The sequence below is a fragment of the Ptychodera flava genome, chromosome 3, assembly GCF_041260155.1.
Source record: "Ptychodera flava strain L36383 chromosome 3, AS_Pfla_20210202, whole genome shotgun sequence".
NCBI classification, from domain to species: domain Eukaryota; kingdom Metazoa; phylum Hemichordata; class Enteropneusta; family Ptychoderidae; genus Ptychodera; species Ptychodera flava.
The window spans coordinates 21,995,696-22,572,411 of NC_091930.1; the positions used below are offsets into that span (position 1 = coordinate 21,995,696).

The following is a 576,716-nucleotide window of genomic DNA, read 5'->3' on the forward strand; positions in this document are numbered from 1 at the left end:
ATGGCCCGCCGGTAAAGATGGTCGATCATGGCCATTGCATAAAATAAACTTTACTGGACAGGGCCGCTGAAGGCGGCCCGTCGCTTAAGAATGTCACGGGCCATTACATAAAGTTAATTTTATTTTACTGGGCCACCGAAGGTGGCCCGCTTGTAAAGAGTGTCATGGGGAACTACGTAAAGTAAACTTTATTGGAGTGGGCCACCAAAGGCGTCCGCCCGTTTAGAGGGTCATGGGCTATTACATAAAGTCAATTTATTGTAGTGGGCCACCCATGGCGGCCCGCCAGTAAAGAGGGTCGACGGTATTACGTTTTTGAAAATGTTGTGACCCCCCTTTCCTACCAGTGAAAAAGCGATGATTCCCCCTTCGCGGATTCAAAAATTACGATGACCCCCCTGGATTTTGCCGCCCCCGCCCGGCGGTAAAAACTGAACGGTCCCTTATATGAGTGACGAAGTGACCGTATCAACATGAGTCCAAGAGGGATGTTTTGAGACGAGTGGTGTCACGAGTATTTTCCTTGATGAACGAAGAAAGATATTTGGGTATAATACTTATTACTTGCACGAGCCAAGAATTCGTTGTTTTGTTTGCAAAATACATTCTATGTTTAATCTTTTGAACTACTTTAGGAATAATGTTTACACGCCGTGGTATTTTTGTTAAGTGATTACAAACTTTGTCCATGTGATAACGTAAATTATTCAAACAATCCTAACTTTAAGATGTAAAAATACCGGGTAATCACGGCGGAAGAATACGTTCAGCTGCCTTTGAAAAGAGAGTGAGACATCGTGTTAGACTTTGTAGCTCTCGCATTCACACACGCGGGCTAATGTCACAGCGATGGCTCTCTGTCTCTCTGTCAGTCAGTGTGTCTGTCTTTCCGTCTATTATATCTGTCAATCGCTCGTTATCGTAACAACGGCTTATCTGATCAGAATCAAATCTGGTTCATAGAATAATTTGGCAAATGGCAAGACCTGATAATTTTTTGGGGGTATAACTTAAAATCATTATGCTTATTGTTATTTATGATTGTAACTCAAAAGGAAATACATTGGAAACAGCTGCACAGAACTTGATGAAAATTATTACAAATGTAGATCACACTAGGGTACATCAGCAGTGAAAGTTATGAGGCCAAGACGTTGACTTTAATTGATTATTTGCATATTTAGTGAAATTTCCAAATGGCGGATATATTTTATTCATTTATCTACCGATTTGGCGAAGCTAACTTTTGAAAATTGTCTATTATATTACATCAACAAAAATCATTAAACAACTATTTGTAGATAATTAAAAAATAAGCAAGCGGATAACTGACCAGCATGCAAATATGCTAGAAGTGTAACAGGAAGTGTACGCGGCCAAATTCCTGGGTGCCACCATTTTATTTGAGTGCTTAAAAGGAAACAAATGCCAATCGCGCAAAGTACGCTTTTCAGTGACTATCAATGAAACGTATCAAAAAGAGATAAATCTGTCAAGCATACAAACGAGGACTCACGCTAATAATACTTGAATTGAATTCACATTAAGAAAAGCGCCCTTCTATGTCAATAGCTAGATGCAAATTGCCAGTTTACCGACAGAAATGTTTTCAGCTTGCAATACATGACGTTTGGCTATACAGCTGCTAAGGCAAAGATAATGACGGCATAATACGTCCCTTATTGGGATGTTATCATGATGAATGCAAAATGCTATCAACAAAATATATCATTTATGTCGAAGATTTTGTCAAATTAAACAGAAAATCTACACCTGCCCTGATCTGACAAAGCGAACTAAGCACATCAGTGAGTGACCTAGCCCTGCAAACAATGCTGTGTGTTCACAGCATCGTACGCAGGGCTAACAGTAATTATGTGGATTTGGTGGTGAAATTTATTCGCAATGCAAGGTAGTCTTACTAACGTTTTGAGCAAGTAACAATAATTTTTTTCTAAAACAATCATACAGAAACACGGCAGCATTAACAGTTAATAACTGATTACATTATTTTACGAAACATCAGCCAGGAGAATTTTTCATCTGTCTGTCTCGAGAAACCAAATTTCTTGAGGACCGGCTCTACTTCAGGCAGCAAAATAAAACATGGCTTATGTAATTCACCGCATGCCCTTAATTCGCTAGTGAGCTGTATATACGATAACAACAATAGCGCCTTATGTCTGAATTCAGGGGCAGTATAACCATAACCCATATCCCCTAATTCCTTGTAAATTATCCAGGATATAGGTTTTTCGTTGTAAATGGCTACATGAGGGCAGTGTTCTAAAGTCTTTGTGAATATTGGCGACGGCGTCGAGGAAGTACTACCCCAGATCTCTCTTAGCTTGGGGGTGAATTCGGGAGTAAGTTTTGGTCCAAATTTCAGCCCGTTTGGCAAGGCGAGATTCATCTTATAAGCGGAGCGGTTCGGATCATGATAAAAGTAGCAAAAATCTTTAAAATGCAAGAGATACCCTTTACGAAAACAGATATCCTCGATGGTCGAAACTACGTTTTCTGGGATGGCTTCAAACATTAAGGCTTTTCTTGTCCAGTCTATGGCCCTGCTAGAAGGCAAGATTGATTTCAAGTAAACAGTATCTTCCGAATAGACGAAATACGTTCTGTCAAAGGGAGGCTCATAGTATTGTTTGTTTACACATACTACCGTATTAAGATTTTCATAATCATCGGTGTTTGTGTACAGCTCAATGCATGGCTAGACATTTCGTGTCTTGAAACTGTTCTTCATCAAATGGTACGCTGGATTACATCTTGGCAGCCAGGTCTTAAGAAATGTCAGCAATGCCGGTAGTCTGTCAGTTCTTGCAAGTTTCAATTCGAATGCTACAAATTTTGACATCGACATCTTACACTTCTTTACTTTTTACACTACGATTCCTTGAGAATTTGGAAAGAAATGTTAAGCAGTTACATTCGGCTAAATACTTTATTATAAAAGTCAAGTCCTGTCTACAATATTTTCGAGTGAAATACAGAAATGCGGATCACTCATTCAGTGCACTGTACGAGTACAAAGTATTGTATTCACAGTATTCAGTATACAGTACTGGTTATGGTGTAGTCTAAGATCTATCTATCTATCTATCTATCTATCTATCTATCTATCTATCTATCTATCTATCTATCTATTTATCGATCTATCTATCTATCTATCTATCTATCTATCTATCTATCTATCTATCTATCTATCTATCTATCTATTATTTATCTATCTTTTGTTACGATAGAGAAAGGAGGTGAAGTCAGAAATATTCGTTATAAAAAATCATTGAAACTGACAAGTAAGTCCAAAGGAAAATTTAAAAAGTACACAAATTACACTGTACTATATCTCAAAAACTGGTACATTATAGTCTCCGGGGAGGTGAGTTTTTCTATGGTTACACGCGCGATGCAGTGTGACCCGTAAAAGTCTAGAAGTCAAAACTGCCGTTACATTCTTGGAAATGTCCGTTTGCTATAGGAAAGCAAATGGGAACAGGAAACATCCATTAAATAAACCCTTAATTAACTTCACACAAGTAAATGCTCTACATTACAATTAGATATCTGTTGGATCACTATCTGCAGCAGATGTCATCACATTTGGTGCAGTTATTTTGGAGTTATATCACTAATTACAAAACTTAATAAATATGCAATGACCTATTTGTTAACTTGACACTGCCAAATGCTTCTCAGTACAATTAGATATTTATCAAACAATATCTGTACCCAATTTCAAAGACTTGGGTGCCGTAATATCAAAGTTATATACCTAATTACAATGTTCATTAAATATGCAAATGAACCCTTAATTAATTTCACACTACTGAATGCTTTACACTACAGTTAGATATCAGTCAGATCAGTATCTGCAGCTGATTTCATCACATTTGGTGAAGTTATATCGAAGTTATATGACTAATTACAAAACTTCATAAAATATGCAAATGACCTATTTATTAACTTGACACTGTCCAATGCTTCTAAGTATAATTAGATATATATCAGATCAATATTTGTTGCAAGTATCATCAAGTTTGGTGCAGGAATTTCAGAGTTATCTCACTAATAACAAAAGTTCATTAAATATGCAAATGAGAAGGCAATTGACATGACACTCACAGTATCATCATAATGTTCTAAGATTGTCATCTGTGAAAAGTTTCATGAAATTTTGTGCAGTATTTCTTGATATATGTCTACACTGTCATTACCGTCTCCATAGGGAAACCATTGTACGGAAAAAAACGATATTGCATAACTTCATTAATATGCAAGCCACACTAACCAAAATCTAATCAATTCTTGCAAGTAGCATATGTTACCTGTGTACCAAATCTGATTTGAATCCTCTCAGGTGTTTTTGAGTTATCGTGTACACAGCCAGACAGACAGACAGACAGACACACACACACACACACACTAACACACACACACACACACACGGACAGACAGACAGACATCGCTATGACAATAGCCCACGTGTTTACACACGTGAGCTAATATTATTTACTGAATAACAATTTTTTAAGTTTGAACGCTGAAAGCAATAACATTTTTAGGGAAAATATTTTATATGTCGCCATAATTGTCCATGTTAGAGATTTCTCATGTATACAATTATTGGCGCCATTTAGAATTTGACCACGTGGAAAACACGATCATATTTTATATTATTTTCATATATATATATATGATATATATATATATATATATATATATATATATATATATATATATATATTACGTTTTATACATAGCTTTTCATAATTAATTAACATACTGATCTTGTGTAATTTGATATAAATTTCATGATTTACAAATTAGTTTTAAGAGTTATTTCAACGTCACGCCAATGGTCTATTCCACAAATATAGACTGATGCCCATCATGACAGCGGTGTGCCCACACAGAATTTGACGGGGTGGAAACCGTCGATCTGGCCTGATCACCCGACTAGAATGCACCAACAGCGCCACTGTAGTATGTGAAAAAATGAGAAAGAGGCTCCCCACCTTACTTTCCAAAATGTGTAATTTGTGTAGAGTTTGTCCTTGATTCGTTTCGGACATGTTTTCTTACATTCTTATCCGATTTTTTTGTGTTAATAAAATGTTTGTTTCGCTTCGGATATATGTAGGGAAGTTTGGATTAGTGTGTACGGTAATAATTTGTTTGTGTGCAGAAAGATTATGGCGAGCCGCAGCTGGTCCTACGGTGTTTCAAAGTTGGTTGAGTGGTCCTTGGATGCTTGCGTTTCGAAACCCGTGTGGTTTTTCATCAGTCGCACTGTAGATACTGTTCTTAGTTTGCTATTCTTTTGTGTCGTCGCTGTCTACATAGTTGTGTATAAAACTGAGTGTTGCGTAATTGCCTTTCGCATTCGCGTACGTAATCTTTTGTGTTGACAATGACGATGCCCCGACCCTTGTCTGGGTTTTATGGTAATGTGTCTATTGTTTGCAAGCTTGTTTATCGCGATTCTTTGGGTACGCGCCATCTTTTGTTTCCTTGTTTCAAAGGATATCTCTAGAAGTGTAAGTTAAGTCAAAGTAGCTTCCAGATAACCTTCAAGTTTTGTGTTCTTTGTTGTTCGGGGAGTCTAGTTTGATTTGTCTTTGAATAGTGTTGTTGCGATTGTTTGTGTCTCATGATGTAGCGTAGTCTCATTTTACGGCTATATTTGCTGAAATCCTGAAGTTGTTTTATTATGTTTGGTTTTGTTGGTGTCGGAATGAATTTTAGGCCTTTGCCTACTGCTATTATTTCGATGTTTGTTAGTTTTAGCGTTGATAGGTTCTTGATGAATTTCATGTTGTTTGTAGCTCAGACTTTGTTACTGGCAAAAGGAAGTTTAACACTTCACAAGTACTAGGGCCATACAAAATTATTGGAAGAGCCCTGTCGACCAACCAGGTACAAGTTTCCCGAAAAGTGCCAAGTACATCGGACTAACCCAATATTTGAGGAAAAACATTGAGAACAATAAAACTAGTCCATGGGCCATAATCCCAAACAGGTCAATTTTTGTGTGGGCGAGGGGGCTGGAATGATCATTAAATTGTATTACTCAATTTTTTTTTCGTTTTAACAAACATGAAAGATAGGGAAAGCAAATCTCAAAAACAATCCTGCACTTTTTTCAGTGATGTCCCTACTTGGCACTCCCCGGACCTGTGCTTGCTTTTGCATAGCTTGTCAACCGGCGAACATTTTATTCCTTTCCATGGTGTTTACATAGGCCGAGACAACAAGTTTAAACGACAATCCTAGACAATTGCCAATCATATTTTGGTTATCCACTTGACACGTACACCCAAGATCTAAGAAAAGTAGTGTTTGGTGGCCAATTATCTGATCAAATGTGATGTATTCCTTCTTATGCAAATAGTGACACTCCAGTCACGATTGAAACATAAACCTAAGAGATTTGGCTCAGCATATGACTTAAACGAGGACTGGTTTGACAAGAGTCTCAAAATCATGATTTTACAATACCCTTCAAAACATGACTGTAACAGCTATTGCATTCCAATATGTTTCCTGTTAAAAGTCTATTTCATATTTATGACGCGTCGCGGTAGTAAATAAAAGAGATCTCATACAAGGTAGTGGCTATATCATTTGTCTAGGTAAAAGGGTTATAAAATTTGATATAAGCAGTAACATTAATTTTCAATAAAGTTTGGAGTATGGGGTAAGGTTCGGTCATATTTTATGAAAACAGTGGAAGATATTGCATATTGCAATTTGTCATCTGAAAGAAGAATAAAATTACTTTCTAATGTTACCCCATAAACTATGTTATGTTAAAATATAAGCTAAGCAGATGACTTGCAAGGAGACACGCTTAACAAAAATAGATGCGAGTCGCAATATTTGACTTTAAGGTACCCTTTAAACATGACCGTAACAGCCAATGCATCCGAATAGTTTTATTGTTAAAAGTCTATTTCATATTTGGACATATTACTGTAGGAAATAAAACATATTTCATGCAAAGTATTGCCCTTTGTAATATGTCTAGGTACAAATTGGTAGAATTTGAGATAAGCTGTGACAGTAATTTGCAATGTAAAGATTGGGGTATGGGGTAAGTTTTGGACATATTTCATAAAACTGTTGGAGACATTGCATATTACAATATGTCATCTGAAAGAAGAATACAATTACTTTTCAATGTTATCCTATAAGCCATGTTATGTTAAAATATGAGCTCAGCAGATGACCTACAAGAAGACAGTAAAAGGAAACGCATTAGAGTTGGCAACACTATGACTTTGCGGTACTCTTCAAAATATGACCGGTAGAGCTATAACATCCTAATCTTTTTTTTCTGGTAAAAGTCTATTTCACATGATAAACATGTCCCTGTAGCAAATAAAACAGATATCATACAAAGCATTGCCTTTTGTATGATGCCAAGGTAAAACATTGGTATAATTTGTTATTAGCTACGATTTGCACGGCAAACTTTGGGGTATCGGATAAGGTTTGGTCCTATTTCGTGACAAATCTATGGAACATATGGCATATTACATATGTCATTTTAAAGACGAATAAATTTCCATTCTAATGATACCGAACAAGTCAGGTTATGTTAAAAAGCTTAGCAGATGACTTACAAGTACTAGTACTACAAGACAAATGCATGTTGCTATGCGCAAAATAGTGATTTTGCGGTACTTTTCAAAACAAACCATAACGGTTATTGCATCCCTTTTTCTGTTAAAAGTTTATTTTGTATTCTAGGGATCCCAAGGCTTCTATACATACATCTTTGTTATCCTAGAGGTGCATGTAGACCCCTCTAGCCTACGGAATAATATTTCTTGACTGCTGACATAGTGTCGTCCTTTGATAGGATCTAATACCGTGCATTTCATGCATAAGAATTGTGTTTTAGTCCGTATTTACCCGTTTAACAAGTCAGACGATTAAGAAAAGTTGAAAAAAAATTGTAAATTACTCTTCCCATATTTTCCATATTGTCTAATTAAAAATATTCAACCCAAAAATACTCAACGAGATGTGCAGTTGATATTTACTAGGTGAGAAATACCTTGTCTGGCGGCCATTTTGAAAAATGGCTGCCATGGCAACGCTTCAACAGATTTTCAGTAGCTCGGTATCTGAATTTTTTCGACACATAGTAAGACACATCTGAGCCAAATTTGGTGCTTTTATCAAAAATGCACAATGGATTTGGAAGGTGTTATAGTTCTGTCAAACTCAACGGCCTCAAGTCCTTCAATTTGGATCTTGAGTATAGTGATGGTGTTAAACGAATTTACGGTGTAATTTTTCTATGTCCTATAGAAAGGTAATTTAAAGGCACATACTACGCCTTGGCTAAAAAAGAAAACAGTTGCAAGATGAACTGTTGTTCGGAGATACTTGATGTCATACAAAGGTTAATGCGCTTAGCGATCATCGATACCAGTGAAATGATGAATTAAAATCAAGATCTCAATTATATTAAGTCGATATGAATGCAAGCCATACAAGCGACAAATGCACAAAGACGCTGTTTGTATTTTACTAGGATATTTTAAATCAACACTTGATGAAGGAATACGAAATTTCACGTATTTGGTTGGCATGTGTCAGAGTGGCCTTCGAATGTTAATTTTGGCATGTACATCAAGACCTATTTTGATTATTGTGATGTATTAATTGTTATATATTTTATTGCTACTTACGATCAAAGCAACGCCTTAAAGATATGGTTCAAAAAACAATGTTTTAAATAATACGAGAGATACACGACAAAACAAATCAATGAACGAATAACTAAATACATTTAGACCACGGGAGAAGCGTATCTTGGGCTGTGGTAGCTTTCGAGCTTGTTAACCGAGAAACAAAGACAATATGGTATCAAGAAATTCTGAACGTCTCGTCTAGTTAATGATTTGAATATCCAAGGCGAAGACGAACCCATGAGATAAATTAACGTGGAAACGTAAAATAATTCCGTTCCTAGGATTGTAACGCACAAAACAACAATAAAAGTTCACAATATTAACAGTTTACAATTCACCGCAAACTCTTTCATAAATAGTTAAATATTCGTCTGCATTGTTGCGGGGCATTTTTGACATACAGTTTTGTTTCAATTAATATTATTTGTATGAAAGATTCAAGTCTCATTTTGCCGCGTAAAAATAAACAACTTCATTTGAGGTTGGAATTTAGTAATTTAAAGTGCAACTTTATATTAAAATATTTATACAGAGAATGTAGGGGTAAGCAAGTATCACAATATCGTATGGTATACATTATTATAGTGATATGTGTTTGCAATATGCTGAAATGGCTTCAAGGTAAAAATCCTAAAAAAAGTGATTTTAAACTTAAATCGAAATTCCCTCACCTGCAATATTGGTTTGTAACGCTGACAAGATCTTCACACTAGCAGCACGTGATGTTTGTGGCATACAATGTCCTTATTGCAGATCTTGAATCAATGTAAATTAATCACCGACTTTAGTAATATGAAAATGGTGTGGGAAAAATATGTAAACTTTGCTTCGAAATAGCGTCCAACGCACGAGTGTTTCGTTACCCTGAAGCAGCGAATTTTAGCGTTGAGGAAATAAATGAACAAACGATCCCGCGAGACTGTCTCAGTTCTGCGAGATTTGGCGCTATTTCTAGCGAGAGTTGAATGTTGAGTTCGCTTTCCCGCCTTTCGGGAACGTCGCTTCCCTTATACGGTACGTCGACTCACATTTGGAGAGCCGAATAATATCCGAAGATATCCGATCTTTAGTTGGGCAAGACAACATGGCGGCTGCCGTAGCTGATTTTAGGATACGAACGTTCGACCTGCACATCAGTAACCGACGTAACCCACGCCCTGTTGTTTACGTCAAGGTAATGTTTTGATCGTTGGCATGTAATTTATTCCATTTTTGGAAAATATAATCATTTTTTATAACTTCCAACCGGTTTTGCTTGTGTTCTTCGGGTTTTGATTTTCGTCCCGAAGGTGTGGGCGATTGTGATGTAGTTTCCATGGTCACGGCGTCTGTCAGTTGACCTGCACGGCGCGAAGTATGAATTGTGTTTTTAAAATGACTTCGTCTTACAATTATGAGTTCCACCAAAATTTGATTTCTCAATGGTGCTGAATTTGTGCATCAAAATTTCGCGGCACAACTATTTATGTAAAAGATTACACAGTTGATTTAAATTTGTGTTTTTCGGTGGAAGCAATTCACCCGAAAAAGTTTTGCAAAGACTGTAAACGTTGTGTGGACACTGCTAAACAAAGCCGGAAAGCTGGGAAATGCTATAGACCAGGGACTCAGGTATTTGAATGGGAGAAGCACCCGAGAATAGGAAGTTGCCTCGTATGTAATTCGCTGTGTACTCCTGGCAGAAAAAGGAAAACATCAAAAAACAGAGGGAGTAAATTGGGCGATTCAGCCAAGGTACAGAAGACCACTGGTACAACTTCTAGTGATGCATGTAGTACTGCTCTGGACAGTGAACGCCAACAAATGGTCATACAAAAAGCAAGCAACAAATTAGCATGTCACATTAATTTAAGCAAAGACAGGTTTATTGATATGGATTTGGATATTGATTGTCCTATTTGTAGATATGTTGTGGATTAGTGTGTTCAACTTCAGTATGATGGACCGCACATATTTTGTGCTGAATGTTTATGTCAGTGGTTGTCTGTATCAGGTACTTGTCCTGTCTGTCGCGTTTCTGTCGATGTCACCAGTGTTGCGTCAATCCCTCTTGCATTTAAGAAATTGTCGGGTGATCAGCTTATTGTCTGTAACAACAACATCACTGGCTGTGAGGTCACTGTTCAGTTGAAAGAACTACAGAATCACGTAAAGTCATGCAGGTTCACAACAATCAGCAATGATCACTACTACTGTTCATTGTCATACAACGGAAAGCCAGTGGTATATGTACCGGTAGAGAGGCTGAGCAAGTTCAGCAACAGCCATGTACATGTACAACTACAACACAGCAGTCACCACTGGACAGCCTTAAGGTTGTCACCGACAACATTGACGAGCTTGCTGGTCTTAGGCCATTTGAGGAGCTGTCAACAGCAATTGTTAAACACAAGCTACAGGGAACACAGTTAAATTTAAAACAAAAGGCCAGGTAAGCATTTTATTATCTTTCATCATAATTGTGAAACTTTGTCCCAGTGCTGTTACTGGTACCTTTCTTCACATGATCAATATTTGAGAATTGGTTTTTAATGATAATCATGGCTGATTATTGAACATATTGTGAGATTATTTCCGTTTTATAACATCATTGTAAATAAGTATTTTTTGTAGTGTATGACTGCACACTTTGTTTCTTATTATCATAATAAGAGTGTATGTACATACTTTTATTAGATACTTTGTACTTTTACACACAGCCAATTGTGATGAACACAACAGTCAAAGCAAGGAAATCTAGCACTGAGTGTTCTAAGAGAACGTTAAGTGACCGGTCCAACTTGATAGCAGATGTTCGTCAGGGTTTAAGTGGTGGCGGTGATGCAGCAACTTGCCAGACTGTAGCAGAGATGCATAAGATGAGCACAAAGAACAGACGTTCTTTACTGAAGTCATCTGGTCTGTTGTCTAATGTTCAACTGGGGCAGGTCTGCTTTTAAAGGTAGATATTGGTGCAACATGGTCAAGCTTGCTCAAAGTCAGGAGGTATGTAGTAATTGAAGGTATTAACATGTTTTATATCTCAAATAGTGTGGTATATTTTCAGATAAATTTGTAATATTATTAATTGGTTAATTCCCAAGTTTATTTTGTGAGATTTGTATGTTTACAGTTCAAAGGCGCTCAGTGGTTAATTGATAGAAATGAATGAGGAAAAATGACTTGTTTGGTATCATTAGAATGAAAATGTATTCGTCTTTAAAATGACATATGTAATATGCAATATGTTCTATAGATTTGTCACGAAATAGGACCAAAACTTACCCGATACCCCAAAGTGTGCCATGCAAATTTTAGCTAATATCAAATTATACCAATGTTTTACCTTGGCATCATACAAAAGACAATGCTTTGATTGATATCTGTTTTATTTGCTACAGGGAAATGTTTATCATGAGAAATAGACTTTTACCAGAAAAAAAAAGATTAGGATGTTATAGCTCTACTGGTCATATCTTGAAGAGTACCGCAAAATCATAGTATTGCCAACTCTAATGCATTTTCGTTAAACCTGTCTTCTTGTAGGTAATCTGCTGAGCTCAATTTTTAACATAACATGCCTTATAGGATAACATTGGAAACTAATTGTATTCTTCTTTCAGATGACATATTGTAATATGCAATATCTCTCACAGTTTTTATAAAATATGTCCAAAACTTACCCCATACCTAGTCTTTACATTGCAAATTACTGTCACTGCTTATCTCAAATTCTACCAATTTATACCTAGACATTTTACAAATGGCAATACTTTGCGTGAAATATGTTTTATTTGCTACAGGAATATGTCCAAATATGAAATAGACTTTTAACAATAAAACTAATGGGACGCAATGGCTGTTACGGTCATGCTTAAAGGGCACCTTAAAATCAAAGTATTGCGAATCGCATCTTTTTTTGTTAAGCGTGTCTCCTTGCAAGTCATGCTTAGCTTATATTTTAACATAACATGATTTGTGGGGTAACATTGGAAAGTAATGTTACTCTTCTTTCAGATGACAAATTGTAATATAAATATCTTCCACTGTTTTCATAAATATGATCGAAACTTACCCCATACTCCAAACTTTATTGAAAATTAATGTCACTGCTTATCTCAAGTTCTACAGCCCTTATACCTAGACATATAATAATAGTCACTGCCTTGTATGAAATCTCTTTTATTTACTACCGGGATGCGTCATAAATACGAAATAGACTTTTAACAGGAAACATATTGGAATGCAATAGCTGTTACAGTCATGTTTTAAAGGGTATTGTAAAATCATGATTTTGAGACTCTTGTTAAACCAGTCTTCGTTTAAATCATCTGCTGAGCCAAATCTCTGAGGTTTATGTTTCAATCTTGACTGGAGTGTCACTATTTGCATAAGAAGGAATACATCACATTTGATCAGATAATTGGCCGCCCAACACTATCTTCCTTAGGTCTTGGGTGTACGTGTCAAGTGGATAACCAAAATATGATTGGCAATTGTCTAGGATTATTTTCGTTTAAACTTGTTGTCTCAGCCTATGGTATCACCATGAATCGCCGGTTGACTAGCCGTGCAAAAGCAAGCACAGGTCCGGGGAGTGCCAAGTAGGGACATCACTGAAAAAAGTGCAGGATTGTGTTTGAGATTTGCTTTCCCTATCTTTCATGTTTGTTAAAACGAAAGAAAATTGAGTAATACAATTTAATGACTATGGTACCATGTTTTTTTCAATTGAATAAAAAAATGCGTACTATCAAGATTAGGACAAGAATACACGATGTTCAAAATATGATCATTCCAGCCCCGCGGCCACACAAAAATTGACCAGTTTGGGATTATGGCCTATGGACTAGTTTTATTGTTCCCAATGTTTTTCCTCAAATATTGGGTTAGTCCGATGTACTTGGCACTTTTCGGGAAACTTGTACCTGGTTGGTCTAAAGGGCTCTTCCAATAATTTTGTATGGCCCTTGTACTTGTGAAGTGTTCAACTTCATTTTGCCAGTAACAAAGTCTCAGCTACAAACAACATGAAATTCATCAAGAACCTATCATTGCTCAAACTAACAAACACCGAAATAATAGCAGTAGGCAAAGGCCTAAAATTCATTCCGACACCAACAAAACCAAACATGAGACACAAACAATCGCAACAACACCATTCAACGACAAATCAAACTAGACTCCCCGAACAACAAAGAACACAAAACTTGAAGGTTATCTTGAAGCTACTTCGACTTAACTTGCACTTCTAGAGATATCCTTTTAAACAAGGAAACAAAACATGTCGCGTACCCAAAGAATCTCGATAAGCAAGCTTGCAAACAATAGATACATTACCATAAACCCAGACAAGGGTCGGGGCATCGTCATTGTCAACACAAAAGATTACATACGCGATTGCGGAAGAGAATTACGCAACACTCAGTTTTATACATAACTATGTAGACAGTGACGACACAAAACAAATAGCAAACTAAGAAAATAATCAACACTGCGACTGATGAGAAACCACACGGTTTCGATAAGCAAGCATCAAAGGGCCACTCAACCAACTTTGAAACACCATAGGTCCAGCTGCGGCTCGCCATAATCTTTCTGCACACAACCAAAACATTACCGTACACACTAAACCAAATTTCCCTACATGTATCCGTAGCGAAACAAACATTTTATTAACACAAACAATCGGATAAGAATGTAAGAACACATATCCGAAACGAATCAAGGACAAACTCTACACAAATTACACATTTTGGAAAGTAAGGTGGGGAGCCTCTTTCACATTTTTTACATAATACACTGGCGCTGTTGGTAAATTGTAGTCGGGTGAAAACCATATAATTGGAACAGCCGTTCGTTTGCGAAGACGACCAAAAGGTGCCAAGCGTATCTTTCATTAAAGTAGAAAGGTAAACTATGCATATAACTAATAGACGGGGTACAGAACGTCGTTTCAGGCCAGATCGACGGTTTTCACCCCGTCCAGTTCTGTGTGGGCGCAGGGCTGTCATGATTGGCATGAGTCTATATTTGTGCAATAGACCATTGGCGTGACGTTGAAATAACTCTTAAAACTAATTCGTAAATCATGAAATTTATATCAAAGTACACAAGATCAGTATTTTAAATGAATTATGAAAAGCAATGTATAAAACATAATATATATATAGCCAAAAATAATAAAAAATATGATCGTGTTCTCCACGTGGTCAAATTCTAAATGGCGCCACTAATTGTTTACATGATAAATCTCTAACATGGGCAATTATGGGGACATATACGAGATTTTCCCCAAAAATGTTATTGTTTTCAGCGTTCAAAGTTAAAAAATTGTTATTCAGTAAATATTATTTTTTTGTATGTAGACCTACGTCAGAATGTAGATGAACAAGAGTGAAAGATAGGGTTAAATTCCGCGCACAATTTTCCATGTTAGGCCTTATGAGCAAGAACGCCATGTAAAACTCGTCAATGGCTAATATAAAGTTAAGAAACGATAATTAGAATGTCAAAATATTGCTCATATATAACGTTTCTACTCAAGAACCCCCTTCCATTGGCAGAACATGGGACACGCTGTTCTTGCAGTCAAACTCTTCATACACTCCCCACCACCGCCGTGGGCCGATCTAGGCCAATAGTTTGCAAAATCTGGTGAGTATGCCGTACGTGTGATGCACACATACCAGCTACAACCCTAAGAAATGGTTGAAACATGTGCATCAACGATTACAAATAAAAATAAAATAATAATTTCCAAACGGTACCTTCTGATAGTCTACTTACACAGGAGAGCCAACAGCTGCTCATCGTAAAAAAACATTAAATTTGGCATATTTGAATCTTCCACTTTGGCCTTGTGGTAGCCATATTGTCTATAATTTTATTAAGAGAACTTGTTTTTCTTAGAAAGTGAAATAATCAAACAATAAACAATGCAAATAGTAATCTTAATATGAATTTATTACGACAATACGTCCACTATTCACCACAGAATCATCCGTAGAACAGCACCTATGGGATTTTACAGTAATTGAAGATTGTTATGTTTCAAAATGGCCGTCACACCAGAACGAGGCTCTTTGCTTATAAAAATATGCAAATAGTAATCTTAGTGGGCATTTATGATGGAAATACATCCACTATTCCAACAGAATCATCCGTAGAGCAGCAAGTAGGGGATTTTATAGTGACTTATGGTCGCCATATTAAAAATGGCCGCCACACCCAAACGAGGCTTAACCTGTGGTGGCTCGGTATCCAAATTGATTAGTATTATTTTAAATCTACATTCATACCAAATGTCATGCTTTTATCACAAATGCACAATTGTTATGAAAATTTGGTATGTATAATGATTTTTCACTTTTATCTTCAGTCGTTGCAGGATCAAGGAGTAGATGTTTTGGATACACTTTTTTAAGCGAGTGATAATGACAGAAAGCTTTTTTCTTGCAGATAGAAGAATTGCCATTACAAATGTATGTACTGTCAGTAAAGTACTAGTATACATACCAACACTTACCACTCAGACTGTAGACTATCAGTACAGTACACTGTACATATACAATCAACACATACCACTCTCAGACTGTAGACTATCAGTACAGTACTGTGTACATATACAACCAACACATACCACTCTCAGACTGTAGACTATCAGTACAGTACAGTGTACATACACAACCAACACATACCATTCTCAGACTGTAGACTATCAGTATTGTACAGTGTACATATACAACCAACACATACCACTCTCAGACTGTAGACTATCAGTATAGTACAGTACGGTGTACATATTCAACCAACACATACCACTCTCAGACTGTAAACTATCTGTACAGTACAGTGTACATACACAACCAACACATACCACTCTCAGACTGTAGACTATCAGTACAGTACTGTGTACATATACAACCAACACATACCACTCTCAGACTGTAGACTATCAGTACAGTACAGTGTACATACACAACCAACACATACCATTCTCAGACTGTAGACTATCGGTACAGTACAGTGTACATACACAACCAACACATACCACTCTCAGACTGTAGACTATCAGTGCAGTACAGTGTACATATACAACCAACGCATACCACTCTCAGACTGTAGACTATCAGTACAGTACAGTGTACATACACAACCAACACATGCCACTCTCAGACTGTAGACTATCCGTACAGTACACTGTACATACACAATCAACACATACCACTCTCAGACTATAGACTATCAGTACAGTACAGTGTACATATACAACCAACACATACCACTCTCAGACTGTAGACTATCAGTACAGTACAGTGTACATACACAACCAACACATACCACTCTCAGACTGTAGACTATCAGTACAGTACATATAACCAAGTGCCATTACACATAATTCTCAATACAGTTTGAATACAACTACCAGTAAACTTACCAGTATCACACTGTAGACTGTCATATGTACTGTACATGTACATTCTTAGCCAGCTAATTACCACATAGTTGTTATTCTTTTATTGCTGTCACACATACGAAATATGTAGATCTAGGTAAAATAAATTGTTGTGCTTTTTCCTCACAGAACAAGTAAGCTTGTAACCCTCAGGATCATCCCAGCAACAGAAGTGTGGTTGAAAATAGGTGGCGACCATGGTGGATGCACAATGAAAACTGTATTCCAGATTATGAATGTCTCTGAGCCAAACAGCTGTGACAACACAGTTGTCTGGAATTTAGTTCAGGCAAAAGACAGTGACAATAACCCTAGAACAGCATTGAAACTGAACCACAACCAAGTGAATTTACTTGATGGTTATGAATAGAAGTAGGTTTTATTTATTTTACTTTGTTTTAATTATTTTCGTCTTTGTTTCAGATTTGTTGTTTGCTCTCTTTGTCTTTCAATTTTAAATGTTCTAACTGGACAATGTTTAATTCACCCAGGGGATAGATCAATTGTGGTCTGGATTGTTGGAGACTACGAGTATCTTTTGAAGATATATGGTGTATCTGGACCAAGTGGTATGTGCTCACATATGTCAATTTGTTTTGAACAACCATGATTTGGTTCAAGTGACACCCATACAAAAAGTATCTCAAATCAGATTGAGTATTGTGGTGACATATTTGATCATAATAACAAAAGTACATGAGAAAATAATCATAAGTCTGAAATCAGAAATTCTTTATCCTAAAATATTTGTCATATTTATAGATAGTATATCAATATATTTATTTTCTTTTGCATGATGGTGAATATTTATCCACTGTTTTTGTTTATGTGGATTTATCTTTAGTGAGCCACTGTCAACATTCAACTTATGTTTGTTTTATTAATAGGCAGGCACTTTTGTCTTTGGTGCCTTGTCACCAGAGAAACGGCAAACATGGCTTCAGATAAAAGGCCAATGATTCAAAACAGGACGTTGGCTCAAATCATGGCAGACTACACCAGTTTCCAGATGAATGGAAGTGTAATGAAAGATGCCAAACTGTACAACAACTGTGTTAAACAGCCATACTTTGAAATCCCACTGTGCAGGGTCTGTATTCTTTTTGACATACACATTGTATATTCATTGTATCTTTTCAATTTCATGCAAAATGCACAATATCCATTGACCAAATCAATTATTTCATATCTACACAGGTTGCTGTTCCAGTTTTGCACATCTCTCTTGGGATTTTTCACCGTTTTTTAAACTCCTCCAGGCTGCATGTCGACTACTTGACATCAAAATTTTTACCTATTTGGTAAAAACAGATGGTGTCGATGAGCCGGTCCTGTAATCTGAGCAGTTCGATGAATATGCTAACATCATACAAGAGCTCGTTAAACTTGAGTCTGAGGCTGACTCCTCAAAGAGACAGTTGATAATCTTGGCTGTCAAATTGAGAATGTCATGCTTGAAGATGACAGTGATGATGATGGTGGTAGTGGTGTCACTCTTAATGAATTTCGACATATGGCATCTATGAAAACTGCATCATACAAACAAGCAGATGACAAGGTTAATACTATTTTATGATGAACTTAGCATTTACAGTACCATGCAGTAACAATATTGCATTCGATACTTCCACATTTATATTCTTTCAGTGCACAGGTGAAGATAAATAACCTAGTTCATGTGTTTGTCTTTATTTATAGAGAAGGGAAGCAGAAGAACTGAAAGCAAAATTACCCCAACATGCAGGCTACACAGTGAGAGGTTTGGAGTCTGCTCTAGCCTCTATGCATGTGTATACCCTCAAAGCTATCACAGTCAGGCCTTTGTAGGGAATTATGTAGACAAATGTTGTAAGGTTTGTAAGGAAATCAAATTAAAAATGAGAGTTTATTGTTGGAACCTTTAGGGTGAATCTTTTTTTTTGATTAACCCATTTTTTCTGTCAGATTATCAATATATCAGATTGTTTATGTTTCGTGTTAGTTGTTGACGTGTTTGCATGTCTAACTTCCAATTTATTTAGAGTACAACCTGTCTAAATTGAACACTATCCAAGCCGGAATGCTATCCATACTAAACAGTTATCTTGGTCCTTGCCCATAGTCACAATTTAAAATAAACCTCTATAAACTGAACAGCATTTTCAGTCTCATGTTCACTTTAGACACGGTTAGTATTTCTATTTGAATTGAAAATATTTTATTGTTACAGGTTTATTTTCAGTACTAACTGTTCATAGTTTTTTGTTTCAATTTGCTATAATATTTTACCAGCATGCTTTGTTTCAGTGCCATGTTCAGAGTGCACTTGTTTCGTTGGAGTTCAAAGAGTAAGTACTTTTCAATTCTCAGTCTATTGATTTTGACTCATTTACAGCCTGAAAATGTCAGTCTTCTGTGTGAAAGTGTTGTTAAAACCACAGAGAGGGTTTGTCCTGAGTTGGTGCATGAGGCTTTTGCTATCGTTGCTAAATACCAACCACTATTTACCTACACTAGTCAGTGCCACAACATATATACAGTCAGTCGTGACTTGACTGATGAGGAAATTACTTTGTTAGGTGTGTATGAGGGCTACGAGACTCACACCTACACACACGCACACACATACACACACATACATACATACGTACATACATACATGCATACATACATACATACATACATCCACACATACAGACAGACATACAGACATACATCCATACATCCATACATCCATCCATCCATCCATACATCCATACATACATACATACATACATACATACATACATACATACATACATACATACATACATACATACATACATACATACATACATACATACATACATACATACATACATACATACATACATACATACATACATACATACATACATACATACATACATACATCCACCCACCCATACATACATGCATACATACATATACAATGCAATAATTTGATAATGTATCATACTTTGTAGTATAATGGTGTCAGAAATGAAGAAACAAATTTTCAGTATTTTTCTGTATATGGGATGACTAAAATGCATTGCATATAATTATGGTAATTATGGGAAAACATGTTTTGTGTGTTTCAGTTTGTGTAAATAGCTGCTGCTTTTCTTTACAGGTAACTTATTGACCCAAAATACATATACGTACCTGAATAAAATATTGTTGAAAATATTTCAACACTCCCACAGAGATTTAGATGATTATGATAATAATTGGTTTGTATGTGTTCAGTAAAAAAGTAGGATTTCATTAGTGTAAATTTACAAAGACTACAGATTTTACATATAATTTAATTTGTCCAATCTTTTCTTCTTTACTTTTTTTCACAGAATCAAGTATTAAAAACCTAATGGAGCATTTCAGGGCTTTATTCCCTGAAATAAATGTGTTTCCTAAGCTACACCTTTTAGAGTGCCACGTGGATCAGAGGGTTAGGGAATACAGTCGTGGTTTGGGTTTATTTTCTGAACAGGGGATTGAGGCCATTCACCAGAAATTCAACAAACATCTACTAAATTTTCAAACTATGGCTGGCGATGATTTAAAAAAAATCACATGTCTAATGAAGGACCACCATGTGTTAGTCCATCCAGATCATACAAAACCAAGGATTGCACGGAGAGGTGTGTACAAAAAGAATGACTGAGAAAATGATCAACTGTAAATTTGTTATTTGCTATAAGTATTGTATATATGTGATATTAAATATGAGATGTTGAAATAAAAGATCACAACTTTGATGAAATAATTATTTTATCGCACTGAGCATTTTATTGTAAGGTGTGTCATGATGTGTGTTCGTGTTAAGGTTGATGTCTGTGTATTGTTCAATTGTGAGGAATGTCATCATTTGGCTATATTTATAAAACAAGCTTTATATTCTCTATTTATCACATAATTACATAAAGAAAAACAGTTTTAATGAATAGTGATTAAAAAAACTGACCTGGTACAACACATTACTACCACCTATATGTTTACTCAATCAATCGCCCCTGCCCTTGAAAAAGAAAGAAAATAGAGGACTGCCACTGAGGGCGCACTTTCGACGGCCATTTTGTTCAGTCACTAAGTTTCCATTACGAAACACATGTGAACGTGTTCTGACGCCAGTCGCATCACTATTTAACTAGGTCGAAGTATTCATTTGACGTCACTAAACAAACAATATTTTGTGTATGCTAAAATAGTTATTGACAGAAATACGAGGGTAGTTGATTTCAATATTAAGTTCAATGCACGATATCAAGGTCATGTGGTCCGACGTGCCTATTATCGAATGGTGTTTTACAGTGCTTACACCATAAAAAGTACTTTACGTTTCCTACGCTAAAAGTGTATTTTAGTCTGGGCAAGGTCTTAAACCATTGAAAGGGACGATTATTTTCGCTGATTTTCCTAATAAGCCAATTTTAGCCTGTACAATTGGTTTTTAGAGGTCTAGTTTGATGATTATTCATGGATGGTTTATCAGTGAAGAGGCCCACATATACGTACTAAGAGATTCCATCTGGATAAAGGGATCATTAACTCATATATTAAGAAGGACATCGAAAAATTTGTCATTAAATAGCCACGTGATACATAAGAAATAGCTACACAGTGATGTCAAAATTGCTGGCCTTATCAATTTGGTCGCTAATTTTTTTAAAGTTAGCCTCTCATTCCGATGTGCAGGCACGCCAACATAGAAACGTTAAGTATCACCGTTCCTAAGATTGTAATGCACAAAACAACATATCATTAATAGTTTACGATTCACCACAAATTCTATCATAAGCAGTGTCGTTTGTCTTACTTCCGTCTGTATTGTGAGGTGGCATTTTCGATGCACTGTTTTTTTTAATTAATATTTTCTTGTATCAAAGATTGAAGTCTCAGTTTGCCACTTAAAAATAAACAACTTAGCTTGAGGCCTTGAGTATAGTCATTTTAAACTGCAATTAATCTTGACCTAAATATTTATACATAGGGATTACCAAGTATCCAAATATCGTATATGAAACGTAATTATAGCAAACATGTTTTAATTCCTTAAAAAAGGCTTGAAATTAAATGACAATTTTGGAGAGTGATTTTAAGAAATCTGGTCAAACCTAAATCAAAGTCCCCTCACCTGCAATGTTGGTTTGTAACGCTGGCAAACTTACAGTTTCCTTGTTGTAGATTTTGAATCAATGTAAATCAAATAACGACTTCAGTAATACAAAAATGGTGAGGAAAAACGATGCAAACGTTGTTTCGAAATAGCGTACAAAATATTCTGACGCCATTGGCATCAATATTTAAGTAGGTCAAACTATACCGTGTAAGATCACTGAACAAACAATATTTTGTATGTGCTAAAATAGTTATAGAGAGAATTAAGAGGGCAGTCGATTCAATACTATGTTCATGCACGATGTCGAGGTCATGTGTTTCGACGTGCCTATGATCCAATGGCTTTTTATAGTGATTACACCGTACATAAGGTAGTTACGTTTCCTACGTTTACATTGTATTCTAGTTTGGGCAAGATTTTCATTTAATGAAACGGAGGAATTTTGTTCGCTAATCTTCCTACTACGCCAATCTGAGACAGTCAGTCTGTAGAAGATGCCCTAAAAGGACTGATTATTCAATTGGATAAGGGTTTACAAGTAAAAAGGCCCACATCTACGTGCTAAGACACCTTTTTCTGGATAGAGGAATCATTAAATCATATGTTAAGAGCGACGTCGAAATCTATCTCATTAAATATTCACTTGATACCATAAGAAAAAGCTACTTTGATGTCAAAATAATTGGCTGAATTTGTTCGGTCATTGCCCTCTTTTTAAGTCACCGTCTCATCCCGAGGTGCAGGCACACAAATACTTTAGTTTTTTATGGTTATTATATTCAACATTAAGAGTTAACATATACTGTTGAAATCTGACTGCAAAGAAAGTGTTTTTTTAGTGTTTTAGTGATTATTCGTGCAGGTTAGCAACTGTTAAAACATGTACCTTTCTTTAAGATACTAGCCATCATACGAAATTTGCTGATTTTCATCAGCAAAATTAATCCAGTCGCTTGTTTGTCAACCAAATATTAGTTTCTGGAATAAACTTTCCTGCTTTCCCATATTAAATTATTTTTGTGTCCAAACCGTTTCAACCCATGGTAAAAGTTCAATTATATGAAAATTGAAAAACAGCAGCGCAGGCAATAGTCTAGGAAATGGCAATATGGGCACGTCTTCACTGAGCCAGACAACTAACAACGTCAAGAAACATAAAGAAAGCAAAATGTAGGATGATTTTTGTTGTTAATACAACTTTGACTTGTCATACTATACCGTGTGTGTGAAAATGGTGAAAAATAACTCGCCCTCACTTTGAACTTGAATACGCTTTTGATGTATCTCTACTATGGCTTGAGCTTCATCAGGTAAATGTAAGACTTTCAAAGTAAATAAATCTCAGAATGCTCAAATTACAAGTTAGACGAAAATCAAGTTTGTTTAAGTTAGCATTCACAGGAGGTAGATAATATTACATATTTTCGCAATTTTTCAAATATACATCGCACTTGTAGAAAACTTTGAAACTTGGATGGAAAAAAAGCATTACACGATCATCAAAACTTCCGTATAATTCTCAAGTCCCAAGAATGTACAAAAACCATCCCCAATCATCCCATATCTCCCATCGTATCACATCGCCTTTATACGAACTTGCAGAATGCGTTTATTAATAGCACCGTAAAACGTTCAACAAAGAGCAGTCTTTCACGAGATTTTTGTACTCTGGACCACTTTGGGATTTTCATGTCTGGAAACATAATGAAAATACACTCTACTTTCACCCTTTACAACAGAATGTGCCGTTTATTCTATCAGAACAATATCACATGTGAAAGCAATAATATTTACCTTATAACTTTCTGAATCGTAACAAAGGTTCATTGGGAAACCAAACTACGCTAAGTGTAAGTTTCAATAAACATATTTCTAAAATACGACATGGGAAAATACACCTTGATACCAAGTTCATTTTTATCTAAAATGAACACTTTATCCATGATGTTTCAATTATACGCATCACACAAGTAAAGAAGCAGAATAATAAATTACGCAAACATCTTGAAACATGTACACTTATTATGTTATGTAAACTTAAGACTGTCACCTGTTCTAATTTTGCCACAGTTACCATGGAAAGAGAAAATCTAACCAATCAAAAATCTTAAGCGAGTGGCCGCTTTTTAAAAACAGCAACCTCACGTGGACATTTTGAATACCAAGGAACGCCCCTTTGACCATATGTGGGCATATTTAGATTACAGGTGAACAGGTGACTGTATACCTTTAAACATAAGATAATAAGCGTTTACTCACAGGCGAATGCTTTAAAAGCTCTTTCTGAGTAATCCTTGAAAATGTGTTAATCCAGATATTCCTTGACCCCTTAATATCTTATTCGATGACACCGTAACAGTCAGGGGCCATGGATAATTAAAACATGCGCACGGTAAACGAAACTAAGTGCGTTTGTCCTCCACCTCCCCTAAACGAAAGTTTGGAAGTGCGAAAATCAAACCAAGCCTCATTCTGTATCTGCATCCAATAATCGGTAATTACGTCGCTATGTAATCACGCATACGCTACCGACCGCCCCCCTCCCCGCATACCCCCTCTAAAATCAATCTCTGTTCAGCGCCAACTCAACAATGACGCAACCAATAGAATGAAATGAAACAGTGTATCCAAACTGATTGTTACGTTATTTTACTCGTGCACTGATTCACATGTATGTCAATGCTGGTGTAGCGCCGGTGCCGTACTGGCCTGGTACACGCCAAACAAGCGCGATGTATTGCGTTACAGAAAACCGCGTAGCGAGATGTTGCGACAGGAAAATTTGTAGTGCGATTTTTGCGCACGCTAATCGAAATACAGCCGCCACCCCACCCCACCCCAACATGAAAATTGCATTTACCATGCGTGTGCTTTAATTATCTACGGCCCCATAACAGTTAGACAAGTTCTATAGCTTTAGCTTACCAGTTATGTTATTTTCTGTAGACAAGGAATTTCTTATAAATCAAAGTCATGATGTAATTTGGATCACAATATCTTTTCTTTTAATTTACAAAGAGGAAAAAGTTTTCAAACATTTCTGCACATGAAATATATTTAGAGGTTTTATACTCATTAATCTAATTTTTGTGTACACGACATCAAAACACTTATTTTGTTCTTGTATTCTTGTAATTTTTAGCATTTAAGCATACTGAGATCTTTCCATTTTATCACTCTCTTTAGACAAACTTGAAGAAGACGTAACTAGAAATCGAAACGTCGTATGCAGGAAATACATCAAATTTCAGACCAAATACCGGTAAGTTCGATTTTGTACTCAAATATTAATACACAAATCATTCAGTCGCATTGCTCCTACCATTCACTAAACTGTGAAACTTGTCTGTATCAGAAACAGTCAGTTGTCTGTTCAACAATGTCAACGTCTCGTAAGTGCTACAGAAATGTTGTTTAAATTTGTTTAATTTATTTAAGTTTTATTACTTATCCAAGAGGCGAACCTAATTGCAGGATGGATCTCGTAAATAAGGCAATTTTGACTGAGGATAAGACGTGTAAAGTGATAAAAAATAATAAGTTTCTTTCTGGTCATTAACGTGTGGGGAAAAATAATGCGGTCACGCGGTTTTTAAAATTTATTTTGGTGGAATTTGATACACTTTTCCCTTTTTTTCAATATTAGCAAATGCAAAAACCGGGAAAAAGAGTTGACGCCCAGACTTTGAAATGATGCGCGCGATGGCCGGACACAAATCAATTTTTTGGCGTAAAGTGATATTTCAAAATACCAAAACATGGCGTAAAATAACAAAACAGTATAAACGTATCATATTACAACATTCATTAGCATAACGCAATACAAAGTAGCATGACGTAACATTACGTAAACAATGGGCCTTATGTACATCAGTCCAAACTGACGATGTCTAAAATGTTATTTTTCTGTCAAGTTTATTATTCTTACTTTCAGTAATGTCAGTCTCACATGAGAAACTGTAACGTTCAGCGAAAGCCTTCAAAAAGAGAAGTATATTGTCGTTTTCATCATAAAATGATCAATCAATTCCTCTGATATTTGATGCCTATTTGGAGATGGGTCAATTGTGTACTGCTACTTTACGTAAGAAATGACGTAGCCACAAATCTTGTTCTCATAGAATAAGCTCATTTTAACGACTTAGGTTTCTGACGTTCAACGTTCATAAGGCATTGCGTTTTATTGAGCACCTAGACGTGCAGAACACGCTACTTTTCGTGAACTCAGAAAAGTATGTCATCAGTCAATTATTATCGAGCACTGACAGCGACCCGGCCGCACGCCAAACCAAAATGCTATCCGCTAGAATTGCCATCAACTTAGCATTTATCGTATGTGTCGTCACTCATGACCCGATTGTTGAGATCTCGTCCGGAAAACTGGTCGGTAGTTCGGTAGAATTCTCACACAAGGACGTCGATGACACGAGTACGCTCCACGTATTCAAGGGCATACCGTATGCTGAACCCCCGGTCGGTGACCTGCGGTTCCGACCACCTCGGCCAAAGTCTCGATGGGACGGAGTGTACAACGCCACGTATTACAGGTCGATTTGTGTCCAGCCACTGCATCCATTTATCCCCAGTGAAGGAACTCAAAATGAGGACTGTTTGTTTTTGAATGTGTACGCCCCTAAAACGACCGTAAGTGTACCGATATATATATGCCTGTGTATTGATAGATTTTAGTTGAGTATTTAAAAAACAAACAAACCAACGTTGACACGAGATGTGGAGCAAAGTTCATGTATACAAGTTGTTTTGATGTGATTGAAAGCAATTATACTGACAGAGTGTAAATGGACGGTTCATCAGCATCAAAGCTCTTTCTACCATCTCGTAAATTTAAAGGTGGTTATGAGGGAGTACACTCGCTGTGCGCAACAACAGCAAGCTATAGCGCTTCGTTATAACCTTCGAGCAATTATTATCAATGGCTGATGTTTGATAAGAAATATAAACAGTTAAAAGCACGATGTTAATCATTAAAACGTAAAGGTGCATTCTAGCAACATGCAGTGAGCAAGCACCTAGAGGGAATAGCCACCTATTTGAGTGGTCTCGTCAGCTAGAGCTGTATCGATAAAAGGAAGTTAAGAATGAAAGGTGATGTATGTATGTATGTATGTATGTATGTATATATGTGTATGTGTGTATGTATGTATGTATGTATGTATGTATGTATGTATGTATGTATGTATGTATGTATGTATGTATGTATGTATGTATGTATGTATGTATGTATGTATGTATGTATGTATGTATTTATTTATGTATGTATGTATGTATGTATGTATGTATGTACGTATGGATGGATGGATGGATGGATGGATGGATGGATGGATGGATGGATGGATGGATGGATGTATGTATGCATGCATGCATATATGTATGTATTTAATATATATATATATATATATATATATATATATATATATATATATATATATATATATATATATATATATATATATATATATTAGAGAGATACAGCTTCAAAGGTCTACGAGTAATTTTAAACATGATATGTCCTATATCTTATATTCCTTTACTCACAGCAGAAATATTTAAACTAATTGAATTACCGTTCAACTACTTTGTCACTTCTACTACATTCTTGACGGGTGCAGCATGCTGCCAGGATATACTTACCCATTCCGTACACCTATTACCACCACTAAGCTGGTGTTTCGAGATTGCACTATTGATTTTGTCAGTGTTTTGTTGTTGTCGTTATTTTGTTTGTTTGTTCTTGGACATAGTGATTTACACACCTTGAATGATAACGATTGTTTGAATTGATTTGATGTCATATTACCACAGTCCAAAAGGTTACCAGTAATGGTATGGATTCATGGAGGAGGTCTCTACATAGGTTCAGGATCAGATTACTATTACGACGGCACAGCATTGGCTGCCATTGGTGACGTCATTGTGGTGTCTTTTAACTACAGACTGGGTGCCCTGGGATTCCTTGTCACTGGTAAGTGAGAGAGAGATACGGATGAGACGTCAATCATCCAAGGAAGAATACCTTGTTGCACAGTAAAGCAGTATTAATATTTTCATGTGAAAGTTTATCCGAATGCGTGCTACATAAAAAGAACATCTGTTAACATTAAAAGAGCCGGCAGATACATTGCATTGGAGAATGTTCAAGCATATCATTTAAACAAACCATAGTTGGTAATCTTCCAAACACAGGTTAAAACTATTGCCTTCTATCATAAATGGTATATGAAGTGATGCAGCGACTTGGTACGGTTCTTACATCACTTAGGTGACGATCATGCTACGGGTAATTATGGATTGTATGACCAAATAGCAGCATTACAGTGGGTACAAGAAAATATCGAAGGTAGGGGAGACCCTTACATTCTTAAGTTCATTAATAAAATAAATAAAGGCAACAGTATTAGAAGAAAGTGACTGTGTGGACTGCATCGGTATAATAATCACGTAATATGAGATTCGCGCTTGGGATTCTTTTGTGAAAACCAACTTACTTCTATTGCAATTGTTATGAATATCCTACGACCAGTATCAATGCGCTTTGTGATTAATTACAAGGCCCCACCAGATGAAAGTATAATACTTCTTTGTAGCAAGACTTCGCATAGAATTTGGTCACGTGATTCACAGGGCTGTGTGATATCCCTACGTTCGAACTATAAAAACATGAAACAATATATTTAGGTACTCTATAGAGATTCTGGTGCTTATAACCCTGCAATACGCAATAATCATGTCATGCTCCCTCCGATTTGAATGTTTATGTCTTTTTCAAAGCTTTTGGAGGAGATCGCGACAAGGTGACAATATTTGGTGAAAGTGCTGGCTCCGTCAGTGTCGAGTATTTGATATTATCTCCATTAATCAACGGTCTCTTTCAAAGGGCAATTATGCAGGTGAGGTTTGTTTTGCAATACAAAAAGATAAATCAGTCTATGCAATACACTACTTCCATGAAAGTGAGAGTTCAAAGGAACAAAACCTTATTTATTTCCATTTCATTGCGGAAAAACGACGAAATACAAAAAAATTGCATCGGAATGCGGGAAGTCTCGCTTCAAGGAAATAAAGGACGGGGAAAGTAGAGAAGTAGAAGAGTGAAACTTGAAATTAAACAATTTTAAGAAGGATGATGTAACATACCAAAAAGCCCTCACACAAATAAGCACTCATATATACGTATACATACATACATACATACATACATACATACATACATACATACATACATACATACATACATACATACATACATACATACATACATACATACATACATACATACATACATACATACATACATACATACATACATACATACATACATACATACATACATACATACACATAGTATGAGAGAGAGAGAGAGAGAGAGAGAGAGAGAGAGAGAGAGAGAGAGAGAGAGAGAGAGAGAGAGAGAGAGAGAGAGAGAGTATGAGAGAGAGAGAGAGAGAGAGAGAGAGAGAGAGAGAGAGAGATGCACAGAGCCTGAAGTAGTCAGTAAGACTGTCTATTTGCCAACAAACGTTTGAGATGCATTTCCAAACACTGTTTATGTACCTTAATATTTTACGTTGATGTTTCCATTAAACAGAGTGGCACTGCCTCAATGGATGGATTCCGGGGAAAGGATTCGTCTTTTCATGGTGTGATTGCAAAGGGCCTTGGTAAACTCGTCGGGTGTGAAGGAGATAACTCTGATGAACTTTTTAGGTGTTTGCGTGCAGTGCCAGCTCAAGACTTCAGAAATTCAGGTGACCCGGCGTTGGTAAGGAAAAGTCAAAGCTACATTTTAATCGTTTGTTTATTTTAACACGAGCCATTTTATTACACGTTCACACAAAGTGTACAGGTATGCAAACAGCAAAGTTTTACAGTATAGAAGCAACGGATGACATGCGGTGTGGCACCTAAAAATGTTAACTTTTTCAAACAATCGTGACAGGATGCTACACGTTTTCTGTTACCGGAAAACAAAATGCATGTTAAATGTTTAATGGAAAACCTCGCGTTGCTATTGCTTGCCCTCAATGTATGGCATTTTACGCTGAAAATGGCGCCATTTGGAACTGTTACCATCAAAATTTAAATGAATTAGGTTGCATGCATATTCACAGGGTCTAATAGCTAACATAACTGGACTTGGTACCAAGCTGCGTTCAATTCCATTTCCGCCGGTCATGGATGCTAACTTGATTGTGGATAATCCCGTTGACGTGATTCGCAAGAGGGAGTTTACCAAAGAAAATATTGATATAATGATAGGCACCATGGCCGATGAGGCATCTATGTTCCTACTGGAGATCATGGCTGATATGGCGAACGAGTCTGAAATCTTTATGAATAGAACTGTCTTCGAGGACACCCACCCTTTGTTCGTAGCCGGTCCTGGTGGGAACAACCCAGCTGCTCTTGATGCCATCAAACTCATGTACGTCGAATGGGAGAACGCAGATTCTGACGGAGCAGACTACATCGACGCTTTCATTCAGATGGGCACCGACCAATATTTCACCTGTCCCGCCGATCTATCGGCGCGTGCGCACTCGCAAGCGGGCAGCAAAGTGTACCGCTATCAGATGACCCACACACCCTCCAAGTCGATGTGGCGGATTAAGTGGATGAGGGCGGCCCACGTCGATGAAATACCATTCGTCTTCGGATGGCATTTCCTTCTAGGTGAAGAATGGACAATGCCAATGGAGGAGGTGGACATGTCTCTTAAAATGATACAATATTGGACAAATTTTGCAAAGACCGGGTACGTACCAAATTGACGTCATCTCGTTCTTAAATCAAAATATATACAAGAACGCTGACAACGTCACTTATTGCAGTGAAGTGCCAAAACTTTTAGATGGATGCATCGTGTCTCAATGTAAATAATATTCTACATTAGTTATTTTGACGCTTTCGTTTTCATCGCTCTTTTCGCAGGCATTATTAAATAGGTATAGTCAAGCAAATATCGAACATTTACCCATTTAAATGCATGGACAAAGCATATCATATGGTATTAAATTCAATTTTTCATCACTATAAGTCGGCGGTCTGGAGATATTGTAATTTTTTAGAGTTTGTATACAATATAAAATAGCTTTATTATAGGATTAATGTAATTGATTATCAACATTAGCATCTTGCCTCTGTTTACATTCAGAAATCCAAACATGGATTGTGATGGCGACACCATATCCGAGGAAGATAAGCAAGAAGTGTGGCCTGTGTTCACAGTACCCGGTTTGGCCTACAAGGAACTGTCGCTGAAGATGGAAAACAAGCGTGCCCTGAAAGCCAGAGAATGTGCTATGTGGAATGACTTCATTCCGAAACTGCTGAAACATACAGGTATGCGGATGTTGACCTTAGGGATTGCAAATTCGAAATTAGATATGTTTAGATACTCGTGTTAAGTGTAATCTCTGAACACGTGTACGGGCACTCATGGATGAATTAGAATTCTGACGTATGTAGTATGTAAATATTCATATAATGTTTCATCGTTAAATACAATGTAGGTATACGTATGGCAGAATTGTGTCACCCAATACTTGGCATATATCAAGAATTATTTACATTCTGGCAAAATTTGATTCTACAAGTTACAGGATGAATTAGTTCGTCGATCACAGATCATAATTTTTAGTTTAATAATTTTTTTTCACTGCGATTATCTGGTAAAGAGCAAACGTAATAATCCATTTTTTTTTAAATTAAAAATAATATTTTGAGTCGAGTTACGTACAGAGTTGGCATGGACACATATCATCAATAGGTGCTTATCTTCAGACAAATCATAGAAATTTCGTAAACGCTTAGCCTATATCTATAAATGAAAAGAACTACGTGGTTCGTTCTGTGTCACAAAAGTTCTAATTTTACAAGCGATATCAAACACTGGTAAGCTCGGGTCACTATTCAGAGAGACTGTACGGACATAACGTGTTGACCAACTGTACAAAACGCGGTCACTGTAATATGGACTGTCTGAGAAACCCCCTCTCGATGCTAACAGACAGGTTACTCGCACAGCAAGTACTAGTAGTCTAACGGACAAAATGTTCATGCCCATACCTTCGGTCGTAAGAAGTGCAAACGTTGATTTTTGTAGCGATAGCATAAGTTAATGTATTTGATTAGAATATGCTCAGATTCGCAATACTCGTAATTAACGATGCTTAACGATGCAGTTTACCTCATGTTCCATAATCATTGACGCCGAAAACGCCTTAAAAGCGAAGATAAGCACTTATTTTGCCGTCAAAGTTGACGGTACAGGCAAAAAAATTCTTTGACACACAGATACCCTCCTTTTGCGATTTTATCTGTCGATTGATAAAATATGTTTTGGTATTTAAATTTCTTTTCTCCTTGCAGAGACTGGCATAGTCTGTACAACCAGCGGTGATGAAACTAGCAAGTATACAGAGAGAGGAAATTTCTGACTGAGAAAACAAAACCAAAGTGAACGCCAATAATTAGAAGTTACCACGAATACCACGTTTACACGCTCTTTTGTCATACAGGTATCAGCATGAGTGTCACGATGTAAGTCGAGCTCGAGATTTTATGACTCAGCATCAATGACATAAAGTTATTTGATCATAACTAAATTATAATGTATGAATGCCAAATATTGAAAAAAAAAACACCAAATGAAGGAAAATACTGTCATCTGCTATTTAAATCAACAACTAAGACAAACATTTGAATGTCGATCGAAGCAAGCGGCACTAAGTTGATAAAACCGTATGGGGTAAACACTACCCCTCTGATGTTTAACAGCAAACGTAACAAATTCTGTGCTAGCTTCAACGTTCTTGTGTAGATTATCTATCTCCATGTGTACGATAGGAGCGACCAGTGCGTTGTTTGACGTGAAGTTTCTGGTCGTCTTACACCGAGTAAATCAGAATCTAATGTTTAACTCTATATGTTGTTGCTGTGTTTATATTATTGGCTTACAAAATGAAGACGACAAAACATAATTTTTTATTCATTTCTTCTCAAAATCAATAACTTTAGAAGAATGTAACAATTATAGTTGCCAAGGCTTTCAGGTGCCAAGAAGACAGACTACAGCACGGTTGGGATCGACTCTTTCGGATATACACATAGCGACGGTGTCAATTTCTTCCATACACAAGGCATGAAAGCTTCCATTTGATTGTGCCCGAATATCAAAGTTTCAAGGCATTAAAAAACATACCGTTCACAAACGAGTGATTTTAAATAGTATAACAAGACCTGACATGAACTGGTCTAATTCGCGTTTAAGTTAGCAACCCTCCAGCAAATGAGCGGCAAACGGCGATTTCCTCGAGGTACTACGATAATACAATCCAATGTGAGTCTCCCAATTACGACTGTGGGCTCTTCGTCACTCTACGATTTAAATAGACCAATCACACGCGGCAATCTTGCCGTCAAGGCAGTCTCGGGACTGGTATGGCTCTATTGAAAACTTATTCCCGCAATCTATTAGACCTGTATTCTTGCCTGTGTGTTTGTGTCACATCGAATTTGGATGCTTGTTTATTTACTATGACTAAAATAAGGATTTTAAATTTTCAGCTCCTTTTCTAATGATCCGTTCGGTTATTCGGTTATAATCATTCATTATGGTCTCTCAGACTGAATAGAGCTACGATGTTGCTGTTGGGAACTCTCAAAGGTGTACATGACTGCAACCAAAGTGATGAAAACGAAAGAAGCTTTAAATCTGGCGACTGCCACCAACGTCGGATGGTATCGTCCATTTAGATTGAAAACTAATTGAATTTCTAAGTGTGTCTGTGCCTGAATCCAGCCCTCATAGCACGATCAAAGAAAACCTTACCTCAAATAAAAGATTTATTTTATTTTATTTGACTTCTAATAGAGAGATTTGGTTAAGTTAATGGTATTAATGTATCACTTCCCCGAGTTCACAGGTGCGGATAGTTTTCGGGAAAGTACTGTCACACATAAATAGTCAGTATTATGATTGCTCTGTGTCCGTTTCTTTAAAGTTCGAAAGTTTTTCCCCTAGAGACCGCTAAACACAGTCCACGCAAATTACTTGATATTCGGTGGCTTTAATATCTTTTCGGTCTTGTTTTAATCTTTCTTTCAATTATTGAATACCTTGAAATGTACTGAGGACAACTTGTATGACCTTTTCGTCACTGGGAATGTAGAAATTGAAGTTAAAAGTTGGGAAAGTTCCATATTGTGTGGGGGGTTTTCTTTAAAAATAACTCTTTCAACCGAATTATATCGACCTGAATGACGATCCTAATGATTACGCTATCATTAAGAAAATGGAGAGATACCAAGACAGACACAGAACTTATCCGCACTAAATCTTCCACGAGAGAGAGAGAGAGAGAGAGAGAGAGAGAGAGAGAGAGAGAGAGAGAGAGAGAGAGAGAGAGAGAGAGAGAGAGAGAGAGAGAGAGCAAAATGGCAGTGAAAGTCATGTTTGATAAGGACACAAACAGCGACAACATAATTCTTTAGGAATTATCTTTATTGATGGAGGATTATGAGCACACAACTGGTCATCAGACCCACAGAAAGAAATGTCATAATAGATAGCCACACAGTGTCGTAATCAATAAGAGATAGGTCTGCTTTATAGGCAATATTCAGACAATGTCTCCAGAACAAGGGTGCAGAAACAGAATTCTTTAGTCGCACTTAAGTCCAAATCCAAACTCATTCACCCAACGATTGCCACAAATTTTCAAGAAACCGACTTTCCAACACGTTCTTTTAAACACTAGTCTCCAATGCCATGTCCATCTACATCCCTTTATACCAACTGCAATGCAATACAAAAACAAAGATGAGTCTTACATAAGATATCAGTTGATGGCATTACAATAGTTTGTATTTCAAGCAAGTACTCAAGGCGCAATCTTCTGATACAGTCTTTGTTCGCGAATAAGGTGACACAGTTTGTAATTGATTAGAGACTTTGAATGTGCTGGCAAACTATTACCACGTGAACTGAACAGAAACGCGCGGGCTGGAAAAATTTCCTCGTTAAGTCTTTAACTCAGCGGACAACATAACTTCAGCTATTTTTGGAAACGTTTAGCTTGGGGAGTATATTGCCTTTACCGTAGCAAATAGATTACGGTGGTAGCTGTTGTTGTGAGATTTCGGTTGGGAGGTTTTTTTTCTGGGGGACATCGTTGGAGAAAGAAAGATGAGCGGGTGGGAAAATTTTTCAAATCGTAAGGGTAGATGCAAAAAGCTAATATTTTCCGCCCGTGTTTTTTTTTTCAAAAGAAAACGTTTTTCGTTTTCTCAAAATTATTCCGGTCTTCTGACAATCAATATATGGCTTATCTATGGTCTGCACAACCTCTTTTCATTCATTTAATTCAGTTCACATCTTTGAGCGTCTGTAGCCATTACATTTAATTTCTTAATGCTTGTGTTATTCTTTGTACCTAAATTTCCCCTTCTAGTCGCTGACAGCGTACTTAAGCTACTGAACGCATCTGTTATCAAGCTTTGCTATAAAGTGAGGACGCTTAGTTAATTGGACGCATATTGGACTGATGAAAAGTGTAATAGAATTCGCTTTCATGACAGTTATCAATTTAACAGCTAGTTTTTCACATTCCAGGATTTACGTAGCGTCGTGAATACACTAATTGTTATTTTCTAGTTCGTACATAAGCTTACATACCGTCACGAGCCTCAGCAACCACGTCGCTGTCTTCATCGCATGGAGCGCCGTCACAAGTTGTTTCTTCATTTTTGGTTACTGTCCAATAAGACGTCTTATCGGCACAATGAGAGCCAATAATGGACGAGACGGAGGCAACATCGCTTATGGGCTGTTCTATAACGTCCATTTCCTTGGTAGTGACGATTTTGGTATCACTGACTTTTTCCTCTCCCTGTTAGCGAGAGGTACAGCCCGTTAATCGATCGTAAATGTAACTTGCATATTGTACATATTGTGTCTGTTTTCGACAAACCTCTCAATGGGAAAGCGGAATTACCATTTTTCCAGAGGCAATACTCCTGCTATGATTGATAAGCCCTTGTTACAAAAGGGGTTATTAATATGTCAACGCCTTTGACATTTGGTAGAATTGATATATAACATACCGAAGCGATTCTCTCCATTGCCTTTTTCAGCTCCACCGGACTGACTTCAGTGTTGGCATCGTACACAGTGAGGTAACACACGTCATTTTCCTCGTCAACTAACGCGTCCAGTTTCTGTGAAAGGGGAAAATCATCATAAATTAACAACGATACAATCTGTGTCATTTATTCCAATAGTTTCATTGAATGTCCCGCAAACAGGGGTTTCGAGTACTCACGTTCTCTTTGTAAGACAGCGTTTTCGTTGTCAACCAAAACATTTTAAAGCAAAATTCCTGCTGCTTGGACGTACAACTCGTGTGTGTGAAATGTCCTATGAAGTTTAGCCCTGACAAGAATTCACGTGGAAACAATAAGGGACGGACCATTAGATCTTGGGAGGGGGGGTGGTCAAAAACAGAAAAAAAAATTTTCAGAGCCGAAAGTTAGGAAAAAAAAATCTTCAAATAGTTTGCAAAATAAAAAAAAAAAAAATAAGAAGACAAAGGTGTAAAAAAAAATCTGCAAAAGTCTTTAAAAATTTTGAATTTTTTTTAGATTTACCGACAGTAAGCAACTTTCTGTATTTTAGTACATCCTCCCGGCACATTTTTAATTTAATTTATACATTTAGAGTGACTGTATCCCTTATACTTGAAGTTGTGATTATCTTATCTTTTCAGGACTTTTGTATTCTGATCACTTGAAAATTATGAAATTATAGAGCCTGTTTTCTACTTGTTTCCTGCGTACAAACCAAGCAGGTACACTAGGTAAAACATTGAAACTATGGTATGGTTGTCAAGACAGAAAGTTATATTTGCCTCTATGATCAAGGTAAACAGATGCAGGCCACATCAGTTTCATTTTTTCACAGCATTTTATTACAACGATGAATGCAAGAATGGGTGAACAAGTAGAAACACGTCAATAATGATAACACAACATATCAAGTCATTATGTATTATTTTGCTTTTAAAAAGGCATTTTCAATTCTTTTTTCTCAAAAAACAGCCTCAAATAACAACAGCAACACATGTTTTAACATTCAATAATACACTACGTAGAATGCCATCTATCCAACAAATCCAAACACAAAAAACGCATAAAAGGGTTGAACTTTGAAAGTTTCTCGATAGCAAATACTGAATAAATCTGCATGGTTAATCGTTTTGTGTAGCAAATTTCAAAGAAATTGGACAAGCCCTTTCAGAGAATACAGATTTTTTGACCATGAATGGCATAAATTGCCCAAAAAGACAAATATTGAAATTTCAACACATCTATACACATCCAATCAATGTGGACATGCTGCTACAGAGAAATAGATGTTTTGATCAAAAAAGGGCAACAATTGCTCTAAAAACAAAAATATGCAAATTTCACTATATTATTTAGCTTATTTTACCTTCTCAGCTTGTCAAAATCAATTGTAAATCATGAGATATGCATGATGTTTAGTGGGGTGAATGTAGGCATTTCACCACGCAGTAGAAAGGGAAGCCAGGAAACCAAAATAGTCAATTTTCAAAACTATACGAAGCTACTGAGGAGCAAGAAGACCATGTTTCAGAGGAAGATGTGTAATCCGAAAAAAATGCTCCCAAAGTGCCACCAAATAACACCATTTTTATCTCTATTTTTCAAAAGCTCCAACAGCAGGAGGGGGACACCCCCCTCCTGACCTCCCCTCGCAAAAATACTCCCCAAGTGCCACCAAATAACATCATTTTAATCTCTATTTTTCAAAAGCTCCAACGGCAGGAGGGGGACACCCCCTCCTGACCTCCCCCGGCAAAAATACTCCCCAAGTGCCACCAAATAACACCATTTTAATCTCTATTTTTTAAAAGCTCCAACGGCAGGAGGGGACACCCCCTCCTGACCTCCCCCGCAAAAATACTCCCCAAGTGCCACCAAATAACACCATTTTAATCTCTATTTTTCAAAAGCTCCAACGGCAGGAGGGGGACACCCCTCTCCTGACCACCTCCTGCAAAAATACTCCCCAAGTGCCACCAAATAACACCATTTTAATCTCTATTTTCAAAAGCTCCAACGGCAGGAGGGGGACACCCCCTCCTGACCTCCCCCCGCAACCCCCAAAAATACCCCAAGTGCCACCAAATAACACCATTTTAATCTCTATTTTTCAAAAGCTCCAACGGCAGGAGGGGGACACCCCTCTCCTGACCACCCCCCGCAAAAATACTCCCCAAGTGCAACCAAATAACACCATTTTAATCTCTATTTTTCAAAAGCTCTAACGGCAGCAGGGGGACACCCCTCTCTTGACCTCTTCCCAGTGACCACTTGCGTGGCCGCTTGTGGTGCTTGGCACCACATGTTTGCCCTCTTTATCTTCAGACAGCGGTGAACGAAGAAAAAATTATAAATCTGAAAATTTACTCTGAAAAAAAAAATTGCACAGCTAATCTCAATTGGAAAAAAAAAATTTCAGAAATTTACAATAGTAAAAAAAAATTTTTCACAATTTCATGTGACCACCCCCCCCTCCCAAGGTCTAATGGTCCATCCCTAACGTTACATATCAAAAAAATGCATCTCGTCACGGTTCGTCATCGTCATATGGTTGGCGAGGCTATACACTTAATCAGAAGCATATTTAGAAGTGGTAATGCATGGATGCGATGGTCTTGTCTGCAAACAATTTTAAAAAGTAAATGTAATGTAGAATGTTTAATCTATTTTAAACTTAAGTAATGAAAAGAACAATATTCGTTTCAAGAAGATTCGTATAACCTTTGTTCATAACCAAAAGACCAAGACAAAATGAGTCCTAGAGTTTAACAGTGTGTTTTGACTGCAATATATGTTTCTTTTCGATGAGAGAGAGAGAGAGAGAGAGAGAGAGAGAGAGAGAGAGAGAGAGAGAGAGGGGGGGGGGGAAGAGAGAGAGACTAGGACTAACCTTATTGACATCCCGCACAGTGAAAGGAGCATCTATTCCAGTCTTCTCCTCTGACCCATCTTCTTGGACAGTGTACGCTGTGCGAAAGATCTCCTCGCCGGTCTGAACATTAACTTCTACCAGACCTTCAAACGAATCGGGACCACGTTGAATCTCAACAGGGTATTTCTGTTGAAGAAAAAACATGAGCGTGTAAATTCTTTATCGATTCAGGTGGCAGCTGGTTTTTAATTAACTTTAAAACTGCGATTTCCTGTCAAAGCACGTCTTAAAAGTTAAGAATGTGTTAACCGTCAAGAGGATTTTACATGTAATTTACTCGTTTCCGCTAAACGTTCACCAAATCAAAGAAAAGTCAAATTGGACTCCACGAACAGCAAAAAATACAAAAACCTGAAAGCTATCTGAAGCTGCTAAACTCGCACTTCCAGAGATACCCTTTCAAACAAGGAAACAAAACATGTCGCGTGCCCAAAGAATCGCGATAAACCAGCTTGCAAACAGTAGACAAATTACCATAAAAACCCTTCGACAAGGGTCGGGTATTCGTCTTTTATGCCGTTCATACACAGGCCATTGAAACGCTTCTGTCAACACAAAAGATTACGTACACGAATGCGAAAGGCAATTACGCAACACTAAGTATTATACACAACTAGCCAGTGACGACACAGAACAAACAGTAAACAAAGTACACGAACTATTAAACAAAATGCACGAGAACAAACACATCGATCATGATACTTGTATCTTGATCCAGAAAACATAAAATCCGTACCCCGCAGTGGTACTTATTGCCTAAAAATTCACAAACCTCGGCAAAAATCTAAAAGACACACTAATCAAAACAAAATTTACTGAAGTAAAGAAACATAGAACAAACAAACTGAACCACCAAACGGACTCACAACGAGACCCAAACATTAATATACTTGCCTCGCTACTCGAAGAGCAAGACCACTAAAATGCATTAAAATAATTTTTCACAAACACAAACTAAGGAAAGAATCTACACTGCGACTGATGAGAAACCACACTCGGGTTTCGAAACACAAGCGTCAAAGGGCCACTCTATCAACTTTGTAACACAATAGGTCCGGCTGCGTCTCGCCATAAGCTTTCCCCACACAAACAATACATTACCGTACACACTAATCCAAACTTCCCTACAAATATCCGAGGCGAAACAAACATTTTTATTAACACAAACAATCGGATAAGAATGTAGGAACACATTTTGAAACGAATCAAACACAAACTCGACACAAAAACATTTTGGATAGTTAGGTGGGGAGCCTCTTTCACACTTTTTACATTCTAATGCAAATGAGCAAAACAGTAGTAGTCAATTATTCAAAAAGCATCCAGGAAAGGTGTATCGTACCTGTGCAACGCATTGTGTTACAACTAGAAACAGCAACAATATAACGAGTCTAACGTCCTTGTCGGGTGCCATGACGATCGCTCTTCTAGTGCTGCACGGTTAACTTGTATGAGAAAAAAAATCAACAAATAAAGCGACGGTTAAGATGCAGCTAGTTTTTTGTCTACATCTAATTTTGATTACTAAAATTCAACCATTTGAATGTGCTTTCTCTAGGTAAATTATTTTGCCGGAGCGTGTTGAAAACATCTCCCTCAAGGTAAAAAAAATTGTGAGGGGCAGATGAGGTAATAATCAGATCTGGCGAAGTGATGACACATTCCTTGAAATTAAATACATGTGTATTTTACAATACCAGTACATGGCCCGTCCGGGATTTGTAATATCGCCAATCATATTTGTGAAATGTCATGGTTATCTGGAACGCGAGACAGAAAGGTACTTTTTGGTAACTACAACGTGTATCGAAAGGCTTAAAAAAACATACACGTTCAGAAAGATAACAGTAAAGTTTTCTGATTGGCAATACATTCAATCAGCAATGCAACGAATGACTTATATTGACGCGAAACAAACGGGATCGTTTTAGGGTAAAACAAAACCTTTTACCTACCTTCGACCAGAGTACGATTTCAGAGTAAGATAAACTGCTCCGACAGGATGTGTGAAGTTCGACGTTCGAACCGAATATATAGCATTTCACCCAACCGCATTAGCCTAAAATGCTGACGGTTAAAACTTAGTATAATTTATAGCAAGCTATAAATCTGAACGCACACGCTTTGATCATTTGATAAGCTGCCTGTAATAACAGTCTTAAAGTAAACATTGTCTGCTTTCCACTCTGTGGGTGTCGTATTTACAACAAAAAATTTAAAGTTCAGTCATATTTCTATATTATGATGGCATGTCATTAATTGCTGTTCAGCATTTGGTCAATAGGTTCTAAGGGTAAATATACACGGTACGTGTTTCTCGTAGAACTAGTTCCAGCACTACGTGTTTTCATGTTTTATATCACCTGTAACTGCCAAGACTGGGGAACACTGGGCTCAAGCTCAGACTAGCACAAAATACGATTTGAACTAATTTGGGAGCATTGGATCTCCATATTTTTCAAATTTCTAAAAGCGTTAGGTGTCCTACTATAGCTGAACGTTGCAATATTAGAAATTACTCATAAAACAAGTGTATAACTTAAAGAGAAAAGCAGATGAGCTTTCATTTTCAGATTAAATTGGCATTCCTTCAGCATCCAATAGTATTACATTATCCTTGGGGTTTTGCAAACATTTTATTCATCATTAAATGCACTCCTTGCGGAGCGCTGATTTTTACCCGACGGGTATGTAGCCCTTTGTTCTCTTGATGTGCTCTTCAACCTCAGCATTGTGTTGATACTAAACGTCTTGTAAAGATAATCCACATTTGCATGAACTGCTATTCATAGAGAATAGCAAACTTGCTTTATTGGCCGCAGGACTTTAAGAAGCCAACAAACGGAGTACATAAAGAGCCAAAAAAGTCAATAAACAGACTACTGATAGTAGCGACACAATAACTTTGAGTACAGCTTGGTGATCGTTACTAGACTGCGCAACAATTATACGCATTAATTATTCGCTTGTAATCATGCTCATCTTCCCGACTTTCTATGGAACTACCTGTTAACTGCCTGCCTTCATGGTCAACAAAATAGTGCTGATTCACAAGAGGCGCCAAAAAGCTCTGAAGCTGACTTTTGCTGACAGTGTCACCATAGAAGACCGGCCAGCTTGGTATTCTGTCTGACTTTTCTGTCCGCTTTTCACAATGCAAAAACAAATGTGACTGGGATTGAGACATTGCCACATTCTCAGCAATGGCTGTCATTCTCACCGCTACAAATCTTGAAATTCACACTGGTCCATGAACCGAATCTCACAAACGACCAGTTAGAATTCCAATTGTCACCGATGAGCAGAGAGAATTTTCCTCACCACCGTCGAAAACCAGAATGCCGAAGAGATCTTACCATATGTTGAAACAAACCAGAAGTTCACAGTATTGAGAATAATAGCAGAGTCTCACCACTGGTATGAAAGTGACAATTTCTCATCCCAGTCCCTCATTTCTTTTCCATTCTGAAATTTGCGTACTGCCTTTTTGTTTATCTATCCTTTTGATAGATTGTTAAACCTTTCATGAATGATGTGTTACTTTCAAACAGATGTATGGGGTATGCAAATTGAGAAAGGCAAACCAAAGCGATAGCGGTTAAACACGCTGAACAGCACACGTTGGTCATTGATTGACTTTATCGTTTGATGAATCGATTGATCGTTGATTTATATGAGCATGTCAGTTTGACTTCGTTTCGATTAAGCAGTCGTGCGGAAAATATCATTGCATTTACTGATACGCGAAATGTTAGAGTTTGTTTAAGCCAATTGAAGTATAAATGTATCAGTATGGGTCCTTTCAACGACGCCTGAAAGTCTGTGGCATTTTCCAGGGCTTGTGTGGAACGGTTTTGTACAGTTTTGTGTCTGGCTCCCCATGTTTGCAGCTGTGTTGAGTGCCTGTGTCTCTCTATACATTTATCCGTATGCAGTTGCGCGTTAGTTCTCATCAATATTGAGGAAGGCCTACATGGTTTGTCTTGCACGACACAGGGAATAATTTATGTTTACTGCTAATTCCCGAATGAGGGATATCATGTAACTTTCGTTTACCTATGTTTACATTTACGTAGTGAGGGGGTATCAATTAATTCTTATAAGAACTATAACAAACACTTAAGTCACCGCTTACTCGTCCCTGTGTACTGTGTTTCTAGTATTGTCATCTAGAAAACGTTCGTGGTTTGGTGGAACATTTTACATACTATGATGTTCACAAAATATGTTGCAAATAAAGTTATCGATATTTTGTTATAAGCAAAACATGTTTAAAATTACTTTTCATGTGTTTGTTTTTAAAAATGCGTGGCTGGAGTTTTACGACACAACCTATTGGCATGCGTATTCCTACCGACGCACATGTATGCACACACTGTACATTTCAAAACGTTACGCTTGATCAATGTATACTTAGAGGTTATTACCCAATATCGCCTGTTCCTGTGTCGTATCAGCATTCGTATCATTTGTGCTGCGCTGTGCTGGTAATAACCGATTTATCATATACCCATGTCCATACTTTCACTAATAGTACGAAAAACCTGAAATTTTGAGGCTTTACTTTATTACGCCTTGCGCATAAATATCGGAATGTTTATGTGAACATGCTTCATTCATAAAGTAGACGACGAAGTCAACATCATGCGCGACATCGCTGCAAGTCCTCCGTATCTCAATGAACCCCAAGAAGAAAGACACAGGGATAAAAGAAATCGTCATAGAGGAGGAATCTTTTAAGGTGCAATATGCTGTACAATTGTAACCGATCAAAAACTGTGCCTATCCTGATTTCGATCGTCGTACGGCACGGAGCTCGCGCAGAGAGGGGACGCCATGTTGTTTGTTTACCCTTAGAGTTGCCATGTCAACAGTCGTCGCGCGCGCGACATTGCTGTCATGCCACGCGCTCACTACCTGTTCGGGGTAGACCGTGCACAGTGGCAGCGCCGTGCGAACGGCAGAATGTTCGCCAGAGTGTGACCAAAAGTACGAGAACTTTAACAGGAACACCATGGGAAAACATTACAATACACAACATGTTATGTCCATATTTTCCACCAGAAATTCCCGTGTTCCTCGAAGCCCTTGAAGTATTTACGTCGGCAACATCGCTTCGCAGGATGAGAGCTGCAAATCTAGTTCGGGAAAACTCCAGAACAGATGGCGTTTATCGTGCATATCTCCACGTTTACCGTGAAATATCACGGCTGATATTTTACGGTGAACGTCACTAGGATGAAGCAATATGGGCATGGGTATACAATAAGTAACGACAGCAGGTTCTGTTAATCGAATCATTGGCCTCTAAGTACGCACGGGCGCGATCGTGTATTTTTAATGAAATATAATTTCCTTCTCCCTGTCATCAGTCGGGAGTATTTATCGCTGAATGTCCCTGAGAAAACTCGATTCCTTTTTAACCAGTTCTAACCACTAACATCATTTATATTCAACATCTTAAACCTGTTGATTTTTTATGTCGTTGTTAATAAAGTTATGTCAATTTAAGCTTGAAGGAATGGCCTGCTCGAATTAAATTCGAAAAAGCAACCAAGCTCCGCGACGCACCACGAATAGTACTCAGGACTTTCACTTGATCTTGGCACTTAATGCAAGGCGCGAAAAATTAACTTTTAAAAAACATTGTACTGGATGACAATGTGAAGCGATATGCACTTTATATTATTTTAAACGTCTTACTGGCTGCAGCTCGAGATTGAATTTCCATGAAGCATTTACGGAAATTTTGAATGTCGAATACCGTTGCATTTACGGCAATTGAGTTTCCGTTCTTCAACCTTTGCACAGAAAGTCATGGTGATTATTTTAGAGCATTTGATGTTCTTGTTTAAAAGTATGATCAACATATACAATTATTGTACGTATACCAATTACGTGGCAGACCGAATTTGACACACACGTATATACTTTCATATGTAAAAATAGTTTCTAACAAGTAATTTTATGTACATGATGAATTCTCTATCATAAGAACTCGAGCAGCGAGCCCCTGGAGGCGGCTGCAAGTGACTCACTGATATCCATGCGTGACTGCAGTACTACTACACGCTTTCGTCAGTAACAACTTTCACATGGCTATTTTTATCCACTTAATAATATCATGGGATCATATGTCACCTGCACACTCTTGATTTCAGTTAGGGTTATAATTAAGGGGCCTAGGGCAAGGGGTAGCGGTTATATATAGTTACCGTTGAGGTAAAAGTTCCAGGATCGTGTATCACGACCATTAATCCTAGCCCCTAACATTAACACTGACTTTAACCGAGGTCACTTGGTCATTGTCTCCCGCGCTGTTTTTTTTGTTTGTTTTTTTTTTGTTTTGTTTTGTTTTGTTTTTTTTGGGGGGGTAAAAAACTTATACAGACCGTTATAAAATGTTTCTTACCTGAATTAATTAAAAAAAAACAACTAAAACTACTATACTTAGCAATATGGGATAACTCTGAGCTACTAAACTTGAAAACCCTCAGATAGGGGAAGTCAATGACCATTATGGTCATAGTTAGGGTTAGGGTTTCTCCCTTTAAATGCGATTTTCTTCTTTGGAGCCCCCAAAACGTTAGTGTTGGCCTAATTAGCCCCTAGGCTGACCCTTTGCTGATCCCTAAATAAAAATGTTTTTTTTTTGGTCAAAAATGGGTGGAAAGTGTAATTTATTTACATATTTCTCAGAATTAGGGTCAGCGCCAAGATTTTCACGATTTTTGTTTTTTCGATTTTGGATGACAATAAATTTTGTATTTGTGTGATTGTTTTTCCAAACTTATATACCGTTGGAAAGCTTGGAATTTATTCTATAACATACTGAAAAATCAAAAAGATCTGGCCATCAAAAAAAAAATATGGAACAGTTGTGGAGGACATATGACACCGACGTATAGGGTTAAATTTTTCAAAATTTGTCAAAGTTTTTACATCTAAAATAACACAATAGGTATAGTAGACACATATCTTTCCATTTCTGGAATTTTTTTGACAAAAAATGCATTTTTGTGACTTTTTTAGTCTAAATCCTTAAATGTGACATTTGGTCTTGTGACCTTAACCTTTGACCTTTTGTGACCAAATTTGTAACATCATTACGAAATGTACCAATACATGATTTTTGAAAGCTACAATGTTTAACTAACACAGAAACAATATTTTTTATGGTTTGAAAAATCGAAAAAGTAAAATTAGGGTTGCATTTTAAAAATATTTCAATTCTTTCCATATAAATAACATAATTGGGTAAGTGGAATACATATCTTTCATATTAAGGGAACGATTTTTGAAAAAATTGCTTGTTTTAATTTTTACCCAATACCCCTAAAAATTTACTTTTGACCTTGCGACCTTCACCTTTGACCTTTTTGGTCCAAATTTGTACAAATATTAAAAAAATGTGCTAACACCTGAATTCTGAAAGTTAGTCTTCAGCTAGCACAGACAATATATCTTTTTGGTTTGAAAAGAAGGTAATTTTTGGGAAGGGAAATTTGCAATATACGGGAATTAGGGTTAGCTGCAGAGCCTAAAACATATGGACCGCGGAAATTAAGACTAAGTCCCGTACATTTTTCCCTTCTTATATGCCTTCAGTTGGGAACCTCCCATTCTTTATTTCTTGATTTTCGACCAAGTGCGTCTAGATGTGTGCCTATTCTCGATATATTGCATTCTTAAGATTTACCTATAAGAACAATATTTGTCATGTAACCAAAATATTACCAACTGTGCTCTCCCTGGCCTTTCGAAATTGTTAGTAAATTTACGAATTGGGTTCAAAAAATATTAGTAAGCACAAATTATGTTATTCTGAACCCACCAACTTTCAACAAGCACTTCTGGTACTCAATAGATGATTTTAAGGGGATAGAAATGATGAATGATTTCATTATAGACAAAAGAAAATGAAAAATCCCTTTTTAGTTTTTTGACAATGAACACTCATATTTTGATACGCATTTTCAAAGATTTGTTGAATAACACAGTGCATCATGGGTCATGAATGCTTGTAACATTGAAATTTCTTCCTTGTCTCAATAAAGTGTGTAATTTTGGTCAACGGCAATGAATGTTATTCAATTACTCTATCTTTATTACACAACATAACATGTTCAAGTATATTGTGACACAAATCATAACTCCCTTTGTGTGTGTAGTCAGTGGTTGATGATTATATATATTAATTTATGAAGCGGTCATTAATATTATCAAATATTATCAGTGTTTGCACAAGTTTTAGATGCTAGAAAATCTGTCCCCTGTTTTTCATATTTGGAAAGCTCTGTTACTTTGAAAGTATGAACGTCATCCATAGGTACTAGGTGGTGCCTCTATAGCTGCAGTCATTATGCCATGTTCATCTCTAAAATTCTTTTTAAACAACCACTTATCAGAACATTTGGCAGTCTGTGGTTTCGCACAAATTTTGTCTCATCTCAATCAAATTTAAGTACGCAAACTGAGACTGGTGATCCTGCTAATGTTTTCTTAGAGACAGTTACACTTTTAAAACGCTGCAGATGATCGTCATTTATTTTTTTGTCTGGATAAACTTTTGGTCATGGGACTGTGTACAGCATTTTCTCTGGATCATAGAAAACTATCAGTATTCATAACATTTGCAGAGACAGTTTCTTGTAAAATATTTTGAAGAAAACCTATTAAAATTGGCAAGCTGACTGAAAAATTCAATTGCAGATCGTCAAATGACAAATCTATGACATCTAAGATTTCCGGCTCGCTTCCACCTCCATGCACAGAAAAACACTTGCAGTACATGTTCAACCATGCGCGGTCCGGACTGCAGTTCTGCTGTAGTTCGACTGTCTTTCAGGCTGACTGTTCTTGGTCTCCTCTAGCTCGGCGGTTTCATTGTTTCGTATTTTTTTCACATCAGTTGCCGTTTTTATGCCCAAATTTCTTTCCCAACTGGATACTATCAATCCAAAGTATTTGTAACTGCCCGCTTCCCTCGATCCGCTTCAACAGTCCATTCGGAAAGTTGACAGCATGTGAGTGTTTGGGTGTCTCGAAACTACCGTAATGGAGTGGGGTGACACACCACTATGAGATTACAAGACCCGGGGATCTTGAAACCTTTTCGCGCATGCTCATGTTATCACAGGTCAAAGTCCAAAGCCAGCTATCACCATGTGTCGATGCGCCGATGATAGGGGCAGCGTAAGTTTTGAAAGACGAGATATGACAGTATTTCCCCGGAATTCACAATCTTGACCGAAAATCAGGCTTCAAAAATAACAAAATTGTTCGTAAATGGCCGATCGAGCATTCATTTTTTTTCGTAAATTTTCATTTTTGTTCGTAATTTACGAAAGTTACGAGCGACAGCGAGAGCACAAAATATTACCAACTTTGTAGGAGTCAATGACCACTACAAAAATTACATTACAACTTACGCATTTTTGCCAATTTTTTTATTAATATTTTTTATCCGCAATTTGTTCAATCTGCAACTTATCATGGGTATACAGTAACATGCCTTAAATCTGAAATGAGTGTCATTTTGAAAAAAAAAGCTGTATAAGTTTTTAATAACAAGGTGCCAGGTAACAAGCATTTTCACTGATACTGATTTTCAGAAAATTCTATAAGCTGCTACTATGCTTTGGTTGGGACACTCCCATTTCCTTATTTACTGACTTACAACCAAATGCGTTCCAATGGTAATTATAGATGTACTGTTCTGTCTTCAACAGGTTGCACATGATAAGCATGTTTGTCATGTGACCAAATGTGACCAACATTACGGGTATCAATGACCACTATGAAAATAACAGTATATCACACCTAAACTTTCTTGGATTGCATCAAATACTACAAAATTTGAAATAACATGGTGTCAAGCAATGTATATATTCACTACAATTAAATTCAATAAAATTATGCAAGGTTGTACAATGCTTTGGTTGGGACACGCCAATGTCCTTATTTATTGACTAACGACCAAATGCAGTCACATGGTAATAATACACGTATTGCACTTTTAAGGTCGACCTATGATGGACATTATTTTCGAATGACCAAAATTCAGCAGCTACCTAGGGAGTCAATGACCAACATCACGTAGAGCGACCAACTGAGCCATAATCCCTAACAATAATTTTTTACTCTAGTATTACACTAAAATAAGTAAATCTCTGCATTTATGAGTGTTGAATTACTCATATAGATATAAGTGACCGGTTTAAAGGAGATTGGAACAAGAGGAAATATAATTTTGAGAATTATGTTTTTAATTTTTTTTGGTCAATAGACAACAATTTGAAAAGTGTTTTTTAATTATAAACTCAAAACTATAAATCATTGTACTTTTCTTTGTAAAATTACATGTATGGACTTATATGATTCACTGCTATATTATTGAAGATGAACAGGCTAGTAATACGAATTTTTATGTGCAAAAAGAGTGTTAGGGATTAGGGTTGTTAATAGTAACTCAACCTGATGTTGCCTGGTCGTTGAATCCCGTGATATTTTCGCTTATTTTGACCACATTACAAATATAACTATTATGGATGAGTCTTGTATGTACAAAAAATATTCTGAAAAGCAGGATATCTTTTATTTCATTTGGAATGGCTTTAGATAGAAGTGATATATTTAGGAAATGGGGGTTTCCAAACTGAAACATTGACACGTATGTTCATTGAGTAACATGGCAAATCGCGGTATTGGAAAAGCCTGATTTTATATTAAATTCAATCTTAACTAGCTGAATAAAAGCGATACCCATTCTTGATAAAACATTCTCTAAGTTATATATTTTCTTGAATGTTCAAGCACATCAGGCTGCGTACACGAATTTGGGGGCCTAACTAACATGCAATCTCCATCAATACATGAAAAAGAGTTGTCATAAAACCACGATTCTTATTTCACTACAAAATTTTAATTTATATTAATTGTCTGTTATACCTATAACTTTTCATTAGTGATAAGTTATGAACGTAGTATCAAAATTCAGTATCATTTTGAATCAGATTCACCAACTTGTGTAATGACATCCATTCGTTTTCCTTCCTATGTATTTCCAATTTGGCCTCTGAGGGCGCCTTGCATGTCTTATTACTTCATTTTTCATTGTTATATTTTGCAGATTTTTTCTACAAATGAAATAGTGATGGTATAGTCTACATTAACTGAAAATTTGAAGTTTAAAACTCAACAAATAAAAGAGATATGGACACAGATACAATAAAGACGTTATTGAAAAATGAATGTGCTAACAGTGGGGCGCAATTAATTTTGCAAATTTCAGTTGTTTCTGCATTTTCTATTCTTTTGTTTTTCATCAACATTAGAATGTTTACGTTATTTTTGACATATTCGAAAAAATTTGTGGTGGAAATCCTGAGAAATAAAGAAAAAGTAGCGATATGTTACGATAATACATGTAAAAAAACTAATTACAGTCCTCAGCAACTAAAGGAGTTTTCCATCTGTTTCTATAGGTATAGCACAGTGACAATTATTATCGCATATTACAAAAAAAATTAAATCAAACACCTTTACATATATGCTAAATATTTCATGTGCAAATTCCTAAGACAATAGAGTTATAGTACATGTGATTTTTTTGCAGATATGTACAAAATTATGCGGAATGTTTAGATTTGAAATGAATGTAGAAACCGGTGTCATATTATTTGACCCAGTGACATGGTATGTATGGTATCTGTTAAAGCAAAGTACCGGTACGATGTGCCTTCCTGATTTGTAATGCGGGTTTTTGACAGAAAAATTGTCTGTTTCACTTTTTTCATGAGTACAAGTGACTCCAATACTTTTAGACATGTTTTCAGATAATTCTCTGCTCCTGCGATTATTAAAATGCGCTCATTTTTGGAGGGTAATAAAATGTCAGATCAGCAAAAGATAAAAAAGGGACACTGAGGCAAATGTACATATAATTTTTTTCTCTATCCCATTTTCATTCATTACATAATTACGTATATACTACAGATTAATCAATGTGTGGCAACAAAATAAAGATGGTATTTTCAACGAAGGTCTCCCAACAGAAAAAAATAATCCCTCTCTATATGCATATTTAAAAACCTTGGGTACATTTCAGTTTTCACTGCATGTTTCAGTTTCTCTTGATGATTATGATCGATAATGATAAAAACCATGATAAAAAATTGTTTTTATACCCGTTTTCTTTAAAGCATTTTGACAGAACTTGGCAAACTGGTCACGTGCTATTAAATAATTTTTAGGGAAGGTGGTACTCTCACGCTATTTTATTCAAATGAGTAAACAAGAGGAACTACTTTCTGTTTATAAATATTGTCGTCTGCTCCTGTTTTGAAATTTGCCAATGGAAGAACGTTATCATTACGACTGGCAGAATTGTATGTACTTTGGACATTTGGCCTCAGAATTTTACTACCCTGAAGATATTTCCATATCTTCATCAGTTGATGAGAAAAAGACAGCGGCTGCAACAAACACAAAAGCCATGGAGCCAGAACCACTCGGGACACCTGCACCGGCAAACCTTTCTACGACTACGTGGAATACCACCACGGGATCGTCTGCGTCTGCAAGATTTGCCAACGTTTCGACAGACGATGTCAGTGTCCTTGTTAGTACACAGAAGAATAAAAACACCAAAATGAAAACGATGCGGGAAGTCGCAGTATTCGAAGAGTGGCGACAATCAATGACAACCGAAATCCGCCATATTGAAGATATACCACCACGCAAACTCGATCCGTTGCTCGGAAGATTTTACCTCAGTGTACGGAAGAAGAACGGTGAGGAGTACGTGTCGGGCTCAATCTCCAGTTATCAAAAATCAATTGATCGCCATTTACGGAATGCCAACTACGGATATAGCATAATCCAAGTTGAGTTGTTTCAGAAAAGCCGTGATTCCCTGGCAGCTAAACGGAAACATCTGAAGGCAACAGGAAAAGGTAATTTGCCAAAGAAATCTCAGGCAATTACCGAAGACCATGAAAAAGCCTTAGTGGAAGCCGGTCAACTCGGTATGCACAGTCCGAACGCTGTCCTAAATACAATCTGGCTGAACAACGCAAGCTCTTTGGCCTGCGGGGAAGTGACGAGCACAGACAAATGAAGTGGGGAGATGTATCGGTAGCAAGAGATGGAAACGGTGAATACCTCGTCTATAACGAGCGGCTGACAAAGATGAGACGCGGCGAGCCCGGCAACACACGTAAGTTTGCCCCGAGAGCCTACACAAGCCCATCAAAACCGCAGACTTGCCCCGTCACCGTCTATAAAGCATACGCGAAACGAAGACCCGAGGCCATGAATTTCGATGACGCACCATTCTATCTTGGAATAGAATATGTTACGTCTACTCTTCAAAGGGCAATATGGAATTGGAAGCAACCAATTGGTGTTAATAAATTTAACACCATTATGAAATCCATGGCAAAAATACCGCGGGTGTCTGACAAACTCAGCAATCACAGTACACAAAAAGCATGGATACAACAATTGCTTGGCACCGGTGTTCCTCCAATCACATCAAATCAGCTAAGCAAACACAAAAATCCAACTAGCGTGAATACATATTCAACAGCAATGAAGACCAGCAATGACAAATGAGCAATATCTTGAGCGTAGTATGTAGCATGTTTGATCCGAGACCCAGCACTTCTTCGGTAAGGCATGTTCTCCAATACCACAATTACCGGTGGAGTTTTTCATTTCACGTTCAACCTCGCAGCAGCAGTTCTTCGAGCAATCGCACTCCTGTACCAGCTGTTAAACGCCGTAAGAGTGCTGTAATTTACTCAGACTCTCTAACTCCGATTAACTCGATTTTCGAGTTGAGTTTTAAAGTTTTGATCGTTTATCTTGAAAGTTAGTGTTCTTGTTAATGAAAATGTCAAGGGTGTTGATGTTTAATAAAGATATTTCAGATTTCAGTCCTGATATCCGTTTGTTTGAGTTCCTTTTTTATTATTGTGAGCTCATAGTCGATGAAAAGGTCGTTCACAATATATCAATGCGCTCTGAACACAGTCTTGATCTGTGATCCTGTCAGGTCGCTGCCAGCTTTCTATTTCTGTTGCGATCGCCATAATTTGGAACATATGTAATAATAACAGAACCCCATGACCTTGGAGGGCGCTCTGTGGCATACCAAAGGTATTTTCCCTCGTGATACGGCGTATCCTGCTGTACTTTTCGTCGCTTCGCTCGGAAAAGTACTGCCGCAGTATACCCGGATCACTTGGGAAAATACCTTTACTCGAGTACGTTAAGGCGAGGCTCGAGAAATTTCTTATGAATATGCAAATTTGCACTAATAAATATTCATGTTTCCACGAGCGCGCGCGCTCAGCATGATTCAACTGGATCGCGGACATGTATGGTGTGCGAGTACTCGCGAGTGTAGCCTTCGAGGCTTCAGCTCACGTGGGCAAAAGACCCAAACGGCTATTTATGTCAGCCAACTTCACCGTTTCGGTCTTTAGCATATCAAGAGCCAACGAAGACTTATACATATCGAAATGAACGCAGTTTGACGAAGGATATTGTGGCTACGCCATCATGGTTGCCGCCCGGGGTTGCCGCCATGCACATGTTGATCCCTGATGTGGCCCGCCACTTGTTTTTGCCATCATTCATCAAGGACAGACAGGGGTATTTCGCAACTACTGGTTGTCACTACTCACGACATGTAAAAAAAACCGTCAGAAACAAAAGCGAGGTTAGGTATTTTATTGATCTCCAGAACTGCTCTCGCACGACTGCGTGCTGAAATGGACTCGACCGCCTCGTTACTAGGATACAGTCAGCTGTCTCTACCCATAAAGCATTGTTATGTGGTCCCTGGATGGGCTTCCCCAGGGGCCTGCATAGGGATTCCCCGGGCCGGCTAGAGTCCCAAATTACGACAAGAAAAATGCCAAAATCCAGCCGCTAAACTTGTTATTTTTTTCAAATCGCTGATTTGAATATTATATTGACATGTTTGTCAATATCATGCCGACAATTCTTTATCCCAGAAAGCAAGTGCAGGCACAGTTTGACCCCAATTACGCTCGTACTGGAGGTCGTCCGTCAAGGGTCAGCTGATATTTTGTGGCGAGTCATTAATACGGGGGCGAAATTTCTTACAGTGTAGGTCGCGCAAGTGATGGTAAGTGGGATAAACGCGGACAATGTGGTTATTTACAGGATATGGGGGAGTCTAGTGGCTGGATTCTGTGCTCGAACAGACAATACCATTTTCGAACCAAAAATACCGTTATTTAGTGAAATTAATAATTATTTCGGGGATTTTATCAACATTATACTATTTTGCGGAGTCGTTTTTTATAAAATACATATATAAAGTTTGACTAATATGGAAGGATGTGCCGATTTAGCCAGTAAAACCGAAACGCACTCGTCGATAGAGGGCGCCCTTGCGGGAGCCGTGCCTTAACATACTCGAGTAGTATGCCACAGAGCGCCCTACAAGGTCGTGGGGTTCTGTCATATTACAGAATTACATGGTTTTCACAACAGTAAAGAAATATAATTATTCTTTCTAAAAAAAAATGTGATTTTTGGAAGGCTTATATTAAGCCCCCTATGTCAGTATTACAAATGAAATACGAGAATGCATTGCACACACACACACACACACACACACACACACATATATATATATATATATATATATATATATATATATATATATATATATATATATATATATATATATATATATATACAAAATGTATACAATGTGCCCTCCCGGTTATCACCATAATGGCTTTATGGCAACCCCTGAACTTGGGCAAAGAGAGTACGGTATATATATATATATTCAAGCATAACCCCCGCCGCAGGAGGGTATACACGAGATTTTGGTACAATGCGCGACATATAGCACAAGCCGATATAGGCGAGTGCTATATAGAGCGAATTGCACCAAAATCGAGTGTATACCCGACTTCGAAGGGGGTTATTGCTATTATATTATATCAACTTGCGTGTATTTGTTGTCTTACTTGGGTATTTTCATCACTCTAAGCGCCAAATGCAGAAAACGGACGTCTGAGAGATCGAACGTCGGAAATTCTGCGCCCGAGACCGAGCATTTTTATAAGTTGGGATTCCGTACAGGCACACAGTATCCTACGATAAATACGCATTACGTTCATATCGACATTGCATTTTATTCGCATGCAACACGAACGATACTTGTCAAAAATACCTGCTGCACTCACACAGAAAATGGGTCAAGAGTTCAAATCAAAAGAAAAAAGTAACAATTTTTTCGTAAATTTACATAAGAACAATAGTCCTGGCTTTTTTGGCATACTAAAAATAGATTTGTCTCATTCTGTACCGCATACAGTCGCGACATTTATAATTGGTGGCACAGTGAAGTTACAGGATCTATTTTTGATGGATAATTTGGACGTTAATTGTACCAGAAAACAAGCAGTTTTAAAATAATCCAGACTTGCGATGACTGCAACTGTGATGAACAGTTGTGCAGATTCTGAGTGTGTTGCCCGATGCAGGGAGGTGGAGAGCGGGACGCTGACCCTGCTCGTTGCATTTGACGTCAAATATCGTCGCTGTCGCCAGGAGTCATCCCATTGTTATTTTGAACTTCTTGGTCTACATCGTTAGGACATCCCGATCTGTTATAGCCCAAACTTTGGTAAATAATATCTGACATACCGTTACTGTGAGGAAGTGTCAATTTATTTGTGTATGAACGAATACTATGTTCATTTTAAAGAGCGGTAGGATTTATCGCGCCTCGACTGCCGAAATACCAAGCAAAGTTCACGGTGGGCTATGTCACTATAATATTTGTGTGCATCATAACCCCAAACATGCTGCTTTAGAGATGTCTTTCATCATCGATCCCAACTTATTTACACCAAGAGGTGAGTTACAGACCTACACTTTATCTGTGTATCAAAATCAGTCTTCGGTCTTTGAAACAAAGTGGACTGTTTCGGTCTTTCTCGAGGGTCTATGGTTTAGATAGGTACGTTCAAATGCACCGACCGGGCAATTTTCGAAAATGCTGGTTTAGGGGCCCGTTTTACCACCGCTATCAGTGCTAAAACAGTATTTTAGCATCGATGGAATGAACTCTCGTCCAATCAGAATGGCGCATGGTAGCATGATATATATATATATATATATATATATATATATATATATATATCTAAGACGGCTAAAATTAGGCCCCTCTAGGTGGGTGGAAAATGTCAGTGTGTGAATGCATTACCAAGATCACTATTTTTCAGTATTTTATGTAATCTTCTATGTATATTATTAAAGTATATCAAAACCCTGTCCCAATATAAATATACTACTTTGGGAAAGCTTAAATTAGACCCCCTGGGTAAGTGTTAAAATGAAATATGCGAATCCATCGCTAGGGGAGAAATATTGTTCGTAATTTTACGATTTTTCCCATGTATATTAAAGAATATATGATACTGAATCTAAATATGCATATACAATTTTAAAAGAACTTAAATTAGTTCTCCTAGGTGCATGAAAACTGTCAATATGTTGATGCAGGTTTGATATCATTATTTTTTTCAGTATTTTCTGTAATGTTTACATGAATCTGATTAAAGAAGTATGTAATTTATTCGTGTCCTTTTGTGTCCTTTTACAGTACTTAGCTTCTCTATTGTTTTGAACGCCCTATGCAACGTATCTCATCAGAAATAAGCAAAGGTCAGTAGCTCTACTTTTTGCTTATAATACAATTCTACATGCATCTTAAATCATTTATTACACTCATCCCAATATGAATATATGATTCATTCTATGTCCTCTATTTTAGATTACAGTAGTAAGAGCCAAAGACTACACAGTTCAGGAGAAGCTATAGGCCGTCGGAAGGCTTACATTATCGGTGAGTGAATCAGAGTTAGATGGTAAAATCACTGGAAAAGGTCATATGATCAGGAGAAAGAAGTTGAAAATAAAGATCAAGATCACAACCACCAACTCAACAGTAACCTTCACCATCCGACTCTTTAAAGTCGGAGGTGATGAAAACAATGAAGAGTTTCAAAAAATTCCTAACAGGGGTGGATGGTGGGGAGAAAGGACAATGATGAGACCCAGAGCACAATGATTCAAGTGCTTAAGTTAATTGCCATAACCAACAGCAAAGCAAGTGATCTTGTGGAAAGAGAGTTATTAAAGGCAAGAATAGAGGCAATGTCAAGCGAGTACGAAGCCAGCACGGTACGGAATTATATTGATCTCTAGTAGCTTTTTATGATTGTGCTCTCATGTTTGAGCCTCCCCTCGCACAGAATGCTGGCCTGTTAAAGGACAAATTGGGAAATGGGCAGGTTAATTTAAGAAATATGACATAAAACTGGTCAAATAATCGTTTCCATTCAAGGTAATATATTACCAGGTCCATGGGACAATTGTGACCACAAATTTAAATAGAACCATCCTGAACCACTGATAGTACCGTAACGAAAGACGTGCATAAAAGAAAAACTAAAATACAATCGCAGGGGTGAAGAAATTAATAATTCCTGAGGATGTTGTTGAAAAGTTGAAAATAAAGATAAAGATCAAGAAAGGTAGGAAAGAAAAACTTTTAAAAAAGTTCAAGAAGGAGGGTTTGCGGGATTGTTATATCCCGTTATGTAAATTATCCCCTGCATCTTTAACAGGTCCACGATTTCTAGCAGGTCCAGATTTAAATAAAAAGAAAACAACGGCAAGGACGGCCACTTGCAAGCCAGCCCACTCAAATGTTAATAAAAGCATTTTATTCAAAAACAAAAGCCAAAGGGCCTCCGTACCGAGAATGGAGGAAGACAAAAACAGGAGGCACAAGCTTGTTAGACAATGTTAATTCCTAGTGCAACGCTAGGATTACTGACGTAAAAAAACACATCCAGGTCGTTCAAGGACTGGAGCAAATGGACGCTCTTATAAGTGCAACAAGGTGTCAAATCAAAATAGACCTAAAAACATCAAGGGAGTGATCGTCCTTACAAAAAATGCTCCTTTGGTTGTGCTGCCAAAATAAAGAGGGTCGATCGCCATTTGATTAATGTACATAAATATGATAAAAATAACCCAAGATTTTTAGAAATTCTTAAAATGTCATCTTCAGATTCTTACCACCTAGCAAATATTAAGCGTGCAAAGAAGCAAAATACCAGGCTTTTTGCACCAAAAGCGCAATCTGGTGATACAAATGTCACACAACATCAACACCAACAATCGTCAACATCCAGTGCATCTCAGCCACTACAAACTCAACAATCACGTTCAGCATTCGACTACGTGGAGAAAGGACAATGATGTGACCCAGAGCACAATGATTCAAGTGCTTAAGTTGATTGCCACAACGGCAAATTAGATGCCCTGGGAGAAAGAGAGTTATTAGAGGCAAGAATAGAGACAATGTCAAGCGAGTACGAAGCCAGCACGGTAGGGAATTAAATTGGGTCTCTCTAAAAGCTTTTCTGGTTTTGCTGTCATGTGCAAGCCTCCCCTCGTACACAATGCTGGCCTGCTAAAGGTACAAGTTGGGAAATTGGCAGGTTCATTTAAGAAAGACGTTCATAAAAAAACAAAACTCAATTACAATCTCAGGAGGTGAAGAGATTAATACCGCCTGAGGATGCTGTTGCTTTTCCAAAACATGAAAATTGACCAGACAAGCACTTAAAACAGTAGCAGTATACCGAGAAGGCAAATCACAAGCCAAGGCACAACGTCGAATGAACTAGTTTGAGCTAGTCAGGGGTTACATAATGGTGCAGCTCACATTAGACAGCGCCGATAGATCGAGCGCCCTCCGCAATATGGATGTGAAGGATTTTAGGGAGGCCATGAAAACTGACTACGGTTTTGCGGTCACCGTTGCAGAACACAAAACTGCAGGGTCAAGGGGGCAGGTCATCTTGTCTTTCCCGCCAACTTCATGCGGTTGGGAAGGTGTTTGTCAATAAGATCCTCCCAAGAACTCTAGGGGGAGGTCACAGAGGAGGAATCATTTTCCTAACGTATGATGGGGGGAAGTTGAATAGCTTTTAGTGTATGTCAGAAGTGTCTGACGAAGATTATTCGTATGCCGTATGTTGTGGGTTCGAATCCGATTGAAAACTATCCGTATTTTCTATCCTGGGTTGGTAACACTGCTGGTGGACAGAATTGTCCCCGAGGTTATCGTTCGCCCAGTTAAAGCGATGAAATTCGTTTCTTCGCTTCGATGTAGTGTGTATGTGCGATGTATGATAGTGAGCATGCGTGCGTTGAGTGCTTCACGAACTCTACAACGTGTTGAGCGGTCTCAGTCAGAAAAATGTAACAACTTAGCCGGCTATTGAACCACTCTTTTTTGGGAGTGGAGATTTAGCCGACTGGTTCTGTCTCTGGCCTCTCAGCTAGGCGACTGATGCCGTATGTTGTGGGTTCGAATCCGATTGAAAACTATCCGTATTTTCTATCCTGGGTTGGTAACACTGCTGGTGGACAGAATTGTCCCCGAGGTTATCGTTCGCCCAGTTAAAGCGATGAAATTCGTTTCTTCGCTTCGATGTAGTGTGTATGTGCGATGTATGATAGTGAGCATGCGTGCGTGAGTGCTTCACGAACTCTACAACGTGTTGAGCGGTCTCAGTCAGAAAAATGTAACAACTTAGCCGGCTATTGAACCACTCTTTTTTGGGAGTGGAGATTTAGCCGACTGGTTCTGTCTCTGGCCTCTCAGCTAGGCGACTGATGCCGTATGTTGTGGGTTCGAATCCGATTGAAAACTATCCGTATTTTCTATCCTGGGTTGGTAACACTGCTGGTGGACAGAATTGTCCCGAGGTTATCGTTCGCCCAGTTAAAGCGATGAAATTCGTTTCTTCGCTTCGATGTAGTGTGTATGTGCGATGTATGATAGTGAGCATGCGTGCGTGAGTGCTTCACGAACTCTACAACGTGTTGAGCGGTCTCAGTCAGAAAAATGTAACAACTTAGCCGGCTATTGAACCACTCTTTTTGGGAGTGGAGATTTAGCCGACTGGTTCTGTCTCTGGCCTCTCAGCTAGGCGACTGATGCCGTATGTTGTGGGTTCGAATCCGATTGAAGACTATCCGTATTGAAGACTGTTATCGCCGATTTTTTTAAATTTTCAATCAAATACCTTTGCATATATAATATTATTATACATCTGCCATCGAGAACAATAGAATTTTGCGTGCGCTAAAAAAGAAGTACGGAACGCCCTTTCCGTAACACGAACGGTTTCAAGGCGCCCCATCACCTGCAGCTGTATCAGCGCGTTCACTGATGAACGGTTGCAAGGGACCTGTACCCGAATCACTACTTTCAAAGGGAGGCCATGTTTACAATTTTAATTATGGGAAATAAAAGCTTAGGTCACGGGGTCATTCGTGCCAAAGTGCAGGCGGCGTCCCTAGTTACCCCATAGGGCGCCATTGTTTTGCGGCAAAGTCCAAGTTTCAGTAAATCACGGTAAGCGATTTCTCGTTATTTAAATACATGACACAAAAATTTACCAACATTGTCGAAACATCAACAACGTACAAACCTCTCTGTATCAGTATATGTTTTGTTTAACCCTAGCGAAAAAAAAAATTCTCACTGACTGCGCTGCGCTGTGTGCGTAAAGTCAGTTTGCACTGTCGTCTGCTTCAAGTTCAACCGCCATCTTATACATGTATAAGACTGCGGTTCTGACAGTTCAGAGGACCCTAGATTTCATATCAGAAAGAAAGAAACCACATGGAACTTTATATAATATATTTACATAATCCTAGATTTACAATAAGTCGATTGACTGTTTCTTCGTTTAGTCATGGTTCGGGTCCGAGTCCTGTTTACGTATGGTTACCCTCGAACGGCGCTACAGCAGTCGCGAGCCCTCAGCAATTTGATAAGGTAGACATATTTACAGATCGAATAAATCTCTCAATGTTAGAGGGTTGTGGACCCAACTCTTTCTACCAAGGGTATTTTGTCCTGTATCGGTGCATGTCTATCTTTTATTTCTAGATATGATTACAAACATGGAGGATAGATTGCCACAGTGTCAAACAACCATGACATCAGAAGATTTTGAAACATGGACTGTAAGCGCACTTCAGCAGTACATTGGCAAGAGAGGACTGAAAAAAGATGGAACTAAGGCAATGCTCGTTGCAAGGGCGTTTGCGGCCTGGGAGATGGAATTACAAATCCTGAAGAGCCAGCTAGATCTTCTCAATGAAAAGCAGAAAGAGCACTTCACTCTGCTTTCTACACCGACAGGTCAACTAGCCGATCCTCTCTCCATAGAAGGTGGCTGGCTTATGAGGGTGGCATGGAAAAGTGGCCCCTGTCTATTTCAATGACATATGTCAATTCGTCATGATCGATCACCCTGGCAGAAACATTGATCTAACAAAACGAATGTTAAATGAATATAAAGAGGGTAAAGCTTTTCGGTACTTTCACGCGGACTGGATGAACGAAATTTTTATCCTTGACACTTCTGCTGATAAGGAGTATGTGTTTTTGCGTGGAAAGTGCACACCATCTCAACGAATTGGCTCTCCTCCACATGACTGTTGGATTTGTGTAAAGAGGGACGGGTTAATCTATTCTGCATATTGCACCTGTACCGCTGGGTAAGTTTACAAACCACTGAAATCATACTGATTACTGCTTATGGGAATACGAACTGTTTTTCCTAATCGAAATGATTAAAAGGATAAATAAGAAATATATAATATAATATATAAATATATAAATAAATGGATAGAATATTTATAAACTAAAAAACTGTCCTCAAGTAAGCATCAGTTTTAACACAGACAAAGAGAAGAACCTTTTCTCCTTGTCTGTGGTTTGAATACATTGGCATTCTTCAGAGTGTATCTTTAGCAGCTATGTGGGCTCATGCAACGCAATATCAAATAATAAAAGTAAAATAGATAACTATTAAATGTAATTTTTTTTATTTTTTTTCTCTCTAAATTTTAACTTTTAGTGAGACTTGTGGCCACGTGACCGTTTTGCTCTTCAGAGTAGAAGCTGCCAATAGGACTGGTAATACAAACCTGACCTGCACCTAGGTAAACTGCAGATGGAATGTACCAAAAAAGAAAACAGACATAAATCCTATGAGAGTACAGGAAATGAACTTCAAACAAGCCAAATATAATGCTAAAGGTTAATAAAAATAATCACGTGATCGTTGCTGCTTCAGTTGTCATTTTAATTATTACATAGTGCTGGTGGTCTCTCTCTCTCTCTCTCTCTCTCTCTCTCTCTCTCTCTCTCTCTCTCTCTCTCTCTCTCTCTCTCTCTCTCTCTCTCTCTGAACTTGCTTTCACTTAATGTATTTTGTCATTTATCACTCGACCAGACAGTTTTATAAATTGACATTTTTCATATTTTGGTTAGCTTATATGTCTATCATATACGATTTATTTTGAAATATCTCGTCTACATTTTTGTTCTGTTTCAGGAACTGTAAAGAGAACCCTCGTCGACACAAGAAAGTGCTTATTTTTTCCACTTCCTGAGAGGTACCAACCTGCAAATGATGAAAAACGATCTCCACAATCGACTTCGTCAGACTGTTTCCAATGCATGTTTATTGAATATGTTTCAAAAAGTATCTGTGAACGATGTTCAAAGCACTTATAATGCCGAGAGTGACTTGTTTGGTGTCGTGACCAAATTGATGCACTCGATGCAGAGTATGATTGTACAGAGACTATCAACTTGACAGATCTCGCTAAAGTTACTGTCAACAAAGAACACAGTGTAGAAACTAATTTACGTGCCTTTCTTTATTCATTTCCAAAGTATTCTGATTAAGATCTTAATTTTATTGAAAAAAAAAACCCACATGTTTACAAAATGGAAGTGTTATGTGGCATGAAGTAATAGTTTGTAGGATTACAGCCTCTAATTTCTATTCCGTTTTCACAAAAGTTAATACTTTAGGAAATGGGAAATCAATCCGGTCGAAAGAAACACAACATTTGGTAGTTAAGCTAATGGGATATAAACCTATTAATCCAGACTTACCTGCACTGAAACATGGTCGCAACATGGAACCAATTGCAAAACAAAAGTACATCGAAATCATGAGAAGGAGCATAATGAGGTTACAGCCAGAGAATGTTGGATATTTATCGATAAGAATCGACCATACTTAGGGGGCACCCCAAATTTGATGGTTTCTTGTAAATGCTGTGGCCAGGGACATGTGGAAATAAAGTGTCCTCGAAGTATTGCCCATACAACTCCCAAGGTTCGCAAACCAGTCTATCTTGTAATGGTCGATGGCAAAACTACGCTGAAGCACAATCATGCCTATTATGCTCAGGTCCAAGGACAAATGGGGGTCACTGGTCTCAAATTGTGTGATATTCTCGTGTTCACGTCACATGGTTATCATCTTGAGAGGATATGTTTTGATCGAAGCTGCTGGTTTAATATGGTCGAAAGACTTGATTACTTTTTCTTTAAATATCTAGCTGTAAAAGTTATCACATGTCGAATTAATTGCGCTCTTCAATCATGTGCAAATGACATTGAGCTGCAGAGTTAAGTTCGACCGGGCCTTTCTAGTGTACGCGCCACCATCGTTTCAACTTCATGGCGGCCAAACAAGAGATCTGCCCTTGAAGACCAAATGATTGTATGTCCAATGTGTTCGGAAGTTTGCTTTGAAGAAGAAGATATTGATATGTTTACTCAACGTAGTATTCAATGTCATAGTTGTAATATGTGGGTGCATTTAAAGTGTGCCTCAATCTCTTCCAGAAACATCTTCGCAAAATTAGTAAAACATGGCTATGCCAGTCGTGTAATTTATAATTTACATTGGCTGTTGCTTAGTTTATTCAGAAATCACCATATATTTTGGCTCTTAAGTCCGTAAAAAATGACGGTGGGAAGTTAGATTGTTTAAATTGAATGTGTTTAGACCAATTGACTAACTTATTTGCGTGCGTTATATATATATATATATATATATATATATATATATTATATATATATATATATATATATATATATATAATATTTTTCTATATGGAATGATCCGCAAGTACAATTTTAAATATTATGTCAAAACTGGTTTAATTGCAATATTTACAAAAAGATTATTTACACAAAGGGGGTAAAGATTACACAGGGCGGCGCAGCATGTTATAGTATCATCTAAATGATGGACCAATGTAACAGGTAATTCATGTTTTAAGATGCGAAACTTTTTCAATCTCCCAATGGCCATTTCAATATATATTCTCCGATTTGCGATTTTCTTTGTTTTTTGAACATCGGCCTCGGACATTTGCTCCGTTCCTCTACGGCCTGGTGATATGTACAGATGAGCATGGCGGATGACAAGTTCGTCGGCTATTTGAAATCCCCTATCTGTCATTACCATGTCTTGTGCTTCGATGATGTCGCGGAAGCCGGAGTGTTTAACGACATGGCAGTCTGACGTAAGGCCACACAAACCAGAGGATACAAAATTGAAAGCCTCTGTTCATAAGGTAAGCTTGCATTTAGCTTTTGGCACTGTCATTTTCGTCCTGACGGTCTCCATTGACGTTGTTAGCTTCAATGACGTTGGTTACTTCTTCTGCATGAATCGAATTCATTTTCCGCTTTTTCTCTGGCACATATGGCGTTCTGTTCGGCGGGGCCCGTCGGCAAATCATAGCCTAAAGCCAGCTAAGGGTCAGGATGAAGAGTGGTCGGTTCTCCGCCAACAAAGTGTTTGGAACACACCCTTGAATTATAGATTGGTTGCCAAACACTTCCACGAGAGCCCTGCCTGTTAATCATTCTAACCCAACGTGCTCTAGCATCTGGGTCCCGATATACAGTAGGGAAAGGAAAGAGGGTGAATGGTGGTGTACACGAGCAGGAGCGAGTGCCACGGTTACAGCCGTGTATTTCACAAACGCCATCCTTCCATTTATTGAGCCGTGAGACAATGTTGGCACACCCATAAACGGCACAGTTTCTGTGTGACATCTGTTAATTAAAATATATTAAATGATGCGTTCAGAGATTTATTCCATCTTTCAGCATGTCTACTTTATCAAATTGCTGACGGATCGCAACCGCAAGTACGTATACAGTGTAAGCTTATTATAGGTAAACAGTACAGGACTCGGACTGAACGTTCATGACTAAACTAAAAAACAGTCAATCGACTCATTGTAAATCTAGGATTATGTAAATATATTATATAAAGTTCCATATGGTTCCTTTCTTTCTGATATGAGATCTAGGGTCCTCCGAACTGTCAGAACCGCAGTCTTATACGTGTATATGATGGCGGTTGAACTTGAAGCAGACGACAGTGCAAACTGACTTTACGCACACAGCGCAGCGCAGTCAGTGAGAATTTTTTTTTTCGCTAGGGTTAAACAAAAAGTATACTGATACAGAGAGGTTTGTACATTGATGTTTCGACAATGTTGGTATATTTTCGTGTTTTGTTTTTAAAATAACAAAAAATCACTTACCATGATTTACTGAAACTTTGAATTTGCCGCAAAACAATGGCGCCACTATATGGGGTAACTAGGGACGCCGCCTGCACTTTGGCACGAATGACCCCTTGACCCAAGCTTTATTTCCCACAATTCATTGCAAACACGGCCTTCATTTGGAATTAGTGATTTTAGTCTGGTATTGGCCACAAATTGTCACGCGCGTGCTCTATGGTACGTGTGCAGTGCACACACTTTAAAACTTGAAGAAGAGCGTCCAAGATAGCTTTCCGCAGTGGCGCGAAAAAATCGGAAGAAAAATTGGTGACATTGCACGAAAACGGTCACTACTCCGACAATTTTATGCCTCAGTCAGGAATGTAAGATGTATAATAATAAGGTTATCACGAAAATACCGCAAAGGATGCACTGGGACATTGGCGCCGCGCATCGCCCTCCGCTTAGCGTCGGGCGATACGTTGCACCATTGTCCTCGTGCATCCTTTGCAGTATTTTGGTAATAACCTCATAATATTTTATGTGAAAGTTCCTAAGAGTTACTGTACATGTGAAATTTATTTGCAAATACGTAAGAAAAATATGACTTTAGATTTGAAATGCATGTTGAAATGGTGTCATATCATATGACCAAGTGCATGCGTGTGTATGTTATCTGTTAAAGCAAAGTACGATGTGCCTTCCTGATTTTTAATGCGTTTTTTTGACAGAAAAGTTGTCTGTTACATTTTTCTTTCATAAGTTCCAGTGACTCCAATACGTTAAGACATGTTTTGAGATAAATATAGATTTTCAACTAGTGCGATTATTAAAATGCACTAATATTTGGACGGGGTTATTTAAGATCAGATCGGCAAAAGATAAACAAGGCAACTAGGCAAATGCTCATCTTATTTTTGCTATTTTCCATATTTATTCATTATAGAAACACATGATTTTCACAAATAATTAAGAAACATAAATATTCTTTTCAAATCTGAAAGACTTAGTATATTTTTGGAAGGGCCTAAATTAAGCCCCCTACCTAGGTAAGTGTTAAAAATGATCATTGTGAATGCATTGCTTGGCAGAAATATATTTTGGTATTTTGACGATTTTTTACATGTCAACAAAGTATTTATGATACTCAATGACAATATGAATATATAGACAGCTCCCAAACATAAATCGCGCTCCGCAATATGGATGTCAAAGATTTTATTGGAGCCATTGAAACTGACGATCTAGGGATCTAGGGGGACAGCTCATCTTGTTTTCACCAACCAATTGTATGCAGTAGTGAAAGTGTTTTTGAATAAGATCCTCCGGGGGGGGGGGTCAAAGAGGAGGTGCCATTCTTCCCAACATACGATAGCCAAAAGATGAGTTCCTTATACTTCGCAAGAAAGTTAAATAACTTATGGTGTATGTCAGAAGTTTCTGACAAAGATCTGGCCACCACCAGAAACAGAAAAAGTGTCGTTACAAAAATGCTACAAAACAGACCAGCAATGGCAAAACCCCTTGCTTCACATATGTCTCATAGGGAGAGTACCCAACAAGCGTATTATAGTTTAATACAGGGTATCCATGAAGGTGCAAAAATCCTTAAGGCAACAAGGAGATTAAAAGCCCAGTTCGCTCACAAAAAGAAATTCCTGGAAATGAAAAAAAAAGAGACTACAAGGGAGCAGTTAACAGCAGAGCTCGACAAGGGCAGTGACCACCAGTGAAGAGGACAAGATGCTCGTTCAGAAGGTACAGTCCTGCATTTTTCCGATATAGCGTCCTCATCCTCGGCGTTACATGGCAGAATAGCATTCTAAAGAGAGCAAGTGGTAATATTACAAACTGCATTTGCTCCATTTCTAGTAAAAAGCAAAATCAACTTCCGGAAAATACGTGAAATAATAGAGGCAGATGAAGAGCTCAAAGCCTTAATGAAAGTTTTGTCTATCAAACAGATTTTTGATAGATTGAGAGTGACAATGAAAACAAATGCAAAAAAGAAGTTTAAGGCAATGTACAGCTGAGGACACGAGGGTGTGCGTACAGCAGGAAATCTCCTGCTGTTGTGACATCGCATCCTTGTCCCCTTTGTTTCATGGTCAAAGAGCTTTCCATAGGAAAAAATATGCTTATGCATATTACAGCCAAGAAAGGTTTGGTTACTTTTGGTGATTTAGTAATGTATTTTGTATATGTATGTATGCTTGTTGTTTTGTTGTGTTTTTCATAATATAATAGAAGATGTAATACATTTTGTAAAGTGATTAATTTATTCTCAATTACATCTGATTTGAAAATGTGAGATTTTGAAGGGTTTTTCAGGTGACTGTTCGGTAAAACTTTATTGTAAGGTTTCTCTATCAAACAGGTTTTTGATAGATTGAGGTTTAATAAAAAATTAAAAAAGAAGCTTAAGGCAACTGAGAACGAGGGTGTCCGTACAGCAGGAAGTCTCCTGCTGTTGTGTGATACTGCATCCTCGTCCTCTTTGTTTCGTGGCACTAAGCCATAACCCTCATCCTAAATCACAACCTTAACATTAACCCTCACACTAAATCCTTCCCCTAACCCGAACCTGACCCAAATCAAGAATGTACTGTTCCTGGTGCATTCTTCACTGGATAAAGTATTCAGCAGCATAAAAGCATAGTTGCCACGATTACAAACCGCCAGAGCTTCTGGGCTTGTCATCATACGTGACGGCCTAAACTTCGATCATACTTTTTGATTGATAAAGGCTTGTTATTTATAAATTTATAAATTTTCTAAAATTACTTCAAAATTTGAAAAGCAAAGGCGTCAATATATGTTCCTTTTAGGATGAAAAATATAACATCTATTGATAGCATCCAACCAAATATTTTACCAAAAAACTCTACATACTGAACTCTCTCTTTCAATCAATATTAAGAATTCCGATCTTATTTTGCGTGAGCTTATTGACTCGATCCAACTGTTTAATTGACAAATATTAGTTGTTCAGCGATAACTGACGTTGTTCCTAGCAATTCATATCGACTTTTAGGAATTTGTAGTGTCAGCAATGGACCCTGAGGCGAATTATTACCTTATGTTGGAACAGTGATTTAAGGCCAAACCATTCTCCCAATATGTTACAGTTAAAAAAGATAATGATCTCCCCTATTGGCATCGAGCTGTCTACGACCATGGAACTTTCAAATAGATTGTACTCTCTGCGTATCTACCTTGCTGTTTTCAGTCACATAATACTGATCTGCGATGGGTCCCAATACCTTGTTTTTGGCCGATCCTGATAAGAGCAATGGAGAGAGATGACCGTAATGCCATCAAACTCCTGTACGTCAACTGGGAGAACGAAGATTTTGATGACGCGGACTACGTTGACGTTTTCATCTGGAAGGCGCCGACCAATATATAAATTGTCCGGCTGATCTATCAGCGCATGCGCAATTGCAAGCGGCCGCCATCGTGTACCGCATCAGATGACCAACACAGCCGGCCTCCAAGTCGATGAGGTGGAATAAGTGGACGAGGCCGGCCCAAGTCGATGAAACACGCCATTTGTCATCAATTTGCATTTACTTCTTGGTGAAGACTGGACATCTCTGTACTTCTTTCATTTATCCAACAGACTGACGACAGCCTTTGATGTCGTACTTTTCAAACGTATTGCACTTTGTGTAACTAATAACCTGAATAGACATACACGTGACAAATAAAAATATTTGAGTGCACGCGTGGTATTTTTTGCTGATGTAGCTCTTTTACCAAAAATAGACATTGTAAACAGTTTGTAAATTTTGAATTTCACCGACGTTATGTTGGTTACGAATAAAAGAAAAAATGGCATTACTGGTCAATGTTTAAAGTAAGTAAAGGTAGAGATACAGTCCATAATATTAGTGCGGTCAGTAATTGTAATTCCGAGATAAGTGACCAGTGAGTGGCAATTGATCAAACAACCCACTATGTAGATATTGATTCTCAATAGACGTAAATTAGCAAATAGAAATTGACCGCAGAGGGCGTGGTATCACTGCCCTAAAAGATAAATCAGGGCACTGACGTCGATTTCGCCAATTACATACTAAGATACTTATATTTAGATTATATCATACGATAATAATTCCTCACCCAATTTAGCGCCAAGGTGTCCGTCTATCACACCAACCATACATCATTCACCATTCAAATACATCGCATTGATGTGCTTAAGGGCTTCTAATATTTACCTAGGAATTCTACTCATATTGTGAATACTCCTATATAGTAAAACCTTGTGATTTGGTGGAAGGTATATACTGCTAGCTGCTTGCATGGTTGTGCGTTGATCTGTGTTGCCTAGTATTCAAAGGAAATTCCAGGTATACGCAGTTGTAAAAATGGCTTCTGAACCTTATACTAACGTCCGCATCCTTCGATACGTCAAGGCGATCAATAAAAAGCTTTAAGTTCAAATAATTGAAAAAAAAAACCGCGTTGACATCGAAAACAAACTTGAGACGACAACAGTGCAGTTGGGTGCTGCCTTATCTCTATTACGGAAGGACAAGCTGGATCATTTCAGAGTGGTTTAAGGCTCGGTGCTAGAGGTGAGATTTATTTTAAGACTTGTGTTTAAAATAAGATTTCTTGACCGAAATGAAAAATGTCACCAGAATAAAGGGAATGCCTCTAAGGTTAATAAAACATATTTGGACCTAATATTTTATGCGGACAGTGGAAATAACAGTACACTGAATAACAATTTTGTCAGCTTTGGAGGAAAATCTATACTTAAGACTATAAAGTTACCTCTCTGGTCGAATTAGAAATGTGGATATCAATGGATCAAACTCACTATTCCAATGGACCATGGTAGAATCAAACCCACGTGCATAAACGCGCATAGAAGAACGTGTTGCCGAACGCATTTGTACACACATTCGTCTGTACCGTGATCACACGATCTCTTGGTGTAGTCTATGAATAAAGTGCGTCTTTTTTATTCCGGAGCATGCAGTCTGTACAACAACTGAACTTCTCGGGTAGCATTGCATAAAGGGTCATATTAACAACAATGGCGTGTTTGATTGACGTCATTAACAATAAATAAAAGCCAGAAATATTGCCAGAATGCGGTTTTCTCATAAACTAAGGACTGGTATATCTTTACCTGTTTTATGGGTAATAAGTGTCGACTGTAGGTCTGAAGAATATTATCCAATAGTTTGTAGGCAATATAAATATTTAAAATATCATTTTATCACTTGTCTATGAGGTAGCTAAAATCACTTGATTTGGAACAAACTCAAACTTCTACTTTGTGGTCTACTAAAGATAGGGTCGCAAACTATGCAGATTAAAAGCGCCTCATTTTCTAGATAACGTAAAATAAAGTTAACTGGGTCACTAGGCACGTGATCGTCGGTCGACAGAAATGGAGCGCCTTCACGTGTATGTGGTGCAAACTTTTGTCAATTTTGTTGCATGATCATGGTCTTGAGATCGACACTGATTGAAAAAGGATGCAAGTGTCACGTTTGGCAAGGCTTTGACCTGTGGGTAAAGGGCTGCTACAGTCCCGCTCGCTCGGCCGGTGACCTCACTGCAATAAGAATTGGGGTACATTCTCCATGGGGCTAGGCTGAGAGGCCCTCTCTCTGACACTTTGTACTTTTTGGTCTAAAAATCATTTAGAAAAGTAAGGCCTAGTATTCTTAATAATTTAAGAATGATTGATTGATTGACTGCTACGTTTTTTCTTTAAATGTGTTTTCAGAATCCCATACATATGAGAGAATAAATGGAAAATGCTGTAATTTTCAAGAAAATTTTCTTCCAACGTTACCTCTGCAATCTGCGCGATCGTCAGCTGTAATATCGCAGCGGTACTTGTGGCGTGTGTCGAACGCGCTCGGTTTGGGGTCATCGCCACAGTCCCCATGGCGATGACCCCAGAGCGCGTTCGATACACGCCACAAGTACCGCTGAGATATCACATCTGCGCGATCGTCAGCCACAAACATAAACAATGGCTTCCTTGAATAATGTGGAGGTCGTTCAAGTTCCCGGCGAATTCGGTAGTATCCAAAAACTATCAGGAATTCTTACCAACAAAACAGGTATGGTTCGCGATCAGCAGTGAGAGAGAGAAATCGACGACATCGGGAATTTAAAAGACGAAAAAGAAGCGGCATTTGTTTGGGGAGTCAAGATTTTGAAAGGTGGTTTACTTTCAGCTGTGATATCGCAGCGGCACTTGTGGCGCGAACGCGCTCGGGTCATTGGGGGTGGCGATGACCCCCATGACCCGAGCGCGTTCGATACACGCAACAAGTGCCGCGATATAACAGCTAAGTTACTTTATACCGTACATCATTGCTTGCAGAGAATGCACCGCGTACACGTCGTACTCTCAGTGATCCGATAAAACCGGGCGATCAAACAAAAACAAAAAACCAAAAAACACTGACTCACTGACTTAAAGAAAATAACGTGCTTTCTTTCACTTTTTTCTAGAATGGCTAGCAAGTATTTGGAAAAATCAAGTTTGAAAATCATCCAGTGCAAGACCTGAACGACTTGTTACGCCATTTCTACGCTGAAATGAGGAGCCAAGATGGAAAACTGTAAGACGGTCAAGCCTAAGGGGAATTTGAGCAGCCGTAAATCGAAATCTGAACTCACCACAGTTCCATAGAAATGCAACATATAATGCAGGATAGAGAATTTAACTCATCAAATAAATTGAAGGAACTTTTGAAACAGTTGAAATCCACAGGATTGGATCGCATTGAACATAAAGTGCCGATATGCAAGGCGGAGTAAACTTGCAGCGGTAAGCTCAGTATTATAGCAGTACCCCTACTTGTCTTTGAAGGAAAGTGTGGTTCGATCTTACATTTCACTTTGGGCGACGTGGTCGCGACGGGTTACGGTATCTAACGAAGGAATCATTTCGAGTTAAAGCTGATGATTATACATCCCAAGCTACAATGTACGCCACCGACAATGAGCGATACCCGGTGACATCCTTTGAATTTTATTTAAATAAGTCACATCCTGGTAATAATTGTCTGTTTCAGCGACCGAAAATTAATTGCCTCGTGGATGACCCAGTATGGTTTTCCAATGTCCCCGTTGGGGTCAATAAATTGGGCGTTATGATGAAAGACCCCGTATGGTTTCCAATGTGCCCGTTGGGGGTCAATAAATTGGTCGATATGATGAAAGAAATCTCAAAGGAGGCAGCGCGGCGTGCGCGTTGTCCCGTGCCTATGCAAATTGTTGTCTCAGAGCGACGGCGTGCACGGTTTTAGACGGCGGGAATAGAGATGCGGCACATATCATGAATGTATCCTGTCATAAAAACGAGACACGTGTAAGGTCATACACAAATAAACTTACCACTGAACAAAGTCAAAACTTGTTTGGGATTCTTTCCGAAAGCTTTGGGTATTCCGAACATACAGCCCTTGCCGATGATGTCCATGATCGCCAACAGCCAACAGCGTGTTCTACTGCTGTGGGGTCATAATCTGATGGGTGTCGTACTCCGACCATTGTAACGTTATTATGAATCAAACTTCAGGTTTGTTTCAAAAATGCACATTCAGTGGTCCTGTAAACATTCAAATCGTCAACAAAAATGAATGAACTCCGTTTTGAACGGAGCGAAATATCCATCTGCTCTCGGCGGCGTGCATTGTAAAGTGTGTGCAGTGTATGTCAGGTCGAGGTACTAGGTTTGTTGAAAGTTCAAAAGTTGACACTGGTATTGTTATGTAAATACTTTTATTATTAGCTTTCATGACCTACGTTCAAGTCAGGTACTGTTGATACTTCTGTGTTGAAATAAAACGTTTATCCTCTTTTAAGGATCCATTTCACTGTGTTGCGTGACGTTTTTAATTCGCGGGTACCAGAGAATGATAGATATAAAGATATTCCTGTCATGGGGCCTTCTGTAAATACGCAAAATTTAAGTGAGCTTATGGTCGAAAAAAATGTCATTTTTAAAAATTTTTTAAAAATTTCAATATACTTGTATAATATAGTAGCAATAAGGTACCCCTGGGGTGGTATAACACGTGATTTTGACCAGCTCGCAACATATACGCAGTGTGCTCCGGTCACCATACCTAAGATCACACGGAAGCCGTGCATTACTGCCACCCGAGCACAGTGCACAGTGAGCGCACAGTGCACACGACTGTAGTACTCTCAGAACTGATGATATTACTAGTCTGCGATCTCAGGCAGTGATTGCAACACTTTTAATACCTTTCAATCTAGGCTTGTCTCTGCATGCAAAGCTATTTTGTATCTGCCTTTATTGCTACAATGGAAAGATCAGTTAATTTGATAGTTCTCTATACAATAACTGATATTTTAATAAGTGTAGCCAAAAATTTACGCATATGGTAGTACTTAAGGGATGGACCATTAGACCTTGGGAGGGGGTGGTCACAATGAAATTGTGTATTTTTTACGATTGTAAACTTCTGAAATTTTTTTTTCCAATTGAGATTAGCTATGCAAATTTTTTTTTCAGAGTAAATTTTCAGATTTATAATTTTTTTTTTAGTTCGTCGCTGTCTAAAGATAAAGAGGGCAAAGATGTGATGCCAAGCACAACAAGCGGCCACGCAAGCGGTCAAAGGGGAGGTCAGGAGAGGGGTTTCCCCCCTGCTGCTGTTGGAGCTTTTGAAAAATAGAGATTAAAATGGTGTTATTTGGTGGCACTTGGGGAGTATTTTTGCGGGGGAGGTCAGGAGGGGGTGTCCCCCTCCTGCTGTTGGAGCTTTGGTGGCACTTAGGGATTATTTTTGCGGGGGGTGGTCAGGAGGGGGTGTCCCCCTCCTGCCGTTGGAGCTTTTGAAAAATAGAGATTAAAATGGTGTTATTTGGTGGCACTTGGGGAGTATTTTTGAGGGGGGAGGTCAGGAGGGGGGCTGTTGGAGCTTTTGAAAAATAGAGATAAAAATGGTGTTATTTGGTGGCACTTTGGGAGCATTTTTTTCGGATTACACATCTTCCTCTGAAACATGGTCTTCTTGCTCCTCAGTAGCTTCCTATAGTTTTGAAAATTGACTATTTTGGTTTCCTGGCTTCCCTTTCTACTGCGTGGTGAAATGCCTACATTCACCCCACCAAACATCATGCATATCTCATGATTTACAATCGATTTTGACAAGCTGAGAAGCTAAAATAAGCTAAATAATATAGTTAAATTTGCATATTTGTGTTTTTAGAGCAATTGTTGCCCTTTTTTGATCAAAACATCCATTTCTCTGTAGCAGCATGTCAAAATAGATTGGATGTGTATAGATGTGTTGAAATTTCAATATTTGGCTTTTTAGGGCAATTTTATGCCATTCATTGTCAAAAAATCTTTATTCTCTGAAAGGGCTTGTCCAATTTCTTGAAATTTGCTACACAAAAACGATTATTCATGCAGATTTATTCAGTATTTGCTATCGAGAAACTTCAAAGTTCAACCCTTTTGTGTGTTTTTGTGTTGGGATTTGTTGGATAGATGGCATTCTACGTAGTGTATTGTTGAATGTTAAAAAATGTGTTGCTGTTGTTTTTTGAGGCTGTTTTAAGAGAAAGAAGAATTGAAAATGCCTTTTTAAAAGCAAAATAATACATAATGACTTGATATGTTGTTTTATCATTATTGACGTGTTTCTACTTGTTCACCCATTCTTGCATTCATCATTGCAATAAAATGTTGTGAAAAAAATGAAACTGATGTGGCCTGCATCTGTTTACCTTGATCTTAAAAGGCAAATACAACTTTCTGTCTGATAACCATACCATGGTTTCAATGTTTTACCTAGTGTACCTGCTTGGTTTGTACGCAGGAAACAAGTAGAAAACAGGCTCTATAATTTCATAATTTTCAAGTGATCAGAATACAAAAGTCCTGAAAAGATAAGATAATCACAACTTCCAGTATAAGGATACAGTCACTCTAAATGTGTAAATTAAAATTAAAATGTGCCTAGAGCATGTACTAAAAAATACAGAAAGTTGCTTTCTGTCGGTAAAATCTAAAAAAAATCAAAATTTTAAAGACTTTTGCAGATTTTATTACGCCTTTGTCTTCTTATTTATTTTTTTTATTTTGCAAACTAGTTTGAAGATTTTTTTTCCTAACTTTCTGCTCTGAATTTTTTTTTCTGTTTTTGACCACCCCCTCCCAAGATCTAATGGTCCGTCCCTATTTTGAGGAATCATACGCCCATATTATATTTTGTATATAATTTTCCTGTGGGCAATGACAATGGAGTATGACCTTTAAACCGTGTTTTGAATGCACTGTACAAATCGATTGTTGGAATTTTACAGGTAACACTCTGATAAATGAAATGTGTAAGTGTGATTTGCTGACGTCAGGTTTGAAAAACCCAGAGCGACGGCGGAAGGTAGCTGGACCGAGTGCTTAAGGTGTGCCCCTTGATCTCCAAAGAGACTATTATTGTGAATTTGGTCGTTCAGACTGTTTGTAAGTTGTGGTGCCGCCGCGTTTCCATATTTGTATTGTGCTACGTGACGGAAAGGAAGGGTGAGAGTGTGAAAAATGACTGATTATTGATAACTTTTTTGTCCAATTGGTGCACAGCGACAAAAATAATTTAAAAAAAACAGAGCTCGAGCTAAAACTTGATTATGCTAGGTGAAATTCACAGATGTAGAAATATTCAATGATAGCCGCCCTATCAATGACCCTGGTACAAACTTCTTAAAATTCATAATAAATGTATCAGGAAGTGTAGAAAGATTTCTTAAAATTCATGATAATTCAAGGGTCATGAAAAGACATTGTTTATAAGTAAAAATTAGACAAATTTCGGAATCCGAGAAAATACAAAGTCACACGTTGGCACGGATACGTCAAAAGTGCGCGTAATTACGTGGTCGAACTGAACATCTCTGTTACGTAATTTGGCGGCCCAAGGGCCTGCATAAGTTGTTATCACGGGTCATATTTTAACTCAGTGGCCATTGTAATGTGACGTTAGTGAGGCAGTTCTGAGCTACACTCAACTTGCTGAGCGCTGCATATGTGATGCTGAAACAACTTCAAGTTGAAAAGGCATTTACACGCGATCACCAATACAGCCAAACTGCCAACTACTGTCGTGCCCGGTAGCGCGCCTGCGTCGTGAAAGCCAGGCGATGTTGAATTGAAGTCTTAAAGTTCTTTGGGAGAGTATGTGTGTCTGTTTGTTAATATATGTGTGAGTGTGTAAATTTCTGGTTGTTTTTGCCCTCTGAAGAGCCATTTCTTTTTGGGTACGACACAATCAATAATTATACACAATTATAATTATAATAATGCATATTATGTCACAGCATAAGTATGAAACAAGTCGTTTTGCTCCCGCATTCATTTGAGGCTTGGGTTTGACGCTACTATAAGACAAGTTTGCACCGCCTCACTGTCGCTAGAATTGACTTTTTTCAAATGTACAATAATGCATATTATATCAGAGGAAAAACACTTTAAAATCACTTGCCCTCTTTTGCGAGACAGAGGAATGGTTAAAACAACAGAAACTTTTGAATACGAACTCTGAATGTGTTTTCCTAGGGAGCCGCTAGCTATATTTTCAATCTCTCCACAAATTCTCCCTATTCGTAATTCACGCGCAACGCTGTGAGTGACCGCAGCAGCCTGCACTCCAGTCAACATATACAAGATACCATACAGTAAAAATTGTCGCTTAATATCGTGAATGAATTACGTGTCACCGATATCTAGCTCTGTATACGAAACAAAACATCCTTTTGAAACAGAAAATGCATTGTCTGTGGAACGAATGATGTGATGTGATGTGATGTGAATGTGATGTGATGTGATGTGATGTGATGTGGTGTGATGTGATGTGATGTGACGTGATGTGATGTGATGTGGTGTGGTGTGATGTGATGTGATGTGGTTTGGTGTGGTGTGGTGTGGTGTGACGAGGCGTGGCGTGATGTGATGTGATGTGATGTGATGTGATGTGATGTGATGTGATGTGATGTGTTGTGTTGAAATCTAACTCAAAGTCAGAGAAACTCGTTCCTTCATTTTTCTTTATTTCAACTTTCAAAAAACTTGATTGAGATTACTATAAGGAGGTTCCTCATTCCATGTAAACAAACTGTAGGTGCACTTTAAAAAATACTCTTTAAGCTAAACGTGTCAAACTTGAGTTTAAAACTTTCACATTTCTTTTTCCCCAAGAGGAGCTTAAGAGTTTGTCTGTTTGACAACGTATAAAAGTTCCGGGGTAATAGCACGATGGTTTATATCAGAAAAAATGATCTCGAAAGTTCTCCGATATTTGAACCCAAAACAACCGCTCTACACTGAGTTAACTTCATACATATTTTTCATGTATTTTCGCAGAAACATGATGATAACTAATCTCTTCCTAGCCCTTAGACTTTAAGAATGACGTCACACAAATAGTAAATTTACAAAATATCGTAAAAACGTTCTACAACGCACATTACAAACGGTTGTTGACATATTATAAATTGAAAACCGCCATATTTATTTCCGGTAAGCTACAAAACTGGAATGTCACCACTGACGTCAACTGGCAAAATGACAACAATTAATCGACTGACATGAAATAAAAACGATTGATAACAATGCCCTGAATTGCAACTTAATAATGTCTATAATCATGATCATCTTCGGCCTAAACGTATGAATTTGGCTAGCTCTTTCCAAACAGTTTGAAGTATCTATTTACTATATTCACACAAAATAAGCGACAGAAAGCAATGTTTTACGGCTCTTAACGAGACAATTGTTGTGGCCGGGAATTCAAGAATAGGCCAACATCAGGGTAATACTCACTTTGAAGTAAAATACTTACACTTTTACACAGAATTTCCTCAATGTAACTGTCAAGTTGTCGCTTACCTAATCAAGAATAAAAATCAGGGGTCACCTTACAAAATTTCGTACTAGAGAAACACATTACTTTATATTTAACTCTATGTGAAGGAATGCAATTTTCAAAGTTTAAAGTAAAAGACGGTGGGGTTTATTCACTCAAAGTACAAATCGGTGGTAGACCAGAACAAAGCGTGAGAGCCTAAACGTTTGTCCACGAGACGCATTTTACCTTCATTTTTACATAGTTGCGAACAATTAAGCGCTGTTACAGTTATGCTCTATTCGAGTTTATCATCTTTAGGATTTGAACCAAGTTCAATTGATTTACTGTCTGTACACGGCATACATGTAGAAGCCACACAAGGAAATACACGTTCCCCCCTATGCTTTGTTGACCTCATGGGGTGATATCGCTGATATCGATAGCCTGCCCTCTATGGGTCGCTTGCTACACCGCAAGGACGTATATGTAATGAACACGCGGTTATCTTGTTCTGAATGCTCTGTGATTTTCCGATGGCTTGTTCAAACGAACCCGTACATGGTTGAATGCGCCTCCGGGACAGATATTTAGACTCTTAATTGTTTTCAATTCTTTTCTGATCTACAACTGGTCGGGGCTCGTTATTACGCTCTTTGGAGTAAGACTGAAAATGTCTCCCCGTCTTAATTAGCATCACCGTGACAGCGCTTATTTGCTTGCATCGTTTTAAAGATTAGAGTATAATGTGTCTCGGGAGTAATTGTTCGTATTCTGTGTTTCAACACTTCTTTGGTCTACTCTGTGTTTCGGCTTTGAGTCAGAGAAATCACTGTCTTACTACTTTAAAAATCAAAAAACTTATTTCTTCCATGGATTTAAGACAGAGGTAGTGCCTATATTGAATTTCAAATGTCAGAAAACATTTTTTGGTTGTGTTCGAAGTGTGACTGACCGTCTCGTCAGACGAGCTAGAAATTCACACCGAGGTAGATCTATCAACTGTAGTACAATGCTCATTTCGGACGAGGCCGTTCAACTAAAGTTTCCCTGACCGAAATCACCCGATGGTGTTCTCGGAAAATATCGGGCATAGAGGAAATCGCATGGTGATACGTCCGTTGAAAGATATGAGAGTGATAGACTGTCGACTCGAGTCACAGTAACTGGAACACTGCACTGTTCATTACGGACAATGAGATAACAGGAAACAGTTCATTGATGTTGTTGCTGCTGAGGTCATTTAGATTACGTAAAATCTGGCGACAAATTATTGTAGTGATCGCCAAACATGATTTGGCTCATCGACATGCGTACACGGAAAAGTACACGACCTCAACATCGCCCTTGCAGTGAACCAGTTTATTCTATATCTCGAAAATGTTGTTCGGTTGTGGTCGACGTGTGACTAACTGCCTCGCCTGACTAGCTAGAAGTTCATACTGAGGTAAATTTTTGACACGAGCTGCCAACTGTAGCGTAAAGATCATTTCGGTGGAGACCATTCAACTAAGGTTTCACTGACCGATATCACCAGTTGTGCCCGGTACGAGCGGTACGCCAAAACATGTCAGTAGAGAGGTTTAGTTACGCGTTATAGCGCGTACGTCTGATGGCACGCATTGGCGTATCCGTGCCAACGTTTTTGGTTCACTTGTGCGTTCGCGATGATTTTGCTGCATTTTGTTCTCAGAAAGATGTAAAATTAGTCCAATCTTACGAGAAAATAACTTCTGTACTTTATGACCACACTTATACCTCATTGTACCCTCGCATTATATCGGCCGATTTTCTTTGATTCATGGTTATTGATGGGGTTTTAAATCAATTTTGTCAAGGCGTAAGATAAAACGTTGCGTGAGACTTTACTGATGCCAACTCTGGGAAATATCTCATATCAAGATGTTTGAGAATTTACAATGATATTCTAAATTCACGAAAACACCTACACTTGGTTCCAAGTCGGTGAATTTCAAAAAAAAAATAAAATCATTTATAATAGTTTACCTTGTGTCTCTCCTATTTCGTACAAACCTATTCGGAATTTGGTAGCCCAGGCCAGGTTTTCCTAGCGATTGAATGCGTTACCTTTATGTCTGCGCAGTAGTGAGTTAGTTTCTGCCGGATTCCGCGCGAAACTCCCCTGTATAGCGTTCACTCCACTTATCGCACACTCCACTCAACTCGTCCACTCCACTCACGCGTTACATGAAAACAGAACACAAAGCATCACTCCATGACAACTTAAACATTCACAAATCATAGACTAGAACCAAGTCTAGGAAACACCGAGAAAATCTGAAAAAAAAAATTACATTTAATTATGACTACGTGTAGAAGTGTCGTTTGACGTTCCGAACGTCTTTGCTACACGCACGCGACGTCTGGTTATCACGTGACAAAGACACTACGCGTACTGATCGAGGTAATTACGTGAAACTAAATCTCTCTATAAATTCCGAAAAACAGCACTTGTGACCATAAAACAAAAATAAGGGGTCGCTGACCGGAAATTAACCAAGGTTTGAGAAGATATAAAAGCGGACGAATTTATTTAACACCAAACAAGATAAGGCATCGTTGATGACTCAGTCCCCACTTGTTAATGGGTGCTTTGATTACAGGTCCTCAGAGAGGATAGAGTCCTCTTCATTAGGTCTGTGATAAAAATACTGTTGAATAAATTCGTTTGATACATGTCTGAGTTGTAGTTCAGGAGATGAAAAATCGTAATAAAATGGCCACATGGTGGCCATATTGGATCGAATCACAAAACAAATCAATGTGCATATGTATGACATAGGTCAATGTCCTTGTACCAAGTTTGAATAAAATTGGTTGAGATATGCCTGAGTTATGGCTCTGTACATGAAAAAATCGTAATAAAATGGCCGCATGGCGGCCATATTGGATCGTATCACAAAACAAATTGATGTGTATAGCTATGACATTGGTCAATGTCCTTGTACCAACTTTGAATACAATCTGTAGAAACATGCCTGAGTTATGACTCTGTACATGAAAAAATAGAAATAAAATGGCCGCCTGCTGGCGGCCATATTGGATCGTATCACAAAACAAATCAATGTGTATATGTATGACATAGGTCAATGTCCTTGTACCAATTTTGAATGAAATTGGTTGAGATATGCCTGAGTTATGGCTCTGTAAATGAAACAATCGTAACAAAATGGCCGCCTGGCGGCCATATTCAATTGTATCACAAAACAAATTGATGTGCATAGCTATGACATTGGTCAATCAACTTTGAATAAAATCTGTAGAAACATGCCTGAGTTATGGCTCTGTACATGAAAAAATCGTAATAAAATGGCCGCCTGGCGGCCATATTGGATCGTATCACAAAACAAATCAATGTGCATATGTACGACATAGGTCAATGTCCTTGAACCAATTTTGAATGAAATTGGTTGAGATATGCCTGAGTTATGGCTCTGTACATGAAACAATCGTAACAAAATGGCCGCCTGGCTGCCATATTGGATTGTATCACAAAACAAATTGATGTGCATAGCTATGACATTGGTCAATGTCCTTGTACCAACTTTGAATAAAATCTGTAGAAACATGCCTGAGTTATGGCTCTGTACATGAAAAAATCGTAGTAAAATGGCCGCCTGGCGGCCATATTGGATCGTATCACAAAACAAATTGACGTGCATATGTATGACATAGGTCAATGTCCTTGTACCAATTTTGAATGAAATTGGTTGAGATATGCCTGAGTTATGGCTCTGTACATGAAACAATCGTAACAAAATGGCCGCCTGGCGGCCATATTGGATCGTATCACAAAAAGAATCGACGTGCATATCTATGACACTGGTCAATGTCCTTGTACCAACTTTGAATAAAATCAGTTGAAACATGCCTGAATTATGGCTCTGTACATGAAAAAATCGTAATAAAATGGCCGCCTGGCAGCCATATTGGATCGTATCACAAAACAAATCGACGTGCATCTGTATGACATATGAAGTAATCCTTGTACCAAGTTTGAATGAAATCGCTTCAGGCATCTCTGAGATATCTGCGTGAACGGACGGACGGACGGACGCACGCACGGACGCACGGACGCACGCACACACGCACGGACATGACCAAACCTATAAGTCCCCCCGGACGGTGTCCGTGGGGACTAATAAGGCCACGGAACTGTATTGTTCGCGATACGATTGGAGGCAGCGGTCAGTTACCTCCTAAACTATCGGTGAACTATAATTTCTGCTAAGGTAATGAAAACTTTTGAAATAACATCTCAATGTTAGGCAAACATGTACGTTTGTTTTCGCAGAAGTTGTTTTTTCTTACGATAGGAAGAAATAACACATTCCCTACATACGTGATATGCAAATTATATCCTTCTATTGCTTGACCTTATGCATTTCTCGAAACACTATAAAAGTTTCGACTATTTGTTACTTGGCACAGTATCTATGCTGTATTTGAGCTGTGAAGTGCTCTACTAACCTCGTTACTGTGCAGTTGAGAAGTCGGGAATAAGGTATGGCACTTGATGCTATTACTTATATTGACAAAAGCTCTAACCTTTGAAGATTCTGATTCTGTCCATATGTTGAACACTAGGCGTCTCAATATGATTTTGTGTGTATAACGAGCAGGTGTGTCTTACAAACATAATAACAAGAATGAGGAATACGACGAAATGAATATTTATATTAAAGTTGGCAAGTTTCAAACTTAACAATGATACGAGATGATTGTGTTGTCAACTGCAGCGATTTCTGGGAAAGGGATGCCTACCATTGTGTGTTAACATTATCATTAGCGTCGTTTGCAGTTACAGGTCTGTTACTAAATATAGGTGTTCTCATCTGACACTTCTGCTTGAAATATCGAAACTTTTTGTTACTGTTGCATGCGCAACCGTCGTTACAGCCTTAGCGGTAAATATGTGTTTTAGGGAACGAGTACATTGTCAATTAACGCTGTGATAGGAGAAAATGTTTTGGGGCAAGAAAACCCTGGGTGTTCAAGGGGACCTTGAAAATTTCAGAGTACAATTTCACTAAATGCAAACCATGCCGATAAGATCATTCTGGACGGGGCAGAAAACATTTCTTTCATAAATCACCTTTCACAGGCTATCCAATGAAGCAGTCGTGTTTCAATAACTGACGATTAGTAAAGTACGCTTGTACCAGTTTTCAAAGATATATTACTGCGTATCTATACCTAGTTTCACATTGGAAAACTGTTCATGGTCTGCACCAGGAGTAAACATGTTAAGCTGAATTACACTTTTGTGTGAAATTCTAAAATAATGTTTCTTGAACACATTTGCATTTTTATTCACAATACTCTAATTAAATACATTCACATTAGTTGTCAAACAAGCATAATTTCACTCTTACAGACACCTCTAGTATTTGTATGAAGAGAAGAAAACTTGTGCCATAGATAATCTTGTACGGTGGAAAGAACCCTAAGGTTAAATTCAAATATCAAATTTCTTGTACGCAAATGCGGTTTTAATCACAGTAATCTGACAGATTTAGCGTTTTCGTAATATTCGCAATAGCAACAAGGTTGAGTCAACAATTAGTTGAGTAACAGACGATACATGTATACTGGCTCTTGAATCTACATATAATTCGAATTCCCTGCAAATAACTAATTGCAATCTTGCAATGATGCTTAAATACACTAAACATGCAAGTTTTTCTTATTTAGCAATTTGCATATAGACGATGAAGTCCACATTGGTCAAGCTGTTACTTATTGCGTTCCTGTTCAATACTGCCACGGCCGACAAGGTAGGATTTAGTTGTCAATAAATATTAAATATTTAATAAATAAAGATATATATATATATATATATATATATATATATATATATATATATATATATATATATTATATATATATATTAAATATATAATAATAAACACACATACACACACACACATATTTATATATACACACACATATATATATATATATATATATATATATATATTTATTACACGCCTCGTATATCGAACGTCGCGCGCTCCATAGGATTCAATGGTAACTCGCCGATGATGTCGCGGGCCGCGTAGTCATCACTGGACTGAAAGTGAACCGTCCGGAACTATTTTCAACTTGAAATCTTTTGGATGCAAAAGTCTTGAAATTTTATTTTTTGCACGGAAAATCCGGTTTTAGGAAAATTTCGCATAAAAATATTGATATATTGATAAAAGTAGTTTAAATATATCAATGCGCCATTCGATGATGAAAATCGTTCTATTTTTAACCGTTTTTCGTCTAAAATGAAAATAAAGCATTTGACTATATTTTGCCAATAAACGTAAATAAGCTTAATTTTGGAGCAAACTGAGTAAGATACATACATACATACATACATGCATGCATGCATGCATGCATGCATGCATACATACATACATACATACATACATACATACATACATACATACATACATACATACATACATACATACATACATACATACATACATACATACATACATACATACATACATACATACATACATACATACATACATACATACATACATACATACATGCATGCATACATACATACATACATACATACATACATACATACATACATACATACATACATACATACATACATACATACATACATACATACATACATACATACATACATACATACATACATACATACATACATACATACATACACACATATGTAGGTGTGTACCGAGAGTTTGAACTTTGTACTCGTGTCATAACATTGAAATAATATTATTTTCTTCAGGCGAGTGATATAGTTAGTGCTGCAAGGGGCCATGTTGGATCATCACGGTATTCATTTTATTCCTTTCGGTGGCCTGGTTACCGCGAGAACAAGTGCAATTATTTCGTACATGACGTTCTTAAGGAGGCAGGTGTATCGCCCCCTGAACGGCAGGGCAGGTAAGACGTTTCTGCACCCATTGCTTCAGCTTCACATACGTAAGACGATGTTGCACACATGTCGCAACTGTAGGTATTTGAATTTGGCTAGGCTTGTCGGTGGCACATCTCAAGAATGGATAATCAGATCAGATTTCAATTCAGAACATACGTTCTCTTTTGAAATGACAAGAACTAATAAATAAGGTTTCTATGGCATGGCTAACAATGGATCATTAAATCTAGAAGTATGGTCAGGATGCTGATATACCATTTATATTTTCACAAAATTGGCGATTACCCAAGACACGCAATAAATGTTCTTCCAAATTTACATATATTTGTGTCAGCTGAATGTGTGACCACTGAAAAATTAGCAGGCATTTTTTTGACCGTGATTTCGGTATAGAATCTCTCCACAACTTTTGACCGTCCTGTCCCAAGATCCAGTGACTCATCACTTCATTATTGTGGAGGCACCGTGGGCAGTGGTTAGGGTACCGGACTCACTGTCGGAGGATGGCGAGTTAGAGACTCCAGCACGATGCTGTGCCCCTGAGCAAGGCATTTACTCCTCAGTGCTTCATTAGGTAGTGGGTACCTCATCCTGTAATTGGGCTCGCCTGTTCAATGATTAAAAAAAGCTAAATAAAACCTATTGTGATGTAAATTTTATCACTTTATTCTCTGTTTCTTTTCTGTCAGGTTTTTCACAGGCCCAATCAGCGCTGCATCTTGGTATAGCATGTCATCCAAACCAGGTTGCAATTACGTCGGCACAGCCTCCAGTGCCCAGCCGGGTGATGTAATGGCGGACGGAAGTCATGTTGGTATTGCCGTCGGTGACAGTAAGACTGTCAGTGCAGCTCGTGACAGTGTTGTTGAGAATGACTGGGGATTCCGACGGGGTCAGAGTATCAGGGCTTGGCGATGCAGATAAACAGAAGACGCAGATGAAATAAAAAGTGATTTGTGGTATTTCTGACAAAATATCACGACCGAGAACATATGATATGATTTGGTTGCTTTAATAACGGGCAAACAATGACAAGAGATTTTACAATTATGTTAAGCTTTACGTTATTTGTTTGATGAAAAAAAATTTGCATTTTTGCTTTCTTTACCCTGAAGTCATACAAAATATAAAAACTTACCATTTCGGGCACTTTTCGTTGCGTACAATAAGCAAAACCATAATTCTGGTTAGCACAAAACTTAATTTTTCAACGGTCATACATAACATCGTATGCTGCCTGACGGTACTGATATTTTATTTTAGGTCTGCTATGTTTGTCAGTTGCCCCAAAGGGTGGGTTGGCAAATTTTTATTGCCTAAAAATAAAGAGAAATTCGTATGATCGCATCATTTTTTAATCCAACCTAGGACAAGAAACATTTTTGGCCTAATTCTTCGATTTTCACCTTAGTTTTCAAGATCTACATGTTTGGTTGCTTTTTATTTCTCCCATGTGATTAATTTCCTGAATACGCAGAATGTTGGCATTTATACTGCTGATTTATCATAGAGTTTCTGCTTGCAGACGAGTTTTTCCTTACATCTACCATATAATGGTCCCGACATGCATATTATGCAAATATTTCACTGACGAGGGCTGATGTCTTAACAAGACATACATTTCTGAAGAGGAAAACGCTATGTTTTACTTATGTAACAGACTGGCGACTTTGTTGTGTGATTTTAATTTTCCCAATGTAGACTTTACTTTGTATGCAACTAATAACCTAAGTAGACATAACTCAAAATCACATGCTGACATGGTTTAACATTATGCAATGAATTAAAATGTGTGTTTATTACCGTGCTACAATAAAACAAGTTCGCGTAGCCTAACTGTTGTTAGAACGGGTTTCTTTCAATAACGTAGCACATATCTCTAGTAAGAAAAAAAAACAACAGAAGAATTTTGTAGAGAATGTACATAAGAACTCAAGACCTGGCACGCCACGTTTGCCATCTCGTAGTAAATAAAGATCTAAAGTGGAGCTGCAATCAACATCTTGGTGAGTTAGCTTCAGTTACTGAAATAATTGCGATCAAGACTAGTACCCCAACTCCTAATTTCCCTATCTACGAGCGCACGAAACACTGGCCCATTTCGATAAACGAAATGACGCAAGGGAGAATTTGCGATAAAAAACATACATTTTGGATACGAATTTTTAACTATTAATTTTTCATAGGGCGCTCTATGCTCTCCATCTTTCGACAAAATCGACGTATCCATAGAATACTCGTGGTTATTGCGAAGCGCTGTGAATTTCCGCCACTCAGCACTCTAGCCAAACTATGATACCATAAAGTGAAACGTCTGGCTTGTGGCAATAGTTATTTAATGACAGGGAATGAGTGATTTTGGTGTTTAATATTGTTTTTGTTGTTCATATCGTTATTGGAAACACAATTGAAGAGAACAAACTTTTTTCGATTTTGGTCATTTTGTTTTCTTAAAGTTCTCAACAACTTTAAACGAATGTCATAATTAAAAAGCTTCCAAGGCTCTGAGGTGCCAAGAAGAAAGAGTACGGGGCCGATGTCAACTCTTTCCGATATACACATAGCGCATGTGTCAATAATTTCCCATATGCACAAGACATGAAAGCTTCCATTGGATTATGTCCAAATATAAAAGATTAAAGGCAGTAAAAAACCACACCATTCACAAAGAATTGATTTAGAAATAGTATGATGAGACTTGACATAATCTTGACTGGTCTAATTCTGGCTTCATTTACCTACCCTCCAGCAAATGAGAGCGGGAAACGTCGATTTCAACGACGTACTAAGATAAATTCAATCCAATTTGAATCTCAAAGTAACGAATGTTGGCTCTTTGTCACTCTGCACTTTCAGTGGACCAATCGTATGGAGCGATATCATGACGTAAAGGCAGTCTAGGGACTGGCATTATTTTATTGAAAACTTATTCCCACAATCTGTTAGCCCTGTACTCTTGCCTGTGGGTTTGTATCAGCGCGGATTTGGATGCCTGTTTTGTTAAAACAGCTAAAATAAGGATTTTTAAATTTTCAGACCCTTTTAATAATCCATTTGATTGTTTGTTCAGCACCCGTCATCGTGGTCTACCAGACTGAGTAGAGCTACGATGTATGCATTGCCTGTGGGAACTCGCAAAAGTATACATGACCGTGACCAAAGTGATGAAAACGAACGAAGCTTTACAATCTGGCGACTGCCGCCAACGTCAGATTGCATTGTCCATTCAGATTGAAAATTCATTGAAATTCTGAGTGTGTTCGATCCTGAATACAGAGCCCTCATAGCACGATCAAAGAAGACCTTTACTCAGGTAAAAGGTCTATTTTATTTTATTTGACTTCTAATAGATAGATTTGGTTAAGTTGATGTCATTTTTGTATCACCCCCCTGAGTGTACATGTGCAGAAAGTTTTCGGAAAAGTAGATTCACACATAGTATAAGTCATGTATGTTGACTGTTCTGTCCTCATTTCTTTAAAGTTCGAAAGTTGTTCCCCAGAGACTGTAAAGACTGCCCACCCAAACAACTGGACATTCGGTGACTTTAATCACTCTTCACCCTTTTTCTATTTTTTTCCTTTCCGTTATTCAATTTTGATAACTTGGAATGTATTTAGAACAACTTGCGTGACATATTTATCACTTTGAACGTATGATTTGAAGTCGGGGAGGTTCTGTATTGGTTGGCAGTTTCTTCTTGATAAAAAAATCGCTTTAAACCGAATCACATCGTTCTCAATAATGATTTTAATGTCTAGGCTATCCTAGAGACTGTGAGGAGATACAGCGACATACACATAGGTCATGTGCGCAAAATATTCCACGGGGGAGGGAGAGAGAGAGAGAGAGAGAGAGAGAGAGAGAGAGAGAGAGAGAGAGAGAGAGAGAGAGAGAGAGAGAGAGAGAGAGAGAGAGAGAGAGAGAGAGAGAGAGAGTACATAAAATGCAATGGTAGAGACAAAATAACTCTCTATGTATTATTGATACGCGTTAAAGAAATTATTTAGAGAGATCAATTGAGAGTTTATATTACACTCTAACGACAAATATTTTCGAAACATTTGCCGTGCCGTATATATTCACCTCTGTATACATGACACCTCAAAGCGTAAAGTCAGGTAACCCTTCTCCACTTCCTTTTGCTACTGCTGCGCCTTGTTAAAAGAGCCTAAGAGGCTTCACTAATGTACACAAAACATTGAAATCAAAAGGTAGTATGACCTATTAGTTGCTTTGGAAGGTAATGGAATGAGCTCGATTTGAAATGCAAGTCCATTATAACGCATGATTTTTACACGTACATTCAACTTAAGCGACGCTTTGTTTGTGCGGTTTTGTAGTGCAATGCATAGACTTACGATTGAGAACAACCAATATTGAGACAGGGATGGCGCGATACTCGGTGGCAGGGACTCCTGGGAACCTAAGAGATTGCTCATTGGCGTATCATATTTGAGTCTCCATTAATTCCATCTCTCATGTCAAATTATCAATTACCTATCCCGGTAAACATGCCACAGGAAGCCATCTAATACTCAGGAACTGGTGTTTACAGTGTTTACGTTCAACACAATGCTTATATTAGAATGGAGAATAAGGACCTTTTTCATGTCGTGTACAATATTGTCACAACTACCATTCAAAATCATAATTTGTAATGAGACTGGTGTAAACAAGTGTACTCAAACTTTGTGAAGGGAAAGTTGAAATCACAACTTTGAATTAATGCACTCGAATGTACATTTTATTTTAAAACATTGGCTCCCATCTTAGTTCACGTTCATCAAGAGACTTGCAGAAGATGCATACCATCCGAATGGAATGTAACAATGATTAAGCGCTTACACGTGCATATTTCGGACACAATTTGAAATAGAAAAAAATGACGTTGCGTCTTGGAAATAAGAGACGGAGACCCAGACAGACAGAAGTCAGACAGCAGATAGGCAGACAGAGCGAAAGAGAGATAAACAGAGAGACAGACACAGACGTAGAGAGAAGAGCCGGGTGGCAGATAGACATAAGCATATGTTAACAGAGATGAACGACAGCCGTAAAAAGGTATGGGCAAAAGGATATCCGTCGACTTTATCTATGTACGAGACTATTAACTTGAAATATTAAGTTGGAAAGCGCAGAAAGAAAATCAGTCATATACCTTTATGATCTTAGCTGTCTTTTATTAGCTTAAGTCTTCGACGACAAAATTTCACTCTTTGATAAATGTAACCATCACACATCCTGCTGTACCATGGGACTGGTGATTATAGCAGTTTTCCAAGGTTGCCGAAGCAACAAGGATTTCAGTCACATACCAACACAAATTCGTTCTCCCAGCTAGGGCCACAGAGTTTGATAAAACCGACTTTCCAACACTTCGTTTTTAACACCAGTTTCCATTGAAATCCACATCCTCTGATTCCAACTGAAAGATAAAATCATCACCATCGCCATCATCATCATCTTCATCATTATCATCGCAAAGAAAATGCGTTTTGACTACGGTTTTTCTTATTTTCTTAACTAAAAGTCATCCATAAAACCTGCACTATAAAGTTTGTAACATCAGTGATCCTGTTAATTACCGAGGAATTCCTGAACACAGATAAACAAATTAAAATTACATTTCATGTCTGGTTTCTAGTGCTATTGCGATCAGAACCAGTCATTTATAATGCAGATATGTATGACAAATGAAGAGTATATTAACTATTTCTTAATCAATAAACTTTCAGTCGAAAATTAAGTTTCACAAAGCATTGTCATCATTTTACACCAAATGCTTCAAGAATCCCTGGATATTGACCCGAACCAAAAGTGGATCTTCGCAGTACAAGGACGACTCTAATAGCTCGTACTTGGTAATACATACCTTCGTGAGCATTGCGTTTGGTTTCCTTCTCACACGGAGCGCCGTCACAGGTAGTCTCTTCACTCGTTGTCACGGCCCAGTAAGAAGTCTTATCAGCGCAGTAGGGACCAATCACAGACGAAACAGAGGCAACATCTCTGATAGGCTCATCGATAACCTTTTTTGTCTGTGTACTGACGATTCTTGGATCACTTGGTTTATATCCTCCCTGTCGATTGATACAGATGAACAAACATAATTCAGTTGCTTACTCTCCTTTTCGTCTTTGTAACTTAACATTTTGTTCAAAAAGACAATAAAAATAACCCATAATCATTCCATCGGACCATACACCAGATTTCGCAGTATTTAGCAAGGCCGTAGTCTAGGGTGGAGCGCGCCAGTTCCCCGTGAAGTTCCCCACGCTGTAAATATGAACATTTATGCAAATATCAAAATCTTACCTAAGCTAGTTTCCGTTCCCCCCGACCCCCGCAATTTGGCCAGATTATGGCCATAGTCTAGTCAAAGTAATATTTCGTTCCAGCTTGCGTTTGGTCAAAAGACAGCCAAAGTATGCACAGAATTTCCATAAATATAATAATGACGGTTAAGTTTACATAATTCAATGTTTGCTCCCTCTCCAAGAACTTAGCATCCGTTGTATCGGTGCCTTCCTGCAACTTCTAACTTTTGACTTGATTGTCATGCTTTTATATTTAGATTAAAATTAGTTTATAGAATTGTTCATACACAGAGATGTTTACTGAAGTAAAATTATCCGCTGAGGACTGCATGGGGAGGTTTCAGTAAGACAAATATTAAATGGGTGCCGAACCCGAATATGGCCGCCTCCATACAACTACATGATAAACAGCATAAAGAGATGCATGTACACATTTGAATCTTTACAAATACAACATGGTGCAAAGTACTGAAAGGGTGGAAAGGGGATTCACTCCACTTATACAAAATATTCGCCGTTTTCTACTTAATAGGCCAAGATTTTGAAAATGGCGGGAAAATTAAAATGAACAAAAATGTGTTCAATTTCTTGCCTATTCAGCCACAAGCAAATGTTATTTGACGCCTAATTAATGACTATATCGTTCAATTTGTAGATTGCAATGAAATCTGAGGAAATTGGAGGTACCTTAAGGTTGGACATATTTCGCAGAGTTGGAGCTCATGAGCCTTTAAAATAGTAGAATTGTACAATGGCATCTGTTTGCAACTATATCAATCCAATGCCTTCATTTTCATATCAGTGCAGGAGACAACGATGATAGAATAAGCTTCAATTAGTTTGCAAAGAAAATATTTCGTTAAAGTCCAGTAGAATTATTTTTACCTATGGACTTATCAAGGATTTCTTTGAGTTCCACCGGGCTGACCTCGGAGTGCGCATCATATGTCGAAAGAAAGCATACTTCACTATCTTCATCGACTAAGGCGTCAATTTTCTGCAGCAAAAAAAAATAACATACGCAGATTAGTTTGAAAGGCATTTTTGGGAACAAAATAATTTGCCAGTAACTACACATTACTTTTGTACCAATATATATTGAGAAAACATTCTTCTTTCCAACCAAATTGGCTGATTGACTAGAACATCAAATAGAGGCAGAGCGTTGTTAAAAATTATTCCTTCGAATGGATCGGAATAATATCTGTAATATATTCCTCAATTTTCATTTATTATATATATATATATATATATATATATATATATATATATATATATATATATATATATATATATATATATATATATATATATATATATAATGTAAAACAAAGCAGGTCAAGACGCACCAACTCAGGACACCAAGCTCTTCATTTATAAAATTTATGACACCGACGTTTCGTGGGAGTAATCCCACTTTATCAAGGTTAAAACAATAAAAAAGGCGAGCAGAAAACTGCCCCGCTTTCCTTCGAACCCAGAAGTCGAATATATATATATATATATATATATATATATATATATATATATATATATATATATATATATATATATATATATATATATATATATATAAAGATCGATAGAGAGATATATGATAGGTGGATATGTACAGTATTCTCAGCAAAGTCGGCCTTTTGCGTCGGCATTGTAGTTTCAAACATTATCGAAGAGCAAGCACGTCATTTCATTTTGCAGGAATTGCTTGAAAGTTTGACAAGACAAAAATGCGATGCTTGCCGGAAGTCTCACGTACGAATGTCTAAAGTTGTCCTCCTAGCAATAGACATTTTCGAAAATAGACACATACCTTGTTGACATCCCGTACAGTATACGGAGCATAATATCCAATCTTGTTTGACACAGAACCATCCTCTGCAATAGTGTAGGCTGTCCTATATACTTCCTTGCCTTTATCGACGTTAATTTCAACGAGACCCTCGAAAGATTCGTCGCCATGTTTCACGGTCACAGGGTATTTCTACAAAGATATAAAATTATTTGAAAATGCCGATGAGTGTTTCGAAATATCACATTTCTATATATTGTGACTTAAGGCTTTGGACTTTATGATCTATCACTTGAGGGGAGCAATTTTTAAGCTCTCGAACAAAGACAAAACTTCACCGCCTTAGTTTTTCGAAAACATTTTCTTATATAGATAACGGAGAGATGGCTGCCATTGTGAATTTGAAATATCAGTAAATGTCAGGTAATTTTACTTCTCTTGTAACAACATTTGCATTTCCCTTTCGAGAATTCATCGTGAAAAGCGCGCGCCTCTTTACCCTTCTTTAAAAACAAAAGGCAACTTTTAGTCTGATCTTGCCGAATGATAGACGTAAAGCTAAATTACGAGGTAAGAAATATTCTTCTAGTTTACTCCATTAGCGTTTACAATACACTTTACCGGCAACGCTTATGGAATGGACTCTTTCGTTGTACACCTTTCTGTTTGTACTGAGAATGCTGTCTAGGCGAACATCAATGGGTTAATTTCCCAAGCAGCATATAGGATAATCGTTTTGCGGTTCCTACCTGTGCGGTACAGGACGCAGCAATGAGGACTAACAATGCAACCCCTCGCTGAATGTACATTCTTGGTCCCGTTATGACGTACAGCTTCTTCGAAACCGTTTGTGAAAAACTTAAGTCAATTTGCTGAATGTGAGGACACCTGAAAATGGTAAATTGTGAGAAAAATATTTCAAACTTGATCCAACTCGATCCACAATCGTTCCGGTTTAACATAATTTTCATTATATTGATGTCTTTTTCGAGTCTGACTGAAAATGTTCCAACATGATGTTGCATGACAGCATGCTACAAGGTTACAACGTAAATAACTTGCATCAGTCCGAAAGTAATTTGAAGGTATTGTTAATGTAAAGCTGTTATCTGGTTAGGCTTGAGCAAGGGCTAGATGGTATACTAAAGACCCAAAAGTTGTATGTTTATCTAATGTGACTGTCATGTTGCGCAATCATTGACTATCATGATATCACAGGCAAACGGCCGTGCAACTATGATACATATCATACATGATACATAATTCGAAAACGCAAAAACATATGCAGTGTGGTAAAGACCTCAGGCTAGGTTCAATTTCAGTGTCCATTACGAGTATTGCATTTGTTAGACCATAGAGACACCCTAAAGTTTCGTCACTTCGACAGCCCAAGGTCTGATGAAAGAAAACGTTCGAATTTAACACTTAACAACTTACCTCTTAAACACTTCGATACGGGCTTGGGTCTGCTAAACAGTGCGCTATTTCTGAACTAGTAGGCCTCATATATATGCAGTTTCTTAAGGTCTCCAACAGAGAAAGAAAATGCTGTTGTTTCAGTTTTAACTAAGATTTATTGCATCAGGCTTATCTACACTGGCAAACGCGGACCAGGCGAGATTTATGAGACAGAAAGTAGCCGTGCATATATTACTTTATGAATACGGTCCTGTCCCGTTGAAATATTTCTATCGCCAAAAGAAGAGATCTTGGACATTCGGCCTTTTGTTTTGAATTTTAAGATAAGAGGTATGAATAGCCGCTGAATAAGTTTTGTATGAGTTCTGCCATATGGGTACACATTGGAACAGTGCATCGTATATAGACAAAATACACGGCACACACAGATGACTATCTAATCCGATATGATATCAGATGGCTATTTTATCATCATGAATTTTTACATGTGCAACGCTTTTATTGAAAATTAAAAGAATCCTCCGCAAAATTAGTTTATTAGCTGTTTGAGTTCGGAGTTGACTGTGTTAGGATGATTATAGGTAAAGTAAAACATTTTGGCTTTTTCCATATTTTTATTTGAAATGGCATCTCAGGTAAAAATAAAAAAAACATCTGATAATTGATACTGAATCACACAGTATGCATGCTCAGCTCGGTTCACAAACAAACACGATTTATAGTAAAATGGATGAAATATAGATTCTTGTCCAACCACTGAGGAAAAAATAAAGCTTTGTTGACCCACGAAACGCGGCATGTGATTACTCTTCCGCGCATGCGCTACCATATCTATGCATGACTCGCCATGGCTCGCGGCGTCCCTGGAACTCTTGCGTTTTGAAACGGTTTGGTTACCCAAAATAGCGGTTTGGCGAAATAACGCGCAAAGATTCGGAAAAATGCTTCAAAGAAATATATAATATATATATACGGATGCACTTATCATCGGTAGTGTTTATCACATATTTATTGTTCCTACTCTAATCAACTGTACAATAGCACGTTTGTATATCCACACTAACAAAGCATATGCAATATCACAGGGCACAGAAATCAGTCCCCTGGGGTGGGAGAGGGGTGGGGAGGGATGTTTTTTTGTGCAACGGTTTACTTTATTTGATTTTATTAATTTTGACTGTGGTATTTCAAATAAAGATTTCGACTCAACACCGTCTGACTGCTTTATATATTACCGACAAGTCCTTATCTCCTCTCCAACTTGTGTATACAACACTGTAATTGCTCCGAAAACATTGCCAACTTGCTAATCCGCTGTCCGTATCAGCGGATTAATTGATTGAGTCAACACCACAGCCGTCATACACGTAGTAATCCTCATTTTACTGCTAGTGTGGGACAAATGTGATGTTGACATTATGGAAGGCTCTATTAACTTAGGAATACCCTACTTCCCTAGAGGATCAATTTCACAGACCTGCCTTTCCTACAAGGGCACTACAATAGCACCAGCTGGATTAGATAAACATAACAATGGAACATTCACACCTTGGGGATTAAAAGTCTACTGTTTGTCACCCGAGTTGCTCGGGCAAGGACTCGGGTTTCAGGTACCATGTAAGTTAATGCAGTCGTCCCCTAATGACTCAATGAATTAATCCGCTGATACGGACAGCGGATTAGCAAGTCGGCAATATTTTCGGAGCAATTACAGTGATTTATACACAGAATTGAGAAGAGATATGGACTTGTTGTAATAAAGAAAGCAGTCAGACGGTTTGGAGTCGAAATCTTTATTTGAAATACCACAGTCAAAATTAATAAAATTACTTGTAGTAATAAAGAAAGCAGTCAGACGGTTTGGAGTTGAACTCTTTATTTGAAATATCACAGTCAAAATTAATAAAATCAAATAAAGTAAACCGTTGCACAAAAACCTCCCTCCCCACCCCAGGGGACTGATTTCTTTCCTCTTTGGTTATAGGATGAAAAATACTTAGGCATTAGGATTACTTAAGGGACGGACCATTAGATCTTGGGAGGGATGGTCAAGAACAGAAAAAAAGTCAGACAGAAAGTTAGGAAAAAAATCTTCAAACTAGTTTGCAAAATAAAAAAATAAATAAATAAGAATACAAATGCGTAAAAAAAATCTGCAAAAGTCTTTAAAATCTTGAATTTTTTTTAGATTTTACCGACAGGAAGCAGCTTTCTGTATTTTTAGTACATCCTCCAGGCACATTTTTAATTTTATTGTATACATTTAGAGTGACTGTATCCCTTATACTGGAAGTTGTGATAATCTTATCTTTTCAGGACTTTTGTATTCTGATCACTTGAAAATTATAAAATTATAGAGCCTGTTTTCAACTTACAAACCAAGCAGGTACACTAGGTAAAACATTGAAACTATGGTATGGTTGTCAAGACAGAAAGTTATATTTGCCTTTTAAGATCAAGGTGAACAGATGCAGGCCACATCAGGTTCATTTTTTTCACAGCATTTTATTGCAATGATGAATGCAAGAATGGGTGAACAAGATAAATATATGTTTGTCGCTATGTTTTCGTTTTCAAAAAATGTAATCTTCATTGAAATCAGTGAACTGGAATAAAAGTTATGGAACACTGTCTCAGATTTCTTTTCCTTTGAGTTTTTTATACGAAAAAAAATCTGAAAAAAATACTCCCCAAGTGCCATCAAATAACACAATTTTAATCTCTTTTTTTCAAAAGCTCCAACGCAGGAGGGGGGACACCTCCCTCCTGACCCCCCCCCCCTCCAGCGAACGCTAACGCGGTCGCTTGTGGTGCTTGGCACCACGTCTTTGCCCTCTTGTAAAAATACTGGGAGAACGCTGTTTCTTTATAGCAAATACTGAATAAATCTGCATGACTAATCATTTGTGTGTAGGAAATGCTGAATGACAATTATCTGAAGATTTTCCCCCCACAAAAAAGAGTATGATTTAAACAAATCTTAAGGGACCTATGTAGCAAATAAATGGCATAAATTGCCCTAAAAAGACAAATATTGAAATTTCACCACATCTATACACATCCAATCAATTTGGACATTTGGACATGCTGCTACAGAGAAATAGATGTCTTGATAAAAACGGCAAAAATTGTTCTAAAAACACAAATATGCAAATTTCACTCTTTTTTGCAAACAGCTTCTCAGCTTGTCAAAAGATGATCTGCAACATTTCGCAATCTATCAGCAATATAAATCACTAGGCCATATATATGTTGGGGTTACAGCACACAATCTTATTTGCGCTAGTGATATGGAATTAAATTGTATCCTCAGACAGCGTCGAACTAAAAAATATTATAAATCTGAAAATTTACTAAGAAAAAAAATAGTACAGCTTTTCTTATTTGGAATTTTTTTTTTTAGAAATTTACAATTGTAAAAAAAAAATTCACAATTTCATTGTTACCCCCTCCAAAGATCTAATGGTCCATCCCTACGTCAACAACTAACAAAAAACCGTCAAAGTGTACTATTGATTACCAAGTAATGCCTATTATAATGATGTGTTCGTCATTCGTGTGAACTTAAGATGGCGTAAAATGAACGATATGTAACATAATACGATACCTTTTGTAAGCACTGTTAATTTCCATGTAGACTTAAAGAAGGTTTACTCTAGAATGTATCCCTCTCTTGCAAGAATGACAACAAATACTTTTGAATCATTACAAAAACATTTATAATAGATTACTCATAATCTACTGCGATAATTTTGGGACAATTCTTCATCATTAAATATTTACCAGAGGAAAAATCTATAAATATGGCCCCTAAGAGATATTGCAATGTTCAGCAACGCATAAGTAATTATTGCCAGTCAGTAAATATGCTCTTTTCTAGGCTAATGTTTTTTTTTAATTTGGTAAAACTAACAATTAACTTAACACACACTGGTATCGAAGCATTTCCATGGTGTATTTTACAAACAGCTTACGAGGCATGGTTTTTCACCGGCAGATAAATATCTCGCATGCTAAATGTCGCCTAAATCATCGTAATCATAAGTCTATGTCTGTCATCATTCGTACCACTCTGTTGCGTATGTTTGTAGAGCATTCTTCCTGTGAGAAATAATTCGGACATCGGCAAAATTTGGTCATTTATTTTAAGGAGGTATATATTATGCACACTTAGTTTGTGCAGACACACTTGATATATCGCTACACAACATTTCCATGCTTGTTAACAATTAATCTTGTAACAGTTGTCGAGTTTTTCAAAATATGAAAACTAAAATATTGCTTTATTTAGACAAAGTTTCAAACAGGTGATTTCAGCGACAATGTATGCTACCAGGCGTTTAGAAAGTCGGAGTCAGTGGTCGTGAAAGTGCTTACGTGATTATGTTTTGTTTCGGCGCCCTGTAATATCACAATATATCCGCTCTTCAAAGATAGGTAGCCAGCGACATGAATGACAAAGAATGTGTCGGAAGTGAAAACCTAACGAAGAAGTATATGAGGGATTCTTGTCGTCCTTGAAACGTCATACATATCAATTTCACAAATGTGGTCACTACAGTATTTTGCAGTGTCCAGTGGTGCATAAGTAATTATTGCCAGTCAGTAAATATGTTCTTATCCAGTCTGAAATGTTATCATTAAGTAAAACTAACAATGAAATATATATCAAATCAATATATGTAGTAGTATACTCAACACACGCTGGCAGATAAATCATCCAAGTGACAGCTTCTTAATGTTGTTTAAATTACTGTAATCATAATTCTCTCTTTGCTAGCCCTGTCACAATCATACCACTCCCTTCCTGATGTTTGTGGAGCCATCCGGTGAGTAAGAACTCGGGCCAGGTTTCAATTTCATTTCAGAAAGTAGAGTGTGAATTTGTTTTGGCAGACACACTTGGTAAGCACGAAAAAAAAACATTTTCCCGGTTATTCCATGATGCCTAGCTACCGACCCCACAGGTCCTGTACATTTCTGATTGTCAAAATAGCAGACGACATTTTAATTTCAAGTCCGTCTACTCATCATGTCGTGATTTATAGGTATTTAAAGAGTTTAACATTTAAAAAACTTCTAAGTTTATGTCAAGTTGAAAACATCAGCTCTGTAAGAAAAAGTCGGATCTAATTTTTCGTCATGCGGGGAAACTGCTCTTGCCGATATTTCAAATGTGAAAACTGGACAGCCTCAGAGCTATATCACTAATAACAAAATGTATTTAATATGCAAATGAACCCGTAATTAATTTTTACACTACTTAATGCTTCACAACACACAGTCAGATATCTGTCGGATCAGTATCTGCAGCAGATTTCATCAAATTTGGTGTAGTTATATCTGAGTTATATGACTAATTACAAAACTCCATAAATATGCAAATGAGCTATTCATTAACTTGATACTGGCAAACGCTTTTCAGTACAATTAGATATCAGATCAATATATGTAGCAGGTTTCATCAAATTCGGTGCCGTTAGCGAAACACAGGAAAGCATGACACAAAGGGAGCGTGGCTGCACACATCGGCTATTGAATTACGTTGGGAGTCGTATGGTGTAATGTTTTGTGGTATGGTTTGATTGGGTCATTGTTTGGTGGGGTGTAGTATATTCATGCTGTATACTGTGTTATGTGTTGGTTATTTGGTGTGAGAAATTAGCCATGGTGAAACGAAGCCGGGTCGGTTATGTTTTGGAACCCTTTAGTTTCTTTATTAGTCGCTTCAATTTATGAATTTTGTTTGTTCTTGCTTGATTGCTTTGCTCCACTAACAGTGTTGTTAGAATATATATATATGTCTTGATTTGTTAAAGCTTTGTTGAAGACGCTATTAGCACGTCGTTGGTGATTGTTTGTCTTTTTAGTCTTGCTTCACTAATGTGTCTTTCATGTTTTTGTTTCGTTTGTATGCGATTATTATATAAGTTGCTTCTGAAAGATTAGTTTTAGTATTTCATGGGATATATTATGGGCCTGATATCTTGATATGAGCTCTTCATCCTCGTAGTTTTATTGAGTGAGCGAGAATATAATCTTCTAAAGGAGAGATTCTTGCTCCAGGGTCTTCGCTGTGGTATACTTCAGAAAAAGAAAAACGTTTACGTAAGAAAGTTCAGGTTGGGCTACTCTTGGTCTTTTCCAGTAACCATGAGCTACTGTCAACGTAGCTGATGCACCATAGGTACGATGCTGTGTGGACCTCTGTGTACATGTTCCGTTTATTACGTTAACCTTCACCATATTGGAGGGAAGCCCAGATCAATAAAAAGGCTTCGTTGGCTATTCTGGCGTCTGCACTCACGTTATTCCGTTCTGTGCAGTACTAGTAGGCCTATGGCTACAGCGTAGTCATTGCGAGCACTCTTGACTCATACTGGCCGTAGGGCCAATAGCATACCATCGTGCATCGGTTGATACCGTGACAGAAAATTGCTTTCGGTAAATACAATACCTCCATAGTTTTATTTTACGACCACAACGTACGTTAGTCCATGGAGTTCTCTTCTACCTCCATGGTTAGTCGCTCGCTATGAGCATGGAGCATCCAACATGGCAAGCATTGTGGAATACTTTGGTCATTGCATGCTCATTGTACTGTGTTTCGAATGTCTTACAAAAGTGCTATGCTAGGTCTGCATAGTTTTTTTTTCTTTGGTGAATATTAGTGTTGTACTTGATGGGAAATTTGTGAAAGCAACACATTCGTCTTGCTTTATTCCGACGCGCGCTCTACCGTAAACGTAACATCGTAAGTGCAACCAAACCAAGTAGCATAATAGAGATGGCGCAATTAGCGCCCAACCATTCTGGTCCCCTCCCCCATATCTACCATTGGCTGCATAGTCAGTCTCGGTGACCAGCCTCTGGGCGCTACACTTCCGCCGCGCCCGAAGAAGAAAGTTTCGGGAAAAAATTCGATCTGCCTTAATTTTCGATGGTAGATAACACCGTCAATAGCTTTGGGAAATTGAGAGTTGTCAGGTCATGGCCGAGTTCAGGTTCGCCTTCAGATAGTCTTACATCAGTTTTTTCACAACCTAATCGTGTAGCCAATACAAAGGTGAATTCAAACGTACGAGGATTTTTGTCCAATGCGTCGGTCTTCGAACCCCCACTTTTCGGTACTGCGTATTGCTTAGCATGGGGGAGGGTTAGCTTGTACAGCCTGTAGTGACAGATTTGCCATATCTCATTGGTTAATTCCTCCAAAACTGAGTCACTAGGCCTAATGGCCCAAATGTTTTCTTTACAGAAATACATCGTATCTTTTCCTCGGGGTTGTACAGTTTGTATTGGCAATGTGTGGCGCCCACACTCGATGAGACGTAACGAGAATACCCTTACTTCTACCATTGAGTACACGATCACAACTGGCTTTTAGGAGAGAGATCAATTGGCCAGCAATATCCCTTGTCCATTAATTGTGCTTGTTCAGGTGAAATTGTAGCTTGACCATGTTCCATAACATGAAAATGGAAGGTCTGTTTTCTTTCATTTGTTTTTGACAAGAAGCGGAAAAAGGCCATTAAGAACTGACAGAAAGAAACTTTAATGAGTAGTACAATTTCTTCATTGCCATTGAAGGCAGTTCGGTTGTAGTGCGCCATCAGTGGTTGATCTTATCAATGCGAGTGCTACGTTTGAGATTATGGCTGCAAGTGGGAAGCACGGTTAAGGTATTGCTGCTGGAAACGGTTGTGACAAGACAATTCAATTTCACCACACAGATACCATACCAGAAAAAAAGTAAGGTCTGAAAAATTTAATAGGCAAAACAAGATATAAAATAGTATTTGAACAAAGGTTAGCCAAATTAGTTCAAACATTTTCTCTTACTAACGCGCGCGTCCGTACGTATGTTTGATTATAATCGTCACATCTGCACCTTTTCTTCCTTTTTAAAAGCCTGTGTTTAAAGTTTCCCGATTAATGCCATTCCGGTCTTCGCAGTAACCTTGGAAATTATAGTTGAACTCAAATTTGACCACGACCCGAATGACACATTTAGCTAGAGTTTTGTTTGCAGAAGTAAAAATGTCATATGTATCAGTGCGATGGCGGTTAAAAATTTACAATGTGCACGTTATTGAGGTTTCCCGGCTTAAACTATGTGACGCCGATGTGCAAAACGTTTATTATAATATAGTAAGTGTACCTCAATATAACGATTTTCAAGAGCTTCAAATATACCAAGTGTTTAGTTCTGAGTTATAAATTTAGGTATACCGAATGTTTAGTCTTCTTTAGGATTTATGCCGATGTCATGTCATAGAACTTCCCAATGGAGAAAAGTACATGCAATACTGTCAGCTGTGCAATGATGTCAAGAACGCAATGTACAACTGTTAAAGAAATATACATTATCCATGATAAGTATTTTTAATGAATTGTTTAATTGTATTTCTCATTGCCTGCTATTTGAAATAAAACAAGCTTACAAACACAACATTTTTCAGTTATAACGCCGACTTTGCGATTACGTAATGTTAGGTCGACTGCCAGTAAAAGGTAAAAAACATATCAACATTTGGTTTAGATTTTCGTTTTATCCATCAATATTAACGACATCTCCAAATCGTGACACGTGTACCACGGAATCCCCAGTCGTTCTCCACAACACGATCACGTGCTGCACTGATGGTCTTTCTTCCACCTACTGCAATACCAACATGTCTCCCGTCAGCGACCACGTCTCCCGGTTGAGCGCTGAAGGCACCGCCCACATAACTGCAACCCCTCTTGGTTTCTGACGTTCTGTACCAGGATGATGCACTGATCGGTCCTTTCAGGAACCTTAAAAAGGGACATAACGGAAAAAAGTGAAAAATTGTAGGGTTTTGTAACATGAAGATACTACATATATGTAGCTGTAATGAAAATTTTGCGAATATTTCCAAAATTGTGCTTCTTCGTCTCGATCTATTAGATTATGCTGACTTGATTTTTGCATTTGTTATAATTGACATTGTGAAATGTTTCAAATCGTATCTTCTTTGTTTTAAGGCTTATCAATTAATACCAAATATCATAAATTACCTGCCATGTCGTTCAGGTGCCGATACTCCGGTCCTCTTAAGTACGTCGTGAACGAAGTAGTTGCATTTGTTTCTAAAGGGGCCGGGCAGCCTGGGTGAAGTAAACGAATACCTGGTCGATCCAACGTAGCTCCTGGCAACACTCACTATGCGACTGGCCTGACAAAATAATGACATTGCAGACAAGGGTTATTGGCATTATGTTTCATCTGCCGTACCCCTTTGTAAGATTAGTTATTTGAACTTACACTTAAATGTATTTGATCATTAAGGAATATTGTTGAAATAACTACCGTAAAATCAGTTATATATAAGACGCCTGAGTGACGTTCGGATGTGTTTCAAGTACCGAAGTATACGCACATTAGATGCTCTTAGTATGTCTTCATATCTCTAGCAATAAACCATGTATATGAGAGACTTACTTACATTAATGAAATGTTAAATACTCCAATTTATTATCTCTGTATGTATTTGTAGTTTACCCTTATGTTTCTCATTCACTTCAGTATTTACTCATTTACATACATTCTCAAATAAAACCTTACAATCTAACAATCTAACAAGCTTCTTACATGCTAAGATTCTTACCTGCCTGTTTGCTCTGTCAAGTTCATCATCACTTTTCGAGGACGCGATTGCTTGTAAGGTGAACACAATCAGCAAAAGCATCAAACACTTTGAGAACAGCATCATTCTTAAATCCGTGAGTTACTTGCGACTCCAGATGCTGTAATGAGAAGAGTTGATGTTGTTACATAATTATAATTTCATTGTCTAGGAGACAGAGACAGAGAAAGACTGGGAGGATGAGAAACAAATAGTTAGATAGATGGGGATACTGAGAAGGGAGTTTGAATCAGTGAGAAATACAAACATACTGACAGGGAGATATAGACGGTTGAAGAGACATAGGTAAGAATGAACAGTAAACAAATTTACAAAACCAAAACTAATACTACAATTTTAAAATTGAAAATCAGATAAAGGCATCATCGAGTTTAGAGAGAGAGAGAGAGAGAGAGAGAGAGAGAGAGAGAGAGAGAGAGAGAGAGAGAGAGAGAGAGAGAGAGATGAGAGAGAGAGAGAAATACCAACGGAGTTAGCCAACATATGGTAGAAGCTACATTTGTACATGTTCGCCTGATGCACGTCAAGATGTGCATGAACGCTCGATACGAGTACCCGTTACGATACAAAAGAGAATACACCCGATTGAATGTTTTGTGAAAATCGAAGGCGAGGTAAATGTGATACTCACCTCAGCGGCTTGAAAGTGGCGGTATCGAAACACGGCGTCCTGTGATCTGCAACTCGATCGGCGATTTTAACTGCCTATATATTGTCTTTCGGATGAAATCGTAATAGTTCCCATGATTCGCTAGCTCCACCAATGAATGCATGGATGTACACGGCCAAACAAACACAACTGAGACCCCCACGCAAATAAAATGTACATTTTGTTGTCACAGTAGGAGATATTGTAAAACTAAACCAAATTAACAGTTTTAGTAGAACGATATCGGGACATGATGTTTGCCCACTCGTCCGCGCCAAGTTTGTTGGTCTCGAGTTGGACTAGCCCAAAACATGTACATTTCGTCTGCTTTCGCGCCATTCACTCTTCGGGCACGCGCTAACGCCGTCACGACGGTTTTTATATTTGATAGTTTTTATTGTTGTTGCATTTTGTATTGTTTTAAAAAGGGGTCGTGGATCAGATTTGACATCGGTTGATACCCGTAAACTTAGTCAAACCACCTGTGGCTATAAAATAATTTGTATGACCTGTCACTGACATTTCGGGACTATTTGATTAGACCAGCTGTTGATTTTTCACTTCATCCACAGACTGTCGTCATCACACTCGATGGCGCCACTGATAATCACAGGTGGGCCACAGCATGTTTGGTCAGCAGTTTGATGTGCGTTGAAGGTAGTCGCGCCTCGAAAGTGAAAGACTCAATCCTTTGCTCAAACTTTCCTATATGAAACTTCCTACTATTACCTGGGGATATAGGAAATAAAAATCAGAGGTCATCTGGCAAAGTTTTAAAATGAGCCCGCACAAGTGGTTGACCTTAAAAAACTTAATAATCATGACAGCCCGAGTATCTATACCCGCCGAGGGATTTTCTCCCTTACAACAACATATCCTTTTTCCAACCCGAAATCACGCCAAGATACACGGCGATCGGCAAGTCATCCTGTACAATTAAGACTGATTTGTTGAAAAGAGAAGCAAGTCGGAATGTTGACCGGGTGTTATAACGAGACATTCTCTGAAATCATGGCTGTCCTGTGGGGCTAAATAAGTCTCGAATACCTGACCTCAAACGAGCTTCGGGCGACTGCAGGTGCTGGCGGCTTTACCGCTGGTGGCGCAAATCAGGGGCAGACGAGGATTCGAAGCCTGACATACGAGACAATAGGGCTCTGTCAATGTCCAACTTATTTTAAAACGTCGTTGATATCCAATATTGGCCTTTGAGAAGAATTACTTTGGAGAACAATCGTTCTTTTTTTAAGTGCGATTATATATAAAAGGATTTAATCTTAACAAGAGTTAAAACTTGAACTTTTTGAGCTTTCAAACAAAACATTAACATTGTCTAAAGCAATATTCGCAAAAAATTATGAACAAACATTGAGTCCGGCATTCCATTTGAGACTGGTGTGCCAGTAATTTTATCGGCTGTAACTGTTTTGATCACTGCGGGATAAACTAATTTCCGTATTTGCACTTTAAAATCGTTGTTTTTTTTTGTTATAAAGTCAGATATTTTGTGTAAGTTTGCCATGACTACATACGTACAGTACTTGCATGTGGTTATTCATGCAAACACTGTGTCTGCTTAAAGTATAAATTTATGCATCACAAGATTCCAACCGTTGACTAATTAATAGTAACTGCAATGAAAAAAGCTGAGAGGTTATAAAAACTGCTATCGGCAAATATCAGGGATAATAAAACGTCGACAAGTCAAACTGTGGTCCTCTTTCCCAGTCGACCAACGTTTAATAGATTCTGTAAAACGCCCGATGACTCATGCGAATACTTGGTTTGTTTACAATGCATAGAATCGTATTCAAGTCGCAGAATGATTGGATCAAATTTAAGTAGAAAGGTAGGTGGTCCGGCATATTGTAACAGTATTCACGTTCTTGATGTGCACTGGAGACGGCGCTGTTTTTCACGGCGTTGTCGTCGCCCGCCTCCAAAACGATGCTCGGCGAAAGTGAAGGTGTGTTAACGTCTTTGACAGCTGTCAGAAATAGATAAGTATGCACCTCGAAAGTGAAAGATTTAACCTTGAGCTCAAATTTTCCTCAATGCAGCTTTAGACCATTCTCTTAGCAAATCAAAAACAAGCATGAAGGGCAACCGTACAAAATTTGGCACCAGAGAGACAAATTACCTGATATTTCACGATATGTGAAATTCAAAATGGCCACCCTCCTTGTGTTACCTCTATAGGGGGAAATACATTTTCTATTTTTGAAATGCTAAAACGGTGAAAAGTTGTCTTACACTAAGAGCTTTAAAATTAACCCACACAAGTGCTAGATCAGAAAATGAATAGGAAAAGTTTGAGAGTCCGAATATCTCTCCCCGAGGCGCATGCTACCCTCAGGTTATGACTAAGATTATGCACAAGCCTTCCTTTTTTTATTTCTACATACTATTGGTAATTTTAAATCCTGGAGGACGCAACCTTCTTAGTACTCTCAGAAACTTATCCTCTCGAAAGCAAAACCAACCACTGCAAAGCTCGTGTGAGGCTCAAGTTGTTTCTCGACCGGGAGCCAAGCGACGTATATGATAGGTATTTCAATATTGTTTTTAAATTCTTCTGTACTCTTTGTATTTTACATCTAAAAGTAGTAAAGCAGGTACACTAAGGAGAGTATGTCAATTATTGGAAATCGGAATCTATTCTCCAATGAAAAAGTTCCTTGTGCATTTTAGATGTATTATAGAATATATACTTTAGTCACATTAAATGCGTTGAGCCTGGTTTTGTTATTCCCTATGCAGTCCATCGCTTAACAAACAGTCGCCGTCCATACTGCGCTTGGACTCTCAGTGATGTTTCATGGCGTTTGAGTAAACAGAGTCGCCATAAAATTTTAAAGTTAAATGCTTATTAGCCATAAGCGCATTTTGAATTTGATAACGTATCTTGCTCTGATTAATCACAGTTCTCAATGCATTTGTGTCCATTATTTGGATATCTGGTCACTAATTGACATCCTCTGGCAGTGACCGAATATGTGAACCTCCAGTCAATGGTTGAAAATACGAAAAGTAAAAACAGGGCAACTCGCATGTATTGCGTCTACTCGACTGTATGATAATATCCTGATATTTGTTTTCGTTTTCTCCTACGCTTTGAAATGAGACTGCCTATTGAGCTTTGATATTCCTGTGGGTACCAGCTTGACAGAGCGCCCCCTGCGTTAGTTTCAGGTTTGCTATTAAGCGGTTGATTTAAATGAGTGACCACACATCGCTGTGATATGCTGGCAGTATTGTTGACAAAACGAAATTCGCCAAACTGATTTTTTTCAAATGTGACAAAAATAATCCAATCAGAAAAGGTATTTATCTGATGATGTGTTTAATTACCATTTAATTTCTACGATTACTTTCTAAAATAAGCTCAGCTGAAAAGCACAAAATGTTTCACATACGTTGCCGTCTATGTCTGCTTACAATGACGTAGAATGGTCTCAATTAATTCCATAGATTTTATGTTTTACTGAATGTATCAATACTAACGGCATCTCCAAACCGTGACATATTCACCACGGAATCCCCAGTCGTTCTCCACAACTTTATCACTCCTTGCGCTGACGGTCTTTCCACCACCAACGGCAATACCCACGTGACTTCCGTCAGCGACCACGTCTCCCGGTTGTGCGCTGGAGGCACCGCCCACATAACTACAACCCTCTTTGACTTCTGCTGTGTCGAACCAAGAGGATGCACTGATCGGACCTGTGAAGATCCTATGAGAAAATAAGGGAGAGACCGTTTGCAAGAACAAAACAATGTGTAATTTGAAATCTGTAGGAAAAAACTCTTGGTTTTGTAGAAATTCTTTGAAAATATCCTTTCCAGCGGTATGGGTCTTGGAAAAAATATGCATATGACGTGTTTTGCACATATGGCGTTATTTCCGCAAAAAGTGTCAAATGTGTAAATTTGCCGAACATAATAGGTTTTCAGTGTTGTTTAAATACATAGGTATATGAACAAATATGCTGACTGAAATTTCGTGAAAATTGAAGGGTAGACAGCTAACATGGTCTTGTGGCTTTTAAGTTGTTACATTTGTTGCAAAAAAGTACGAATAACGAATCAAACATAGGAGTGTTACTTCCTGTTGCTCTTTTTTATGATTTTTCCCAAGTGACGTATAACCCATATAGATGCAATCAAATAATATTATAATGTTAAACAAATGCTTTGAAAGACAGGTGATGAAAAGTCAGTTTCACCCGGGATATTTCGTTTCAGACTACGATATGAGACCATGTTTGAATCTAGTGTATCTCCAAGAAACCACATGTGTTTACTCAGGAAGTGCACACATAGATCTCGTTGACCCATCATCCTTGTGTAAAATATATTTTACGACGCCCGTTGACTACTGCTTCACCAGCTTATCAGCATAAGTGTAGACAAATCTGAAAGACAGACATTGCTCTCGAGACGTCTTTACCTTTATCTATCGTATGTCTCCCGGGCTGATAAATGATAAAAATATTCTTAACGAACATCGATGCAAAAATGCTAAAGAATTACCAGCCCTCCCGTTCAGGTGCTGATACACCGGCTTCCTCAAGTACGTCGTGTACGAAATAGTTGCACTTGTATTTGGACGGACCGGGCCACCAGAAAGAGTCGTAGGAATACCTGGTCGACCCAACGTAGTCTTTTGCAATTCTTACTATGTCAGTGGCCTGCCAAAGAAATAATGACATTGAAGAACTTCCTTATTGACACTAGTTTTCAATTAGTGTACATTTACTGTAATTACATGATTTATCCAACAACTGTAGATATAAACGTGACGGTTCACCGTCATACATTATCAAAGTGATCTGCGTAAATTTAGCTATATAAGACACCTGCTCTTCATGCAAATTTGCACGAAACGTACATTAAGCCTCTATTACATAGCTATGGTTTAGTGTACTTGGCAAGCTTATTAAGGCGATTTAATATACAATTAGTAGCTAACCACTATACATTTTTATTTATCCGTTTACAATCATTGATAAATTCATTCATTAACAATCCCATACATTTATTCATTTGCAATAATTAAGTCACTCACATCCATTTATTTATTTATTTGTACTTTATTTTTACAATCTTACCTGTCTTCTTTCTCTTCCAAATTCCTCATCAGTTTCGGAGGCATCGGTAAATCGTAAGATGAACACGACAAACAAGATCATCAGCACTTTATAGAACAAACATAATGACTTCTTTGCAATTGCTGGCGTCTCCAGGTACTGAGTGAGAATTAAAAAGGATTTTTTTTTGAATTTGATCGATATAGTATATCGTACCGAATCAATTAAGAACGGTGTTTTCTTTGAACAGGTATGTGAACGCCATAATTTAATCGAACAGTCCGACGATTGGGAAATGGAGAGAGAGAGAGAGAGAGAGAGAGAGAGAGAGAGAGAGAGAGAGAGAGAGAGAGAGAGAGAGAGAGAGAGAGAGAGAGAGAGAGAGAGAGAGAGAGAGAGAGAGAGAAATCGAAAAGTGGACCTGCTATTATTAATAGGTGATACGGGAGGAATTTACTAACGTGAAGCTGTCGAAGTTTGTAACATCTGTATCCGCCATTCCCCCTTTTGTCAAAGTTTTCATTATGTCATTCCCGTATGCGTATTATGGGACAGTGTAAACCTGTAATTGAATGCCAAAATACGAGCGTCGTCCCAAAGTACAAAGAATGCTATTCTTGATCTATTAGCAACTCTTGTGTGACAAACTGAATACCGACAGGGTATGACACTCACCTCGAAAGGTTATCAGTGTTGTTGTCGTAGCCAGCCGACGTAGATCTGGAACTTGACGATTTACATTGCCTATATATTGTATTTCACTGACGTCAACGTGTAAATAAAATTATACAATTTGTACTTTGCTAACTCAATATACATACAATATGTTAGATAACGAAATGAATTTTCACACAACAGAGCAAACAATGAACACCCGGGCAAATACTACATAGATATGTTTTCCCGGTAACGTGGCATGCACAACTTGTTTGTCAGGGAGGATGTTCACGTGACAGAATGGTTACTATTGTGATAATGTTGCTGATATCATTTGCAATTCGTGAAGACAAACACATCAAATGACAGTGTTCTGTAAATGTTAAAGTGTCCGTTTATATAGAAGTAATCCTCTTTGTAGCAAAATAGGAAAACCTCCCTACATTACAGAATAGATACGGAAATCGTTGGCTTCGAAGAAAAAAATTACTTTATTAAGGTTACTATCAACATGAATCGTAGACTACATTACGTCCCAATTATAATGTTTGGTGTAAATATAGTGTTGAACGATTTAAATTTAAATGTTTGGTGTAAATATAGTGTTAAACAAATGTCAAAACTGAAGGTGGCCTATAATAATACGATGCGATTAGTTTTTGATCTAAAACGTGATGGTAATATGAGTCATAGTTTTGCTATAAGAAATATTTTGAATTTTACATCATTGCATCGTAGGATGTTATTTGCATTTTGTCAACGTCTGTTGGCCAGCAGAAATACTGTTATTTACAGCTGTGTACACTCCGACTCTTATTTTCATTCCACCTTTTGGAAACACAGTCGGAGTATTCTCTATTAGGGATTTTTATCCACCATTTTGAGATCTCTTTAAATATTTTAATGTAGTTTTCTGAGTATATATTTTTATTGTATGGGTCATCGACCTGAAATAGATAATCATCATCATCATCATCATAATAATAATCCTTGCCCTTATCATTTTTTAAAGGAAGCTCTCACTTGCTTGCCATGGATGGAGACAAGTGAAAAATTTTGAAATGAATGGAAACATATTCACCGCGATTTATTTTCGGCAAAAACAATGAATTGTTAAATAGAGAAAACACAGTCAGTGACACTTTCGTTCTTCTTCTGTGAGGAGCACGCCCGATCTCATCTTTTTTCCTGACTTTGAAAGTGAGTTCAGAGCATACGAACACTTTTGAGGGTCACTATTTTCCATGTAGTGTCGTTTTTCTGTGGAGTTCTGGCACGAGTGAACACCATGCCCATGGTACGCACAAGGTAAGTACACTGCTTAACAGCAACGTAACGCGTACATCAAGGGGTGCTTTTCATCAAGAATACTTTCCTCGAAGTCATGAAACGTAAAAGGCCATCATGATGAGCTTAGTTTAGTTAATTCAAATCAGCTAACGGTATGGACAAGTAATTACACACGAAAACATTTTTCGGGGGGGGGGGATATTAAACAAATAGTATATCACTGTTGCCACAGGAAGACTTACTCATAATTTAGTGTTTTGTTGCATGAAGTCAACCAACATCGATTAAATGCATGAACGGCTATGAAGTCAAGACTCCGAACGTTTTGCCAAGTATGGTACCAAGTTACTACCAACCATGATCACGGAGATCGCTGAGTGGAAGTTATTCGCTATCCGTAACGCCCAGTTCTAAACTCCACAGCCTGCAGGTAGATTTGAACGGCGTCGAAACAGTCAGGTGATCGATGTTGCTTCAGATTCAGCAAACTTTACTGACTTCATAGATGTGTTGACACCGTTTCTAAAGGTGATAACCTTGCTTTCCGAGTTGGCGATTACCCAGTAATTAACAATACCCCGGTTCATCATAGTGATATGGCGATGGCACTTGTTTGATTGAAATTAAAAGGAATACAATCTATTTTACTACAAAATACTCACTTGTTATAACCCGGCTGAATTTGGCGGTCTTAAGGAAAAACGGAGATAGATGTTCGGGCTTTTAAAGTTTAATAATTCTCGTCTAATCTTCCACTTGTTCGGGCTCATTTTAAAGCTCTTGGTATAAGAAAAGTTTTCACCGTCTTAGGTCTTCTGAAATTTCAAGTATCGGCAATCATGGAAAACTTGCCTCTCTTTCACCAAATTTTGCACCGTGACTGGGGCACCGTGACCCTTGATCTGATTGTTATTCTTGCTTTGATAAGAAAGTGGTCAAAAGTTTCATTCACAAAAGTTTGAGCAAATTTTTTTAAGTCTTTCACTTTCGAGGCGCCCTTCAAATAAAGCATTTTCTGTTTGCCCTTTACCGTACAGCAGTTGTCTATGAAAATATGACATTCGCCATACAACACTTGATCCACAATGTACGCCGGCAAATATACCAAAAGTTCTGAAAACATTGCCTATATAAGCTTTCTATGCGACCACGACGCCCAGCGTTCAGTGCGTATTGGCTCCACAAACCTGCTTGGTGATACTAATACAATGATAATAGAGGTCGCGCTAGTCAATAGAGTTCAAAATCCTTGCCCTAACATGCAGAATTCAAATTCCCAAAGATTATTCTTCTTGCCCGAATGCAGTCATCAGATTCAATCTGCGTTATTGGTGTGACATATAATTTCGAAAAGCAAAATTGCAATCTGTTATTTTTAAGTTGTAAAATTAAATTAAGAAGAATAAAATGAAGAATAATGTTTCACGGTGAAATATAACATTGAATTGTGAAACTAAAATGATGAAGTAGCAGGTCGAGTAGTAGAATATTAAATAGAATGTAGAAAGCTATATAGTAAGCAGAGTTGTAAAATTGAATTCATAATGGAATGTTGAGTAACTGTTATACATCAGAGTAAAATGTTGAATTGTACATTTGTACTTTAGAATAAAATGTAACATTGTAAAATTGAATAATTATTCATAATTGTAAAAGAGAAAGTAGTAATGTCGGCATTAATTTGACACAATAGTCCACCAGAAGCCACAAAATTTACAACATGTTAATTCCTTTCTTTATTATTTCTCACAGTATCACATGAATTTTCTCAGCAGCTCCTAATATTCAAGCATGAATGTGGCTGAAGTGAAAGAAACGACTGAAACTGAGGCAAAGAATAAGTAAACATTCAGTGTATCGTATTCCCAGTCTTAACTTGCCAACGTCTTACCACCTTTGCTTCAAATTAAATAAAAATAGATAGTCACAGTTAAACGTTGAATTAATATGGGCGAATGAATTACCGCCGATATGTGTTTCAGTTCAGATTATAATAAACAGATTTCGGCAATTTTGTGTCAATCCTGCTATAGGCCCAGTACCTTAGTGAGATCGACCAAAATACAATTGCGTCGTTTTTGTAAAACGTTAAACAATATTAATATCAATATCACTGTCCTTGACTGCCTTGTTCCGTGTCCACAGACCATATCTCTCAACAATTTCACAATCGCTCAGTTTCCTACGAAACCGTTTTAATGTACACCGTCTTGGCTTTCCAACGCAAAGAGCTGAACACTCGTTGTTGTTTTTGTAGCTGTTGTTGATATTCAAAATTATTATGGTGACGATATCCGATGGTGCTAACATTGAGACACATGTGGTAGGAGTGGGAAGTAGTACTGGTTTTACATTATCACTGTCGTCGTCATAGCAAATTATAAGAAAACAAACATGCTGATACTGTTTGGCTCGAAGGTGCACGAGTTTTTTCTCTCAGTATAGCGTTTAGCTCCATAAGTTTACTCTGTACTTGCTTTTTAAACTGATGCATAAACTGGCATTCTATTTCTTCAAATCAATAAAATGTAATGTCAGATCATATATTGAACAAATGGCGCTCAAAATAATAGAGAGAGAGAGAGAGAGAGAGAGAGAGAGAGAGAGAGAGAGAGAGAGAGAGAGAGAGAGAGAGAGAGGGGGGGGGGGCAAGCGAGGCCAAAAGCTCATGTGTAGCAAGATTAAAGCATAGTAAACGGGAACTTCCGTAGCATGAGCCGTCAGGCGAGTGTTTTACGGAGCGAATTGTACCAAAGTCGAGTGTATACCCGACTGCGGCGGGGTTATTGCTATTATCAACTTGTGTGTCTTTGTTGTCTTGCTTGGGTATTTTCGTCATTTTAAGCCCCAAATGCAGAAAACGGACGTATGAGAGATCGAATGTCAGAAAGTCAGCAACCGAGACCGAGCACCTTTATAAGTTTGGATTACGATGACACAGTGACAACAGAGGCGCACAGTATCCTTCGATAACATATGTATGACGTTCGTTACAACTGCAGTTTATTCACATGACATGTAACGCGAGCACTAATTTGCGACCTGCTGCAGACACAGAAAATGGGTCAAGAGTTCAAATCACAAGAAAAAGTAACATTTTTTTCCGTAAATTTACATAAGAACAATAGTCCTGGCCGTTTTGGGATACTACAAATAGATTTGTCTCATTTTGTACCGATGCGTCGTCGACCATCGCAACATCCAGGCTTGGTACAGTGAGGTTTGAATGATGGATAATTTGGACGTTATTGTACCAGCAAACAAGCAGTTTTCAAATAATGCAGACTTGGGATGACAGCAACTGTGATCAACAGTTTTGCAGAGTGTGCTGCCCGATTCAGCGAGAGCTGGACGCTGACACTGCTTGTTGCATTTGATGTCAACTTTCGTCGCAGTCACCAGGAGTAATCCCATTGTTATTTTGAACTTCTTGGTCTACATCGTTAAAACATCCTCGTCTGTTACAGCCCAAACTTTGGCAAAGAATGTCTGACATACCGTTACTGTGAGGAAGTGTCAATTTATTTGTGTATGAACGAATACTAGCTTCATTATTTTCACCAAGAAGCTGTAGTAAGTTACTCTCCGATAATTTTTATCTGTGTCTCGAAATTCGGAATTCGGGCGGTCTTTTAAGCGGACTGTTTGGGATTAAGTTTAAATCGGTACGTTCAAATGCACCGACTGGGCAATTTTCGAAAATGCTGGTTCATGGGCCCGTTTTAGCACTGCTAAAACCGTATTTTAGCATCCGTGGAATGAGCTCTCGTCCAATCAGAATGGCGCATATGGTAGCATGATATAATATGATATTTACTAATGACTAATATTTGCTCCTCTGGTGTCATTTGAGAGCCTAATCGAGATGCCATCATAACAGGAACAGTTTTACAATCATGATTTACAGATATTCATGATGGTAATAAAAAAAAATGGATTATCAACTAAGATCTTCGACCACGGGGTGATCAGGTTCAAGATTGGCAAGCAGTTTAAAGTACGTGTGAACGGCGTTTGAACCTGACGCAAACACTCTTGGTGACCGGAACTTTAATATTGATGCAGCGGCCAAAGAAGCATCTCCGTTGCCATCTAAATGACGCCTTGGTATTCCACTGCAGACAGCCCGCCCTGGCTGTAAAGTAAACCAAAAACTTAAAAATAATGGTTGACCTAAACATGTAAACCGAAATTTGACATCTATGAATGTTATTCTTTGGATGCCTTTGAGACATTAGCAGTAAATACCTCAGTTCCCAAAGTTGTATTGTAGTTCGTTGGTGCTAAATATCCGGGGAACCATTCTAAAGGTAGGGGAGTGACTAAAGTAGTGTCTGAACACTCGTCTGAATGGACGCTTGTTACCATGCATTGCCTAGTGCACGTGCCATGTGTTGTAATAAAGGTTACATTATTTTTATTCTATCGGTAACGAAATTAAAACAGTGTATCACGTACCAGCTAGTTCTTCCTTTTCTTCACATGGGGCGCCATCACAAAAAGTTTCCTCATCGGTGATCTCTGTCCAATACGACGTTTTGTCAGCGCAATGCGAACCAATCACAGGCGACACTGAGACAACGTCATCGATTGGCTCATCAACAATCTTCGCCTCCTGCTTCTTAACCATCGCAACATCATCGGACTGCTTTGCCTGTGTCATGATGGAGAACATGAAAAGTAACATATAAACAATAGTTAAAGGTCAAACCACGGTGAAATTTTCAGCACCGAAGAATGTGAGGCTTCGGAATCCGAGGTACAGGGAAGGGCTTCCACTGACGAGTTTATAACACAAAGCATAAACAACGTTTGTAAATCTCATCTTACCTGTGACTTTTCCATCTCCACTTTCAGATCCTCAGGACTGACTTCTTCATTGGCATCGTACGTTGACAAGTAGCAAACGCCATTTTCTTCATCGACTAGGGCATCGACGTGCTTTTTGAAACAGAATATTAATACGCCAAAGCGATAAGTGGCAGCGCTAGCCGGCGCAGTAAGAATATTCCAGGGTTTTTAAATTTTGAGGATATCTGCTGGGAGCTGTTCATGAGTTAAGATGTGAACCGCTTGTAATCTTTTGAATACTGCGATTCACTGCGATATTTATTCTCTCTCAGAGGTTGATATTAAATAAAATATGACTGTTTTTGTATAAAATCGCGATGCAAATGACCTATATCACGGTTTCCTGGCGAGGGAGCAAGAATAACTTCATGTTTAGTGAAAACATTTGACTTATTCTTGACGGAAGAAAACACGCTACAATAGATTTGAATTGTGTCCCTGATGAATTCATACACAATCTCTACGATCTGAAGAACTTTATTGTCCAATGTTTTCATCAACATTGATCAGACTAGATTAGCTTCCATTCTGCTAGTCAAAATTCAAAATTAACGGTGCGTGTATAATTAATTTTCGTAAACGATCATTTAGTACGCAGCTAAATAAACTAATCCTTCATTTATGATAGCATGATGAAGTCTAACCCAGTCATATCTCATTTCAAAATCATCGCTTCACTCTGCGGATCAGTGTTCAAATCAGACATGTTGTCATACCTTGATAAGTTCCGAACATATTAAAAATTTATGTATCAAACATTTATATTTGCTGGAAATGCAAATGGCGTGGATTCCTAATGTTTTCAAACACAAATTAGTGTTCGTTGAAGTGTTGTTAGCACAGACCACATATCGGTTATGGCAGTCTAGAAGTTGCAAAAATATTGAAACACCTTGATTGGCGACCTTGAATATGGCGGTAATTTTCAAATTGTCGTTTTGACAACTCAATAGTCGAAAAAAAAATAAAATGAGCGGTAAAATGGTTGAGACCTGACAAAAAGAACGGCGGTTTAATTGTTATACAGCAACGAAACAAACGTACCTCCCTGACGTCCCGTACAGTGTAGGGGGCATCAAGACCTGTCTTCGGCTCCGAACCGTCTTGAGGGAGAGTGTAGCCTGTCTTGTAGATCTCCTCGCCCTTGTCAACGTTGACTTCAACCAAACCTTCATAGGTCGTGTCATCTACTTTCATGGTTACATGGCACTTCTGTTCGCCAGAAATAGATATTCAAAATACCAAGAAATGAATGGAGAAATACCTTTAAGAAGGTACAACATAACAAAAACTTTTTTAAAGTGACATTACCTAGGTACCTTATAAGTCTCTCTCTCTCCCTCCTCTCTCTCTCTCCCTCTCTCTCTCTCTCTCTCTCTCTCTCTCTCTCTCTCTCTCTCTCTCTCTCTCTCTCTCTCTCTGAATTATTAATTATTAATAGAGCATTCGTTTTGCGTCATTGCTGTCATATTCATTGGAATACCGGCGATTCTTATTAACCGAACACGCGCGAAATGAATACGCATTTGCATGTACATGTCAGGGTGTATTTTGGTTCTCCAGTTGAGACACTTTCCATGGTATGTTTATCTCGTAGACTGCTTTTCAACGTGTAATATACGTGTTTTTAGTTTAAATTTACATTTTCATTAAAAGACGTTATTTTCTAATGAGCTAACATGCCATGCTAATATATTGAAAGTAGTTAGCTAGACAGTCGTTACCTGGGCAACACACGCTGTCACGGCCAGAATGAACGCTACGAACTTCAACCCGAGCATGATGTCTTCGTAGAGAATTGCTCTAATTCAGACAAAAAATATAGACATTAGGGCTGCACGAAAAGATTTTATAGGCTCTTTCCCCGAGGCGCGTTCTACCTTGAAGTCAAACTATAGCTAACGTCGCGGAAGATTTCTTGCAGTTAGCATTGGTCATCGATACAACTACAGCGCAAGCCTCGCTTTCCATTAATTTGATGTCACTTATACTCGCGCCATTTCACGAAATACAGTATTCGCCCCCAACCGGGGATTTTCGCAACCAACCGTGTGTTTGCTGGAAAATTGATATCGCCGAGGTTGTAAATTGTTCCAGGCTAGAGTGCATGGATATTATTAATAGTGCTAATGAACTGATTGAGAATAAGTATCGGCATTGCGGTGCGCCGCCACTCGAAAGACATTTCATTGGGATTCCCGTACACTAGTCTGGGCGTCCGAACCAGTATAGTGGTGCCTTCAGACAATCTATTTTTTCAATTAATTCCAAATCGCCTCTCCATTTCTAATTTATTTTTTATAAAACACTATAATGACAATGAGTTAAAGCTGTTTATTCATATTTCATTTGATGTAGCGTGCATTCTAGCAACGGTGAAAACGCAGCCTTATTGTCTGAAAACCATTTACAACGTATTATATTCATTAATTTAAGAATAAATATTTCAACCAAGAAAATTATCACCAATGTGCAAAGAGAGCAAGGCACTAAGTTTTCATAATAGTCAAAGACACAGACCAATCTACTATAAGGATTGAATACTGGTAGCGCACACTTTAGCCCGGCAGCCAGTGGGGTAAACCTTGCTTTGTGGTCTTAAGTTTTTTTCTTGGTGGATTTCGTTTGTCAAGACCACCACAAAAAGAAATATAATTACTGGCCCTCTGTCAGCATTGAGCAATTTGAGAAAATTAGCATAATCAAATGGCCGCCAGCTTATTGATTTTTGTATGAGAAAGAAGACTCAAATGGCTTTATACATTACTGTAACTTTGTTTTTCTCGTTTAATCACCAAGCAGTTGCTAACGGCTAACTGGAACATAAATATTGGCATATATTATTTGAATGACATGCTAATTTGCATAATTTCAAGATGGCGGCTAGCGGTAAACATGTCCGGCAGCCAGCTGCCGATGGGGTAAACTTTGCTTTGTTGTCTTAAGTTTTTTTCTTGGTGGATTTCGTTTGCCAAGACCACCACAAAAAGAAGTATAACTACTGGCCCTCTGTTAGCATTGAGCAATTTGAGAAAATTAGCATAATCAAAATTGCTGCAGCTTATTGCACTTTTTATGAGAAAGAAGAATCAATGGCTTTATACATACTGTAACTTTGTTTTTCTCGTTTAATCACCAAGCAGTTGCTAACGGCAAAGTGGAACATAAATGGTGGCATATATTATTTGAATGACATGCTAATTTGCATGATTTCAAGATGGCAGCTAGCTGTAAACAATTCTTTGTTAAGCGCAACTCTACATTATTAACATTTACTGTACTTTGTGCAGTTATTTTAACACAGTAGCTTTTACATCACTGTTTTAATAGTTGCACGTACATAAACTTCTTTTTCTGTTGCAAATTTAATGTTGATAATCAGACATGTAAGCAGCCGACTAGTTTAGCCTTCGTCCATTGTCGAGCTGCACTTGTCTGTTTACTTGTAAAAGATATAAACTGATGCCGACAGTGTTCTCGTAATTGTGTTTCACTCTGCCAAGAGCCTCTGTTATGTTTCTAAGTAAGTTAGTGATCTTTATGCCTTGGCTAAAACCAACCTGAGTTGTGATTTTCTAACCGAAACAATGATTAAGTAAGGTGGAAACTTTTTCCTAGCTCGACTATCAATGAGTTTTATGTACATTTAATAAAAAAACGTTGTGATTTACACTACTTTCGAGGTTGATATGGATTTTGCTGACGTCACATTGAATCCATGATTAGTCACACTTTGTGTATCAGAAAAAGACTATGGGTTTGGAGTACAATGACTTATAGAAGATATTTCCAAAGTTACTTGGGTTCTCTAAAGGTAAAAAGGGGAAGGCGGCTCAACACACCATACTATTTTTGAGGATGTTCAGATTTTTCGAATGTTACTCTTAATATGTGTATTTTTGGGGGGTTTAATTTATTTTTGGATGTACTATGACGATTCGTCGTTCGGTCTGTAGTGTCAAAATCATTTGTGATCCATTGTAACGTGCATTTCGAAACTCTTAAATGTGAGTTCTTCTTCAGTCTTTTAATATTGTTATCCTTATTTTGTTCGTGTATGACCTCTAGAATTACATTTGTTCATTTAGTAACGAAACTATTATTGATATATTTGGATCTGAATCCAACCCATTGTGAGATTGTATATTTGTATTGTCTGTGTATGGCCTGTTTTCCTTTGGACGTTATTGATCTCTCTCGTTCTTTACTTATGTGTTTATTTGTTTGTTTTTTCTCTTTTTCGTTGATCCTTTGCGTTGATTTTGGATCTTACTACAAGTAATTCATCTTTTAACTTTTGTTTCTCTTGTATGCTGTTATTGGTTTTTCAGGGAACAGAAACTGAAGACGTTCATCGCTTTCAATTATATGTTGTTACACGGGCATATCTCAGCAATTTACCTTAATTAAACCAGTAAAAATACTTTTGTGGGTCGCACAAGTTTCTGGCTAGATATTGAAATGGTCCGTTATTTTGGTGTGAGTTTATGTGTCGAGAATTCTCCCTTTATTGTATCATTGACTTTGTAAATCATTAATGACACTTTGAGGAGAATACTCTATTGTAAATTTGAAAGTTCAGTGTAACTTATTGATGTTAGCCATAAATTCACATTCAGCTCAGTTTCTGTTCCCGTATAGATCATGAAAACATCATCTCTGAATCGTTTCCAAAAGGAAAGTCTGCTTCTGTGTAGTTTAATGACCTCAGTTTCAAGGTTGTAGAATGTTGTATCAGCGATTTCCGGCGAAACTGGTGAACCCAGGCTACAGCCACAAATCTGTTGGTAGACGTTCTGTTAAATTCAACCGTGTTATGTTGCAGAATTATTATTGGTAATTCTTTAGTGGAACGCTTCGATCTTTTCTTTATATTTTACAGCTGTAATTGATAGTTGATACTGAATCAAGTGCGTTTGTGACAGCTTGCTTCAGTTTGTGGAGTATTTGTGTATATTACACACTTGTTTTTATGAGTAATTTGCGATACTACAATATTCATCTATATGGCACCGAACACTTTTCAGAAATTCGCAAAAGACGAAAATCAATTATCCCAAATTAGTTCCAATCTTACTTTTCATATTCCGAGAGATATTTTAATACATTTAAAGTTCTTAGGGATTTGTATTTGGTACGCCTGTTTGCGTCTTATTTTTTGTTTGTTTCTTTAATTAATTCTTTTCTTTTGCTTCCATTATCAGAGAAGATTTCCTCAATCTGTTAAATTTTCTCTGTGTGTATTTTGAATATGATGGCCTGGCCATCGTATTTCAATGGTAGTTCTTTGGCTGAAAAATTTGGTGACCCTGAAAAAGAGCCCTTTGGTTTGGTTTGGGGAAGTAGTTTTTTGTACGTAACAACTTATATTTTGAGTTTATATGTAAGTTGTTATTTGACTTCTTCTTCGAAACGTCCGAGAAGGTTCTTTGCTTGTTGTATTTGGTCTATTTCTGTTAGAGATTGCATTCCTTGTAAGACTGTTGTGGTATTTTCGTTTGCCAGTTATTGGACCGGTTATATTTGTGTTCGGGCACGTGTATAATGTTGAGAGAGCTGTATGAAACACGGAGCCTAATTTTACCTCGTTGTAGACTTTTTGTTTCGCCATAGTATCCCAACACTGTGTCCAAAATTATAGAAGACGAAAATATTAAACATATTACGAGTTACATAGGAAAACAAAGAATATCCGCAAAAATAGTATGGTGTGTGGAGCTGCCTTCCCCTTTGCCGCCGCAATTAATTTAGCATTCATTGTAGCATTGTTTATAATCTACTTTGGCACAGTTCAAGCTTTCCTATAAAATATGGTTTATGTGTTAATTTATGCAAATTAGTATTTAAATTTATTCATCTATGATTACTAAGCTTTTTTTAGTTGACGCACGAATAGAAATGTGCTTTTACTAGCAGACTTTAACAATATAAAGCCTACTTCTACTGCTTCCAATGGTAATTTGTGATAATTTTATGTTAATTTATGCAAATTAGTATTTAAATGTATTCATCTATGATCACTAACCTTTTTTTAATTGAAGCACTAATAGAATAATCGCAATCATACCAATCCATAATCCAATGACAGGGTCAAAATTCGAAAAACAATAGTTGTAAATATAGACACAAAACAGCACAATGTGCTTTTACTAGCAGACTTTAACAATATAAAGCCTACATCTACTGCTTCCAATGGTAATTTGTGATAATTTTGTGTTAATTTATGCAAATTAGTATTTAAATGTATTCATCTATGATTACTAACCTTTTTTAGTTGAAGCACTAATAGAAATGTGCTTTTACTAGCAGACTATAACAATATAAAGCATATTTCTACTGCTTCCAATGGTAATTTGTGATAATTTTGTGTTAATTTATGCAAATTAGTATTTAAATTTATTCATCTATGATTACTAACCTTTTTTTTAGTTGAAGCACTAATAGAAATGTGCTTTTACTAGCAGACTTTAACAATATAAAGCCTACTTCTACTGCTTCCAATGGTAATTTGTGATAATTTGGCGGCCATTTTGGTTATGCTAATTATCTAAAATTGCTCAATACTGACAGAGATCCAGTAACTATTTTTTCACTTTGGTTATCTTGACTAGCAAAATCCGGTTTAAAAAAAACTTAAGACCCTAACGCAAGGTTCAGGACAAAAAGTGGATTTGGCTGGCGCACACTTAGTGAAACACCATGACATAAACAACAATTAAAGATCATCGAATGTTAACGGTTACCCTGCTTAAGTTTGTAAGCTCTGTAATGACCTCGTCGATCCATTTATAATTTTTGTATATGTTACCCCTGGATGGTGATTTTTGACAAAGCAGTGAATATACCAAAGGCCGCATTATGGAACAGTGTAAGCCCGTAATTGAATGCCAAAATACGAGCGTCTTCGCAAAGTACTAAGTGAACAACGTTTGTGTGAAAGCTGAATACAGGCAAGGTATGACACTCACCTCGAAAGGTTATGAGTGTTGATATCGTATCGTGGCCAGCCGAAAAACTGGAACTCGATGATTGACATTCCCTCTATATTGTGTTTCACTGACATCAATGTGCAAATATTATACAATTTGTGCTGTGCTTATTCAATATGCTAGATAAAGAAATGAATTTCCATACATCAGAGCAAACAATGAACACCCGGACAAATATTACATAGATATATTTTCCCGGTAAAGTGCCATGCACAACATGTTTGACGCAGAGGATGTTCATGTGACAGACTGGTTAGTCCTTGCTGTGTGCGTTGCAATCGCGATACGAACACATCAAATGACAGTGTTCTGCGAATGTTTAAGTGTCTGTTTATATTTATAAGGGTAAACCCCTTTTTTATAGCAAAATAGCTACACTATAACCTGCCTTACATTATAAAATAGATACGGAAATCGATGGCTGCGAAGAAAAACTTAACTTTATTAAGGTCACCATAAACATGAAACGCCGAATGCATTACGTCCAAATTATAATTCTCCTTCCCCTAAGAGTTCTGTTTATAATGCTCTCATTTGCTTGCCCATGGATGTAGACAAATGATGAATTTTGAAATAACTGGAAAAATATTCACCGCGATTTGTTTTCGGCGAAAACTATGAATTGTTAAATAAAGAATACAAATTCAGTGACACTCCCGTTCTTCGTCTGTGAGGAGCACGCCCGACTTTTTCTTGACTATATGAAAGTGAGTCCACACACTTTTGAAAGTCACTTTTCATGCAGCTGTGTCGTATTTAAACAACGCCCTGTCCACTAATTTCTATCGAGTCCTGACACGAGAGACACCATCTCCCTTGGTACTGCATAAGGTAACTACACCATCAAAGAGCAACGCGATAATCAATTGCGTTTCTCGAAGTCATGAAACGTGTAAGGCCATCTCAAACCTGAGATCTCGTGCATGGTGAGCTTATTAGTTAAGTTTATCCAAATCAGGTGGCCGTATTGTCAAGTATTACGTCCGAAAAAAATTTCTAGCGGATATTAAACACGTACAATATCACGGTTGTTACAGGACTCACTGATAATTAATGTTTTGCTGCATCAAGTCAACCGACATCGATTACAAACTCTGGACGACTCTGGATTCAAGAGTCTGAACATGGGTTATCAAAAGTATGGTACAAGTCATCACGGAGATCGCTGTGTGGAAGTTATTCGCTACCGTCAAAGTAGATTTGAACGGCGTCGTACAAAGCCAGGTATTCGGCGGTGCCTCTGATTCAGCCCAGTCTACAAACTTCATAGATGTGTTAACAAGTACGTTTCTTAAGATGATAATCTGGCTTTCGAATAATTGACAATGCCTCGGTTTATCATCATGGTATGGCGACGGCACTTGCTTGATTAAACGTACAAGGAATACAGCATATTATACCACGGAATTTAACCCGGCTTAATTAGCTGTCTTCGGGTAGAACACACCCTCGGATTTCATGTACGGGCTTTTAAATTTTAATAATTCCCTTTTCTCTACCACTTGTTAGGGCTCATTTTAAAGCTCATACTGTAAGAAACGTTTTCACCGTCTTAGTGTTTTTGAAAATCGAAAATTTTATTTTTCCCAAAACGTTTACACAGGTATTGCGGCCATTTTGAATTTTAAGTATCGGAAAATCATATTATTTGGTAATTTGTCTATTACCAAATTTTGCAATGTGACCCCTAATTTTTATTCTTTGTTTTGGTTAAAGCATGGTTGAAAGTTTCTTTGAGGAAAGTTTCGGCAATTTTTTTCTTTAAATCTTTCAGTTTTGAGGCGCACACTACCTTCAAATAAAGCTAGCAGTCTCTATTTGCCCCAGTTCGTCACGAATACTTGTCTATGAAAATATAGCACTTGCCACACACGACGTGATCCAGGATATCAGTCCGGCTGATATAGTAAAAGGTACTCAAAACATTGCCTAATAGATGTAATCTCCATGTGGCTGCAATGCCCAGCGTTCTGTGAGCATCGGTACTATACGCCTGATTGATGTTACCAATAAAATGATAATGGAGGTCGCACTAGAATTCAAATTCCTTCCCCTAACATGAAAAATTCGAACTCTGCAAAATGCCAATTCTCCTAGATTATCATTCTTTTATGAATCAGATTCAGCCTTTATTACATTCGTTTATAAATCGAAAAGAAAAATGGGAATCTGCTATGTTAAACTGTTAAATGGAATTAAGAGGCATACAATGGAGAGTAATGGTTGTGAATTGTGGAATATAATGTTGACTCGTGAAACTGATTTGATGAAGTAGCAGTTTTATATAGTCATAGCTATACCTATCCCTTTATTTCTCTCAAAGTGGACTCTTTCATTTCATTTTGATATTTCGCAATATTTTCTCCGGCTAAATTATTGCTATGTCTCTTTTATTGGCAAATGTTGCAAGTGAGTATCATTTCATGTTCTTCCCTCTACCGATAGAAATTCAACATCCATAAGTATAGTTGCTTCTCTGTCAAACAACTTAGAGAAAAGGGGAATGTTACAGAGATATTCTTCATAATTCTGGGCGGCATCCATCGTGCTGCATGTTCTTCCGCTCTATGTTAACTTTATCAACTTGAAGAGCTTGCTCTATTTACCCGGATTCTTCACCATGTGATACAGCTCGCCATCTCTTTTCAGGCAATAGCCATCGTGAGGATGTCGAGATACAGAAACAGTGTAGAGGTTCATAATCTTTATTTCTAACAAAGGTGTTGCATCAGAAATAGAAGGACAATTATTTACTTGTTTGATTACTCACAGTTCGCAACGCCTTTGCACTTAGTTCATAATTCTGAACCTCATTATGGACCTTTATGCAAATTTGATGTTAAAGTTAATGACCTATGTAACAGCTGGTCGAGTACTAGAACGTAAAATAGAACGTTATAAAGCTACACAGAAGGCAGGGTTTTAAAATTGAATTCAAAATGGAATTGAATGTTGAGTAACTTTTATAGATCAGAATAGAAGACGCAATAATTTACAACAACATGTTGATGCCTTTCTTTATTATTTCTTACAGTATCCCGCGGATTTTCTCAGCAGCTGATGATATAAAATAACGTAATAAGCCTCAAGTGCAAAAAAACTACATATACAATCAGTCACCAAATAAGTAAACATTCAGTGTGTCGTATTGCCAGTCGTTACTCTCAAACGTCTTACCAACTTTGCTTCAAGTTAAATAAAAATAGATGGACACTTTTAACGGCTAAATTTATGAAGGCAAGTGAATTACCGCCGATGTGTGTCTAAGTTCAGATTATGAATAAACATCTTTCGGCAGTTTTGTGTCAACCTTCCTACAGGCACAGTATCTCAGTGAGCTCGACCAACATACAGTTACGTCAATTGTAAACAAGCTCTCACAGAACTCCGTACGTGTTATGCCAAGAATTTTTTCGTACGTGGTTTTATTACACTGTTTCTACAACGTTAAACGTATCCTCATCAACACCACTCTCATTGACTGTCCTCGTTCTGCGCCAACAGAACATTCCTTTCACGATATCACAGTCGCTTAGTTTTGTACTTAACAGTTGCTATTGTTTTTGTTGTTGGTGGTGGTGTTCTTATTGTTTGGAATTATTATGATGATGATGGTGATGATTGAGGTAGTTGTGATGCTTTGAGGGGGGGGGGGTAGTATTGTCGTCAGAGCAAGCCGCAACAAAAACATGTTGATCCAAATTGTTCCACTCGAAGCTGCATGATGTTTTCCCTTCCTATGACGGTTTGCTCCGTACGCTGTACGTGCACTTTCAATTGATCAATACAACCTCCTTCTCTTTCTCCAAGGCAACAAAATATGATGTCAGATATTGTTCGCAAAAGTGCTCACAATAATGCTGAGAGAGAGAGAGAGAGAGAGAGAGAGAGAGAGAGAGAGAGAGAGAGAGAGAGAGAGAGCGAGAGAGAGAGAGAGAGAGAGAGAGAGACAGAGAGAGAGAGAGAGAGAGAGAGAGGCGCCTCGGAGAGTACAGGAGACATGTTCAGATGTTAACCCCTTGATATTGTTTAAATCCTGCTACATTTAATCTCTCAAAAGTTGATATAAAGTTATATGTTGTTGCTAATTGAAAATGATATACTGTATCATGATGGGAAAAACACATTGTATTAATATGAAACGTGTCCCTGCTTTTAAACACAAACCGAGTCTCTATTGTCTCATAAAATAATGGCCAACGTTTCCATCGACATTTAGCAGACTGGGTCAGCTTCGATTGAGCGACTCAATGTCAAACTAAAATTTGCCGCATTGTTGACACTGAGTAGGAACGAAAGCCTTGCGGCTTGTGCAGAAAATTATTAATTGTAAACATGCAAGTTGGTACTCAACTGAATAAACTATAATAGCTTGATAACGTCAAAGTAAGTCATATCTCATTTTGAAATCATGTTTTATTCTGCGAACCCTGCGATAAGTTTTGAACAATATTTAAAAATGACATATTTACATATTAAAAATTTATATTTGCTTGAAATGCAAATGACGAGTACTCAGAATTTTCTGTTTTCAAACGCATTTTAGTGTTCAAGTGTAGATAGCACTGATCATATGTCGGTTACACAGTTTACATTAAATGACACAATATTGCATCATCTCCCGAGTCGATTGGCGACCTTGAATATGGCGGTAAATTTATCATTTTGACAGCTCCACGGCTCACCAGTCGAATAAATACCAAACTGAACAGGTACAATGATTGAGACCTGACAAACAGAACGGCGTTTTGACATAATCAGAAGCAAACGTACCTCTTTGACGTCCCTTACAGTGTACGGTGCATCGACACCTGTCTTCGGCTCGGAACCGTCTTCTGGAACAGTGTAGCCGGTCCGGTAGATCTCCTCGCCCTTGTCGACGTTGACTTCAACCAAACCTTCGTAGGTCGTGTCATCTCCTTTCATGGTTACATGGTACTTCTGTTCGCCAAAAAAGAAAAAAAATCAAAATATCACGAAATGAATGGATATGTACATTGAATAAGGTGTAACAAAACTTTTCTAGCCTGAACAAATCTCTCTCTCTCTCATTGGAGCATTGGTATTTGGTAATTGCTGTCATATCCATTGGAATACCGGCGCCCTCATTAACCGAACACGCGCTAAATGAATACGCATTGGCATATAAACGTCACGGTGTAATTTGGTTCTCCGGTTGAGACACTTTCCTTGGTATGTTTATCTCGTACATTGGTTTACGTCGTGTAAAATATGTTTTTTTTTAGCTTAAATTTATATTTTTAATAAAAACCATTTTCTCATAAATTAATATATCATGCAAATATACTGAAAGTAATTAGCTGGACTGTCGTCATTATTACCTGGGCAACACATGCTGTTACGGCCACAATGAACGCTACAAACTTCAGCCCGTGCATGATGTCTTCGCAGAGAATTGATCTAATCTAGACAAGAAAATATATACATTAGTGCAGCACGATACAAATTAATCGACAGTGATTTGCAGCTCCCATCATCAAAATTCCCACTTATCACGAATGTAAGGTTCATGGCTTTTTTCCCGTTTGTTCCGAGCTTCGACATGTTCTCTTTCAACTTGATCGAAAATCGAAAAATACACATATCGTAGCCTTGTTCGTACTGATGTAAATGTTATGAACGAACGACTAAGGACAGAAAATATTCTGCTTTTCAACACAATTATATTATATCTATAATGCCTCGGAATTTCAAAATTTGCAGACTTCAAATTGCAGTCAGCTCAGGAGAAACTTACAATTGAAAGAATCCAGACAAAAAATATATACATATAGATATACAAACTTACAATTGAAAGAATTATCCTCGACAACGGACCGAAATAGGAAAATATATTATTCAGTTCACTTACCTTGATTCCAATGGTAAACTGACTGCCGGATGTGTGCTGGAAGGATGAGATGGACGTAGACGAAAGTTACAGATATATAACATTTCCAACCATCTCCAGCTGCGATTGAATTTGCTGATCTTTTCAACTTTTCTGCACAATTTATTATATGGTATGATTTCAGCGCCTACGCGTGCAAATTAATGTTTATTCAAAGGTCGTTCGGCAACGTAAAAAGGAATGTTAAACAGGTATTTGTGTTAATAGTTAATCTGTTTACTCGTGTTGTGCATGTTGAAAGGTGAATAGTTTTCGGTCTCTATAATTAAAAAAATATACAGATTACAAGACATGTATTAGGAACATAGTTATGTCTTTTGAGAACATTGGTTTCGTTCCGGGAAACAGATACACTCACGGTATTTTTAGCCATGAAGCATCGTGTATAATGAAAATCATCTGCCCCCAAACACAAACCGTTGTGTTGCACACTACGTAATGCTATAGTTGGAAGGTGATTCCCGGTCAGTTGGATCGCATTTTAAATGTACAAAGTATCCTTGGAGAGTACACACATACAGGTAAGGCTGCACTGACAAGATTTTCCTTACAATTGGCATTTGGACATCATTTGGGAGCGGAATGTGACATCATAGACAATGCTGAAGAATTAATTACAGCTTGTGCACACAACACATTGCAAAGTGAAAGCTGGCACTACTGAGACGTCTCACAGGTCTCGAAACAAATCCGAGGAAATTACTCATTTGTCCAGCATTCGACTTTTGTCCATTCATATCTCTAATCTGACGAACTTATCTCAAGTTTCACAGACGGCTTCTTGAATTCTCCATTGCGTTATTGTTTTCCATTAAATAAACATGAGATTCACCTTAATTTCACACTTATACTGGACGTATTTTCTGGTAGTTCCCCGGATACTATATCACATCTCATAACGGACTGTTACCAGCAAATACTTGTAATTTGACAGTGTACAATTTTTGAAATCTTCTATGCTAGCATCACTTGACAAAATGCTTATATACGTTTAGTATAGTACGTATATTGACGTATATGGATCACAATATTAATTGTATACGTAATGTATATACTTGTTCATGGAACATTTTGATACGTTGATATGCGTAGCGTATTTCTATGCAGGTCATCAGTATACATAATGCAGATCTTTGTACACTAAGTGTACACTGCACTTTTGCATTTTATTTGTATACGTACGTGTATACTTAATGTATTTGACACATGTACAAAATCAGCATATGTGTATATATTGTTGTATATCAAGGAGTTTGCCAAGAACATGTTGAGAAAAATTCCTTCTCTTCAAACTCATGAAATTCTGTATGATCTACAAAAATCTGAAATGTTGCGGGCAGTAATTATAAGACTTACGCCGTTCTGACATACTTCGACAGACTGCTGAGAGTACGCTTTAGCATGTATTGTGACCACTGCCCTCATTAATATGTGACTAATTACATTAAAGTAATACTGTAGCTGACGTCTCGGAGTTACCATTTTCGTGTACGTTTTTCACCCGGCTCAATCGTTTACGGCTGCGCTCTGCATGTGACAGGTAATCGCTTATAAAATACTTTGCTTATTAAATCATATTCAATAATTGTAAGTCAGTCGATTTAAATTTGCATTGTCAGTTGGTCTTAGGCATTTTGTGAGGTAATGTTTACAGGAAGAAACCACCTATCAGGAGAACAATTATCCACCACAGTATTACCCAGTTTGTAACACTGTTTGTCTACATGAGCCTTTCTATATGATCGCTTTACTTAGTCTCTCTCTCTCTCTCTCTCTCTCTCTCTCTCTCTCTCTCTCTCTCTCTCTCTCTCTCTCTCTCTCCTCTCTCCTCTCTCTCTCTCTCTCTCTCTCTCTCTCTCTCTCTCTCTCTCTCTCTCTCTCTCGCATTTCCTTTCGACACACGGTAGGGTGACAACTTTATTTAGTAGATTTATTACAGAGAGTTGACTGGAGGGTGGATTTTGCACCGTTTGTTGACTTACGTCAATGGGTGGGTGGTTTACAGTTCTCTCGAATTTACGAAAGGGGGACATTTTTCAAAAGTGTAAAAACCGTGTGCATGAATTTGACCTCGATAGGGAAGTAACAGCAAGATCTGAGAAAATAAACTTAAAATGCTTCCGAAATGTTTGTATATTTGTCTTAAGTTTGTGATTCTTTTTTGAAGAAAGAACTTTATCGTTCACATTATTTTCTACTATATATGCGGTGGAATACTAAGTCGGTAAATATAAACCACGACCGTCCAGCAGTTGCCTTTTAAATATACTTAAAACATATTAGGCACCCTTCGAAATGCAGGGATATTTTATGCTTAAAATTTCTAAAAGGATCTTTAATGCTTCTGATAAGAGCCTTCAAAGTCTCTTCACTCGTATGCCACTGTATGATAGCGTGCTTGTGGTGAAAGCGTCTCCCTTTTTGTGTTAGGAGTAATATTTGTCTTGTGTTTCGGATGCCTTCCTGTATCTGCCACAAGTGAAGTAGGATCCTACACCCTAATTCTGTGATATTTCCATCAAAGAAATTGTTTTTCTATCACAGTACCTCCGTGAATGTTTGCATCAATAGTCTTACTTTACACGGTAATTGCAACCTACGATCACTTGTAACTAAACGCTGTTGTTAATCATAAAAACTGATGTCAGTCCAAAAGCATTGTCCAAACAATGTTGACTTTATGAGGGGTTGAATCCGTCGGTAAACATCTGACCGTATATTGATGACGTAACGGTTTTCGTGTTAATATGTCATATGGAATTTCCATTCGCTAATGTTCATGTAAAATATTCTCAATCGGAATATATCCTTTTCTTCAGATTTTCTTTCATAAACGAAAAATTAAAAAAGCAAGAGCGTTAGATGATTATTATTTCTAAAAACCTTTTGCGTGGGCAGTTACACTGTTTCTTATTTTGAACTAGTTACTAACTGCAGTAGTTTACGAACTTCATTTTATCGCCCGAGACATGTTTGTACAAGCAGATATACGCCCTTAATGTGTCACGTAATGTTTAACAAATGCTGTACCTATTGATTTTGCTGATTGAAACGAATACGACACGTCGATTTTACAACCCTGCGGTAGCAAAAATATTTCTTTGATACGCAACAAGAATTGGTTTATTCAAGCAATAAAACATTGCCTTTCTTTGTACATGCCGCCTCTCACACGCAAAGGCGAATCGGATTCATATTCCCGAAAGCCTTGTAAACACATTTCGGAGTATCTGCACGTGGCGACTGCAAACTCAGATCAATTTGAAGAGTATAGACCGTGATCATTTTAATTCGTATCATGAGAAATTTTAGCGAAGCGCTTCGTTAGCTGAGTCAACTGATGGCATCATGGTGAAGTGAGCCGATTGTCATTGGTATCGGACATAGAATAAGTCTGAGACGATGTTGAAATCCAGATCCATGTCCAAGAGATAGTATTTTGCAGTCACAAGTGTACAGAATATGTTACGTGTGCAGCACCGGAAACAGGAAAGTAACTTAAAACTAAGTACGCTTTATTCTGACAAAGTAAGGAACGGGCCAAAGAGAAGCCCTACATTGCCATGGTAGCATTTACTCGTGGGTTGCTGTGAATACCAAAAAGTACTCGTATACACACTGCATAGAGCACTTGTTAATTGATCGATCTGTGGATTTTGCCGGAGGATTACGTTGTTAAGGTCAACCCCAGGCACATCGGCACGTGAGTCAACAAGCTTTAATTCAAATCGCCATGTTGACTTATAAAGCATTCATCTTCAAGGCACCTTGAGAACACTGTGATTGCAGATTTCCGACTTTCCGGATGAAAGATGATCGTGCAGAGCAATCGATTGCACAACATCTCTAGTCAATATCTTCACCATTGGTACACATCATACTGATGCATATGTCAACGTTAAGGCGATGACCTTCTTTCTGAGCAGTCTCACCCAGTTTTCGGAATACCTCTGTTGACGCAGCGTGAACGATATACTGGCTTGGTGAAGCATTTTTATAGAACAAGAAAGAAGATGGTCGTTTTCAGCCAAAAGTTTTTTGATCGTTTTATGGAATCAAAGATCCGAACGAGAATGTTCTTACTTGGGACAAACATATTGACAATTTATGTCTCACTCTGAGTAAGAGAAATCGGTTACTTCGAAGATTATTCAAATTCATTCCATGTCATCTTAGAATAGTTCATTATTATGGTTTAATTCCGTCAGCTTTTGATTACTGTTGTGTAGTTTGGGGAAATACAACTTTAAAAAAATATCGAGAAAGTGTATAAGTTACAGAAAAGAGCACTGAGAGTTCTTCTCAATGTTGATTTTAATACCTCAACCGATTCACTCTTTGAAGCAGCCAATGTTTTTTTCCGTTAAACAACGCATCTTTTATTTTACATGTGTTTTAACCTATAATTGTCTTCTGAATACTGCACCAACGTATCTCTCTGAGAAATTTGTGCCTTTAAATGATGTTCATGGTTACCAGACACGTTCTGCTGCAACTCATAAATTGCTACTCCCTCAATTCCGTACACAAACAGGCAAGAGGACGTTCTCTATGCGTGCCTCAAGTTTCTGGAACTCACTTCCTGATGATATTCGGTGCAGCCACAATGTTGAAATTTTTAAGGCCCGGCTGAAATGTTTTTAGGCATAATATTGATAAATAGAACTTTTGTTTTTATCTCTTTATTCTGTTGATTTTTTAAAATATTTTATGTATATTTTTATTTTGTCTGCTATTTGACGTCATTGTTTTTTTTTTTCAATTATTGGGTTTTAATTCTGCGTGTTCAATTAGGACCCCATGGGAGATTACAGCTTTATTGGGTATTTTAACTCGATTTGAGCATGTAAATGGGTAATCCTTTAAAGTGAAATAAATAAATAATAAATAAAGGATTGGATACTGGGGCGCACACTTAGTGAAACATTATGAAATCGTAAATGACGAGAATTTAATAACCCTTGTTAATTTTCAAACACACGTGAGGACTTCATCGACCTGTCAATGACATTTTGTATAGGGCACCACTGCCTTGGGCTTTTCATTAAACCAAACTAATCTGACGATTGTGGGTTCGAACCCGATTGAAAACTAGCCGTATTCATAAGTAAGGTATATAATCAGGTGAAACAAAGACACAGTGTCAAACCTTGCCCAGGAATAGAGGATAGACAGTAAGGAAACCGACAGGGCACTCTGAGCAGCTAAACACTGTCCAATGTAAAGAGAGTACAAGGGATAGGCGTTCGATGAAGAATGGCCTTTAATTTCCCCTCCCACCCACCCGACCTATGGGAACACTTCGCTTAAGGATTACCACAATGAACATCTCGATCCCATCCTTAACAATAGAAATATCCTTGAGCGAAGTGATGAGGCTTTAATACTATATTATTGCATTAAAAGAGCCAATAACGAGGTAGCGCGCGTCCATAAAATATTACCCCTGATAATCACAAAGTGAGACGCGGCTTTGAGTTCTATAGGGTTTCGGAGCGCTTCAAAGTCGACAAATTCTCATTTTTGTTTTTGGCGCGTAATAGTCTGTCGCAAACTCGAATATTATAATCGCTCAGAGTTTTGAGTGAAATAAAACGAGAGAGATCACTGTGATAGAGGCGAAGTTGTGTAAAATTTTTAAATACGGTGGATAAGTTTAGCCAAAGGCATGCGATTAACAGAGAATGAAATTTACTTCCTGTTTGATATATTGGTTACACGTTCCGGTGTGTCGACTCTAACAGTATAATAGTATCTATATAATCCCATGTAGCATGAAGCTGAATTCCCCGCTGAGGTTGGCTGTTTGTTAATGTTGAAATGAATACCTTGTTGACATCCCGCACAGTATACGGAGCATACAATCCGGTCTTTGACTCAGAACCGTCCCCAGGAACGGTGTAGCCGGTCCAGTAGATCTCCTCGCCTTTGTCGACGTTGACTTCAACTAATCCTTCGTAAGCCATGCCGCCATGTTTCACGGTCACGGGATATTTCTATAGGGAAAGTATAAAGTTTGGAATTGCAGTTTGCCGATATGTAGCGCTTGGTGACAGGAAAGATTGCCACACTCCAATTTCGCTGACACATAGTAACGGAATTAATGTATTACAAGATTCACTCTTTTGAGCTGACATAAATAAAAAAACATATTGAAGAGGTCAGCTTTCTTTCAATACATTACACCACTTAATTTATTACGTAGCTGTAGAACAAGTACAGGTAGATATATGGTGTGTATAAAAAGTGTGCTGACCTTTGGTAATTGTCATCACAAATGTATGAGAACTTTGTGGTTGGCTAATAAACACCTATTGCCTGGTCATGAGGGCTATAGCGCCCGTCTATTACCCCGAGGGGCCGTGCGTTACCAGAAACACATCGCTATTCCCCGAGGCCGTAGGCCGAGGGGTATAGCGATGTGTTTCTGGTAACACACGGCCACGAGGGGTAATAGACGAGCGCTATAGCCCGAATAAAGACCAGGCTATAGGTGTTTTATAACACACCACATGCTCATGGTGTATTGTTATATAGTTTTTAATCTGTTTTGATATTTTGCACGGCAACAATCCATTGTGACAAGTTTACCGGGCGATGTTTCCACAGCGGTTTCAGTTGTACGTACGTGGTACCACTATCTTTCAAAAAATATTCTAAGCATACCTAGCAACATCCTTAGTTGCACTTTAATCTTTTTCGTCGATGAGCTGTTCAAGTTCCTACGCTGTTGGAATGTTGGAAAACGTTGGAAAATCTGTTTCAGAGAATGTGTCGTCACCTATCCCGGACGCACATCACGTTCTAGTCACCCGCCATTGTTGCAAAGCTGCAGACGACACTACTGTCACGTGACCGGGCACTTTTCCAAATTTGGTCAAAACTATTTCCCTAGGGAAATAGCTTTTCAAAAAATACCCTCTGACGTCACTTTTGTCGATCCGATGGGGACTAGACGTATCTATTTTCTCGTCACGTGACGTATTCTGGCGAATCGCGACATGGAATGAGCATGTGGTGTGTTATAATATAAACTGGGCATGCGTTGTCAAATTAAGCAATACCATATCGATCGCCCTTTAACGTTACATTCCCTCAGGAAATACGATGGGTCGGTTGGTAACTTTTTTCTATTTTGTTTTTCTCAGTATATTTGGGCGTAACTCATAACTCTCTCTCTCTCTCTCTCTCTCTCTCTCTCTCTCTCTCTCTCTCTCTCTCTCCTCTCTCTCTCTCTCTCTCTCTCTCTCTCTCTCTCTCTCTCTCTCTCTCTCTCTCTCTCTCTCTCTCTCTCTCTCATATCAATACTGAGCGGATTGTGCCGAGTTGCTTCACCGATTCAACTCGCGGTCTTTTAGGGCGCAGACTATATTAGTTATTGTGTAATCTAGTAATCAAAGAGTCACCATCGCAAAATTAGAAGTCAACTCTTCAACCTCAGCATTATCTGTTTATGTGACAAAGTGCTCAGATATAGTTTTTAAATACGCAATAAAACAACAGTTGTCAATTTCCTCCGCTCTTTCAAGGGCAGTGAAATTGATTTTAATGATATTCATACAACGACACTTTTTTGAAATGCAGTTTGTACTTCCAATTCACTGCGAATGTCGGCGAGAGTTTGACATTCCATGCATGTAAATATTGGTAACCGGTCTTGTGGAACATGTTAATTGAAACTTATTAAAAACAATGTTAATGGCAGCATATAATCTATGTAGTAGGCAAACATCTGCAGCTGACCGTATAGAATTTGCCGTGCGTTGTCATTCCAATTTTCTCATCCTTTTTCGTTTTCCACTGTGACCATAGTACGTTCCAACGCCGTCACCATTGAGTTGTCAAGAGCAAGCTTATCCGGGTATTTGTGACAGGTAAACACTATTAAAATCCATGTGCACATGCGTGGAATAAACGCTACGGGCAGAAAATGTATATTATCCCCGATCTCGCGGTAACTCAACTACCATAGTAGTCGAGTTAAAACAAAACAACAAAAAACAACAAAAGAACTCTCGATTATTCTTCTACACAGCATTCACTAAATCTTTTGTTCACAGACTTGTACCATGTCTAGCCCCTGTTTCAAGTTGATGGAGCTGTTCAAGTTGTACATCATTGCTCCTCGTTAAACAATCGTGAATAAGATGCCTACAAGAAAGTTCTTTGTCCACGTGACAAATATACACAATACGGTCTTGAATACACTGATCTTGACAGTGCTCTGTGCAAGCTTTGTTGTCATTTTTGTCAACCATTATACCATTGACAAACTCGATTAGATTGCGTGCATGAATAAAGTTCTCGCAAAATTCTGTTTACGAAAGGCTAACCTACACCTTCTCTACCAGCTTCGGTTTTGGCCACAGTCAAGGCGCGCCCGCACACGACCGAATCAGATTTGTCTGCACAAAGACTAGTATTTGCGCCCTCAGGAAAACACTAATGCAATGCTTTGTTTTTTTATGGATCCGATGAAGAGCCCAAGACGTTACAGAACGTTTCACCTTGTACAGGCTTTACGACATGCTTGTGCATACTCTAAGCAATGTAAGAGGATAACACTGTAAGATTTATTTCGCACTCATTTGCATTCACAACTTCACTAGACCTGGCTAAGTTTTAAAAATATTTCCTAGTACTCCTTACTGCCTATAAAAACTTAATGATATTATGGTAAAATAACCTAGCGTCCCATTTCCATGTGGCTTGTGACGTCATCGTAATTAACATCTCCAGGACATACTTTACGTTTACTTAAAGCGTTAATCTAAAATACGTCATCACCAATTTCTTTATCTCATATGACCAGATGCCCTTCTCAGGATCTGTGTATAATTGTTCCCAGTACGCATACTCGACTGAACATATAAGGCATTATTTGATTTGTATCATTAAATCACAAACCTACACAGAGGCATCAGGGAGTCTGGAATGACCAAATGTCCTATCTCAGAGTCTATGGTCACGATAACCGCCGTCGATAGCATTGTGATAACTAACAGGCAGTTACCACCTGTTTAAATCACTCAACACTTAGCCTAGACCCTAGATAGGCATCCGTTATGATATCCCGGTCAACAAAGATTATAATGACCGGGTTACAACCCCTTACAGCGTGGTCACAATGTCTGTTTACCTATGACAATAATAGTGTGCGGCGCTTAGCAACCAAAAATGCAAACCAAGTGGAGCATCATATAGAAAACTAAGGGATTGCCTGTAAAATAACATTACTGTCGTTTTCTCCATGATTGCGTACGACAGGCAACATTTCTTTATCACTAGTTTGATCAAATGTGTATGAACAGTTTTGTAGTGATTATGGTATCAAAAGCCACTGTGTAAGACTAGATTTCACCAGGCGACACCAAAGACGATGCCTTGACAGCACGGTGATGGATCTTAATTTATCACATAAACAGCATGACCTCTCAGCGTCATGCATGTATATACGTCAATAGGTTGAACTTTAACTGTTGAACTTACTTTGTAACGCTGGTGCACGTGGTTGCCTTTATGTAGCTAAAGGTTATCTGTCAAAAACAGACAAAGTCCATTGATAGGTATGCCGAGACACAGTCCGTCGTCTGTCCCTCCTTTGGTAAAAACATAGACCCCGAGGGTCTATAGTAAAAACTCTGTACATGCTGCCCGCCCACGCCCTATGGCTCTTAGTTTCTCTCTTGTCTGCCCTCAAAAGTCCCTGACGTTTTGCGCATGAGTGAGAACAAGCTGTTGACGTGGCACGTACGACGTAGACTGACATGAGGCGACAGTAAGATAATACGGACAGTGCGAGCTAGCGTTTTGTCGCTAAGACTAATAGGGGGGGGGGCGAAAGTATAGAGGGTCGGAGCGTCTTGTCAGTAGGACTGACATAATTTGCTAGAGACTTACAGCTACCACGTAAAGCCCAAATCGACCTCTGTACCAGTCAGTTCATCTTAAAGAATTATCCATGTCCTTCTTTACACGTCCCGTATGCCTAATCTATCATCTTAGAATGGAATTTGTGAGCGGATTAGGGAAAACTAGAAGTGAGTACAGCTTTGTAACTCGTTCATTGTAATATACTGTATACAAGGTACATCCACATTTTGTTGCAGTAAAGTCGACATCTGGGGCCTCCCGAAGAACATTCCAGATAAATTCTGTCCCGCCCGTTTCTCTCTTTAATGTCGATTCTGTGTATTGTTCCGTTCCTTTTTTGTATGTCAGCCTCAAGTTCTTGTAGTACAGCTCTCCATTTCTAACCCTTGCAATGACCCTCAAGAGTGCTACACCTACTGGGGTGCTGCCCACTTGCTTAATGTAAGCGTCAACTTCCTGTTGTCCGGGATTTACTTGCTGTCTTGTCAGTCTGTCTAACACAGGAGTAGCCTCAGCATCCACACCCTCCCCAAAAAGTAGTCTCGTCCTCAAACGTCTCGTTTGGATTATAATCATACACTCTTCCTCCCCAGTCCTGATAATTCGACATTTTCATTTGCCATTTTATCATATATATTATATGTGAAAATGCCGTACAGCAAATCTCTGACACTCGCTTATAGCCACAAGATTCCGCAAGGAACAAAGCAGTGAGGACTCATCATGTGGTCACTCATAATCCCAGCCAAGCATGGCTGGGCGAGACACTGTACATCTGGTGCCCAAAATTGGAATCTGGTGTCGTGCTCGTGCCCTATTCTTTCGACCGGGTGTTTGACCTGGAGATAAAAAGGCCATGCAACAACAGCGTGGTGCAGAATTTGCAAAAAAACAAACATAGCGAACCTGGTGCCCAATTCGAGGGCGAGATCCTGCTCGATTTGTCACAATACCACACGATCGAAACATACAGAGATCTTTACAGACATACGAAAGCCAAAAAGATGTTGCTCTGTCAATGTCGCGTTTTTCTTACTGATGGACTGGTTTTAATGTTGCGTTGCATTTGTGGTTTTACAGAGGGATTGATTTTAAAATGGCATTTCCGTGTAAAGATTCGATTGTCATCTCGACTGTTTAATATTGCCAAAGCCGTGTTTTCCTTCTTGTAGGCAATTGTATCATCAGCCTTCGATATACGTAGAGATTTCAACAGCCCGACTTAATTACTTGAAATGTACCGGGCTGACACTGCAGCATTTATTTGGAAATAACACTTGTAACTGGAATTATACGTGACCGTCTCAAGCCTATTTTATATTAAGGCTGTCGAACCCGTATCTTCCTTCTAATGGACGTTTTGTGTCAATGCGTAATGTCCAGATTAGTATAAAGGTTCGATTTACCCAAGGTGCAAGCGTGAAAACTACATGAAATGAAGTGTCCTTTTCTTAAAGGACTAGAGTAATTTTTAGCGACTGGTCAGTTTCTTCAGCCTGGGGGGGGGGGGGGGGCGGTGGATTCATGGAGGTCACCCTGTTTTGACTTTGGCGATGGGAGGGTCACCATGTTTTGAAATGTCAAATAGGGGGGGGGGGCGGGGTCAGTGTGTTTTTTCAATTACGACACAGCTCATACTTGCGTAAAATGCATTGTGCCAGCCACAAATTTCATCATTCAGTTGCATTTTCGGCGCGACCTTTGTACCTTTAATAATAACAAGACATATTCATCAAAGCCCCCTCCTAGTGCAAAACTTTAATATATCAGACATAAATATATCTGAGATATCTGTATGTATAAATTTTTCGGCGCGCCCTTTGGGCGCATTTTTTTAAAATATCAAACACGCGATAAATATCAGAGATATCTGGATGTTTAATATTTTCGGCGCACCCTTCGGGCGCAGTAAATTAATATATCAGAGATATATGTCAGAAATATCTTGATGTCTGTTAATTGAAAGTCTGTTTTGCAAAGTGTACTAATCATTATGAAATCTGCAGTTCATATGAAAAGCATGACAAGTTCCTGATACTTTTCTGTTTCCTCTATGAGAATTCAGTATTAGAAAGCAGCATGCACTAATATTTCACAATCAAATTTTTCTTACAACAGTTCTGGACATCTGCTTTATGCATAAAAAAAGAGTGTTCATTCACAGCTCATTCATTCCATGGGATTATATATTTATCACATGAACAGTCTTCTTATTTTTCTTTGATGTGGATGGATCAAAATTAATGTAACAAAGTGCATGATTTTTATCGCGATTTTGTGTTTTATTTACGCGGATTAGTTTTATTTAATGAGTAAAGCGGCCCGTCACCCAGGAGATGTGCAAATGTTTACAGGTATACTTTCATTCATAAATGCGATTAAGCCTAAATTTTGTTACACCGAATGGTATCTCAACCAATCAGACATACGGATTCGGTCACGTGCGTCTGTCAATCATTGTCTCGCGCTGGACCGATGCCAAGGCAAGTCTGCCATCGGCGAACATAGCTTTCACCGCGCTAGCGACGGATAACAATAGTATTTTGAGTTTTTTAGAATATTTACAATTATATTTTTGAAGTTCATGCAATGACACGATCGAAACAGTAGTTATCATTCTCAGAGATGCCGTGCTTTTAAAATATCACAAGTTTACGACCTTTGCGAGCCCGCAAGATTCAGATCAATGACACACAGAGTGTAAGCTTATACGCTTGTAGTGGGCACTGCCGTCACCGGTATCCGCCGGTGGCCATCTCGGTCGTCAATGTTTTCGTATTACGGACTTTGGTGTTTGCTGTGACACATATATCGCCCGTAGGTACATCCCAATTTTGTGACTTGACGGGAACTGTGTTCTGTTGTGAGTGCTGTCCAAGTCAACTTTCGAAATGCATCGGATTCTACGTACAGCGCTGCACTGCAGGTCGACAGCTTATGTCTTCACTACAGCCATACGCTGCAGGTTTGATTCCGATCGAGAAACAACGGAATAATTTGTGTGATGAAGGAAATTTATCGTTGTTCGTCGAATGACTTTATGCTTGTGCCTTCTATGTCGCTTTCCCGAAGATTATACGGTACTCATTTATTAAGTTGAACTTTCGTTGAGGTGTATCTTTCGGGTTTATCGCCAACGTGGATTGCCAGGTACGTCCTGCTTGGCGATCGATCGCCAGGTACGACGACGTCCATATTGAGCCTTACGACTGAAGCCGTGAAACGATCGACGGTATCCTCATTCGATTCTTGGGAATAGCTAAAGCTTTAGCGACTCGAAATTTCGTGGGCATGCCTTCTATGTTTCCATATCTGGATTTATTGGGTCACCTTTTTGTCAAAATGCTATGAGAGCACGGCATCAATCACGACAAATCGGTCTGTGTCGCGACGTGCACGTACGAACGGTACCATTGCAGGAAAAAAGTTCCGGTTGATGACGTACAACAGGGGTAATATGGATTTCTTATCTGTGCTGGTGTACGTCACACAGGTGGAGATACGGGCCAGTTCATGTGATAAATATATATATATATATATATATATATATATATATATATATATATATATATATATATATATATATATATATATATATATATATATACAATAAATATGAGACCACATCAAGTATGTTTGGTGCTTATTACTCGAGTTTCACGCATACACGCGATCGTCAGATAGGTAGATTTTATTGTGTGAAATTTGCTTCAGGTGCTTACATATAAGTGTCAGGTTGGGTCAAACATTTGGTGTTGTGGGTTGGATTGAAATTTGACAAGTAAAATTTGTTTTCGTGTCGGAACTTTAAGACCAACTCGGAACGCTTGCAGGCTAGACTTATCTGCATTGATTATGAATAGCTCCTCTTTAAGACAAAGGTTGCATTTCTTTGACACATTTGAGTAACTGCTTGCTTTGATAGGATTGACCATGATATATTCGATGATTTGTTCTGAGATTTAAAGTGACAGACATATTTTGATAATTCTGTACTGTTAGCGTATGCCTTACTTAAGAAAGATAATTGGACATGATTTGTATAGCGTGTTTTACATGTGTTGTCAGTTAGACCGATGTAATGTTTCGCCTCATTGGCATCGCTTGTAACAGTAGCTTTATAGATTATGGATTTAGACTGGCAAGCCCCCTGGAGTGGGCAATTGGTCTTGATGCGGCATTTACATACGTCAGTGAGTTTTTTATCATTGCGCTGGGTGACCCGTTTGTTGTGTGATTTTATAATACTGTCCATGTTCTGCATGCAGCTGTAGCTTAATTTGACTGTATTTCTGTTGAGAACTTTATGTAATTTACAATCCTTTGGGAAATGTTTCTCAAGGAGACGGAAGAATTCCTTTCCGACGTTGGTTTTCACACTCTTACAATAGGGTGGGTTGAACCATGTAATTCTACGCTGTCTGCTTCTTGTTTTCTTTGCCGGCTTGTCAACACGTGTGTAATTTAACTGGTCATCGTACCCACTGGCCTTAAGTGCCTCACTGTAAATATCACTGCATGCCTTGTTGAACAGACTCTCATCGCTGGATATCGAGGAGATGCGCTTTCCAACTGTATCGGGGATGTGTTTAATTATGGAGGGAGGGTGGTTGGATTTCTTATTGACATATATCGTGTTGTCGTTAGGTTTTCTGTATGGGTAGTATTGGCCGTTGCTCAAGTTTAGAGTAATACTTCTGTTTACGTCGATGGTTACTTTCATGCCGAGGTCATTGAACGTCTTTAATAAGTCCTTTTTCAATTTGTTTGCTTTTCTGCCATTGACGTTCTTTATTACACCCAAGCCGTCATCTCTATATCGACCAATATTGTTGTTATCGAAGGATGAAGCAAGTATATTGAGAATATAAAGCCCCACCAGTTCACATACCTCAGCTCTGTCGTAACTTCCCATTGTAAGGTCATACAAATTGGTGCTATCACGTTTCATCCACGGTACAGAGTCATCAAATAGGAGTGATTTCCTTGAATGCATAATGTTATCAAAATCCCTATCTGAAATGGTGGTGTGTTGCGTTGCAAATTTTAGCGATTTTTGTAGCAGGGATTCTGAGATAGATGGGTAGAATATTCACGATGACGAATGTCACGAATTTGAATTGCATCTTGTCTTCAATGTTTTGAAACCAGTGGATAACTGATGTTGATTTTCTCCATTGGTTTACAGCTGTGATTGATCTAATGGTATTATTAGCTCCGCTGTCAGCGACGCGGAGCTTATCAAATGGTTGATTTTCCGTCGTCGTCGTCCGTCGTCGTCCATTGTCGTCGTCGTCCGTCGACGTCCGTCAACAATTGCCTTCTCCTCTGAAAGTGCAAGTCCAATTGCTTTGAATTTTTATATGCAGCTCACTTGGGGTGACCACACTTAAGTTTGTTCAAATCGTGGTGAAATTTGCATATTTGTATTTTTGAGTCATTTTTTGGTTGTTTTTGGTAAAAAATCTTCTTCTCTAAAAACCGCTTTTCCGATTGCTTTGAAATTTGATACACAGTTTGCTTAGGGTGACTTCAGTCAGAATTGTTCAAATCGTGGTGAAATTTGCATATTTGTATTTTTAAGGCAATTTTTGTCATTTTGGTAAAAAAATCTTTAAAAATCTTCTTCTTTAAAACTACCAGTCAGATAGCTTTGATATTTGGTACATATGTCCCTAGGGATAATCTATTTCAGATTTCTTCAAATTGTGCAAAATATGCAAATTTGCATTTTTAAGGCAATTTTTGCCATTTTTGGTCAAAAAATGTATTTCTCTAAAAGTACTGGTCTGATAGTTTTGAAATTTAGCATAGAGGTTTCTATAGATGAACTTAGTAATATATATTGAATTTGTGATGAAATCTGTAATTTTGTATTTTGGGGCAATTTTTGCCATTTTTGGTCAAAAAATGTGTATTTCCAAAAGTACTCCTCTGATAGCTTTGAAACTTGGTATACAGGTTTCTACAGATGAACTAAATGCTATTTATTGAATTTATGATGAAATCTGAAATTTTGAATTTTTGGTTCAATTATTTCCATTTTTGGTAAAAAATGTGTTTTTCAAAAGTACTGGTCTGATAGTTTTGAAATTTGGTATACAGGTATCTACAGATGAGCTAAGTAATATATATTGAATTTCTGATGAAATCTGTAATTTTGTATTTTGGGGCAATTTTTGCCATATTTGGTCAAAAAATGTGTATTTCCAGAACTACTCATCTGATAGCTTTGAAATTCGGTATATAGGTTTCTGTAGATTAACTAAATGATATTTATTGAAATTATGATGATATCTGCAATTTTGAATTTTTGGTTCAATTTGTTCCATTTTTGGTTAAAAATGTGTTTCTCAAAAAGTACTGGTCTAACAGCTTTGAAATTCGGTATACAGATTTCTATAGATGAACTAAATTTGATCATTTGAAATTATGATGAAATCTGCAAATTTTATTTTTTGGGGCAATTGTTGCCATTTTTGGTCAGAAAATTTTATTCTCCAAAAACTACTCATCAGATAGCTTTGGTTGACATGTTCTTAGGGATGATCCGATGTGATATATTCAAAGTATGATGAAATTTTCGATTTGTATTTTTGCAGCTATTTAAGCCACTTTTTTTCTGGCCACTACATTGAGCTGTCAAAGATTTCCACCTTCTTCATCAACATGTGTCAGAAATAGTTATTCTCTACATAAGCACAGCGGAGCTATATCGGCCGCTAGGTCGCTTGTTTATTCTGCATAGCGTGTTTTACATGTGTTTTCAGTTAGACCGATGTAAGGTTTCCCTCATTGGCATCGCTTGTAACAGTAGCTTTATAGATTATAGATTTAGACTGGCAAGCCCCTGGAGTGGGCAAACTAGTATATTGAGAATATAAAGCCCCACCAGTTCACATACCTCAGCTCCGTCGTAACTTCCCATTGTATACACGTCATACAAATTGGTGCTATCACGTTTCATCCATGGTACAGAGTCATCAAATAGGAGTGATTTCCCAGAATGCATAATGATATCAACATCCCTATCTGAAATGGTGGTGTGTTGCTTTGCAAATTTTAGCGATTTTTCTAGCAGGGATTCTGTGATAGATGGGTAGACATTCAGGATGTCGAATGTCACGAATTTGAATTGCATCTTGTCTACTATGTTTCAAACCAGTGGATGACTGATATTGATTTTCTCCATTGGTTTACAGCTGTGATTGATCTGATGGTATTATTTATAGCTCCGCTGTCAGCAAAGCGGAGCTTATCAAATAGGTTGATTTTCCGTCGTCGTCGGTCATCGTCGTCCGTCAACAATTGCCTTCTCCTCTGAAACCGTACGTCCAATTGATTTGAAATTTTATATGCAGTTCACTTGGGGTGACTTCATTTAAGTTTGTTCAAATCGTGGTAAAATTTGCATATTTGTATTTTTGGGGCATTTTTTGGTTTTTTGGTAAAAAAGTCTTCTTCTCTGAAACCGCTTGTCCGATTGCTTTGACATTTGATATGCAGTTTACTTAGGGTGACTTCAGTCTGATATGTCCAAATCGTGGTGAAATTTGCATATTTATTTTTAAGGCAATTTTTGTCATTTTGGTTAAAAAATCTTTAAAATCTTCTTCTTCAAAACTACCAGTCAGATAGCTTTTATATTTGGTACATATGTCCCCAGGGATGATCTTTTCAGATTTGTTCAAATTGTGCAGAAATATGCAAATTTGCTTTTTAAGGCAATTTATGCCATTTTTGGTCAAAAGTATTTCTCAAAATGTACTGGTCTGATAGTTTTGAAATTTGGTATACAGGTTTCTACAGATGAGCTAAGTAATATATATTGAATTTCTGATGAAATCTGTAATTTTGTATTTTTGGGGCAATTTTTGCCACTTTTGGTGAAAAAATGTGTATTTCCAAAACAACTCATCGGATAGCTTTGAAATTTGGTATACAGGTTCCCACAGATAAACTAAATGGTATTTATTGAAATTATGATGAAATTTGCAATTTTGTATTTTTGGGGCAATTTTTGCCATTTTTGGTCAAAAAATGTGTTGCTCAAAAAGTACCGGTCTGATAGCTTTGAAATTTGGTATACAGGTTTCTACAGATGAGCTAAGTAATATATATTGAATTTCTGATGAAATCTGCAATTTTGTATTTTTGGGGCAATTTTTGCCATTTTTGGTCAAAAATGTGTATTTCCAAAGCTACTCATCTGATAGCTTTGAAATTTGGTATACAGGTTTCTATAGATGAACTTAATGATATTTATTGAAATAATGATGAAATCTGCAATTTTGAATTGTTGGGGTAATTTTTCCCATTTTTGGTCAAAAAATGTGTTTCTGAACAAGTACTGGTCGAACAGCTTTGAAATCTGGTATACAGGTTTTATAGATGAACTAAATTTGATCTTTTGAAATTACGATGAAATCTGCAATTGTTACTTTGGGGGCAATTGTTGCCAATTTTGGTCAGAAAATTTTATTCTCACAAAACTACTCATCAGATAGCTTGGGTGACATGTTCTTAGGGATGATCCGATGTGATATATTCAAAGTATGATGAAATCTTCATTGAGTATTTTTGCAGCTATTTTAGCCACTTTTTTCTGGCCACTGCATTGAGCTGTCAAAGATTTCCACCTTCTTCATCAACATGTGTCAAAAATAGTTATTCTCGACATAAACAAAGCGGAGCTATATCGGCCGCTAGGTCACTTGTTCTGTCAAGGATTTGTTTACTTACTCTACCCATCTCACTCTCCGTGGGGTTGATGAGTCTGCATGTTGGGTTGTTCATGAAGTTATCTTTGTGGTCTCTCAGCATTATAAGGGACTAGTCAGTTTATTCTGCCCGGGGGGGGGGGGGGCGGTGGATTATATTTTGCCGACGTCAAAAAGTGGCTGAACCCCCCCTATTCATCGTCGTAAACCACGCGCCTCTTTACGGCAACAGCTCAGCGCTACCCGTCAAGAGATTTTTGCGCAGGTCAGCGGAGCGGAAATCATTGCTCTGGCAAGCGAGAATGCCCCTATTCCAAATTTTGAAAACAGGGTGACCCCCCTATTCCAAATTTTGAAAACAAGGTGACCCCCCCGCACGCGACAACTGCAATATATAATAATATAATAATGTAATATATATATATATATATATATATATATATATATATATATATATATATATATATATATATATATATATATATATATATATATATATATATATTATATATATATATACATTATATATATATATATATATATATATATATATATATATATATATATATATATATATATATATATAGATTACTTCAAGTACAAAGTAATGAAATCTATTACTTAAGTTTCATGCATCTTGCAATCCTCAGATAGAGTGAAAGGATTACTAGCTCGACACTCTTACATATATGATTGGGACGAATCATTCTATTTATAGGTAGTGTTAAAATTCGATAAATAATATTTGTTTTGGTGGCGACATTTTGAAACCAACTCAGAGCGTTTGTTTAACAGTGTAGATTTGTCAGCATTGATAATGTGCAACTTTTCTGATATACAAAGATTACATCGCTTGCTCATGTTAGAGTAGCTCGATGCTTTATCAATGATTCACCATGAAATGTCAAAGTCTTGTCCCTTTTTTTTTAATTTCCATACAAATTTTGACAACTCGGTGTCGTTTTTGTATCTCTTGTTACGGAACGATTTCATGTGATTAGTGTAGCGCGTCTTCAAGGTGTTATCAGTGAGGCCGATATAAACCCTCTCTCCGTTGCCCTCCGTTGATACTTTGGCCTTGTACACCACGCCTTTGACTTGACAGTTACCCTTCAAGGGCATGCCGACTTAACCCTGCAATTGCAATCAGCTGGTTGGTCCTTACGCTGTTCTCCGGAGATCACCCTCTTATTGTGCGATTTGATTATTCTTGCTATATTCTTCATACAGCTATAACTCACTTTAATTGTGTTTCTGTTGAAGAACTTGTGAAGTTTAGACCGCTTTGGAAAATATTTATCGACAAGTTGGAGAAATTTCCTGCCGATGTTAGTTTCCACTTCTTGCTGAAAGGGGGTTGATATGACGCTTCCTGTTATTGCTTCTCCTCGCTGATTGGTTGGTCTTGGTGAATTCAATTTGTTCGGTGTAACCGCTTGCCTTTAGCGCTGTATTGTATCGCCCTTTATATTTATCAAAGATGCCCTTATCACTAGATATTGTTGAGATGCGTTTGCTTATTGGGTCAGGTATGTGATTAATAATGGTTGGCGGGTGATTAGACTGCTTATGGAGATCTCTAGCAAGTTCTACCCGTATCGTAAACCAAACGACCAAACAATGTATACCCATAAGTAGTCTAATCACCCGCCAACCATTATTAATCACATACCTGACGCATCTCCTCCATATCCAGTGATGAGTCTGTTTATCAAGGCATGCAGTGATATTTACAGTGAGGCACTTAAGGCCAGTGGGTACGATGACCAGCTAAATTACACACTTGTTGACAAGCCGGCAAAGAAAACAGGAAGCAAGACAGCGTAGAATTACATGGTCAACCCACCCTACAGTAAGAGTGTGAAAACCAACGTCGGAAAGGAATTCTTCCGTCTCCTTGAGAAACATTTCCCAAAGGATTGTAAATGACATAAAGTTCTCAACAGAAATAAAGTCAAATTAAGCTACAGCTGCAAACAGACATGCATGCTGCATGCTGCATGGACAGCATTCATGATAAAATCGCACAACAAATGGGTCACCCAGCGCAATGATAAAAAACTCACTGACGAATGTAAATGCCGTATCGAGACCTATTGCCCACTCCAGGGGGCTTGCCAGTCTAAATCTATAATCTATAAAGCTACTGTTAAAAGCGATGCCAATGAGGCGAAACATTACATCGGTCTAACTGACAATACATATAAAACACGCTATGCAAATCATGTCCTATCTTTCCGATATAAGGCATACGCTAGCAGTACAGAATTATCAACTTGAAAATATATTTGTCACTTTAAATCTCAGGACAAACCATTTAACATATCATGGTCAATCCTATCGAAAGCAAGTAGTTACTCAAATGTGTCTAAGAAATGCAACCTTTGTCTTACAAAGAAGCTATTCATAATCGATGCAGATAAGTCTAGCCTTTTCAACAAGCGTTCTGGATTGGTCTTCAAGTGCCAACACACAAAAAAAAATTGTCAAATTGTGTCAGATGTGTACTTGTCAAATTTTAATCCAACCCACAACATCGAATGGTTTGACCCAACCTGATACTTATATGTAAGCACCTGAGACAAACTTCAGACAATGAAATCTACCTATCTGATGATGTACCGGTATGCTTCAAACTCGAGTAATGTTACCAAACATACTTGACCTGTTTTCATATTTATTTGCTCTGCATCCAAGCATCGAGCACTTCACCCCTCTGAGAAGATACAAACAAGTTTTGGTATTTATATATATATATATATATATATATATATATATATATATATATATATATATATATATATATATATATATATATATATATATATATATATATATATATATATCGGCTCGTGCTGCATCTGATTGGAGTGCGTGCTTTATGTCTTAAAAGCGTACTTGTTTGTATGGCAAATTTTGTAATTACAACAAAAAGTTTATTTTGGACATGTTAGATTCGTTGCGCAGATAAGTCTTCCATGATGCAAAAAATACTTTGCAAGTTAAACCATCGTGACATTATCAAATTTCGATCGGCATTTTTTCATTTTGAACCCAAAACGAGCTCTAGCGACTATATTTGCAAATATGTAAAATTTGAAACACATGGCAGAGATGGGATTACGTATACGATATTCTGGAAGCGACAAATGACATATAAAAAAGTGTCAAGCATCTCAACGCAATATGAACGACTCATGTCTAATGTACGCTTTTACACTGAGTTTACATGCGCATGGAGAGGTCGTGAAAAACTATGTGGTGACAAATACAATGGTGCACACGAAACGAAACATTCGAAAGAGTGGATTCCCCTACTGCACTCCCCGTTTTTTGGCAGGTTGCGTCTGCAGTCGGTAGGAAGGAGCTCTGCATCAGAAGGAAGTAGGGATATTCAACAGCGAAGCCACAAACTGAATGGTTAAAATCTTACTAAAAATCGACACAAATTTGCTAAAACGACTCGGAAAGCACCCATGCGCGAGGCTAAGTTATTCATTCGCACCAGTCAGATGTGTGCACGCGGCTAATAACGTTTGCGTATTTTGGGGGATTCTTAGAAATTAAATTCACTGCTAATTATTGGTTTTGCTTTAAGTACAACCTGCTCCTTTTGTGGTTACTGGAAAAAAAAAACATGAATTTTTGGAGAGCTTGTATTGTTGCATGTGACGCAACTCTCTACAATTCTAGGAATTATCTAATAGAGCGCACGCGCACTATACAAGTAAATGTAACACGTACAGCTTTCGTCCTGTTTATCATTACACAAGTACCACAGTTCACAATTTTTGTTTGTAAACACAAAAAAATTGTCGCCTGCAAGATTTCATATCAGTTTGGAGGCTCTTGCAATTTATCAGTTACCGCATAAGAATGATCTGGCCAATGAACTCTACGACAATGAAAACTGCATTTATTTATCACAGTGTGAGGCATTTATTTATCACAGTGTAAGGACTGACTTTTTTTTATCCGGAAAGGCAGTCTTTCATCAGCGAAGCAATATCGATATTGGCAACGGAAGACGTCAGCTCAGCGGAGCCACTCCTGGTCAAGGTACAAGTACATTTACTTCCACGTCAGGTGTAGCTGTCAAGCAAATACACACAAGTGTTTTAACTGAAGATGCACTCAAAACCATCGAATCGCTCTTCAAAAGAACAAAAATACCGCAAACAAGACCGGGCGTGAGAAAACTAGCTGTCTTCAATGAGTGGAAAATAAGTATGACAGCTGAACGACTGCCTCTGCATGAAATACCGCCCTCGGACCTGGATAACTTACTGGCATTGTTCTTCTTGTCAGTGGAAATGAAAAACGGAAAAGAGTACGAACCGGACTCGTTGTCACAATACCAAGAAAGTATCGGTAGACATCTCCGAGAAATGAAATACATTAAAAGCATTATTCGGGACGACAAGTTTCAAAGAAGCAGAGAATCACTCGCCGCAATGCGTAAGATATTATAATAATAATAATAATAATAATAATAATGTTATTGCTTGCTTGTAAATATAGGATTTACATCACATTTGTGGCAATAAAAGTATGATACAAAAATAAGTTCAAATTTTCTTCAATAAAGATAAAGTATTACAGTACAATAATAATATTAGCTAATAATAAATATAACTAGGTATTTCTTTGTTTATATAAAGTAAAAATATAATCTGCAAGTTGTTTATCAAAAGATAACTCTTGTTTTGTTAGTAGAGAAATAAGCTGATTTTCAGTATTGTCGTTTGGGAAATTGATTTTACTGAAAAAGTTCTTTCTTTGGACTTTGTATTTCTGACAGACTAATAAAAAGTGTGTTTCATCTTAAATACTGTTGGTGTTACACTGATTGCAGTATCTTTCAGCAATTCCGGTTTTTTGGAAAAGTGTGTCTCCCTTTTTCAATTGCTAGATCATGATTGCTAATGCGAAGTTTGGTGAGTAATTTTCTTTTCTCACCTTGTAACTGTGTTAAGTAGGGTTCTAATCTAAAATTACGTTTTATTTTGGCATACATTCTTAGTTTACTATTTTCATCAGTGATCAAATTTTTCCAAAAGACTTCATAATTGTTTGTTAAATTTGTTGAAATTAATCCAGTTATAACTTTGTGGTGTTTAAGTAATGGAGCTTTATGAAGGAGAAAGTCCATTCCATTGTTTTTAACTGGAGCACTTAAACAGTTAAACCAGGATCTATTGTTAGTGTTGTTTACCATTTGCTCCAGAAAAGCTTCTTTAGCAAGATTACAATTAAATGTGGCAGTTGTACGATGTGAAGCCGGTATTTAACAATATTAAGTTTGATCTCCAGTAGAAGTGGGAATTGCCCTAGTTCACCCCTCACAGCGACATTACAAGCTTATCTATTACACTGTAAAATGTTCTTACAAAATTTGGTGTTTTTTTTATCAATTGCTGATTTATCCCACTTCTTGTAATCCATGAAATCTTGTCCCCAAATCTCTGAGCCATACAGTAAAACAGGTTCAATAAGAAGAAATATAGAAGGCAGAGGAAAGGGAAACCGCGTCCGCCTCGACGGAGAGCGACAAGACCAACTTATTGAAAGCGACCAACTTGGTACTTCATCGCCAGATGCAATCATCAACACAGTTGTTCGGTCTCCATGGAAGTAACGAGCACCATCAATTGACGTGGGGTGACGTCACTATAAGGCAAGATCAGCTCAGCGAATATTTAGAGTACAATGCGAGAGTCACCAAGACGCGCAAAGGTGACTCCGGAAACACTAGGAAATTTCCATCATAGGCATATGCGGTACCGGAAAATCCGAAAATATGCCCCATGCATAAGAACTTCGGCGGCCGCAGTCGATGAAATATCCAACTTCGCACTTTTATCTTGGTATTCAAACGTCAACGGCAGTTCTCGAAAGGGGTATGTGGATCCGAGCTCAGACAATTGGCAGGAATAAAATTGATACCATCATGAAACGCATGTGTACTACGGTTGGCTTGGATGGAAAACTTGCAACCTAAAGAGTAAAGAAGACTTAACTTTACTCCTTTGCTTCATGCAGGTGTACAACCGAACACTGACAAAAGTGAGAGGTCATAAAAACGTGAGAAGCCTGACGAGATACGCATTAGCTTCGAACGACCAACAAAACAAATGAGCGATATTCTCACCGGCGCACAACCGAAGTATTAGCCCAACTCAAATCACAACCTCGCAGTATTGCCGACTGCTAACACCTCTTTTCCTCCCTAAGGTTCTCCGCCATAGTTTGCCATATCATCACAACAAGCGAGTGCTGTCGCGGGTTTGTTTGTGAATGGAATAATGACCGGTTGGACATTGAATTTCAACATCGCCGTTGAAGGCAACCGCAACAAACTAGTGTCAGTGACGTGAACGCCATAGGAATGCCTGCAATGAAGAAACGTCGTCCAATTATGTACGAATCACACGATGAGTAAAACTTACAACGTTTTCGGTGACCCTTTGATAGGTGACCCTTTGATAGTAGTTTATCATCGGATATTTCGATATCTAACAGTTTTAAAGAATCTCGCTCTTTATGCAGGATATAGTTTACTTCATGTTTGTGTTTCGTACACGACAAGAACATAACGTGAGCGCTAGCTTGCCGTGTAGACTGAAATTTAATCATTTTCGACAAGTTACGTTCTTGAACTTCCTGTGATTTGTGTTGACTATTCTAAACAAGTATAACATTCGCCAAAAAAACAAAACCAAAACAAAATAAAGTGCTCCCTTTTCAAAGTTCATTTTGCTTGCCTTGCCTGGTGCATGAGACATATGTGTGTTGAGTATAAGTACAGCGCGAGCTCTCTGACATTCCTCTGAGGTCATATAGTAACAAGAAACAATGGCTTGTCAATCAAAATAGAGGGTATGGCGACACTGACCAATGAAGAGTAAAAGCTGAATCAATGCCTCATTACAGTATCGTTTATGCAAATGATAGATGAAAGAAATGTAATAATAACAGAACCCCATGACCTGTCAGTGAGGCGTTGTTCATGCTGTGGTGTATTCGGCTGTCCTTTACGAGTGAACTGCCGCTGCCGAATACACTGCAGCGCTCATAGAGATACCGCTAGTATGGCGCGCTTGCACTGACAGGTCATGGAGTTCTGTCATATTATAGATGTAGGCCAAAAAAGCACTCAGACACTATATTTACATGTGCGTACCTTCCAAAATTCGAAAATGTTTATATACTTTCAATATTCGCATAACCTTGTATAAGTGGCAGGCATGTTAGGACAATGGCCCAGTTCACAACATTGCACATGGGTACTAGATTGTGACCATTCCAACTTTTCCCCACACAGAAACTGGGCAGTTTGGATTATTCATACCTATCTTAATCCTACTGTTCGTAATGTTTATGTTGTAAACACATCTATCGCACACTTTAAACACCTTTCCCGGGTTCTTGTACCCGGTTGGTCAAAATTGGCTGTTCTGGCCTTTTGATCACCCCTCTTAAATGCTGGATAGTTGACTTGGAAAACAATTAACATAAAAGTTTCATTAGCAATTAAGCCAAACACCGGAGACATCATGAGACACGAACAATCGCAACAACACCAATTCAAAGAAAAGTCAAATTGGACTCCACGAACAGCAAAAATACAAAAACCTGAAAGCTATCTGAAGCTGCTAAACTCGCACTTCTAGAGATACCCTTTCAAACAAGGACACAAAACATGTCGCGTGCCCAAAGAATCGCGATAAACCAGCTTGCAAACAGTAGACAAATTACCGTAAAAAACCTTTGACAAGGGTCGGGTTTCGTCTTTGTCAACACAAAAGATTACGTACACGAACGCGAAAGGCAATTACGCAACACTAAGTATTATACACAACTAGCCAGTGACGACACAGAACAAATAGTAAACAAAGTACACGAACTATAAAAATGTACGAGAACAAACACATCGATCATGATACTTGTAAGTATCTTGATCAAGAAAACATAAAATCCGTACCCCGCAGTGGTAATTATTGCCTAAAATTCACAAACCTCGGCAAAATTCTAAAAGACACACTATTCAAAACAAAATTTACTGAAGTAAAGAAACATAGAACAAACAAACTGAACCACCAAACAGACTTACAACGAGACCCAAACATTAATATACTTGCCTCGCTACTCGAAGAGCAAGACCACTAAAATGCATTAAATAATTTTTCACAAACACAAACTAAGGAAAGAATCTACACTGCGACTGATGAGAAACCACACTCGGGTTTCGAAACGCAAGCGTCAAAGGGCCACTCTATCAACTCTGTAACACAATAGGTCCGGCTGCGTCTCGCCATAAGCTTTCCCCACACAAACAAAACATTACCGTACACACTGATCCAAACTTCCCTACAAATATCCGAGGCGAAACAAACATTTTGTTAACACAAACAATCGGATAAGAATGTAGGAACACCATTTTGAAACGAATCAAACACAAACTCGACACAAAAACATTTTGGATAGTTAGGTGGGAGCGTCTTTCACACTTTTTACATTCATTGCTCTCGTGTGGGGGGTTGTCAACCTGATGTAATCGCAAATCCTCAGATTTCCATCTGATATAGGTATGTACGTAAACAAGAAAAGTAAACTCATGAATTTTAATAGACGGGGTGGCTGAGACCAATTTCAATAGAGATTGGTCTCAGCCACCCCGTCTAAGTCTGTGTGGGGAAAAGTTGTCATGACGACTGATAGCGAGTCTTAGCCGAGACCACCCTACAGCTTTAATACACCGAAGACAAGAAGCTCATGCAGGCATGTACACAGCGTAAGCTAATGTACAGTTCATCTCAGGACATAGAATAACTAACCAGTAAAACATACTGTACTGTAAATTCGATATAATATCACTCTGCAAAAGTGCTCAGTTTCTTTCCTGTAACATGTACAGTGTAATGAAATATATAAGCAGACGTGAGCCGGAGGCTATTTGGTCACATGGACCAAGTGTGTGACGTGTTCAGGGAGGTCAGGGAGGTCAACAAGGGGTACAAAGCAAGTGTACTGACGACAAGTAAATTATATATCGACTTGAGAGTCAATCCAGAGAACGGAAAAGAGGAATTCCGATAAATAAAAATATGTTGGCCAATAAAGACTCGACTTGCACACCTCACTCATTCTCGGTAACTTACAATAGGCATTGCTGCTTTATCATTTATAATTATTGGGTGATTGCACCGTCTGCTGTGAATCGATTTATCGTGCCCTCTATGCAAAGTCGATACATATACGCTTTTGTTCATTTAATAATTGCGATCAGGGTTGGTCATTCGTCATTCAAGCATTCGCGCCTCAAACTCTGAGGGATTTTGTCTGCAACCTAAGATCTGGGCAGATGATGTTTTCGCACAATACATCGATTTGTCTGCAGAGAAACATCTATGAACATAATTTGAAAAACTAGGATATACGGACGTCCTATACACGGGAAGGCAGGGAGACAGATTCCATAGCGTCTCATCGATATTTGTTTATAGAGCTTGGTTATAAGACTCCCTTGAACATGGGGAGTGCGTGTCACGAAAGAGAGTTACAGGGCAACGGAAAGTCCTAGCTGTGGAAAAGCAGCTATCTGTTGGCGGGGTAGCGGGGATCGCTATGCGGGTCAAAGGTCAACCGGTTATTCCATAGATTTTCAAGAAATGTTTTCAGTCCGGGTTATGTCCATATAGAGGATAGTAGGGAAGAGCCAATGGCGTACCGTACATATAATGAAATTAAGGCAAGAACCAATCACGTACTGTATATGTAACAAGGGTCAAAGGTTACGTTGGTTCACTTTGTTCAGATCGCGATTTGACCGGACAGATCCACCGATCGAGTGAGACTGTTGGCTACCCGGAAGTATCTTAGCTCCAGTCGATTGGCGACGTTCTACCGTGTTAAAAATTGTAAGATTTCTTCAGGAATAGTTTTCTGAGTTTCTTTACCCTTGACCATATTCGACAAAGAGTTATTGGACGTTTTTCGTTCTCTTTTCCAGCTTTTGGTTAACTTCTCGGCGATTGATCCGGCGCGCGTTTTTCTGAGCGAAGGGTCAATCGTACCGGGAAACGCATGGTGATCGAAAAAATCGTGCTCCATCGTGCTCCGATGACCGACTAAAACAGTTGACCCATCTTTGTAAAGCTTGAAAAATTCTGCATACTGCAGGTGGCAAGGTTAAATTGAATTTGACCAAAAATAGCGATATTTGGAGACAAATAACTTACTGTAGATTTACAAGGGTCAAATGCTGATTTCTAGGAGCCGTACCCGGCCAGGAAATCCATCCAAATAAGTAATTTTCAATGTACTAACCACTTGTGTCGGTCACCATCTCGGCCGCACTGAACATTGTGCGTAACGTCTACAACTAAAAACTACCCAGTGCTAAAAATAAAGGGCGAAATCAAGCCGAAAAGTTCCAAACTCGTTGCAATGTACGAGCCAAGGTTTGCATGGTTAAGTATTCATGACGTTGGCGGCGGCAGGTTCGCTGATTGGTCAATCGTACTATCCTCTCTATGGACATAACCGGACTGGTTTCGTAAGTAAAACCTAAACTTTAAGTGCAGCCTGAGGTGTTCTGATTGGGATCTATGGGTGTAATATGATCTGGAGGGAGCGAGTACGTTGCCCAGGGTCTATATGAATATGTCAACGGTGGTATAACTGATACCACACGGTGACTGATACCAGCCGTCTCCCTGACATGCATGGATCAAACGGCAAGATCGACAGTGCAAATATATAAAAAATGCGGCTAGATTTCCGAGATTGTTTAATTCCAATATTTAACTTTACAACTGAGCTGTCGAGAGTGTTTCAAATGTAAAACCACAAATAGGCCGTTTTTCTACAGCTTACCATGTGATGTTTAAAGTTGTACAAATTCAAGTTTTATTTCACGCGCACGGTGTGAAACCAAGTAACTGATTCAGAAACGATCTTTTGTAAAGATTACGATGTGATGTGTAAAGTTGTACAGGTTCATGTTTTATTTCTTGATTGTTCATTTAGAAAAAGTTTGATCGATGTAAAACATCGTTTGGCAATACTTTCCCTCAATCTTTGAAGTTGAAGCAATAACTCGAGTTTAAGTCTCGAAATTCGAGATATCTGGATATACCTCTATGCTGGTGCACAGCATTCTGTTAAAGAGGATAATTTGTCTGGAATTTATCGCCCGGCACCATATCAGCGCCAAGTCGGATACCATATCAGCGTTCAACCACAGGCGTGATGTTTTCTGGGTAGTTTCTATAAGTGTAGTTTATGCTACGTTCCGACGTTCTCTTCCGTAGCCTAATCACTAATTAGGCTACGGACGAGAACGTCGGAACGTAGCATAAACTACACTTATAGAAACTACCCAGAAAACATCACGCCTGTGGTTCAACCGTCGCGTTGTTTTTCACTGATTGAAAAGACTCAATGAAACAAATCGGCGAAAGTCTGATGCCAGTGACGATTCGAGACAACAAAATTTCTGGTTCGTTTACGTAATTCGGCGATTTTCCAAGGAGTACTCTAGATTTTCACTCCAGCAGCGAACTTTGACTTCTATTGATATGCTAATAAGGATGTCGCTCGTTCGAACGTTAACGTGAATAGCGTTACGGTCGGTCAGATCCTATTAGCATATCAATATAAGTCGAAGTTCGCTGCTGGAGTGAAAATCTTGAGTACTCCTTGGAAAATCGGCCGAATTACGTAAATGTACCAGAAATTTTGTTCACAAAAGGAGTTAGGGAATGAGCAATAATCAGAGTTCAGGCAGGTATAGGTCATTTTATTGAATTACGCTCACTTTGGTTTATTTTGCCGTTCAAAGTTCCGATACATGTTGTGTCGTCGTAACAAACCCAATTTCGATGGCAGTTGGCCCACAGCTATCCGTGGCGGGGTTGACCTTTGACCCGCATAACGATCCCCGCTACCCCGCCAAGAGATAGCTGCGTTTCCACAGCTACGGAAAGTCCATGCCTTTGTCTTGTTCTTCAGTAAGCTTAGAAATAGACCAATTTATTTAATTTTATTTTTCCATTATATTATTGTATTTGATTTAGAAAAAAAGGATCGGGATTCAGGTCTGCAAACTTTCTGAAATAAAACAAACACCGGGATAAGTATGGTCTACTTCTCGGTCAACGAAATACATTACTGAAAATGCCAGTTGCTCTGGTAACCGAAGCGCGGTTGAGTAGTTCTTGATACTAAATGAAATTGCTAGCAGTTTTTACCGGGGGGGCGCAATGGTAAATGTATTAAATACATTTTCACGAGCCCTAGCTTTTTATAGCAACACGGGAATCCCCATTATCTTATTCTGTCAGATTTACATATCTCAAAACCGTGGTAGGCTAGGTGAATCAGGTTTGATGATTGGCCTGTGAGAAAAAGCTGCTCTTAACAGACGGTTCAAGCACGAATCTGATTGGTCTATTCCAAACGACGCTGGGGGCATTTCCCAGAAAATACCGCCCTTATTCTTCAAACTAGAACTGCTCTATGAATGCCATTGAAGAAACAGACTTTTGAACGGCAGCGCAGCCTGTGTGATATTTACTTTCGTGCAAAATTACACAGAGCAGCGAACGTTGGTGTTCCCCTTCCCCAGTGGACCTACAAAGAAAGGTAAGGCATTTTATCCACGTATATACCACAGTGCATTTGCTGCACCGTCACATCGCGTTAACACATAGCTGCGCTCCGTGTGCGTCGATTTCGCCTCCATGCATATGGATAATGAAAGACCGGACGGAACCTTTATGCCGTATGCATATGGTTACTTATCGGTTTGCTTGGTGTCAAGACAATGATGGCCAATACACAGGCTCGCAACGCATACTTCGGCTTTGAAATCTATGCGACTTCACTGAGCAAATGCATACGTATCGATTGCGCATGGGTTCATTCACGTGGCTTTATTTCAGTACTGGACAAATTCTATAAATCGGGAAAGTCTGTTTCCTTGAGTGATGTTACGTGCGCTGGAATAATTCCATCTTTCGGGACGGTACCTGCAGGAATTTAACGTTCCTTTAGCGCAATGCAGTAAAACCATGTCATTGGGACTTCGACCTGGGTTGGATCAATGTGGCGCCGTTCCTCCAGATTGACTGTGACTGATAGTGAGGACGCTTAGGCTATTATTTCCCATTTTTATGAAGGAGTGATCGTCCTGCTTGCAGAGTTTTGTAATTTTTGACATGTTGCTCTTTTCTCAACATAATTTCATTTCAAATATGCACTTCAAAACTTTTAATCTCTGTCAATTGCGTAGCTGGATGATCGCGTGTTACTCATACTGATGTCTTATGGCACTTATTTGACACTATAGGGAAAAGTTGCGAGACTAGGGCGAGAAAGTGACGCTTTCTCGCACTTGGTGAGAATCTCTATCATTCTCACTGCAACCGGTGAGAATTCAAAAATTCTCACCGGTGAGCAATGAGAAATGCTTTCCTTGGTGAGATAATAGATTCTCACCGGCGAGAATGAAAATTCTCACCAAGCATTGTGAGAATGGTATTTTTTTCGGTGAGAATCAACCAGACTCATTGTTCACTGGTGAGAATTAACCAGATTGATTCACACCAGTGAACAGCACTGTCTGGCTGATTCTCACCAATGAATGGTGAGTCTGGTTGATTCTCACTGAAAAATTACCATTCTCACCGTGCTTGGTGAGAATTTCCATTCTCACAGGTGAGAATTTATTATCTCACTTAAGAGTTGATTTCTCACTGATCACCAGTGTGAGTTTAAAAATTCTCACCAGTAGGAGACACAGTAGGAGACACAGCTGTAATATGAATGTCAGTGCAGTCTCTACTCCAGAGTGGAGGAGACTGTATAACACTACGATCCTTTAACGCCGTTTTTTCGAAATTTGCCGTACTTTCTTAATCGGTCGCCTCAAATTCGTCTTCATTGGATAAATTGTGTGGAATAATCGATAGATTGCCTTTATTCGTATGTTGTCCCATTTGAAGTTTGTTCCTTCACTGGGGATGTTAGGATGTCTAATTTTGTTCAACTGTGTTCAAGGTAGTGTTCGTATTGTTTTTTCTTGATTGAAATATGGATATATGTTCTCGTCAACATGGTTTGTGTTGTAAGTTTCTGTTATAAGGTTGTATATTTCTCTGTAATTTGTTCTGAGTCATCTGTCATAAACTTTGTGTGGTATCACTGGTTGACAAGTTATTTGGATGCATCCTTATTATGTAATTATCAGTGTCTAGAACTGCTGTTCCACTTCAATTATCTAACGGTTTGATCGGTACCTCGCCGTTTTCTGATAGTGTTCTCAAAGTATTCTAGTCTTAGACTGTATTTCAGAAAGGCAACCTAGTTTCAGGAAAGTATGCGATAAAAATTACACTAGCCTTATTAAAGTTATTATTTACTCAGGGCTTTGATAAACAAATGATCACATAATAAGCATATTTACATTTCAACTGAGTGCTCGTATGTAAAATAAAATATTGTGCCACGTGTATTTTGTCCAACAGTGATAAACTGGAAACACAGTCAGTTCTATGAATCATAACCAGAAATCATGATAAACAAGTCATCGTTGATGACACAGTCCCCACTTGTTAATGGGTAGTACTTTGATTACAGGTCCTCAGAGAGGATAGAGTCCTCTTCATTAGGTCTGTGATAAAAATACTTTTGAATAAATTCGCTTGATACATGTTTCAGCTGTAGTTCAGGACATGAAAAAATCGTAATAAAATGGCCACATGGCGGCCTTATTGGATCGTATCACAGAACAAATCTATGTGCATATGTATGACAGACATCCAGCTCTATGGGTTTGCTCAGAATTAGATATATGCATAATTAATGAGGTAGAGTATGAAGCATCATAAGGTCTCCCATCATACCATATATGAAGGGTGTACCACTTGTGGTTACTGAGTTATGGACAAACATGTATATTTGAGGTCAAAGGTCATCGAGGTCATGTGACATTTTGTCAAAATAATTGTATTGCTAAGTTATCCCTATATACCAAAAATCAGACCTCTAGCTCTATTGGCTCGCTCAAAATTAGATATGCACATAATTAATGAGGTACAATATGTGGCGTCATTAGCTGTCCCATCATACCATATATGAAGGGTGTAGCACTTATGGTTACTGAGTTATGGACAAATATATATATTTGAGGTCAAAGGTCACCAAGGTCACGTGACATTTTGTCAAAATATCTGAGATATCTGCATGAACAGATGGACTCACAGACGGACATGACCCAATCTATAAGCCCCTGGACTTCATCTGTGGGGACTAAAAACTGTGTCACTGCATCCTTTTTGCAATATGAATACGATGAGAAACTAAATTTTTATTTTTCTTGGCCTTATACATGGGAGTCTATGGACTGCCTTATACATGGGAGTGTATGGACTGCCTTATACATGGGAGTCTATGGAGACTGCCTTATACATGGGAGTCTATGGACTGCCTCATACATGGGAGTCTATGGACTGCCTTATACATGGGAGTCTATGGACTGCCTTATACATGGGAGTCTATGGAGACTGCCTTATACATGGGAGTCTATGGAGGTGAAAACTAAAAAGTCCTCTGACACGGCCAAAATTGATCGCATTGTGAAACAAATCGACGTGCATCTGTATGGGGTAGGGAACTATCCTTGTGCAAAGTTTGAAAGAAATTGACCTGGGCATGTCTGAGATATCTGCGTGAACGGACGGACGCACGCACGCACGGACGGACGCACGCACGCACGCACGCACGCACGCACGCACGGACATGACCAAACCTATAAGTCCCCCCGGACGGTGTCCGTGGGGACTAATAAGCAACATCATAAAAAATATTTATTTGATACAGGCGACATGTACCCTTTATGGCGGCGATATATATGTGGCTATTGATAAATTTGCCTCAAGACATAGTCACGAGTGGTTAAAAGCCCACACTCATTGACAACTTGAAATTTCTACATCTTTTCTTTGACTGATCGAATCCCAGAACAGACTAACGAATATTTTTAATAACTTACAGTACATTCCTTAAACAGTCAAAAATACATGCCAAGCATGTCCGCTAGGTTCTTGAAGTTTTGATACATAATATTTTTAGCACCCTCAGGATCCTCCAAAACCAATTTTCTTGCCTCCTGCGATAATCCCCGTACACAAAATATCTAGCACAGTGATGTTAATTTCCGTTTCCCTCTGACATAGATCTAGAATGAAATTTTACCGCCAGTGTTTCTCATGACCAAGTGTAGATCGTGATAAATTAGCAAAATAGTACAGCTGGCCATTCTCTATTGAGAATTATTTATCTGAACTAAGATTTGGTGGGTATTCAATTTGACATTTAGCAAATGTGATTTTAAACATATCTCAATCAACAGCGACCACCAGCCGAAGAAATTGCAACATGTGCATTAAAGTCAAATTTCTTGAATGTCTGTAGTTAGATTTGACACATGATATGATTTCGTTAAGTTGGGCATCTTTTTTGTCGATATACTCACGGCAAACAAAGTAATAAAGTCATTTAAATTTGTTCTACTGACCCCGAGGTCAACGTACAGATAGGCGTATTAGTAGAATATTGACTTCAACACACTGTCATTACAGTGATGTTGACATGTCGCTCTACACACTAGCTGTGTTTTGGCGATTCACCAGAACTGGCATAAGGGATCACAGTGGTAGACAGGGGTTTCAAAGTCAATAACGTGTTGCAAGAAAGAACTGGTTAATTTACTCTGAAGGTGACAGATTCAAAAAGAAAGTAGTTCTCTGATTGTTAGTTATAGCGATGATGTATCTCAGTGTACGTCACTGATTTATAGAAACACGCCTGCGAGGTCAGAATAGACGGTCCTCTGGCGAGTTACCTTTGACCTTTCAAAACACCGACTACAGGTAGTCAATGGATCGCGTTTAATGGCAATTGCAACTTGCCAGGTCAACGGAATTTCCATTACTGCAAACCAATGTATGAATCAGTTCCTATGAAATTCTGAGTGTGTGTATTTCGAAGGAAAGGGTTGACCTGTTAACTGGATTGCTTTTAAGGAAAAATAAATCAAGTTGACATCATTGCCTGATTACAAAAATATCTCCGATTTGGCATCTCACAGCCTACCTTGCATTCTACTTGGAAATTGACTTTTTGACAAAATTGTTTCAGCTAAGCGTGTTGAAGAAGAGAAAATCTAAAGAGAGGAATTTTGAATGCCCTTCCTATTTTGAGTGAAGTCAAGTTGCGTTGAATGCACTCTATAGTAAATACGGAAGAATTCAGTTTGCTTTCATAGATAAAGTAAATCACAAATCGAATGCCATCAAAGATGGAGTATTTTGTTTGGCTCAGAAATAATAATATGAGCATGAACATAATTTTGCAGTGATATTTTGTAACACTTGACATTGCAAACTTGCTGCTGAGGATGAATTTCAAAAACTGAGTGAGAAAACTTAAGGATGTCATATCGAAACAAATTCACGCTGGTTCAATTTCATGCATGACATCAATGCCGGTTATCTCAGTTCATCTACTATGTAAACGTATCTACTTTAAAACTTCGCCAAACCGGATGTGGTTCTACCAAATGGAATCAGGTCGCGTTGTACTTCCCACGGCTCCATTTGACGCAGTACAAAGTTTCCCAATCATCACGTGCAGATGACCATCATTCAATCAGACAATGTTATCTGGAATTTAGTGACGCACCAATGACGCTTGTACGTGCTGTTTGCAGAGGTCATTCACTAAAACGATATATCTTGGAGTTAAAAACTTGGGAGAAAATTTTGAACATTTCACTCTGAAATTAAAGCAATGATAATCATGGCGACCTCTTGGTCACTCTACAAGCGTGTGTTATCTAGGCAAAGACTCGTTAACAACCAAGAAAACATGTACTGAGGTCTGATTGACACGAAAATATATCACCTAGTATGTACCTATATCCCCTCGTTTTCCATCATAACTGTGGCATGCCCCCTGCACGTGAAAGAAGTCAAAGTTCTATCTGAAAAGGGGCCACCATTGTAAAGGGCGTTCACCTAATTTGAACTGGCACACGTATACCCTGTCAATTGACGGCTCCCTTATCTTGAGTTGCTAGGTGCATGGCGCATTTGAATCTCGCCATTTGAACGATATACTGCCTTAAAACGGTAGGTGGGGAATTAAAACAGCGCTATACAACACAAAATATTGCAACCAACAATAATCTTTAAGTATTTACTGAAAGATACTCCATTCGAACCCAACGTCAGGACATAGGCAGGTACTTACAGCAAACTTTCGGTGTCAGATAGAATTCGCCTCGGGGGCAGATGAATTGACCCTCATTTTTTTTTCAAAGTTCCGCTTGTATGCTGCTCATGTGGTTTCATTTTTTCAGGTCAGTAGTTCATGGAGTTTTCGACGTCTTTCTATACGAATTTTCAAAAACTCCATCAAACAAAGGCATAACGGACATTTTGAATTTGAACAATAATTTCCGAAAAATCGGATTTATTATATAATTCGCTGATAACTAAATTTGTACTGTGACCAAACATTTCTATGTTCGATTTCAAAGAGAATTCTTCCATTTTGCTAGAAAAAGTATTAGAAACAAGCCTTAATCTCAAAGCTTCGAGGCGTGTACTTCTTAACTGAAAGAGGTCAATGTCCAAACGTTGATATTACTTGATCTGACCTGTAAGTCTTGAAAATATTCTAAGAGTTCGGCCATCTGTATTAAGCATAGGTCTTATTAGATACTCCATAAAGGTAAACTGACGAGTTTTTTCCATGTTAGCTATGAGAATTAACAAAGATTTTATTTTGACTACTATTTTCAATATAAACAACAATGCATTATATGACTAACACGATTGGAACTAATTTGTTATAATTGGATGGTGACGTAATGTCTCTAAAATCCTCAAATGTAAGCTAATTTGCTTTTCTTTTAACGTTACACTCTTGCTGTATGAGTATTTGTAATATTAAGACATTCAGCCATAGGGCAGCTAAGATTTTTGAGAAATTTGAAAAATATAAAGATCCAATTATCCGAAAATAGTTTCAATCGTGTTACTTATACAACTGACTCAAAAACCTTTCTGAAATATTGCATTTTGTGCACTGACAAACTTTTTAGTTCTTGTAAAATTTATTTGCTGCAGATCTATCAACGATAATTCATTTAAAAAAGAAAAGTTTCTTAAAATATCAGAAAGGTCATAATTTACTATACACAATAACTTACAGTCATTGCAATATATAACGTTGGCAGGTCCTGAGTTGGCAGGTCCTGAGTAAATGTGTCAAAATTTTGAACATGTCCATGGCCATAGACAAAATGGCTTCCTAATTCATAAATGAATATTTACACAATGTTTCGATACGAAATACAAAGTCACCTGAGCCAACCGCATATAAGTAATTCATCACAGATTGCTATCAATTTAACTGCTATTATTTGCCAAACTGAACAGCTCAGCTCCTGTTCATCAGGACTAGGTCAAGTAATTTTCCTAAGTCACTATTCCCCACAAACCAACATCAATTAAAATGGCGTGTTAGCTCAGGAAGAAATGTTTAGTTCAGCTGTTGAAAAGTACACTACGTCCTGTGAAAATGTAAATTCAACTATGAAAGGACAGGTCGTCTCACCATACAACAAGACATATGGCATCGACAATATATGCGCAGTTAGTGTGCATTCTAAGAACAAAATATACCTTTAAAAAGGTACGAATGAATTTCATTGACTACTTTAAATCACACACCCCTGCTTACTTATGACAACAGACAAGTTAACCACTCACATTCATCCTTTTAAATCTATAAAACTTGCAAAGGATATAAGAACCAGCTCAGATTGAGTTCATTAGGCAGAGGCAGATTCAGGACGAAATTTGTGTGTCCAAAGTTATACCCATGTTCAGGTTTTCCAAGGTTTATAAAGTAAATTTGACAATTCAATGTTTTCTACCAGTCCTGTAATCTTTTTTCATTGTAAATTGCGATAGCAAAACGTAATCATAGGTAACACCATTATTGCAGTAAATGGCAATTTAAATACAACGAGGAATTGCCTCAACTAGCTTTACATGCAAGTACACAGTTTCCTAGTTGAAACGGTTTGATCTTATTCTCCTGTAGTTAAACCTCCGCCTGGGGTATCTAGGTTTCTGTGCCGGTGGATTTTGCAGCTTCATTTGGCGGGCCAGTGTCTTTGTCTTCGGTTTTTGCTCGTATATCCTTCTTGGTGTTCGTAAGACGAGTTCCCTTATCTCGATCGGTCGTTCGCAACGTGAAGCTCCCTGCCGGTTATTAGCGACGTATTCCTGTGAGTATTCATTGCACGCGGGAAAGTCACATACAGGCTGACTGACGTCATGATTGTGATCTTCACTCTGCACTTCATTTGATATATTCCAGGTCAAATCACTACAAGAGACAAGTTGGTGTCTGTCCATCATGTCGAAAACAGTATGTTGCGAGTTCTCCATTGCAGCAAAAGTCCTGAGGTGCAACAGTCCATAAAAATTGCCAGTGACAAGTTTAAAGTTACTGAGTTCAAAAACTGTTAAAATGATGTTTTTCCATAGATACGTCGCTTCCAATGATGATATTTGGATAGTATGTACAAAAGTTAAAAGGAGCTAGACGCCACGGGCCAACAATACTCGTACTTTTCGTAAGATGAGTTCCCGTCAAGACGCGACAGTTTTGTCAAGGAGTATGGAATGCAACTGACGAGCCTTTTCTCCATCTTTGAGGCAATATCCGTTTGAAAATTATCTGTGTAGGTATACCTGCAAATTAAGTGATTAAACGCTATTATAAGTCGGCAATAGTTATCTGGAATGTAGATACAAGTTTGACTTTGGTTAAACAAAAGGGAATCGATCAATCATACCAATTAACAAAAGATAAGTAACTTCAGAAATCAATTTAAATTGTATTGCATGATATAAGAATACTTCAGGCATGAGCGATGGACAAACTTTATCAAACTGGGTCAACACCTAAAAGGTCGCCCGTTTGCATTATGGTGTCAGTGCAATGTAATTTTTCGACGTCCTGTATCACCGCATAAATGGTAAATAAATACAAGTGGCCCCAGGATAATGTTCATACACAGCAAAAATAAAAACATTTACCCCTGTGACAGCCCCTGTACAGACCCTAACATAACCCTTTGGTACAAGTTTGTGTCAGTAAAGACTCCCATTGCTGTGGCAGGGGCTGATGTATGAGTCTGTGACCAGTGATGTGATGGCATGGCTATATACAATGCTGTAGACACAGTGATGTGACAGGGCCTGAATTTTCTGCCTGTCCCATCACTGTATTTACAGGACTGTACACAGCAATGTGAATACAGACTTATAACAGGGTTAATAACTTTTAATTTTCACACAATTATGCCTGTATTCATTTCCGTCATCAAAATTGGCTTTTTTTCCTGAAAATATACACCTCTAAAATCTGACAAATTTTCAGACCCTGTAACGGGCCCAGTAAATTTAACACTGACACGCCGGTATTTGTACACCAGTATTTCAGTCATGTGGTCACAACACTGGATGCACTCATAAATAACATCACTGTATACATTCCTTTGATAACGGGCCTGCTACAGACGTGTTCATACAACCCTGATATCTAACCAATTTTTAGGTTCTATAGAGATAAAATCAAGTCACACTAAAGAGGTTCGTATGAGGGAGGCAGGTTTTAGTTTATCAGCTAAGCCAAGTTGTTAGTGGTTTGCTAGGAAATTTGAAGAAATTTGTCTCATTTCCCCTTTGAACTTGAATGATAGTGAAGATATAGTAAATGGCCCTAGAGACTGTATATTGCAGGACAGTCATACAGAATCGAAAGCGTTCATGAAACCTACATTTACACTGTATAGTGCATTGACCTCGAATATTGAAGAGATGAATGAAATGTTCGAAAATGAAAAACTCAATCATAAAGCAATTTAAAATCGGCAATCGCCTGTTTTCTCTCCTAGAAACACCACGTTTGTCTAGAACTTTGTAAAGTTATGTGTACTTCTCGTCTTTGATTATAAATTGATGACTGGATACAAGCAATCACGCCACCTATTTCGCAATTGTGACGGCTAAATATTATCGACGCCGGCTGCATTGCGTGATCCCACTCGGTCTACTCAGCTTTGATTAACATATGGTACATGAAATGTAATACGCTATCCTCCCTCCCTGACCAATAACATGAGTATTCATACCTGAAAACATCAAATTTATACAGTACACCTGGCAGATGTCTTCCCTATTAACGAACAGTCTTATTGAACAAAAATGTCACTATGTTTTACGCTACTGCTCGGATGGCCATTCCGAGGGTCGTGTCAAGTCGATGGCTCGTTTTCACTCATGCGCAGAACGTCAGGGACTTTGGAGCGTGCAGCCAAGAGATCAGGAATCCAAGAGGCCTAGCACATGGGCGAGCACCGTGTACAAACATAGGTTTTACCATAGACCTCAGGGTCTATGTTTTTAACTTGCATAATTTATAGCAAATTTATTTATGTCTGTTAATTCACTATGTTAAGATGACGTTAACTTAAACCCTTCCCTTTATTCAGTATGGTTATGGTGTCTTTTAGCTACATTATAACCCCTCTTGTTTTCAACGAAAATCCCAAAACACTGAAACGCTTGCAGCTTATTCAAAGTATTTTTCACAATTTGTTACTTGTGTACCATTCATCTTGAAAGACAGTGGCGGCAACATGATTCGATCTGTTATTCCTGGCTCCGTGAATTTCTGAAATATTTAAACTGTGTTCAAGACAAATTGCATTTGTGAGATTTACAAACATAAGATACTTTTAAGTTCTGTATCTCTCTGTCATTGAAGCGATGCAATGCAAACATTCAACGATCAGGTTCAATGACAATGATGTAGTGTCCCTGGCAGGACAACATATGCACAAACAAAAAACCAAACTACCGTCATTCAGTTCGTTTTCTTTGTAACCAACGCTTTGTCAGATGGTGTAAAGTATTGAGCGCGCTCGTTACGTTTGTCTGAAATCATAGCAACATAGATTTGTTGTCAAGAATAACATAAGCCTTTCCTCGGTCTTCAATGCTTCCAGAACCTTGGCATCGTGAAAGACTGGCATATTTGAGTATAACATTCAAGATTTTAAAGAATAAGGATTTTTCGTTGAACTGCCATATTTCAGCTTTCCGTTAAAAAAGACTTCATGAAAGCAAGTCGACGCAAAGTACTTTTATACTACCAATTATTGCTGATAACTATACACTGAACAAAATCTCTAACCCCTATCCATGTATATTGGTTATATGAGGGAACATCTATGAATTCTCTATACTAAATATATAAGTATTGCTACAGTATATATTAAATCTAGGTAAATTCATACAACCTTTTCATTTATCGAAAATATTATAGTTTACATTAAACTTCCTTTTGCCTGAAAAAAAAAAAAAAAAAATATATATATATATATATATATATATATATATATATATATATATATATATATGTATATATATATTTTTTTTTTCAGGCAAAAGGAAGTTTATATATATATATATATATATATATACTTTTGCTTGATTTCAAGTGAGTACGTAGCTTGGTTCACACTATATTTATTATTTATAACGCTCTGTTTTAGCATCGAGCACAATATATATATATATAATATATATATATATATATATATATATATATATATATATATATATATATATATATATATGCACCTACTGCCGTAACCTATGGGAGTTGAAAAAAAATAATATATATATATATATATATATATATATATATATATATATATATATATATATATATATATATATATATATATATATATATTATATATATATATATATATATATGCTGTATACTTTTGCTTGATTTCAAGTGAATACGTAGCTTGGTTCACACTATATTTATTATTTATAACGCTCTGCTTTAGCATCGAGCACAATATATATATATATATATATATATATATATATATATATATATATATATATATATATATATATATATATATATATATATATATATATATATTATACACCTACTAACGTAAACTATGGGAGTTTGACCGTCCAATAGCTTTCCGTATTTTGTATAGTACGCGGAGTCCCGAATACGGGAGACACGCGACGCACCTGTTTGACCTTTGACCTAGCGATTATCGGATGTAAACAAACTATTTTACGGTGAGTTATAGACATTATAACAACTTCCACCAAAAGGTATCAGTAGTATAAGGTTTAAAAAACGCTTAACACAAAACTGAGTCTAAATGCAATTGATTTTATTTTAAAAAACTAATTAAGTTGAAAACATTCAGCGAAGTTTGCTTGTACTGTACTGAAAATTAATGGCTTCGTGCCAACGCAAGGGACTTTTACTACGGAGCAGTAGCGTTCCACTCAAAATTTACCATAGAATTAGTTAATACGGACGATTAATGGAAGGAGGTATATAATATATAGGTTTAATAGGGTTATACACAAAATACGGCCCTATATGGACTCGGGCTCAGTGAGTGACGTATTGGACTCGCCTTCGGCTCGTCCAATACGTCACTCACTGAGCCCTCGTCCATACAGGGCCGTATTTTGTGAATAACCCTATAATATATATATATATATATATATATATATATATATATATATATATATATATATATATATATTATATATATATATATATATATATATATATATATATTATCTGTGTGTGTATGTGTCTGTCTGTCTGTCTGTCTGTCTGTCTGTCTGTTTGTGTATTTGTTTGTATCTCTATGTGTCTATGTGTCTATGTGTCTGTATCACGGCAAAGTCTGTTCACAGGAGAAGTTAACAGATTTAGCTGTGCTAGGGAAATCCGTGATGAGTCAAATCGTTACCCTCGGACCTGTAAATTAGTCTGTGAGCCCCGGCTAATGTCAAATGGTCGTTGTTGATTGTGAAATAGGAATGTACAAACCATTAGACATCTCCATTAACATTTCATTGCTAAGATGGCGTTGACATTTTAGCAGTTTGTTTCGAATAGTTTTACATGGAATACGGTCGGTCGAATTTCTTGATTACTTATGTTCGCTGAATCCTTCGACACGACGATAAAGTCACTGTTAGCGTCATGATCTTTGCTTCAGTAAAAAAAGGTCGTGTCTAATTATATCCCAAAAATTAGTTATCATATGTTCCTCCTTACGCCAACAATTCAGCTTACTGACATAAAACATGATGTTTTTTGTCAGTCTTATCTTTAAAATCAGAGCAAGGTTTCATCAAGAAAACAAAAAACAAAAACTAACACCCTGTTAATAGTCACTGTCAACAGACACTGATGTGAGAACAATTAATAGAGGACTGTGGCTTTCAGGAATTACACTCTGTATGACAAATACATTAATGCACACATCTAGAAGCTGTTCGTTTTAGAATTATTGGTTAATTGACGAGGTGTAAAAGGTTAAATAAAGTTTAGGGTGACGTTGTTGACAGATATTCATACAGTGCAATGTGTTATCTGTGTTTTAGCAGCAAAGCAGCCAGTATGATCAATTTTTACTAGTTATATCTTGGTAGAGCTGTCTTTATATGTCTGTGCTGCAAAAACACAATCAATTTGAAGAAGGTTACGGAAAAAATCCTTCAGAATAGAGCCGCTCTTTTATGCAATACTACGTCTGTAAAATCTCATTCCTTGTCAAAATATTGAAAAAGAGGTGAAGTAAAAATATCCATGAAGCCCAATCTCAAACAAACGTTTTTTGTCCGAAGAAATTGAAGATATTCATTATTCGGAGGACTGTCATATAATTTGTATGACCTTTTGACTTGGCGGATCTGAACAAGTGAGCATAAATACAGCCAATGCCTTTGTTTGTTCAGTATCTGGTGTAAACGCCTCTCTGTTTGGATAGTTTAGGTTTTCGTTTTGACAGCCATAACGGTTTCAAAGAACGACATAGTTTCCTGGGTAATTTCCTACACTTCACTCTGCTTGTCTGTGCAGCCAGTTCGCGATATCTGTAGACGGGTATGTTGTCGTTCAGTACATTACCCCGGCCTTTAACACCAGCCAAAGAGATAATATGGTACGCGAAGCACATAAGGCGTTGGCACAAATTTGTTATGGTTGTGATCTTGAATTTGCAATTTCCTTGATATTTTGAAGACGATGTCATTGCTTAAACCAGTATGGCGGGAATGTCTGTGTATCCACCAATAAAAAAACATGTTTTGCTGTCTCTATAAAGCCAGACTTATCCTTCTCCAATGTAGTGTAGTATTCCATGCAGTTTGTTGGGGATAATTTTGAGCAAAATGCTATCAGAAGTGACTTCAGTGTCACCTCTTTCAATTTTAGATAGTCTGCTGCCTGGAGAACGTGCACAATATTTCTCGAGCGTACTTTGAACTTATTATGGTAAATGAAATTGAAGAGCGAGCGTAAAGTACTCGCTTTCAGTGCTCTTTCTATATGCTGTTTTATCTCTCTGTCGTTCACATGACGATTTGAGAACACAGAAGCAAATACCCCGAAATGTGCCTTAAGTGTCTGCTTGTCTACCCTAAAACAGAGGCCCCGCTTCACGATGCTGTAGTCTGGGTTTGGACAGTAGATCAACTCTTTTCGTGTGACGCCCATGGCGGCTGGTTCTATTTCCTCATGAAACGACTTGTATGCTGATCCAAGTCTCGCATGTGTTCTTATGTCATGGATGATAATAGCCATGGCTACGTGCCGGCATGTGCGATCTTGCAAAACTGAATTAAATTTCTGTGAAATATGTAAATTGGATTCTGAAACAGACTGATTACGCCTTGTATCCACATGGGATTCTCAACAAAGTTGCCCTGAAACAAATAATGCCTTATATGTGTTTAGTTGAGGATATTCATAGTGTTCCATGGACACGTATATTATAGAAACACGCTCGGCAACGCAACGCAGTCAAGTGATGGCGTGGGTTAGAGGCGGACTCGACCTCTACTGCGTATTCGAACTGAAATATAATCTGAGCATCTCTGGAAACTGTCCTGCTATAGTTTTGATTACATAAATTGTAATACAATTTACACGACACCTGACAAACGCTATACAGCCAAGACAACCAGGCATTTTACAATTCTATATCCAGCTCTTGGAGGTCTACTCCTCTGTGCGAAAGCCCGGATACAATTCTTTCATAGGACTCTGGTTGGTACAGATGGGGGCTGTGTATGTGATCTAAGTATATCTGAAACAAATCAGATATTCATCTTTTGAAAAATCATCAAATAGATTTCAGGCTATATAACGCTTCTAATAACGGTCTTAATTTCCAGCTATGCAGGTTTCTTGCGACTTCAATGATCGATTTTGACCCCGATCGAGTTTGAAACAACAATCATTAGTCTGGTTCCCTGAACATCTGTGTACCGCTAGCTGCGCTGCGTCGGAAAATAAGGTCATGTATGGGTTATTGTAAGCATGGCTATCATTGGTCAATATTATATTATAGCTTTGTCAATACCAGTGAATTTTGTGACGTCATATCCATACATTATTACTGATAATGTATTCCATTATTCAGCATTGCGGCCCCACAGCGAGCAAGTTTTTTTTGAAAACGAAAAAAGGACTGCGCATTTAAAAGGAGGGAAAATATCGGATAAACCATGTAATACACAAAACTATAAATCTTGATAATGGTGCACAATATTGCTAATAATGTCTTACTGTACGATTTATCATATTTTTTGAGTCCTCACGCACGCACTTGTCGTCTGTCTGGCTGGCGCTCAGCATGCAGTCCCCGTCCGATACGCTGGTTGTACGTTTGTTTACAACAATGGTTCGCTTCGTTGCCGTATAGGTGAAACAGAACTCAGTACGTTTGCAAACTCCTAGACGATACTGGGTTTGACACATGGCATATTATGTATGTCAGTGGCCATGTAAACGATGCAAGCGTGAAAGGCTACTCGAACCAGCCGTAAACGGGCCAACAACGGCAGCTTGCTGTCATCAACCTTGACCGGAAGTGTCTACGGATATACTACGGAGCCATTCAAAGTCTCGGTCCAAGGTCAGCTACTACCAACAATCGTGACGACCGTGGACTCTCCGTTGATCTAACATCTCGGCCACCTTATTCTGATGCACTGACTGTAATCGGAGACAAGTTTCATTCATCGTTTTTTACGCTCCCATATATGCATATGTATATATGCAAATGGGAGGTATTCGTATAAGGTGGAAAATGGCGTCTGTGTGTATGTATGTATGTATGTATGTCTGTTAGTCCGTCCGGATCAAAAACTCCTAAACCGTAGCACCTACTGTCCTAGTATTTGGTGTACAGGTGCACCTAGGGGTGGAGATGTGAATTTGTTCAAATGAACATGTCAGTGCCAAAAATATGCAAATGAGGGGAAAAAAGGAAAAACCCTACAAATGGCTAAACTCAGTAAGCATTGGTCAGATTTGGTTGAAACTCGGTATGCAGATTTCTGTAGGTATTCTAAATTATGTGTGCAAAAATTCGGATGAAATTTGCATGTTTGTATTTTAGAGTATTTTTTCCGTTTTTAGTCAAAAATTCTTGTTCTCTGAAATCGCTCGTCTGAATGCTATGAAACCTAATATTCATGTTCCTCGGAATGACCTCAGTCATGCTTGTACAAATTGTATTGATATTGTCATATTTGTAATTTTGGGGCAATTTTCCCAATTTTTGATAAAAAATTTTTTAATCCAAAAACTGCTGATTTGATAGCTTTGATACATGTATTTGGTATACAGGTATTTAAGATTAATCTTAATATAATGTATTGAAGGTATGTTGAAACTGGCAATTTTTTTTATTTTTGGGGCAATTTTTGCCTTTTTTGGTCAAAAACTTTTTCTCCAAAAACTTCTAATCTGGTAGCTTTGATATCTAGTTTACAGGTTCCTAGGGTTTATGTTGATTAGATATATTTAAAATTAGGATGAAATCTGCAATTTCGTATTTTGGGGGGCAATTTTTCTCATTTTTGGTCAAAAAGTTTGTTTCTCAAAATTTACCAGTCTGATTGCTTTGATATTTAGTAAACTGGTCCTTAGGGTTTTTGTTAATAAGATATATTGAAATTAAGTTAAATCCGGAATTTTCAATTTTTTGGACAACTTTGCGAAACTTTCAGTTTTACTTGGATATCTTTCATTTTGTATTTTAAGATTTTTTTGGTAATTTTATACCTACTGGAACTACATGTAAGAGTACCGGTATATAATGTGGTGATTTAGTAAGCATTTGATATAGTAAACTGTATTTGGTGTTGAAATGCGGTAAAAAAATTCTGGCAGATTTTGAAAAAATTCCAAACAAATGCCAATAAAAAATTCAGCCAGAGAAGGTTTGACAAAAAAGAAAAGGTGAGAGAGTGGGGAAAAAGAATGTACAATGGATCGGATAAAAAAGATAATGTACCTCATCGATCTTCCAGACACCATCCCTTATCAAATGGTCCATCCCAATGTATTTTTGTACACAATTAACCATGCAGTGTATTTTAGTTTACAATGTAAGATGTCAAGTAAGGATTTGAAAGGAATAGTCAAGTTCACCACAGTTTAACTTTATCTCTTGTGTCATCATCCTTGTGTAATTGGTTTGTAAGTTGTTGCAGATGTGGATGTACCAGCTGTTCTGGAAGAAAACAATGTTTATTTTTTCCTGTAGGGTTTCTGAGTTGATTGTATGTTGAAATTTCTCCATGTATCTGGTGTATGGGCAAAGTGTAAACATTGGTGGCATCTCATGTATTTCAGTCTATGTCAAATATTGTAAATGAAAAATCAAGAACATTTTACTGTGTGCTTGTAAAAGATAACATATTTGTCAATACATAAACTGCCTTGCAGATTGATTGCCTTAAAAATTATCACAGATGTAGAAAAGGAAAAGAAACTAATCAAATTGCTGTAACATATTCACTCTCAGTGCCTGTATAGGCCTATACTTAACTATTTTATCATTACATTCAGCTGTTTGTTATATCTTTATCACTCTCCCATGGGCCAAGTATGTCAGTCTGTCTGTATATTTTCTTCATGTCTGTGATTTTACCTTGCCTTGTTCTCGATATCGCGACGGTACCGAAACCCTCCAGTATGTTTGTCAACTGTACCTTTCAAGCACCCGTTTTATACGTCAAGTTCTGTTGTTCGCCGAAATAAAATAGCTCTTCTCAAGAAGCCATCGAAAATTAAATTTATAGACACAATTATTATTGAAATATAAACACTTGAATAACATTGTTGAACTCTGTTGATATCGTTTGCAATGAATGCTGTACTACTAGCGGCATAATAATGATCGTATTGATCAGCTGATACCATGCAGCTGGCTGATCATGCTGATGTTGATGCATGAACATTCCGTTTTCTTTATGTCTGGCACTTCACCGTGTCGGCTTTTTGAATGGCACGATATTTAAAGGTGATGTTTCAAGTTCGTTATAGACGGTGGGGATGCAGTTACGTTTCATTTCCTTCGAAAATACATCGTTTTTCAATTCAAAATGAATCGTGAAAGTGCTGGTCATTTTTTTTGCTGAACGCGTGGGTCCTACTACAAACTGCCCGCAATGCCCGGCACTGCCTGGCGACAAACAGGGCACTGCCCGGCACGAAATATGCGCGTCAGTTATCACAAGAAGTTTATATCTACATACCACAGACGACTAACTCTTTTAAAAACCTAAAAAACGATAGTTCAAGCCTCAAAAACGTCGATTTACTGGTCTTTAGTTACGGCGTTTGTAACCTTACGCTGGGCCAGCTAGCCCTCAGAATAATGTATTGTACATCGATGTTATTAACATCAAAAGTGGAAAAAAAGAACCGGGAATCTGGAACTGTCAAATGCAATATGCAAGCACTTGCTTTCGGACACCCCATCCAGCAAGACTTCAAAGTATAAGGCGAAGTTTCGTTTAAATTTCGATAGGCTACTACCCCTTCTCTCAGTAAATAGTTGGTTCTGTAAACAAGATTGCGTAGGGCCGGTGCCCAGCGTAGGGTTACGAACGCCGTAACTATAAACCAGTAAATCGACGTTTTCGAGGCTTGAACTATGGTTTTTTATAAGAGTTAGTGGTCTGTGGTATGTAGATATCGACTTCTTGTAATAGCTGACGCGCTTATTTCGTGCCGGGCAGTGCCCTGTTTGTCGCCGGGCAGTGCCGGGCATTGCCGGGCAGTTTTTAGTCGGACCGGTGCAAAAACTGTGCAGTGTGGAGTGCATGTAATATGTAACAGAGTCAGGGCCGATCATGCTGGACGACGCTCACTGGCTTCAAACTCAGTTTAAATTTCCTTTTTTATTCGTTTTCTACAACTACAAATGCACTGGCATTGCCAAAACTATAAATAATAGCAATAATGCACCCCTCCCGGCCCATAATGGACTCAAGCAAACTTTGCACTTCATAATGTACTCGGCTTCGCCTCGTACATTATGTCGTGCAAAGTTTGCTTTCGTCCATTATGGGCCGGGAGGGGGTGCATTTGCTTAAGTAAGAGTGTACTGATTGCTTTGAATTTATTTCCAACATGGATCTACCTTCAAATTTAGATTCCGTATGCCCGTGGAGTCATTTTACTTCCATAGATTCTCGAACCAAGCATTCTATGTCGACATTGGAAAAAAACCCAAAATTATTTATTTTTGAGTCATTGCCATGCATGCTGAATTTATAGCAAATTTATCTATGTTTGTTAATTCACTATGTTAAGATGACGCTTACTTAAACCCTTCCCTTTATCTAGTATTGTTATGGTGTATTTTAGCTACATTATAACCCCTCTTGTTTTCAGCGAAAATCGAAAAGCACTAAAACGCTTGCAGCTTATTCAAAGTATTTTTTCAAAATTTGTTACTTGTGTATCATTCATCTTGAAAGACAATGGCGTCATCATGATTTGATCTGTTATTCCTGGCTCCGTGAATTTCTGAAATATTTAAACTGCCAAGACAAAGTGCATTTGTGAGATTTACAAAACATAAGATACTTGTAACTTCTGTATCTCTCTGTCATTGAACCGATGCAATGCAAAAAAACATTCCTCGGTCAAGTTTCATGAAATTGATGTAGTGTCCCTGGCAGGACAACATATGCACAAACAACAAACAAAGTACCGTCATTCAGTTTGTTTTATTTTATGTAACCAACGATTTGTCAGATGGTGGAACGTATTGAGCGCGCTTGTTACGATTGTCTTGAAATCATAGCAACATAGATTTGTTGTCAAGAATAACATAAACCTTTCTTTGGTCTTCAATGCTTCAGGAACCTTGGCATCGTGAAAGACTGGCATATTTGAGTATAATATTCAAGTTTTCAAAGGTATAAGGATTTTTCGATGACTACCATATTGCAGCTTTCCGTTAAAAAAAGAAAAAAAGACTTCATGAAAGCACGTCGACGCAAATTACCTTTATACTTCCATTTATTGCTGATAACTATACACTGAATACAATCTCTAACCCCATCCAGATATATTGGTTAAATGAGGGCATATCTATGAATTCTCTATACTAAATATATAAGTATTGTTACAGTATATATTAAATTTAGGTAAATTCATACAACCGTTTCATTGATCGAATACATTATAGTTTATATTACACTTTCTTCTGCATGAAATTTATAAGACATCAGCTTCACTACACGTGTTTTGATTTGTTGTTACACACACACACACACACACACACACACACATATATAATATATATATATATATATATATATATATATATATTTATATATATATATCTGTGTGTATATGTGTGTTTGTGTCTGTCTGTCTTCTGTCTGTTTGTCTGTCTGTCTGTCTGTCTGTTTGTTTGTGTATTTGTTCGTATTTGTATGTGTCTATGTGTCTGTATCACGACAATTTTGAGCAAAATACTGTCAGAAGTGACTTTTCATATCACTTCGTTCAATTTTAAACAGTCTGCTGCCTGGAGAACGTGCACGATACTTCTCTTGAGCGTACTTTGATTTTATTATAGTAAATGAAATCGAATATTGAGCGTAAACTACTCGCTTTCGGTGTTCTTTCTGTGTGCTGTTTTGTCTCACTGTAGTTCATGTGACGATTTGAGAACACAGAAACGAATTACGAAATGTGCCTTAAATGTCTGCTTGTCTACCCTAAAACAGGGCCCCCGCTTCACGATGCTGTTGTCTGGGTTTGCAGAGTAGGTCGACTCTGTTCGTGTGACGCCCATGGCGGCTGGTTCTATTTCCTCATGTAACGACTTGTATGCCGAGTCCAAGTCTCGCATGTGTTCTGATGTCATAGATGATAATAGCCATGCCTACGTGCCGGCATGTGCGATCTGCAAAACTGAATTAAATTTCTGTGAAATATGTAAATTGAATTCTGAAACAGACTGATTACGCCTTGTATCTACATGGAATCGTATCAAAGTTGCCCTGAAACAAATAATGCCTTATATGTGTTCAGTTGAGGACATTTATTGTGTTCCATGGACACACATATTATAGAAACACGCTCGGCAACGCGATGCAGTCAAGCGATCGCGTGGGTTAGAGGCCGACTCGACAGCTACTGCGTATTCGAACTGAAATATAATCTGAGCATCTCTGGAAACTGTCCTGCTATATTTTTGATTACATAAATTGTAATACAATTTACACGACACCTGACAAACGCTATACAGCCAAGACAACCAGGCATTTCACAATTCTATCCAGCTATTGGAGGTCTACTCCTCTGTGCGAAAGCCCGGATACAATTCTTTCATAGTACTCTGGTTGGTACAGATGAGGGCTGTGTATGTGATCTTAGTATATCTGAAACAAATCAGATATTCATCTTTTGAAAAATCATCAAATACATTTCAGGCTATATAACTCGTCTAATATAGGTCTTAATTTCCAGCTATGCAGGTTTCTTGCGACTTCAATGATCGATTTTGGCCCAACGATCGAGTTTGAAACAACAATTATTAGTCTGGTTCCCTGACCATCTGTGTACCGCTCGCTGCGCGGATTCGGAAAATAAGGTCATGTATGGGTTATTGTAAGCATGGCTATCATTGGTCAATAGTAAGAGTGTACTGATTGCTTTGAATTTATTTCCAACTTGGATCTACCTTCAAATTTAGATTCCGTATGCCCGTGGAGTCATTTTACTTCCATAGTTTCTCGAACCAAGCATTCTATGTCGACATTGGAAAAAACCCAAAATTATTTATTTTTGAGTCATTGCCATGCATGCTGAATTTATAGCAAATTTATCTATGTCTGTTAATTCACTATGTTAAGATGACGCTTACTTAAACCCTTCCCTTTATCTAGTATGGTTATGATGTATTTTAGCTACATTATAACCCCTCTTGTTTTCAACAAAAATCCAAAACACTAAAACGCTTGCAGGTTATTCAAAGTATTTTTCAAAATTTGTTACTTGTGTATCATTAATCTTGAAAGACAATGGCTTCATCATGATTTGATCTGTTATTCCTGGCTCCGTGAATTTCTAAATATTTAAACTGCCAAGACAAAGTGCATTTGTGCGATTTACAAACATAAGATACTTGTAAATTCTGTATCTCTCTGTCATTGAACCGATGCAATGCAAAAAACATTCCTCGGTCAAGTTTCATGAAATTGATGTAGTGTCCCTGGCAGGACAACATATGCACAAACAAACAAACAAAGTACCGTCATTCAGTTTGTTTTATTTGATGTAACCAACGATTTGTCAGATGGTGGAACGTATTGAGCGCGCTTGTTACGATTGTCTTGAAATCATAGCAACATAGATTTGTTGTCAAGAATAACATAAGCCTTTCCTTGGTCTTCAATGCTTCCAGAACCTTGGCATCATGAAAGACTGGCGTATTTGAGTATAATATTCAAGTTTTCAAATATATAAGGATTTTTCGATGAACTACCATATTGCAGCTTTCCGTAAAAAAAGAAAAAAGACTTCATGAAAGCACGTCGACGCAAATTACCTTTATACTTCGATTTATTGCTGATAACTATACACTGAATACAATCTCTGTGGTATAGTTACTTGAGAACTGGCGTAGTGTCGTGAGTCTAACAAGCTATCTGAAGTACAACGTGACCTGATTCCATTTGGTAGAACCACATTCGTTTGGCGAAGTCATAAAGTAGATACGGTTACATTATGAACTGAGATAACCGGCATTGATTTCATGCATGAAATTGAACCAGCGTGAATTTGTTTCGATATGACATGCTTAAGTTTTCTCACTCAGTTTTTAAAATTCATCCTCAGCAGCATGTTTGCAATGTCAAGTGTTACAAAATATCACTGCAAATTATGTTCATGCTCATAGTATTGTTTCTGAGCAGAACAAAATACTTCATCTTTGATGATATCCAATTTCTGATTTACCTATCTATGCAAGCAAACTGAATTCTTCCGTATTAACTATAGAGTGCATCTTTGATGATATCCAATTTCTGATTTACCTATCTATGAAAGCAAACTGAATTCTTCCGTATTTACTATAGAGTGCATTCAACGCAACTTGACTTCACTCAAAATAGGAAGGGCATTCAAAATTCCTCTCTTTAGATTTTCTCTTCTTCAACACGCTTAGCTGAAACAATTTTGTCAAAAAGTCAATTTCCAAGTAGAATGCAAGGTAGGCTGTGAGATGCCAAATCGGAGATATTTTTTGTAACCAGGCACTGATGTCAACCTACTGTAAAACAATTACCGCCATTACATCATTTATTTTTCCTTGAAAACAATCCAGTTAACAGGTCAACCCTTTCCTTCGAAATACACACACTCAGAATTTCATAGGAACTGATTCATACATTGGTTTGCAGTAATGGAAATTCCGTTGACCTGGCAAGTTGCAATTGCCATTAAACGCGATTCATTGACTACCTTTAGTCGGTGTTGAAAGGTCAGAGGACCGTCTATTCTGACCTCGCAGGCGTGTTCCTATAAATCAGTAACGTACACTGAGATACATCATCGCTATGACTGCCAATCAGAGAACTATTCTCGTTGTGAACCTGTCACCTTCATAACGAATTAACCAGTACTTTCTTGCAACACGTTTTTGACTTTGAATCCCCTGCCTATTACACCTAATACCAGTTCTGGTGAAACGCCAAAACACAGCTAGTGTGTAGCAACATCACTGTAACGACAGTGTGTTAAATTCAATATTCTAGTAATACGTATATCTGTACGTTGACCTCGGGGTCAGTAGAACAAATTTAAATTACGTTATTACTTTGTTCGCCGTCAATATATCGACAAAAAGATGCCCAACTTAACGAAAGTCAAATCATGTGTCAAATCGAGGTACAGACATTAAAGAAATTGGACTTTTCAATGCACATGAGGCGATTTCGTGGGCTGGTGATCACTGTTGATTGAGATATGTTTAAATCAATTTGCAAATCAATTGCTAAATGTCAAATTGAATACCCACCAAACCTTAGTTCAGATAAATAATTCTCAATAGAGAACGGCCAGCTGTACTATTTTACTAATTTATCACGATCTCCACTTGGTCATGAGAAACACTGGCGTAAAATTTCACTCGAGATCTATGAAAGGGGGGAACGAAAATTGCAACATCACTGTGCTAGATATTTTGTGTACAGGGAGGCAAGAAAATTGGTTTTGGAGGATCCTGAGAGTGCGAAAAATATTATGTGTCAAAACTTCAAGAACCTAGCGGACACGCTGGGCATGCATTATTGATAAGGAATGTAAGTTATTAAAAATATTCTTTCGGCTGTTCTGGGATTCGATCAGTCAAAGAAAAGATGTAGAAATTTCAAGTTGTCAATGAGTGTGGGCTTTTAACCACTCGTGACTATGTCTTGAGGCAAATTTATCAATAGCCACATATATATCGCCGCTAAAAAGAGTACATGTCGCCTATATCAAATGAAATTTTTTTATGATGTTGCTTATTTATCATGATTTCTTTTTCTGGTTAACAGAACTGACTGTGTTTCCAGTTTATCACTGTTGGACAAAAATACACGTGACACAATATTTTATTTTACATACGAGCACTCGATTAAATTTTATACTTTAAATAGGAAAGCTATTGACACTATTTAATTAATATCTTGGTTGTTAGATCAAGTAATATCGTGTAGGTGTAAATCAGGCTAACTCAATAAACAACGAATAGCCATTGTGAGTAAAATCGCGCCTTTATATAAAAACTTAGATTGGCGTATCGTGAAACGGTGACACAATTTTGGCAAGGACAATTGAAGAACACTTGCTAACCGTCAAAGTTATTATGTCACATAACAATAATTAATGTCAAATAACGGTTGCTCGTCCAAGTCAGTCACGATGTATAGTTGTATGAATTCTGAATTCGACATCTACCAAACATTTTGAACAATGATTTCCTCGATGTTTATTGCAAGTAGGTACGAGAGAGGTTCATATGCGGAAAGTTGAACTTTGCTTTTATACTGGTCATACATGCCTGTAGACACGAATTCTGACACTGCCACTTGAAGTTGACATATTTAAGGATTCAGTAATTTAAAAGTAAAATGAACAGACTGCGATGGGGAAAGAGGTGAGAGTAGGCCTAATCCAATTATTTGTTTTCCCAGACTCGCTGTGTGATTCCGTGGTTCATGACGGTTGACTCGTACAGATCAAACAATCAAAGGAAAAATGTGTACTAGCTTGGTTTTATGATGACGGTTCCTTGACACAGGAAAATGGCGTGATATTACAACAGGGAAGCAACATATTCTCTCTTGTTGCATGTATCATTTGTCAATCTGGATACACTTTCAACGATATGTATTTCATATTTTGATAAATGTGTGCTATGCTTATCTCACTACAGACGTATTGGATATATTCGATGTGTACCTTTCGTTGTTATGGAGAGAATATCTGACACTAAAAACGAATTGAACAGCGCTGAAAATCTAGCTTGTGAAATAAAGAGGTCACAGAGAGTCAATTCAATGATGAACGACGTACATGTGCAGTCAATGGATGAACTTTTTGTCACCTTATCGCTGACGACACAAAGGTCGTGTTTAAATTACAACGCTCTAGAGATTTATGCCATCGTTTCGAAGTGTGTCACAAAGTAAACACTTCAAGTGTCAAAATATGTCTACATTACAACAATGAGGACATGGTGTCAAACATGCTTTATATTAGATATTGTGTTGTAAATGCCACTTCAGGTAATACAGTACCTATAGGAAGTGGAATGTCACCGTATATAGTGCCGGTATATACCTTATAGCGCTTGTTTTATTGACTCTGAAGGCTCCCGAGATTAAAATTGGCATTAAAAGTATACAACACAACAGTACCCCACCCACTGTTAAATGATACTCCCCTTACATTTGCTGAAAACTCTCTGGGTATTACGTGATTCAAAACACAGTTTAACTGCATGTGACACACTTGTTACCGTCAGAAATGAGGCTCTACCTTTCAAAATATGTAAGGGTTTGCCTTGCATGCACGCAGAGTTTCGAAATGGACGCTGCGTTTGTAAGTTTGACGTCTGACTTTTCAATTTATCTGATGTTAATATTTAAGAATTGGAGCCGAAATGACGTTTGCAACAAGCAATTTTTGTTGAACGTCAAATGCGACTAATGAAGGCCAAAACCTGCATAAATAATTTTGTTGTTAAAAACTACTGAATAAATGATCAGATAAGCTGTAAAATTGGTGACATTCGCCCACACAATAACGGAGGGCACAGTGATAACTATAATACGGACTACTGAGTGAAGGCTTTGTGACAGTTTTATATCAGTCATATGGTGTTCGTCTCAAGTGCCTTCAAACCCGACATCATACCCAGAATGCAGCCCTATATGGACTCTGGCTAAGTGAGTCGTTATCAGCTCACAATACGTCACTCTCTGAGCCGTTATCCAAAGGGGCCGTATCATATTTATAATGCTAAAATATTTTTGGCAGGCATATTACAGTTTCAAAAATGGTAGGTGCGTTATCAATGTACATGACAGTGATAAGGGTGGGCAAATGTTCTTGTAAATTTCGATGTGACTGGCATTCATTTATTTCGAGTTAAGATGCAAATACTAAAAAGGGCACAATTTCCCATCTGCAGGGCGACATAAGTTTTCTCAAATTTCTACCACAGTAACTGTGGTGGTCTGACCGCAGGCGGGACACAAGTGATCGAGTCCTTTAATTTTCTTCTATTGAGGATAACTTACCTTAAACCATTCATTCATTCCTTTTTGCCAGCTTTAGGGACTGTACGTAATAATTTACCAGCGGCGGGCCGGGTAGTTTGGGAGAAAATGCTTGCTCGTCAACTGCTCACAAATTATGATCCTCCCCATCGGTTAAACTCAAAAGTTTATGACGCTCCCCTAACAAAAACAAATATATGTTGGTCCTCTGTTCATTTAGAAAAGACAATTGGCAATGTTGTTAAGTGATTCATACAGTGTACTATAAATAAAGTCATAATAAGACAATTAAATGTTGGTAGATGTAAAATGTTAGTTTAACTTTCAAATTCAAACTATTGGATTATATGCCTTTAAAATGAAATATCAAGTAGCTGCCAGTCTGATTTCATTGTTTAATGAAACTTTTCAGGAAGGTGCTGTTACCAAATGATTAGGGAGCCTTTAGTCATTATGAAGGGATGGGCAGTTTTGAAGGGTCATGAAATTTCACACTTGCGTTTTAGGAATGGTCACCATTATTTTGCGCAACTATTATAGAGTGAAGATGTGGCCGGTATAGTGCCTTGTCCAAAAATATGAAACACACATTGAGCAAACTAGTCATAATTTTCCCTATTTAAATTGTACTATAAATATTTCCTGGCAGAGGCCAATATTGCAATTCTTAATGTTACTTAAAGATCGATGGTTAACCTCAGGAGAACCTACCTATCATGAATAATCGGAATAATTGTTTCCATTTGGGCTGATGTACAAGTCGTATTCGACACTATTCATCACATACAATGCTTGATGTAGTTCAGCACATAATATTCATGGTATTTTATAAACATTGACAGATATTCGATGATGTGAAAAGCGTAAAAGGAAACGAAACTGCAAACGAATGTGACATGCTAAATAATCGTGAACTGCGTCACGGCAGGCGTATAAGATTCGTGTTGTAAGTTATCGACACGCAACCCAGTCAAGAGTTCTGCACAGACAAGTATTTGGATGTGCATGTGCGACACTGTCTCTGTCTTCTGCGTTCATTCTCCCGAGTTCCTTGAACGGAATCACGTCATTATTGTGTTCCTCTCCGAACTCAAGTACAACCTGCTGTCTGATTCGTTCGCGGACAGCTAGAATGGCGACACCAGACGCAAGACCGTGTGCTGCCGACGATAGTGTGGGTGTGCCTGCTGAATTGTCAGTTGGTAATGGCGGCCAACAAGACTCGGGGACCGTGAGTTCTGAAAGGTAAATAAAAAATGATGACATTTTGTGAACACTGTGACATTTTCACATATTCATGGACAAAGAGGAAAAGAATGTCGACGATATATATGACACAATGAGCAGTTTACAGACTCGGACATTTATGTTTATTCGAGGTTGTAGACATCGTTTGCATATCAATACAGTTGGTAGTCGCACTGAGGTTACCCTTGTTTACTCTGAAAGGTCAGTGAGGACACCTCTGACCCGTAAAGACTGTTGCAGTATAGATGTATTGCGAACAGAGCACGGTTTTACAACAAAGCGATGTCATAAATATTAAGTTGACTCTTTGTCTCTGTGTTTGGACTTTTTACTATGTCACCGCAGCGAAATATAGAAAGTGTCATTTACAAGAACTTCGTCGATAACTGATCACATTTTATAGCAGTATCATGACACGAAACTGCTATTCTTCTGTGGTGCGTATTGGTAAATGAATATATAAAAACCTACATGTGTTGTCTACCGATCGTGATAATCGTCTGGTGACGTTAACTGCTGGTGACTAGCAAATATTGATGTACAATCCATGATACGTCTAGACTGCTGACAGTTTTTTCCCACTCAATTATACCCGATCCGAAGTATGAAAGTCTTTGTAAGTGGTCTCGGTCGACCTAACATATTTTTGTGCATAAATCTATGGGTAATATTTTCGAGGACAGTTTGCCTTGCAAATCAGGAAAGCGGAGAGCACAGTGGGAGCTGTATGGCAGTTGAATTCAAAAAATTCAAAATATGCTTGGTACTGTCGGCTGCTTTTCCTTCCTTAAGTTGTCGTCCAAACGATGACTGGCTTCGGCAGACTTCATGTATTTTGCTCAGTAATTGACGCTTTGTCTGCAATGCAACATTTCACGAATGCCCCGTGAACTCAATACCACGGAACCGTTAAGTGCGACTCAGTCACCTGACCGGCAACTGGTCGTACACAGTTAAACGAATGTTCAATATCAAGCATTTATTTGCACAGAGGGCGTCAAAGCCCATGTATCTGAGCAGTTATCTTTGACAAGGAAACTTAACTGTTTGTCGGGTCATTGTACTCTTTCTACTTGCCTAGGGTATGAGGACCTCTTACACATATAACGTTAATTGTGCAATGAGCTGTCAATGGAATAATTGGTTACAACCTAAAGTTGCAGAGATCATGCCTAACAATATAATATTGGTGTCTGTTAGTGCTACATTTGACAGAGTTATTGATAAACGATTTCACCCAAAAATGACGGACAGATGAAAAAAATCCAAAAAGTTTTATCTCTACGGATGCTTTCTTCACCTAAGAGTAAACATGATGTTGATTCATGTACGATTTATAACTGTAAATTCAGAGACCTGGGAAAAGAGTAGCAATGGCGTTGTTATCAACCTGAGAAATCATTTGCAAGTTTTTTAACAGGACGTCTATTGCTGTACACCTCCCGGCAAAATGTTATTATCTGCACATGTCAAAAACTTTTAATGTATTTTTATATTGCTTTTACGTTCATTATAAATGTTACGACCCCATTTAGCATAGTTGCTATCGGGTTAGATAACCAATTTTAGCTATGTTGAGAGGGTAGCAAATTTGCCATCGTCAGCTACCCTAAGTCTTCTGTCGTATGCACATCAAGCTGATGAACTTTGCATACAATTTCACGGTTGATGTCACTTACTGTTGTACGAAGCACAGACAAATTCAATCATATTGTATTGATTTTGATGGGGTGGAAAAGAGGGAGGGAGGGAGTATGGCAAGATGAAACTACCAAAAATATAGTTGCTTCTTTTTAATTTGCCTTCTCTTACTTCAAAACGTCCCATGTGTGTGCCAAGCCTAGAATGTACAATAAGCTCCTAAGAACACCTTTGAGTGTGTGTTACAAAATATCTGAATCTTTTGGTGTTGAGTTAACACGACTCTTCTCTCTTTGCTTTGTGACAGGGTTGCTGCCGATCCACCAGCGGCGTTGATTGTCAGCACTACCGTAGGTTGGCCAATCACTGGTGGCATACCTGCTGCTCTTAGACTTCTGATCACTTTGCTTCATTCTATCGGCTTCGCAGTCTATTGTACCGTTTACAAAATGACCGGACATGACCAAAACTTCTGTCATAAGGTTGGTTTAAAGTTGATAACACCAAAGCCTCCAATCCACTTGCGTCTTGAACAACCAGCTCTTAGTTGGTTGCACAAACCCGAAGTATTTTATAACGATTTGATAAAGCTTGAAAACGTTAAAGTTGTGTTCGGCTTTGATATGAAAACTTCCCCTCCCGCAGAGGAAATTCGACAAGAGTACTTTCCAAATGCTGCATTCTGTCTTATCAATGTATTTTCTCATGATACACTCGAGTCCAACCTTGATTATGATCAAGAAGGACTTGAACTTTTGAGACAATTATATTTCAAATTATCTGAAAAAAGCTCTGCCATATTTTCGATAGGATCATCCTTATTCCAGTACTTTACCTTCCAGTATCAGGCCAAAGAACTCCTTGCCAAATTTAATCATTTCCGACTTTTACATTACCCAGATGAAGAGAATTTCTATCGAGAAGTGGAAGTTCTAACATTTCTGCCAAAAGGCGAACATTTTCACATACTGACATTAGTTGATGAAAACGATATAGCAAACTTGACCAGTGAAAGCATTCTAGCTAAAGCTATGTACGCCATGGCTGAAAACCTAACAAATATGCACATTGATCCACCAACATGGAAAATTATCGGTGTTCGTAAAGGACAAGAAGATAAAGTTATTGCACGTCTAAATCCCCATTCGAAACAGAAAATTATATTTAAGCCGTTTCCGCCAGCTGATTTCGATCACGAATTGAAGACGTCGCACCTCGTTCTCGTGCCGCCATCGTCACCAAATTCCGTAGACCTTTCTCTCAATGCCATGACACTGTGCAAACCAGTGATAATTCCTGAGGGGTCCCCGTCACATACTCCGGTTAAGCAGTACCTTCGGGAATTCGAGGAGACATAGTTGTCGACATGCAAGAGAATTTTGAAAATCTGAAGGCAAGAATAATCAACACAGTAGTCAAATATAAGCAATGCTTGAAAAAAGCAACCGAAATTAGAGATAAGTTAAAACAATTGTCTCTAAAGTGAAAGAAGTAATGAGGCAAATGATCATTGACGTCATAGAGCAGCACACACAATCGCTAAGGCCTCAGTCGAGGAAAACACCACAGGTAATATGCCACTTATATAAGAGGATTAATGAGAGACGGGTGCTTGCAGCAATTGAAATAATAAGTGCACGCACAAGGACATACAATAACTGATTTTGTACACGTTTACAAATTGACGATATTTGTGACATGTGTGGAAGCAACGATGTTTTCGGGATACGGTCCCTGTGTATGCCAGGTAGCAACTTGTGACATACATGATCTGAACAGCTTACATGTCAAAGGGGCTATGAGTATATCATATACATATATATATATATATATATATATATATATATATATATATATATATATCATATACATATCAGCGTGTGTGGCAACGTGACTGACGTGCTTATCGTTGTTTCAGGGCGAGTACATGGACGTAGTTGAATCAATTCAATAACTTGCAATCGATGATGATGATGATGATGATGATGACATACATAATATCTTATGCTTCATTATTCAATGTGATTTCTAGAATCTCCATTTTGTTACGATATTTTATAACCTCAGTAAATAGATGTCTGGGTAACCTGTTTGAACTGAGTTTGTAGAAAGTGCACCATGAAAGACACATGCGTTGTCGGCATTACTTTTGTATCTTGATACCTTACATCTAGTAGCTTAATGGCAGCGCAGACAGCATTAGGTTACAACAAAGCATGGACAATTTGGTGAAGTTTTTCCCCAAATAACATGGTCATTATCGTCGAGTAAATAGTACAAACCTGTTTTCCGTCACATTCCAGATAATCAACAATCAGAAGTTACGGAGGAAGAAGAAACTAATGAGGTTGTTACCGCAGACACTGGAAACGAAGAGACTGTTGAGGAAGTTCGAGGTCAGAATATAAAATCAAATGACCCTGACTAAGGCAATATATGCAAAATGTGTACAAATTTAAGATGATCCCTTTTACACGAAGGGATACACTTCTTCTTGTGCGCAACCTTTAAGGTCGATCAAATTTGTAAAAGCTATATGTTCGACAATTAAGATCTAAAGCTAGTTTAAAATAACCGCATGTGAGTCCATGCTTGAGGCAATGATATACAAGTTTACTTTGCTTTTAGGAAACAGTTTATAATCATATTTCAATTTTCAAAGTGACCAATTTTATACAAATGAAAGTCATTTCTCAAACATGGTTTTCAATGATTCATGACTACAATGCCATGTCAATATCACGGTTGTAATTTAAATCATTTGCACAATCAAATAATATCATCGGTTGAAACCTGTAGCCCAAAAAGTGACAGTTTGCTGCCTTCGTCGAACAGATTCGGCGGTTGATGTTCATCCAGAACAGTGCTTAGACTAGTACTCATATTCTAGTCAGAAGATTCGCAGTTCACCGATGTTGTAGCCCAAGTCGTATAATATTATGACATATAGTGTGATATTTCTGAAAGTCGTCCTATTTTTTCACAGATCAGCCGTCAACTGTAGACAGTGCTGACAACTCAATTACTAATCCTGCACCAAATCCTGCACCTCCCCTTGGTAAGTATAAGTATACTCGCATTTAGACAAAATACTATTGTAAACAATTAAAGTAAAAGGTGAGATAAAACATTAAAAATGTACGTAAGCAATATTCTGCAATGACATTGATTGATTCAAAAATTATTAACACTTTACGTACTTTGATGAATTTATCCTCGTAGTATAGTAAAAACAATCGACATCCAATGGCCGAGTACATTTAATCTTGTAAACAGTTCAGTATTTGAACCCATTGTATTCAACACATTGACAGTAAGAAAATGTATTTTAACTTAACAGTAAATTTGAATGACATATATCAATGGAAAAAATCTTAATGATAGACGTGACTCAAATCATTCTACTTGATTATTATAGATGACCAGCAACCTATCAACATTGCAGACCAGACTGAGGACAAAAGAGACCATAACGGTGGACATCAGAAGGGGAACCCTGAACACAAACAAAGTATGGAAAAGTTGTTTCTTTTTTATGCACCATCGAATTCGTGTGTACTTTGCCATATTTATCCGCAAACATTTTTTTATTAGACGATAAATATTACAAACAGTGCATGAGAGGATCTCAATTTAGAATCTGTATGACCTGTGTATATACAGATTCATGCATATATTGCAAAGGCAAATCATTCTAGGATCAGTTTATGTAATTTGTGGCATACGTTTGCGAAATCAAAAAAAAAAATATTGTTCGGGAGCGGGTGTAGAACATGCGTACAATTTAATGTAGTTACGTAGATACATATGGTTTATATTTGAGAGTAATATTTTGAATACTTTCACCAGCATAAAGACTTCAACGTTTCTATGGAGAAAGGAAATACCATAACTATTTTTCCATTCATATCAATTCTTGTTGGTCTTTTACTCTTTGCAAAAAACCTAACATTTGTAGTACAAGAATTCTACTGTGAGTGGACACAATGTTAAATTTATGCAGAGACTCAAAAGAAAGTGACTGAATGAAATATTAATGTATAATGAAAATTCTGGTATTTAAGTATCGCTCGACTCTGTTAATTACAAGAGGTTAGCATCTTGAAAAAACAAACGCCCTTGAGTACATTCTGAGTACGTCTGACAATGTTTTGTTCCTATACTTTAAGACAGAATCATAATTGCAAATGGTGTAGTCGAATTATCAAACGCTTATGTGCAAATCACAAGTTCAGCCTCAGGGTACAAAAGGCTAAAAAGGCATCATATACAAATGACATATTTGAACATTCATCAGGGTATTTGCATATAACATTTTTGCATGTTGGGAAATTAGGGGTCGAGGAAGTGTTTATTTGCATATTATGTTTTCTTTCAATTCATGACTTTTGCAGATGAACGTACATCACAAAACAGCGGAGAACCTATGGAGATACCGCCTACCACTTCTGATAATCCAAAGAATAATGACAGAGGACAAGGTATCTTTTGTTCCTAAATTCGTTGCTGTTAATCAGAACGAAACTTCTACTATCTATACTAATGTTTATGAAATCTCTGTATCTAAAGCAATATCTCATTCATCACTGAATAAACGTAATATAATGTGGGCACATTTGCTGAAAATTTTCACATCAATGTGATTGGTTACATTTTGGAATGCCTTTCAACTGTTGTCGCGTTTATGTGTGTGTTTATCTATATTACAAGAATGCATAGTTAAGTAGTAGGAGTAGAGTGAACATCTATGATTTGTCAAACAGTTAACCATTGCAATGACAAAACAGTCTATCTTTCTTCGTATCCATTTACCTTTAGACTGTGTGAACATTCATTTGCAAGTCAGAGATGGGGTGCCTGAGGATGACAAGCACATGGATGAGGTACAGCGTGATCTGTTCAGACACGAAAGGACGCATGGAAATTCTGAAGAATACATGCGTCGAGTGATGAACATACATCCTGACTTGAGTGGAGATGACGTTGGAGAAGGTAGCCTTATATTTCGAGTTAAATGCGGTTCTTCAGCTGCAGCAAAGGCCCTGTGGGCGTCATATGGAAGTGGTCGATTGGATAAAATGGCTGATGACACATTCCTTACTCTCGATTTGATGGATGACATCGGTGCGCGTTGCTTGTCACTGGAGACACTTATTGATTATGCCGACTATAGTAGTTGTCTTGATTTCTTGAACGAGAAAGGTAGGGTAAATTTTTTGTAGTTTATAAATGGTATATAGACATGTACACTTTTACAAATAGAAAACCTGCGCAATGCTGCCAGGCATCTGTATGTGAATTCCATCTCCGTGTATCAACATCCTTTAATTTCTTGGCCTACATTATTCATGGAATTCTTGCTCGGAATCAAACCTGCAGTGTAAGGCTGTAGCGAAGACATACGCTGTCAAGCTGTAGTCTTATGCAGCAGCGCTGTGGAATCCGATGTATTTCGAAAGTTTACTCAGACACCACTAACAACAGAACAGTATTTCCATCATATAACAAAATTAGGTTGTATCTACGGCCAAGATATGTGCCACTGCAAATATCGAAGTCAAAAACATTGACGACCGAGATCAGGATTGACGAGTTGACACCGGCAGAGACCAGTGACAGCAGCATTGTGGCCACGAACATGCACTGACCGTACTATGTGTGTCATCGAATGGAATCTTTCGCGCTCGCAAAGGTTGTAAACATTTGTCATATTACTGAGAATTACTGTTTCGATCGTGTCACTGCATTTGCTTCGTAAATTTAATTGTAAATATTCTAAATAACTCTGAATATCATACTATAGCTATCCATCGCTAGCACATACCTTCACAGGTATATATATATATATATATATATATATATATATATATATATATATATATATATATATGTGTGTATGTTGACTTCAATTGAGTAGTAGCTCATATTCTATGATTTACTAAAATGACATCTTTTAGCCTTCATTAAAGACCCCACTCAATTATCAGATTTATCTAATATAAATATTAGCGACTCGATAAAATATTCAATGGAAAACAAAAGAATGACAAACTATTAATGGGCTGTTGACACATTTGCTAAAGCAAGAACCTGGGATTGAGAAGGGCACCTTTAAGTGTACTTACTGATCAGAAATGATTTCTAATAATCTACGCAAGGTTAGGGTATGGACAATTAAAAGTAGCAGAAGAGAAATCCTTTGTCACTGAAATTAAGCTTGAAAAATTATTTACAGTACTGATGATTTTTTCACAGATACATTATTCAAAGGTAAATATTTCTTATATTGCAGAGTTGCGCTTGTCAACTGAGAGGAGCGTGTCAAATGAGGAGAGAGACCTCAATACACTGAAGGAGAGAAAAGTGCAGCTCATCTCTGAGAAGAAAACTGTGGAAATGCAAAATGACGTTTCAAGAGTGCAGTCTGTCGATAAGATATTCAAACGACGTGGTTTACTCTCTGATCTTGTCCGTGAACGAGACATCTATGAACGAGAAACTGCCGCCATGTCAAAAGAATTCACGGATATGAAGTCTTCTATCAAAGTGCCAACTGGGAGAGAAAAACTAGAAGAGCTGCTAGAATGGCAAACCTCAAGACTTGCTAAGCTGAAAGCCATGTACTCAACACACACAGGGGAAATTGATGAGCTTCAGGTGGCAATGGGAAGACTTCGGGAAGGTTTGTCAAAATTGTTACCAATTCTAAGCAAAGCTTGCACAGTGAAAATAAGACTCCAAGATAGGTTTGAATAAGTCTATTGATGGTTAGGTCTTAAAATAAAATATGCAAGTGTTTCTGTGAGATTGACTCTTGAAAATGCGCAAAAGTGGCACCCTGGTTGGTACAATGGGGTAATGCCCCTAGGCCATATTCTTAATGGTGGCTCAAAGTCCCAGTATGCCAACTTGTGGGCAAGCATGCTGTCCTATGCAAACATCAATACCTGGGTATACTTTTGCGATTTCGTCCAATGGAGGCTGTCTGGATGGCCACTGCCAGCATCCAGGTCCAATGTCTCCAAACACAACAAACCAGCTGCTAGCAAGTGACTAGCCTAAGTCAAAGGAGAACCACCATGAGGCTGCCACTTTGAAGGCTTCCTCCTGGCCAGACAGTTTCTGGGCAAGCACACTGCCACCGGTGAAGGTGGTTATGTTGAGAATCACCACAAAATGCTGCATCCCAACAGCCGCTGCCATACTTTGCACTCAAGGAGTGAGGTCATTTGGAATGTTTTTCTGCTCAAGCAAGTCTTCATTGCAACAGCTGCTGCAACGCCCCTAATCTTGAGGACTCTGTTCTAGGTGGGTTTCCAAGGGTCGCCGATCTCTGTCTTCAGTATTTTTTCTGTGCCCATCAGGTAGAGAATGGTCAGCCCTGCCAATAAAGCCCTGTCGTACAAAGTGGTGACAAAGGTCTTGGTGTCCATCGCAACATAAACATGTTAATATAAAAATTGAAAGGTGCAATTTTCCGGCTGCCTCACAGGCATATCAAAGGTGCATAAATTCTTCCATTTTGTAAGGAGAATGCTGTGGAGCAGCACGAGAAGGGCCCCTGTGGCCTACTGCCTCTGCCGCAGCTAGCGGCTGGGCTGCAGGACAATCGATCATGCATTTTGTGTAGCACAAGACTAGGACTGTCAAAGTGAGCCAGGAGAACACAACAATCATTTTACAAAGTCTGAGAGTGTTCGGTCTCCGGTGCCCCAGGAACCCTTTCTGCATACTCACCATGAAGCACCCCAGTGTGCACGTTATTGCAGATTTTTCGTTAGTTTGGATCTTAAGTGTCAGCTAAGGGCGTTCACCAGAGGGGCCTTGGCTTTATATTTTGTCTTTTGGCATACAGCTCAGCTTGATATTTGTTTGCAAGGGTTTATTTGTCTTTGTAAGCTACGTATTCGGGGTTAAGCCGTTCCATTCAGCAATCCTGTCCTTGATTGGCTGTTTCTTTTCTGCATTGCCGCTGGCATCCTCTCTGAGCTGGGTAAGGTAATAATCTTACAACCGACAATGAACTCAGGGTTGAGACTATTGGCTCCCGATTCAAGATTGTGGAGTTGCCTTTCATGGGCATCATCTAAGAACTCAACTAATTCATCATCATGTGCAGCTGGAACTTCACCCTTATGGGCATGGGCTTCTCCCAGGACATGTCGCTTATAAATTCTGTCCCGCCCTTTTGTCTCTTCAATGAAAAATTTGTGTATTGTTTCCTTCCTCCTTTGAATGTCAACTTCAAGCCCTTGTAGTACAGTTTTCAATCTCTAACCCTTGCATCGAGCCTCAAGAGTTCTACACCTGCTTTGTTGATGGCCATTTGCTGGGTGTAAGTGTCAACTGCCTCTTAGTTTAAGCTCTACATGCTGTAATGTCAGTCTTATTACCTCATTAGCGGCCTTATTGTGGGTTCCTCTCTCAAAAAAAACAGTCTATTCCTCCTCCGTCTCATTGGGATCATTCTGATACACGTCCTGATAATTCGGCGTTTTCGTCTGCCATTTTATCATGTATATTATATGCAATAAATATCAGACAACAATTCTCTGACCCTGGGCAAAGCCACAAAATTCCACAACGATCAGAAGCAACAAGGACTCATGTGATCACTCATGATCCCAGCCATGTGCAGCCTGGCAAGACACTATATCAAGTGCCTAACTTTGGAATCTGGTGTCATGCTCATGCCAATTCTTTCGACCAGTGTTTGACCAGGAGATAAAAGGCCATGCAAACAACATTGTGGTACAGAATGTGGCCAAAAACATAGTCAGCAGGGTGGTCCTCAATGTTAAAGGTAAAATTCTGCTTGATTTGTGACAATACCACACAACCGATACATACAGAGATCTTAACAAACATAAGAAAACCAGAAAGGATATGGCGGGCAGCATCAAGGCCTCAGGCCTGAGAAAGTTGAGAAGCTGTGCAGGTGATGACAACCCCTGAGACAAGGACAACTGCTTGTATGGTGTTTATCAGAAGTATGCCATCAAGCTCTGACATCCACTTATGAGTGGCCATGGCACCGCTTACCCCAACATGCTCTGCAGCCTCATTGAGTGGGAAATCACACTGATGCCAGCTTCTCAACAGAGAGTCGGAGGTCGCCACTGATAGGGGTACCCACTAGTAAACATCCAGATGGATCTAGTACGAAATTATCAAAGACAATGGCTTGACCTGACATGTTGCTGGCTACTAACAGCGCCAAGAGCTTCTTGTAAATGTATGTCCATCTTTTCAACACAACCTCCTTCACAGAAAGTGACACCACCATCAATGGAAATGTCAATGTTAACTGTCGAAGTGTGAATGGGTTGCTCATTCTGTTTACAAGGGCCAAGGAACAAGACCAACTAGACAGTAGATGTTCCTGAATCAAGGCACTGAAAGTGTAAGTGTGCATGATGATAGAAGGGATCTCAAACAAAGTCAAGGGGCACAACATGCACCCCAATATTTCTGGAAAGAAGTCCGCCGGTACTTTGCAGACAGTGTTGAAGACCAGGACATCAATGTTTCTGAGGCCAATTTTTGAAGAACAAGTTCTGCCTTTTTGTGGACTTTAGAGGCTTTAAGCATGAAAAGTTCCATGGCAATGGGCTGAGAGTGATTAACACGTAGGAAGAGGTGCAGCTGGAAATAAGACTACAAAAAACACAGCCACAACAGATTGCGATGACAGGTTGCTGACACAAGTCTACATACTAGCAGGCATGCAGATTTCATTGGAACAATACCATACTAGCAGTATCCTCTTCTAGGTATAGGTGCACTCAGTTCACAAAGGAGGAAGGAGAAATGGATGGCTGTTTGTAGGTAGAGCCTCCCTTCAACATATCAAAACAGGACTCACCTATTGTGACACGATAGAGAACCTAATGAGCCTGCTGACGGGGCCTATAGTTGGAAGTTTGAGTGCATGTTCATCGACAATGAGAGCATCATCAAAGAATATGGGATGGAGCATGACAAAGAAGGAACATGGCAAGCTCAGGCTGATGCATCCATACAAGATCACATGGGTAGGGACTTGCACTCATGAGCGTGGCGGCTTCCATTTTCAATCAAACAAGTGAAACCATGTTGTCTTCAGGATGCTGCAAAACCCCTCTGCTAATAGGTCATAATATATTTCCCCCATAGGTTTTGAAAAGAACTGGAATCCAGGTGGAATATGACAGACTTGACAACAACAGTTTACTGCAACACGTTTACCATTTATTTCACTTCCAGAGAGCCACACAGCACATGTTAGCCATCTGCTTTATATACACCTGATTATACAACTCATTAGAATATTAACAGCACAGCTGGTCATACAACTTATTTGAATATATTTTGCATATTAAGTGACAAATAGTTAACAAGCTCAACCTTTTATTTATTTATTTTTTTCGTTGTTGAAATATATTTCACACACAATCTTGAAGCATACCGGTACTTAGGGCCTTTCTTAAACCCTTGGACGAGGCCCCCTTTTTGGTAAGGCAGTCTGCAAGTTGAGAATTAGTATCACACCATTTAATGTCCTTGATTTGGCCATTTTCTACAAGTTCTTTTATGCCACTCATTTCCAATCTTAGTCTCTTCTCTGAAACATGTTTATGAGATTTTAAAGCATCATGTAGAGATTTACAGTCAGTGAAAAAGACAATTGGTATGTAATTGGGGTCAGGTTTTCCACTCATCAATTCTCCAAGAAGTGTACATATAAAAATACTTGAGTCAATACCCTCAGCCATAGCCAGTGTTTCGGCAGCTAATGTACTACGGACTACCCTACGAATTTTCTTACAATTCCACCATATAGGCGAGAACTTTCCCGATTGGTCGGCCAGTAACACAATATATCCCCTTGACTTCCGCCATCTGGCATATTGCCAAGTGAGGCGTCGCTGTACATCGCAATGAACAAATCGTTCGCCAAACCACTCAATTTACGGAACTTTAAACCACACTGTGTAGTTTTCGCTTTGACAATAATCTTATTGATATCTAGCAAATCTTCAACTGTTCCCTTATTCACATTAGCTGCAACTTTAGTGACGTCAAACAAAATATCAGGACGACTCTGATGTGCCAGCCACAACAATTGACCAACTTTAGACTGTAGAATTTGTTTCTCCTGTTCATCTCAGTTTGAATTTTTATCACATGATCGTGAAGCATCAACTTCAATGGTGGTTAGTGCATTTGTATAAGTCTCCTGATCAAGATGTATGAATTCACCATCAGATACAATTTCAATACCACAATATTTGAACACTGAGTTACATTCTTTACCCACTCTAAGTATTGACCTAATTTTACACACAATCTGTTCAAATTTACTACTACCTCCCCAAATAAAATCATCAACATGGCAGGCTAAGATACCATAAACTTCACCAGTGTTTTCGAGCCAATAAAACACTGCAGGATCAACTTTGGATATTTGAGCTCCGGATTCTAGCATTACGGATTTGACTCTGTTATACCAACTGAGTGAAGCATCATTTAACCCATAAACACATTTCTTAAGTTTCCATACAACATTATTATCTGCATTAGCTTCTTTGGGTGGCATTATAAACACATCCCTACTCATAGGCTTTCCTTGGAGGAAAGCAGTTTTAATATCCATGGAATTAGCTTTCCAGTTATTCTGAGCTAACACGGCTAGCACTAATCTTAAGGACTCATGTGCACAAGTAGGGGAGTCTTTGTCTATATTTAAATTATATTCCTCAAAACCTCTAGCTACTAATCTCGCCTTGGGTTTAATACCATCATCAGTTGACTTGAGGGTGCAGACCCACCTTGTTGATATCAACTTTTGCCCGTTAAATTGAACTTCCTCATAAACATCATTCTTACTCCAACTATCTAATTCTGTTTGCTTTGCACAAGTCATGTCTATATCTTCAGTTAACATAATCTCTTCATCAAACCCAACAACATAATCTTGCATCAATGTCGGTTTTCTCTTTGGTCTGGAAGACCTTCTACAATTATCATCAGTATAATTTGTATTATTGTTACCTTGACCTACGTCATCTTCAACTTCCGGTTGGTGTTAACAGAACTACGACTTACGTCATGTGATTTGGTCACATGACCAGGCTTATCATATGTACTATTAACCTTTCTTAATCTGCATTTGTGTACTCTCACCAATGCCCCACCATGATGGATAAAAACCAAAGGACCATATATGCCAACCACAAAACAAGGACCTTTCCAAGCTTGACTATCTGGTCTCTTGTAATACACCTTATCACCAGCTTGACACGATTCATCGTAACTCCGGGTTTGTTTACGCAAAGCCCTTCTTATTTTCTCAGAGCTTTCAGCTTTAACAAATGCTTTTCTGGCATGGTGCATGGCATTGATGTGGGTACCTACAACCTGTGAAATGGTTTCACCCTCAAGAGCAGGCAACTGATCAACAAGTACAGAAGGAATATTTGGGTTTCTACCAAATGCAATTTGATATGGACTAAAACCGTCAACATTATGCAAACAGTTTTTGGCCATTAAAGCCCAACAAAATGCTGTTTGAATATCACAATCATGACTGTCTCTAATTTTTTCCATTGTCTCAGTTATGATCATGTTATGACGCTCACAAATGCCATTGCTCCATGGACTGTAACCTGGCGTTGTGATAACTTCAATGTTAAAGTTCTGGCACATGTCTCTCACTGTTTCATTGTTGAACTCTCCACCGTTATCAGAAAATAGCTTCTTTGGTGCACCATGTACGCTTATCCAGTATTTCATAAAACTACTGACAAAGGTTTCAGGCATTTTGTTATTAACAATACAACCAGCACTAAGTCTACTAAACTCGTCTATGATATGCAAATACCAAAATTGTCGTCAAGCTTGTGCAAATCTACAGCGACAATGTCATTGAAATGCCTTGCTCTTTGAAGTCCAACAGCAGGTCTGGCAGCTGATCTCTTATACTTGCAGCATGACTCGCACTCCTTGACTACTTCCTGTAATAGATGGAATAAATTAGAGTCATTTATATCCGCCGATTTTAGAAGCTGGGCCAGCCTTTCATATGATGCATGTCCAAATTGATAATGAAGCTTAACCAACCTTTTCTTTTTCTTCTTGTCATCAAGATGCTCGAATGTAGAGTTGGTAAACACCTCTGTACAATGATTAGCATTTGTTATATCGATACAATAGTGTCCTGAAGAAGTGTTCTGTAACTGTATAGCCTGTCCAAGGAATTTCACCGTATCGTTGTTGAGGTTAATTTCACATTTAGCCGCCTTCATGGACTCCTTACTCAGTAACAATGGAATCTCTGCTGGCACAACCTCTGTTTTGATTTTACAATCAATTGTCCCAATTGTTGCTGCAATTGTCACTGCTTTCATTGACTTGATAGTCTCTCCATGACCAAATTTAAAAGGCCTGCTACTCAATTCTGAGGATATTATCTCCCCTCCATTGCAAATGAAATTATCCAACCATTGTTGTCCACAAACTGTCTTGGTACACGCTGTATCTAACACCGCTGCTCCTGATGACTCAATCATCAGCACTTCGCTTTCATTATACAGTGTTATGTCCACAATTTCAACAGGTTCATCAGGAGAGTCGGTGAATTAACATTATGTGGAGAGTCTTTCTCAAAATGAAACACTGACTGACATACCCGACATTTCATTCGCCTCCCAAATCTGTTTATGGGGTTCACCTTACTGCCACCACTGTGATCAGCACTATACCTTTGTGGTCCAGCTTTCTGACGTCTACCTCTTTGTCTGTAGTTTACTTTCGTGTAGAGCACCTCCTGTTTAACTTTAGGCACAACGGCGATTGGCTGTTCATCTGTTTCACTATGCACAATTCCAGCGAAAATTCTGTTCAACGCCTTCTTCATAGATTCAAAATCTAATGTTGTACATGCTGTTAAGGCTAACTGCCTTTGGCTTTCTGACAGTCCAGCACCATCCAATAACTTAAAGGCAAGAACCGCTTCAGGCAGTTCCATATTTCTTTTCTTAATTTTCATGTATGCTGAATCGAAGTCTATGATGTACTCTGCTATTTCTTGACTGGAAGCTCTTCTAACAGCGTCAAATTTCTTGTACGCATCATACGTGGATTCATTGGACTCCTTTAGAAACAATGTGTCTAATTTATCAATCAGTACCTGCAAGCCGGTGTCAACATGTAGCTCATCTCCAATCTCTAGGCCCACCTCTTTAGCCTTACCATCGAGTGTCAGACATACTGCAATGCCCTGCTTCTGTTTTGGAAGACCTGTGATATTTTGCCGAAGCTCAATTTCCTGATTCCAGCTCTGATAATCGCTATGAAACTTTGGTGGTTGTATAAACTTGTCTGCCATTCTCTAACCATGCTCTGCTACCATGAAAAGAACTGGAATCCAGGTGGAATATGACAGACTTGACAACAACAGTTTACTGCAACACGTTTACCATTTATTTCACTTCCAGAGAGCCACCCAGCACATGTTAGCCATCTGCTTTATATACACCTGATTATACAACTCATTAGAATATTAACAGCTGGTCATACAACTTATTTGAATATATTTTGCATATTAAGTGACAAATAGTTAACAGGTTTAACCCTTTCACCACCATGGTTTGTCCCAAATCAATTGTTTTCTATGGTCAAGTTGGACCTGTATACAGGGAACGGGGTGAAAGGGTTAAGAGAGGTTATTAAGGAAGCTGTGTACAACAAAGAACACATTAACCCACGCTGGTCATCAATTGCCTCAAATCTGGGAGAATATTTTAAGATCAGGCATGCAGAGTGGTGCTAATCAACACCATTGATAACGACAGATGAATAGTTGTCGAAAGCTCTGGATAGAGAAACAATTTTCCGATGCAGTACTTAGTATTTAGCAAAAACAATATAGTAGTTCTGAACAGATAAGTCTGCATCATAATCTATGCACAAGCAATTAGTCTTAGAGGTTTGGTCAAAATCGGTGCATTAAGCATGGTATATGCAAAATAATGAATTTAATGTGCTATATAGTAAACAATTCATGTGCAATGCTCATAAATTTTGATAATTAACAAACTCAACTATAAATCTCAAAGGTTTTAGCCCTACTAGTGCATAAAATTTATTATGACAAGACCAAGGTATGAGCCATTTCTTTTAGAGGTCTGGTCCAAATTGGAGCATTCAACATATTTATTGCCTATTTACAGAAACTCATTCAATATGCAAATGAGCTACGAATATGTATGTCTTGTTCACCAGACCTTAAGCTTGAGAAACCTTACTATGACAAACAAACGTAACTTTCAAAGACATTCAATCAGTGTTTCCTCTGGCTTAAATGTACCTGTTAGCCATTCTGGCTAATTGAGACCAAAATTGATTAGCCAGAACTAGCCATCCAAAATATAGCCTTTTGAAAATCTTGCACAGAATCACTGTGAGTGTATGTTGCACTATCATCAGGTGACTATGAACATGGATCCCACTGATAATTCTGATAGTTATATTTTGGATTCGCCAAAGTAACTTTTCACTTGACTTAGCAAACCTAATATCTCTAAAAATGTGTGTTAAGTGTGGACCTGTTTTAACATGTACTTTGATGATACACTTGATTGATATTTCCAGAGCGCAGATCAAAAGAAAAAGAATTTGAATTGGTTTTAAAAAGATGAAAATTGATTTTATCATGAAATTCCAAGTGTTCCTCCCTTCTGTCCCTCTTTTACAATACTTATCACAGTAATGACAGTGTTTTATTTTACCTCCTCTACTCACTGTGTGAGACAATACGATGCATGTACAACACACATGATTGGCTTCAAGGTAAATTCTGCAAAGTCTCACAGCAAGTGTTCATCCATGAAACCCCTCATGTTAAATGTAAAAGTTTCTGTCACAACTTTGTGTGGAAAACAGCAACACATCTCACTTTGCCCTTAAATGGATTCTAAACGTCAGGAATCTGACAGGGCAGATTTTGACTTGCAGCATGCAGCATACCGGTAGGCCAAGACCTTGTGTAGTAGTAGCAGCCTGGGAAATTGCTTAAGACATCGAGTAGTGACAGCATCAACCATAATTCAAAACTATAAAAATCTGAACAAAATATTATTGGCAACACACCATTGTAGCCAAAGCAATCGAGACATTGATATGTAAGTTACATTTGAAATCTTTCAGATTTTTCTCGATTTGTGTCTAATCATGAAAGGTTGGTTCATACAAATTAAGTGTAGAGTGATTATCATTTGAGTTTCTCAGTCTTGAGACACAACGTTGTATCAGAGCTAAGCCTGGAATCTCTGTACCGGTACAGCTTTGGCTTGCTCTCACATAGGGTCTACATCACAACTTCAGAGCACTGTCGTTTGAGGTCTGGTAGGTCTAAGCCAGATCACACAGTCTCACCCTCTTCACATCCTCCAGAAATCATTTCAGTTTCTGGGCAAGACCATGTCAGAGCGTGACAGTTGAAATTTTAACCTGGCGAATACCGGCAATATGGCAATATGTCTGTAGGATTAGCAGAGGTGGCAACTGGTTGCAATAAATTGTGTACTTAATATTAAGGCAAATTAAATATTCTAACTAACCAAGTGGTTGTCCAGGAGGTAAACTCACTAATGCCAGAATCAGGGATTGAAAATTGCCCCTTTAACAAATGAATGTCTTCATGAAACTCCTGTTCAGTCTGAGCTTTTAGAATCACTTCTTAATGGGATATAGTCGTCGGAACTGCGCTCAAAGGTCGTATGGGACCCATACGACCCATGGCAACAATGTATCCAAGACACAATGCTGATTGATGACAATTAAAACATGTCTGTCATAATCTGTCATCGTATAATTTAAATGTTGCAGCTATGATGATGAGGTGCATCTTGATATCATGCACGAAATACATCGTTTGTAAACAAGAAACTCGCACAGGCGCAGCTCCGACGACTATATCCCTTTAATATACTAGAGTTCGGTTTCTTTTCTTGTCATGCTGCGAACTAAATCCATTGGTGAAACTTTATATTCAGCACATACATCTGTTTAGGGTTCCATTCTCTGGATATGAGGAACACACAGCTTCCACTTGTATCCGGATGCTGTCTTATCAACAGCCTGATGAATAGGCTGATACAACTGACTACCTCTGTATATCTTATACTCATCTACGTAATAGCAACAAATGGCAGATGAACAGGAAGTATCCTATGGACAGCATCTTGTGCCATCTGTATAAAAAAACATAGGGCCAAAGTCCCTGAAGCTACTATAGACATGGATACAAAATTAAGTATTTCCTGACTGTATGAAATTATCTCACTTAGGTCATCCTAGGGACTTGTAAACCAAATATTAATTATTTAAAGCTGTCTGACCAGCGGTTTTGAAAGAACAAGCAACTCAACAGTTGACAGAGCTCTGCTGTGTTATGTAGAGAACAACCTTTTGTGACACATGTATTGATGAAGAAGTTGGATATCTTTGATTAACATTGTAAGTGAGTTCTGTTGAATAAGTTGAGACTGTACATACTCAGAGAAAGCACACTGAAGAGACAAATGTTTGAAACTTAAGAAGTTCAAGGTCATCAAAAGCATTAAAAGAATCATGTAACTTTCATTGCACTGTTTACACAGATTGCATAATTGCTATAAATAGCACATGAGGAATCTTACAGCCCAGCTTTACCATAAAAACCCTATCACTTTGACCACTCTTTTAATTGACCACTCTATTTTTTTCCTCAACAAGTAATTTTATTTTATCCTTACCAAGTCAACCATAAATGGAAATTAGAACTTTCTCTATCTCTATCTCTATCTCTATTGACTATTTTGAGCAATTTATTTTAGATAACATACAGGGCACAATAAATGACGGTTCAGAATATGTCAAAGTTGGGATTCAGGAAAGTTGCCTTTACATGTTTTAATCCTCCAAGATGGTAAGCATTTCACTATGAACTGTCAAAAAAGTTGAACTTTCTGATAATTCTACACTAAAATTATTTTGGCTTTGATGATTTCCTAATTAATTCAATTATTTAAAATCATATTAATTATTTCTTTCTGGGTGAATTGATAGGGTTTATACAGTACAAGAATTACATACAATGTAAGTCAAATTTTGACCAAAAATGACAAAAAATTCCTTAAAAATACACACTTGCATATTTCATCACAATTTGAACAAATCTAAGTCGGGTTACCCCTAGGGACCTGTATACCAAATAACAAAGCTGTCTGACCAGCGGTTATGAAGAAGAAGATTTTTTACCAAAAACACCTTTTTTGGCATTAATTTGCCTATTTTCAACAATATCAAAAATTTAAAAAAAATAGTTTCTCATAATCATATTTTAATCTACACAACAAATATCAAATCAGTAAGTACTGCGGTTCTCAAGATATTTGAGTGGACGGACGCCTCACAAACGGACATACATACATACATACATACATACATACATACATACATACATACATACAGACTGACGCCGGACGCCGGACGGATACCCATCCCAATAGCTTCTATAGACTATAGTCTATAGTAGCTAAAAACAGACAAATTTGTGTCAGTTAACTAATAGTAATGCATTAAAAATAAAATTATTTACCATCATACAAAATTCATGGTCTCAATGGTTTTTGTAATGGACACACAGACAAAGATAGACAGGAATACAGATAGGCATACATCATGCATGGGACCTTGGTTATACCATTAAACAGTTTTTATACCATAAAGTACATGTATCTTTGATTTTTACTTGTACTGCTAAATAAGTGACACCTGTTGATAAAGCAGTAACTTTTGAAAAAACTCTGAGAATTGATCAACCTAACAAGTTTGATAATATTTAGATGAACATTAGGGAATCCAGTGTTCGTGCTAGGATTTTTTTCAAATTAGCCCCAGTCTGCTGGTGTGGCTAATTGATGAAAAAAAAACATTAGCCACAGCAAAAATGATTAGCCACGCAAATATTTTACTAAAAACACAAAGATGTGCAACTGATGTGACTCTGTTATTCAAAGTAAACAATGCTTGTGTATGTGGTCTGCTTTTTCTGCAGTTTTTGCATTTTAAACCGTTTCAAAGGTAAATAAATAAATAAATGAATAAATAAATAAATAAATAAATAAATAAATAAATAAATAAATAAATAAATAAATAAATGTTGGACGTCACTGGAACATTTCTAAACACACTTCATGAGCAAATCATTTTTTAGTCATAAACTCACTTGTTCCAAGGCAAGAAGACAAAAAATTGCTAGCACAGCCAGTTTCAACTGGCCTGCCTGTGACTTGGTTTCACTGCCTGCTCTTCAGCTACAAAATGTGAGGGAAAAATTGCGTCTGACATGAAGATTTTTTACATAAATTTACGAAACTTGTGTACCAAAAACTATAGCAAAATACCACAGACTTTTTTCTCCTTGTCTTTGAAGATACGAATCAATAATTTTTTAGAGTAGAGCATGACCGTTTACACATGATATAACATTGCAGTACCTGATCTGATAACAATACTATGCTTTTGTGCTTTCCTACAACCTCGGGAGCTCCATGTGAATTTCTCTGTGAATACAATACCCTATGCATTGGAAGCATTCTGCTCCTTGATACCCATGTAATAATTGCGGAAATAAATGAAATTACAACAACAGCAACAACAACAAAATCTACACAAAATAGCATGTCATGCGATCGCAGTGTCCGATGCGACGATGGTGGTTGACTCCCACATGCATGTGTTGTATTCAAAAGCATGGATGGTCATGATGAGCGCACTATTTGTTGAAAGGGGTTAGTAAATATCACAGACTTTTACAAACCCATTATGTTTGATAAGATTACCTTACTGATGAAAGAAAGCAATAGACGATAACCAAGTAATGGAGAATGGAAGTTCAAGTGACGGAACTGCGAGTAAAACCAAACTTATTTGTGGTATTTTTAATCCTCGGTCCCTCTTCCCTAATAGAAGAGTCCTTTTTTGATGTCATATCCGCCATACCTGTATGCCAGTCTCAACGTGGCGATGCGATGGACGATTATTTTCTTTCTTGACAAGAGAGATCTCATGTGTCACAGCACGATCCAAATAAATGACCCTTTTATTTGAGGCATTTCGCTCATGACTACAACAAATTTCATTGCTATATTGTTTATTTTTATCTTTGAAAGGTCTGTATTTTTGCGTGCTGCTACGGCCAAATCACAGTGCATGCATGTACTGTAGACCCACTTCAGTTGAATTTTTACGGAGCTTGACGTCAAATCGTATGGTTTGTTTGTCTTTTTTCCGAGATTAAATTCAAGCTGCAATTTCCTAGAAATTCGTCTTCTTCATCTCAGAATTGCATACGTTCTTTGAAATCGAACTTGGATGAGAAATTTCATGTCAGTTACATAGGCTCAGCATGGAGGTAATACCTCCATGGGCTAAGAAACGTCCGTCTCTGTGTTCATTTTGCTGCAGGCAATGCGTTTCTACATGTCGTTTGCTCCCGATCGACTTTGCTACTCTCCTCAGCTGTCTCCTACATTTCATACGCTAGCCCATCGGGCTAGTAGAGGTACCAAAAGTTACTTGCCCGGCGGTAAAAACTGCTTGCCCGTGAGTTCGGGGTAGTGAATTTGCTCACCCCTTATAATAAAATATATACATTCCTATTCTGGTGAACGGAGTATTGCGGCGCTTCCAGCCAGAACCCGAAAGTAATAGTGCGGAGGCGATCGTAGTTGAGTAAAATAATCGCAATCATACCAATCCATAATCCAATAACGCTAGGTCAAAATTTGTAAGACAATAGTTGTAAACATTGACACAAAACAGCACAGTACAGACAGTAAATAGACGGTACACAAACAAAGTAAAATTCATGAAAGAAAGATATATGGACCTCTGGCCAAAAGACCAAGAAGTGATGTCAGGTGTTTTGAAAATAGTAAGCGTATCCTGCCCCACATGTGGCACCCGCCATATATCAATCTGTAAGTCAGATAGGTAGTGGTCACTAACTAAGGCCCTATGTCACCGATGCCATCAGTGATCATTTGTCGAAGAGAGATATCGTATTTATCAACCAGCTTGCGGTACCTGCCAAAAAAGCGTTGAATGTAGAGACAAGTCTTGCTCTGGGTGTAACCTTGATTTAACAGTTTGAAAGAGAGATGGCCATGTCTCTCTACAAAATCACCATATGAACTGCATGCTCTTGCATGTCGAATAAGCTGGGAAATGTATACCCATAAGCAGGTGAGAGTGGAATATTACTGATGAGGTGTGGAAAATCAATTATACTAAAGTTGAAATCATCTCGCTTGTCATATAGCCTAGTAGAAAGGTGACCATTAGAGTCAAATTCAAGTAAAATGTCCAGATATGAAGCAGAAGAGGCCGTTTCTGTAGTCTCTTTAATCTCCAATTCTGGAGGATAAATCATAGCGAGATAATTACTGAATTGAGAGTTATTCAATCGTCTATGTATCTAAATGTAAGGTTGAAAGTACAAGCTACAGAGACCTTTTTCTGCTTGATAAGGTTCTGGATAAATTCTGCCTCGTATGAGAACAGAAATAAGTCGGCAAGTAAGGGAGCACAGTTAGTGCCCATGGGAATTCCTATACACTGTTGGAAAATGTGTCCTCCAAATTCAACAAATATATTGTCAATGAGGAAATCAAGCATACTGATAATGTCTTTCTCGGTATAAAACACTTTAGCGTTAGTAATATTTTTAACAAAATATGTAGAATTATACCCTAATACCACATATTTGTAACGGCGTGAACCGTTTTTGTAGAAAAATGCTTGGTTGATGATGTTTTTCAAGCGTTCTTTCAATTTAGCATGTGGTATTGTGGTATAAAATGTGGAAAAATCGAAAGTTTTAATAGATGTTATTTTTGAAAACAGATCTTGATTTCAAATTTTCCAAGAGTTCCTTCGAATTTTTTAATATCCACATTTGATTTATACCACTCCGAGAAAAGACAACATCACAGTATGCTTGAAGTCCCCGTTTAACAGTACAAAGAACAGAAGTCAGTATCTTCGATAACTCTGTTGTTGAACATTTTGAAGATCCTGCGATAAACCTAGCTTTGTAAGGTGTTTTGTGGAGCTTTGGTATCCAGTATAAGCTAGGCAACTTATTATGGTTATCCTTTGTTGTAACATTAAAATTATCCATGAATGACTTATGGGTTTACCAAAATTTCAGATTTTTTGAACATTGATGTCTGTAAGTGGAGTTGTGGAGGTCTTAGTTACACCAAGTTCGCCTATAAGACATTCAAAATAATACTTCCTCCACATTTTAAATTTCAAGAACCACCTATAGTTTCCTACAGCTATTCTAGAACTATAGGTAGGAAACTATTTAATTACAACAAGGTTTTAAAGGATCTAGACCTGGAGAACATTCATGACATTACTTGTGATTGCACGTCATCTTCCTTTTGTTACAAGCCGTATGGTCATGTAATAACTGGTGACCTAAACATCGTCACGAATAATAAACTTCGGCAGTTGTTCCAGTATGGCCCTAAATATCGTGAGCCACCAACCATAAACTGGAACTATAATTTTAAAATCATTATGGATGCTGCCGAGACTTATGTAAAGAAGTGGGCCTCTGTAGAAGATGAAGACGTTGAGTGCCTCTCTGACTGGTTACGTACTGTCAGAGATAAAGTTCAGAAACGTATATCACGTCTTCGTTCTTCATATACTGTCATCAAGACAACATCTTCATTTGATGACTCCACCATACGTGAATGCCTAGATGCATTGCATGATAAATATGTTATCGTGCCTGCAGACAAAGCTTCTAATAACATCATTTTTGTCTGCAAGCAATTCTACATTTGTTTGATGAATGAACTGAAAATTAATTCAGGTGACAGTAATACCACCTACTGTCCATCAAGCCTGTCCAAACAGGAAATATTTGATAATCATTCATCGGTTTTGAATGCATTGGCATCAAGCTATCAAATGATGACAATGTTCTACCTCGACTATATTGGATTCCCAAAATCCATAAGAATCCATATAAGCAACGTTTTATAGCAGGTTGCAGCAGATGTACAACCAAACGCTTGTCACAACTCTTGACCACAATTTTGTCAACCATCAAATCTGGTCTGGTACGATATTGTGACAAGGTTTATGAAACGAGTGGGATTAATCAGATGTGGATATTGAAAAATTCTAAAGAATTATTACATACTCTATATACCAACAAAAGCAAGTATGGTTCAATCCGCACATTTGATTTTTCTACACTTTACACCACCATCCCACACAACAAGCTTAAAACTAGGTTGTCATCATTGGTTAAGCAGGCCTTCTTTTACAAGAATGGCAGTCGTAGGTATGATTACATTGTCATCAAACACAATTCAGGCTATTTTAGTAACAACAGTGATGCCAAATGCAAATACACTGACACAGAAGTAATTAAGATGCTACACTTCCTAATTGACAACATATATGTCTCATTTGCCGGTATGACATTCAGGCAAACTATAGGCATTCCTATGGGTACAAACTGTGCACCACTTCTTGCTGATTTATTTTTGTATTCATATGAAGCTGAGTTCATGCAGACTCTTCATAGTTCAGGATCTAAAAGAGTTGCAAAGTCCTTTAATAATACCTATAGATATATTGATGATCTCATCAGTTTGAACAATCCTGGAATTTCTAATTACCTCCATCACATATATCCAGATGAATTAGAAATTAAAGAAACAACGGAGAGCATGAACTCAGCATCGTATCTGATCTATTTATTGAAATTAGACACAATGCAATACACACCAAGTTGTATGATAAAAGGGATGATTTTAGTTTTGAAATCATTAACTTTCCCTACTTGACCAGTAATATTCCGTCGAGTCCAGCTTATGGTGTGTACATTTCACAACTACTGAGATACTGTAGAGCTTGTGATTCATATGGAGATTTTCAAGAGAGACACAGCTTATTAGTCTTAAAGCTGGTGAGACAAGGATTTTCACAAAGTAGGTTGGTTAGATCTTTTAAGAAGTTCTATGGTAGATATGGAGATCTTATATCTAAATATGGCAAATCTGTCACTCAGATGATGAAAGACAGTATTCCCGACTTTTACTCAGAACAGTAATTTAGCAGATAGCTGAATTACCGTACAATAACTTTGTCACACTAGTTCAATCTTGACGGGTGTAGCATGCTAGCAGGGTACGCTTACCCATTCCGGACACCTGGTACCACCACTTATATAGTGGTTCAAGATTGTACTACCGATTTTGTCAGTGATCTTATGTTTCTTTGTGTGTTTTGTTTTTACTGTTTATTGGACCTGGTAATTTATTTGCCTTGAATGATAATGATTGCTGGAATCGATTTGATGTCATATTCTTACAGACAAATACAATGTTATTGGCAGCTTTATCAGCAGGTACGACAACATATTTGTCATGGATATCATTCAAACACTTAACAGCATCAGGATCTTTAAATACAGAATAGGGTCTTCTGCAAATATGTGATCTTAGTCGACCAATACGGCCACGCACTATTTTCCTCACAGATTTGACCCATTCTGACAGTGTGTCCAGCTCTGATCCGATGATGTGTGCAAACAATTTTGAGGCAAAAATTCAATTCGCAAGCGTGGCTAATGACTTTCAAAATTTTTTCGCAAAGTGAGTGTTTTATTCGCATTTTGCGAGTGTGGCGAGCGCTAGCGCGAACACTGGGAATCTAACTGCAGTTAAAACACTCACAAAAGCTCTAATTTGAAAGACAGTGATCTATCCCGATGAACAGGAGTTAACCTTCGTCAGAGACACAAAGAATAATTAGAAAGCATTTGCAAGCAAAAGTGAAGTTCCAGAGACCAGAGCAATGGAAGAAAAGAGATGTGTGACGAAGATTGGTGCAGATGGAAAGAGTGCTTGGGATTTTCATATGCAAGCACGTACCTATAGTGAGGGCTGATACAACAACAGAATACAACTAAAAGCAAGGCAGTCCGGGGAATTACAGTACACAGATTACAAATGCCTATATGAACGGTAAAAACGCAACAAATACATATGGGGGCGACAACGCACAGAAATGTATATCAGACGAGAGGAGACATTGGACCCAGGTCGTTGAACTTGGAAACCGGTGCCACACGCATTTTCATTGGATTAAAAGCAATTGACGCTTGATCGGTTAAGAGTTTTTACCACTGACTAAAACAGTTTTCATTGCTATGTTGCTGTTTTCACAAGATACTGTCCGTTTTATCTTGGGAAGTTGAGTTGCTTTTACGTGCAGCAAACGCATGCCGGTGCGGTGACAGACAGTTCACTATGCTATGCCAAGCTCTGCATGGTACCGGTGTTAAACAGCCTCCCACCACAGCCCTGCAGACTGATATCGAAAAAAACGCTGGTGGCTCCTCAGAAATACGGCGGGCAGTTTCTCCGCCGAAAAAAGCCGATTTTGAATCCAAATTTTGCATTGATCTTCGTTTTCGAGAACATCCACCTCGCCTAGGTACATGATGTGCCCAGCCGCGCTTGTAAACTTACACAAAGCCTACTTTTCTCTCTCTATGCGAGGGAAGCGTTCGTATACGCCGCCATTGTTAATCTCATTCAACCAATGAGCACTCGGGCGAAAACCAGCGTAACAGGATAGCGCCACGTACGGCGAGTATTTAGAGAAAAATAAAAATCAAAAAGCAACAAAAAAAAGCAAAAGAAAGCTAGAGTTATTAATATTTGTGCAATGCACAATAAAAATAAATAAACAAACAAACAAGAAATGCCTGTAAAACCTTTCTGAGCTGAGCGATGACGTCATAAGCGTGTTGCAATGCATTCTGGGTAATGAAGGTAAAATTTGTATATATAGCATGTTCTATGGTAGTAATATGAAAGAAAGAAAGACAGAAAGAAAGACAGAAAGAAAGAAAGAAAGAAAGAAAGAAAGAAAGAAAGAAAGAAAGAAAGAAAGAAAGAAAGAAAGAAAGAAAGAAGAAAAGTGAGCAAAAAACTAATAGTTCCAGAGCTGGTCTCTGGAACTAGCTAAAAAGAACAGAGACTGCATGTATAAACAGACAAATGTTTTGTGTACATTTTGTTAATACAAACCATGATTTACAACAAAAACCAACCAGCTGATTTTAATCCATTAAAAGCTTACTATATTTTGACATGTATATACACTGTATGTTATCCTAACCAGATATGAACTGAAAATGCTCACATGTTTCATTATATATTGCATTTAAGTGCAAATTTGAACCTTTGCCACATGTTTGCAACTTCATTGAAAGTGTTATGATCAACATAATTAACAATATTCACCACAGATCAATTCTAAAGGTCATTAAGTAGTCAAATAGGTAATAAGCTGAAATTAAAAAAAAATATTTCTTTGAGTACTGTCATTGTATCACTACTTAACATAGCACGTGTAATTACCTTTGGTCAAGTCCTTCAAGATATATATGCAAAACTATGATGATTATTAGCTATGCAAATTATGAATTAGCTGACATGAAATGCAAAATAACTTTCAATACTGTCATAACCTTGTATAATGATCAATGTACACAGCATGTTTTGCCAACAGACACACATACACACACACACACACACACACACACACACACACATTGCTTAACCATATGCTCATGTGTGTATAGACGTGAACAAAAAGTACCGAAATTATACGGTGTCACTCAAATTTGATCAGAATTGGTACATACCAAAGATCAACAATGAGTGTTGTTTCTATCTGTTCAGTGCAGGAAAATTCTACGTTGATGTTATGACAATGATTTCTGCACAGTACAACCAGAAAAACAACAAGAAATATTTAAACCAGAAAAAACAAGAATAACAAAAGTAAATAAGGTCTGAAACTGTAGGTACTGGAGGTCAACTTTAGCAACATGCATAGCAGAATTAGCTAGTCCCTCTCAGTTTGAGAATTAGCTAGTCCCTCTCAGGGCTCAAAATTAACTTTTTCCCCTGGTAGTCCACTTGGACTACCATTTTCTGAAGTTTGTAGCCCAGTGACAATGGCTGGTAGCCCATGCATATTTTAGTTTAGGGATTTTTTTCATTAACAAGAGAAGAAAAAGCTATTTTTTCAAGATTCTGCCCATGAAGTGAATTTGTTAGTCATTTGATGTGAATACTTGCACACCATTATTACCCAAAGGAAACTGGTATAATTGATGACAGTGACACCAAAACGTTTTGTGACCTATTGTATTGAAAACCTGTTCCATTCACAGAGTTGCATGCTAATTTTGATAGTCGTCATGGCAATGACCTGTCACCATCACCTTCTCAGCAGGGCTAAAAACAGAACGTGGGTTTTCTGTAGTAGGGAGGAGTTTGTGATTCACTGATTGGTGCATTTTGATCAAAATGCAATGAGAATATGTTTTCGTTGGCCATCATTTTCTGTGCCTGTCATCCAAGAACATCAGTTGAGATATCAAAACTTTGTTGTAAAGTTCCATCTCAAGGTCATCTTTGTAATTTGTAAAACAAAGTCATAGTCTGGCCTTACTGTGTCCAGCTGGGTTTGACTGCATTTAGCCCGTCCAAAAGTCAAAGACCGGACATGATACGCCAAGTTCTGACTGAATTTCCTGTCCCAGGCTTGGTAGTCCATGTGCATGGGCTACCATTTTATGGACTTTGGTAGTCCCAGAGAATACGGATAGTTTTCAATCGGATTCGAACCCATAACATACGGCATCAGTCGCCTAGCTGAGAGGCCACAGACAGAACCATTCGGCTAAGTCTCCACTCCCAAAAAAAGAGTGGTTCAATAGCCGGCTAAGTTGTTACATTTTTCTGACTGAGACCGCTCAACACGTTGTAGAGTTCGTGAAGCACTCACGCACGCATGCTCACTATCATACATCGCATATACACACTTTATCGAAGCGAAGAAAAACGAATTCATCGCTTTAACTGGGCGAACGATAACCTCGGGGACAATTCTGTCCACCAGCAGTGTTACCAACTCAGGGTAGAAAATACGGATAGTTTTCAATCTTTTTCGTTGGCCATCATTTGTTAAGTTGTTAAGTTGAAAAGTTGTTAGTGTGTGGACGCAAGACTACCGCGCTAATTTCGAGCGCTGGCATACAAATAGGTTAAAGGTCAAAAATCTCTTACTCAGATGTGTGGGCTGTTTCAGTTACTGCCACCACTCCTGCATATTTGCAGGATTTCCCCCTTTCCTTTCCTCAATTGCATATTTTTGACACTGACATGTTCATTTGAACAACGTCACATCTCAACCCCTGCATCTACCTCTACACCAAATACTGAGATGGTAGCTTTGGCGGTATATGGGAGCCTGTGCGTGTGACGGACTACATCCACACATACATACCCACATACATACATACCCGGTACATACAGACACCATTGACTCACCATATGAGCTCTTTTTGGTATTTATATAAATACCAAGTATGAGCTAAAAAGGACACAAAACTCACAACAATCATACTCATTGACCATTAAGCTTTGCTGCCAACTGAGTAACTGTTTAATTGTTTTTTTCTATGAAAGGCTCAATCTGATTATGCGTACGCGGTATTGTCTCGCTGTGACCTCTCACTACTGACCAACTCCCATAGAAGATCGCGTTCAAATCTCACGCACTGAAGCAGCCAATCAGACTACACATTACACGATCCATGTAAACATTCGATCTAATCGTTATTCAAATCTGCAGCGTAAAGTACACAACACAACGCACTTCCAAATTTCAGTGTAGGAATTTGTGGCTGCTTGGCTTCCTTGTACACATTATACTGGAGTGTATAAGTAACAGTAGAGCTGAGCAGCCAAAATCATTCACTGCGCTCTGCTCACTGTATATGTATGTCTCAAAAGTAGCCCTGCGTAAGATGCTGTGTGTTCCCGGTGTATCTACGGCCTGAGCTCCAACCACAGCCCTGCTGACTGTGCTGATAGGCGGAATATACATGGTGACCGCGCGGTTTCGATTTGGATCGCACACGAAAAAATACCTTTTCTAACTACTTTGGGCCGAAATCCGATGTATGCCTACCCAAGTCACTTAATCGGTAACTCACAAATTGCAAAGGAAATTATATAAACAAGAGAGGTTGGCCAGTTGCTAATGCCCGCACCGATCAACTAGGCTAAGGCAAGTGGAAGAGGTTGGCCATTACATACAATGATTGCGAACATTTTCTCTTCACAGTCAACAGAACCTTTCATACGCATGTCAATTTTAGTGTTTTGATGTTATTTTATTGAACATTCAGAAAACAACGAGAAGACGTTCCACTCTGAAAAACATGTCGGCCTCTGCGTTTCTGCAGATCACAAGTAAGGTGAGGGCGGACGATCATGGAGGTAGAAAGAAAGACTACCTCCATGGTACGATCGAGAGGTACAAATTGGCAGTAACAATGACTTAGTTGATCGTTGGATGAATAATGTTTTATGTTATGGTTTGACAGTGGTAAATCGTAAGCTTACAGGTTTTTTAATGGAAAGCAAAACAAAATGCACCACACTGTGCAACGGATGTCATCTTGTAGTTAGCGTTGTTCAAGCAAGGAGGTAACTTCATGGTGGAAGTAAGTTTGCAAACATCACGCTCTTGAATGACATTGACATCGCTTTCACATATATTTTGGTGACGAGACCTAGAAAATAGATATTCACTGTAGTCTTATCATATAACCATATTCCTACTGGCCGAGTTCGCCTTCTGGCTGGTTTCTCCAGCTGGCCAAGCTCGGAACTCACCGAGTTCTCCCACTGACCAGGGCCGAGCTCGCAACTGGCCGACCTTTCTCTCTTCTATATGAGTTCTATTAAAAAATTTGCTGTCATCCCAAACCGTTTGAAATAGTTTACCAGCAATTCACGGTCGGTCAGGTGTCGAGGAACTGGCCATATCTTGCAAAAACGTATTTGATGGCGTTATCTAATGAGTTATAATGATCAGGACCGATAAGTAGCCCTGTATTCCTGTATGGGAAGCCGTATTACGCCAGGAACACACAGCGTACGCAAGGCTGGTCTCAAAGTCTGTCCGTATGATTTCCGTTTGCACAGTTGTTAGTCCCCACGGGCACCGTCCGGGGGACTTATAGGTTTGGTCATGTCCGTGCGTGCGTGCGTGCGTGCGTGCGTGCGTCCGTGCGTCCGTCCGTCCGTTCACGCAGATATCTCAGAGATGCCTGGAGCGATTTCATTCAAACTTAGTACAAGGATTACTTCATATGTCATACAGATGCACATTGATTTGTTTTGTGATACGATCCAATATGGCTGCCAGGCGGCCATTTTATTACGATTTTTTCATGTACAGAGCAACAACTCAGGCATGTTTCAACTGATTTTATTCAAAGTTGATACAAGGACATTGACCAATGTCATAGATATGCACTTTAATTTTTTTGGTGATACGATCCAATATGGCCGCCGTGCGGCCATTTTGTTACGATTTTTCATGTACAGAGCCATAACTCAGGCATATCTCAACCGATTTTATTCAAACTTGGTACAAGGACATTGACCTATGTCATACATATGCACGTCAATTTGTTTTGCGATACGATCCAATATGGCCGCCAGGCGGCCATTTTATTATGATTTTTTCATGTACAGAGCCATTACTCAGGCATGTTTCAACAGAATTTATTCAAAGTTTGTACAAGGACATTGACCAATGTCATAGCTATGCACATCAATTTGTTTTGTGATACGATCCAATATGGCCGCTGTGCGGCCATTTTGTTACGATTTTTCATGTACAGAGCCATAACTCAGGCATATCTCAACCGATTTTATTCAAACTTGGTACAAGGACATTGACCTATGTCATACACATGCACATTGATTTGTTTTGTAATACGATCCAATATGGCCGCCGTGTGGCCATTTTATTGCGCTTTTCATGTCCAGAACCATAACTCAGACATGTATCAAGCGATTTTATTCAAAGTTGGTAAAAGGAGATTGACCAATGTCATACATATGCACGTTAATTTGTTTTGTGATACGATTGGTCATACATATGCACGTTAATTTGTTTTGTGATACGATTCAATATAGCTGCTGTGCGGCCATTTTGTTATGATTTTTTCATTTCCTGAACTCAGACATGTATCAAGCGAATTTATTCAAAAGTATTTTTATCACAGTATTTTTATCACAGACCTAATGAAGAGGACTCTATCCTCTCTGAGGACCTGTAATCAAAGTACCCATTAACAAGTGGGGACTGTGTCATCAACGATGACTTGTTAAGAAAAGGCATGTTTTAACATTAAAATTACATACAGGCCATTTTAAAATTCACCGTGCGCCTTTGTTTACAACTGGGTGGATAGTTCGGTACACAATTTTGATTTTCGTGCGTCTTCGAGTCATACTTATTGTTCTCTGTAAGGCGCCTTCTGATAGGTCGGCTGTTCTGGCCAGAGCGCAAGATTTGAACGCGACCATCTATGGGAGTTGGTCAGATGTAGAGAGAGGCGACAGCGAGAGAATACCGTGTACGCATAAGAAGACGTCGTCGTTCTCTACATTTGATTTTAATCAGATTGTGAAAGGCTTTGCTTCCATGATTGTTCCAAAGTTCATCATTCTCCGCACAACCCATCCCAAAAACAATGTCAAACATACATCAAGCTACAGAAAGGTCACCTTAAAGATCCATTAGCTGTAACTTTGGTCATTTTTTAATTTGTTTGTTTTGTGTATCATCTGCAGTTCCAGTTTGACTCCCTGAACCATGGAGAAATTCCTAATATTTAGCTCATAAATATACCCTACAAGGGTATAATCTGCATTGTTATTGTTTAAATTTTGTATTCAGGTCCTGACTAGAATACATTTATCAACAATAACAATGGTCATTTCACATATACAGGCTGTGTTGCCAAAGCAACACACCGGGCATTGGTCATGATGATCTGATTATAGTTACTGTAAAATTCTGTAGTTGAAACATTGAAAGAGAGTAGTGAAAAATTAGTCAAAAGTTACAGCTAAGGCCAAAATAAAAAATATGTGCTGTTCCGATTACCCGACCTACCCCAATTTTATCCCCCCGACCCTAGACTTTTTAGAGCTTTGTAAACCCGGAAGTAAAATAATGATATGAAAGAACGTGAAACGCATGAAGCTAATTTTAGTTCGATTTTGATACTTTTTGATCTACTTCAATAAAATGCTTTTGAAACAATACCACGCGTAAATTTCCTGTACACTGATTTTGCATATGAAAGCCTATCAGCCAGTTGAGAGTTCCGTTCATAAAAGTTCATTGCCCTTGCCCTATAAGGTTTCCGTGTCACATCATCTCTGCACGATCGAGAAAAGGAGACAAACTGAAGGTCTTGTGTATCATATGAATGTCCATAACACTAAAAATAATTCTGATAGCAAAATTGACACGAAAAATTTGACTTTACTGTCACAGAAACGTGTTCAGTGCAGACTGCACAAGCATTGAAGCAAGCTATGGGCCCGGTTTTTGAATTCAGTGAACAGACACTGACTCATTTTTCAGAGCAAATAAACCCTAAAATGAACTGTCGGTGACAACCAACCTTTCTATTTGTTATTTTCCCCATTCTAAAATGACTGAAAAAATACAACTGGAGCAAGTCTGACACCGAGAAAAACTCGACTCCGCATTCAATTCAAAACAAGGGATCTGACCCTCTAAGTTGTTTGTTTTAGCTCTACTGGGTCTGCGCACAAAACTACAAGACCAGCTAGGTCACTACAAAAATACAGCTCTTGGTTTGCATAGGGCAATGTTGATCCAAACTTACAGTAGTGAGGGATGATATGCGCACAGTAAAAACATGACAAACAAGCACATTATTTTTTCAGAAGCTACAAAACATTCTTTTTATAACTACAAAAGATTTTTTTCTTGTTTGTGTAGTGCAGACAGTTCAGTAAAAAAATGAAAAAATCCCTTGAAGGTACAGTGGGAATGGCTAACTGTTGTTAATTTTGATGTTTGAATGTACAGTAAGCCCTATGAAAGCAAACTTACAGAATATGTGCAAACAAACATATAGAATATTTAAGCATGAGGGAATATGCTACAATTTTTAGGGATATTAAAGCTTATGAATATTAATGAGCCGTCTGCCACTCTTGGAAGCCCTATACATTCACAACAATGATACCGAAATTTGTTGACTTTTGAAAAAATCTTATAGAGGATGGTGTTTGGAGCCAGCAGCTTGGATTGTGTAAGTATGGAAGACCGGTCACGACATGCGACCTGTGACTTCAAAACTGCGACCTGCGTCCTGCGAGTTTGAAACATCCCCGGCGAAATGTCAACTGTGGTGTACCATGGTCAACAAGGTATTGATGGTTTTTGATGTTCGACCATGAACTACCATGGTTGGCCATGATATGAGACCACAGTAGGCATTCTAATACTATGGTCTACCACAGTTAACCATGGTCTATCATGGTTGACCTGTTTATGGATATTGGCTACCATGGTTGACCATGGTATTTGATGACTGATTGTATTTATGACCATGGTTATCGATGGTCAACTATGGTTGACCATGATATTTGATGACTCATGGTAGTTTAATTTTGATTCCCAATTTCTTGATGATCATATTGATAATAGGCTATATGTATATACACTCCTATATTTACATAGTTGAGTCTTTTGACATCATCCACAGTTGTTAGAGAGAATTATGTCGTTGCCCGGGAAGCTTAGACCAATTTGCTGTATTCTTGTTCATGTCAGAAGACTGTGGACAAATATCGAGCTAAATTTCTTGAAATTATTGACATGGAGGGCATGAAAGCACTGCTGCAATGGCAGGAAGTTCAGACTATCTGAGTCTCACTCAATGTTTGCCTCGAAACATGATATCAACATAGGCAAGGTCATAGGTCCATTGTCATTGGACCTTTGACCCTTTACCATGATGTCACATGTCATAAAGCAATGCATGTGATTGGCTCATTTGAAGCAGCCATCTTAAAAATTCACTTCAAACGGATTGTCTGTTCAGTGAACAACTGGAAAAGTAGCTGTGTTTTTAACATCGATTTTGGGAGAAATTTTGGATTATTTTGCTCATCGAACATTCAGGGAAACAATCAGAAGATGTTGGAGGATGATCTTTGATAGAATCTGAAGGGCTTGGCTGTTATTGCAGTGGACACTATAATGGAGGCTAAGTTTGCTGATCCTTAAGCGAGTCTGTCAAGTTATAATGACACCAGTCAGGGATTAATGGTGTTTTGCAGAGTTTTGGTGAGGTTTATACCAAGAATTTTTCCGTTCTGACGATTTTCGACCCAAGGTTTTGATTCAAAAGCTATCAAATACCATTTGATGGTGATCATGGTTGACCAAGGTTAATTACATGGTCAACCACGTTTGATGCCCATGGTCAACCATGGTTAACCATGGTTAACTACCTTGGTTTACCGTGGTTGACCATGGTTGGTGACCATGGACAACCATGGTAATTTGTGCCATTTAACAAACATAGTCGACCATGAACTACCAAGGTTGACCATGGTCATATGACCATGAACTAACATGGTAGTCCATGTTAGACCACCGACACTTTCGCCGGGGATACGACCTGCGACTTCGGCATTTAGACCAAGGTGTAGGCCTAACCTGCGACTTCACAACAGCGACCTGCGTCCTGCGTGTTTGTCAAACTGCGATATCAGTCTTGATTTGTTCGCACCATTGCTCTGAACACGAGCCTGAAAAACACGAGGGACACCATTGCACTATATTAAAACAGCCGGTTTACCGCATTCTCGCGACCAGAGCATTATTTTCGCACCGCTGGCCTACGCAAAAATCGGCCAGCGAAAGAATTCAACCAGCGATAGAAGTGCATGAAGCTGTGACGGTAGAGAATTCCACAAACGAAGAGCACAAATTTATTTTCCTTCTTACGAAAGGCAAACCGATCTGAAATAATGCAATAGCAATAGGGTTTTAAACGTCTACATCAGTGTTTAATAGTTTCTGGAACTTTTCTGCCTACATGATTTAAAATATTATATACACACAAAAATAATATGTACATATTATAGTATGTACATATTAGGCTTAAAGACTGAAAATATGATTGTAGGAGGGTTTAATTATGTCCTGTTTTAGTTTTAACTCGCGTTATCTATAAAGAACTTGAGTCGGTCTCTGGCTATTCATGGTTAGCAAATATGTTTGCACTTCTGTCAATATCAGCATTATTTTAACTGCTTTACTTTGCATATGTTATTTGTGTAGACAAATGTAGTCCGAAGTTAACCAGTAAGAATATTTTTATTTTCCGACTGAACAAAAGTTGGATCAATTCGATTTTTTGACGAAAAGTAAAAATGAAATTAGACGAAAAGATGGCAACATCCGATGATCAATCACTGGAGAATTTGAACAAAACTGGAAATGTTAGAAAATGAACGACAATAACTGAAAATTCGAATGTTTGCAATGACACTGACGCAGTTATGATACGGGGGGGGACAACTGATGAATTAAACAGACAGCTAGATGGTTATACCACAGTGAAATGAGGATAAATACCAGAGATTTCTAAAAATCAAAAAGTTTGTCGATAACATAAGGAAAGAAACGAGGTAAGGCAGACGAAGAATATCGAAAATAATTTGAAATTATAATATAAACATATAAATGCCTAGATCACGTAGCATATTATTTTCCATGCATTAACACGTACTGTCAACATTTCCGTCATAAAATTATCTCTCCAGATGAAAATGAGTGAACTGGTGTGTACATGAATTGAGTTTTGCCAGACTTGGTGAACGATTTACCAAAGCGAAAGCAATGGCTTATTAATTGATCGATGTTGAACGTTAAATCTCCTTTCCACGTTTTACCCTTTGAGCGCTGTAATTTTCTCCCACCAAAATTTTAGAGCAAAATTTTACCAATTGTATGAATTTTCTGTAATTTTTTGATAATTTTGGACCAAATCGACATCACATTTCATTGGCTACAGGTTTTTCCCAATTTTTTTGCAAAAATTGGAGGAAAAATTGACAGGGGTTTATTATATAAAGGGGACAAAAATAGACTTTGGCGCTCAAAGGATTAAAGTTCACGCAAGACGCCTCCAATCTAATACTGAGGAAAACACCATGAAACGTTACGTGTTGTTGTCGCATGTCGCAGTTGTGAAGTCGCAGGTCGCAGTTTGACAAACACGCAGGTCGCTGTTGTGAAGTCGCAGGTTACACCTAGGTCTAAATGCCGAAGTCGCAGGTCGCATGTTTCAAACTCGCGGGACGCAGGTCGCAGTTTTGAAGTCGCAGGTCGCATGTCGCATGTCGTGACCGGTCTTCCATATGTAAGCAAGTGATTTATGGCTTGTAGTATGTATATCACAAGTGACATCACTGCAACATTAAAACTTACATAAGATGTCCTTAAATGTTTCAATTAAATCCCCCAAAATTTTAAAATCCCCCTCAAAAATTCCAGGAGAGGGGGACCAATCCCCCTGGTATAGTATCCTAGATGAAACACTGCATTGATGACAGTAAATATTGTGTTGTGTCATTTCTTACAAGTCAGACTTACCTGTGGATAAACAGTTCACTTTCCTGTCAAAGAATTGTAATTCAGCCATATCAATTTCCGTGGCAGTCTAATAAACCACACACTTCAATTCTACTGATGAATATTTTATTTTAATAAATTGGTATTCAATTTGAGTGCATTTCATGAGGAAATTGTTCACTGGTAGTTTGTTTGAAAGTGTACAAAATGCACATTGAGAAATAAAAAAAAATGAAAAAAAAAAAATTTCCCTACCTACCTACCCTATTTTTGAAAACCATGTAATCGGAACAGCACAATTTTTTTTTTTTGGCCTAATGTCCCTTTAACAAAAGTGGTATTTATTTCTTTGCCCCTTAAATGACCTCTGTACTTCCTTTTAGGTGTAAAAATTGTGAAATAAAAGTTTTTCAAGAATACAAAGTTAGAACATAATTCTTCCCTCATACACAGTTGTCAGACTGTCCAATGATCATTGGTACAAACTGTGTACAACAATAAAAGACTAACAATCAATAAAAAACGATCACCTGTATACCAACAGTCAGTAAATGCAGTCCTACAACCCAAACACAACACTCTGTCACACTGCCGGTATAACAATCAGTCAATGCAGTCCTACAACCCTTACACAACACTCAGTAACACTGCCTGTATACCAACAGTCAGTGAATGCAGTCCTATAACCCAGCCACAACACTCGGTCACACTGCTTGTATATATACCAACAGTCAGTGAATGCAGTCCTACAACCTAACCACGACACACTGCCTGTATACCAACAGTCAGTGAATGCAGTCCTATAACCCATCCACAACACTCAGTCACACTGCCTGTATACCAACAGTCAGTGAATGCAGTCCTACAACCCAACCACAACACTCAGTCACACTGCCTGTATGCCAACAGTCAGTGAATGCAGTCCTACAACCCATCCACAATTCACCGTTCAGTCACACTGCCTGTATACCAAGAGTCAGTGCATGCAGTCCTACAACACAACTACAACACTCAGTCACACTGCCTGTATACACAAGTCAGTGAATGCAGTCCCACAACCCAACCACGACACACTGCCTGTATACCAATAGTCAGTGAATGCAGTCCTATAACCCATCCACAACACTCGGTCACACTGCCTGTATACCAATAGTCAGTGAATGCAGTCCTAAAACCCAGCCACAACACTCGGTCACACTGCCTCTATACCAAGAGTCAGTGAATGCAGTCCTACAACCCAACCACAACACTCAATCACACTGCCTGTATACCAAAAGTCAGTGAATGCAGTCCTACAACCCAGCCACAACACTCGGTCACACTGCCTCTATACCAAGAGTCAGTGAATGCAGTCCTACAACCCAACCATAACACTCAGACAAACTGCCTGTATACCAACAGTAATTGAATGCAGTCCTATAACCCATCCACAACACTCGGTCACACTGCCTGTATACCAACAGTCAATGTCGATCAGTGAATGCAAACCTTAAATTCAACTACATCACTCAGCCATAGCAGGTATGTGAGAGGTCTGAAATCGGCAGTCTGCGCCCCTAAACTGCGCTAGCGCATTTCAATTTGCGCTATCAATCTGCGCTCCTATTCTGCGCTATCAAACTGCGCCCCCATTCTGCGCTATCTATGGAATGTTGTAAGTTTAGTTTTGTAGCTGCGACATTTACGAAACTAACGCGATATAAATCCGTGGCACTTTGCCACAGATTGATAAAGCTGCCAGCCAGATCGTAGGACATGTGGAGGGACCGTGGACATATCAGTGTCGAAATATATTTGTATTTACTTGTAACTTTATAGCTGTCGGTTGCCTCCCACCATCATGCCATTGCCAACACTTTGCAACACTATTTTTCATAATATTAGAAAACTTTTCAGTATTTTCGTAATGTATTTTTAAAAACTTCGACGTATGTCAGGATTGTCAGGACGACTGGTTATGAGTAACGTAAGATCGAATTTATTTCCGGTACAATCACGACATACATACATTCTGTGGACGGTGGATCCGACACAAAGATATGTGAGGTAGTAAAAATTAGATGATTTTCTTTCTCGTATAAGGAGGTCGGGAAGTGATCAAGTAGTTTAAAGCTCAAAGTCAAGTTCTGACTAAAATTATGTTAGTATCCCCATGGTTAGACGTTGCTGCTAGTCGACGGCGACTATTTCCCCGAGTCCAACAATGCACAGCAGAGTGAGTGGCAGGGCTGGCGACGCAACCCTGCAACATGGAATGGCACAAGTGGATACAAAATTATGTTTACGTTAGCATCACGATTTTCAACTTCTTTTTTGACAATTTCTTTGTCGATACTGAGAATTTATGTTCATGTTCGCAGAAACGTTTGAACCCGACAGATCATACATGTTCGCAACTTCCGTGATGATTGACAAGTCTACGTCCATGACGTCAAGCCTGCCGACGGGGTGGGTGACTTGTCGATGACGTAAGACTGAAGAGGTGTGAAGTAGGGTATACGTACTCGGTTTCAAATCTTCAAAAGTATCACTTGAAGTTGATCTTTTTGTGAAAGGAATCTTCTCATATTGTGTTCATTTTAATGTTTCGACATTTGGATATTCTTTGAATTCTAATCACTACATGATATGTTGATAAACTAGTACACCGTTGTTTGTGTCGGAATGAGCAAGTGAATGGGGCAGTTTTTACATCGTCTTTGATTTCCCGACATTTTCAAAAATTAGCCATGTAAGGGAGAGAATAAAGCTTACAACCAGAATATCAAGGAAATCAACTACAAGGGAATCCAGTGTTACTCATATCAGTAAATTACATCATGTTTGTTTCTTGGAAGGTTATGACACATGGATGCACGTCCATGCAGCGGCAATTTTATGAGAGCGGCAACCGTTCATTATTTAATTGTTCAAACTTGTACACACAGTTCAAATTTTGTGACTAATAAAACCTCCCTACGCATCTATCAGTACATTTTACGTGAACTTATTTTTGTTAGAAAGTAAAATCGTAAGTAAAATCGCAGTTCACAAGGCTTTGGGAGAGGTTACATATGCAATTTTCGACATTCAAAATCAAAAGACGGCCAACGCACTTCGATCAAAGCTCATGCAGTACAAGAGCAGCACGATCTCGTCCCTGATTACAAGATACTAGCAAACATTGATATTTTCACCTTATTTGCGTTAACATACATGTAAACGAACTTCATGTCATTATCGCTACACTGCACGGCGCGATGACCATGCAGAAGTCGGACATTTCAACTCTCGGGAGACCGGATTTACAATAGGGATAAACTATTAGTTTTACCGCCGTAGAGGCACCTGTCTCATTTACGATATCAATCAGCTATCTCTATAGGTTACTTTATTAAATAAAGATCCATCGTGTGGTAAACAGTGTTACCTGAAATCTGGTAACAGTTGTGTAACAAGCCATCGAATATGTTCCCAGCGAAGCTGATAGTGATTTTGTAGCTCATTCTTTACTATTTTTCATAGTTTTTGGTAGCCGCTAACAGACACTTCGTGTTCGTGTCGGCTACATGGACGATCTGCCCAGCGATAGCCTAAATTCGAGTGAACAACCGTTTTCAAAGTTTTTGGCAAGTGGGGCACAAGACGTCGGAATGGAAGATCACCGTGACGTTTTCAGCAATAGAGTTATTACTAATATTAGAAACATTAGAAACATAGTGGTAGTGCCAGTGGCCACCCCGGCAGCCAGAACTCTGTAATCTCGCCACTTGCTAGCATTTTTGGGGATGGCCACTCTGTGGAATATAGACTTTTGACTAGAAGTAATAAAGTTACCCCTACTTGACCCAAACACCGTGGTGCATGCATGTTGCCATGTATATATTGCTATACCGGAGACGGCAATTTAAAACCGCAACCACATCTTTGCTAAACCTGGTTTTAAATCCAATTTTCGAACGTTTAACTAGTAGATTAACTGTATACTGTTGTCTCAACAGTTACAATCTGGTTACCAGAGTTCACAGTCAAGATGAAGATGTCGAAACTTGTGTAAAAAAGTCTATCCGATCGAGACCTGTGTGCTGTCGTCGCGCGATGGACATTCACTTGTTCTTGACTCACGTTGTCTACTTCCTGTCTCGCGCGGCAATTTATGCATGTTCTTTGTGAAAAATGATTGTCAAGTTCATGTCAGCGCCGACATCTGTGCAAACGGGACGTCGGTTGTAGTTTTCCTACCTCAGGATGAAACGAACACATCTAACTCTTGACAACATAAAATGTTTGTTGTATTTTCTTATAATTAATAGCTTTTGCACCGCGCTGCAAACCTGTCGCCCTTTGTTACAACGGGAGAGATTGATTGACTAGTGTTATTTTTTCAAACTTTATTTATATGTGTTCTTGTACCGATTTCAGCTGATAGTTTGCCATTTTAGTAATATTTCAGGAATTTCCCGGTACGATGTGACCCAACACTTTTCCCCCAAAGAAAGTCCTGGCAGTTTTCGTTTTGTTTTGGAGAGAATGTAGGACCGGATTATCGAGCAACGAAAATCGTGGCATGTTGGTCGAGATCAAGCGTCGCAAGCGTCTTGTAAGCGTCTGGAAGTACATTTTCAGGTCACTCGAACTGGTTTACTTCCTTCCTTCCGGTATATAGGGCCACCCCCCCCCCCCCTCCCTCCGCGCTCCGATCTATATCCGTCAGCCAAGCGTACGTGCAGGATCTACCAATGTACGGTCGACTTTAAGTAGGAATAAGTTAAATTCAGTTTAAACTTATTTTAAATTCTCAGTCAGAACAGTAAGCTTATTCAAAAAGGCTTGGCTAGTAAAAGATTTGAACGAGATCGTGCGCTACGTCATTACCGAATAGATACCGAATATGTTGAATAAAATACGCGTGTCATCTTCCTTGAGTAGGCCTACCGGGACAGTCGATGAAGCCGTGTCAGTGTGAATAATGCATATTGCATGGAAAGTTTTCGTATTTTCATCGACCGGTCATCCTTTAACGGCTAGTTTTATGCACATATTTGCACTTCAACGAGTTTTAACATTGAAAACCACTAACCGTGGGCCACAGTTCAGCATGACAACACGTACGTCCTAGCTGTTCAGTGCACTCACAATCACATCGATTGTGAACCTGTCAACTAGCGGCCGAGTGAAAGTACAACCTTACTGAACCTGTATGTACACACCTATTTGATTTACAGGGGACTGTCTACTGATTCTGCAATATTTATATTTCATCCACAATGTATCACATCCGAGTCAATGAATGAGCCGGACGGGGCAAGGGTTTGTAGAGCGACACAGCCCGTTCGAGGGACGTAAATGTCGGGACTGTTTCAAACCGCGGATACTTGGTTAAGTTAAGTGGTTGCACATGTGTCGTTTCTATCACACTCATACATGTAGTTTACATGTTTGGAAAGTCAAAAAAGTACGTAGGTGTATGTCGAGAAGGCAGAATTTTGAAAGGTCAACTCTATCTCCACGTAGGTCTGGCAGCCATCGATGTTGCTGCGGATCTATGAGGGCCCGTTCTGGTCGCGTCAAAATTATGTTTTATTAATTTTAGTATGTTAGAATTATTTAATGTAGACTGGAATTAATTTACTAGCACCTCGAATTAATTGTATGTTTCTTTTAATTAATTTTCATATGCTTTAATTAATTTTGTGTAGTCATGCCGAATTAATTTTATGTGTTCTAATTGATTATTTCTGCTTACCTTTGCTGTAATTAATTTTATGCTGTCTAGAATTAATTTTACTAACATTTCAAATTATTTATATGTTTTATGTGCCGGAATTAATTTATGTAGTCTAGATTTAATATATTAATTCCTTCAATTAATTTTGGGTTCAAAATGTTTTCACGTGCTGCAATTAATTTAATGTGTGCTAGAATTAATTTCTACTAGTGTCTTGAATTAATTTTGCGTTCGGTCGAAGTAATTATGTGTGTTCGCGCGAGTTAATTATGTGTTTGAGCGAATTAATTATATGTGTTCGCTCGAATTAATTATATGCGTTTGCTCGAATTAATTATATGTGTTTGCTCGAATTATTTTCGGCCGATCCCACAGTCCTTTGCGCACGCTTTCTTAAATCAATATGGCGGCTCCAGACCGGAGTGATATTCAGGCGCTCGAACCATGATCTATGAAAATGGATATCAATAAACTGATCACAAAAACTTTTGTAGTGTCTCCTGTCTGAGGGATCGTGTATGTGATTGCCCATAGAGCGAAGCCCGACCAATTTTGTGTTTACGTCAGACGCGAACGTTCACCCTTTCTATCGGGCTTTGCCAATCATCGTGTACTGTGGTGTAGTGCAGTGAGTGTGTACCGTAAGCCTACGCAGCATTCGAAAGTGAAATCTGCCAAACAGATATACGAATATGAAAACCAATAAAGAGCTTAACAATGACCACCAGGAAATGTCTCTAAGCTTGATTACTGTCAAATGTCACTAATTACAAATATAGCATTCGGTAGTTTCACCTCTATCTGTATATACATATACGTCACACGTAAACACAAAATTGGTCGGGCTTCGCTCTATGGGCAATCACATACACGATCCCTCAGACAGGAGACACTACAAAAGTTTTTGTGATCAGTTTATTGATTTCCATTTTCACAGATCACGGTGCGAGCGCCTGAATAATACCACTCCGGTCGGGAGCCGCCATATTGATTTAAGAAAGCGTGCGCAAAGGACTGTGGGATCGGCCGAAATAATTCGAGCAAACACATATAATTAATTTGAGCAAACGCATATAATTAATTCGAGCGAACACATATAATTAATTCGCTCAAACACATAATTAATTCGAGCGAACACACATAATTACTTCGACCGAACACAAAATTAATTCAAGACACTCTTAGAAATTAATTCTAGCACACATTAAATTAATTGCAGCACGTGCACGTGAAAACATTTTGAACCCAACTTCAATTGAAAGAATTAATATATTAATTCCGGCACATAAAAAACATATAAATAATTTGAAATATTAACAAAATTAATTCTAGACTACATAAAATTAATTACAGCAAAGATAAGCAGAAATAATTAATTGGAACACATAAAATTAATTCGGCATGACTACACAAAATTAAAGCATATAAAAATTAATTAAAAGATACATACAATTAATTCGAGGTGCTAGTAAATTAATTCCAGTCTACATAAAATTAATTCTAACATACTAAAATTAATAAAACATAATTTTGACTAGAACGGGCCCCCATACTGATCCGTAGCCCTACCACTCCCTTTGCTGGTTGTGTTGGTACGTTCTTGTGCTAGTTGGGTCGTTTTCACAGCACATATATCAGTCTGAAAGGAGGGTACTTCATTTGCATGCATAATTAGGGATTTAGTTCAAATTCGAACAGCGCCCTCTAGCCAGTGAGTGACGGTTATGGCATTTTTCGCCAGAATTTTATCCGCAGATATCTCAGCCTTCGTTTAGCATCCGTCCTGTTTCCAGTTAGCGGCTGAATTGTACTCTTAGTTAGTGTTCGCCGATGATTTTTTGTGGGGTTTTATCGATTCGTTTTTGCGTTAGCCTTATTTTCATGGTTTTCGAGCGACCGAAAATGCCGTTCACTAAACACTGCCGCAAAAGCATATCCAAAGTCAAATTTCCATGAGAAGTAGGGAGGGGACGTATCTTGAGTAGGTCCATACGATCTGAAAAAATCTCAGTGGCTTAAGCCTCCGTTTTTGAAATAAGTCTCGTTGAAGTTGACTATGCAGCGACGTTCATGTGTTAAATCTAACATGGCGACGTACAGCGCAGCGTGAGTGTACACGTAAACTCTTTCAGCTCTTTCTCGGTCCTCACCGGCTAACTTGGCAGATTTTTTCGGTTCTGTTTATGTTTTCAATGATTGTGACGAGGAAGCAAGACTGCAAGCTTGTGTTACCTCACTGGCCAACACAATCTGCCTGGCTGGCTTCTCGGTAAAGTCGTGGACAGTGCAAATGGAAAAAAAAACACTACGGTGACAGAAGGGCTACGTTTATCACTGTCTGCGGCCGTACACGTAGTATAGTGGTAGACACCCGTCGTACTGACTAGCAGTGTTGTTTCGTTTATGAGTGATTTTTTTCCGTTTTCGAATTCTAGTAGCTAGCAAGCATACAAAAACTGTAGTATATAACATCGACTGCAAAACATCTCCGTGGATAAATACGGCTACTCTGTATCCCGCACACGAGTACGTGAATATAGATGCGGCTAGAATGATAGCCGGTAAACAGCTGCGCGTTGCGGCCATCCCTGCTAGCATTACCGTGCGTGCTCGAACTAGACTGGCACATTTTATAACTCATGTAACTAGCAAAAAAATTTTTTAAGTATTGATGGTCATAATGTGACATTAATTAAATACTTTATTTATATATAACATCAGTGACCCGAGATTATAGGAGTAAACTTTGAAAAAAATGAAAGATTAATCGTGTAACACCCGCGCCGTGTGAACTACAAGTGGTTTGGCGCGGTAAACAGCGTGGAGTGTACGTAGCGTAACGGGTGTTCGTATACTCATAGACCCTCGAGATCTACGTATACAGCGATATGGTAACTGCATGCCAACATTCAACACTGCCGCAAATACATGTCCATGGTCGCACGGTCATGAAAATTTCACCAAATGTTGATAATAGTTAAATGAATATTTTCTGAAATTTTCGGCTTGGCTTAAGACCTCTAAGGTCATTATCGAGCTGTTTTACGAAAAAGGTGAAGTTTACTTCCGCATTTGGCGGGTCGACCTCGCCACCCACTTTGCAGCGATTTAAATAAAATCTTCTCAACGTTTGTGAGTTTACCCGAGGAAAACAGATCATTAGTATGTATGCTACAACTGAAAGCAAAAATTATAGTTCTAGCTATTGTACGTTTTGCTGCACGTCGATATTTAAAGACCACCCTTTCGCCGTATTTTATCCCTCACTGCAGTGGCGGTCAGCGTAACGAAAACGAGGCTCTCTAACACGAACTTTATGCAAATTTCATAGGCTCCTTTCAGACTGTATGGTTTGGAGAAATAGAGAGCGCAAAACAGGGGCGCAGATCGATAGCGCAGAATGGGAGCGCAGTTTGATAGGGCAGAATGGGAGCGCAGATTGATAGCGCAAATTGAAATGCGCTAGCGCAGTTTGGGGGCGCAGACTGCCGATTTCAGACCTCTCACATAGCCCGTCATAGTGTTTGTATATCGATAGCCTGTCAGTGAAAACAGTCGTATGACTCAACCACAACACTCAGCCACAAAAGTTCTCAAAATTTGATGTGGAAGGTTTTCTTGCCTTTGTGTGATCTGAGATGAATATGCAAGGACATGCAGAAAATGATCAGAAAATCAGGCCTGTCACTGACACACTGACACTCAAAGCGGTACTACACAGTTAAGTGGTAAATGGACCTCCATCACAAACTGTATTGTTCTATGCATACCGGTACACTGTTTTCACTAAATCAAGTTGTTATTTACCCGCTTTGAGAAACAGAAGTCACAAATTTACCACATTGAACATTCTTCCATAATCAGTGTAATAGAGAATAACAGCACATAATTCGGCGAGTCCCAAAACCCGGACCGAGACGAGTCGAGACGAGACCAAAAGACCTCCTATCTTACTGATAGAAAAGTTACGGTTTTTCGCACATAGGCAGCATCTGTATCAATGCCACGGGAAAAAGGACGTTGTTCCACTTCTGTCTTAGTTAGTCAAAGAAGTGATATCCCACTCCTACCATCGACTTATGCTTGTTCATTTTCGTACATTCTAGTCAGTGGTTACATAGCCCTCCGAATCTGAATCTTAATCTGAGGCTGCCTCAAATTCCGCACACATAACATACATGAATGTACTATCGGTAATGCAGAAAAATGGTGCAGCCACTGTATTAAAATTAAACATATGAGCTCTCAGTTTACTTTCCTTTAATGTGTTTATAAATGGTGAATCTAATTTCTAAAAAATGATTACTTAAATCTCCTGTATGTATGTTTCTAACACAAGGTTACTGAATTCACAGTAGATATCATAGTAGAATCTGAATCTGGCGCTTATCGCTTATAAGCCAAAATGCCGACGCAGTTCGCATGTTTCAAGCTCGCCTTGAACTCAAGTTGAAAAACCTCAACAAATCTTTTTTCAGTTGTTCCAATCGTTGATTGTGCTATATCTTGATTTGTGCATCAATCTTTGACACTATCAATAAACTGCAAGCTTAATAGTGTTGTATATATGATGTATTTACAACGCTTGGCCTGAGGGGTCATTATGGTCTCGTCTCGACTCGTCTCGGTCCGGGTTTGGGACTCGCCACATAATTCAATGGTTGCGACACTGTCCTTCCCGGGAAACTGTGTCAAAACAGATCTATGCACCAGCCAACCACTAACGTGACAGTCTGCTAAAGTTTACTCCAGTACCTTCAACTCAAGGTATTCTGTTGTGATATCAGTATAGAAAGTCTGCATATGACCCAACTGGGTGGTTATCCCATAATCAGGGATGTACGGTAGAAAATAGCCAACAGCCGGCAAAAACAACGTGTTGTCAGCCAAAATTTGCCGCACACTGCACAAACTTTATTTGCACATACACTTTTTTTAGCCGCCTGTACTTTTATTTTTGCCACCTGTAACCAATGTGAGCATGCTCAGAGCAAATCTATCCCTATCAACATGGCAACAGTACTGCCTGATGTTTTGCACTGATTGTAACTTACGCCATCTTGTGTCTAACCTCGACTGTGAAAGAATAACACATGCCTTATTTGGTTTGAAGTAAACTCAGTGTTTTTGAGCTTGACAACCTTGGATTGCAGAGTAGGAGTGAAATAATGTCACTTCATGAAGCCCGAAAAGCAAACGTTTTGGTATTCTGTCATTTACGTAAAATATTAGTATGTCAAGTGCATACCGGTATTACACACTGTCAGCTGAAATGAAGTTACCCTGAACTCACTATTCAAAAGAGACAAGAGGTGCAACACATTATTTTATGCTTAACATGTACTTGTTAGAGGTAAATAATGTCATTCTAAAGCGTTTGGAAAAATACAGTCCAATATGGATTATTATCCACCAAAAAAAAAACTAAACCTCTAGCCCATGTCATTGCTGATATAGTTGGGATCAAGTCAAAGATTGTAGAAGATCATACAAAAACTTGACGAATAAATTTTGATCACATTGTAGTCAATGCCAAACTGTAATCAAACCTATTATAGCTTTGGTGGTTGCAGAAATGTGTGAAATCAGGTCAAATGTCATCCAAGGTCATCTAATACTAGTATATCAAACTCTTACCAAAACCATACCTCAGGGTTTTACATGACGCGCATTTCTGCGTCCTTTACGCATAAAACCGGACCAAGGACCCCTCAAAAACTAAACTACGCGTCCCTTCGGACGCAGAAATATCTGTTGCTGGTGTATATCTCGCGAAGCCGCTGAACACGTAAAACACATCCCAGTAAACCTTACCGACCCCATACTTTAATAGAATGCTCCGTAGCGCATTGGCCTCCACTGTTTGATGACCAATGGTACCCGCGGAAACAAATTTTCAAAATGTAAACTGATTCTTAATTGGTCGATTTCTTGTTTGCGGCGATCAATACATGTTTATATGCATCATGGCGGGTCGGGTCAAATACCCAAAACAAACCGATCTGCGAAAGTTTTTGACAGCCGCAGCAACCAGCACGATGTAGGCTTGGTTGAGGCCGAAACAACAGCAACGCCCAGCGGTACTGATACATCAGAACCCCCCGCCAAGTCAGCAAAACTACGAACATTCAACAGAAGTTGGCTCAATAGATTTAAATGGCTTCGATATTCTGAAGAGCGAAAACGTCATGGAATGCGATGTATGTTTGAAATCGAATGTTACATGCCCGTTCACGGAAGGTTGTTCTAATTTTCAACATTCAACTCTCACTCGTCATCAGGACTCGAAAAGTCATCTCACAAGTGTTAAAATCCTAAGCTTGAGGTCACAATTTACTACCGCTCGCAAATCTGCAGAGGACCGGCAGGTGCAGGGTAAACGAACTCGAGGCGTACGCTGCACAATTACGTACTGTTTATCTGATCGCTAAACGTGACCTAGTTTCCATGCGATGTATTCACTGACATCATGCATCTACAGAATCTGAACGGCTTAGACATTGAATATTACAAACTTCCGCAGATAGTTATGGAGTTTGAAGAGTGTATTCAACGTGTGATCGAGAAGTCCTGATTGATAGCATACATGCAAGTGATTTCATCGGTATAATGTTGGATGAGACTTGTGACAATACATAACCGTTCATAAGAAACTTGCCATATGTTCGATATATTCAGAATGGCGAGGCGAATGTTTCTTTCCTCGGTAACCAGCAAATTGCCACTGCTGCAGGGATCGAAAACGCCTTGATTGAATTTTTGACTAGGAAAGAAATCTGTGACGCGGCCGTAGACAAAATATATGGACTGGGAACAGACGGGGCGGCCGTAATGACCGGTCGTTTGAACGGGTTGGGTGCAAAATTAAAAGCCAGAAATCCCAACCTTGTTCAAGTGCATTGTGTTGCACATCGATTGAATCTTGCTGCTTCTCAAGCAGGCAGAGATATTGAATATTGCAAAGAATATCATAATATAATCCATTCATTGTATAAATACTTTAATGACTCTAGTGTGAGATATGACAAACTTAGAGAAATTCAAACTCTGTTGAATGGAAAGGCGAAACAAATTACTGAGCCTACATCTGTTCGCTGGTTGTCGGTTGAATCAGCTGTCAAGATGATTTTCATCAGTTTTGAGCCAATTGCCTTGGCACTTGCAAGTGACAAAAAAGGGGGAAAGGCTGATGGGCTGTTGAAATTTGTCTCCAATTCATTGTTTCTGCTATTCACTGCCTTATTGATTGATGTCCTTACTGTGATTGGAATTTTGAGCCTTACATTTCAGAAAGATTCTGTCAACCTATCCCATATCAAAAAAGTGTTCAGTCTATTAGGGACACATTGAATACAATGACTAATGATTCACACACTGTCAGAGAAGTCTTTAATGATTGGGTGATGTTCCTGGCAATGGTCAGAAAAACACATACAAAAACATTAAAATCACTTACAATCAGCCACTCAGACAGAGCTTCTGTAGTGTACGAGAAATTATATCAACAAACTACTGCAGAATTTAGATTGCAGATTTCCAGATGATGAGATGCATATTCTGGAATGTTTTGATGTAATTCTAAACCCACACAGATATCCTGAAAATTTGGCCAACCTACCTGACTATGGGGTCAACCAGCTTGATCAACTGTTGAATCATCATAACAATACACCAGGTATTGATGCTGATAGAGCTAGGGCACACTTTCTTGTTTACAAACACTTCACAAGATCTCATAGGGACGCACTGAATTTTGATATGTATATCAAGCTGTTGCTAACTGATTTTACAGAGGAGTATCCTGATCTTGCCATTCTTGCTAAAATTGCTCTTTTCATACCAGTGTCCTCTGCCCCATGTGAGAGGGCTTTTCAGTACAAAATGCCATCAAACAGAGGGCACGAAATAGACTCAATCCTCAAAGGCTTAATAGACTAATGTTCATCAAACTGGTTGGCCCCATCACAGATGATTTTGACTTCATAAACAATGCTAGGTTATTTGCTGAAGGAGCTGCTGGCAGAGTGTGAACTCAACCTACTGGACTTGCTGGGTGAATGCCATTTCAGAGTATGAAATTACTTACCTTCTTGTCAATTTGACAAATTTGAATACTTGTTCAAATTTCACAACTTTGTGAACTTGTCATTAAAGTTATGAGATCATTTCAATTATGAATAGTGTTCTTTGAATTGATCAATGAGGGACCTCAGTATGAACTAGAATTTTCATGTAAGAATAATTTTAAGAAATGCGCAACCATTTGCCGTGTGTTATAACACTAACTGAACACAGTGAAGACCATGGCATGGATAAACAATAAAATATTCTTTTGAAATAAATTGGGACCCCCATATTTTGATGTAGGACTCCCATTTTCTAACACCAGGGGTCCCAGGGACTCTCAAAAGTTAAAAGTGATGTAAAACCCTGCATACCTGTAACCTTAGTAAGTTCTGAGAGATGAAATAGTATGTCAAAGGTCATACAATTTCTCCTTCAAAAATTGGGAAACAATTATCTAGTCTTACACTGACCAATATCCAACAACCAAACCTCAAGAAATGTAGTTGCTGAGATTCATAAAGTAGATCAAAGGTCATTCAAATTTCAAGGTCATAACAAATGCAGATATACGGGAAATTTCAGTTCAAATGGCTGATTGGTTTCTGGGAAGGAGACATTTGAATATTTTTCATGATTATGATAAGGGGTCAGACTATTATGAAGGGCATTGAAAGACTGTGAAGGACAGAGAAGGCTGGTATTTCTGAAAACAGTAAGGATAAGAACAGTCTTTTCAGTGCAGATATGAGTGATGAACAGTATAATCTCTCCAAAGTACAGTGATGCCAATGGTATAGACTAAAAGTTCATTTACTGATCAGCCATTATATATGGATATGGGCAGAAGGCCAGCATTTACATAACATACATGTAATAGGGTGAAGGATATCATTACAGTACAGAATATGGTAAAAGCCGATTAATTTCACAACAGAATAGGATGAAAGACAGGTTTGTCACAGAATAATACGAAACAGAAATGATTGAAACTCAGAAGTTTGCCAATATTTCAGTGATTGCAAGGGAAACGTTGATAATACAGTAAATATACATGTGTGCAGACAATTTCATGCAGCTAAATACAAGATAACATGTGGATATTGAGAAGCATGGAATCCACACATCCTTTCACTTGTTTCTTTATGATATCTGTGATTATTTCCAATAAAGACATGTATATAATATCACAGTCCCTCAAACAGTCACATCTCCATATAAAAAACCTTTCATTGAAACCTCTGATCAATTAATCACACACTGCTGTTCATACCTGAACATTTCTTAATAGACCATGTTCCGAACCGCGCGAGACATTCCGAGATATCGCGAGAATATGTGGTTTGAAGTGGACGTGTTCTCGCAACACAGGACAAACTGTGTAACACAGGACAAGTCGCTAATTACTTTAAACAAGTTGCATAAAATATATGAAGTTGCAATCTTTGCTCAGTTCTGCACTTTTTCTAGTTCCTTACAAAGTTTGACTTGTATTACTAAGCTGGAAACCTGTTTCTACGGGTATGTATTAAAGTCTCGCGAGATCTCGCAATCAGTGGAACATCGTCTATTGCCTGCTCTGTTGAACTCACAAGATGATCAAATCAGTCAGTCAATAACTCCTGATATATTTGTGAAACACACCACACTGCTAACAGTGTTTACTGCAAATGAAACAAATGAACAAAACCACTGGGAAAACTGCATGACAAATACAAGAAATCTCAAAACGTCTCTAAAAGATGACTCAAGCCCAGGGGATCATGGGAGTATGATATGAGCAATTAGGGTTGGAACAGGACAGACAACGAAGCATGTGTAGGGTACTACAAGGTACTCAGGCCCAGGGGATCATGGTGACATGATACAAGCCTGGTAGGAGTCAGACTATTGGAGAACGAAACGAACAATGAGACATGGGATGGAGACAGGTTACTCGAAAACCAAGGGGTCATCATTGTGATATGATACAAGCTTAGGGGAGCCAGACTGGTGGAGCTTGGAACAGGCAATTAAAAATGCTCTGTTGCATGCCAGGTGAAACCAGACTAGGAGTAGGAGATCATGGTGATGTGATATCAGCCTGGGGGTCAGACTGGTGGGAATGGAACAGATGAACAAAACAGACGACAAAGCATGTTTGGGGTATGACGGGGGATTCAAGCCAAGGGGATCATCATAATATGAGCCTGGGAGGATTCAGACAGGTGGAGAACAGAACAAACAGCGAAACATGCTATGATATTGGTAAGAGCCTAGGGGCCAGAGAGGTGAAGAATGGAATGGACAGTGACAAACCCATAGGTAGAGGCAGATGATGGTATGATTATCGAGCCTGGGGGAAGGGTTACACAGGTGGAAATGGAACGGACAGTACAACATGTATAGGATAATAGACTGGTAAATGAATGGGCACAACGGATTACTGTGATATGACACATGCCTAGGTGGAGTCAGACAGGTGGAGAATGGAACAGACTGTGAAAACATGCATGGGTATAAAGAGACAACTCAGGGCCAGGGGATCATGGTGATTGTATGATACAAGCCTGGGAAGTCAATCAGGTGGAGAACAGAACATACAATGATGCATGCATGGAGTATGTAATAGAGTATGTTACTCAGGGACCAAGGGGTGTTTGGGGAAGTCAGACAGATGGAGACAAAACAGATGTTTATCAAACAGAGAAGAATCATGGTGGTGTGATATGAGACTGGGGGACTGACAGGTAGGGGCATAACCTATATAGAAATATGCATGAGTATAAAGATGTAACTTGGAAACCACTGGGCATCGTTATATGAGCCATGGAGGAGTCTGACCAATGGAGAATGTATGTTGTATGGCAGGCGATTGGAGTCCCAGGGATCATTGTGATATGATATGAGGTTGGGAGAGCAGACAGGTGGGGTATGGGGATTAAGGCAATGAAGCAAATAAACAGCAGTGAACTGAACAGGCAAAATCAAAAGTCACTGTTTAAACCAGAAGAATACGCAAAGCAATGTCTCTTCAAATGCATGTTGCCATCAATGGAAGTACAAAGTCCATGGTACCAGGAAATGTCAGTTCCTGCAAAGCATTAGCATGTTATCATCAGCGGAATGCAAAATGTGAGGAAACTAAATATACATATATAAAGGCAGTTATGAGAAATTAATAGAAAACTGCAATACTGCTAAGTGAATGACAAAAGAAAAAGTCTATAGTCCACTGCATTGAAAAGCCTGAAGGAAAAAAGTTCCTGCAGTCACACTGATTTGCAACTGAAGTGATGTAACTGGTGTGCTTTCAGTGCTGCAATAATGCTGCTTGTGGTAACATATATTAAAAACAGAGATGGGTCTGCTGACTGAAATGTTATATGAACGGTGAGTGAGTTCGTTGGCAGGTAGACATCGAGCCATGCAGACTTCACGGTAAGACTGGCTTATTGCACAGGCGAGCATTCCTGGAGGGTCGCAGACACTAGCAAATGTATTTGTGTGCTTCAAGAAATGAAGACAGAGAGTTAATAGGGCAGATATTGATTCCATTCCAAGTAAGTGCATATTAAGTGACGACTTGTTGAAATGAGTCTGTTTACATCCTGGTGTTTACTGTCACATAATTGGGTTGCCTAGCAACATGACAAAGTGTTCACTGTAACAGAACAGCATGGAAGTGTCAATACTTACAAGCTGTAGCAGAAAAGGAACTCCTGGACCAATGTTTTTTGGATTGCTGGCATGAGTGCTGCTGCACAGGGTTTTGCTTCCTGTGAATGGCGCATTAGTCCTGGAGCCATGAATCTAAAAACAAAAACAGAGAATTAGAAATGGTGTAAAAAATCGCCAGAAGTATGTTCTCTGTATGAAGAGCAAATTGCACTGGGCTGCATGTTAGTCTGAACTGTACGTGCAGTAAATGCAATGCTGGAGAGAACAGTTTTGCAGGATGGCCATATCAACATGATGAAGAGAAGCTCAATGATACTTGTAAAGCAGGAAGAGCCAAGTAATGCTGCGTTAAAAAAATGGTGAGGGGGGCTGGAGGAATCACGATTGAATTATTTTTTCAGATCCCCCCACCTCAATATACCCTCAATTAACGCAAAGGAATGACACGGAGACAAGTGTTTGGCCGAAATCCGGGGTTATGCATGCACTGCCATGGCAGGGGCGACGAGGCGTCATAGCGGCCTGAATGGCGGTACCGGGCTCTGGCTACCGTGCATCGGGCAACATGTTACCGGCCGCCCGCAGCAGACCCATGACAGTACCCCCCTGGAACTTTATTGTATAAAGTAAGCAGTATAAAGACGTACAATATCTTTTATTGTGAGCTGCTAGCCTGCAGCGAGGCTTTATTTATTTATTTATTTATTTTTTCTTTTGCGGAGGGTGGGCGGGGATTTTGTGGTGTGAACTTGAGCGTGGCAGAAGTTGAAATGGACGAGCTATAGCTTTGCTCACACTGATATGCGCATGGATAGTGACGTGGAGAGGGTGACGCAAATTGTTTAGATAACGGTGAAGGGGGCAGTTGGTAGATAGGTTACGTCATAAGTGCATCCAGCTAGTGGTAGTAGGTGGCGCATGGTGACCCACATATGTCAAGGTCTAAACCCTTCTCCCCGTGTCCTCCCAGACGTTAACAATGATTATAGCAAAGCCATAATCACCCAAAATTTTCAAGCCCCCTCCTGTCTATATATCAAAAATTTTCAAGTCCCCTAAATTATCATATAGCTGCATACGGTATTTATTAGGAATACACACAGAGTAAAAATAAACATGTATTGTGTACCGTAGTTCTGTACACAGATGTTTGACACCACCTGTACATGTACCTCTTATCAGCAGGTTGTAGAGCCATATACCTAGGACAAAGCCTTAAATTGATTAATTTTTAAATGCATCAGGGAATTTTTGGACATCAATCTAAGCCGACTTGAGTTTATCCACCTCTGGCCAGGTCAATGGCACCAGCTGAAGAGCACACAAAATGACAATCATGAGACAGTGTGCAAATTGTGAATTCCTGGCAACATTTAAAATGTAGCCAGGAATTCACAATTTGCTTTTGCCAAATTATGAAAAACTGAGCACAGTGACCTACCGAAAAAATATTTTGTTTCAAATGTACAAGATATATACAACTTAGATGCTACTTATGTTTTACAAAATTGACAATACTAGAAGGTTAAAATATTCCTGTATACAGGTATTGTAAAATCATCAAATATTGGCTGAGATTGTTAAGAATGGATAAAAATAGAATAGTTTTCAAATGTTATGAATTCCAAATAAGTAAAATAGATGTACAGTGTTATAACTTTTGGGCAAAAAATGTCAAGTTACTACTACAAAGCTATGGCTTTGGAGAAGTATGGGAAAACCAGGGTGTTGGCGACGAAATAAGATTTTTAAAATTATTTAAGCAACGATGTATAGATATTGAGATACAGCAATGGTCAGAGCATTTAAGAGATACCAGCAGATTGTATTTATACTCCACATTCAAGAAGGAACTTTGCCTAGAACCATACTTGTTACACCTTGAAAAACCTGTGTTCAGATTAGCTCTCTGCAAATTCAGAACCTCAGCTCATTCCCTTAAAATAGAGACAGGACGATGGAACAAAACCCCACGTTTAGACAGAACATGTGATTTGTGTTCCATGAACCAAGTGGAAGATGAATTCCATTTTTTACTTGTATGTCCCAGGTATCAAGATCTGAGGACAAAGTTTATATCACGCTATTATTACAACCCACCTGTTTTATATAAGTTTACATTGTTGATGTCAGCAGATAATTTAAAAACTCTAAGACAACTCAGTAGATATATATTTTTTGCAATGAAGCGTAGAGACGACTATATGAGTAATGTAAATTCTACTTAATCTTGTCGTCTGTTTTGTAATTAGTTTCCATGATCAGGTGTTACCGTACGTTACTTTTTCCCAGTGACCCATGTACTATATTACTTATATTTTTGTACATTTTGGCCGGTGGCCATAAGTACTGAAATAAACTTGACTTGACTTGACTTAAAATATTCCATCAAATTAATGTTTTAATCTCAGAAATTCTTTTGGTGTAATAATGGCAAATTTGGTAAAAAATAAATGATTCCATTTAGTCACATATTTTTTCATTTAAATTAGAGTCTTTACTGTTAAAAGTAAATTGATTTCATGTTATTGTACGAGTAGATGTGAAAATTTCGTTCACTGCATGTACTTGAATCCATATATTGATTTTAAGTGATAAAAACTTTGATTTTTCATTGTAGGATTGTATAAGATCAAGCATGGTGACCCCGTCTTTTTCTCTAATATTTGATTATTCTCATATGCCAGAATTCAAAAATCCATGGTAACTGTTGTCTTCTAGTCCTCTGTGTGTTGCTCTCTGGCCTGATCTTGTGTACAAGTACCGGTACATGGTGTTTCACTGTCAATTGAGTGTCCCATGACCCAAACTCTTCTTACACTATATCAGAGTCAGAGCTATCACTGTCACTGCCAGTATGCGGTGACAGTGACACTGCCTGTAGGCAGTCTAGCAGGGCAGTAGCTGTATTAAATTTGTGTTTTGACAATATTTTTGTCCAGTTTGTACAACTGAGTTCTTGTTATAGCATGTTGAGCTGTCCAGTATGCAGCTTTCAAACACAGCCTACGTGTACCATGAATTTGTATCATTGACAAATAACTTTCAGTCTGAACTCTAATTCAATTATCACCCATATTCAGACAAACGGGCCTTGTTAATAAACTGAATATTGTGTTTTTCAGCATGCTGTATGGGTAGAGAGACATCATAAAGACACTGTATTTGATATATTGCATAGAAATATTGAAAAATTTATCAACAGTTGCAGCTCCTGCCCTATTGCAAGGCCAACTTGTTGTTTTTACAAAAAATTAATGGCATTCATACATATTTTCAATTTTTTTTTAGATTAAAAAAAGTCAGAAAATGCGACAAAACAGTTCTTGATTTTGTCTAATTATTACTAACATAAGAACCATTGGATGACTTCAAAATGTTGCGAGCCAAAATATTTTTAGGTCCCCCCCCCCCATAGGCAGAGCAAAACTTTCAAGACCCCCCTCGACTACCCCCAGAATTTTCGAATCCCCCCTGAATTCTCCTACATCCCCTCACCATTTTTTAACGTGGCCTAACACGAGTAGCAAACAACTGCATAAACTGAGCAAATGCTAGTGAAAGTGATCTCCCAATGCATTTGTTATTTCCAATGCAAAATGTGAGTCGTGGCCATATAGTAGCATGGGGGAAAAAGAGACAAATTTTCATTGTCTCAAGTCGACCAAATAGAAACATGCCACCAAGATGGCCAACAAAGAGCACCTAATGACGTGAAAGATAGACCATGTTACATCATACAAGTCAATGCTGACTGGAGTATGGTAATAGTTATTATGTAGCATATCCTTTGGATGATATTTCCAAATACCAATAAAGAACTAAATAAAAATATCAGTGTCTACAAACAGTCTCCTTAACACTCTAATTGCAACCCCTGATCTCTTGACCACTCACAGCTGTTAGTCCATAAACTGCCTAATTAGCTACTGTGTCAGGGATTACTGATACTCACTTCTGTCATGACAATACTGTCCTCCTCTCTATTCTGTGGTAAAAATATTGTCCTTCAGTCTATTCCTTTGTGAAAATACTGTCCTTCATCTGATTGTGTGTTGAAAATACTGTCCTTCACTCTATTCCTTAGTTAAAATACTGTCCTTCAGCACATATCTTAGGAAATACTGTTCTTTACTCAATGTTGCACCAATAACTCTTTTCAAACCATTAATGAGTGTCATGCAGCCTATGTGACAATGGAAATATCATCCTTCACTGTGTTGTTTTGATAGTACTGTCCTCTACCGTGACCTGCTTTCTTTCTTGCTATTCTGTTTTATAAGTTCACCCTAGCCTCTTATGATAAAACTGTTCTAGAAACAAAGAAACTGCTGATATTTGCCAAAAGTAATCAATAAAACATTAAAGTTGTAGAATGGTGCATCATATAAAATATTGAATGATGCCTGTATGTTAACTACCATGACGAACAGCCTTTGCATTTTGATTGGTCTCGCTGAATCATGTGACTGACCACAAATACACAGTTATGGCTTGTTTACATGCCCATGAATATGAATATTAACAACTCACAGTATCATAAACATCATAACTTTACACCTAAAACATAAACTGTGATTAGTACAAAGATTATAATCAATCGCAAAATAAAGTGGAGCACTTTTAGGCTAACACTTTTCAAAAACATCTCTGCATTTGCAATTTTTTTTCAGCACGCATGATAGAGAGTCACATATTGCACTGACCTCACCTATTCCATACAGTGCAGCACATCACTGTTAAGTGAAAACAACATTTGATATACAAGTTCAGGGGCCCTGCTGTCTTTTGCATGGGAAATTTTCGAAAACTTTGACAGGCAAATATGGCAATATCTGACTGGACAACCCAGACAGCAATGGCCATATTCGCATCTCTTTTCAATACAATATTGACTGGACAACCCAGACAGCAATGACCATATTCACCCCTTTTCAATACAACATTGACTGGACAACCAAGACAGCAATATATTCGCCCCCTTTCAATACATCATTGACTGGACAACCAAGACAGCAATGGCCATATTACTCCTTTTCAATACAACATTGACTGGACATCCCAGACAGTAATGGCCATATTCACCCTTTTCAATACAACATTGACTGGACCACCCAGACAGCAATGGCCATATTCACCCCTTTTCAATACAACATTGACTGCACATCCCAGACAGTAATGGCCATATTCACCCCTTTTCATACAACAGTGACTGGACAACCCAGACAGCAATGGCCATATTCACCCCTTTTCAATACAACATTGACTGGACAACCAAGACAGCAATGGCCATATTACTCCTTTTCAATACAACATTGACTGGACAACCCAGACAGCAATGGCCATATTCACCCCTTTTCAATACAACATTCACTGGACAACCCAGACAGCAATGGCCATATTTACCCCTATTCAATACAACATTGACTGGACAACCCAGACAGCAATGGCCATATTTACCCCTATTCAATACAACATTGACTGGACAACCCAGACAGCAATGGCCATATTCACCCCTTTTCAATACAACATTGACTGGACAACCCAGACAGCAATGGCCATATTCACCCCTTTTCAATACAACATTGACTGGACAACCCAGACAGCAATGGCCATATTCACCCCTTTTCAATACAATATTGACTGGACTGTCCAGACAGCAATGGCCATATTCACCCCTTTTCAATACATCATTGACTGGACAACCCAGACAGCAATGGCCGTATTTACCCCTTTTCAATACAACATTGACTGGACAACCCAGACAGCAATGGCCATATTAACCCCTTTTCAATACAACATTGACTGGACAACCCAGACAGCAATGGCCATATTACTCCTTTTCAATACCACATTGACTGGACAACCCAGACAGCAATGGCCATATTTACCCCTTTTCAATAAAACATTGACTGGACAACCCAGACATCAATGGCCATATTCACCCCTTTTCAATACAACATTGACTGGAGAGTCCAGACAGCAATGGCCATATTTACCCCTATTCAATACAACATTGACTGGACAACCCACACAGCAATGGCCATATTAACCCCTTTTCAATACAACATTGACTGGATAACCAAGACAGCAATGGCCATATTGCAACCCTTTTCAATACAACATTGACTGGACTGTCCAGACAGCAATGGCCATATTCACCCCTTTTCAATACAACATTGACTGGACAACCCAGACAGCAATGGCCATATTCACCCCTTTTCAATACAACATTGACTTGACAACCAGACAGCAAGGGCCATATTCACCCCTTTTCAATACAACATTGACTGGACAACCCAGACAGCAATGGCCATATTCACCCCTTTTCAATACAACATTGACTGGACAACCCAGACAGCATTATGGCCATATTTACCCCTTTTCAATACCACATTGACTGGACAACCCAGACAGCAATGGCCATATTACTCCTTTTCAATACCACATTGACTGGACAACCCAGACAGCAATGGCCGTATTTACCCCTTTTCGATACAACATTGACTGGACAACCCAGACAGCAATGGCCATATTAACCCCTTTTCAATACAACATTGACTGGACAACCCAGACAGCAATGGCCATATTACTCCTTTTCAATACCACATTGACTGGACAACCCAGACAGCAATGGCCATATTTACCCCTTTTCAATAAAACATTGACTGGACAACCCAGACAGCAATGGCCATATTCACCCCTTTTCAATACAACATTGACTGGAGAGTCCAGACAGCAATGGCCATATTTACCCCTATTCAATACAACATTGACTGGACAACCCAGACAGCAATGGCCATATTAACCCCTTTTCAATACAACATTGACTGGATAACAAGACAGCAATGGCCATATTGCAACCCTTTTCAATACAACATTGACTGGACTGTCCAGACAGCAATGGCCATATTCACCCCTTTTCAATACAACATTGACTGGACAACCCAGACAGCAATGGCCATATTCACCCCTTTTCAATACAATATTGACTTGACAACCCAGACAGCATTATGGCCATATTTACCCCTTTTCAATACCACATTGACTGGACAACCCAGACAGCAATGGCCATATTAACCCCTTTTCAATACAGCATTGACTGGAAAACCCAGACAGCAATGGCCATATTCACCCGTTTTCAATACTACATTGACTGGATAACCAAGACAGCAATGGCCATATTGCAACCCTTTTCAATACAACATTGACTGGACTGTCCAGACAGCAATGGCCATATTCACCCCTTTTCAATACAACATTGACTGGACAACCCAGACAGCCATATTCACCCCTTTTCAATACAACATTGACTGGACAACCCAGACAGCATTATGGCCATATTTACCCCTTTTCAATACCACATTGACTGGACAACCCAGACAGCAATGGCCATATTAACCCCTTTTCAATACAACATTGACTGGACAATCCAGACAGCAATGGCCATATTTACCCCTTTTGAATACAACATTGACTGGACAACCCAGATACCAATGGCCATTAACCCTTTTCAATACAACATTGACTGGACAACCCAGACAGCAATGGCCATATTCACCCCTTTTCAATACAACATTGACTGGACAACCCAGACAGCAATGGCCATATTCACCCCTTTTCAATACAACATTGACTGGACAACCCAGACAGCATGGCCATATTCACCCTTTTCAATACAACATTGACTGGACTACCCAGACAGCAATGGCCATATTAACCCCTTTTCAATACAACATTGACTGGACAACCCAGACAGCAATGGCCATATTCACCCCTTTTCAATACAACATTGACTGGACAACCCAGACAGCAATGGCCATATTTACCCCTTTTCAATAGAACATTGACTGGACACCCAGACAGCAATGGCCATATTAACCCCTTTTCAATACAACATTGACTGGACAACCTAGACAGCATGGCCATATTCACCCCTTTTCAATACAACAGTGACTGGACAACCCAGACAGCAATGGCCATATTCACCCCTTTTCAATACCACATTGACTGGACAACCCAGACAGCAATGGCCATATTCACCCCTTTTCAATACAACATTGACTGGACAACCCAGACAGCAATGGCCATATTCACCCCTTTTCAATACAACATTGACTGGACAACCCAGACAGCAATGGCCATATTCACCCCTTTTCAATACAACATTGACTGGACAACCCAGACAGCAATGGCCATATTCACCCCTTTTCAATACAACATTGACTGGACAACCCAAACAGCAAGGGCCATATTCACTCCTTTTCAATACAACATTGACTGGACAACCCAGACAGCAATGGCCATATTCACCCCTCTTCAATACAACATTGACTGGACAACCCAGACAGCATTATGGCCATATTAACCCCTTTTCAATACCACATTGACTGGACAACCCAGACAGCAATGGCCATATTAACCCCTTTTCAATACAACATTGACTGGACAACCCAGACAGCAATGGCCATATTCACCCCTTTTCAATACAACATTGACTGGAGAGTCCAGACAGCAATGGCCATATTTACCCCTATTCAATACAACATTGACTGGACAACCCAGACAGCAATGGCCATATTAACCCCTTTTCAATACAACATTGACTGGATAACCAAGACAGCAATGGCCATATTGCAACCCTTTTCAATACAACATTGACTGGACTGTCCAGACAGAAATGGCCATATTCACCCCTTTTCAATACAACATTGACTGGACAACCCAGACAGCAATGGCCATATTTACCCCTATTCAATACAACATTGACTGGACAACCCAGACAGCAATGGCCATATTTACCCCTATTCAATACAACATTGACTGGACAACCCAGACAGCAATGGCCATATTCACCCTTTTCAATACAACATTGACTGGACAACCCAGACAGCAATGGCCATATTCACCCCTTTTCAATACAATATGACTGGACTGTCCAGACAGCAATGGCCATATTCATCCCTTTTCAATACATCATTGACTGGACAACCCAGACAGCAATGGCCGTATTTACCCCTTTTCAATACAACATTGACTGGACAACCCAGACAGCAATGGCCATATTAACCCCTTTTCAATACAACATTGACTGGACAACCCAGACAGCAATGGCCATATTACTCCTTTTCAATACCACATTGACTGGACAACCCAGACAGCAATGGCCATATTTACCCCTTTTCAATAAAACATTGACTGGACAACCCAGACATCAATGGCCATATTCACCCCTTTTCAATACAACATTGACTGGAGAGTCCAGACAGCAATGGCCATATTTACCCCTATTCAATACAACATTGACTGGACAACCCAGACAGCAATGGCCATATTAACCCCTTTTCAATACAACATTGACTGGATAACCAAGACAGCAATGGCCATATTGCAACCCTTTTCAATACAACATTGACTGGACTGTCCAGACAGCAATGGCCATATTCACCCTTTTCAATACAACATTGACTGGACAACCCAGACAGCAATGGCCATATTCACCCTTTTCAATACAACATTGACTTGACAACCCAGACAGCAAGGGCCATATTCACCCCTTTTCAATACAACATTGACTGGACAACCCAGACAGCAATGGCCATATTCACCCCTTTTCAATACAACATTGACTGGACAACCCAGACAGCATTATGGCCATATTTACCCCTTTTCAATACCACATTGACTGGACAACCCAGACAGCAATGGCCATATTACTCCTTTTCAATACCACATTGACTTGACAACCCACACAGCAATGGCCGTATTTACCCCTTTTCGATACAACATTGACTGGACAACCCAGACAGCAATGGCCATATTAACCCTTTTCAATACAACATTGACTGGACAACCCAGACAGCAATGGCCATATTACTCCTTTTCAATACCACATTGACTGGACAACCCAGACAGCAATGGCCATATTTACCCCTTTTCAATAAAACATTGACTGGACAACCCAGACAGCAATGGCCATATTCACCCCTTTTCAATACAACATTGACTGGAGAGTCCAGACAGCAATGGCCATATTTACCCCTATTCAATACAACATTGACTGGACAACCCAGACAGCAATGGCCATATTAACCCCTTTTCAATACAACATTGACTGGATAACCAAGACAGCAATGGCCATATTGCAACCCTTTTCAATACAACATTGACTGGACTGTCCAGACAGCAATGGCCATATTCACCCCTTTTCAATACAACATTGACTGGACAACCCAGACAGCAATGGCCATATTCACCCCTTTTCAATACAATATTGACTTGACAACCCAGACAGCATTATGGCCATATTTACCCCTTTTCAATACCACATTGACTGGACAACCCAGACAGCAATGGCCATATTAACCCTTTTCAATACAACATTGACTGGACAACCCAGACAGCAATGGCCATATTTACCCCTTTTCAATACAACATTGACTGGATAACCAAGACAGCAATGGCCATATTGCAACCCTTTTCAATACAACATTGACTGGACTGTCCAGACAGCAATGGCCATATTCACCCCTTTTCAATACAACATTGACTGGACAACCCAGACAGCCATATTCACCCCTTTTCAATACAACATTGACTGGACAACCCAGACAGCATTATGGCCATATTTACCCCTTTCAATACCACATTGACTGGACAACCCAGACAGCAATGGCCATATTAACCCCTTTTCAATACAACATTGACTGGACAATCCAGACAGCAATGGCCATATTTACCCCTTTTGAATACAACATTGACTGGACAACCCAGATACCAATGGCCATTAACCCTTTTCAATACAACATTGACTGGACAACCCAGACAGCAATGGCCATATTCACCCCTTTTCAATACAACATTGACTGGACAACCCAGACAGCAATGGCCATATTCACCCCTTTTCAATACAACATTGACTGGACAACCCAGACAGCATGGCCATATTCACCCTTTTCAATACAACATTGACTGGACTACCCAGACAGCAATGGCCATATTAACCCCTTTTCAGTACAACATTGACTGGACAACCCAGACAGCAATGGCCATATTCACCCCTTTTCAATACAACATTGACTGGACAACCCAGACAGCAATGGCCATATTTACCCCTTTTCAATAGAACATTGACTGGACACCCAGACAGCAATGGCCATATTAACCCCTTTTCAATACAACATTGACTGGACAACCCAGACAGCATGGCCATATTCACCCCTTTTCAATACAACAGTGACTGGACAACCCAGACAGCAATGGCCATATTCACCCCTTTTCAATACAACATTGACTGGACAACCCAGACAGCAATGGCCATATTCACCCCTTTTCAATACAACATTGACTGGACAATCCAGACAGCAATGGCCATATTCACCCCTTTTCAATACAACATTGACTGGACAACCCAGACAGCAATGGCCATATTCACCCCTTTTCAATACAACATTGACTGGACAACCCAGACAGCAATGGCCATATTCACCCCTTTTCAATACAACATTGACTTGACAACCCAAACAGCAAGGGCCATATTCACTCCTTTTCAATACAACATTGACTGGACAACCCAGACAGCAATGGCCATATTCACCCCTTTTCAATACAACATTGACTGGACAACCCAGACAGCATTATGGCCATATTAACCCCTTTTCAATACCACATTGACTGGACAACCCAGACAGCAATGGCCATATTAACCCCTTTTCAATACAACATTGACTGGACAACCCAGACAGCAATGGCCATATTCACCCCTTTTCAATACAACATTGACTGGAGAGTCCAGACAGCAATGGCCATATTTACCCCTATTCAATACAACATTGACTGGACAACCCAGACAGCAATGGCCATATTAACCCCTTTTCAATACAACATTGACTGGATAACCAAGACAGCAATGGCCATATTGCAACCCTTTTCAATACAACATTGACTGGACTGTCCAGACAGAAATGGCCATATTCACCCCTTTTCAATACAACATTGACTGGACAACCCAGACAGCAATGGCCATATTCACCCCTATTCAATACAACATTGACTTGACAACCCAGACAGCATTATGGCCATATTTACCCCTTTTCAATACCACATTGACTGGACAACCCAGACAGCAATGGCCATATTAACCCCTTTTCAATACAACATTGACTGGACAACCCAGACAGCAATGGCCATATTACCCCTTTTCAATACAACATTGACTGGATAACCAAGACAGCAATGGCCATATTGCAACCCTTTTCAATACAACATTGACTGGACTGTCCAGACAGCAATGGCCATATTCACCCCTTTTCAATACAACATTGACTGGACAACCCAGACAGCAATGGCCATATTCACCCCTTTTCAATACAACATTGACTGGACAACCCAGACAGCATTATGGCCATATTTACCCCTTTTCAATACCACATTGACTGGACAACCAGACAGCAATGGCCATATTAACCCCTTTTCAATACAACATTGACTGGACAACCCAGACAGCAATGGCCATATTTACCCCTTTTGAATACAACATTGACTGGACAACCCAGACACCAATGGCCATTAACCCCTTTTCAATACAACATTGACTGGACAACCCAGACAGCAATGGCCATATTCACCCTTTTCAATACAACATTGACTGGACAACCCAGACAGCAATGGCCATATTCACCCTTTTCAATACAACATTGACTTGACAACCCAGACAGCATTATGGCCATATTTACCCCTTTTCAATACCACATTGACTGGACAACCCAGATAGCAATGGCCATATTAACCCCATTTCAATACAACATTGACTGGACAACCCAGACAGCAATGGCCATATTTACCCCTTTTCAATACAACATTGACTGGATAACCAAGACAGCAATGGCCATATTCACCCCTTTTCAATACAACATTGACTGGACTGTCCAGACAGCAATGGCCATATTCACCCCTTTTCAATACAACATTGACTGGACAACCCAGACAGCAATGGCCATATTCACCCCTTTTCAATACAACATTGACTGGACAACCCAGACAGCATTATGGCCATATTTACCCCTTTTCAATACCACATTGACTGGACAACCCAGACAGCAATGGCCATATTAACCCCTTTTCAATACAACATTGACTGGACAACCCAGACAGCAATGGCCATATTACCCCTTTTGAATACAACATTGACTGGACAACCCAGACACCAATGGCCATTAACCCCTTTTCAATACAACATTGACTGGACAACCCAGACAGCAATGGCCATATTCACCCCTTTTCAATACAACATTGACTGGACAACCCAGACAGCAATGGCCATATTCACCCCTTTTCAATACAACATTGACTGGACAACCCAGACAGCATGGCCATATTCACCCCTTTTCAATACAACATTGACTGGACTACCCAGACAGCAATGGCCATATTAACCCCTTTCAGTACAACATTGACTGGACAACCCAGACAGCAATGGCATATTCACCCCTTTTCAATACAACATTGACTGGACAACCCACACAGCAATGGCCATATTTACCCCTTTTCAATAGAACATTGACTGGACAACCCAGACAGCAATGGCCATATTAACCCCTTTTCAATGCAACATTGACTGGACAACCCAGACAGCATGGCCATATTCACCCTTTTCAATACAACAGTGACTGGACAACCCAGACAGCAATGGCCATATTCACCCTTTTCAATACCACATTGACTGGACAACCCAGACAGCAATGGCCATATTCACCCCTTTCAATACAACATTGACTGGACAATCCAGACAGCAATGGCCATATTCACCCCTTTTCAATACAACATTGACTGGACAACCCAGACAGCAATGGCCATATTCACCCTTTTCAATACAACATTGACTGGACAACCCAGACAGCAATGGCCATATTCACCCCTTTTCAATACAACATGACTTGACAACCCAGACAGCAAGGGCCATATTCACCCCTTTTCAATACAACATTGACTGGACAACCCAGACAGCAATGGCCATATTCACCCCTTTTCAATACAACATTGACTGGACAACCCAGACAGCATGGCCATATTCACCCACACACACACACACATATATATATATATATATATATATATATATATATATATATATATATATATATATATATATATATATATATATATATATATATATATATATATATATATATATATATATATATATATATATAAACCGTACACTCTGTGCCCAAGTTCAGAGGTTGCCATAAAGCCATTATGGTGATAACCGGGAGGGCACATTGTATATATTTTGTGTGTATATATATATATATATATATATATATATATATATATATATATATATATATATATATATATATATATATATATATATATATATATATATTATATTTTACATACATTTATATTTTAACAGTCATTCTGTGTTTTAAAGAAATTGTTGACATGTCAGTTGTAAGATAGGAATTTCAAAGTGTCAATCTTAAAGTTTGAATACAGTACATTTTGAATGAGCTGTGAATGTATTTCACACTTTCTATGCTTAACCAGATGTCCTGAACTGTTGTACAGAAATGGATGTCAATCATTAATATCAAAGAGGAAAAAGCAGTAAATCAAAAATTTTGATGGGTGTTAAGACTTGCCAGCCATCAAATTAAATCTCCTGAGGAGCCATAGAGAGGCATTTTAGCCAAATCTGATGTGTGCAGTGTCTGAGAGGACCTTTTCTTTTAACATTGAAACCATAAAAGCACAACTAATAATGACAAAAACTGCCCTTTTAACTGTTATTTTGGTCATAAAAAAGCATCATTCTACAGAAAACCTGAGACACAAAGGAAAACAGTTGCATCAATGAGAACGAAAGATATCTTGTCATTTTTCTATCTCTAAAATAAGTCAATGTATCAAATATATATTGTGAAATATTTGTGCATGTTGCTTTCTCATACTGAATTCTCATAGAGAGAACAGAAAAGTATCAGGAATTTGTCTTGCTTATCATATGAAATGCAGATTTCATAACGGTACACTTTCACTTAGCAAACATCAAGATATCTCTGGCATATATCTCTGATTTATTAAAGTATGGCGCCCGAAGGGCGCGGAGAAAAATATGAAACATCCTGATATCTCTGATATATATGTCTTGTATATGAAAGTCATGCACAGGAAGGGCGTGCTGAAAAAATGTCTGATATATTAAAGTAATGCGCTCGAAGACCATGCTGAAAAATATTGAACATACAGATATCTCTGATATATATATGTATGCCTGATATGTTAATTAAAGTTGGGTGTGCTGAAAAATATGTCAGATTATTAAAGTTCCGCGCCCGAAGGGCGCACCGAAAAATGAACTGAATGATGAAATTTGAGGCTGATGAGCCTGATGAGCCTGTTTCGAAATTCAAAAACACACTGACCCCCCCTATTGGGCATTTCAAAAACATGGTGACCCCCCTATCACCAAAGTCAAAAACAGGATGACCCCACCATGAATCCACCGCCCCCCCCCCCCCCCCCCAGGCGAAGAAACTGACCAGTCCCTAATTACGTGTACGTTTGAAGGCACACAGTGGCGTACGCGTATCCATGCTCAGTTATGATTTTTTGGTTGATTTTGCAGTATTTTTTTCAGAAACATAAGAAATTCGTCTAAGTTTTAAGAAACAATTAATTTCTCTACGCGAGGACTATTCAAGCTCGTTGTATCCTCGCATTAAATTTACCGATTTTCTGTAATACAGTTATTTATGTGGTTTAGGGAAATCTTTGTGACAGCTTCAGGTAAAAGGTGAATTAGACGACAACATTTCATTTATGTCAGGAAATCATAGCACGTACGTCTTGTACAGGTGAACTCTACGGAATTTTCTGATATCAAAGATGTTTGCTAATTTACAATGATACTCATACTTAACGAGATTTCCTGTCTAAATTCCCGCAAATCACCAAGAAAATCTAAAAATTACTACACGTAATTAAGACTACGTGTAGAAGTGTCGTTTGATGACGTTCCGAACGTCTGTGCCACATGTACGCGACGTCTTGTATGACGTGACAAAGACGCTACGTGTACTGATGGAATGTAATTACGTGTAACCAAACTTCTATTTTAATCGCAGTCCGAACGTTCAGTGTTGCTGTCATGCTGTTGATTTGCATCGCGGTCCCAACCTTCCGTGCTGCAGTTCATTTAATCGTGGTCTCAACATTGCGTGTTGCTGTCGATTTGCATCGCGGTCCAGAATCAAGCAATTTCCAGTGTTAAAATGAAGACAATTGGATACAAGGTTGATAGTTTATTCTTGTGCATGCAACCGACATTGGAGATTTGAGCATTATAGAAAGGTTTGTTTTCGTAAAAATGTGTGGCTAATAAAATTTGTCTGTGGCTAATAAAAATTTGAACTATTCGCCACAGTGGCTAACAGCTTTCCAAACCCAGCGCTAACACAGACTACATCAGTCTCAAGTATCTTCATTTTCCAGCAGGGTTTTCCAGGGCTAAATAACATTTTTCCAGTGTTTTCCAGGGCTAAAATAAAATTCCGGGGTTTTCCAGGGTTTTCCAGGACCGTACGAACCCTGGCAAATGTGTTGCTTATATTCTACACAACAAAAATTGAGATACAGCCTAATTTTCAAAATACTGTACATCAACCACACAGATAAAAATTCAACTGACAAAAGGCAATGACACTGCTGCTATGGCTTCAGTTACAATTCCAACAAAAATTATAGCATACGGGACCCTACAGTTATTGAGATACAGCCTAATTTCCAAAGTTCATTAATTATGCAAATCAGTAATTAAAAGAGTGATAAAATCCATGAGACAGCAGGCAATAAAACTGGGATGGCTTCAGTAACAATATAACAAAATTGTAGCATATTGCAACAAACCATTATTGAGATACAGCCTAATTACCAAATTCATTAATTATGCAAATTAGTAATTACCACAAAGATGAAATGCATTGAACACAAGACAAATACACTGTCATGGCCTCCATAAAATGTCTGCAAACGTGTAGCGCATCACTCCAAACCTCTATTGTTATAAAGCCTGATAACTAAAGTTCATTAATTATGCAAATAAGTAATTACTTTCACTGGACCAAATTAAACAACACTGCAATTGTGTCCCTTACATTTCAAGAAATTGTTGTACATTCCACACAACAGTTATTGAGATACAGCCTCATGACCAAAATTCATTAACACTGCAAATAAGTAATTGTAGCAGCAATAATCCAACAGCCAGCAGGCATTAAAACTGTGACAGCTTCAGTAACAATATAACAAAACTGTAGCATATTCCACCAAACCATTATTGAGATACAGCCTAATTACCAAAGTTCATTAATTATGCAAATATGTTATTACTTTGCGGATTAAATCCTCTAGATGACGGCAATGACACCACCAAGGGCCTCATTAACAATCCCACAAAATTGTAGCAGTTTACAGCAAACCATTATTGTGATACAGCCTAATTACCAAAGTTCATTAATTATGCAAATAAGTAATTATCAAAGAGATAAAATCCACCAGACAAGTGGTAATAACACTGCCATGGCTTCAGTAACAATTCTGCAAAATTGTAGCAAACTACGCTGATTATTTATTGAGATATTGCCTAATTACCAAAGTTCATTAATTATGCAAATAAGTAATTATCAAAGAGATAAAATCCACTAGACAAGTGGTAATAACACTGCCAGGGCTTCAGTAACAATTCTGCAAAATTGTAGCAAACTACACTGAACAGTTATTGAGATAAAGCCTAATTACCAAAGTTCATTAATTATGCAAATAGGTAATTATCACAGAGATAAAATCCACTAGACAAGTGGTAATAACACTGCCATGGCTTCAGTAACAATTCTGCAAAATTGTAGCAAACTACACTGATTATTTATTGAGATATTGCCTAATTACCAAAGTTCATTAATTATGCAAATAAGTAATTATCACAGAGATAAAATCCACCAGACAAGTGGCAATAACACTGCCAGGGCTTCAGTAACAATTCAGCAAAATTGTAGCAAACTACACTGAACAGTTATTGAAATAAAGCCTAATTACCAAAGTTCATTAATTATGCAAATAACTAATTATCAAAAGATAAAATCCACCAGATAAAAGGCAGTAACACTGCCATGGCTTCAGTAACAATCCTGCAAAGTTGTAGCAAACTACACTGAATATTTATTGAGATATTGCCTAATTACCTACATTCATTAATTATGCAAATTAGTTGATCATAGCATAATTAAAATTATCACCCAAAACCTAAAGAATGTAAAATAGTTTTCATTAGTGATCAGTGTAACAACTATAAAATTCACAAACAGATGAAAAATACATAAACCTGTCTGAAATCTGTGTTTATGGGTGAAAAAATAATTAATTATGCAAATTGGTAATATTGTTAAGTAATTAATTATATATTTGTGAAGAACTTTGTAAGAATTTGTCAGTTTCATGTCAAAAAAAATTGTCCAAAGGCATTTCTATTGTTTTATCAGCTGTTGACCTTTGACCTACATTTGCACATTGATATCTTATAGACAAACCCCTGAAAGACACTATCAGGTCATTGTCAAGGTCAGGTGAAGAACCAGGAGAAGTCTTGAACCCACGTTATCATCAGTGGAATGCACAATGTGAGGAAACTGATGTACAGATATAAAGGCAGTTATGAGAAATTACTAGAAAACTGCAATACTGCTAAGTGAATGACAAAAGAAAAAGTCTGAGTCTATAGTCCACTGCATTGAAAAGCCTGAAGGAAAAAAGTTCCTGCAGTCACACTGATTTGCAACTGAAGTGATGTAACTGGTGTGCTTTCAGTGCTGCAATAATGCTGCTTGTGGTAACATATATTAAAAACAGAGATGGGTCTGCTGACTGAAATGTTATATGAACGGTGAGTGAGTTCGTTGGCAGGTAGACATCGAGCCATGCAGACTTCACGGTAAGACTGGCTTATTGCACAGGCGAGCATTCCTGGAGGGTCGTAGACACCAGCAAATGTATTTGTGTGCTTCAGGAAATGAAGACGGAGAGTTAATAGGGCAGATATTGTATACAATGCAAAAGCCGAGGTACATGAATAATTCAACATTGATTAAGGGTTTTTAGCATAGAACTTTAATACGGAAACAATGCTCATTAATGTAATCTGCATATTTGAATATCATTATACCTCGCATCTTGCACTCAGATATTGATTCCATTCCAAGTATGCGCATATTAAGTGACGACTTGTTGAAATGAGTCTGTTTTACATCCTGGTGCACGTGTTTACTGTCACATAATTGGGTTGCCTAGCTACAGGACAAAGTGTTCACTGTACAGAACAGCATGGAGGTGTCATACTTACAAGTTGTAGCAGAAAAGGAACTCCAATGTATTTTGGATTGCTGGCATAAGTGGTGCTGCACAGGGTTTTGCTTCCTGTGAATGGCGCGTTAGTCCTGGAGCCATGAATCTAAAAACAAAAACAAAGAATCAGAAATGGTGTAAAAAATCGCCAGAAGTATGTTCTCTGTATGAAGAGCAAATTGCACTGGGCTGCATGTTAGTCTGAACTTTACGTGCAGTAAATGCAATGCTGGAGAGAACAGTTTTGCAGGATGGCCATATCAACATGATACAAGAGGGGCTCAATGATGCTTGTAAAGTAGGAAGAGCCAACTAAGGCTGTGTAAATGGTGAGGGGGGGCTGGAGGAATCACAAAATTTTTTCAGATCCTCCCACCTCAATACCCTCAAAAATTTTCAAGACCCCCCTCCAATATGATCAAAAATTTTCAAGTCCCCCCCAACATCATCATATAGCCGCATATTTATTAGGAATGCACATAGAGTAAAAATAAACATGTATTCTGTAGTTCTGCATGCAGATGTTTGACACTACCGGTACCTCTTATCAGCAGGTTGTAGAGCCATACACCTAGGGCAAATTCTTACATTGATTCATTTTTAAATGCATCAGGGAATTTTTGGACTTATCCAACTCTGGCCAGGTCAATGGCACCAGCTGAAGAGCACACAAAATGACAATCATGAGACAGTATGCAAATTGTGAATTCCTGGCTACATTTTGCCAAATTATGAAAAACTGAGCACAGTGACCTACCGAACAAATATTTTGTTTCAAATGTACAAGATATACAACTTAGATGCTGCCCATGTTTCACAAAATTGACAATACTGAAAGGTTAAAATATTCCATCAAATAAATGTTTTAATCTCAGAAATTTTTTTGGTGTAATAATGGCAAATTTGGTAAAAAATAAATGATTCCATTTAGTCACGCATATTTTCATTAAAATTAGTCTTTACTGTTCAAAGTAAATTAATTTCATGTTATTGTATGATTAGACGTGAAAATTTCATTCTTTGCATGAACTTGAATCCATATATTGATTTTAAGTGATTTGAGAAAATCTTTAGCATGATGACCCTTTTTCTCTAATATTTGATTATTCTCATATGCCAGAATTCAAAAATTCACGGTAACTGTTGTCTCCTGGTCTTTTGTGTGTTGCTCTCTGTCCTGATCTTGTGTATAAGTACATGTATGTTTCACTGTCAATTGAGTGTCCCATGACCCAAACTCTTCTTCAACTACATCAGAGTCAGAGCTGTCAGTATCACTGTCGCTGCCAGTATGCAGTGACAGTGACACTGCCTGTAGGGATCGAGTGACAATATTTGTGTTCAGTTTATACAACTGAGTCAGTGTTTCCGCTGCCCGCTCGCCAAATCGCAAATGCGAGGAAAAAAAAGGAGCGTTTGGCAAGAAGATTTGGCAAAAGTTAGCCAAACTTGCGAATCGAAAATTGCACTATGACGTCATCACTTTGTCTGTCCGCGCGCACATGTCCTGCATTCAACTTGAGACGTAATGCTTTATATCTCTGTGCATCCCCGACCTTATGCGTCAGGAGATCTTATTTGTAATGCATAGAGTATGAATAAAATTGTAACGAAATAACTCACAAATCAATAGTACCGCATGTATATCATGACTAGTTGACTAAAATGTTGCGAAGTTTTGGGTTTGACTATGCGCAATGTGTGCCTATATCCGTGCAGTGACAGCCATGTCATCGTCAACACTGAATTGAAGGATCGTAGAGACGGTGAAACTAAGCAAAAACAGCAAACTTTCCTTTTTGACTTTGGCTGCTCCATCAATATGGGGGTTCAACCACCCCTACAACACACATTCTAAGCGCAAGTTAAGCTATGAAATGGAAATAAAAATTATGATCAATGTAGGAAAGTCGACCATGAATTTGAAAGGAAGGTAGCGGCATGCATGGTCAAAAGCACGCACATGGCATTTTTTTTTGGAACGTAGAGCGAGTAAGGCACTCCTGAATAGCGAAAATGTTCGTGGTGTATTGCTGCCAACAAGAAAATACCTAAGTTACTAGCGTTAGAAACTTGTGTGAATTGACTTCCTTAAATGTAAATTCGCGACAATTTTCAGTGTATCACGGACTGTGCTGTATTGTGACGTGACATCGTATACAGACTTTAAGAGAAGCGCTCGCTCGGATCGTCTGCCGAGTCGGCCTAAGCCACAGTCGTTTGGAGAGCTATTCAGCGCTGGGACTATTCGCCCCATAGATGAGTGTACATAAGCGAGAAATACCCCAAGTCTGGAAATGAAATGGCTATTTCGTATAGGGATTGTGCCACCATGTCATCTTCGACGTTCGATTTTACCGTGAAAAGTAGCAAGTTCATCTATCATGTAGCCGTCGACCGTTCCCTGTTATTCTCAAAATTCATACCTGGTACTTGATTTGCTTCACAAACGCTCGTTTCGTGTGATTTTCGGCCGAATTCGACGGACACGTCGCTAAAACATAAGCGTGAGCAACATTCCGGTCACCTCACAGTGGACGTTGGGCACCTCCACTTTACTGACGTTAGCGCCGCGTACCCATGAGGGGTGACTGGAAGGTTGTTCATGCCTTATGTTTTGGCGACGTGTCTTCTGAACTCGGCCGAAAATCACACGAAAATTCATACCTGATACTTCATCTGCTTACAAAATGCTCATTTCCTGTGATTTTCGGCCGAGTTCGAGAGACACCTGGCCAAAACATAAGCGTGAGCAACATTCCAGTCATCCCTCATGGGTAGGCGGCGCCAACGTCAGTAAAGTGGAGGTACCCAAGAGGTGACCGGAATGTTGCTCACCCCAGGTTTTGGTGAGGTGTCCGTCGAATTCGGCCGAAAATCACACGAAACGAGCGTTTTTGAATCAGATAAAGTATCAGGTATGAAATTTTAGAATGATAGGGAACGATCGACGGTTGCATTATAGATGAACTTGCTAATTTTCAGAGTGAAATCAGACACGGAATGTGACATGGCGTGGTTTTTATAGCCATTCTGTTTCCAGACTTGGGGTATTTCTCGCTTCTGTACACTCATTTAATGGGCGAATAGTCCCAGCGCTGAATAGCTCTCCAAACGACTGTGCCTAAGCTATATTAGTTCGGCGTTCACATCGTGCAAATAAATACGCAAGGACTTGTCGCGATATTTGAGCATTTCCTTGATCGTCAGTGAAACAAAAAGATGTTTCTCCATATCAAAAGAGTATATTTGATATTTTACAGTTCTGTTAACATAATAGACGTGGACATTTGGATTTATGATCCGTGATTTCCGCGATCCATGGCATGATTGAAGCTGGCTGTGAATACACACTGACGTCTTTGATGATGACCCTGACCCAAGCGCCATTGACGCGCTGTGCGCTGTCCCACGTCCGAGCTTTGCTTGCTAAATTTCAAGCGTAAAGCAAATGTATTGGAAGTCTAAAAAAATGCACATATTCTCAAGTCTGAGAGCATTTTGCTTTCGAAATTCTACGAGAATGGATATCTGATTCGTTTGAAAAAACTAGTATGCCGAACCAGGTTTTGTGCCGTTGTCTGTAGCGATACATGTACAGTATCGCACGATAGCGATTTCAGGTTTGTTACTGAATATAGTTGCATACGCCTAACTTTGGACAAGTGTCGCTTGAAATTCGGACAAATTTTATGTTGTATGTGTGGCTGATGTTGGCACCTTGTAATCTGAACCATAAATTGGTGTTACTTTTAGTATCCATAGTAGCACTAACAGGGTTTATTTCCGTCATTCTTACGGAAAATGCAGACAAATATTTATTTTTGCATATTAATGAGAAAGAAATGACGTCATTTGTGATCAGTGGTATCGGCTTGGCTAATTGAATATCTGGTTTGGCGAATAATTTTTTAGGGCTTCTAGCCAAATTTGCTATAAGATTTGGAACCCAGGGGAAACACTGTGAGTTCTTGTTATAGCATGCAGCTTTCCAGCACAGCCTACATGTACCACGAATTTGTATCATTGACAAATAACTTTCAGTCTGAAATCTAATTCATTATCAACAAGATTTGGACAAACAGGCTTTGTTGATAAACTGAACATCGTGTTTTTTAGTATGCTGTATAGAAACAAAAAGAAACTGTATTTAATATATTGCATAGAAATATTGAAAAATTTATCAACAATTGCAGCTCCTGCCCCATTGCAAGGCCAACTTGTTGTTTTTACAAAAATTTAATAGCATTCGTACATTTAAAAAAAAATTTTTTTGAGATTAAAGTCAGAAAATGCGACAAAACGGTTCTAGATTTTTTCTAATAATTACTGACATTAGAACCATTGGATGACTTCAAAATGTTGCGAGCCAAAATGTTTTAGGTCCCCCTATAAGGCAGAGCAAAACTTTCAAGACCCCCTTTGACCACCCCCAGAATTTCAAATCCCTCCTGAATCCCTCCTCCACCCCTCACCATTTTTTAACGCCGCCTAACACGAGTAGCAAACAACTGCATAAACTGAGCAAATGCTAGTGAAAGTGATCTCCCAATGCATTTGTTATTTCCAACAAAAAATGTGAGTCATGGCCATAAAAGAGACAAATTTTCATTGTCTCAAGTCGACTAAATAGAAACATGCCACCCAGATGGCCAACAGAGAGCACCTAATGGCATGAAAGATAGACCATGTTACACCATACATTAAGTCAATGATGACTGGAGTATGGTAATAGTTATTACATAACATATCCTTTGGATGATATTTCCAAATTCCAATAAAGAATTGTATAAAAATATCAGTGTCTACAAACAGTCTTCTTAACACTCTAATTACAATCCCTGATCTCTTGACCACTCACAGCAGTTAGTCCATAAACTGCCTAATTAGCTACTGTATCAGGGATTACTGATACTCACTTCTGTCATGACAATACTGTCCTCCTCTCTATTCTGTGATAAAAATATTGTCCTTCAGTCTATTCCTTTGTGAAAATACTGTCCTTCAGCATATATCTTAGGAAATACTGTCCTTTACTCAATGTTGCACCAATAACTCTTTCCAAACCATTAATGAATGTCATGCAGCCTATGTGACAATGGAAATATCATCCTTCACTGTGTTGTTTGATAGTTCTGTCCTCTACCATGACCTGCTTTTTTTCTTGCTATTCTGTTTTATAAGTTGATCCTAGCCTGTTATGATAAAACAGTTCTAGAATTAAAGAAACTGCTGATATTTGCCAAAAGTAATCAATAAAACATTAAAGTTGTAGAATGGTGACATCATATGAACTATTGAATGATGCCTGTATGTTAATTACCAGGCCAAGCAGCCTTAGTGTTTTGATTGGTCTCGCTGAATCATGTGACTGACCACAAATACACAGTTATGGTTTGTTTACATGCCCGTGAATATGAATATTAACAACTCACAGAATCATAAAGATCATAACTTCACACCTAAAACATAAATTGTGATTAGTGCAAAGATCATAATCAATCGCAAAATAAAATGGAGCACTTTGGGCTAAGTTTAGACACTTTTAAAAAAGATCTCTGGATTCGCAATTTTTTTTCAGCACGCATGATAGAGAGTCACATATTGCACTGACCTCACCTATGCCATACAGTGCAGCACATCACTGTTCAGTGAATACAACATTTGCAATACAAGTTCTTAAGGGCCCTGTTGTATTTCAAGTGGGAAATTTTCGAAAATTTTGACAGGCAAATATGGCAATACCTGACTGAAATGTCCAGACAGCAATGGCCATATTCACCCCTTTTCAATACAACATTGACTGGACAACCCAGACAGCAATGGCCATATTCACCCCTTTTCAATACAACATTGACTGGACAACCCAGACAGTAATGGCCATATTCACCCTTTTCAATACAACATTGACTGGACAGGACAACCCAGACAGCAATGGCCATATTCACCCCTTTTCAATACAACATTGACTGGACAACCCAGACAGCAATGGCCATATTCACCCCTTTTCAATACAACATTGACTGGACAACCCAGACAGCAATGGCCATATTCATCCCTTTTCAATACAACATTGACTGGACAACCCAGACAGCAATGGCCATATTCATCCCTTTTCAATACAACATTGACTGGACAACCCAGACAGCAATGGCCATATTCACCCCTTTTCAATACAACATTGACTGGACAACCCAGACAGCAATGGCAATATTCACCCCTTTTCAATACAACATTGACTGGACAACCCAGACAGCAATGGCAATATTCACCCCTTTCAATACAACATTGACTGGACAACCCAGACAGCAATGGCAATATTCACCCTTTTTCAATACAACATTGACTGGACAACCCAGACAGCAATGGCAATATTCACCCCTTTTCAATACAACATTGACTGGACAACCCAGACAGCAATAGCAATATTCACCCTTTTCAATACAACATTGACTGGACAACCCAGACAGCAATGGCCATATTCATCCCTTTTCAATACAACATTGACTGGACAACCCAGACAGCAATGGCCATATTCACCCCTTTTCAATACAACATTGACTGGACAACCCAGACAGCAATGGCCATATTCATCCCTTTTCAATACAACATTGACTGGACAACCCAGACAGCAATGGCCATATTCATCCCTTTTCAATACAACATTGACTGGACAACCCAGACAGCAATGGCCATATTCATCCCTTTTCAATACAACATTGACTGGACAACCCAGACAGCAATGGCCATATTCATCCCTTTTCAATACAACATTGACTGGACAACCCAGACAGCAATGGCCATATTCATCCCTTTTCAATACAACATTGACTGGACAACCCAGACAGCAATGGCCATATTCACCCCTTTTCAATACAACATTGACTGGACAACCCAGACAGCAATGGCCATATTCATCCCTTTTCAATACAACATTGACTGGACAACCCAGACAGTAATGGCCATATTCACCCCTTTTCAATACAACATTGACTGGACAACCCAGACAGCAATGGCCATATTCACCCCTTTTCAATACAACATTGACTGGACAACCCAGACAGCAATGGCCATATTCATCCCTTTTCAATACAACATTGACTGGACAACCCAGACAGCAATGGCCATATTCACTCCTTTTCAATACAACATTGACTGGACAACCCAGACAGCAATGGCCATATTCACCCCTTTTCAATACAACATTGACTGGACAACCCAGACAGCAATGGCCATATTCACCCCTTTTCAATACAACATTGACTGGACAACCCAGACAGCAATGGCCATATTCACCACTTTTCAATACAACATTGACTGGACAACCAGACAGCAATGGCCATATTCACCCCTTTTCAATACAACATTGACTGGACAACCCAGACAGCAATGGCCATATTCACCCCTTTTCAATACAACATTGACTGGACAACCCAGACAGCAATGGCCATATTCACCCCTTTTCAATACAACATTGACTGGACAACCCAGACAGCAATGGCCATATTCACCCCTTTTCAATACAACATTGACTGGACAAGCACTACAACATTGCGATGACTTCATAAAAAATTCACAAATACCAACTAAAATAGACACAAAATTCAATGGACAAAAGGCAATGACACTGCCATGGCTTCAGAAATAATTCCACAAAATTGTAGCATATTACACCAAACATTTGTTGGGGTACAGCCTAATTGCCTAAATTCATTAATTATGCAAATTAGTTATTGCCATAAAGATTACACCTAATCAACAATGAGACAGAGCACAATTACCAAGTTAATTAATAATGCAAATTAGTAATTACTACAAAACAAAATTCACTGGACAGGCATTGCTTCCTTTACCTTTGCAAACGTGTTGCTTATTCTGCACAACAATAATTGAGATACAGCCTAATTTTCAAAATACACCAACCACACAGATAAAAATTCAACTGACAAAAGGCAATGACACTGCTATGGCTTCAGTAACAAATTCCAACAAAAACTATAGCATATGGGACCCTACAGTCATTGATATACAGCCTAATTTCCAAAGTTCATTAATTATGCAAATCAGTAATTGAAAGAGTGATAAAATCCATGAGACAGCAGGCAATAAAACTGGGATGGTTTCAGTAACAATATAACAAAATTGTAGCATAATATTCCACCCAACTATTATTGAGAATACTGGACCCTACAGTTATTGAGATACAGCCTAATTACCAAATTCATTAATTATGCAAATTAGTAATTACAACAAAGATGAAATGCATTGAACACAAGACAAATACACTGTCATGGCCTCCATAAAATGTCTGCAAACGTGTAGCGCATCACTCCAAACCTCTATTGAGATACAGCCTGATAACTAAAGTTCATTAATTATGCAAATAAGTAATTACTCTAGAATTGAAATTCACTGGACCAAATTAAACAACACTGCAATTGTTTCCATTACATTTCAAAAAATTGTTGTACATTCCAGACAACAGTTATTGAGATACAGCCTCATGACCGAAATTCATTAACACTGCAAATAAGTAATTGTAGCAGCAATAATCCAACAGCCAGCAGGCATTAAAACTGTGACGGCTTCAGTAACAATATAACAAAACTGTAGCATATTCCACCAAACCATTATTGAGATACAGCCTAATTACCAAAGTTCATTATTATGCAAATATGTTATTACTTTGCGGATTAAATCCTCTAGACAAAGGCAATGACACTACCAAGGGCCTCATTAACAATCCTACAAAATTGTAGCAGTTTACAGCAAACCATTATTGAGATACAGCCTAATTACCAAGTTCATTAATTATGCAAATAAGTAATTATCAAAGAGATAAAATCCACTAGACAAGTGGTAATAACACTGCCAGGGCTTCAGTAACAATTCTGCAAAATTGTAGCAAACTACGCTGATTATTTATTGAGATATTGCCTAATTACCTAAATTCATTAATTATGCAAATTAGTTGATCATAGCATAATTAAAATTATCACCCAAAACCTAAAGAATGTAAAATAGTTTTCATTAGTGATCAGTGTAACAACTATAAAATTCACAAACAGATGAAAAATACATAAACCTGTCTGAAATTTATGTTTATGGGTGAAAAAATAATTAATTATGCAAATTGGTAATATTGTTAAATAATTAATTATTTATTTGTGAAGAACTTTGCAAGAATTAGTCAGTTTCAAGTGAAAAGAAATTGTTCAAAGGTATTTCTATTGTTTTATCAGCTGTTGACCTTTGACCTACATTTGCACATTGATATCTTATCTAGACAAACTCCTGAAAGACACTATCAGGTCATTGTCAAGGCATGGTAAGAAACCAGGAGAAGTCTATGACCCATATGGATTGACAATAAGCCAGAATGGACATGTACTTGTCAGTGACTACCGATATGAAGACAGTGACGATGAAGACAGTGAGCAGCCAGGCAGTGTGAAGACAGTAACAGCAGACACTGCACAGATTCTAACATCTGTCACAGTTCATGGCTTACCTCACAGATTTAGTCCATGGGACACAAAAATGGCAGACAATGGTGACTATTACACAGCGGATAAAGGCAACAAATGCATTGTAGTGAGTGATGCAAAGAGTAAAGTGAAACAAATAATAGCAATGGGTAAACTGAAAGAACCCACTGGTGTATTTGTTGATAAAGACAGAAATGTTTTCATAGCAGACTACCGTGCAGACTGTGTAATCAAATGTAATGGAGATGGGGACATTATTTCAAGTCAACAACTCAGTCAGCCCTACTCTCTGACCATGAATAGCAAATATCAACTCATAGTGTCATGTCGTGATGAAAATTGTATCTATGTTTTGGACAGTAATCTTGAAATATTGAATCAATTTAGAAGTGATCACTTAGTGAATCCATTGGGAGTTACAGTGACAATGCAGACAATATTTATGTGGCAGATGAAGGGAAGATAGTGAAATTTGATAGACAGGGTGAATACCAGGAAACTGTAACTGTAGATAGAAACCCTTGTGACCTAGCAGTGTTTACAGACGGTAGAATAGTTTGTTCAGATTTCAATGATTCCACTGTCAAGGTCATTTACAAGTAAGAAATCTGAGAAGACAGTCAATGCAAATATTGCAGCAAATTACAACTTGTACAACTGAACAACCTACAAACACATCACCACCATAACTGACATAATTTCCACCGTTTTCATCAAAACGCAATATTTTTTGTCAGCCAAGTTGGGGTTAGAATTTCACGTTATGACGTAAGGAAATGACTCCAAGTGGAATTGAAGTCATTGCTTGAAATTTTGTATTATTTTCAGAGTCAACTTTTTGGAAATTGTGAAGAAATTTTAATTCTACTTGTTTTGACGCCATTGAACAATGTCAATAATTTCATTTTTCTCAGAAACTATTCATAATTTCCTGGTCATGTTGGGGTTAGAATTTCTCCTCTGGATGTAAGGAATCCAATAATGTTAAAATTTAATTCATTGCTTGAAGTTTTGTATATTTTCAAAGTCAATATTTTTGGAAATGTAAAGAAATGGCCATCTTGTTTGTTTGGAAATGAAGCCATTGTTTGACATGGAGTTCACAAATAATTTCATTTTTCCCAGAAACTATTCATATTTTCCTGGTCATGTTGGGGTTAGAATTTCTCGTCTGGATGTAAGGAATTCAGAAATATAAATATTTAATTCGTACAGTGAAATTTTGTATTATTTTTCAGTCAATATTTGTGAAATTGTTAATTGTATTGTGATTGTTTTGAAGCAATTGTTTGACCTGATCAATGTAAATAATGTCATTTTTCTCAGAAAATATTCACATTTTCCTGGCCATGTTGGGGTTAGAATTTTACCTCTTGATGTAATTAAGTTCATAAAATAGAAATCAAAGTGATCGGTTGAAATTTTCATATTTTTTTACAGAATACATTTTTTAATTCTGTACAGCATTGCAACGACAGTTGTATTCACTGTAAACATTCATCCAAGCATCGCTGTGAAATCTTCTCATATTTGTTTCAATTTCAAGAAAGACACACATCAGATCTTACCTGAACAATGCCCATACACTCTGAGACTAATCCTGGTCAGAATAATACCTTCCGATTTCTTGTTACAAAGCCACATTTGTAAAATTCCGGGAGTAAATCCACAGGTGACTTTAGCCAGCAACCTGTTTTGATTCTACAAGTATACTTCACCCGGAATAACTTCCGCCGTAGAAAATGTAGTCCTAGAAAAAATCCAAACCTTTGATTTTGTGTCAGTTTTGTTAAGTCCGTGATAGCAACCACAGAGATTAGCTTTATAATGATGAATTGCACGTCCTGTCACTTATGTATTTTTAACACGTCCCTGTTTCAAAAGATGAGGGATGAGCCTGTTCACAATAGAGTGTTGAAATATTGCGCGTATCAGCTGCGATCTGATAGGTGGCGCTATTACAATTACCGGCGTCAGGCCAGATAGTTTCGTCGCTATCGACTTTGACAAGTGAAGTACACATTACGATATTTGTCGTGCTGTGTCGTTAATTTGCCATGTTTTTATGAGATTTATAGAGATAGAAATATAAAAAAAGATATCTTGCCGGCAGAAAGACTATTTTTGAGCGATATTGACTACTGTCAGTTTTTATTTCAGTCAACAGTTCCGTTTTTACTGTTATTTTACTGGTATTACCATAATGAAAGCTTTAATACTTTTTAATCAGAGTTTGTATTCACCATGTTTGCCACAACATATTTGATTTTGTTTGAATGGAATAGTTTTGGCGTAGCATTTTATTCTCAAATAAAACGCATTTTTATAACAATTCTAGTTATTAGATCGTAAAAACCTAATACTCAGTAGCATAGTTTTAATAGACAACTTTGCTGTGACATTTGTGTTCTTGCAATTGTGTATGCCTAAAATCTCGAGTTTATTACTACACTTGCAAAACATTTTTTTTCCAAAATGTGGGACAAATAATACCGGTGTGTATTTTTCAAGAAGAAATAAAAAAGAACTTGTAGTTCACGTTGATAGTAGAATGTTTAAAAATAAGTGTTGATTTTTCAAGCTCCTTTAAGTGAGCCTGCTTGTTAGTTTTAAACCTTCATCGTCATCGTTACCATAATGACTGACGTATGGCGTTTTTATTTCTATATTTTATAACAAAAAATCGTGTTTCTCAATTTGTACTTTTTACCATAGATGAACACTCGGTACATTCACGGTGTTGTATACATTAGTAACATTGTTCTTATTAATAATGTTTGTTTTATATACTACTTCAGAAATCATCTTCTATGTATTCTTCTTTGTCAAATCACTCCTTGGATTGTTTCATACTGTAAACACTAGATTAGCTGATGTGTTTGAATTCCTGACAAGACAAATGCAATCTCTATGAGACTAGAAAACTTGTATTTTTCGAGCAGAGATAGGACAGTTGTAGACATCGCTACTTTCACTTATTATTATTTTAATGTCACAAAGTATTATTTTTTCAGAGATTTTACTGACATATAAATGTTTGTACTTCGAATTTATAACCAGTCTTTTAATTTCAAATCAACCTTTAATGCACACGGAGGCAAATTACAAGTGCAAAGACTTTCGAGTTTTCGTTTTGTTATTGCGAGAGTGCTTTTCAATTTTATTGTAATTGGATGTGTTAGACTGATATCAGAATTGTTAGCCATTTTAGAATATTACTGCATAGTAACTGTTAACGGTAAACTTCCCTACTCAAACACTTTGTTTGACTTATAGCTAGTGAATGCGTTCATTGAGTTCACATTTCAACGTTTCTTATGTTACGCTTTGAAGAATCGCAATAAAACGAAATTTCATCAGTAAATTTAAAACGTGTGTCAATCTTTCTTACCATTTTCTGTTTTTCAATCGATATCAACGAATATTCACGAGGGTCAGTTGATTCGTGCATAGACCCTAGTGGCGTCAGGGTGATAGGTTATTCAAGTTTAGTACCGCAAAAAGAAGGGTAAGAATACACATTTCTCTCGATGGGTTCTGTTTGAACAGAAAGGCTACTTCATCATACAAGTACGTCCATTTCATGACATCTCACACCATACACAAACGTGTAGTCCAAGTGTATGCATTCCCGCTCGACACCGATTCCATTTCTTAAAAACGAAAAATTATTGCTATCACAACTGAGGGCGTACGCGTGTGTCCTTCATGATATGCTACCACAATCGAACAGTCGGCTTGCGCGGGCTACAAACCATGACGTAAGAAAATCGTGTCGAGAATTAACCTGATTCAGTGATTGGGCTACTCTTGTACCCAATCTGACAAACTCTATTGATAATGAATAATGAACTAAATTAGGAAAGTTTCTGACGTCCCACAACAAGCAAACGAAACATAGAAACAAAAAATAGAAACGCTGCCCAGCAATGGCAGACTGTTCGTTTCCTCTAAGACTGGAAAGCACGACATTTATTACTGCATCAGCCTTTTTATTGGAATTTCCTAATCATTGTGAATTGACTTTCATTGAGCTAGAATGCCGTTAGGATAATGAAACAGAAAACGCAATGACAACGGAATGGCATTGCAATATCGCCAGGATACATGTGGTCAAGTAGTGAAACATAGTTGTTTGATGTGAAGTGAAATAAAACAAAAACAATACAAAAAATATATATAACAACTGAGGACTTTTATTGCGATTGCTCCTTCGAACTGAACCACTCGATCTCAGTACGATCATTCTGTACACATGTTAATAAAATATTCTTCTCAACATTATAACTAACTCTCCTTAGAGTTAAACAATAGATAAAACATTGCATAATAAAACTATAAGAGAGAGAGAGAGAGAGAGAGAGAGAGAGAGAGAGAGAGAGAGAGCGAGAGAGAGAGACAGAGAGACAGACAAACAGACACACAGAGAGAGACAGATAGACAGAGAGAGATAGAGAGAGAGAGAGACAGAGAGAGACAGAGAGAGAGAGAGAGAGAGAGAGAGAGAGAGAGACCTGATTTATTTCCACATTGACGCGAAATGCTGACTTTTGCTTATTATTGTTACATCATAATTTTGTTCCTAACAGATCTTTGAAACTATTTAAGATGATCATAGGGTATACGATTATCATAGGTTGTTTGTGATTTGAATACTATTCAACAAGTATCCTTGGCCATGGAGGTTGATTGTGCTGATAGAGCAGCGCCCTCGCTGTCAAATCCATGAAGTATAAATTGGTCTGAAACCAGTAAGAATGTTCTCCATCCCAGAACAACTATAATTCAGAAAAGAGTGCGTGACATTGTTTGCTTAGTCATTAGTTCTGCAATTCCAATTCTATGTAAGTCTTAGTTGACACGGTTAATTCTGTAAGTTTATCTTAACATACTTCAGGAAGTAAAACGAGAAATGGTAAAACGAGAAATGGTAGGTCGACCTAAAAAATACATAGTAAAAAAAGTTAAAGTCATTGGTCTTAAACCGAAAAGTAAAACACAAGGATACGATTGAGCATGGTCTGAGGCAAGGCCGTAGCTTGCGGGGAGGGTAAATCAGCCATCATGCCAAGCATGATCGTTTTCAGATTACGCCATTAACACCGGTGGTGATGTCACCAGACAACAATAACCATGAATAAAAATTCCTAATTCAAAGCTGTACCAAATGAAAACCGAATATATTTCCCGTGAAAGAAACGGGACTGCAAAGGTATCTCCCGTTTAAGCACTTCCAACTTTCAAATTTCATAATCGAGCCATCGAACTCCACTGTTTTACACACTTCTCGCATGATATGTCTGGCTTTTTCCGGACACGTCACCCCTAACAATGTACTTGACAATCTTACTTCATTGCCATACACTGTCTTAGTAGTAAAGAAAACGTGGACAACTGGGATGAAGTAAGAATTTTACACCCCATTTTATTCATTTATCTACATGAAGCGAAGGAAATTTAACCATCCATGTAACTAAAGTATAACCTGACCTATATACGAACTCACGCGCAGCAGCTTGCGCAGCAGTGCATTGTCCTGAACTAAGCGGGGAAATTCCCTGCTGAGTCATTCACATTCCAAATGGAACTTGCGCAATACAGTAGCTATGACTCACCCCCACTATCAAAACGGAACGATATTCTATTCTCTCTCATTTGTTAGATAGATTCCGACTGTGCTGCAGCTCTGTACAGCTCCTTAAGGGGTTCCAGTGCTGATTTTTGTCTTCTGGATGTAAGTATATACTCGTTTTCTGGTTGTGTGAATTTACTATGTTTTTCCTACGCCTATCGGAGCGAGATTTTCACCTATTTTAATCCCTACCGGAACCATAGGGATGTTGCGCAACCCTCTTTTCCAGAAGAGTCTTTCGCAATAACTTTTCCAGTAGGGACTTTCGCAATACCCTTCCAGTTACTTAGCAACTTGTCACGTGGTTTCAGAGGTCTGAAACTCTACAGTTTTCAGAAAATTTTCTGTGGAATTTTTTCTGAACCTAACTTTCATATCCATTCAATCCATAATATCGTAGATATCGCTCCAGCGGCGGACTAAATCCTTCTTGTTTTTGTATTTCTAATGCCTGCTTGAAAATGTTCTGAATAAGTTCTGACCCCGGAGCCTCTGTTGTTGCGCCTTTTTCTTGTATTTGTGTAAGCAGCTGTTTATATTGAACATAATAATGTTTATATTTCTCTCGTCTCTTTGCTACACCCGTTTTCCCTTGTATTACATCAATAACAACACCTGGTATAGGAGTTAAGGCTAACAGTACCGGAACTGTTGGAATTGCTGCTATTACAGCAGAGCTTACAAGAATTCCCTTAGTAATATTAAGAGCCATATCAATTCGACCCATCAATTTGTAACTTCGCCGATATGCAGCACTTGTTCTTTCTATATAGTCGGCCAATTGTTCAACGCTTTCAACAACTGAGATGTGCCATTTTTACTGTATATGTAAGGGATGATAAAAAATAATTGTAGTAATATAGAAATACAATATGGCAGAAGGAGGAGAAGATATACCACTCCAGGATTTCGATGATGCAAATTTGAATGATGATGACGCTACTGCTGAAACATACTTCATAGACGATGATAATGCCTTGCAGAAGTCGATCCTTTCCGGGATAGACCCCCAGGTGATTCGTTAATTAACCAGAGATTAAGAATTACAAAATCATTGGCTGAAGAATTCTTAGATGAGAATAATATTACTGATGAATCAGCACGAAACGATTAATTTTGAATGCAAAGATTAGGGATGGAAAGCTGTATTATAAAAACCTCAAGCTATCAAAAACTATAGGACGTGGATTTAGATCACTCGAGACAGTAAAAAGAGAAGCGGGAGGATATGAATTTGTAAGTAAAGTATACAGTTTGAGGGGGAGCAGCGCAGAGCCCGAATTTGTTAGTTCAACATTGCATTCTAAAGATGTGGAAAATGATAAAATACCAGCTGAGAAGATGACACCAAAAGACATGGGTTTATACAAAGATAAACTGACAGAGTTACGGCAAGATGCTTCTGGTAATGCAGATAAAATACAAGCTTTTGAAAATAAAATCGAACAATGGAACAATCTAAACCCAGAATATAGAGCTTTTGTTGATGAATTAAAGATAGCAAATATGCGTCTTGATGAGCTTTACAGTGAAAGAGAAAATCTGTTAGAGCAGACAGAACTTACACCCGAACTCAGAACAAGACTAGCTAAAATTGATGATCGAATTGAAGTACAACATGATATGATCAGTGGGGCACGTGAAAGACTGGCGTCGACTAGGTCTCTTCGTGATGTAATTTCTGATCCAGAATTATCACTGAGGCTGAAGCTGACAGAATTATTTAAACGAAATGGTATTACAATCGCTGCAATACTGACTGCCCTTGGAATGACAATATCAACAATTGCCCTGGCTGTAACTAGAGGAGGAGGGGGAGGAGGGGGAGCAGGGGGAGGAGGAGCAAACGCAGGAGGTTCAGGTCCACCCAAAGTATATACAAAAGCGAAAGAAATTGTAAAGCAATTTGGTGAATGGTTAAAAACATTGGCCGCAAAAAGTGCTGCTGCAATACCAGGTTTAATCGGCTCCCTTGTCAGTTTTCTATTAAAAACAGCAGGATCGGTGGTCGGATTTGTCGGAGAACAGCTATGGATATTTTTAACTGGTTTAACATTAGTCATTATAAATAAAATTATGTATTAATATATGACACCCCTACGGCATCGACATGTTTGGTGAAAAGAATATTGCAAAGTTTCTTTCTAAAAATAAAGACCTGTTTGGTTTCTCTGTCGAATTGGAATGGTGCAAACTTCGGCGGGTAAATCGACATATCCTTCGAGCAAATCCAGGTGTCCGACTAAAGGATGATAATCTGTATCATAACATATTAGCTTTCGTGAAGGAATGTCAAAAGACTAACTTCTTTAAGCGACTAGAATTCATAAACGTCTTTCAGGAGATTGACAATGATGAAATGGAAGTCCAACATCTCCAAGAATATTGGGTTCTTCGATTGATTCGCGACACAGGCAATCGATTTATCTTTCAGGCAGACGGAAATATTTACGTAAAGATGTGATTAATTTCTTTTTTTTCTTCTACTATATACATTACACAAAAATGGGGTACGATAGAACATTATTACCGACTTTCAGCAACCGAATACCGAATGGAACGAAGTCATATAGAACTCATCATGTGGTTACTCATAATCCAAGTGAGGCAGATCCAGGCCAGACACTTATCATACGATGCCCGAAGTTAGAAAGCGGAGTAGTACTAGTTCCTAACACTTTCGACCTGGTTTTTGATCTCGAAGTAACAGGAGATGAATATAACCGAGTAGTACAAAATGTTGCAAAAAATTTGGTGGAGCGTATGGTTCTCACATTTGAGGGGCAGCAACTTTTCAATTTGAATAAATATAACCTTATTGAATGTTATCGCGATCTCTTCAAACATAAAAAGGAGAGAACAAACATGACACTGTACGGAATTCAGAACGAAAATCTAAGAAAATTGAGAAGTGGTGCGACCGATGCAGATGCCGCCGTCGTGGGCGATAAGTTACTTTTCGACACATATAAAACAAAATATGCTATTCGTCTCACTCACCCCCTCATAACAGGCCATGGAGTTGCATATCCAGAAGCGTTGGGGAGTCATATTGAATGGGAAATTACGCTTGCACCCGCCTCCCAATTACTTGTCAGTAATCAGGTTGTTACAGCCAATTATAAATTAAAAAACATTCAAATGGAATACGAAACAATTTCTGACCCCAAACTCGCGGGGTCAACTGCTGGTTATTACAACGGTGGAAAAAGTTACCTTTACGAGCATATACATTATTTTAGAACAATCCCATTCAAAGAATCGGACACGGTTATCAATGAAAATATAAATGTACCACGACGTAGCATTAGAGGTATCTTATTACTCTTCACTAAAAAACAGAATCAGACAGAACTGAACAGTGAACTTTTCTTTAACCCATCCATTGAATCTGTGTCTGTAATGATTGAAGGCATTGCAAATAAAGTGTACGCTCAGAAGATGATACCAAGACAATTTTGGCGAGAGGTACGACGGTATTTTGCTGAAGATAAAGATTGGTGTGAAATTGATATAGATGAGGCTGATTATTTGAAGAATAAATTCTGTCTGTTTATCGATCTGCGTAGTTTTAAAGATATTGAATTTCATGGAAATGGTCTTAGAGTAATGAACACAAAGGACGGAATACAGCTTGAGATCCTGAAGAAAGATGCCTCGTGGGGTGGCGATGACGCTCACAATGATAATATATTTGCCCACGTTTATGTTATTAGCGATGCCCAGGTCTCTGTTGAAAATAGTAGATTAAAGTCTTTACAATTTTAACCATGACCCGTCGTCCGTCCTATCGGCCATGTTTCTGCCAGCCATTCACCCGTGTCCAATTATATAACTGCACACGTTTGATATCATTTGGCGCCATCATAATTTTACTACGCTTTTCACTACGGATTTCTCCAGCCTTTTTCCGTACAAACTGTACAAACTGTGCCGGCTCCGGCTTCTTCCCAGTTTCAAACAGATCTTTATAATCTTCAAAGTTCAAATGTTTTCTAACACAAACATCTTTCACCCCTTTATTTTTTTTCGTCTCGGAAGTTGGAGTTCGAAAAGCATACACTTTCGAGCGTATGCCGACAAAATCAAGAATAGGTTCACCATTCAACTCATCTTTAAATTACCTATCACTTTTTTATTAATCTTCGGAAAGTTGGCCCACTCATCCCACTAGTATCATATATAGACTTCTCACCATTCTTTTCCACATCTTCCCGAACTATATCATTGAAAGTTACGTCCGGGTCCGGGATCGGTACACTGTAAACAAAACTGTCAGTATCCATGTAGGCTAATCGTATTCCAGGGAACTTGACCCGAAAGTAATTGTAATGCGTCTCATACATAAGCAGCTTAGAAAGTTCCAGTACTGCGGCGCCGATGAAAACTGGTTTTACATATCTATGCTCATCCGTTTTCAGTTCCAGTAGGGCACTGTCGCAGGAATCGCCATCCTCTTCGGAAGTTATGAAAGTTATATGTTTCATCTTTGGATTATACTTCTGAATCTTTTTACGTCCACTATCCGTGCCGTTCCAGTCCGAAACAAATTTAAAGTCTCTGTACTTTCGAACATCTTCTATTGTCTTACCGAACATTGCATTATTCATCAGCTTATAGAAATTCTTTTCGAAATCTGTCCTCCCCTTTGTCCTCATTTTAGTGTTAAAGTCAATATATTTTGCAAGACACGCCCTCTCATCGAAAGCAAGCACCCGATAAATCTTTTTCAATCTCATTCCCATCCGAAGATAGAATTCCAGCAACTTGTAGTGTAAGACGTATCTCTCTCTATCCATCACACTTGTAATCAGTCGACCGCCCTGCCTCGGAAATTCATAGTGATGCGGCGCTAATGGCAAATCGCTGTGTTCTTCATGTAATTCGGGGGGATATTCTAAGTCTACTTCTAGAAAACTTGGTGGAAAGGTGGCGCCGGGTCCCCACCCTCCGGCTCCGCCCCCCGCTCCGCCGGCTCCGCCCCCTTCTTCCCATTCCTCCCACTCTTCCATCGTCATCCAATGAAGTCCGCCCGTAGGCATTGGTTGACTCATTGCCCAGCCGTAGAGATTGTTTGCATCGAGATATTTTATTTCGGTCACCGGCTTCTCTGGATCCCAGTTCCCGCCAGCTCTGTCTGTGGTGTAAGCAGGATGATTTGTCTGTAAGTAATGAATATACACTGGCTGATACCGCCTCGAATTCCCCTCTGTACGAAATTCATCTGCTCAGCATCTTGAATGAGCCCAAATTTATTACCTGTGTAAAGTAACATAGCATCCCATGTCAAGCCGGGCGCCGACATGTAATGGGCCGGATCTAACTTATATGCTTTTAAACATGTGTCACGGAAATTTTCGAATATATTCGCAAGAAGGAGAACGTCAGTCTCGCAATAGAATTCCATATAATCACGAATCGTCTTACACTCAACTTCGTCCCATACTCGCAAAGCATGTTCGTAATCAGACTCAGAAATCCCCTCTTCCGTCAATTCGCTATAAAATTCCCCCCTCTCCGGGAGCTCCTCCTCTCCCAGTCTGTCAACCGAGTCTAAATATTCGTAGGGGAAGAAACCTTTCGCCCTTTGAATGTCCGGGTACGAAAGTGGCGCCGCCGTCCACCCGTCCTCCGGCACAGTTTTTGCCAACTTCGCCAATGACCCCATCATCAACTGAGCACTGTCCATAAACTTTATAGAAAAGTGGCGTCTCTTTATCTCCCTCTTCCCATCAACAACAATTGAGGCGTGAAAAATAAATGTTTTCGAGAGGCCCATAATTCCACCATTGCTCGTCTTAGCTATTATATTTGGCTCTTGTCCGGAACCCCCTCCATCTATTTCATGTAATTCTTTCAAAATAAAGAACCATCGTATCCCTTGAGGTTGTGAAAGTAGATAGGAATGGTTCTCGACGGCCGGCATCCTTCGCAATAGAAGGTCGCCTCCTCCTTCACTACTCGGTACCCTGCCGGCTGTCCACATGCAATACAGACCGGATCACATCCGTCACGCTGGTAATTAGATCTATCTTTCATCGGTATTATTTTCCAATAATACGATTTCGAATAATACTCAGCCCGTTCTTTCATATCCTTTAGAAATTCTGTAACACAGGAGAGACCTGTGAATGTTCTTTTACCATAAACAGTGGGTGGTCGCCCCGGTTCCGAAGGGGCCCACCCCCGTTCCACCATAACATACGAAAGACAAATTGGAATGTGTCGGCCGGTCCCCTTCTCAATAATTGCCTCAGTATCTGCATAGACGACGTAGGGGGCGGGGACCTTCTTCCGATGTCCTTCGAATTGACACACTTCCTTAGGAAAAACTGGCTGGGAGTCGTCTGTTCCACAGTACACCTGATGTATTTCTAATTCTTCTGTTGACTTAAAACCTCTTTTACAAACCGGGCAAATACACTTCCGTCTGCGCTCATTCTTTCGATTAGTACGAGAATTACGAAGGCGATTTTCCGCAGTAATTGGTACGAAGTGAGAACGGCCGCCGTCTTCGCCAACTATCAGTAAGATATATGCTATTTGATCCGTTCCGCCTTTGGCTCCGCCACTATATAACTGAGTTATGTTGGACGGGGGAGCGGGATCATTTTCGTAGATCTGAAATACTTGGAGTTTGATGCCTGGATTTTGCTGCTCGAAGCGCCTGAATACAGTCAGATCGGCGGGCGTAGGAAAGGGAATACCTTCCCAACAGTAGTCAGCCATAAATGGGGCGTACGTATTCCATTTTCTCCTTACCTGACCACATTTCTTTTCACGAAACTCGGGGTCGGTCAACTTTAAACTTGCTACGATGGCGTATTGAAAACAATTCTCAGCCCCCACCGGTAGCACCAGATCGCTAACACAATGCTTATTTTTTAACCATCCGGGAAGTTGGACTGCGCCAGCCCCAGCCCCGAGTAAAACTTCTACTAGAATTACTTCAAAATTAAGTATCTCCTCGAGAACGAGACCAGAACCCTCAACATTTTCAATTGTATCAAGCATACGATCGTAGCGATCTATTAATTGTTGCCCCACATCCAATCCCGATCCTCTTACATCTTTTGTGTATGTATCATTTAATTTAACATACAATGAACGCGGTTGTGTATTACCAGTTTTCGGATCCGATAATTTGACTTCCATTTCGGTATAAACAGAGTACATCTTTCGTTCCGAATGGACCATACCTTCAATATCCACCAGCTCCCCGATATCCTTGACTCGCTTGACTTCAGGAAATTCTTTTCGTAAAACTGCTCCCTTGAATGCTGTATGTAATTGACTGGCCATAATAATCTTTATGATATATACTATCCTAAAAATTTTAAAATGAAAAAATAATTATTCTATGATAGGTCATCAAAATCCACTATAATATTTTTGTCAGCATTTATTTGTTTATATATCTCACCTAATCTTTCTAAGTCGACTATTTCTTCCGCATCTTGAATTTCTGGTTTATTAGGCGCAGCACAAAATATTAATCTCTCAACAGTGAAAGAAAGAGCACGCTTACTTAAGCGCGGTTTAAATGCTAAGAATTCTATCTTACTACCTTTCCTGATATTACGAGGTACAATAGCAGGATTTTCTCGGACTGGCAATGGGCTCACTGCTTTAAAACCGCAGTCAATTTCTTGAACCATATCAATACATGTAGCGAAATCGTGAGCCCCTCTCCCTCTTTTAAACTGAAATTTAAAATACGCCACTGGCTGAGGCCCCTCGCTACCTCGCTTCTGATAAACTTTAGATGGATTGTAAAATCCGGTAGTATTCTTGGAGTGAGCGGCCAGGCTTGCAGCATAACTTTTAGCAGTGCTTGCATCGAAACTTTCACCTAGGGTACGGAATATTATTAAATCAGTAAACTTTTGAAGACTCGGTTGCCAACGGACACACACCCCATCGCATGTAGCAGGATCGTTGGATCCATATTTAGGTCCGATGTTGAAAACCACTTCTAGCTCACTGTCTACATATATAATAGGATCTACCAATGATTCACCAAATATGATTTGCCGTCACTGATTTGAATATTCTCTTCTCCGGTTTCAAGTATTTTTATTGCAGTTGAAATAGAAAGGATTGTCATTGTCTTATCGTATATATCTTAATAAAAATAATTTAAAAAAAAATTTTTTCTATGATATAGTATCCTAAAATGTCATACATATTCATAAATGGACCAACTGGAAGTGGTAAGAGTTACGATGCAGTAAATTTGGATCCGTATCACGTACCAGAATTTGACACTAGTTTTTCCAGCAACATTGCTGACTTTTATAATGGGCGTGTCACCCCCGTTTCGATTGCCGATTTTCAGAACCAGTTTATAGAACATACGCTTAGTTTACAATGTCAGGCTGGGAGGAGGAGGGAGGAGGGGGGCCTCCCTTCAGAACAATACATTATTTGTGACTCTTCCATAATTCAACATCTGACTTTTTCTCGAATCCGGGGCGTTTCCACGGAGTCGGAAGAAAAAAGATTGTTTCTAGAGCATTTGACCATTTACCCAGTTTCATTATCATATTCAAAGATATGCCTTGGGATTATTGCAGGCGGAATGTGTTGACTCGAGCCAGGTCGTACGAAATAGGCGCCTTAGAAGAACTAGAAGAGATTCACAACAAGTTCAAACAGACTTTCTTAGAAATTTGCCACGACTACAGGCTTCCATGTTTGGTAATTCGGAACGCTCTTACGCCCCTCGTTCTCAAGAATATACTTAATCCAACAATTGATACCGAGACAGTCGGACCAGTAGAATATCCACAAGCTTTTGACTTTGGAATTGCATGGAGCGGCGGAAGCCAGGGATTTTTAATAGACGGTTTCGGCGAGGAGGAACTTGAAAAAGCGTACTTCCCACCTGGTCAAGAACAACTAGAACAACCTCGAGTCTCACTAAAGAACCTACACAAACTTCTTAACGCTTGTGAATCTGTGTGTGCTTATAATGCTTCGTTTGACCTACGAGCACTTGACATTATGAAACCCTACGGTTCTGTAACACCGGACTTTGAAGTTACTTGTCTATGGCTCATGTCAGTTGTGTACATTATACTTCAACCAGAACTTATCGATAAAGCTGAAAAAGGGGGACTCGAAAGAACGGACTGTGGTAACATGAGAAGTCGTTTTGAAGATCTTGCAAACTTAATATGTTCAGGAACCGAGGGGCCCCCACCTCATCCACATACGGCCGAAAAAGATGCAGTAAGTGAACATTACTTACGACAGTACATGATAAATACTTGCCAGGTGGGGGGTGGAAGTGGGGTGGTAAACTGACACTTTCGGCTTTCAAGAAATTAAGACTTTTCCATGGTACTTATTGAATAACTTTCGTAAATACTTACGTTAGTACTTACGTAGTACTTGACAAGTACCATGGACAGGAACTTACGTAGTACTTACGTAGTACCATGGACAGGAACTTACGAAGTTCTAATAACATTTTCCTCCGGCTCCCAACTATTGAAACTTTCCGGATAACCTTTCCATTTTATCAGATAATATTTCTTTCCTCTAATTTTTTTCGTCTTCAAATTCGTTCTACTCTGTACAGCTCGTCGGCTCCCCGGGCACTCTGAAGTTCATCGGAGTAGAAAGTGCCGAGTATTTCCTCTCCATTCAGATCTTTTATTTTGTAAACTGGTGGCGTTCCCAAGCCAGCTGCGTACACAACTTTTGAAACCACGAAAATCTCCTCTGTCCAATTTGGTAAATATCCTTTCTTGAAAGTGGTCTTGTATTTTGTAATTCGGACCCGTTCTCCCGGCTTGAATTCAGGGTTGGCTCCCCCGGCTGCCAACTCAGGACCGAATAGTGTATAAAATGCCTGCCAATCGTTCTCCTCTGTTACGTCCCTGGGTTTCATTTTGATACTTCCGTGAACGGTGTTATTGTAATTCTCAAGAAGTTCTGGTAGAATAGAAAGCCATTCACGTGTCTGTTTATATGTAAAGTATTTCCACATCATCGTCTTAAGCGTCCGATTAAAACGTTCAACGACGCTAGCTTTTTTGTCACTGTAGGTGTGAAACCAGTGAATTCCCACCTCCTGGAGCCACCCCTGCATTTTTCGATTAGTAAATTCCCGCCCCTCATCTGTCTGAAGTTTGTCGGGCCTTCTCCCGGATTTCTTAATTATGTCTTGTAGTGCCTTCAGAGTATCATCTGCCGTTTTTGACTGTATCGGCCTGGCCCATGCATATTTGCTTAGCACATCGATTACTGTTAGCATGTATCGAATGTTACGGTTCTCTTTTGCGAATGATGAAGGGAATTCCACGAGATCCGCTTGCCATTGAGAGTCTATCGATGTTACAAAAACGCGCCGGCCGCCCGTAGCACGAGTACGAGGTACCGGTTTATGTAGATTATAGGTTAGCTGAGTTTTTAACCACTCCTGCACCTCTTTCTTGGTCACTTTCAGTCCGCTGGCGCGTGCTGCGTCATATAATTTTTGTACACCTCCAAAACCAGTTTTGGGTTGTAATATAATTCTCTAAGAGTGCCTTCGGGGGTGTCACCTTCGGGATTCCTATCGGTAGAGCCTTCAGCTTCCATAATTGCTATATTATACGAAAAATGTTATGCAGTACGGATTCCGTAAATGAAATACTAGTTTACTGAATGGCTACTTTTCAATTGCTTGATTAGGCCCACGGCTTCCCATTCTGACACCTCCATTCCATATTCTTTTATAATAGTTTTGTTGTCTATCTTGTTCGGTGTGTAAAATAGTACTAACATCTGTATGTTTTCCCTGAATGGTTTACTAATACTAGTATATTGTTGAGTCAGAACCCAGACAGATAATCCGTCATGTCTTGCGCTGAAACCAAGTTGGACTAAAACGTTACTGCGCTTCTTCATATCTTTGGACGAGGCGCAGTCGTCGAGTACTATTAAAGTGTTTGTACCGGCCCATTCTTTATGCACGTAGGCTAGTGTATCATCCACAGCATCGAGTCCGACCGGAAATATAAACACGTTGTCATCGGTGAAAATGAATCTTCTCCCTTACAAAAATATCCTATACCAGTCCTATAGGGTAGAGGCATGTAGGGTCTTATAGGACATCAGGCAGTAGTAGTCTTACAGGATTTTGGAACGCAGTTTTACAGGGAACCCTATAGGGAGCCCTATAGGGATCTTATAGGGAGCCCTATAGGGAGCCCTATAGGGAGTCTTATAGGGAACCCTATAGCGAGCCCTATAGTGGTCTTATAGGGAGCCTTGTAGGGAGTCTTATAGGGAACCCTATAGGGAGCCCTATAGTGATCTTATAGGGAGCCCTATAGGGGTCTTGTAGGGAGCCCTATAGGGTACAGAATACGCTTTACATATTGTTATCATACGTTCTAAGAGATTGAACTCGCACAAGGCAAACAAACTTCTGTAAAAGAGTGCAGAAATTTTGTTAAGTAAGGAATAACTCCTGATGATTTTGCTATAGGTACCAATGCAATGAATTACTGCAAAACTCAAAAAGTCAGTCAACTTACAAAACAAGTAATTATAAACATGTAGTTTATTTCTAAAGGAATTAAGATTAACAATCAATCAAAACAGAAATCAATGCAACATACAGGGACTACAAAATATAAAGCAACCTACACATATGAATGCAAGGCCTACCTTTGACTTGTCACCTCAGCCAAGTGCATTATTAACTGAATAGATGTGTATCTTAACTCACGTAATTTAGAGGTCAGTTCAGTTGATGCTGCAATGTGGATCCTTACAGTTGTGACATATTAGTGAGCTCCCTTCTCCATAACACTGTTAGAATCTTGCTAATGGACCTTGGATCCTAATGTTCCATGCAATTTGGAGTTGAACTTTAGTACTTTACATTAACAAGAGCCATGCATGTTCACTGTTGCACTGCCTCAAGTGCAAATGAATAATGCGTGGCTGTACTATTATGTAATCAGCCCATTGTAAATGCAGGAAACTATTTACATAACAAAGCCAAGGCACAGGTCAGCTCACTTGACCTTGGATCTAACAAAGAGAGTCTTTGTCTCTGTACAGCCATGACATGTACAAATGGCAAAAGGAATATGGTATGTTCCTGGCATGTGTGTGTAAATAGAAATAGCTTTTGAGAAAGGGTATATGAGAATGTGTGAAATTCTACAGACTATTTTCGTAAGGGAATGATTATAATTGTAAACATTACTCAAACATTACCTATTCAGTTTTACAGTCCTAAAAGTCAGGCAGAATCATCTTGTAGGGTGTCCTATAGGGCCAAAATATGAGCCTATAGGACTAGTACGAACCTATAAGACATGACACAATCCTACAGCACAGGCGTTGTCCTATAGGACGAGTGCTATAGGATGGAGGTAGCCCTATAGGACTCTGCAGGGATCCTTGGGTCCTACAGGGATCCTGTAGGACTTTTTTGTAAGGGCTATTATACGCTTTATTATTCATGAATGTTGGGCAAATGAATATCACATATTCGAATTTCCTTAAGTACGGACCGGTGAGGAGGTCCAACATAAATTCTGTTTTGCCAGAATATGTCGGTCCAGTTATAATCATGTTGAATGGTGGGGTTGCGAACATTGCCATCGGATTGGATCTATATACTGTACATTAATGAATCTCTTCTAGTTCTTTAAGTTACTGGCTCGAGTTAGATGAAACATAATTTCCAGTCACATCGACTACATCTGAATGAACTATATATTCCCTTACAAAAAAGTCCTATTGGACTCCAATGGGAATCAGTCTGATAGGATTGTCCAATAGTATTTTGAGACAATATCCTATTAGACAGTCCCATAGTAGTCCAATAGGAATGCGACACCTGTCCTATGAGACAGTCCCATAGTAGTCCAATAGGAATGTGACACCTGTCCTATGAGACAGTCCCATAGTAGTCCAATAGAATGTGACACCTGTCCTACGAGACTGTCCCATAGTAGTCCAATAGGAACATTAGACATGTCCTATTAGACAGTCCTATGGTAGTCTAATAATAATATGTCCTATTAGACAGTCCTATGGTAATCCAATTTGAACATTATAACGTTTCCTTGAACTCAGCCTGTACATGTGTAGACATTGTTATTGTTGAGGAATGAATTCTGGTCTGGACTAGAATTAAAATGTAAACAATAACATTTGCATTTAACACATACAGACGCTAAGAAGACAAGCTATATAGTGGGTGTTTCAATGTTCATTAGGGAGCAAAGAAGAACTTGCAATGGATATACTTTTGAACAAAGAAACTTTATTTCTATAATCAGAAAAATATTATACAAAGCTGTGTGTAACAATTATCTAATTAAACTATTATGGCTGAGACTACAGAAGCATATCCACATAGAAATTAAGGTCTGCCTTCATGAAATTTTTGAGTTGCAGCTTTATATGGCTGGCTCTTGTTTTAGGTTATAAGTTAATTTGATGCTGCTATGTAATGTATCCAAAAGTTACACAAAACATTTAATTTTCAGTATCATAATTTTAATAATTCAAAAGCCAAATGAGCTCTATCAGCATATAAAGAATTCAGGTTTCATGATGGCAATACATGAGTAGAAATCGTTGAGATATCAACTTCCTGTTTGTTATGTAACAGGGGGTCCAACCCCGTTGTTCCATTGCTCCTTTGTCTAACATAATATCAATGCATTTTGACCATATGTATCCAATCACTAACTACATTACTACCTTGGCTTTAAACTTCACTCCTGTTTATATTCTTTGTGTGGACTGAAATGCCTAGTCAACAAGCTAGAAGTCACACAATGGGTATACACTGGATCATGAGCAGGCAAGTAGACAAAGGACTATTGTAAACCTGGCTATTTCCGTAACTATTCAGTCTTCAAAAGGAAAACACTGACATATAATAATCTGTCCTACCTAACTTTGCTGTACTACAGTGATATAAAAGCTGTAAAACACCCGGTTATGCTGCCACACAGTCCTTTTTCAGAGCTACAACTGACCCCTTTTGTCTGTTCTGCAGCGGCCATCTTGTTTTGATGATGCTAGCCCATAATGCACTGCAGCCACCCAAATGCATTCTGGGCTTAGGTTTTCCAATAGGACAGTCTAATAGGACTTTAAAAAGGTGTACAAAATATGTCTTGATCAGACATAGCTAAGATAATGAGGTGATATTGATTCTCATTTATGAATTTGAAGTGCTGGTAGTTGTAATAGTCTTCAGTCTGTGGAAACTCAATGATATTGTAACTACTTATATGTATGCATGAGCCAGCATGTAAACTTGATTGCTGGGCCTATTTATTGATTTATTTTATTGATTTAAGTGTTTGTTATTTATTTATGTATTTTGCTTGTTTGTATATTTTTTTTCATTTAATTCTAGAAATAGCAAAATGCAATATTTTACAAACCAAGTTTCCTTCAGTACCAGTCCAAAGATTAATTGCAAATTAATTTGCAAAATATTTTGCTCTCTGAGAATGGTAAGAATAATTTTGTCAGAGCAATAGCAAAAGCTAATGATTCTGACAGAATTGAATAAATCCTATTTGAATGTCATTTACAAAAGGATTTTCCTGTAGGACATTCAGGAATTGTTCCCATAGGACAAGAATGGTCCCACATAGTTCCTATTGGAATTTCATTTACAATGGGATTGTCCAATAGGACTTAAAATCATCATTCCTATAGGACCAGCCTGGTCCTACACCGTTCCTGTGGTACTCCTATTGGACCACGGTCAATCCCACTTGGGTCCTATAGGACTTTTTCGTAAGGGTTTAGTGACTTTATTCCAGTACCTACAATAGTAATGAATATTGCTAAAGATAACAAACCAATTTTACCATATTCGTGAATAGGGTCTGCGCCGGTCACGGCTGCTGCCTTAGGAATCCGAGTCGTGTCATTGTGAGGTGACTCTCCGGGCTCGTCCTGCCACTTCACAGGATCCGCCTCCTCCCCTCCTTCCATCTCGTGTACAGCACTTTCTCGAACTTCCGTGTTTATATCACCATTCACCCCGAAGGACATAGATTCTGTTGCGTATTGCAATTCATTATTATAACCTGAGATTGCCGGGCCCGAAAGAATGACCATTTCAGACGGTAAGAGAAGTAAATTTGGTGAGACTGCCATATCAAGTTTGACACCAGTATTCATTATTGTGTCTTGATATCGCCGATAACTGATTACTTTGTCGGTATTACGAATTTCATCTTCGAGGAGAACGCCGAATTCTTTTCGGACTTGCTCTGCACTGCCAGTATCGCCCACTATGGTACTGCGAATATTTGCTTGTGCGCCGAGTATACAATATACGTAGGCTTCAAGACTTTCATTGAGGCGGGCGAGACCGGCCTTTGTTAGTCCCGAGTCTCCCTTCAGAGGAATGAAACTATTATATTGTCCCTCCGATCCATCATTTCGAAAGAAATAGTAGTGTGGCCTGTCTTTGGCGGGCAGTACATGTTTTTTCTTTCCAAAATGGTATGTGTATAGAAAACGCCTCCGTCGGAGGAGAGGAAAAAGTCCCGACCGTTGTATATCGCTTTTGGCTGTCTAACGGGCCCACGATTAGTGTAATATTCATATCCATAACCAAGCCCTTATTTGACCTTTTCGATAACGAAAGTCGGACTTCGTTGGACTTATATTTCCAAATTCTGTACAGAGAAGTTCATATTGGACGAGATTGTACGGATTGTCGCCCGCTTTGAAGATCCCCCCAGCATCGTCTGGAAGTGCAACGCTCATTTCATGAAGAATACGACGTATTGTAAAATATACATGGAAACGGCAGAATGATCGTATTTGTGGTGGATATTTCTTATCGACGAGATGGGCGAATGATATACCACAACCAGTAGTGCTGCACCATACGGCGAAATTTAATTGCTGGTCCCAGTATTTCATGTTTGGACCGCCCAGCCAGACATTACTTTCTTTCGCTGATCGATGAGTGATTACGTTATCTTTAAATATATCCCGTGGATGAAAAGTAAATTTATCTGTCGGCGTTACATATATTTCTAAGTCCATGAGAATAGGTTTTATTCCCCCGTCCGTTTGGAAGGGGGGGTATCAGAATGCTGTACTGTCGGTACGCTCGTCTTATTCATTGAAAAGCAACTGGGAATAGGTCTGTACTCATTATTATTTGTGTTTCTATATACAGATATAATTAAATGGAGGAGAATTTTCCATACTTCGGAATCATACTAACATTCCAGACTATGTTAATACTTTATTTCGGATTCAGGTTTAAACGAATTTTTTATTTTTTACTAAGAATAGATAACATACTGCAAACAATGGAGAATTTAATAAAGTCATCGGCAAATACAACTGTGGCACTACCAACCGCAGCGTCGGACAATAATCGATCCATAATAGAGACTAACGTGAAAAAATACTCTGTGTCATCGCAAGTGGTCAAAGTAAGTTATTTTTGGTAAGGAGATTTCAGTTGTTGACGTAGAAAAATGGAAAGATGAAATGGTGGATAAAGCCTTCAAAATGTACGAAGCGAAATACAGTTCTCTTATAAGTGATACCATCACTCAAAGTTTCATAGATCTAGGAGCCCGTGCAATAAGTCAGGTAGTTCCAATCGATGATCGAGATAACTATGCCACTGATCTTAAAAAGGATTTTATTCTAAACAGTGAAATAAAACGATTATCAGGACGGATAGGGTACACGTGGGGCCCCCTGATTGCTCTAATTTCCACCGGTTTAATTACGGGTAAACATTTAAATTTTAAAAAAATCGGGCTTAATATAGTACCTGAAATAAATGGATTCAACTTCGCAAACGGTTCCTACTCAGCAAACGCTTCCGCCAGGGACTCCGTCAGAAGCTCCGCCGACGGAGCCCACACCGCAAACGACTCCGTCAGGGACGACCTTCCCTACGCCACAGCGCAACATAGAGAAAGTGACGTTACCGCCGAAGCATCCAGGGAGAGTTGCTGCGGGCAAGAAATTAGCGGAATGGAACAGGAAAAACAAGGAGAAGAAACTAAAAGCAATGGAGGGGGAGGGGGATAGCGATGCGGTAGCGACTGAAGCAGACCTACCGCCTACAATGAAAGAACAGTGTGATAATAATTCACGCTGGTATAATAAATGTTATCTTGTTTTAGGAATTGTGGGAGTTTCATTGACTGCATTAGGGCTATATTGGGGGCGTGCTCGGCATACCCCTGCTCGTCCGATCGAGTCCAGATCGGAAAGATCCTCCCCAAAATAAGAAAGCGGAAAAAACAGAGCCAGTAGCGGCTCCGGGGGCCAGCTCCTCTACATTGTATGAGATGATTAACTCCCCATATTTTTATTTTTATTTTTTATTTTATATACTAGTCAGCAATCATGGATATTAAAACAGTTGTAAACACAATGTACGATGGTATTGTAATCGCAGGACTTGCGATGGGATATCTTATGATCTCCAGCAAATTTCTGAAAATAGAGGTTGGCGATCCAAGTCGACCAAATTTAACTCGCTTGGCAAAATTAGGCGGTGCGACTGCTGCCGCGGTTGCGACCAAAGATCTCCTTGAACAGAAAAATATTATTCCTGCAGAACCTTATACTTTGTAATGGGCACCTTCGGAATAATAATAATAATAATATTCATCGAACACTTATACTTAGTAATATATACATATAACGTACAACGATGATCATTTGGATTGAAACGAAACAGGCAAACCAGTTACTATGTATTTTAACCCTTGCATTGACATATCAAAGTTTACGAAGATAAGACTGCTCGAGTGTTCACTCTTTAACTCATGGTATAACATAACGAGGAGAAATAGCATATTAAAATATCAAGAAGGTGGACAACCGAAGAAGTCTATAACAATACGTCCAGGTAACTACAATATCAATACACTCAACAAAGCCATCGGGTTGAAGCAAAAAATTAATTTTGAAGAACATATGCCGACAAACCGCGTTCTTCTAACTTTGGCTAAAGATGTTAGAGTATTTTTAATGCCACAGGTAACTTCGCTAACCTCGTCGGCTTTTCAGAAAAAATGAGGACAACCCCGTGGAAAAAAAGTACTATGAGTCCAGGTCAAGCAGATTTCTTAACAGTTACTAAATACATAGTTCATTCAGATGTCGTTGATGTTACTGGAAATTATGTTTCATTTGGCTCTGGCGAATACATACAGGGGAAAGTATCGGACCGTTTACAAATACTTCCCATTCGGGAAACAAAACGAATAAGTGAAAAGGTCACCTATGATTTTAAAAACGGCTCAATTTCCGTGCCACTGAGAAGGGGGGGAGACTGGATGGATTCAATGCGTATTTGGATAACAGATCAGGATGGAAAGGAAGTCGATTTCAATAACTGGCCCATCACCTTTTGTATTGAATTATTGTAGCCGTTCCAAAGCCGGAACGGTTCCGAAGCGTTCCGAGGGGGTCTACGGAAGATAAACCATCCCACGACCAATCCTCCAGCAATATAAATCATTTCATATTTCTTTTGCTCTTGACTTGGCTGATAATAATCTGAGAATTGAACTGGACTTGACGTAGAGTTGCTTTGCGCCGCTTCTGCTTCTTCCAGGATTTCTTCATCTGTATCTCTTAATTCTGCCGCAGCATGTGCATCCTTTGCTTGATTTTCTCTTTCCCAGTCAGCCTGTAGTAATCTTTTTTCTGACCAGACGTTGCGATCATGTTCAAATTTTTCTAATGCTTTATCATGTCGGACTTTTTCTTCAATAAGAGCGTCACCATTACCAGAAAGCTTTTGTCCGATAATATTTCCTCCTGTGAATGCCGTTGCATTTAATACAGCACCGAGAACTGTCATTCCTATAGCTGAAGCCATGATTGTGTATATTACAAGGTATTATTTTAATTTTCACTGTATATAGGTTAATTATGTCTGGTCCAGGTCTAGGTGCAATTCGTGTACAAAATCTTGAGCTTGAAGATTTAAGTGATGTTAAAGTTAACAATAATACTAAGATAGCTACTAATCATAATAAGGATTACGTCCTTCGTTATAAGGACCGCGAGAAATATTTCGTTTTAGCTACTGCCGCGGTACAAAGTCACGAGCATGCTGTAGAATTTTCCGAACTTAAAGACATTGATGAGTCCATAATAGACGCCACAAAGGCTTCAAATGACCCTACTCCTTTTGCTCTGACGTGGGATGGGGATAGTCAGAAATTCATGCCTTATAATGTACCACGTAACATCTTAGATATATTGGATAGTGAAATTGTAGGTGGGGTTGATGAACCACCAGGAACTCCGAATGTGATTTATTTTGATAGCAATGTAAACAAATATAAATTGTCCGATTTTCGTCTTTATCTTAAGCCTAATAATCCATACATTACACTACTCGGTATACCGGTTCACCTTAAAATTAGTCCTCTTAATACAATAATGAAGGCAGATAATACACTGCGAAGGTGGATAAACGAGGGGGAGAATTATTGTTCATATACAGCTAGCAGGGTTCCAGTAAGATTATTTTGGGACACCACTTTAAAGAAACTGGGTCTGAAAAGTGTGGGGGAGGAGGTGGCTGAATTAAATTTACAGACAGCCAATCAACAGATGACTGATAATATGAAAGTAATTGAGCATGGTACAGTTGTTATCAAATGTATAAAATTAGGTACAGGAGATGAGTTTGATGATTTAGTTGGAAATATTGCTTTAAAAACAGATTCAAGAACGAGTTGCACTATTTTCATAACTATTGATAAAGATCGAAAAGATTTAGATATTTTTACTCATACCGTTCCGACAGGGGAAGAAAGTAGTTCCGACAACATTTCATTTGTTAAAAAAGATACAACTACTTACACTTTAGATATCAGTACCATTTATCTAAAACGTCTCATATTGTTTGAAGTAATGGTCTTCCGACATATTTTAAGTTCGGAGGAAAATTCTAAAATTTTATCTATAGGGTGAACAAGTTCGTACCGATAGGAACTAGAGTCGTTCAGAAAAAATTCCACAGAAAATTTTCTGAAAACTGTAGAATGACAGACATTGAACATGACATCACAAGTTACTAAGCAACTTAAGTCCGGTATTGCGAAAGCGGTATTGCGAAAGTCCCTACCGGAAAGTTCCTGCCTGAAAACGTCCCGATAGGGGTATTGCGCAACATCCCTATGGTTCCGGTAGGGACTAAAATCTCGTTCCGATAGGCGTAGGAAAAACACATAGAAAACAAGTATATACTTACCTCCAGAAGACGAGAATCAGCACTGGAACGGGCACTGGAACCTTAAGGAGCTGTACAGAGCTGCAGCACAGTCGGAATCTATCTAACAAATGATCCGATAATGTTGTTCCGACAGATGTACTGATAGTGAGTCATAGCTAGTGTATTGCGCAAGTTCCATTTGGAATGTGAATGACTCAGCAGGGAATTTCCCCGCTTAGTTCAGGACAATGCACTACTGCGCAAGCTGCTGCGCGTGAGTTCGTATATAGGTCAGGGTCATACTTTAGTTACATGGATGGTTAAATTTTCCTTCGCTTCATGTAGATAAATGAATAAAATGGGGTGTAAAATTCTTACTTCATCCCAGTTGCCCACGTTTTCTTTACTACTTGTCTTCACGAGTGAAAGACGACACTGTAGACATTCGTTGTACCCACGGGATACACAGCTCACGCTATTGTAATAAGCTGTACAGGTGTTCGTGAAAGGTGTTTGTTTGGATTTTTTCTTGAGGGTGGGTAATTGCAAATTTTATCTAACATGTATACGTCCACAGGATGCAGCGAACGGGTAGGCGGGCGCTCATTTACTTTTTTTGATTTGAGAGAATGGGGAATTTCATTCAGTGAAGGCGTAGAAATATCGAAATGTCACCCTTTCTCCCAGCAGCTAGTAAGTGTGTGGTAGTTTCTAGGGTCAATATTTTTTATCGGTATAGCAAATATAGATTTATCAATGAGAGAGGGCGACTGACTGACAAATATTTGCCACTTATCACAATATACACCGTGTACGTTCTACTTTATCGAGTCATATCTCTGCATCACCAGTGTGCTGACACGTTATCAGTACGGATACTGGGATACGGAGGAATTTAAATACCTGCATCCAGTTTGCTGTTTGTGTGCGATAGCTCCCAGCCAAATCAGTCCACAGGCGATCGCATTATCAAAATCAAGGTTTCGTGAGGCAGTTTGTATACACAACAAGGCACTGCTCTGCTGGAATGCAACCGACCACTAGAGTACTCGATGATTCATAACGTGCTGTACCCGCCAAGTGTGTCATCGAATTAGGTCCTAATTGCAACGCCGCTTGAAACAAATCATATGAGACAGTTATCATTGTTCATCAACCATTAGAGCCTAATCAACCTGTGTTCACAATAATTTTTTTAAAGTTTCTATGTAATGGTTAGGTCAACATGCATCTGAATATGCATTAGGCGCTATAATTGAATTTCATTGTTTGCCATCCGCACGCTGGTAGGTTTTCAGAGAAAATTAAGAAAACAAACACAATGCTAACACTATTACAAATAAACATATTCTTTTTCCAAAAGAAACCAAATGGAAAATGAGTTTATGTTAATATACTCGTGTTTTTTATCTGTGTTTGCTTGTGGTATTTTTGCCTGGCTGGCTGGTAGGTTTTTCAAAAATCAAAGGACGGCAAACAAATTATTTTTTTACATGGCCTTATGATAAATTCGAAAATCTTGCTTATTATTCTATTTGTCCTTTATTTCCATCTACTAATTAATCTGGATTCAGAATTTTTAAACGAATTTTTAAATAGTTTCTCAAAACCAATTATTCATAGATGTGTCATGAATAAAAGAGCTGTAACGTACATACACGAGCGCGCATGCACACACACACACATAACACACTGACACTCTCACACTGCTGGGTCACTGCATTTTGAGAGAGATAGTGGGAGGGACAGAGCGGGGACTCTTCAACAGAAAAAAAAAATCCATATGTCTCAGGTCAAAGCCTTAAAGAAAGGTAAACAAAATGAGAGACGGGGAGCCAGAAGAGTCACCTTGGAACAGAAACGGACACATAGTGATAATACGGTGTACCAGGCGAAATGTTCCATAGTGCCAAGTCGGATTCTACTGGCAGCGAGGACATATGATAGAACTACCATTGGCGAATACTTGTAACCGTTTTAGGACAAAAACCTCAATAGGCTATGAATACGTGTTACGTGCATGATCGTGCGCTTCCGTAATGTTACCCCTGCCGGTAATATTGCACTTTGGAAAAAACAACAACAAACAAACAAAAAAAACCGTAATAAGGTTAACTCGTCATAACGACGGCGCAAATTCAATTTTTACTCGATTGACAGAGTCAAGGTCATCACTAGGTTTGACTGTGACATTGTTTATCAGGTCAATAATATGGATACAGTAGTGTTGTCCTGGGTACTACCATGTTCGTAGCAACATAAAATTTCGCAAAAAGGCTTCGACGTGAAATGAATTACTCGTAGCACTAAAGGGCTGCTTTCTCGAACTGCTCCACTCTATTTCACATCCTGACACATGTATACATGGCATCGTGTACACTGAGGTACGAAGGAAGAGAACAGTAGCAAATGATAAAGATGCACTGCTCCATAATTCTGGAGAGCGCTCTTTACAATCCAGTTACCCACAGTACCGCGTTCAAACCAGCAAAAGTGTCATATTTTAATTGTATAATTAAAAGGCCTGTGCTGGCGCCAGATTGTTTCATCAGATTATTCACATGCTAGATTACAATTTCAATGTAAATTTCAAAAGGCTATACACTTCCATAACCCTCTTACATAATAGACTTTTACAATTATTCATTTAACCCTCTACATTTCACAGCTCATTTTTGAAGCTCAAGGTAATATGAGGTTTTCACTTGCCTATGTTTTGTGACAAACAGAAATGTTTTTTATTTGTTTTTTGTTTTGTTTTGTTTTTTCGCAAAAGCGAATGATATTACAGGGATGGCAGCCATTTTAAATTCAATATATCTGTAATTATTGGGTTACTGTATTTATATTTCTTGTACTTAACACTTGCGCCGTGACCCCAATTTTTATTCTTGATTTTGAAAGACATGGTTGAAGGTTTGCTTGACGAAAGTTTCAACAGAAGTTTAGTCGTTCATTTTCAAGACGCAAATTTCTTGAATGGAATATTTGTGATAAGCTCTATCATGATTGCTGTATACATGCATGATTTAGAATTGATTGCTTGAACTCTCGTGGACTGTTTTTCAAGATTTTATCCCGTGACACTACAGTTTGGGAATTCCGTCAGCCGTTTCTAATTCACACATTTTCTACTGATAATAAGCGTCAACCTAATAAACATGTTGTAGTCACAAGTGCATAAACCCGTTATCAGACCGAAAATCTGTTCAGGTCATCAGTGCGTATGCGCACGTCATCAGATCGGATATACTGAGATAAAGCAGGAGACAAACACCTGCATTCTGTCTGCAGCTTGGCTTGGTTTAATACCTGATTCCCGCCAAGCCTATAGGTGTGGCATTGACATTAGCAAAGTAACTTTGAAAGATAACGCCAACGTGATTGACACTCGCGTTTACCGACAAGAAACATGCCCCAGCACGACGTCGATTTCAAAGAGGGGTCCCCCCCCACACCAAGCGACAGGGACACACTCCTCTTCGATAGCAACATACTCGTACGGAGATGATACATGAGAGCTAGCCTCGCATAAAACCCCGACAGGTGACCCCTTCCATGGCATTGCCGTCTCTTGCGAAGAATCAAGTGTACTGTCACAGTGTTTCCATATTGCTTTGTGATTGCATTGGCGCATTCAGATAGGCTGCGTTCACAAATAAAAATTGGGGGCGGGGGCTGGAGGAACCGCGATTGAAATCATATTTTTTAGATCCCCCTCAATACCCTAAAAAAATTTCAAATCCCCGCTCTCTATGATCAAAATTATTCAAGTGACTAAAACACACAATTAGCTCGGGTATCACGGACACATTTCAAAGCCACCGACTCGTCCATTTATAACAGTAAACCAGCACGGGGCAGCCGCTGTCTGGACTGATAACTGTACGTTTGTTTTTTGGTCGCTGCCAGAATTTGCGCCGCCATTGTCTGTCTCGAAGAGGTCCCTCAAGTTAGAATGTTAAAAAAGAAAAGAACATGAGTCTAGGATAATTGAGTGAAGAAGTACTCCATAATGTTTGTGAAGCCTGCTCCACATACTGAGTTGCATTTTGATGCGTGTAGTACAAAGATGATAGTGGAGGGGCCCACCGTGCACCCCCGCCACATCCCTACTACATGAGTATATGGGTATTTCTTTGTTCTTTAGGACCTTCTGAACAAGAAAAAAGATGTTAACATTGGATATTTTGGATGCACTACCTATCTGGACTGGTTTTTGATTTGCATGTACCGTAAAAAATGGCGAAAAATGGGTAGGGGTAGGGGGTACTATATCCTCCCCTACATTGAGTAAACTAGCATGAAATAGCTCAAACCATACATTTTTGGAAAGCTCAGATTCTCTTTTTTATGAGGAACACCAATTTTAGCAAAATTATTTGTGTACAGAGAATAGGACGACTTTAAAATGAATTTTTTTGACAATTTTGAAATTTTTACCCAAAATACCATGTAACAATGGTGATTTACTTTTTATTAAGGAAAATTTTGACAGCTTTCTGTGTTTGATTTATTCATTCCCACATATTAAACAAGAAAAAAGTGTTAACATTAGATATTTAACTATACACTACTTCTCTGGAGTCAATTTTGAATTGCGTGTATCTGAATGGGGTGTGTAAAAGCTAGGGGTAGCGGTACAACATTCTTTCCTTAATGAAGTAAACTGGCTTGAAATGCCATATACCTTATAGTTTTAGAAAGCTTAGATACTGCTCTTTCTAAAATGCATAAGGTTTTAGTAAAAAAATAAGACGTCATAGAATTGGATAACTTTAAATCGATTTTTTCTGGTAATTCAGTATTTTTAACCGGAAGAAAATACGATAACTATTGTTTCCTCCTTATGAAGCAAATCAAACAGATTTATGGATGTAACAGCCCACGGACTATGACACGTACATTCACAAGGTTCTCGAATAGACAATCAAAGTAAAACTTAAGTTGCCGACGCGGTAATAGTTGAAAAAAGCAGCATGAAATTGGAGAATGGGTTTCAATAACAAAGTGTGTCATTAGTTAAACTCGTCATGGAAAAGAGGATCTGTGTGAGTATAGGATAAACTTTCATGAAAAGACTTAAGAATAAAAAGTGAAATATGTTGATTAGTGTCACAAGATTTATTTCTGTTGGTAGTACCTGTATTTTAGCCGTTTCTCTGGCAGTATCTATATTTTAGCAGTGCGATTTCTTCTACTCAAGTTCAACGCGTGCACGCATCCAAATACACCATCATCATATTCTATTCTAATCTGCATTACCTCCCTACAAAGTACTGTACACTTCAGTGTACAGTTCAGCTCACTATGTCTATCGTTAAAGTCAATATATTCACAAAATTCCATATTCAATGATTCATTTTGACTTTTTAAGGTATTATTATTCCCGTGACTAAAAACGCTCATGTTACGTTTGTGGCACAACTGCTGCACTGAGCAGTATCTTTGGAGTTGTCTGTTTTGAAAACATACACACGTGCACATGATACATTAATGAGCTATCATTCATTTCATGTAACCTAACGACTTTCTGGTGAACCGCTATCTTTGGAGCATGAAAGTGAAAAAAACATCTTTTTTGACGTCCACGGTTGGTGTCACTCCGGCGCGACTTGAACTGAGGGACCATAGCAAAATCGTTCCCCGTAGGCATCCGGCCCGACAACAAACTAACGTTCTGGGTGATTCCGTAGTTTACATAAATTTAACATGAATTAATGATACATGCATAATGAATTTGAAAAGCTGTACAATTTGCTAAGCTCTGTGATTTGGCTGTAGAGACAATCGGAGCTTGGCGTACCGTTTGGCTTCCTGCATGCAGACATGGCTTCGACCTCCAGAAAAGACCCACCCCAATTTGCAAGGACAATTATAAATACAGCACGGCAAGGGAGTCGCGAACGCTCAATTTGGACCAAAATAACGTGATCGATGCATAAACTTTCAAACATGAAATGGACTTAAGAAAATTCATGATCATTGGTTCTGACAAACGGACACACGGCAGTGTTTGATTTTTATTTCTGCACCTTAACTGTCAACAACCTGATCTCTTCAGAAGAACACACTTGTAGCATTGAGGTACTAGAGAGTATACACAGTGAGGCCTGTTCAGGGTTGTGCCGACGACTCGTTTATGTTCAATGACGTTTTAACTTTTATGCGTACGGGGACTTTGAAACTATCTTAACTTGATTCTTGAGAGTTATACCTTCGTTTATGTGATTTGATTAACTCTAGCAGAAAACTATCATGACTACAAAGAGGCATGAGTACTTTGCTTACCCTGGTAAATGAAACGGACCTAATCATTGTCAGAATTGGAAAATTTCATTCACACGGTCAAGAATGAAAGTCACCAACAAGATCAAGTAACATGGTCAATCACTCAGATATGACAGCTTGCAAACAATGAAATTTCTTACCTGCTCCTCAAGTGAACGACTTTGATTCCAAATACCACCGCTCAAACTGTATTGCTTCTGTTCTGGTCGGTCCAAAATTAGAGATCACAGACGTATTCAAGGGCACCGAGAGATCAGCTGCCCGAGATCAGTGATGATGACGTGCCGAGTGCAAAGTTGACTCACATGATGTAGGGCTACACCATTCTTTACTACACAGAGAGGGTTCATAATCACCATATCGATTATGATGTGACCATGGGTGTTTATGACATACGCATTTATAAGTTATATCTTTATCACTTCATTTACATAAAAATCTAGGGCGTACATTAGGTATGGACCATTTGCTATTGGGAGGGTTCCAGGAGGACTTTTCGGGTCAAAAAATTCCACCCAGTTGCTTACTAAAAAATAGGACCAATGTCCCTGAAGCTACTATATTTTTATGCAAACCTAAGTATTTCTTGAATGTATGAAATTATCTCACTAAAGTCATCCTAGGGACCTGTATACCAATATTAAAGCCATTTGACCAGCAGTTTTGAAAAAGCAAGCGACCTGACAGTCGACAGAGGTACGTGTTATGTTGAGAATAACTTTTTGTGACACAAAGGTTGATATCTTTGATAGCTCATTTCAGGAAAGCCTGGCCAAAATGGCAAATTTAGCTGCAAAAATACAAAATTGAACATTTTAATATATTACATTAATATAAACGCTAGGAACCTGTATACCAAATATCAAAGCTATCAGATGAGTAACTTTTGAGAAACAAAGATTTTGACCAAAAACGGCAAAAATTCACTCAATAAAACAAAATTGAAGATTTTCAGCTGTCTGAACAGAGGTTATGAAGAAGATTTTTTACCAAAACCGCCTTTTTGTGCTAATATCAATTTTAAGATTGGTGAAGATTTTTACAACACCACATTGAGTAAGGTCTCTTAGAACAATGCACTGCCATGAAGCACATGCTGTTATAATATCATTAATATTTTTACTCGTATTTTCCTTTTGTTTAAGATGTACCTACTTATTTTTCAATTGTGATACTTTAAGTAGTTTATTTATTTGATGTATTTCTGCTGCACATTGTATTTGTTACTCAATAAAACATTCTAAAATACTGAACTGAGATTGACAACATTGCCAGCACTGGGTTGAGCACATAACCTATGACTGGATTTTAGTAGACTGAGTCTTCATCGACTTCTTTTGCAATCACTTTTCCCTAATCTCTAGACTTCCTTCCATTTTCTTTTCAACTTTACAGCTATTTGAAGAAGATGCTGTATACCTTAAATTACATCTTTGTCCTGCTGTACAATAGTCTCTCCTAATGTGCTTTCGTTACACCATGTAAAGGAAAACATCAGAACAAAAGAAAGAAGAAATATTCAACTTTTGGTATATGTGTGTCAATGATTAAAAAGTTCTGAAAATTGGCAAAATTAAGACGGCACTTATGAATCAATTTTCCTCACATGCCAGAATATAGAATTGTGAACCCACATGTACAAATTTTTTTGTTTATACTCACATTCATTATTTTACAGTGAACACAACCATACACATACATTTCTTTGATATTTCAAATCTCGTTCACTTTTCTCAAGTAATGCATAGAAATATTGCATCCATATATTAGTACTTAAGGTAGAACGCACCTCGGGGACAGACATTCGGACTCTCAAACTTTTACAATTCTCTTCTGATATACCACATGTGGGGGTTCATTTTACAGCTCTTAGTGAAATAAACCTTTTCAATGGCTTAGTTTTTGAAATTCGAAAATTTTTATTTTTCTCCATAGAGTTAACACAGGGATGGCGGCCATTTTGAATTTCTAATATCGGTAAATCTTTGGTAATTTGTTTCTCTAGTACCAAAATTTGCATTGTGACCCCCTATTTTTATTCTTGATTTTTATAAAGAATGATGGACAGATTCCTTGAGGAAAGTTAGAGCAAAAGTTTAAGTCTTTCACTTTTGAGGTGCATACTACCTTAATATAAATATCAGGGCAAAATAAATTTCTGGAAAAGTACATGTTAAATATTCAACAATATCGATATTACACATAGATTATGTAACAGGATCAATAATCAGGTACTATTTCAGATAGATAATTTCCAGGTCGTAACAATACACATGTGGTAATCTTGAACCTTTATTTATTTTTGGTACGAGTTGCTGGTCCACAGTTTCAATTATTTCTATGATTTTGAGTCCTCTAGGTACACATACACAAGATAATTTGCTGTATTATAGGTTTCTTTAAATTTATTAGATCATTTATGACTTTATAATGCTTGACAATCCTTTTACATCCAAATTTGTGCAGAGACTACATCAACTCAGCCTAATATGAATACAATAGGTTAGCAAGAAGTGGTGCACAGTTTATGCCTATCAAATGCCTATACTTTGCCTCAATATTATACCAGCTAATTTGATAGAATTATTTCTCCATTAAAAATGCAGCATCTTGATTACTTCCAAAACAATGTATTTGGTTTTCTGGCATTCATGTTGTCGTTTAATATTATAGCTTGCACAACTTTAGAAAAACAAAATACTTTGAACTAATTAACTATGCAAAATTTATCATTTAGTAGTCCACTGCTCATAATTTAGTGCATCCTCTCTTGCTCTGTAAATGAGCAAAAATGAGCAAAAATAAGTCAAAATATTACTTCAAATATTAATTTCTGCTGAACTATGCAACCAAGAACCCCCAAAACCTAGATCTAGTTTCCACCCTAAAGATTCTGTGTACCTAATTTCATGACATTTGATGAATGAGTTTGAGAGATACCGACGATACAAATCCATAACACACAGACAGACAGACAGACAGACACACACACATATTACAGACACACATACACATACAGACTAACGAATGCCAACTTATGACATAGGCCCACTTAGGTTGACTTCGCCCAACGCGTGGGCCAAAAACTCTATAATGTACCTTTTTTTTAAAAAACTGCTTCATTGTTTATCTACGAGCCTAGTAGTTCATTGGTAAGAAGCGAAAGCATTGTTGTCAAAAAATTTATATAGCATTGTTTTTTATCAGAAAAGTGATAACTCTGTTATTTAGCGAGACTTAAGATTTTTAAACCTACAGCAGACTTCTTTCACAGTCTGTTTTTTGTTAGAATCAACGCCCTTATTTTAACGCGCGTGATTGCCTTTCTGTAATAATCCTCAAAATAAGCTTGCCTTCTTCACCACTCCAATTACAGGACCTACTTGAGTCTGTTGAAGGAAAGAAATGAAGTGCAAACCCTTAGTTTAATTGTTTTTGAGTGACAGCTATGTAACAAACATATTTATATATGAACCCGGGTTCGGAAACAAGATAAAATATCGATGACAAAATAATGCAATTGAAAAATAAAAACGACATATGTAGAAGTGATAATGCTTAAAATCAAGTATCGAAGCAAATGGATTATTCTGGAGGTAGCGGCATAATTGTCTTAATGAACTTGTTCGAAATATTACTCATACAAAGCTCAGTACTTTCAAAGGGCAGAGATCGTATTGTAAAATGCTTTAATCGCTTTTTTAATATAAACCTTAATTCAGAGAAGGAGACGAACAGCAATTACTATGACAACGCTTATGCAAATGGTGTCATCAAACTGACAGACTCGCACAGATCACCGACCCTGACACACTAGAGGAGCCGAGCTCTAGTTTATGAGAATATACAGAGATGACCAAGGAAATTATCTGCGAGCAAATTAAACGAAAGTTTGTTTCTGTGGCAAGAAACCTCTTATATCAAATGAAGTCATCGTTTGCATCCTGAAAAAAAATTGTGCCGTGCTTAATTCCTTATTAGAGTGAACATACTTCACCAGTAAAGCTAATGAAACCAATAAGCACCTACGCGAACGGTGAACATTTGCTTATTTGCTGTGAAACAATGCGCCGATTACAAGAAATAATACACTTTAATAAGGGGCCCAAGCCTGGTTTGATTTTCCCTTTTTCTTTTCCCTTCGCGCTCTATTTCTCCGTCTTCTTTGACAAGTTAAGAGGCTGACATCCAAAATAAAATATGCGTCTTTTGACTCTTTTGACAGACCACTCTGTTGTTAGGGGCACAAGCCACTATTGGGTTGGGCCCCTATTGTTTTAACAGGAGTTCAGCTTTCTTCTTTAATTTATACTTCTTCCGTAAATTCTTTGCCCACCTAGATCTCAAAATCCGTTGCACGCAACCATTTCAAACTCGCAGGGCTAAACGAGTCCTATGAGTACTCGAACACCCGGGCCTACAAATTTTGATTGGTCACGTGACATGGCGGCCATACTGGATTTTTCTAAAACATAAAAATGGTTTCTCCTGATGACCTAGGGGTCTAGTAACATATATGTTTATACAGCAAGCATTGTCTTAGAACTCTAAAAATTGCATTATGCGAACAAAATTATAGGAAGATCTATAGAAATAAGTAAAACTATCCTTGCAGATAATTTGACCACAAAGCTTTCAAAAACGCGGGACGAGATTGATACGATTTTGTCCTCCTAATTTAAATTGAGCAAAGACGGCAGAAGAAATCGAAAAAAATTCTGTTGTATTTCACCAACGATAAAAGGAGGAGGATAGAAGTAATTTAAACGAATAAATAATTTGATTGCAGCGAGCGGATAAATAATAATAACACGGCCTTCGATATCGAAGGCCAATATCCTGCGTTACCCTTACATGATGCTGTTCATTTATGTCACCGGAATCGCTGCTGTCACTGACACCTCTGTCGTGGACTGATGGAAGGGAGTCACGTTAGACTGTGTAAACATACAGCATCAACTTTACTGTCAGTGGTGTAACAAGCCTCATGTTCTTCCAACAGTCAACTTTGTCTAGAAAGAATTTGAGTAGACGGGTTGATGCATTCTATAGGTCACAGATTGCCCAACTATCCAAGATTATGATCATATTAATGTTGCTGATTTGTTTTTTCAGTAATCAAAAACTCTTTACTTCAAAGATGGAAATCCCAAACCATGGATTTCCTTATTCGCTTCATGAAAATTTCGGGTGTTGCAAAATTCAAACAGTCCGTCTTGCAGGGTCAGTCCCCGCTACGCCTGTACAATTAAAGATAATCAATTCGCGTAAACACACGCTTGTAATTGCTTCCTAATTAACTGATACAGCTTATGAATAATTGACAATAGATAATTAGCCAAACGATGTGCCAAGGATTTGACAAATTGGCATGGGCTGGGGACTCAGGCACAGGTGGGCGTCTGAACTCCATTTATATGCTATAAAACTTACTGATTAGTTGTTTTGTTGACCTTTATCGAATACGTAAAGTTGGCAACAATGTGTTTCATCAAAGCTAACAGTATACTCTTCACGTTTATATCCATTAGTCCTGTTTCGAAATGAACTACGATTAATGTCCTAAACACATGTAATGGCCACAGCTATTGGTGTTTGCGGTCCAATAAGGTCCGTTTACAGCCCACAGATTGGCTGCTCCTTTTCTCTTAGGTTTCATTACCATGTGATTTTCATCTCACGGCAGTGTGATGTGTTGCCTGGTGTCCCTCTATCACCCTCGTTCTGTAGTGTTCGCTCCCTCGCAATGTAGTGTCCCATGTACTTCCTGGATACCGCTGTGGTAACCAGTTATTAAGTGTTTGCACCAGACACGTGGCCACAACATACAAAGACAAAGACAGAAGGCTTAGTTCATCTGAAAAAACATTCACGTGTTCACAAAAAAAAAAAAAAAAAAAAAAACAAAACAAAACAAACGCGCGTCTATTTGGTTCCGAATACTTGCTTGAGACGATTCAGTTTTTAGGTGATATTTTGACGGTCGCTGGTGAAAAGTAAAGTCTCTTCTATTGTAAATTTTTTGTAAACGTACAAACATTCTGAACACTGTCGAACATATCGACTGTTCACCAATAGGGCTTGTGAACCATATAACGCGTAACGGACTGTTTTCAATTTCTAAGCAAAGTGAAAGTTTAAGCTATTTTGAAAACTAACTGCAAAATTCTTTAATTTTGTTTACCTACATATCGCTCCATCACTGAATATAATAAAACCTTAGTATACCTACTTTCGCAGTTCCTTAAGTTATGGTCATTACTTTTAGTAATCTTCCTTATTAGGGAGGCTAGTATTGGGACACTGAAGTCGTTTTTTGTTTGCACATAAATTCATATTAATATCAATATTAAAAAGAAAGTGGTCAGTCAAAAGAGTCAGAAGACGCATATGTTATTTTTGATGTCAGCCTCTTGTCAAAGAAGACAGGGAAGAAGAGCGGGAAGAAGAAGAGGGCTGAAATTCTACAAAAAGGGGAAATCCAACCAGGCTTTTGTTCCTCACTAAAGTTTCCTATTTTTAGAATTGGCGCATTGTTTCAAAGAAAATAGCCAAATATTTACGTTCGCGTGGTTGCTCAGCGCACAGTCTCTCAGTGTTTTCATTTGCTTCACTGGTGAGGCATGTTCACTTGAATAAGACTACTACGTATGGCATAATGTTTTTTCAAGATGAAGCGATAACTTCAATTAATGTAAGTGGTTTCTTGTCACGGAATCGATTTTCGTTTAATTAGCCCGCAAATAATTTCCTGGGTCACCTCTGTATGTTCTTCTCAACATAAGTACGGTTCATCTAATGTTTTAAGGTCAGTGATCTGTGAGAGTCTGTCAGTTTGATGATAACATTTGCAGTGTCGTCGTAGACATTGTGCATATACGTGTACACGCGTTTTTCTCTTGTTCATTCGTCATCGTTCAAGCTAACAATTCATCCGTACAGAGGTTCTAATTGGCAAACGGATCAAATGAATGCGCTGACAAATATGCGGTTTGGAGGAAATATGGTTATTTTAACAGTAAAAAAGGATGTGAAAAAGGCTGTTGTTGGTTTAAGAACTGTAAGAGTCACTAAATGACAGAGCTATCACTTATCTGATTATAACAAAGCTATATCAATGTTTCGATACATTGTTACCACTTTTAACCAATGAACCACTAGGCTCGTTGATACAGAATGAAGCAGTTTCAAAAATAGGGATATGGTTTAAAGCATTGGGATGGTATCGTAGGTTTTTCATATTCTGCATTCTGTCGGGCGTTTCGTACAAAGACATTTAAACTCAAGCTAAACGTGACATTCTAGATGATAATAATATGTGGTCTTTTGAGTGAAACACAGATGAGCAAACATGGTAAGGGACGGTCATATGTTCTTTCATGAATACATTCATGAAAACTTGGATATACACCTATTACATGATTTAATATAAATTTCGCAGGTTCCGCGTTTTTCTCTGGGCGATAACCTTGTTAATAAGGTAGCGACTCGGGTTCATTGACACTTATTTTCAATCCTGTGGTCACACACCCGACATGTGGTACTTTTTTTATCTGCTCGGTCACCGAAGAGTTCAGAAAATTTGTTAGTTTTTCAAAAACAGTGCGCATACGGTTGTTTAACTCAAAAACACGTGTTTTTTTAGTTTTTTTTTAATCAAAAAAGTGTAAGTACAAATCTCCAATCAGCCTTGCTGATCTGTTTACGGCAATCGACGGCTGGGTATACTGGGCAAAAATACAGTGTCGCGGATTTTCGAAATTCGCTTTTGTTTTCGCACAATAAGCCTTCAAAGTGTCAACTTGACGATTTTTGCATAAATTATCGGCCTTTGTTCACGTTTGTCAGGATATCTTCACTTCCAGGCCTTTTATCGGAAATCTGAGACACTGTCTTTCAAATGTATTTATTCACTATCCACAGGTGAAAAATCAGGCTTTCTGTCTAAGGCGCCGCTGACTTATACTTATTTGAATAATGTACGCACTGCCAAAAACGGAACTGAGAAAATCCACGATTTGTGTTCGACCTATGCGTCACACATTGTGGCCAAGGAGTCAGACTCGCGCACTATTTTCTGCGAATTTTATCACACCAGGACTAAGTTGAAATATTTAGCGTCAGTTTTGTGAATTTAGAACACGTTTGGGATTGCAGATCGAGTGAAAATAGAGAGAAATTATACACTGAACTGGCAAATGCTTAGTGCCACCAGTAGGTGGTATTTGCACAACAAACACTGAGGGGTAATTAGCGACTCAATACATTTTTCGAACGTTTAACTAGCATATTAACTGTATACTGTTGTCTCAACGGTTACAATCTGGTTACCAGAGTTCACAGTCAAGATGACAACGTCGAAACTTGTGTAAAAAAGTCTATCCGATCGAGACCTGTGTGCTGTCGTCGCGCTATTGGCATTCACTTAATTCTTGACTCAAGTTGTCTACTTCCTGTCTCGCGATCGGCAATTTATGCATGTTCGTTGTGAAAATGATTGTCAAGTTCATGTTAGCGCCGAGCCTGTGCGAAAGGGACGTCAGTTGCTAGTTTCTCTTCCTCAAAATGAGACGAACACATGTAACTCTTGACAACATAAAATGTCTGTTGTATTTTCTTATCTAGCTTTTGCACCACGCTTCAAACTTGTCGCCCTTCGTTACCACGGGAGAGATTGACTCGTGTTATTTTTCAAACTGTATTTATATATGTTCTTGTACCGATTTTATCAAACTAATAATCACGCAGTAGCGTAGAACAGTGCAGGCTATCATCGACAGCGTGTTCCGAGAGACAGCAGAGTATCAATTTGTCTACAGTGGAGTCATTCGACTTGCGCAATACCAGCGCACACATAATTATTTCGGAGATTTTTTCTTTTATCAAACTTTTGATGACTGACCTCATATAGCAAAAATTGCTAGTTTCGGCACTTCTAGAAGTTGAGCCGGGTTTGTTTCACGTTCATTGTTGTGGAGTCTGCGATTAATAGATAAGGTCAGACAACACGTACACGAGAATCATTTGTAAACTCTCGCAATCCACGTTTGACGTAATTTAATTTTTGGGTTATATTTAAAGAAAGAAAAGGCATGAAATAAAAAAAATATTTGCATTTCGTTTTGAAAAATTAGCAGATCGGTGAACTTGCTCTTGTGAATCTGCATAATGTGTGTATGAACTCATGCACTCGCTTGGGAAACTCCATGACATAAATGTCGCTTGTTGTCGGGTACGGTGCTGCGCGAGGTTTCTGTAATCGGCAGAACGAAAAGGCTGCACGATAGAAAGATGAAACGTCGAGTTTAAAACTATAAAAGAACACCGTGTCGATACTATTACCAAGCATGTACAGCAAGAGAGAGAGAAATTAAAGCTGCAAGCAGCGTTGGCGGGGCCCAAGCGGATAACATGGTTGAAAGATCTTGCACTAATGATATTATGTGCAAAATTTGATCTTGGAAAAGTATGATTTTGAACATCATCTCATAGTTACTGTACGTGTCAGTGGGAATTGCACGTAAAATCCAATATGGCGGCCAAATATGAAGGATGTAGCACTTGTGGTTACTGAGTTATGGAAATATACTCATATTTAAGGGCAAAGGTCATCGAGGTCACGTGACATTTTGTCAAAAAAATTGTAATGCTAAGTTATCCCTATATACCAAAAATCAGACCTCTAGCTCTATTGGCTGGCTCAGAATTAGATATGCGCATAATTAATGAGGTACAGGATGTGGTGTCATAAGGTCTCCCATCATACCAAATATGAAGGCTGTAGCACTTGTGGTTACTGAGTTATGGACATATACGTATATTCAAGGTCAAAGGTCATCGAGGTCACGTGATATTATGTCAAAAAAATTGTATTGCTAAGTTATCCATATATACCAAAATTCAGACCTCTAGCTCCATTGGCTGGCTCAGAATTAGATATGCGCATAATTAATGAGGTACAGGATGTGGTGTCATAAGGTCTCCCATCATACCAAATATGAAGGCTGTAGCACTTGTGGTTACTGAGTAATGGACATATACGTATATTCAAGGTCAAAGGTCATCGAGGTCACGTGACATTTTGTCAAAAAATTGTATTGCTAAGTTATCCCTATATACCAAAAATCAGACCTCTAGCTCTATTGGCTGGCTCAGAATTAGATATGCGCATAATTAATGTGGTACATAATGTGGTGTCATAAGGTCTCCCATCATACCAAATATGAAGGGTGTAGCACTTGTGGTTACTAAGTTATGGACATATACGTATATTCAAGGTCAATGGTCATCGAGGTCACGTGATATTTTGTCAAAAAAATTGTATTGCTAAGTTATCCCTATATATCAAAAATCAGACCTCTAGCTCTATTGGCTGGCTCAGAATTAGATATGCACATAATTAATGAGGTACAGGATGTGGTGTCATAAGGTCTCCCATCATACCAAATATGAAGGCTGTAGCACTTGTGGTTACTGAGTTATTGACATATACGTATATTCAAGGTCAAAGGTCATTGAGGTCACGTGATATTTTGTCAAAAAAATTGTATTGCTAAGTTATGCCTATATACCAAAAATCAGACCTCTAGCTCTATTGGCTTGCCCAGAATTAGATATGTGCATATTTAATGAGGTACCGGATATGGCACCATAAGGTCTGCCATCATACCAAATATGAAGGGTGTAGCACTTGTGGTTACTTAGTTATGGACATATACGTATATTTAAGGTCAAAGGTCATTGAGGTCACATGACAATTTGTCAAAAAAATTGTATTGCTAAGTTATCCCTATATACCAAAAATCAGACCTCTAGCTCTATTGGCTGGCTGAGAATTAGATATGCGCATAATTAATGAGGTACAGGATGTGGTGTCATAAGGTCTCCCATCATACCAAATATGAAGGCTGTAGCACTTGTGGTTACTGAGTTATGGACATATACGTATATTCAAGGTCAAAGGTCATCGAGGTCACGTGACATTTTGTCAAAAAAATTTTATTGCTAAGTTATGCCTATATACCAAAAATCAGACCTCTAGCTCTATTGGCTGGCTCAGAATTAGATATGTGCATATTTAATGAGGTACCGGATATGGCACCATAAGGTCTCCCATCCTACCAAATATGAAGGATGAAGCACTTGTGGTTCCTAAGTTATGGAGTTATATGTATATTTGAGGTCAAAGGCCATCGAAGTCATGTGATATTTTGTCAAAAAAATTGTATTGCTAAGTTATCCCTATATACCAAAAATCAGACCTCTTGCTCTATTGGCTGGCTGAGAATTAGATATGCGCATAATTGATGAGGTACATAATGTGGTGTCATAAGGTCTCCCATCATACCAAATATGAAGGGTGTAGCACTTGTGGTTACTGAGTTATTGACATATACGTATATTCAAGGTCAATGGTCATCGAGGTCACGTGATATTTTGTCAAAAAAATTGTATTGCTAAGTTATCCCTATATACCAAAAATCAGACCTCTAGCTCTATTGGCTGGCTCAGAATTAGATATGCACATAATTAATGAGGTACAGGATGTGGTGTCATAAGGTCTCCCATCATACCAAATATGAAGGGTGTAGCACTTGTGGTTACTGAGTTATGGACATATACGTATATTCAAGGTCAAAGGTCATTGAGGTCACGTGATATTTTGTCAAAAAAATTGTATTGCTAAGTTATCCTTATATACCAAAACAGACCTCTAGCTCTATTGGCTGGCTCAGAATTAGATATGCGCATAATTAATGAGGTACAGGATGTGGTGTCATAAGGTCTCCCATCATACCAAATATGAAGGCTGTAGCACTTGTGGTTACTGAGTTATGGACATATACGTATATTCAAGGTCAAAGGTCATCGAGGTCACGTGATATTATGTCAAAAATTGTATTGCTAAGTTATCCATATATACCAAAAATCAGACCTCTAGCTCCATTGGCTGGCTCAGAATTAGATATGCGCATAATTAATGAGGTACAGGATGTGGTGTCATAAGGTCTCCCATCATACCAAATATGAAGGCTGTAGCACTTGTGGTTACTGAGTAATGGACATATACGTATATTCAAGGTCAAAGGTCATCGAGGTCACGTGACATTTTGTCAAAAAAATTGTATTGCTAAGTTATCCCTATATACCAAAAATCAGACCTCTAGCTCTATTGGCTGGCTCAGAATTAGATATGCGCATAATTAATGTGGTACAGGATGTGGTGTCATAAGGTCTCCCATCATACCAAATATGAAGGCTGTAGCACTTGTGGTTACTGAGTTATGGACATATATGTATATTCAAGGTCAAAGGTCATCGAGGTCACGTGACATTTTGTCAAAAAATTGTATTGCTAAGTTATCCCTATATACCAAAAATCAGACCTCTAGCTCTATGGCTTGCCCAGAACTAGATATGTGCATATTTAATGAGGTAGCAGATATGGCACCGTAAGGTCTGGCAGCATACCAAATATGAAGGGTGTAGCACTTGTGGTTACTTAGTTATGGACATATATGTATATTTAAGGTCAAAGGTCATTGAGGTCACATGACGATTTGTCAAAAAATTTTATTGCTAAGTTATGCCTATATACCAAAAATCAGACCTCTAGCTCTATTGGCTTGCCCAGAATTAGATATGTGCATATTTAATGAGGTACCGTATATGGCACCATAAGGTCTCCCATCCTACCAAATATGAAGGATGAAGCACTTGTGGTTCCTAAGTTATGGAGTTATATGTATATTTGAGGTCAAAGGTCATCGAAGTCATGTGACATTTTGTTAAAAAAATTGTTTTTCGTAGTTATCCCTATGTACCAAAAATCTGACCTCTTGCTCTATTAGATTGCCCAGAATTAGATATGACTCTTACATAGGCCAGAATAAGCCATTTGAATAGCTTAGCTGCAGAGGTATAGGGGAGGTCAAAGGTCATTGAAAATCAGAAAAATAATACTTTAAAAATTTTCTTCTCTAAAACTGCCTGGTTAATTTCCTTGAAATTTATTATATAGCATCTAGTAGTATGGCCTATAAAGTTTGCGAAAAGATTTTGGTGTTAGTTCTGGAGAAGAAGATTTTTGAAGATTAAATTGGTATTTTTCAAAAATCCAATGTGGCGGCCAAATCATGTGACCGATCCAAATGTCTTTCGCAAACTTAAAAGAGATCACTCTAAGGATGACATGAGTAAAATTTCAGTTAAATCGGTGTGTTTGTTCTGGAGAAGAAGATTTTTAATGATTAAATTGCGATTTTCGTAAAATCCAAGATGGCGGCCAAATCATGTGACCAATCCAAATGTCTTTCACAAACTTGAAACAGATCACTCTAAGGATGACATGAGTAAAATTTCAGTTAAATCGGTGTGTTTGTTCTGGAGAAGAAGATTTTTAATGATTAAATTGCGATTTTCGTAAAATCCAAGATGGCGGCCAAATCATGTGACCGATCCAAACGTCTTTCGCAAACTTGAAAGAGATCATTCTAAGGACGACATGAGCAAAATTTCAGTTAAATCGGTGTTTTGGTTCTGGAGAAGAAGATTTTTAATGATTAAATTGCGATTTTCGTAAAATCCAAGATGGTGGCCAAATCACGCGACCGATCCAAACGTCTTTCGCAAACTTGAAAGAGATCACTCTAAGGATGACATGAGCAAAATTTCAGTTAAATCTGTGTGTTGGTTCTGGAGAAGAAGATTTTTAATGATTAAATTGCGATTTTCGTAAAATCCAAGATGGCGGCCAAATCACGCGACCGATCCAAACGTCTTTCGCAAACTTGAAAGAGATCACTCTAAGGATGACATGAGTAAATTTCAGCTAAATCTGTATGTTGGTTCTGGAGAAGAAGATTTTTAAAATTAAATCGGTATTTTTCGAAAATCCAATATGGCCGCCAGGTCACGTGACCAATCGAAATTTCTATACCCAGGTGCACGAGATCTCATAGGTACCTATTAGCCCTGCAAGTTTCAGAAGTTTGCGGTAAGCGGTGTTTGAGTTCTAGGTCGACAAAAAAAGAGCGGAAGAAGAAGAAGAAGTAGAAGAAGAAAGTTGAATTCCTATAAAACCAATAGGGGCCCAGCCGGTAGGCTTGGGCCCCTAATTAAAGCTGCAAGCAGCGTTGGCGGGGCCCAAGCGGATAACATGGTTGAAAGATCTTGCACTAATGATATTATGTGCAAAATTCGATCTTGGAAAAGTATGATTTTGAACATCATCTCATAGTTACTGTACGTGTCAGTGGGAATTGCACGTAAAATCCAATATGGCGGCCAAATATGAAGGATGTAGCACTTGTGGTTACTGAGTTATGGAAATATACTCATATTTAAGGGCAAAGGTCATCGAGGTCACGTGACATTTTGTCAAAAAAATTGTAATGCTAAGTTATCCCTATATACCAAAAATCAGACCTCTAGCTCTATTGGCTGGCTCAGAATTAGATATGCGCATAATTAATGAGTACAGGATGTGGTGTCATAAGGTCTCCCATCATACCAAATATGAAGGCTGTAGCACTTGTGGTTACTGAGTTATGGACATATAACGTATATTCAAGGTCAAAGGTCATCGAGGTCACGTGATATTATGTCAAAAAATTGTATTGCTAAGTTATCCATATATACCAAAAATCAGACCTCTAGCTCCATTGGCTGGCTCAGAATTAGATATGCGCATAATTAATGAGGTACAGGATGTGGTGTCATAAGGTCTCCCATCATACCAAATATGAAGGCTGTAGCACTTGTGGTTACTGAGTAATGGACATATACGTATATTCAAGGTCAAAGGTCATCGAGGTCACGTGACATTTTGTCAAAAAAATTGTATTGCTAAGTTATCCCTATATACCAAAATCAGACCTCTAGCTCTATTGGCTGGCTCAGAATTAGATATGCGCATAATTAATGAGGTACAGGATGTGGTGTCATAAGGTCTCCCATCATACCAAATATGAAGGCTGTAGCACTTGTGGTTACTGAGCTATGGACATATACGTATATTCAAGGTCAAAGGTCATCGAGGTCACGTGATATTTTGTCAAAAAAATTGTATTGCTAAGTTATCCCTATATACCAAAAATCAGACCTCTAGCTCTATTGGCTGGCTGAGAATTAGATATGCGCATAATTGATGAGGTACATAATGTGGTGTCATAAGTCTCCCATCATACCAAATATGAAGGGTGTAGCACTTGTGGTTACTGAGTTATTGACATATACGTATATTCAAGGTCAAAGGTCATCGAGGTCACGTGATATTTTGTCAAAAAAATTGTATTGCTAAGTTATCCCTATATACCAAAAATCAGACCTCTAGCTCTATTGGCTGGCTCAGAATTAGATATGCACATAATTAATGAGGTACAGGATGTGGTGTCATAAGGTCTCCCATCATACCAAATATGAAGGCTGTAGCACTTGTGGTTACTGAGTTATTGACATATACGTATATTCAAGGTCAAAGGTCATCGAGGTCACGTGATATTTTGTCAAAAAAATTGTATTGCTAAGTTATCCTTATATACCAAAAATCAGACCTTTAGCTCTATTGGCTGGCTGAGAATTAGATATGCGCAGAATTGATGAGGTACATAATGTGGTGTCATAAGGTCTCCCATCATACCAAATATGAGGGTGTAGCACTTGTGGTTACTGAGTTATTGACATAAACGTATATTTAAGGTCAAAGGTCATCGAGGTCACGTGATATTTTGTCAAAAAAAATTGTATTGCTAAGTTATCCCTATATACCAAAAATCAGACCTCTAGCTCTATTGGCTGGCTCAGAATTAGATATGCGCATAATTAATGAGGTACAGGATGTGGTGTCATAAGGTCTCCCATCATACCAAATATGAAGGATGTAGCACTTGTGGTTACTGAGTTATGGACATATACGTATATTCAAGGTCAAAGGTCATCGAGGTCACGTGATATTTTGTCAAAAAAATTGTATTGCTAAGTTATCCCTATATACCAAAAATCAGACCTCTAGCTCTATTGGCTGGCTCAGAATTAGATATGCGTATAATTAATGAGGTACAGGATGTGGTGTCATAAGGTCTCCCATCATACCAAATATGAAGGGTGTAGCACTTGTGGTTACTTAGTTATGAACATATACGTATATTTAAGGTCAAAGGTCATTGAGGTCACATGACAATTTGTCAAAAAAATTATATTGCTAAGTTATGCCTATATACCAAAAATCAGACCTCTAGCTCTATTGGCTTGCCCAGAATTAGATATGTGCATATTTAATGAGGTACCGGATATGGCACCATAAGGTCTCCCAGCCTACCAAATATGAAGGATGTAGCACTTGTGGTTCCTAAGTTATGGATGTTTATGTATATTTGAGGTCAAAGGTCATCGAAGTCATGTGACATTTTGTTAAAATTTTTTTTTTTTTGTAGTTATCCCTATATACCAAAAATCTGACCTCTTGCTGTATTAGATTGCCCAGAATTAGATATGACTCTTACATAGGCCAGAATAAGCCATTTGTATAGCTTAGCTGCAGAGGTATAGGGGAGGTCAAAGGTCATTGAAAAATCAGAAAAATAATACTTTAAAAATTTTCTTCTCAAAAACTGCCTGGTTAATTTCCTTGAAATTTATTATATAGCATCTAGTAGTGTGGCCTATAAAGTTTGCGAAAAGATTTTGGTGTTAGTTCTGGAGAAGAAGTTTTTGAATGATTAAATTGCGATTTTCGTAAAATCCAAGATGGCGGCCAAATCATGTGACCAATCCAAATGTCTTTCGCAAACTTAAAAGAGATCACTCTAAGGATGACATGAGTAAAACTTCAGTTAAATTGGTGTGTTTGTTCTGGAGAAGAAGATTTTTAATGATTAAATTGCGATTTTCGTAAAATCCAAGATGGCGGCCAAATCATGTGACCCATCCAAACGTCTTTCGCAAACTTGAAAGAGATCACTCTAAGGACGACATGAGCATAATTTCAGTTAAATCGGTGTGTTTGTTCTGGAGGAGAACATTTTTAATGATTAAATTGCGATTTTCGTAAAATCCAAGATGGCGGCCAAATCATGTGACCAATCCAAATGTCTTTCGCAAACTTGAAAGAGATCACTCTAAGGATGACATGAGTAAAATTTCAGTTAAATCGGTGTGTTGGTTCTGGAGAAGAAGATTTTTAATGATTAAATTGCAATTTTCGTAAAATCCAAGATGGCGGCCAAATCACGTGACCGATCCAAACGTCTTTCGCAAACTTGAAAGAGATCACTCTAAGGATGACATGAGTAAAATTTCAGTTAAATCGGTGTGTTGGTTCTGGAGAAGAAGATTTTTAATGATTAAATTGCGATTTTCGTAAAATCCAAGATGGCGGCCAAATCACGTGACCGATCCAAACGTCTTTCGCAAACTTGAAAGAGATCACTCTAAGGATGACATGAGTAAAATTTCAGTTAAATCGGTGTGTTGGTTCTGGAGAAGAAGATTTTTAATGATTAAATTGCGATTTTCGTAAAATCCAAGATGGCGGCCAAATCACATAACCGATCCAAACGTCAATCGCAAACTTGAAAGAGATCACTCTAAGGATGCCATGAGTAAAATTTGAGCTAAATCTGTATGTTGGTTCTGGAGAAGAAGATTTTTAAAATTAATCGGTATTTTTCGAAAATCCAATATGGCCGCCAGGTCACGTGACCAATCGAAATTTGTATACCCAGGTGCACGAGATCTCATAGGTACCTATTAGCCCTGCAAGTTTCAGAAGTTTGCGGTAAGCGGTGTTTGAGTTCTAGGTCGACAAAGAAAGAGCGGAAGAAGAAGAAGAAGTAGTAGAAGAAGAAGAAGAAAGTTGAACTCCTATAAAACCAATAGGGGCCCAGCCGTATGGCTTGGGCCCCTAATTATCGCAACTAAGAGAAGTTTCATCTCGCTTAGGCTAATTTTAGGTCACGGGTATATAAGCAGCGTAGCCTACTGTGGTTGAAAAGCTGGCCTATCAAATACTTTCATTGTTGTTGAACTGAGCACGTCTCTGTTAACGACTAGCGTCCTCGGCCAAATCTGACTCTTCACTACGTTCTTGATCGTTGTTGCAGTGCAGTATGAGCCAAAGTCGGACTGTTTTACATTTAAATCGACCTTTGCGCACGTTGTTGGCTTTTTCAGGTCCGCTTTTGTGATGAACCTCGCTTGCTTTTTCGACGGTACTGAGCGCGAGCGCCGGCTTTGGTCTGCTGGACATGTTTGCTGTACCGATACCTGCGGAGTTCAGAACGCTGAGCATAACGTTAAAGATGGCGCATGCGCACTATACCGCCAAGCCTATACATAATCTCCGCGTGTTTATCAATGATATAGTGGTCGGTAATCCGCGACCGTTAAGACAAAAGGGAAATAAGGGCACGCAGTGTAGCTGATAGTTTGCCATTTTAGTCATATTTCAGGAATTTCCCGGTACGATGTGACCCAACACTTTTCCCCAAAAGAAAGGCCACGTGTCAGTGGTTCGAAATTTGAAAAAAAAAAATGCTAAAATTGACCTTTGAACCTGAGTCCCATCGTTAACGTGCCATATTCGGCATTCAACGCATCTGGATGCAACTAAAAGTGTATGAAGCAGCTGCACGAACATTAATGAGTATTTCATCATTCCATCATCCCGATGAAATACATACATACATACATACATACATACATACATACATACATACATACATACATACATACATACATACATGCATGCATGCATGCATGCATGCATGCATACATACATACATACATACATACATACATACATACATACATACATACATACATACATACATACATACATACATACATACATACATACATACATACATACATACATACATACATACATACATACATACATACATACATACATACATACATACATACATACATACATACATACTTACGTGAGTGCGTAATCGCTTCTATTTTTTCTATGTTACGGGGTAAAATTACAAACCGAAGTTGTCGGAATAATAGATGTTATCGTTTAAGGCGATACCGAAGGATTCAAATTGCTAAGCAACGGTTGCTATGAGTAATTTCCAAAATCAATCAAAATGCAAAGTTTTCACGGTATTCTTTGCCTAATAAAGATTTACAGAACCATACTATTCCAAAAGACGCATGTTTGTGAGGCGATTGGTCAGTGACGCCACAGCTCTATTTTAAAACGTTTCAGCTCCTACAAATTTGCACCAAATTTTCCAAAATTTCAGAATGTAACACATGAGATACCTGTTTAGAGCCCCTAGCATGGATTAGGTTATCTGTTCAAATTTTTGAACAGGAAAATATCTACTGTGTCATTTTGTGAAATTTTGAAGGGTTTAACGGCGATATCTCATAAACGGTCCGGAATTTTTAGAAACGCATGCTTATCTATATTCTCAACTATGACTTCAATAATCCTACCAAAAATCAGCTAAATTGGCTTACAATTGAGAGAGTTGAAAGCTTTTGAGCATTTTCAAAATATCAGGAATCGAAAATCCATAGAAAACAACGGAACGGTAAGATTTTGCACGTGCAAAAGTGCGCGTTTCGAACTTGCCAGCGATAGCAACAAACACGCGCTTTGAATCCTTAGGTATCGCCTTAAGATACGACAGGTACGCATTAATGTCTTTCGTGAAGTTTTGAAGTAGGTTTATACATCTATTGTCTGTAACTTCTTCATCTATTTTCAAGTATTTCTGTTCTGTCTGTTAACAACATTTCTTATTCTTGTTCAAACATCATACCAAATAACCACTGTTCAGCTAGTCAAAACGGCCTGGATGTGTGAACTTTACAATATTATCTATCACAGCTGAAGTTTGGTTCTGACAAGAATTAATTTGACAACAATGATACCATGATTTGAGTAGGCAAGGCTGGTTGGTGATCTTCACTATCACCACAATTATTTCAGTCTCACTGCAGCGACAATTTCATCTTTGTGAACATCATCATCGTCGTCATCATCATCTTCAACAAAAATGATACTATCACTTTTCATTATCATTGCCATTAAAAATCATGTCCACTCTTTCCTGTCGCCAAGATGTTCTCTTTCTTGTCAAATGTTTGACAAATATTTTTATACGAGCTAGACTTATCAAGCCTGACGAATGAAATCCTCTATACTGTCACCTAATTGTGCCTGCAAAGACTTCTTGATTAGATACACATCATTTGTATTCTCTGCCTTTATTAGGTTTTCAGCTATATTTTGACAATAAATAGTACTTGTCAAGTATGTTTCAATTTTTCGACGACTTTCAGTCTCAAATTTTAAATTGCCGGCAATGGATGATATCACCGTGGAATTAATTTTTGAGAATTTGTAAGAGACAGTCAAGCACAATATATGATGATGATGATAATGATGATGTTTAAGCTTACTTATCAATTTCAATCGTATCAAAATTCGTTTAATTTTTGTTATTCCTCAAGGTTGTCCATAGGTTTGTCATTTGAATTCTCTAGTATGTCTTATGTCTCGTATACCTCGATTCATCATCCAAATGTAGTGTATAGAGTTTATTCACTTTGATTTCCACACAATAACCCCTGTAGCAGTATCGCAGCTATAGAATGGGACCTGACACAAGTGCAATTATTTTTTTCCGCTTTACACCCATCTCAAATTTCCATATCTAGTTGCAAGCGTTTATGATTGGAAAACAACGCGCGTTATTCAAAAGTTTGTGTCTCCGCTTGAAAAAAATATGTGGCGATGGTTAGCGTAATATCTTAGTCATTTTTTACTGATTTGATATGTTAGGCCTCAGTAAATGTCGCATCGTGTCCATCCTTTTCGTCCGGGCTTAGGAACGCATTCTTTGATTTTTTTTTTCTTGATATCGGTTTTCTATTTGAAGGGCACTTATATACAACTGTTTGAAATTTGTGAGTATGCCTTTAATAATATCTTTGAAATTTCCGAAACGAATGCTTCTTGAAGTTGAGTCTTAAATAAATAGTTCCATAGAGGCGATTTAATGTCCAAGAACAGTTGTTTTATGTTACTTTGTATACCGTATCTAGCATGACGAAGAAATAACAAATGCACGTATCTGAGACAATGCTGTAGCAAACTACTTGATATTACATTAGTATGACATCGATTAATCTTGGTTTATTGCTTACTGTCTCAAGATACGGCACCAGTTATCGTTACAATAGACGAGTGCACTCAATCAAAAGAAAAGAAATGAATCGCATAAACAGGGTGCGCTTTTGTACAGCCAATCAGCAGGCTATTACAGTGTTGAATAAAATGACAATGCTACCAACATAGCTTGAGTGATGGTCGTTGTCATTAGTGTTGTTTTAGGCTAATGATCAACTGATATATCACCCAATAAAGGTGTGTGTAAAGAGAACACATCAGTTAGATGTTGAAGATTGATCGAGCCAGAAGTATCCATACGATGGGTTGTCCAACAGTCATTATCAGAAGCTTTCTGGCAGAACTTGTTATCATCACCTTTATGACAACATTATATCAAACTGAAGGTATGTCGTATGTTCAAGTCAAAAGTTTCAAGTAACAACCGAGGATATCGCGCGGTGATCGTAGCGTTGGTAGGTCCTGGTCGCACACTCTTCTATTTGTAAATTTGTACAGTAACGCAACTTTCTTCGTCCATACGGGCACCAAATTGTCTTCGTAGACGTTATGAGAAATAAAACGGTTAATTTATTTCGATTCGACTGGCGTAAAGTTGAAATACATTTTAAGCACAGCCTTACATATAGGGTTAGCGTATCTTTTACCACAGGGGATAATTGCTAGTTTCAATTGCATTTTCTGATATAACCATCCACAGCTTTAGGACAACACCAGGCGACTCGTGCGAAAAAGGGCAGTCTCGGGTTAATCGTGTACAAAGTCCGTATGTTTCGGATGTTAATGTTACGTTTGAAGTCACTGAAGCTTTTGGAAATCTTGGTAAACTTAAATAATATGTCCCTTTTTTATAACACTGTATCTATCAAGAACCCGCTCGCCATTATACTTTCATTGTTTACAATGTCATCATTTCGTATCCGCTGACATCTGATTCCGAGTCGGACGTAATTCTATATTTTCGTTGAAATTATGTATTTCCCGAAGCTGACTTTGCCTAGCACTTTGAATTGTCTGACTTTCGAGTTGTGTTGACGTTTTCTGTTTTGATAATTTATAGAACAAGGAAAGTTGAACTACAGTTATGCCGTCTATATATTGTATTTTGTCATACCCATGTCCATATCACTTCATCCTAGTGACGTTTACAGTAAAATATTAGCCGTGAGTGTAAACAAACAAAATGGCGGCCCCTCTCCGTGCCGTACGACGATCAGACGCGATCGAAATCAGGAGAGATTTGAAGCAAAGGATAGTAGTTTTTGATCGCTTACAATTGTAATAGCATATTAATCCTTAATAAATTTCCCCTGTACGACGATTTTGAATCCCGGTGTCTTTTTACTTGGGGTTCATTGATACCGACGTTTTCGTATAATTTATGAATGAAGCCTGTTCACACAAATATTTTGATATTTATAAGGCGTAATAAAGTAAAGCCTCAAAATTTAAGGTTTTCCCTGGTGTTAATACAATCCTTGGCATTGGTTTATGATAAATTGTTTATTTAAGCAATAAAGCACACCGAGCTATAGTATACCTCGAGATTTTGACCAGTTCACTGCATATATGCACGAGCGATAGCGAGTGCATATATGAAGTGAACTGGTAAAAATCTCGTGGTATGCCGTCGCTGGGTGTGATTTATTGATATTATATCAACAGTATATTGAAATTCTGGCGTGGAACGTCATAAACGGATTTTTGCTGCAAGCTGAGAGCTCACGCGTATGCCAGCCGTGGTATATCGCAAATATACCATGGCTCTTTTCGCGTCTCTACCAATCAGATCGCAGTATTTGCACCATCAATAACTGGTATGATATAATACCCGATATCGCATGTTCTTTGCGTCGTATCAGTGTAATCTTTGCTGCGTTAGACACTCGACTTCGTCTCGTGTCTGACGCAGTCTGACGCAGTAAATGACACTCATGCTGATACGACACAGGATACGTATATCAGTCAGATCAGAAAACAAACCATTAACGACAATGCAATCGTGAATTTTCTCTTATGGTAGAATGCGCCTCTGGGACAAATATTTGTACCCTGAAACTTTCCCCGTTCTTTTCTGATCTGCCATTTATGGAGTTTAATTTTAAAGCTCTTGGTGTTTACTAAGAAAACGTTTTTGCCGTCTTAATTTTCCAAAAACTAGATTTGTTCTCCATAGATTTCACACAGATATGGCGGCCAGTTTGAATTTCACAAACAATATCGGTAAATCTTGGGTAATTTGTTTCTTGAGTACAAAATTTCGCACGCTGACCCCCGATTTTTAATCTTGATATTGAAAAACGATTGTCCAAAGATTCCTTGAGGAAATTTCGAGCAAAAGTTTATTTCTTTCACTTTTGAGGCGCATACATTTACCACAATGCCACTAGTTGGGCGGCACTGTGCTTATATAATTAATATAAGTATTATATAGCAATAATAACGCGAATAATAATAGGTTAAATTTCCTTGAAAATTTCACCATTAGGGTATTTTGGGTCGAAAAGACCAAATATGATATCGATTTCACTGCCCAATGTTTCCATGGTAACCATTTTAGGGGTTGAAAATTCCAGTTTTTCAAATATCCCATGAAAAGTTACTTTGATTGATATGGAAATTATCTAGTGGGAGATCGGGTCAGAGAACACAGAAACCAGACTTATTTTAATGTTTCAAGTTGCCATGGTAACTATTTTGGGATTAAAAATCTTACTTTTTCTCTAATCATATTAAAAAGTATTGATTGATGTAAAAATTAATAATAAGGGTTTTTCTGGTTAGCATGGTAAAACCGCAAAGACCAGTCGTTTTGGAGTGTGCCGGCTAATCGGCTTACAAAAACAGGAAATCGCAAAACCGCAAAAATTGATTAAAAATAATATAAATAGCTATGGAATAGTTTCTATAAAAATCTCTACACATGTGTATCAACCTGGGGAATAAGATTTTGACCTGTAGCACAATGCTCAATGGAATAGCCAGTATTATTGTAAAAGGCGATAGTCATATCAAACTATTGACATGCGACAAAAATATTTAATCTTTCCACCTTTCAGCTTGGTGAAAAACGCATTTATTGATTCGCCAAAGGCCTGTGGATTCGCTTATTTTTGCACAAGTGCTACATGGACATAGGAAAAAGTTCGACTCACCCTCTAGATTGTTGAATACAACTCACTGTTTCAGTGAATCCACCATGATGAGAGTTCTCGAATCAAAAACTGTAGCCGTGCTCGAATACAAATGTATTCTCATTAAATTATGTCATTGTTATACAAGAGTTAGCATTCAAAAGTCTGTCACCCTGTTTTATTCAAAGTTTGGAGAAGGGCGGCATTCCCATCTGAATGATTGAACGACGTGAAACGCAAAATTCCATCGCATATTATCTGGCAATATGTACAGTAGAAATACTGTATACACTGCGGGTCAGTATAACCTTATACTCCAAAAAATGGCTACAGGCGGCGTGAAATTACTGAAAGGATTCCTAAAAGTCCTACTTGGTACCTTAGACACTCATATTGGATATCCTGAAAAGTATTCTCTGCAGTAATTCCAGTTTCTGTCAACATACACATCATTTTATAGCTCAACAAGACGATAGCACGAGATCGGAGACGAACAGTGTTTTACTGTCACGCGCACGTAGACTCAATTGCGCATGCTCTGGGGTTCGCGTCGCGTCTCTGAAGGCCGCACACGTGTAACAGGGAATAACGTGAATCGCAGGGTCTCTGCCAGACACTGGTAGGACAAAACGTGCGAATTGCAGAAAAAATTTAATTCTGCAGTGCCAATCACGGGCATTCTATTGTTCTTAAATGATGGTGTATAGGCGTATAAACATGATTTCGTATTTTAGTTTATGGTGCCACCGGAGAACTTACATGGTGATTTAAAAAAAATAACAGCCTCCACAGAAATGAAGTATCATTAATACAAAAGGGAATAGAAACAGTCGCATTCTGCTTGTTCACCCAATCGATTATTCTTTCTCTTGCAGCCGGTCATTCTGCACCGCGGCATGCTGCACGGTAGAGTTCTTACCAGTGCGTATTTATTTTTCATAGTCGTGAGTTTTGATGGAAGAAAACTAAAAACAAAATTAAATTGAACCGATTGAACGTGCATCCACAAATTTCCAACAAAAGTTAAAAGTCTAGGCCTGCTGGTATCGCTTAAACTTCTTGGTGTCACTTTTCCGACAAGCATTACCCCTTGGCTTAATGATATCCCCTCTCTCTCCGTACAGTATGATGCATAATTTTGCGCTGCACGTACGGCAATTAGAAGTCACCCAATTGAAAAAATTAAAATAAACAAAACCTCTTATTCAGAATTCCCCCAGCTTCAATGAACTGTTATTAGATTTCTATATAATACTTATAGCCCCTAAACGTGTAATAAAATAATAATAATAAAATAATAATAATAATAATAATAATAATAATAATAATAATAATTTACGGCTAAAGACCACTGGACACTTTGTCTCAGTGGTCTGAACATTTGAGAAAATTACAGGACTGGTAGAAATAATAAAATTCGAAAATAATACAAACTAACTCAGTGAAAAGAGTGTAATTTAAGCCATTGATAAAAAAAGCAAACTAAAATCTGCAACAAGAGTCCAACCTATAAACGGCAAAAAAGCATTTTAAAAAATCTTACCAAAATTGATAAAAAAAAAAATTGCTGGTAAAATTTTATCCGAGTCAGCAGTAGAATTGACAAAAAATAACGGTCTTAAGAGACTTCTTTAAAAAGAACGAATTTCTTAATCATCCGAAGTTCTGGCGGCAAACTATTCCACAGTTTAGGGGTATACACGCTAAAAGCTATGTCACCATATGTTCTAGAAAATTGTTTCCCGTGTCCCTTGGCAGAAAAAGGATTCAATCTTACACCGACACTCTTTGTCGTATTATGTACTGGATGAACAATTGTTAATAGTTATGATAATTGATTTGGGACTAATTCACATTGATAGAAAATTATAAAAACCAAACAAAGAATTTTAAAACGGATTCTTCCTTCTACTGGGAGCCAATGTAACTCCTTGAGTTTAGATGTCATATCAATGTCACGGCCTATCGTCCGTCCAGTTACCAAACGAGCAGCAGAGTTCTGAATGTGTTGAAGCTTGTTCAATTTATATGCAGGTAGGCCAAAAAGTTGACTTCACATGTTACAATAATCCAACTTCAACGTGACAAAAGTGTGAACTAATTTTTTCAGCACTTGGCTGGTCTAACAGTTAACTAAGTTTGCTTATCCGCCAAAGTGAATGAGACGCCACCCTACAAACACAGCGAATCTGATCGTTCATGAGACCGAACGAGTCAAGCATCACGCCAAGGTCACGTACAACAGTTGATGGCGAAATTGTGGCCTAACCTACTCGTACATTCATTGACTAAACTGTGAACCAACCATACAATTGTTTTGTTTTGGTTTTTTTTTTTTTTTTTGTTTTTTTTTTTTTTTTTTGGGGGGGGGTAAACCAGACAACCTCTGTGTTTCCGTGATTAAGTGCCAACTTATTAAACATAATACATTTACGAGTTTCATCTATATGGACACATGACTACCAGTCTGTTTTCAGCACGGGTGTCTGGTAGTCTAAATCGACATAAAATATATGCTAAAGTGATGAACTTAACTGCATGGGTGAAAATACTGTACAAGATAATATATGTAACAATGATTTGTACATTACAGGTGGTTTCTCATTTTTTGTAATGAAGTAAAATTTGCCGCAAGTTAAAGAAAATATGATCAAACGATCTCATGGCAAGACTGAATAAGTCTGTGCCGACGACGTTATACTTTGCACTGACTAACAGTGGTTCAGAATGGTCCTACTTAAATTTATCGACTACAAATGTCTCACGGACGTGGTAAGGTATTGCCTTGCATTAAAATGATTATTTGACAAGTTTAACGTCATATCTTTTGAAAAATAATAAACATAATCGTTAGCGATCCAGTCATTTTAACGCTCGAGGGCAGGAGTAGCACTCCCGAGGCTTTGATTAATCAAGATTCGTCATAGTGTTCTGGTCTTGAACCAGTTACTAGTGCAAATCAAGTGTGCATATGCAACGTTCAAATGCCAAGTTTACATTTAAAAATATTGTTTTGCCCTGACCACAAGACGCCAACTGTTAAATTGCAGAAATAAATCACATTCAGTGCAATTATTTCTATATGAGTTCTGTGATCACTTTTCTTAAATTTTGTAAACATCAATCGTATCGGTATTCGATCCCTTTATTTTGTTTTGTTTGGTCATATGTGTTATTATTCATGAAGTCAAAAAAGAGAGAAAGACTCAGGAAAAGTTCTGATCGGTATTGTCTGATTTACAGGTGTAATTGGACAGAATCTTGCCAGAAAGGTTATCACGTTCCCAACGCTGTCAAAGTCATCCTACGTAATGTTTAACGGTACGTACACAGTTCCGGATATGACAGAAATGTCAGTATGTCTGTGGGTCAGAATACCGGAACCTATAGCAGAACACATCTACACATTTGTGTCATATGCAACCCCTGATAATGCCAACGAAATGATATTCAAGACCCCCTACCGGAGAGACGGAACATCGACGTACAGATTTCACGCTACTATTACTAAAAGAAGGTTCGTGTTCACAGAAGACCCTGGTTTCAAAGAGTGGATATTTTGGTGTTTTACCTGGCGCATGAATCCAGAGAGTTGGCACTTGTATCTCGATGGAAGTCAGATTATAGGCGCTGAAGAACGCAATAGAACAAATGATTCCAAAATGATTCAAGGAGGTGGCATGTTGATACTTGGACAAGACCAGGACGAAGTTGGAGGAGGCTTCGCTTTGTACCAGGCGTTTCAAGGAAGTTTAACGGAATTTAATCTCTGGAATAGGTTCATTACAAAGCAAGAAATAGGAATGCTGATGCAAAGCACATGCACCATGGACGATGAGAATTCGATAATATCCTGGAAAGGTTCTGTTTTTGATTCGTTTGGTGTCACAGAGTCTGACCAAGACACATGGAACATTCAAAGTGAGTGCACATCTGTACTTACTTATGTTGGAATAATTTTTAGCTAGAGTTCGAACAGAACAGAATTATCAGAATGAATTGGTTTTTGTACAATATTGTTTAAATGATAAAAACATTCCCTGCTGATGTTTGTGTAAGCTGTACTTTTTATGATACGTGATAGTACCAAAGTGAGGCAATGCAGAAATATATTCACTCTGTTGCTTGTCAGAGCAGCAGCTTTGACGTGTTAAGGTAATGCGTGCCTTAAAGGTACAAAACTTTAGCTCAATGTTTCGAGGGGATATCCACTCCCATTCAAAGTAAATCTTAAAGTATCCCCTTAAAGAAGGTATGGTATTAATTAAAAGTCACCGACACTGAAATTGACAGCATGGATTATATTCATACATTACCACAAGAAAGCTTAAATTCATATCGAGCACTTTCATTTACAATTACGACTCTATTTCGGTCAATGCATCGGCCTGACATCGTCAACTGACTGATGTGACGTCCTTATCAAATATCATCATGCGTCATCGAATATCTTCACACTGAGTTCCGTCGAACCAGTATTCCTATATAGTCTCATATGATATAACAAGTAAAGACATAATGGTGAAAACGCCGAGAAGAAAATTTGATATTTATCATTTGATTTGGACTTTATTGGATGACATGTGTATATTGCATAAGTTCCGTCGGACTTCGTACATGATGATCATATCCGTGTAGCTTGCCTTTTTGCTGTTGACAAAATGTGGATGTCCGTTAAAAAACGACATAAGAATATTGAGATCTAATAATTACGGATATTTACACTACACTTATTACAAATACGTACATGTTTTTTTTAACAGATGAATTGTATTAGCGTGTTCAATTTGCCAGTTCTCTTTATCTCCTTGACTACTAATTGTGATTGCTAGACTAATGTTGACACCGTATATATTTAAAATAATACGGCATGCATTATTTTTACCTAGTACAAATGCTAAGTAATCATGCGTTTGTATATATTAGCAGCAAAACATTTTACATTCTAATTTTGTGGCGTCGCAATTAAAATTTGTTGCAAAACGGTAAAACAAGCAAGACATCCCTTGACATGGACGTGCGGTCTGAGACTGCAAAAGGAGGAACGTGCAGTTGGTGATCGGGGAGAATGATTCAGAATGCATCATTGATAAAGGATCACAAAGTCACTTTGCATGCATCGTGAGGCAGGTTCATGTTGATACAAAACATGACAGTGAACATGATTGTTGTGCATGTCGGTAAATAGCCAACTATTTTAAGTCTAGTGAACAGCAGGCAGCCTCACACAATAGGCAAATATTTTGTTTGTTAGTCATGTTTGGATTAGGATTACTGTGGCAAAATGTTCAATTTGTAGTGTATAGACCTCGTATATGACGTTTGTCATGTTTAATTTAGTTATTAATATCAACAGTCTCACCTAGCGTTTTGAAAAAGAAAACAGGTATGTTTTCATCATCAGCCTCGTGTTGTTTTCCCGTATTTACGGTTTATACATGATTAAGTTTCTCATAATTCTAGAAGCTAGCATTGTAATAATAATAATAATAATAATAATAATAATAATAATAATAATAATAATAATAATAATAATAATAATAATAAATTAATTGATATAAGTATTATATAGAAATAATAACGCGAATAATAATAGGTTCAATTTCCATGAAAATTCACCATAAGGGTATTTTGGGTCGAAAAGACCAAATATGATATCGATTTTACTGCCCTATGTTTCCATGGTAACCATTACAGGAGTTGAAAATTTCAGTTTTTCTAATATCCCATGAAAAGTTACTTTGATTGATATAAAATTGTCTAGTGGGGGGGGGGGTAGGGTCAGAGAACACAAAAACCAGACTTATTTTTATGTTTCGAGTTGCCATGGTAACTATTTTGGGATTGAAAATGTTACTTTTCCATGATTCCTATTAAAGAACTATTGATTGATGTAAAATTTTATAATATGGGTTTTCTGGTGAGCACACCAAAAAAAATCACACTCATTTTTAATGTGAGCTGTTTCCATGGCAATCATTCAGAAGTAAAAATTACCAGTTTTTAAAGATTCCACCTAAAATCCAGCAATCAACAGAATGTGTTATATCAAAGGATATTTGGATTAGAAAGACCAAATATCCAGTGTAAAAATCCAGCAATCAACAGAAATATTATACCAGAGAGAGAGAGAGAGAGAGAGAGAGAGAGAGAGAGAGAGAGAGAGAGAGAGAGAGAGAGAGAGAGAGAGAGAGAGATTGTTAATATATATTGGAAATCTTTTTCATAGTCGTGACTTGAGAGAGAGAGAGAGAGAGAGTGAGGAGAGAGAGAGAGAGAGAGAGTGAGAGAGAGAGAGAGAGAGAGAGAGAGAGAGAGAGAGAGAGAGAGAGAGAGAGAGATTGTTAATATATATTGGAAATCTTTTTCATAGTCGTGACTTTTGATGGAAGAAAACTAAAAAAAAATTACGTTGAACTGATTGAACGTGTATCCATAAAGTTCGCAGTAAAAGTTAAACGTCTAGGCCTGCTGGTATCGCTTAAACTGCTTAGTGTCACTTTTCCGACAAGCATTTAATTACCCCTTGGCTTAATGATACGGCTAGTTTTCAATCGGGTTCGAACCCACAACATACGGCATCAGTCGCCTAGCGGAGAGGCCACAGAGAGAACCGCTCGGCTAAATCTCCACTCCCAAGAAAAGAGTGGTTCAATAGCCGGCTAAGTTGTTACATTTTCTGACTGAGACCGCTCCACACGTTGTAGAGTTCGTGAAGCACTCACGCACGCATGCTCACTATCACACATCGCACAAACTTTATCGAAGCGAAGAAACAAATTCATCGCTTTAACCGGGCGAACGATAACCTCGGGGACAGTTCTATCCACCAGCAGAGTTACCAACCCAGGGTAGAAAATACGGCTAGTTTTCAATCGGGTTCGAACCCACAACATACGGCATCAGTCGCCTAGCAGAGAGGCCACAGAAAGAACCGCTCGGCTAAATCTCCACTCCCAAAAAAGAGTGGTTCAATAGCCGGCTAAGTTGTTACATTTTTCTGACTGAGACCGCTCCACACGTTGTAGAGTTCGTGAAGCACTCACGCACGCATGCTCACTATCACACATCGCACATACAAACTTTATCGAAGCGAAGAAACGAATTCATCACTGTATCGCTGTGATATCCGCCTTCTCTCCATACAGTATGATGCATAATTCTGCGCTGCACGTTCAACAATTGGAAGTCACCCCTATTGACGAAATTATAATAAGCAACACCTCTTTTACAAAATGCCCACATAGCCTTAATGAACTGTTATTATATTTCTATATAATACTTATAGCCCCTAAATTTGTAATAATAATAATAATAATAATAATAATAATAATAATAATAATAATAATAATAATAATAATAATAATAATTAATATAAGTATTATATAGAAATAATAACGCGAATAATAATAGGTTCAATTTCCGTGAAAATTTCACCATAAGGGTATTTTTGGTCGAAAAGACCAAATATGATATCGATTTCACTGGCCCATGTTTCCATGGTAACCATTTTAGGGGTTGAAAATTTCAGTTTTTCTAATATCCTATGAAAAGTTACTTTGATTGATATGAAAATTATCTAGTGGGGGAGTTCGGGTCAGAGAACACAAAACCAGACTTATTTTAATGTTTTGAGTTGCCATGGTAACTATTTTGGGATTGAAAATGTTACTTTTTCCCTAATTCCTATTAAAGAACTATTGATTGATGTAAAAAATTGATCATAAAGGTTTTTCTGGGTAGCACACCAAAAATATAACACTCATTTAAATGTGAGACGTGTCCATGGCAACCATTCAGGAATAAAAATTACTAGTTTTTTAAAGATTCCACCTAAAATCCAGTAATTAACAGAATGTGTTATATCAAAGGGATATTTTGGGTTAGAAAGACCAAATATCCAGTGTAAAAATCCAGTAATCAACAGAAATATTATACCAAAGGGTTATTTTTGGTTAGAAAGACAAAATATGATATCCATTTTTACTGCCCTGTGTTTCCATAGTAACCTATTTGCGTTTTAAAATTTCAATTTTTTTCCAAATTCAATTAAAAGTCATCCCAGTTTCTATGCAACTGCTCTCCTAATTTTATTTATGAACTCCATGTTCATTTTCGTTTTATGTTCCCATGGTAACCATTTTGGTAACCACAGTTTTTTTATTGAAAACTAGAGACCCTCGAGAGGGTCTATGTTAAAACATAATTCACTGTTTTCTATTTATTTTATTGATTTCTAAGTAACAACTCTTAACATTTGTTCTATAATAATAATAATTGTAATTTCTTTGCCTTCATTGTAGAATGAACAGTAAAGATAATGTATATTGGGGCAAATTTGGTCAGAATTATGTTTTCTGTCAATTTTAGTGTGTAAGAATTAATTTTATATAGACCAGAAATAATTTTTGAAGCATTTTTAGTTTTGTTTCATGCAGTCAAATAAGTTTTATATAGTATTATTATACACCTACTGCCGTAACCTATGGGAGTTTGACCGTCCAATAACTTTCCGTATTTTGTATAGTACGCGGAGTCCCGAATACGGAGACGCGCGACGCGCCTTTTTGACCTTTGACCTAGCGATTATCAGATGTAAACAAACTATTATACGGTGAGTTATAGACATAATAACAACTTCCACCAAAATGTTTCATAGTATAAGGTTTAAAACACGCTAAACACAAAACCGATCTAAATGCAATTGATTTTTATTTTTAAAAACTAATTAAATTGAAAACATTCAGCGAAGTTTGCTTGTACTGCACTGAAAATTAATTGGCTTCGTGCCAACGCAAGGGACTTGTACTACGGAGGCGCGCGTTCCACTCATATCGCGCGTGCCGCATCCCTCAAAATTTACCATAGAATTAGTTTATACGGACGATTAATGGAGGGAGGTGTATAATAATAGGGTTATACACAAAATACGGCCCTGTATGGACTCGGGCTCAGTGAGTGACATATTGGACTCACCTTCGGCTCGTCCAATACGTCACTCACTTAGCCCTCGTCCATACAGGGCCGGATTTTGTGAATAACCCTATAGTACTAACTTATTATGTATTCATCGAATTAAGTTTATGCCTTCAAATTAATTTTATGTGCTAAAATTAATTCTACTAGTATCTCAAATTAATTTTATGAACCCAATTCCCCTTAGCACCCAATGTACCATTATTTATCACAAGCAGTAACAGTAGCGCAGTTTTGTTTTATTTAAAACATGATTCACTGGTACTTATTTATTTTATGGATTTATAATTAATGATGTATTAATGTTCATTTTATAATAATTTATTTTAATTTCTTTGCCTCATTCCAGAAAGAATAATGAAGACAAATTATTTTGATTGTTTAACTAAAGTAAAATTATGACCATGCAGTGGTGCATTATTTTTGTGTGACCTGGCGTGACCCCATAAACTCTATGATTAGCTAGATCTCCCCTTTCCATGGTAGCAACGGCTAAATTTGAACATGGTGCTTGTATACCTTTAAACATTTTTTTATAATCCAGCAGGCCAAGACAAGGGGGGAATATTACAAGTTAAATGTTTCAACAACAACAACAACATGGCCTTTTCAGCACCAATACATACTGTAGCAGGGCTAAAAACAGGCCATGGCCCTTCTGTCGGGAGGAGGCATAATTTCTGTGTCATTGTGATTGATACATTATTATCAAAATGCAACGATAATGCGTTTTTATTGGCCATCATTTCCTGTGCCTGTCATTCAAGTACGCCAGTTCAAATATTGAAACTGTGTTGCAAAGTTCCACCGCATGGCCGGCTGTCTTCGTGATTTCCAGAACAAAGTCACATCATGGCAAATTTCTGTGCCCAGCTGGGTTTGACTGCATTTATCTAGCTCGTCCCAAAGTGACGGACGCATCTTTCAACCTTTCAGCTTGGTGAAAAACGCATTTATTGATTCACCAAAGGCCTGTGGATTCGCTTATTTTTGCACAAGTGCTACATAGACATAGGGAAAAGTTCCACTCACCCTAGCCCTCTCGATTGTTGAATACAACCACGGTCCATGATGAGAGTTCTCGAATCAAAAACTGTAGCCGTGCTCGAATACAAATATCTTCTCATTAAATTACGTCATTGTTATACAAGAGTTAGCATTCCAAAGTCTGTCACCCTGTTTTTTCAAAGTTTGGAGAAGGGCGGCATTTCCATCTGAATGATTGAACGACGTGACATGCAAAATTCCATCGCATATGTTCCGGCAATATGTACAGTAGAAATACGCTGCAGTTACGTAAGCTTATAAGCTTATACTCCACAAAATGGCCACAGGCGGCATGAACTTTCTGAAAGGATTTCCTAAACGTCCTACTTGGTACCTTAGACACTCACATGTGATATCCTGAAAAGTATTCTCTGCAGTAATTCCAGTTTCTGTCAACATTCCATCATTTTTAAAGCTCAACGACACGATAGCACGAGATCGGAGATGTTCTACTGTCACGCGCACGCACTCTCAATTGCGCATGCTCTGGGATTCGCATCGCGTCTCTGAAGGGCGCGCGCGTGTTCCAACAGAGAAGAACGCGAATTGCATCACGCAGGGTCTCTGCCAGACTACACACACCTCTTTTTCAGAATTCCCACACAGCTTCAATGAACTGTTATTAGATTTCTATATAATACTTATAGCCCCTAAACTTGTAATAATAATAATAATTAATATAAGTATTATATAGAAATAATAACGCGAATAATAATAGGTTCAATTTCCGTGAAAATTTCACCATAAGGGTATTTTGGATCGAAAAGACCAAATATGATATCGATTTCACTGCCCCATGTTTCCATGGTAACCATTTTAGGGGTTGAAAATTTCAGTTTTTCTAATATCTAATGAAAAGTTACTTTGATTGATATGAAAATTATCTAGTGGGGGGAGTTTGGGTCAGAGAACACAAAAACCAGACTTATTTTAATGTTTTGAGTTGCCATGGTAACTATTCTGGGATTGAAAATGTTACTTTTTCCCTAATTCCTATTAAAGAACTATTAATTGATGTAAAAAATTGATAATAAGGGGTTTTCTGGTTAACACACAAAAAAAAATCACACTCACTTTAATGTGAGATGTTTCCATGGCAACAATTCAGAAGTGACAACACCTTTTTTTCAGAAGTCCCACAGCTTCAATGAATTGTTTTTTAGATTTCTGTACAATACTAATAGCCCCTAATCTTGTAATAATAATAATAATAATAATAATAATAATAATAATAATAATAATAATAATAATAATAATAATAATAATAATATAATAATTTAATTAATAAAGCCTCTAAATACACAATCAATCTAAATACAATCAATATTATAAAAGGTAACGGGCATTAAAAACAAAACAATAACATCAATACAATGGATGAATTCAGTTAAAAGCAGAACAAAAAAGAAGTATTTTAAGATTTGATTTAAAACTTGGCAGGCTTGGGGAGCGACGAATCTCAATCGGAAGTTTGTTCCATAAAAAGGGGGCGGCAATACAGAAGGCACGGTCCGCATATTTCTTTCATTATATTGTAACCCAATTTCTGGTCTTTCATTGCTCAAGGCTATTCTCAAGCATTTCATATAGCGTCAGTATTGGAGACTTTTCTTGCACTAATGAAAGATGGCAAATAATTAATTAACATTGCTACTAACGTACACTGAATTATTTATCCTTGCCTTTTAAAGATGCTAAATGTTATTAGTTCAACCAATAACTATATCTCTATATAAAATCTCACTTTTAATCAGCCACCGTTAAACTGAATGTCCAGATAACATTTTCTCGATGAACATGCCAATACTCACGTAGAGTGGTTGATGCGGACATTTCAACCTCTCCTTTACGCAAAGCACCTGTTCATTTTACTGAAACAAATCAAAACCGTGTAAATTTTGAGAGGAGCCTCACAGTGTTTTAATTGAACATTCATTTGTCTTGGCTCTTGCCTTGCTTGTGAAAATGGATCTATGAATATTACGTTGACCTCCTTCACAGGAATATTCCACCATATGTCAATGAAAGTAGTTAAGCGGATGTTCATGGCATGTTTTTTATCTGACTTGAGTGTGAATCTTAATTTGAGTTAAACCGTGATGCAGAAATCGGCACCCGTGAATACTGATGTAGATCCATTTTATTAATATATAAAATGGTGAAATAAAAGTTGCAAAACATTTCGTAAGTTATATTGAGACAATCGATATTCAAGATATATTGGAACATGCAAAACAAATGAGAACATGGTATTTGACAACTGTATAGAAGCGCTGTAAGCTCTCCAGAGCGTTTTTGTGCTTTTTGGAAACTTATTCTAAACTTACGGTATTTGTTAAAATAAACCAACCGTTTCGTAATCCTTCTTTGCTAGATTGGTTGAATCAAGCTCCGTACGGTGGTAACTGTGAAGTCAGTGGACAAAAGGAAGGTGAGTTGTGAAGACAAATGCTGGTATTAAATGGATTTATTTTACGCATCGTGATCTTGTATTTTCTTACCATCGGCACAGGTACTTAATATTTATTTCAAGTGAGAGTAAGCCCGAGTCACATCGCCATCGACAAGATACTGTAAACATATTGACTGGCAATGGGTTATCACAGACATTGATTTGCCTGTAGGCCTGAGAGGTGTCTCAAACTATGCTGTTACTTGAATACGCGTATGGCTAGCCAGTATATGTTTGTAACACATTGCAACCAATTTTCTGACCGAAAAATCCAGAAATTCCCCCACTTCCATTCGTCCCGGTCGCAAAGGACGTCATTTTATTTTACGGGGTTTAGAATGCGCGGATGCACTAATTCGCTTTCAAGCTTATAAGTAAACTGTTGTCTGAACTGTTAATCTGGGACTACTTGGTTTTGGTAACTGTTGACCGGTTACCGGATCTTTGCAGTAAGCTGTGTTTCAATGACGCTCACTACCTTAGAGTTACTATATATTAAAGAATTTCGAATTTAGGATAAGATGTGCTACCTCATTGAAACAACGTACCACTCATCAGACTTGACTGTATTGCAAAGGAACTGTATTTAGATGGCCGGCCATAAATCATTCAAAATACTAATCTGTGCGTCACTATTCATAACTGATTCTAGTAGTCGTTGAGAATTCAATGTTTCACCATTATTCTTCGTTTTGTTTTTGAAAATTCAATATACCATCATAGCGACAATGTTTGGGATATCCTTTAAACGTCTTTTTACAGTACCAAGGGTTTATGGTCAGCATGTTGGTGTAGACACAACTTGACAATTAATTGGACATTATTTTACTGCTTGTGTCCATGAAAATATATTAAAGCCATCAGTACTATAAAATACTACATTCAAAGCCTGCGGGCTCTATGTACCTGCGTCTGGCATTAATCGTTACAAACATGCAAACAAGGTAGTTTTTACAGGCCGTGTGATAGTGTAACAGAGGTCATTGACTTTGACGTCAATTCTGCATAAAGGTCAATGACCATGATCAGACTTTTTAATTATGTGCGATGGCGATTGGTACAGTGAGAAATCTAGCAAGTAAAATTAATTGTTCTTGTGTTATGGTCTGGCCATTGATACATGTAGGTACTTTGGCAACAAATACTTTCAGGGAGAGACACTCATGACGAGTTTGCATTTCAACTGTATGTAAATAAGGATCACACAGATTGAACTGTATAGAAGGTGTGTCCACGAACGCCAGCTCAGATGAAGGGACAGCATCTTGAGAGAGGGAACTGTCTGGCAATATGTAGCATCCATTTATAAGAAATAAACAGTGTTATCTCTGAAGACGTGTGTTGTGTTTTAGTTCACATTTGATTGGAGCAAAAGACACACGAATCACAAAGAGTAGCCATAAAGTAGAATGCTACATTATTACATAGTCTCATCAGTAAAGTACACGTCATTGGTTACTATTGGATACTTGAGTTATTGTCTTATCCGTGTGGCTTCCGTCACTCAACACTTGTTAATGTATATAGGGTGAATATACTACATTCCTCCCCGCTAAGGTTACATGTCCGGTCAGAGTTCAGAGTTCATGATGTAGAGTTAATATGAGTTCAGTTAATTCCTAAATATATGCTAACTAAATAACATGCTATCTGCTATGCAGAAATATGAGGCTTTTAGGTAGACTATGTGCTGCCTAGGTGATTGCTAGGGATTATTCTGCCCTTGTAATAGTACAATCACTTGTGTTTTGGAAACTGAAAATCTAATCCATCTGCTACTTTTCTATTCCGTACGGGACATCTTCTTCCCATTGTCTTGGGTGGTGATGACACAATGGTTGCTGGATCTTTCCTCACTATAGCACTTCCTGATGCTGTATTTGCTGGTGCTGTGCTCACTACTGGCAACGAAGTTATTGATGATTCGGATTCATCTTTTATTTCCTCTGATGATACTGGGTCCCCCTCTGCATCAGAGGTAATGACCTCATCCTGGACATCCTTGTCCTGATATGTTGTAATGGTAACTTTTGATCGATGGAGTTGATAGATGTGTCGATGTCTGACGTCATCAGGAGATGTTTGAACCTTGTACAATACTGGTCCGGTTTTCTCAGTGACTACTCCAGGTATCCATTTCTCATTTCCGTGGTAATTTCTGACGGCAACTCTTTCTCCTATGTCAAGCTGACGATCATGTGCAGTCTGTCTGTAGGTGGCTGTTTGATCTAGTTGTTTTTCTTGCACATTGCGGCGTACATCTTGTTTCAGGAGATCTGCGCATTCTTCTAGCAAAGAATAACATTACTGGTCTTTCTCCAATGGTAGAATGTGGTGTGTTTTTGTACGACATTAAGTATTTGATAATTTCTTCTGCACGGTTCCTTTTTCTCCCTTCATGGCGCATTATGCTTTCTTGAACAATTGTACAATTTTTCAGCAAATCCATTTGTTGAGAGATGGTACGGCGCGGATGTGATGTAATAAAAGTGGTTAATGCCGTTATTCTTCATGATATTTCAAACTCATCTGAAACGAATTGTGAGCCTTTGTCGCTTATCAACACTTCTGGGATACCATATCTTGCAAAAATGGTGCCCAGTATTTCTATCGTCTTTTCGGCAGTGGTGGATGATGCAGGGATTACTTCTGGCCTTTTTAAATGTGCATCTGTGATCACTAGGTATGCCTGTCCTTGGCCCAGGCCACCACACATACCTTCTTTCCAAGGCTTTCATTTTCACTACGCCTTGATGACCGCTGTGTAATTCGTCTAGATCTTCTTTCTGCAGTTTGCTTTGGTATGATGACTCTTACTGTCAACATTGGATATTCATTGAATACAGTTAATTCACTTCTCCGGTTATAAAACGGAATAAGATTCTCACCTTGTGAACCATCCATTCGATGGCTAGAACAGGATCTCGACATGTCTCTTTATGAATGCCAGCACTTGTAACTGGGTGACTGTACGTCGAATTGCGAGATGTGTAGCACTTCAATCCCGCATTCCTTTTCTTCAGAACTGGTGTTTAAGAGTAATCACGATAAGCCATCTGCGTTGAAGTGTTTCTTGGTTGAATTGAATATCATAATCAAAACCGGCAAGATATATTGCATATCGTTGCAATCTTGCTGCAGTTGTTGCTCAAATTCCTTTTTCTGGATGGAATATCGATACCAGCGGTTGATGGTCTGTCAGCAGTGTGAATTTTCGACCATACAGGTAGGTGGGAAATTTCTTCACTGCCCATACTATTGCGAGTGCTTTTTTCTACATTTGGGAATAATTCTTGTCTACCTTTGTGAGCAATCTTGATGCATAGGATATTTGGTATTTCTTGCCCATCTTGCCCATTGTATGGGAGACCACTGGTCCTAATCCATATGGTGAAGCATTGCACGCAATTTTGATCGGCAGGTTAGGATCATAATGCGCTAGCACTTTCTTTGATGTGATGAGCTTCTTGGCTTTCTTGAAAGCCTTATCACATTTATCAATCCACTTGAACTTTCGATTTTTTTCCAACAGTTAGTTCAGTGTGTGCAATACCATTGCAAGGTTTGGTAGAAATCGACAAATTCCAAGGAAGGAACGAACTTGATTGACATCCTTTGGCTCTGGTGCATCGGTCACGGCTTTGACTTTCTCTTTCGTCATGTGGAGCCCATGTTTGTCGATGAGCAAAATGTGGTTTCATCTTTAAAGAATTCACACTTCTCCAAATTCAACCGAGATTATGCGCTTGGAGACATTTCAATTCTTCTTCAGAATTGGCTAAATGTTTTGTTGTTATTTTCGCCTGTTATGATCATGTCATTAATGACATACTTAGTCCGTGTAGCTACTTGCAGTATCTGGTTCATGGGTTGCTGTCATGTTGCAAGTGCTGAGGCGATACCGAACACTTATCTATCGTATCGGTACAACCCTTTGTGTGTGTTGATGGTGAATACTTCTTTGAGTTTCCATCACTCTCTATCTGATGACAGGCTTGACGCAAACAATGCGCGTGAATTTCTTTCAATCTGCCAATTCTGCAAAGATATCTTTAATGCGTTGTAGTGGGTACTGATCTACCCTCAGTACTGGGTTGACTGTAGTCTTCAAATCTCCACATATGCGTAATGCACATGATTTCTTGGGGACTGGTACAATGGGTGTTTCGATCCCAATAACCATGTCTTACTTTTGACAAAATACCTTCACTTTCACAGTCTAATTATATCAACTTTCGGACGTAGAGACTATGGCACTTGGCGGGCTTTCTGGAATTTTAGCGTGGTATTTTTCTCGATTAGTAGCTTTGCCTTGCTTCCTTTCATAGTTACAATGTCGTCTTTAAATCTCGTAGGTATTTGTCAGGTGTTATTGCTTTAAGCATTTCATGGGTTGTTGTCTTTGTTGCCTTCGTTTTGGCATTAACTGGTTTCCACGTTTGGCGGTTGGTTTCTTTAATTTTCTTCTGATTTATCTTTATTTTGCAAACCAGTTTCTTCCCATTAGTTGCTTGCTTTTTGTCTTGCAGACATACAACTCTAATTGAGGCTTGTTGTCTTCATATTCAACCGGCGTGACATCCAGGATACCATAATGCCTAGCTTGTGCCCTGTAATGGCTCTAATGTTTACCTCGGTATTTTTCGGCTTAGCTCCCTTGAAATACTTGTCATAGTCCTCTTTCTACACCAGAGACAATTTGGGATCCAGTGTCTATTTCCATGTTAATGAGGTTTCCATTTACTCGTGGCGTCACTCTTGCAGGTTGATTCCTTGTTTGTTTAAAGTCTTTACATTTGATTAAAGTCTTTACATTTGTGATGCTTCATTTGGGGGAGACTGAATTTTCTTGTACGTCACCTGAAACCCGACTCCTCGCCTGACCAACTTGGGTAACAAACACGTGTTAATGTTCCATTGTTACATTTATCTTATCCTGCTGGTGCTATGACAGGAACGTCAGGTCTGTGACAACTCACTCAATAACATGGGCAAATACATATGCTTTCACATTGAACTATGTTGACAGGAAAAGATTGACTCCCCATTTTCAATGTCAAGTTATCTATTTTTTTTAAATTGGACTGTAAACTTAGTTTTAGAGTTATGGCGAAACAAAATATCTTTTTTCGTTCATTGTCATTCAGCTTCCTATTTTTGGACGCTTCACTTCTGTAACGCGTATTGATCATTGCAAATATAATCAGAACAGTATGCAACGTTCCTTCCACATGTACAACTTATTCATGCACTAGCTACCAACGGCAAACGTGTGCTAGCTCTTTTTTTACTTCCAAGAGCTGTGGTGTGCTATTCGGTGATATCTCCGATAAATCACATGAATTGCTTGCTAGAAACCTTTATTGCTTTAGTATGGCAACTCTTACATATCAGCGGGGGGGGGGGGTGGTCGAGGCAGTTGACGAGGCTTGCCGGTGGACCATAGTGAGGGTTATTGACACAGTGGACGGTGGAAAAAGTGCAGTGACTTTTCCTGGCTTGAGTAAGAATTACCACATGGCAATTTCTCCTGATATGGTTCGACCAACAACCACTGCTAATGTTGAGGGTGAACATTCCGCAATGATATGAAAACAATCTCTGTAGGATTCAAATTTGCTGCATATGACAGCAGCCATATTTGATTTATTGACACACAAGTGCACAGTGGTGAGGTCATTCAAGTTCCGAGATCAGAAATCACTTTGATTACTTTTGATTGCCTTCCAATTCAATACAGGGGCTTGTGAGATTTCAGAACCATCATTCATCGTTAACTGATGAGTAAAAAGGCTGAATCCAAGATGTTTAGGTCTGGCACAGAAAAATCGAAAACTTCCTGTGTACATTGTACATGAATTGTAGGGAGAGAGTGACGACCAGAGGCATTTGACTCAATGCAAGCAAATCGTCACTGCAAGACAGAAAAATACACCAGTGACCGTTTGCTTGCATTTAGGCAAATGATTGTGGTGGCGACCGCCATGCATGTTTGATTTCTGTCGACGCTGAGGTCAGAACTCTGGTCCGTAGGATCGGTTTTCATCTTTTGGCGGTCACTTAAAGCACAATTGAAATTATTTGCAAAATAAAATGTTTATGCTTCAAAGACTTTGGAATTTACCAGAACTTGGTAGTGATGAGTGTATGAGTAGCATCGCGCTGACTTGACCCAGACTTGACTGTCAGTCGTTACTAAGTATTAGTGATAGATAGTGTTATTTGGGGTATTAAAGTTCAACAACAGTGCAACTCCCTTCATTTTTTAGGGGGATATCAAGTCACTTCAAACAATGAAATCCATAAACATTAGGATTTGTTAGACCAACTTGATAAATATTTAACTTGGTAGTGATGAGTGTATGAGTAGCATCGCGCTGACTTTTCCCAGACTTGACTGTCAGTCGTTACTAAGTATTGGTGATAGATAGTGTTATTTGGGGTATTAAAGTTCAACAACAGTGCAACTCCCTTCATTTTTTTAGGGGGATATCAAGTCACTTCCAACAAGAATGAAATCCATAAACATTAGGATTTGTTAGACCAACTTGATAAATATTTAAAATAAGTGGAGTTTAATTCCCTTTACATTAACAAAAGGTCCACCTGTCTCAACTGCCTTTCACAATTCGACTTTGTGGTGTACTGAGCGTGTAGTAGTATTTTTTCCGCCATGCTTTGTCTCTCTGGTGCTTTCCTTCACCTTCAGTAAAAGGTTACCGTGGGATATCTTCACATTGAATTGTTTCAGGAAAGTATTCTTGTTCATATATGTTTTTAAACTGACTTTTAGTGAAACTGCGCAAACTGTGGCTTGCCAAAATTACTTCTACTTAGTAACTCATTCCAAAAGGAGATATCTATGTATAAATCACGCTTGCTCACCCATCCCTTTATCAAGGAAATAAGAACAAAAAATATGTTTTTATGTAAATGTTGACATAGAGATTAATCCTCTGATAATCAAGTAGGGAAGTCGGAGGCAGCCATGTCAATAGATGTTGCGCGCGATTCCTGTCACACCTTACGCTCACCTCCTGTTCCGGAAAGGAATGTGCCGTGTGGATGGTAGAATGTTTGCTAGTACTTGTTTAAAAAATTACAAGAACTTTTTAGTTGAATAACCACAGGACAACGTACAATGATCGACTTATTATTCCCGTATTAAGCTACCCAAAATACATTAGTTCCTCAAAGCTCTTCAGTTTTTTATATCGCCGTAATCGCATCATGAGCGGTGGGTGGCGACCATCTTCTTTGTATGCTTTGATTACGTTCAGTCGCAAAATTAGTGTAGTTCGAGAACACTCCATAACTCAAGACGAGTGTCTTGCATATGCCATATCTCTACGTTATCGGTAAATGTCACAGCAGCTATTTATGGTAAATGTCACCAGGATGAAGCGATATGGGCATTGGCATATGATGATATGCACCATGAACAAGGAGAAAGACGATTACGCGAATTTTAATGTACAGACTTATTTACACCTGATCATTTATAATGCAGAAATAAAGTTGACGGCACCCAGATCATTCTTCAAGAAAATAAATATACCAAAGATGTTTATTATAACAATCCGGCATTGTGATGAATTATATTATAGCTTTGTCAATACCAGTGAATTTTGTGACGTAATATCCCCACATTAGTACTGATAATGTATTCCATTATTCAGCTTTACGGCCCCACAGCGAGCATAACAATCGAAGTTTAAAAAAAAAAACGAAAAAAGGACTGCGCATTTAAAAGGAGGGAAAGTATCGGATAAACTATGTAATGCATAAAATTATAAATCTTGCTAATGGTGCACAATATTGATATCATGTCTTTCTGTACGATTTACCACATTTTTGAGTCCTCCCACATGCAATCGTCGTCTGCTCTGTCTGGCTCGCGCTCAGCATTCAGTCTCCGTCCGATACGCTGGTTGTACTGCTACGTTTTTTTTTTCAACATGGTTCGCTTCGTTGCCGTATATAGAGGTGAAACAGAACTCAGTCCGCCTGCAAACTCCTAGATGATACTGGGTTTGACTCATGGCATATTATGTATGTCAGTGGCCATGTAAACGATGCAAGCGTGAAAGGCTACTCGAACCAGCCTTAAACAGGCCAACAATGGCAGCTTGCTGTCATCAACCTTGACCGGAATTGTCTACGGAAATTACTAGGACCCATTCAAAGTCTCGGTCCAAGGTCAGCTACTGCCAACAATCATGACGACCGTGGAATCTCAGTTGATCTAACATCTCGGCGACCTACTAATCCGAGACACTTTGATTCATCGTTTTTTTTTTCTCCTTGTCTGTGGTTTCACCTCGCCTTGTTTACGATATCGCGACGGACACCCTCCAGTATGTTTTTCAAACTGTACCTTTCAAGCACCCGTTTATGTCAATAGCTCTTCTCAAGAAGTCATCGAAAATTAAATTTATAGACACAATTATTAATGAAATATAAATATTTGAATAACATTGTTGAAATTTGTTGACATCGTTGCAATTGAATGCTGTACTACCAGCGACATAATAATGACCGTATTGATCAGCTGATACCATGTAGCTCGCTAATCATGCTGATGTCGATGCATGAACATTACGTTTTCTTTATTTCTGGCGTTTCATCGTGTCGGCTTCTTGAATGGCATGATATTTAAAGGTGATGTTTCAAGTTCGATATAGACGGTAGGGATGCAATTCCTTTTCATTTCCTTCGAAAATACACCGTTTTTTAATTCCAAATTGAACCATGAAAGTGCTGCTCATTTTTTGTGTTGAACGTGCGTGTTCAGTGCAGTGCAGTGTGGAGTGCATGTAAATGTATACAGTATACAGAGTCAGGGCCGATCATGCCGGACGACGCTCACTGGCTTCAAACTCAGTTTAAATTTCCTTTTTTATTCGTTTTCTACAACTACAAATTCACTGGCATTGCCAAAACTATAAAATAATAGCAATAATGCACCCCCTCCCGGTCCATAATGGACTCAAGCAAACTTTGCACTCCATAATGTACTCGGCTTCGCCTCGTACATTATGTCGTGCAAAGTTTGCTTTCGTCCATTATGGCGGGATGGGTGCATATATTGCTTAAATAGTTTTAAATTTCAAAGTACCGGGCTTTCGCCCCAGTGGCAAATGGTGGTGTTTGACTTAAGTTTGCACGTTCTCTTGACAGGCTCAATTTATTCAAGAGAGGTTCAAATAGAGTGTTATCACTGGAAAGATGAAGGTAACTTAGAAACGTGCCCAGAAACGAGACACGACAAAAACAGCAATACATTTGGGCTGAGCTTTGAACTCAGGATACGTGACAAGTTATCTCAAAACCCCGGGCAGCTTCTTCACAGTACCTCAAGCTCGTCCTTCCCAATATTGCGACTACCTAGTGGAAAAAGGGAAAGTAATTTCACCCTGGATTTACTTTTGAAAATAATAGACATGTATGGTGAATACGCTGAATACAACATGTCTGTTCAGGTAAGACATCACTTTATGCAACGTTAACCTTTACCTTCATATACTATTCAATGTTTGACGCATGTCATTTGAGTCAATATCACACCTTATATAACATAAAAGCCATTTTTATTTCTCGTCGTTGACGTTTTTATTCAATTTCTTGCTCGTATGGTTACCCTGTGTAAATTTGTTTCGCATACGACAATAAGTGGTGTGTCAGACTTAGTTTGAGATCACAAACGGTATGTTTTGTCACCGAAGAATTGTCTGCGTCTGTTGTGTGCTCCGCCTAGCACAATTTCGGCTTAAAAACGATCGGTTTTCAGTGTCAAGTGGTCCAGGTCATAAATTTGGAGCTAGTTATTGGTACGACAAACGTTTCATTTTATCCGGAGACTAATTCATATATGCGTATTTAGCTTTACATTACCTTCGTCGTTTACAAATGTCGTACTCCCATTTACCTCAGCATGTATCCTAGAATGGCGTATTAGACGTATTTCGGAAAAGCTGCCGGAGAGAAGAATGATTTCTGAAAGTTTTACTTTATTTGCCAAATATACTTTGAACATAAACCATACACCTGCTGCATCATCTTCTCAGACAGTTTAAGATTAGGACTTTAATCCTTCGATCGATGGGATTGACTTCGGCAAGTAAAAGTGTAGAAACTCTTAGATTTATCTTGCGATATGACTATTTAGAAACAATCTGCCTGTAATTCTTTTGCTACTGTAACAATGCTCTTTCACTCAGGTTTATAATTTGTCATCGATGAGTGAAGCTGAAGTTAAAGACATTATTCACAATTTAGAAGAAGGGGTAACAGCTTTTGCAGCTAATAATACTACCGACGTCGTTGTTGTCCTGAACAAGATTTACAGTGTTGCTGAAATCATCAACAGATTGACAAAGGTTAGCTCACATAATCACAAAAAAATTCTACACTCTGCTCTCTTAAGTATTTCTCTGCACTCCCACCTTGTCAGTCCACAACGACTGGATTCTCGGTAGTTTGAGAACGGCGACAACTAACGATGTGTTCATTGTCCATTGAGTTTAAACGGATACAAGCAAACTATTAAAAGTGCATGTTATGTTGTAAATACCTAAGTTACCAATTTTTCGAAATGAAAAGAAATGCGTTGCAACACACGATAATTCGGGTATTCTTGCCCCCCAGTCCCTCTAACCACTGCCATACATGAACGCGCTTGCATATGTCCATACCCTCTAAGCTGACATTGTATGCACCATGGCATGCGCTACACATCAGCAACGAGTTTTATGCTCACGATCATGTCGATCGCACAACGTTGTTATGAACAAGGGGCCGGCATTCACAGGCGCAGAGCATTCCGGCCGATGGGACATAACATTATAACAAAAATTGACGACTGTTATAAGCACTAGCGTTCCCGGTGGTTATTAACTGTTTCTATTTTTTATCTAATGTAGGCATAGTATATCCATGTAAGATATATGTGGTCTAATGTGTATTGTGATATAACCGATGTTACGTTGGTATTGTTGGTTATGTGGTAGCGTGTCGGGGCCGGCAAGGCTGGTATTCCAATGATGAAGGGATGTAAAGACGACTGGAAACAGCGAGTACTATATAATCTAAGATGCTACTTCATTACACTAAGCTCTAAGCTACGTACATAGAGTGATGCTAAGCATGAGACTGGCTTGAGTATACGAGGGCTAAGAGAGATACATGCCCTCATTAATAGTAATGAAAGCTCATGAATAATAGTCACATGACACTACGTCACATTCCTCCCTCCTTATTTTGATGGAGACAGGGAGTCTACATCACTAGTACGGCAAAATAATTCAGAAATCAGCAAAAACCAAAATGAAATAATACAATGCTAATACTACTGAATCTAAAAGAAAGTACATGACCAAAAAACCCTACTGACTAAGTCGGGTACAGCAACCAGGGCAAACACCACTACTATAAGGGTTGAAAATTCAACATGCATTTTTGAAAACAGTGTATATCAGGTCACTACAGCCCTTTCACTACATCATTCATGCACCTTCACACACTACCGTACATCCGAGCTCACAATCGCGACAATGCGTCTGCATTTGTATTTTCGCTGCCTTTGTTGAACTCAATCTTAAATTGATGCTCTTGCAGTATTAAACTCCATCCCAACAACCTACGATTTTTACTGCACATATGGTCTAAACAAACCAACGGATTATGATCTGTTTGAACTGTAAACTCTCTCCCGTACAAGTAAGGATTCAAAGCTTCCACAGCCCAAACAATGGCTAAACACTCTCTTTCTATAGTTGGGTAAAATCTCTCCCTGGGGAGTTTTCGGCTAATATACTGAACCGGATGTTCCTCTCTCTTGTCATCATACTGACACAAAACTGCACCAATACCATGGTCAGACGCGTCTGTCTGCACCACAAAAGGCTTATTATAATCTGGAACCGCCAGAACTGGTGATGATGCTAAAGCATCTTTCAGCTTCTGGAAAGCATCCTCACAGCTCTGAGTCCATCGGACATGGGCTGTGCTATTTTTACACGTCAGCTCAGTCAATGGGGTCGCAATGTCAGAGAAATTTGGGATAAACTTTATGTAGTATCCTGCTAATCCTAAAAATGATCTGACATCACGCTTTGTCACTGGTGTTGGATAATTGACAACAGCATTAACCTTATCTGCCATAGGTTTTATTTTTCCACTTCCAGCACCGTAACCAATGAAAGAAACCTCACTGCCACCAAGATAGCATTTCTTTGGTCTAGCAGTTAGTTTACAACTACGCAACCTCTCAAATATGCTACGCAGGTGTTTAACATGATCTTCCCATAAATGATCATGTGGACCCAAGTCATCCATGTTGCTTTTTCTCTGGGCTGATTAAATGTCTTATCCATTAACCTCTGAAAAGTGGCTGGCGCATTTTTCATCCCAAATGGCATAACAGTAAACTCATACAGTCCAAAAGGAGTGATAAAGGCGGACTTCTCCCGAGCACGTTTGCTCAAGGGAATTTGCCAATATCCCTTTGTGAGATCGATCGTCGATATATAATTCGATCCGCCGATTTCCTCAATCAATTCATCTGGTCTAGGCATAGGATATGCGTCAGATACCGTAACCTGATTCAGTCTTCTGAAGTCCACGCAGAATCGAATTCTCCCCTTTTTTCACTAAAATGATAGGCGAGGCATAGGGACTCTTTGACTCAGTAATAATTCCAGCTTTCAGCATTTTCTGCAGTTCCTCTTTAACTGTCTGTTTAGCTGCCTGCGGTAGACGATATGGCTTCTGACAAATTGGCGTTTCGTCAGTAGTTATCACATCGTGTTCTACCTGATCAGTACAACCGGGTACATCAGTTAAAACATCACTGTACTCTTGCAGTAAGCGTAACAGTTCCGCACGCTGATCCGCAGTTACCGAATCCGCAATTACTACATCTCTCCAAGTCTCTGTGCTCTGATCCTCTGGTGTGTAGTACATAGAGTTTTCTATGTCCTTGTTGCACACAGCATCAACAGTGTCAACAAAATACACCGGTTTATTTCTCTCTTTCCATGCTCTCAGCATGTTGATATGATAAACCCGCTTCGGTTTTCTATGGCCACCTCGCTCAATTTCGTAATCAACGTTTGAGACTTTCCTCACCACAGTGAATGGTCCTTGCCACTGACCACTCAACTTATGCGTGGAGGAAGATAAGAGTACAAGTACTTTATCACCATTCTTAAAAGAACATTTCCTTGCTTCCCCATCGTACCACCGTTTTTGTCGTGCTTGGGCTTTTTTCATGTTCTTTTTGACAATTTTTCTCATGTCGGCAAGCCTTTTCTCGCATCGTTATTACATGTTGCGCCAAGTTTTCCTCCTGTGAACTTTTCTCAGTCAACTGATCCTTGATCACAGCGAGTGGTCCTCTTATATTTCGCACATACATTAGCTCGAAAGGTGAGAAACCGGTACTCCCTTTCCGTACTTCTCTGTACGCAAAAGAACATACGGCAAATATCGGTCCACTCCTTCGGGTCCTCTGCTACAAAACGCTGTAACATCGCCTTAAGCATGCCGTTAAACCGTTCAGTTAATCCATTTTGTTGTCGTGATATGGGGACATTCGAATTTTTGAGATCTTCAGCTTTGCACACATAGCAGTCATAAGACGCGACATGAAGTTTGTACCCTGGTCTGTCAAAATTTCACCAGGTAGCCCATCCGACTAAAAACTTCGATCAATGCTGTCACAACCATCTCGGCTTCCTGGTCTTGCATAGCCAAAGCCTCTGGATACCCTGTTGCATAATCCACGATGACTAAAATAAACTTATTTCCGCGTCGAGTTCTTTTCAAGGGACCCACAATATCCATTGCAATTAACTCAAACGGTGTATTTATAATAGGCATTGAAACAAGATTTCTCATGCCAGAAAAATCCAGTTTGATTTTCTGATGATTGATTTGCATCTGCATGCTCTCGCACCTTTGCAAGAGTAGGGTCGGCTGATTGAAGTTCTCTTAACTTATCCCGATCTAATCTTAATATTTCAGCATATTCCTGCTGACATTTTAATCGAGTAGAAATACTGACATTAATCGAGTAGAAATATTCTTGGACACTTTAGAAGTGACGTCTCTTTCCTCGTCATCACTGATGTCACTCAGATCTGATGAAGTTTTCATCAAACGGCTCGTCAAGGGCTGATGCATCATGGGAGGTATCATTACACTCACTCTCACTGTTTACATCATCCGCTTTCCAATCGCTTAAATTGTCCTCATCAAACAATCAAGAGATACCCAGTGAATCATCGTGTTCGTCACGTGACCCATTTACCTCTTGGATTTCATTGACCTTGTCAATGTGTTTTGAAGTACTGTTACTTTCATCAGATGATTCAACTTCCTCGTCGAAGTCATCATCACTTTGTTCCACTTCACTGAGAGTCGGCAATTCCTCAACAGGTATTGCTCTCACACCAGAGGCCATTCATTTTGCTTAAATATAGCCTCGCGCTCGTCCTGCGCTTTCTTTTGACGTCTTGTGACCACTAACGCACGGCGATCCTGCAAGGCAAGCACGTCCTCACCTAGTAGAACGTCCTTGGGTATACCTTTCCATACCCATACGCAAAGGTCCAATGAAAATTTCACTTTCGATGTAGGCTTTGACAACAGGTGCCTCATGCACTGTTTCATCTGCAAAACTAGTATTGCAAGTCTCTCCAGGCAAATAGTTAGACTGTTGTACGACCTCTGGCTTTACCAAGGTTTGGCAACAACCCGTTTCCCTCTGAATACTCACTGGTTACCGTCTTAACACCCAATGTAAGTATTTCTCCCAAGTAGATAATCATTACCAAATTCAGCCCAAATATCATAGCCTTTGTCATCCTAACTTTTTACATGGCCAACGACCTTTGTCTTTGCTGAACCTGCATTTTTATCAGACTTTTGTTCTGGACATTTCTTGCCAAATGACCAGTTTACCCACAAGTATAACATGCAGCTGAGGCTCTGACTTCTCACCACTCTGAGATGAGTTATCCGACTTCTTTCCCTCACCCTTTTCCTGCTTATTTTTATTGTTAAAATTTTTGAAACCCCGCTTCCGCTCAGTCTGATCGCTAGCAGCGCCAGAATGAGCAGATTTATATGTCTCACCAAGTTTTACCAACTCCTTATAGTTTTCAGGATCCCTTCCTTCAACCATGTTTGCATTTGTCTGGGCACGCCCTCGTCTAATTGCTCCATTATAAATAGTTCACGTACCCGTTCAAATTTCTCTTCACCACTTAAAGACGGAACCCCACTTGTTTCCATCCAGCGGTCAAAAGTGTCAGCAACAATATCACCCCACATACAGAATGTTTCTTCATCTGTATGTTTGCAAGCTCTGAATTTAACTCTGTATGACTCTCTGGTGAGCTCATACTTCCTAAGTATAGCAACTTTGACCTTATCATAATCCAGGGCATCGTCTTCTTTCAACCTAGAATATGCCTCCTGGGCCTTACCAACAAGAGTCGGAGCTAATTTCTTTGGCCAAATCCGCTTAGGCCAACTGTACGTTCGAGCTAGCCTCTCGAATGTACGCAAATGTGTGTCAAGTCAACATTGTCACCTTCTTTGAACTGAGGGAGCTTAGCAGTCCAATCATTGAACTCACGATCCGTATCATGCGAATTTGCTTTCGCTTGTTGTACATCTAATTCTTTCATTTTCAAATCATGTTCGCGCTGTTCTCTTTCTGCCTTTAGTTCAAGTTGTCGTTTTCTTTTTCTTGCTCATGTTTTTGTTTTTCTGCATTTATACGCATGCGTTCTCTCTCTATATGCTGCGCGTGATTTGCCTGCTCTTGTTTATACAGATTTAATTTGAGCTGAAGAATTTCTTTTTGATGCAAGAGGTTTTCAGCTAATTCTTTTCCACTTAAACCACTTGTTGCGCCATAATCATCAATAGGCTCTTTTTAACTGTCGGGCCTTGGCTTTCTGTCATACTGGGAAAGCTTACTTCACCCTCCGTATCGGACATACTCATTCACTCACTAGCACACGGCTGTAGTAAGAGATATGCACTTACCTGGTCACCCCTAGAATGCAATGGTATCAACCACCTGGTGTGTTGACCCCACCCAGTCAGTGTAAATTTCTTAATTGAATGCAACTGAATGATAGTATTTCCCACGGCTTCTTATCTTTGTTTTTCACCGCTAATGAAAAGATACACAAGTACACAATCACAGAAATGCAAATTTCCTGTCGTACGATTTGCACAGGTACTTAGTTAAGGGGCGTTCACCCCAGAAAAACAACCTATCTTTAGATTGTTAAGACTTTGTTTCAATAAGTGTTTATATTAGTACTTACAGTCTTTTGCGTCAACAGGGTGTGTCTTCCCGCGTATACTGAAAGATAAATCAAACACTGAAACAAAAAGACGTGAAAAGTCTCTGCACACAGAAATTTTCAAGAAATTTAAAAGTCTTAAAAATAAGCAAGTCCGGTTGCTTCTAAGACAGTGTCCACGGCAGAGTTCAATTAAGTTCACTTCACACAAAAGTTCTTTTGTCTTCTTAATTGACGTCCGTCTTCTACTGTGAACTGGCTTGTCCTGGCTATGGTTGACTACTCCACTAGGTTGACAGTGCTCACAAAATCCAACTTCCCGTCTCTGGTTTATCAGCTACGTCCACACGGCAACGTCTGAACCAGTATTAAGTTGATCAGCAAATTCAGTTCCAGTGGGCTATCTCAGGTACCGGAGATTCTGCTATGATGGTATACCACATACCAATGCATACATAAAATGACAACAGTCTCCCCCTGCAGATAACTTTCCAAAGTTCCAGCAGATATTTAACTTGCTGCTTGTAGCAAAGTCAGGTTACAACAACCATAGAAGCGTTCGTTCCGAGTCTCTCAGCTTTTAGTAGCACACAGTTATTTGTCAAAGTTCCGAGTGTGTCTTACACACGGCTTATAAGTACTCACAGGTTAAGCTTTGTTACCACCAGGTTTCCTCCAAGTCCGTCTTGAGAATGTGAGTTAGAATCCCATAAGCTGGCTCCAATGTGATATAACCGAGGTTACGTTGGTATTGTCGGTTATGTGGTAGCGTGTCCGGGCCGGCAAGGCTGGTATTCCAATGATGAAGGGATGTAAAGACGACTGGAAACAGCGAGTACTATATAATCTAAGATGCTACACTAAGCTCTAAGCTACGTACGCAAAGTGATGCTAAGATGGAGACTGGCTTGAGTACACGTGGGCTAAGAGAGATATACATGCCCTCATGAATAGTAATGACAGCTCATGAATAATAATCACATGACACTACGTCACATATATATTGTACTCTAATTTTGATTTTCTGACTTATTCACTATATTAAGTAACAGACAAACAGAAAAAAACGCTCACATGCTGGCTAGCCCCTGTAACACTGGCAAAACACGGACTGAAAGCAACTCACGGCTTACATTGCCAGCCAGGTTCATGTACGCCGCGATTGACAGTGGGCCGGGCTTGCTATAACAAAAATTAAAATCGACTAGACCCGACTAGGTCATCAAGAGAAGCTTTAGTTAGATTTTTGTAAAATCCAATATTTTCGCCAGGCCACGTTATCAATCAAAATTTTAAGAGTCAGGTACACGATTAGTCAGAGGTACATATAATCCCTGCAAGTTTGAGAAGTTTGCGTCCAGCAGCTATATGGTGACAAAGAAAAGGGCAGACGAAGGAGAGAAAGGGGAAAAATAGTAGAACTCGAGCAATAACAATAGATGCCCAGCCTTTAGGCTGGAAACAACAGGGGCCCAAGTCAACGGGGCTTGTGCCCCAAATTAAAGTATTTTTGATTCCTTGTGAACGGCACATGTGCTTCAAAAAGATATTATGCAGGCGTCTTTCATTAATGGTATACTGTCACCTGTTCCGATTTTGCCACAGTTACCATGGAAAAAGAAAATCTAACCAATCACAGATTTTAAGCGGGTGGCCGCTTTTTAAAAACGGCACCCTCACACGGGCATTTTGAATGCCAAGGAACGCCCCTTTGACCATATATGGGCATATTAGATTACAGGTGACCGTATACCTTTCACGTGGGTGCTGAGCGTTTCCATTTGCTTCACCGATGGAGCATATTCTCTTCAATTAAATTCTAGAACTCAGCAACAAATTATTTTCAGGACGAAAATTATTACTTAATTAATCCTAGTGCTTTCAGAGAAATGACCTTTCGTTTTATTTGCTCGCAAGCAAGCTTTCGTTATATGAGCATGGCTTTTTTAATATGTTGGGTCCGTGATGTGTTGGAGTCTCTCCCCTTCAGAACACCATATGTAAGTGTAATCGTAGTACTTGTTAACGTTCTCGTTCTTCTGAAGTTAAGTTTTATTTTACAAAGAGGACTGACACACATTTCGGGACATTTTTCTCAAAGTGGTCCTGTCGGAAGATAGTAACCTTTGAAATTGTACGTGTCTGCCTCGTAACAGCGGTGTGCTGCCAACCACGTTCATCTCCCATGCCTCAGGGCATGGAACACGCTGAGCATACTTTTTAAACAGAACTATTGTTGTTTCACTTACCTGAAAAACGAAGTAGAATAAACATTTGTAGACTTGCTGGAAGAGAGAAAATAGCAATACTCTGAGAAGGCAAAAGCTCCATTTACCAAATGTACATTCGTAACAAATACTCAGAAATCTCCTTAAATCTGGCTATCACCTTCAGCTTTGCAAATACGTGAAAACGACGAAGTTATATACATATAAAGATGTATCCGTTGTCTGTTCGAAACAGAATAACAAAGACTTTACTCGGACGAAAGGAAGAACTCTCATACCAATTTTTTTGATGATGGCATTACTTTTTTCTTCATTTTGATTTATTTTAAACAATCAACGTTATCTTTATAGCATGTATATTTGACCTGCTGTTAAAAATAGAAATATGGAATCCTAACTTTCAATTTGCAGCGTCTCGGAAGGTCGTAGCATATCATTGACATGTATTAATCGTTCCAAAAAGTCAATGAGCTGACCACACAACAGCCTCAATTTATAATGCATTTAATTGTTGTTAATCACAATCTCTCTCGATCAGTACACTGCACACTGGTTCGATCGTAACATAATTTTGTAAACTGATCGAGGGGGCACTACTCATCTTTTTCGCCATTGTTGCCGAATTATCTTGTAAAATGCAAAAAGCTTGTATATTGCGCCCTCTATGAGTTAATATGTTTAAAGTATTCAGACATACTGAAATACGCTATACAGTGAAATAGCATCGTATGTATGTATTTTATGACAAATACCTATGAAGCAGTTGAGTGCAAAACAAGTGTTTTTATCTTCTTCACTCGTCCGCCTATAGAACCAGCCATCCATTCATCCATACAGAGACATGTAAACTGTTTGGCATACGGATTAAAAGAACGAGCTGAATATTATGTGGGGCACCAGTCTATTGAAAGCGATTGTTCCTGCTTCTTTCAACAACAATCCATTGGTAACGATCCTTGCTTTTGAGCAATGAATTATTTTGTTTAGCTGGGTTTTTTGGTTTGTTTTTTTTATTTTATGACTGCTTTGTTACCTTTTGTATTTTGTCACGTTTTCGAACCTTCGGTTCTTATGTAAAAATATTTTATTAAACATTTTTGTCACTTAAAATCTTTACAGCTCTTTCCTTACTTACTCTTAATTCATTTATTTAACAGGCTCAGCTTGGTCCTCTAATCAAAACCGTGCAAAAGGTAAGCTTATTTTTGTATTGGTTAAAGGAAATGACACATGTCAGAATAGAAATGCGGTTTCGAAAAACGTACGAATGACTTTGCCGTTATTGAAATACTGAAATATGTGAAATAAACGTCTGCATATGTTTTTAAATGCTTAAGTCGCACACAGACAAATGTTATTGACTTCATGATTAGAACAAAGCTGCAGCTATTTCGTGACTACGCTGTTTCCGCATACAAATGAATGATATAATTTATGCTTCTTGATAAACAATGGGGACGGCTTTGATATAACGTCAACACAATGCCAAGGTGTAGAATTTTCATACCATGCATTCAATCGGCATATAGACATTCGAATACAGACTGAAGATTACTGTGTAATCGATTGAATGATATATGCAAGCTTCTATAAGAAACAAAAATGAGCAAAAATGATAGGAGACAGACGTCTGTTACTTTAAAATGTACAATTCATAAAACATTTGATATACACCTATATACACCTTGTGCTCGATTGTATAACGGCATACTGTTTTTTTCTTTAGGCGAAATCCTTGTTAATGAATGTATCGTACTCGGTCTTCAACGCGTCCAGCTGTAGCTCAGAGTGCCTGGAGAAAGCTGCACAAACATTATTGAGTGTTTCATCATTTCGTCATCCCAATGAACTCTTGGAAGAAACTCAGGTAAGGCTGCATTCACAAACACCGCTGGGGGAGCGGGAAAATAGCAAGTGTATGTTTGAGGGCACTTTAAAGGATTTGGAGACTTAAAGGGGAACCGAAACAAAACTCAGTGTCTCTGATTGATATGAAATATGTATTAGGTTGTCAATTTAAGCTATAAAGTTTGGCTAATTTTTCGGTGGTTTGTTTTGTGTATCCATTGCAGTTTCTTCTTCTACTCCCTGAAACGTGATGAAAAGTCCAGCACGGCCATATAATTACTGTCTGCATTGTTATTATTTTCAATTAATTCTAGTCCGAACTAGAATTAGTTTGTCATCATTAAACATGATAATGGTATTTACACTTTCTTGCATATGCAGGGTATTTGCAAAACAGAGTTTTGTTGTTCTTGCATGCTGTTGGATCAGAACATGAGATTGCAGTCAATACACAAAACAAAACATACTTGATTGGCCAAAAGGTACACCTGTCCCTTTTATACAACTATGTTAATTATGTCCAGTTTTCCTGACAGGTGAAGGAAGTCATCCTGAAACCTTTCTTATGTTACCGCACCTTTCTTATGTTACCGCAAAGGAAAAAATGTCTGTAAATATGTTTATCTCCATTTACAGTTTGGCTGGAAATTTTACAGAGAGCACTATTATTGTTTATCGAGAAACTAATTTCAGAATAAAAGTCAGTATTTAACAACATTTAAATATGTATTACTTATCTACATATACTTATATGTTACAGATGTAGCAAGTTTTGTCACGGAATATGTTAAATAGCTTATACATCTACACTACCATGAGAAGTTAAATAATAATTTTGGCTGAAATTCCAATATTTGTTGTCCACACCTCAATTTACAAAAACATGCACACTATTTGAATCAAGAACATTTATATCAATTGTCAATAAACACCTCTAAAAACCCCGATTTCGCTCTTTAAGTTTTGTAAAAAAATATTCATGGTGCTATCGTAGACTCAAATGTATTGTGAATCAACATTTTTGGTGAAGTTCCTAAATCAAATTCCTTGTACACAAACGGACTTGTAACCACCTTCTCCTAATAAAGTACATTAATGGCAATTATCCAACGTTTATATAAGCATAAGTATACTAAGTTTTGTGTTTGAAAAAAATATTCCCAGTTTTGTCATCGACCCAAGTGTATAGATAACAAGATTGGAACTAATTTTGGATAATTTGATGCTGAAGTAATGTCGATTTATAATGTAAATGTTATCTCATCTCCTTGTCGTTTTATATTTCACACTCGTTTTTATGAGTTATTTGTGATATTGCACCATTCAGCTTATGAGACCTAACACTTATGAGAAATTTGCAAAATATGAAAATCCAATTATCTCAAATTAGTTCCAACGTATTAGATCAACATTTTTCGGTTAAATTCCTAAATCAAATTTCTTTTTCACATATGCACTTCTAACCAATGTATTCTAATTAAGTACAGTTAAGTCAATTATCGAACGTCTATATATGTATAGATATTGATAGTTTTGAAAAAAATTGTTAGTATCGATGAAATTCAAATATCAAATCTTTTGTACACACATGCTCTTTTTTACCTGCCACTTCAAGCAAGGTACATTTACATGAATTATTTACATATGAAAGTAGAAATATAGCGTTTTTGTGGGAAAATGTTAATATTTTGTCCTATAGACTCCCAAGTACATGTATTATGATTTGATATCTTTAGACGAACCACTTATTGGCCATTTTGTCTTCCTTTGAGGAGGCTTCAAAATAATAGCAAGTCAGAAGCGGGATTTGAATGCATTGTGAATTTGTGTAGGAGGGCATTTGAAAACATCTGAGAATATTTTTGGAATCTCTCAACACCTCAATTTCCCGCTCCTCCAGAGCTGTTTTTGAATGCCGCCTTAGCACCATGTAAAGGTGTGCATGTGCATGTACATGTATTAAAAGACATTTCCTTCGCAAGTGACAGCTGCGGATAGGTTTGTGTACTGATATCGAATAGCCGGCTTGACTAATACATTATTAATACTGTGTCTCACTGACACACACATCGATACATCCATACATATATACATGCATGCATACATACATACATACATACATACATACATACATACATACATACATACATACATACATACTTCTATTTTTAGGTTACAGGGGCAAAGTTGCTACACGGAGTTGTCGGAGCACTAGATGTTCTTGTTGAAGATGACAACAAATTAATTGTATTCAAAGTTACGACAGGTACGTATTACTGATTATTATACACCTACTGCCGTAATCTATAGGAGTTTGACCGTCCAATAACTTTCCGTATTTTGTATAGTCCCGGAGTCCCGAATACGGGAGACGAGCGACGCGCCTGTTTGACCTTTGACCTAGCGATTATCGGATGTAAACAAACTATTTTACTGTGAGTTATAGGCATAATAACAACTTCCACCAAGTTGTATTCGTAGTATAAGGTTTATAACACGCTAAACACAAAACTGAGTCTAAATGCTATTGATATTTATTTTAAAAACACAATTAAATTGAAAACATTCAGCGAAGTGTGCTTGTACTGCACTGAAAATTAATTGGCTTCGTGCCAACGCAAGGGACTTGTACTACGGACGCGCGCGTTCCACTCATATCGCGCATGCCGTATCCCTCAAAATTTACCATAGAATTAGTTTATACGGACGATTAATGGAGACGAACTGTCTGAACAAGACAGTTGTTTATGGAACAGTGTTATGCATGGTGATGCTATCTCAATCTTGAAAACAGGGTGCCAATCGTCAGCTCACATTTAAAATCTTGGTTAGAGCTGGTTTCACTTGTACATGTAAAATTTTTCATTTCATCGAGTAGGCCTAATCAACACATTTAAAAAGTGGCCACGGTTGTATTTCTGTTCTGTCATTATTCTACTCCAAATATCATTCCAAAAGAGCTGGAGTTGAGCTAGACAAAACGGCCTGGTTGTGTGAAATATCAAATGTTATTATTTACGGCTTAAGTTTGGTCCGAACTAGAATTCATTCGCCAACAATCACCTAAATCCATCAATTTGTATGAATATAAATTATAATAAGCATTTGTAGATTAAAAATACTGAAAAATATCAAAAGTATTAGTTATTGTCACTGTAATTCTTCTGCTCCCCTTTAAATACATGTTGATTCACCAAACAAAGAGTTCAAGAAGAACACAGAAACATTGCAAACATGTTCGCTTATTTTTGTTAGTGCTTTCAACCCGTATGGATATTAGCAAACCAACAAATTGATTGCATATTTGCCGTTTTTAAGCCAAATTCTTTGTAGATATACAAAAAAAAAAATTTGTCTACTTTTTGTCGGGACGTCAGATGCAGCAAATTTTCATTTTTTTAGCAATATCTTGTAAATTACCATACAGATATTTTGGAAAGCTAAATACCATAAGCTGTTGCCTGAAAATGTAACAACGTCAACAAAGTCCGCGTCTCGATGTGCTCATATGGTGATTATTGGAAAACATACAGCGTCATATATATTTTGTATTCTTAAAAAAATCTTGCTTTGAAGTTATTACTTTCAGTAACTGTTACATTTGACACCTGTATGGGTTGCATTTCAGACCTATTTGAGTCAGCCTCAAATATCATCTCGGCAAATCACGTTGATTTCGTAAATAAAGGCGACTTAAAGTGCGGTTCGACAGTAAGTCATTTTCATTGTGTCATTTTTTGAAGCCAAATTATAGTTTCTAATAAAAAACATCTACTATACCCATGGCACTTTATCAAGGCCAAAGTCGAACTCCCATTTTAACCGGACAAGTGGTCGCACTCTCAACTTTCTAAGTCCCATTGTTGACTAACTCCGATTTTGGACAAACTCTCATTTTGGACCCGAAGTCGCATTTTCAACTTTCGAACTCACATGTTTGACTCCCTCCTATTTTGGACTCGTAGTCATTTCTAACTCTCATTTTAACGAAGTCCCGTTTTAGACTCGGAGTCGCATTTTCAACTTTTGAACATCAAAAAACCTTTAACTGTCCATACATTTAAATAAAATTGATAGAAATTGCATACATGCTTTTGAGATCACCCCCAACTGTCATGCCAAACCAAGCCGGTACGAACGTTGTAGGTTTATATATCGCCTAATCCCCAAAACGGCGATAAAAAACAGCCGTTTACCTGATTACAGGCTTTGGCCTTGATAAAGGTGGGAACGAGTTGATCAACACAACGAACCTCCGGAGGGAAATGTAGTCATGTACACCCTGATAACCAAACACAAACACTTGACAATGGCTATGTTGTCAACATCTTGTCATGATTGACATGTTTAAGGCACAATCGGCACGTGTCACAGAATGATGGTATATTCTACGCGTCCCGATAAAGGAAACCTGATGTGAACTGAATGTGCTCACGTGTTTTACAAAAGGTTCATGAATAGAAGTACGCTTCAGAGAACAATCAGATATCTGTTATATCATTATATGTAGCAGGTTTCATCAACTTTCGCACAGTACTCTCAGAGTTAAATCACTCATTACATAACGTTATTTAATATGTAAATGAGCTGTTTGTTAACTTGACACTGCTCAATGCTTCATGGGACAATTGGATATCTATCACATCAACATATGTATAGCACGTTTCATAAAATTTAATACTGTAATTTTTGAGAGTATCATTAAATATGCAAATGAGCCCTTAGTTAACTTCACAGTGCTCAATGTTTCATAGCACAAGTGGATATTTATCAGATCAATATCTGTAGTAGGTTTCATCGGATTTGTACCGTATTTTCAGAGTTATATACCTAATTACAAAGATAATTAAATATGCAAATGAACCCTTAATTAACTTCACGTTACTAAATGCTTTACAGCACAGTTAGATCTGTCGGATCAGTATCTCCAGCAGATTTCATCAAATTTGGTACCTCTAAATTCGTTTCGGAGTTATATGACTAATTACAAAACTTCATAAAATATGAAAATGAGCTATTTATTAACTTAACACTGTCCAATGCTTCTGAGTACAGTAAGATATATATCAGATCAATATTTGTTGTATGTATCATCAACTTTGGTGCTGGAATTTCAGACTTATGTCACTAATTACAAAAGTTCATTATATATGAAATTGAGTAGATAATTGACATGACTCTCACAGTATCATAATAATGTTCTGAGGTTGTCATCTGTGAAAAGTTGCATGAAATTTTGTGCAGTATTTCTCGTACTGTCATTACTGTCTACATAGGGAAACCATTATTTGAAAAGAATGATGTGGCATAACTTCATTAATATGCAAGCTACACTCACAAAAATCTAATCAGTTCTTATTCAGCATATGGTATTGGTCTACCAAATCTGATTTGAATCTGTTCAGGCGTTTTTTAGTTATCGTGTGAACATACGGACAGACAGACACACTCTCACACACACCGACAGCCAGGCAGACATCGCTATTACATTAGCTCACGTGTGTGAACACGTGCGCTAAGAATGATTAAGGTCTACGATCAGATATTTTTGTACATCATCTTGTTGGACTAGAGAAGGTTACACTGTATTTCGATAAATATAAATCTTATAATCTTACCTCTCAGGATTCCTTTATAACATCCCTGACATTTGATGCCATAGATGCTTGCCTTAACTAGTCACTATCAACACTGGAATCGTCTAAAGAGAAGAATACCTATAGAAATTACGAGGCACGACAAATACAAGCCAGAGTATCTAAATACACTCAGCAAAATTCCCATAGCAATAGACAAGTGTCTAAAGCTGGTGGATTCTTTATACCCAAAAATACAATACCGCCGTGAACACCTCGACAAAGGTAAGTTGATAGTTTCCTAAGGCCTGACATGAGAGGATTGGCCGGCACAAACCATGTATCTAGGCTAATCCCCTGAACGCGGAAAATTTCCGCGTTACCGAATTAATGGCTTATGACTCCCCAGAGAGTAAATAAACTACCGATCAAGTAGAACAAAAGATCACAATGTTTGTAAATATGACACCACGCGTGATATTTGCAGAGCAATCACCGATTGACAGTCAGTTCACACCTCAAGTAAGGTATCTTTTCATATGGAAATGATTTTGAACCTACAGCGTTTGTGCCGGGGAATCTTGGCATGATAACAAATAGCCAAAAATACATCTATTCCAGAGATTCCACTAAGTTGCAAACAAACGCTTTCAGACTGGTCTCACAATTCACTTGTTTCTGCCGTTGAATTTCTTTATAAATTAATTATGTGTTTGATAATTGACACTCTGATTTTTTTAATACGCACCTAGAAACATTCGAAATATACATATTGGCTAATCATTAAAAATGTACTTCCAGCATCCTTCGGGTCTCACTTCGGATAATAATGCCACTGCTCTTCAAGGCAACGTTTTCCCCTTGCTTATCATTATCGATTGAGTTACATACCAAAGATGACGAAGGAAATCTCAGTCTGTACTTAAATGGAACGTGATAGGAAAATTATATTTTACATTGATCCTTCGTCGACGCGCAAAGATAAAAATTCCCGATGCTCCCCATTTGTCTGGTAGCTCAATCTATAAGGAAGCGTTTATATATGTGCAAATGAGTCACCTTCGATAAAATAGAGAAATTAACTATTCTGTCTAACAAAATACGGCGACCGAAGTCTGTAGTTTGGATTCACAAGGTTAATATTCTATGAATTGTGCTCACGTGTTTTACAACAGGCATTTACAAGCCAGACGACCATTTCGTCCTCAGTATTTTTCTTTAGGCACGGTTGTTAAAAAGACGGTATATGAAAACAATATGTGTACATCCCTTTCACCACAATGAAAACATGGAGGCTCAACGTCAGGGATATATTGTCTTTAATGCGCATCGACCGTCTAACACAATACGTCACGATACAGTACGATACGATTAACTGAAAAATACACAAAAGAAAATTCACTAAGTATGTGTACCTAACTGTTATGCCAATATCATAGACATACCCATCAAAATGAGTAGCCCTAAAACCAACACATAGGGGTCAAAACTTCAGTTTACTTCTTACACTAGTATGACATCATCCCTATAGTTACTGTCTATGGCTTTCTTTGCATTGAAAATAATAAAATTCATTAAATCTGGTGCTTTCATAATGCGTTCTTACTGGGTCTACTCGTCCTCTGAACTGATTAAGCATGACCCTGTTTAACTTGCAAAACATAGCGTCTTCAGACTATACTATGAAACAGTGGGTGGTATATGTATAGACACACCGCTAATCAAAGGGACTAACATCTATACTCTGCCAAAGTATCTTGACTGTCCTACACCAACTGGAAAAGTAAAATTATCAAAAAGTGGCTTATAAATCAAATACACACAAGTAGTGGCAAGGCATTTACATACGGCAATGTACCATTTTTTCAGCATGTGAACTTTCAAGCAAACCTTGGGTAATGCACACACTTAGACAAATTTGCCGCACAAACTTGTACTAAAATGCCTGATGGATTGCACAACACGAAACCCATACTCAGAGACGTAATTTTGAACGTCTTTTAGCGTAGAATGTAAACATATAAATCATGTGGGAAACTGCAATGAGCTGACCAGAGCTAGTCAAATGCCCGGACCCAATACATATCGTCCTGAATTGCTCAATATCATCAGATGTACTCTCAAAAAAAACATTGTAGTAAACACCATCAAATCTTAGACTACTACATACCATTCCAGTATCGTAAACCTTAACTTGATGCACGAACCCATCAAGTTTATAAATCGAAGAAACAAACGTGTTTCACTTCACACAAAAACAAAGGAAGCATGGCGCACTGACCAGAGGTCAAAGGTCAGCACAAATAAAAGAGCATAGAAAGTGATACAGAAAAGAGGGCGCTATACTACAAAACTTTACTTAGAAATTTGGCCTCAACACTATGTTTTGCACTATAATTTTGTTAATGAATGACACGCTACGATGTTATTCTCTATCTCTATCTGCTTCAATTACACAACAGACTTTATAAATCGATCGGTTGAAAATACTGCTACATGGACTGCGACCAACACACGGCCATCCCATTTTATATGAAATTAAAATATTACCTAAACATGTGGAATTGCAACTGTATTTCCAGCATCGAACTTACGAAAATCAACTCGTGTTCATTCTAACGAAATGTCAGTTGAAGACGTGGTTAATCTTTGTTCTATGTAATTTTTTTTCTACACTTGTCGCTTCATCATGAATGTGTAACCATGCCGTAGAGCACCGCAATTTCGGATTCAGTAAACTACAGACCCGATCAGGAGGTTTGCTCAGCATACATCTGACCAAACGTAAACGTGAATACATGTTAGCACTTGACGAAAGAGCAACCGACAGTAATCAGTACCTCATGGCTGTATTTTTGTCCCCTCAGTTTATAGGGTCGGCGACAAACCCAAAGCGATGCTTATCTCCCATGGCAATGAGACTACTGCCAGTGGTGATTTTGGAAATTTTCGATCGGAATGGCCATTCGGCCAAGACCAGAGATACGTACATTGTCACGTAACAACGTGAATCCCAAACACAATGACTCCGTACATCTGCATGCATCTGTTGGGGACAGAATTGATTTTTCCGTCAATGTAACCATCCCATTTCAAGTGCTCGTGATTCATCTAGACTCTCAAGTGACCGATTTGTCGTACGAAGTCTACCAGTGTGCGAACAAGAAACCAAACAAGACTATGTACGATAACTACTGGAATATTCCCAGTGGTTCGGCGAAAACCATGAAAGTGAACGCAACATCTGACATAGAATCTAACAGTTTTATGATAGATGTCGGTAAGTACCGCTTTTTAGCGCTAATACCTTACATCCCTTTTCAAATTAAAATATGCCGGCATTATTCACTTGACAGACACATAATTTTCATTTTGCGACACTTTTCTTCTCTTCTATTTGTGTACTCATTTGGCACCTGTTCAGTGAACGATTTTTGCCTTCGTATTTTCGTTATAATTGATAATTTACTACTCCCCGTGTTGAAGGACATTTGGACATCGAAATATGGGTAAATGCGTAATTTGTACCTCTCGTCAAAAATTTTGCTCGGTAATTTAAAGTTTTCTCGAGCATAGTAGGAACTAAACTTCGAAATTCGAGGAGTGTACTAAATAAATTACGTCTTTCTGTCTAGAATTGCGTGATGTGACGAGTTGATCACGGTAAAAGTAGCACTTATTTTATTCGATATCATGTTGGCAGCTAGGGCTGGTGATACTTCTTTTCGCATCGAGGGCTGTCATTTAAAATCTTGAAGGATGTCACGTCTATAAAGAAGACCACTATATGCATCCAACGGCGATTAATGCAGTTTAAAATGAACCTCATATCACAATCTAGGAGGGCACACATTATTATTGTTGTGATAGGGGATGTAGTGAAGACAAATTACTGTTTATGTGAGTTAAATGTTAGGCTATAATTGTTAGTTACTTATTATTTCAAATTAAGCTGGCAATGTCGACCATGGTGGTTCCCACGGCATAATTCTATCCATGTCGTATTTATCCTGCCTGTACTGGGACGAACACAACCAGAGATGGCAGACTGATGGATGCTGGGTAAGAATGCAATCTTTCTATGGAATTCTGTGCTTTTTAAGAATAACCCTTCATACACATTGAAGGTGTTTGCCGTCTTTTACGACCAGGGAAAAGTAGCATTGGCACACTTTGAAGAAGAAATTAGGTAGTGTTAGCTCCGCCCAAAATAATATTCTGAACCTTTGAGTTCGCACCTGATGAAACCTTCTGGCCGAAAAATACCACATTGTTTCGTGAGTTGTAAATCAGTACCCAATTTTTCCAAAATAACATACATACAAGAGAGATAATGAAGGGGTGTGTTTCTTTTCAAAAGCAATGGCACTGCCTCTTTAAGGTTGTATGTGCCTCGGAGTGAAAGTCTTAAACTTTTGCTTAAACTTTCCTCGTGGAATATTTCAACCAGTCTCTTTCAAAATCAAGGGAGAAAATCACCGTGTAAATTTTGGTACTTAAAAAACAAATTACTCAAGTTTTACTTAAATTTGAATTCAAAATGACCGCTTGTGTTAACTCTACAGAGAAAAATAAAGTTTTTGATTTTTGAAAAAATGCCCGGTGAAAAGTTTTCTTACACCAAGAGCTTTAAAATAAGCCCTTAGAGTGTTAAATCAGAAAAAAATGCAAAAATTTGAGAGTCCGAATATCCGTCCCCGACGCGCATTCTATCTTAATTTTACGAGACTTGATTTATTCAAAATTTGTGGCCGCAATAGAAAATACGTTGATGACAGAAATGTTTGGTAACAGTGACCTTCCATGTTTATTTACCTAGTAGCCCGATACGAATGCATCAACCGATACTTCACCATTTGTGTCTGCGATCACCTTACATCATTCACCGCGGCTCACTTTGTAGTCCCGGTCAATGACATCAATTTTTATCTTAATTATTCAATTTCTGTCTCAATTTTACGAGACTTGATTTATTCCAAATTTGTGGCCGCAATAGAAAATACGTCGATGATAGAACCAATTGGTAACACTGACGTTCCATGTTTATTTACCTGTAGCCCGATACGGATACATCAACCGATGACTTCACCATTTGTGTCTGCAATCACCTTACATCATTCACCGCGGCTCACTTTGTAGTTCCGGTCAATGACATCAATTTCGGTAGCGTCTTCAACAAGGACATCACTCAAAGCCCAGTGGTTCTTGCAACTGTGATAACATTTTTTGTCGTGTATGTCGGCCTGGCAATTATCATGAGGAGAAAAGACAAAGAAGATTTGCGAAATGTATGTTTTATGACAATTGATATTGTTGGAAGAAATGCAAAGCTTCCCAAAGTCATTGTCGCCTTCTGAATCAGTACTAGGACTGATAATCGATGGACTTTTACGCCCACTTTTCCACGCAAAAGCTTCAGGATTAATTGGGTTTAAAGGTACACAGTCACCTGTAATCTAAATATGCCCATATATGATCAAAGGGGCGTTCCTTGGTATTCAAAATGCCCATGTGAGGGCGCTGTTTTTTAAAAAGCGGCCACCTGAAAGCTGTGATTGGTTAGATTTTCTCTTGGTAACCGTGGCAAAATTGGAACAGGTGACAGTATACCTTTAAGACCAGTGTCTGGTTGGCAATGCCCAGGATGAACTGTCGTAGAACCGTTGTTCGACTATTGTAAATGCGTTTCAATGATTGGCCTCTTTTCCGTAGACGAATTTATGTCGTCCGCGTTCTTGGTATGGTGGATGTGAGAGAACACTAGCGTTTGGGTCAAATTATTGTAACATTCAACACTTTTGCGAAATCGGATTCGAAGTACTTTATCGTCTTATGAATACCAATAATTGGTATTTCACTTTCACTACGTTTTTCGAATGGGCAGGCTCATTAGTCTACGAATTTGATGTATCTGTAAAACCCTGACCACATAGCATGGGCAAATGACAGCTTCGGAAATGGAGCAACTTTCGGTGATCCGTCACGGACATTCATTGACGATAAATTTGTCTATATGGTTGCCCGTGTTCATTTATCTGATGATAATTGTTACATCGGTTACATAACCAGTGTAATAGATAACCTTTTGTACGCAAACCGAAGAAATGGCATTTTCTTATGATGTTGAAGTGACGTGAACAAATAACCCCCAGGGCGGGTTGAAAATGTCTCGCATAATATTTGAAAGTCTGTGTGTTTGTCTATCTGTCTGACAGGAGACAAAAATCCTAACAACTTTTAGCAATTGCGTCTCAGATAAATGGTGTGTAGGATTCTATTATTCGTGCAAATGCTGACAGCTGAATGTTGATTTTGTGCACGTGAGGGTTTCCTTGTCATAACACTCATTACCATTACCCCAGTGTCAACACCTCACAAGAACAAACTCAGATTCTTTCTTAATCCCACTCACGTTATCTTTGTAATTCCAACCATTTCTCTTTCAGTGGAGATCAGCTCCTCAGATTGATAACACATGCGATACAGTACTTTTATCGCATAACAGTCTTCACTGGCCTTAGACCCAGCTCTGGTACTACCAGCCCAGTGACTATTCAACTATTTGGCGACTCTAGGCAAAGTAGAATTATTCACCTTGTTGACAAGAAGCGCCGTTTGGTGAGTAATATAACGTGTATATTTGATTTTCGAAATCTGGACAAAGAACTTTCATTCGGCCAATAGCAATAAAATCATCCTACTGTAACGCGGCTGCTTACAGGTCGGTGACTTGCCTTCCATACAAGAAGTCAAATGCCAGCGGCAGATATATATCAAAGTTCTTTCCATGATGTACAAGATTCATCTGTTACAAGCATCGCCACAAATAAACGTTAGGTTGAACGTTGCTGTTTACTTGAATTGAACAATAATACTTCTCTGATCACGCAATATATGTACTTTACATATGTTCCAGAACTTAAAAAGGGGCAGCATTTGTAGCTTCCTTGTGTCGGAAAGATACCACCTGGGCCAATTCGATGTATGGATATTGATCTTCGGTTATCAGACGCGAAAGGGTATGATAAGTGGTATTTAGAGAGGATTGAGATAGTTGATGAGCAGACAAAGGAACGGTGAGTCAATCATATACCTGGGGGACATGTGAAAAGATTATTAACATTATAACGCTGTACCGGTTTCGTAAGATTTTTCTTTTCCTGATACTTCGCTGTGTAAATAGTCAAAACAATATAGTGCGGTAGTGAAGAATAAAGATCATCGGCCTTATGTATTTTTCATGTGGTAGAAATCTACACTATCGTAATTGCAGGTATTAGATAGATAGATATATCGATAGATATATAGATAGATAGATAGATAGATAGATAGATAGATAGATAGATAGATAGATAGATAGATAGATAGATAGATAGATAGATACTGAGAGACAGAGAGACAGAGATAGACAGAACCACAGAAACAGAGAGGGTGGCGTGTGCAAAAACACCCATATCCTGTTTATGTTTGCTTGTTTTGCATTGCTGTAATGTCATTTGTCTACTGAATTTTAAAGATTCTAGACAAAATATAGTATTATATTTTCCCTTCTACGTTTTAGCACTGTCAAATGATCTGCAATACAACTTCATCGTAGGGTTGCATTATGTTAACATTGCAGGTTCAATTTCATGTGCTATGATTGGATTACAACGGTCGACGATCAAGAACCGAAGAATGTAAAGTTGACTGTTTCTGAAGAAGGCCACTTCTTGAGATTCGTTCATCTCCTATCCAGTCACATTCGCATTCAAGTTTACGATGAGTACATGTGGGGCTCGCTTATGACCCGACAAATGCCGAGTAACTTCACCCGAGTTCAACGTCTGTCGTGCTGTGCTGCCTTGTTATGTCTTACTATGATCGTCAACGCGATGTTTTACGAAACAGAAGATGAAGTGCAGTCGACGAAAACATTGAAGATTGCATCACAAAGTTTGTCGCTCGGCACAGTCTACATTGCGCTGATAAGCAGTCTAGTAACTCTTCCCGTCTCAATTACCATGGTAACGCTTTTCAAGAAATCAAGACGGAACATTAAGATTACCCCCACTACCAACATTGAAATTACTGGTCGAGAATGCGAAGAATCAGCAGATGTTCCTCAAAGTATGACATCCCGATGGTACAGAATAATCGCATGGATTCTGGTGTACATGTCGTCATTTGTTTCAACTTTCTTCGTAATACTGTACAGTCTTGAATGGGGTCCGGAGAAGTCCAGGAGAAGTCCAAACGATGGTTGATAGCAGAGTTAACATCATTGATCTCATCTGCAGCTCTTGTTGATCCATGCAAGGTACATATTTGATGTCCGTCTAGGGGTCTGTCTGCAGCAGTCTGTCCGTTTGCATGTACGTATGTGCTATGCACATGCATGCGTATATACCCACGTACGTACATACTTGTATGTATGTATGTATGTATGTATGTATGTATGTATGTATGTATGTATGTATGTATGTATGTATGTATGTATGTATGTATGTATGTATGTATGTATGTATGTATGTATGTATGTATGTATGTATGTATTTATGTATGTATGTATGTATGTATGTATGTATGTATGTATGTATGTATGTATGTATGTATGTATGTATGTATGTATGTATGTATGTATGTATGTATGTATGTATATATGCATGCATGCATGTATGTATGTATGTATGTATGTATGTATGTATGTATGTATGTATGTATGTATGTATGTATATGTATGTATGTATGTATGTATGTATGTATGTATGTATGTATGTATGTATGTATGTATGTATGTATGTATGTATGTATGTATGTATGTATGTATGTATGTATGTATGTATGTATGTATGTATGTTTGTATGTATATATGTATGTATGTATGTATGTATGTATGTATGTATGTATGTATGTATGTATGTATGTATGTATGTATGTATGTATGTATGTATGTTGTATGTATGTATGTTCTATGTCCTTTTGAGGTATTATCACAATGTATGCCGCAATATTTTACAGCATCAATTTATAATTTTGCTAATCTAAATATGTGAGTTCTAAATCAAGAAACTAACTGCTTGCCATTAAGCATGTTTTTGATATTGCCGACATAGTAATATTTGATGACTTGAGGCTATCTTATGTCGTTTTATATTTGAGCTTCTACTGTTTCCATAGGTAACGTTATTTTTAGTTTTATTTTCATGTTACCCTCATTAGAAGATGCAGCTGCACAAAGTTTAGAGCTGAGCTGTCGTAGTATAGTACACGAAAGAAGCGAGATCGTTGGCTGACAATGTGATGTAGCCTTTGCTGTTGGCATTGCGACTTTTAGTTGAAACAAATAACAAACATCGGCAATCTCTACGGCACCGTGCCACGACGATATATAGACATCCAGATACGTAGATCTTAGAGTATAGGAAGGTCGTTTGGCAAGTAAATACTAAAATGCCATGCTTGACAATTACTAGCTTCCCTTTTTATTTATGCCAAAACATTTCCTTCCACCGACCTGCTTTCAGGAAATACGGTAGGTCGGTCATCAACTTCTTTTTTATTGTTTGCTTTTAATCGGGTTCGACTCATCAAAAGAAGTCACAATTTGACAAAGTCGAGGAAGTGTGATTTATAAGAATGAGAAAAGAAATCAGATCGGAAGATCTCAAATAGGAAGGGTTGGGTTATCGAAAACATGTCTTCTTGTTTTTCATTTGTCGCAATTGTGTATGTTAAGACATAAGGTATGGGTGGAACGAAAAGGCATGAGAATCCTTATTGGCATTGTATTTCCACACAGGCGATAACATTTGCTGTAGTATATGCCACACTTCTGAAGCTGCGAAAGAAACCCTTCGTATCTGAACCAGATGATGTGTACAGACAAGGATACGTAAAGACGAACACAAATGAAGGCCAGTAATGGTCACCGAAGCACGAATACTTCAAAAACTTCCATACAAAAGATTTACGACACTGAAATTTCGAAAAATATTCATAACTATTTCCAGTGTCTTGAGAGCCGAAGGAAATTCAGTAATAAGATGCATCCATGTTGCTCTAATGCATAAATCCTGTGTTAACTTAACGACCGGAAGCTAAATTCGCAGGCATTCTAAGTTTTACACAAATATTATGCCTTTGGATCGACATATAAGAAAACTATCCCGTAATAATTCGAGTCAAATATATATACACAATTTACTAAATATAAATCACATTGTGTTATAGGCAAACACTTTCAATCGTCACACGAAAACATCTGCGTTTTGAAATAACTTGAGCCACCTTGTTAACTTGTTTGTACATTTAGCGCTCTCGTTTGCTGATGTTACCTGTTAGTGAGTAGGAGTTACCGTAGATTGCTAGCTCGAATTCGCTAGAGAAGTTTCCTTGACTGTACCAATATGGCTGTAAACAATCTGCCACAAGTTTTATTTTATTTGGTTTATAAGTGAAGTGGGAGACTCATACTGACGAAAAAACTCTACGTAGAGAAGGGTGTGTAGGACAGATAAATTGTCCAGTTAGTCCTTTACACACTGAGATCCAATATTATCTACAAAGAGAAGATACAGTGCAGGTGTTTCTGTAACATTTGTTCAGGAGTTACTATTTTTGCAATTTTTTACCTCCAATTTCCCAATACATATATGACAACTGGGAGGTTATATGGTTAAACAAATCTGTATTGCTTTAAAATTTGGTTTCCAGGTTCCTAAGGATGACCAAAATAGGATCCATTGAAATCATGGTGGATTTTTCATATTTGTATTTTTGGGTATTTTTTTTTGCAATTTTTGGCCAAAAACTCTTTTTGAAAGTGTTTATCACATCAGTATTAAATTAGATGCAAAAGTCATTATGAGTATTTCATATTGCGAGGGTATAAGATTGATTTGCACTTGCAGTGGAATTTTCTTAGTAATCATTTTGTAGGAATGCAATATCATGTGTGTACTAGTACTTAGTATAATTGTCAAATGGGGGGACAGTGTCATTGACACTATTTTTGAGAACACGAATTGATTTGATTGATTTCTATACTAGTGTAAGAGAGATACATAATTACCTATTAACTTCATTTTAAATTGATTGTCAGGAATAGCAAACATAGTATAACATTCGATTGCGTCATATATTTATCTACATACAAAAATAAATAGAATTTCGTTGACATTGTAAAGAACTGGCCCTATTCTTTAGCTGTTGATGTTAATTTGTGTCATCATTTAACTCATGCCACATTAATAGATGTAGAAGGTGAAGATTTCAGTATATTCGAAAGTTCATTTTCCTTATCCTGCGAATTGCCGTGATTGCCATTGTAATGTTGACAGTGTTTTCAGTGGTCGATATCAACTTATGTCATAGTCGTAGACAATGATGTGGTAAATTTTAGTCACTGATGTTCACGGACATGTTGTATACCAACACTGCATCGTCATCATCATCTTCAGCATCAATGATACTATCACTTATGTAGCCATTGCCACTGAAACACATATTGTCAACATTTTCTGTTTTGAGTTGTGGTCTTTGTATAATGTCTTGTCAAATGTTTCACATATATATTTCTATATTGGCTAGACTTCCTCAGGCGTAACGAATTAAACTCTCTACACAGCATTAACTTGTTCTGCAAACACTTCTTTGATCAGATGCATATCGCTTCTATTATATTTCTCTGCTTTTAGGTATTTTAGCTGCACTGTGACATTAAATTTTCCAAGTTTGTTTGAAATTACTTTTTAAGCGCCATTAACGAATTTTCAACGAGACTTACTATATTTCCTGTTGTCATGATAATATCTTTAAAGAGCGAACTTCCGAACAAACATTGCTTTCCTAATGTTCTTTTGGAATGAGTAATACGACATTAACAACACTTCCGTGTTTATTTGTTTGTTTGTCATATGTTTGTCCGTTATGTGTGGTGTGTCAATGTACGACTTTCCATAAACCAGTAAATACTAAATTTGTTCATTGTTATCGTATATAAAATGCGACCACAAAGCTTTAGAGGTAGGTAGGACAAAATAGAATATTCTTAGGACTTTATCAAATCACGTTCACCGGTGCTTTATACATTATGCCAGTACGCTAAAATAGGCTTATTTGACGCAACCACCTAGAGCACATGAGACAATGACCATAAATATATAGTACAACCATAATGCGGAAATAATATTCAAGGAAATAACAAACACATGGCCACTGTTTCAGACTGTGATCGATAATTGTGCGTCTACTAAGGAAGGTGTCAAAAATCAGATGATTTATGCAAATTTTCTAAAAGAATTGAATTGACCAATACGGTAACATTTATGATCAAAACTCAGATGGTCCTGTGTCACCTTTGAAAGTATTTTCGCTTGTTTTGTTTGCCATTTTAATTATTCATATTGATGATATATATTATGTGAAAATATTGCATTTGACATATTGTATTTGTTACACAATTTTTATTATTATAGATAATATAATGTCTTTTCTTTTTACACTATAAAATATTAACATCAGAGTTCATTGACAAACTGTCAGTTTCTATTGTGCAGTAAAGAAAGACAGTCAAACAAACGCAGACGTGAAAAGAGTGGTTCGAATCGTAATAATAGCGAAATCAGAGAGACATCTTGCGTCGCACAATTTCGAATACTAAGATTTCATTTGTGGCTTTTTGTGCCAGTTGGATAATTATCAATTGACGTAAACGTTAGTTTTATCATGCATTTAATATATTTCATTTTCTTCCCAACAAAAGAAGTGTTATAAACATTTCATATATCAACGGTTTTGAACTGAAGGCTGCCGTCACCGGTAAGCATCATAGATTCACACAAGAAAATTTCATACATAGAATGATTTGAAACGTACTAAAATAATAATTTAATAGTAATCATAGTTTAAGATAAATGTTTATAAATTGTCGACGTTTGCTATTTTGCCAACTAAAAAGAGCATAGTCTTATGACTACACCTTAAGTAGGTATACTGTAACCTGTTCCAATTTTGCCACAGTTACTATGGAAAGGAAAAACTACTAACCGATCACAAATTTTAAGTGGGTGGCCGCTTTTTAAAACACAGCGCCCTCAAATGTGATTGTGAATACCAAGCAATACCCCTTTGACCATATATGGGCATATTTTAATTACTGGTGACTGTGTACCTTTGAGTAGGTGTGTTCTTAAGGGCGATTTCTTTTATTGTTTTACTGACTAAAGGCTGCCCTTTGCGTCGGATATTTCTTGTAATTCTTTGTACGCCAGCAAAAATCCAATACCTCAGACTGAAAACAATTATTCTGCAAGGTAACGACAGTGTCTTGACAATATTTGCATATGTGGACCATGTTATGTCCGTCATGTGACTGATTCAATTTAATATTCTTTTACTATCCGACTTACTGGACCACTCAGCTAAGATTATACTTACCATCCTTTGAAAATAATTACAACACATGTTACGTTATGGCCATTATATTCTCTCGTTCGATGCATAAATTACTTGTGAGGTAATAATAAATAGTTAAATGATTGTAAATACAATTACGTCTAAAACGAATGTGCCATGGTGATAAAACCTGGAATGGAATCAATTTATTCCATTTTGAAATGGTTCCAAACAGGCATGGAACAATTCCAATACGTCGGTTTCGAGTTACCGAGTTATCTCAATGGTTTTTAAATTTGAATGGTTTAAAATTGTAATTACAAGTTGGACATTCTCATTCTTAATTCCCAATTGAAGATGTTGTTGATGCAAAATTTTGCTTGTTTGGTATATATATAAACTCATGTCTTACTAAGGGTTAGAGGGTTAAATTGATTAGAGTTGGCTGGGAGACTGAAGGAATGAACATTTCTAAATTGCCCCCCTAGACGAAAAATTATTAATTTTGCTGTGAAAACAAAGTTCCAGTCTATAAGTTTAACACTTAGAAAACAAACTGAATTACACTTTGGAAATAAATCCTGCCAGTATGGGCAGAGATACACAAAAGAACATTCCAAATACTTATCTTTTATCACATTACTAAATGGTTCCAAATAGCATATATAAAAAAATGTTTTTGAAAATGATCGACTCTTAATTTGACGGAGGTGTTTTACATTTAAGCATGTTTTGGCTTAAATAGTTACGGACTTTCTGATACCAGAAGTACCCAAAAGGGCATAGCCTTTGACTTTATATTTGACATTTTTATTTAAGATGTGTATTATAACTTTAAGTTTTTTTCGATCGATCACCATTTTGGTTTTTATGCAACAATCTCATATTAACTTTGATTGTGAAACACAACAATTTTCAATGATATACACGATTGCAGCTTCTTACTTGTATTAGTGAGGCATAATAAAACGAAATAGAATTCAAACTTTTGAATCATTATGATTACTACCACACGCATCAAGTGGATGAAAACACATTTTTGTGCATCAACGTTTAGACTGTGGACATCCGCTTGTGCAATTGTGGCCTTTGACGATCAGTTTGAAGTCGGACATTATTCTTGAGGGGGGTCGTTTGTGAAGCATGATCTTTTGAATTTACGTGATGAAGACAGAGACGGTGGCAGCTAACCGTAAAATCAAGGAAAATCTAATCTGACGAAACAGCAAAAATTTGTTGCTTTTAGTATGATTTACCTCAGATGCAACTACCATTTATTTCTACTTTTCGTTGTCGAGCTATACCTAAACTGAATAGTTTCGTGCCCTCCTTTTTTTCTTGGTGAGTTTTAATATGTTTGTATGCAATTTTATAGAATGTTATCGTAAAGGTGATCATAAAAACATGCTATCTGTCTACTTATATAGTATACAATTACTTACGTAGCAAATTATGTTTACAACTGATTTACTGTCTTGTTATGAGCATAACAATTTTACAGGATTCCGTCTAAACCGTTTGATCTAATCTTGTAATCAATTTCAGGGGCACAGAAGGCCATGACCTGCATATTTGTTGTCCATATTTCGTCAATAAGGCACGTTCATCTTCAAATATAGCCATCAATACGGTCGATATTTCCCCTTCCATTTTGTCCCTCCCCAGCTGGCCCAAATGTCACAATGATGTGCTGTTGATGCTTTTCGACTGCAGTTTTCATGAAAGCCAGTTTATTTTGGTCACCGATATTTATCGCGGCAAAGTAAACATCCTATTGGCTTATATTGTAACAATTTAAGCCAATAGGATGTGCAAAATCATCAAGGGTAAGGGTTTTTAATAAATACTGTTTGCGTTATTTTTGCCATCTGAAACGTTTTCCTTATCTCCCAAGCAAAGTGAAATTTCAAGATATTTTGAAAATTCACCGCAATTCTGTAATGTTCTGTTTACCTAAATTGCTCTATCACAGCTTACCAACTTTCCCCGAGTTCCATAATTAACGGACGGCACTCTTCATTGTTAAGAAGGCTAGTATTTATAAACTTAAGTCTGTTTTTCGTTGACCACAGATTCATATTTATGAGAAGATTCACAAGAGAGTGGTAAGATAACTCTATAGGAGTGTCAAAAGACGCAGACTGTATTTTCAAACAAAAAATCATATCTGTCAGACACACAATTCTGAAAAAAGGGTGTAAACACTCAATATAGCCGCAACTATTAGGTGCCCAATGAAAATTTGTGTATTCGACATGTCAATTACCGTCGGTGAGGTCGCTGTTCAGCGTCTAACAACAATTACAGTGAGAAATTTTTTGAAATTCAGGACATTTAGCTGGGCACAGGTGGTGTAAAGCGCAGTAAATCATGGCATTTGGTCTGTGAGATATGTAAGAAGAGGACAAGTCATAACATCGTCACCGCCATCACCATAAAAACACGAAGCCACGCCGCAATTGCATTGAAAAGCCTAAACAACTAAAGAAGCCTAATCGTGCATGTATTTTAAACCTATTATCATGTTCTCGTTCCAGTGAACCCTTGACGACAAAATCTTCCTAAACCACCAGATGATCCTGCATTATCGACTTTAGAAGGAAGACGAGTTGTGAATCTTTCCATGTTTGTCCGCATGTCCCTTTCTCTGTTCCTTTCTCTGTTCCTTTTCAATCTGCCTCAATCTGCCTCGATCTCCCTCTGTTTCTATCTGTCTATCTATCTATCTATCTATCTGCCCGTTTCCCCCTTTGTCTGTCTCTGTCTGTCTGTCTGTCTGTGTGTCTGTATGTATGTGTGTCTGTCTGCCTGTCTATCTGTCTGTCTGTTTACATTATAACTCAAAATCACCTGAACAGATTCAGATTAGATTTGGTAGCCTAGTGCCATATGGTAATTGTAAGAACTGTTTATATTTTGGTTAGTGTAGCTTGCATATTAATGAAGTTATGGAATATCATATTTTTCATATAATGGCCTCCCTATGGAGACATTAATGACAGTGTCGAGATATATTATTTATTATTTATTCGTCACATTTCTTGTAAAGTTCCATTGTCTTTACTACATACTTGTTGATGTAATTCTTTATCCTATGGAACAAAAAAAAATATAAATCTTGATTTACAAAAATACATAAGCTTAGAACAGGAAAAAAGGTAAGAATCGTAACCATATTTTACATGCTCGTAGGGCAGAGATGTGACGGGGAGCTAGAAATAGCTTATGTGAAGCTAATGTAAATCTGGCTCCCAAAAGAACAATAACATAGTCTTACATACAAATAAAAAGTATAGTTAGCAAAACTTACACAAGTATATCACGATTAATTGATAATGAAATATAATAATTTTAGGGCATGCTTGAACTTTTTTCGATGTGTAATGTTCCTAATGGAAAGTGGAAGCCTTTTCTAGGTTTTGGCACCGTGATAACTGAAAGACAATTGACCAAGACGAAGTTTACATTTTGGTAATAGAAAGGACGAGTTAGAAACTGATCTAGTGGTATATTTGTGAGTACGCAAGGAAAAATAGTCATTGACGCTATGGGGTAGATTACTGGACAAAAGGTCATGAATAAAAATCCCAATCTGATATTCAAACTGATTGTATATCTTCAAAATATTTAATTCCTTAAATATCTGTTCACTGGGAGTAGTGGGTGACTTAAAGGTAATAATTCTAACTATCTTTTTCATAAGTTTGTGGATAGGGAGTAAAGCGGAATGGTATGTGCTTCCCCATATCTCCAAACAGTATGAAATATGAGGAAGAATAAAAACATTATAGAGCATAATAAGGATGTGTTTTGGAACTAAGTGTCTAAGTTTTGCTAATAAACCAATTTTTGGACTGATTTTTGTACAGACTTTATTAATGTGATGTTTCCAGGACAAGTGGCTGTCAATCTCTACTCCAAGATGTGAAACATGCTCAACGTTACTAATCTCATTTGAATCGATACAAATCTGTCCGTTTCTAACGTAAGAACGATGATAAGTAGAGAAAATAACATAATTTGTTTTGTCCTGGTTGATGGTCAAACTGTTATCTGAGCACCAGTTCACAATGTTGTTAAATTCAACGTTGGTATCGTTGATATCAAGCGTGTTACTTGTGAAGGAGTGGAAAAAATTAGAGTCATCAGCGAAGAGGTTGGAAGTGAAGTACGACGTACAATCTGGGAGATCATTAATGTAAATAAGAAAAAGAATGGGCCCTAGAATTGATCCCTGAGGAACACCGTAGTCAATGGGACTACGAGTTGAAACATAATTGCATGCACTGACATATTGTTTTCTATTAGTCAAGTAGCTCTTGAACCAATCACAAGCTGTTCCTCGAATGCCGTACAGATGGAGTTTGTCAATACGAATCTTGTGATCAATAGTGTCAAAAGCTTTCTTTACACTGCATGAAAACCAATAATTCAGATAAATCCACATGAATGAGTTGCCTGTATTATAGTGTAATACACTTGAATTCACATGATTCCACATGAATACAGGCTTGCTGAATACAAAAAATGGATTCTTGACTGTATTCATCTGTATATGCACTCTTCAGCTAAAATACAGGCAATAATCCATGTTAATACAGTAAGTATTATAGGGTTTTTATGCAGTGTTAGGTCTAAGTAAATTCCAAGCACAATGTTGCCGTCATCAAGATTGCGTAACATATCATAACAATATTGATAAGAGCCAGTTTGCAACTGTGGTTTTTCCTAAAACCATATTGATTGGGATGAATAAGTTTATGCTTATCTAAAAATGAAACCAGTTGTTTGTTGATGATTTTTTTCAAAAATTTTGCTCAGTTGAGGGAGAATTGAAATTGGTCGGTAATTGTTAACGTCATGTAGGCATCCTTTTTATAGATTGGAATGACTTTGCGATCTTGAGAGAATCGGGAAAGACACCATGCTGGAGAGAAATGTTAATGATATGAGATAAGGGTTTTGAGATAGCCACAGCAGCGTCAATCAGTAACCGAGCAGAAATATTGTGATGTCTTGATGACTTGGCAGGATTAAGGCACAAATCTCGCTGATTACATCTTCACCTGTTCCTGGATGAAAGAAAATGCTAGTGGAATGGGGTGATTTGTGAAAGTTTCTGTGGCTAGTACATCTTGTGATTTTATCAGCTAAGTTACTACCAATCTGAGAGAAAAAATCGTTGAACTTCTGACAATATGTGAAGGGTCCTTAATAATCCCTGTACTGTCAACGATTTTGTTGGGAAGATTAGTACTTGTTTGACCTGCTTTCCCAAGGATCTCATTAATAAGCTTCCAACATTTTTTTGAATCTGTACAACTATCACTGAATTTATCACAGTAATACATTTTTTGACTTCCTTATTAAAGACGTCAAAATATTCCTGTAAACATTAAATCTAGCTTTTAAAAGGGCTCGAAATTACTTTTAACTACTTTCCGGTATATCCTACATTTCGTATAAATTGACTTCCTTAACCCTTTTGTGATCCATGGTTTTCTGGACTTGGTTTTCTTTCTATTCCTAGTGACCAATGGGGCAAATTCCATACAAACATCAGTGAAAATATCTGCAAAACTGTTGTAGACATTATTAACATCATTGCTTGACAGAACTGTGTCCCAGTTTATATCAAACAACGCTCTTTGAAAAAGAGCTTTGTCATAATTAACAAAACTCCTTATTTGAGCTGATATATAAAGTCATACTGCACAAAATTTCATGAACCTTTTCACAGATGACAATCTCAGAACATTATGATGATACTGTGAGTGTCATGTCCATTATTTGCTCATTTGCATATTTAATGAAGTTTTGTAATTAGTGACATAAATTTGAACTTCCTGAACCTAATGTGATGATACATGTAAAAAATGTGATCTAAAATATATCTAATTATACTGAGAAGCATTGGACAGTGTCGAATTAATAAATAGCTCATTTGCATATTCTATGAAGTTTTGTAATTAGTCATAAAACTCTGTAATAACATCACCAAATTTGATGAAACCTGCTGCAAATACTGATCCGACAGATATCTATCTCTGGTGTACAACATAAGGTGTTAAGTAAATTAAGTCTTCATTTGCATATTTAATGAACTTAGTAATTAGGATATAACTCTGAAATTATGGCACCCGATTCGTCGAAACCTGCTATTGATATTTATAACTATCTAATTGTACTGAAATAGCTCATTTGCATATTTTATGAAGTTTTGTAATTATTCCCATCAATCTGAAATAAATGCACCACATTTGATGAAATCTGCTGCAGATACTGATCCGACAGCTATCTAACTGTTGTGTAAAGCATTAAGTAGTGTGAACTTAATTAAGGGTTAATTTGCATATTAAATGCATTTTAATTAGGTATATAACTCTGAAATTTCGGCACCCAATTCGGTAGAAAACCTGCTACAGATATTGATCTGATAAATATCTAATTGTACTGAGAAGCATTGAGCAGTATCAAGTTAATATATAGCTCATTTGCAAATTTTATAAAGTTTTATAATTAGTGATATTTTTCTAAAATTAAAGCATTAAATCAAATGAAAGGCGCTATAGATGTTGATCTGATAATCCCATGAAGCATTGAGCAGTGTCAAGTTAATAAACGGCTCGTTTTCATATTAAAGAAAGTTATTTTCCGTCAGTAAAAATAAGCACCGTTTGCAAGTATATCATGTTCGAATTTGTACAAAGAGTTTGAAAGATTCCTTTTCGTTGTCTTCTGTATTATTCTACTGTACCAAAGCTTTGACCAGTCATACTAGGGTCCCAATTTAAGAATTCTGTTCCATTATTTAAGATCCAAGGTTTAACGAATTTCTGATCAATAAAAGACGCATGGCATTCTTTTTAGATACATTATCAACTTGTTTTTTATGACAACTTTGTTTCAAGAAGACAAAATATTTTGGCAAAGCTTTGTCAAGAGATCTAACATTAGTCTGCATCACTGTTTCACGCCAACTCTTGGTACATCATTATATATAACATGAAAAACTCGCATAAGAGATTTTAGTTGTCTTGCAAATTACGCAGAATCAATTCAATACGGACGTTTCCGTCTAAATCTACAATATCTTTTAGAATTACAACATTGGACTTAACCCATGTTATAAACTATGACAATTTCCCCTTTAGTTGTATATGTCTATTAAACCAAGATAATGCGCTGCAAAATATCGCTGGAATTTTTCGGTGATAACCGCCCTCCTTCAGCTTCATACCATGCAAGTGTACATTGTTTACAAATGTTAGAAATACCAATAAATTCTTGACAAGGAGCAGGAACATCAAAATTCATGTAAACATTATTTGTCAAAGTTTTCTTTGTTTTAGTACAAGAGAGGGATGCATTTCCAAAAGGGCATAACATTATTTGCAATCTCTTTCAAAAGACGTATAACCCAGGTAGCAAGAAAATATAAAATCTCTTTTGTGAAAAGACATTGTACATTTAAGCCCGCCTAGATGATAGTTACCGATAACTGTATTGCGCTTAAGTCTATTAATTTTGGAACCCCATAAGAAGTTAAAGAATGAAATTTCTAAATGCTTTAAAAATGTAAGTGGAATATCACAAATATTAAGGAGATACATACCTTTAGCAGCTGTAAGAGATTTAATGACAGTATATTTACCAAACAAAGTTAAGTTTCTCTTGGAACAATGTGATAATAACTTTTCAACAGACAAAAACTTTTTACACAATATATTATTTATCCCGATTGATGAACACTTGAGAAGTAAGTACCGAGGGATTTTACTGGCTCTTTTGCCTTCATATAACAGCGTAACCATAATTCTTTATTTCCACGCAACAACCAAAAGGCCGATTGTCTTATTTAAATTTAGACTGGGGCCTGTTACAGTGATGAACGTCCATACAACCTCTGTTGTCCTCCACACAAAAATTTCATCAGTTACAAAAATGGTTATATCATCAGATTCCTGAGAAATGCGAATATATTATATAAACAAAAAGAGTCATGTAGAAATATGACAGACCTATACCTCTTTCAAGGTGTAATGGTCTGGAAACCCAACCATGACTAAGCATACTGGCTTGGCAATCATTATAAAGAGTTTTAACATAACTTATGAAGTTTACCCAAAAATTGATATTTGACAACTTAAAATATCATTCCAACTTTTCCCCACACAGAAACTGGCCAGCTTGGGATTATAACACATGCATAATACTATTGTTCTCCATGTTTATCTACAAATATTAGATCAGCCCAATGTTTTGACACCTTTCACGAAGCGCGTATGTGATTGGATAAAATGACAATACTGAATATTTGTAATTAGGCTGTGCAATTTTGAAACTTGTTTGATGTCAGCGCGCGCCTAGGTGTAGCTGGAAATCCTCGAAAACAAACAAATATGTAAATGAGGTCAAATCGGGTCATATGACGTCACATGTCTGGTCGTCCCCTCGTCTGCTGTGTGTACGCTTTCAACTCAATCTTGTACGATACAGGACATGTTGTCGCTAGCATCATTAATTTTGGGTGTCTAAAATTGTTTAAAAGATGGTAGAAGAGGTTTTCTAACAACGACGGGACATTACAACTTGCAGAGTGATTCAAACAACTTTGATGTTGATATGTCTGTCAGCTTCACTGCCCTCAGGTCAGTTCTTGTCAAAAAGAACATGGCCGATTCACAACAAACACTGCAAAGGACGGCAAAATGTCATGCTACCTGCTGCAGTCAGATGAAAGTGGTGACAGTTAGAAAATAGAGGTAAGTCAATGAATGGCTATTGCAAAACATGCTATCGATAAATCGACGATTCCAGAAAGATAAATTCTTTTTTATGTTTATTTCAAACCGGACTACATTAACAACACAAAACGGCAACCATAGGTTGCCTTTTCGGTAGTGAGTACAGATACATGTACATGTACATGTAAGTGATTATGCAATGAAATATCAAGATAAACTTAGCATTTGTGGTATCTCCAGAGAGGGCTATCGCCTATATAACGACGTCATTGGCAACGTACTTGTAAAAATTCGAATCCTTTGGGAGGGCGGCAGACATCACATGCGTCAAAGCCATTGTCTTATCTCGAGCTCTGTCAAATTGCTTGTTCTCTATTTTGCCACTTCCCAAAACCCTCTCTTCTATTGTTCATTGTTGTGTAAATCATGTATTTTAAAGTGTTTTGTTTGTTTTCTGTTAGTTTTTAAAGGTGTATTATTCAGCAGAGGCCACTTCATGAGCAAAAACAACTTCAGTCCTTCCTACATGAGTGTCTGCATAGTATACTTATGGTGGTGTACTGGTCCAAATAGGTCATCCTCTCTATGGAACATTGTGTAACGAGCCAGAATCAAAGTTGTTGCAGTGAAGTTTCAACTCATTACAACTCATCTGGGTTAAACCTCCCTCTACTAGATGTCAGTTACAGCTTTGGTGATAGTGATGTTTCCCTAGGACTGAAGATATGAGAGACGGTCAATCTTGTGTGCTTAACTTGTAAGGTCAAGTCAGTGAAAGAACATGTAAGAATAAAGCAAAAAAGAGAGGTTTGACCAATCCTGTACATTGCTTTGCACCCTTAGTCCATATTATTGATACCGAGTATTCACTACATTCATCACTTTGCAAGCAAGACATTTGACTATTAGTGTTATGACATTTGAAGGAAGTAGTACAGATATGCATTTCTTCAGAGGAAAGTATTCACTTGAAGCATGTTCAACATAAGCCAGCATTTGTCATTTTTTAGGTTCATTAAAACTGTTCAATAGAAACTGGTCCATTTGGCTGTTAGTGTAACGACATTCGAAAGACTACAGGTATTTGACCAAATGTTCAAGTCAAGGGAACATATTCAATGTGTATAAGGTGTTTAAAAATAAGCCAGTAATTTTCACTGTAAGTGTATTCAAAATGTTCAAATAAATAACGGTTCAACTCCCATATCCTTTTTATAAGTGTTTCATTTCAGTGAAATTGTCCATTCAACAGATAAACTGTACATTGCACTAAAAAGTAAACATACAACCATGAAGACCCAAGGTTCATCAGTTTGGTACTATACCAAGATCATGCAAAAGTGATTTGCAATTTATATTGTGAACAAGAATGTGTTTAATGACCCACTTATGCGAAATCTATGCTTAAAATTTGAGGATGAAGGCTTTGTGAGTATGAATGTTTGTTTTCTAATTTGTATTTTACTTATGTGCATATTTTGAAATATTTAAATAGTTTGCTTTGTAAACCGCCCCTCGTAAGTTTTAATCAGTAGAGGGGGAAGTCCCCCTACTGTCTATGTTTTAAAATACAAAAAGCTGTTACACTGCCAGAAAGTCTCATTTGAGACGAAATGCCGTGTTCCTTCTCAGTGGGCTCAAACATAGGGGTGGATTTAGACCAGACATTACAAGACAGCAAACTGGATACAGAAATTGTGTGACATATATTAGAACTGAACATTCATATACATTGAAACGTTGAATATATTATACAGTATAGCGCTAGCAGTCGAAAAATCCGAACTTCGGTCATATGTTTTTACCGTGGCCCGACAACACAAACATGGAGGTGGCTCCATGCAATAAATGACTCAATCGCCACGCTAAAACCTGGATGTTTCGCGACGAGAATATAGAGAAGCCGTCAGGGATGTTTGGGGGGGGCTAGAACTGCAACAAATCGACATCAAATTGTTCAAATTGGTGACGGTCATATCAGTTCAGTAAAGATAAAAATACAATCAAATTTGCAACACACGTGGTTGGGCCGAAAAAAGAAAACTAAATTCCATGGTGTCCCACCAATCCACATAGTGGATCCATGGAGTAAAAAACTATGATGTCCCCTACATCACGGACAATGTCTGTGCCTACATGGATTGTTAATACTAGAGGAAATGATTCAGGGTCAGTTTGTGTTCTCTAAAAACTTGCAACAAGGTTTAACTAGGTGCTAATTGTATGCATTCAATCCCTCTCTAAAGAGAAAAAAATTCTCATGTTTTTCTGATGCACCATTGGTACCTCCTTGGTTAGTCATGGAGCCAGGAGTGGAGCTAGTACCTCCATGCTATACGGCAAGCATTGTGGAATATCTTGGTCATTGCATGCTCACTGTGTTTCGAATGTCATTACACACGGCTTTGCTAGGTCTGCATAGTTTTCCCTGTTTGATGAACATTAGTGTTGTAATTGTAGGGAAATTAGTGAAACCAACAAATTTGTCTTGCTTTATTCGGAATCGCAACTCTCTTACAAAGAGCATGGAGCTAGCTCCATACAAAGAGTAATCTGAATTCGCTGCCCACATGTGGGGGTTGTCAACCTGATGTAATAGCCATTCTCCAGATTTCCATGGATAAAGTATGTGTATAAACAAGAAAAGTAAACTCATGAATTTTAACAGACTTGGCGGATATGGCTGATTTAGCCAAATAGGCCATACCTACCACGTCTAAATCTGTGATGGGGAAAGCACTCTACAGTGTCAAAAGCCTATCAAAAATCAAGAACAAAACCGCACACTGTATGTTTTCTAAGTTTGCATAATCGTAATGTCAAAGATTAATCTCATGTTCTGTCCAATAAAGCGCTTTTTGAGGTACGCCATTTGACCGTGATTGATAACTCTACCCAAACAGGTTGCAATCTGGCAGATAAAAAAGCAATGGTCTTATAATTTCACCATTTACTTAAGTCAATATGATAGCAAAACTGCAGGTATGTAGAAGCCTGCTTTCAATATCGTCACCCTATCATTTGCAATATATGATATAGGTCGACACTGTCATTACTGTCTCCATAGGAAAACCATTATACGAAAAAATGATATGTCATAACTACATTAATATGCAAGCTACACTCACCAAAATCAAATCAGTTCTTGCAATTAGCATATGGTACCTGACTACCAAATCTGACTTGAATCTGTTCAGGCATTTTTGAGTTATTGTGTAAATAGCAATATCTCAAAAACTGCTTACATGACTCGAGTCACTTACATTTAATTTGCGAATGGCAAACACTGATAAGGTTTTTGCAGGTGTGGCTTGCACACTTTATGCTTATTTGCATAATTAATTTTTGCAGGAAATAAGACATAAACAAAAGCCGCCGAAAATTTGATGAAAATTGCTACTTATCTTGATCAACTAAGCTATATCAGAGGTGAAAGATACTAAGAAATGACATATACGTTATTATTAATTTGCATATTTAATGAATTTTCTTACAAGCGATATATCTGAATTGACTGATAAACGTTGATAAAATATGCTATGTAAATTGGCGATATTATAATATAACATTTACAGAGTCAATTAGCAATTTACTACGACTAATAACTGACAAACACATTTAACGAACTTTCCTAATTGGGGATATATGACTTAACACGATGAATGTTGACAAAATTTGCTATATACATTACAGATCCTAGGATATAACAATACTGAAACTTATTGAGCATCTTGAGCTCAGCAAATTACTAATTTGCATGTTGACAAATTTTGCTCATTAGGAATATATATATATATATATATATATATATATATATATATATATATATATATATATATATATATATATATTTGAATTGACTAGATCAAAATTTATACAAAATTTGCAATTAGTGATACTATGATAGAACATTATTAAAAGTCCTACAGCTTGATGTCTGTATGACCGGAGTGACTCTATATGGGGTTTTGAAACTTACTATGTATATTGATGAGAAAAGTTATATTTTATTGAAACACGGCATCTCCTTGTCAGCTTATTTATAATTTGCTTATCGAATGAGCTTTCACAGTTTGACAAATAAATTTTGAAGTTCTTTACCATAGGCAATTACACTTGCTATATAAATTGCCAATAAACGAGAGCAGTAAAAGAAAGTATTCTTATTTTAGCAAATTACATATTATATGAATACTTAATGACAGTTGCAAATTAACCTGTGGTGAATATTGTCCATTCTGTTGATCGTAACAATTTCAATGAAGTCCCAAATATGTGGTAAAACTTTGATTATAAAGACAATTGCAATATATACTGAAACGGGGAGCATTTTCAGTTCATATCTTGATATTGATAGTCTAAGATTTTCTTTTCTGTAGAAGAATCCAATGGTGAACAGTATATTGTACATTTGACATATTGACAAGATTGTGATGGTGGAAAAACAAACTACCTTTCACAGATAATACAAACTGTAAAATACTACAAGAGTTAAAATCAGAGATAATTTTACATTCCGTGTGTACCGTATGTATCTCTTCAAAGTCAGATTTAAACCAATTTCTAATGTTTACGGGCCAACCGTAAGTCTTTCAGCCGTCATCTCTGCTACCCTCTTACGGGATATTTTCCCACTCCCTCCTGTAGTAGGGAAGCAATCAAAGAAAAGAATATACTTTGGAACGCGAAGTTCGTCTAGCTTTTCCTTGAAGATGTCCATTATTTCTTCTTCCGCACACACCACGTCCGGTCTCAGTACCACGCATAGACAAACCTCATTCACCAATTTTTCGTCCGGGACAGCCACTGCTTGGCACTGTTTTACTTTAGAATGACCGACTAGATGTCTTTCTATTTCTATGGGATGGATTTTAAAGACGTCTTTCCTGATGCAGTCATCTTTCCTCCCAAGATGCCTGATTCTGCCGTCATCCAGCAGGACTCCAACATCTCCAGTCTTAAAGCACCCTGTTGGAGTTTTTGCAGCTGATGTCTTGTCTTCGTCGCCATGGTAGTGCTTGAATACGTTAGGGCCACGGACGCAGATTTCTCCCTCCGCATTGACGGGTACAATTCGGAATTTATCGTCAACAAGTTTAATTTCGGAATTCGGAAAAGGCCGGCCTACAGTTTGGATTCGTCCATCGATAGGGTCGGTGGGAAAGTGAGATGTCACAAGTAACGCTTCTGTCATCTCGAATGTATTTTTTATATTTGGAGTAAGTACTTTCTTTAATTTCTCGAGAACTGGCTCGGGTATGATATTTCCACCGATGAGGACTAATTTCAAAAAAGGGAAGTCGTGCTGTTCAGTGAATTTGATAATTTCAAATGCATAAGATGGATAAAGAACAGTAGATTTACAACTTTCCTTCTGCAATGCATTAAGGTAATATGCACCTCGAAAGTGAAAGACTTAAACTTTTGCTCAAACTTTCCTCAGTGAAACTTTCAACCATTCTCTTACCAAAGCAAGAATAAAAATCAGGGGTCACCGTGCAAACTTTGGTACTAGAGAGACAAATAACTTGCGATTTCTTGATATTTGAAATTCAAAATGGCCGCCATCCCTGTGTTAACTCTATGAGGAAAAATAAAATTTTCGAAAAACTAAGACGGTGAAAACTTTTCTTTCGCCAAGAGCTTCAAAATGAGCCCCCACAAGTGGTAGGTCAGAAGAAAATTGATAAAATTTGAAGGCCTGAATTTTTGTCCCCTACCTTAAGAAATGTCTGCATATCATCTGATTCGGGCAAAACGAGCCTGTCTCCAGCCGTTAACACTTGTGCAAACAAGGCCTCAGCTGAAACTTGGTACATGTGCACAACACAAAGATAGCAGCCAGGATGCTCGTTATTTACATGTGCATGAATTTCGGACACAAAGATTACAGCCTACAGTCAAACATATAGCTACCATTGCCGTAAATTGTAGTAACAAGCAAAAGAGGCTAGCCATTTCTAAGTACGGTAAGTAGTGCCAAAGACAACGAGAAACACAGAGTAGAACCGGTATTGTTCAAGGTGTGAAGTACGCCTCGCCTCAGGAAGCTCTCGACTCTGCTTTCCGATGAGTGCCGAACATGCCACCTTCGGTAGTTTCCGGATTTTCGCCAATTTCAAAGCGAAAGTAAATGTGTTATGAAGTCGGAATCGATCTTACCAAAGTGCAGACTGTTGCGAAACTTTTACCACTCTACAGCACGTTATAAGCTATTCCAGGCGTACAGAGTTCTGAAAGGATGAGCCGCAGTTTGCTCCGATCCAGGATCGAGGAGGTTTTAGCAAATTTCAGTGACATTGTCCTGTGCACAGTCAAGAAACATAAAGGCGAAGCACATTCACACACGTGTATTAAGCTGTTTTGAAAGACACCGACATATTAGTCCCGATCACGTATCCCGACTTTATAATGAAGGACTGCATTTCAACAAAGAACGGAAAGAATACGCTGTCACTTTGGACACATGACTCTGACACATTGTCCTGACAATGTATACGACAAAGAACAAAAGGTCAGCAAGTTGTCATTATTACCGAATGACCGTAAAGCAATCTGTTCAGCATGGCTACATTCATGATTTTAGCGGGGCATGACCTCGAAAATGTCCGAGACACACAGGCTTATTAACACCAGCCAGCGTATTGATCGCACACAATACGCTGAATAAGTGAACCCAATAAACATCATAAGGGCAAAGCCTGAACAAAAGCGAATGTCAACAACGATGTCAAAACAATTCAATTGTTTCAAGTTCCAATCGGATTAAAGGAGGAAGATATAGAATATTACGTATTTACATCGGAAACATGATTTCACTGTCGACGTTGAAGCCATTGAACATCATTTTTCCACTTAAGCGAAATGCAATGCTATTCTTCGTAGTTCGAACATCCGTAGGAGGCTGCGCAGGCCACTTCACTGAGATCAGAATGGCAGATACTAATATAATGCTTGTGTTGATCGAAAAAATCTTATAAGTAACGACGAGATAAACAGCAAAGTGAAGGCGCATATTCGCCTTACAATTGTCAAGTTCCCCTTGACCTATATTTGACTGTTGTATGTCGTTGGAACTTTGAATGTTACTCAAAGGCTAATGACTTGTACTCACCTTAAGTCGACTCGGAAGCAAGTTGTACGCAGGAGACCGTTAAACTATAGCTTTTATGTGTCTCGCCGACCTTGCGATTGTATCACCAGTGACTCTTGTTGTCAAGAAAACGTGATATGAATACAATAGCTTGACCCCTTCGTGTGCATTGCCAATACCTTTTCGATAACGAATGAAGATGTCTTCGTCAGAGCTGACAACATACTTTGGACGTTGCACTCAAACTGTTTTAATCTGACCGTTGAATTAAGTACTATGGATTTGACCGTAGACATTGTTGCCCGAAAGAGAACATGTGTGATGCGTTTGTAATATAACACGAACTCAGGATTCAGCACCTTCCCCTGTGTTTCCAATGGGGAAACATCCTAAGCTACAATATTTTCTACCAATAAGTGGCCACTGCATAGACGCAGAGGATAAATATGATTAGGAAGTTCGTAAGACAAAATGAGGGAATCATTCGTGACACCCAGTGTTATTTTCATTCAAAGGTGAGTGTGTTTACAAAGCAGAGATTGAGCATTCGAAGGGGCGCTATAATATCAAAAACAATGTTCAACATTCTGGTACAATTGTATAGTGTTGTTGAGTGTTAACGCTTTTAAAACTGAATCTATTCCCTGCCTGAGGATGACTTCGCTTCCGGCAAGGCAAAAGATTTTCTTCTATGCAGTCGCAATATTATTGAAACAACGAAACACAAAGAAAACACTGGCTTCAAATTAGGCTGGTACATCCAGAAACAGTAATTCAACCTTTGGTGGCTTTTGTCAATAAGGTAAAACGAAATAACGTTTATTTGTTAGACTGTTAAAAACGTGAAAGGCAGATCAGTAATAGAACTAACCCTTTCTTCCAACCATTCTAGCAATGGTGTTTCCTTATGTGTAGCAAGTTTCGGTTTACGGATAATTTCACTTCTTCGTGGCATCTAGTTCTATGGTAACATTATTAAGTTAGAGACTTAGTTACCTGATACCTATGCGCTATCATAATTAGTTTCTACTCTTCTAGATATCCCGGATAATTTACTGAATTAGAATGTGTTGCCAAAAACTTTTGTTCTATTCAGTTTTTGGCATATTAACCGGGATGTCGTCGATGCAAGAGTTTGTGCAGCAATTCTATTTCTTACAGTAGTTTGTACTGCAATACAACAAAGAAATTCCAAAAAAAAGTTACATGAAACGTAGAAACGTAGAATCTTTCCGATTTTTAAAAGGTTATGCAAATTACCTGTCACGTGATATTAATGTAAACAATGGTGAAACTATGGTATTTAAAATGTTCCCCTATATCTAGCTTTCCGAAAATATATAATTTACGGGGGTTCTGAGCTTATTACACACTAGAGAACTGTTAGTTTAAAAAGGCCAATTTCTTGTCCTGGAATCTTAATAAGATTCAAGCTGTAGGCCCTCAAAAGAGTATGATTAAAGCCTTCCATTGGTCGCCCTTTGAACCAGTAAGCAAGGCTAAACGGAGTTCTTCTCCATGGTCACAATATTGTTGACACAATAAATCGCTGGTTTCAAATGGTGATTGTCTGTTACATCCGAAAACAATGATTCAACCGTGCCTTTGGTGTCTTTTCCCAGTAAGGCACAACAGATTGTGAGTATTTCTTGGATTGTAAAAACGTGTAAAGCAATCAGTGATAGAACCAAGCCCAGCTTTAACGAATCAAGCAGTTGTGTTTCCATATCTGCTGCAAGTATACGATTAGTTCCACTTTTTAATGGCATTAAGCTTCATGACAGACTTAATAAGCTGAGCACCTAGTAGCCTGTTACCTATGCACTTTCATCGAACGTTTGCCCATATAATCTGGACAATTTATAAATTTTTACTGTGTTGGCACAACATTTTGCAGCAATCATCTTCCTCAGAATGCTTTGTTCTGCAATACAGTAGAAATAAATCCCAAAAGCACTCAGGTGTAACATATTAATCTTTGAAGCCAAGTCAAGTGTCTTATTCATCGTTTCTCTGCACATTTTCCTGCAAATCAGCAACTCTCATTTATTCATGCATAGGTCCTTGTGGATCAATGATTCAAGCGTACCACTCGCTTCCCTAGCAACCGGTTAAGTCGAACTATAATGATCAGCTGTGAATTTCACCTATCAATACTGCTAACACAGTGTAAGAATTTCATCAGCTTAGTAGCATTTATCGGTTTTGTTTCGTCGATGTCTTTCTGTTGTCCTATATGATATCTTCATGACAGGTGCATGATGTAATTATAAACAGGAGAAAGCTAATGTAAAGGTAAAGCAATGAAGACTGTCTCGGCTAAAATTGTTGTTTACTGCCAGCAATCAAAGTACCAAACGCCAAATTCGATTTACCATGTAGCATAGATATTTACATTTTCCACACATATATATATATATATATATATATATATATATATATATATATATATATATATATATATATATATATATATATATATATAGAGAGAGAGAGAGAGAGAGTGTATATATATATATATATATATATATATATATATATATATATATATATATAATTATATATATATATATATAATTATTGCTTTAAAAACGCCTTCCATGTAAAGACATCTCAAGGCGCATTACATTTCGGTTATAAAAATAGAGCAAAAACGTTAAAATTATCAACACATCGGAGTTTCGATGGCAGCCTGTTCCACAGCAGTGGAGCACAAACAGAAAATGACCTATCACCGTAAAACACAGTGTTAGCGATCGGCTGATGTAAACTGATCGCTGCACCATCAGCAGTCGACCGAAGAGAGCGCCCTAGATTACGAAAGCATATAAGCTGTTATATGTATCTTGGCGCCGTGTCGTTTAAAGCCTTTTACGTTAAGCACAAAATTTTAAACTCTGTTCGCTAAATTTTGTATAAGTTGTAACTTCCTGATTTGAAAATTCGGAAAGCCAAACATTAAACTATTACAGTAATCGAGTCTTGATGTAACTATATATATATATATATATATATATATATATATATATATATATATATATATATATATATATATATATATATATATATATATATATATACCGATCTTTTTGCAGTCGTAAGGCGTCAAGAGTATTCAATTGTACGCAATAAATTCGACGACACATGAATACAGCTCGGCTGCTATTCCTCGATTGCAGCATGTGTGATTATTTTGTGATAAGAACTATAATGAATTTTATGATTTGTTATATTGTTTTATCTGTCATTTATATCTAATGTACGAAGTTCCACCTTATAAGCATCGTCATGCTTAGATAATACAACAACGGAGGGACGAAGAGGAAATCAATGACAATCCCGTCATATACCAAGGCACACGTAGTATAGACGAAGATGTATCTTAGGCGATGACATCTGTCAGCCGAGAAATCAAGATAACGTAGTATAAAAGAGCTTTAATGTCTTTACAAAATCACTACTTGCATCAACACGCCGATGACGTCTCAGCAAGGAACGCGATATATTTACACCAAGTCTAGGAGAATAGAAATACCACAAAAGAGCAAATGGAACGAATAAACTTCAGCAGACTCTGCGTTGCTTGTAGGCTGGTACGTAGATCGTAGGGTGAACGTGTTGGCCCGACCAGTAACTAACGCCATAAAAACTAAAGCGACGGGAGCCAGTCTAGCCACGCGAGTAATCCCCTGTCTCACAATCCCAAGTGTAATACTGCCCGAATTTTGTTTTGCTTTATTCACACATTGGGCAGATGATTTGTTTCATTTCACATTGGACGGCTTGAAAAACTAACAACGAGAAAAACGTGTAATGGGATAAACTCAATCTGCAGGCAAGCTAAATTTCATCAACGTTGAGCCGGGTGTACTAATTTTATTCTAATTTTGTTATAACATCATAACATGATCACGGCTATCGCAGTCTCCCCATGGCCTTCAGCACAGGCTTTCAACATGCGACACTGCAAGTTAACATGCGGTGAAGTTTGGAAGTACGCATACAGCTGCAATTGACACCAGTACTTTACCCCTTGTCCATAATTCCACAGGCTTAGTTTAATGATTAATTGCAACTTCACAGTTACAGGAGTTTTTTCAAGTTGAAATATCTTCTTGCTAACCGACAATCAACACATCATCAGCTCGCTTAGGCTGGCCAAAAGCTGCAAAATGGCGGCGCGTAATTCTCCCAAGATCAAAATTTGTCTGATGTCAAAATTTGTAAAAAACAGTCATAATTTTTAAAGTCTGTCAAAATACACCACTTTGCAAATTTATGAGTCCTTCTGTTTTAGTTTCACTGCCAGTATGGGGGATCGTGTCCCTTTAGATCACATCGACGCCTTAACTTTCGACTCACAGATGTGGTAGACATGAAATTTCCGCTGCAAGGCCGCACGCTGAGCCTCAAAACGTCGTGTAATGGAACAATATTTTCAACAATAATAACCCAAACTGCGAAAACACAACAGTGTAGGCTTTAACATTCCTCAGGAATTACGATAATATTGTTTCGGAAACAACGAGCTGGAAGCTCGTCGCATTTCCATGTGTTCCGTTAGCATTGTATCTGTCACGCACTATGCTATACAGTGTTCGCGCTGTTGAAATTCAGTCGATATTTGTTATCGAATAATTTCTAGGCTTATACTATCTTTGAAATGCTGTATAACTTCGCGGAAGGTACGTGTTGTGTGATATCATCTTGTATTTGCTCCGCACGCAAATGTAAGCACCGTACTCCTCGATCACGCGACCGACGACTAAAAAATTATTGAAAAATCGCCCGCGGCGTATTGATAATATTAGAAAAGTATTTCAGATGTTAAAAGGCGGCATTGTTGTGGAAAATCGCTTTTATTTGAAAACAATAATGAATTATTGGCTTGTGCATGTGATAAGTATAATATTCCCTTATAATGTTCTTCGTTCGACGAAGGAAAATACAAGTTGTACAAAGCAAATGCTGCCCCGATAGCACATTTTACAATCATTAAGAAAATACTAGTTCCCCATCAGCGTCTTCAGAAATATAACATGCACATACTATTTATAGTTCACACTCTCAGATACCTAGAGTCTCCTTTATTATATTTCACAGTCTCCCATCATGAACAAACAAAGGTTCCTGTTTGAATACAGAAATAGAGTATTGTCACAAAGACTGCATTCATGTACAGATGATATATTCTGAAAGTTGCCGACCCTTCTACTTCTATATTTGTAAACATGTCGCTGATGTAACGTTTTAGTTTGTTAGCATACGTTACAAAGTGTGAATTCATCATATCATGCTATGTAAATGTGGAGATCATGAGTGATCAGGCATGTCACACTGCTTCACTAGTGTAAGTATAATTTCATTGTTTCATAATGGTCTGTATTCAGTAACTAAATGAAATGTCACACGTGTATTTCGCGAAGGGTAACAAGTGTACGTTTTGAACATTCCCATGATAATAGCAAAGTTGGCATTTCGTACATGTAAAATTGAATGACCCTTGTGACAGTATATTTAAGTTTTCATTTAAAAATGAGTGAAACAGATTATGGTATACAAGCTATTTCCTCTTCTAAGACGATATTTAAATGACCTCATAAACATGAAAAATTGAAGCACGATATGTTAATAACAACAAAATTCACTGCTTCATTTTACAAAAAAGTAGAGGAAAAGACTTCTGACAAAGATTGTTTTCATTTTGTTTTTGTCATTCTTTAATCTGTACAGTGATGATTTTGTCCTTGCGTGAATTGTCGTGTTGTATCATTTGTCGGTTAGGCTAGCTTAAGGAATAAATCACGGCATTGCATACCTTTTTTGCAAGACATAAAAAGATCTTTGATTTGGAGGACTTTGCATCACTTCCTCAACATGGTACATGGTTACTGTATAACATTTAATACCTTTGGCAAAACTATACGCCGATATAGTTAAGATGTAGACTTAGTATATCCACATCATTATGTTTGAGAGAAAAGGAGATTGAAATGTATTTGATACGTAATAAGAATGTAAATATATATTAGCAAAAATTAAATATAGCATTGTTTATGTATGTATGTATCCAAGTATAAAAATGTCATCATGTGACATTACAGGGCTCGATGCGAACAGCAGTCATGAAAAATGACTTTGTGTAAGGTTACTGTCAAAGTCATTGTCAATCGTCAAAACTAAGTACAAAAGATTACAATACTAACAATTATTTAGCAATCTTACATCTCCCGACCAAGATCGAAAAACGTCCTCGCTCGATCTCTAATTTCAAATAAAAGGGACAAAGTCGCCCATTTTTTCATGAATTTTGTTTGATACGAGATACTAATTGTTTGACATCTTGAAAGATATTGAATTAATGGGTGACCATGCATATATTCAACCCTCGGTTTTATATATGATACATGAAACCATCGCAAAAATGAATTAATGGTCATGACCATCAATTCATTTTCGCCATGGTTTCATTTAATTTGTCTTTCATTCACTATCTTTCAACATGTCAAACAACATAAGTAGTATCTCGTATCAAACGAAATTCATGAAAAAATGGGAGACTTTGTCCCTTTAACAAAAACTGTAAAACAAAAAATCAACAAAGTCAAACATCATAAGGTTTTCTCTGTGAGTAATCAATTAACAGTGGTGTTGCTGAACACCATGCTCTAGAATTCACTACATTAAAATCATTCCTTAAAATTCGTAACAGTTCGAAAATCATTTGGTTAAAAAAGCTCAATGTTGTCAATAATTTCAAATGGCGGTTTGCATGCAATATCACGGAGTGAATTCGCTCTGATTAATTATAGTGTCACTTTAATAGTTTTGGTTACATTATCTCTTATAGCTGGGTTGTATATTCCCTTTTGTTATGTCATAACAAAGAAGCTACTGACAAAGTACAGGAGTTGCACTGTCTTCATATCTCCAGTTTTTCGGCTGCCATCTCTGCTACTTTCTTGCGAGCGATTTTTCCGGTCTGCGTAGTAGGCAAGCTATCAAAGAAAAGAATATGTTTTGGAATTTGAAACTTGTCTAGCTTTTCCTTTAAGATGCCCATTATTTCTTCTTCCGTACACACAACGCCCGGTCGTAGTACTACACACAGACATACCTCATTCACAAATTTCTCGTCTGGAATAGCGACTGCTTGGCACAGTTGTACTTTAGAGTGACCAACAAGATGCCTCTCTATTTCTATGGGATAGATTTTGAAGGCGTTCTTCTTGATGCAGTCATCTTTTCTTCCAAGATGTCTGATTCTGCCATCGTCCAGCATGACTCCAACATCTCCAGTCTTAAACCATCCCGTTGGAGTTTTTGCTGCTGATGTCTTCTCTTCATCGTCATGGTAGTGTATGAATACGTTAGGACCACGGATGCAGATTTCTCCCTCGGTGTTGACTGGTACAATTTTGAAGTTGTCATCAACCACTTTAATTTCGGCATGCGGAAAAGGCCGCCCGACAGTCTGGACTCGTCCATCGACAGGGTCGGTAGGAACGTGAGACGTCACAAGTAATGCTTCTGTCATGCCAAATGTATTTTGTATATTTGGAGTCAGTACTTTCTTTATTTTATCGAAAACGGGCTTAGGTACAATATTTCCGCCGATGAGTACTAATTTCAAAGAAGAAAAGTGGCGCTTCTCAGTGAGATTGGAAATTTCAAATACATGAGACGGAGAGAGAACTGTAGAAGTACAACGTTCCTTCTGCAACGTATAAAGAACTGTCTGTACATCAACTGACTCGGTCAAAACTAGTCTGTCTCCAATCGTTAACATTGGTGCAAGCAAGGCCTCAGGTACTACTGAATACATGTTGACTACACAGAGATGGCAGCCTGTGTTCTCTTCATTTAAATGTGCGTGGATTTCGGATAAAGAAAGAAATGATTCGACGAGGGCGTGGTGAGAGTGAACAACAGCTTTCCATGTTCCAGTACTGCCAGAGGTAAAGAATATTACAGCAGGGTCGTCTGGCTGGATTTCTTTTTCCAAACTTTGCAGTTCAGTTCCTCCCTTCACGTCGGCAGAGCCAATAATTCCGCTTAGGGAAAGGCAAGCCCCCCTTTCTTCCATTGAATCGATGTTAATGAAACAACGAACACTCGGAAGAGGCTGAAGACAACAGGGGACACTGGCTTTTTCAACTTCTGGAACCAATTCAAGGATAGACACTACAGCATCGTTGTCAATGACCACCGCAGAGCAGCCAACTTTGTTTATTTGCTGTCCAAGTTGACCGGCTTTCAAGAAAGGGAAATGCCGGACAACGACAAGACCTGCCCTTACAGCTCCTAAGTAAGCCACGATGTACTCATATCTTCTGCCAAGTACTATTCCCAACCTTTCACCCTTCTGTAGGCCAAGTTTTATCAGCCCCCTGGCAAAGCCATCGACTTGATGCCTCAGTTCCCGGAAGTTAATCCGTTTGACGTCACCATTCTTTGGGTAGTAAGTTATTGCTTCTCTCTCTGGATATCTGTCGCTGGTCATATCGAATACTTGTCCAATGGTCTTGCCACAAAATCGTCGTTGACATGGTGTGTGACAATAACTGTACGTCAGTTTTGTGGTTGCTGCCAGAAGTTGCGCTGCCATGGTCTGTCTGGAAGAGGTCCCTCAAGTGTGAATGCTAAAATGGAAGAGAACATGGGTGTAGGTGACAGTTCTGGTATACTTTGAATAAACGGTAGCAATGCATTAACTAATAATTCATTCGAGCATGAACTTATTTTCTGTAAAGAGAACATGGGTCCAGATGACAGTTTCTGTATATTTTATACAAACGATAAGTATGCACTAAGTAATAATTTTTTTCAAGCACGAACAACTTATATGTAAACGTGATATTTGAATTGGGTTTACTTTTCAACTTACGATGATACGCATCAATAGTATTTAACTCTCATTCAAACTTTTCTTAGTGTACGTTTCAACCATTCTCTTGTCAAAGGAAGAATAAACTTCACAGTGCGAAGTTCGTACTACAACATTATCCAACATTTAACCGTGTTAGACATTCAAAATAGGTGCCACACCTGTGTTAGCTGTGTGGGGATTGTCAATGGCTGTATCTAATTCCACTGAACAAGAGTTTGAATGTGAGCAGAGTAAATGTTATTAATTTTTTGCTTCATAGCATTGTAGACAGTCAAATCTGTATCATCCAGTCAGAGGAAAGCATCCAGTCTAACATTGGCTATCATCAACGTTCGATAAAGAAGTTTACTTGCTATGGTTAATTACTTCAGTCGATTCATCCCCGACTTAGCGACGATTACACAACCGCTAAGACAGCTAACAGAATGGAAGGAAAACAAAATGACGCACTGAAAACTATCAAAGAAAGACTGACAAGTGATACAATTATGGCATATTTCGATCCAAAGAATGAGACCGAAATAGTGGTAGATGCAAGCCCATTTGGTTTAGCAGCAATGTTAACACAAAAAAGCAAAAGAGATGATGCTCCACGAGTACTTTGCTGTTCAAGCAGATCACTTACTTAGTCGAACAACGATACTCGCAGACTGAACAAGAAGCACTCGCAGTAGTATGGGCCTGCGGACGATTTCATTTGTATTTGTACGGCCAGAAATTCAACATTATAACAGATCACATAGTCCACATATACAACAGTCCCAATTTGAAACCACCTGCTCGAATTGAACGATGGGTATTGAAGTTAGGGACTGGACATAAATTACAGGGGGGGTGGGCCGGTGTTTTTCGAAAAACCGCTGCGTAAAAAATAGTGACCCTTCAAAAGTTCATACGCAAAAATTAGTGACCCTCCCCTTATCCGTGCATGAAAATAAGTGACCCTCCCCTGTTACTCAATACCCCCCAAAAAAAACCCGCAATGTGTTAAAGACCCCCTTCTGACTTGCTATACTTTTTAAGTCGCCCTCCCGAAAGGAAGGTAAAATGTGGCCGATATAACGCGTTGTCCAAAAAATATCAAATCATATGTGTGTTATTTATGTAAATGTACTTTGCTTGAAGTGCATGCCTGTACAAAAAATGTAATTTTTAGATTTTATCGATAATGTTGATACACTATACATGTAGTCGACTATAAGAAAACTACGAACGTGTATTTTCCAGTATAAAACTAGCTATATCTGTTCATATACAGATGTTTAATAACTGATATAGATATACTTGATTAGCATGGGTTCTTTACAAGTGCACATGTGAACAAGATATTTGATTTTGGAATTTCTGTCAAAATGTTGATCCACTATACATGGGAATCTATGACAAAACTATACATGGGAGTCTATGACAACACTGTCAAAAAATTTTCAGAATTAAAAATTTGCACTATTTGTGCATATATGGACCCTGAATAATTGACATAATTGTGCTTGATTAGAAGAGGGTGGTAAAATGTGCATCTGTGTACAATAACTTTGTTTTTGGAATTTCGCATAAAATGTTGATCCACTATACATGGGAGTCTATGACAAAACTGTAAAAAAAAATTTTCAGAATTAAAAATATGCACTATTGTGTATATATGACCCTGAATAATTGACATAATTGTGTTTGATTAGAAGAGGGTGGTAACACGTGCATCTGTGTACAATAACTTTGTATTTGGAATTTCACATGAAATGTGGATGCATTATACATTGTAGTCTATGAAGAAACTATGAATAATTGTTTTTAAATACAAAACTTTGCAAATCTGTGTATTTATGTATGCTTGATTATTGGTATTTATGTTCTTGATTAGACTAGAGTGGTTAAAAGTCCATGTGTGTGCAAGAAATTTGATTTTGGAATTTCACTGAAATGTTGATTCACTATACATGGCAGTCTATGGTGAAACCCTATGAATAATTTTTTTCCAATACAAAAATAGGTAAATCTGAGCATTTATGTACACTCAATTGTTGGTTCTAATGTTCAGGATTAGACGAGTGGTTTCAAGTCAATGGTGTGCAAGAAATTTGATTTAGGCATATCACTTAAATGTCGATTTACTATACATGGCAGTCTATGATGAAACTATGAATAATTTTTTTCCAATACAAAAACAGGAAAATCTGTGCATTTATGTACACTTGATTATTGGTATTAATGTTCATGATTAGACTAGAGTAGTTTCAAGTCAATGGGTGTGCAAGAAATTTGATTTTGGAATTTCACTGAAATGTCCATTCACTATACATGGCAGTCTATGATGAAACTATGAATAATTTTTTTCCAATACAAAACTTGGTAAACCTGTGCATTTATGTACACCTAATTATTAGTATTAATATTCATGATTAGACTAGAGTGGTTTCAAGTCCATGGTTGTGCAAGAAATTGATTTTGGAATTTCACCAAAATGTTGATTCACTATACATTGTAGGCTATGAGGAAACTACAAATAACTCATAGGTTATCTGATCCTAAATTGTTATTAAAAAGTTGTTCGACCTGAAGCTTCCAGTTGTTATTGATGACACTATGCACTATTCTGAACAGTTTGCATTCTGTCAATGTCCTCAAAAAATTAAAAAATGTACATAAAGCGACATGAACGTTTGACACCGACCAATACCCAATGTATTGTCAATGGAGAATGATGTCAAATAAGTAATCTCCCAAATTGATATTGAAAGAGTCATTATAGGGGACAGTTATGCACAATAGTGTTGAATAAGTAGAAATCATGACAACTTAAATCAATGCGGCTGCTTGGATCATCAATACATTGTTTATTCTACCTGAAATTTGCACCCGAAGGGCGCGCCGAAAATGGTAATGGCAGAAAATGAAAGCGCCAGGAGGTATTTTTTCTTTTTTCAGTATTCCATAACGTGCACATGCAATTTCAGCTTTGATGCATGAAAAAAGGTGACCCTCCCCATAGGCTTGCACAAAATTTTATGACCCTTCGAAAATGCTTGAGCGAAAAATGGCGACCCCCCCCAAAAAACACCGGCCCACCCCCCCCCTGTAATTTGTGTCCAGTCCCTTACAAAACTATGTCTTCACTGTAATATACAAGCCAGGAAAGAAAACACAGCTGATTACATGTCAAGACACCCTGACCATAAATCAAAGCCGAGCAGCAGACAAGACAAAGTAGCTGAAGAATACATTAATTTTGTTGCTACACACGCCACACCCAAGCTTTAACGCTAGAGGAAATCAAGGCCGAAACGATAGCTGATCCAATGCTACAGGCAATGGCAACAGCAATTGAGACAGGACAATGGTACAAGGTCATCGACCCAAGCGATAAAGAAAACATTGGCCGGAAAGCAATACAAGCGCTACACAAAGTCCGAGACCAGCTGACTTTAACAACGACGGAAGACTTACTTTTGCGTGGGACAAAAATTGCGATTCCAGCATCACTACAAAATAGAGCCACCGAACTCGCTCATGAAGGACACCAAGGAGTTGTCAAGACAAAGAAATTACCACTAGAGAAAATATGGTTTCCAAACATCGACAAGCTGGTAGAAGAGAAAGTACAAAACTGTCTACCGTGTGAAGCAGCGACGCACAGTACAAGTCGTGAACCATTATGGCTGACGGAAACTCCCGACAATCTCTGGGAAGAATCAAGCATCGACTTCTTTGGACCATATCCATCAGGTGACTATTTATTGGTCATTATAGATCAATGCTCAAGATATTCTAAAATCAACATTAGAAAGAGCAGTAATACCAAGGCTCAACAAGATATGTTCCGAATACGGCATAACGAAAAGGCTAACATCAGACAACGGACCTCCATTCAACAGTCATGAATTAAAGCAATTTGCAAACTATTTAGGATTCAAACACCATAAGATCACACCATATTGGCCAGAAGCGAATGGTAAAGCTGAACGCTTCATGCGCACAGTTGAGAAGGTAATATGTACAGCACAAACAGAAAGTAAAGCATGGAAACAAAACCTGTACACATTTATAAGAAATTACCGATCAACACCACACAGTACAACAGGTTTTCCCCCAGCGACAGAAATATATTCCAGCGACCACTCAACATCAAAATTCCAACTTTCATCAGACGAAAACCTCAACAGAAATTGCAACAACAACACAAGAAAGCCAAAGACAAAATAAAGAAATACGCTGACGAACGTCGAAACACCAAACCATGTGACTTCGAACAAGGCGACACTGGTCTCATTAAAAACACTGAGAAAAGAAAGCTTGAAACTCCGTACAAAATACACCCGTACGAAGTCATTCAGAAGAAAGGAATTGTGGTTACGGCTAAAAGAGGCTCACAAATCATCACTCGCAACTTATCACAAGTAAAGGAAATCCCCAAGAGAAACATCAAACAAGAAAATGCCGACAATGAAGAGGAAGAGGAAAGAGAAATAAATACAACACCGCTGAACAAGGACAAACAAACAGAAGAAATACATGTGCCAACATCTAAACTAACACCGACCCAGGACAAAGGAAAGAGATATCTGGAACGAGAAAGACATGCAACAAAATACCTCGAGGATTACGTCACTAAGTGAGAAAAGATTTAGTCAGCCAGAGATACACTAGTCTTGTTGGGAGGGCAGATTAATCTCCTGACTAGATGTATACAGAGACAGGATAGTCCACCCCGATCTCTTAGTTAAAATAGAATTAGAACGCATGCAATAGAATAGCAATATATTTACTTTCATTTTATTATTTTCAGAATTTCAATTAGAAAATTTTGACTCAATTATCTAAGGACAATATGAACTCTATTTTGAACTCTATCAAACAGTCAATACACCAAAATTTGATCATTTAACATTTTGGAACAATTATAAATAATACAAATTTAATTAAAGGAGGGATGTCGTGTTTCAACACAATCTCACATGTCCACTTCCATCAAGTACACATCCTTCAGTCAATATACTGACTTGACAATCGCATTCCACAGCTTAAGCATCAATGACGTGATATGTTGCAGCCTTTACTCTTAGACAATAAAGTAACCTACACCAGCGTCTGTCCCTGTTTTCATACACACACTACACATATAGACACATCACAAGTTGGGCCTTAATGGAATCGGACTGACTGTTTTGAAGAAGACGCTTTGAATTTTAAAAGTTGACGACGGACGACAGACGACAGACGACTGATCGACACTGCAACACATCCACCTATTAAATAAGTTCCGCGTCATTGACAGCAAAGCTAAAAATGGGAAAAATTGCCCGAAAAATAAACATATGCAGCTTTTCACAAAATTTGAACAATTCTGACTCAGGCACTGAAGAGCCTGATGCCAAATTTTAAAGCAATCAGAAAAGTTTTTTCAAAGGCAATTTTTTGACAAAAATTGGAAACTTGCCCCAAAAATACAACTATTCGTATTTTGACATAATTTAAACAAATCTTGCATAGGTCAACCAGAGGAATCTGCCTATTAAATTACAAGCAATCGGACAAGCTGTTTTGGAGAAGATTCCGCTTCTCCCAACAGATTAGGCACAATGGCGGACAACTACTTAACTGGTGAGCTCCGCATCGCAGACAGTGGAGCTAGCAAGAAAACGATTGTTGATAGTTGCTGTCCCCAAGGTGTAGAGGTCTTGAAACCCCGTCGGTAGTGATATTCATAAGGAAGTTACATTGGGTGTGGCAAAACAGAAACAGAAAACAGAAACAACGATAATCCACTGAGAACAAGACAGAATTCAACATACCTAATTTTCTGTGGCTGAGTTGGCAAATTTCGTCCTTGGCTGGTAGTGAGTAGTTCAAATGCGTCGATAGATGTCAATGTAGCATTCACTTTTCTCACGGAAAGTACAAATCTTCTCAGGGCAGTTAACAGAAACAGGCAGCAACTGATCATGAGGTAAGGTCAAAGGTCATAGGCTATCAATCATTTTATCGTAGGGAATCCTAGTAAGAACAAAATCATGTATCTCAGCAAAGAGTATCTTCTAGAATGTAATACATGTTATTAACCAAAGCACAGAGCTATTGTGCTGGTATAAAGTTGGATTGCTTCACAATATACACTGCTTTTATTCACATAAAACTAACTGTCTTTGATTCATCTTCCCTTCTGAATAAGTAGTTAGGGTCTATAGGTGTGCAACGAAGGTCATTGAAGGTTATTGCTGGCATAGTGTCTGAGTTTTACGTTTTGCATCACAACATCTTTACAAGTGTTAAAAATATGAAAAGCCACCAAGTTGAGGCATAGGATCATCAAGTATTAAGTAAATTTATGGCAAGATATCATATGATTTCCCAGTCTATTGGGTTTGAAGTGTGGGATGAATTTCCACCTCACAGTTAATGCACACTGTTGAACCTAGCCCTTTTCCACTTGGTGGTTTCAACTGTAATTCACATGCAAAATGTGACCATGATGTTCAACAAACAAGTCTTTACAGTCTGATCGCACACAAAGCATTATATTGGCACAATGACAAATAAATCGTCACCTGTTGCTAATGCAAGCCCCAGTAATGCTGTTTGTAAGACAGCAATTTGAAACGTAGCGTCAATTACACTTGGCTCACATTTGGTTCTATGTTGCAGGGTAGAGTGAGTGTACATACAACATTTAATAGCTACTATGGGCCTAAGCTTGTAATAATCGTCATGTCAAATGCATTTGAACATGTTGATGCATAATCCATCAAATACCAAGACACAGTATTGGTCTTGGACAATTGACAAAAAACATACACAATATCATGCAGCCTCGCACATTAACATTAGCGATACATGGATGAGGAATGCAGTGAAAAGAGACAAGAGAAATTCAGATTATTACGTAATTTTCGCCTTTCAACATACCCAAGGATTTTGAGAAATACAAAAGAGCCAGAAGAAATTCAAATATGTATGTAAAGAAAAGTTGTCAAATTATATAGAAGATCAGAAACAAAAGATGATAAATCTTTATAATGACCCCCAACAATTTTTGGCTGTCATTAAAAAGTTACGCGGTAGTCTGGAGGAAGTTTACAAACTGAAATTTGTCCCACAGAATGGTTTGATTACTTTAAGAATCTGTTAAATGTGCGAAATATTACATCTAATGATAGTGATTTCAGAAATAGAGTGAGATCAGAGTTCAGTGATCATGACAACCACTGTTTACTATGTACAGAAAATCAACCTGTATTGGTCAATGAAACAATATCTGTTGAGGAAGTCCGTGACGTCATCAAGAGCTCAAGTAACAAGAAAGCCCCCGGCCCTGAGGGTTTTGTTTCCGATTTTTTTGAATATTCCATTGACATTGTGTCGCCATTATTATGTAAACTTTTTAATATTATGATTACATTTTTCCTAGCTATGTAATCTGTGTTAATGAAGGAAGGGACGCTGTACACGTGTCATGTTTTTGTAGCTTCACCAGCGTCTCTTTGCCATGTTTATGTTTGAGCTTTGCATTTTTACAGTGGACATTGAATCATAGTTGCTAATCCCTTCACTTTATTACATGCAAATGTATTCAACCGTGACCTTCACCGAGGTTGCTGTTGCCGTTCATTCCAAAACTGAGCATTCACGTGCTAGCTGCCGCACTGAGCTTTGCTTTCCCACCATCCCACCCTTGTACACAACATTTCTTATTACTTAATAAAGAAAGGGGGTTGCCATCACAGAGCCTGCTGGGTCTGTCATGGTACCACGCGGTCTGTCACGTGACTTGAGCTAGTGAACTTCAGGCCCTCCTCATGTGCCAGGCTGCTAGCGACGCCGGACAAACCCACTGTGTTGGCAGGCTTCACTCCGACACCACGTTACCCCTCTTCGATGCCACTCAAATCTGCGATTGCCACCGCAGGGGAGGTGCACTACGACGTTCGTGTGGAGTCCATCCCCAGATTTCTGCAACGCTTCTCTCGTGTCACTGAGTCTTCTTTCAATAACATTATTTTTGACGTTGGACAATATCCACAGGAATGGTGTAAAGGTATTATTTTTCCGTTACATAAAAATGGTTCACTTCTTGATGGAAGCAACTACAGAGGTATTTCGCTACTTGCTGTTTGCAGTAATTTTTTTACAAAGATCCTGAATCAAAGGCTTGTCAAATGGACAAATGAAAATCAAATTATTGTAGAAGCTCAAGCTGGTTTCCGTAAAGGATACTCTACCGAAGATAACATTTTTTCTTTACAATCCCTTGTTCAAAAATATTTATCTGTAAAAGGTGGTCGTTTATATTTAGTCTTTATTGATTTTTCTAAAGCTTTCGATAGAGAAAATCATGAGTATTTAGGGCAGAGATTAATTTCATATGGTTTGCACGGTAAGATATTGAAAATGTTAAAATCAATGTATTCACAACTCGAATCATGTGTATGATGTAAAGATGGGTTAACTGAGTATAACAAGGTTGCATGTTAAGCCCTTTCTTATTTTCGTTATTTATTAATGAGCTGTCACGATACATGTATGACACAATCAGCTGGTATTTATGTAAAAGAGAATTTTCCATCAATCAGCTTGTTAATGTATGCTGATGAACTAGCTGATGTAGCTGACTTACCGATAGCACTGCAACGAAAACTGAAACACCTGGAAAAATTTTGTAAAGATTCGGAAATGGATAAAAATCTCAAGAAATCAAAAGTTATTGTATTTAGAAATGGAGGTTACCCTAGGAGGAATGAAAAACTGGTTTTTCAGTGGCTAAAGTGTTGAAACTGTAAGTTATTACATCTACCTTGGTTTAATTTTTTCATCTAGATTGTCATGGTCGCCAGCAAAATTAAACCTGGCTGCGAAGGGCTCTAAAGCCCTTTTTTCATTAAAAACAGCAATTAGAAAACTAGGAGGGATGTCAATGGAAAAAGCTCTCAAATTATTTGACGCTGTTGTTGGTCCTACTATATGTTAGAATGCACCTACATACACATAGAAATATAAAAATGGGATGAGCGGCGGTTCAAAAGTGTTGCAATTTGACAACAGAATAAATTCAAGAATAAGATATTTGGCATCCGTACGAAACAAATAAAAAACGAAAATTGTTACAAAAATACAATATTGCATGTTCAGTCACAATTCAAACGTTCTCGAACCAGTTAACCCCTACGAACATGTATACTATGTCCCAAAGCAATCGGTTATACGAATTCAGGGAAAACGATTTTTCGACCACAAATGGGGAAAAAGTGCCTTGACTTTAACCACAATTGGACTACACTCAGCTAAGGATGCCCCTAGGTACCGGCATACCAAGTGTCAAAGCAATAAGAATAGCAAATTTAAAGGAAATGATTTTTTGACCAAAGATTGGCATTATTGCACCAAAATACAGATATAAAAAATCACCTTAATTTGAATACATCAGAAGGAGGTTAAGCCTAATATCAGGATGTCAAGTTAAAAAGCAATCGAACAAGAACTTTTGGAGAGAATATTTTTTTTTCTACAATGAGAAAATTTGCGCAAAAAATAAAAGCAATGTATAAGATCCACCACAATTTGAACTAGTCTGATAGGGGGTAACCATAGAATTATGCATAATAAATTTCAAAGCAATGGGATGAGTAATTTGAGGGAGGATGAATTTTGCCCAAAAATAATTATAAAAGTTTCATCACAATTTGAACAAATCTTTTTAAAGTCACCTTAAAGGATTTGAATACCTTGTTTCAACCAAATCTGACAAATGGTTGAAGAGTTTGAGCAATATGCAGGAATTTCCTTTCTTACCCCATTTGCACATTTTGATACTGACACGTTCTTTTGATTAAGTACATCTTCACCCCTTGGTACACTTGTACACCAAATACTAAGATGCTGCTGGACTTCGAGTATTTGAAGTGGACGGACATTCCTAAGCACGCAAATACATACATACATAGATAGATATATAGATAGATACATGGATACATAGATACATAGATACACACATAGATACAAACATAGATACATAGAAACATACATAGACAGATAGATACATGGATATATACATAGATACGTAGATACATACATACATAGATACATACATACATAGATACATACATACATAGATACATACATACATACATACATACATACATACATACAAACCTACCTACCTACCTACCTACCTACCTACCTACCTACCTACCTACCTACATACATACATACATACATACATACATACATACATACATACATACATACATACATACGTGAATCGGCATCAAAAGTGGTCCCGAATTTTCATATGGTCCTAAATACCCCTTAGTGGAGCCATAATTTCTGAAGGCATTATGAACTATCCATGTATTAGAAGACAATGCATACAACCTAGAAAGCAATTTTATCGCAAAGGACACCCTGAAATACCTCTATTTCTATGATTCGAAATTTATATTTTTGTTGGACCTTAACATATTTCATTTCATTCTTAAGGGACCCAGTGTAAAGAAATGTACTTTGATTAACATCTTGGGCCCATAGAATTAATGGAAATTGTGTGATGTTTATTCAAAAAAAGGTTATGAAGAAGGCAGCTTAAAGCTACATACAAGTTAAACTGGAAAGAAACCAAACTATCTTAACTAGGTATTCAGAAAATGGAACTTTACAGTGTATTTAGGCTATGACTTCACAAATTTTTATGATATCAGAACACTATATATATGGTAGTAGGTGCAAAAGTATCATGAGTTTGCACCAGGTTCATTTATCATGAAAGTTGGAATCTATCATTTCTAAAAAATGTTCTTAATAAAATACCAGGAACTGGACAGCCCAGTTTCTAAAAATAAAATCCCTTTCACTAGTCTGTGGCAATAAGGGAACACCTCAGATTGATCGTTTGACATCTATTCAATTTGTGAACTTCACTTTGGCACTTTTATTTTGTGATCACTGGTTCTTTGTGTATAAAAATGAAAAAAAACTGCACACTCGTGCCAACAAATTTAACAGTAACTGTTTCCAACTCGTTGTGTCCCACATACATTAACATTGTATCCTAAACCTTTTATTCATCAAATTATAAAGATAAAAGTATCAGTTTTTAATGTGCTATAAGCGGCTGCCTGCTCCAACCACACCTGACCATTTCACTCTCAGTGTTGATGAAACAGCACTGAATATTGCAGTCTTGACGAGTCTCATAATTCTCCTTGAAAACATCAAAAAAAACCCACCCCAGGACAAAGGACTCTATTTGGTAACCATTTGCTGGCTCAGAGCAATTCTTCAAAGCACCATAATGACCACAAAAAGTTTGTGGAAGCCTACATGTTTTACACCTGGGTGACTTGTCAACAATGAAAAAAGCACACAGATGCACAGGAAGATTTGAAAAGGGTTTGCAAGTATGACTCTGGAAAGCTCAAAAAATACAACGGACAATTGTGAGAAAAGGAACAAGAAGATCAGGACAGTCATCAGATGCAAAAAGGGAAGTAAAAATTAATGACACTTCTATTAGTGCTTAGTACTCAAATTTGGTTGATTTCTTGACATTGTAATGTGGCAAGGGGATACATATTCTTAGTAGCTATGGCAAAATGCTATTGTGCTCTCAGGCAGACATCAACATTTTGCACTTTTTAACTTTGGTTTTGGAGGAGGGGGTTTGATTGGAAAGTCAATTGCATTGTTTCTTAGATCATATTAATCTAAGCACAGCAATAAATTTTATAGTTTTGTTAAACTGCAAGAATCATGTCTTGACATCATTTTTAGGTACAGATAAATACATAATGCATCCCTGTGTATGCATGCCGTTAAAGATATATTCATTGTGAACCCCTGTGCATGCAAATTGGTACAGATATATTCATAGTGTGCCACTGTGTATGCAAATTGGTACAGATATATTAATAGTGTATCTGTGTGTATGCATATTGGTACACTGTGCATAGTGTACCCGTGTATGTATATTGGTACAGATATATTCATAGTGTACCCCAGTTTATGCATGTCAGTACAGATATACTGTAGTGTACCCCTGTGTATTCATGTTGGTGAACTATGCATGGTGTACCTCTGTGTATGTATATTAGTACAGATATATTCATAGTGTACCCCTGTGTATGTATGTCGGTACAGATATACTGTAGTGTACCCCTGTGTATTCATGTTGGTGAACTATGCATGGTGTACCTCTGTGTATGTATATTAGTACAGATATATTCATAGTGTACCCCTGTGTATGTATGTCAGTACAGATATACTGTAGTGTACCCCTGTGTATTCATGTTGGTGAACTATGCATGGTGTACCTCTGTGTATGTATATTAGTGCAGATATATTCATAGTGTACCCCTGTGTATGTATGTCGGTACAGATATACTGTAGTGTACCCCTGTGTATACATGTTGGTGAACTATGCATGGTGTACCTCTGTGTATGTATATTGGTACAGATATAATCATAGTGTACCCCTGTGTATGCATATTGGTGAAGACCTATTCATAGTGTACCCCTGTGAATGCATATTGGTACAGGTATATTCCTGTGTTGCAGCCAGGAAATTTAAACCAGGGGACACCGTGTCCCACTATCATTTATTTTGGGGGACATTTTGCACATTTTGGGGACAACATGCGGCAATTGTCATTCAAATTTTATATTATTTTGAGAAAGTGTTCCTTAAAGGCGGAGCTCCCTTTAAAAGGACGCGAAGCTATGGCGGCGTTCATTGTGTGAGTGGACACCAAACAGGCAACAAGCGGGCACACGCTCCAGAAAATGCCCTTTCTAGTTTTTCCCGGCCGCATTTGTGGTGGAGAATCAATGACCGTTGGCTATTTGAACCGATGGTCGATTAAATGCTTGTATAAACTCTGTTTGCAGGATTATCAAAATGTTACAAAAGGTTGAGATCAGTTTGTGTAATTAATGTTATAGAAATCAAACACCTGTACTGGCCAAGTGTTTGACTGGGAGGAGAACTCCACTAATGCGAGAACCTGGGATTGAAAAGTGCGGCTCACTCCACTCCAATTTTTTTTTTCTTAAGAACTTTACTACTTCAGGTTCAACAACGCTTTTAAGTCTACTGACCCTAAAACTAACAATAACCCTGACCCTAAACCCCTTCAAAAGTTGTATTTGATGTGCTTCTTCCAAGGAAAATCAGAGATTAAAGTGACTTCTAAGTGGTGGTGGGCACGGGGAGGCTAAAGGAACTCTTGCATTATTTTGTAACAAATTAGTTTCACACACAAAAAAGTCTAGTATCGAGACCACATCTTTGCTTAGATTTCAAGCAAGTACACCGTATCTGCTGCCAATAAGAGCTCTGTCAGACTACAAGCAAGTTATATCAAATGCAGCATTCTAATTACTTTAAAATCATGGTTCCCAAAGGACGTAAATATACCGGTAAGCCTCAAAATCATCGTGCAAAACAAAGGTAATTGTCAGTAACAGATATTACTTTCAAACTACATCGAACACAGTTGACTCATGAGCGCACTCAAGGTGACTAACAGTACACAAGTATGCTGAACTATGGGTTCTGTATGGGGACATTGTCACAAGGGCACATCCTGGCTGCAACACTGATATTCATATTATACCATGGTGTCAAAAAGGAATCCACAGATTTTCCTGTTTTCTACAACTGCAATTTGGCAACCAACTTTTATCTTTATTAGAACATCATTGTTGACATGTTAACATCAGCAAGCAAACATATTAATGAAATCAACAAGAGCTAAGTTACAGTCATAGATCCAACATGCAGATCTTTGCTATCAAATGTTGTCACAACATTGAAAACTGTATCTAACATCTACATATTGAACAAAAACATTCTCAGACGAAACTAAGTATAAACATGATGATTGAATTTCAGAAGAAGGGTTTCATAAACCAATACAGACATGTTATATACTCTTTGCATTAAAGGGGTATTAGCTATGACTTTCCACTGTATTTGCAATATTCTGGTTCTATTTTTCAACTGCTGTTCATTGTCCTACTTCTGATGTCTTGTTAAAATTCATGCGTTCTGATTGGCAACATAGTCTGCATATATCTCATGATCATTGTTGTTATTAAAACAAGCATTCTTGAAAACTTGAATTTAATTGTCAACAAGTACAATGCTGACTCTACTTATGTAGATTAGATTGATAGGCATGACACTAGACGGTTCTTCATGCTTCAGGGATTTGAAGCATCAACTTTAGTTGATACGTTGAACTTATATTGAAAAAAATAGACGAGAGTTGTGGCTAATGGAGCTTTAATGTAAGCCTGACAACAGTGCCTCATCATGGCAATGCATAAACCTTGATAACAGAGTTTCATGAATATGTGCACATTACATGGGTGAAAATATTCTCACTAGCAAAACAACTGAACAATTACAGTAACAGATCCATCATGCAGATCTTTGCTATCCAGTGTCATCTTGACAAATCTACACAGTAAAGACTATTCAACCTCTTTATATTGAATGAAAACAGACTCTCAAGGGGAGAAAACTGACCATCAATAAAATGATTCTACAAAATCATTTTAAAACCAAAAATAAGTATGTTACTAATTTCCTTTGCCTTAAGTAAGAATGACATAGACAAAAATAGTTAAATTGCAGCTAATGGAGCTTTAATGTAAGCCTGACAATGGTGCCTCATCATGGCAAGTATAAAGCTTGATAAGAGTTTCATGAATGAAATTGTCCAAAAATTACAAATATGCAAATTTTGCCACAATTTGTACCAATCTGACTCAGGTTGCCCCTAGAAACCTGCATACCAAATTTCACAGCAATCAAGCAGTAGGAAAAAAATAGGCTTCTTTCTGAAAATGTTGATGGATGGGGACTGACAATGGACAATCCACCGAGGTGATAAGCTTACCGTTGAGAGCAGAATTAAAAAAGCTATCAACAGTTAAATGTGCTTCCTGGTTCATACTTTGCAAGGCAGCTGCAAAAAATCACAGGATAAGGTATTTGATAAATTTGTGCTAATTATTTTTTATTAAGTTGTAGCCTGCCATCAAAATCAAAACTTGAGAAGTCCTTTCATGATTCTGGTATACAAAGAATTAGCAATCAACCAACCATCCACCTACAAAGCAAGCAAGTCTCTGTGTGCCAAAATAATAAAAGGCTTTGTTTGAAAATGAATGTGTAAGGGACGGATGATGATATACCGGTAGGCAAAGTAAGTTTATGTTGTTTGATTTTTTTCTTGGCTTGTTTGGTAGTGTTTGATCATACTAGTATTATTTAATGTTTTGCTGCGTTGGTGGCATATGGATTATATATAAGGACAGAGTCAAGCATAGCAGCAATAGACACAAAATGGCCTCATGGCAGTCATATGGTACATGTACCCTCCACTGCTTTGTAGGGGACAAGCAATAAGAGTAAAGTGCAGGTAAGTTTGCCCTCTATAGGATTTAAAATCTTACAGATAATTACATTCTGATTATTTTGCTGTTTATTACTCTTGTATAACAATGTACCAACAAATTAAAAAAATTGCCCATTTAATCAGCTGTCTAGGTATGAGCTAAGTCACAATGGGTCAAGAAAAAAAAACAGCAATTGTGAGGACAACTGTATGTATAATACAGCATCAATACATAACTGCCTTTTTGATCTTGTTAATTGGCAATATACCTGAGGCTATTTACTATATTGCTAACAAAAATAAAAAATAGCCATTTTGGTGGTTCTTGTATACCATCACAACACTGAATCACCAACAACTACCTTATCTATCAAGATAATATAAATATTATTTCAGTGACCTATGCATTACACTGCTTTCTCCTCCCTAAAATATGGTACTTATGTGACCAGGTATTTTGTTGACAATTGACAATTGTACAGTGTAAAGTAAAGAAACACTATCAATGCATTGTCATTTGTGACCTGTACATAACACTGCATCACCAAATAACACATTAGAACTACAAGCAGTGTCACTTGGGACCAAAGAGTTTAGCATTGTAGCCATTTGCAGAAACTTTAAAAGTCAGACAAAAAGACAGAGATAACAGGCTATATATGTATATAAGATACAACATTTCCAAGCATTACTACCCATCTTCCAAATAATCTGATTTGACTGTCATAAGCAGTGTCAAATATTGAAGACATCGGTTTGATGGGTTTACATACATCACCTGTTCATTGGTTTTTTGAAAAGATAATCAAACCATTGTTTAGAAATCAAATGTAGCAGCAAGGTCACATGACAAAACATAATTAAAATTTGAAACTTCCAAGGGGTTGTGGAAAGTAATCAAAACGCAAACTTTGAATTAACCTTTGCTCACAAAAATAAATATGGCTGCCATAGCTGTCAAAAGATTGCAATACCATTTGCAAACCTTGAAGGCTACAGGATGATAGGCCATACAAAGGTGTTTATATGAACCTGACATGGCTAAAAAACCCCAGCAAAACATCATTGCTTTTCACACTATCATTCATGCATAAACTTTAAGAGCGTGTGTTCCTGCATTTTTTTGCATTCCATGCAGGGTATCATTACATGATATGATTTGTTATTTGTACCAGTGTGTTCACCTGTGGACAGATGCAGCCTATAATCACCATTTAGAAGTAAAAAGCCCTAATGAAATAACAGAACACCAATGTTCTATCTAGCAAGATGGGCTAACTACATGTTCAAAAGAAAAATTGATGAAACACAGCATGTATCATCATCCTCATAATGTCTTAGTTATCATGCCAGAGTTTAAATAGGAAAGACCAAAGTAACGAATTGGAGTACAAGTCTCAGTCCCTTATTTGTCAAGACACGAACAATGTTCCTGTCTTTCTAATACTTAGTAAACAATGTTGGGAGTTATTCCTAACATAAATCTCCACCTTGTTGGATATCATATGTACGTCACACATGGGCCGTATCATGGACAATGTTTCACACCATTTAAAAGCTGATTATACATTTTGAATTATACATTAAGCATACAAATGTTTAATTCCTTTGAATCCAGTTTCTTACGTGGTCCTTGATAACATGCCATGACCGCTGACGAAGAGCTGGCTCTTCTTGAATTGCTCTCATACAATCATCTTTCCTTGGTAGTGTACGCTCTGCATAATTTTTCCTTAGGGCACGTTGTATGGCAGTTTCTTCTGCACGTGTCCACTTAACGTGCTTCCTGGGTCTTCTGATTTTGCATACTCGTGTTTCACCTGGACAATGATTAATTAAAAGTAACGTTATTGTCATTTTATGACCTGCCTATAAAAATATGGGTTTAAGTCGACAGAAGTATTTTCAGTTCGGCAGCTATCGTATCACAGCCCTTGCATGCACAAAAAATAACACCAAAATGGTACTGGTACATGACCACAGCAGCAAAAAAAAAATAGGTAGAAATGTTGATCATTTCTTTGTGTGGGTACATTTCATTGATGATATTACTTGATGATAATTTACGACTTAGGTCTGCATGAACAAAAGCCTAAGAACTATGACAACGACAGCAGAAATTAGTAATTTCAAATAGCTTGAGAAGCAGTTAGAGCTGAAAATATGCCAGAATATGATGATCTCAAAATATCTTCTGTGTCCCTCTGACATTCTTTCAGAATATAACCCATTACAGGAAGATTGAAAATAGACACAGTCATCAGTGTCAGTATTTGCATGTCAATTAAAGTTTTTTTGGTCATTTTAGATTTCTCGCCAGTTTCAAAAAACAACAAATATCCAGGTAATATGTGCTACATTGCTGAAAGTTTTACAGTTGCTGAACAAAAGATACGCAAAACAAGGCAGATAAATTGATCATTACGGTACAATTCATTTACAATTTTTTTCTAAATCTTTACTGCACAAACAATGAAACTCCGGAAATGGTGGAAAAAGCATAGTGGTTACTGAAATACATGTCTGTCAATTTGATGATGTCTTTTCATAGGTCTTTGGCTTGTTACACTACCCGTGCTATGCTAATTGTGTTCAAGTGACTTGTTCTACAGGCTAAGGTGTTAATATATGCAGAAGAACACGTATGATCCCTGGCCCTTACAATGTAGGTGTTTGATCTTTGCTGAATTTGCCGGCCTTCTCACTCCAGGGTCTATGATCAGTATATACTCACGTACATACATATACATACAGACAACTGGAAAGACTGACTGATAGACTAACAGACATAGAATCTTCAACTGTTTTATGATTACCTCTCTAACTACCATCAATGTTTGACAGATGGTATATCCGTATCAAATAAACATAGGGCCAAGTCCCTGAAGCTACTACAGACATGGATACAAAATTAAGTATTTCCTGACTGTATGAAATTATCTCACTAAGGTCATCCTAGGGACCTGTAAACCAAATATTAAAGCTGTCTGACCAGCGGTTTTGAAAAAACAAGCGACTCAACAGTTGACAGAGCTCTGCTGTGTTATGTAGAGAATAACCTTTTGTGACTCATGTATTGATGAAGAAGGTGGATATCTTTGATAGCTCATTTCAGGATGGCCTGACCAAAAATGGAAAAAAAAATTCCGTAAAAATACAGATTTGCATATTTCATCACAATTTTACCAAATCTAAGTTGGGTTATCCCTAGGGACCTGTATACCAAATAACATTGTAATTTCTGTTGAATAAGTTGAGACTGTACGTACTCAGAGAAAGCACACTGAAGAGACAAATTTTTGAAACTTAACAAGTTCAAGGTCATCAAAAGCATTATATGGAATCATGTTACACTTTCATTGCACTGTTTACACAGATTGCATAATTGCTATAAATAGCACATGAGGAATCTTACAGCCCAGCTTTACCATAAAAACCCTATCACTTTGACCACTCTTTTAATTGACCACTCTATTTTTTTCCTCAAAAAGTAATCTTATTTTATCCTTACCAAGTCAACCATAAATGGAAATTAGAACTTTCTGTATCTCTATTTATTTGACCACCCTATCATGACAAACTATTATGCGCAATTTCTTTTAGATAACATAAATGGTGGTTCAGATATATCAAAGTTGGGATTCAGGAAAGTTGCCTTTACATGTTTTAATCCTCAATTCACTATGAACTGTCAAAAAAGTTGAACTTTCTGATAATTCCACACTAAAATATTTTGGCTTTGATGATTTCCTAATTAATTCAATGATTTAAAATAATATTATTATTTTTTTCTGGGTGAATTGATAGGGTTTATACGGTAAAAGAATTACATACAATGTAAGTCAAACTTTGACCAAAAATGACAAAAAAATTCCTTAAAAATACACATTTGCATATTTCATCACAATTTGAACAAATCTACGTTGGGTTGTCCCTAGGACCTGTATACCAAATAACAAAGCTGTCTGACCAGCGGTTATGAAGGAGAAGATTTTTTACCAAAAACGCCTTTTTTGGCATTAATTTGCCTATTTTCAACAATATCAAAAAATTAAAAAAAATACTTTCTCAAAATCATATTTTTCATCTACACAACAAATATCAAATCAGTAAGTACTGCGGTTCTCAAGATATTTGAGTGGACGGACGCCTCACAAACGGACATACATACATACATACATACATACAGACTGACGCCGGACGCCGGACGGATACCCATCCCAATAGCTTCTATAGACTATAGTCTATAGTAGCTAACAAGAAACAATAATAGCTGTGAGGCTCACCTAAGCTAGCTTTCTTTGTACATCATGTTAGCAAACTCAAATGACTAAAAATTTGGATATAAGTTCAGGAAACTTTCAAAGAAACTTCCTGACCAAAATATAACATCAACATGCAAGTTAGGTACAGGAAAGCAGTAACTCTCTGGATGTTCCTATTCAAATCAATGCACTTATTTGCACTAACGTCGAGGCATGTGATAATACACTTGAAGCAACATGACCCAATGGCACTCTTTGAAATAAATCACAAAAATAATCCTCAACTGATTGTGATAAGGTACAATACAAGCAGTACTATAAACAGTATAAGCTTTGCCATGACTGAATATTTTTCATCTCCTTGCAAGATTTACGGCAAAAACACTTGTTTCTCACTCAATAATGTTATTAATTACCCAGGAAATTTGCTTGGTGTTCTGCAATATGCCTGGACATTGTGCTGAATAAAACTTCACTTACAGAAGCATTGGCTTTGTGAGACCGCTCAGAGTGATGATGAAAACTGATACACATACAGACCGCCTGGATCAAACCATTTTATATTAGGAAATCTGAGTGGGAACAGAATTGGGAATAAAATTAACCCACCCTGACCAATAGTTATACAATAAGTTCAAGAAAAGGGGGAAAGTAAAATACAGCAAACACTACTGATCATGGCTTGGTTTTGTAAGATATATATTCTATTTCCTCTTTCTCTCCCTTTCAGATTTCCTGATATAAAAAGTTTAATCCCATGTGTAATGTGTGTATATAGGTTTTTGCCATCATGCTGAGAGCACTATCACAGAGCTCAAGCTCAATGTTTACACTGACATAAATGAAGTTTCAATCAGCAGAATGTCAAGGCACGTTAAAGAACACTCAAAGACTTTTATGGGTAATTAACAACATTGCTGAGCTGGAAATCTGTTCTTTCACAGTAATGGGGAAAATGCTACTCCGGTAAATGTACCTGTGATCCGATGACAAAATTATTATTTCAGATTATTGTATATTGAATGCACTCAACTTATGTTTGTGAAATGCTGATGCCAGAAGACTTTCATACTTACATCCTTCTGCAGAGTGACCCACGTTATGCTGATCAGCTATCACTTCTCTCAACTCTTCTTCTAAACTCTCCTGCTGTACCTCTCCTGTTCTGTCATCATCTTGAGTCACTGTGGTGTTCTGGCTTACCACTGGCACTCCTCTTCATTTTCATCACGATCATCTATCACAACTGAAACCAGTGTAAACAGTACAGATATTGAACTAAAAGTAGGAAGGAATCTGTAAATAAGCCCTGAAGCATATGATAAACTGATGCAAGGCATCGTTTTACAATAATGTATACAGCAAATATTCAGCGATGCAAATTTCTCCAAAATTCGACATTCTGTTGTTGAGATCACTCACAGGAACCTGCGTGTCAAATTTTGAAGTAACAAGACAAGCAGTTTCAGAGAAGAGTTTTGACTGAAAATTGCAACCACATACAAATATGCAATTGTTGTCACATTTTGTACAAATCTGACTGAAGTCACAAAGAAGCATGCATACCAAATTTCAAAGCCATTGGACAATGTTTTTTAGAGAAAAAGATTTTTGACAAAATGGCAAAAATTGCCCCAAATATTAATATGAAGATTGTGCAACAATATCAATCAGTCTGACTCAGGTTCCCCGCATACTAATTTAAAGAGCAATGCAACTAGTGTTACCACATAAATAGATTTCTTTCTGGAACTATTGACAGACAGACTGATAGACGAAGTTGGATAATCAACGTATGTGATAAGCTCTGCGCCACTGACATTGGAGCTGAAAATACATCTGAAATTAGGGGCAATAGATTTTGCACTATTTTTTAAATTCAGAGTTCAGACTAGAATTCATTTGTCTATAATGGCTATGGTCATAACACATACAGGTTGTGTCAACAAATAGAATACTGGACATTTCAGTATGATATGGGGATTTTGATACCAAACTCTGGTTTATAGACAAGACCAAAATACTGAAAAAATAGTTAAATTACAGCTTATGTCCCTTTACTTGGATCTAAAAATTTTCAGGTCAGCAGGTAAAATCAGAGTAGAGACGTTGGGTATTGGAATCACAAAATATTTTTTCATTTAATCAGCATATAATAAGTGACTAAATCAATTTGACCAGAATTTCCATGAATAAAGTGTAGGGACTTTAAAGAAGCGATTTCAAATTCAGGACTTTCAAGCATCATGGGAACCCTGCTAAACAATGTAACACTGCATGTGATAAGTTAAGTTCAAATTATCGCCGAAACACGAGTGACTGGCTAAGTCTTTGAACCAGTACAGCACAGGATATTACCTCTGAGTCATTTAATCAAGATGGCAACCTAATATTAGTGTCAAGGTTACTGAGTATTTGACATCACTTTTCATTTGAAAAAAGAAGTTTCTCATCCCCTGTTATTTACCCAGTGTATGCATTGTGACTTGGTATCACTCACATATCCATTGTACTGATATGCCACAAAAGAAACTTACCCTCTGTTTCTATTTCCTCAAGAGTTTTGCCTCTGAAGACATCAGTGTCTCCTCTTTCCAGTGACATCAATAGGCGACTTATTTTGCATACCTGCAGTGTTGCTTGGGGTAGCCTATAGTAGTTTCGATGCACATTAATATCGTGTCCAAGGAAACCTGCGAGAACATCAAGTTCATTATTACTCAGATTCATGAACTGTGAGACTGTCGCCACATGCTTTCTGGTTTATTGATGTCAGTCTTTCTGGATCTGATGCACCACAACTATGAGCATAAAGTCTGAGGCACTTATCTCCGCGCTGGCATTCTTTTGAGTTGTACTGTCGTGCAAAGACATACGGGTTCTCAGGATGCACACTGGCCTCCTCTCTCATATCACAGAGCAGATTTACAGAGTCTTTGAGTCTTGGAGGCAATAAAACTGGCACATTTCTTCCCCACTTTCCTGGAATTTCAATTCTTGTCAGTTGACAACATAGTGACTTTTCAAGAGGTGTGAGACTCTGATTTACTTCGTCATCTTCTCCAACGCTGTTCTTGTCTTTGTAGTCTTCATATGTTTTCAACTGCATTCTTGAAACTTCTCCTTCCCGACGTCGATTAAATAAAATGACTTGAGCCAATGTAGCTTTACACAGTGATGCCCATGATGTTTCAACTAATATCTTCTCTTTCAAATTCCTAACGGTGTTGTCCATTATGTCACTCAACCTATTGTTCAACTTCATGACATCTTTCGTTAATGGCAGAAGTCTTGATTTGTTTGACCTTCTTGACTGAAGTGTGTGGACTGCACTGCCTGAGATTTGGTTTTCCCATTCAAGGTTATGAAGCTCAATGTACCTGTTAGCTTGTTCTTCATTTTCTTTGGACTCTGTTTGTATAGATTGACTGACGGCAATCTGAGCACATGATTTCAAGTAGCTGCCTAGCTTCAAGGCAAGAGATGGGGTTGTGTAAGTTCCATTTTCTTCATCATACCCTGCAAGACACTGCACTGCCTGTACAACTGTACTGAACTTCGATGGGTTTATTACGTCTTGTAGGTGTACTATTGAATTATCTAATTCTCGTAACTTTATCAGCAAACGTCCAAGTGCTCTGATGCGCACTGATACTTGAAACTTTATATTTCTCAGTGGGCATTACCATCATAGGCTCTTGTAGCACATTTCATTATCAAAGGGTCATTTCTTGCGACTTTGATTACATCATCTTGCATCATATGAGGCAACACATTTTCTTTGATTATTTTGCTAGTACCATGTGCAACTGGCATTAGATATGATGCTGCTTTCTGGTATCTTCTTTCACTCCTTTCTGTGCTTTGGTCAGTTTTCCTTTCCGCCAACGGACACTTATTTACATGTTTCCCCATTACATTCTTTGAGAAAAATGCAAGGCAATGCAGACAGGGCAAGTAATCACCACCAGTTTTCGTAGTTTCACAACCTGGTCTTCTGTATGGGACTACATTTCCAATACCAGTTTTGGTTACTTGATAATTATGGTCATAGTTACCCCTGTTCTTCAGTTTCTTCAAAAGTTTTAATCTCTCTTTTGAACTCTTCTGAAAGCTGAATGCTTGAGCAACTGCTGCTTCTGCTTTATGTCTTCTTTCGAAATGTCGATACAAATGACCAATTTCTTTCTTACAGTACACACAAAATGCTTCCTGTCGTATATCTTTTTGCCAGACACATAGGCTTTCGCTTGTTTCACACCAACGGTCCGCCTTCCTAATTGACGGAATTTTCTTGATACTTGAGCTTGAGTTGACTGAACTGTTTTCCTTGTATTGCTATGCCCACTTGTCGATGATGTGGTAGAACTCAGATTAGTATGTGGCTGGGTATCTGAATCAAGTGTCTCAGACTCTGATTGTGAAGGCTGATGGTCTGGATCAGCAATACTATCTTGGTCATGGTTGTTGTCAGTGTCAATAACACTGTATGGTTGAACAACTGCCACTGGAGTTGCTGGTGGTCATAAGTCACACTATACTTCTCCACATTAGCACTTTCAATACTTTTAGAAACATCAGAGACAGAGTTTGGCATGTAAGCACTTTCACAAATGTTTGGCACAGCCTGGCACGACTTCACAGTGCTATCAGAAGTGACAGATACAGGGTTCAACACTATAGTGTCTTCAGGAGGGCTGGATACAAGGTTTGACTTGACAAGGCTTTCAGAACCACAGGATAGATGGTTAGGCATGACAGTACCTTCAGGAACATTGGATACAGGGCGTGACTTGACAAAGCTTTCAGGAATACTGGGTGCAAGGTTTGGCATAACATTGCCATCAGGAATGCTGGATTCAAGGTTTGACTTGACAAGGCTTTCAGACCCACCAGATACAGGGTTTGACTTGACAGTACCTTCAGGAACGTTGGATACAGGTTGTGACTTGACAAAGCTTTCAGGAATGTTTGATTCAGGACCAGACTTGACCCTAATGTTTTTAGGAATGCTGAATACAGAATTTGATGCAAGGCTCTTTTCATGGGTGCCAACTCCAGGTTCTGACTTAGCACTGCTTTTGCACGACTGAGTAGGTGGTCTGATATGACACTGCTTTTAGGCTGCAGAGATACAGGGTTTGATTGAATTGGTATCATACCGGTAGTAATGTCAGTAACTCTTTTGGCAGAAACCCTTGGAATAACAGCAGGCATGCACTGCTTCATTTTCATAGTTGGATGTGGCGCATCACTTGTAAGGCCTGTATCTATTCTGATAGGTGTAGATGACATATTAGCTGCCAAGGAGTCCATGCCACCTTGTCTGCCCAGAGAGACTTCAGAACTCTGCAGAAAGAATGAATTAGGGACCGTGGATAATTAAAACACGTGCACTGGAAACGCAACTTCTGTGTTAAGGGGGGGAGGGGGTTTGGCTGTATTTCGATTACAGTGCGCAAAAATCGCACTAAAAGTTTTCATGTCGCAACATCTCGCTACACGTTTTATGTATCATAAAATATCGCGCTATATTGTTTGGCATGGACCAGGCCAGGCCAGTACGGCACTGGCCCTACACCAGCATTCCTTTGACATACATGTCAATCAGTGCACGAGTAAAATAACATAACAATCATTTTGGATACACTGTTTCAATTCATTGTATTGGTAGCATCATTATTGAGTTGGCGCTGAACAGAGATTGGTTTTAGAGGAGTTATTGGGGGCGGGGGGTATACGTGATTTCATAGCGACGTAATTACCAATTGTTCATATGCAGATACAGAATGAGGCTTGTTGGATTTTCGCACTTCCAAACTTTCGTTTAGGGGAGGGGGGGGGAGGTTTGAGGCCAAACGCACTCAGTTTCGTTTACCGTGCACGTGTATTAATTATCCACGGCCCCTTATGAGGTCAGCTTACGAAATTATAATGTTCACATGCCCTGACTGAAGGGGATGGATTATTTTCAATCTTCCTAGTATTAGTAACTACTTGAAATGAATTGAAATTTCCAGATGTCAACTTAACTCTTTTCCTGCCAGACAGTGTCAATTCCCCATCAGCCAAGTTAGTAAAAATACCGCATTTATACGGTGTCGCTCAAATTTGATCAGAATTGGTACATACCAGAGATCAACAATAAGTGTTGTTTCTATCTGTTCAGTGCAGGAAAATTATACGTTGATGTTATGACAATTTCTGCACAGTACAACCAGAAAAAACACAAAAAATATTTAAACCAGAAAAACAAGAATGACAAAAGTAAATAAGGTCTGAACTTTAGGTACTGAAGGTCAACTTTAGCAACATGCATAGCAGAGAATCTTTCAACCATGCCAGGATGTACAAAAATAGACATCCATGGTTTCAGCAGATCTGTTAATATGTCACAGTTCATAAACAATGACAGGAAATGACCAATTAGCTGTTTCAGTTACTGCTACCACTCCAAAGATAATAGGTACCCTGCATACAAATAGGTTAAAAGTCAAAATCCTCTTCTTCAGATGTGTGGGCTGATTCAGTTACTGCAACCACTCCTGCACATTTGCAGGATTTCCCTTTTTCTTACCTCATTTGCACATTTTTGACACTGACGTGTTCATTTGAACAAATTCACATCTCAACCCCTGCATCTACCTGTACACCAAATACTGAGATGGTAGCTTGGTGGTATGGGAGCCTTTGTGTGTGACGGACATACATCCGAACATACATACCCACATACATACATACATACAGACATATAGACACCACCGACTCATCATATAAGCTCTTTTTGGTATTTATATATAAAACCAAATATGAGCTAAAAAGCGGTATTGAGCCAAAACATGACGTATTTTACCCACTTGGCTTGGTCTGTTATAGCATCTTTTGTCAAAAAAAATCAAGTTTACAGTATTTATCGTTTCAACAGCTTTCAAATATACAGTATTATGTTAAAATACACCATATGGAATATGTTGTGTTTCATTAATTTTAACTATCTTGACTTGGTGGTGAAATATGGACTTCGCAGCAAAAGGGTTAATGTATAATGGCAGCTTCTTAAATATAAATACAATGCCAATTATGGTACAAAGCCAATGGGAAATTGGCTGGGGGGCTTTCCTTATTGTTTTCTACTGTTTGGAAATAGGACAAGAATAAACTGTAAAGTAGTGCTATTCAGCAGAAGTATCAAATGATAGGCTGTTTGTTTGACAGAGACTAGAAATGGCACTATATATCAGGCCTGCAAATCCAAACAACTTAAAAACTGCCAGTGAAGTTGAAGAGTAAAAGTAACAGCTCTAAAAGGCTGTTTTGGCATATTTGAAACTTTTTGGATAAGTATCAGGGTTTTTTTGCACATTTTTTACTATTGTGGTCAGTTTAGTTTGGCATATGCAATGACTCACAGTAGTAATAGACACAACAGGTTTTGTGACAGTGGCTTTTTTGATTAAACATATTTCAATTTTTATGACATTCATACCTAATATGAATTCAAAGAGATTCATTTTTCATTATCAAATTCCACTTTTTCACAAAAAAGATCATGTTAACCCTTTTAATGCTGTAATTTTTTCCACCAAAATTTTACTGCAACATTTTACTGATTTTCTTGATATTTTCTGTAATTTTTTATAATTTTGGACTAAATGGACATATTTCATTGGCTACACTTTTTTATCAAAATTTTACGAAACACCTGGGAAAAATTTAATGGGCTATATTTTATAAAAGCGATAAAAACTGACCTTGGCGCTCAAAGGGTTAATATAGGATGAGTCTTGCCTCAAAAAAATTATTTTGAAAATGCTGTCCATCTTCAAATGATTCAGTTAGTTTTAAAATGATATACATAATATATTTAATGCATTGTGAATCACTTTCTCAAGTTAAAGGAGAAGTTCACCAAGGCTGATTTTCACATATGTGCCAGCTTTGGGGTCGGTTATTCAAGAAATGCCACTTTTGCCATTTATAACTTGTGGTTTTTAACAACACCTGCCCCAAATAGTAGCGTAAGTTGCACTCTACGGTTTCACCAATTCATGGATTTTGATTCATTGGAAAAAGTGTCAAGCTTAGTGCTTTCATCATGTGATATGGCAGAGACCATTTTCCGATGGACATTGTTCATCATTCACATACACGCCAGATTGTACGTATATTTGTGCATGAATGAAGGAACAATGGCATACCCATGGTCCCTGACGTATCATATGATGAAAGCACCAAGCTTGGTGCTTTTTTCCCAGGAATCAATATCCATGAAGTTGACGAAGCCCTAGAATGCAACTTCTGCCACTACGGTATTTGCAGAGTTAATTCTAGGACAAACCATTGCGCAATTTGCGCAATGAAATCTCAAATGGCCCTCATTTCAGCATTTGATGGGCCACTGAGGGTGCAACATTTTCTGAATGGTTCGGTCACACAGAGTTCACCCGCTCCCTATACATTCGCTCAGTGAAGTTGGGCTCCCGTAAAGTTATCACCTCAGTCATAGAGTGACAGGTCCTGGCCCATTGTCCTTTGTAATTTCAATACCCAACGCAGCATATAAGGTGGTGCATAGGAAGCTGGGTGAAAGGACAGCTGTATGGGCAATGGTGCATTGGAGCCGTGTTCATGTGCCATGGCCGATGAATATAACAACAGTGTAGCTGCCACATAATAACGAAAGGCTAGTTGCCACTCAAATTTTTAACGCCAGTAGTTGATGAACCCCTGATTTTGACAAAGATGGTGGGGCAGGCCCTTTAAATTGAAGCACCTGTGACGTCTACCATCCATGCAAACGTTGAACACTGCAAGAAAAGTATCCATGCAGGTCCAGATGATCATTTAGAACAGCAACATTTTTGGTCGGACAAATCTTATTTTCCATAGTAGCCAGCTCTATGCATGGAACAACACCACTTTGTAAAACCCTTTGGTCAGAAACATTGTTCATAATTTGCTTATACATACAAGTTATGTTTAAAAGTTGATGTATCGATCACTACATATTAAAATATTTTGTGTTTAGATTACAAGGGTTATTCTCTTGTGCTGTATCAGTGTATTAGTAATTGTCAATGCATGCAAACTGAGGGCCTCTCTCAAAGAAATCCTACCGATACGTTAAGCTATGATCGTCACCACAGCCAAAATCACAGTCCTCAGCAATTTGTACAGTTGTTCAAGTCCGGCATATATATCAATAATTCAGTTATGTAACCGACTGAATAAAAAAAAATAGGTTAGTTTGCTGTTGTTGCCATTGTTGGGACTAGCTGTTGCGTACGTACGGGAGAAAACATTGCAGTGGGGTTTCGTTGCAAGGGGCGCAATCGCAATCTCTTTTCTTCTCCTTTTCTTGACTTGATAGACTATAGAATTTTCTGCAGAAATTCAAGGGTTTTACATGTGTGGTGATGATGGCCCCCAATTTTCTAAAATGGCCCCCTTGGGACAGGAGTTGGGGTCCACAGCTAGTGACCCCCTGTTTATGTCATTGTTTGTTCACTCTCTCACAAATACGCACAACGTGGTGTGAATGTGAATGATGAACAATGCCATATTCATCAGAAAATGGTCTCTGCCATATCACGTGCCCATAAATCAAAATCAGAAAAGTTGATGAAGCCCTAGAATGCAACTTCCGGTATTATTTCTTGGCCGTTTTTGTTAAAAATATGCGAGTTATGAACAGCAAAAGTGGTGTATATTGAATAACTGGCCCAAAAGCTAACACATAATGTAAAAATCAGCTTTGATGAACTTCTCCACTAAAAGGGAGGAAAGTGCTCGATTTAAATAATTTAATATTGTTCCATCAAGTACATTGATTAAACTTTTTATAGACACAGGTATCATTTGTACAACTTTCAAGATGATTATTGGCCATACCATACAGAATAGACATAAATACACGAACCGCATAGAGGTCAAGAACGGAGTATCAAATTGGATACTATCAGCAAGTTCACTATCTGTTTATTATGTTGAACAAATTTGATGATTTCAACCTGAGCTAGCAAAGGAGGATGAAATTCGGGCCCAACTAATGCAGAGATTAAAACAAGTGCAGGAAGTGAGGAGACGTGTGGAAGCTGCCAGAATTTTGGCTCTTAGCAAAACACAAAAGAAAGGCGTCAGACAGGCGTGCATGACTCATGATGGATCATTAACCAGTGTGGTGACCCTGTTAATGGCCTGTAGGCACACAATGTGTATTAAATGTGTAAGAAGACCTATAATGAACAGATACCAGATTCAATCTGTAGACTTGGCCAGAAAGGAAAATTGTTCTAATTGTCAAAATTGGTAAGCATATATCTAATAGCTTGGGGGTGGGGGTGGGGTAGGTACCCAGCAATACAGTGGAGAAGTTCACCAAGGCTGATTTTTACATACTGGAGGTCATCTTCTATAGCAATGGCACTAGCAGATCCTACATACATTTGAAAATGTCAATAAAAAAAATCAGCCAGAGAAGGCTTGACAAATAGAAAAGGTGGGAGAGTGGGGAAATAATAATGTACGAAGGATCTCGTAAAAAAATAATGCTACCTCATCAGTCTCTACCTCGTCAATCTTCCAGACCCCCCTCATAATCAAATGTTCCACCCCTTCCTATCAACCATGTTAGAGCTACAATGGGCCAGATGGCAAGAAACCTAAACCTTGGGATTTCCCCACAGGTCGGTGCTATTATTCGAAGTTACACAGCACTTAGCACGCAAGTTAGTTACTGATAGTGAAATGCCTTCCACTCTGGTGGGGTGTGATTATGGCATCTGGAATTATCCTGGATCCAAATTTCTCATCAGTTCTTGTGTTTTACATGAAAAAGTTGCAAACATTGGTCTGCAATGAATTAATTAACCTGAAGCTTTCATCCATGGATCAGATTTTACTGCCAATTGATACCAAACATGACAAAATTATGTCCACAGCCTTCAAAACTGTCTAACAACATATCCAGGGTCGGCATAGGTCATTTAAGGTCACAGACTGAGAAAAAGTCAAGTTTGGGGTTTCCTGACACTTCGAAGATCTGTGGCTGGAGGATACTCCCTACGCTACCCTCCTCTTACAAGTTGGTCTTTCATATGCAGTGGACAGATGAAAGAAATTTAGTCATGCCTACAGCCGTTTCTGGTTGCTAAAATGTCACATTTATGCCATTCATGGCCTTCATGACCACAAGCCCACAAGTGCAGGGGTGAGCAGATAAGTTTTTGAGTCCCTAGCCCATTTATAGGCTAGTATCCCTAAATAATCACTAGCCATCGAGCACTTTTGTGGAGTGACTGCGACTCACCCAGCCTCAGTATATGAAGGTCATGGTTTCACTATGTGCTGTCCAAGTGCATAACGTGAGAAAAAATTGCCATTGACATAAAATTTTTGCCTAAATTAACAAAAGTGATGAACCAAAAATATAAGATACCGATAATCTCTTTACAGTGCAATGCATGCATGGGAGGGGTACATGACTATCGGGAAGATGTACAAATTAATTACGCTTGATAACATTACCTTTTGATGAAAGAAAGCAACAAAGAATACCAAAACGATGTTCTCTATTTCATTTGATGCCGATTGATTTTGCTACTCGTCTAATTTTGCTAACCAATCGACTAGTTAGGCACCAAAAGTACTTGCCTGGCGGTAAAAATGCTATATACATGAGCTTGGAATAGTTATTGGAGCTACCAAAAGCTCCAATGGCAAGTGGATTCGCTGCGCGAGGTTAAAGGGTGATACCAACAAAGAAGAGAACGTCCTCTCAAGAAACTTTCTAGGGCCTGCCCTTACTGTATGTTCAGTACAATTCTAAGTTCTTCCTAAGACTTTCTCACCGCCTTGTGATACAAAGAACTTCAAATTCACGATCGTTGCTTGGAAGGGCTATTGTTTCACTGTGCATAGCATACTTCAGGTAATTACAATGTTTGTCTGCCTGTTGTTGACATTACCAGGTACAGCCAACTAAGTTGTTTGTGCAAAAAGGTGTTTGTGTGAAGTTTTTCAGAGGGCGGGCAAATTTCAAAACTAATCAGTGGGCGGGGAGGAAATTTTTGACAGTGGGTACCAGAAAATACGTAGAGGGAGGGAAAAGCCGTGGTTGATGATAGAACTTGACGGGAGTTAGTGTCTATCAACTCATGGGGGAGCAATGTTCCAAGGTGCACTGCTAACTGCTGGCACGGTTTTGTGTTGATCTGGGTTGCCTAGTGGGCATCCAGTTGGAAAGGGGAGTTTCGATAGTGGGAAGAGGGCAGTGGGGAGCTTGAACTGTTGTGGAGGGAGCGGAGTGGGCAGACCATAGATACTGGAGGGCAGTAGGCATCGAAATTCAGTGGGAAGGCACATTTTCGTGTGTGCCAGTGGGGAGGCAGTTATGAACAGCTCTACTTTCCCCTCCAAATTTTAGGTCAAGGTCAAAAATAAGTAAATTGGTATATCAGCCTTCAAAACCTATTTTGTGATGATTTTGCGAAATTCATTAAGTTTACCAGTTGGTGGTACCTGCATTACAGGAAATAGGCGGAGTCATGTGATATGTACTTCGTTGGCTGCATGGGTGTAACATAGACCTCAAAACTGCCGATAAATTTTTGGCGAAATCTGATTTGTGGCAACAAAATTCTGTTGCCCGACAGGAATCTTACAGACTGCGTCCAATCGTAAGAGGAGGGAGCGTAAAGAGTGCCCCCGCAACACTTTCAGCAGAAGATTTATCTAATAACATCCCTCAGGATTTTTATAACAGATTAAAAAGCTATCAGACAAGTAGGTTTTGAGAACAAGTTTTCTTGACCAAATTGGACAAAATTGTCATAAAAATACAAATTTACATATTTCAGGATAATTTCATATTGGATATGAGTCATATAGTGTTAATTATGGCCAACTAAGATGTGTCATAATGACTAAAGAAGATAACTTTGTAGGGACAAAACAAAATGACATTGCGTCCAATGTCGCAATGCCGCAGGCTGGATGAAACACTCAAGTTCATCTGCCAACCTAAATTTGCAAATTTTATTTCACCATACACAACAGCACAAAATAGACAGGCACTGACAGCATACTATGCATAAGCTGCTAAGTAAGTGTGAAATCAGATGAGCAGTTTCTATCACGAGAAAAAGATCAAACAGCCACAAATAGTACACTATTAGTATATACTGCCTTTAGTGTCATCTTTAACTATCCGTTGTTAGCATACGTACCAGCTACATTATCTAACACCGTAGGTGAAGTGGTTTCTTAAATCTGCAGTTGACTTCTGAAAGATCAGATACTGCTTAAATGAAGTTCAGAAAGTCATTACTAAGCCAACTGGCTACAAGAATGTTGAGTGTTAATGTGGACAGTACAGATGAAAACTGTAAACAAGGTCTAACTGTGCCAATTATAACAGATTCAATAAGACTTCCATTTCAATTTTTCTTTTACTGCCATATCATTAAAATGATGTGTTATTCATACCTCGATTACTATACACACGCAATGAAAGCAAAAGCAATGTATATCCTTACAAGTTACTGTACAAAGGCCACAAAAGCAGAAACAATATCTTCTTACCGGTAACTCAGGGTTTCCGAAAGAGTTCTTTTTCATTATGTCACCACTTCTACTGGGTTCATCACTCATGTTTTCGACACAGGCAGAAAGTTGATCACTGGCTTGACAAGCATCTTTATGTACCTGGAAATTAACATGATCTAGATGTTACTGATAAGAGTTATATATTTCTTGAAGAAAAGACATTAATGACAAAATGAGGCCATCTGATGACAATAAGAATAGGTGCCTGGGATTGGAGCCAATTCTCAGCAAATAAGCAGTGACTGTGTCAAGGTCAGTCACATTCCAGTGAGTACAGGATAGTCACATGCCAGAAAAAGACACTAAGGGAAGTATATACTAATCAGGCAAAGATTAGATATGAAGTGTAGAGTCAATATACTGTGTTTTGGAAAAGACCTAGTAATATGAAAATATAAATTATCCCGAAGATAAAAACAGAACACTAAATGTCTGGTTCTTTAACAACATATTTAGAGAGACATTCTGCGAGTGAGGCGATAAAACTGCAATAAATTACTTGCACCCTGTAGTATTGATGGCAACCTTGCTCAAGCATAAAAACATATTAGGACTTCACATTTCTTATTGCAGAAATTCTTTCAATTTGTAAAAACGATCTGTTATTTAACATGACATATTGCTCATTGTTTCATTCTATTATTTTATAGTCAGATTTCAATCAGATCAATACGTATCTGAAGCACGGTCTACGAAATACTCTGTAGTGATTTCAGAGATACATCACTAAATCAAGACAGATCATTAAATATGAAATGAGCAGATAAATAACATGACACTCGTGGTACCATAACACTGTGAAGATTGCCATCTGTAGAAAGTTTCATAAAATTTGATGCAGTATAGGTTATCATATCAATATCTCCATGGGAAACAATGGTCTGAAAACTTGAAACCTTTGATTACTTTATCAAAATTCAAGCATTACATATATATGTCGTCACTGATAAGAGAGACTTTGCCAGGACAACTATGGTGAATGTGTCAAAGGTTTTTTACAGGTAGTGACTGCAGATCAAAGGAAAAAGACATTAAGGTGTAGCCTTGCCAATTTTAACGATTATTTTGAATATTTACAAAAAAATGGAAACGTCTCAAGACAATTTACTACTCCACTGTGAAATGTCTGATGAGAGCAACCTTTAGAACTGATATCAGAGTATACAGTTTACAGCAAAGAGATTAATAGAATCTCACACCCCCAAGGACCTGGATCAGATTTCTCACACGAGTTGGGGATATTTTGTCTCACACGAGCCGCAGGCAAGTGTGAGACAAAATATCCCCAACGAGTGTGAGAAATCTGATCCCAGGTCCTTGGTGTGTGAGATTCTTTTTCTCACATGACCACAAAATGCGTTAAATTCACATTGGACACGTACAATATTATCAAAAATCGTGACAACTCTGTTGTCTGCCACTGTACTTTGACCTGCTTACTTTGTAATTCTAGTCCGTGTGTTACTCGTCGTGCCATTGGATAACATTTTGCGCGTGGAACGAAACAGACTGTTAATCATCCAATCAGAGCTCGTGTAATATTTACTGCAGAGTGTGGGACGGTTTCTGAGAGTGTGGGATCGACTCTTCCCACACTGTCGATCCCGCACTCCCAGAGGCCAGGAATGTGAGAAAAGAACTTTCTCAGTCTGTCTTTTGTTGCTGGACCCTCAACGAGTAGTTTGACAATTTCAGGCATAAATAAAGTGGAACAGTACCTTTCTCCAAGGTAAATCTAATCCTCTTCCATACACTATTTCTTCATTCAAGTCTATATCTCTCTGTGCAAAAAGGCACAGATGAACAGCATCAGATTCATCACACACTTTCTTCATCACAGAGTTTGGTTTGATGTCTCCATCATTAACGTATCGAGCCACATTCTCTATTTTCGTTGCATCGATTCTAAACATGACAAGGGAACATGCATGTCAATTACAAAACATGTAGCTGGAATGAAGTATCTACAAAAAGATTTACTTGACCATAATTCCTCCAAAAAATTAGGGTAAGCTAGTTGTTAACATTTTTACATTTTTTGGTAAAAAACTGGTAAATTTTAGAACTTCACAGATAATAATTGAAAATACACAATCATACATCAGCAATTACTGGACTAAGTGGGTAACTAATCTGATTCTTTTTGTGCACCTTGCAATGGCCCATATACTGCACTACAATTCAGTAGTGTAGCAGCATTTCATGCTGACTTAGCAACGTGTACAGTTTTAAGGGAGGCAAAACACGGCAAATTTTATCCAAACTTTTTGCATTTAAAATGTCAGGCTAAACCTCCCTCCATGTTTCCCCTTTAACTTGGCAATTTGAACATCATGGCTGAAGTTCAAACATCCTGCACATATGGACATTTCAGCATAACCAAACTCTACCGGTACTTAAATCATAGTTTTTACTTTGCAAACAGTGGTTGAGCATCAATGGATCCAAAGCAATAGGCTTTGATTGCCTCCTAAATACAAAGAAGTGTATGAACTTTATAATTTTCAGAACTGTAGTTGAAGAAGGTAAAAGTTGGGCATTCACAGGATATGAACTTTATATGCTCTCTCTTTTTAGTAGATTGTTGAAATGACGTAATTTCTAATCGTCTCTAGAAAAAGGAAATCTTTGGGCCTCATTTGTGTTATACACTGGTGGAGATGCATACCAATTGCTGTAAAAGCATTAATTTTTCCTGGGATTAATTTTCCTATTTTGGTGTTTGGGGCACATTCACTGGTTTTATTTTTATTGATGATTTGACAGTGAAAACAATGAGTTCTAATTGTAATTTAATATTTTCACAGTGATTTAATTTACCGGATTTCATCAATCAGTGAAAACAGCAAAATAAAAGCCCAGCGAAACATAAATGCTACTACGCTATATACCATTGTGTAACACACTTGTAGAGATATACATGAATATTAATTAGTGTGCCCTTGAACATAAACAGTGTTATACATTAGGAGAGATGTATGCAGAGTGCACCTATGTTATACACTAGTAGATATGCCCTTGTACACGTGTAGAGATGTATGCGTAGTGTACCCTTGTGTTATACTCTACTAGATATATACGGTATGCATAGAGTGCCATTGTGTTATACACTGGTAGAGTGTACCCTTGAGTTATACACTAGTTAGTACATATACATGCAAAGTGTGCCCCTGTGTATTAAGTGGCATTCTCACTGCAATGTCTTTGATGGCCCCAATCTCCACACAGAGATTGAAGCGCAGTGGGGCAGCAGCGCGGCGTGGATAATTCGAACCCAGCTAGACGAGTCGTTGACCGCGCGCCCTCACCAATCTCTGCTGCAGGCAAATTTAAATATTCCAAACTCGGACTTCTTTCAGTCCTGCGCGCGCCCAACTGGCAAAATAAACGTGGCAGAAATAGTAAACGGATAGGAGCAATCCAGCTAGAGATCGCACTTTCCGCACACTGGTAAAATAATACATTAATACACTAATAAAAATAATACATTATCTGCTAAAACTTTGGCAATCGCGTCTGCAAAGCTGACAGCTGTTGGGACATACATTTTGAATCATCAATTTACATCCCTGTAACCTAGAGCAAGGTCTATGTTTTGCAAGTGTTCACGGAATCGAGGATCGATATTGAAACTAGTGTACTATTCATTTAACTAATTTTTTTGTTCCAAGTATTATATATAAAAAAGACAGAAAATGTATATCACGGAAAACGCGCAATACCTATGGCAGAGATTAGTGTGGCTACTGCTGAGACTCCCTAGCTAGGTTATAATTTTCCACACCGCTATAATCTCTGTCCGGAGATTGCGATTGCCCAGCACCGCCCATGATCTTAAATAATGTGACAACAGTTCCAAACGCCTCTGGGCCAGTGTTAATTTTGGATGGAGTCAAGGGTGGACCTAAGTCTGAAGTCAGACTTAACTTCCATGTTCGCAATGTGAATGCATGGAAATTAGCAACATCAAAAAACGCCCAAATCCGGTGACTTTTGGGCATATTTTGAAGCCTTTGTTCAGTTGTCATTGAGTTTACATGACAGACGTGTCCTACACAGCCGGATGAGGTATATAATTGTACCACAGAGGAAGTAGAGCTTTTGCTTGCCATATGGCAAAAAGAGAAATTGATGAACAGCACTTCCAGACTGGGAGACAATGCAGTTTCTTGAACAGAAACAGAAAGACTTGCCCCATGACGCCTGGCTTTGCTCAGCAGTGGAGTCACTGGTTGGCCAAAAAACGACTCTGTGGGCCAAGGTGTTCACCCACGATCTACGCAACAGCCAACCATTAGCTGACAGTCTGCTGATGTTAGTTCTTCAGTTTATTATATATGTTTTGATACTGATATACCCTTAGACTTGGAGCAAGTAGCAGACAAAGCAGCAGCCAAGCCCTGGGATACTCCCATAAAAAGGGTGTACGGGCATGTGACCCCCAAATGGGTCACTTTTTCAAAAAAATCCCTAAACAAATTTGTAATTCTTTTGTTTTGTATTTCATTTTACGCCAATGTCACGTATGAGTACCCAGCTAAACAAATTTAATAAACACTATGGATCAATTTTTCTTCCTTAAAACCTTAAACATGGGTTTATAACAAAACAAAGCTAGGTGCTGTTCTTTAGGGAAACCTTCAAATGCAACAGAAATAAGAAAATGTCAAGAAATTGTTGAGCAAAATCCCTAAACAAGAAGTCATATTTTTGAAATATTCATGATAGATATTTTCAAATTGGGTGGCACATATCCATATGAAAATATAAAGAGTACACCCCTCACCCACACCAAGGCAATGTTACCGAAAAATTAAAACCATGAAGGCAAAATTCAAAGATAAAGTCAACCACCATATCAGAAGCAGTCTGGGAAGGAAGACCATGTCATTCTGTGATGAACTTTGTGAAATCCTGGGCAATCAACCAGCCATAAATCCATAAAGCCATTTTCATTCTGTGCTGCCTAACATAACCGTAGCAGGCATTTAGGTCACTGTCAGTTTATAAAACAAGGTATTTGCAAAGCCTCAACACAGACCCTGCAATGTCCAAGAAACTCACAGCGAGAACAAGACTATACACTGGTAGAGAGTGTATATCCTTGTGTTATAAACTACCGGTAGTAGAGATGTATGCAGTGTGCCCTTGTGTTATCCACAAGTATAGTAGATTTGCATATACAGTGTGTGATAGTTTTATACACCACCAGTAGTAGAGATGTATGCATAGTGTGCCCATGTGTTATACACTGGTAGAGAGTGTATACTCTTACGTTATACACCAGTACAGATGTATGCATAGTGTGCCCTTAAAATAAACAAGTAGATATTTATGCATAGTGTGCCCATGTGTTACAACTAGTAGAGATGTATGTATAGTGTGCCCTTGGGTTGTACACTGGTACAGAGTGTATACTCTTGTGTTTAATACACTAGTAGAGATGTATGCATAGTGTGCCCTTGTCAGGGAAAGACACTAATGGTTGCCCGATCGCTTGGGCAAGTGAACCGCTGATACCACTTGCCCAACGGGACAAGTGAAAAAATAATTACCTAGAAATCAAATCTACGAAAGTGATTTTCTGGTATGGGAACACAGACTTAAACAACAAATAATAATCATTTTATTTCATTGTGAGCATAAACATAAGGTTTTTCATAAAATTGCATGATAATACTGTACGCTGATTTTGAAAGCTGTTTTAGCTGGTTAAGCATATGTCCGCAATTTCCCTCACTGGACAAGGTTACGGTGTTAAACAGTACATCTGTACCATCGAAAAGGAGACACACATGGGTGTTTTGTGTCTTTTCTGAATGTTTATAACACCACAAAAATAAAGTCAGCAAAAAAATCAGCAACCAAAAAGTGACTTTTTACGAAAACATACTTGTCAATGTTAAGTTCAGTGAGTGGCATTGCAGAAAAACTGAAATGAAAGTCATGAGAAAGTTTTGGTGTCAACGGGTCCAGTCTTTGACAATGAACACCGACTTATTTCTCAGGTCAATCAGCCAAAAGTTACTTGTCCATGGCAATCAACCTCTCTGTTTGTGAATTTTCCTGTTCTAAAATGACTGTCAAGAAGCAGTTGGAGCGAATTTGACAGCTTTCAAAATACACCGCAAACACAGACACCTTAAGTTGTTGGTTTAAGCTCCACTGAGTCTGCACATGATCATTAAAAAGACCACCTAGGTCATTAGGAAAACATGTGAGATTAGTTTCGTGCAATGGTAATCCAAACTTTACAGTGGTGAGGGATGATATAAACACAGTAAAAACATGACAAAGAACTTCTTTGTCATGGTGTGCTTGACTGAGATTTTCATACTACATCATGAAGTTTCATGATAGTTTTTGAAATAATAAAGTGTGAAATGAAAAATCAATGTTTTTCGCGTTTTTCAAACCACGTAAATTTTACTTGGCAAGTGGTTTTTCAATTCAGGCAAGTGAATTTAACCCCCCACTTGCTTCAGACAAGTGGATAAAAAATAAGTGTCTTTCCCTGCTTGTGTTACAAACTAGTAGAGATGTATGCATAGTGTGCCCTTGTGTTATACACTGGTAGAGTGTGTATACTCTTGCGTTATACACCAGTAGAGATGTACGCATAGTGTGCCCTTAAAATAAACAAGTAGATATTTATGCATAGTGTGCCCATGTGTTACAACTAGTAGAGATGTATGCATAGTGTGCCCGTGTGTTACAACTAGTAGAGATCAATGTCCCTCCACAAAACGGTCAAGAAGCGCCACTACTTTCTTTTGTTATAGTCCAGGTTTCAACAGTCTGTTGATTTACTGATGGGGATAATCCCTGATTATTATGCGCGTGGCGAAAGGTGTTAACAGTTACGTGTATAAAATAATCGTAAGCAGAAGCTTAATTCTCCCAAAATGCATTCTGATTATTGTATGCGCATGCGTCTAAAAGGTCAAAGCTTATTTACATCTGCGTCTTCTGAAAGAAATCACGTGGAGTGACGCAGCGTGAGTGACATTATGTACAAGTTCGGAGACGATTTCGTCAATTTTGACGACTCCCATGTTGATTGGAACATTTGGAAGATGAAATCCATGACAGAGAGTTGGGCGCCCAGGCATGGGGAGGTTGTGTCATCAAACATATCGACACTTGTAGGGTTTCTAGGTTCTATAAATTTGGCGGTCTGAGAATTCGAAAGGTCGACAAAATCAAACATTGTGTTTGGCAGTAACATGCGTTTATAGGAAAGAACAGAGTCCGTAATGAACATGACTGCCTACTTTTGAGACGACTGAACGATCAATAGGACGCACTTGACACCTCTGAACGATCGATAAAGGAGAAAAAAAGGGGGAAAAAACATTGCACTATTACCATAACGCCAACTCTCAATGGGTCGACGCACGGCCGACAGGAGCACCTTGCAAAAACAAGGTCATCGTGAGAGTTCCTTGATTTTGTGCATTGAATTTTGTTGAGAACGATTAAAATTTCAAATCGAATTCTCAAAGTTTGGAACTGAGGAATTATCATGTTAAATCGATATCAAAAGAGAGTTAAGGAGGACATTTCAGGATTTTCCTTTGTAATGCAGATACGACTCGTCGATCCCAAGCGACGCCATTTGTTTTCAGTTGAAAATACAAACGCGGCAAACAAGACAAGTTTTCTTGTCCAATTAGGTTTCAAAATACGAACACAACAGGATTCCCAATTTTTTCGAAGTCTTTGCCTTGTTAGGAGGTGCATGACTTACTTTTTTGATGAAAGGTGAAAAAACAAACGGGAGAGTAAAATTCACAGTGTTTCCGAAATGCATGGCGTCAGTCAAGATCACCTCATGGCTGAACTCAGCCGTAAAATACTATCCAAGATTTCTCGATAGTGACCAAGATCTTTAAGAAACTGTTTTACTTATCTTCTCACGTAGATAGAAAAGTCTTCAAATACATGCGAAATAGTGCAGAAAGATGAAAATAAAGTAGATTGATTGACTGAATATCATAGGATACCGGAGCGGGACCGTATCACAAGACGCTGCTGAAACAAGACGCTTACTTGTCTATGACGTTATTCGCTTCCTCCGTCCACCGCAACGTGGACTGTTGCAACTGTGTAGGTGATTAGCACCTTTGAACAAAAGCGCTTCTTGACCGTTTTGTGGAGGGATCGTGTAGAGATGTATGCATAGTGTGCCCTTGTGTTATACACTGGTAGAGAGTGTAACTCTTGCGTTATACACCAGTAGAGATGTATACGCATAGTGTGCCCTTAAAATAAACAAGTAGATATTTACGCATAGTGTGCCCATGTGTTACAACTAGTAGAGATGTATGCATAGTGTGCCCTTGTCTTATCAACAAGTAGATTTGCACATACATGTACAGTGTGCAATTGTGTAACTTATACACAACACTAGTGGAGATGATGCATGCATACATGCAGAGCATACCTCAGCATACCAGGAAAATACAAATGTTATATGAATCATACTATATTACAAAAGAGACTTAAAGCAAAACTGGATGCAAAAGGAATGCAGCTTGCATAAACATGATGGTTATCTTACTTGAATATAACAGGTTAAAAGCTAGACAGAAAGCTACCTAGAAAATGCACTGATGAAGGAATATTTCTGATGCATTTTCATGTTTCATGAACAATGCATATCTACTGAATTCTGTTTCAACAATTTAAGCAAATTTTGGTTGTAGTATACACACAAAGTTGATTGAACCTTTCGCCAATGGAGATTGGTAGTCCACGCGACCCACTGCAGTCCATGAGATTCAAAATTATGGGTTTAACAAACCTTAGGAAACTGCATACTTAAAGGCCAGGGACTTGATCACTGGGATTAAGTTGTTTTAGTCTATAAGAGGATTATGGAGTGTCAGAGCCTTTTGTTTTCCATTGAAATTGTAATCTAATAAGTAGATTCCCTGTGAGAAAATCTGATGCCGGCACAGGCCTTTAATTTCAAAGATGTCTAACTAATCGATTCAAAAAAGGGGAAACTAATCACAAACAACTATGACTGGCAGTGAAAAACAATCCACATTCCTATCTGATGAAATAAACTTCCATGAGTTAGAAAAATTAACAAAAAAAGAAATCTATACTTACACCATACATTTTCCTTTATCTTTAAAGAAATACATGTAAGATATGGCTCCTGTTTGATCATATAGAGTTTCCCGTTCAGTTGCTTCCGTTTGAGATAGTCTTTCTCCGGAATACCACATAAGATAGTCCCCCTTTTTAAATTTCTTTGCTGCAAATACACCTTTCCCTGAAGGATAATGTCATACAGTGTATGTACAGAGACTAGTATAAATCTTGCAACAATAGGTAAAGTCACTCAGAAATTAGGAGACAAGTAATGCTTCATTATTGATCCATATAACACAATACAAGTAAATGTATTGGTAAAAGCACAACATTTTGCATGACAAACACAGCACAATGATCAGAGTACCAACAAGATAACATTTGGAATTGACACTTGCTTGACAAGACATTCCCATTTAAATTACTTCGAGTATAACTTTATCCTTGAGGGATTATTACCTTCAAGAATTGTCAAATTCCATTCAGCAATTTTGTGGGTACTAATTATGATAAAAAAAATGTGTACAAAGAAACAGAGACAGAAAAGAAGTATAAAATCTGCAACTCCTTGCTTTCTAATGCACCAGATGCTAAAAACGCCTCTACCGTACATGTCCTAGTATACATACCAAATATGATTTTATTTTTGAGAACTTTAAAATCAGGGATCATGCCACCTGATGATCTGTAAAAAGTTATTGCATTGAGGACATTGGAGAATATACCATTTCTGAAAATATTTTTAAATTTGTTTTTTTGTTTCTACACAATGAAGTGTGAAAATCAGAAGTATGGGTTTTTCATTACATTATCAACTTTTGATTAACTTATGGCAAGATATCTCTTGTTCTATCAAATTCATCAGCAATCTGAGAATGGTTTCAAAACAATTCATAGTCTCCGTCATCTGGCAAAAGAATCACCACCACCTGTTCATCCAATGCTGAGTTGTACTCTTTTGAAGTTGAATGCAAATTCTGTCCATATGATACATACTTTTTGCTTTGATTTGAATTGGATACATCATTCTTGAGTTATTGTTGCAATGCAAAGATAGATATACACTGTGAGACAGACATCAGTATGACACAAGCTCCCATGTGTGAACACTAACTTAAACCTGTCAAATATGTCACTTTGTAAGGAAGGTAAACTTACAAAAATATTCTATGGATATTTAAAAGGTCTTATATTATAATATCTTAGTGAGGAAAATTGCATGTAGACAATGATCTTTATCTCACCTTTCACACTGTCAATAAATCTAATTTCAAAACGGTCATCCTGTGGGATGTCTTTGCCTTCTGTGACACATTTCCTAGCTTCAGTCTCAGGTGATACTGCAGTGGATGGAGAGTTTCTCCTCTTCCTTGTCTGAAAGAAAGTTGGCATATGCTTGCAAGCTTGAATTCATATCTGTGAAACAATTACTGCTACTTATTTTTTTACCCACTTGAAAAACTTTGACAGCTCCAACTAAAGGTTTATAGTGGTAACTGGTGAGAATTTTGCATAATGTTTACAAATCAACATGCCTTGAAAGTAGGAAAAATCAAATTTACAAATCAAAAAGTTACAGCAACTAGATCATTATTTCCTGCACTTCCATTCGGTAAACAATTCTTTCATGCAAAGTTAGGAAGGCATGGTTTTCATTTGTTAATCTTTAAACCCGTTAACAAAATTTATTTCAAGCACTGTGTATTACTCAATCACTGCCATCATACACATCCATATGGCCGCACAATTGTCAACAAATTGAAAGTACCTTTGCAAACTATGAAAACATGAGTTTGATGAGCTTCTTGAGAAGTTTTTTCAAGGTTTACACCCAATTTTTAAAAATCCTGATTCCAATAAGGTAGCAAGATTGATCACATCTTCATTAGTCACCATCAAATACATTTGCAAGTAACCAATACGCAAAATTTTGAGTTTATTTACCATGTGGAAGAAATTAAGATTTCACTAAATTCAAATGGCTACTTATTCTTGCAACTGATCGAACTGCCATTTGCGCTAGATTTTAGAAAAATTGGTTTGATGTGCATATACTGGGTACACAATGTTACACATCAACTTATTTGTTTTTTAGACAGTAAGTTTGAAAGGAGTTTAAGAAACACAATATGGTCACAAGGTCCCACGATTCAGCACAATTGCATTTCAACACAGTTAGGGGCTTGTGGTCAGTTAGTCACATACAATTGAGTTGATTTACCTCATAAAAAAATTAATTTTAAGATTTGTTACTAAATCTTATATGGTTACAATTGGTCATGGGACTAATTTGAATATCAAGGGTTAGGTGCACAAGGGGCCATGGATAATTAAAACACACACGCATGGTAAAGGAAACTTCTCTGTTTAGGGGGAGGGGGTTTTTCTGTATTTTGATTACAGTGTGCAAAAATCGCACTAGAAGTTTTAGTATTGCAACATCTCTCTACACGTTTTTATGTATTGCAAAATATCGCTATATTGTTTGGCATGTACCAGGCGCTACACCATATATCCTTTTGACATACATGTGAATCAGCTAGTGCATGAGTAAAATAATGTTACAATCACTTTGGATACACAATTTCATTTCATTCGATTGGTTTTGTCATTGTTGAGCTGGCACTGAACAGAGATTATGTTGGGCGGTTGGTAGCGTAATTACAGACCGTTGGTATGCAGATAGAGAATGAGGCTTGGTTGGATTTTCACACTTCCAAACTTTCATTTAGGGGAGGTGGGGAGGAGGTTGAGGCCAAATGCAATTACAGCGTTCTCACCGGGCCGCGATTCCGCGACATTCTCGCGTATTTTTCTGTTTTGTCGCGGATTTCTTGGGCGTGCGCGCCAATAGTGGCGCGCCTTTGAAATTATAAACTTTTGTGGTGCCAGCCGTACGGCCGGCCGGCCGTATCATACAGCCAATACTTTTCACCATGGACGTAAATGATTGACGCGAGTATTGCACTTCCTGGTTGAAACCGAGGCAATCTGGAGGCAATACCCGTCAGAGGGCATACTTAAGCCACAGTCACTTGTGATTCGATACATGATGGCCGATGTGTGGATTCATTATTACGTATACCACACAGCGGCCGTCGTGTATTGAACCACACGAGACTGTGGTAATCTGACGCACTTGACGTGTTCGCCTTGCATGCATATCGGTACATGTCCACGGAATTCGCGGAAGCTGGAGGCGTCATGAGCACGATAAATTTTTTCATAGGCTACGACAACAATAATCCGAACTACGAAAACACAAGAATGTAAAGCTTGTATATGCCTAAGGAATTACATGAACATTTTTCGAAAACAACGAACTCGAAGCTGGTAGCATTATACTGTGAGTTCCGCATGGCAACCAAGGTCTTGACGGGAACGACGTTATAGTGTTTGTGCCGTTGAGATTCAGTGAATTTTGTTCTCGAAAATAACGCAACTTTGTCTGAGATAATTTTTAGGTCTTTGCTATGTTTGGAATCATGTATAAACTTCGCGGGAGATCCGTGTTGTGTGATGTTATCAGGCATTTGCTCTCCGTTCCTCGCCCACGCGACCTGGTACCCACGACTGGAAATGATCGACAACTGGCCCACTGCCGATTGATAATATTATTCCAAAAGTAGTTCCGAGGTTTAAATGTGGAATAGTTGGAGGAAAGTTCTCTTATTATGCAAAAAATTATCAATTCTTGGCTTGCGCATGTGATAAGTATATTATTCCAGGCGAACTTATACGTGAGAACATGGACGTCTTTTTTCCATGCTTCAATCAATTGACAAAATTTGTAGCCTTGGCTGGCGACCAAAATTTCACGTCAAAAGTTTATGATTGTTTACAAACATCATAGGGATATGTTTCCTGACCTAAATAAATGCTGACGTGGCCTGTTCCTTCTGCTGGTTGTGAAAAGGATTAGTGCGAAAAAAAGTAACTAATGACAGGAATCAACTGGGAGCTGAACGGCTGGACACTCTAGCAACTACTGTTATTGTAGAGGACCCCGAAATGGACTTTCACACTGGAAAGAACGAAAGTCCCATAGACTTTTCATTAAAAGGCACTGATATTCAATATCAGTTGATATGTTCACCGAATGTTTACAAAAAAGTTGTTAAGTTGAATGAGTTGTTGAGTCCTTTATTTTTTCCATGCACAGAATAAGGTTCGTATTTGCAGTTTGACTTTTTTAACATATTTATATATTGTCTCACAAAAATCATCCATTGTCCCGCTTTTTTTTGGTCAGCGGGACAAAATGTCCCACAAATTTTTTTTCTGGTGAGAACACTGCAATTAGTTTCATTTACCGTGCTCATGTTTTAATTATCCATGGCCCCTACATGTAACTATGATTGCCAATCACTGTGCATTGTTTCAGAAGAATTGGTGCAATGGCTACAGAGTTCTAGAAAGGCTAAAAAATAGGTGAAGTGAGAATAAAAATCCAGTACAGTCATTGTTTATGCCAGGTCAAGTGACTACCTTCACTTAAAAATTCAAGGGTTGTCCCTTGCCCAAAACACTATGCTACATTTGAGATTACAGTATGTCAAGTGATTTTTGAGTTTTAAGTCCACAAAAAAGAGGGATGGAAGGAAAAACTTGAATATACACATGTACAAGAGGAGCGAGCCTAAAACTGTTGGCTTGGATGCCTAAATAAGCAATGACATCTCATGTGTAGAGCATAATACTTGGCCATATACACATTTTGAACTAAAGAGGGTGCATCGAAAGACCCAAGAGCTGCCACTATGTAAACCATAATTTGCTCTCCTTTTGTATGGCTATTCTTTGAATTCTACACTTACTAAATAGAGAATACACTTTGAAAGAGTGTAGTACATACTCATTTCTCTCAGCATACAATTAACATTTTCTCCATAATGTTACATTTCCTGCCATGATCAACAACTGGCTTTACAACAGAGAAAATAAAGATTTAAACTACAAAATCATGAATATGGAGTGTCATTGTTTCTTGAAAGATTATGATGAGGAGGTGATCCACATCCATCAGTTTTACACTTTTTCAGGTATGTGACCATTTTATGAGAACAGCAGCTGTATATCTTGTCAAAACTTTTTACCCAGTCCAAATCAGTGAGCAATAATGCTTCCAACCATGTCCTTCAGTAAGCACGTTTATATGAACTAACTTTTATTTGAGATAAAATTACCAAAATAATGCAAAAATTGCACTTCTTGAGGCTTAAGCTGGCTTAAAATACCTAACACAGACATACATGATTGGTGAATATGAATCTGACTAAAAAATTGTCACAGTTTTTGTGAAGAAATACTTTGGATTAATCTTGATGGGTACATATTGCGAGCAGAGTGTGCTTACCCATTCCAAACATGTGGTACCACCACCACTAACTAGCGTCAGCAACTTTTTGTTCTTTGTTTGTTTTTGTATTGTTTCTTGAACCTTGTGATTTGCTTGCCATGTATGACGATGCTTGCTGGAATTGATATGATGTAATATTAACCTGCCTGTGAGTTTTTGTACTAAGAAAATAAAGGCCTTCCTCAAATACTGAATTACCCCTATGCAAGGAACTCTATGAGGAATCAAAAGATCCATGTGTGTATTACTTTTGCCTGTATATGTATAGACAAAACTGGACAGACCAGGTACTTACCTCTGTATACAACAACCCTTTCCCTACTGGATCTGTCTGCTTACGAGGCATTTTCCTCGTGTACCTGAAACATACGTGAATGGAAATTAACTAACACAAGATTGTCATGATTCAACAAGCCACAAAAAACAATCAATATCAAATGTGATCTGGAAATATCATTTCAAATAGTACAGTTCCCCAAGTTTACTATAATTTCCGAAAGATTTAACTGCCTATAACACCAGCTGGCTGTATCTTTGCCCCTGGTGTTTCCTGTTCAGTCTAGTAGATTTGGTTTTACTATTAGGTTATCAGTCTGCACCATAACTCTTTCTTTCCATTACCATTGCATTATGGGTAATCTAGGCCAAAAAAAATGCCATTCTCTAAGAGATTCATCAAACAGTTAAAAAACCCCATCTCAAACAACTTAGCATTTTAAACACTACTTAGCAATGCTCTATGATCTTTCTAACAATGATGTTGTGGCCCTAACACGAAGAGTACTATCAAAGTCACACTGGACAAAATTGGAAATTTTTATTGCTATGACCCCTCCTTTGAACTCTAACCCTAAATGTAAAACAATGCTATTTTTTGTAAATACAGAACTTCTAAACTGTGTACTTTTCTATCCAAACAATGAAATGTCAAAATATGTCTTCACTAACCATCACTAGCTTTAATTTTGATTTGATCAGCAACAATGCAAAGGTAGTAGAATGGCCGGAGTCTTCAAGGATTTTAAGGATTTTGAGACAAAACACTGACCAGTGGATCAGTGTACCGGTAGCTTGAAACCAGGAAGTAGAATTCTTTTGAATAGCATTTTATGATTGAAACAAGGCCATCTGTTGCCACGTTCACACGGATTTACTGGCGTGTCAACAGCAGGATCTGTTAAACACTATTTCCGGGATGGAGTAATAGTTTTGCAAGCTTGTACTTTTTTGTCCAATACCAACATAATTACGTGTATCATCAACAGTGTGTCACACGGTTACCGTAATCATCATCTAACACAATTTGAATGAACTTTGTGAAGGTACATTAGTGGTTTATAGACACTGTAAATGCATGAGCCTTTTCTGTTCAGACTGTACACAATGAAATATCATCAGAACAAATCGGTGTCAAATCCTTCCTGTCACCATGGCCACCACATGTGCACATCTAGACTTAATATTTTCGTCGACCTCATGAATCCCTTGGCTGCATGCGGTACAGAGCTGACATGTCCGCAACTTGGGTTCATCATTCAAATTGACAGCAGCTTTATTTCAATGTAAAACAGTGGCAACTTTGAAAATGCAATAATCTAAAGCCAATGACTGAATTCTTTCGTATGATTTCAGTAATTTTCAGAAAACAGCAATGACTGCTCGACAAGCTCGCATTTTGGACCGTCCCCAACTAACACATAGCAAACAAAGTTGAGAAACATGTGGACCAAATCTGGCGATGTTCGTTAAATTCTTATATTAATTCTATCCACAACCACATAATACTACGCGTTGCCATTTTCATAGACTTGCATCGTTAAAATTATTCTCAAATGGAGAGCTACCTTTCTCCCCCCCCCCCCCCCCGATTTCCTTTTCACACTAAAATCAAACAAAGACTCTGCTTGCCCAAAAGATCGGTTAACTGTTGCCGGTTGTATACCAGATACTTTCTGGCAAATGATACTGTCATACACAGAAGACGTCGCTTTGAACACATGATAGAGGGACAGTGCTGTAAATAACCTATCAGATAAGTGTTTCAGTGTCATTGAGAATGGTTTGACCTTTGGCAGAGTTCATTTTACCCACATAAAGTGTCATGCTTTGTGTTGAAGTGACAATTTTATATTTCATTGATGCTCGCTCAAAATTTTCGCTCAATTCCACAAAGAGGTGAGACAAAGGGGCTGAGTGAAGCCGACGACGTGACTTTAGAATTGGCCTATTGATATTCTTACTTAGGTAAGGGGGACAGTTCAGAGGGACACAGACTCATAAATAGTTGGGAAAACGTGCCATTTTCCCTTACGATGCAACCCGGGAACTTCGATGTCCCATTAATTTCTTTGATCTGAAAAGTGATTTTACCATATTGAACGACCCTGCATTATACACTCTGAAATCAGTGAAGGGGGTTATACTTGGAAGAGTGTAGTACTGAGGCGAAAGACTCGCTGAGAGGTCACAGATTTACTGCAATGCCGTTATGCAACAGAACATGATAGAAACATGGAGGTAGTAGGAGAAGTGACCGGACGTGCATATTTCGTATGTCGCCAGTCGATGGCTGTTCTGTTCAGTCTGTTCAGCTGTCTGAGCCCCCAGTATATACATTGAGTGAATCAATGGCCAGCTTTAGCGCGAACACTGGACTGACTGTCCTCAAATTTCAAATGGTCGCACATAAGGAACCGCGGTTTCCAAGACTAAATTTGGAATCGAACTTACAGCTTAGCGACCTCCGTGTAAACAACTTCCAGAAAATCATGGAAATATCCATTCCAAGCTGTCGTCGTGGCGTTGGTGTTGCCCAACTCATTTGCAAAATGCACAAAGGGGGCAAGGCATTGCCCCCCGGGCCCCGGGTATTGCCCAGGGCCCAAGACTCTCCAGCTTCTACGAGCTCATTTAGTGACTTTAGACTCAATATTAATGCGCGCTACGGCCAGCGCCAGGCGAGTGGGCTTGAGAAAGTAAAAAGTAGTCCAAAGCTAACGCTGCTAGCTATTGATTGGAAGGTGGTTTACTATTTTTAAAGAAATGTTGTTTCATATAAATGGACACGAGGACTTAATAAAATATTATTGCTCTTGGTTCGTCCATTGCTGAGCTGCTCAGGCGGCTCGACCGCGGACCATCCGAGAACTTGCGGTTTTTTACATCATTTTTGCACCCGGGCCACAAACGCTGTGAAAACTGGTAATATTAAATTTCGGATTTTAACCACCAAACCAAAATTCAAAGTTTCAACATATATGAATGACAAACGTTTTAGTTCTGCCGCCCCCCCCCCCAACACACAAATTTTTGTACCATATTCTCTCTTCCTACTGACGTCACGCTACTCTCAAATGCGCAAGCATATGCTTGTGGGCCGTATCACACTCCGACGTCTTCGACAGTCGCTCGTGTAGAAATCGGATCGGTGGCATGTCGTGTTGGGCCATGGGGTATGGCGCGTAATGCATGCAAAGGGCAAAACCATTCTAGATGAGGTATTGAGAATGGGCATTTACAACACTTTCCCGTAACTGCGACATAAGGTTTTTCCCGCTAATTCCGGAGTATTTTTCTCTCCGTTACAAATTAGATGTGATAAGGTTTAAAAAAAAAGTTCTCTCGAGAAACGGAACCGGTAGATATATATGGTTGAGGGCAAAAAATTCTGATTATTTTTCGGAAAATGAGAAAAAAAACGAGATTTAAAAAAATTCTCCTTTGGAATTTGTTACCCTAATTCATGGATTTGTTTCGTGGCAATGACTAGGATAGATAAGGTTACCAGAAATACATTATGTTTTTCACTCAGTGTGACAGTTTTGGGACGACCTCAGTTTTCGGACACTCCCTCAATGACATGCTGTTCGTTGTACTCACTTGGCTCCGTACTGATACCATTTACAAGTCATGTGACGGCATATTAATTCAGGTGACGCTGCTGTCCCGTTTCTTATTCGGTAGAAGCTATTTCGGGCGCTACAAACTTGGCGAAGTTACCACACCGTACGATACAAGGTGTCGAACGCAACACAAATAGACAGCCAATGTCTGATATCTAAGCGCCTAACACGTCGAAATATAGTTGCGTCGTCCATGGATTAAACGTAACTAATTTATCACATATTTTTACAAGCAGTTTTCTAAACACATCGAAATTGAAAATCGGGGTTTTGAAGCTTCAAAATATCAATATTCAGCCCCAACAATCACATTTCAAATACGACGTCCGATTATACTGTGATAGCAGTCCGATCACTACGCACTCAACATGGGGTCAAAACTTTGACAACTTTTGCCCTCTAAATACCATTCCTTCGTGTTAACAGTTTGGGGATAAACACATGATAATAAGATTTCGTGGTGCTCGTCATTTATGAAACGGCTTTGGACGTTCACCACCCTATCCGAAAACTGTCACACCGGGTGTATTTCTACTTTATGGGTATAATTGTCAACAGTTATAACGTTCCCGTTGTTGTATTTCAGTCAATATTTTAATGTGTCAACAGGCATATAGCAAGATAATATTACGGCATTTAAAAAAGCATAATTGGCACCGTATGAGAGACGTTATACGCCCATCTGTGGACACTAATCGTTGCATGCTGAGCAGGAACTTTTGATTTGTGTGACGACAGGTAAAAATGTTCTTTGTGGTGCTTGTTCCGGTGCGGTGCACGGTGGGTGTTTCAATTTCTTGTCTTTCAGTTCAGTGTTCTGTTCTCTGTCCTTTCAGTCTGAGTCGTCGCAATCTCACAATTTGATGATGGTGGTGCTGTTGCTAGGATGATCGCCTCAGAGGCGGCGCAAATAAAAAAGGTTTTTTATTTTCATGTCGGAGCTGAAATTTACGGTCGTCGGGAGATGAGACACAAAAATAAAAAATGTCGCCCTTTATGGACCAGCCTGTACAGCAAAGCGTAAATATGAATTAATGGTGCACTTTCTCATAAAATATTGTAATTCTTCTATGCCAAGTCAGTAGAGATCTTGAGCATTTCTATATCACCAACACGAACTCACAACTTGCCAAGATGGGAGATTGTCTGGCTTACCAACATCGCGGAAGTACAAATAAGTTGCGAACGCAAGGAGAATTTTGCTGCTCAGCATGTATCATTCTGCGTGTTCTTGTGTTATTATTACGCTGTGAGTCATTTATGCATCGTGATCACTGCGGGACGGGACATTGTTTCTTATTCGGCAAAGTTTAACAGTTAGCGCGGATCTTGGTTGAGTACAGGTCATGACGGCTCTCATCGAAACTACAGTACCGACTACCGTTATGAATATTCATGACCTATAAATCGCGTCCATATACTCGCGTGTATGATTCACGCATTATTCATTTAGTTCACAAATGAAATAAATAAAAACGTTATTAAGTTGGATTCCTTCATTTCCGTCATTTGTATTCGAAGACGATATTTGACATTGCCTTGTGCCTGTTTTGGCGCGATTACGGACGATGGTCGCAAGCGTATAAGCAACATTGAACAGCTAAAAATGTATAAATTTCTATTCAACAGAATATCGATTGAATGATTTTGCGATACTGCACACACAGTGGGGACGGCTTTTTGATTTCCCTTCATTCCGGTTTTGTCTCTTTCAGTTCACGATATATTTTATAAATCTCATTTGCCTAAATTGACATCAAGTGCAATGCATGGTGAAATCCAATGTCATGTTCTTGGTTACAGAAATACGCCGATGTTTATGGTGCATGTACGCCTATTGCCATCATAATATATTGCTTCAACTAAATGCCACGAACACAGGACAAATTCAGATACAACATCCCAGGGTATATGCTTATATAGTCTAATTTAAATATGTATTATACTATTAAAACGATGGGATTTTTGTATATCACTCATCAGAGCAATATACCATATTTGTTCGTCATTGCTGCTGAATCATGGATTTTAACAGGCGAGAAATGTGCAACCTGCCAAACGCATATTGAAAGCCATTGTTTTCTGGTATATGAGCTGAGTTGGAGTCAACATCGTAAAATGAACAACATCTGAAAAACTAAGCTGGTTTCATTTTTTTATTTCTCGTCAATTCCTTTCAACATTTTAGTTTCTACGAATCATGAAAGCTAACAATGCATAAAATGTTCTCGTTTTAATTGAAGACATTGCGACCTGGCAACTGTCGAAAGCAATGGCAGTTTTTAGTGCCACTTGCATACTGATAAAGACATCGAGATTTTTTCAATATATTCCCATCTTTGTCAAGTTATAAATTACACATGCCTTTAGGCCTATATGATTAATGGATGAATGTTTGGCTTTTGAACGTCGTAAACTTGAGATTTTCATCAAAACAGAAACAAAACACTTACGGTATAGTGCGCACTTGGCGGGACATGAAATACAAAATGGCAGGTCGGCTCGCGGGCACTCGACTCTGTTGTTCTGAATATTGATGGTCTGAATAAACTAAACTTATAAGAAAATAATAACTTTGATGATAACAGATAACTATGTAAGAAGATTTATAACAGAATGCCGTTCAGATTGCGAGATTTTGGTACAATGCGCGATACCCGACTCCGAACTTCGGGGTTATTGCAGCAACTTGAATGTATTTGTTGTCTTACTTGGGTATTTTCATCACTAATGCGAAAACGGACGTCTGAGAGATCGAACGTCGGAAATTCTGCGCCCGAGACCGAGCATTTTTATAAGTTGGGATTCCGTACAGGCACACAGTATCCTACGATAAATACGCATTACGTCCATATCGACATTGCATTTTATTCGCATGCAACACGAACGATACTTGTCAAAAATACCTGCTGCACTCACACAGAAAATGGGTCAAGAGTTCAAATCAAAAGAGAAAAGTAACAATTTTTTTCGTAAATTTACATAAGAACAATGGCTTTTTTGGCATACTAAAAATAGATTTGTCTCATTCTGTACCGCATACCGTCGCGACATTCAGTGGTGGCATGCAGTGAAGTTACAGGATCTATATTTGATGGATAATTTGAACCGTGAACGTTAATTGTACCAGAAAACAAGCAGTTTTAAAATAATCCAGACTTGCGATGACTGCAACTGTTATGAACAGTTGTGCAGATTCTGAGTGTGTTGGCCGATGCAGTCATAGCAACGTACCATCGTCATTCTCCTCCGCACTTCGAATACGCGCTTCACATACGCGGTGGTAAGAACTCTGCCTTGCATGCATGCCGCGGTGCAGAATGACCGGGTGTGAGAGAAAGAATAATCAATTGGGTGAACAAGAAGAATGCGACTGTTTCTATTTCCTTTTGTATAAATGATACTTCACGTCTGTCGAGGCTATTATTTTTTTAATCACGATGTAATTGTAAGTTCTCCAACGGCAACAGAAACTAAAATACGAAATCATATTTAAACGCTTATCCCTTTTCCTGCCCGACAGTAATAACTGTATCACTTCCCCACCAGCCAAGTCATAAAAAGCGGTATTGAGCCAAAACATGACGTATCTTCACCCACTTGGCTTGGTATGTTATAGCATCTTTTGTCCAAAAAAAATCAATTTTACAGTATTATGTTTTCAACAGCCTTCAAATGTACACTATTATGTTAAAATACATCATATGGGATACGTTGTGTTTCATTAATTTTAACCATTTTGACCTGGTGGTGAAATATGGACTTGGCAGGAAAAGGGATTTATACACCATCATCATTTAAGAACAACAGAATGCCCGTGGTCGCCCTGGCTTGGTCCCGCAATGTGATGCTAAAGAGCATTTACCACAACGTCAACGAAAGGGGGTACATTGCTCCTCCAAACGCCACAAGTACCGCGCTGCGATATCACAGCCAACTTCATAGTAGCTGTGGAAACATTTTCACTCCGGGGGGGGGGGGTTGTTAAAATTATTTCCTTTGATATGCTAATGAGCGAAGGACAAAGGGTGACCTCTTTATGTTCCGACAAGTCTATATATGGGAGGCTTCTGTAGGAACTAGTTTTCTGGCTGTCGATCATTTTACAATGTAATAATACATATTTTAAAAAGTTTTACATGTCACTGTAGACGTCGGACTTCAAAACTGATTGAAAACTAGCCGTATTCAATACTTGCCGCTGGTCGGTGTTCTCCAATTCAAGAGAGTCATGGTACAATAGACGAAAAATCGTACCAGTTTGCACCATTCTCATTCCCGATGATCTGTATTTTATGATCTATTCTTTCGTAAAATAATGAGAGTTTGACCTGATTACTGTGTCAAGTTGCGAAAGAAAGACCATGCTGCATATGGTTGTATAGTAATTAGTAGAATCCACATCATCTGACTCAACATATTTTTTATCATAGGGACACCTTTCTCATCCAGATGAGAATTATGAAAAAATGAGTCACTGCTACATGTTTCTTCAAGTCTCAAGTCATATATTTTGCTTTGTTAGTAGGGCAAACAAAAACGTTCTCTTCTGTACACTGGCCGGGATCTTGTTTTGAGCATCGCCATGCGCATAGCTGTACGAGTACATGTCGTATCGTGTCTTGTAGAGTATCAAATAGGCAATGACTGCAAAGAGTATTATTGAAAATAAAATGTTAGGGAGTATGCGAAGACTTGAAACACTTTTTTTGCCATTAAGGAAAAAAATCAATATTACCTGTAACCTATCTTCAAAGGTGCATCTATTATGAAAAATCCTTGGAAATGTATGTATATTTTACTTGCGTTTATGGAACTTTACATTGAAACATCACGGGAATTCCTTAAAATTTCCTCCCTGTTTATTGTGTTATTCCTATTGTTAAATTTGTTTAATTTACGCTATAATATCTTCAAGATAATGAACCTCACACATCTCAATATTTCGGCTATCCGCATAGACGAGTTGTACTCAAATAAAAACGGAGGACCAACGGCCCAAATCAAATCCACATTGAAAAACCCGAAATAATTTCTACATTTGGAGAACCACTGAGTCATGAGAAATCGGTGTCTTTAAAAACATTCAGTACTACCGGTAAACCAAATTTACAAAAAACACTTAAAGTAACTTCTGATAAAGTCCGCTGCTGGAATGAATTTTTTTGAATACTCCTTTCCTTAGAAAATAAGCTGAAACATGTAAAGAACCAGAGATTCGTTCAGTTCACAAAAGGAGTGAGGAAATGAGCAATAAGCAGAGTTCAGGCAGGTATAGATCATTTTACTGAATCACACTCACTTCATTCAAAGTCTGGTTGACCTAAATTGGGTCTTCGTTATTTACTCATTTTCCCTAGTATAATATATTGTGAGACAACCCACATCCGCATCTGTCTGTGGCGGGGCTGACCTTTTGGTGACCCGCAGCCGACCCCGCCACAGTCTGGACAGCTGCGTTTCCACAGCTAACTTGATAGAGGCTAAAACCATTCTGTCGCTACTTGCAATATTCCAATGCAAAGGTCAAAACGGCCAATACGGGCTACAATTATAACATCTATGATCTAGGTTTATTCTTACGCTAGCATATGAGATCAAAACATATAATTCCAGGAGTGTTATCTTTTTGCCTCCGTCAAAAATACTCGAACTTTACGCCAAAGTGTGGTACTTTTTAGGGCGACTTTCCAACCGACCTATTCGGAACTTTCTCCCTTATTTCGACTCAACTAGTCAGGTAAATAAATTCAATTATATACTTACCTGCACTTGTGAGAAGTTGATCCTGATTTCTGCACATTCAATCCCCAATCAAGACTTCGCCGACATACATTTTCAGCTGCACTGAGGATGTTGCATGCAAATTAGCTAGACAAAAGACCCTGAAGTGTGCGCGCCCCGAATGTTTCAACTTTGGTGGAGATCTTGTAACTTTGTAGTCAAAATTCAAAAGACTGCGTCATAAGCGAAGCTTCGCAGCCAATCAGATGCAATACACTCCAAAATATGCAAGAAACAATCGCATGCTGGCGCTCAATCGAGTGTATTTCCTCTGGCGAAAAAAGTGAGGCAAAATACACAGCGTGTGTATGTAACTCGTGTAAGTCAGCAATAATGGCCCCGGCTGAAAACGAGAGCATAGCCTATTTTTGAGTCGAGGATGCTGTAGATGCGAGAAAACTTTGTGGACCCGAGTGTATGGCCCACCATGAAAAAATGGCCCGTCAGCATGTAAGTGTATCGGACGGTGGGTTCACTTTTAAACCGCGATTCAAGAACATACATACATACATACATACATACATACATACATACATACATACATACATACATACATACATACATACATACATACATACATACATACATACATACCATACATACATACATACATACATACATACATACATACATACATACATACATACATACATACATACATACATACATACATACATACATACATACATACATACATACATACATACATACATACATACATACATACATACATACATACATACATACATACATACATACATACATACATACATACATACATACATACTTGTGTTATTATGTTTATTACACCGAACAAGCAGACATGCAAAGAAACAAAAACACAAAGACTTCTTCGAGTACAGTTCGCCTTCTGAGTCCGGACCTCAGCGTAAAATGTTGTCAGTGCCGAGTGTAGGGTTGCCGCTAAAGTTTGCCGATCTCCACGGTGGCGTATCCAAATTTTTTTATTGCATAGTCGCTGAACACAGAAATTGCATTCCTTGTTGCCATTTTCGTTCGTTTGCTGTTTACTTGCATCAAAATATCGTCTAACTGTGCAGGTGACAGCTCTGCATGACGTTTCGCAGCCATAAGTTGCCAACTGCAAAGTACAACAAGCGAACAACAATTTGTTTTGCGCAGAAAGGATGCGCAGTAAGTAAAATGACGTAATCCATGCAATATCAAATGCAGAGGGCATCATCACATTCGCAGAGGGTATCATCACGTTCTTTTACATGTCACGTGAGTCGTGTTTAACCAATGGCAGTGCACGCTGAATGAGTGAGGTGTAATCAAAGTTTATACGAGACTCAGTACCATGATCTTTATTACACCAAACATGTAACTGATCGTGACATTTTCACATTGGAAACATAAATTATCTTTTTGATTTTACCACAGACAAACATATACAGACAGTGTTTTCACTGTAGATATGATGATACATACCAGAGACGAACGTTAAAACTCTACTATAGCGATTCCGACTAACGCGACCCCGTTCGTTTCAGCTTAATCTTTAATCTAACCACAGACAAACATAGACAGATTCGCAACGAGTATTGTTCAAGGCGTGAAGCGGTTATGTAACCCATCCATGTTCGCCTCGCCTCAGGTTGCTCTCGCCTCTCTTTTCCGAAGAGTGCCTACCATGCATTCTTCGGTAATTACCGGACTTTCGCCAATTGTTAAGCGAAAGTATGTTCGGCAAAGTTTGTCTTGTTGTTGTCGTGTGGTGCTGAGCGGAATTTACGTGCTGGCGAGAAGGGGAGTGTTTTGAGCTTCAGGAAAGTGAGTTTTACCATTTTAAAAATTCCTCTCATATTTTTATGAATATATAATGAGTGTGTTTGAACCAAATTTGAAAGTCTTTTATCGATACTGTCTGGTTTTACTCAATGGTTTACGGTCAGTCATACCCTCTTTTACACGTGCGTCAAGGAAGGACATGTTTATTAAACTGCTGGCGTGTTATGATTGGCGTGAAGCAGTGTTTCTGGCCCGAGAGCTCACAAAGGAACTATGGTTGCTACACGACTGGCACTACGATGCCATCTCGTCGTATTTTTCGCGTAATCTCGTGTAATTATCAACCACAAACGAAGCCGCCAAAAAGTTTAACACCTTTGAAGCTCATTTTAATATGAAAAGCCAATAGTCTACCGAGACGACCATGGAACAAAAGGCATGCAGCGTTTCCAGTCTGCATATACTATTTGTCTGTGATGTAACATAAACATGTGGTCACCTCAACGCTCAACTAGTGCGCCGGCTACAATCACATAGTAAAACGTTGTTTTTTTTTTTTTCTATTTTGTCGAAGTTTCACAAAGTATAGACTTGAGTCTTTAGGGTAAGGCCAATGTAATGCACAGTTGTAGTATAACTGAAGTATCCGGTCTGTTTCAGCATGTAGGTGGGCTAGCTCCTTGGCCATATCAGGCCTAGGTTCAGCATTCGAGAAAATGACATGCTGGTGAAAACGGATCACCTGCGTGCCGAAGGACCGAGGCCTGCTGCATCTCCAGCAACGGCCTGGCAATACATTTTGCGCATACAACCATAGATGCTCCTTCACAGAGTGTGTTGTACACAGAGTGCGTGGTACGATAAAAGACCCTGGCTGACGTTCCCCTAAACATTTTCGAAAGTCGTCGTTAGAAAGCGGCCAAAGGATTTTAGGCTTCATTTTCGTATTTGTTGAAAGAATGTTATGACACATCATTAGTTTAACTAGCTGCCCTGCTGCTCTTCCATAGAAGTTTTCATTGATTGTTATTTTATTTCAAAATTTCACTTGCATAAGAAAGGGAAATGCTCGGCAATGGTTACTAAGTGCTACCGAAAACACTGTTTGAATCGTGAATTATTAAGATATGACTTACAGACTAGCTTTATCTCGTGCTAATTGTTGGACCAAGATATACAAACTGCCACCCATCTTCGGATACCCTAGACAAACGATGTCGTGTTCATTATCTTCGACTACAGGGGCAAGGGCCATTCGAAATGTCGAATGTCGAAATAGAATAGAAAAACACTCCATACAGCGCCGTGAGGAAATTTGAAATGTACGATGACAGTTCTTGTGTCCAAGAGGACTTATTTAAGATTAGTATTCAAGTTAAGGTTTGTTGACCTTGCGGCAAGTCCGTATCTATTCACACCCCATGACATCGAAAATCACCACCATTCCAAAGTCTTCACATGCGATTGGGCAATACCTTACCCCAGGCTTGGCGGTGCTCGAAGCTTCCGTGAAGAGTTGCAAATGCGCTTCGGCCGAGCTTGTCGTCGATAAAGATTAATCCAATCCTTTTTGCAAATATTAAGACAAGGTTTGTGCACAAAGCTTGTAGCAGGGTCATAGCCGAATCTTAAACCAAGCTTACCGTGGATTGAACTTAGGTGACATTTGACAACCACCAAACGGCAAACAATAAAGCTTTACTTATCTTATGGAAAACGCAGTCAGTCTCTTAGATGTTCTTACAAAAAGTTTGGTCTATGTGGCGTTGTATTCGAGTGATGTGTACAAAAAAGCGGACACGTCACGTGTAATAACCCCTTTATCATACACGGATACTTTGGTTATGACAGTTTTCTGGACGACGTTACGTAACTGGAGACGAAATCGACCGAAATGGACCTTGCTCACTCTCTTCAGCACTGTACTCATAGAATGTTGGTTGCGATGGAGTGATTGCAACGGTATCACTTCTAGATATTATTCCGCTATTTGGCCATTCCACTTTACCAGGTGGTTGTGCTGCAATCTCAGAGCAAGCCATGTAATTATTAAGATGTCGATACAGATTTTCGCAATTTGAAGAATGTTTATGTTTATGTTAAGTAAGCCATTAAATGTTAAATATAGGCTGGAGTGGATAAAGTCAGTAATTTTTGGTGTTATGAATAATAACCTCAGCTCTTCAGGAAAGTTGCGAGACCAACCAGGCCTGGAGGCCGACCAAAATTGGGTCAAAATCGACCTCACGCCGCGCACGGAGCTGGCATATCTACGGCATCTCGACGAATGCAATGCAATGTGTATACATATGGTATAGTTGTATCAACGACTTTATCTTAAAGAATTATGTCCTTACATGTTCCATATGCCTAATTTATCATCTTAGAATGAAGTTTGTGAGCTGATTAGGAAAAACTGAAAGTGAGTACAACTTGGTAACTCGTTCATTGCAATATGCTTTACAATGTACATCATATACATTTTGTTGCAACACGAATGAAACATTTCAAAAGTATTTACATCGTCTGCTCGTGTATTTTCGTCACTGCCTTGCCTGAATATAACTGAACGTGTTTCAACGACCTACACAAAAGTTTGTATTTCTTGGGAGTGTCTTTAATATGCTTTGTGTCACAAAGCAACTTATCTGAAAAATCAGTCATTTAACTAAAAAGAAGAGAAAGAGCAATATAAAAAAACACCATATCGTCCTATAAATGCGTTCAGGATGCATTCTTCTCCTCCAAATCTTAAACACTTTGTGATAAAATCCTACATTTTGTTCATAATCTTTTAACTGAAATACATTTTATATAGTGTATTCATATCCATGAGGAAAGATATTATTTGAATTCCGTAACATATAAGATTGAAGAAAATTTTAAAATCCACAAAAGTAGCAGAATTTCCAATTCCAAACATTTTACAAAGGAAGTGATACAGTATATAATGTCTGATATTGCATAATTAACATTTTCAATTCCCGCAATTGCTAATCTCTTGATATTGGTACTGTTATCAAAGTTATGTTTTTTGACAAAGAAAGATATATGTTTCTGCCAGATTTCTTTTACATATTTACACTCAAATAGGATATGTGTTTCAGTGTTTTTTTCTTGGCCACAAATATGATATTTCCCGTCCATCATTATCACTTAAATTGAAAGTTTTGGCCAAGCTTCCTGTGACTAGGCCATTTTGAACTTTCTTCCAATTTGAATCATTAACTGAATTACTAACAATTCCTGTTGAATTAGGACAATTGAATAAAGTAGCTTGGTATTTGCTAATTGTCATTTATAATGAACTTTCCTAATTACGGATGTACACCTGAATTGACTTGATAAAAGTTGGCGAAACTTGCTATGTACATCGGAGATACTAAGATACAACATTTTTGAAAGTCATTTAGTATTTGTACTACAGCTAACAAGTAGTAAGCATATTTAACGAACGTTCTCCATTTAAGGATATGTAATTTATTCAAACTGACTTGACCTGGACAAACTTAATCAAGGTTTGTTATGCACATCGGAGATACTATGATACAACATTTTTGAAAGTCATTTAGTATTCGTACTACAGCTAACAAGTAGTAAGCATATTTAACGAACGTTCTCCATTTAAGGACATGTAATTTATTCAAACTGACTTGACCTGGACAAACGTAATCAAGGTTTGTTATGCACATCGGAGATACTATGATATCACACTGATAAAAGTTGTTTAGCATATCAGATAACAATATTATTGAAAGGTCCTTAGTATTTCTACACCAGCTTTTATGCATACTTAACTAACTTTCCGAAGAAGGGAAGAGACTGAAAGGATCTACAAAAGTTTATACCGAAACTTATTATGTATATTGATGAGATAATTACTGTATTGGTTAAAAATAAACATTTTCATATCAGCTTATTTATAATTTGCATATCTAAAGAGCTGTCACGGTTTGGCAATTAACACTTCAAGGAATTGACCAAAGGCAATCAATACTTGCTATATGAAATGGTGACATACTGACAGAAGTCATAGAAATTTAGTATTTTTATTTCAGCTAATTACATATGTGTATAATTAATGACTTCAGGAAATTAATCTGCATTGAATAATGTTCATGATGTTGGTGATAACTATTACAATGAAGTCGCAAAAATGTGGCAAAAATTTCAAGTTACAGACAACTGCTACATATGCTGGAACAGGGAATATTTTCTATGCACATCTATCTGTTGATGGCCTAAGAATGAATTTAAATCTGTAGGATAACTCAATAGTAAACAGTGCATTTCATATACAATTGACATATTGCCATCATTGAGGTAATGGAAGGAACTATCTTTCGTGGATGATACATTCTGAACAAAAGCTACAGCAAGTGACAATATTATGTACTAGATATCGACAGAGATGTCTTAAAATCACATTTGAACTTATTTTTCAGCATGGCCGAATTCTTCATATATTAAGTCTTTCAACCGCCATTTCTGCCACCCTCTTGCGCGAGATTTTCCCGCTCCCTGTTGTAGGGAAGCTATCAAAGAAAAGAATATGCTTCGGAACATGATGTTTGTCTAGCCTTTCCTTCAGGATACCCATTATTTCTTCTTCCCTACAAATCACGCCCGGTTTCAGTACCACGCACAGACAAACCTCATTCACAAATTTCTCGTCTGGAATTGCGACTGCTTGGCACTGTTGTACTTTAGAGTTACCGACTAAATGCCTCTCAATTTCTACGGGATATATTTTCAAGACGTTTTTCTTGATACAATCATCTTTTCTCCCAAGATGCCTAATTCTGCCGTCATCGAGCATGACTCCGACATCTCCAGTCATAAACCACCCTGTTTGTGATTTTGCAGCTGATGTCTTGTCTTCGTCGCCAAGATAACACTGAAATACATTTGGACCACGGACGCAAATTTCTCCCTCCGTGTTGACTGGTACAATTCGGAAGTTGTCATCGACCAGTTTGATTTCTGAATGCGGCAAAGGTCGGCCAACGGTTTGGACTCGTCCGTCGACTGGGTCAGTTGGAACGTGAGATGTCACAAGTAACGCTTCTGTCATCCCATATGAGTTTTGTATATTTGGGGTCAGCACTTTGCTTAGTTTATCGAGAATGGGCTTAGGTAAAATAGTTCCACTGATGAGTGCTAATTTCAACGAAGAAAAGTCATGCTTTCCTTTGAGATTGATAATTTCAAAGACATGAGATGGATAAAGTAGTGTAGATGTACAACGTTCCTTCTGCAAAGCATAAAGACATGTCTGCAAGTCAACTGATTCAGGAAAAACAAGCCTGTCTCCAACCGCTAACATCGGTCCAAGCAAACCCTCAGATGACACTACAGGCATATGCACTTGACATAGATGGCAGCCAGTGTTCTTGTCATTTACTTGTGCATGAATTTCGGATACAGAGATTGCAGTTTCGACGAGGGCGCTGTGAGAGTGAACAACGGCTTTCCATGCTCCAGTACTGCCGGAGGTAAAGAAGATTGCAGCTGGGTCATCTGGTTGGATGTCTTTTCCTAAACTCTGCAGTTGTTCAGGGCCTCCGTCGGACAAGCAGATGACTTCGCTCAGGGAAAGGCAAGCTCCCTTCTTTTTCATTGAATCAATATTGATGAAATAACGAACACTCGGAAGACGCTGAAAACAACATGGAACGTTGGATTCTTCAATTGCGGGAACCAAATCTCGGATGCTTGCTAAAGCATCGCCATCGATAACCATCGCTGCATGAACAGCCAACTTTGTTTATTTGCTGTATCAGTTGATCAGGTCTCGGAAGGGGCAAATGTCTGACGGCGACAAGACCTGCCTTTACAGCTCCCAAGTAGGCAACGATGTACTCATATCTTCTGCCAACCACTATTCCCAACTTTTCATCTTTCTGTAGGCCAAGTTTTATAAGCTCCTTGGCGAAGCTGTCGACTTGATGTCTTAGACTACGGAAGCTTATGCGTATGACGTCACCATTCTTTGGATAATAAGTTATTGCTTCTCTTTCTGGATATCTCTCGCTCGTCATATCAAATATTTGACCAACGGTCTTGCCACAAAATCGTCTTTGACCTGGTGTGTGACAATAACTGTGTGTCAGTTTTGTGGTCGATGAAAGAATATGAGCCGCCATTGTATCTCTCAAATCAGTTCCCCAATTATACAGCTGGGGAAAAAATAAAGAGAATATCAATCTTTGAAAAAGTATGTATTCCTATGACTTGGTCGATGGTATCTCTGTACTGCATTAAGGTAGCTGCATAAAAAACAGATACTTTCAGATTTTAATTTTTTTCTCAGTTATAGCGGTCCCGAACCCCAATAAAGTATATATTTTCTGAAAGCCCTGATATTGGAAGACCTGATCACGCACATTACACAGTCATTGTTTTCATAATAGTCACGTGTCAAGCATTTGCTGAACCTTCCAAAAATCGGGTTTTCCTCCCTTTGTTGAATTTGTGCATTGACAAGCCTAAGTAATATCCTTTAAATCTGAGTCTGCAATTTTTCAGAGTCTCAATTCAAATTATACGGCATAACAATCACAATTCCTTGAAAAGCACCTTAGTCTAACACCTTCAATAGTACATAGCGAAAAAAACTAAGGCATATTAAGGAAACCCCAGACACGTATTTGAAGGATATTTACCAAGGCTTGTCAATTCACAAATTTCAAACGGAAATTTTACAGCATATTCGATAAACAGAGGAACCCCGATATTTGGAAGGTTAAGTAGAACGCTTGTCACGTTCCCATCATGCAAATAATGACTTTACTGTGCATGGACGGATTTCCCTATATTAGGGCTTTCAATATACTTTACTGGGGCTTAGGAGTTGTTCAAGTGAGAAAAAAATTAAAATCTGAAAGTGTATATTTTGTATGTAGCTACATGGATCATGAAAGTTCAATTCATATTACTTTCAAATTCATCTATGTTTGAATCGGTGTATAGAGTAGACTTAGTGGAGGACGAAATTACATTTTGTGTAAACACCGATACTATGAACCATTGTACATTTCAAAAAAAGGATTAAAATATTAAAAATTGACTGTCACTGCTTCTATGCTAATCAATTTAGCTCTCTTGGTGGGTAAGCTTATATGTCGGTATAGCTGTGTAGTGTTACATGACAGTCAAATATATACTTGTCGCCTGATAGGAGGAGACCTTAAAATGTCATTGACATTGTCTTGTGACCAAGCAAGAAACGTAAAGGCGAAGCACATTCACACACGCATGACGCTGTACAGAAAAGACGCCGACATATTAGTTCCAACCACGTACCCCAACGTAAAGAGGGGCTGTATTTGAAACAAGAATAGAAAAAAACATGTTGTAGCCTCGGGCACACGACTCGAATGCGTTGTCCTGACCCTGCAAAGGGCAACGAACTGAAGGTCAGCAAATTGGTCATTATTACCCTGATGACCCTAAAGCAGCTGCAGTCTGCAGGTCACTATGGCCACAACCGTAATTCTAGCGCGGGATAATCTCGGAAATATATTACCACAGGCGAAAGCGGCTGCGCAAACCGCTACACCGAGATCACTATTGTGGATACTAATATAATAATGTTAACAAAGTGTGGGCGCATATTCGCCCTTACCACCATTTAGTTCTCCTGAACATGTCTTTGACAACTGGCTGTGGGTATGTCTTTGGATCTTTGAATGTCGCTCAAATATATATATATATATATATATTATATATATATATATATATATATATATATATATATATATATATATATATATATATATATATATATAAATATATATATATATATATATATATATATATATATATATATATATATATATATATATATATATTATATATATATGTCAAAGTGAACACGCTTGAAGTTTAATCAGTTTTGAAAACAGTCACTTGTGTCACATTAATGACATAGTCGTCCTTAAGTACAAGAATAAATGATTTTATATAAAGTAATCTTGTTAGACCCGTCCTTTCTCGAGTTTATCACAAAGCTTCCGATCTGTTATACACAATATGTGCCCTCAACGGTCAGGACTCCATCTCGCACAGCCTTGTAACACTTAGCTCCTAATAACAAAGGGCAAATTAGGGCAAATGTCGGCCACATGGATCCACTTTCCAGAGGCTGTAAGAGAATTACATGTCTTAAGAGTTGAGTAAAACAATATTTTACCTGTGACCAGTGCAGCATGCACAAACCACTTTTCCGATTCTCGCGAATATTTTGATTGAGTGTGAGATATGTCGATTGCCATGTATAATCCTTGAACTCACAACGGAAAACATTCAGTTCTAACAGGCTGAGCAAAGTTGGACTGGCAAATGCTCCCGATTCGATTGTTCTTGAAATAAACTCGTTGCATGTTATTGCAGATACTGTCATTGACTCATTATGACTCGTAACATTTGTACTAATGACAGATTTTGACTACTTTTTAAGATGGAAAGTAGAATATAGTGTAAAATGAAAACAATTTCTGATTTTGACCTTTCTGCCTTCGAATTTGGGAAAAGCGTAAGCCCTTCCTAAATTACATATGTCAAATATCTTGATACCGAACGATTCAAGCAATTTTTGGAGCATAGCCTAATTATTTACTTCTTGAGTCTTTCGGTCGCCATCTCTGCCACTTTCTTGCGTGAAATTTTGCCGCTCCCTGCTGTAGGGAAGCTATCAAAGAAAAGGACATATTTTGGAACACGACGTTCGTCGAGGTTTGTTTTCAATATTTCCATTATTTCTTCTTCCGTACATTTCACTTCTGGTCGTAACACCAAGCACAAACAAATTTCATTGATAAATTTATCGTCTGGTACAGCGACTGCTTGACACAGTTTCACTTTGGAGTGGCCGATTATGTGTTTTTCTATTTCAACAGGATATATTTTTGACACGTTTTTCATGATAGAGTCATCTTTTCTTCCAAGATGCAGGATTCTGCCGTCATCGAGCATTTTTCCGAAATCCCCGGTCTTAAACCACCCTGTATGACTTTTTACAGTCGATGTTGTGTCTTCCTCACCAAGGTAAAACTGAAATACGTTTGGACCACGAACGCATATTTCGCCTTCGGTGTTGATAGGTACAGTGCGGAAGTTCTCATCTGTCAGTTTAATCTCTGAGTGTGGAAAAGGCCGACCAATAGTTTGAATTCGTCCATCACTAGGGTCGCCGGGAGAATGATAAGTTAGAAGTAAGGCTTCAGTCATCCCAAATGTATTTTGTATATTTGGAGTCAGCACTTTCTTTAATTTGTCGAGGACGGGCTGGGGTACAATATTTCCACCGACAAGTGCCAATTTCAAAGAAGAGAAGTCGTGTCTCTCTGCGAGATTGGCGATTTCAAATGCATAGGGAGGATAAATAACTGTAGATGTACAGCTCTCCTTCTCCAGGGTGTAAAGGAAGGTCTCTATATCAACTGATTCAGGCAATACAAGTCTGTCTCCAAGCGTTAACATCGGTGCAAACAATGCTTCAAATGAAACTTGATACATTTGCACGACGCAGTGGTGGCAGCCAGGCTTGCTGTCATTCGAGTGTGCATGGATTTCGGATACAGATATAGAGCTTTCGACCAGGGCTGCGTGAGAGTGAACAACAGCTTTGGGTGTGCCAGTACTGCCGGTGGTGAAGTAGACCGCGGCAGGGTCATCTGGCTGAATTTGTTTTTCCAAAGTCTTCAGCTCAGAGCCGCCGTTGCACGAGGAGATGACTTTGCTCAGGGAAAGGCAAGCTCCCCGCTGTTCCATAGAATCAATATTGATGAAACAACGAACACTTGCAAGATGTTGAAGATGACACGGGACACTGGCTGTTTCAACCAGTGTTTGAAACTCATGCAAAATCGCTACTGGCCAAGCGGGCCAGTAACTTATAAAATTCACTGGCCCGAAAGGAAATCAACTGGTCCTGGGCATAATACGGAATTTTTACTTGAAGGGAAATACAGGGGCCCTGCTGTAGGTGGCTCAATATTCAAATACCTGTACATCTTTCTCGCTACTGATATTCACCCGCGAGGCGAGGTTCATCAAAACAATGCTGCCATTTTGACTAAACGAAATCTCGAACCTACCCCAACGTGACCCCAACGCGTAACAAATGGAAGATGTTGAGTAGCGCCATCAATCTCGCAAGTCGCGAGAAATGCGTAGCTGTAAAGGCTTTCGCTAAGTAATTTCACCGTTCGATCTTTTGAGATTTTACCTGCCAATTTTTTTCCTAAATTTTGCGGTTTGATTACTTGAGAATTTAACAGAATAGGGTAAGAGTATTAAAAATTGCTGACCCCTTCTTTATTTAGAGCAGGACACTCGGGTCTGCTTCTTTCACAACTTACTGGCCCGGCATGAAAACAGCTGGTCTGGGGCTAGCGGGTTAGCGTGAATTTCGAACGCTGGTTTCAACGCACGGAACCAATTCACGGATACTAGCTAGAGTATCGCCCTCAATGACCAACGCAGCACAGCCAACTTTGTTTATTTGTTGTATCAGTTGACTAGCTTTCAAGAAAGTAAAATGCCGAATGGCGACAAGACCTGCTTTAACAGCACCCAAATAAGCCACAATGTGCTCGTATCTTCTGCCAACAACTATTCCTAACTTTTCACCTTTCTGAAGACCCAGCTGTATCAGCCCCTCGGCGAACCCATCAACTTGACGTCTCAAATCCCTGAAGCTTATGCGTATGACGTCACCATTCTTTGGGTAGTAAGTTATTGCTTCTCTCTCTGGATACCTGTCGCTGGTCATATCGAATACTTGACCAATGGTCTTGCCACAAAATCGTCGTTGACATGGTGTGTGACAATAACTGTACGTCAGTTTTGTGGTCGATGCAAGAATTTGGCCAGCCATTGTCTCTCTCAAAGCAGATGCTTAATTACGACAACTGGAAAAGAACAGAGAAAATATCAGTCTTACAAATTACCTATAAAGCGTTGAATCACATCTACCCACTACATTATTCGTGAAATGTTATCATTACGGGACACTTGCGTTAAAAAACAGAGCATGTTTAGCCCCCTTTCTGCACTGATTATATGCAATATCTGAGTCGACAACTTCAAGGGCAAATGATTGTCTATAAGAGTAAATTGTATGAGGCGTTGAACTTTGCCCTACACAATCACTTATCGTTATCTCTAATCGCACACATAGTGAACAACTTACAATATGGCAAACCATTTTAATTAGGTTGAAAGTACCCGACTTCCTGGCTCATAAGTCGGGTATTTTTGCACTGTTTTTTAGATAGGAGTGTCCCGTCATGTTTCTTATCATTTTCAAATCTATGTATGATTAAATTGATGTATGGACATTGGTAATTAAAGGATGACCAATGTACATTACTGTGTAAACATTGAGATCATGATTCATTGTACATTTCGTGTAGTCCGATTGGAGGAAAGGCTTCAGTTTAACATATGGCTATTACCATCGCTGTAAATTATAACAAACAATGTACCTGGCCACGTCTGCACACGATTTAGGGCATATACCCTCATCAGCAACAAGGCTGTTTTTAATTTCTCAAGAAAGAGGTTCTGTTCAAAAAAATGGACGATATTTTTGCTATCCAAAACTCCTGTCGTAATGTGCTGATTTTTACTATTTGTCTGAACAAAAAGTTCTCAGAGCAGTTAATGTGGAGAATTTTAGTGTACGCGCAGTATTCCGCCATTGACATGGGGAAGTATGAGATTTGTTCTTAGACTTCTTTCAGGGAAGCTTTCTAGCAGTTCTTCTTAAAATTAAGATTATAAAAGGAATGGGACAGCATTCACATTTTGATGAAATGGGGCCTTATTTTATGCCTTGATGTGAGTGCAAATCAGTGCATTGATTTGAATAGTAACACCAGGGAAGTTAGCGGACCCTGTGATCGATGTACTGACCGGTTTCCATAGTCCGGTGAAACCCTTCGACGTTTTCGACGTCAAAGTAGACACTTAACGCTAGATGCAAAATGTCCATTCTCATACTGTTATTTTGACTTTTCGTTAAAATCTGTTTGATGCTGGTCGATAATAATAAAATTGTTTGAAAATGCCCTGCATGTAACTAAATGTCATATGAAGAAGCATGTAATAAAAACATTGTCTGAACACATGCGTTTATCTGCCTTTGCAGCAGGAGACAATCTACCCTCATGGCGTGGAGCAAATTGTCACCTGCACTCGTCACATAAACCCAATTGTATTAAGGCAATTATAATATTACCTGAAAATGAGCAACATTTGGAATGCGAAATGTGAAATAAGGAAGTACAAATATTTGTCTCCGAGGAGCATTGTTGCTTAATCTGTATGTCCCTAACATTGAGGATGCTTTAAACTATTCAAGACGTGTCGAGCCATGAAATAAATTCAACGTCGTTTGCTCCTACCTCTAGTTGTACATATGTGTGTCTTTCCCATTCAACACCGCAGCCACCAAGTGTATAAATTCACATTTGAAAGGCTTGCATATTATGTTAGTGTTTTGCGAGTTAACAACAAATCGAAGCTGCAGTTCTTTTACAAAACGTAAGATTTAAGGGCAGGAGTTTAGGAAAAAGTGATACTTTTCTCCTCGCTCATAGAAGTCGTTTATCTTCAGACGGAAACTAAATTCCATATCAGTGCGAGGTTATGGAACGAATCTTGTTACTCAACCAACGCGCTGACGTTTCCCAGCTACCATAACAGTGAACAGTCCACTTTGTGTCATTTCTGTAAATCTTGACGACGCCACAATGCATTGTAACGAGCTTTGAGAGGTTCGGGCGAATAATTATTAATAGGTTTGCTCATCACTCAAAACAAGTTGCAACGAGCCATGCGGATGTGACAAAGGCTTACCAATGCTATAATGGAAAAAAAATAAGATACGGTATTTTCAGTTTGTTTTACTGCGCATTTCTCGCGATGAATGTAAGCATTTGACTGTAAACACCTTCGAATCACTGTCACAATACGATCTGATTCAAGTTCGGGAGGGAGAGGAGTGGGGTTATAGAAAATTTAAATGGCATCATCTTGTGCACTGGCAGAAAACGTAAACGCGAAGCACATTCGTAAAGACGTAAACATTATATGTATGAAGCTGAAGAGAAAAGTCGATGAAGTATAAGGGATTGCTCTTACAATAGCAATGGAAAGAACACTTGGAAGGATTCAACACATGAGTTGATCGCCTTATGTTGACATGTACACTGCTAGGGCACTGGACTAAAGGTCAACATGTTTACACTTATTATCCTGGTGACCGTGTAAAGCAGTCTGTTCAGCATGGTCGAAGGCATAACTCTGACTTGGGGTGACCTCGGAATGATCCTACAGCAGATAATAGCACATCAACACAAGCTTGCGTATTGATAGCAAGCAAACACAAGCTAAGATTAAAGCCGTTCATTACCCGGGGAAAAACGTAACGTGAACAAAACAAGGGACAAAAGATCTAACGTCAATAGACATGTGAATAAAATTTCAGTTTTGCAAGTACCATTCAAGTTAAGGGATAGAATATTACACTTTAACCTCACAAGTATGATTATACACATTATTTTCAATGGACGTACTGCATTGCCATTGCCAATAGCAGTGGTGCCAGATACCTTCATGTAATGCTTCTGTCGACCTACATTATATGTAATATCGATATACACAACAAAGTGTAGGCACATATTCGCCTGTACCATCATTCTTCTTGGCACATGTTAAATTTGGTCATTGTGTGTTATGGGGAGTCCGAACGCAAATAAAAGATTATGCACTCACCTAAAATTGACTCGTAAGTACGTTGTACGCAGAAGCGCGTTAAACTGTAATTATGTGTGCCTCAACGACCCGAAGATTGTATCGCCGGTGACGCTTATCGGGTTAACGTTGTTGTCAAGAACACGTGATTTGATAACAATAGCTTGACCAGCTTCATAGGCATTGCCAATGCGTTTTTGATAACGAACGTAGAGGTCTCCTTCGGCGTACGTTCACAACTTAATTTGGAAGTTGCGATCCATTAGTTTTGATTTGAACGTGTAATTCAGTGCATGGATTTGACCTTAGACAGTGCAGGAAAGATAACATGTGCAACGCATTTTCAATGCTGTATCAACTCGGGACTAAGCACCTTCATCTGTGTTTCCAATAAAGCAATACCCTAAGTTGAAATATTTCTACCGATACGTGCACGTGGTTATTACATAGACGAAATGGGTTAAGATATGATTCGCTAGTTCTAAGACAACATCAGGAAATTATTCGTTATCGGCAGACGTTAGTATTGGCGTTAGTATAACTTGGCTTTAGGCAAGGCAAGACTAATTTCCTTTTCCATGGTTGCAATATTTTTGAAACAAAACATCGCATCTTTCAAGTGATGCCTAATCATCCGAAAACATTGAGTCCACCTTTTGTGTCTTTGCCAGCAAGGTAGAACAGATTGTGTGGATTTGTTGGATCTCAAAAACCTGAAAAGCTACCAGGGGTAGAACAAAGCCCAGCTTCAACCACTCAAATAGATGATTTTCCATATCTGCTGCGAGTATCCGAATAATTTCACTTCTTCATGGCAAATTTATCCAGCTTACGACTTAGTTATCTGGTACCTATGCACTTTCTAAGCCAGTTTGCAATTGTCTGGGAAAATCAAGACACTTTATTGAATTTCAATGTGTTGCCACAAAATTGTGCAGCAATTGTCTTCCTCACAATGGTTTGTTCTGCAATACAGCACAAAGAAATTCCAAAAGCATTCAGGTGTAACTTATTAATCGTTTAAGCCTAGTTTCTTAGTCATCGTCTTTCTGTACATTTTCCTACAAACCCGTTACTCTCATTTATTCATGCATAGGTCCTCCTGGATAAAAAGCGAGCCATTCGCTTCCTTAGGAACTGGTTCAACAAAATACTAATCAAATGAGACTTTTACCTATCAATAATCTCGGCACAGTGCAAGTACCTCATTATCTGTTTAGCATTTAGCGGTTTTCTTTCGGCGATGTCTTTGCATTGTCCTCTATGATAATATGATATGATCGTGACAGACGCATGATGAAAAGAAAGCTACAGTGACTGTGAAGCTAATGCAGGAAAGATTTCTCGTCCCTGCACAGCTCTTACATATCTACCACGGGAGCTAAAATACTAACTAACTAACTAACTGACTGACTAACTAACTATCTAACTAACTAACTAACTGACTGACTGACTGACTAGCAATATATATATATATATATATATATATATATATATATATATATATATATATATATATATATATATATATATATATATATATATATATATATATATATATATATATATATATATATATATATATACACAAAATGTATACAATGTGCCCTCCCGGTTATCACCATAATGGCTTTATGGCAACCTCTGAACTCGGGTACAGAGCGTACGCTTACACATTGTCGAGGATTGAAAATATGGACTCACAAGAGTGCTCGAACGGCAACACGTACCATGAGCGAAGCATAGTGCCAACAGTGAACGCCCCTTATATTACGCAAGAGGCTGCCCAACAATCTCAGAGTGCTCTAACTGCTAAGCAGTGAGCGAAATATACATCTCTGTATCTAAGCAAAAAAGTGCGAGTGCGAGGTGTAAAGGTAAGAAGTGCGCAGCGTGTAGAAAGTGTACAAGTTAAATCATTTGTAATTCTGCATATTGTCATGACTTTCATATGTCTATAATTACTAAAAGATAAATCTGCAGAAGCAAAGCGGAGAAAGTTCCCTCCCACTTAAGTGTATTGCAAGACGGACTAATTAGATCTATCAAAAGATAACGAGGTGGTCCAGCCTCGACGCCAGGTTGAAACTACACATCACTCAATGAAAGACAAACACTTACTTCAAAGTCCGGAAAATAAACCAATTTTATCATTTTAACCATATGGCTTTGTGTAAGGTTACTGTCAAGGTCATTTTTTAATCACCAAGAATAATTTTAAAAAGACGAAAATAACTACAATCATCGGGCTGCCCGACAGTCTGGACTCGTCCATCGACAGGGCAATATAATCGAAAGACGTCCGCGCTCAAACTCCAAATCAAACTTGAAAAAAAACTGTAAAACGAAATTCATAAAAATTCAACTCAGCAAAAAATCATGCACTAGAATGCTCTACAGTTCCAATCATTTCTTAGAATTCGTAAAAGCCGCCGCGGGGATAATCAATCACTTGAAAATTCAATGCTATCAATAATTTCAAATGATGAGTAACATGCAATATCACAGACTGGGTTCGTTCTGATGAATTATAGAGTCATTATTGATGGTTTCAGTTCCGTTATCTCTGATAACCGGGTTGTATTCATTTTTATCAGGACAATGGCAAGCAGCAGCTACTGATATACAACACGAGTTGCCCTTTCTTCATATATCCAGTCTTTCGGCTGCCATTTCTGCCACCTTCTTGGTAGGGATTTTCCCTGTCTCTGTAGTAGGGAAGCTATCAAAGAAAAGGATATGTTTTAGAATGTAAAGTTCATCTAGCTTTTCCTTCAAGACACACACAACGCCCGGTCGAAGTGCCACACACAGACAAACCTCATTCACAAATTTCTCGTCTGCAATAGCGACTGATTGACGTAGTTGTACTTTAGAGTGACCAACTAGGTGCTTTTCTATTTCTATGGGGTAGATTTTCATGACGTTTTTCTTAATAGAAGTAGAAATAGATAACCCTTCAGACGACACTATCTTATTGTTTATAGCTCGGAGAAATCATCCAGTGTTGTTTTCATCAAAATGTCATAATCTTCCAAATTGGCGCACAGAATAGTAAAATTTCACGCTCACAATACATTAGCGTTTTGGGACGCAAGTGATCAAGCTGACGTTTCTTTGTTTGGACTTTAACAATGTTGGCGCCACGAAATACCAGCACATATCGACAACATGATCTCGCTCATTTACACATTTGAAAGAATTACCCAGTAACTTATTTTCTCATGGAGGTATTTTGCGTACTACCCCATGTTCTATTGTGTTTCAACCTATCGTAATATTGAGCCGTTGTTATCATTTTAATTTATTCATGGCGTGGGTTTAAAACAAAGAATTGTAGCAAGCCATGCACGGGCATGTGATAATTTCTACTTTGTAATCTTTTCTAATGTCGGTAAATCAAAGTATTGTATTATTGTATTCTTTATGGCGTCAGCATCCGTCATAGCCAAGATACTGTATAAATGGACACTAACGCACAGGAAAAACTCATAACAAGGAGACTGGAGGACTGATAACCACGGTCACTCTCTTGTGGAGTGACCGAGACAGGACATTCACTCAGAAACTAGAACTTTGACCGAAACTAGAACTTTGGACCACGATCACTCTCTCTAGTGGAGTGACCGAAACCAGGAACTAGGGACCAACTAAGACTCATGTATCAGCGGCTGGGGGCCTGTAGGCCTAGTTATGGTTCCGTATTCAATAAATACGTTTCAGTTATACATCAGCACTCGTCGTCAGATCCAGCTTCTTTCCCTTTCTGTTACGACAAAAATGTGTGCCTGTCTTCATTATCTAAACGGTTAATTTTGATCAGGGCGCTGTAAGGTTCGACAACAGCTTTGAATGTTCTTGTACTGCTACCTGGTTTTCGACACGGTTAAATAATTCTAGTCCTGACGAGAGGATGGCATCGCCATTGGCATAAGAAACGATTTTCTCCTTCGCAGAACCGATGATATAGAAACGACAAACATAATGTGAACGCTCGCTTCTTCAATTAGTTCAATTACACAGCTGTAAATATTGACGAACCCTTTGTTGTTTATGACCAATACATGATGATCAATTTTGTCACAAATTCGTCAAATGTTACAGGCAAGGTTTGAAAAAGTCAAGTTTTTGAACACCATGTACCTGGACTTCGCCTCGTGATCACGTGCAGTTCCTGTTGACTACCATAGGAAATGTATTACACATAATATAATGGAGCTTAAGCTTTCCTCCCCATAAGCCTTATGTAAAATTTTGACCGACCAAAATTTGAAAAAATGCGGTATTTTCACCCCGACTTTTGACTTGCGTTTTATTCCTACTCAAGTCATTGGCTTTTAGGTGCACTTTCAGCAGTACTCCGTGAACCGTGGCACGCATGGATACGGTCAGTGTTCGGGTTGTGAACTTTTTGGCCATTTAAGTTTTCAATATACTATACGCTAAGAGGGCAAAGGTTAACATTAGACACAGATCAAACCGTCGACGGCTCATAAAAATAGGATTGAAAACACATGTTCTCATATTCGAGGTAGTAAGTATAAGTAGCAGAAGAGTTGTAGTTAGTCAGTTATAAAGTGGATACAGGTTTATTTATTCAAAGATTAAGATATTTCAATCTTTAGCAACTAAATCAGCGACACTGATCGGCGTCTTAATACAAAAAAAACTGTAGATCTGATCCCGAACGATACGCCACAGCACCGCTTCCGTATTTTCAGCTATAAAATATTTAAAGTTTGTGAAATTCCTTCAACAAGTGTACAGCCATTTAAGTACGTTCGCATGGCAAGATAACCTTACACACAAGCCACATATGTGCCTCGTTACTGATATTTCAGATACATCTTTACCCGTTGTGTGCTTTGAGACAATTCGATATGAATTGCATCTCTGAAAAATGTACAGTTTGTACACTTACCTATATGGCACAAAATGTCGCTCAAACGCGTCACAAGATGGAAGTAAGAGACGCACAGTATAACACTGCTAATGTTTACACGAATGTTTGTCGTTTGCATAATATAGGTAACTTCTTAAAAGTCACATAAATGCTCATGGAGGGCAAACTATGATAGTTTTATAGTGTTACATGATATGTATGAGGCGCCACCAGGCGGTGAAAGAGATGAACGGAGATACAGTTCACATGAGCCGCGAATTTATTTATTCAAATGCTTGTTTGTTTGTTTATCGCCGTTTCAGAACTGTCCCAATTTTGGGCCAAGAACTGTTTATTTTTTCGCTTACAGATTTCTGTCGAGCCATAACAGAAGACTTGCAAATTTTTCTCAAGAAAATTCACCCCATTTTTACTACCTTAGTTCGTTTATCTTTAACTTCAGAAATTCCAGCACAGTGATTTTTACCATGTGCCGATTGTTTCAAAATTATTTTAAATATTTGTGACGATCAAGAAAATAAAATCACAGGGGTTAAAAAACGAGGGGGGTTTCATCTAAGCTAAAAAAAATTGCTAGGGGTAAAATAAACAGGGATAGGGTACTGTGGTAGATAGAGAAAAAATGACCGGGGTCAATAAAAGGGGAAGGGGTACATCCAGAAAAAAATCTGGGCTATTGAAAAAACGAGGGGGGAGTAACATCCAGAGAAAAATCGCTGAGGTGAAAACAGGGGGTCTATTGTAGTGGTAAATCCAAATTTAAAAAAAAACCGAGGGGGGTAGCGCTGGTGTAAATGAAAAATGGGTTGGTTAGATATTTGTGAGGATCCAGAGAAAAGTGAAGGGTGAAAATGCACTTTGTCTGTTAGAGTTTGTTTTTGTGTGAAATATATAAATTATATAAATTGCGCTAAATTGAGCACATGAAAGTAGTCTTACTCATTTTGCGATTGCATTGTTGAGCTTTTATCGCTCATACTGTTGCGAAGTGATTTATAAGTCATAATCATTTTCATCGACAAGTCATATATTGATTCTCTGGCGCAGTATTGGTCAGAGGTTGTCATACGCTGCACATAAGCGAAGCATGGCTTCTTTATGTTTCGCCCAACCTTTACTATACTTGGTGACAAAAATGTTCCATCAACATCATCCTGAATCAAGGGAATATGGAAACCAGATATGAACTGAATATGCTCACTTTTTTTACAGCAGGTTCATAAATCCCTTCACAGAACAATAAGATATATGTTATCACTATATGTAGCAGGTTTTGTCAACTTCGCACAGTACTCTCAGAGTTTAATAACTAATTACAAAACTTTATTTAATATGCAAAGGAGCTGTTAATTAACTTGACACTGCTCAATGGTTCTTGAGACAATTAGATATCCATCAGATCAACATTTGTAGCACGTTTTATTTTATTTAGTGCTGTAACTTTAGAGTAATGTCACTAATTACAAAGTTCATTAAATATGCAATTAAACCCTAAATTAAACCAATGATTCATAGTTCAAATAAATATATATCATATCAATTTCTGTCGCACGTTTCACAAAATTTAGTGACGTAATTTCAGAGTTATACCTAATTACAAACTTTATTAAATATGCAAATGAACCCTTAATTAACTTTACACTACTAAATGCTTTACAACACAGTAAGATATCTGTCGAATCAATATATGCAGCAGTTTTCATGACGTTTGATGCAGTCATTTCGGAGTTATATGACTAATTATAAAACTTCATGAAATACGCAAATGAGCTAATTCTTAATTTGACACTGCTCAATGCTTCTCAGTACAATTGGATATTTATCAGATCAACATCTGTAGCACATTTCATCAACTTTAACGCTGTAATTTTGGAGTAATATCACTAATTACAAAGTTCATTAAATATGCAAATGAACCCTTAATTAATTTTACACTACTAAATGCTTTACACTACAGTTAGATATCTGTCAGATCAGTATCTGCAGCAGATTTCATCACATTTGGTGAAGTTATATCGGAGTTATATGACTAATTACAAAACTTCATAAAATATGCAAATGAGCCATTTGTTAAAGTTGACACTGCCAAATGCTTCTAAGTACAATAAGATATATATCAGATCAATATTTGTTGCAAGTATCATCAAGTTTGGTGCAGGAATTTCAGAGTTATCTCACCAATAAAAAGTCGTCAAAGTTCGTTAAATATGCAAATGAGAAGATAATTGACATGACAATCACAGTATCATCATAATGTTCTGAGACTATCATCTGTGAAAAGTGTCATGAAATTTTGTGCAGTATGTCTTGATATATGTCTACACTGTCATTCCCGTCTCCTAGGGAAACCATTGTACGGAAAAAAACGATATCGCATAACTTCATTAATATGCAAGTCACACTAACCAAAATCAAATCAGTTCTTGCAAGTAGCATATGGTACCTGTGTACCGAATCTGACTTAAATCCGTTCAGGCGTTTTTGAATTATCGTGTAAACAGACAGACAGACAGACAGACAGACAGACAAACACACATACAAACATACACACACACATGGACAGATAGACAGACATAGCTATGACATTAGCCCACGTGTTTACACACGTGAGCTAAAAAGACACAGAACAGTCGAGCTAGAAGCGAAAAACTGCATACGTCCTATTAAGCGTTGGCAACGCTTGAAGAGCTTGGCGTGTGCCACGCTTCTTGTGGACATTCAACAAGTTTGTGTCGCATTTGCAAAAAGAGCCCAAAAAGTCATAACTACAGAAAAAAAGCTTGAATTGTTTCTCGAAATTCTTCTTTTGTCTTCCTCGGATATCTGATGATTTGATCTCCTGATGAATAACAGTGTTTTTATGCCGCCCTCATGTTGACACCATAATATCGTCTTATATATATCATAATAATACCATACATTTCGTCCATTTAATATTTTTTTTAATAAAGAATATATGCCATTCCATAGATAAGTCTCAAAAACCAAATCAAGTAAAGTTTTGAATTTTGAAATTTTGCGAAATTTATTGAAGGTATTTCAAACATATATTACCTTTTGACTCCATTGCCCTCTTGAAAGGTAAAATTTCAAAAGCCAGCTCTGTAGATGTCGATATTTGTGACTTTGACGTTCAACGCCCCATTCGCATACTGCGTAAATAGCCATCATAAAGGCTTCCGTATTTTTATTTGCTCTTTTTTTCAAGGTAAGCTATTAACGAATAGATGTAGCTTTACAACACAATCTAAGAGTTATGGTAGGACTGAGGAACACGTGATACTTTTCTCCTCTGTTATAGTAATCTCTTAACCTCTCACTAAAGCAATATGTCACTGTGCGGTTATGGGAAAATCTCAGTGCTCAACCAACAAGACGACATTAATTCCAGCAAATATATATTTCATCATTATACATCTAGCTACAACAGCTGCGAACAATCCACCTGTGTCATTTCTATGTATATGTCGACGACAACACCTAATGGTATCTGAATATTACAACAATTCGTACGTGGAAGAGGAGATTGGTTGAATAAGTATAAATACGTTTACTCGCCAATAACTCTAAAGAATTTACGAAGAGATAAATCAATGGACATTGTATAAAGACATACCAGTGCCATATTTGGAAACAACATTTTAAGTTTGTCTCACTATGAATTTTTCTCAATCAATGTATGCATTTTACTGTAAACAATTTCTGACTGCTATCACACTTTGATCTGACCCAAATCGGTTTTTTGGTTTTTTTTTGGGGGGGGGAGGGCGCTGGCGCGTGTGTGTGGGTGTGGCTGAGGTTATAGAAAATTTAAGTGACCTTGTCTCATGCACAAGCAAAAAGCGTAAGGGGAAGAACGTTCACACACATGTATGAAGCTGTATGGAAAGACGCCGACACGTTGGTTCCAGTCGCGTATCCCAACTTAATAATGAGGGACTGTATCGGAGCCAAGAATGGGAAGAATACGTTGTGGCTTTGTACACATGACTCGAACGCGTTGTCCTGACCCTGCTAACGGCAATAGACTAAGGGTCAGCTAGTCACCCATCATTACCCTGTGACCGTAAAGCAGTCTGTTCAGCATTGCCGCAGCCGTAACTCTATAGGGGATGACCTCAGAAATATCCTACAACAGATTATTAGGCCTTGGGCTAGAGGGTCTACGTGCAACCCCCCCCCCCACCAGGATAACAAACCTGTATTTTTCAGAAGCCTTGGGATCCCTAGAATACGAAATGGAATTTTAACAGAACAAATATAGGGACGCAATAGCTGTTATGGTCATGTTTTTCCAACCCAAATGCATCTTCGTCAAATCTGTCTTCTTGTAAGTCATGTGCTGAGCTTACTTTTTAACATAACCTTATTTGTTTGGTATCATTAGAAAGGGAATTTATTTGTCTTTAGGATAACATATTGTACTATAAAATATCTTCTACAGTTTTTGTGAAATATGACCAAAACTTACCCCATACCCCAAAATTTAACATTGCAAATTACAGTAAATCTCAAATTCTATAAAAAGCTCAGCAGATGACTTACAAGAAGATAGATTCAACAAAAATGAACGCAAGTCAGGAATACTGAGATTTTGCTGTACCCTTGAAAATATGACTGTTACAATTACAGAATTTCAATTTTTTTTCTGTTAAAAGTCTATTTAATATTTCTGACGTGACCCATTACCATATGAAATAGATTTTATACAAAAAATGCCTGATTTTATATGTCCAGCTATAAAATGGTAGAATTTTATTTTAGCTATTACTGCAATTTTCAATGTAAACTTTGGGGTATTGGGTAAGTTTTGGTCATATTTCATAAAAACTATAATAGATATGCATGTTAATATATGTCATTTTAAAGATTAGTAAATTAGTTTTCTAATGATACCTAACACATGAGGTTATATTCAAAAACAAGCTCAGCAGATGACTTAAAGGGAGACAGGTTTATCAAAAATGCATGCAAATCTGCAACACTGTGATTTTGCGGTAGCCTTCAAAATATGACTGTTACAGCTGTCGAGTCACAATATTTTTTCTGTTAAAAGTCTATTTGATATTTTTGACATTTCCTTGTACCATATAAAACAGATTTAAAGCAAAAACGGACGGATTTTATATGTCTAGGTTAAAAAATGGTAGAATTTTATTTTAGCTATGACTGCAATTTTCAATGTAAACTTTGGGGTATGGGGTAAGTTTTGGTCATATATCATGAAAAATATACAAGATATTGCATGTAACAATATGTCATTTTAAAGATTAGTAAATTATCTTTCTAATGATACCTAACAAGTGATGTTATATTCAAAATCAAGCTCAGCAGATGACCTATATGAAGACAAGTTTAACAAAAATGCATGCAAATCTGCAACACTGTGGTTTTGCGGTAGCCTTCAAAATATGACTGTTACAGCTGTAGAGTGCCAATAATGTTTCTGTTATAAGTCTATATCATATTTCTTACATGTCCCTGTACCGAATAAAACAGATTTAATCGCAAAAACAGCCAGATTTTTGTGTCTTGCTAAAATATTTGTAGAACTCTCTTGATTTGGTAGCTTCAGTCATGTGCCCAGACGATACCATAATTATGATTGGCGATTTTAACTTTCGTGACATCATATGGAATAAATCTGAAAATGGTCTTCTTGTACCCAACTATCCTCCTTCTACGCGCAATGATCGTTTCATTCACTGCGTTGTTCATCAGCATGAATTGTTACAACTTCTTGACAAAAACACCTGTAATGGGAATTTCCTAGATCTTGTGTTCTGTTCTTCTGACAGTTTGGAGACTACTTGCATTCACCCAGCCATTAAATCCATCCACAAGGCTATAGTTTGTGATGTGTACGTGAACAAGAACACTAAGCACCAACAGAATAACCGCACAGTTTACAATTACAAGAAAGCTGATTTTGAACATCTTCGTCGTTTACTCTCGTCGATACCTTGGTGCCTTATTGACAGTACTCCGACACTCGACGACTGTGTACAACTTTTCTATGATCTTCTATTCTCCGCAATCAATGAAAGTGTACCAAAAGTTAATATCTGTAGAAGAAAATACCCTCCTTGGTTTGACAACGACCTTATCTGTTTACTTCGGGACAAAGAACATGCGTGGCGGCAATTCAAAAAATCACGCAGTACCGAGAACAAAGAATTGTTTTCTCGTTTAAGGGCCGCTTTTTCTAGAGCCAAAAAAGTCAAGTTCTCCGAGTATATGGCTCAAATTGAATCTGAAATCAAAGACAATTCCAAACGCTTCTGGAGTTTTGTCCGTATAAAATATAAAAATAGTTCATTGCCCAGCAGTGTGTATCTGCATGACACACTAGCTGATACTCCTGACGCTATTGCTAATGCATTTAATATATTTTTTTCAATCTGTTTTTACATTAGATGATGAAAGTATTGAGAATCAATTTCCACCATTTCATCCTAGGATTACAGACAACTTTCAAACATATCATTAAGTTATCAGGATGTTCTACATGAGCTAAATAGTATTGATGTTAACAAAGCAGTAGGGCCAGATCTTCTGTCTGGTGTCATCCTGAAAGCATGTTCTCATGAACTTGCTACTTCATGAACTTGCTATTTCATGTATCGTTTTCAACAGGTCTTTGCATTTGGGAGTCTTTCCTCAAGCATTCAAAGTTACAAATGTTACACCAGTTTATAAATCAGGCGACAAATCAAAGGTAGTTAACTACCGTCCAATATCTCTTTTGCCATTAGTTTCTAAAGTTTTTGAGAAAGTAGTTTATGCTCGCCTGTTTCCCCATGTCAGGGAATATATTTCAGAATCCCAACATGGATTTATGAAAGGTCGGTCAACTCAAACAAATTTAGTAAGTTATGTTGATTTTATTACAGAAGCCATCGATCAGAAATATCAAGTTGACAGCATTTATACTGATTTCAGTAAGGCTTTCGACACTGTATCACATTCCTTATTGTCACATAAACTGAGCAGATATGGTTTCACCGGCAGCGTTTTGTCCTGGCTTACATCGTACCTCCGTAACAGAACACAACGTGTAGTTATCAATGGTCACATGTCATCACCATGTGATGTCACGTCAGGTGTACCCCAAGGTTCGTTAATTGGGCCACTTTTGTTCATTCTGTATGTCAACGACATGCCAGACATTGTTCATTGCCATGGATCATCACTGTGCTCAATGTATGCTGACGACGCTAAAATTTATCGCACAATTAGCACACAAAGTCATTGTATTTCCCTCCAAGCAGACATTGATAACATTTACAAATGGTGCAATACATGGAAATTAAAGCTTAATGTCGGGAAGTGCAGCATCATTACATTTACAAACAAAAAGAAACGGATCACCTACAATTACAGTATTGCTGGTGAGCCACTAGCCCGCGTTCATAGTGTTAAAGATCTTGGTATTCTTCTTACCTCGAACATGTGTTTTAATACTCACATTGATAGTATTGTTAGAAAAGCTTTTAGAATGATGGGTTTTATTAAGCGTACATGCGCTAACTTTTCAAATATTTCTACTCTGAGGTCTTTGTATGTGAGCCACGTGAGAAGCCACCTAGAATACTGCAGTGTTATATGGTCTCCATGGCAAGTAACACAAATTGATAAAATCGAACGAGTGCAGCAAAAGTTTATTAAATTTTTATGCTTTAAATCAAATCTGCAATATACTTCAGCAGAGTATTATTCTCTCAGTGCCAGGTTTAAGCTTCCCCCACTGGTAAGGAGGCGTAAATTTTTAGATGGCACTTTTGTTTTCAAACTTGTCAATGCACATTATAATTGCTCGTCCATTTTGTACAAAATACCTTTTAACGTACCATGCAGACAGCTGCGTAATAGTTACATTTTCACTTTTCGGCATGCGCTGCAGGGTGCATGTTTTTACTAGTTTCCTTGATTGTTGTTTTTAACTACGTGTTAGTTAGTTAGTTTGTTAGTTAGTTATGATTGTGATGTCACGTTTATTTTTTTGCGCATAGTTTTCTTTTTTATATGTTAAGTTTTATTCCGAGGTGCCTGTAAATGGGCTTTATGCCCGTTGGTCTATCTAAATAAATAAATAACAAAAAGTATTAAGAATTTGATTTTAGCTTTGACTGCAATTTTCCATGTAAACTTTGGGATATTGGGTAACGTTTGGCCATATTTCATGAAAACTATAATAAATATTGCATGTTACAATATGTCATTTTGAAGATTAGTAAATTAGTTTTCTAATGATACCTAACACATGAGGTTATATTCAAAAACAAGCTCAGCAGATGACTTATATGAAGACAGATATAAACAAAAATGCATGCAAATCTGCAACACTGTGATTTTGCGGTAGCCTTCAAAATATGACTGTTACAGCTGTAGAGTCCCAATAATTTTTTCTGTTAAAAGTCTATTTGATATTTCTGACATGTCTTTCTATCAAATAAATAAGGTTCCATACAAAGCATTCCTTTTTTTTATTATGCCAAGCTAAACAATTGGTAGAATTTGAGATTTACTGTAATTTGCAATGTTAAATTTTGGGGTATGGGGTAAGTTTTGGTCATATTTCACAAAAACTGTAGAAGATATTGCATAGTACAATATGTCATCTTAACGACGAATAAATTGCCTTTTTAATGATACCAAACAACTAAGGTATATTGAAAATAAGCTCAGCACATGACTTACAAGAAGACAGACTTGACGAAAATGCATTTGCGTTGGAAAATGGTGATTTTGCGGTACCCTTCAAACATGACCATAACAGCTATTGCGTCCCTATTTTGTTCTGTTAAAATTCCATTTCGTATTCTAGGGATCCCAAGGCTTCTGAAAAATATAGGTTTGTTATCCTGTGGGGGTGCACGTAGACCCCGTCTAGCCCACTGACTATATGGACACCAGCCAGAGTACTGATAGCAAACAAATACGCTGTAAACAAATACGCTGAATAAGTAAGAGTCGTTGTAGAGGGCGCAAATTCACAGTGGTGTAATGTATCGTCCAGAGTACCTCAGGGTTCAGTACTGAGGCTAATGTTGTTAATTAATATACATTAATGATTTACCAGACAATGTTGGTTCTAACTCTATGGTTGCACTTTTTGAAGATGACTCTTAATGTATCAATGAAATCAACAACCTTTCTGACTGCCTAAAACTGCAAAGTGATGTCAACAATTTTTTATCATAGAGTGAGAACTGGAGCATGCTTTTCACTGCTCCTCACGATTAGCAGAAAATGCAACCCATTACCTATATTTATTCAATGCGTGTTGTTTCCCTAGAAAATATGACAGCATCCGTGATCTTGGAGCTGAAGTTTCTTCCAATATGTCATGGGAAAACCATATTAATATATATCCGTTACAATAGCAAACCGCATGCTGGGACTGATTAAACGTACATGTGCCCACACCTGTTCCACTAAAATGAAACGCCAAATGTATTTATCCCTTGTCCGTAGTATTCTCGATTATTCATTCCAGCCATGGGCTGTCACGACAAAGCAATCATAGCTACATCTTGAAGGTGTCAAAAAGAGAGCCACCAAATATATTCTGAGATATCCCCAGGAGATGAATTATAAAAACTGTATGATTAAACTCAATTTGCTCCCGTCGAGCTACAGGAGAGAATTAAATGGCTGTGTCTTTTTGGCTAAATGTTTAGTTTGTATGTATGTTTTGAATTTATGCTATTTTGTCACATTCAAATGCCCTGATGATACTTTCATGACGATACAAATCTTTCAAAACTGAATGTTTTCGTCATTTTTTTAATAGAGCTCTTTACTCGTGGCAAATCTTTAGCGAGTGTTAGGTCATACAAGTCTAAATTATCAAAACATTACATGGGTCTTCTAAACATTAAATTTTCTCCTAAAAACACTTGTACTTTGGTGGAAAAGGACCACTGTAAAGTCTGCCGTCTTTTTTAATTTCTCTGTATTTTTTATTTTTTGTAAAGTTTTTTTTTTCATATTAAATTGTTACATATTACAATGTATCGTAATTGATTTGTCTTTTCTGTTCTCCATTTGTACGTGTAAAGTGTAAAATTTGTGCTTTTGTTGATGGTCACTTTCTATAGATGCTTGTCAACTGTACGGCTCATCCTGACATGATGTCAAAGCTAAATAAATAAATAAATAAATAAATAAATAAATAAATAAACTCAAACATCACAAGGAGAAAACATGAACAAAAACAAATGATAACAGCGATGTCAAACAATTTAAGTACTAGTGTTTTAAGTGCCAATCTGGTTAAGGAGTAAGGGATAGAGTATCGCGTATTTACATCACAAACATGATTTCACTGTCGACGTTGATGCCATCGAACATCAGTTTTTGAACTGAGCGAAATGCAATACTATCTTGGGTAGCCTGAACATCCGTAGGGAGCTACACAGCCACTACACCGAGATCACACTGGCAGTGCCGATGCCACATACTAATGTACTTCTGTCGTTCGAAATAAATTAAACACGATTGGAACTAATTTGGGATAATTGGATGCTGAAGTTATGTGTGTTTGATCTGCAAATGTAAGCTCATCTGCCTTTCTTTTTAAGTTACACGACTGTTTTTATGAGTAATTTGTAATATTGCAACAATCAGATAAGGAGCACCTTACACTTTTGAGAAATTTTAAAAATAGGGAAATCAAATTATCCCAAATTAGTTCCAATCGTGTTATTATATGTAACGAATGAATTAAACAGCAAAGTGTAGGCTCATAGTCCCCATAACATTATTCTTTTTGACATATAATTTGCTTTTGTATGTCCTAATAATTTAGAACACCACAAAATGATTAATTATATGCACCCACCTAAAGTTGACTTGAAAGTAAGTTGTACACAATTCAGCAGGACGAAATTCCAAAAGCATTCAGATGCATATTTTCCTGTAAACACGCTACTCTCATTTATTTATCAACGATTCAAGCCTATCATTTATTTATTTATTTATTTATTTATTTACACTTTTATTGAGCGGCCGAGTTACTTGTACAGTAATTTTCATCGGGGCTCAAGCAAAATTACAATAATTACATCTACAAAGGAACATTCATTTTCACATAATCTTTCAAGTCAGATTTAAAGGTGTACAGAACAGTAGTTTGTTTGATTTCAATTGGTAAAGCATTCCACAGTTTGGCAGCACGGTATTGAAAGCTACGTTGACCATATTTAGAGAAGCATCTAGGTACATAAGAATCCTGGCGAGAAGTAGACCGTGTATGATGACTATGTACATCACTCTAAGCGGTAAACAAATCAGATAAATACTGTGGACCATACCCTTTCAAACATTTAAATGTTTCAATTGCGGTGAAGTAAAATATTCTTTGTCTGACAGACATGACATTAAGTAATGAAAATAAATCCACTGAAGGGAAATCAAACGGAAGTTCATTCGCTTTCCTAGGAACTGGTTATCCAAAGTAATGATCAGTTGTGACTTTTACCTATTTGATACTGTTGTCAAGTGAAAATGTCAACAGCTTAGTAGCATTTCGCGGTTTTGTTTCTGTGATGTATTTGTAGTGTCCTGTATGATATCATCATGAGAGATGCATGATGTAATTGTAAAGGGGAGAATTTAAAGCTGGTGTAAAGATAATGCAGTGAAGACTGTCTTGTCCATACAGATTTTTAGTAAGCAACATCCCCCCCCCCCCGAGCATTTAAAAACTAACAATCTAGCTGTCCTGTCTTAGAGTTAAAATGCCATGGTTGTTTACGTGTTGGCCCGATCAGCAACTGCTGCCGTGAAATGATAATCGACGGGAGCCAGTCTAGCCACGCGAGTGATCCCCTGTCCCACAATATAAGGTGTAATACTGCCCGAATTTCGTTATGCGGACTGTGCAGTGAAGTACCTCCGTCGGACAAGCAGATAACTATGTTCAGACAAAGAAAGACCGTTCCTTCTATGGCGACAATTAATATCTATCAAACATAGACAGGCACAGCCAATGAAACTTTCGTGAAAAAGGGTACTGTAATACTGAGTGGGATTTTTTTTGAGCTGTGCATACGAGTGTCTCCGTTGGACAAACAGATAACTCGCTGAAAGCAAGGTAAGGCAAGACCCTTCTTTTTTATGGGGTTATCAACATCGACGAAACATACACAGAGACAATTAACAAAAAGTTGTCGCAAGTGGTTCGATGGTGGGGAGGACATTCTTTATTGTCACAGTGGGCAGGGAAGGAAGCAGCTCTTTTTATTTCTGTCAAGGAGAACGTTGTGTCATTTCATATTGGGTTACTTGAAAACAACTGGAAAACGTACCATCGGATGCACGTAAATCTGAGAGCAAGCTAAATTTCATCAACATTGATGAGTCGGGCACACTAATTTTATTATAATTTTGTTGTGGCATAATATGATGGCTAAGGCTGCCACGCCATCGTAATTCAGCTCAGGCTTTTAAGATGCAACACAACCAGCGATATACTAACAGTTAAAATACGGTCAAGTTTAAATGTATACATACTGCTATAATTGGCACAGTACTGAACAAGTTGTCCACACCTGCGTTAGTGTTATTTAACATTACGAAACTTAACAGATTACTGATTTGTTTTTCAAGTTGCAATATCTTCTTGCCAACCGATAATCAACACTTTATCAGCTCGCTTAGGCTAACAAAAGCTGCAGTTTTAAACATAAGTCGCTTGTCAAAATTTTATATACTCAATTTGTCAGTCCAAACTAAATATACGTCAATATGAAACCGAAGGATAGCTCACTTGAGTGAGGAGGACAAAATAACATGTCAGTCAGGGGACAGTCGGGAACATTTATTGTGGGGAGCGGGGACTTGGGAGTTTTTGTCGTCAGATGGGGAGATAAGGAAATATTTGGTAGAGGAAAAAACATTTAAAATTGTGGCTTGAGGGCATTTCCGAACAGCTTTAACTTTCCCTTTTGCCGACATTGTCGTTTAAATGCGAAGATTCAGCCTAAATACACTGGACACACCTGTTGAATATGCTGGTTGATGCCTATTTATAAAATACCCTGTCGACGTCGGACCTTAACTTCATGATTATGTTTGTGAAAATACAAAGAGCATTACCTGTTTACTAAAATGCACCTTCATGTAACGTAATTGTGTTCAAAAATATAACTTTTTCTAAGAACTTCACAATGACGGGGACGAAAATTCTCTTCGAGGACAGAGTTTCTACGTTTTCCTCATGATAGCGCATTTGAACAAGACCAATCCTACCGTGATCGCACCTATAGAACAATTTAAAAAAGACTAGTTCCCAGTCGGGTGTATACTTAAACGTCTTCAGAAATTTAGCATGCAAATAATATAATACTTCACTGTCTCAAATACCAAGATTCTCCACCACTATATTTCACAGTCTTCCATTAGGCAAGAGATTGACAAAGATCCTCGTTGGAATAGAAAAATAATTTCAAAGTATTGTCACAAAGACTTCATTTATGCCTAGATGATACATCCTGTAAGTTCTTGTCTCTTCAAACATACTGCTGATGTAAGAATTATGTTAGTATACGTTTAAAAATGTGAAGTCATCAAAACATTCCCTGTAAATTTGGACATTTTGAGTGATCAGGCATGTCACACTGCTTTGTCAGTGTAAGTATTATTGTTTAATTTCATAATGGCTTGTATTTTGTCACTAAACGAAAGGTAACAAGTGTAGTGGGCGAAGGGTAAGAAGTGTACGTTTTGATAATGGTAAAATTGACAAAGTCTTGCTTGTCAGTGGAGTGACCACTGTAACAATACATCAAAGATTTATTTTTAACTGAGTGAAACAGATTGTTGTATAAAGCTATTTCCTCTTCTAAGATGATAGTTGTAATTTTAATGTCCCCCTCAAAATGTAATATTAAAGCACAAAACATTAAAAAAAACCAGAAAAACTCACTGCTTCATTAAAAAACACGATTATTAAGGAAAAAACTTCTGATAAAGACTGTTTTCCGATTGCTTTTATCATTCTTAATTCATTACAGTGGTGATTTTGTCCTTGCATTAATTGTCTTATTGCATTATTATCTGACTTGTCAGTGGAGCTGATTTTGGAAATGAATCACGTCATTACAATTTTTGCAAGAAATAACAAGAAGTTTGATTTAAAAATTTACTTACATGTAAGCTATAAACATCTAGAGTTATATTGACTTCAATAAAACTTCCTTCCTCGTGTTGGTTGCTAGTGCGACAAAGAATTTCTCTACAGACGAACTCAATTGATTGAAAATGTGCTTGATATGACAGAATACAGGCCGATGTAGTCAAGATTGAGATTTAGTATATCCAAATGATAGTTGTAGAGGAAAAGAGTACTGTATTTCATACGTAATGTGTACATAACAAAAATTAACGATAATTTTATGTATATGTATATATATATATATATATATATATATATAATATATATATATATATATATATATATATATATATATATATATATATATATATATATATATATATATATATATATATATATATATATATATATATAATATATATATATATATAGCAGAATGTCCCACCATTATCAGATTATTATAGTTTATTTGCGATACTTCTACATTGATACAACATCTCAAAAGTTCAACTTTCTACAATGACGTTGTACACCACAGTCAAACAGATTTGGCTACTCAGTGTAGACCGTACGCCTGTGTGTCGCGCTCGTAGTTACGGCAATACGAGTTGAGGTACAAGTCTTGATCGTAATGCTTTTAGTAACTGAAGCTAACACACCAAGATGTTGATTTTAGTACCACTTTAAATTTTTATTACGAGATGGCAAACGTGACGTTCGACGTCTCGAAGTTTAAGTCGTCAGTGTACATTCTAAAGTTATATTATACGTTTAAAAACTACATAACTACGAAATATCATTATTATACAATGTTCATCACATTGAAAATTAGGTCAGTCTTTGGTTGTTTCTTAGGATTAAACCTTGGAATTGCTGTCTTTTAGTTTTGACTAATAATTAATAAAAAGTGTGACGTTATCTCCTATATCCTTCTCACAAGATCTTGAAGCCACTTTCACACGCCTCAGTCCCGTGAGGGACGCTTCGAGATAAGTTGCTTAAAGGGGGTTACAAAAGTCTAAGAGTATCTCCATCTCTGAGTCTATGCAAAAAGTGCAAGTGCAAGATGTAAAGTGAAGAAGTGCCAAGTGTCTAGATAGTATACAGGTTAAATCATTTCCCAGAATGCATATTGTGGTGACATTGGTGTAATCACTTAAAGATAAACCGGCACAAGCAAAGGGGAGGAAGATCGCTTCCATCTAAGTGCATTATATTTTGTCAGACGGGATGATCAGATCTGTCAAAAGATAACGTGGTTGTCCAGCCTCGAAGCCCGTCCATTGCTAATGACTTGAGTTGTTTTTGAAACAATACCATCACTAAACGGAAAGCAACCACTTGCTTTAAGGTCAAGGAAATAAACAAGTGATATCATCCTAAGGATGTGATTTCGTGTGACGTCACTGTCACACTCATTGTCAATCATCAAAACTAAATCAAAAAGACTAAAATAATAAAAATCATTGGGTGATGTTACACCTCCCGACCAAGATCGAAAAACGTCTTTGCTCGATCTCCAAATCAAAATTAACAAAAAAGTTAAAACAAAATAAGCAACAAAGTCAAATATCATAAGAATTTTCTGTGAGTAATCAATTAACACTGGTATTTCAGAACACTATGCATAAATTCGCAATCCTTTCTTAGAATTCGCAATAGTTCGATAATTAATCGGTTATAAGTTCAATGTTGTCAATGATTTCAAATGATGATTAACATGCAATATTACAGAGTGAGATCTTTCGGATCAATTACATCGTCATTATTGATTGTTTTAGTAACGTTATCTCTCATAGCTGGGTTGTATTCTCTTTTATCATGAGCCCAATTTAATAAATAAAGATAACATAACATAACATATCATTTCATTGGCAAGCAGCTACTGACATAGTAAAGGAGTTGCGCTTTCTTCATATCTCCAGTCTTTTGGCTGCCATCTCTGCTACCTTCTTACGAGGGATTTTGCCGGTCTCTGTGGCAGGGAAGCTATCAAAGAAAAGAATATGTTTTGGAATGAGACGTTCGTGTACCGTTTCCTTCAAGATGCCCATTATTTCTTCTTCCGTACACACAACGCCCGGTCGTAGTACCACACACATACATACCTCATTCACAAATTTCTCGTCTGGAATAGCGACTGCTTGACACTGTTTTACTTTAGAATGACCAACTAGATGCCTTTCTATTTCTATGGGATAGATTTTCAAGGCGCTTTTCTTGATGCAGTCATCTTTTCTTCCAAGATGTCTGATTCTGCCGTCATCCAGCATGACTCCAACATCTCCAGTCTTAAACCATCCTAATGGAGTTTTTGCAGCTGATGTCTTCTCCTCGTCGTCATGGTAGTGCATGAATACGTTAGGGCCGCGGACGCAGATTTCTCCCTCGGTGTTGACCGGTACAATGTGGAAGTTTTCATCAACCACTTTAATTTCTGAATTCGAAAAAGGCCGACCAACAGTCTGGACACGTCCATCGACAGGGTCGGTAGGAAGGTGAGACGTCACAAGTAATGCTTCTGTCATCCCAAATGTATTTTGTATATTTGGAGTCAGTACTTTCTTTGATTTATCAAGAACGGGCTTAGGTATAATATTTCCACCGATGAGTGCTAATTTCAAAGAGAAAAAGTCTTCGTTCTCAGCGAGATTGATAATTTCAAAGACATGAGACGGATAGAGAACTGTAGAAGTACAACGTTCCTTCTGCAATGTATATCGAACAGTCTGCACATCAACTGATTCGGGGAAAACTAGTCTGTCTCCAATCGTTAACATTGGTGCAATCAAGGCGTCAGCTGAAACTGAATACATGTTGACTACACAGAGATGACAGCCTGTGTTCTCGTCATTTAAGCGTGCATGGATTTCGGACACAGAAATTGATGATTCGACGAGGGCGCTGTGAGAGTGAACGACAGCCTTCCATTCTCCAGTACTACCAGAAGTAAAGTATATTACAGCAGGGTCGTCTGGCTGGATTTGGTTTTCCAAGCTTTGCAGCTCAGTTCCTCCCTTCGAGTCACCCGAGCAAATAATTCTTCTTAGGAAAAGGCAAGCCCCCTTGTTTTCCATTGAATCGATATTGATGAAGCAACGAACATTTGGAAAAGGCTGAAGACAACATGGGACACTGGCTTCTTCAACATCTGGAACCAATTTTCGGATAGACACTAAAGCATCGTTGTCAATGACCAGCGCAGAGCAGCCAACTTTGTTTATTTGCTGTCCCAGTTGATCGGCTTTTAGGTAAGAAAAATATCTGACGGCGACAAGGCCTGCCTTTACAGCTCCCAAGTAAGCCACGATGAACTCATATCTTCTGCCAACAACTATTCCTAACTTTTCACCTTTCCGTAGTCCAAGTTTTATCAGCCCCTTGGCAAAGCCGTCGACTTGATGTCTCAGTTCCTGGAAGTTAATCCGTTTGACGTCACTATTCTTTGGGTAGTAAGTTATTGCTTCTCTTTCTGGATATCTGTCGCTGGTCATATCGAATACTTGACCAATGGTCTTGCCATAAAATCGTCGTTGACATGGCGTGTGACAATAACTGTACTTCAGTTTTGTGGTCGCTGCTAGAATTTGCGCTGCCATTGTCTGTCTCGAAGAGGTCCCTCAAGTATGAATGCTAAAAAGAAAGAGAACGTGGGTCTTGCTGACACTTTTGTATATATTACATAAACGATAAATATGCATTACCTAATTTTACATTCGAGCATAAACGACTTTACCGTGTACATGACATTTGAATTCGGTTTACTTTTCAACTTACGATGATGCGTCTCAAAAGTGTTTAACTCTCGCTCAAACTTTCCTCAGTGAAAGTTTTTAACCATTCTCTTATCAAAGCAGGAATAAAAAATCAGCGTCCCCTTACAAAATTCGTAATAGACAATTATCTAACATTTAACCATATTTTAAATTCAAAATGGCCCCCACGCCTGTGTTAACTGCATGGGGAATAAAAAATAACAAAGAATGCATACCAGCCACGTATAATACTGTTAATGCGAATTATTAATATCAAAATGTGTTGACGTATCCTTTATTCGCATAGAACTATTATTAATAACACGATTGGAACTAATTTGGGATAATTGGATGGTGAAGTAATGCCGATTTCATCTACAATTGTAATCTCATCTGCTTTTCTTTTTACGTTACACCCTTGTTTTTATGAGTAATTTGTAACATAGCAACATTCAGCTATAGTGCACCTAACACTTTTTAGAAATTTTAAAATACGAAAATCCTATTATCCCAAATTAGTTCTAATCATGTTTAATTTTTGGAGGAGGAGTGTGCCATTTAGTACATGGCATATCAGCGATTTTGTGCAATAATTTGTGTCATCAATTTGAATGCATATTGTGTTTTCTTATTTCCTACGGATATAATTCTCAGTCAGACTGGCCTTGAGCTCTCAGAAGTTTTATATAAACTCAGGAAAATCCGTCTAGATCTCATTGTTTGCTTGTTTGCTTAATTGGTTAGGTATGTTTTTGTTTTCGTTTTTGTTTAGCGTTTTTGTTTTTAGGGGGTTGCCAAACATATACAAACACGAATACCTAGTCACACAGTTTACAAAAAGTAAAATATCAACAACCTATAGATGATTGTACGATTTCCGTATTGGATGAGTTTTGCTCCGAACTTTCAGCTGACATGATGAGAGCGTATCTTTACTGAATCCCGTGCGAAATGAGGATTTGGGGCTTTACTGGTTTTAGTATACTTTGTACCGTTCGAACTCCAAAGCATAAACTGTCAAGAATCAAAAGCCTGCAATTTAATCAAAATACTGGCGTACTCAGTTTACATTGTACACAATTAATGGATCGAAATCGTGTTGGCGTCGAAATCAATAATAAAAAATGTCCATTCTATCTAATGTTTGTTGGCCTGTATGGCATATATCGTCTATATGAGGCCAACAGGAGTGTTTAATGCCGCGGTATACATGTATGTCTTTCCCATGGCGGTGCCCTGAGATCTGCACGTTTGAAACTGTGCTTGTGAAATTTGACTCCAAGCGGTGAATAGTCATTAGGTTATTTATAAAATAGTTGAATTACGCCCTCATACACCGTACACTTCGCCCTTCTCAGATTCCAGACTCAACATCCTCCCTAATATCTCCTCGAACATAAGTCCTTGTAAATAACTTTATATTAGACGGGTTTGGCTACACGTTTATCGTGAACGTGAACGCGTAGAAACCAGGTGCGCGTTGGCGTACACGTTCATGTGCAAAAAACCGTTTGGCTATTCGTTACGTCATCCGTTCGTCTGGCAAGCGCAAAATGATTCGACTCGGGTTAGGTCCCCGTTGTCTGTTTCCACATCACATAGATAACTCAATGGTTACCCGGTGGCCGTCTCATCGCGACAACTATGCGAATTGACGAAGAAATTTTACATAAAAATAACGCTGCGCGTCTCGGACAATACCGAAGTGTATGATGTACGAGGACATAAATCCCTGTAATTTGTGAATAATCTTAATATTATACACCTTTTTAAGTCGAATTTTACCTCAAAAAAGTCTACATCAAAACGTTTTCGGGATGCCCGTCCCGCACTGCACTGAGCGATCGCGAGCAAAATGAGAACGCGTTCAGCGCGTCCGCTAAGTGCACAGAACGAAATTTCAAACCCGCGCAGCGCATTGTATGTGTTAGAAATTGTAGATCAGCAGCAAACTTTCACTCGAATTAACAGGTTTTTGACTCACCGCTACTAACGTTGTGAAGTACTGAATGTTTAGAAGTATATTGTTTGTTAAAAATGTAAAATTATCTCTGCTTTTACCCCGCGCTGATGTAAAGGTGTTTTGTGGCCAAAAGTCAAATAGCGTCCAATAACACCAAAAGTTATTTTACTTCGCGTCAAAGTTATTGGACTCTAAGTCTTTTGATACCGAAACTTACTGTACGACGAAACTCCATAGGTTATAGACGCAGATGTATAATAATGTTGAGTATGTCACTATCCAACTAATAACGTACATGCATGATTCACAGTTTGTATCATGTTTCGCTATCGAAGAATGAGAATAATTTACACGATACGTGAAAACAGATTTGTCTCCACGTAAATACCCAACGCCGTCTCCGTGTACGTCGAGAACTAGACTCTCCACAGTCGCTGTGCCTTGTTTTGTGCGCGCCGCGATGAGCCTGCATTCGAAGACTACGCTTTGCATCTGTGGGAGGACGCGCTGCTAGACACAGCTGGTTCTTCATGTTCTTGCAAGGATATGAATATTCATCAGGGTAGTGACGTCAAAGAAACACCTACCTAACTGGGCTTAGAGAATATTATACCAGTAGCTAGTAGACCTTTATACGCGGTATGTTATTTGTATTTGGCTATTATGGTACTTGTCATTTGTTTTTGATAAACGGATGTGTGGAGTACTGTAAAGTACCCGGATTGGGCAGAAATCCGACCGGCCGCATGCAAGAACGACCAGACCCAGGGATTCGCGTCGCGTCTTTGAAGGACGCGCGCGTGTTCCAACCGAGAGGAAAGAACGCGAATCGCAGGGTCCCTGCCAGACTAGTCCACAGGGACGCGTTATTTTCCCAGCTGTGTCATTCGCACGCTGCAACCTCTTGCGAATTTGGGTACTATGAATAGTTGTACACACACTCTTACTCATAAGAAATCCAAGGGTGGACACCGAACTAGACCGTTAGGGAAAATCTACGGGTTATATGCCAACAAAACCAATAGTTATGGCCATTTCTTACGTCAAATAAATAATTTTTCCGGTAACATTACCAAATAGTGCGTTTGTCATTTGAAACGGAGTGTAATTTCGCTGCTTGAACGAAGGGAAAACTGCTCTGTATGCAAATTACAGGTCGCGATGTCACGATAGATTTCTCGAGTGCTGATTGGCTATGAAGTGCTGGCTTTCCTATGACGTAAGTACGTGCAACTACAAACATTGCAAACGACGTCCCAGTGTTTCAACCCGGAAGTATGGATCTCGCACAGTTTTCGACTGTTTCATGGCATTAAAGTAAGACATATGCGTACAACTAATTAAACCTAGTGCCTGTCTAACAATATGTGAAGTGTGGAATATCTTTTGGGTCATTTTTTTTCATATTTCAGTGATTTTTATCAAGGTTCGAGCGCGATTTGTACAAGGTAAGCTTAACGTACAGACCGTACGCGTTCCGATGAACCACGCACCAGCTGTCCAATGACAGTTTCCGTTTGAAATGATTGACGTACAGAGCAGTTTTCTTTCAGGTGTCCGGTTTGTGTCCACCCTTGGTGTTTTATATAAGAACAGTGGCAAGCACTTAATCTTGAAAATACTATTTTTATAATCAGACGGAAATATAAATATTCATTAATAATTGATATGTTATTGTGAACAAGCAAACACGGAAAACAAATGTTGTAAAAGATCGAGTCATAATGTTCGAAAATGGGTACTCATAGTACCAACATTCGTCATTCGAAAGATAACGCGTCCCTGTGGACTAGTCCAGAACGTTCGCACAAGTCGATGACATCATTGCAGAAATTCGTGACGTTACGCTCTAAAGTTCACGTAAAACGTGTAGCCAAACCTATTGTGAGACGGACGCAGACGACTAGAACCGACGCATCCAGAATTCGCAGAATTTTTGACGAGGATGAGGATGTTATAAAGTCTGATATATGGCAATGTTTCATGACGATAGCTCTCGTTTTCGGCTGTCTGATGAATCATCATATTTAAAACTTAACAATCGAATGTACATACCAGTCACAAAATATTTTTAGAGCTGTAGCAATACGACATGAGTGAAAAATACTGCTTCGGGATGAGACTCACTCGAGCTCCCTAGGGCAACATATGTGTGCTCCTAACCTCATGGCCAATCAGTATGTGTGCTATTAGGCTACATTCTTCATGTCGAACGTCGCTTGCCTTACTAGATCCATTAGTATTGTGTTGATGAAGTAGTGAGTCGCAAAATAATCTGTTGACTAAAAGTGATCTCTAACTATTTCAGCTTGATAGCTTCAGGAGTTCAACAACGATTGTCATATATTACATGCTTTGCAGAAAAGCCTTGGTTTTAAGAAAATCGTGCAAAAAGTGTTAGACCGAATAAAAATGACTTGCATACATCAATAAGCCATCGAAGATCAAATAAAGCACACGTTTGGTCATTTGCAATTAAAAAGTCCTTAATGATGAGTAAAAACTATGTAAGACTGACATTTCATAAAACCACTGAAGCAATACAATGACTTTGTACACTCGAGGCAGTTGACTTCCCCTCCTTATTCTATGTTTGACTAGTTCAATATGAAACACGACTAAAACGGTAAACCCATTTACGCATACCTCATTAGACTCGAAAGTTAAGAAGGTAATAATAGATAACCCTTCAGACGACAATATCTTATTGTTTGTAGCTCGGAGATGGCATACAGGGTTATTTTCATCTAAATGCACGCCAGTGTTTATGAAAAAGAACTTTTGCTTTTGATAATGGCTCTGATTCTACTCCTGGCATGAGGATGGCATCGCCCTTGGCATAGAAACGACTTTCCTTTTCATAGGAGCGATGATATTGAAACGACGAACACAACGTGACAATGAACTTCTTCAATTACTTCAATTACTGAGCTGTAAATAATGATGACCCTTTGCTGTTTACGACCAATACATGACGATTAATTTCTTTTTGTAAAATTCGTCAAAAGGTACAGGCAAAGTTTTAAAAAGTTTGCTTTTTGTAAACCATGAAGGTAAACTTCGCCTCGTTATGCTTGCAGATCCCGGTGGTACTACCACAGGAAATGTATACACGTAATATAACGCGTTATTAAGCTTTAGCCCATTAGCCTTGTATAGACTTTTGACCAAAAAAAACTGAAAAATGCAGTCTCTTGACCTTCGAACTATGACTCATGTCTTACCCTACTTATTGCATCGGCTATTACGTATACTTTGAACCGTGCTCCTTAAACCGTAGACGCTATCAATGCTCGGGTCTGTGACCTTTTTTGCTCATTTAAGTTTTTAATACACTAAGAGGGCAGAAGTTATCATTTAACATAGAAAAAACCGTCGGCGGCTCATAGAAATATGATTGAAAAGACGTCTTGTTATATTCGAGGTAGTAAGCATAAGTAGAAGTCTAGTTAGTCAGTTATAAAGTGGATACATGTTTATTTACTCGAACAGTAAGATATTTCATTTTTACCAGCTAAATCAGCGACACGATCGGGGCCGTAATAAACAAGCAACAGGGCCTATTTAGTTATCTCGCTGCGGCTCTGTGTCGATGCAAATCTGAGCCCAAACGATACGCCACAGCACGGCTTGCGTATTCACAGCTATAGACGATACTGGTTCACATAATATTTAAAGTTTGTAAAAATCCTTCCACAGATGTACATATTTTCAAGTGCGTTCCCGCTGCAAGATAACCCAACACACAAGCCACATATGTGCCTTATTATAGATATTTCAGATATATCGCTACCTGTCGTGTGCATTGAGACAAGTCGACATGAATTGCATCATTCTCTGAAAAATTTACAGTTTCTACATTTTCCTAAATCGTACAAAAATGTTGTTCAAACGTATAACGCTGCCAATGTTTTCACGAATGTTTGTCGAAATTTGCATGAAATATACTTCTGAAAAATTTACAGTTTGTACACTTACCTGTATCGCACCAAAATGTCGCTAAAACGTATAACACTGCTAATGTTTTCACGAATGTTTGTCAAAATTTGCATGAAATGCGTCACCTCTTTAGTCTGGCTCCCTACCCCCTTTCTGCCACTGCTGGCGCCACACTCACAAAGGGTCAGGTATGGGCCGCCATTTTCCCATTTTGATCAGAACCTTGACCAAAATGGTGTATGGTCACATGACTTCAGACAGATGATAAATCAACATAGCTGGGGCTGTCATAGCTGCTAAAAATACCAGTGAAGCTGAATACAACAACTTGTGTTGATTGTAGGGAAGCTGAATAACGGTTTAAGAAAACTTACGGCAGCGTCAGAAAATGAGACAAGGATTCGAACTTTGACTTTATATTAATGAGCCAAGTCATCTGACAAGATCATGTAATCAACACATATGTATTGTGGCAAGCTTGCTCTGAAGACGACGAATCATTGTACCTTGAAGTTATTTGCACAGATTCACTGTTAGGTCTCCGACACTGATCTTATATGATGACATTAAGTGGTCAAATGACGATTATCATTCTTGGTTTGTTTCTCAGACGTGACAGAATATCCCTCCTTTCGCACGTACGGCAAAGACTGATTTTTTTCAGTCAGTTTCGACATAAAATGCATTGTTCGAGAAAACTTGGAGGTAAAACTACTCCATGGGCATACAAAATATAAATTCGAATGGAAATAAATTCAATCAATCACTGCGCTTGTACTATCGACCAATGACAGCTATGCTTACGGTAGTCTATACTGGACCCTTTTCGTAATTGTAGCGCCAGTAGAAAGTGGGGCAGGGAAGCAGACTAGTCACCTCTTAAAGTTCACACAAGGGCTCGTTGCAGGCAAATTATCACTGTAGTACATCATTTGAATGAAGCGCTACCAGGCGGTGAAAGAGATGAACAGAGATATATTTTATTTGATCCGCAAATTAATTTATTTAATTGTTTGTTTGTTTGTTTGATTGTATTTCTCGGATTCTGCACTTGTCACATTTCGCAATTTCGGACCAACAACTGTTTTTGTCGCTACAGATTTCGGTCAAGCCATTCTCGAAAACTTCCAAATAACCCCTTCCTTACCACCTTAGTTAATTAACCTTTTACGTCGAAAATTCAAGCCAAGGGACTTTGTCTCACTAAATGCAAGACGACGACATAGTTATGAAATCAAATTTAACAGCAACTATCTTGATCGACTTTAAACAGTTACGATATTCAAAGTTGATGTAATGATTGTGTACAATGTTTATCTAAAACTTGCCGGAAAAAGACAATTGATCTGTCACACTGTGCTGAGACCAAAATTAAAGTCCTTTGCACAAAGTGAAATAACTCGTCACTTACAGGATATATATATATATATATATATATATATATATATATATATATATATATATATATATATATATATATATATATATATAGATATATATATCAGAGAATGCTACACAATTATCATTTTAGTTTAATTTCGATACTTCTACGTATTTATTGATACAATATCTAGAAAGGTCGGCTGTCTACAAAGACGTCGCCCACCACAGTCAAACAGACTGGGCTACTCACTGAAGACAGTACGTCTAAGTTTCGCGCTCGTAGTTAGGGCAATACGAGTTGAGGTACCAGTCTTGATCGTAGTGCTTTCAATAACTGAAGCTGACACACCAAGATGTTGACCTTCGCGCCACTTTCAATCTCTATTACGAGATAGCACGTGTGACGTTCCACGTCTTGAGTTCGAAGTCGTCAGTGCACATTCTTCACAAAAGTTATACACGTTTCTAAACCTACATAACTACAAAATTGTCATCATTATACAATGTTCATCTCATGGAAATTTCCGTTAGTCTTTGAGCGTTTCATAAGATTAAACAAGATTATCCCATGGAATATATACTACCGTTCTCGATTGTTCCCATTCAAGGTTTCACCAATGATTAATTCAAAGTATGACGCTATGCTGCCGTAATCGCACATTTCATAATCACTTAAAAAACAGGTTCCCCATATACTTACACGTCTTTCACTTACACCTGTATACTTACACGTCTTCAAAAATTTAACATGCATATAATATAATACTTCACTGTCTCAAATAGCCAGATTCTCCACCATATATTTCACCGTCTTCCATCAAGGAAGATATTAAAGAAGGTCCCCGTTGGAATAGAGCAAACCAATATTGTCACAAATACTTCAGTTATGCATAGATGATATATTCTGTAAGTTCTTGTCTCTTCAAACATACCACTGACATAAGATTTTTTCAGCATACTTTTAAAAAATTGGAACCCATCATACCATTCCCTGTAAATGTGGACATTATGAGTGATAGGGCATGCCACACGGCTTCATCGGTGTAATTATAATTTCACTGTTTCGTTTTATAATGTTAAGTCATGAAACAAAAAGATAACAGGTGTAGTCGGTGAAGGGTAACAAGTGCTCGTTTTGATCTTTACCATGATATCAGCAAAGTGGACAGAATCGTACACGTCACAAATGTCATGACATCTGTAGCAATGCATTGAGGTTTTTATCTAAACATGAATGAAACAGATTATGGTATACGAGCTCTTCTTCTAAGAAGATAGTTGTAATTTGAATGTACTCATCAAGATGAAATATGCAAGCACAAATATTAAAAAAAAAAACAGAAAAAACCAGAAAAATTCACTGTTTCATTAAAAAACGCAATTAATAACGAAAAGTGCTTCTGATAAAGACTGTTTTAGATTGTTTTTATAATTCTTCAATCTTCACAGTGGTGACTTTGTCCTTGCATGAATTGTCTTATTGTATTTTAAGCTGGTTTTGGAAACGAATCACAACATTACATTTCTTTTGCAAGATATAGGCTAAGAAGAAGTTTAATTTAGGGGATTTTGCATCTTGTCTACAACATTGTACACGTTACCATATAATTTTTATACCTTTTCAGAGACTGTTCATAAAATTTCCCTTACATGTAAGCTATAAACATCCAGAGTATCTACACAGTCTACAGATGTCCTCTTTGGAAGTTACAGTGCTCGATGCAAACACAGGGGGTTATAAATAATAACACAAAATTTCTTGCAGTACAAAAAACGATATCTGTTACTTAAGTTTGATGCATCCTGCAATCATCAGACTTCTTCTGTCTGATGATTGCAGGATGCATTAAACTTAAGTAACAGATATCGTTACTTTGTACGTTAAGAAATTTTCTATTATAACATACATACATACATACATACATACATACATACATACATACATACATACATACATACATACATACATACATACATACATACATACATACATACATACATACATACATACATACATACATACATACATACATACATACATACATACATACATACATACATACATACATACATACATACATACATACATACACACATACATACATACATACATACATACATACATACATACATACATGTCATACATACATACATACATACATACATACATACATACATACATACATACATACATACATACATACATACATACATACATACATACATACATACATACATACATACATACATACATACTACATACATACATACATACATACATACATACATACATACATACATACATACATACACACACACACACACACACATACATACATACATACATACATACACATACATACATACATACATACATACATACATACATACATACATACATACATACATACATACATACATACATACATACATACATACATACATACATACATAAATACATACATACATACATACATACATACATACATACATACATACATACATACATACATACATACATACATACATACATACATACATACATACATACATACATACATACATACATACATACATACATACATACATACATACATCATACATACATACATACATACATACATACATACATACATACATACATACATACATACATACATACATACATACATACATACATACATACATACATACATACATACATACATACATACATACATACTACATACATACATACATACATACATACATACATACATACATACATACATACATACATACTACATACATACATACATACACATACATACATACATACATACATACATACATACATACATACATACATACATACATACATACATACATACATACATACATACATACATACATACATACATACATACATACATACATACATACATACATACATACATGAGAGTTTAACACCAATATCAGATTATTATAATTTACTTGTGATACTTCTAAATGCTAACAATCTGTAGAAAGATCGACTTTCTACAAAGACGTGGTCCACCGCAATCAAACAGACTGGGCTACTCACTGAAGACAGTAATTCTAAGTGTCGCTCTCGTAGTTAGGGGAATTACGAGTTGAGGTACCAGTCTTGATCGTAAAGCTTTCAGTGACTGAGGCTGACCCACCAAGATGTTTATTGTCTGCACCACTTTAGATCTTTATTAAGAGATGGCAAAGGTGACGTTCCACGTCTCGAGTTATAAGTCGTCAGTGAACATTCTCCACAAAGTTATATACGTTTCTAAACTAACATAAAACTACCATTATTATACAATGTTCATCACGTGGAAATTTCCGTTAGTCTTTGAGTGTTACTTATGATTACACAAGATTAAACTTTGGAATAAATACCGTTCTCGATTGTTGTCTTTCAAGTTTTTACCAATAGTTAATCAAAAGTATGACACTTTCTCCTATCTTCTTCTGATAAGATCTTTAACTCACCTCCACATGCCTCAGCCATGTGAGGGACGCTTACACGGCGTTGCAAAAACCTAAGAGTGTCTACATTTCTGTGTCTTATGGAAAAAGTGCGATTGAGAGGTGAAAAGTAAAGAAGTACAAAGTATTTAGAAAGTGTACAAGTTAAATCATGTCCCAAAATGCGTATTGCCATGACTTTGGTATGATCACTTAAAGATAAATCGGCACAAGCAAAGCGGAGGAATGTCGCTCTCATCTTAGTGCACTGTTAGACGGGTTGATCAGATCTGTCAAAAGATAACATGGTGGTCCAGCCTGGATTCCTGGTCATTGCTAAGGACTTAGGTTGTATTTCAAATAATACCATCACTAAACGGAAGACAACTGCTTAATTCAAGGTCAGGAAAATAAACAAGTGATATCATCCTGACGATGCGATTTCGTGTGACGTCACTGTCAAAGTCAGTTTCAATCGTCAAAACTAATTCAAAAAGACTAACATAATAAACAAACATCGGGCGATATTATACCTCACGACAAAGATCGAAAGACTTCCTTGCTCGATCTCTAAATCAAAATTAACAAAAACTGTACGACAAAAAATCAACAATGTCAAACATCATAAGAATTTTCTGTGAGTAATCAACACTGGTGTTGCAGAACACTATGCACTAAAATTCACTACATTGACAATCATTACTTAGAATTCGTAAAGGTTCGATAATCAACCGGTTATGAGTTAGATGTTGTCAATAATTTCAAATAATGATTAACATGAATATCGCAGAGCGAGTTCATTCTAATTCTATTATAGTGTCATTATTGATGGGTTTAGTTACCTAATATCTCATAGCTGCGTTTATTCTCTTTTCTCAGGTCATTAGCAAGCAGCTTCTGATATAGTACAGGAGTTGCGCTTTCTTCATATCTCGAGTCTTTCGGCTGCCATTTCTGCCACCTTCTTGCGAGGGATTTTCCCGGTCTCTGTAGTAGGGAAGCTATCAAAGAAAAGAATATGTTTTGGAATGTGAAGTTCGTCTAGCTTTTCCTTCAAGATGCTCAGTATTTCTTCTTCCGTACACACTACGTCCGGTCGTAGTACCACACACATACATACCTCATTCACAAATTTCTCGTCTGGAATAGCGACTGCTTGACACTGTTTTACTTTAGAATGGCCAACTAGATGCCTTTCTATTTCTATGGGATAGATTTTCAAGGTGCTTTTCTTGATGCAGTCATCTTTTCTTCCTAGATGTCTGATTCTGCCATCGTCCATCATAACTCCAATATCTCCAGTCTTAAACCATCCTAATGGAGTTTTTGCAGCTGATGTCTTCTCCTCGTCGTCATGGTAGTGCATGAATACGTTAGGGCCGCGGACGCAGATTTCTCCCTCGGTGTTGACCGGGACAATGTGGAAGTTTTCATTGACCACTTTAATTTCGGAATGCGGAAAAGGTCGCCCAACAGTTTGGACTCGTCCATCGACAGGGTCGGTAGGAACGTGAGATGTCACAAGTAACGCTTCTGTCATACCAAATGTATTTTGTATATTTGGAGTCAGCACTTTCTTTAACTCATTAAAAACTGGCTTAGGTAAAATATTTCCACCGATGAATGCTAATTTCAAGGAAGAAAAGTCGTACTTCTCAGTGAGATGGGTAATTCCAAATACATGATACCGATAGAGAACTGTGGAAGTACAACGTTCCTTCTGCAATGTATAAAGAACTGTCTGTACATCAACTGATTCAGGCAAAACCAGTCTCTCTCCAATCGTTAACATTGGTGCAAACATGAGCTCACATGAAACTAAATACATGTTGACTACACAGAGATGACAGCCAGTGTTCTCGTCATTTAATCGTGTATGGATTTCGGATACAGAAATTAATGATTCGACGAGGGCGCTGTGAGAGTGAATGACAGCCTTCCATGATCCAGTACTGCCAGAAGTAAAGTATATTACAGCAGGGTCGTCTGGCTGGATTTCTTTTTCCACACTTTGCAGCTCAGTGCCTCCCTTCGCGTTAGCAGAGCAAATAATTCCGCTTAAGGAAAAGCAAGCCCCCTTCTTTTCCATTGAATCGATGTTAATGAAACAACGAACATTTGGAAGAGGCTGAAGACAACATGGGACACTGGCTTCTTCCAGTCCTGGAACCAATTCACGGACAGACACTAAAGTGCCGCTGTCAATAACCAACGCAGCACAGCCAGCTTTGTTTATTTGCTGTCCTAATTGTCTTCCTTTCAAATCAGGAAAATGTCGGACGGCGACAAGACCTGCCTTTACAGCTCCCAAGTAAGCCACGATGTACTCATATCTTCTGCCAACCACTATTCCCAACTTTTCACCTTTCTGTAGGCCAAGTTTTATCAGCCCCTTGGCAAAGCCGTCGACTTGATGTCTCAGTTCACGAAAGTTAATCCGTTTGACGTCACCATTCTTTGGGTAGTAAGTTATTGCTTCTCTTTCTGGATATCTGTCGCTGCTCATATCAAAAACTTGACCAATGGTCTTGCCACAGAAGGGTCGTTGACATGGTGTGTGACAATAACTGTACTTCAGTTTTGTAGTCGCTGCCAGAATTTGCGCTGCCATTGTCTGTTTTGATGAGGTCTCTCAAGTATGAATACTAAAAAAAGAGTAGAGAACATACTATTAGGTCTAGGTGACAGTTTTGGTATAGTTAGCATAAACGATACATATGCATAAAGGAAAGTGAGGGCAACTTCACACGTCGTTTTCTAGGTTTGTCAATGATGCAGTATATTGAATCGATCAATGTGGTTTTATGTAATTGAGATACATGGTGTGACACTGGTGCATCGATAGTGCTTTGACCAAGTCATGTGATCTGGGTCCCCGGAAAAACCGGTAACATGTTACATGTAAAGTGTTTCGCATTGAAGGTGTTTCCAAACCAGAGTGCGTTTCCTTCATCAGTCGCTCGAATCGATTTGTTTTCCCTCATGTTAATTTGATGGTAGTGATTGTTCATCAAATAGAGATGCTGGTATGGTTGTGTTGTGATCTGAACTTTGAATGGTTTGTTGGTCAGACCGTTTGTGCTTGAACGAGGATGTCTTTTATGTTTTTTATTCCTTTTGTTTGATATGATTGGTTTTTCTGGAAAAACTTTTGCCAGTGTTTGATCGTCTTCTATTATTTTCCAATATTTCATTAGACATTGTTTGTTTTGGCTGCTTTTGATGAAATGACTACAGTTCGCTGTGTAAACCCATTATGTTCTTACGTCATTCCTCTTGTCTTTATCGATGAGGTTTCGTTGACGTTTTGTGATATTAACATCTTATTTCTTTTTTTTCTCGTCGTTGAAGTTTTCGTGTGAAAAAATTGACCTTTTCAATGATGTCTGAGTTGTAATCGCATGTGCAAGCATAACGGAGGAGTTTACCTTTAATGATGCTTTCGAAAGTGCCGCTTGGGTGACACGAATTTCTCAATAAGAACGAGTCATAGCATACCAAAGGAAAAAAATAAAAGCCGTCCTCATTCAATCACAAATCAAGCACTAGGATAAAAATGAACACAAACGTTTTGATCAACAAACCAATCAGAGTTGAGACCACAACTAGCATCTCTATTTAACGAAAAGTCGCTAATATCAAATTAACATGTGGGAAAACAAATCATTTCGAGCAACTGATGAAGGAACCGCACTTTGGTTCCGAATTGCATGCTCGCAAACACGACATAGGTTTTCGTTCTCATCTGTCTGATAAACAGTCGCCTCGAAAGCTAAACAACCTAATGTACAAACGGGTCACAAATGTGTTAAGAGTGGTCAGATTGCGACAAGATTCAAGAGAAAAGAGATGTTTTGTGGTATGGATAATTTCCTTTGTATTGTCCTGTAAGAATTGTTCTAGGTGATACAGTAGCACATCAAGCATAATATAGTAACACGCCGCATCCAAATTCTCTGTTGTGATTCGTTAATTTACGGTCACGTGTTAAGCATTACTTTGGGGCTGATACATGCAAAGAGCACGTTACCGGCCAACATTTTCAAAACACTGTCACACGGTAAAAATTTGACTCCTGGCGGTGAACAATAATAAGGTTATCAACAAGATAGTGGAATTACGCCCTCGTACTTTGCTATTCTCCGACACCAGAATTCACGTCCTCTAATATATATCATCGAACGTAAGTCCTTGTAAATAACTTTATATTGTTATGACACAGATGCTGACGAATAGAACCTACGCATAATTATTAATAGAGTAAATATACAAGGGTTTCGCAGATTTTTGACAAGTCATGCGGGTGTTATAAAATCTGACAGATAGCATGTTCCAGACGATAGCTTTCGTTTTCAGATGTCTGATGAAGCATCATAAGAACTTAACAACCAAATATTTTAGTGCTGCAAAAATGCGATATGAGTGAAAATACTGTTTTGGGGTGAGACTCATTCCCTCGGGCAACATTTGTGTGCTGTTACCCTCATTGCCAATCAATAAATGTGTTATTGCCCGCTTCATATGTGGAACGTCGCTAGTAGCATTGTGTTGATGAAGTAGTGAATAGCATAATAATCTTTTGACTGAAAGTAACCTGCAACTATTTCAACTTGACAGCTTCGGGAGTTAACGATAATCATATTCATAGTTTGCATAGAAAACCTGCCTTGTAGGAATTCGTGCAAAAATTGATAGACGGAATAAAAATGATTTGCATACATCAATACGCCGTCGATGATCAAAATAAACCACATGTTCGGTCACTCGCAAAAATCCTTAATCTGGGGTGAAAACCATGTAAGACTGGCATTTTATAAGAACAATATAGCCAAACAATGACTACGTGCAATGTGCCTTATAATTTTCCCCTTTTAAGTGTTCAATATACTGCACGCTAAGTGGGCAGAGGTTATCATTCGACACAGAACAAACCGTCGACGGCTCATAAAAATAGGATGGAAAATACATTTTCTTATATTCGAGGTAGTAAGCAGAAGTAGATAAAGAGTCCAAAATAGTCAGTTACAAAGTGGGTTTATGTTTATTTATTCAAAGATTTACACCTATCCGCGTCGTAATAAGCTGCCGAAAAAGCCTTATGTTAGCTCCCAGCGGCTCTGTGTAGACGACTCCAGATGTGAGCCTGATCTACGCCACAGCACCACTTGCATGTTGGCAGCTAATGTCAACACTGATCCACTTTATACTTAAAGTTTGTGAAAATCCTTTAACTCATGTAGGGGCATTCACGTATGTTCAAACGGCAAGATACCTCAACATACAAGTCACATATGTGCCTTATAATTATTAATGTTTTAGATATGTCTTTAGCTGTCGTGTGCTCTGAAACATATTGTCGACATTAAATACACCTCTGAGATATTCACAGTTTGTACACTCACCTAAATTGCTCTAAAATCGTTGTTAAAACGTGTCAGAAGATAGAACTAAAGAGACACCAAGGATAACAATGCCAATGTTTCCACGAATGTTTGTTCGAAGGAGTCGCTTGCACGCAACAGGTGACCCCTCAAAGTTTACACATGTGCTGTGGGCACACAATAATTGTTTCACAGTGGTAAATCATTTATATGAAGCTCCTCCAGGCGGTGGAATAGTGATAAATCTCTTGAATCGCGAATGTATATATTTAATTGGTTCTTTTTGTTTTTGCGTTTTTCATGGTTTCTAGACTGAAAATAATATTTAACTTTGGTCAAATAACAGCGCTGTTAATTTTGTTGCCGAACAGTCTCAGTCGAGCCTTTACCAAAATTGCAAATTTCTCTCAATAAATTCCCTTATTCCTTACTCCAGTTGTAAATTAATCGTTAACCTCAGAATTCCAGTCCAGTATTGTTGTCTCAGACTGTCTAAATACAAGACGATACAATAGGAAATCTCCTAAAATTAATGATTCAAATCAAATTTAACAGCAATTGTCTTGATCGACAGTAAACAGTTACAGTATTGCAAGATAATGCAATGTTATGTTTCAGGCAAAGTATTCACTTTTTGTAAACCAAGTATACCAAGACTTTGCCTCGTGATCGCGTGCAGTTCCTGGTGGTATTGCCATCAGAAAATGTATACACATAATATAACACATTAATTTGAAAAATAAAGCCGTTTTACTTTCTAACTATGATTCATGGTTTACCCCTACTTATCGCATAGGCTTTTACGTTCACTTTCAAGCATACTAGGTAAACCGTGGCACGTATGGACGGGGTCAGTGTTCAGGTTGTGAACTTTTTTCCCCTTTTAAGTGTTCAATATACTGCACGCTAAGAGGGCAGAGGTTATCATTCGACACAGAACAAACCGTCGACGGCTCATAAAAATAGGATGGAAAATACATTTTCTTATATTCGAGGTAGTAAGCAGAAGTAGATAAAGAGTCCAAAATAGTCAGTTACAAAGTGGGTTTATGTTTATTTATTCAAAGATTTACACCTATCCGCGTCGTAATAAGCTACTGAAAAAGCCTTATGTTACCTCCCAGCGGCTCTGTGTAGACGACTCCAGATACGAGCGTGATCTACGCCAGAGCACCACTTGCGTGTTCGCATCTGATGTCAACACTTATCAACTTTATACTTAAATTTTGTGGAAATCCTTTAACTCATGTAGGGGCATTCACGTATTTTCAAACGGCAAGATACCTCAACATACAAGTCACATATGTGCCTTATAATTATTAATGTTTTAGATATGTCTTTAGCTGTCGTGTGCTCTGAAACATATTGTCGACATTAAATACACCTCTGAGAACTTCACAGTTTGTACACTTACCTAAATTGCTCTAAAATCGTTGTTCAAACGTGTCAGAAGATAGAACTAAAGAGACACCAAGGATAACACTGCCAATGTTTCCACGAAAGTTTGTTCGAAGGAGTCGCTTGCACGGAATAGATGACCTCTCAAAGTTTACACAAGTGCTGTGGGCACACAATAATTGTTTCACAGTGGTAAATCATTTATATGAAGCTCCTCCAGGCGGTGGAATAGTGATAAATCTCTTGAATCGCGAATGTATTTATTTAATTGGTTCTTTTTGATCTTGCGTTTTTCATGGTTTCTAGACTGGACAGAATTAATTTTTAACTTTGGTCACATAACAGCGCTGTTGATTTTGTCGCCCAACGGTCTCAGCCGAGCCTTTACCAAAATTGCAAATGTCTCTCAATAAATTCACATATTCCGTACTCCAGTAGTTAATTAATCGTTTACCTCAGAATTCCAGTTCAGTATTGTTGTCTGTCTAAATGCAAGACGATACAATAGGAAATCTCCTAAAATTAATGATTAAAATAAAATTTAACAGCAATTGTCTTGATCGACAGTAAACAGTTACACTATTGCAAGATGATGCAATGAAATATTTCAGGCAAAGTATTAAAAAAAATCAGTTTTATGTAAACAATGTATACCAAGACTTTGCCTCGTGATCGCGTGCAGTTCCTGGCGGTATTGCCATCAGAAAATGTATACACATAATATAACACATTAATTTGAAAAATAAAGCCGTTTTACCTTCTAACTATGATTCATGGTTTACCCCTACTTATCGCATAGGCTTTTACGTTCACTTGCAAGCATACTAGGTAAACCGTGGCACGTATGGACGGGGTCAGTGCTCAGGTTGTGAACTTATATACTGCACGCTATGTGGGCAGAGGTTATCATTCGACACAGAACAAACCGTCGACGGCTCATAAAAATAGGATGGAAAATACATTTTCTTATATTCGAGGTAGTGAGCAGAAGTAGATGAAGAGTCCAAAATAGTCAGTTATAAAGTGGGTTTATGTTTATTTATTCAAAGATTTACACCTATCCGCGTCGTAATAAGCTGCCGAAAAGCCTTATTTTAGCTCCCAGCGGCTCTGTGTAGACGACTCCAGATGTGAACCTGATCTACGCCACAGCACCACTTACATGTTCGCAGCTAATGTCAACACTGATCCACTTTATACTTAAAGTTTGTGAAAATCCTTTAACTCATGTAAGGGGCATTCACGTATGTTCAAACGGCAAGATACCTCAACATACAAGTCACATATGTGCCTTATAATTATTAATGTTTTAGATATGTCTTTAGCTGTCGTGTGCTCTGAAACATATTGTCGGCATTAAATACACCTCTGAGATATTCACAGTTTGTACACTTACCTAAATTGCTCTAAAATCGTTGTTCAAACGTGTCAGAAGATAGAACTGAAGAGACACCAAGGATAACACTGCCAATGTCTCCACGAAAGTTTGTTCGAATGATTCACTAGCACGGAATAGGAGACCTCTCAAAGTTTACACAAGTGCTGTTGGCACACAATAATTGTTTCACAGTGGTAAATCATTTATATGAAGCTCCTCCAGGCGGTGGAATAGTGATAAATCTCTTGAATCGCGAATGTATTTATTTAATTGGTTGTTTTTGATCTTGCGTTTTTCATGGTTTCTAGACTGGACAGAATTTTTAACTTTGGTCACATAACAGCGCTGTTGATTTTGTCGCCCAACGGTCTCAGCCGAGCCTTTACCAAAATTGCAAATGTCTCTCAATAAATTCACATATTCCGTACTCCAGTAGTTAATTAATCGTTTACCTCAGAATTCCAGTTCAGTATTGTTGTCTGTCTAAATGCAAGACGATACAATAGGAAATCTCCTAAAATTAATGATTAAAATAAAATTTAACAGCAATTGTCTTGATCGACAGTAAACAGTTACACTATTGCAAGATGATGCAATGAAATATTTCAGGCAAAGTATTAAAAAAATCAGTTTTATGTAAACAATGTATACCAAGACTTAGCCTCGTGATCGCGTGCAGTTCCTGGCGGTATTGCCATCAGAAAATGTATACACATAATATAACACATTAATTTGAAAAATAAAGCCGTTTTACCTTCTAACTATGACTCATGGTTTACCCCTATTTATCGCATAGGCTTTTACGTTCACTTGCAAGCATACTAGGTAAACCGTGGCACGTATGGACGGGGTCAGTGCTCAGGTTGTGAACTTATATACTGCACGCTATGTGGGCAGAGGTTATCATTCGACACAGAACAAAGCGTCGACGGCTCATAAAAATAGGATGGAAAATACATTTTCTTATATTCGAGGTAGTGAGCAGAAGTAGATGAAGAGTCCAAAATATTATTTATTCAACGATTTACACCTATCCGCGTCGTAATAAGCTGCCGAAAAGCCTTATGTTAGCTCCCAGCGGCTCTGTGTCGACGACTCCAGATGTGAACCTGATCTACGCCACAGCACCACTTGCTTGTTGGCAGCTAATGTCAACACTGATCCACTTTATACTTAAAGTTTGTGAAAATCCTTTAACTCATGTAAGGGGCATTCACGTATGTTCAAACGGCAAGATACCTCAACATACAAGTCACATATGTGCCTTATAATTATTAATGTTTTAGATATGTCTTTAGCTGTCGTGTGCTCTGAAACATATTGTCGGCATTAAATACACCTCTGAGATATTCACAGTTTGTACACTTACCTAAATTGCTCTAAAATCGTTGTTCAAACGTGTCAGAAGATAGAACTGAAGAGACACTAAGGATAACAATGCCAATGTTTCCACGAAAGTTTGTTCGAAGGATTCGCTTGCTTGGAATAGGTGACCTCTCAAAGTTTACACAAGTGCTGTGGGCACACAATAATTGTTTCACAGTGGTAAATCATTTATATGAAGCGCCTCCAGGCGGTGGAATAGTGATAAATCTCTTGAATCGCGAATGTATTTATTTAATTGGTTGTTTTTGTTTTTGCGTTTTCCATTGTTTCTAGACTGGACAGAATATTTAACTTAGGTCAAATAATAGCGATGTTGATTTTGTCGCCCAACGGTCTCAGTCGAGCCTTTACCAAAATTGCAAATTTCTGTCAATAAAATTCATTTATTCCGTACTACTGTAGTTGATTAATCGTTTACCTCAGAATTCCAATTCAGTATTGTTGTCTGTCTAAATGCAAGACGATACAATAGGTAATCTCCTTAAATTAATGAAAACAAATTTAACAGAAATTGTCTTGATCGACAGTAAACCGTTACAGTATTGCAAGATGATGCAATGAAATGTTTCTGGCAGAGTATTAAAGAACTAAGTCTTTGTTAACAATGTATACCAAGACTTTGCCTCGTGATCGCGTGCAGTTCCTGGCGGTATTGCCATAAGAAAATGTATACAAATAATATAACGCATTAATTTGAAAAATAAAGCCTTTTTACCTTCTAACTATGATTCATGTTTCACCCCTACTTATGCCATAGGCTTTTACATTCACTTTCAAACATACTGGGTAAACCGTGACACGTATGGACTGGGTCACTGCTAAGGTTGTGAACTTTCCCCCTTTTAAGTGTTCAATATACTGCACGCTAAGAGGGCAGAGGTTATCATTTGACACAGAACAAACCGTCGACGGCTCATAAAAATAGGATGGAAAATACATTTTCTTATATTCGAGGTAGTAAGCAGAAGTAGATAAAGAGTCCAAAATAGTCAGTTACAAAGTGGGTTTATGTTTATTTATTCAAAGATTTACACCTATCCGCGTCGTAATAAGCTGCCGAAAAGCCTTATTTTAGCTCCCAGCGGCTCTGTGTAGACGACTCCTGATCTGAACCTGATCTACGCCACAGCACCACTTGCATGTTCGCAGCTAATGTCAACACTGATCCACTTTATACTTAAAGTTTGTGAAAATCCTTTAACTCATGTAAGGGGCATTCACGTATGTTCAAACGGCAAGATACCTCAACATACAAGTCACATATGTGCCTTATAATTATTAATGTTTTAGATATGTCTTTAGCTGTCGTGTGCTCTGAAACATATTGTCGACATTAAATACACCTCTGAGATATTCACAGTTTGTACACTTACCTAAATTGCTCTAAAATCGTTGTTCAAACGTGTCAGAAGATAGAACTGAAGAGACACGAAGGATAACACTGCCAATGTCTCCACGAAAGTTTGTTCGAATGATTCACTAGCACGGAATAGGAGACCTCTCAAAGTTTACACAAGTGCTGTGGGCACACAATAATTGTTTCACAGTGGTAAATCATTTATATGAAGCGCCTCAAGGCGGTGGAATAGTGATAAATCTCTTGAATCGCGAATGTATTTATTTAATTGGTTGTTTTGTTTTTGCGTTTTCCATTGTTTCTAGACTGGACAGAATATTTAACTTAGGTCAAATAATAGCGCTGTTGATTTTGTCGCCCAACGGTCTCAGCCGAGCCTTTACCAAAATTGCAAATGTCTCTCAATAAATTCACATATTCCGTACTCCAGTAGTTAATTAATCGTTTACCTCAGAATTCCAGTTCAGTATTGTTGTCTGTCTAAATGCAAGACGATACAATAGGAAATCTCCTAAAATTAATGATTAAAATAAAATTTAACAGCAATTGTCTTGATCGACAGTAAACAGTTACACTATTGCAAGATGATGCAATGAAATATTTCAGGCAAAGTATTAAAAAAAATCAGTTTTATGTAAACAATGTATACCAAGACTTTGCCTCGTGATCGCGTGCAGTTCCTGGCGGTATTGCCATCAGAAAATGTATACACATAATATAACACATTAATTTGAAAATAAAGCCGTTTTAACTTCTAACTATGATTCATGGTTTACCCCTACTTATCGCATAGGCTTTTACGTTCACTTTCAAGCATACTAGGTAAACCGTGGCACGTATGGACGGGGTCAGTGCTCAGGTTGTGAACTTATATACTGCACGCTATGTGGGCAGAGGTTATCATTCGACACAGAACAAACCGTCGACGGCTCATAAAAATAGGATGGAAAATACATTTTCTTATATTCGAGGTAGTGAGCAGAAGTAGATGAAGAGTCCAAAATATTATTTATTCAAAGATTTACACCTATCCGCGTCGTAATAAGCTGCCGAAAAAGCCTTATTTTAGCTCCCAGCGGCTCTGTGTAGACGACTCCAGATGTGAACCTCATCTACGCCACAGCACCACTTACATGTCCGCAGCTAATGTCAACACTGATCCACTTTATACTTAAAGTTTGTGAAAATCCTTTAACTCATGTAAGGGGCACTCACGTATGTTCAAACGGCAAGATACCTCAACATACAAGTCACATATGTGCCTTATAATTATTAATGTTTTAGATATGTCTTTAGCTGTCGTGTGCTCTGAAACATATTGTCGGCATTTAATACACCTCTGAGATATTCACGGTTTGTACACTTACCTAAATTGCTCTAAAATCCTTGTTCAAACGTGTCAGAAGGTAGAACTGAAGAGACACTAAGGATAACAATGCCAATGTCTCCACGAAAGTTTGTTCCAATGATTCGCTTGCACGGAATAGGTGACCTCTCAAAGTTTACACAGGTGCTGTGGGCACACAATAATTGTTTCACAGTGGTAAATCATCTATATTAAGCGCCTCCAGGCGGTGGAATAGTGATAAATCTCTTGAATCGCGAATGTATTTATTTAATTGGTTGTTTTTGTTTTTGCGTTTTCCATGGTTTCTAGACTTGACAGAATATTTAACTTTGGTCAAATAATAGCGCTGTTGATTTTGTCGCCCAACGGTCTCAGTCGAGCCTTTACCAAATTTGCAAATTTCTGTCAATAAAATTCACTTATTCCGTACTACAGTAGTTAATTAATCGTTTACCTCAGAATTCCAATTCAGTATTGTTATCTGTCTAAATGCAAGACGATACAATAGGTAATCTCCTTAAATTAATGAAATCAAATTTAACAGAAATTGTCTTGATCGACAGTAAACCGTTACAGTATTGCAAGATTATGCAATGAAATGTTTCTGGCAGAGTATTAAAAAATTAAGTCTTTGTAAACAATGTATACCAAGACTTTGCCTCGTGATCGCGTGCAGTTCCTGGCGGTATTGCCTTAAGAAAATGTATACAAATAATATAACGCATTAATTTGAAAAATAAAGCCTTTTTACCTTCTAACTATGATTCATGTTTCACCCTTACTTATTGCATAGGCTTTTACATTCACTTTCAAGCATACTAGGTAAAGCGTGACACGTATGGACGGGGTCACTGCTAAGGTTGTGAACTTTCCCCCTATTAAGTGTTCAATATACTGCACGCTCAGAGGGCAGAGGTTATCATTTGACACAGAACAAAGCGTCGACGGCTCATAAAAATAGGATGGAAAATACATTTTCTTATATTCGAGGTAGTAAGCAGAAGTAGATGAAGAGTCCAAAATAGTCAGTTACAAAGTGGGTTTATGTTTATTTATTTAAAGATTTACACCTAGCCGCGTCGTAATAAGCTACTGAAAAAGCCTTATGTTAGCTCCCAGCGGCTCTGTGTAGACGACTCCTGATCTGAGCCTGATCTACGCCACAGAACCACTTGCATGTTCGCAGCTAATGTCAACACTGATCCACTTTATACTTAAAGTTTGTGGAAATCCTTTAACTCATGTAAGGGGCATTCACGTATGTTCAAACGGCAAGATACCTCAACATACAAGTCACATATGTGCCTTATAATTATTAATGTTTTAGATATGTCTTTAGCTGTCGTGTGCTCTGAAACATATTGTCGACATTAAATACACCTCTGAGATATTCACAGTTTGTACACTTACCTAAATTGCTCTAAAATCGTTGTTCAAACGTGTCATAAGATAGAACTGAAGAGACACCAATGATAACAATGCCAATGTTTCCACGAAAGTTTGTTCGAAGGAGTCGCTTGCACGGAATAGGTGACCCCTCAAAGTCTACACAAGTGCTGTGGGCACACAATAATTGTTTCACAGTGGTAAATCATATGAATGGAGCGCTTCCAGTCGGTGGAATAGTGATAAATCTTACTTGAATCGCGAATGTATTTATTTAATTAGTTGTTTTTGTTTATGCGTTTTTCGTGGTTTCGAGACTGGACGGAATTTCAACTTTGGTCACATAACAGCGCTGTTAATTTTGTCGCCCAACGGTCTCAGTCGAGCCTTTACCAAAATTGCAAATTTCTGTCAATAAAATTCACTTATTCCGTACTACAGCAGTTAATTAATCGTTATCTCAGAATTCCAATTCAGTATTGTTGTCTGTCTAAATGCAAGACGATACAATAGGTGATCTCCTTAAATTAATGATATCAAATTTAACAGAAATTGTCTTGATCGACAGTAAACAGTCACAGTATTGCACGGTGATGCAATGATTATTTAATGCACTTGTGAAATTCCAGGAAAAAAAGAACATTAATATGTTACACTGTGTTGGGCCCGGAATAAATATCCTTTGCAAAAGAAGAATAACTCGCCATCTGTCTGTTCATTTTCACTTTTGCAAAAAAAAATCTCGATGTCCTTAATTGAGCGCATGACAATATTCTTGCTTATTTGGTGGTTACACCATTTAGCTCCTGTTGCCCATATTGTTTACCGAGTGATTTTAAGTCATAACTATTTTCATTCACCAGTAAGTCATTCAAAAGGGAGAGGCTTATTAAAATATTTCTCTGTGCAGCATTGTTAAGAGGATGACATACGCACCACTTACACTGTTGAAATTAAGATTACATATTCAGCAAAACACGACTTCCTTAAATATTGCCTTATCTTAAAGGGACAAAGTCGGCCATTTTTCATGAATTTTGTTTGATGCGAGATACCACTTGTACTGTTTGACATGTCGAAAGATATGACCATTAATTCAATTTCGCGATGGTTTAATTGATCGTGTCTAAAACCGGGGTCGTATATATGCATGGTCACCCATTCATTCAGTATCGTTCGACATGTCAAACAATGTAATTAGTATCTCGAATCAAACAAAAATCATAAAACATGGCCGACTTTATCCCTTTAATGATGCTAGATGGTAGATATTTTCATCAACCTCACCCGGATAAAGAGAAAATAAAAAAAAGACGCAGAACATTGGGCTATTCTACAAAACAAACTGCCTTCACATGACTTACGAGCAACATACTTATTTTGTCTTATCGGTCACTAGGCGAAAGGTAACAAGTTTAGTGGTAAAACATATACAGGTGTAACACGTTTTGTTTTGGCAAAGCTTAAATATTGGCCACAGGTCGTAATGAATGACCTCTGTAACAATACAGAAATATTGTTGTTTCAAAATTGTCGTAGAAATTCCTTTTGTAAGAGCAATGTCGTTTTCTATTGCAATTAACCGTAAAATATGTCGGTTGTATGATCTCATCAATGTCTATTTTTAAAAGCAAGAAATGTCGATAAACAGGAAAATTCACTGTTCCTGTATTAAAATAGTCATGTATAGGGAAAACACAGATTCTGTGAGACAATATCTGAAAATATCTTCTGAAAAAAAGTATTTTCGAAATATTTTAATCTCCCTTTATTATGTTAAAGTACAGTGATGTTTTGGTGCTTGCATCAATTATCTTATTGTATTTGTTTTTACAAAACGTAATTTCCTATATCTTAGATATTTTTGCATGAAGATACATGAATATATCGCGGAAATGTAAGTTTAAAAATACTGATTATCCTAACATTGGCGTTCTTTGTCATTTTGTTGATACTCTAAGACAGAATTCCAGTCTGTAGGAGAATGTAATTAAAACAGTACCTTTCATAAGGTAAATTACATACCGCCTTGCTAAGGTATACGTTTGACATATTGCCATCCTTGTGGCGTTGGAAAACAAACTGCTTTTTTATAGATAATACAAACTGTAACATACAACAAAAGTTAGAGCAAGAGATAATGCTATGTTCTATGTATACGGACATGTATATCATCAAAATTGGAATTGAACCTACTTTCCAGTATGGTCAAATTCTTTATAACTTAAGTCTTTCAACCGCCATCTCTGCCACCCTCTTGCGCGAGATTTTCTCACTCTCAGTAGTAGGAAAGCTATCAAAGAAAAGAATATGCTTCCAGTATGCTCAAATTCTTTATAACTTAAGTCTTTCAACCGCCATCTCTGCCACCCTCTTGCGCGAGATTTTCTCACTCTCAGTAGTAGGAAAGCTATCAAAGAAAAGAATATGCTTTGGAACGCGAAGTTCGTCTAGCTTTTCCTTCAAGATGCCCATTATTTCTTCTTCTGTACACACCATGTCTGGTCTCAGTACCACGCACAGACAAACCTCATTCACAAACTTCTCGTCTGGGACAGCTACTGCTTGGCACAGTTGCACCTTAGAGTGACCGACTAGATGCCTCTCTATTTCCATAGGATAGATTTTCAATATTTTTTTCTTAATACAATCATCTTTTCTCCCAAGATACACGATTGGAACTATTTGGGAAAATTGGATGAAGGTAATTATTGGGAAAATGTAACGAAATCGAAATTTTTACAGCTGAAATTTTACAAAATGATAGAAAAGAGTAAAATTTGAAATATTGTTCATATCGAACAAAACAACGAAAACACAATGATTATTGCATACCTTTTTCATCGGATTCATTTTTATGAAAAAATGTTGATTTTTGTGTAAATGTACTGAAGAAACGAGACAAAATGCTTAAAATTTCTCTAATTGACGACTTTTGAGTCAGGGCACTTTTGAAATGCCCCTGCCTTTTTCGTGAATTTAAGGCTTCATAAACATTTAATTGAGTCAGGGCACATTTTAAATGACCCTGACTGACTTAACTGTAAATCAATCAAAAGACTTCATTTTGGTCGAGGAAAATTGACAAACTGAGATTATTACTAGTTTTTCAGTAATGAAGAAACTACAGACAAACTCTCATATTTTCATTCAAATATAAATATTGTTCATATGTTTTGAACAATATTGCATTAGACACTATCATGCACTGATTCTTACTCATAACATTTCAACAGCATCGTAAATTTTGAATAAAATTTTGAAGGTGGTGAGCAAATCAGGTGTAATATTAAATAAATTTCTAAAATTCTTGAGAAATTGTGCCTATCCAATTATCCCAAATTAGTTCCAATCGTGTTTAAGATGCCTAATTCTGCCATCATCGAGCATAACTCCAACATCTCCAGTCATAAACCATCCTGTTTGAGTTTTCTCTCTCGACGTCTTGTCTTCGTCACCATGGTAGTACTTGAATACGTTAGGGCCGCGGACGCAGATTTCTCCTTCCGTGTTGACTGGTACAATTCTGAAGTTCTCGTCAACCAGCTTAATTTCTGAATGTGGAATTGGCCGCCCAACAGTTTGGACTTGTCCATCGACAGGGTCTGAAGGAACGTGAGACGTCACAAGTAACGCTTCTGTCATGCCAAATGCATTTTGTATATTTGGAGTCAGAACTTTCTTTAATTTTTCGAGAATGGGCGAGGGTAGAATAATTCCTCCGATGAGTGCTAATTTCAAAGAGGAGAAATCGTGCTTTTCAGTGAGGTTGATAATTTCAAGTGCATAAGATGGATAAATAACTGTAGATGTACAACGTTCTTTCTGCAAAGTATAAAGAAATGTCTGCATATCAACTGATTCAGGCAAAACAAGCCTATCTCCAGCCGTTAACACTGGTGCAAACAAGGCTTCAGCTGAAACTGGATACATGTGCACAACACAAAGGTGGCAGCCAGGTTGCTCGTTATTGGCATGTGCATGGATTTCGGATAATGAAATTGATAATTTGTCGATGACACTGTGACTGTGAACTGCAGCTTTCCAAATTCCAGTACTGCCGGAAGTAAAAAAGATTACAGCAGGGTCATCTGGCTGAATTTCGTTTTCCGAACTCTGTAGTTCCGAGCCTCCATTGGACGAGCTGATAATTTCTCTTAAGGATAAGCAAGCCCACTTATTTTCCATGAATCAATGTTGATGAAACAACGAACACTTGGAAGAGGCTGAAGACAACATGGAACAAGGGCTTCTTCAACTGCTGGAACCGCATTACGAATAACGGTCAGAGTATCGCCGTCGATGACCAAGGCCGCCGAGCCAACTTTGTTTATTTGCGCTACCAGTCGGTCGGCCTTAAGTAAAGGAAAATGTCGGACAGCGACAATACCTGCCTTTACGGCTCCAAAGTAAGCCACGATGTACTCATATCTTCTGCCAACCACTATTCCCAACTTTTCACCTTTCTGTAGACCAAGTTTTATCAGGCCCTTGGCGAACCCATCAACTTGTTGTCTCAGCTCCTTGAAGCTTATGCGTATGACGTCACCATTCTTTCGGTAGTAAGTTATTGCCTCTCTCCCTGCATACCTGTCGCTGGTCATATCGAATACTTGACCAATGGTCTTGCCACAAAATCGTCGTTGACATGGTGTGTGACAATAACTGTACTTCAGTTTAGCGGTCGATGACCAAGTCAAATCCATGTCATTCAACTTGAGCTGCCATGGTCTGTCTAAAAGTGCTCCCTCAAGTGGCGAATGCTAACCAGATATGAACTGAAAATGCTCACGTGTTTCATACAGTTATGTGTAAATTTGAACCTTTGCCACATGTTTGCAACTTCATTGAAAGTATTATGATCAACATAATGAACAATAATCACCGCTGATTAATTCTCAAAGGTCATGAAGTATACAAATATGTAATTAGCTGAAATAAAAATATTAAAGTTCTTTGACTGCTGTCATTTATATAGCAAGTGTATATTACCGTTGGCCAAGTCCTTCAAGCCATATATGCCGAGCTGTGAAAGCTCATTAGATATGCAAATTGTAAATTAGCTGACATGAAAATGTGAAATGACTTTCGATATTGTTTTAACCAGGTATAATCATCAATGTTGTCATGTTTTGCCAACTTTGATCAAGTAAATCCCAGTATATATCCCTAATAAGCAAAGTTCATTAAATATGTAAATTAGGAATTGACTTAAGTAAAAATGCTTAATGATTGTCAATAATGTTGTATCATGGTATCTGCAATATATGTAGCAAGTTTTGTCAACTTTGGTCAAGTCAATTCAGATATATATCTCTAATTAGGAAAGTTCATTAAACATGCAAATTAGGAATTGCTGAAGAGAAAATGATTAATGACTTTCAATAATATTGTATTACAGTGTCTGAAATGTACATAGCAAGTTACATCAATTTTGATCAAGTCAATTCAGATGAATACCCTAAGTATGAAAATTCATTTAATATGCAAATTAGGAATTGGCTGAAGTAAAAATAGCGTCAATGACACTGTAGCTCCCATCCTGGACTATTTAGTGTTTGTTCTCTGGTCAGATATTTAACATGTGTGAAAGGGATAAAGTGCATGAAGTGAAAATACTTAAATGAAATGTACTGGAGACAGTGAAATATGTTTAATGTAATTATTCAGAATATAAAATGGAAAAAAAAACAGAATTAGATATATCGAATACTGTGATACAACCATTAACTCAACAAGTCATTTACAATGACATAGTCCCCACTTGTAATAGGAGTACTAGTCTTGATGGGGCAGGAAAATGTGGTCATTAAAAGTATCATTTGAGTGTATATGTTGAGATCTATGGGCACATAGGTATTTTTGATTAAGAGATGACCGCATCCTCATCGATCATTCTCGGTCGTACGTAAAGATAACAAGGATACTGCATTTTTAAATTTACTTTGAATTCAAAGAAAGTTTTAAACGGGTATTTTTCAAAGCCTTTTTTCCGAATGGACTCTTTTATTTCAAAGTTAAAACGGAAGATGTTATTTCGTCAAACAAACTGATCCTGGCAAAATTCCAGTGTACACCCGTCAAGAGGTGTATGCGCTTTCGAAAAGTGTTGAGGTAAATTAAAGAGAAAACGCTGTCGAAAATATATCCTGTCACTTTGTCAAATAAGATGCTATATGACAACGCATTTGAGAATTTGCTCTTACAATATTTGCTTTTAGTGAGCTGTCTCATTGAAAACACTTTACAGCAGCTCTCTGATCTTTGGGATTGGACTCTTTATAATGCTATCAGCATATTGATGATTCAATTAACCAAGTTAATTATTTTTCTACTCATCCTTCGGAAATGCGTAAAAAGCCTTTTGATCAATATCAATTTTTCCTCATTTACAGTGTTATATTACGTTTAAGCCTTACTAGAATTCATTACAATTATTTTGTCTCCTAAAACAATTTCAGGAAAATTTAATTCCTTAGCATATGAGGCAAAGAGTCGCTGTTAACAACTTATCAATATAACAAATATTATGCATCACACCAGCTAAGGTGATATTGAAATATGGACCCTAAACGCTTGCCTATGATTCGACGTTACAATGTTCTAGTCAAAAACTGTCAATTGAAAGTGGTCGTAGTATAGGTTTAGACCAAAAAGAATGTTTAAATGAAATTTGTGATACACAATCTTTTGAAAATACATTAGAATGTAAATTTTAATTCCTCTTCCTTAATGTAAACATCGCTCATGCAATTTTTCTCATAGTCGATGGATATTATTCAAATTATCATCTGCGGAGAAAAAAATAGTTTGTGGGAATAGATAGTTTGATTTGATCGAAAAGTATGAGCAAGTAGTGTAACGAACGATTTGTCTTTCACATACGCATATACATACAGGCGTACACATTAGTTTGAAATGTTAAATGGTGCATTTTTACGTTAAAGGAGCATTTTCAATCTCTGGTTCTCGGATAAGTTGTCGTTGACATTGACTGTTAATGTAATTCTACTCCTTTGTTCTCCTATGGACGTTGTTGACACATACTCACTTTGCCTAGATAAGCGACGAAAATCCTGTCCCTTTCAGAATATCCATTGCAAATGCGCCTGAGTTAATGAAGCTTGTGTTTTTGACCTCGTTTTTAAATTTGCATGATTGTGCAAAATGGTGCGACTTCTGTTACTCTTACTGCAATACAAACAAACACACACTATCTAGAAGGCAACAACAAAAACCGAACAAACTGTTGCAAGGGCAGGGTGGGACTTATATTAAGGGTGTGGTTTCAGTGAAAAAATTCATTTTACAAGGACACCAGTGCGTCCACGCAATACGGTCTAAACCACTGCTAAAATTTTGTTACAATCTCAACCAAGCTCTCATCTCTAGGAGCAAACGTCAGTTTTAATACAGTTCATATATATCGCCAAATTTATGAAGTAATTGATAACACAATAACAATAAGTGACATACAACAAATCGATTACCTGCTCGTGCGCAGTCGTTTATTTAAGTGGTTATACTAAATTTTCTACAAATGCATGTCATGTAGAGGATGGTAATACAGGAAGATTTGGAAATTTGCAGTATTTGTACTTGTCACGTGAGCTGATTGTGCAAAATCATAACTAAAATATATAGTAAATTTGAAAATTTTGAGACTCAGTAAAATGTATATCAACTAACATAAGGAAAATAAAAGTCTGTGGCAAATAATGTCGTTATTTCAGAGTACAAAACTCTGCAGCCGTTCTTGTCATTACACCCACACACTCAATTAACTAATTGATCATATTGAACAAAGAGGCTTGACATTTCTACCGAAGTTTCCACCCCATGTCACGAAAATTAAAATTGATCCTGCTATACACTTGAATGCCCTGGTGATCAACTCTACCTGGTGAACCTCTGGTACAAACACTTCTCCCTGTCGTTGATATCAGCCACGTTGCTTTTCGTAACTGTTGCGTTCACAAAAGTATTTGTTTTTTTCCGTCTATATAGCTGTCCATACCACCGATTTCTTAAAAATTACTACTTTGATTATGATAGTGTGCGCCTCGAAATTAAAGGCCTAAAATTTTGCTCAAACACTATTTAATGGAGCCTTTCATATCCCTCTTACCAAATACAGAATAAATATCAGCGGTCACTGTGCGAAGTTTCGTATTAGAGAACAAAATTTTCCGACAATAAGCGATCTTTCAAACTGAAAATGGCCACCGCCCAAAGGGCCTGCCTGTGTAAACTTATCGGGGATATATACACTGAATTTTGATTTTCGAAAAAAGATAAGACAGTGAATTCAAAGTCCTCATCTTTTGTTAACGTGATATTTCCTACACTGTGTAATACAAAATTCTGTGAAAAAACGTTGTTTAAGTTATATTGTTTGATTGATTTTAGAAAATAACGTATCGTAGTTAGTCGATTCGCTGTTCAAAGTCAATCGTTTTGCGTTGTTTCACACTACAGTAAGTTTTTTAACAACGCATGTAATATTAACGTAGGCAATGACACATAAAAATCATTTCACTATTGCACAGATATTCCAAAGTCGAAAGAATGACAAGACGATTTTGTTTTGGATTAATCATTCTGTAGTTAACGTAAATGATAATGGAGCCATGTTAATGGCGGGAACTTGTAAACGCTTTGAAAAACACAACGTCAGTTAGTGTCACACGTGTGTTTGATTAAGAGATTGCCACATCTCCATCGATCATTCTCGGTCGTACGTAAAGATAACAAGGATACTGCATTTTTAAAGTTACTTTGAATTCAAAGAAAGTTTTAAACGGGTATATTTCCGAATGGACTCTTTTATTTCAAAGTTAAAACGGAAGATGTCATTTCGTCAAACAAACTGTTCCTGACAAAATTCCAGTGTTCACCCGTCAAGAGGTGTATGCGCTTTCGAAAAGTGTTGAGGTAAATTGAAGATAAAACGCTGTCGAAAATATCTCCTGTCACTTTGTCAAAAAAGATGCTATATGACAACGCATTTGAGAATTTGCTGTTACAATGTTTGCTTTTAGTGAGCTGTCTCATTGAAAACACTTTACAGCAGCTCTCTGATCTTTGGGATGGGACTCTTTATAATTGCTATCAGCATATTGGTGATTCAATTAACCAAGTTAATTATTTTTCTACTCAATCCTTCTGAAATATGTAAAAAGCCTTCTGATCAATATCAATTTTTCCTCCTTTGCAGTGTTATATTACGTTTAGGCCTTACCAGAATTCATTACAATTATTTTGTCTCCTAAAACAATTTTCAGGAGAATTTAATTCCTTATCATATGCGGCAAAGAGTCGCTGTTAACAACTAATCAATATAACAAAATATTATGCATCACACCAGCTAAGGTGATATTGAAATATTTGTTTTTTTTTCACAACAGTGCCGACTCGTGAGCAAATTGAGTAGTACGGTCGATTAATCAAACACTTAATGATCGACTTAGTGATCCATTAATCAAATATTTAACCAACATTCTATGTAGAACTCTTTGGCTACTTGTTAACATTTAAAACCGTTTAAGATGATGATGATGATGAGTCACATGACTTGCATTGGATGGACCCTAAACGCTTGCCTATGGATACGACGTTACAATGTTCTAGTCAAAATCTGTCAATTGAAACTGGTCGTAGTATAGGTTTATACCAATAAGAATGTTTAAATGAAATTTGTGATACACACTCTCTTGAAAATACATTAGAATGTAAACGTTAATTCCTCTTCCTTAATGTAAACATCGCTCAGGCAATTTTTCTCATAGTCGATGGATATTATTCTAATTATCATTTGCGTAGAAAAAATAGTATGTGGGAATATATAGTTTGATTTGATCGAAAAGTATGAGCAAGTAGTGCAACCAATGATTTGCCTTTCACATACGCATATACACACAGGCGTACACATTAGTTTGAAATGTTAAATGGTGCGTTTTTACGTTAAAGGAGCATTCTTCAATCTCTGGTTCTCGGATAAGTTGTCGTTGACATTGACTGTTAATGTAATTCTACTCCTTTGTTCTCCTATGGACGTTGTTGACACATACTCACTTTGTCTAGATAAGCGGCGAAAATCCTGTCCCTTTCAGAATATCCATTGCAAATGCGCCTGAGTTAATGAAGCTTGTGTTTTTGACCTCGTTTTTAAATTTCCATGATTGTGCAAAATGGTGCGACTTCTGTTACTCTTACTGCAAAACAAACAAACACACAAAATCTATAAGGCAACAACAAGAACCGTACAAACTGTTGCAAGGGCAGGGTGGGACTTATATTAAGGATGTGGTTTCCGTGAAAAAATTCATTTTACAAGGACACCAGTGCGTCCACGCAATACGGTCTAAACACTGCTAAAATTTTGTTACAATCTCAACCAAGCTCTCATCTCTAGGAGCAAACGTCAGTTTTAATACAGTTCATATATATCGCCAAATTTATGAAGTAATTGATAACACAATAACAATAAGTGACATACAACAAATCGATTGAATGCTCGTGCGCAGTCGTTTATTTAAGTGGTTAAACTAAATTTTCTACAAGTGCATGTCATGTAGAGGATGGTAATACAGGAAGATTTGGAAATTTGCAGTATTTGTACTTGTCACGTGAGCTGATTGTGCAAAATCATATCTAAAATATATAGTAATTTGAAAATTTTGAGACTCAGTAAAATGTATATCAACTAACATAAGGAAAATAAAAGTCTGTGGCAAATAATTTCGTTATTTCAGAGTACAAAACTCTGCAGCCGTTCTTGTCATTACACCCACACACTCAATTAACTAATTGATCATATTGAACAAAGAGGGTTAATATTTCTACTGAAGTTTCAACCCCAGGTCACGAAAATTAAAATTCATCCTGCTATAAAATTCAATGCCCTGGTGATTAACTCTACCTGGTGAACCTCTGGTACAAACACTTCTCCCTGTCGTTGATATCAGCCACGTTGCTTTTCGTAACTGTTGCGTTCACAAAAGTATTTGTTTTTTTCCGTCTATATAGCTGTCCATACCACCGATTTCTTAAAATTTACTACTTTGATTACGATAGTGTGCGCCTCGAAATTAGAGGCCTAAAATGTTTCTCCAACACACTTTAATGAAGCCTTTCATATCCCTCTTACCAAATACAGAATAAATATCAGCGGTCACTGTGCAAAGTTTCGTATTAGAGAACCAAATTTTCCGACAATAAGCGATCTTTCAAACTGGAAATGGCCACCGCCCAAAGGGCCTGCCTGTGTAAACTTATCGGGGATATATACACTGAATTTTGATTTTCGAAAAAAGATAAGACAGTGAATTCAAAGTCCTCATCTTTTGTTAACGTGATATTTCCTACACTGTGTAATACAAAATTCTGTGAAAAAAAAAAAACGTTGTTTAAGTTATATTGTTTGATTGATTTTAGAAAATAACGTATCGTAGTAAGTCGATTCGCTGTTCAAATGTCAATCGTTTTGCGTTGTTTCACACTACAGTAAGTTTTTTAACAACGCATGTAAATATTAACGTAGGCAATGACACATAAAAATCATTTCACTATTGCACAGATATTCCAAAGTCGAAAGAATGACAAGACGATTTTGTTTTGGATTAATCATTCTGTAGTTAACGTAAATGATAATGGAGCCATGTTAATGGCGGGAACTTGTAAACGCTTTGAAAAACACAACGTCAGTTAGTGTCACACGTGTGTTTGATTAAGAGATTGCCACATCTCCATCGATCATTCTCGGTCGTACGTAAAGATAACAAGGATACTGCATTTTTAAAGTTACTTTGAATTCAAAGAAAGTTTTAAACGGGTATTTTTCCGAATGGACTCTTTTATTTCAAAGTTAAAACGGAAGATGTCATTTCGTCAAACAACTGTTCCTGACAAATTCCAGTGTTCACCCGTCAAGAGGTGTATGCGCTTTCGAAAAGTGTTGAGGTAAATTGAAGATAAAACGCTGTCGAAAATATCTCCTGTCACTTTGTCAAAAAAGATGCTATATGACAACGCATTTGAGAATTTGCTGTTACAATGTTTGCTTTTAGTGAGCTGTCTCATTGAAAACACTTTACAGCAGCTCTCTGATCTTTGGGATGGGACTCTTTATAATGCTATCAGCATATTGGTGATTCAATTAACCAAGTTAATTATTTTTCTACTCAATCCTTCTGAAATATGTAAAAAGCCTTCTGATCAATATCAATTTTTCCTCCTTTGCAGTGTTATATTACGTTTAGGCCTTACCAGAATTCATTACAATTATTTTGTCTCCTAAAACAATTTTCAGGAGAATTTAATTCCTTATCATATGCGGCAAAGAGTCGCTGTTAACAACTAATCAATATAACAAAATATTATGCATCACACCAGCTAAGGTGATATTGAAATATTTGTTTTTTTTTTCACAACAGTGCCGACTCGTGAGCAAATTGAGTAGTACGGTCGATTAATCAAACACTTAATGATCGACTTAGTGATCCATTAATCAAATATTTAACCAACATTCTATGTAGAACTCTTTGGCTACTTGTTAACATTTAAAACCGTTTAAGATGATGATGATGATGAGTCACATGACTTGCATTGGATGGACCCTAAACGCTTGCCTATGGATACGACGTTACAATGTTCTAGTCAAAATCTGTCAATTGAAACTGGTCGTAGTATAGGTTTATACCAATAAGAATGTTTAAATGAAATTTGTGATACACACTCTCTTGAAAATACATTAGAATGTAAACGTTAATTCCTCTTCCTTAATGTAAACATCGCTCAGGCAATTTTTCTCATAGTCGATGGATATTATTCTAATTATCATTTGCGTAGAAAAAATAGTATGTGGGAATATATAGTTTGATTTGATCGAAAAGTATGAGCAAGTAGTGCAACCAATGATTTGCCTTTCACATACGCATATACACACAGGCGTACACATTAGTTTGAAATGTTAAATGGTGCGTTTTTACGTTAAAGGAGCATTCTTCAATCTCTGGTTCTCGGATAAGTTGTCGTTGACATTGACTGTTAATGTAATTCTACTCCTTTGTTCTCCTATGGACGTTGTTGACACATACTCACTTTGTCTAGATAAGCGGCGAAAATCCTGTCCCTTTCAGAATATCCATTGCAAATGCGCCTGAGTTAATGAAGCTTGTGTTTTTGACCTCGTTTTTAAATTTCCATGATTGTGCAAAATGGTGCGACTTCTGTTACTCTTACTGCAAACAAACAAACACACAAAATCTATAAGGCAACAACAAAACCGTACAAACTGTTGCAAGGGCAGGTGGGACTTATATTAAGGATGTGGTTTCCGTGAAAAAATTCATTTTACAAGGACACCAGTGCGTCCACGCAATACGGTCTAAACCACTGCTAAAATTTTGTTACAATCTCACCAAGCTCTCATCTCTAGGAGCAAACGTCAGTTTTAATACAGTTCATATATATCGCCAAATTTATGAAGTAATTGATAACACAATAACAATAAGTGACATACAACAAATCGATTGAATGCTCGTGCGCAGTCGTTTATTTAAGTGGTTAAACTAAATTTTCTACAAATGCATGTCATGTAGAGGATGGTAATACAGGAAGATTTGGAAATTTGCAGTATTTGTACTTGTCACGTGAGCTGATTGTGCAAAATCATATCTAAAATATATAGTAAATTTGAAAATTTTGAGACTCAGTAAAATGTATATCAACTAACATAAGGAAATAAAGTCTGTGGCAAATAATTTCGTTATTTCAGAGTACAAAACTCTGCAGCCGTTCTGTCATTACACCCACACACTCAATTAACTAATTGATCATATTGAACAAAGAGGGTTAATATTTCTACTGAAGTTTCAACCCAGGTCACGAAAATTAAAATTCATCCTGCTATAAAATTCAATGCCCTGGTGATTAACTCTACCTGGTGAACCTCTGGTACAAACACTTCTCCCTGTCGTTGATATCAGCCACGTTGCTTTTCGTAACTGTTGCGTTCACAAAAGTATTTGTTTTTTTCCGTCTATATAGCTGTCCATACCACCGATTTCTTAAAATTTACTACTTTGATTACGATAGTGTGCGCCTCGAAATTAGAGGCCTAAAATGTTTCTCCAACACACTTTAATGAAGCCTTTCATATCCCTCTTACCAAATACAGAATAAATATCAGCGGTCACTGTGCAAAGTTTCGTATTAGAGAACCAAATTTTCCGACAATAAGCGATCTTTCAAACTGAAAATGGCCACCGCCCAAAGGGCCTGCCTGTGTAAACTTATCGGGGATATATACACTGAATTTTGATTTTCGAAAAAAGATAAGACAGTGAATTCAAAGTCCTCATCTTTTGTTAACGTGATATTTCCTACACTGTGTAATAACAAATTCTGTGAAAAAAAACGTTGTTTAAGTTATATTGTTTGATTGATTTTAGAAAATAACGTATCGTAGTAAGTCCATTCGCTGTTCAAATGTCAATCGTTTGCGTTGTTTCACACTACAGTAAGTTTTTTAACAACGCATGTAAATATTAACGTAAGCAATGACACATAAAAATCATTTCCCTATTGCACAGATATTCCAAAGTCGAAAGAATGACAAGACGATTTTGTTTTGGATTAATCAATCTGTAGTTAACGTAAATGATAATGGAGCCATGTTAATGGCGGGAACTTGTAAACGCTTTGAAAAACACAACGTCAGTTAGTGTCGCACGTGTTTTTGATTGAGAGATGACCACATCCTCATCGATCATTCTCAGTCGTACGTAAAGATAACAAGGATACTGCATTTTTAAAGTTACTTTGAATTCAAAGAAAGTTTTAAACGGGTATTTTTCAAAGCCTTTTTTCCGAATGGACTCTTTTATTTCAAAGTTAAAAGGGAAGATGTCATTTTGTCAAACAAACTGTTCCTGACAAAATTCCAGTGTTCACCCGTCAAGAGGTGTATGCGCTTTCGAAAAGTGTTGAGGTAAATTGAAGATAAAACGCTGTCGAAAATATCTCCTGTCACTTTGTCAAATAAGATGCTATATGACAACGCATTTGAGAATTTGCTGTTACAATGTTTGCTTTTAGTGAGCTGTCTCATTGAAAACACTTACAGCAGCTCTCTGATCTTTGGGATGGGATTTCTTTATAATGCTATCAGCATATTGGTGATTCAATTAACTAAGTTAATTATTTTTCTACTCAATCCTTCTGAAATATGTAAAAAGCCTTCTGATCAATATCAATTTTTCCTCCTTTACAGTGTTATATTACGTGTAGGCCTTACCAGAATTCATTGCAATTATTTCGTCTCCTAAAACAATTTTCAGGAGAATTTAATTCCTTAGCATATGAGGCAAAGAGTCGCTGTTAACAACTAATCAATATAACAAAATATTATGCATCACACAAGCTAAGGTGATATTGAAATAAATTTTTTCACAACAGTGCCGACTCGTGAGGAAATTGAGTAGTACGGTCGATTAATCAAACACTTAATGATCGACTTAGTGATCCGTTATCAAATATTTAACCAACATTCTATGTAGAACTCTTTGGCTACTAGTTAACATTTAAAACCGTTTAAGATGATGATGATGATGAGTCACATGACTTGCACTGGATGGACCCTAAACGCTTGCCTATGGATACAACGTTACAAGGTTCTAGTCAAAAACTGTCAATTGAAACTGGTCGTAGTATAGGTTTAGACCAATAAGAATGTTTAAATGAAATTTGTGATACACAATCTTTTGAAAATACATTAGAATGTAAATTTTAATTCCTCTTCCTTAATGTAAACATCGCTCATGCAATTTTTCTCATAGTCGGTGGATATTATTCAAATTATCATCCGCGGAGAAAAAAGTTTGTGGGAATAGATAGTTTGATTTGATCGAAAAGTATGAGCAAGTAGTGCAACCAATGATTTGCCTTTCACATACGCATATACACACAGGCGTACACATAAGTTTGAAATGTTAAATGGTGCGTTTTTACGTTAAAGGAGCATTCTTCAATCTCTGGTTCTCGGATAAGTTGTCGTTGACATTGACTGTTAATGTAATTCTACTCCTTTGTTCTCCTATGGACGTTGTTGACACATACTCATTTTGCCTAGATAAGCGACGAAAACCTGTCCCTTTCAGAATATCCATTGCAAATGCGCCTGAGTTAATGAAGCTTGTGTTTTTGACCTCGTTTTTAAATTTGCATGATTGTGCAAAATGGTGCGACTTCTGACACTCTTACTGCAAAACAAACAAACACACAAAATCTATAAGGCAACAACAAGAACCGAACAAACTGTTGCAAGGGCAGGGTGGGACTTATATTAAGGATGTGGTTTCCGTGAAAAAAATCATTTTACAAGGACACCAGTGCGTCCACGCAATACGGTCTAAACCACAGCTAAAATGTTTAACAATTCTAACCAAGCTCTCATCTCTAGGAGCAAACGTCAGTTTTAATACAGTTCATATATATCGCCAAATTTATGAAGTAATTGATAACACAATAACAATAAGTGATATACAACAAATCGATTGAATGCTCGTGCGCAGTCGTTTATTTAAGTGGTTAAACTAAATTTTCTACAAATGCATGTCATGTAGAGGATGGTAATACAGGAAGATTTGGAAATTTGCAGTATTTGTACTTGTCACGTGAGCTGATTGTGCAAAATCATAACTAAATATATAGTAATTTGAAAATTTTGAGACTCAGTAAAATGTATATCAACTAACATAAGGAAAATAAAAGTCTGTGGCAAATAATGTCGTTATTTCAGAGTACAAAACTCTGCAGCCGTTCTTGTCATTACACCCACACACTCAATTAACTAATTGATCATATTGAACAAAGAGGGTTGACATTTCTACTGAAGTTTCAACCCCATGTCACGAAATTAAAATTGATCCTGCTATACACTTGAATGCCCTGGTGATCAGCTCTACCTGGTGAACCTCTGGTACAAACACTTCTCCCTGTCGTTGATATCAGCCACGTTGCTTTTCGTAACTGTTGCGTTCACAAAAGTATTTGTTTTTTTCGTCTATATTGCTGTCCATACCACCGATTTCTTAAAATTTACTATTTTGATTACGATAGTGTGCGCCTCAAAATTAGAGGCCTAAAATTTTTCTCCAACACACTTTAATGAAGCCTTTCATATCCCTCTTACCAAATACAGAATAAATATCAGCGGTCACTGTGCAAAGTTTCGTATTAGAGAACCAAATTTTCCGACAATAAGCGATCTTTCAAACTGAAAATGGCCACCGCCCAAAGGGCCTGCCTGTGTAAACTTATCGGGGATATATACACTGAATTTTGATTTTCGAAAAAAGATAAGACAGTGAATTCAAAGTCCTCATCTTTTGTTAACGTGATATTTCCTACACTATGTAATAACAAATTCTGGGGAAAAAAACGTTGTTTAAGTTATATTGTTTGATTGATTTTAGAAAATAACGTATCGTAGTAAGTCGATTCGCTGTTCAAATGTCAATCGTTTTGCGTTGTTTCACACTACAGTAAGTTTTTTAACAACGCATGTAAATATTAACGTAAGCAATGACACATAAAAATCATTTCCCTATTGCACAGATATTCCAAAGTCGAAAGAATGACAAGACGATTTTGTTTTGGATTAATCAATCTGTAGTTAACGTAAATGATAATGGAGCCATGTTAATGGCGGGAACTTGTAAACGCTTTGAAAAACACAACGTCAGTTAGTGTCGCACGTGTTTTTGATTGAGAGATGACCACATCCTCATCGATCATTCTCAGTCGTACGTAAAGATAACAAGGATACTGCATTTTTAAAGTTACTTTGAATTCAAAGAAAGTTTTAAACGGGTATTTTTCAAAGCCTTTTTTCCGAATGGACTCTTTTATTTCAAAGTTAAAAGGGAAGATGTCATTTGTCAAACAAACTGTTCCTGACAAAATTCCAGTGTTCACCCGTCAAGAGGTGTATGCGCTTTCGAAAAGTGTTGAGGTAAATTGAAGATAAAACGCTGTCGAAAATATCTCCTGTCACTTTGTCAAATAAGATGCTATATGACAACGCATTTGAGAATTTGCTGTTACAATGTTTGCTTTTAGTGAGCTGTCTCTTTGAAAACACTTACAGCAGCTCTCTGATCTTTGGATGGATTTCTTTATAATGCTATCAGCATATTGGTGATTCAATTAACCAAGTTAATTATTTTTCTACTCAATCCTTCTGAAATATGTAAAAAGCTTACGTGTAGGCCTTACCAGAATTCATTACAATTATTTTGTCTCCTAAAACAATTTTCAGGAGAATTAAATTCCTTAGCATATGAGGCAAAGAGTCGCTGTTAACAACTAATCAATATAACAAAATATTATGCATCACACCAGCTAAGGTGATATTGAAATATTTGTTTTGTTTTTTTCACAACAGTGCCGACTCGTGAGGAAATTGAGTAGTAAGGTCGATTAATCAAACACTTAATGATCGACTTAGTGATCCATTAATCAAATATTTAACCAACATTCTATGTAGAACTCTTTGGCTACTTGTTAACATTTAAAACCGTTCAAGATGAAGATGATGATGAGTCACATGACTTGCACTGGATGGACCCTAAACGCTTGCCTATGGATACGACGTTACAATGTTCTAGTCAAAATCTGTCAATTGAAACTGGTCGTAGTATAGGTTTAGACCAATAAGAATGTTTAAATGAAATTTGTGATAGACACTATTTTCAAAATACATTAGAATGTAAATTTTAATTCCTCTTCCTTAATGTAAACATCGCTCATGCAATTTTCTCATAGTCGATGGATATTATTCAAAATATCATCCACGGAGAAAAAATAGTTTGTGGGAATAGATAGTTTAATTTGATCGAAAAGTATGAGCAAGTAGTGTAACCAATGATTTGTCGTCCACACACGCATATACACAAAGGCGTACACAGTAGTTTGAAGTGTTAAATGGTGCGATTTTACGTTAAAGGAGCATTCTTCAATCTCTGGTTCTCGGATAAGTTGTCGTTGACATTGACTGTTAATGTAATTCTACTCCTTTGTTCTCCTATGGACGTTGTTGACACATACTCATTTTGCCTAGATAAGCGACGAAAAACCTGTCCCTTTCAGAATATCCATTGCAAATGCGCCTGAGTTAATGAAGCTTGTGTTTTTGACCTCGTTTTTAAATTTGCATGATTGTGCAAAATGGTGCGACTTCTGTTACTCTTACTGCAAAACAAACAAACACACAAAATCTATAAGGCAACAACAAGAACCGAACAAAATGTTGCAAGGGCAGGGTGGGACTTATATTAAGGATGTGGTTTCCGTGAAAAAAAATCATTTTACAAGGACACCAGTGCGTCCACGCAATACGGTCTAAACCACTGCTAAAATGTTTAACAATTCTAACCAAGCTCTCATCTCTAGGAGCAAACGTCAGTTTTAATACAGTTCATATATATCGCCAAATTTATGAAGTAATTGATAACACAATAACAATAAGTGACATACAACAAATCGATTGAATGCTCGTGCGCAGTCGTTTATTTAAGTGGTTAAACTAAATTTTCTACAAATGCATGTCATGTAGAGGATGGTAATACAGGAAGATTTGGAAATTTGCAGTATTTGTACTTGTCACGTGAGCTGATTGTGCAAAATCATAACTAAAATATATAGTAAATTTGAAAATTTTGAGACTCAGTAAAATGTATATCAACTAACATAAGGAAAATAAAAGTCTGTGGCAAATAATGTCGTTATTTCAGAGTACAAAACTCTGCAGCCGTTCTTGTCATTACACCCACACACTCAATTAACTAATTGATCATATTGAACAAAGAGGGTTGACATTTCTACTGAAGTTTCAACCCCATGTCACGAAAATTAAAATTGATCCTGCTATACACTTGAATGCCCTGGTGATCAACTCTACCTGGTGAACTTCTGGTACAAACACTTCTCCCTGTCGTTGATATCAGCCACGTTGCTTTTCGTAACTGTTGCGTTCACAAAAGTATTTGTTTTTTTTCCGTCTATATTGCTGTCCATACCACCGATTTCTTAAAATTTACTATTTTGATTACGATAGTGTGCGCCTCAAAATTAGAGGCCTAAAATTTTCTCCAACACACTTTAATGAAGCCTTTCATATCCCTCTTACCAAATACAGAATAATATCAGCGGTCACTGTGCAAAGTTTCGTATTAGAGAACCAAATTTTCCGACAATAAGCGATCTTTCAAACTGAAAATGGCCACCGCCCAAAGGGCCTGCCTGTGTAAACTTATCGGGGATATATACACTGAATTTTGATTTTCGAAAAAAGATAAGACAGTGAATTCAAAGTCCTCATCTTTTGTTAACGTGATATTTCCTACACTGTGTAATAACAAATTCTGTGAAAAAAAAAACGTTGTTTAAGTTATATTGTTTGATTGATTTTAGAAAATAACGTATCGTAGTTAGTCCATTCGCTGTTCAAATGTCAATCGTTTTGCGTTGTTTCACACTACAGTAAGTTTTTTAACAACGCATGTAAATATTAACGTAAGCAATGACACATAAAAATCATTTCCCTATTGCACAGATATTCCAAAGTTGAAAGAATGACAAGACGATTTTGTTTTGGATTAATCAATCTGTAGTTAACGTAAATGATAATGGAGCCATGTTAATGGCGGGAACTTGTAAACGCTTTGAAAACACAACGTCAGTTAGTGTCGCACGTGTTTTTGATTGAGAGATGACCACATCCTCATCGATCATTCTCAGTCGTACGTAAAGATAACAAGGATACTGCATTTTTAAAGTTACTTTGAATTCAAAGAAAGTTTTAAACGGGTATTTTTCAAAGCCTTTTTTCCGAATGGACTCTTTTATTTCAAAGTTAAAAGGGAAGATGTCATTTTGTCAAACAAACTGTTCCTGACAAAATTCCAGTGTTCACCCGTCAAGAGGTGTATGCGCTTTCGAAAAGTGTTGAGGTAAATTGAAGATAAAACGCTGTCGAAATATCTCCTGTCACTTTGTCAAATAAGATGCTATATGGCAACGCATTTGAGAATTTGCTGTTACAATGTTTGCTTTTAGTGAGCTGTCTCATTGAAAACACTTACAGCAGCTCTCTGATCTGTGGGATGGGATTTCTTTATAATGCTATCAGCATATTGGTGATTCAATTAACTAAGTTAATTATTTTTCTACTCAATCCTTCTGAAATATGTAAAAAGCCTTCTGATCAATATCAATTTTTCCTCCTTTACAGTGTTATATTACGTGTAGGCCTTACCAGAATTCATTGCAATTATTTCGTCTCCTAAAACAATTTTCAGGAGAATTTAATTCCTTAGCATATGAGGCAAAGAGTCGCTGTTAACAACTAATCAATATAACAAAATATTATGCATCACACAAGCTAAGGTGATATTGAAATAATTTTTTTCACAACAGTGCCGACTCGTGAGGAAATTGAGTAGTACGGTCGATTAATCAAACACTTAATGATCGACTTAGTGATCCATTCATCAAATATTTAACCAACATTCTATGTAGAACTCTTTGGCTACTAGTTAACATTTAAAACCGTTTAAGATGATGATGATGATGAGTCACATGACTTGCATTGGATGGACCCTAAACGCTTGCCTATGGATACAACGTTACAAGTTTCTAGTCAAAAACTGTCATTGAAACTGGTCGTAGTATAGGTTTAGACCAATAAGAATGTTTAAATGAAATTTGTGATACACAATCTTTTGAAAATACATTAGAATGTAAATTTAATTCCTCTTCCTTAATGTAAACATCGCTCATGCAATTTTTCTCATAGTCGGTGGATATTATTCAAATTATCATCCGCGGAGAGAAAAGTTTGTGGGAATAGATAGTTTGATTTGATCGAAAAGTATGAGCAAGTAGTGCAACCCATGATTTGCCTTTCACATACGCATATACACACAGGCGTACACATAAGTTTGAAATGTTAAATGGTGCGTTTTTACGTTAAAGGTGCATTCTTCAATCTCTGGTTCTCGGATAAGTTGTCGTTGACATTGACTGTTAATGTAATTCTACTCCTTTGTTCTCCTATGGACGTTGTTGACACATACTCATTTTGCCTAGATAAGCGACGAAAAACCTGTCCCTTTCAGAATATCCATTGCAAATGCGCCTGAGTTAATGAAGCTTGTGTTTTTGACCTTGTTTTTAAATTTGCATGATTGTGCAAAATGGTGCGACTTCTGTTACTCTTACTGCAAAACAAACAAACACACAAAATCTATAAGGCAACAACAAGAACCGAACAAAATGTTGCAAGGGCAGGGTGGCACATATATTAAGGATGTGGTTTCCGTGAAAAAATTCATTTTACAAGGACACCAGTGCGTCCACGCAATACGGTCTAAACCACTGCTAAAATGTTTAACAATTCTAACCAAGCTCTCATCTCTAGGAGCAAACGTCAGTTTTAAAACAGTTCATATATATCGCCAAATTTATGAAGTAATTGATAACACAATAACAATAAGTGACATACAACAAATCGATTGAATGCTCGTGCGCAGTCGTTTATTTAAGTGGTTAAACTAAATTTTCTACAAATGCATGTCATGTAGAGGATGGTAATACAGGAAGATTTGGAAATTTGCAGTATTTGTACTTGTCACGTGAGCTGATTGTGCAAAATCATAACTAAAATATATAGTAAATTTGAAAATTTTGAGACTCAGTAAAATGTATATCAACTAACATAAGGAAAATAAAAGTCTGTGGCAAATAATTTCGTTATTTCAGAGTACAAAACTCTGCAGCCGTTCTTGTCATTACACCCACACACTCAATTAACTAATTGATCATATTGAACAAAGAGGCTTGACATTTCTACCGAAGTTTCAACCCAATGTCACGAAAATTAAAATTGATCCTGCTATACACTTGAATGCCCTGGTGATCAACTCTACCTGGTGAACCTCTGGTACAAACACTTCTCCCTGTCGTTGATATCAGCCACGTTGCTTTTCGTAACTGTTGCGTTCACAAAAGTATTTGTTTTTTTCCGTCTATATTGCTGTCCATACCACCGATTTCTTAAAATTTACTATTTTGATTACGATAGTGTGCGCCTCAAAATTAGAGGCCTAAAATTTTTCTCCAACACACTTTAATGAAGCCTTTCATATCCCTCTTACCAAATACAGAATAAATATCAGCGGTCACTGTGCAAAGTTTCGTATTGGAGAACCAAATTTTCCGACAATAAGCGATCTTTCAAACTGAAAATGGCCACCGCCCAAAGGGCCTGCCTGTGTAAACTTATCGGGGATATATACACTGAATTTTGATTTTAGAAAAAAGATAAGACAGTGAATTCAAAGTCCTCATCTTTTGTTAACGTGATATTTCCTACACTATGTAATAACAAATTCTGGGGAAAAAAACGTTGTTTAAGTTATATTGTTTGATTGATTTTAGAAAATAACGTATCGTAGTAAGTCGATTCGCTGTTCAAATGTCAATCGTTTTGCGTTGTTTCACACTACAGTAAGTTTTTTTAACAACGCATGTAAATATTAACGTAAGCAATGACACATAAAAATCATTTCCCTATTGCACAGATATTCCAAAGTCGAAAGAATGCAAGACGATTTTGTTTTGGATTAATCAATCTGTAGTTAACGTAAATGATAATGGAGCCATGTTAATGGCGGGAACTTGTAAACGCTTTGAAAAACACAACGTCAGTTAGTGTCGCACGTGTTTTTGATTGAGAGATGACCACATTCTCATCGATCATTCTCAGTCGTACGTAAAGATAACAAGGATACTGCATTTTAAAAGTTACTTTGAATTCAAAGAAAGTTTTAAACGGGTATTTTTCAAAGCCTTTTTTCCGAATGGACTCTTTTATTTCAAAGTTAAAAGGGAAGATGTCATTTTGTCAAACAAACTGTTCCTGACAAAATTCCAGTGTTCACCCGTCAAGAGGTGTATGCGCTTTCGAAAAGTGTTGAGGTAAATTGAAGATAAAACGCTGTCGAAAATATCTCCTGTCACTTTGTCAAATAAGATGCTATATGACAACGCATTTGAGAATTTGCTGTTACAATGTTTGCTTTTAGTGAGCTGTCTCTTTGAAAACACTTACAGCAGCTCTCTGATCTTTGGATGGGATTTCTTTATAATGCTATCAGCATATTGGTGATTCAATTAACCAAGTTAATTATTTTTCTACTCAATTCTTCTGAAGTATGTAAAAAGCTTACGTGTAGGCCTTACCAGAATTCATTACAATTATTTTGTCTCCTAAAACAATTTTCAGGAGAATTAAATTCCTTAGCATATGAGGCAAAGAGTCGCTGTTAACAACTAATCAATATAACAAAATATTATGCATCACACCAGCTAAGGTGATATTGAAATATTTGTTTTGTTTTTTTTCACAACAGTGCCGACTCGTGGAGAAATTGAGTAGTAAGGTCGATTAATCAAACACTTAATGATCGTCTTAGTGATCCATTAATCAAATATTTAACCAACATTCTATGTAGAACTCTTTGGCTACTTGTTAACATTTAAAACCGTTTAAGATGAAGATGATGATGAGTCACATGACTTGCACTGGATGGACCCTAAACGCTTGCCTATGGATACGACGTTACAATGTTCTAGTCAAAATCTGTCAATTGAAACTGGTCGTAGTATAGGTTTAGACCAATAAGAATGTTTAAATGAAATTTGTGATAGACACTATTTTCAAAATACATTAGAATGTAAATTTTAATTCCTCTTCCTTAATGTAAACATCGCTCATGCAATTTTTCTCATAGTCGATGGATATTATTCAAAATATCATCCGCGGAGAAAAAAATAGTTTGTGGGAATAGATAGTTTAATTTGATCGAAAAGTATGAGCAAGTAGTGTAACCAATGATTTGTCTTCCACACACGCATATACACAAAGGCGTACACAGTAGTTTGAAGTGTTAAATGGTGCGTTTTTACGTTAAAGGAGCATTCTTCAATCTCTGGTTCTCGGATAAGTTGTCGTTGACATTGACTGTTAATGTAATTCTACTCCTTTGTTCTGCTATGGACGTTGTTGACACATACTCATTTTGCCTAGATAAGCGACGAAATCCTGTCCCTTTCAGAATATCCATTGCAAATGCGCCTGAGTTAATGTTTATGTGAGTTTATGTGATTTTAGCTCTTTGTTCTCTTTTGAAAGTTGTTCACAGCTACTCACTATGCCTAGATAAGTGACGAAAAAACCTGCCCCATTCAGAAATTCAGAATATTCATGGAATTACGCGCCCGTGTTAACGAAGCACGTGTTTTTGACCTAATTTTAAATTTGCATTGTAAGACAGGGTACGGTTTCTATTTCTCCTAATCTAAAACAAACACACCACAAATAAAAAAGACAAACAAAAACAAACACAGAATAACTAGAAGGCCGCAATACAAATCGAAGGCATTTTGCAAAGGCAGGGTGTGGACTTTATTTAGGGTGTGGTTTCAGTGAAAATGTCAGTGTAGAAGAACACCAATGCGTCAACGCTATATTTTCTTCTATACCATTGTGTAAATTATTTGACAATCATAAGCTCTGATCTGTAGGAGCAAACAGTTGCTTTAATACAGTTCAATATATCTCGACAAAATTTATGAAGTAATTGAAAACGCAATAGTTTTTGACCTGCCATAAATTTGACTACCTTATCAAATTGTATGGAAATGTTCATGCTGTTCCGAATCAGGATTAAGGGGAACGTCAGACCACAGTACGCGTAGATGGAGTGAATGCATAGATCAGGCGACACAGGAACTAACGTTGCGTTCGAAACTTTATTTCCCCAGGTCAGCCTGATGGCTGCCTGGGGCAACTCTTATCTCCGAGAGCCTGGAGATATGCTTACTCAAAGGCCTCCAAAGTCTCACTTTCCTAATTACAATACTTTGTCGACAAGAAAACTTGCCAACGCTAGTTTCACAAAATACGTAGTATGTATGAGACATGTCACAACATCATTGTTTTAAATCCAAGCGGTGAAAATATGAAACGCGATACTTAACAGCTACAGTTCTGATAAAAGTTCAACTACATTGTCTTTCTATTGTCCAACGTTGCGTGAGACATTTCATGCATAATCATAGGAATTCACGTGACATGTGGGAGCCTGGAATGGCGCTGCCATTGAATTTAAACAGAAGAGACTTGAAAATGTAAATTTGCCGCCAATTGTGAAGAATTACACCTCCGGCAAATCGTGGAATTCAAGCCCAAGTGGCGAAATGTTGAAATTTGGCGAACACTAGAATGAAGATTTACAGTAACCGGTACAAATTATAGAAACATGACAATCTGCTCGTGCGCAGTCTTTTAACCGAGCGTTTATAAATGCATGTCATGAGCACTTGTTTTTGTTACATAGGCCGACTGCGCAAAATCAAAACTAAAATTAAAATTTAAAGTAAATTTTAAAATCATGAGTAAAAGCAAATAACAAAGTTAAATAAAAAGCTGTGGCAAATAACGTCGTTATTTCAGAGTACAAAACTCTGCAGCCGTTGTTGTCATTATACCCCATTCTCAATTAACTAAATTGATCATATTTAACGAAGAGCGGTTGATATTTCTACGGAAATTCCAACCCAGGTCACGGTAATGAATATCGAGCCTGCCATACGATTTAATTCCCTGGTGATTTACTCTACCCGGTGAACCTCTGATACAAACGATTCTATCTGACGACGATATCAGCCACGTGCACATTACCTCGTTTTCAACTATTGCGTTCACAAAGGTAACTTGTTTTTTTCCGTCTATATAGCTGTCCGTGCCACCAAGTTCTTAAATTTGCTACTTTGATTACGATAGTGTGCGCCTCTAAATTGAAAAATGTAAATTTTTGCTCAAACTTTCCTCAATTGAACCTTTCACCTCCCTCTTATCAAAGACAGAATAAAAGCAGCGGCCATCGTGCAAAGTTCACATTTCCCAACATTCACCGATCTTTGAAATTCAAAAAGGCATCCTCACCAGGAATCCGTGGCACTTTGCGGCCACTCATTTTTCTAATTTAGGTATTCAATTAAAAAATAGAATGAAGGGTAATTATCAAATTTCAAATATTTTAGGCGAGCAGATGAAGCGCATTTGGCCCTTTTCTAAATATATTAGATTTTGCCTATAGTTAAAGTGTGAGAAATAGGTAAAAAGCCTTGTGAGGATGGTACGCTGCGGCCAATGAGAATTTTGCTTGGAAAGCTTCATTCGATATTTGAAAATCCTACCTTTTTTCAAAATTCTGTTTAATTAATACCTATTTATTTCCCTTTTAACTTTCCGAAAGTCGTTTGTCAAATCGCATTTCACTTTATCAATGTCCGAATGGCAATATGCCATGTTGAAGAGCAAACTGCAAATTCGATCCAAAATCCTAATTTCTATTTGAGTTTAGGCGTGGTCTATTGAAATTCCACCTGACGTAAATGATGGACATCTCGAAACAGCTAGTCAGATTGAACCAAACAGTGACAAGGTGACAATTGAAATATCGCTTAAATATTTCAACATAGTTATACTTTCCTTTGTCAATGTTTTTAAATTGAATTGAATTTTCGGTCGCTGTCAAATGTGCTTTCTCCCTCCAACCAAATAGCAGGTAGCAACATGATGAATGGTCATCAGGGGGTCATCAGCAGTGCAGCGAATTTCACAGCGTTTGTACGGAGCGATACCCAACAAATCACAAAAGTTTGTGACATACTCTGCGTGTTGAATGTTTTGTTAAACCATGGAGCTAGTCCGTTTCTTGCTCCATGGTTAAACATTTTGCTACTTTCCTTTCCTTGGTTAGACCTGTCCCACAGCAAAGTTACATACGTACCTCATTGGGTGTGCGCGCCGCGGGCATCACAGGCGCTGACGTAGTTGAAAAGTGCTGTCAACTACGGCTGTGCCTGTGGCGAGCATGGTCAATAGTGAAAGTTGTAAGCGAATTAGCTCTGCATGGCAGGGCTGTGTGTTACCAGCGTTATACGGCCTCCCACCACAGGCCGTACAACGCCGGTAACACACAGCTCTGCCATGCAGACCTATAATAAGCGAATCAGTCACAGGCTCTAATGCAGGCCAACCGCTAGCCGTCACCGATGCTATTGTATCAGTGACGGCTGGCGGTTCGCCTGCATTGAGTCAAGAGCCTGTGGAATCAACCACCCTGAGACACTGTACATATATTACATGTAAATTTAATTCCATTGCGACGGAGAATGCGTGCATATCAGCAAGCGTGGAGTGTTTGGATCTGGTGGTCGTGTCATTGTTTTGACTCTAAGTCTGACCTCGCACCAGACAATGTTCCAACTTCATGAACTTCGTAGAGTAAGCTTAGAGTTTTTGGTGGTCTGCTGATGTTACCGCTCAGCAATTAGGACAACTTCCTGTGGCTGAACACAATCTAATTTTGCCACCGGAGTAGTTGTATGGGCATGCAATGCTATAACGGTGGAGAAAATGAACAATTGAATCATGTCAATCCTTTCATTTCTGTCACAAATACTTCAAAAAACGTACAAGAACAGGCTGATTCGTAATTAGGCCGCGAACTGAACTATGATTAGCCTACTCATAATATTCACGGGAATGTTTAGACATGTATCTAGCTGTGGAAACACAGCTATCATTTGGTGGGGTAGTATGCGTCGCAATGTGGGTCATAAAAAGGTCAACCCCGCCATGGCCGGGGTATGACCCGCATAGTGACGCACGCTACCCCGCCAACAGGTAGCTGCGTTTCCACAGCTAACATGTATCAATTTAGATGCCATGATAACTCATCTCATGCTCCGCCTCTCCTTAGCATAGACCACACCCAAACTCAAATAGGAAATAGGAAAATGGCAAATTGGAAATTAGGTTGCAGTCGCCAATTCCCACTTGCAGTTTTGAAAGGTGAACACCGCACTGCACGGAGTTACCTAATATAAAATGAAAATAGGCACGTTTCTACGATAACTAGCATTTACGATGACGTTTGTAAATGAAATACTGATTGGCCGCAAAGTACCATCCTCACAAGGGTTTTTACCAATTTATCATAATTTCACCACCGTTGAAAACTTGTTCATTTCGAAAAGGACCAAAATGCGCTTCATCAAAGTGAAGAAACGTTTAAAAATTGATTATTAGCCTAATTTCTATTTTCTAATGGAATACCTAAATTAGAAAATGGAGTGGCCGCAAAGTGCCACGGATTTTTTTTGAATCCGTGGCACTTTGCCAATCAGTATTTCATTTGTAAACGTCATCGTAAATGCTAGTTATCTTAGATACGTGCCACGGATTATTTTCATTTATTTTAAGTAACCCTGTGCAGTGTAGTGTTCACCTTTCAAAACTGTAAGTGGGAATTGGCGACTGAAACCTAATTTCCAATTTGCCATTTCCTATTTGAGTTTGGCTTTGGTCAATGCTAAGGAGAGGCGGTGCATGAGATTAGTTATGGCATCTAAATTGATACATGTTAGCTGTGGAAACGCAGCTATCTGTTGGCAGGGTAGCGTGCGTCACTATGCGGGTCATACCCCGCCACGGTGGGGTTGACCTTTTTATGACCGCATAGCGACACACGCTACCCCGCCAAGAGATAGCTGCGTTTCCACAGCTAGATACATGTCTAAGCATTCCCGTGAATATTACGATTAGGCTAACCATAATTCAGTTCGCCGCCTACTTACGAATCAGCCTGTTCTTGTACGTTTTTTGGAAGTATTTCTGACAGAAATGAAAGGATTGACATAATTAATTATTCATTTTCTCCACCATTATAGCATTGCATGCCCATACAACTACTCCGGTGGCAAAATTAGATTGTATTCAGACACAGGAAGTTGTCCTATCCAGAAATATCATGCCGGTCAAGATAGTCAACATCGAGACTGTTAAGTTGTTCAACCTCAGTTCAACGTTCAACCGTTGGTTTTCGAAATTGAGTTGCCAACACACAGCTGTGATCATTTGCTGAGCGGTAACATCTGCCGACCACCAAAAAATCTAAGCTTAGGCTGCGTTCACAAATAACGATTAGGGGGGCTGGAGGAATCGCGATTGAAATCTTTTTTTTAAGATGCCCCCCCTCAATACCCTAAAAAATTCCAAATGCCCTCCCTCTATATGATCAAAATTTTTCAAGGCCCCCCAACTATCATAGGCCCGCATATTTGTAAAGGATGTGCGCGCAGAAATAATAAACACGTATTGCGCCGTTCTGCTCACAGATGTTCAACACTACCTGTTATTAGCACTCTCTATAGTCATATTCCCAAAGCAAGTTCTTTAAACGCATCAGTAAACTTTTTGGATTTGTTGGTTTATCCAACTCTGGCCAGGTCAACTGCTCCTGCCAAAGAGCATACAAAATGACGATCATGAAAGAGTAGGCAAATTGTGAATTCTGGCTAATTGCCATATTGTAAAAAACTGAGCACAGTGACCTACCAAAACTTTGTTTCGAAAGTACAAGACATATATGAATTAGATGCTACTCAAAATTGACAATACTGGAAGGTTAAAATATTCCATCAAATAAATATTTTCATCTCTGAACTTTTGGGTGTAATAATTGCAAATTTGGTTAAAAAATAAATAATTCCATTTAGTGATATATTTTTTCATTTCATCTTTACTGTTCAAAGTTTTACTTTTGTATTATTTTATGACAAGAATGTGAAAATTTAGAAAATCAATCATGGTGACCCCATCTTTTTTCTTTAATATTTGATTATTCTCATATGCCAGAATTCAAAAATTTCCATGTGTTCATCCATGTATGGCTCACTGGCCTGATCTTGTTTAGTAATGTTTCACTGTCATGAGCGTCATTTGACACAAACTCTTCTTCAACTACCATGTACATCAGAGTCAGAGCTATCTCTGTCACTGTTCAGGTATGCAGTAACAGTGACACTACAGTAGCAGGGCAGTATCTGATAATTTTGACAATATTTTTGCTCAGTTTATACAACTGCGTTCTTGTTCTACTCCCTACAGCATGTTAAACTGTCCAGTATTCAGCTTGCTATCACAGTCTGTGTATGTGTACCATGCATTTGTATCACTGACAACTGACTGTCAGTCTGGACTCTAATTAAACTATCACCTAATACATATTTATATATACAGGCTTTGTCGACAAACTGAACATTGTGTGTTTGAGCATGCTGTAGGGAGACAGCAAGAAACTGTAGTTGATATATTGCATAGAAATATTGCAAAAATCATCAACAGTTGCAGCTTTAGCCCTGTTACTAGGCTCAAGTTTGATTTTTTTATGACAAATCACACATGTTTAGATTTTTTCGAGATAAAAGTCATGGAATGTGACAAAATGGTTCTAGATTCTGTTAAATTATTACTAACATTACAACATTTGGATGACACAAAACTGGTATTCATTTTTCATTAAATTACCTACAAAAACTTGGAATTGGAAAATGTAAAACATAAAAGGGAACCAAAAAATTTTCAAGTCCCCTTACAGGTAGTGCAAAATTTTCAAGTCTCCCCCTCTACTACCCCCAATTTTCGAATCCCCCTGAATTCCTCCAGCCCCCCCCCCTAATCGTTTTTTTTTTCTTGTGAACGCAGCCTTACTCTACGAAGTACATGAAGTTGGAGCATTGTCTGGCGGGTAGGTCAGACTTAGAGTCAAAACAATGACACGACCACCAGATCCAAACACTCCACGCTTGCTGATATGCACGCATTCTCATGTTACCTTGTTAAATAAAAATAATTCTCTGACGAAGACGTCGCATTACAATTTAATTTACATGTAATATATGTACAGTGTCTCAGAGCGGTTGATTCCACAGGCTCTTGATTCAATGCAGGCAAACAGCCAGCCGTCACTGATACAATAGCATCGGTGGGGAAAACCGATTTTTGAAAGGTTAAGCAAATTACCTGTCACGTGACAGTTATGTAAACAATGGTGACACTATGGTAACCAAAATGATCCCCTATATCTATCATATTTGGGTGCTTCGCTCGGTGATTATTTCCCGCCAAATATGCTAATTTTCACCCCAGAGGTCTTATATCCGCAACCAAATACCCTCGCTTGCCGTTTATAACCTCTAAATATAAGTTTTTGCAAGAAAATGGGGAACGAATGAAGTAATGAAATCGTAGGCACATATGCAATGAACATCCACTATGACTGCAATGTTAAAACATTTTATATTCGAGATTACGAATAATTTCAAATTTTTATCAATATTTACGTTAAATTTGTATAATAATATATACAGCGAAAAGACTATTTCTTTTTCCTTTAAAATTACTTTCGTTTCAGTAGCTCAACATATGTCATGAAGGGTTTATAATTTATATCTACCGTTAAATTGTGCATTGTCATTCGAGGAAATGAGCTTTTTTTTAATGTTCAACTATCATTAATAATTAGAAAACTTTAACGAGAGAGATACCTAGAATTAACATGCGATGTAAAGATGATTGGTCACATACTGTCTGAGCCGATGATCCGACGCGCATATCGGATAGAAACATGTTTACAACACGCTCATTTCAAACAGTTTAACCGTTACCATAGACCATATCAGTTCAGTGGCAACTATGATCATGCAGATGATAATGCTGATTGCAACGTTTTTGTGGGTAAGATTTTAATGTTAAAGGTTTTTTATTGTATGTTCAATATATTCAAAAGGTAAGTTTAAGACTATATGAATGCTAGGTTAAAGCTACGTTCAGCGATTTTTTTGCATCTGCTGAACCTATGACAAACCAAAACTGTCTGAGATATTTTCGTTCAAGAAACGTTTAATCCATGAGTGTCACATAAAATTTTTACATTCGTCACTTCGCGTTTGAACTGCCGTGTGTATTTGTTACCAAGTCACAATAGGAAAGTGTGTTTCTTCAGTACGTCATTAAATGTATTAACAAATTAGACGGCGTGAAAATTAACCATACTTATAGTTGACTGCATGGAATGATATAATGTCAAAATATAGACTATAGTTGACTTAATGTTTTTGGTAAGTAAATCTCGTGTTGGTGTAAATAATGTGACGTGGCTGTGCGATATTATTTGCATGAACTTTACATCCCTTCACTGGTTTTGAACGAGTCAGCTCACGCTGTCTTAAGGAAGTGTATGCCTCGAAAGTAAAGACAAACTTTCGCTCAAACTTTCTTGAAGGAATCTTTCAACCGTTCACTTTCAAAATAAAGAATAAAAATCGGGGTAACCATGCAGATTTTGGTATTAGAGAAACAAATTATCCAAGATTTTCTGATTTTCTGATTTCTGAAATACAAAATTGCCGCCATTCTTGTGTAAAATCTATGGAGAAAAAATAAATGTTCGATTTTCAAGAAGGTATGTCGGTTAAATTTTTTCTTACTCATACGGCTTCAAAATGAACTCTCACAAGTGGTTGATCAGAAAAGAATAGAAAAGGTTTGAGAGTCCAAACATCTGTACCCGAGGGACATTCTAATTTAAGGCAAAAAATTAACCTTTGAAAGTGTCATGTAAATCGACACAGAAACACTGCTATTTCCTTTCATTTAAGATTTCTGAAACATATTTTACAAATGATTTCAAGACACAGGAAGCCTGCATACATTTTTCTGCACGACTGCTTTTATGGACACGTTTGCGACAGTTTTAGAGAAATTATATTTTTACAATAGTATTTTCATTCATTTCTATTCTTAGTCTGCGTTCACAACAATTAACGAGGGGGCTGGCGGAATTCAGGGGGGGATTCGAACATTTTAGGGTTTGCAAAGGGGGACTTGTAACCTTTGCTCTTTCTTTAGGGGAGACCGAAAATGTATTGGTTCTCTTTTACTGTTTACGATTTTTAAGATTTGGTGGATAATTCAATGAAAAATTAATAAAATGTTAATAATATTTGTAATAATTGAACAAAATCTAAAACTATAAATGAGTACCCACAAATGTAGACAAACAAGTACTATAAAAGTTTAACATTCAGAATATCTGTCCCGGGCGTAGTCTACCTAAGTTAACGAAGTAACATTACCCTGCACTTGTGGTTCAATCATACCAAAAAGGATCTTTGCTTTATTCTTAACCCTGTTATAGAATAAGTTCAGTATGTATTCTTGGAAAATGTTTACAGTCTTTTTGTTTTCCTTTTTAGATGTTCTCCTTCGGAGCGAATCAAGGTAAGTACTCGACAACTAGTTTGTTACGAGTTGGTTAAGTGATTTCCAAAACACACTTTCGTTCAATTTCAAGTTACCATTACAGCTTTGTGTAAACAAAATAATTCAAATCTAAATTGTGAAGTAACACAGCAGATTGACGTTTTATTTTATGTTCACCTCCTTAGTTGGGCTAACAGAATAAAATATTGTGTGATTCATTTTAAATGCTTTTGAAATATATGGATTTTTTATTTTGATTTTTCTCAAGGCTCGTTGATCAAAGTACTGTAGTAACAAACAATCCCTCCAGAAAGGGCGACGTCAAACGTTTGATAAACGTCCAATATCACTTAAAAGAACTCACGTCCTACGTTGTAACCCAAAGCATCCCTTTTGAAACTTAAGCCCCTTATTTTTAATCGATCGCTAGGCCTTGTCTACGTAAGTCCAAACAATGATTGCCTATTTCATTGTCAGGGTTAAACTGAATATGGAAACAATTGTGTATCCTTGACTCCACGAATGCATTTGAATTAAGTTTGAATCAACGTTTATACCAAAACAATAACACTGAGTACATCTATGTTTGTCCTTGCATGGCGTTGTTCATGATTAATGACCATAAGCACGACGTTACGAAATTCAATCTTCTTGAGATTCAATATCAGGTTAAGACGACATCATCTTTTCCAATAAACATGTCATATACTGCGCCGCTATATTTTCGTTAAGATATAGGACAAATTGTCACAGTTCGCCTAGCTGTAAAAAATATATATGAAAATACGAAAATATATATGAAAGCGTTTTCTCCGTGTGCGGGCATTTTTTATCGCGACGGGTATCATATTTCTTGTTTAGTGGGCAACTTTGAAAACTTTGCATATTAAACCTACATTATAATTTGGCTGTTGAGGTGCCAATGGGTAGGGTGTTTGGACTTTTATATTAAGCACTATACAGGCAAAGTGATTCGTGTGAGAAGAGTACAATTTTCCGGAGGGTACTCAGAATTTTCAACTCATACCGGAGTTTTCTCATAACTCGCCCTAAGTGGCGATTTAGAGATTGGGTAAATTGTAACATAATTTTTACTCTGACACAGAACATTAAAGGATTTGAAAATTGCTGCACCTTTTCTTGTCATGCCGACTTCAAACTTCAGTGCTTCAAAGTAAAAAAAAAAACTGTTGCAGAGTTTGTACTTCTCGCATGACAGTGCAGTACTGGTTTTGATTCAGGCGTATGATTGGCTCTAAACTTCGCAGTCCGGACAACACATGAAGGTAGCTAACAGAGTGTGCTACGTTACCGTAATGGTCAACCACACCGGGTTCGACCATTTTAACAACAATGGGCTTTATTTGTACAGATGTCATTTTAATTGAGAATATCGAAATAAATGCAAATTTTGAGCTAGTCTTTATGGAAATGACTTATATAATGTTAATTAAATGTTTCAAAAATAACATCTATTAAAACTTTCGATTTTTCCACATTGTATACCACAATACTACATGATAAATTGAAAGAACGCTTGAAAAATATCATCAATCAAGCATTTTGCTACAAAAACGGTTTACGCCGTTACAAATATGTAGTATTTTACATATTTTGTTGAAAATATTACTAATGCTTAAGTGTTTTTACCCCTAGAAAGACATTATCAGTGTGCTTGATTTCCTCATAGGAAACACATTTGTTGAATTTGGAGGACACATTTTCCAACAGTGTACAGGAATTCCTATGGGCACTAACTGTGCTACCTTGCTTGCCGACTTATTTCTGTTCTCACACGAGGCAGAATTTATCGAGAACCTAATCAAACAGAAAAGTCCTCTGTAGCTAAAACTTTGAACCTAACATCTAGATACATAGATGATGTTATTTCAATGAATAACTTCAAATTCAGTGACTATCTTGCTATGATTTATCCTCCAGAATTGGAGATTAAAGAAACTACAGAAACGGCCTCTTCTGCTATATATCTAGATATTGTCCTTGAATTTGACTCTCATTGTAACCTTTCTACTAGCCTATATGATAAGACAGATGATTTCAACTTTAGTATAATTAATTTTCCACACCTCATAAGTAATATTCCTCCTAACTAGCTTATGGGGTATAAATTTCCCAGCTTATTCGATATGCTAGAGCATGCAATTCATATGGTGATTTTATAGAGAGAAATGGCCATCTGTTAAATCAAGGTTACACCAGAGCAAGACTTGTCTTTACATTCAAACGCTTTTTTGGCAGGTATCGCAAGCTGGTAGATAAATACAATATCTCTCTTCGACAAATGATCGCTGATGGCATCAGTGACATGGGGCCTTAGTTAGTGACCACTATCTGACTTATAGATTGATATATGGCGGGTGCCACGTGTTGGGCAGAATGTACTAACTATTTTCGAAACTCCTGACATCACTTCTTGGTCTTTCGGCCAAAGGTCCATATATCGTTCTTTCATGAATTTGACTTTGTGTACCGGTTATTTACTGTCTGTTCTGTGCTGTTTTGTGTCTACGTTTACAACTATTCTATTATGAATTCTGACCTTGTGTTTATCGGTTAATGGATTGGTATGATTGCGATTATTTTCCCTGTGTATAGAACCCGAAAGCGTAACTCATGGCGTGCTTCTAATTTGTTAGTTCTTACTATTTTGGATAATGTTGAACGATGTTGGTGGGAGACTCACAAAAGACGGTCGACTTTTACACATACAAGTGAAGATAGGCCACTTGGAACATATAGCCATTTTTCCTGATACCCATTTAGTGCGGAGCAGAAGTTGAAATATTGGCTGTGAAACTTGCCACGGAGCTCGTGTCAATTACACGGAATAATACATTGCCACGAAGAAGTAAAGTTACTGATCTAGTTAAAATCATCATTAAATGTTTCCTATTGGCCTTTAACGCTTTTGGTCATATGAGAAAGGGAATCTCACACACACACGACCTGGGATCAAATTTTCCAAACTCGTGTATGAAATCTGATCGTGGGTCCATGGAGGTCGGAGATTATATTATTCCCACATACTTGGCTGCTGGGATTGTGGGATCGACGGTGTAGGAAAAAATCGACGACAATTTATCAGAAATCGGCCCGCACAGACTGTAAATGCGCATATACGAAAGCAGTATAGTATTACTCGAGCTCTGATTTAATAATGAACGGCATTTCGCTCCGCGTACAAAATATTATTCAATGGCGCGATGAGTAGCTCATGGGCAAGAGCAACAAAGTAAACAGATTAGAGTGCAGTGGGCAGACGACAGCGTTGTCACGATTTTGGATAATGTTTGTACGTCGTTTTTGACAGGCTACATAAGATGCTGAAAGTTTCCGAATAACAAGAGAATATAGTCCACTTGGATCATATGCCTTTGTTTCCTGATGGATATGTCGTCAGGAGCAGAAGTTGAAATATTGGAAGTGAAACTCGTCACGAAGTTGGTGTTAGTAATGCAAAATAATGAATGGCCATTAAGTACATGTAGAACAGTCACTGATCCAGTTAAAATTATGATTGAATGTTTCCAGTGTCAATTTAACGCATTCCTTGGTCATATGACAAAACGATGCGGCTCGTGGGAGACAAAATATCCAAAACACTCAGAAATCGTATCCCAGGTCCTCGGGGCGTGAGATTCTATTATTCTAAAATCCCTATTATGCTGGGAGTGTGAGAACACCAGTATGACATAGATTTGTTTTCACACTCTGTATTGTCGTGCGAGAGATTGGATTTTCGTCTAACGAATGCTCATTGGTCCCTTTGTGTCCCGCGCCTAATTCGTCAATATTGTTTTATGAATATGGGGACCACGTCCTAAAATACTGTAGCCAAGCAGATGACTAACACCAAAGTGAACGGGTCTGTGCACTCACGTTGGTGACAACTATGTATGAAGATTGACCATAGCACGATCCAATGCGGTAACATTGACAATTGCATCGCCTAATTATAGATATTACATGCGTTAAAGCAGTAAGAAGACTTTCTCGAGTATAACAACGTTTCATATAACAGTATATGTCAATGGATGTTGAATATGTTTTATGGTAGAGAATGATATGTTAGAGACTGGACAGAACTTCAAGGGGGTGTTTGTAAAAATGATGCTGTGCAAGAAAAGTGTTTGCGAGAAACGTTATCCTCCCAAATTGTTACGCGCAATAAACAGTGACACGTCCTCCATGTCACCGTCAATATCGATAATTCCGTGATTTATTATGTTTTCCAATTTGACCTTTGAACTTTCAGAGAAATAATTTTGACCTATTGCCCCTTTTGACTTTAAATAGCCATTTGCACTGCAAGAAGTTGATAGAATTATTAATTGTGAAATGTGATCTTATTTCAACAAATTATTAAATTCTTGCTTGAAATGATTATACATACATGCATGCATGCAGGCAGGCAGGCATATAGGTAGGTAGGTAGGTAGGTGGGTAGGTAGGTAGGTAGGTAGGTAGGTAGGTAGGTAGGTAGGTAGGTGTGCGTATGTATATTATGTATGTGTGCGTGTTTGTGCTTTTGTGTGTATTTGTGTGTGGATAGATAGAGGATGGATGGATGTGCGTAAGTACACATGAAGTACGTACGCTTGCACACACGCATGCATGTGTTTATGTGCATGTGCACGATGTATGTGCATATGGATCTACTTACCTTCTCACAAAAATATGTACGCATGTATATGCCTGTACATGTATGCGTGTTGTAGGATAAAAACTTACCTTTGGAATACACTTTAATGAATGATGTTTTGTTTTGTCACATTTGCAGCAATACCGGGAGAGGTTGCATTTTGGCCACTCAACAAGAATGACTTGCTCAGCGATGTTTCTGGAAATGGTAACCATGGTATCAATGGTGGTGGCGCTATTCTTGTTTCTGATGCAGAAGGCACTCTAGCTGGAGCTTATCAGTTCACAGGCAATGCTGACTCTTACGTTGAATTCCCAAACAACGGTGCATACGACACAAGATACTCTCTACACATACTTATGTACATCTACCCCCAAGGAACACTTGCTCCAAGTTTCTCCTTCAAACGAGTAGGTATTGCAGTCCACTTGCACGGTGGTAATGAAATGAACTATGCGCGGTTCATGGAACGAAACAGTCTATTAGGTACTGAACCCGTAAGTGTAAGTACCTTGAAAAAGGACAAGTGGAATTTCGTTGGAGCCAGTTACAACAACAACAGCGGGCTTGCCAAAGTGTGGGTAATGGATCAGATGAAAGAATCGAAAGATATTGGTATAATTGAGCTGGCAACAAATTATGAAGTCAGGATGGGTGTAGTTGATGATGATATAAGATTTTTGAGAGCTATGGTGTCGTGTGTGCAGGTGTTCAACAGAGAATTGTCGCCATCGGCAATCTTGGAGGCGGAATCAAGATGCAAGATAGGTACATCCATGTTGTCTTTAATGTGTGATAAGGTTATACTTCATTGAAGGAAACTTGATATTTGACGAATGATGTGAAGGTAAATCACAAGTTCACAATCTGAAAGTGTTGTCAAACATCCAGTAGATTGCAAGGCGAATAAGAAGGCACGTTTTGCTTTCCTTGTATTCACATGCACATCGTATACAGTGTGCAGTGTGGATCTGTATGAATGTGGTTTTAAGCTACCTTTCTATAAGGATACACGAACATCCACTGAATTTTTTTGTCTCTGTATTCGTTTCTTTATGCGTTGATGTTTTCAATTTTATTCGTTATTATGAGTATTTACTGATATAATTTAAACGGGAAATGCATAAAGATGGAAACCCTTATAAATTTAATAAAAATATATAAAATCATTCGGCGAGCACAGTTGTAGCTAAATTAACACAATACTTGTCGATCAATTAACATTGATGCAACAAGCTGTTTATGAGTTGATATATTTACCTGATGAGAAATTTGTTGAGAACTCTCCCTATTAAGGGCAAAACGTATTTCTAAACACTTGGTTAAATTGTAGCATAAATCTTCAATTTTCGTCACTACAGTAAATTTACACCAAAGTGCACATGTATCACTGCTTGTAGTAAAGTAAAATATTACAGGTTCATCGGTCTTGTGTAGAGACGAATAATTTTGATTCAAGTATTACAAATAGTGAGATAATATAACAAAATAAAGAATAGATTTAGAAGTTCTGATTCGTTTTTTGAGGGTTGGATTCAGCTCACTTACGCAAAAATCAGAAAGTTAACCAATGTAATGACTACTTCTACTGCAATTGCCCTACAGTGACAGTCTCGCAGGCATAGTGGTAGCCCCCTTCTGTGTAGCCGATGTTTTGTATCTTGTGTTCTTGTAAAACCAGCCCTTCATAAGGTTCTGACAAGAGTCGTCACCCACATATACTGTGAATAAAAATGTAGCAGGGTCTGGGTCTGAAAGAATGTGATATATGCAAAACAGATCTTACTGGTAGCAGCTTAACACTCTATAATTAGGAGTTCATTGAGAAAGACCCCTTTGAGTAGGACAAAAATAGGTAAAATATCTGAAAGAATTAACGAACGGGTGCTAAACAAAACAAGTGCAATAACCCTAAGAAATGCACCTACCGGTTAATGGTTTACAGCATAGTGCATTTACTTCAATGTCATTGCTTTGCAAAGAGAAGGAGAGAGATGAGAGTTAATGCAAAAATCATTTGAAATTCAATGACCGTGTTTGCATTGCTTTAATTTTCCTATTCCAAGTACAAGTCAATCACTTAACCTTTTAATTTTTAGAATCATAAACAAAGGTGTCAATCTGGTGGTTTAATACAAATACAGTTGCAGTGAAAAGATATTTTACTGTTGTTGATATGATATTTTATTCAGTGTTACGGCCATTGGCCATTAAGTATAATGCTATGAACGATGTACAAAGTGATGGCATCACAGAAGTGCAACAAATGCAAAGGCAAAACACCCCTGCTTTATTTAATGCCGACAAAACAGTCGGGCATTTCATACTGAATAAGCATGTCAAATGTCTTACATTTATCCTGATGAGTTGGAATTTTAGACACAACAGAGAGTAAAATGCCAGCGTCCCCTGTGTTCCTACAAGTAGATACTAATTGGTTAAACACTAAACTGTATGACAAGGGACGATTTCGATTTTGATATCATTAATTGTCCACACTTGTCAAATATAATTCTGTCTGCAACCGCTAACGGTGTATACGTTTCTAAACTTCTAAAATATTGTAGAACTTGTGATTCCTACGCTGATATTCCAACAGGACACAGCTCATTGGTATCAAACTAGTGGATAGAGATACACCAAAAGACTATTGAGGAATTTCAAAAGTTTCTATTGTAGATATGGTGATATTGTGGCCGAATACGACAACTCTGTCACTCAACTGATTAGCGACAGTTTTTCAGACCTTCACTTATATCAGTGATTAATATACTGTATCCCTTCATGCAATTTAAAAACAATTAGGACCACGGGTGCAGCATGCTGGAAATGTACGTTTACTCATTCCGGACACCTGGTACGACCACTTAATATTAGTGGTTCAGGATGGTCCTACTTAACTTGGTAAATTACAACATCCCATGGACCTGGTAGTGTTGTGTTTACCTAAATGAAAATTATTATTGGACCAGTTTAATCTGATATTAAAATGGCAAGTAGAATATGCGGTGTCCTGGATGTCTTCAGTACTTCAACACGACAAAAAATCGGCCGAATATAAGGAATACTGCAGAGCTGGACCAGTTAAAAGCATTATTTCCATCGTTTCAGAGCCTATTGAATGCACATTGGTAAATGATGTCGTTGCCATATGTATTTAAATGCATATACTGAGTACATTATTGTTGTCGTTAACATTGCACATAAACCTACAATAACCTATTGCAGTTGTCCGGCAAGGGACTCTACTCAGTATTCACTGGTGTACAACGCATTGAAATGTTTATTGATTTTCTGAAACTGCGTGCTGAAACTGCGCAAAGACATTCTAATCAACAGAATGATGAAAGACGGACATGCACACAGAGGGTTTCTTTACGGCCCTGTTAATGAAATGCCTCTGACCAGGCTCCAGCTGTAGGATGCTTAGGCACAAGCCCGGGTTAACAATTTTACTGTAATGGTTGTGTGCTAATGGGTCATGACGATAGCTTGTGTATAAAGGCCATTTACAAATTAGGTGTGGACCCTTCTCCATCAATCATTCAATAATCGCTAATCTAATATTAGTTTCATGTGCCCCGAACAGAGTGCACCAGCTGTATCATAAGAAGGGCATTTCTCCTGTAAAAATTTGATTTCCCTGCCAAGTAGACTGCCGACAATCCCTTCTCCGTCTATTGCTGATGTACAGGGGGATTTTGCAAGCTTAGCACCAAAGGCGTGAACTGAGAATGCCGCAGCTATTACCACGAGTGCCGAAGGCATGAGGACTGTAATGGTTTCCAGGCCTTATTCATCAGAACATGGCGGAGACAGAGGCAGCAAAACTATTAATAGCTTGTCTCTGAAAGTCTTTGCAGCGCGAATATCTGAGTTCCTCCAAGGTTTTGCTGTAGTCAAGATCCAATGCCGTCGCCATGTTGCCTTGGTGTGAATTCCAGCTTGCCATGCCCTGACCGGCTGACCTAAGTCCCGCTGCAACTGTCAACAATTTCCTATGCGTTATGTTACAACGGGGTTTTCACTGTTATTGTTGTTGAGGGCGGATCAGGACAGTCCCTTGCTTCCCTAGCTCTCCCGTGGGTGCTTGCGAATCCCTCATCCCCGTATGTGTGAGAAACTACTAGCAAATAAATAAGGCTGCCTTCACAAAAAATGGTTAGGGGGCTGGAGGAATTCAGGGGGATTTGAAAATTTTGGGGTAGTAAAGGAGGGTGACTCGAAAATTTTGATCTACCTGTAGGGTGGACTTGAATATTTTTTGGTTTCCTTTTACGTTTTATATTTTCCAATTCCAAGGTTTTGTAGGTAATTCAATGAAAATTAATACCATTTTCATGTCATCCAATTGTTTTAATGTTTGTAATAGTTTATCAAAATCTAAGACAATTTTGTCACATTTTATGACTTCTATCTTGAAACAATCTAAACATGTTATCCTCCCAAATTGTTACGCGCAAGAAACAGTGACACGTCCTCCGTGTCACCGTCAATATCGATAATTCGGTGATTTATTATGTTTTCCCATTTGACCTTTGGACTTTCAGAGAAATAATTTTGACCTTACAGCTATTGCTCCTTTTGATTTTAAATAGCCATTTGCACTGAAAGAAGTTGATAGAATTATTAATTGTGAAATGTGATCTTATTTCAACAAATTATTAAATTCTTGCTTGAAATGATTATACATACATGCATGCATGCATGCAGGCAGGCAGGCATATAGGTAGATAGGTAGGAAGGTAGGTAGGTAGGTACGTGTGCGTATGTATATTATGTATGTGTGCGTGTTTTGTCCTTTTGTGTGTATTTGTGTGTGGATAGATAGAGGTTGGATGGATGTGCGTAAGTACACATGAAGTACGTGTTGCACACACGCATGCATGTATTTATGTGCAAGTGCACGATGTATGTGCATATGAATGAACTTGTCTTCTCGCAAAAATATGTACGCATGTATATGCCTGTACATGTATGCGTGTTGTAGGATAAAAACTTACCTTTGGAATACACTTTAATGAATGATGTTTTGTTTTGTCACATTTGCAGCAATACCGGGAGAGGTTGCCTTTTGGCCACTCAACAAGATGACTTGCTCAGTGATGTTTCTGGAAATGGTAACCATGGCATCAATGGTGGTGACGCTATTCTTGTTTCTGATGCAGAAGGCACTCTAGCTGGGCTTATCAGTTCACAGGCAATGCTGACTCTTACGTTGAATTCCCAAACAACGGTGCATACGACACAAGATACTCTCTACACATACTTATGTACATCTACCCCCAAGGAACACTTGCTCCAAGTTTCTCCTTCAAACGAGTAGGTATTGCAGTCCACTTGCACGGTGGTAATGAAATGAACTATGCGCGGTTCATGGAACGAAACAGTCTATTAGGTACTGAACCCGTAAGTGTAAGTACCTTGAAAAAGAACAAGTGGAATTTCGTTGGAGCCAGTTACAACAACAACAGCGGGCTTGCCAAAGTGTGGGTAATGGATCAGATGAAAGATTCGAAAGATATTGGTATAATTGAGCTGGCAACAAATTATGAAGTCAGGATGGGTGTAGTTGATGATGATATAAGATTTTTGAGAGCTATGGTGTCGTGTGTGCAGGTGTTCAACAGAGAATTGTCGCCATCGGCAATCTTGGAGGCGGAATCAAGATGCAAGATAGGTACATCCATGTTGTCTTTAATGTGTAATAAGGTTATACTTCAGTGAAGGAAACTTGATATTTGACGAATGATGTGAAGGTAAATCACAAGTTCACAATCTGAAAGTGTTGTCAAACATCAAGTAGATTGCAAGGCGAATAAGAAGGCACGTTTTGCTTTCCTTGTATTCACATGCACATCGTATACAGTGTGCAGTGTGGATCTGTATGAATGTGGTTTTAAGCTACCTTTCTATAAGGATAACGAACATCCACTGAATTTTTTTGTCTCTGTATTCGTTTCTTTATGCGTTGATGTTTTTCAATTTTATTCGTTATCATGAGTATTTACTGATATAATTTAAAAGGAAATGCATAAAGACGGAAACCCTTATAAATTTAATAAAAATATATAAAGTCATTCGGCGAGCACAGTTGTAGTTAAATTAACACAATACTTGTCGATCAATTAACATTGATGCCACAAGCTGTTTATGAGTTGATATATTTACCTGATGAGAAATTTGTTAAGAACTCTCCCTATTAAGGGCAAAACGTATTTCTAAACACTTGGTTAAATTGTAGCATAAATCTTCCAATTTTCGTCACTACAGTAAATTTACACCTAAGTGCACATGTATCACTGCTTGTAGTAAAGTAAAATATTACAGGTTCATCGGTCTTGTGTAGAGACGAATAATTTTGATCTAAGTATTACAAATAGTGAGATAATATAACAAAATAAAGAATAGATTTAGAAGTTCTGATTCGTTTTTTGAGGGTTGGATTCAGCTCACTTACGCAAAAATCAGAAAGCTAACCAATGTAATGACTACTTCTACTGCAATTGCCCTACAGTGACAGTCTCGCAGGCATAGTGGTAGCCCCCTTCTGTGTAGCCGATGTTTTGTATCTTGTGTTCTTGTAAAACCAGCCCTTCATAAGGTTCTGACAAGAGTCGTCACCCACATATACTGTGAATAAAAATGTAGCAGGGATAAGATGGGTCTGAAAGAATGTGATATATGCAAAACAGATCTTACTGGTAGCAGCTTAACACTCTATAATTAGGAGTTCATTGAGAAAGACCCCTTGAGTAGGACAAAATAGGTAAAATATCTGAAAGAATAAACGAACGGGTGCTAAACAAAACAAGTGCAATAACCCTAAGAAATGCACCTACCGGTTAATGGTTTACAGCATAGTGCATTTACTTCAATGCCATTGCTTTGCAAGAGAAGGAGAGAGATGAGAGTTAATGCAAAAAATCATTTGAAATTCAATGACCGTGTTTGCATTGCTTTAATTTTCCTATTCCAAGTACAAGTCAATCACTTAACCTTTTAATTTTTAGAATCATAAACAAGGTGTCAATCTGGTGGTTTATACAAATACAGTTGCAGTGAAAAGATATTTTACTGTTGTTGATATGATATTTTATTCAGTGTTACGGCCATTGGCCATTAAGTATAATGCTATGAACGATGTACAAAGTGATGGCATCACAGAAGTGCCAAATGCAAAGGCAAAACACCCCTGCTTTATTTAATGCCGACAAACAGTCGGGCATTTCATACTGAATAAGCATGTCAAATGTCTTACATTTATCCTGATGAGTTGGAAATTTTAGACACAACAGAGAGTAAAATGCCAGCGTCCCCTGTGTTCCTACAAGTAGATACTAATTGGTTAAACACTAAACTGTATGACAAGGGACGATTTCGATTTTGATATCATTAATTATCCACACTTGTCAAATAATATTCTGTCTGCAACCGCTAACGGTGTATACGTTTCTCAACTTCTAAAATATTGTAGAACTTGTGATTCCTACGCTGATATTCCAACAGGACACAGCTCATTGGTATCAAAACTAGTGGGATAGAGATACACCAAAAGACTATTGAGGAATTTCAAAAGTTTCTATTGTAGATATGGTGATATTGTGGCCGAATACGACAACTCTGTCACTCAACTGATTAGCGACAGTTTTTCAGACCTTCACTTATATCAGTGATTAATATACTGTATCCCTTCATGCAATTTAAAAACAATTGGGACACGGGTGTAGCATGCTGGAAATGTACATTTACCAATTCCGGACACCTGGTACGACCACTTACTATTAGTGGTTCAGGATGGTCCTACTTAACTTGGTAAATTACAAACATCCAATGGACCTGGTAGTGTTGTGTTACCTTGAATGAAAATTATTATTGGACCAGTTTAATCTGATATTAAAATGGCAAGTAGAATATGCGGTGTCCTGGATGTCTTCAGTACTTCAAACACGACAAAAAATCGGCCGAATATAAGGAATACTGCAGAGCTGGACCAGTTAAAAGCATTATTTCCATCGTTTCAGAGCCTATTGAATGCACATTGGTAAATGATGTCGTTGCCATATGTATTTAAATGCATATACTGAGTACATTATTGTTGTCGTTAACATTGCACATAAACCTACAATAACCTATTGCAGTTGTCCGGCAAGGGACTCTACTCAGTATTCACTGGTGTACAACGCATTGAAATGTTATTGCTTTTCTGAAACTGCGTGCTGACACTGCGCAAAGACGTATAATCAACAGATTGATGAAAGATGGACCTGCACACAGAGGGGTTCTTTACGGACAAGCCGGGAAAGCCCTGTTAATGAAATGAGTCTGACCATGCTCCAGCTGAAGGATGTTTGGGCACAAGCCCGGGTCAACAATTTTACTGTAATGGTTGTGTGCTAATGGGTCATAACGACAGCTTGTGTATAAAGGCCATTTACAAATTAGGTGTGGACCCTTCTGCATCAGTCATTCAATAATCGCTAATCTAATATTAGTTTCATGTGCCCCGAACAGAGTGCACCAGCTGTATCATAAGAAGGGCATTTCTCCTGTAAAAATTTGATTTCCCTGCCAAGTAGACTGCCGACAATCCCTTCTCCGTCTATTGCTGATGTGCAGGGGGATTTTGCAAGCTTAGCACCAAAGGCATGAACTGAGAATGCCGCAGCTATTACCGCGAGTGCTGACGGCATAAGGACTGTAACGATTTTCAGGCCTTCTTCATCAGAACATGGCGGGGACAGAGGCAGCATAACTATAAATACCTTGTCTCTGAAGGTCTTTGCAGCGCGAATATCTGAGTTCCTCCAAGGTTTTGCTGTAGTCAAGATCCATTGCCGTCGCCATGTTGCTTTGGTGTGAATTCCAGCTTGCCACGCCTTGACCGCTGACCTAAGTCCCGCTTCACCTGTCAAAAATTTCCTATGCGTTATGTTACAACGGGTTTTTCACTGTTGTTGTTGAGGGCGGATCAGGATAGTCCCTTGCTTCCCTAGCTCTCCCGTGGGTGCTTGCGAATCCCTCATCCCCGTATGTGTGAGAAATTACTAGCAAATAAATAAGGCTGCCATTACAAAAAATGGTTAGGGGGCTGGAGGAATTCAGGGGGATTCGAAAACGTTTGGGGTAGTAAGGAGGGTGACTTGAAAAATTTTGATCACCTGTAGGGTGGACTTGAATATTTTTTGGGTTTCCTTTTACGTTTTACATTTTCCAATCCGAAGGTTTGGTAGGTAATTCAATGAAAAATTGATATCATTTTCATGTCATCAAATTGTTTTAGTGTTTGTAACAGTTTACCAAAATCTAAGACTATTTTGTCACATTTTATGACTTCTATCTTGAAACAATCTAAACATGTATGATTTGTAATAAAAAAATGAGCCTAGTAACAGGCAGAAGCTGCAACTGTTGATGACATTTGCAATATTTCTGTTCCATATATCAGCTACAGCTTCTTGCTGTTTCCCTACAGCATCCACAAGCACACACTATTCAGTTTGTCGACCAAGCCTCTATATACAAATAGGTATTCAGTGATAATTTAATGAGAGTCCAGACTGAAAGTCGGTTGTCAGTGTTACAAATGCATGGTACACATACACAGACTGTGTTAGCAAGCTCAATACTGGACAGTTCAACATGCTGCATGGAGTACAAGACAAACACAGTTGTATAAACTGAACGAAAATGTTGTCAAAATTATCAAAGTTAATACAGCTACTGCCGTTCTACTGCAGTGTCACTGTTACTGCATACCTGAGCAATGAAAGAGATAGCTCTGACTCTGATGTATTTAGTAGTTGAAGAAGATTTTGGGTCAAATTACACTCATGACAGTGAAACATACTTGCATGCAAGATCAGACCGGAGAGCAACACATGGAAGACCAGGACATTTAAAAGTTGTCGGGATTTTTGAATTCTAGCATATGAGAAAAATCAATTATTAAAGGAAAAAATAAGGTCACCATGCTTGATTTTCTAAATTTTCACATTCTCATCATAAAATAATATAAAGGCAAGACTTTGAACAGTAAACACCCAATGAAAAATTTGTGACTAATGTTATTATTTTATTTTTTTACCAAATTTCTCATTATTACACCCGAAATTTCAAAGATGAAAATATGTATTTAATGGAATATTGATTACTTCAAGCATTGTCAATTTTGAGTAGCATCTAGTTCATATACTTGTACTTTTGATACAAATTTTTGGTAGGGCACTGTGCTCAGTTTTTTGCAATATGACAATTAGCCAGAATTCACGATTTGCCCACTCTCTCATGATCGTCATTTTGTGTGCTCTTTGGCAGGAGCAATTGACCTGGCCAGAGTTGGATTAACTCAAATTGGCTGAGACTGATAGATCCAAAACGTTCACTGATGCATTTAAACATGAATCACTTTAAGAACTTTCCTAAGGAATATAACTTTAAACTGCTAATAGCAGGTAGAGTGGAACATCTGCGAGTGGAACGGCGCGATACGTGTTCATTTTTTCTGCGCGCACGTCTTTAAATGATTTACCGGCTGATGATAGTTAGGGCCCGGGGACTTGAAAAAATTTCATCATATATAGAGGGAGTTCTAATTCTTTTTAGGGTATTGAGAAGTTGGGTCTGAAAAAATAAGATTTCAATCGCGATTGCTCCAGCCTCCCCCATTCGTAATTTGTGAAAGCGACCTAAAGACACACCATATATGAACAGAAAATGCCCATGGTGTTTCAGTACATAT

General features: G+C 37.9%; 12 protein-coding genes and 4 long non-coding RNA genes across 17 annotated transcripts; 3 read left to right on the plus strand and 13 right to left on the minus strand.

Annotated features, from left to right (window-relative positions):
• Window positions 1–17,720: 17,720 nt before the first annotated feature.
• Window positions 17,721–480,014, minus strand: LOC139129767 (uncharacterized). The gene is made up of 3 exons (XR_011551665.1): window positions 479,933–480,014; window positions 475,994–477,063; window positions 17,721–17,730 (listed from the first exon to the last, which is right to left on the minus strand). It is a non-coding gene; the product is annotated as an uncharacterized lncRNA (long non-coding RNA).
• Window positions 26,454–33,196, plus strand: LOC139129742 (acetylcholinesterase-like). Its single transcript, XM_070695427.1, has 8 exons — window positions 26,454–26,896; window positions 28,076–28,235; window positions 28,533–28,610; window positions 29,042–29,160; window positions 29,859–30,032; window positions 30,382–31,025; window positions 31,425–31,612; window positions 32,642–33,196. Exons 1-8 carry the CDS (start codon window positions 26,546–26,548, stop codon window positions 32,707–32,709), a joined length of 1,782 nt encoding a protein of 593 aa, XP_070551528.1. The 5' UTR covers window positions 26,454–26,545; the 3' UTR covers window positions 32,710–33,196.
• LOC139129743 (uncharacterized) lies at window positions 34,758–41,415 on the minus strand. The gene is made up of 6 exons (XM_070695428.1): window positions 41,285–41,415; window positions 40,672–40,774; window positions 39,288–39,455; window positions 36,377–36,490; window positions 35,949–36,162; window positions 34,758–35,069 (listed from the first exon to the last, which is right to left on the minus strand). Exons 2-6 carry the CDS (start codon window positions 40,741–40,743, stop codon window positions 34,936–34,938), a joined length of 702 nt encoding a protein of 233 aa, XP_070551529.1. The 5' UTR covers window positions 40,744–40,774; window positions 41,285–41,415; the 3' UTR covers window positions 34,758–34,935.
• On the plus strand, window positions 83,075–87,058 carry LOC139125494 (uncharacterized). Of its 2 annotated transcripts, none has more exons than XM_070691562.1 (4): window positions 83,075–83,204; window positions 84,409–84,477; window positions 85,470–85,627; window positions 86,312–87,058. In XM_070691562.1, the coding sequence occupies exons 2-4, from the start codon at window positions 84,412–84,414 to the stop codon at window positions 86,544–86,546; spliced, it is 459 nt and encodes a 152-aa protein (XP_070547663.1). In that variant the 5' UTR covers window positions 83,075–83,204; window positions 84,409–84,411; the 3' UTR covers window positions 86,547–87,058. The 2 variants fall into 2 exon arrangements, with proteins under 2 accessions (XP_070547663.1, XP_070547671.1); XM_070691570.1 differs by having other exon boundaries at window positions 83,122–83,204; window positions 84,395–84,477.
• On the minus strand, window positions 93,802–95,260 carry LOC139125508 (uncharacterized). Its single transcript, XR_011550255.1, has 3 exons — window positions 95,169–95,260; window positions 94,481–94,619; window positions 93,802–93,923 (listed from the first exon to the last, which is right to left on the minus strand). It is a non-coding gene; the product is annotated as an uncharacterized lncRNA (long non-coding RNA).
• LOC139125516 (uncharacterized) lies at window positions 108,809–110,796 on the minus strand. The gene is made up of 3 exons (XM_070691584.1): window positions 110,582–110,796; window positions 110,004–110,161; window positions 108,809–109,204 (listed from the first exon to the last, which is right to left on the minus strand). The coding sequence occupies exons 1-3, from the start codon at window positions 110,660–110,662 to the stop codon at window positions 108,970–108,972; spliced, it is 474 nt and encodes a 157-aa protein (XP_070547685.1). The 5' UTR covers window positions 110,663–110,796; the 3' UTR covers window positions 108,809–108,969.
• On the minus strand, window positions 118,352–124,362 carry LOC139125526 (uncharacterized). The gene is made up of 3 exons (XR_011550263.1): window positions 124,327–124,362; window positions 119,083–119,161; window positions 118,352–118,570 (listed from the first exon to the last, which is right to left on the minus strand). It is a non-coding gene; the product is annotated as an uncharacterized lncRNA (long non-coding RNA).
• On the plus strand, window positions 189,136–263,821 carry LOC139130243 (uncharacterized). Its single transcript, XM_070695992.1, has 9 exons — window positions 189,136–189,404; window positions 191,356–192,617; window positions 193,352–193,444; window positions 194,035–194,106; window positions 194,467–194,559; window positions 195,443–195,529; window positions 195,867–196,250; window positions 197,341–197,730; window positions 263,700–263,821. The coding sequence occupies exons 6-9, from the start codon at window positions 195,475–195,477 to the stop codon at window positions 263,819–263,821; spliced, it is 951 nt and encodes a 316-aa protein (XP_070552093.1). The 5' UTR covers window positions 189,136–189,404; window positions 191,356–192,617; window positions 193,352–193,444; window positions 194,035–194,106; window positions 194,467–194,559; window positions 195,443–195,474.
• LOC139129744 (medium-chain acyl-CoA ligase ACSF2, mitochondrial-like) lies at window positions 404,225–412,916 on the minus strand. The gene is made up of 2 exons (XM_070695429.1): window positions 412,776–412,916; window positions 404,225–406,738 (listed from the first exon to the last, which is right to left on the minus strand). Exon 2 carries the CDS (start codon window positions 406,702–406,704, stop codon window positions 405,019–405,021), a length of 1,686 nt encoding a protein of 561 aa, XP_070551530.1. The 5' UTR covers window positions 406,705–406,738; window positions 412,776–412,916; the 3' UTR covers window positions 404,225–405,018.
• Window positions 421,997–429,395, minus strand: LOC139129745 (uncharacterized). Its single transcript, XR_011551661.1, has 3 exons — window positions 429,178–429,395; window positions 427,717–427,886; window positions 421,997–424,195 (listed from the first exon to the last, which is right to left on the minus strand). It is a non-coding gene; the product is annotated as an uncharacterized lncRNA (long non-coding RNA).
• LOC139129746 (uncharacterized) lies at window positions 431,168–457,623 on the minus strand. Its single transcript, XM_070695430.1, has 7 exons — window positions 457,440–457,623; window positions 455,005–455,068; window positions 450,595–450,724; window positions 449,366–449,531; window positions 441,964–442,150; window positions 440,222–440,344; window positions 431,168–431,989 (listed from the first exon to the last, which is right to left on the minus strand). Exons 2-7 carry the CDS (start codon window positions 455,053–455,055, stop codon window positions 431,318–431,320), a joined length of 1,329 nt encoding a protein of 442 aa, XP_070551531.1. The 5' UTR covers window positions 455,056–455,068; window positions 457,440–457,623; the 3' UTR covers window positions 431,168–431,317.
• On the minus strand, window positions 469,772–473,862 carry LOC139129747 (putative acyl-CoA synthetase YngI). Its single transcript, XM_070695431.1, has 2 exons — window positions 473,775–473,862; window positions 469,772–472,326 (listed from the first exon to the last, which is right to left on the minus strand). Exon 2 carries the CDS (start codon window positions 471,888–471,890, stop codon window positions 470,607–470,609), a length of 1,284 nt encoding a protein of 427 aa, XP_070551532.1. The 5' UTR covers window positions 471,891–472,326; window positions 473,775–473,862; the 3' UTR covers window positions 469,772–470,606.
• Window positions 474,046–475,987, minus strand: LOC139129766 (putative acyl-CoA synthetase YngI). The gene has a single exon (XM_070695454.1). The coding sequence runs from the start codon at window positions 475,919–475,921 to the stop codon at window positions 474,764–474,766; it is 1,158 nt and encodes a 385-aa protein (XP_070551555.1). The 5' UTR covers window positions 475,922–475,987; the 3' UTR covers window positions 474,046–474,763.
• A 20,789-nt stretch (window positions 480,015–500,803) lies between the features above and the next one.
• LOC139128359 (medium-chain acyl-CoA ligase ACSF2, mitochondrial-like) lies at window positions 500,804–502,430 on the minus strand. Its single transcript, XM_070694149.1, has one exon. The coding sequence runs from the start codon at window positions 502,428–502,430 to the stop codon at window positions 500,850–500,852; it is 1,581 nt and encodes a 526-aa protein (XP_070550250.1). The 3' UTR covers window positions 500,804–500,849.
• An 11,930-nt stretch (window positions 502,431–514,360) lies between these two features.
• On the minus strand, window positions 514,361–516,071 carry LOC139128369 (medium-chain acyl-CoA ligase ACSF2, mitochondrial-like). The gene has a single exon (XM_070694156.1). It carries the CDS (start codon window positions 516,044–516,046, stop codon window positions 514,361–514,363), a length of 1,686 nt encoding a protein of 561 aa, XP_070550257.1. The 5' UTR covers window positions 516,047–516,071.
• A 14,340-nt stretch (window positions 516,072–530,411) lies between these two features.
• Window positions 530,412–531,673, minus strand: LOC139128377 (medium-chain acyl-CoA ligase ACSF2, mitochondrial-like). The gene is made up of 2 exons (XM_070694163.1): window positions 531,284–531,673; window positions 530,412–530,894 (listed from the first exon to the last, which is right to left on the minus strand). The coding sequence occupies exons 1-2, from the start codon at window positions 531,671–531,673 to the stop codon at window positions 530,412–530,414; spliced, it is 873 nt and encodes a 290-aa protein (XP_070550264.1).
• Window positions 531,674–576,716: the final 45,043 nt, after the last annotated feature.

Bases quoted from the DNA above. Each gene is read 5' to 3' on its own strand.
- LOC139129742 (XM_070695427.1), top strand. From the start codon at position 26,546: ATGCTATCCGCTAGAATTGCCATCAACTTAGCATTTATCGTATGTGTC. The intron at 28,236-28,532 runs GTAAGTGAGAGA...TACATCACTTAG, and splicing joins CCTGGGATTCCTTGTCACTG to GTGACGATCATGCTACGGGT. The intron at 29,161-29,858 runs GTGAGGTTTGTT...TCCATTAAACAG, and splicing joins TTCAAAGGGCAATTATGCAG to AGTGGCACTGCCTCAATGGA.
- LOC139129743 (XM_070695428.1), bottom strand. From the start codon at position 40,743: ATGGCACCCGACAAGGACGTTAGACTCGTTATATTGTTGCTGTTTCTA. The intron at 39,456-40,671 runs GTACGATACACC...TTTCTTCAACAG, and splicing joins TAACACAATGCGTTGCACAG to AAATACCCTGTTGAGATTCA. The intron at 35,070-35,948 runs GTATGTAAGCTT...ATTGCATTGCAG, and splicing joins GGTTGCTGAGGCTCGTGACG to TTGGTATAAAGGGATGTAGA.
- LOC139125494 (XM_070691562.1), top strand. From the start codon at position 84,412: ATGAAGTCCACATTGGTCAAGCTGTTACTTATTGCGTTCCTGTTCAAT. The intron at 84,478-85,469 runs GTAGGATTTAGT...TATTTTCTTCAG, and splicing joins ATACTGCCACGGCCGACAAG to GCGAGTGATATAGTTAGTGC. The intron at 85,628-86,311 runs GTAAGACGTTTC...CTTTTCTGTCAG, and splicing joins CCCCCTGAACGGCAGGGCAG to GTTTTTCACAGGCCCAATCA.
- LOC139125516 (XM_070691584.1), bottom strand. From the start codon at position 110,662: ATGATCTTGTTTGTCGTGTTCATCTTACGATTTACCGATGCCTCCGAA. The intron at 110,162-110,581 runs GTAAGATTGTAA...TTTCTTTGGCAG, and splicing joins TTGGAAGAGAAAGAAGACAG to GCCACTGACATAGTAAGAAT. The intron at 109,205-110,003 runs GTAATTCTTTAG...ATTTTCTCATAG, and splicing joins GCACCTGAACGGGAGGGCTG to GATCTTCACAGGTCCGATCA.
- LOC139130243 (XM_070695992.1), top strand. From the start codon at position 195,475: ATGGAGATACCGCCTACCACTTCTGATAATCCAAAGAATAATGACAGA. The intron at 195,530-195,866 runs GTATCTTTTGTT...ATTTACCTTTAG, and splicing joins GAATAATGACAGAGGACAAG to ACTGTGTGAACATTCATTTG. The intron at 197,731-263,699 runs GTTTGTCAAAAT...GATATCTTATAG, and splicing joins AATGGGAAGACTTCGGGAAG to ACAAACCCCTGAAAGACACT.
- LOC139129744 (XM_070695429.1), bottom strand. From the start codon at position 406,704: ATGGCAGCGCAACTTCTGGCAGCAACCACAAAACTGACGTACAGTTAT.
- LOC139129746 (XM_070695430.1), bottom strand. From the start codon at position 455,055: ATGCCTCGTAAGCAGACAGATCCAGTAGGGAAAGGGTTGTTGTATACA. The intron at 450,725-455,004 runs GTAAGTACCTGG...ACTTTCTTTCAG, and splicing joins AAGGGTTGTTGTATACAGAG to ACAAGGAAGAGGAGAAACTC. The intron at 442,151-449,365 runs GTAAGTATAGAT...TGTCATGTTTAG, and splicing joins GATAAAGGAAAATGTATGGT to AATCGATGCAACGAAAATAG.
- LOC139129747 (XM_070695431.1), bottom strand. From the start codon at position 471,890: ATGGTTATCGATGGCGATGCTTTAGCAAGCATCCGAGATTTGGTTCCC.
- LOC139129766 (XM_070695454.1), bottom strand. From the start codon at position 475,921: ATGGAACAGCGGGGAGCTTGCCTTTCCCTGAGCAAAGTCATCTCCTCG.
- LOC139128359 (XM_070694149.1), bottom strand. From the start codon at position 502,430: ATGACCAGCGACAGATATCCAGAAAGAGAAGCAATAACTTACTACCCA.
- LOC139128369 (XM_070694156.1), bottom strand. From the start codon at position 516,046: ATGGCAGCGCAAATTCTGGCAGCGACTACAAAACTGAAGTACAGTTAT.
- LOC139128377 (XM_070694163.1), bottom strand. From the start codon at position 531,673: ATGACCAGCGACAGGTATGCAGGGAGAGAGGCAATAACTTACTACCGA. The intron at 530,895-531,283 runs GTTCGTTGTTTC...TATACTTTGCAG, and splicing joins GTCTTCAGCCTCTTCCAAGT to AAAGAACGTTGTACATCTAC.